Source organism: Triturus cristatus, chromosome 7 (genome assembly GCF_964204655.1).
Source record: "Triturus cristatus chromosome 7, aTriCri1.1, whole genome shotgun sequence".
Lineage (NCBI taxonomy): Eukaryota > Metazoa > Chordata > Amphibia > Caudata > Salamandridae > Triturus > Triturus cristatus.
In genome coordinates this window covers 267,523,454-268,079,047 of record NC_140590.1, presented here as the reverse complement: position 1 = coordinate 268,079,047, position 555,594 = coordinate 267,523,454, and the positions used below count along the sequence as shown (strand labels likewise).

General features: G+C 48.9%; 2 protein-coding genes and 1 long non-coding RNA gene across 6 annotated transcripts; 1 reads left to right on the top strand and 2 right to left on the bottom strand.

Annotated features, from left to right (window-relative positions):
* Window positions 1-109,958: 109,958 nt before the first annotated feature.
* Window positions 109,959-113,269, bottom strand: LOC146809379 (uncharacterized). The gene is made up of 2 exons (XR_014966420.1): window positions 113,075-113,269; window positions 109,959-112,761 (listed from the first exon to the last, which is right to left on the bottom strand). It is a non-coding gene; the product is annotated as an uncharacterized LOC146809379 (long non-coding RNA).
* A 10,787-nt stretch (window positions 113,270-124,056) lies between these two features.
* On the bottom strand, window positions 124,057-411,439 carry LOC146809378 (ferritin heavy chain A-like). Of its 2 annotated transcripts, none has more exons than XM_085616195.1 (4): window positions 411,306-411,439; window positions 151,679-151,825; window positions 126,423-126,548; window positions 124,057-124,287 (listed from the first exon to the last, which is right to left on the bottom strand). In XM_085616195.1, the coding sequence occupies exons 1-4, from the start codon at window positions 411,309-411,311 to the stop codon at window positions 124,141-124,143; spliced, it is 426 nt and encodes a 141-aa protein (XP_085472321.1). In that variant the 5' UTR covers window positions 411,312-411,439; the 3' UTR covers window positions 124,057-124,140. The 2 variants fall into 2 exon arrangements, with proteins under 2 accessions (XP_085472321.1, XP_085472320.1); XM_085616194.1 differs by lacking the exon at window positions 411,306-411,439 and adding an exon at window positions 161,218-161,383.
* On the top strand, window positions 399,152-553,566 carry LOC146809377 (pleckstrin homology-like domain family A member 2). 3 transcript variants are annotated; one of them, XR_014966418.1, is made up of 3 exons: window positions 399,152-400,456; window positions 449,258-449,456; window positions 553,061-553,566. XR_014966418.1 is itself a non-coding variant. In XM_085616196.1 (2 exons), exon 1 carries the CDS (start codon window positions 400,028-400,030, stop codon window positions 400,415-400,417), a length of 390 nt encoding a protein of 129 aa, XP_085472322.1. In that variant the 5' UTR covers window positions 399,152-400,027; the 3' UTR covers window positions 400,418-400,456; window positions 449,258-450,491. The 3 variants fall into 3 exon arrangements, 1 of the variants encoding a protein (XP_085472322.1); XM_085616196.1 differs by lacking the exon at window positions 553,061-553,566 and having other exon boundaries at window positions 449,258-450,491; XR_014966419.1 differs by lacking the exons at window positions 399,152-400,456; window positions 553,061-553,566 and adding an exon at window positions 411,427-411,564 and having other exon boundaries at window positions 449,258-450,491.
* Window positions 553,567-555,594: the final 2,028 nt, after the last annotated feature.

Genomic DNA, 555,594 nt, shown 5'->3' with positions numbered 1-555,594 from the left:
AGCAGGGACTCTCAATTCCAAGTCAGGATAAGGGGATCACCCTTTTAAATAACCCCTGCTCACCCTTTAGGTAGTGTGGCGCAAGCAGTCAAGACTATTCTCAGGGCGTCATAGGTTAAGCATTTGTGAACACATACAGTAATGCAATGACACACCACAAATGGACACCAGTCAAGGTTATATCAAAAATAGGTTTCTTTATATAAGGCTTAGCACAAGACCAGAATAACGATTAAAATGACCACAGTATTATTTTAAAGTTCAATGTTCTTGCAAAAAGGCTTACAATGCAAAAATAGGCTTCTTGTAACTCAATTCTGCTTCTTTTCAGGCTCTGTACGGTTCGTACCGGGGTGTAAGACTCGTCCGCATTAAAAAAAAGGAAAGTACGAGTCAAACAATCGGTGCGGACTCCGGGGTCTGTAACATGCATACTGCGGTGCGAACAGAACAAAGTACCTTAAGTTCGTGAGGTCCGCGACGGACAGTGCGAGACAAGTTGATGGGTCCGGGTCGTAGTTCGGCAGCGTACTCGGTCTGGTCCGGTCGCGGCGTCGGGATGCGGCGTTGGTACGGGACCTTCAGGGATACGTGCGGATGATCCGGATCAGCTTGCAGAGTCCGTGGCGTCGGCGTTCGGGCCGTACCTTCGGTGCGGATCGGCGGCGACACTTCTCGGCGCTGAACAGCGTACAAGGAGGATCAGCATACTGCGGCTTCTCGGCTCTGAGTACGGCACAGTGCAGTATGTTAGCAGCGTACGGACCGTACCTGCGGGACGATGGAGCTTGGGTCCGGCGTACAGGGTTCGGCAGCCAGTGATGTACGTCTCGAATCGACGGGGAAGGTTGGGTGCAATGCAGCCGGGAGGGATACGGTGCGTACTAACGCTTTTGGATCAGCGTAGACATACGGTGCCGGGCGGCAAAGACATGGCTTCACGGCGGATGTAGTACGAGGCGTACTGGGGCCAAATCCAGCGGGAAACAAGCACAGATCGTCCAGGCAACTCAATTTTGGAAGGCAGATGAGTCCAATGGTCCTGGGACTCAGTTCAGGGGGCAAGCTCTTCTTCCAAGCCCTTGGAGATAGTTGAAAAACAAAGTGCAAAGTCTCTTTCAGTCTTTTCCTCTCCTTCATCAGCAAGGCACCAACTGCAGGCCAAACCCCCAGGTCAGGGAAAGTTACTCCTCCTTCAGCTTCTTCCAGGTCCTTCTGGTCAGGCAGAGTTCCTTCGTGGTTCAATCAGGATCTGATTTCTTAGGAGCAGGGCTCCTACATTTATACTAAGTTTCTTTTGTCTTTACAGGCCAGGGGGGCCTTTGCATAATCCCAGTCCAGTTCTTTTCAGTGAGGAGCACTTTGTTGTTGGGACTCTGGCTTCTTCTTTCAGCATGCAGGGCAGAGACATCAGACGCTCCCCAGGGGGTGGAGCCAGCATTGTGGAGGCAGAGCACTGCCCTATTCAGAGTCAAGGTGCACTCCTCCCACCCATCCTGGTGTAATCTTCCTATTCACCACCTGGCAGCCCCAGCCTGTCTCCTGGAACTTCCCAGCCCTGTCACTCAAGCTACACACAAAGAAGATAGCCCTCCCCTCCAGAGGCGGACTGAAATGGTTAGGCACACAAAGGCTAACTAAGTAGCATTTGCAAACCCAGGATATTAAAATAACCTTTACTAAAAGATGTATTTTATTATCCTGAGTTCAGGCATACTAAACATGAATTTCTACCATGCTTCCTGAGCCTGCTAGGATTATAGAGTGTTATAATCTAGCAGCCCATTCTGGCCAATGGAGAGCAGGTAGCCTTGCAATAGTGAAAAACGAAAATGGCTGTAATTCACTATTAGGACATGCCACACACCTTAGGGCATGTCCTACCTTATCCTTACAATGCACCCTGCCCTAGGGCCTACCATAGGGGTAACTAACATGAAGGTATGGGAAGGTTTAGGGACTGGCAAGTGGGGACACTTGCCCAGTCAGCATGACAGTACCAGACTGCATGCAGGTTCTGCAATGGCAGACCTTAGACACATTTTACCCCGCTGCTTCTGTGGGTGGCACAACCAGTGCTGCAAGCCCACCAGCAGCATTTGTATTTACAAGCCCTTGGCACCCCTGGTGCACTCTACTAGGGACTGATAGTAAACCAAATAAGCCAAACATGGAAGTCAATTCACATAACACATTTTACCATAGGGAGCACTTGCACTGTGGCACTGGATGGCAGTGGCACAGTGCCCTGAGCAGCTAACACCAGCACAAAAATACATTGAGGCACAGACAAAAATGGAAGGGTGACCCACGCCAATGGTGCCAGGTCTAACATGTGTCCCCTCCAGCTGAAATGTCTGGAGAACTACCCTACCCCAGGGAGTTCTTTATCACTAAGGCGGAAAAATCTTGAAAGACCATCAGCGTTGGCGTGGTCTGTACCGGTGCGATGTTCCACCATGGAATCCATCCCCTGTAGGGAAATGGACCACCTCAACAACTTAGGATTCTCACCCCTCATCTGCATCAACCATCTGAGGGGCTTGTGGTCTGTTTGAACCCGGAGGTGAGACCCAAACAAGTAGGGTCTTAGCTTCTTCAATGCCCAGACCACAGCAAATGCTTCTCGCTCAATCGCACTCCACTTTTGTTCCCGGGGAAGTAACCTTCTACTAATAAAGGATACGGGTTGGTCAAAGCCCTCCTCAGTGATCTGTGAGAGAACAGCCCCTACACCATGCTCTGATGCATCTGTCTGCACCAGGAACTCTTTGGAGAAGTCAGGAGCCAAGAGCACGGGCGCCGTGCACATGGCAGTTTTCAGGGTGTCAAAGGCCTTCTGACAGGTGTCAGTCCATATCACTTTTCTGGGCTGCTTTTCGAAGTCAGCTCTGTCAAGGGAGCAACGATGCTGCCATACCCCTTGACAAACCTCCTGTAGTACCCTGTGAGTCCTAAAAAGGCCCTCACCTCTGTCTGGGTCTTTGGGGGCTCCCAAGCCAGGATGGTTTCAATCTTGGGTTGTAGGGGTGCCACCTGGCCGCTTCCTACTTGGTGTCCCAAGTACACCACGGAACCCTGCCCGATCTGACACTTGCTTGCCTTGATCGTGAGGCCTGCCTTGCGCAGTGCCATCAACACTTCCCAGAGATGTCACAGGTGTTCTTCCCATGTGCCACTGAACACCGCGATGTCATCCAGGTATGCTGCGCTGAACTCGGACAGCCCAGCCAACACCTGGTTGACCAACCTCTGGAAGGTGGCAGGGGCATTCTTCATCCCAAATGGCATAACTCGGAACTGGAAATGCCCATCTGGTATGGAGAATGCGGACCTCTCTTTGGCCCCATCAGTCAAGGCGATCTGCCAGTACCCAGACGTTAAATCAAATGTGCTGAGGTACCGTGCAGCCCCTAACCGATCGATGAGCTCATCAGCTCTGGGGATGGGGTGCGCGTCAGTTTTCGTGACTGAATTGAGTCCTCTGTAGTCCACACAGAACCGGAGTTCGGGTGTGGCACCCGGGGAGGCAGCCTTTGGGACCAAGACCACTGGGCTGGCCCAAGGAGTGCTGGAGGACTCAACCACCCCTAGAGCAAGCATCTTTGAGACCTTCTCTTTGATGCAGGCTCTGACCCGGTCAGTTACCCTGTAAGCTTTGTGCGTCACAGGTAAGCTGTCTCCTGTATCCACATCATGGACGCACTAATCTGTGATACCAGGAACCAGGGAGAACAGGTCAGGAAACTGCCCCAGCAGGTGGCGGCAGTCATCCTGTTGCTCAGGGGTCAGGGTGGGTGAGAGGTTAACTCCATCCACTGACCCGTCCTGCTCTGAGGCTACCAAGAGGTCAGGAAGAGGCTCAGACTCCTCCTCCGTCCCATCATCGGTTGCCAAGAGCATGCCCACTTCGGACCTCTTCAAGTGGGGCTTCAATCGATTGACATGTAGGACCCTTAAGGGGTTCCTAGGAGACTGCAAGTCCACCAAGTAGGTGACAGAACTCTTGCGCTCCACAATCTCAAAGGGTCCTGTCCATTTGTCCTGGAGTGCACAAGGCTCCACAGGGGCCAGGACCCATACCTTTTGACCAGGTTGAAGCTCAACCAGAGTGGCATTCTGGTCGTACCACCGCTTCATCTCCTCTTGGCTGGCTTCCAGGTTTGCCTTAGCAAGTTGCCTGAAACGCCTAGTCTGGTTCCGAAAGGCCAACATGTAACTGTATACATTCTGGGGAGGTTTCCTGGGAGATTGCTCCCAGCCTTCCTTGACCAGACTAAGAGGTCCTCGCACTGGGTGGACATACAGGAGCTCAAATGGTCTGAACCCCAGAGACTTCTGTGGCACCTCACGGTACGCAAAGAGAAGGCATGGTAAGAGGATGTCCCACTTACGCCTCATGGGCTCCTCAAGGCCCATATTCATGCCCTTCAGGGTTCGGTTGAATCTCTCAACCAACCCGTTTCCTTGGGGATGGTAAGGGGTAGTGAACTTGTATGTCACACCACACTCTTGCCAAAGGGATTTCATATATTTCGATATGAAATTGGTCCCCCTGTCAGACACCACCTCTAGAGGGAATCCTACTCGCGAGAAAATTCCCATCAGTGCCCGTCCCTCCACGGGGGCCGTCACTGTCCTCAGAGGGATGGCTTCAGGGTACCGGTTGGCATGGTCCACCAAGACCAGGATAAACCTGTTGCCCATGGCTGTCTTGGGGTCCAGTGGCCCCACAATGTCAATCCCCACTCGCTGGAATGAAGTACTGACCACAGGGAAAGGTTGGAGTGGAGCTCTCAGCTTTCTTCCACTCTTACCACTTGCCTGGCAAGTCTGGCATGTCCTGCAGTGAGTGTCAGAACTCCTGCGCATTTGAGGCCAATAAAAGTGGGTGACAAGCCTTTCAAAGGTCTTGTCCTGCCCCAAATGCCCTGCTATTGGAACGTCGTGAGCCAGCCCCAGTAGGAAGGCTCTGAACTTCTGGGGTACCACCAGCGCACGGGCTGACCCAGGTTCAGCAACCTTAGGCTCTGAGTACAGGAGGTCGTTCTCCCAGTAGATCAAGTGAGTACCGGACTGATCACCATTGGCCTGGGCTGCAGCCTGCTGCCGCATACCCACTAGAGAGGGGCACTCCTTCTGCTCCCTGCAGAATTCCTCCCTGGTGGGGCCTCCTTCTTGCTGCCAATGGGTCAGCTCTGGCAGGTCCCCCAGTTCGGCTATCTGTTCCCCGGTAGCCTCCAGGGCATCCCCCTCAAGGTCTGCTTCCTCCTGGGCCGTGGGAACTTCAGGAGCCGGATTCCCGTGCCTCCTGCGCCCTCTCCCTAAGGCCGGTTCCTGGGCCTCTCCCTCAGGCTCGAGGGTCCCTTCAACACCCCTACTGGCTGCCATCGACCGGGTGGTCACGCACGCCCAATCAGGTAAACCCACCATCCGCAGGTGAGTTGTCTTCTCCACCTTTTCCCAAGGGGAGCTCTCCAAATCGTTACCTAGGAGACCATCAACAGGCATGGCCTCTCTCACAGCCACTTGCAGAGTACCAGAGACCCCCCCCCCCACTCAAAGGGAACCTGAGCCATTGGACACTGACTCTCTGTGTTGTCGGCGTTGACAACACGGCAGAATGCGTGTGGGACAACCTGCTCTTGAGACACCAGGCGTTGCTTGACAGCAGTCACACTGGCTCCTGTATCTCTAAGAGCCCCCACCCTTCGGCCATTTATGGTCACCCACTGCCCATACTTTTGAGTATTGGGGGCAGTTGGGCCTCAGGGAGCATCTCACTGTCTCCTAAGGAGACTAGGGTCATCTGTACGGGAACCCCCTCCCCATGGACATCTACCTCCCTCCCAAAGGCTACACTAGCCACCTGCTTGGGGGGTGGAGCACCAGAGGGTGCTGGTTTACCATACAGGGGGCACTTGGGATCCATGGAATAGTGCCCCAGGTTGTTACACTTGTAACATCTGGGGGGCCCTCTTTGAACAGGGTTACCTGTCGGGGCCCCGGTCTGCTTCGGGGGTGGGTGTGGGGGTGGCTGAGAACCTTTCCCTTGGTTCCCCTGGGAATTACTTTGGGGCTCTCTGTAGAACTCCCTCTGTTTACCCTTGTCCCCCCCACTCTTCTGCTGGGGACCCTGAACACCTTTGGCGGGGCCTCCCATGGGACCCTTGTGGACCCTGGTGCTCATCCAGCGGTCCGCCTCCTCAGCAAGCTTCCTAGGGTTAGTCAGCTTGCTATCAATCAGGTGCTGGCGTAGCTCAGGAAAACAATTATCAGACAAGTGCTCCCATGCAATCAAATCAAACAGCCCTTGGTAATCATTCACTTTGCTACCCTTCACCTAACCATCTAGCGCTCTGGAAAAAAAAGTCACATATTCTACATAAGTGGTACCAGGTTTCTTGGTGCGATCCCTAAACCTCTGCCTGTACAATTCTGGAGTTAACCCATACCTTGTCATCAGAGCTTCCTTCATGTGTGGATAGGATGTGTTGATATCAGAGGGGAGATCCAGCAGTGTGTCCCGCCCCTCACTAACCTTCCCCACAACCCCGCTCCCCAATCTTTCTCAGGGACCCGGTGGGAGGACATAGCTACTTCATAGGCCCTGAACCACTGCCCAATATCATCCTGCTTATAATACTCTTTCACTACATCTTTAGGAATGTGCACCCTTGACTCTGTTAAATTGCTGCCACCAGAGGGAGAGTGGTCTAAACTCTTGGCCTTGATATCCAACTCCCTCATTTTTACCTCATAATTCATGGCCAGCCTTTGTCTTTCCATTTGCAGATTTGCCATCTCCACTTCATGTGCTCTTGCAGCACTCCTGTCGGCCATCTCCTCTGGCGACAGGCCTCTGCCAGGCTCAGAACCACCTTCTGGGGGTATCACCTCCAGCACATTCTCTGGGAACTTTGATTCGTGCCAGGCCCTCAGCGCCTTTATGTACTGATCTTTGTTTGTTAATCCGCTTTGTTTAATTCTGTACTTGGAGAGATATCCTTTAAATACTTCATTTGTGCACTTCCTCAGTGCCTCCTGTTCCCAATCTATGGGCCCGATTCACAGAACTAACATAAGACAAAATCCTAAACTTACTACCATTTTCGTATTCACAGAAGGCACTTACTCATTTTGGTATTCACAGAAGACACTTACTCACTTCGGTATTCACAGAAGTTAGGAGTCCTAACTTTAGGACTCCTAAATGCCTTCTGTGAATACCGAAAGTCTTAAAATTAGGATTTTTCTCAGTTTAGGAGTCCTAAAGTTAGGACTCCTAACTTTACTACTACTAAACTGAGAAAAATCCTAATTTTAAGGCTTTCGGTATTCACAGAAGGCATTTAGGAGTCCTAAAGTTAGGAGTCCTAACTTTACTACTACTAAATTGAGAAAAATCCTAATTTTAAGGCTTTCGGTATTCACAGAAGGCATTTAGGAGTCCTAAAGTTAGGGTCCTAACTTTACTACTACTAAATTGAGGAAAATCCTAATTTTAAGACTTTCGGTATTCACAGAAGGCATTTAGGAGTCCTAAAGTTAGGACTCCTAACTTCTGTGAATACCAAAATGAGTAAGTGCCTTCTGTGAATACCAAAATGGTAGTAAGTTTAGGATTTTGTCTTAAGTTAGTTCTGTGAATCGGGCCCTATGTCATCAACTCCAGACAATATAGAGGACGCTCCGCCTCCATTGACTGAGCTAGGCATGGTTTCTTAAAGTGGAGATTCTTCAGCAAAAACAAAAATCAATACTGTGTGGCTGCGTTATTGGTCTGAACTCACTACGTGGCGTTCACTCAATCACTGTACATGAATCACAAATGCATATTCAAATCCCACCGCCTCCACAATGTTAGAATTGGGAATCTCTAGTTGGCACAGTATGCACTTGCGACAAGCAGGGACTCTCAATTCCAAGTCAGGATAAGGGGATCACCCTTTTAAATAACCCCTGCTCACCCTTTAGGTAGTGTGGCGCAAGCAGTCAAGACTATTCTCAGGGCGTCATAGGTTAAGCATTTGTGAACACATACAGTAATGCAATGACACACCACAAATGGACACCAGTCAAGGTTATATCAAAAATAGGTTTCTTTATATAAGGCTTAGCACAAGACCAGAATAACGATTAAAATGACTACAGTATTATTTTAAAGTTCAATGTTCTTGCAAAAAGGCCTAAAATGCAAAAATAGGCCTCTTTTACTCAATTCTGCTTCTTTTCAGGCTCTGTACGGTGTTATATCCTGAGTTTTACTTAATTGTAATTAGCCTAGGTCTTCCTAGCTGCTCAGCCAGAGTGAGAGATGGTAACGGAATGTTGGTGTGACTGTGATGAATGGAATGCCTGGGTGCCTGTGTGGGTGAGTGATGACAGTTGGAGATGGGCTGAGCAGCTAGGCAGGCTGCTCCTGGTGGGGCCGTGATATGGGCTGACATAGAGGCTGTAACAAGGGCCTAAGATAGGCTAATGATGAAGCTGGTACGTGGCTGAACCTTGTCTGGAGTGATCTGGAACTGGTACAATAAAGAAGGCTTTGAAACCTACAACATGGCTACAAGTGTCATCCTGTACAGATCACAACATATTAATTTTGGCGACGAGGATGGGATGGACCCAAGGACTGAACAGAAACCAAGGAACCACAAAGAAACTGTGAGAACCAGCGCAACTACAAAGAAACTGTGAGAACCAGCGCAACTACAAAGGAAAAAAAGAAATGTACATGTAACAGTATGGAGTAAAAGGCAAGCCGGCCCCACCAGTGTCCAGTCATCGGACGGCCCCAATCTGTGACCTGCCTGATCTTACTCCATGGACGTGACCAAAGGTATGGTCTGTATGTTAGGGTGTGAAATGACTGCTTGTCACTCTACCACTTCCTTTTGAATCTGCTGTATGGATGTATCCACTGTGCTAAGGAATGTGGCTGTTCAAGATGTGAGTTGTGGTCCAACTCAGTGAAGTAAATTCACATGTGCCACACAGGAGCGGTGTGGTTCTGCTAAGATTGGTACTTTTATGGCACTTAGAAAGTACAAGCAGCTTTAGTGATCAAGGTGGAAATTTTGTGCCTGGAAGTTATTTTACAAAGTAACTTTTTCCACACATCTGCATATGCTGTCTTCTGAACGTTTTCACTATCTGGAAGTGAAATTTACAAGGAAAGAAGACTGTCTACTGTGCGACCCGTCTGGCACACTGTGGTTCCGCTCGCTATTTACTTTTTAAAGCGATTGAGTCTTGGAGAGTATTTGCCAATAACTTGCGTGTTATTTATTTGATCATCCAAATTGAATAGACAGAGGCACGAGTCTGCTGGTTTCACGTTATGTGGTACATCGTTTGAGAAACGTATATCTGGATTATACTTCTGACACGGCAGCGTTTGTTTGAATTATTCTGTTACCTACTACAAATTACTGCCTGTCTTCGACCAACTGTTTCCTGCAAGTTAAAATTTTAAATGTGTGTGCCACTCACCTTTGTCTTGGTGTTGCGCGAGGCTCCAGTCGGAACTTCGATAACGTGGATTACAGTGCGGAGCTCTGTTGATGGACGCATTCAAGCTTCGACGTCTGGTGAGCCATCCGGCTTACCGTCAAGTACGTGCCGCCATCTTTAGGATACTAAAGGCAAGCATGTTTATAGTGTTTTTCCGGCAACGGCAACTCAGTACGAGGTCTAGGAGCAACTCTCTTCATTTTCAAAAAGCCGACTTCTTCTTCAAGAATTTTTATGGAGTCCTCTGTCATCGCTGTGCCCGAGTTAGGTGCATATGGAGTGTATAAGAATGGTTTGGGTCACAAATGCGGAGCACTTACAACTTGGGTCAATTTCGGGGTGCATGAAGGTTCTCTGAGCACAGTTCTTGAGCGGACATTGAATTCTTCACGGTGACTCAAATGCTTCAAGTTATGGGGTTGCCTGGTTTTGGGCACTGCGATTGCCTGAAGCTTATTATGTATAGCACTATTTGTCCTTTTTGAATATAGCTGCAGCAAATAGTATTGGAAGAATTGGTTAATTTTTCATGGTGTGGGTGGATTTGCTTACAATGTTATACAGGAAAAATATACCACTAGGTTATGAGTTTTCCTAGGTCTGTCACAGGTAATTTATGCGTGGGATACAGTTTAGCTATGTTCCACAGTTTATGGCATTGCATTTGTATGACCTATGGAATGTTTTCTTGATTCGTGAATCCACAGTTTTCTCTCTCTAGATTTGGGTGGCCCACATATCTCAGTGGGTGGTTATTACAATTTTATCCCTTACATGAGGGATGGGTTTAGGCATTAGTCCCTTTATAGTTCTATCCCTTATTTGAGGGTGGTTCTTTTGCGTCATGATCAATATGTGTAAGTCGCCTTGCGCTGCACGTCTTGTCTGTATGTGTGTAAGTCGCCCTGCGCCTCACATGTTGTCCTGTGTAAGTCGCCTTGCGCTTCAGTTGTTGTGTGTAAGTCGCCCTGCGCGTCACATGTTGTCCTGTGTAAGTCGCCCTGCGCTTCAGATGATGTGTGTAAGTCGCCTTGTGCATCACATGTTGTCCTGTGTAAGTCGCCCTGCGCTTCAGATGTTGTGTGTAAGTTGCCTTGTGCATCACGTGTTGTCCTGTGTAAGTCGCCCTGCGCTTCAGTTGTGGTCGTGTGTAAGTCGTCCTGCGCCTCACTGTGTGTACTCTCTATGTGGTCCATATTGTGGTACACGTGTAATTGTAGTGTCGGTTCACCCTTGTTGTCTGTTTATGGCCTCGGGTGTTTGTTGTGGGGTGGGTTCACCTCTCGCTACATGGTTTTCAAATGTTCAGGGGGAAGGATGGGGTTACTGCTAGTTTAAGTTGCTTGACATTTTAAAGTCTTTCCCAAAGTATGCAGTGTTATTCTGCGTTGTAACATGGTGTGTGATAACATGGTGTGTGATTTAATATCTTTATGAATTTATAATATTCTTGAGGGAGGATGGCGAATTTTGATGCATGTATTTTTATATGTCATATTTTACCCATCTTTTCTTTATTTGCATTGTTCTCACTGTAGTGATGTTTTACTTTTAGTTGCATTCTTTAGGTATGAACATTACTGCTTATTTTGTGTATAGTTTTCTGTTCTGGTATTGTGATCTTTGTTTTCATTTTAAAAGGAAAGGGATAATGTTATATCCTGAGTTTTACTTAATTGTAATTAGCCTAGGTCTTCCTAGCTGCTCAGCCAGAGTGAGAGATGGTAACGGAATGTTGGTGTGACTGTGATGAATGGAATGCCTGGGTGCCTGTGTGGGTGAGTGATGACAGTTGGAGATGGGCTGAGCAGCTAGGCAGGCTGCTCCTGGTGGGGCCGTGATATGGGCTGTTACATGGGCCTAAGATAGGCTAATGATGAAGCTGGTACGTGGCTGAACCTTGTCTGGAGTGATCTGGAACTGGTACAATAAAGAAGGCTTTGAAACCTACAACATACGGTTCGTACCTGGGTGTACGACTCGTCCGCATTAAAAACAAGGAAAGTACGAGTCAAACAATCGGTGCGGACTCCGGGGTCTGTAACATGCACACTGCGGTGTGAACAGAACAAAGTACCTTAAGTTTGTGGGGTCCGCGACAGACAGAGCAGGACAAGTTGATGGGTCCGGGTCGTAGTTCGGCAGCGTACTCGGTCTGGTCGCGGCGTCTGGATGCGGCGTTGGTATGGGACCTTCAGGGATACATGCGGATGATCCGGATCAGCTTGCAGAGTCCGTGGCGTCGGCGTTCGGGCCGTACCTTCGGTGCGGATCGGCCGTGACACTTCTCGGCGCCGTACAGCGTACGGGGAGGATCAGCGTACTGGGGATTCTCGGCTCTGAGTACGGCACGGTGCAGTACGTTAGCAGCGTACGGACCGTACCTGCGGGACGATGGAGCTTGGGTCCGGCGTACAGGGTTCGGCAGCCAGTGATGTACGTCTCGAATCGGCGGGGAAGGTTGGGTGCAATGCAGCCGGGAGGGATACGGTGCGTACTAACGCTTTTGGATCAGCGTAGACGTACGGTGCCGGGCGGCAAAGACACGGCTTCACGGCGGATGTAGTACGAGGCGTACTGGGGCCAAATCCAGCGGGAAACAAGCACAGATCGTCCAGGCAACTCAATTTTGGAAGGCAGATGATTCCAATGGTCCTGGGACTCAGTTCAGGGGACAAGCTCTTCTTCCAAGCCCTTGGATATAGTTGAAAAACAAAGTGCAAAGTCTCTTTCAGTCTTTTCCTCTCCTTTCTCAGCAAGGCACCAACTGCAGGCCAATCCCCCAGGTCAGGGAAAGTTACTCCTCCTTCAGCTTCTTCCAGGTCCTTCTGGTCAGGCAGAGTTCCTTCGTGGTTCAATCAGGATCTGATTTCTTAGGAGCAGGGCTCCTACATTTATACTAAGTTTCTTTTGTCTTTACAGGCCAGGGGGGCCTTTACATAATCCCAGTCCAGTTCTTTTCAGTGAGGAGCACTTTGTTGTTGGGACTCTGGCTTCTTCTTTCAGCAGGCAGGGCAGAGACATCAGACGCTCCCCAGGGGGTGGAGCCAGCATTGTGGAGGCAGAGCACTGCCCTATTCAGAGTCAAGGTGCACTCCTCCCACCCATCCTGGTGTAATCTTCCTATTCACCACCTGGCAGCCCTAGCCTGTCTCCTGGAACTTCCCAGCCCTGTCACTCAAGCTACACACAAAGAAGATAGCCCTCCCCTCCAGAGGCGGCCTGAAATGGTTAGGCACGCAAAGGCTAGCATTTGCAAACCCAGGATATTAAAATAAACTTTACTAAAAGATGTATTTTATTATTCTGAGTTCAGGCATACTAAACATGAATTTCTACCATGCTTCCTGAGCCTGCTAGGATTATTGAGTGTTCTAATCTAGCAGCCCATTCTGGCCTATGGAGAGCAGGTAGCCTTGCAATAGTGAAAAACGAAAATGGCTGTAATTCACTATTAGGACATGCCACACACCTTAGGGCATGTCCTACCTTATCCTTACAATGCACCCTGCCCTAGGGCCTACCATAGGGGTAACTAATATGAAGGTAAGGGAAGGTTTAGGGACTGGAAAGTGGGGACACTTGCTCAGTCAGCATGACAGTACCAGACTGCATGCAGGTTCTGCAATGGCATACCTTAGACACATTTTACCCCGCTGCTTCTGTGGGTGGCACAACCAGTGCTGCAAGCCCACTAGCAGCATTTGGATATACAAGCCCTTGGCACCCCTGGTGCACTCTACTAGGGACTGATAGTAAACCAAATAAGCCAAACATGGAAGTCAATTCACATAACACATTTTACCATAGGGAGCACTTGCACTGTGGCACTGGACGGCAGTGGCACAGTGCCCTGAGCAGCTAACACCAACACAAAAATACATTGAGGCACAGACAAAAATGAAAGGGTGACCCACGCCAATGGTGCCAGGTCTAACATGGACGTTGTGGTGCTGGTGGACATTGTGGTGCTGGTGGACGTTGTGGTGGTGGACGTTGTGGTTGTGGTGGTGGTGGTGGTGGACGTGGTGGTGGTGGACGTTGTGGTGGTGGTGGTTGTGAGAAGTTGGCCTGGCATATGCTGGTCACTAGTTATAGTGGCCACCTTGCACCAGTCCAATTCGACTCTTATAGTAGATAGGTTTAAGACAACCTTTTAAAGAAAGCTATCCTAGTGGTAGCTGTGGAGAGCAGCCTTCAGGCGAAGTCTCTGAGGAATGTAAAGCAGCTTGTTTTACCTTCTAATCTCTTGAATTACCAAATGAAAAGGACACCACACAGGTATATATATCAAATATATATGTATTTCTAGATACACTCTACTAATCTCTTTATGAGATTAGAACCCAGATACACATTCAAATGTCAACAGTTCTCAATAAATTAAGCACAAATATGGTTGTAGTCCTAGTGGCGTACCAGACCATATACTAAAAAAATGGTTTAACAAACTCGACTTGCAAAATGACAAAGCCTAGGGCCTTGGGAATCGCTGGGGCTTCACTACTGCAGTGTTAGCAGGTAAGTAACAAGCCCACGGGAGACGCGTGCAGTGTCTAAACACAGCCCCTGGTTTCCTATAGGTTACAATGGAGCAAGTCGCGGTTTGTATTTTAAAGTTTTAGGGCACTTCGAAGAAGTCAACAAGCAAGCCACTTACAGGGTAAGTATTTCGAGGGCCAACACACACTTGGGCACCGGAGTGCACGAGTTACCTCACCCAGGGAAGCCGGGTGCATAGGTGTCTTTTGGTGTCGGGTCGCGATGCTGTTTTCAATGGAGACCAATGAAGACTTGCTGCTTGAGACGACTGAAGAGGTGTCCGCTGGAATCCGAAGATGGATTGAAGATGAAGAGGACCTGAAAATTGAGGGGACACTGTTCAAAGTCACTTGCCAGTGACCGGTGGCCAGCAGGATGGATGACCACTGATGTCTCGTTGTTTCAGGTTGTTAGAAATGGGGGTCTCTAGTTGGCACAGGTATGCACTTGTGACAAGCAGGGACTCTCAATTCCAAGTCAGGATAAGGGGATCACCCTTTCAAATAACCCCTGCTCACCCTTTAGGTAGTGTGGCGCAAGCAGTCAAGACTATTCTCAGGGCGCTATAGCATGTGTGAACACATACAGTAATGCAATGACACACCACAAATGGACACCAGTCAAGGTTATATCAAAAATAGTTATCTTTATATAAGGCTTAGCACAAGACCACAATAACGATTAGAAATAACCACAGTATTATTTCAAAGTTCAATGTTCTTGTGAAAAGGCTTAAAATGCAAAAATAGGCTTCTTTTACTCAATTCTGCTTCTTTTCAGGCTTTGTACGGTTCGTACCTGGGTGTATGACTCGTCCGCATTAAAAACAAAGAAAGTACGAGTCAAACAATCGGTGCGGACTCCGGGGTCCGGGACGTGCACACTGCGGTGCGAACAGGACAAAGTACATTAAGTTTGTGGGGTCCGCGACGGACAGTGTGGGAAAGTTGATGGGTCCGGGTCGTAGTTCGGCAGCGTACTCGGTCTGGTCTGGTCCGGTCGTGGCGTCGGGACGCGGCGTTGGTACGGGACCTTCAGGGGTACGGGCGGATGATCCGGATCAGCTTGCAGCATCCGTGGCGTCGGCGTTCGGGCCGTACCTTCGGTGCGGATCAGCAGCGACACTTCTCGGCACCGTACAGCGTACGGGGAGGATCAGCGTACTGCGGCTTCCCGGCTCTGAGTACGGTACGGTGCAGTACGTTGGCAGCGTACGGACTGTACCTGCGGGACAGTGAAGCTTGAGTCCGGCGTACAGGGTTCGGCAGCCAGGGATGTACGTCTTGAATCGGCGGGGAAGGTTAGGTGCAATGCAGCCGGGAGGGATACGGTGCGTACTAACGCTTTTGGTTCAGCGTAGACACACGGTGCCGGGCGGCAAAGACACGGCTTCGCGGCGGATGTAGTACAAGGCGTACTGGGGCCAAATCCAGCGGGAAACCAGCAAGAATTGTCCAGGCAACTCAGTTTTTGAAGGCAGATGAGTCCAATGGTCCTGGGACTCAGTTCAGGGGGCAAGCTCCTCTTCCAAGCCCTTGGAGATAGTTGAAAAACAAAGTGCAAAGTCTCTTTCAGTCTTTTCCTCTCCTTTCTCAGCAAGGCACCAACTGCAGGCCAATCCCCCCAGGTCAGGGAAAGTTACTCCTCCTTCAGCTTCTTCCAGGTCCTTCTAGTCAGGCAGAGTTTCTTCGTGGTTCAATCAGGATCTGATATCTTAGGAGCAGGGCTCCTACATTTATACTAAGTTTCTTTTGTCTTTACAGGCCAGGGGGGCCTTTGCATAATCCCAGTCCAGTTCTTTTCAGTGAGGAGCACTTTGTTGTGGAGACTCTGGCTTCTTCTTTCAGCAGGCAGGGCAGAGACATCAGACGCTCCCCAGGGGGTGGAGCCAGCATTGTGGAGGCAGAGCACTGTCCTATTCAGAGTCAAGGTGCACTCCTCCCACCCATCCTGGTGTAATCTTTCTATTCACCACCTGGCAGCCCCAGCCTGTCTCATGGAACTTCCCAGCCCTGTCACTCAAGCTACACACAAAGAAGATAGCCCTCCCCTCCAGAGGCGGACTGAAATGGTTAAGCAAGCAAATGCTAACTTTCTAAAAGTAGCATTTGCAAACACAGGATATTAAAATTAACTTTACTAAAAGATGTATTTTATTATTCTGAGTTCAGGCATACTAAACATGAATTTCTACCATGCTTCCTGAGCCTGCTAGTATTATAGAGTGTTATAATCTAGCAGCCCATTCTGGCCTATGGAGTGCAGGTAGCCTTCAATAGTGAAAAACTAAAATGGCGGTAATTCACTATTAGGACATGCCACACACCTCAGGGCATGTCCTACCTTATCCTTACAAAGCACCCTGCCCTAGGGCCTACCATAGGGGTGACTAATATGAAGGTAAGGGAAGGTTTAGGGACTGGCAAGTGAGGACACTTGCCCAGTCAGCATGACAGTATCAGACTGCATGCAGGTTCTGCAATGGCAGACCTTAGATACATTTTACCCCGCTGCTTCTGTGGGTGGCACAACCAGTGCTGCCAGCCCACTAGCAGCATTTGGATATACAAGCCCTTGGCACTCCTGGTGCACTCTACTAGGGACTGATAGTAAACCAAATAAGCCAAACATGGAAGTCAATTCACATAATACATTTTACCATAGGGAGCACTTGCACTGTGGCACTGGATGGCAGTGGCACAGTGCCCTGAGCAGCTAACACCAGCACAAAAATACATTGAGGCACAAACAAAAATGGAAGGGTGACCAACGCCAACGGTGCCAGGTCTAACACAGGTCATCGATGGTGATTCGTCTCTTTGCTCACGAGGTCCAGGAGAGATCGACGATAACCAGCAGCTAGATTCGGAGTGTCCCATGACGTCTGCAGCTGATGACTGTGTCGGCATCCGGATTGGAGCCAACAAGCCTTGGCAACTGCAAGTCTTGTGTGGACTGAAAATTGAAGATGATGCAGACCAGCAAGGTCTGATGGACTTACCCAGCAAGGGTAAGTGAGGGCAGGCCCGGAGCAACCAGGCGAGCCCTTGAAGTTGATGAGAAAGTGTTCGGGTGAGTCACTAGCCAATGGGCAAGTAACCGCAAAGACGCCTTTGCGGGAAAAGTTCCGCAGGAGCCCACGGTCACTCGGGATAGGGTAGGCCATGGATTTTTGGTACCAGACGTGCTAGGGACTTGGACTACAGATGGTTCAAAGCACAAGTTCGTAGAACGTTGTTTATGGTTTGCACTCAAAATCAGTGCACGGTTCCCTGGTATTGCTGTTCCTAGTCACTCGTGGGGTCCAGATGCCACAGCTTCACTGGGGACTCAAAATGGCAGTCGAGAGGTCAGGAAAACTGCTTCAGGGGATGCAGGGACTTCGTACTCCGGCGGGAGCGGTGAAGTTTGCAACCGTCAATTAAAGTTACTGGTGCCTGCCAAGCAGGGGAGTCACTCCTCGACTCCAAGGGAGATTCTTCAGTCTTCCAAAGATAGTGGAACATCGAAGGGCCAGGATTCTTCTTTGTAGAGCATCGTCCAGGGTAATCTGAATTGCATTGGCAATGCTTGGTATCTTATAGGGAAGATAGGGGAGGGACTAGCTCTATGACCACTCCTCTAGGAGGGTCAGGGTAGTGGGTGGTTACACCCACTTCCCTTTGTCCATTTTCACGCCAGAGCAGGGGCAGGTAGCCCCTGAACTGGTTTGAGCTGGCATATGCACAGAGGAGCCTACTGCTCCCCCAGTGCAGGACTTCAAAGCATTCTAGGAGTGCACCCACCCAGCTCCAAAACACTAAATCCTGTCTGGGAGGTGGTGACACCTCCCTGTGACAGGATACCTTTTGTTGGGCTTCCTCCACTGCGAGTTTCGGTCAGCAGCAGGAGGGCAGCCCAGTGTCTGTGCTGGTGGCATCCATTTTGTGATGCCAGGGCTCTAGAAGATTTCTACTGTTTAGTACAGTGGGTACATGTCATCCCCTCTAGAAGGGTGGGATCATACTCCCACACCAGTTACTGGTGTGGGGGTATGATTCCAAGTTGTTTGACACCAAACACGACTTGTTTTGATGCAGTCATTCCAAAGTTAGCATTTACCGCGAGGTTATAATGCACTTAAGAGTATATGAATGAAAGGTGAGCTTATATATGGTTTAACCGCATCCACAAACAGCAGCAGAGAATAGGCTCTGCCAGCTGCAGAGGGGTCCTGCTCATGCAGAAGCACCCCTCACATAGTAAACCAAGCACCCTGCCCTCAGGATTGTTAGAGCCTGCAAGAATGTTTATATGTGTGTGTATGGGGAGATATAGGAACCTATACCTCAGTGAGGAGTGGTAACACTACCTCACACAGGCTGCAGTGGCAGGCCTGTGGTGTCAGATTGTGAATGCTTTCCAGGGGTGGCATAATACATGCTGCATCCCCTGGTAGGCCTGTGAAGTACCAATGCCCTAGGTACCTAAGGTACCATATACTGGGGGCTCATAAGGTACCACACTATCCAATCACTAGTGCATCTAATATGCACACCAAGTTGTTTAGAGAGATCAGTGAGACTTGGGCTCTGATTAGCAGGGACCCAGCCAGACTATAGCCAGAAACCAGTGTATACATCAGAAAAAAGTGGGGGCAACATAAGTGCAGATCCTACTCTCCTACAGTTGTGGTGGATGTTGTGGTGGTGGTGGATGTTGTGGTGGTGGTGGATGTTGTGGTGGTGGTGGATGTTGTGGTGGTGGTGGATGTTGTGGTGGTGGAGGACGTTGTGGTGGTGGAGGTGGACGTTGTGGTGGACGTTGTGGTGGACGTTGTGGTGGTGGTGGTGGTGGACGTTGTGTTGGTGGTGGTGGATGTTGTGGTGGTGGTGGTTGACATTGTGGTTGTTAGAATGGGGAACCCCTAGTTGGCACAGGTAGGTACTTGTGACAAGCAGTGGTCCCTTCTTCTATTCAGGGCGAGAGAGTTACCCCCTCAGAACAACCCCTGCTCACCCTATAGGTAGTGTGGCGCGAGCAGTCAGGGCTAAACTTCAGGGCGCTAGTCAGTTAAGCATTTATGATCACACACAGTAAACCACAATGATCCCCCACAAACGGACACCAGGCGTAAGTTGTATCAAAAATACGGATGCTTTATATAAAAGATTCTTTGTTACGCAGGCATGTACAAGACCATCAATAACGGTTGCGAAATGGAAGCCGCAAGATGATAATTAGGCACTGTTATTGTCTTTGGTAACTTATTCGATCACGAGCGCTTCACAGGGCTCGGTTGAGTCGGTCCAGTCACGATGATGCGCAGTGCACCCAGGGTACAGTGATACGGGGAAATCAGAACGTTGCGGACCCCGAGTCCGATAGAGAGTTCACTGTACCTGGGAACGTGCGATGTGCTTGGACGAGTCTTCAGGAGAGATGCAGGTTCTGCACCTCGTGGGTCTTCCGGATCAAGAATTCAGCGGGCGGCTTTCGGTAGACAGGTGCGGCCCAGGGCCTCCGACACGGACTGTGCGGGAGGTCACTGCGGAGGGCGGCACGGTCAGACTCAGGCTGGGAGGTGAAGCGGGGCGGCCGGGTACGTTACGACGTACGGGCGGCCGTCCGAGGCTGGATTTCACTTCCCCACTAGAAATCCGGCGGGAGGGCGAAAGGGCACCAAGCGCGCTCCAGTAGCAGGCAGGTGACAGGGAAGCGGGACGGCCAGACTCGTGGGTCCAGAGCGACTCAGGTAGAGCGGGGCTCTCGGCGAGTGGAGGCGGCCAGGCTTCTGGGTGTCACGGCCCTAGGAGGGATGCGAAGGTGCGCAGGGCACTCCGGCGGGAGAAAGCACACGGCTCGAATTCTCAGACGAGCGGAGACACGGTGAACCCACTGGTCCTGGGGTTCAGTTCAGGGGGCAAGCTCTTCTTCCAAGCCCTTGGAGATAGTTGAAGAACAAAGTGCAAAAGTCTCTTTTAGTCTTTTTCCTCTCCTTCCTTAGCAAGGCACCTACTGCAGGCCAGTCCCTCAGGTCAGGGAAAGTTACTCCTCCTTCAGCTTCTTCCAGGTCCTTCTAGTCGGGCAGAGTTCCTTCGTGGTTCAATCTGGATCTGATTTCTTAGGAGCCAGGCTCCTACTTTTATACAGGGATTCTTTTGTTCCTTAGCGCCAGGGGGCCTGGGCCTGGCTCAGTCCAGTTTTGGAGCACTCTGTTGTGGTGACTCGGCTTGTTCCTTTCAGCAGCAGGGCAGAGACATCAGCCGCTCCACAGGGGGCGGCGCCGGCTTTGTGGTGGCAGAGCACAGGTCTATTCAAGAGTCAGGGTGCACTCCTCCCACCCATCCTGGTGTAATCTCTCTACCCACCACCTGGCAGCCAACCTGTCTCCTGGAATCCCCCAGCCCTGCTCCTGTACTGTTGCTAGGCAGAACACACACACACAGCAGAGGCGGACTGAGATGGTTAGGCACGCAAAGGCTAACTTTCTAAAAGTAGCATTTGCAAACCCAGGATATTAAAATAACCTTTACTGAAAGATGTACTTTATTATCCCGAGTTCAGGCATACTAAACATGACCTTCTACCATGCTCTCTGAGTCCACTGGGGTCACAGCGTGTAGCGATCCCAGCAGCCCATTCTGGCCTTTGGAGAGCAGGTAGCCTTCAATAGTGAAAAACGAAAATGGCTGTAATTCACTATTAAGACATGCCACACACATCAGGGCATGTCCTACCTTATACCTACAATGCACCCTGCGCTCAGGCCTACCAGAGGGGTGACTAATATGTAGTTAAGGGAAGGTTTAGGGACTGGTAAGTGGGGACACTTGCTCAGTCAGCGCGACGGTACCAGACCGCGCGCAGGGTCTGCAGTGGCAGACCCTAGACACATTTTACCCCGCTGCTTCGGTGGGTGGCACAACCAGTGCTGCAAGCCCACTAGCAGCATTTGGATATACAAGCCCTCGGCACCCCTGGTGCACTCTACTAGGGACTGATAGTAAACCAAATAAACCAAACGTGGAAGTCAATTCACTTAGTACATTTTACCATAGGGAGCACTTGCACTGTGGCACTGGATGGCAGTGGCACAGTGCCCTGAGCAGCTAACACCAACACAAAACACATTGAGGCACAGACAAAAAATGGAAGGGTGACCCACGCCAATGGTGCCAGGTCTAACAGTGGTGGTGCTGGTGGATGTGGTGGTGGTGGTGGACGTGGTGGTGGACGTGGTGGTGGTGGACGTGGTGGTGGTGGACGTGGTGGTGGTGGACGTGGTGGTGGTGGACGTGGTGGTGGTGGTGGACGTGGTGGTGGTGGTGGACGTGGTGGTGGACGTGGTGGTGGTGGTGGACGTGGTGGTGGTGGTGGATGTTGTGGTGGTGGATGTTGTGCTGGTGGTGGTAGACATTGTGGTAGTGGTGGTGGATGTTGTGGTGGATGTTGTGGTGGTGGTGGACGTGGTTTGGTGGTGGACGTGGTGGTGGTGGTGGACATTGTGGTGATGGTGGACGTTGTGGTGGAGGTGGTGGGTGTTGTGGTGGAGGTGGTGGTGGTGGTGGATGTGGTGGTGGTGGAGGATGTGGTGGTGGTGGAGGATGTGGTGGTGGTGGAGGATGTGGTGGTGGTGGAGGATGTGGTGGTGGTGGAGGATGTGGTGGTGGTGGAGGATGTGGTGGTGGTGGAGGATGTGGTGGTGGTGGAGGATGTGGTGGTGTTGGAGGATGTGGTGGTGGTGGTGGAGGATGTGGTGGTGGTGGTGGAGGATGTGGTGGTGGTGGTGGAGGATGTGGTGGTGGAGGAGGTGGAGGTGGAGGTGGAGGTGGTGGAGGTGGTGGACGAGGAGGTGGAGGTGGTGGAGGTGGAGGTGGAGGTGGACGTGGTGGTGGACGAGGAGGTGGAGGTGGTGGACGAGGAGGTGGAGGTGGTGGACGAGGAGGTGGAGGTGGCGGCCGAGGAGGTGGAGGTGGTTGACGTGGTGGACGAGGAGGTGGACATGGTGGACGTGGTGGACGAGGAGGTGGACATGGTGGATGTGGTGGACGAGGAGGTGGACATGGTGGATGTGGTGGTGGTGGACGTGGTGGTGGTGGTGGAGGAGGTGGATGTGGTGGAGGAGGTGGATGTGGTGGAGGAGGTGGATGTGGTGGAGGAGGTGGATGTGGTGGAGGAGGTGGATGTGGTGGAGGAGGTGGATGTGGTGGAGGAGGTGGATGTGGTGGAGGAGGTGGATGTGGTGGAGGAGGTGGATGTGGTGGAGGAGGTGGACGTGGTGGAGGAGGTGGACGTGGTGGAGGAGGTGGACGTGGTGGTGGAGGAGGTGGACGTGGTGGAGGAGGTGGTGGTGGAGGAGGTGGTGGTGGAGGATGTGGTGGTGGTGATGGATGTGGTGGTGGTGGAGGATGTGGTGGTGGTGATGGATGTGGTGGTGGAGGATGTGGTGGTGGAGGATGTGGTGGTGGTGGAGGATGTGGTGGTGGTGGAGGATGTGGTGGTGGTGGTGGAGGATGTGGTGGTGGTGGTGGACGATGTGGTGGTGGTGGACGATGTGGTGGTGGTGGACGATGTGGTGGTGGTGGTCGATGTGGTGGTGGTGGACGATGTGGTGGTGGTGGACGATGTGGTGGTGGTGGACGATGTGGTGGTGGTGGACGATGTGGTGGTGGTGGACGATGTGGTGGTGGTGGACGATGTGGTGGTGGTGGACGATGTGGTGGTGGTGGACGATGTGGTGGTGGTGGACGATGTGGTGGTGGTGGACGATGTGGTGGTGGTGGACGATGTGGTGGTGGTGGACGATGTGGTGGTGGATGTGGTGGTGGTGGATGATGTGGTGGTAGTGGAGGTGGTGGATGTGGTGGAGGTGGACATGGATGAGGAGGTGGACGTGGTGGAGGAGGTGGACGTGGTGGTGGTGGTGGACGTGGTGGTGGATGTGGTGGTGGAGGAGGTGGACGTGGTGGTGGAGGAGGTGGACGTGGTGGTGGTGGTGGACGTGGTGGACGTGGTGATGGATGTGGTGGACGTGGTTGTGGAGGAGGTGGACGTGGTGGTGGTGGACGTGCTGGTGGTGGTGGTGGACGTGGAGGTGGATGTGGAGGTGGTGGAGGTGGACATGGTGGACGTGGTGGAGGAGGTGGACGTGGTGGAGGAGGTGGACGTGGTGGAGGAGGTGGACGTGGTGGAGGAGGTGGACGTGGTGGAGGAGGTGGACGTGGTGGAGGAGGTGGACATGGTGGAGGAGGTGGTGGTGGAGGATGTGGTGGTGGTGATGGATGTGGTGGTGGAGGATGTGGTGGTGGTGGTGGTGGTGGATGTGGTGGTGGTGGTGGTGATGGATGTGGTGGTGGTGGATATGGTGGTGGTGGATGTGGTGGTGGTGGACGATGTGGTGGTGGTGGTAGTGGATATGGTGGTGGTGGTGGTGGTGGACGATGTGGTGGTGGATGTGGTGGTGGTGGACGATGTGGTGGTAGTGGAGGTGGTGGATGTGGTGGAGGTGGACATGGATGAGGAGGTGGACGTGGTGGAGGAGGTGGACGTGGTGGAGGAGGTGGATGTGGTGGTGGTGGTGGACGTGGTGGTGGAGGAGGTGGACGTGGTGGTGGAGGAGGTGGACGTGGTGGTGGAGGAGGTGGACGTGGTGGTGGTGGTGGACGTGGTGGATGTGGTGGACGTGGTGGTGGATGTGGTGGACGTGGTGGTGGAGGAGGTGGACGTGGTGGTGGAGGAGGTGGACGTGGTGGTGGAGGTGGAGGAGGTGGACGTGGTGGAGGAGGTGGACGTGGTGGAGGAGGTGGACGTGGTGGAGGAGGTGGAGGATGTGGTGGTGGTGGTGGAGGATGATGTGGTGGTGGTGGTGGAGGATGTGGTGGTGGTGGAGGATGTGGTGGTGGTGGTGGTGGAGGATGTGGTGGTGGTGGTGGTGGAGGATGTGGTGGACGACGTGGTGGTGGTGGTGGAGGATGTGGTGGTGGTGGTGCAGGATGTGGTGGTGGTGGAGGATGTGGTGGTGGTGCAGGATGTGGTGGTGGTGGAGGATGTGGTGGTGGTGGTGCAGGATGTGGTGGTGGTGGAGGATGTGGTGGTGGTGGTGGAGGAGGATGTGGTGGTGGTGGTGGAGGAGGATGTGGTGGTGGTGGTGGTGGTGGTGGTGGTGGAGGATGTGGTGGTGGTTAGAAATGGGGGTCTCTAGTTGGTGTTAGACCTGTCACCTTGGCGTGAGTTTCCCTTCCACTTTTTTGATGGTGTGCCTCAAATGTTTTGCTGGTATTGTCCGCTCAGGGCACTGCGCCACGGCTAATCCGTGCCGCAGTGCAAGGGCTCCCTAGATTAAGTGTACCTGTAATTGATGTTCATGATTGGTTTATTGGATTTACTGTCAGTCCCCAGTAAAGTGCACCAGGGGTGCCAGGGCTTGTGAATGCCAATGCTGCTGGTGGGCTTGCAGCGCTGGTTGCGCCACCCACAGAAAGCAGCCTTGTAAAATGTGTCTAGGGTCTGCCACCGCAGACCCTGCGTGCAGTCCCGGACTGTCGCGCTGACTGCGCAAGTGCCCCCACTTGCCAGTCCCTCAACCTTCCCTTACTTACATATTAGCCACCCCTCTGGTAGGCCCAAGGGCAGGGTGCATTGTAGGCATAAGGTAGGATATGCCCTGATGTGTGTGGCATGTCTTAGTAGTGAATTACAGCCATTTTCGTTTTTCACTATTGAAGGCTACCTGCTCTCCATAGGCCAGAATGGGCTGCTGGAGTCACTACACGCTGTGACCCCAGTGGACTCATAGAGCATGGTAGGATATCATGTTTAGTATGCCTGAACTCAGAATAATAAAATACTTCTTGTAGTCAAGTTTATTTTAATATCCTGGGTTTGTAAATACTACTTTTAGAAAGTTAGTATTTACTGACCTGACCATTTCAGTCCGCCTCTGCTGTGTGTGTGTGTTCTGCCTAGCAACAGTAAGGAGCAGGGTTGGGGAATCCCCAGAGACAGGTTGGCTGCCAGGTGGTGGGTAGAGGGATGACACCAGGATGGGTGGGAGTACACCTTGACTCTTGAATAGACCTATGCTCTGCCACCACAAAGCCGGCGCCGCCCCCTGTGGAGCGGCTGATGTCTCTGCCCTGCTGCTGAAAGGAAAGAGCAGAGTCACCATAACAAAGTGCTCCAGAACTGGACTGGGCCAGGCCCAGGCCCCCTGGCACTAAGGAACAAAAGAATCACGGTATAAAAGTAGGAGCCTGGCTCCTAAGAAATCAGAATCCTGTTTTACCACAAAGAACCTCTGCCCGACTAGAAGGAGAAGAAGACGCTGGAAGGACTGGCCTGCTGCTTGCCTTGCTGAGAAAGGAGAGGAAGAGACTTGCTGAAAAGACTTTGCTGCTTTGTGCTTTAAACATTCTCCAAGGGCGTGATCTGAGCTTGCCCCCCTGAACAGAACCCCAGGACCAGTGGGTTCTTTGTGCCTTTGCTCGTCCTGAAGCTCGAGCCGTGTGTATCCCGCTTGAGGAAGACTGCGCCCCTCATCGCCCCTCCTAGGGCTGTGACACTCGGGAGCCTGCCTGCCTTTGCCCCCCTTGAGAGCCTCGCTCTGACCGGAGTCGCCCTCTACCCCAGGCTAGGCCGCCGGCACCTCTGCCACCGCCTGCTATTGGAGCGCGCTGAAGCGCTATCACCCCTCCCGCCGGAATTCTTGTCCGACGATCGTGATCCCCGCCGGGTCCCCAGCTGCACGAACCGTGCCCTGTGACCCCGCTTCGCGATCTCGCCCTGAGATCAGGCCCCGCTGAGGAGACCCCCGCACTGCCGTGCTGAGGGTCGTGGGCCGCGCCTGCCTGACTACAGGCACCTGCTCAAGAGGATCCAAAGGTGCCCCATCACTGCTGAGTCGCACCCTCCCATGCCGACTCCCAAAAGCAACTACACGTTCTTAAGAATTCCAGTATCGGGCTCGGGGCCCGCAACGCCTTATTTCCCCGTTCGCAGGAGCCGATCTCTGTAAGTACTGGAACCACAAGTAACATTTGCGAGAGACTACAAAGTATCTAATTTGAACCTGCAAACAAAGAACATTTGCCTGCTTTACAACCTGGTGGCATAGCGAAAACGTTATTGGTCTTGGGATAAGTCTGCGGAGATATATATACCTATTTTTACATAAAGAAGCATATTTTTCTACATATCCAAGTCTGGTGTCCGTTTCTGGGGGGATTGATGAATTTACTGTGTGTATGATTGTAAGTGCTTAACCAACAACGCCTGAGGAATCGCCTTGGCTGCTCACGCCACGCACCTAGAGGGTGAGCAAGGGTCATTCAAAAGGGGTTATCCTGCGCCCTGACGTAGAGGAGAGGGTTCCTGCTTGACACAAGGGCAACCTTGCGGAGTACTTTTGGGTCCTTAGTCAGCGGGTGTATGCAGGCAGGCAGGCGCGGCCAACGACCCTTAGCACGGCGGTGCGGGGGGGGTTTTCCACAGCGGGGGCGGCGCGGCCTGGGGTATTCGGGGGATAGTGAAGGGGGGTCACAGGGCACGGTCCGTGCAGCTGATGACCCGGCGAGGATCACGATCGTCGGAAGGATTCCGGCGGGAGGGGTGACAGCGCTTCAACGCGCTCCAGTCGCAGACGGTGGCAGAGGAGCAGGTAGCCTAGCCCGGGGGCAGAGAGCGACTCCGGTCGGAGCGAGGCTCTCACGGGGTCAAAGGCAGGCGGGCTCCCGAGTGTCACGGCCCTAGGAGGGGCGATGAGGGGCGCAGTCTTTCTCCAGCGGGATGCAAACACAGCTCGAGTTTCAGGACGAGCAAAGGCACAGAGAACCCACTGGTCCTGGGGTTCAGTTCAAGGGGCAAGCTCAGATCAAGCCCTTGGAGAATGTTCAAGCACAAAGCAGCAAAGTCTATTCAGCAAGTCTTTTCCTCTCCTTTCTCAGCAAGGCAAGCAGCAGGCCAGTCCTTCCAGCGTCTTCTTCTCCTTCTAGTCGGGCAGAGGTTCTTTGTGGTAAAACAGGATTCTGATTTCTTAGGAGCTAGGCTCCTACTTTTATACAGAGATTCTTTTGTTCTTTAGCGCCAGGGGGCCTGGGCCTGGCTCAGTCCAGTTCTGGAGCACTTTGTTATGGTGACTCTGCCCTGCTGCTGAAAGGAAAGAGCAGAGACATCAGCCGCTCCACAGGGGACGGAGCCGGCTTTGTGGTGGCAGAGCACAGGTCTATTCAAGAGTCAAGGTGTACTCCTCCCACCCATCCTGGTGTAATCTCTCTACCCACCACCTGGCAGCCAGCCTGTCTCTGGGGATTCCCCAACCCTGCTCCTTACTGTTGCTAGGCAGAACACACACAGCAGAGGCGGACTGAAATGGCCAGGTCAGTAAATACTAACTTTCTAAAAGTAGTATTTACAAACCCAGGATATTAAAATAAACTTGACTACAAGAAGTATTTTATTATTCTGAGTTCAGGCATACTAAACTTGACTTTCTACCATGCTCTCTGAGTCCACTGGGGTCACAGCGTGTAGTGACTCCAGCAGCCCATTCTGGCCTATGGAGAGCAGGTAGCCTTCAATAGTGAAAAACGAAAATGGCTGTAATTCACTACTAAGACATGCCACACACATCAGGGCATGTCCTACCTTATGCCTACAATGCACCCTGCCCTTGGGCCTACCAGAGGGGTGGCTAGTATGTAGTTAAGGGAAGGTTTAGGGACTGGCAAGTGGGGGCACTTGCGCAGTCAGCGCGACAGTCCCAGACTGCACGCAGGGTCTGCAGTGGCAGACCCTAGACACATTTTACACGGCCGCTTTCTGTGGGTGGCGCAACCAGCGCTGCAAGCCCACCAGCAGCATTGGCATTCACAAGCCCTGGCACCCCTGGTGCACTTTACTGGGGACTGACAGTAAATCCAATAAACCAATCATGAATATCAATTACAGGTACACTTTACCTAGGGAGCACTTGCACTGCGGCACGGATTAGCCGTGGCGCAGTGCCCTGAGCAGACAACACCAGCAAAACATTTGAGGCACACCATCAAAAAAGTGGAAGGGAAACTCACGCCAAGGTGCCAGGTCTAATAGTGCACAAAATGATGTTCAGTTCAATGCAGTGGTCTCTGCGACCCTTTTACTCACAAAGTATCTGGATTCCGTATCAAAGCAACAAAAATGTTGCTAAGGAGTTGTAGCGATAAATTTCCTCACGCTAACCAGCGATGCGTTGAATCCTTACCGCAAGGGAGGATGATGCGCTGGGTTGCGGGCAGGAGAAAGCGACAAACTTCTTCTCGCTAAGCCGGTGATGCGATAAAATCCTTGCCGCTAAGGGAGGATGATGCACCGAGCCTGTTGCGTGTGCGATCTTGCTGCGATGAAAGAAAATGGTGCTCCGCGAGGGAGCGACGATCCTGATGCGATGCGGGGAAAATGGCGAACGCTCGGCGTCTGCGCTGCGATGAGCTTGATGCAATGATTTGGGGTTAGCGAGCGCTTTGGGGCCCGCTAACAAGCAATGCGACAATCTTCGTTATAGCGGGCGTTTTCAGCCCCGCAGTCAGGTGCTGCAACGAACTTCGGCATAGCGGGCGTTTTCAAGCCCGCTGACGGGTGATGCGACTATCTTCGGGATAGCGGGCGTTTTCAGGCCCGCTGACGGATGATGCGATAATCTTCGGGGTTAGCGAGCGCTCGGCGACAGCTGAGCGACGATTTTTCTCAAGCTCACCAGCTGCAGCGGCTCGCTAACGGGGGTTAGCGACGATTTTCAGCACTCTCTTCTCAGCAGTAGAACTAGAGGCCCTGGAACTCACAGGAGCCTCACCTGCAGATAGAAATCCTTGCTGGGAGGAAACAGGAGGCTGGTGGTGGAGTCTGATGTGCCTGAGACTCCTGCAGGAGGCTAGCTCTCTTCTAGCCCTTGGGTGATTGCTGTAGCCACAAAATAAAAGTTCCTTCAAAGTCCTTTTCCTCTTCTTTCAAGTCCAGTAGTAACCACTGCAGGCCAGTCCCAGAAACAGCACACAAGGACAGTCCTTCTCCTGCAGATTCCTGTTGTCACACGGACAAAGGTTCTTCTTGTTGTCCAGGAGCAATACAAATTGTAGGGGTTTGGGCACAAATATTTATACCCCCAAAGTCTTTGTTCTTAGGGGTCACAAGTCTCTGAACCCAGCCAGAACCAGTTCTGCCCAGCCCTGGAGCACTTTGTTTACCAGGCTGCATCCTTCCTTTCAGAAAGAGGGGGTCTGCCTTCAGACGCGCAGTGGGAGGTGGAGCCAGCATTCACCTTGCCAGGCACAGCCCTATTCAAGTGCAGGAGCTACCCCTCCACTAACAAGCTGGCGGGGCGGTGCACGGGGTGGTGCAGGAGTATCCCTTTGGGGACACTGGGGATCAAAGTATCTGTGGCCCACCTGGCCACACTTAAAACAAGTAGGGGGCCCCCTTGGAACAGGCCTACCTGTTGGGGGCATTGGCTTCTTGTGCTAGGGAGGCTGGGACACCACTGCCTGGTTCCCTTGGGAATTATCTTGGGGCCCTCGGTGGAACTCCCTTGGTTTACCCCTGTCCCCCCCACCTCTCTGCTGGGGACCATGCCCACCTTTGGCGAAGTCTCCCACTGGACCCTTGCGAACCCGGGTGCTCACCCAGCGGTCCGCCTCCTCAGCAAGCTTCCTAGGGTTAGTTAGCTTGCAATCTATCAGATGCTGCTGTAGCTCAGGAAAACAATTACTAGAGAAATGCTCCCATGCAATCAAGTCATACAGTTGCTCAAAACTTTCTACTTTGCTGTCTTTTACCCAGTGCTCCATTGCTCTGCCAAAAAGACATATTCAACCCACGTGGTACCCTCTAACTTCTTGCAGGTTCTAAATTAGGCCTGGGCGAAAATTTCGTTCAGTTCGAGGAAATTGCGATAATTTGACATTTTTGCGTTCCGCGGAGAGCGCGAAAATTTCAAAAATTCCGGTTTCCGCAGCTTGGCGATAATTTGTTTCTTGCTCGCGCTATAAAATAATACATGCGCGCGCGATCGCCTTACCTGAATCCCTGCGTTCGCCGACAAGTTTTCTTGATCCGGTCGCGTTCTCCATGAGATGTTGTATTGTTTTTAGCCATTTGCGCTGTCTCGCGACAATTCGCGCCCGCAGTGACATCATGCGTCGCGCGATCACGTCTTTCTTCTCGCGATCATGCACCGCGAGAACTCAAAACAAGATGGCCGCGCCCGCAAACCACCACATGGGTAAGTTGGCGACCCGCAACCATGCAGAAAATCTCGCGAACATGCCGGAAAAAAACTTCCGCATCTTCGCGATATTTCCGCTTGTTTGCGATAATTTTAAACATTTTCGCGATAATTTACGAAAGTTAATTTTGCAAATTCCGCCCACCCCTATTCTAAATCTCTGCCTGTACATTTCAGGGGTCAAACCATAGCGGGTAATCAAAGCTTCCTTCATGTGGGCATAAACCATCCTACTTTCTGGGGGCAGGTCCAACAAGGTATCCCTCCCCTCACTCACAAAGTGTCCCCACAACCCCGCTCCCCAATCCCTCTCAGGGACCCGGTGGGACACCATAGCTAATTCATAAGCGGCAAACCATTGCCCAATGTCTTCACTTTTATGAAAATCCTTAATAAACTCTTTAGGTATATACACTCTACTCTCAGTATGCACTACTGGTATGCTGCCACCAGAGGGGGAGATCTCTATACTCTTTGCTTTAATCTCCAACTCCCTCAAAATTCTCTCATGTTCAAATTTCACCTTCATTATCTCAAATTCTAACTTCTTATTCTCTAGGTCTCTCTGACCATCCAATTTAAGCTTAGCCATCTCCATTTCATGCCGCCTATCTCTCTCCCTGTCCTCCATCTCTTCTGGAGTCAGGCCCCTTGAGGACACACTAGTGCCCGGGCTGGAAACTGCTTTATCCCCTCCCAAATCTACAATCTCTTCCTGCTGCTCTCCTGCATTCTCTCCCCCCTCCACAGACCCTCCCATATCCCTAGGGGCATCCCTGGCTTCTAACCAGGCCTTCAGTGCCTTGTAATACTCTTCCCTTCCAGTGAGGCCTGTGATAGGGACTGTGAAGCGTTTGCAAAAATATCTGAGCTGCTTGGCATTGTAGGTTTCTAATTTCTCTTCTTCCCAGGAGAGATCCTCAGAGGCATTGGATGGGGCTTGCCCATTGAAGCAATAACTGGCAATAACGATCAAAAATAGAATAACAAAACCTCAAACGTACGTGGTTATGTTATGGTCTGCACTCACTAGTAGTGTACACTATAATTACTGTATGCAATCATAAATGCAAGTCCAGATCCTCACCGCTGACCACCAATGTTAGAAATGGGGTCTCTAGTTGGCAATGGCTGGCCACTGTCCAAGTAGGGACCCTTCTTCCTAAGTCAGAGTAAGCAGCCTACACCCTTTGACAACCCCTGCTCAACCCTGTGGTAACGTAGCACGAGCAGCTAGGCTTATCTCAGAGGCAGTGTGTGAAGCATTTTTGACCATACACAGTAATATAATGAGGAACACTACAAATGGACACCACTCAAGTAGTTATAAAAAATGGGTATATTTATATAGACTTAATCACAAGACTGTTAGAATTTGGAATCTCTGGTTGGCACAGGTATTCACTTGCGACAAGCAGGGACTCTCAATTCTAAGTCAGAGTAAGGGGATCACCCTTTCAAATAACCCCTGCTCACCCTTTAGGTAGTATGGCGCAAGCAGTCAAGACTATTCTCAGGACGTCATAGGTCAAGCATTTGTGAACACATACAGTAATGCAATGACACATCACAAATGGACACCAGTCAAGGTTGTATCAAAAATAGTTCTCTTTATATAAGGCTTAGCACAAGACCAGAATAACAAATAAAATGACCACAGTATTATTTTAGAGTTCAATGTTCTTGTAAAAAGGCTTAAAATACAAAAATAGGCTTCTTTTAGTCAATTCTGCTTCTTTTCAGGCTCTGTAAGGTTCGTACCTGGATGTGCGACTCGTAGGCATTAAAAACAAGGAAAGTACGAGTCAAACAATTGTTGCGGACTCCGGGGTCCGTGACGTGCACGCTGCAGTGCGAACAGAACAAAGTACCTTAAGTTTGTGGGGTCCGCGACGGACAGTGCGGGACAAGTTGATGGGTCCGGGTTGTAGTTCGGCAGCGTATTCAGATGCTGGTCGGGTCGCGGCATTGGGATGCGGCGTTGGTACGGGACCTTCAGGGATACGTGCGGATGGCTCGGATCAGCTTGCAGAGTCCGTGGCGTTCAGCGTTCGAGCCGTACCTTCGGTGCGGATAGGCGGCGACACTTCTCGGCGCCGTACAGCGTACGGGGAGGATCAGCGTGATGCGGCGTCTCGGCTCTTAGCACGGCACGGTGCAGTACCTTAGCAGCGTACGGACCATACCAGCGGGACAGCGAAGCTTGGGTCCGGCGTACAGGGTTCGGCAGCCAGGGCTGTACGACTCAAATCAGCAGGAAAGGTTAGGTGCGATGCGGCCGGGAGGGATACGGTGCGTACTAACGCTTTTGGATCAGCGTAGACACACGGTGCCGGGCGGCAAAGACGCGGCTTTGCGGCGGATGGAGTACGAGTCTTACTGGGGCCAAATCCAGCGGGAAACAAGCAAAAATTGTCCAGGCAACTCAATTTTAGAAGGCAGATGAGTCCAATGGTCCTGGGACTCAGTTCAGGGGGCAAGCTCTTTTTCCAAGCCCTTGGCGATTGTTGAAACAAAGTGCAAAGTCTCGTTCAGTCTTTTCCTCTCCTTTCTCAGCAAGGCACCCACTGCAGGCCAATCCCCCAGGTCAGGGAAAGTTACTCCTCCTTCCAGGTCCTTCTAGTCAGGCAGAGTTCCTTCGTGGTTCAATCAGGATCTGGGGGCTGGGCAGGGCCCAGGGCGGCAAGCCTTCCCCTGGGCCCCAGCAGCAAGACACCCCTGGTTGTTTCAAGTCAAGCACAAGAACAAGAACATTTTCATGGGGTCACAGCCCCTCTTTTATACACCAAATCCTTTGTCTCAAGGTGCAGGGAAGGAGCGAAGCAGATACAACTGGTTCTTGAGCACTTTGTTTTGCTTAGCCCCTCTCCCTATTCACAGAACAGGCCAGGGTCATCAGTCGCACCACAGGGGGCGGAGCCAGCATTGTGTAGGGGAAAGCCCAGCCCTATTCAGGTCCTAGGTGTACTCCTCCCACTTATCAACCTGCAGAGCTCTCCACCCACCACTGGGGCAGACCCACCCTGACCCCTGGAGCCAGGCACACCAGCCAATCACACGCCAGACAGTCACTGCACATTTATGCCAGTGTCTAGAAGTGGCGCTTCTATACTAGCTACAGTAATGCCGCACACATCATTGCGCAGCATTCACTCTCACGAGTTTGCACATATCAAACTCGACCCTGCACTCCCCACGCATCAGGAACTAGCACGGTCACTCAGATCCCCCATGCATTCCTATGGGAGGGCAGGTCAGTCTCATTCAACCACACAGAGCGCACGCGCTTTCCACTGGGACACAGTGTGAAAGCGCCTAGAGGCCTAAAACCACGAGTACAACACTGGAAAAAGGCTAGGATACTGCAAAAAGTTCTAGGGGTGAACTTGCCAGAAGGGCCAAGTCCAACACACCCCCCTTCCAGCCAAAACGCAGGGCAGACCAATTACCACCGTGATGGTCTTCCCTGCTTGGGGCGATAGAACATGGACGCAGGCCCGCACTGCAGGGACACTCTCCGGTTCTACGCCATTCTCAATCAACGTGGTTCCATCTGAAAAAAAAACAACCGAAAAATACTCAGGCCCAACTAGGCTACCCCACTGGTACTACCTAGTTGTCCACGGCCAGGACCAGACCCTAGGCCACCCAGATACCACTTGTCCTTGCCAAACCCAGAGTGGGGGGTAGTAACCCCTGGCATACAAGCCATTCTCCACTCTCCCTCTCAGTGTAGTTCCCAACTACCACTGATCCTTCAACCTAGGGTCCGCACCCTCAGGCTGACCAGAGGTCACGGGCAAGAATGCCCCACCCTACCTCTACTTCTGGGGTTCCGCACCCACCCAGGGAAGCACCCACCAGAACACAACTCTCCCACCAGTTCAGGACCGCTCTCCACCAACTGGTCTACCACCTGGGATCCACGGGGTCAGAGGCGAGGACTCCCTCCCTCTGCACCCCCTTCCACTGTAGAGCAGGGTCTCTTCACCCAAGATGAGCCTCCCCTGCCCTCAGGACTTCAGCTGCCCTTACGTCCAGATCCGGAAACACCGACTACTGGCTCCCCAACCGAGGGACGTACCCTTTGGTCAGATGCCTGGCGAGCCAGGACTTAACGAGGGTGATACATAACGAATGGGTCATGTGACAGTCTGCCTGGCGCTGATCTCACGACCTCCTGTCCATCTGACAGTGCGTGCAGACCCCCCAGGACAGAAGTGGCGACACAACGGTCACTCAATGGCGACTCAGCCCTCCCGGCTGGTCCCTGATCTACTGGTTCCCACTGGGGAATCCCTCCCCCTCTCACCCCTCCCTCTGGACTTCCGCACCCTCCCAACTGGAGCGGTACCGCCAGACACCAGGACTGCTGGAGCTCTGATTACAGACACTCCACGTCCTCTAGACACTTGGAGATCCTCCTCAAATGACCTATTGGTACAGCCTAGGCCCCCGACCTGATGTTCCCTAAAGAAACCATCCAGGCCCTGAGACTGGGTTTCGGGCACCTGGAGACACGCAGTCCCACCCACTCCTTCTCCGCAGAGACAGGACGTGAGCCACTACACCGAGACCTAGCTGGGCTACTCTGAACCTCTTCCACCACGCTGGGCTGGAAGACACCTCAGCCACTCCTTTTGGAATCCCTCCCCAATGCAAGCTCCCTATCCCAGAGAACTCACACCCAATCAACCAGCAAGCTCCTTATTTTTCAATCCAGTTTGGTTAATTCTGTACTTGGAGAGGTATCCTTTCAAGACTTCACTTGTGCACCTCAGCAGTGCCCTCTCCTCCCAATCTATGTCATCAACCCCAGAGAATATAGAGGACGCCCTGCCTCCATTGACTGAGCTAGGCATGGTTTCTTAAAGTGGAGATTCTTCAGCAAAAACAAAAATCAATACTGTGTGGCTGCGTTATCGGTCTGAACTCACTACGTGGTGCTCACTCAATCACTGCACATGAATCACAAATGCAAATTCGAATCCTCACCGCTGACCACCAATGTTAGAATTGGGAATCTCTGGTTGGCACAGGTATGCACTTGCGACAAGCAGGGACTCTCAATTCTAAGTCAGAGTGAGGGGATCACCCTTTCAAATAACCCCTGCTCACCCTTTAGGTAGTGTGGCGCAAGCAGTCAAGACTATTCTCAGGGCGTCATAGGTTAAGCATTTGTGAACACATACAGTAATGCAATGACACACCACAAATGGACACCAGTCAAGGTTGTATCAAAAATAGTTCTCTTTATATAAGGCTTAGCACAAGACCAGAATAACGAATACAATGACCACAGTATTATTTTAGAGCTCAATAATCTTGTAAAAAGGCTTAAAATACAAAAATAGGCTTCTTTTAGAGAATTCTGCTTGTTTTCAGGCTCTGTACGGTTCATACCTGGATGTGCGACTCGTAGGCATTAAAAACAAGGAAAGTACGAGTCAAACAATTGTTGCGGACTCCGGGGTCCGTGACGTGCACGCTGCGGTGCGAACAGAACAAAGTACCTTAAGTTCGTGGGGTCCGCGACGGGCAGTGCGGGACAAGTTGATGGGTCCGGGTCGTAGTTCGGCAGCGTATTCAGATGCTGGTCGGGTCGCGGCGTCTGGTCGCGGCGTTGGTACGGGACCTTCAGGGATACGTGCGGATGGCCCGGATCAGCTTGCAGAGTCCGTGGCGTTCGAGCCCTACCTTCGGTGCGGATAGGCGGCAACACTTCTCGGTGCCGTACAGCGTAAGGGGAGGATCAGCGTGATGCGGCGTCTGGGCTCTGAGCACGGCACGGTGCAGTATCTTAGCAGCGTATGGACCGTACCTGCGGGACAGCGAAGCTTGGGTCCGGTGTACAGGGTTCGGCAGCCAGGGCTGTACGACTCGAATCGGCGGGGAAGGTTAGGTGCGATGCGGCCGGGACGGAGCTTTTGGATCAGCGTAGACACACGGTGCCGGGCGGCAAAGACACGGCTTTGCGGCGGATGGAGTACGAGTCGTACTGGGGCCAAATCCAGCGGGAAACAAGCAAAAATTGTCCAGGCAACTAAATTTTGGAAGGCAGATGAGTCCAATGGTCCTGGGACTCAGTTCAGGGGGCAAGCTCTTCTTCCAAGCCCTTGGAGATTGTTGAAACAAAGTGCAAAGTCTCTTTCAGTCTTTTCTTCTCCTTTCTCAGCAAGGAACACACTGCAGGCCAATCCCCCAGGTCAGGGAAAGTTACTCCTCCTTCAGCTTCTTCCAGGTCCTTCTAGTCAGGCAGAGTTCCTTCGTGGTTCGATCAGGATCTGGGGGCTGGGCAGGGCCCAGGGAGGCAAGCCTTCCCCCTGGGCCCCAGCAGCAGCACGCCCCTGGTTGTTTCAAGTCAAGCACAAGAACATTTTCATGGGGTCACAGCCCCTCTTTTATACACCAAATCCTTTGTCTCAAGGTGCAGGGAAGGGGCGAAGCAGATACAACTGGTTCTGGAGCACTTTGTTTTGCTCAGCCCCTCTCCCTATTCACAGAACAGGCCAGGGTCATCAGTTGCACCACAGGGGGCGGAGCCAGCATTGTGTGGGGAAAGCCCAGCCCTATTCAGGTCCTAGGTGTACTCCTCCCACTCATCAACCTGCAGAGCTCTCCACCCACCACTGGGGCAGACCCACCCTGACTCCTGGAGCCAGGCACACCAGCCAATCACACGCCAGACAGTCACTGCACATTTATGCCAGTGTCTAGAAGTGGCGCTTCTATACTAGCTATACTCAACCCTGCACTCCCCACCCATCAGGAACTAGCACGGTCACTCAGATCCACCATGCATTCCTATGGGAGGGCAGGTCAGTCTCATTCAACCACACAGAGTGCACGCGCTTTCCACTGGGACACAGTGTGAAAGCTCCTAGAGGCCTAAAACCACTAGTACAACACAGGAAAAAGGCTAGGATACTGCAAAAAGTTCTAGGGGTGAACTTGCCAGAAGGGCCAAGTCCAACAAAGACCAATAACAGTAAAAATACACAATACTAGAAAAATATCATTACTTTAGAAATGCTGCAAAAATAGTTCAAGGTGCACAAAATGATGTTCAGTTCAATGCAGTGGTCTCTGCGACCCTTTTACTCACAAAGTATCTGGATTCCGTAGCAAAGCAACAAAAATGTCGCTAAGGAGTTGTAGCGATAAATTTCCTCACGCTAACCAGTGATGCGTTGAATCCTTAACGCAAGGGAGGATGATGCGCTGGGTTGCTGGCAGGAGAAAGCGACAAACTTCTTCACGCTAAGCCGGTGATGCGATAAAATCCTTGCCGCTAAGGGAGGATGATGCACCGAGCCTGTTGCATGTGCGATCTTGCTGCGATGAAAGAAAATGGCGCTCCGCGAGGGAGCGACGATCCTGATGCGATGCGGGGAAAATGGCGAACGCTCGGCGTCTGCGCTGCAATGAGCTTGATGCGGTGATTTGGGGTTAGCGAGCGCTTTGGGGCCCGCTAACAAGCAATGCGACAATCTTCGTGATAGCGGGCGTTTTCAGCCCCGCAGTCAGGTGCTGCGACGAACTTTGGGATAGCGGGCGTTTTCATGCCCACTGACTTGTGATGCGACTATCTTCGGGATAGCGGGCTTTTCCAGGCCCGCTGATGGATGATGCGATAATCTTCGGGGTTAGCGAGCGCTCGGCGACAGCTGAGCGATTTTTCTCACACTCACCGGCTGCAGCGGCTCGCTAACGGGGGTTAGCGACGATTTTCAGCACTCTCTTCTCAGCAGTAGAACTAGAGGCCCTGGAACTCACAGGAGCCTCACCTGCAGATAGAAATCCTCGCTGGGAGGAAACAGAAGGCTGGTGGTGGAGTCTGATGTGCCTGAGACTCCTGCAGGAGGCTAGCTCTCTTCTAGCCCTTGGGTGATTGCTGTAGCCACAAAATAAAAGTTCCTTCAAAGTCCTTTTCCTCTTCTTTCAAGTCCAGTAGTAACCACTGCAGGCCAGTCCCAGAAACAGCACACAAGCACAAGGACAGTCCTTCTCCTGCAGATTCCTGTAGTCACACAGACAGAGGTTCTTCTTGTTGTCCAGGTGCAATACAAATTTTAGGGGTTTGGGCACAAATATTTAAACCCCCAAAGTCTTTGTTCTTAGGGGTCACAAGTCTCTGAACCCAGCCAGAACCAGTTCTGCCCAGCCCTGGAGCACTTTTTTTTACCAGGCTGCATCCTTCCTTTCAGAAAGAGGGGGTCTGCCTTCAGACGCATAGTGGGAGGTGGAGCCAGCACTCACCTTGCCAGGCACAGCCCTATTCAAGTGCAGGAGCTACCCCTCCCCTCACTCCAAGGCAGATCTCTCTATTGAACCCAGGTCTGACTCAGCCTGCCCTGTCCCTCCAAAACCAGACAGCCAATACACATAATAGCAGAGCAAACTGGAAGGCTTAGGCAAGAAAGTACCTATACTCTAAAAGTGGTAGTTTCAAACACAGAATATAAAAATAACCTTCACTAAAAGATGTATTTTAATATTCTGAGCTCAGGCATACTAAATTTGTTTTTCTACCATGTTCTGTGGGTCAGTTAGGACTATAGAATGTAATAGCCCACACCTCCCATTCTGGGCTATGGAGAACAGGTAGGCTTACAGTAGTGAAAAACAAAATTGGGTGTAATTCACCACTAGGACATGCTACACACATCAGGGCATGTCCTACCTTACACATACAATGCGCCCTATCATAAGGGGGGCTTACAGGATGCCACGGGAAGGTTTAGGGGCTGGGAAGTGGGTGCACTTCACAGCCAAGATGGCAGTTCTGGACTGCACGCAGACACTGCAGTGGCAGGTCTGAGACACACTTTACAAGCTGCTTCTGTGGGTGGCACACACCAGTGCTGCAGGCCCACCAGCAGCATTCGGTTTACCAGCCCTGGGCACACACGGGCCACGCTACTAGGGACTAACAGGTAAACCAAATAAGCCAATCATGGATGTACTAATTCGCATGTCCTCTTTACAAAGGGAGCATTCGCGCTGTGGCACTGAATGGCGGTGGCACAGCACCCAGAGCATCTATAACCAGCAAAAACAGAGGAGACACAGCGAAAAATGGAAGGGAGACTCACGCCAATGGTGCCAGGTCTAACAGTGGTGGACGTGGTGGACGTGGTGGGCCTGGTGGTTGTGGTGATGGTTGTGGTGGTGGTGGTGGACGTGGTGGCGGTGGTGGTAGACGTGGTGGTGGACGTGGTGCTGGTGGTGGACTTGGTGCTGGTGTTGGACGTGGTGCTGGTGTTGGACGTGGTGCTGGTGTTGGACGTGGTGCTGGTGTTGGACGTGGTGCTGGTGTTGGACGTGGTGCTGGTGTTGGACGTGGTGCTGGTGTTGGACGTGGTGCTGGTGCTGGACGTGGTGCTGGGGCTGGACGTGGTGCTGGTGGTGGACGTTGTGGTGGTGGTGGATGTTGTGGTGGTGGTGGTGGTCGACGTGGTGGTGGTGGTGGTGGATATGGAGCTGGATGTGGTGGTGGTGGTGGACATTGTGGTGGTGGTGGTGGACGTTGTGGTGGTGGACGTTGTGGTGGTGGTGGTGGACGTTGTGGTGGTGGATGTTGTGGTGGTGGATGTTGTGGTGGTGGTGGTGGATGTTGTGTGGGTGGTGGATGTTGTGGGGGTGATGGTGGATGTGGATGTGGATGTGGTGGTGGATGTGGATGTGGTGGTGGATGTGGATGTGGTGGTGGATGTGGTGGTGGTGGTGGTGGATGTGGTGGTGGTGGTGGTGGATGTGGTGGTGGTGGATGTGGTGGTGATGGATGTGGTGGTGGAGGTGGATGACGACGTGGAGGTGGTGGTGGACATCGTGGTGGTGGTGGACAATTGTGGTGGTGGAGGTGGACATCGTGGTGGTGGTGGACAATGGTGGTGGTGGAGGTGGACATGCTGGAGGACGTGGTGGTGGTGGACGTGGTAGATGACGTGGTGGTGGTGGACGTGGTGGTGAACGTGGTGGTCCTGCTGGTGGTGGTGCTGCTGGTGGACGTGGTGGATGTGGGGGTGATGGCCGTGGGGGTGATGGCCGTGGGGGTGATGGCCGTGGGGGTGATGGCCGTGGGGGTGATGGCCGTGGGGGTGTACGTGCTACTGGTGGTGAACGTGGTGGTGCTGCTGTGGTGAACGTTGTTGTGGTGGTGGTGGACCTGGTGGTGGTGGACGTGGTGGTGGTGGAGGTGGATGTGGTGGTGGAGGATGTGGTGGAGGTGGATGTGGTGGAGGTGGATGTGGTGGAGGTGGATGTGGTGGAGGTGGATGTGGTGGAGGTGGATGTGGTGGAGGAGGTGGAGGTGGAGGTGGAGGTGGTGGAGGTGGAGGTGGAGGTGGAGGTGGAGGTGGTGGAGGTGGAGGTGGACGTGGTGGAGGTGGAGGTGGACGTGGTGGTGGTGGACGTGGTGGTGGTGGACGTGGTGGTGGTGGACGTGGTGGTGGTGGACGTGGTGGTGGTGGACGTGGTGGTGGTGGACGTGGTGGTGGTGGACGTGGTGGTGGTGGTGGACGTGGTGGTGGTGGTGGACGTGGTGGTGGTGGTGGACGTGGTGGTGGTGGTGGACGTGGTGGTGGTGGTGGACGTGGTGGTGGTGGTGGACGTGGTGGTGGTGGTGGACGTGGTGGTGGTGGTGGTGGTGGACGTGGTGGTGGTGGACGTGGTGGTGGTGGACGTGGTGGTGGTGGTGGTGGTGGTTGTTGGACTTGGCCCTTCTGGCAGGTTCACCCCTGAAACTTTTTGCTTTTACTGGTGACTTGTGTTAGTGATTTTTGGTTTCTGCGCACTTTACCACTGTGACCCAGGGTAAACTGTGTGCGTGTAGTGAGGTTGGCCTGCCCTCCCATAGGAATGCATGGGGGAATGTATGTGTCCCTGGTAGTTCCTGATGCCTGGGGAGTGCAGGTGCGAGTTTGGTATGTACGGACTCGTGTGATGAAATGCTGTGCAATGATGTGTGCGGCGTGCATGTACCTAGTGTGGAAGTGCCACTTCTAGAAGTGGGCACTTCTGTGTGCAGTATGAAATGTGTGCCTTGTCTGGCGATTGGCTGGTTGAGGTCATGTGACGGGCTAGGGAATCCTCCGAGTCAGGATGAGTCACCCAGTGGTGAATGGGGAGATCAGCAGCTAGATGGGTGGGAGGAGTGCACCTTGGTCCTGAATAGGGCAGGGCTTTCCCTACACAATGCTGGCTCCGCCCCCTGTGGTGCGACTGATGACCCTGGCCTGTTCTCTGAATAGGGAGAGGGGCTGAGCAAAACAAAGTGCTCAGGAACCAGTTGTAACTGGTTCGTCCCTTCCCTGCACCTTGAGACAAAGGGTTTTACTGTATAAAAAGGGGCTGTGTCCCCTTACAATTTGTTCTCTTGCTGATCCAACTTGGGGGGGGGGGCTGCTGCTGCTGGGTGCCAGGAGAGACCACCACTGGGGACTGCCTCCCTGCTGGAGGGCCCTGTGAGGTGGCCCCTGGGCCCAGTCCTAGCCCCCTGCATCTGAAGACTTTGTTTCTGGACCTAGCTTTTATCCCTAATCGCCTGGAAGCGCTTTTATCTGCTTTATAGCGCAAGGAGCGCTTTACTTTGGACCCCAGCACTGAGAGAGCGCTTCGGTGTCGCCTCTGCCGCACCGAACTGTTTGCCTAAAACGAGGGAATCCCCAGCGTAGGGATCCCCCCTCGTGGTGCCAAGAATTGCAGCGGGTGCCCACCCCGCATTGTGTGCTTGTTGGCGGGTGCCCACCCCGCTTATTTGATTATTTAGTTGGCGGGTGCCCACCCCGCCTATTTGTGGTGATTGCAAGGGAGCCTACCCCTCTCACGAGCAGAGTATCACCGCCGCGGCCGGGGAAGCCCAGGAAGTCAGTCAGCGCTGACTGGGACAGGGGCGTGGCCCAACCAGGAAGCGGACGGGAGCCTACCCCGCGCTCCTGGGATCCTGACCGCGAGAGTGAAGGAAGCCGCATTGTGATCCAGGGAAGCGGACGGGAGCCTACCCCGTGCTTCCACGAAGAGGAGAGATGGACGAGAAGAAGTGCCCGGGTGAAGTCCGCGAGGAACGAGCCCCGCAGACCGAGTCCGGACTTCGCCACCTCTCCCCCAGCCGGTGAGTGTCAAAAGGGCGCTCCAACGACGGGGCGCCTTGGTTGTTTCAGAGCCGCGCTCAGCTCTACAACGTTCTAGGGGGCATTGTTTATTGCACGAGCCCAGTGAGGCTCCCACATACTCTGGGCATCCTTGTGTTCAGAGCCCCGTGGCTCCAACGTCAGGGGCAATATTTTATTAGAGCCCTGAAAGGCTCTAGGGGGCATTTCTTGTGGTTAAAGCCCAGGGAGGCTCCACGTGACTGGGTCATTTGATTTAAAAGGCACAGTGGTGCCCCGGCTCATTTCTCCAGCTGGCCAGCACTTAGTGGGCAGCTGCAATGTTTAGGTTGTGGCCTTTACGCTTTTGGCTTGCGCAGCTGGCGCAGCCTTGCTGGACAGGGCGTCCTAGCCCCGACAAGGCCAGTTGGCCCAGGGACTGCCACAGGTGGTGGTTTATGTGAGTTCTTGCGCAATTGTGTTTCCCTGCACCTCTGAATGTGTTTTTATGCGTCATGTCCCTTGTTTTACACCGCTGAATGTATTTTATGCATCATGTGTTTTCCTTCCCTACACCTCTGAATGTGATGCATCATGTGTAATGTGCATTTACCCCTACAGGTATTGTGATACTTAGGTGGTTGTTTTCTCCTAGTACAGGTGGTGCTAGTGAGGTCCTGGTTCCCTGCGCGATATTTTCCTAAGGTGGTTAGGGTTGCGTAGGTGGTACTTACCTGTTACCAGTAGTTACTGGTTGTGTGCTATATGTGTTATTTTGTGCTACAGTAATTTTATTCCTATGTTCTAAGTGCTAATTTCTACAAAGTGCTAATTCCTGACAGTGGTCCATGTGGCCCTGTCCCCTGTACATATAATCCCCTGTAAATTCTGCCCGTGCCTGTTGGCACATTGTAAAGTGTGTGTTTTTATCTAATGTGTTTTGGTATAATACAAAGGCTATTTTTATATAATACCTTGTGTGGAGTTTCTTTTGTGGTGGGCCTTGGGTGTTGTTGCTGGGTGCGCACGCAAACGCTTTACACATTGTCTCCGGGATAAGCCTGACAGCTCGTGCCAAGCTACCAAGGGGGTGAGCAGGGGTTATCTTTGGCGTGTAACTCCCCAGCCCTGACTAGAGTGGTGGTTTCTGCCTGGTTTTGGCGCAAACCCTAGCCAACCAGTAATCCCATTTCTAACAGTGGTGGATGTGGTGGTGGTGGTGGAGGTGGATGTGGTGGTGGAGGTGGATGTGGTGGTGGAGGTGGATGTGGTGGTGGAGGTGGATGTGGTGGTGGAGGTGGATGTGGTGGTGGTGGTGGTGGTGGTGGTGGATGTGGTGGTGGTGGTGGATGTGGTGGTAGAGGTGGATGTGGTGGTAGAGGTGGATGTGGTGGTAGAGGTGGATGTGGTGGTAGAGGTGGATGTGGTGGTGGAGGTGGATGTGGTGGTGGAGGTGGATGTGGTGGTAGAGGTGGATGTGGACGTTGTGGTGGACGTTGTGGTGGACGTTGTGGTGGACGTTGTGGTGGACATTGTGGAGGATGTGGTGGTGGTGGACATGGTGGCGGACGTGGTGGTGGTGGTGGCGGACGTGGTGGTGGTGGTAGCGGACGTGGTGGTGGTGGTGTGGTGGACGTGGTGGTGGTGGTGGACATGGTGGTGGTGGACATGGTGGTGGTGGACGTGGTGGTGGTGGATGTGGTGGTAGTAGTGGAGGTGGTGGTGGTGGTGGATGTGGAGGTGGTGGTGGTGGATGTGGTTGTGGTGGTGGTGGATGTGGTGGAGGTGGTGGTGGTGGTGGTGGTGGATGTGGTGGTGGAGGGGGATGTGGTCATGGTGGTGGACGTGGTGGTAGACGTGGAAGTGGTGGTGGTGGTGGACATGGTGGTGGTTGTGGTGGACGTGGTGGTGCTGGTGGTAGTGGACGTGGTGCTGGTGGTGGACTTTGTGGTGGACGTGGTGGTGGACGTGGTGGTGGATGTTGTGGTGGTGGTGGACGTGGTGGTGGTGGTGGTGGTGGTGGACGTGGTGGTGGTGGACGTGGTGGTGGTAGATGTGGACGTGTTGGTGGTGGTGGACGTGGTGATGGTGGTGGTGGACATGGTGGTGGTGGTGGACGTGGTGGACGTGGTGGATGTGGTGGTGGTGGTGGACGTGGTGGTGGTGGTGATGGATGTGGAGGTGGACGTGGTGGTGGATGTGGTGGTGGTGGTGGACGTGGTGGTGGTGGTGGACGTGGTGGTGGCAGTGGACGTGGTGGTGGCGGTGGACGTGATGGTGGCAGTGAACGAGGAGGTGGTGGTGGTGGACAACGTGGTGGAGGTGGATGACGACATGGTGGTGGTGGTGGACATCGTGGTGGTGGACATCGTCATGGTGGTGGACATCGTCGTGGTGGTGGTGGTGGTGGTGGACGTGGTGGTGGACATTGTGGTGGTAATGGACGTGGTGGTGGTGGTGGACATGGATGTGGTGGTGGTGGATGACGTGGTGGAGGTGGACGACGTGGTGGAGGTGGACGACGTGGTGGAGGTGGACGACGTGGTGGAGGTGGACGACGTGGTGGAGGTGGACGACGTGGTGGAGGTGGACGACGTGGTGGAGGGAGGTGGACGACGTGGTGGAGGTGGACAACATGGTGGACGTGGTGGTGGAGGTGGACGTGGTGGTGGAGGTGGATGTGGTGGTGGAGGTGGTGGACGATGTGGTGGACGATGTGGTGGACGTTGTGGAGGCGGACGATGTGGTGGAGGCTGACGATGTGGTGGAGGCTGACGATGTGGTGGAGGCTGACGATGTGGTGGAGGCTGACGATGTGGTGGAGGTGGATGATGTGGTGGAGGTGGATGATGTGGTGGAGGTGGATGACGTGGTGGTGGGGGTGGATGTGGTGGAGGTGGACATGGTGGTGGAGGTGGACATGGTGGTGGAGGTGGACATGGTAGTGGAGGTGGATGACGTGGTGGAGGTGGACTATGTGGTGGAGGTGGACAACATGGTGGAGGGAGGTGGACGATGTGGTGGAGGTGTACGACGTGGTGGAGGTGGATGACATGGTGGACTGTGGTGGTAGAGGTGGACATGGTGGTGGATGATCTGGTGGTGGACGTGGTAGAGGACGATGTGGAGGTGGACGTGGTGGTGGTGGTGGATGTGGTGGTGGTGGTGGATGTGGTGGTGGTGGTGGTGGTGGTGGACAACGTGGTGGTGGTGGTGGACAACGTGGTGGAGGTGGACGACATGGTGGAGGTGGACGACATGGTGGAGGTGGACGACGTGGTGGAGGGAGGTGGATGACGTGGTGGAGGTGGACGACGTGGTGGATGTGGTGGTGGAGGTGGATGTGGTAGTGGAGGTGGACGTGGTGGTGGAGGAGGTGGACGTGGTGGTGGTGGAGGTGGACGTGGTGGTGGTGTAGGACGTGGTGTTGGTGGAGGACGTGGTGGTGGTGGTGGAGGACGTGGTGGTGGTGGTGGAGGACGTGGTGGTGGTGGTGGAGGACGTGGTGGTGGTGGTGGAGGACGTGGTGGAGGACGTGGTGGTGGTGGTGGTGGAGGACGTGGTGGAGGACGTGGTGGTGGTGGTGGTGGAGGACGTAGTGGTGGTGGTGGAGGACGTGGTGGTGGTGGTGGAGGAGGATGTGGTGGAGGAGGACGTGGTGGTGGTGGAGGAGGATGTGGTGGAGGAGGAGGACGTGGTGGTTGTGGGTGAGGATGTTGTAGGTGAGGATGTTGTGGGTGAGGACGTGGTGGTTGTGGGTGAGGATGTTGTAGGTGAGGATGTTGTGGGTGTGGACGTGGTGGTTGTGGGTGAGGACGTGGTGGTGGTGGTGGTCGTGGTGGTGGTGGATGTGGTGGTGGTGGTGGTGGATGTGGTGGTGGTGGTGATGGTGGACGTGCTGGTGGTGGTGGACGTGCTGGTGGTCGTAGTAGTGGTGGACTTGGTGGTGATGGTGGACGTGGTGGTGGTGGTGGAGGATGTGGTGGTGGAGGATGTGGTGGTGGAGGATGTGGTGGTGGTGGAGGATGTGGTGGTGGTGGAGGATGTGGTGGTGGTGGAGGATGTGGTGGTGGTGGAGGACGTGGTGATGGTGGAGGACATGGTGGAGGACATGGTGGAGGACGTGGTGGTGGATGTGGTGGTGGACATGGTGGTGGTGGACGTGGTGGTGGTGGACGTGGTGGTGGTGGTGGTGGACGTGGTGGTGGTGGACGACGTGGTGGTGGACGTGGTGGTGGAGGTGGACGTGGTGGTGGAGGTGGACGTGGAGGTGGAGGTGGATGTGGTGGTGGAGTTGGACGTGGTGGTGGAGTTGGACGTGGTGGTGGAGTTGGACGTGGTGTTGGTGGAGGACGTGGTGTTGGTGGAGGACGTGGTGTTGGTGGAGGACGTGGTGTTGGTGGAGGACGTGGTGTTGGTGGAGGACGTGGTGTTGGTGGAGGACGTGGTGTTGGTGGTGGAGGACGTGGTGGTGGTGGTGGAGGACGTGGTGGTGGTGGTGGAGGACATGGTGGTGGTGTTGGAGGACGTGGTGGTGGTGGTGGACATGGTGGTGGAGGACGTGGTGGTGGTGGTGGTGGAGGAGGATGTGGTGGAAGAGGAGGACGTGGTGGTTGTGGGTGAGGATGTTGTAGGTGAGGATGTTGTGGGTGAGGACGTGGTGGTTGTGGGTGAGGACGTGGTGGTGGTGGTCATGGTGGTGGTCGTGGTGGTGGTGGATGTGGTGGTGGTGGTGGTCATGGTGGTGGTCGTGGTGGTGGTGGATGTGGTGGTGGTGGTGGATGTGGTGGTGATGGTGGACGTGCTGGTGGTGGTGGACGTGCTGGTGGTCGTAGTAGTGGTGGACTTGGTGGTGATGGTGGACGTGGTGGTGGTGGTGGTGGAGGATGTGGTGGTGGAGGATATGGTGGTGGTAAAGGATGTGGTGGTGGTGGAGGATGTGGTGGTGGTGGAGGATGTGGTGGTGGTGGAGGATGTGGTGGAGGATGTGGTGGTGGTGGAGGATGTGGTGGTGGAGGACATGGTGGAGGACGTGGTGGTGGTGGATGTGATGGTGGATGTGATGGTGGATGTGATGGTGGATGTGGTGGTGGACATGGTGGTGGTGGACATGGGGGTGGTGGACATGGTGGTGGTGGACGTGGTGGTGGTGGTGGACGTGGTGGTGGTGGACGTGGTGGTGGTGGTGGATGTGGTGGTGGAGGTGGACATGGAGGTGGAGGTGGAGGTGGACGTGGAGGTGGACATGGAGGTGGTGGTGGAGGTGGACGTGGTGGTGGACGTGGTGGTGGTGGTGGAGGTGGAGGTGGACGTGGTGGTGGTGGAGGTGGACGTGGTGGTGGAGGTGGACGTGGTGGTGGAGGTGGACGTGGTGGTGGAGGTGGACGTGGTGGTGGAGGTGGACGTGGAGGTGGACGTGGTGGTGGAGGTGGACGTGGTGGTGGAGGTGGACGTGGTGGTGGAGGTGGACGTGGTGGTGGACGTGGTGGTGGAGGTGGACGTGGTGGTGGGGGTGGACGTGGTGATGGAGGTGGACGTGGTAATGGAGGTACACGTGGTGATGGAGGTACACGTGGTGGTGGAGGTGGAGGTGGAGGTGGTGGTGGAGGTGGTGGTGGATGTAGTGGTGGTGGATGTTGTGGAGGTGGATGTTGTGGAGGTGGACGTGGTGGAGGTGGAGGTGGTGGTGTATGTGGTGGCGGTGGTGGATGTGGTGGCGGTGGATGTGGTGGCGGTGGCGGTGGATGTGGTGGCGGTGGCGGTGGATGTGGTGGCGGTGGATGAGGTGGATGTGGTTGACGTGGTGGAGGTGGATGTGGTTGACGTGGTGGATGTGGTTGACGTGGTGGAGGTGGATGTGGTTGACGTGGTGGAGGTGGATGTGGTGGACGTGGTGGAGGTGGATGTGGTGGACGTGGTGGAGGTGGATGTGGTGGACATGGTGGTGGATGTGGTGGTGGTGCATGTGGACGTGGTGGTGGATGTGGTGGATGTGGTGGTGGTGGACAACGTGCTGGTGGTGGTGGACAATGTGGTGGTGGACGTTGTGGTGGTGGTGGACGTTGTGGTGGTGGTGGACGTTGTGGTGGTGGTGGACGTTGTGGTGGTGGTGGACGTTGTGGTGGTGGTGGACGTTGTGGTGGTGAACGTTGTGGTGGTGGTGGAAGTTGTGGTGGACGTGGTGGTGATGGTGGACATGGTGGTGGATGTGGTGGTGCTGGAGGTGGACGTGGTGGTGGAGGTGGTCGTGGTCGTTGTGGTGGACATGGTGTTGGTGGTTGTTAGAATTGGGAATCTCTGGTTGGCACAGGTATGCACTTGTGACAAGCAGGGACTCTTACTTCTAAGTCAGGATAAGGGGATCACCCTTTCAAATAACCCCTGCTCACCCTTCAGGTAGTGTGGCGCAAGCAGTCAAGACTATTCTCAGGGCGTCATAGGTTAAGCATTTGTGAACACATACAGTACTACAATGACACACCACAAATGGACACAAGTCAAGGTTGTATAAAAATAGTTTTCTTTATATAAGGCTTAGCACAAGACCAGAGTAACGAGTAAAAATGACCACAGTATTATTTTAAAGTTCAATGTTCTTGTAGAAAGACTTAAAATACAAAATAGGCTTCTTTTAGTTAATTACGCTTCGTTCAAGGCTCAGTACGGTTCGTACCTGGATGTGCGACTCGTTGGCATTCAAAACAAGGGAAGTACGAGTCTAACAATCGTTGCGGACTCCGGGGTCCGTGGCATGCACGCTGCGATGCGAATAGAACAAAGTACCTTGGTTTTGTAGGGTCCGGGACGGACAGTGCGGGACAAGTCGATGGGTCCGGGTCGTAGCTCGGCAGCGTATTCGAATGCTGGTCGGGTCGCGGCGTCGGGACGCGGCGTTGGTACGGGACCTTCAGGGATACGTGCGGATGGCCCGGATCGGCTTGCAGAGTCCGTGGCGTTCGGCGTTCGAGCCGTACCTTCGGTGCGCATAGGCGGCGACACTTCTCAGCGAGCCGTACAGCGTACGGGGAGGATCGGTGTGATGCGGCGTCTCGGCTCCGAGTACGTCACGGTGCAGTACGTCTAGCAGCGTACGGACCGTACCTGCGGGACAACAAAGCTTGTGTCCGGCGTACAGGAATAGGCGGCCAGGGTTGTACGACTCACATTGGCGGGCAAGGTTAGGTGCGATGCGACCGGGAGGGATACAGTGCGTACTAACGCTTTTAAATCAGCGTAGACACACGGTGCCGGGCGGCAAAGACACAGCTTCGCGTCGGATGGGGTACGGGTCGTACCGGGGCCAAATCCAGCGGGAAACAAGCAAGAATTGTCTAGGCAACTCAATTTTGGAAGGCATATGAGTCCAATGGTCCTGGGACTCAGTTCAGGGGGCCAGCTCTTCTTCCAAGCCCTTGGAGATTGTTGAAACCAAAGTGGCAAAGTCTCTCTAAGTCTTTTTCCTCTCCTTTCTCAGCAAGGCACCAAGGGCAGGCCAATCACCCAGGTTAGGGAAAGTTACTCCTCCTTCAGCTTCTTCCAGGTCCTTCTGGTCAGGCAGAGTTTCTTCGTGGTTCAATCAGGATCTGATTTCTTAGGAGCAGGGCTCCTACATTTATACCAAGTTTCTTTTGTCTTTACAGGCCAGGGGGGACTTTGCATAATCCCAGTCCAGTTCTTTTCAGTGAGGAGCACTTTGTTGTTGGGACTTTGGCTTCTTCTTTCAGCAGGCAGGGCAGAGACATCAGACGCTCCCCAGGGGGTGGGGCCAGCATTGTGGTGGCAGAGCACTGCCCTATTCAGAGTCAAGGTGCACTCCTCCCACCCATCCTGGTGTAATCTCCCTATTCACCACCTGGCAGCCCCAGCCTGTCTCCTGGAACTTCCCAGCCCTGTCACTCAAGCTACATACAAAGGAGATAACCCCTCCCAGCAGAGGCGGACTGAAATGGTTAGGCACGCTGTTAGACGGACCGGGAGGGTCGGCCGAGGACAAGGGGAGAGGTCTCCGGGGAGAGCCGTCTCCAGCGATCGTACAGATGAGTAACTTCCCCCCCACAGATACACACCACACAAGGATAGGATTTAATGTTCTTTATAGGCGATTTCTTGAGGTACGATGAAATGGTACAAGGAGGTCTGGACTCAGGGGTCCCCTCGATTCTAGTCTCTCGGTTTGGGAAAAGGGGGTAGCGGGACAGTCTGGTTACCAATCTGGTAGCTGAGATGGTATGGTGGGTAGCTCACAATCCTCGAGCTCGGTGTTCTAGCTTGGACGGGCCGCGGCAGCGCCAGCAGGTCCCGGTGAAGGTGGTCGTTACACGGTCCGCGGCAGCGCCAGCAGGTCCCGATGAAGGTGGTCGTTACAACGGTCCGCGGCAGCGCCAGCAGGTCCCGATGAAGGTGGTCGTTACAACGGTCCGCGGCAGCGCCAGCAGGTCCCGACGAGGATGGATGATGCAGAAGGCCGCGGCAGCGCCAGCAGGCAGGACGATAATTCACAAGGCAGGGCTACGGCAGCGCCAGTAGTCCATCAAGGCTGAGTTCTTCTCGGTGTCTCTCGACTCCAGGATACAACTGCCTTCCTGCTCTGGAGCTGCCCTAGTTATAGGTCTGGCTCCCTTTGATGTCCGAACCCTCGCACTTGGAGGTCGGGGGGTCCGGGATGAGGGAGTCTAGACACCCAGCAGGGGGTGGAGCCAGCACCCGGGGGAGCTGGAGGGCGATCGGCACCTGGCGGGGGAGAGCCATCGACACTTCTTTCTCCCATTGACCTGCTAAGTGGTCCGTTCACCTCCTGGGTTGATGGTGGTGCCGGGCTGTCGGGGCCGGGCCAGGCCCAGGGTTAGGGTCGAGCTGAGGCCACGCGGCCTCGTGGCGCAGTGTCCAAGATGGCGGCTGATCCGGCCGGGGGAGCCGGTAGGGGTTCGGCCCCATGATACATGGATGTCCGGGGGCAGGAGTTCCGTCGGGAGACGGGGTGCGGGTTGCTCTTGTGGGTAACACCTAGGAGTCCGGGGCTTGGGCCGTGTCATGCGGGGAGGGAGCGAGCCCTTCATGTGGCCTGTCCAACATGCGTCCCCCCCCAGCTGAAGGCGGGGAGAGTCACCCATCCTCTTGGGGACTCTCCTCGTCGAGGCGGAAAAAGCGTGACAGGCCATCTGCGTTGGCGTGGTCTTGGCCCGGTCGATGTTCCACAGTGAAGTCCATCCCCTGCAGGGAGATGGACCAGCGCAATAGTTTTGGGTTTTCCCCCCGCATCTGCATTAGCCACTGCAGGGGTCGATGATCGGTTTGCACCCGGAAGTGGGTACCGAAGAGATAGGGCCGGAGCTTTTTGAGGGCCCACACCACTGCGAAGGCCTCCCTCTCGATTGTGCTCCAGCGCTGTTCTCGGGCCAGGAGGCGTCTGCTGATGAAGGCCACCGGCTGGTCAAGACCCTCGGGGTTCAGCTGGGAGAGAACCGCCCTGATGCCGTGGTCGGAGGCGTCCGTTTGCACAATGAATTCCCGACTGTAATCGGGGGCCTGGAGCACAGGGGCGGTGCACAGGGCGGCTTTCAGCTTCTCGAAGGCCGCTTGACAGTCGGGGGTCCAGTTAATCTTCTTCGGTTGGTTTTTGGACGTGAGACCCGTGAGGGGCCCCACAATGCTGCCATAGTCCCTCACGAACCGCCGGTAGTAGCCGGTGAGTCCCAAGAAGGCTCGGACCTCGGTCTGCGTGACTGGGGGTTGCCAGGACTGGATGGCAGCGATTTTGAGTTGCAGAGGGGCCACCAGGCCGCTTCCCACCTGGTGTCCGAGGTAGGTCACGGACCCCTGACCAATTTGGCACTTGCCGGCCTTGATTGTGAGGCCGGCCCGCTGGAGGGCTTGCAGGACCTCTCGGAGGTGGTGGAGGTGGTCGGACCAGTGGTGGCTGTACACAGCAATATCGTCCAGGTAGGCGGCGCTGAACTCTTCGAGCCCCGCCAAGACCTGGTTCACTAGTCGCTGAAAAGTAGCTGGGGCATTCTTCATGCCGAAGGGCATGACCTTGAAGTGGTAGTGGCCATCGGGGTAGAAAAGGCGGACCGTTCTTGGGCTCGGGGTGTGAGACCGATCTGCCAGTAGCCCGCTGTCAGGTCGAAGATGCTGAGGTAGCGGGCAGCCCCCATGCGGTCGATCAATTCATCCGCTCGGGGGATGGGATGAGCGTCGGTCCTGGTGACAGCATTCAAGCCCCGATAGTCGACGCAGAATCGGAGTTCAGGAGTGGTGCCGGGGGCAGCGGCTTTGGGGACCAGCACGACCGGGCTGGCCCAGGGGCTGTCCGAGGGCTCGATGACCCCGAGCGTGAGCATCTTGAACACTTCCTCTTGGATGCAGGCCCGCACCCGATCTGGTACGCGGTATGCCCGGTGTCTGATAGGGGGACTGTCCCCCGTGTCCACGTCGTGCAAGCACCAGGGGGTGACCCCTGGGGTGAGGGAAAACAGAGTAGCAAACTGCAGCAGGAGGTCCCGGCAGCCTTGGCGTTGCTCTGGGGTGAGGGCCTCGGAGAGCCGGACCCCGTCCACGGAACTGTCTTTCTCCTGAGTCTTCAGGAGATCAGGGAGAGGCTCGGAGTCTTCTTCCGCCCCACTGTCTGTAGCCATCAGGAGGCTGAGTTCCGAGCGCACAAAGTGGGGTTTGAGTCTGTTGGTGTGGAGGACCCGGAGGGGGTTCCGGGGAGACTCCATATCGATGAGATAGGTGACGGGGCTCTTGCGTTCGACCACTTTGAAGGGCCCCGTCCACTTGTCCTGCAAGGCACATGGTTCGGTGGGGGACATCACCCACACTTGTTGACCAGGTTCGAATTCGACGGAGGAGGCATTTTGGTCGTACCATTTTTTCATGTCCTCCTGACTGGCCTCAAGATTCGCTTTTGCCATTTCCCTGAATCGCCGGGTCTGATTGCGTAGTGCCAGGAGGTACTTGAAGACGTCTGGAGGGGTCTTTAGGGGGGCCATCTCCCAACCTTCTTTGACTAGGCTGAGGGGCCCTCGCACAGGGTGCCCGTACAACAGTTCGAAGGGGCTAAAACCGAGGGACTTCTGGGGAACTTCTCGATAGGCGAAGAGGAGGCACGGAAGTAGTACATCCCACTGGCGACGGAGGGGCTCTTCCAATCCCCCAATCATTCCCTTGAGCGTGCGGTTGAATCGCTCAACTAGTCCGTTTCCTTGAGGATGATAGGGGGTCGTGAATCGGTAGGTGACCCCGCACTGTTGCCAGAGGGACTTCATATATTTCGAGATAAAGTTTGTGCCTCGGTCGCTGACGACTTCTCGGGGGAAGCCCACCCGGGAGAAGATCCCCATTAAGGCCCGGCCGACCACCGGAGCTGTTACAGTTCGCAGGGGCACAGCCTCGGGGTAGCGGGTGGCGTGGTCCACCAGTACCAGGATGAACCGATGTCCTTGTGCTGTGCCCCACAATGTCTATTCCCACCCTCTCGAACGGGGTGGTGACAACTGGGAAGGGTTGCAGAGGTGCTTTGAGCTTGCGGCCGCTCTTCCCGCTGGCCTGGCACGTGGGGCAGGACCGGCAGTGGTTGAGGACGTCGTTTCGCATCCTCGGCCAGAAAAAGTGGGTCACCAGGCGACTGTAGGTTTTGTCCTGGCCCAGGTGTCCCGCCAGAGGGACATCGTGGGCCAAATTTAGCAGGAAGTCTCTGAAACGGAGGGGCACCACCAGCACTCGACTGGCCCCTAACTCCGCGATTCTCTGTTCACTGTATAACAGGTCGTTATCCCAATAGACCCAATGGGCTCCGGTGGAGTCCCCTGCGCTCTGGGCGCTGGCTTGCTGGCGGAGTCCCTCGAGGGAGGGACAGGTCTTCTGCTCCTGGCGGAACTGTTCCTGGGTGGGCCCCCCTTCTTGACGCCACTGAGCCAGGCCGGGAAGGTCCTGGGGCTGGGCCACCCCTTCGGGGGTTGGCTCTGGGGGGTCGGTATAGTCGGTGTCCTCTACTGGAGCGATCGGGGGAGGAGGTGCAGGCCATTCTGGTTCTTCTGGTCGGGGGATGGCACGGGCGGCCATGGACCGGGTGGTTACGCACGCCCAGTCCGGGAGGCCCAGCATCCCCAGGTGCTCTCTTCTTTCGACGGCGGCCCACGGGGAACTCTCAAGATCATTCCCCAGGAGACAGTCCACGGGGGCATCATCCCGGACCGTCACCTTCAACATGCCGGAGACCCCTCCCCATTCGAAGGGGACGCAGGCCATCCGACATAGACTCTCGGAATTGTCGGCTGAGCGGACGGGGCAGAGAATGTTCGGCAGGATCTGCTCTGGTTTTACCAGGTGACAGCGGACGGCCATCACACTGGCCCCTGTGTCACGTAGGGCTTCAGCCCGGCGCCCATTAATGTTCACCCACTGGCTATATTTTCTGGTGTTGGCGGGTAGGGGAGCCCGCGGGACCATGTCTTTTCCCCCTAGGCACGCTAGAACCATGGCGGCCGGTTCCCACTCTTGTTGTGCCTGCTCATATTCTTCTTGTTCCTCGGAGATTTGTTCTCCCCCCAGGGCGGCGGCAGCTACCTGGTGGGGTTTTGGCGTTTGGTTCTGCGGGCAGTTCGGGTCATTGGCGTAGTGGCTGACTCGCTGGCATCGGTGACACGTGACGTTGGCTCGGAACCACGGGCGCATCGGGGGGTTGCCCCGGCCGGCCGGGGGCGGGGTGCTGGCAGCGGGAGTGGCCGGGACGGTGTCTCTCCCTCGCCCCTGGCCTCCTCCTCCTCGGGGACGGTGCTGACCTTGGTTGTTCCGGTTTTGCTCGTGTGGCCCTCTCCGGCCCACTCGGGTGCTTTCCCACCGGTCAGCTTCGCCGGCGAGTTGCCGTGGGTCAGTCAATTTACTGTCGAGGAGGTGCTGCCTGAGCTCGACGAAGCAGTTGTTAGACAGGTGCTCCCACACCATGAGGTTAAAAAGTTGCTCGTAGGTCGTTACGTGGCTTCCCTTGATCCAACCCTCGAAGGCTCGGCTGAAATAGTTGACATATTCCACCCACGTTGTACCCGGGATCCGGGTGCAGTCCCGAAACCTCTGGCGGTACATTTCGGGTGTGAGCCCATATCGGGTGAGGAGGGCAGCCTTCATGTGGTCATAGGATGACATCTGATGGTCTGGGAGCTGCAGTAGGGCATCGCGGCCTTCGTTGACTAACCTTCCCCATAGGCCGGCTCCCCAGTCACTCCGATCGATCCGGTGGGAGGTCATGGCGATCTCGTAGGCCTTGAACCACTGTTGTATGTCGTCCTCTCGGACATACTCTCGGACAACATCCTTGGGGATGTGGACTTTCCTTTCTGTCGCTCCCGGGGTGCGCGGTCGCTCGGGCACCTCCGGTTCTTTGTTCTGCTTCCGTAGTTCTATTTCTGCCAGTTTGCGCTCGTGTTCGAATGTTAGTCTTTTTTCTTCGAGCTCTCTCTGCCTCTGTTTTTCTTCCCGTTCTTCTCGGAGCCGCAGATGTTCTAGGTTCAGTTTTTGCTCGGCTAATTTTAGTTCACCGTCCATTTTGAGTCGTGCCATTTCCAACTCATGTAATCTGTTTTTTTTCTCTTTCTTGGATCTCTTCCTGCGAGAGGCCCGTTCCTCGCTCCTCGGGAGCCGTGGCGTTCCTCTCCGATGCTGCACCGCTTTGGTCTGGGGATCCGGCGACCCCGGTTTCTGCCCACGACTCAATGGCGTGCTTAAAATCGTCTTTGGTACTCAGGCCGGTGGTAGCAATGCCTAGTTCCATTCAGAATTGTTTCAGTTCACGATGGCTATACTCTTCCAATTTATTCATCTGGAATTTCTCGGTGGATCCGCTCTTTGGTTGACATCGTGGTTTTGTCGTGGGGTGAGCTACTCTCTGTACGATTACGCGTTGATTCGGATCGCGCCGCTGGCCACCAATGTTAGACGGACCGGGAGGGTCGGCCGAGGACAAGGGGAGAGGTCTCCGGGGAGAGCCGTCTCCAGCGATCGTACAGATGAGTAACTTCCCCCCCACAGATACACACCACACAAGGATAGGATTTAATGTTCTTTATAGGCGATTTCTTGAGGTACGATGAAATGGTACAAGGAGGTCTGGACTCAGGGGTCCCCTCGATTCTAGTCTCTCGGTTTGGGAAAAGGGGGTAGCGGGACAGTCTGGTTACCAATCTGGTAGCTGAGATGGTATGGTGGGTAGCTCACAATCCTCGAGCTCGGTGTTCTAGCTTGGACGGGCCGCGGCAGCACCAGCAGGTCCCGGTGAAGGTGGTCGTTACACGGTCCGCGGCAGCGCCAGCAGGTCCCGATGAAGGTGGTCGTTACAACGGTCCGCGGCAGCGCTAGCAGGTCCCGATGAAGGTGGTCGTTACAATGGTCCGCGGCAGCGCCAGCAGGTCCCGACGAGGATGGATGATGCAGAAGGCCGCGGCAGCGCCAGCAGGCAGGACGATAATTCACAAGGCAGGGCTACGGCAGCGCCAGTAGTCCGTCAAGGCTGAGTTCTTCTCGGTGTCTCTCGACTCCAGGATACAACTGCCTTCCTGCTCTGGAGCTGCCCTAGTTATAGGTCTGGCACCCTTTGATGTCCGAACCCTCGCACTTGGAGGTCGGGGGGTCCGGGATGAGGGAGTCCAGACACCCAGCAGGGGGTGGAGCCAGCGCCCGGGGGAGCTGGAGGGCGATCGGCACCTGGCGGGGGAGAGCCATCGACACTTCTTTCTCCCATTGACCTGCCAAGTGGTCCGTTCACCTCCTGGGTGGATGGTGGTGCCGGGCTGTCGGGGCCGGGCCAGGCCCAGGGTTAGGGTCGAGCTGAGGCCACGCGGCCTCGTGGCGCAGTGTCCAAGATGGCGGCTGATCTGGCCGGGGGAGCCGGTAGGGGTTCGGCCCCATGATACATGGATGTCCGGGGGCAGGAGTTCCGTCGGGAGACGGGGTGCGGGTTGCTCTTGTGGGTAACACCTAGGAGTCCGGGGCTTGGGCCGTGTCATGCGGGGAGGGAGCGAGCCCTTCATGTGGCCTGTCCAACACACGCAAAGGCTATCTTTCTAAAAGTAGCATTTGCAAACACAGGATATTAAAATAAACTTTACTAAAAGATGTATTTTATTATTCTGAGTTCAGGCATACTAAACACGAATTTCTACCATGCTTCCTGAGCCTGCTAGGATTATAGTGTTATAATCTAGCAGCCCATTCTGGCCTATGGAGAGCAGGTAGCCTTACAATAGTGAAAAACGAAAATGGCTGTAATTCACTATTAGGACATGCCACACACTTCACGGCATGTCCTACCTTATCCTTACAATGCACCCTGCCCTAGGGCCTACCATAGGGATGACTAACATGAAGGTAAGGGAAGGTTTAGGGACTGGCAAGTGGGGACACTTGCCCAGTCAGCATGACAGTACCAGACTGCATGCAGGTTCTGTAATGGCAGACCTTAGACACATTTTACCAGGCTGCTTCTGTGGGTGGCACAACCAGTGCTGCAAGCCCACCAGCAGCATTTGTATTTACAAGCCCTGGCACTCCTGGTGCACTTTACTAGGGGCTGATAGTAAACCAAATAAGCCAATCATGGAATCCAATGAACATCAACAGTTTACCATATGGAGAGCATATGCACCTTAGCACTGATCAGCAGTGGTAAGGTGCCCAGAGTCATAAAACAGCCAACAACAGGTCAGAAAAAATACAGGAGGAAGGCAAAAAGTTTAGGGATGACCCTGCAAAAAGGGCCAAGTCCAACACAACCCCCTTCCAGCCAACACGCAGGGTAGACTAATCACCACTGTGATGGTCTTCCCTGTTTGGGGCGATAGAACAAGGACCTGGCCCGCAACTGCAGGGGCAGACTCCAGTTCTATGCCAATCTGAACCTATTGGACTCCCTCTGTCCATACTTTCAGGGCCCACCAAGCCAATCCATGGGGAACCCTTCTCACCTGTGGACACCACCTGTGCAACACCTAACCTTAATCGGCCCACAGGTGTGACCCAACAGACAGATGGCAAAATGCTACAGTGGCGACTGACAGTAGTCAGGGATGAGACCCAGGCCGTATGCCTCTCAGGGCTCTCAAACCTATGTGGCACCAGGGAGCGGGGGGCAGTAGCCCCAGGTGCTTGGCACCCTTTGTCCATTCTCCCTCCTGTCAGGTCAGGTATGACATCCTGGCACTGACCCACCAGCCCCAGGTCTGTACCCGGCGGCTGGACCAAAGACTGGGGTGGCCTCTCCCATACCTGGTCCTCCTCCTTGGGGCTCTGTACCCTCCCACTTGAAGTGGTACCCCCTTCCAGAATTGCCAGGGCACCTGTGGCAGGTGTCCTGCGCAATTCGCTCACCAGTTAAGGGGTTCTATCCTTCAACTGGGCGTCCAGGTCAGGGGGAACACCCTGAACCTGGCCCTCCAACCTAGGGTCTAAGCCCTTCAGTTGAGCCGGGGTCAGAGGCGAGGACTCCCTCCCTCTGCACCCCCTTCCAGAGTAGTGCCCACTCCCAACTGGCGTGGTACCCCTAGAAGCAACATGGGTCAGGACACTGATTACAGTTGTCCCACCCTCCAGGTCAGACAACACCTGAACCTGGCTTCCCAACCCTGGGACCAACCCATGCGGTTGGACGCTTGCCTGGCGCACCAGGACTTCCCGGGGAGCACGCATGCCCCCCCTGAGGGTGACACATAACTCATGTGTCGTGTGACAGTCTGCCTGGCGCTGATCTCCCTACCCCTGTCCATCTGACAGTGCCTGAAGATCCCCCAGGACAGAAGTGGCATCACCATGGTCATTCACTGGTGACGCAGCCCTTCTGGCTGGCCCCTGACCCACTGGTTCTTCCACTGGGGACTCTTTCCCCCTCTCACCCCTCACTCTGGACTTCTGCACCCTCCCAACTGGAGAGGTACTGCCAGACACCAGAACCGATGGAGGCCTGCTTACAGACTGTTGGACTTAGCCCTTTTTGCAGGGTCATCCCTAAACATTTTGCCTTCCTCCTGTATTTTTTCTGACCTGGTGTTGGCTGTTTTATGACTCTGGGCACCTTACCACTGCTGATCAGTGCTAAGGTGCATATGCTCTCCCTATGGTAAAATTTATTATGTGAATTGACTTCCATGTTTGGCCTATTTTGTTTACTATCAGTCCCTAGTAGAGTGCACCTGGGGTGCCAAGGGCTTGTATATCCAAATGCTGCTAGTGGGCTTGCAGCACTGGTTGTGCCACCCATAGAAGCAGCCTGGTAAAATGTGTCTAAGGTCTGCCATTGCAGAACCTGCATGCAGTCTGGTACTGTCATGCTGACTGGGCAAGTGTCCCCACTTGCCAGTCCCTAAAACCTTCCCTTATCTTCATATTAGTCACCCCTATGGTAGGCCCTAGGGCAAGGTGCATTGTAAGGATAAGGTAGGACATGCCCTGAGGTGTGTGGCATGTCCTAATAGTGAATTACAGCCATTTTCGTTTTTCACTATTGTAAGGCTACCTGCTCTCCATAGGCCAGAATGGGCTGCTAGATTATAACACTCTATAATCCTAGCAGGCTCAGGAAGCATGGTAGAAATTTGTGTTTAGTATGCCTGAGCTCAGAATAATAAAATACATATTTTAGTAAAGTTTATTTTAATATCCTGTGTTTGCAAATGCTACTTTTAGAAAGTTAGCATTTGCTTGCCTAACCATTTCAGTCTGCCTCTGCTGGGAGGGGTTATCTTCTTTGTGTGTAGCTTGAGTGACAGGGCTGGGAAGTTCCAGGAGACAGGCTGGGGCTACCAGGTGGTGAATAGAAAGCTTACACCAGGATGGGTGGGAGGAGTGCACCTTGACTCTGAATAGGGCAGTGCTCTGCCACCACAATGCTGGCTCCACCCCCTGGGGAGCGTCTGATGTCTCTGCCCTGCCTGCTGAAAGAAGAAGCCAGAGTCCCAACAACAAAGTGCTCCTCACTGAAAAGAACTGGACTGGGATTATTCAAAGGCCCCCCTGGCCTGTAAAGACAAAAGAAACTTGGTATAAAGGTAGGAGCCCTGCTCCTAAGAAATCAGATCCTGATTGAACCACGAAGGAACTCTGCCTGACTAGAAGGACCTGGAAGAAGCTGAAGGAGGAGTAACTTTCCCTGACCTGGGGGGATTGGCCTGCAGTTGGTGCCTTGCTGAGAAAGGAGAGGAAAGGACTGAAAGGGACTTTGCACTTTGTTCTTCAACTATCTCCAAGGGCTTGGAAGAAGAGCTTGCCCCCTGAACTGAGTCCCAGGACCATTGGACTAATCTGCCTTCAAAAATTGAGTTGCCTGGACGATCTGTGCTTGTTTCCCGCTGGATTTGGTCCCAGTACGCCTCGTACACCATCCGCCGCGAAGCAGTGTCTTGCCGCCCGGCACCGTGCGTCTACGCTGATCCAAAAGCATTAATACGCGCCGTATCCCTCCCAGCCGCATTGCACCTAACCTTCCCCGCCGATTCGAGACGTACATCACTGGCTGCCGAACCCTGTACGCCGGACCCAAGTTCCATCATCCCGCAGGTACGGTCCGTACGCTGCTAACGTACTGCACCGTGCCGTACTCAGAGCCGAGAAGCCGCAGTACGCTGATCCTCCCCGTACGCTGTACGGCGCCGAGAAGTGTCGCCGCCTATCCGCACCGAAGGTACGGCTCGAACGCCGAATGCCACGGACTCTGCAAGCTGATCCAGGCCATCCGCACGTATCCCTGAAGGTCCCGTACCAACGCCGCGTCCCGACACCGCGACCCGACCAGCATCTGAATACGCTGCCGACCTACGACCCGGACCCATCAACTTGTCCCGCACTGTCCGTCGCGGACCCCACGAACTTAAGGTACTTTGTTCTGTTCGCACCGCAGCGTGCGCGTCACGGACCCCGGAGTCCGCACCGATTGTTTGACTCGTACTAGCCTTGTTTTTAATGCGGACGAGTCGCACACCCAGGTACGAACCGTACAAAGCCTGAAAAGAAGCAGAATTGACTAAAAGAAGCCTATTTTTGCATTTTAAGCCTTTTTACAAGAACATTGAACTTTGAAATGATACTGTGGTCATTTCTAATCGTTATTCTGGTCTTGTGCTAAGCCTTATATAAAGAAACCTATTTTTGATATAACCTTGACTGGTGTCCATTTGTGGTGTGTCATTGCATTACTGTATGTGTTCACAAATGCTTAACCTATGACGCCCTGAGAATAGTCTTGACTGCTTGCGCCACACTACCTAAAGGGTGAGCAGGGGTTATTTGAAAGGGTGATCCCCTTACTCTGACTTAGAATTGAGAGTCCCTGCTTGTCGCAAGTGCATACCTGTGCCAACTAGAGACCCCCATTTCTAACACAGACACTCCCCGTCCACTAGACACTAGGGGATCCCCCTCAACGGGCGGACCATTAGGACAGCCTAGGCTCCCCGCCTGGTGTTCCCTTAAAGAACCATCCAGGCTCTGAGACTGGGTTTCGGGCACCTGGGGGCACGCAGCCCCACACTCACTCCTTCTCCACTGAGACAGGATGTGAGCCCCTACACCCCTCCCACTACCAGGGGACCTAGCGGGGCTACTCTGCGCCACTTCCACCACTCTGGGTTGGAAGATACCTGAGCCACTCCCCACGGGGTCACTCCCCAATGCCTTTCCAGACCCTCTGGAATCCACCAAAAGGTCTGCCTCCAATGTGGGCTCTCTGCGGTCAGAGAACTTACCCTTACACAGGTGTTGGCATAGCTCTGGAAAACAGGGACTTACAATATGCTCTCCCACAATTGGATCACACAGCCCCCTAGCAGGGTTAACCAAACTATCCTTCACCTTACCATCCAGTGCCTCACACACGTACTCCACACCACTCTCCTGAGACTGGCAAGGCCGCATCTGACTGTCTCTGTCACACAACCCACACTCTTCTGGCCGGTCTTCACACTCACCCACCAGGACTTCAATTTTGGGGGAACCCCTCTCCCTGCACCTCTCAGCTAGAGTCAGTAGAGTGTCCCTCCCTCCACTAGGACTATGAACCCCTGCGCCAGTTACCCTATTCCCTTCAGGGATACTGCGCACTACTGGAGCTACATCATGCCCTTGAACCTCCTGGTGCATGTTAACCCCCTCCTTCAAGTCAGGCGCCACATCTCTGGGTGTGCGTACTACTCTCTCAGCACTATAAAACTCAATATTGCTGCCACCAGAGGGAGAGCGGTCTAAACTCTTGGCCTTGAGATCCAACTCCCTCATTTTTACCTCATGCTCCATGGCCAGCCTTTGTCTTTCCCTTTCCATTCGAAGTTTTGCCATCTCCACTTCATGTGCTCTTGCAGCAATCCTGTCGGCCATCTCCTCTAGCGACAGGCCTCTGCCAGGCTCAGAAGCACCTTCTGGGGGTATCACCTCCAGCGCATTCTCTGGAAACTTGGATTCGTACCAGGCCCTCAGCGCCTTTGTGTACTGCTCCTTGTTTTTCAATCTAGTTTGTTTAATTCTGTACTTGGATGTTGGACTTGGCCCTTCTGGCAAGTTCAGCCCTAGAACTTTTTGCAGTATCCTAGCCTTTCCTGTGTTGTACTAGTGGTTTTAGGCCTCTAGGCGCTTTCACACTGTGTCCCAGTGGGAAGCGCGTGTGCTCTGGGTATGGTGTGGTGAGACTGAACTGCCCTCCCATAGGAATGCATGGGGGAATGTATGTGTCCCTGGTAGTTCCTGATGCGTGGGGAGTGCAGGTGCGAGTTTGGTATGTGCGGACTCGTGTGATGAAATGCTGCGCGATGATGTGTGTGGCATCAATGTAGCTAGTGTAGAAGTGCCACTTCTAGACGCTGGCATAAATGTGCAGTGACTGCCTGGCGTGTGATTGGCTGGTGAGCCTGGCTCCAGGAGTCAGGGTGGGTCTGCCCCAGTGGTGGGTGGAGAGAGCTGCATGTTGATGAGTGGGAGGAGTATACCTGGGACCTGAATAGGGCTGGGCTTTCCCCACACAATGCTGGTTCCGCCCCCTGTGGTGAGACTGATGACCCTGGCCTGTTCTGTGAATAGGGAGAGGGGCTGAGCAAAACAAAGTGCTCAAGAACCAGTTGCATCTGATTCGCCCCTCCCCTGCACCTTGAGACAAAGGTAAAATGTGTATAAAAAGGGGCTGTGACCCCTTACAAAATGTTCTTGCTCGGACTCGAATCTACCAGGGACGTGCTGCTGCTGGGGCCCAGGAAAAGGCTTGCCTCCCTGGGCCCTGCCCAGCCCCTGGATGCCTGATGGACTTTGTGGGACCTTTTGTTTCTGTTCCTGGCTTTATCAATTACTTTGTGCTGGTCCTCCACCTAGCGCCTGGAGAGCGCTTTATTCTAAATTTCCCCCAGAGAGAGGAGCTGGGGCTGTGCAGCGTCGCGCTGCTGAAGGCGAGAGAGAGGGAATCCCCAGCATAGGGATTCCCCCATGATGTCGGCCTCGCGGGTGCCCACCCCGCTTGTGTATATTTACTAACCCTGGGCGTAGTTCGCGAAGTAGCACTTCGCGAAGCTACGCAAAGTGCAGTTCGCACTACGCGAGCTACGCGTAGCACTTCGCGAACTGCGTAGTACCTTGTTCGCACTGTGCCAGATGTCGTTTTCAATGATTGCACAGTGCGGACAAGCAACCGGCACTGTGCAATCATTGAAAATGGCATCTTGCACAGTGCGAGCTGTAGTTTTCTGCTGCTCGAGTAGATTTTTACTCGAGCGGCAGCTTTCTCAACGCGAACTGGTAGTTTCTCATCGCGAGCGGTCGCGAACATACGCGACCACTCGCAATGAGAAACCTGACCTCCTCGCGTTGGGAATCTCGCCGGGAGGTTTATTTTCCATGCTCGCGATCGCCAACTTGATGTTGCTGATCGCGAACAAGGAAAAAGTCTCGCCGGGATGTCATTTTGCTTGCTCGCGGTCGCCAACTTGACGTTGAGAACCGCGAGCAAGCAAAAAATGACCGCAGTACTACGCAACACTACGCTACGCGTGTTCGAACTGTTCTACGTGCAGTTCGCGTAGTGCGAAGTAGCACGATCTTCGCAAACTACGCGAGCGTAGCGTAGTGCTTTGCCCAGGCTTAATATTTACTGCGGGTGCCCCCCCCCGCGTTTCTCTGATACTGCGGGTGCCCACCCCGCATGGCCGCTTGCTGGTAGTGTTTTTGAAAGACGCGGGTGCCCACCCCGCAATTGCGGCTGAGATCGTAAATCACCGCCGCGGCCGCTCCAGAAGTCAGGCAGAGATTGCCTGGGACATGGGCGGAGCCTCCCTGGAGTCCGGAAGCCCCGCCCGCTGAAGAGAGGACGGCCCGGAAGACTGTGAGGCCTCGCGGGGCTCCCATGAGTGGAGAGAGCCCCGCGCATGTCCCTGAATCCCCGGGTCCCAGGAGGGGGCCCGGGTGAAGAGGAGGCCTGCCGGTCCGAGCGGGGCACCCGTGAGCTGGTGGGAGCCCCGGTAGCAAAGAAGAAAGTTTCCCCCGTCGAGGAGAAGAGACGGAGTCTGCCTGCAACAGCCCGGTGAGTGGGGCTGTGTTGGGTGTCTGGGGAGGGGTGAGACCGCGTCCCCCCCCAGGCCGCCGAAGCCCCGAGAGTGCCAGTGAAGGCACAGTGTCCCGGTTTCCTGGGCGGCCCCGTCGGGCAGCGGGTCGCCCCCACGATGGGGCATGGTCGTTTCTTTAGAGCCTCTGTGGCTCCAACGCTATGGGGGCATGTTGTTTTCAGAGCCTAGATGCTCCAACGTTTGGACAGTATTCCAAGAGCCTAGAGGGCTCCAAGGATTGTCGCCGTTTGTTCTGAAGGGCTAATGAGAGCCCCCCTGCGCCTATTTGCCTCCCCCAGCTGCGCAGCACTTAGTGCCAGCTGCAGCGTTTAGGCCCTGTTCTTGTGCCCAGCAAGTAGTGGGCAGCTGCTACGTTTAGGTTCTGGCGCAACCTGGACTCTAATGTGATTTTGGTGCTAGGAAATGTACTGTGTGTAGTATGTTTTGCGCACCCTGTGTTAATGCTTATGGTGTTAGGAATTGTACTGGGTATAGTATGTTTTGCGCACCCTGTGTTATACCTCCAAATGGGGTCTTATGATTAGGAGGTTGTTCCACCTGTTTAGGTTGATGTTAGGGAGATTGTACTTCCCTGTGCAAAATACGCCCCTAGTATAGTTATACTTAGGTGGTTAGGTCTAATGCGTTAGGCTACTGAGAAATTGGATAATGTGTTTATGCCCCTGTGATGGATGCAGGATAGGTTTTATACCTGATAGTATGATGACGCTGAGGTCATTATCGCGCCAGTAGTTACTGGTTGTGCTCTACAGTATACTTTGTGTTTCCATTGGTATATGTTCTACATTTACTATTGGTGATTTGTGCTAATTCTGACAGTGGTCCATGTGGCCCTGTCCCGTGTAAATAGTCCCTTGTAAAATTCTGCCCAGTGCCAGTTGGCACAGTGTAAATTGTGTGAATATTATCTAATGTGTTTTGGTACAAAGGCTATTTTTATATAACCTTGTGTGGAGTTTCTTTTGTGGTGGGCCTTGGGTGTTGTTGCTGGGTGCGCGCGCAAACGCTTTACACATTGCCACCAGGATAAGCCTGACTGCTCATGCCAAGCTACCAAGGGGGTGAGCAGGGGTTATCTTTGGCGTGTAACTCTCCAGCCCTGACTAGAGTGGTGGTTTCTGCCCTAGCCAACCAGAAATCCCATTTCTAACATTGGAGAGGTATCCTTTCAAGACTTCACTTGTGCACTTCAGCAGTGCCCTCTCCTCCCAATCTATGTCATCAACTCCAGAGAATATAGAGGACGCCCTGCCTCCGTTGACTGAGCTAGGCATGGTTTCTTAAAGTGGAGATTCTTCAGCAAAAACAAAAATCAATACTGTGTGGCTGCGTTATTGGTCTGAACTCACTACGTGGTGTTCACTCAATCACTGTACATGAATCACAAATGCAAATTCAAATCCTCACCGCTGACCACCAATGTTAAAATTGGGAATCTCTAGTTGGCACAGGTATGCACTTGCGACAAGCAGGGACTCTCAATTCCAAGTCAGAGTAAGGGGATCACCCTTTCAAATAACCCCTGCTCACCCTTTAGGTAGTGTGGCGCAAGCAGTCAAGACTATTCTCAGGGCGTCATAGGTTAAGCATTTGTGAACACATACAGTAATGCAATGACACACCACAAATGGACACCAGTCAAGATTGTATCAAAAATAGTTCTCTTTATATAAGGCTTAGCACAAGACCAGAATAACGAATAAAATGACCACAGTATTATTTTAAAGTTCAATGTTCTTGTAAAAAGGCTTCAAATACAAAAATAGGCTTCTTTTTAGTCAATTCTGCTTCTTTTCAGGCTTTGTACGGTTCGTACCTGGGTGTGCGACTCGTCCGCATTAAAAACAAGGAAAGTACGAGTCAAACAATCGGTGCGGACTCCGGGGTCCGTGATGCGCATGCTGCGGTGCGAACAGAACAAAGTACCTTAAGTTCGTGGGGTCCGCGACGGACAGTGCGGGACAAGTTGATGGGTCCGGGTCGTAGGTCGGCAGCGTATTCAGATGCTGGTCGGGTCGCGGTGTCGGGACGCGGCGTTGGTACGGGACCTTCAGGGATACGTGCGGATGGCCTGGATCAGCTTGCAGAGTCCGTGGCGTTCGGCGTTCGAGCCGTACCTTCGGTGCGGATAGGCGGCGACACTTCTCGGCGCCGTACAGCGTACGGGGAGGATCAGCGTACTGCGGCTTCTCGGCTCTGAGTACGGCACGGTGCAGTTCGTTAGCAGCGCACGGACCGTACCTGCGGGATGATGGAACTTGGGTCCGGCGTACAGGGTTCGGCAGCCAGTGATGTACGTCTCGAATCGGCGGGGAAGGTTAGGTGCAATGCGGCTGGGAGGGATACGGCGCGTACTAATGCTTTTGGATCAGCGTAGACGCACGGTGCCGGGCAGCAAGACACTGCTTCGCGGCGGATGGTGTACGAGGCGTACTGGGGCCAAATCCAGCGGGAAACAAGCACAGATCGTCCAGGCAACTCAATTTTTGAAGGCAGATGAGTCCAATGGTCCTGGGACTCAGTTCAGGGGGCAAGCTCTTCTTCCAAGCCCTTGGAGATAGTTGAAAAACAAAGTGCAAAGTCTCTCTGTCTTTTCTTCTCCTTTCTCTGCAAGGCACCAACTGCAGGCCAATCCCCCAGGTCAGGGAAAGTTACTCCTCCTTCCGCTTCTTCCAGGTCCTTCTGGTCAGGCAGAGTTCCTTCGTGGTTCAATCAGGATCTGATTTCTTAGGAGCAGGGCTCCTACATTTATACCAAGTTTCTTTTGTCTTTACAGGCCAGGGGGGCCTTTGCATAATCCCAGTCCAGTTCTTTTCAGTGAGGAGCACTTTGTTGTTGGGACTTTGGCTTCTTCTTTCAGCAGGCAGGGCAGAGACATCAGACGCTCCCCAGGGGGTGGGGCCAGCATTGTGGTGGCAGAGCACTGCCCTATTCAGAGTCAAGGTGCACTCCTCCCACCCATCCTGGTGTAATCTCCCTATTCACCACCTGGCAGCCCCAGCCTGTCTCCCTGAACTTCCCAGCCCTGTCACTCAAGCTACATACAAATAAGATAACCCCTCCCAGCAGAGGCGGACTGAAATGGTTAGGCACGCAAAGGCTATCTTTCTAAAAGTATCATTTGCAAACCCAGGATATTAAAATAAACTTTACTAAAAGATGTATTTTATTATTCTGAGTTCAGGCATACTAAACATGTATTTCTACCATGCTTCCTGAGCCTGCTAGGATTATAGAGTGTTCTAATCTAGCAGCCCATTCTGGCCTATGGAGAGCAGGTAGCCTTACAATAGTGAAAAACGAAAATGGCTGTAATTCACTATTCGGACATGCCACACACTTCAGGGCATGTCCTACCTTATCCTTACAATGCACCCTGCCCTTGGGCCTACCATAGGGGTGACTAACATGAAGGTAAGGGAAGGTTTAGGGACTGGCAAGTGGGGACACTTGCCCAGTGTGCATGACAGTACCAGACTGCATGCAGGTTCTGCAATGGCAGACCTTAGACACATTTTACCAGGCTGCTTCTATGGGAGGCACAACCAGTGCTGCAAACCCACCAGCAGCATTTGTATTTACAAGCCCTTGGCACCCCTGGTGCACTCTACTAGGGACTGATAGTAAACCAAATAGCCAAACATGGAAGTCAATTCACATAATACATTTTCCCATAGGGAGCACTTGCCCTGTGGCACTGGATGGCAGTGGCACAGGGCCCTGAGCAGCTAACACCAGCACAAAAATACATTGAGGCACAGACAAAAATGGAAGGGTGACCCACGCCAATGGTGCCAGGTCTAACACGTGTCCCCTCCAGCTGAAATGTGGGGAGAATTACCCTACCCCAGGGAGTTCTCATCACTAAGGCGGAAAAATCTGGAAAGACCATCAGCGTTGGCGTGGTCTGTACCGGGGCGATGTTCCACCGTAAAATCCATCCCTGTTGTACTTGGCCCTTCTGGCAGGTTCACCCCTAAACTTTTTGCTTTTACTGGTGACCTGGTGGTAGTGATTTTTGGTTTCTGCTCACTTTACCGCTGTGTCCCAGGGTAAACTGCGTGCGTGTATTGAAATTGGCCTTCCCTCCCATAGGAATGCATGGGGGAATGTATGTGTCCCTGGTAGTTCCTGATGCGTGGGGAGTGCAGGTGCGAGTTTGGTATGTACGGACTCGTGTGATTAAATGCTGCACGATGATGTGTGCGGTGTCCATGTAGCTAGTATGGAAGTGCCACTTCTAGACGCTGGCATAAATGTGCAGAGACTGCCTGTTGCGTGATTGGCTGACTGAGGTCATGTGATGGGCTAGGGAATCCCCAGTCAGGAGGAGTCACCCAGTCGTGAATGGGGAGATAAGCAGCCAGATGGGTGGGAGGAGTACACCTAGGACCTGAATAGGGCTGGGCTTTCCCCACACAATGCTGGCTCCGCCCCCTGTGGTGCGACTGATGACCCTGGCCTGTCCTGTGACTAGGGAGAGGGGCTGAGCAAACAAAGTGCTCAAGAACCAGTTGCATCTGGTTCGCCCCTCCCCTGCTCCTTGAGACAAAGGTATTATGTGTAAAAAAAGGGGCTGTGTCCCCTTACAAAATGTTCTCTTCCAGGATCCTGCCTGAGGGGGCTACGGCTGTTGCTGGGCCAGAGGACCGCCACTTGGACTACCCCGCTAGGAGCGCTTTATTTCTGAAAGCCGGTGCCCACCGGGCATTTGCCCCGTTCTTGGCCGATCCTGAAGTCCCCTGGCAGGTGCCCACCCTGCCGGGGACATTGCCGCCCATATCGAGTGCCCACCTCGATTTATTGCATTTTATAAGAGCCGGTGCCCACCCGGCATTTGCCTGCAAATCTCGCAAAATCGCCCCCTCCGGCGCCCGATCAGGAAGTCAGGCAGGCCGGGGGCGGGCCTCCGGGACAACCGGAAGTAGGAGGCCAGGAGCCTACCCCGCCTCCCACCGAAGACTCGCGGCTGGTTTAAGCCCCCGAGCAGGCAGGAGCCTACCCTGCGCACCGGTGCACTCTCCCGGAGAGGCTCCAGGGCCCCCACAGTTGTTTCAGAGCCTGCGAGGCTCAGGGGGCCATTTCTATGATCTCGAGTCCCCAGAGGAGCGGGGACTCCAACGAAGAGGCATCACCTTGTTTAGAGCCAGAGAGGCTCAGGGCATTTGTTGATTGAGAGCCCAGAGAGGCTCACCCGTGGTAATTGCCCCACCTTCTGCTCAGAGCCCAGTGGGGCTCAGGGGGGCACGAGTGTTGTGTATTCAGAGCCCTGGAAGGCTCCAACGTTGGCCCCAGCATCTTCCCAGCTGCCCAGCACTTAGTGGGCAGCTGCCACGTTTAGGCCCCCCCCCCTGACATTGGGACACAGGGCGTCCTAGCCCCCTACGAGGCCAGTTGGCCTAGGGACTGCCACAGGTGGTGGCTAATGTGAGTTTTGCGCTATTGTTCCTAACCTACACATCTGAATGTGTTGTGATGCATCCTGTGTAATGTGCTTCTACCCCTACAGGTATTGTGATACTTAGGTGGTTATTCTCCCTAGTACAGGTGGTGCTAGTGAGGTCCTGCTTCCCTGCGTGACATTTTCCTAAGATGGTTAGGGTTGCGTAGGTGGTACTTACCTGTTACCAGTGGTTACTGGTTGTGCGCTACATTTTCTAATTGGTGCTACAGTGATTATATGTGCTATGTTCTAAAGTGATATTTCTACAAAGTGCTTATTCCTGACAGTGGTCCATGAGGCCGTGTCCCATGTAAATAGTCCCCTGTAAATTCTGCCTGTGCCTGTTGGCACATTGTAAAGTGTGTGTTTTTATCTAATGTGTTTGGTATAATACAAAGGCTATTTTTATATAATACCTTGTGTGGAGTTTCTTTTGTGGTGGGCCTTGGGTGTTGTTGCTGGGTGCGCGCGCAAACGCTTTACACATTGCCTCCGGGATAAGCCTGACTGCTCGTGCCAAGCTACCAAGGGGGTGAGCAGGGGTTATCTTTGGCGTGTAACTTCCCAGCCCTGACTAGAGTGGTGGTTTCTGCCTGGCTTTGGCGCAAGCCCTAGCCAACCAGAAATCCCATTTCTAACAATCCCCTGTAGGGAAATGGACCACCTCAACAACTTAGGATTCTCACTCCTCATCTGCATCAACCATCTGAGGGGCCTGTGGTCTGTTTGAACCCGGAAGTGAGACCCAAACAAGTAGGGTCTTAGCTTCTTCAATCCCCAGACCACAGCAAATGCTTCTCGCTCAATCGCACTCCACTTTTGTTCCCGGGGAAGTAACCTCCTACTTATGAAGGCTACAGATTGGTCCCAGCCCTCCTCAGTCATCTGTGAGAGAATAGCCCCTACACCATGCTCTGATGCATCTGTCTGCACAAGGAATCCTTTGGAGAAGTCAGGAGCCAAGAGCACGGGTGCCGTGCACATGGCAGTCTTCAGGGTGTCAAAAGCCTTCTGACAGGTGTCAGTCCATATCACTTTTCTGGGCTGCTTCTTCGAAGTCAGCTCTGTCAAGGGGGCAACAATGCTGCCATACCCCTTGACAAACCTCCTGTAGTACCCTGTGAGTCCTAAAAAGGCCCTCACCTCTGTCTGGGTCTTTGGGGGCTCCCAAGCCAGGATGGTTTCAATCTTGGGTTGGAGGGGCGCCACCTGGCCGCTCCCCACTTGGTGTCCCACGTACACCACTGATCCCTGCCCAATCTGACACTTGCTTGCCTTGATCGTGAGGCCTGCCTTGCGCAGTGCCATCAACACTTCCCAGAGATGTTGCAGGTGTTCTTTCCATGTGCCACTGAACACTGCGATGTCATCCAGGTATGCTGCGCTGAACTCGGACAGCCCAGCCAACACCTGGTTGACCAACCTCTGGAAGGTGGCAGGGCCATTCTTCATCCCAAATGGCATAACCCGGAACTGGAAATGCCCATCTGGTGTGGAGAATGCGGACCTCTCTTTGGCCCCATCAGTCAAGGCGATCTGCCAGTACCCAGATGTTAAATCAAACGTCACGAGGTACCGTGCAGCCCCTAACCGATCAATGAGCTCATCAGCTCTGGGGATGGGGTGCGCGTCAGTCTTCGTGACTGAGTTGAGTCCTCTGTAGTCCACACAGAACCGGAGTTTGGGTGTGGCACCCGGCGCGGCAGCCTTTGGGACCAAGACCACTGGGCTGGCCCAAGGACTGCTGGAGGACTCAACCACCCCTAGAGCAAGCATCTTTGAGACCTCCTCTTTGATGCAGGCTCTGACCCTGTCAGTTACCCTGTAAGCTTTGTGCTTCACAGGTAAGCTGTCTCCTGTATCCACATCATGGACGCACCAATCTGTGATACCAGGAACCAGGGAGAACAGGTCAGGAAACTGCCCCAGCAGCTGGCGGCAGTCATCCTGTTGCTCAGGGGTCAGGGTGGGTGAGAGGTTAACTCCATCCACTGACCCGTCTCGCTCTGAGGCTACCAGGAGGTCAGGAAGAGGCTCAGACTCCTCCTCCGTCCCATCATCTGTGACCAAGAGCATGCCCACTTCGGACCTCTCCAAGTGGGGCTTCAGTCGATTGACATGTTGGACCCTTAAGGGGTTCCTAGGAGACTGCAAGTCCACCAAGTAGGTGAGAGAACTCTTGCGCGCCACAATCTCAAAGGGTCCTGTCCACTTGTTCTGGAGTGCACAGGGCTCCACAGGGGCCGGGACCCATACCTTTTGACCAGGTTGAAGCTCAACCAGAGTGGCATTCTGGTCGTACCACCGCTTCATTTCCTCCTGGCTGGCTTCCAGATTTGCCTCAGCAGGTTGCCTGAAACGCCTAGTCTGGTTCCGAAAGGCCAGCATGTGACTATATATATTCTGGGGAGGTTTCCTGGGAGATTGCTCCCAGCCTTCCTTGACCAGACTAAGAGGTCCTCGTACTGGGTGGCCATACAGAAGCTCAAAGGGACTGAACCCCAGAGACTTCTGTGGCACCTCACGGTATGCGAAGAGAAGGCATGGTAAGAGGACGTCCCACTTACGCCTCATGGGCTCCTCAAGGCCCATAATCATGCCCTTTAGGGTTCGGCTGAATCTTTCAACCAGCCCGTTTCCTTGGGGATGGTAAGGGGTGGTAAACTTGTAGGTCACACCACACTCTTGCCAAAGGGACTTCATATATTTCGATATGAAATTGGTCCCCTTGTCAGACACCACCTCTAGAGGGAATCCGACTCGTGAGAAAATTCCCATCAGTGCCCGTCCCACCACGGGGGCCATCACTTTCCTTAGAGGGATGGCTTCAGGGTACCGGGTGGCATGGTCCACCAAGACCAGGATAAACCTGTTGCCCATGGCTGTCTTGGGGTCCAGTGGCCCCACAATGTCAATCCCCACTCGCTGGAATGGGGTACTGACCACAGGGAAAGGTTGGAGTGGAGCCCTCAGCTTCCTTCCACTATTGCCACTTGCCTGGCAAGTCTGGCATGTCCTGCAGTGAGTGTCAGAACTCCTGTGCATTTGAGACCAATAAAAGTGGGTAACAAGCCTTTCGAAGGTCTTGTCCTGCCCCAAATGCACTGCTAACGGAACGTCGTGAGCCAGCCCCAGTAGGAAGGCTCTGAACTTCTGGGGTACCACCAGCGCACGGGCTGACCCAGGTTCAGAAACCTTAGGCTCTGAGTACAGGAGGTCGTTCTCCCAGTAGATTAAGTGAGTACCGGACTGATCACCATTGGCCTGGGCTGCAGCCTGCTGCCGCATACCCACTAGAGAGGGGCACTCTTTCGGCTCCCTGCAGAATTCCTCCCTGGTGGGACCTCCTTCTTGCTGCCAATGATTCATTGAACACTTGTTGGATTGACCATTGTTTAACCCCTTCGACGCTTATGATGGAACGGTTCCGTCATGCACGTCGGTTGGGCTGTGCTTATGACGGAACCGTTCCGTCATGGCCCCGCCCGCGCTCAGAACCTTCAGCACCGCGCGGAAATCCGCGCAGCGCTGAAGGGGTTAAATGTGTTTTTCATTAGAAGTGGAGTAAAACTGTACATCCATATACGTTATTATTCACACTGGATTGTGTATTTTTGTAGTGCACTGGGCATCCCCAGATACTCATCTGGGTATTTATTTTCACTTTTTGAATTCAGAGGCCTGCAGAGCCCCTTAACCTGGTGCACACATCATTGTTATAAGTCTGTTTATATTGAAAGTTTTACATATTGTGTTGAAACTAGATTCTTTGAGTGCATCGCAGCTGCTTTTTTCATACTGTTGTTCAATTTTTCTGCCTCGCAGTGTTAGTTGCACCATTCTATAGATCTGTTTTACCTTATGCAGTCATGTCTTTTGATAACATTTTACATCTTACTGAAAATAGAGCTCAGACTAAAGTATACTCCGCCGCTGAAGCGGCTGACATTTATGGACTCATCAAAGAGGCCAGGACTTTTGATATTTCATCCGGTCCTATACCACAACAAATTTGTCAGCTTGAGTACCTCATGCGCAGAGAGATCAACCAACGTCTGCACGCCACCACACTCATCCAATACCACAAAGCAAGCCGGATACCTAGGGGATTACGTCTTGCTATTAAGCCAATGTTGTTTAAGATGAACAAAAAGTTCATGGATAAGTGGTACGCAATCTTAAACAAATGCTCCTTGGACTTGATCTTACTTATAGTTGAAGAACTGTCACAAGTACTTACAGGTTTAGAGTCCGAGATTCAAGACTTGCAGGCAAGTCTTATGTCACGAATGGAAACTGAAGCATGGTCTAGTACTCTTATTGACATCAATCTAAAACTAGATTCATATGCCAAAGAAATTCACGAGCGTAAAGTGAGAAAATTCCGCCGTGACACAATAGACTATAAGCTTGATGAAGTTTATTCGTGGGCTGAAGTTTATGCCCAGAGACGCAATTGGCATAAGCCAGCTACAACTTCTTCTGAAGAAAGTGTAGCCTTGGCAAGCGATACACAGTTATCTCGTCCACCTGTATCCTCGATTGTTCAACTATCTGTGAGTGAACCCACTGTGACAGCCCCCAGCACTTCTAAGGCTTCTTTTTTGGCCATCAGCCCGGCTGCAAATCAACCACCGATGCAGCCAATAACAGAATTAGCCAAACCCGCAGAGGCCATCGATTCAGCAAAAACAGGGACAGGTCGTCGGACGAAGAAACACTAGTTGTTAACATTTCTTCTAAGAAATTGACGAATAAACAGATCGCGGTTCTCAACAAAGGGTGTTCGTTTGTACCTACTCATCAGTCGAGAGGGTTAGACTCTTTCGTTGCTTTGTATAAGTTTACCAGGAAACTACGTCTAAGATATTTCTTTTCAACTGTGGATACTGAGTCTCAATCAAGTATTGACACTGAATTCCTTGAGTTCAAACCATGCAGTACCTTCTTATCCCCCATCACACACAAGGCTATTGATCTATTTGAAGCTCTGGTCAAACAAGATATTGCCAAATTTCCATCTGGTCCTTCAGGCATCCCCAATTTATCCAAAAGTGAAAGATTTGCTTTGAAATCTTAGCAACTGAATGACACTTTACATTTCACAAAAGCGGATAAAGGTGGTGCATTAGTGGTCATGGACCACATTAAATATGAGCAAAAGATTGATCAGATGCTACAAGATCGTTCTACTTATTTGCCATTAGACAAAGACCCCACCGATGAATTTTCAATGACTTTAGATTCTATCTTGTCACATGCCATTGAGATGCAATGGATAACAACGAAAACTAGGGAGTATCTATTCACTCGGTTTCCCCGGAGACCGGGTTTATATATGCTTCCTAAAATTCACAAGACTTTGAATGACCCTCCGTTGAGACCCATTGTCTCCGGATGTGGTTCCATCCATGATCCGCTTGGTTGTTATCTTGACACTTTTTTTCAACCGATTGTCCAAAACAGTTTGTCATATGTTCAAGACAAAACTCATTCATTAACCATACTTTAAAACACACACATTCCTGACACTGAACAACTGTGGTTATGTACTATCGACATTGTTTCTCTATACACGTCTATCCCTCACATGGACGGCATTGAAGCCATTGAATGGGCGTTATTACGTCAAAATGAAGTCAGAGCTAATAAAGTTTTTCTGATTGAAATTTTGAATTTTTGTTTGTTCCACAGCTATTTTCAATGGAAGGGTCAGTTTTTCCTCCAAGCCAATGGTACTTCGATGGGCTTTACTGGAGCCCCCAGCTATGCGAACATTTTTATGTTAAAATTTGAAACAGAAAATATTTTTGCTGACAGTGCATGGACTTCAAATCTCGCGCTATATCGTCGCTACATTGATGATATCCTTATCATTTGGCATGGGTCACGTTGTGATCTGGAAACTCAGATTCTGTCACTTAATGACATTAATCGTCGAATCCAATTCACACATCAGATTGAATCCTCTAGCATTGCATTTTTGGATGTACTATTGACTCTGTCTGGTTCTCTTATTCAGACTACTGTTTTCACCAAACCTACTGATCGCAACAATTCACTTTTGTTTCAAAGTTTTCATCCTTGGCCTCTTAAACGCCACCTTCCCTATTCACAGTTTCTCAGGATTAAGCGCATCACTTCTGATGCAGTGGTAGGCCTGCAGACGATTGAAGCCTCTAAAAACAAGTTCTTAACTAGAGGTTATCCTGCACACATTGTAGATCAGGCAGCTATAAGGGCCATATCCCTTAACCGTGATGATTTACTTAAAAAAAAAGCACCAGCGACTGACAAAACGAGAGAGGTGTTTGTCTCCACATTCTCCACTGATTCTCACTTGCTAAAAAAGAGTACATTACAGAGATGGGATTTGCTTAAATGTGAGCCTGATTTTAAAGGATTGTTTTCTGATGTTCCACTTTTTGCTTACAAAAGGTCGTTGAACTTTAAAGAAATGTTGAATAAATCCTGTAACAAACCCCACATGGTTTACAAGGGCATGTCTAAATGTAACAACTGTTCTCACTGTAATAATGTGATGGTAGGCAACAGTTTGCCACACCCCCGAACTGGGAAAAAGATCAACTTGAATTTCAATGCTAATTGTAATAGCCACCATGTTATTTACGTCATCAAATGTCCCTGTGATTCATGTTATGTTGGTAAAACTGAACGCATTCTTCGAACTCGGATTACTGAACACAAAAGTCGGATTCGTACCAAAACCATCAGTTCCCCGCTCGCCCAGCATTGGCTAGCTGCTAAACACACCATTGCTCAGCTCAAATTTGGGGTTCTTGAAATTGTTGAGGTTATTCCGGGGCGAAATATGTCAAAAATCTTATCACAACGCGAATCTCACTGGATTTGGTTTATGCAATCTCTGTCCCCCATGGGGTTGAATGACAAATTTGAATTAGCTTGTTTTTTATAGACATTATGACTTGTATCTCGTTTTTGTGTCATGTATGTTATTCTTGAATCTCTCTGTCTGGTGCTCTATTTTGCAATATTTCCCCTCATTGTATTCTTTGCATTGTACCGTAGACCGTTTAGTTTTTATCAGCTGTTCTCAATCATTTTTCATTTGGTACCTCTTTATATGTTCCATCTGGTGGTGTTCAGTTCTTTTACAGTTTTTACCAGGGCACACTTCTTTCTATCATGGCCGTCACTTTTGCCTTTTGTGTTTCTTTTTCTTTTTCGTTCACACAGTCCTCTTTTTATTTCTTATTCATGCCCATAAACACACTGGCTCACCCTGCACGCATGCGTGAGCCAGCGTTTGTTTTCACAGCGACTGCTTTAGTCACACGGGTAAGAGGCCAGCGAATTTTGTCAAGTAATTTGTTGTAAATAATGCTCAGTATCCTGGATTTATTGTTCACTCGTGTTGGCTCGCATTTTTCCTGTTCTCACAGAAGTCTATCGACATCTTTCCATTTTGGCTACGTTTGCGTTTTGCAAATTATATCGCGGTAAGATTTGTTCTGTTTGGTCACTCACTCTCTCGAGTAAATCACTACCCATTTGGTTTACTAGTGTTTTTGTTAATTCTCCCAGGATACGCAACCCGGTAGACGTTGGTTTACTGTTATTTCTGCCTCGATACCTGTACTTGAACCACTTAAGGTATCCTATTGATTTTTGTTCATTTCACTCCTTTTTTGGCACTATGTTTTCTGGTGTTCTCAAACTTCGGTACGGCTGTCCTTTTACTGTCTAGCACCGCACTCGGGGTTCAGAGATTCTTTCTTTTTCTGCTTCTTCCTTAAGGTTGAGAACTCTGATTATTCCGTTTTTCCTTGTCCTCTTATGAGCCAGAATGTCCATGTTATGACATCGAGTGTATATAGACCATTATTGTTTATTTTCCACAGATTCCCCTGACGAAGGGCTTTTGCTACACAGCCCGAAATGCATTGGGAGATTCGAAATTAAGACGGTTGTTCTAATCATAAATTGTACATGTTGCTGATTTTTATAATCAATCCTCTCATCGATATTCTTCAGCAATAAAGAAGAATCATTTGGGATCATCAAAAGACAACGATTGGACTCTTTTTTTGATTCATTGAACACTTGTTGGATTGACCATTGTTTAAATGTGTTTTTCATTAGAAGTGGAGTAAAACTGTACATCCATATACGTTATTATTCACAGTGGATTGTGTATTTTTGTAGTGCACTGGGCATCCCCAGATACTCATCTGGGTATTTATTTTCAATGGGTCAGCTCAAGTTGGTCCCCCAGTTCGGCTATCTGTTACCCGGTAGGCTCCAGGACATCCCCCTCAAGGTCTGCTTCCTCCTGGGCCGTGGGAACGTTAGGAGCCTGTTTCCCGTGCCTCCTGCGCCCTCTCCCTAAGGCCGGTTCCTGGGCCTCTCCTTCGGGCTCCAGGGTCCCTTCAACACCCCTACTGGCTGCCATTGACCGGGTGGTCACACACGCCCAATCAGGTAAACCCACCATCCGCAGGTGAGTTGTCAATTCCACCTTTTCCCAAGGGGAGCTCTCCAAATCATTCCCTAGGAGACAGTCTACAGGCATGGCAGTTCTCACAGCGACTTGCAGAGTACCAGAGACCCCCCCCCCCCACTCAAAGGTAACCTGAGCCATTGGACAATGACTCTCTGTGTTGTCAGCGTTGACAACACGGCAGAATGCATGTGGGACCACCTGCTCTTGAGACACCAGGTGTTGCTTGACAGCAGTCACACTGGCTCCTGTATCTCTAAGAGCCCCCACCCTTTTGCCCTTTATGGTCACCCACTGCCCATACTTTTGAGTATTTGGGGGCAGTTGGGCCTCAGCGACCATCTCACCGTCTTCTAATGAGACTAGGATCATCTGTACGGGATCCCCCTCGCCTTGGACATCTACCTCCCTCCCAAAGGCTACACTAGCCACCTGCTTGGGGGGTGGAGCACCAGGTGGTGCTGGTTTACCAAACATGGGGCACTTGGGAACCATGGAATAGTGCCCCAGGTTGTTACACTTGTAACATCTGGGGGGCCCTCTTTGAACAGGGTTACCTGTCGGGCCCCAGTCTGCTTCGGGGGTGGGGGTGGCTGAGAACCTTTCCCTTGGTTCCCCTGGGAATTACTTTGGGGCCCTCTGTAGAACTCCCTCTGTTTACCCTTGTCCCCCCCACTCTTCTGCTGGGGACCCTGACCACCTTTGGCGGGGCCTCCCACGGGACCCTTGTGGACCCTGGTGCTGATCCAGCGGTCCGCCTCCTCAGCAAGCTTCCTAGGGTTAGTCAGCTTGCTATCGATCAGGTGCTGGCATAGCTCAGGAAAACAATTATCAGACAAGTGCTCCCATGCATTTAGATTAAACAGCCCTTGGTAATCATTTACTTTGCTACCCTTTACCCAACCATCTAGCGCTCTGGAAAAAAAAGTCACATATTCTACATAAGTGGTACCAGGCTTCTTGGTGCAATCCCTAAATCTCTGCCTGTACAATTCAGGAGTTAACCCATACCTTGTCATCATAGCTTCCTTCATGTGTGGATAGGATGTGGTGACATCAGAGGGAAAATCCAGCAGTGTGTCCCGCCCCTCACTCAGGAACCTTCCCCACAACCCCGCTCCCCAATCTCTCTCAGGGACCCGGTGGGAGGATATGGCTACTTCATAGGCCCTGAACCACTGCCCAATATCATCCTGCTTGTAATACTCTTTCACTACATCTTTAGGAATGTGCACCCTTGACTCTGTTAAATTGCTGCTACCAGAGGGAGAGCGGTCTAAACTCTTGGCCTTGAGATCCAACTCCCTCATTTTTACCTCATGCTCCGTGGCCAGCCTTTGTCTTTCCATTTCCATTTGAAGTTTTGCCAGCTCCACTTAATGTGCTCTTGCAGCAATCCTGTCGCCATCTCCTCTGTCGACAGGCCTCTGCCAGGCTCAGAAGCACCTTCTTGGGGTATCACCTCCAGCACATTCTCTGGGAACTTGGATTCGCACCAGGCCCTCAGCGCCCTGGTATACTGCTCCTTGTTTTTCAATCCAGTTTGGTTAATTCTGTACTTGGAGAGGTATCCTTTCAAGACTTCACTTGTGCACCTCAGCAGTGCCCTCTCCTCTCAATCTATGTCATCAACCCCAGAGAATATAGAGGACGCCCTGCCTCCATTGACTGAGCTAGGCATGGTTTCTCAAAGTGGAGATTCTTCAGCAAAAACAAAAATCAATACTGTGTGGCTGCGTTATCGGTCTGAACTCACTATGTGGTGTTCACTCAATTACTGTACATAAATCACAAATGCAAATTCAAATCCTCACCACTGACCACCAATGTTAGAATTGGGAATCTCTGGTTGGCACAGGTATGCACTTGTGACAAGCAGGGACTCTTACTTCCAAGTCAGGATAATGGGATCACTGTTAGAATTGGGAATCTCTGGTTGGCACATGTATGCACTTGTGACAAGCAGTGACTTTTACTTCTAAGTCAGAGTAAGGGTATCACTGTTGGACTTGGCCCTTCTGGCAGGTTCACCCCTGAACTTTTTGCTTTTTATTGGTGACTTGGTGTGGTGATTTTTGGTTTCTGCGCACTTTCCCTGTGTCCCAGGGTAAAGTGCGTGCGCACTCTGAGTGCATGTGGTGAGATAGGCCTGCCCTCCCATAGGAATGCATGGGGAATGTATGTGTCCCTAGTAGTTCCTGATGCGTGGGGTGTGCAGGCCCGAGTTTGGTATGTGCGGACTCGTGTGATTGAATGCTGCGCGATGATGTGTGCGGCGTGCATGTACCTAGTGTGGAAGTGCCACTTCTAGAAGTGGGCACTTCTGTGTGCAGTGTGTCTGGCGTGTGATTGGCTGGAGCTGGCTGGTGAGCCTGGCTCCAGGAGTCTGGTTGGGTCTGCCCCAGTGGTGAGTGTGAGATTAGCATGCTGATGGCTGGGGAGGAGTGCACCTTGGACCTGAATAGGGCAGGGCTTTCCCCACACAATGCTGGCTCCGCCCCCTGTGGTGCGACTGACGACCCTAGCCCTGCCAGTGAATAGAGTGAGGGGCTGAGCACATCAAGGGTGCTCCCCAACCAGCTGCGACTGGTTTTCCCCCTCACCCTGAACCAAGAACAAAGGGTTTTAGTGTATAAAAATGGGGCTGTGTCCCCCCAGAAACTGTTCTCTGCCAGGATCTTACCTGAGGGGGGGCTGCTGCTGCTGCTGGACCAGAGGACCGCCACTTGGACTACCTCCCTGCCTGGAGGCCCAGTGAGCTGGCTCTGGGTCCAGCCTTGCCCCCCACCCCTGCCCTGCTGCATGCAGGGAAGAACTTTGCTGGACTTAGGTGTTGACTGGCACCCCTAAGCGCCTGGAAGCACTTTTCTTTCCCCCAAAGCGCTTGGATTTGCCTTTAGCGCTCAGGAGCGCTTTATTTTTGGAAGCCGGTGCCCACCCGGCGTTTGCCCTGTCTTTGCCGATTCCGACGTCCACTGGCAGGTGCCCACCCTGCCAGGGACATTGCTGAGCGTGTTAGCGGGTGCCCGCCCCGCTTTATTGAAAATTAATATCCCTAGCGGGTGCCCACCCCGCCAGGGACTTTGCCGCGTTTGGGTTCTCCTCCCCCTAGCAGGTGCCCACCCCGCATCACCGCGATCCAAAAGTCACCGCTGCAGCCCGGTTCCGGACGACAGGAAGTCAGGCAGAGTTCAAGGTGACGTGGGCGGGGCCTCGGCCTGAAGCCGGATGTCTACGGGAGCCCACCCCGTGCTCCGGCGAGCGAGAGGAGACCGCGAGAGCTGAGCCGACGGAGCCGGGCAGGCTCCGAGTCCGTCCCGTGCCGGCCGCTGCCCTGAAGCCCGACGCCACCGCGGGAGCACCCTGGAACCCAGGTGAGGCGTCCTTGGGTGTAAGAGTCCCCGTGGGGCTGAGGAGGGGGCCTGTGTGATCCAGAGCCCACGAGGCTCCAACGAAGCAGTGATTGCTCAGAGCGCCCAGAGCGCTCCAACGTCTAGGGGGAATTTCTGTCGTGCCGGCAGGCACCGGCACAGCGCGAGTGTCGGGCGGCCCCGGAAGGCAGCGGGCCGCCCCAACGTGTCCCCGAGCCTCGAGAGGCTCCCACGAGGCCCCCATTGATTTTGAGCCCAGTAAGGCTCCCACGTACTCGGGGGCATTGTGGTGGTTTCTGAGCGCGAGGCGCTCCAACGTGGAGAGTGATTTGTCCAAGAGTCCAGAGGGACTCAGATTGCAGGGGGCATTTCTTTTGCACTCAGAGCGGCCCCGGAAGGCAGCGGGCCGCTCCCACGCATACGGGGGCATTTCTTTTGTGACTGAGTGGCCCCAGATGGCAGCGGGCCACTCCCACCTTGTCCCACAGAGTTGTGCAGAGCCCCGAAGGCTCTAGGGGGCATTTTGTGCATTTAGAGTCCATGAGAGGCTCCAACCCCTGCCATATTTGTGTAGGAAGGCACAGTGGTGCCCCAGCATCTCTCCAGTTGCCCAGCACTTAGTGGGCAACTGCTACGTGTAGGTTGTGCTGTGTGCACCCTGGTTTGCGCAGCCTGCGCAGGCGCGCCCTGACTCTGCTGGACACAGGGCGTCCTTGCCCCTTCACGGCCTGTTGGCCTAGGGACTGCCACAGTGGTGGCTAATGTGAGTTTGGCGCTATTCTTGTCCTGCACCTCTGAATGTATTTTATGCATCATGTGTTTTCCTTTCCTACACCTCTGAATGTGATGCACCATGTGTAATGTGCGTTTACCCCTACAGGTATTGTGATACTTAGGTGGTTGTTTTCTCCCTAGTACAGGTGGTGCTAGTGAGGTCCTGATTCCCTGCGCAATATTTTCCTAAGGTGGTTAGGGTTGCGTAGGTGGTACTTACCTGATACCAGTAGTTACTGGTTGTGTGCTACAGTATTATTCCTATGTTCTAAGTGCTAATTTCTACCAAGTGCTTATTCCTGACAGTGGTCCAGGTGGCCCTGTCTTGTACATATCCCTTGTAAATTCTGCCCGTGCCTGTTGGCACATTGTAGAGTGTGTGTTTTTATCTAATGTGTTGTGGTATAATACAAAGGTTATTTTTTTATAATACCTTGTGTGGAGTTTCCTTTGTGGTGGGCCTTGGGTGTTGTTGCTGGGTGCGCGCGCAAACGCTTTACACATCGCCTCAGAGATAAGCCTGACTGCTCGTGCCAAGCTACCAAGGGGGTGAGCAGGGGTTATCTTTGGCGTGTAACTCCCCAGCCCTGACTAGAGTGGTGGTTTCTGTCTGGCTTTGGCGCAAGCCCTAGCCAACCAGAAATCCCATTTATAACAATCACCCTTTCAAATAACCCCTGCTCACCCTTTAGGTAGTGTGGCGCAAGCAGTCAAGACTATTCTCAGGGCGTCATAGGTTAAGCATTTGTGAACACATACAGTAATACAATGACACACCACAAATGGACACCAGTCAAGGTTGTATCAAAAATAGTTTTCTTTATATAAGGCTTAGCACAAGACCAGAATAACAAATAAAATGACCACAGTATTATTTTAAAGTTCAATGTTCTTGTAGAAAGGCTTACAATACAAAAATAGGCTTCTTTTCGTAAATTCCGCTTCTTTTCAGGCTCTGTACGGTTCGTACCTGGATGTGCGACTCGTTGGCATTAAAAACAAGAAAAGTGTGAGCCAAACAATTGTTGCGGACTCCGGGGTCCGTAGCGTGCACGCTGCGAACAGAACAAAGTACCTTGGTGTTGTAGGGTCCGCGACGGACAGTGCGGGACAAGTCGATGGGTCCGGGTCGTAGCTCGGCAGCGTATTCAGATGCTGGTCGGGTCGCGGCATCGGGACACGGCGTTGGTACGGGACCTTCAGGGATACGTGTGGATGGCCCGGATCAGCTTGCAGAGTCCATGGCGTTCGAGCCGTACCTTCGGTGCGGATAGGCGGCGACACTTCTCGGCGCCGTACAGCGTACGGGGAGGATCCGCGTGATGCGGCTTCACGGCTCTGAGTACGGCATGGTGCAGTGCGTCTAGCAGCGTACGGACCGTACCTGCAGGACAGCGAAGCTTGGCTCCGGCGTACAGGATTAGGCAGACAGGGTTGTACGACTCGAATCGGCGGAGAAGGTTAGGTGCGATGCGGCCGGGAGGGATACGGTGCGTACTAACGCTTTTGGATCAGTGTAGACACACGGTGCCGGGCGGCAAAGACACGGCTTCGCGGCGGATGGAGTACGAGTCGTACTGGGGCCAAATCCAGCGGGAAACAAGCAAGAATTGTCCAGGCAACTCAGTTCTGGAAGGCAGATGAGTCCAATGGTCCTGGGACTCAGTTCAGGGGGCAAGCTCTTCCTCCAAGCCCTTGGAGATTGTTGAAAACAAAGTGCAAAGTCTCTTTCAGTCTTTTCCTCTCCTTTCTCAGCAAGGCACCAACTGCAGGCCAATCCCCCAGGTTAGGGAAAGTTACTCCTCCTTCAGCTTCTTCCAGGTCCTTCTGGTCAGGCAGAGTTCCTTCGTGGTTCAATCAGGATCTGATTTCTTAGGAGCAGAGCTCCTACATTTATACTAAGTTTCTTTTGTCTTTACAGGCCAGGGGGGCCGTTGCATAATCCCAGTCCAGTTCTTTTCAGTGAGGAGCACTTTGTTGTTGGGACTCTGGCTTCTTCTTTCAGCAGGCAGGGCAGAGACATCAGACGCTCCCCAGGGGGTGGAGCCAGCATTGTGGAGGCAGAGCACTGCCCTATTCAGAGTCAAGGTGCACTCCTCCCACCCATCCTGGTGTAATCTTTCTATTCACCACCTGGCAGCCCCAGCCTGTCTCCTGGAACTTCCCAGCCCTGTCACTCAAGCTACACACAAAGAAGATAGCCCTCCCCTCCAGAGTCGGACTGAAATGGTTAGGCACGCAAAGGCTAACTTTCTAAAAGTAGCATTTGCAAACTCAGGATATTAAAATAACCTTTGCTAAAAGATGTATTTTATTATTCTGAGTTCAGGCATACTAAACACGAATGCTTCCTGAGCCAGCTAGGATTATAGTGTTCTAATCTAGCAGCCCATTCTGGCCTATGGAGGGCAGGTAGCCTTCAATAGTGAAAAATGAAAATGGCTGTAATTCACTATCAGGACATGCCACACACCTCCGGGCATGTCCTATCTTATCCTTACAATGCACCCTGCCCTAGGGCCTACCATAGGGGTGACTAATATGAAGGTAAGGGAAGGTTTAGGGACTGGCAAGTGGGGACACTTGCCCAGTCAGCATGACAGTACCAGACTGCATGCAGGTTCTGCAATGACAGACCTTAGACACATTTTACCAGGCTGCTTCTGTGGGTGGCACAACCAGTGCTGCAAGCCCACTAGCAGCATTTGGATATACAAGCCCTTGGCACCCCTGGTGCACTCTACTAGGGACTGATAGTAAACCAAATAAGCCAAACATGGATGTCAATTCACATAATACATTTTACCATAGGGAGCACTTGCCCTGTGGCACTGGATGGCAGTGTCACCGGGCCCTGAGCAGCTAACACCAGCACAAAAATACATTGAGGCACAGACAAAAATGGAAGGGTGACCCACACCAATGGTGCCAGGTCTAACATGTGTCCCCTCCAGCTGAAATGTGGGGAGAACTACCCTACCCCAGGGAGTTCTCATCACTAAGGCGGAAAAATCTGGAAAGACCATCAGCGTTGGCGTGGTCTGTACCGGGGCGATGTTCCACCGTGAAATCCATCCCCTGTAGGGAAATGGACCCCCTCAACAACTTAGGATTCTCACCCCTCATCTGCATCAACCATCTGAGGGGCCTGTGGTCTGTTTGAACCCGGAAGTGAGACCCAAACAAGTAGGGTCTTAGCGTCTTCAATGCCCAGACCACAGCAAATGCTTCTCGCTCAATTGCACTCCACTTTTGTTCCCTGGGAAGTAACCTTCTACTAATAAAGGCTACGGGTTGGTCAAAGCCCTCCTCAGTGATCTGTGAGAGAACAGCCCCTACACCATGCTCTGATGCATCTGTCTGCACCAGGAACTCTTTGGAGAAGTCAGGAGCCAAGAGCACGGGCGCCGTGCACATGGCAGTTTTCAGGGTGTCAAAGGCCTTCTGAAAGGTGTCAGTCCATATCACTTTTCTGGGCTGCTTTTTCGAAGTCAGCTCTGTCAAGGGGGCAACGATGCTGCCATACCCCTTGACAAACCTCCTGTAGTACCCGGTGAGTCCTAAAAAGGCCCTCACCTCCGTCTGGGTCTTTGGGGGCTCCCAAGCCAGGATGGTTTCAATCTTGGGTTGTAGGGGCGCCACCTGGCCGCTCCCTACTTGGTGTCCCAAGTACACCACGGAACCCTGCCCAATCTGACACTTGCTTGCCTTGATCGTGAGGCCTGCCTTGCGCAGTGCCATCAACACTTCCCAGAGATGTTGCAGGTGTTCTTACCATGTGCCACTGAACACTGCGATGTCATCCAGGTATGCTGCGCTGAACTCGGACAGCCCAGCCAACACCTGGTTGACCAACCTCTGGAAGGTGGCAGGGCCATTCTTCATCCCAAATGGCATAACCCGGAACTGGAAATGCCCATCTGGTGTGGAGAATGCGGACCTCTCTTTGGCCCCATCAGTCAAGGCGATCTGCCAGTACCCAGATGTTAAATCAAACGTCACGAGGTACCATGCAGCCCCTAACCGATCAATGAGCTCATCAGCTCTGGGGATGGGGTGCGCGTCAGTCTTCGTGACTGAGTTGAGTCCTCTGTAGTCCACACAGAACCGGAGTTTGGGTGTGGCACCCGGCGCGGCAGCCTTTGGGACCAAGACCACTGGGCTGGCCCAAGGACTGCTGGAGGACTCAACCACCCCTAGAGCAAGCATCTTTGAGACCTCCTCTTTGATGCAGGCTCTGACCCTGTCAGTTACCCTGTAAGCCTTGTGCTTCACAGGTAAGCTGTCTCCTGTATCCACTTCATGGACGCACCAATCTGTGATACCAGGAACCAGGGAGAACAGGTCAGGAAACTGCCCCAGCAGGTGGCGGCAGTCATCCTGTTGCTCAGGGGTCAGGGTGGGTGAGAGGTTAACTCCATTCACTGACCCGTCCTGCTCTGAGGCTACCAGGAGGTCAGGAAGAGGCTCAGACTCCTCCTCTGTCCCATCATCTGTGGCCAAGAGCATGCCCACTTCGGACCTCTCCAAGTGGGGCTTCAATCGATTGACATGGAGGACCCTCAAGGGGTTCCTTGGAGACTGCAAGTCCACCAAGTAGGTGACAGAACTCTTGCGCTCCACAATCTCAAAGGGTCCTGTCCACTTGTCCTGGAGTGCACAAGGCTCCACAGGGGCCAGGACCCACACCTTTTGACCAGGTTGAAGCTCAACCAGAGTGGCATTCTGGTCGTACCACCGCTTCATCTCCTCCTGGCTGGCTTCCAGGTTTGCCTCAGCAAGTTGCCTGAAACGCCTAATCTGGTTCCGGAAAGCCAGCATGTAACTGTATACATTCTGGGGAGGTTTCCTGGGAGATTGCTCCCAGCCTTCCTTGACCAGACTAAGAGGTCCTCGTACTGGGTGGCCATACAAAAGCTCAAAGGGACTGAACCCCAGAGACTTCTGTGGCACCTCACGGTACGCAAAGAGAAGGCATGGTAAGAGGACGTCCCACTTACGCCTCATGGGTTCCTCAAGACCCATAATCATGCCCTTTAGGGTTCGGTTGAAGCGCTCAACCAACCCGTTTCCTTGGGGATGGTAAGGGGTGGTGAACTTGTATGTCACACCACAATCTTGCCAAAGGGATTTCATATATTTCGATATGAAATTGGTCCCCCTGTCAGACACCACCTCTAGAGGGAATCCTACTCGTGAGAAAATTCCCATCAGTGCTCGCCCCACCACGGGGGCCGTCACTGTCCTCAGAGGGATGGCTTCAGGGTACCAGGTGGCATGGTCCACCAAGACCAGGATAAACCTGTTGCCCATGGCTGTCTTGGGGTCCAGTGGCCTCAGTGTCAATCCCCACTCGCTGGAATGGGGTACTGACCACAGGGAAAGGTTGGAGTGGAGCCTTCCACTCTTACCACTTGCCTGGCAAGTCTGGCATGTCCTGCAGTGAGTGTCAGAACTCCTGCGCATTTGAGGCCAATAAAAGTGGGTGACAAGCCTTTCAAAGGTCTTGTCCTGCCCCAAATGCCCTGCTAACGGAACGTCGTGAGCCAGCCCCAGTAGGAAGGCTCTGAACTTCTGGGGTACCACCAGCGCACGGGCTGACCCAGGTTCAGCAACCTTAGGCTCTGAGTACAGGAGGTCGTTCTCCCAGTAGATCAAGTGAGTACCGGACTGATCACCATTGGCCTGGGCTGCAGCCTGCTGCCGCATACACACTAGAGAGGGGCACTCCTTCTGCTCCCTGCAGAATTCCTCCCTGGTGGGGCCTCCTTCTTGCTGCCAATGGGTCAGCTCAGGCAGGTCCCCCAGTTCGGCTATCTGTTCCCCGGTAGGCTCCAGGGCATCCCCCTCAAGGTCTGCTTCCTCCTGGGCCGTGGGAACTTCAGGAGCCGGATTCCCGTGCCTCCTGTGCCCTCTCCCTAAGGCCGGTTCCTGGGCCTCTCCCTCAGGCTCCAGGGTCCCTTCAACACCCCTACTGGCTGCCACTGACCGGGTGGTCACGCACGCCCAATCAGGTAAACCCACCATCCTCAGGTGAGTTGTCTTCTCCACCTTTTCCCAAGGGGAGTTCTCCAAATCGTTACCTAGGAGACAATCAACAGGCATGGCCTCTCTCACAGCCACTTGCAGAGTACCAGAGACCCACCCCACTCAAAGGGAACCTGAGCCATTGGACACTGACTCTGTGTTGTCGGCGTTGACAACACGGCAGAATGCGTGTGGGACAACCTGCTCTTGAGACACCAGGTGTTGCTTGACAGCAGTCACACTGGCTCCTGTATCTCTAAGAGCCCCCACCCTTCGGCCATTTATGGTCACCCACTACCCATACTTTTGAGTATTGGGGGGCAGTTGGGCCTCAGCGACCATCTCACTGTCTCCTAATGAGACTAGGGTCATCTGTACGGGAACCCCCTCCCTATGGAAATCTACCTCCCTCCCAAAGGCTACACCAGCCACCTGCTTGGGGGGTGGAGCACCAGAGGGTGCTGGTATACCATACATGGGGCACTTGGGATCCATGGAATAGTGCCCCAGGTTGTTACACTTGTAACATCTGGGGGGCCCTCTTTGAACAGGGTTACCTGTCGGGGCCCCGGTCTGCTTCGGGGGTGGGGGTGGCTGAGAACCTTTCCCTTGGTTCCCTTGGGAATTACTTTGGGGCCCTCTGTAGAACTCCCTCTGTTTACCCTTGTCCCCCCCACTCTTCTGCTGGGGACCCTGAACACCTTTGGCGGGGCCTCCCATGGGACCCTTGTGGACCCTAGTGCTGATCCAGTGGTCCGCCTCCTCAGCAAGCTTCCTAGGGTTAGTCAGCTTGCTATCGATCAGGTGCTGGCGTAGCTCAGGAAAACAATTATCAGACAAGTGCTCCCATGCAATTAAATCAAACAGCCCTTGGTAATCATTCACTTTGCTACCCTTCACCCAACCATCTAGCGCTCTGGAAAAAAAAGTCACATATTCTACATAAGTGGTACCAGGTTTCTTGGTGCAATCCCTAAACCTCTGCCTGTACAATTCAGGAGTTAACCCATACCTTGTCATCAGAGATTCCTTCATGTGTGGATAGGATGTGTTGACATCAGAGGGGAGATCCAGCAGTGTACCCCGCCCCTCACTCAGGAACCTTCCCCACAACCCCGCTCCCCAATCTTTCTCAGGGACCCGGTGGGAGGACATGGCTACTTTATAGGCCCTGAACCATTGCCCAATATCATCCTGCTTATAATACTCTTTCACCACATCTTTAGGAATGTGCACCCTTGACTCTGTTAAATTGCTGCCACCAGAGGGAGGGCGGTCTAAACTCTTGGCCTGGAGATCCAACTCCCTCATTTTTACCTCATGCTCCATGGCCAGCCTTTGTCTTTCCATTTCCATTTGAAGTTTTGCCATCTCCACTTCATGTGCTCGTGCAGCACTCCTGTCGGCCATCTCCTCTGGCGACAGGCCTCTGCTAGGCTCAGAAACACCTTCTGGGGGTATCACCTCCCGTGCATTCTCTGGGAACTTTGATTCGTGCCAGGCCCTCAGCGCCTTTATGTACTGATCCTTGTTTGTTAATCCACTTTGTTTAATTCTGTACTTGGAGAGATATCTTTTCAAGACTTCATTTGTGCACTTCCTCAGTGCCTCCTGTTCCCAATCTATGTCATCAACTCCAGAGAATATAGAGGACGCTCCGCCTCCACCGACTGAGCTAGGCATGGTTTCTTAAAGTGGAGATTCTTCAGCAAAACAAAAATCAATACTGTGTGGCTGCGTTATTGGTCTGAACTCACTACGTGGCGTTCACTCAATCACTGTACATGAATCACAAATGCAAATTCAAATCCTCACCGCTGACCACCAATGTTAGAAATGGGAATTTCTAGTTGGCACAGGTATGCACTTGCGACAAGCAGGGACTCTCAATTCCAAGTCAGGATAAGGGGATCACCCTTTCAAATAACCCCTGTTCACCCTTTAGGTAGTGTGGCGCAAGCAGTCAAGACTATTCTCAGGGCGTCATAGGTTAAGCATTTGTGAACGCATACCGTAATACAATGACACACCACAAATGGACACCAGTCAAGGTTATATCAAAAATAGGTTTCTTTATATAAGGCTTAGCACAAGACCAGAATAACGATTATAATGACCACAGTATTATTTTAAAGTTCAATGTTCTTGCAAAAAGGCTTAAAATGCAAAAATAGGCTTCTTTTACTTCTTTTCAGGCTTTGTACGGTTCGTACCTGGGTGTACGACTCGTCCGCATTAAAAACAAAGAAAGTACGAGTCAAACAATCGGTGCGGACTCGGGGGTCCGGGACGTGCACACTGCTGTGCGAACAGAACAAAGTACCTTAAGTTCGTGGGGTCCGCGACGGACAGTGCGGGACAAGTTGATGGGTCCGGGTCGTAGTTCGGCAGCGTACTCGGTCTGGTCCGGTCGCGGCGTCGGGATGCGGCGTTAGTACGGGACCTTCAGGGATACGTGCGGATGATCCGGATCAGCTTGCAGAGTCCGTGGCGTCGGCGTTCGGGCCGTACCTTCAGTGCGGATCGGCGGCAACACTTCTCGGCGCCGTACAGCGTACGGGGAGGATCAGCGTACTGCGGCTTCTCTGCTCTGAGCACGGCACGGTGCAGTACGTTAGCAGCGTACGGACCGTACCTGCGGGACGATGGAGCTTGGGTCCGGCGTACAGGGTACGGCAACCAGGGGTGTACGTCTCGAATCGGCGGGGAAGGTTGGGTGCAATGCAGCCGGGAGGGATACGGTGCCTACTAACGCTTTTGGATCAGCGTAGACGTACGGTGCCGGGCGGCAAAGACACGGCTTCGCGGCGGATGTAGTACGAGGCGTACTGGGGCCAAATCCAGCGGGAAACAAGCACAGATCGTCCAGGCAACTCAATTTTGGAAGGCAGATGATTCCAATGGTCCTGGGACTCAGTTCAGGGGGCAAGCTCTTCTTCCAAGCCCTTGGAGATAGTTGAAAAACAAAGTACAAAGTCTCTTTCAGTCTTTTCCCTCTCCTTTCTCAGCAAGGCACCAACTGCAGGCCAATCCCCCAGGTCAGGGAAAGTTACTCCTCCTTCACCTTCTTCCAGGTCCTTCTGGCCAGGCAGAGTTCCTTCGTGGTTCAATCAGGATCTGATTTCTTAGGAGCAGGGCTCCTACAGTCATACTAAGTTTCTTTTGTCTTTACAGGACAGGGGGGCCTTTGCATAATCCCAGTCCAGTTCTTTTCAGTGAGGAGCACTTTGTTGTTGGGACTCTGGCTTCTTCTTTCAGCAGGCAGGGCAGAGACATCAGACGCTCCCCAGGGGGTGGAGCCAGCATTGTGGAGGCAGAGCACTGCCCTATTCAGAGTCAAGGTGCACTCCTCCCACCCATCCTGGTGTAATCTTTCTATTCACCACCTGGCAGCCCCAGCCTGTCTCCTGGAACTTCCCAGCCCTGTCACTCAAGCTACACACAAAGAAGATAACCCTCCCCTCCAGAGGCGGACTGAAATGGTTAGGCACGCAAAGGCTAACTTTCTAAAAGTAGCATTTGCAAACTCAGGATATTAAAATAACCTTTGCTAAAAGATGTATTTTATTATTCTGAGTTCAGGCATACTAAACACGAATCTCTACCATGCTTCCTGAGCCTGCTAGGATTATAGAGTGTTATAATCTAGTAGCCCATTCTGGCCTATGGAGAGCAGGTAGCCTTCAATAGGGAAAAACGAAAATGGCTGTAATTCACTATTAGGACATGCCACACACCTCAGGGCATGTCCTACCTTATCCTTACAATGCACCCTGCCCTAGGGCCTACCATAGGGGTGACTAATATGAAGGTAAGGGAAGGTTTAGGGACTGGCAAGTGGGGACACTTGCCCAGTCAGCATGACAGTACCAGACTGCATGCAGGTTCTGCAATGGCAGACCTTAGACACATTTTACCAGGCTGCTTCTGTGGGTGGCACAACCAGTGCTGCAAGCCCACTAGCAACATTTGGATATACAAGCCCTTGGCACCCCTGGTGCACTCTACTAGGGACTGATAGTAAACCAAATAAGCCAAACATGGATGTCAATTCACATAATACATTTTACCATAGGGAGAACTTGCCCTGTGGCACTGGATGGCAGTGTCACCGGGCTCTGAGCAGCTAACACCAGCACAAAAATACATTGAGGCACAGACAAAAATGGAAGGGTGACCCACGCCAATGGTGCCAGGTCTAACACATAGACTTAAAACAAGCATTGTGTGAGCCCTGTGACATCATCAAGCGTACTAAAGTTCACATCCCAAAAACCATCAATCTGTGGACAGTGCCAAGCTACGTGCAGGAACCCAGCATTCTCCATCCCACAGCGGTAGCAAGCCACGAGTCCCTGAGGCCATAACGATATAAACTCTCCGGAGTGCAATAGACCCTGTTCAGGAATTTGAAGTGTATAAGGCACTGTCTGCCATTGAGAGAGACCTGCTTCGTCGCCTCACAACAATGCCTCCAAGTGTTGTCTTCTATTACTATCCCCAGGTTCCCTTGCCATTCTAGTCTGGCTTTAGTGTACTGCGTCCTCCTGGACTCCTGCATTAAATCATAAATGATGGTGATATTCTTGAAAGGGGCGGCCAAGGGCAGCACATAGGTCAGGGGTAGTAATTCTGGGGGTTCCTGCGAGTCTTCTCCAATTACCTTGTGTAAAGCATGCCGTACTCTGTAAAAGTGGTATTGGAGTGGTATCTAGTCCCTCAGTCGCTACATCTGCCCATTCACACATCCCTCCATCTGTAAATAAGTCACCTATCTTGTGAATCCCCAGCTTCGCCATAGCTTGTATGGCTTCTCTGTCCTTGAAAACTGGGAGCCAGTGGCACCACTTCATAGGTATCAGGGGAGAGTACAGAAGTGCTCCAGCTTGCCTGTATAACAACTCATGCCATGCGTGTACAGTGGAATTAATGGAGTCCAGTGTAACAGTCTTCCTAATATGGGGTATGAACAGCCTTTGCGGGAGAGTAAGAGGGTCTGCTGCAACTCGCTCGATCTGTAAATGCAGGAGATTCTGTGGGCCGTGAATCCAATAATGCGCCTGGGTGATCTGTGCAGCTCTATAATATAATTCTAGATCGGGAGCATTGAGACTGCCCATGGTGTTGGGTAATATAAGGGTGCTCTATTAAACTCTAGGCTGCTTCCCTGCCCAGACAAGTTTAATTAGCAATGTGCGGACACACTTGAACATATGTTTAGGGAGAATTTTTGGTATGTTTAAAAATAAAAACAGAAACCTAGGAAGGACAATCATTTTCAAGAGGGAAATGCTGCCTATTAGTGACAATGGGAGTCGAATCCAACGACTGAGATCCTCTTTAAGCCTGGATATTGTTTTACCATAGTTCTCACTAAGTCCGAGTTTGTGTGAACTTGTATACCCAAATAGCGGACAGGATCTGTGGTCCATTGCAATCAGGGACATAGAGGGGGTTAGAGGAAAAATAACGGATCTGGCTCAGTTAACTTTTGAGCCCTGACATGGCACCAAATCGACTGACCTCATTAAGTACAGGAGTTAAAATATTGCCTGGCTCATGGATGTATAGCAGCATGTCATCCGCATATGCCGATAGGATGAGATTATATTTAGGGAATCGTATACCCCTATCTCCATGGTACTCCTGTAGAGCGAATGCCAACGGTTTAGCCTTATGGCGTACAATAGGGGAGACCGGGGACAACCCTGCCTCGTTCCCCTTGAGATCGCAATAGGAGACATGACGACATCTGTGACCTTGACCGGCAAGTTATATAAAAGTGTGACCAATTTAAAGAAAACCTCTCCCACCCCGACCCGGAGTACCACTGCTTTCATAAACTTCCCATTCAACAGAATCAAAAGTTTTCTCCGTATTTAGGAAGATGGAGGTGGCCTTAACTTCTGGATTTGTATGTTGGATGGTACCAAATAAAGTTCTCAAATTCTAGGTTAGTGTGCGTTCCAGAACAAAACCCGCTTGCTCCGGGTCCACCAAATATGGGACCAGTGGGCGAGTCTGTTCGCTAAAACTTTGGCAAATAGTTTGGTGTCAACGTTTAAAAGTACCAGCGGCCGAGGACGAGCATTCATTTGGGGGGGGATTTCTCCAATTTCTCCAGCTTCAGTGAGGTCACAATCATCGTCTCTCTCATCGAGAGGGGCATTACTCCATCCTCTACCATTTCACAGGATCCAGGGAACTCATGAGGTGCTCTCTGAGTGTTAGTGAGCCACGGCATTTGTATGTGCTCAAGGTAGTCATGCGTAGCAGCTCTGTCTGGGACAATTCTGGAGCTGTAAAGCTCTGCATAGTATCTGTGGAATCTGTCTGCAATCGCCAGAGGCTCATGCAGCAGACCCCCATCCTTGTTCCACATCTGTACTATCGAGTTAGACTCTCTGCGACGCCTCTGCACTGCAGTGAGAACTGAGCCAGGTCGCTCACCCTCACCATACACCCTAGCTGTGGTGTATTTGCCCATGTGTTTCACCTCGCTGTCTGCGATTTCATGATATTCTTCTGGTGTATTTTTTTTCCCTCTAAGATCTGTGTGTCTCTTCGCTTCAGCAGAAACAGCTCCATCTGAGCCAATCGCCCCTCGAGTAATGTCAATCTATTCCTCAACTAGCGGAGTACCCCGACATGTTTAGAAATGTTAACTCCTCTGATAAATACTTGAAATGTTTCCCACACAACAAAGAAGTAGTCAACCGAGCCGACGGTTGTAGCAAAAAAGTCTTCAACAGATGTGGCCAATTCCGCTATAAATACGTAGTCTAATAAAGAATATGGGGGTAACCTCCATGTAAAAGGAGCATTTTTCTTGGGGGGGGGGGGGTAGATTGGGGGTGCTGATATCCAGCAACACAGGGGAGTGGTCCGAGAATGAGCGGGGGAGCAGACTACAAGACACCACACGAGGCAAAAGTGATCTGGATTTCAACCAGTAATCGATTCTGGTGTGGATGTTATGTGGTGCAGAGTAATGGGTGAAGCCACCTCAGAGGATCTAGAACGCCGTATGTCTATAAGGCCTAGTGGTGCATTAATGTCCCCGTTGGCTCCAGCAAACGCTGAGGGGCGGCGAGAAGGACCCCCAGAACGATCCAAGAGTGGATCCAGGGTGCAGTTGAAATTGCCCCCCATCATATCTGTGGTATGTCCGATACTGTCAACAGTCTCACAGCCAGGGAATGATAAAAGTGCGGGTCATCGTAGTTTGGGCCATAAATGTTGATTAAGTGCACATTTACGCCTCGCCCATGGCATCAGGAATCGCATATCTTCCATTAGGATCGATGTCTAATCCTTCCAAAGTGATACCACTCTTTGGGTCCACCCATGTAAGGACTCCCTTAGGCGTTAACATGTTACTATTGGGGTTAAAATGTGTTTCTTGAATAAGTGCTACATCCACCGCATGTCGCTTAAGATATGTCATAATTTTATGCACTTTCTTAAAGTCGTTGAGACCCCTAACATTCCAGGTCAGGAACTGAATCTTCCCACATGAGTCATGTGCTATTGATTAGCTGCCATATAGCATGCCATCTCGTCAGTATCACCCACCACTCTCTATGCGACTTCAGCTACGCCTCAGCTTTATGTCTATACCGTTTATACACTGCAAAGTTAACATTAAAACAATGCCTCCCACACCATGCACACCCCAACTTGGCATAGATGAAACATTGCCCACCCACCAATGATAGCACTTTACCCTGATTAATGCCATCACAAACAATCTTTTTTGTTATGAGGAAGCGGGACATAAATAACAGGGGAGTGGAGGTTGGAAAACAGTAATTTAATTAGAACATGAGCAGCGGACGGACACTAGGGGAGAATCAACAGATGCCAGATTCCAAGGGCTGACTGACGTGTTGCTTAGGTGGTGTGCTGATGCAAAATGGTGGTGGTGAATGATGTTTGGTGCTCAGCTGGTGACACTATATGGTGTGGATTGGAGGTACGTTGTGGATTGAGGAGTTCTGGAGTTGAAATATGTTGTTTGGTGGGTAATTATGCTGTGTGTATTGGAAATGTGTGGAGTTGGATTGTGTGGCCTGGAACTGTGGAGTTGCGTGAAATTATGCTTAGTGAAATTTTGTCATGGTGTGGAGTTCATTTATGTTGATTGGTGATATGTGGTATAGAGTGCATTTATGTGGAGTGTATTTATGTTGCATTGAGTAGAGTGCAATTATGTGGCGTGTAATTATGTGGCACTGAGTGGTATTATGTAGAGTGTATCTTGCATTGAGTAGAGAGTAATTGTGTGCCGTGTAATTATGTGGTACTGAGTTGTATGTAGAGTGTATTTATGTTGCATTGAGTAACTATGTGGTGTGTAACTATGTCGCACTGAGTGGTATTTTGTGGAGTCTATGTTGCATTGAGTAGAGTTTAAATATGTGGCATGTTATTATGTAAATTAGGAGAAAATGGGGTTTCCACTTCCAGGTTGGAGGCGCGCACAAATATACTTAGACCTATCAGGTCTATTTCCAGTTCAATACTTTCAATTAAGATTCTTACAAAGTTTCAATCTGATTCAAAATCCATTGTATTTTATTTCATTCTTACTGACGTTCTTTGTTTTTCACAAATTCCTTCTTTGCTGAGACGTCAATATATTACATTTTCACAACAACCCAATGCATTTCGGGTCAAAAAATGACCCTTCCTCAGGGGTCTATAAATGGAAAAGACAAAGAAATATTTTGAGCTACTCAGCCATTTTTTGACATAAAACAAATTAATAATTTTTTTTTCAACATCTATTGTAATTGCATCACTGTCTGTTGAGTAAACTGTGTCACAACAGTCTAATTATCATGCATTCCTAATTCACCTCAGTTCCCATCATAATGTAATACTAAACTATCTAGATCAAATTGGTTCCAACGGTATCACTATCAAACAAAAATCAAATTGTAAAGGTCACCTGCGATATAACGATATTAGTTGAAAAAAACAAGTGCTGTTGCTCATGTTTTCTACGGCGGTGATAAAGCCACTCTTGATAATATGGTGCTCATGCAGTGTTTGTTATAAAACAGTGCGCATGTTATTATGTGGCACTGAGTGGTATTATATGGAGTGTATTTATGTTGCATTTAATAGTGTAATTATGTGATGTGTAATTATCTGGTAATAAGTGGTATTATGTTGAGTCTATCTATGTTGCATTGAATAGAGTGTAAATATGTGGCATGTTATTATGTGGCACTGAGTGGTATTATATGGAGTATATTTATGTTGCATTGAGTAGAGTTTTATTATGTGGCATGTAATTATGTGGCACTGAGTGGTAATATGTGGAGTGTATTTGTGTTGCATTGAGTAGAGTGTAATTATGTGGCGTGTAGTTATGTGGCACTGATTGGTATTATGGGGAGTGTATGTTGCATTGAGTGCAGTGTAATTATGTGGTGTGTAATTATGTGGCACTGAGTGGTATTATTTGGAGTGTATGTTGCATTGAGTGCAGTGTAATTATGTGGTGTGTAATTATGTGGCACTGAGTGGTATTTGAAGTGTATGTTGCATTGAGTGCACTGTAATTATGTAGCATATAATTATGTGGCACTGTGTGGTATTATGTGGAGTGCATTTATGTTGCATTGAGTAGAGTGTAAGTATGTGGCATGTAATTATATGACACTGAGTGGAATTATGTGGAGTGTATTTATGTTGCATTGAATTCAGTGTAATTATGTGACGTGTAATTATGTGGTACTGAGTGAAATTATGTTGAGTGTATTTAAATTGCATTGAGTAGAGTGTAGGTCATGTAAGTTGTCAGCTATAGTTTCTCTGTTCCTCTCTGCCCCAAAGCTGCCCATAGAAGGCCAAGAAGGACGAATGTGTCTCGGGGGGAGGGGGGGGGGCTGGCGACCTGCTGTGAGTTTCTGCTTGGCTCTATAAACCACCATCTACACAGCACTGCCCCTTCTTGCTTGGAGCCAGTCTGCAGTCGTGGGGTGTGCCCCTGAAGTCTGCAAACCAACGGCAGCACGTTTCCAGCCTACAGGCATGCTCCCTCCCTTCACCGCTCTGTGGTAACATGCCCTGCCTGTAAGAGTCACGGCAACGCCAGCTGCATCTTCCCTCTGCCTGCTGCAAAGGCGTCACGTGAGGTCCCAAAAAAACACTCTGTGCAGCTACAACATGGCCACAAGAAACAACAATATGCGCCCTTGATTAACTGCATTATCTGCAAACAAGCAGGCGCGCGTGAATCTGATGTGAAACATGCCTATAATTAAAGTGCAATGTATGTGATAACACAGCGTTTCAGTTGCTGAATTGCTTCTCCCTACCACTGAGCAAGGTGAGTCTGAGAGCGGGCCATAGAACCCCCCCCACCCCGGCCATCGATCAAACAACACAGAAACAGCGTGCTTCAGAGACATCCTGCGTTGCTCGATATTTCTATCAATCCATAAGCATTTTTTTTAATGCAAATTTATATAGCGTGAACTCAACCCGGCGGTATTGGAGCGCTTTACATGAGCACCAGTTACGTTAAACAAGGACACATTCAGGCACGGGGAGATTAAGTGATTTGCCCAGAATCACAGGATGTGGGCGTGACCCCGAGGCACGAACCCTGGTTTCCAACACCAAAGTCGGCTATCTAGCCGAAGGACCACATCCTTAGGAACACACGCTGCAGGCACTTACTACTTTGCAGCGGTAACACAGGTAGTGATGGGTGGGAAAGGCACAGCCGAGCACCAAAGATGAACACGCTCACATTAAAATGTGCTTTTAGGGGGAGATTAATTGAAATCCACTAGCGATCTGGAGGGAGGGTGGGGGGTGTCTGGGAGCTGACAAAGAATTGTGATCTCGGGGATACTTGTGCTCTGCCGTTTCGAGGCTCTGAAAGCACCAAGAAGCTGAAGTCGGCAGATTTTGAATGCAGTAACAGGAGTGCACCCTGCTAGCAAAAATAAGCAGCGACACTGGGAGAGGAGTGGAGCAAGGAGCAATGCTGGAGGAGTTGTTCTGCCGAAATCTGAAAACAAGCCCACGAGTGGTGCGCTATTGAAATCCACTAGCGATTGGGAGGTAGGGAGGGGGGTGTGTGGGAGCCGACAAAGAATTGTGATCTCGGGGGGATACTTGTGCTCTGACGCTTCGAGGCTCTGAAAGCACCAACAAGCTGAAGTTGGTAGAATTTGAATGTGAAGCGCGCTGTGGGGCATTGTGTAAATAAACATAATAAAAGAGTGGTGCGAGCGTGCGCTGTAATAAATGCAGCTGGCATCGTGCCCGCCGATGAAAGTAAAAGCCGCGGCCGCAGTAACCTGATTCACATGAGGAATGCAGCACGCTGCTGCTCACTCCCGAGCACCCTAGGCCAGGGAACAAAGAAGGCGTGACAATCACACGCCTTGAACCAATTACATGCCGTCTTTTTAAAGAAAGACTCATCCAGAGGCCAGTTGCGGATTAGTAAAAAAAAACACACGCACAGGCGTGTGTTCAGCTTTCCAAAGCCCTTACTAAATGCCTCGCAGCGCATTCGCGCTGGCTCAGGCGAGACCTAAAAAGGTTTATGGAAAAAAGCATTATAGTGCATCACTGTAGGAAATGCTGTGGGGTAGGAAACTCCTGCGAGAAGTTCTGCGTAGGTTAACTACCTGTGCAGGAGCTGCTCGACAGTTACTGAGGCCACCAAGCGTGCAGCTGTGCCTGGACGCAGATACTTGCACTGTCCGTGGTGGACACTTCCTGAACGAAGCTGTCCTTTCCAAGTGGGTTAAGTCCTTGACCACTGCTGTCGGAGGATCACATTCAGCAATCGGTCATTCTTCTAGAAAGATTCTGAAATAGTTTTGCGAATGTTGGCTGGGCACGTTGCCCAGCTGTCTGTTATTGTGACTGGACCCCGAGAGCACAAATATTACAGTCGGTTATTGTGTCTCAGGAGAGCTGAAATCTCGTTTGCAGTATTAGAAAACAAGATGGCCAGCACTGCTTTGGAACGCATAATAATTTTGTGTTCCAAAGGAGTGCTAGCAATCTTAAATGCTGATATAGAGGGTAGAGGATGTGGCATACGGTGGACCTAGCCGCTAGGGCTCCAACGGTTCGAGTTTCGGCGGGTGGCTCAACTTTTTTTATATATGTGTAATGTAACTGGTGCTCATGTAAAGTGCTCTGATACATTGGAGTGGAGTTTGCGCTATGTAAAGTATTATTAAAAAAAGTAACAAATTACGTGAACACAAGAAAACCTTGCTGGGGCGCGGTTGTTTGGATGCATTGGGATGCGATTGGAAAAAGAGAAGGCCGCCAGCTGAGTGTGTTTAGAAACACAACATTCAGAAAAAAAGAGCAGAGATCCCGAAAAAATTATGCGGGAAGGTAATAGAAATAGACAGAAGGGAACATCTTCATATACTACAGTCCGTTTCCATGGGAGGGAAACACACACACAAAAAGGAAGGACAAATAAAAACCAATGCACCTCTGAAAACCAAGGGTTTCCAAACGGCACACCAAAGAACAAATGAAAAAAGATGGGTGATGGTCGAAGCCCATAGAGTAGAAAAGACAACGCATGAGCTGCCTAGGCAAGACTTAAAAATGAGTTCAAGTGTTTCCTAAACTGCAAAAGGGCTGCTATTAATCTTAATTCTTGTAGTAGTGAATTCCAGTTTTTTGCAGCCATGACAGATAGTATGGCCTCCTCGATGTACTTTGGCAAAATATGGAATTTTTAAGAGATTGGCTAATTTTGATATAAGAACTCTGGTAGGAGTACAACACTTAAAGATGGGACCACATCTAGTACATTTGGATAATGTGCATGACGATTTCCTTGTTGCATATTGTGAAGGGTTTAAAGAGGTCTCTTTTACTAACTGGTAACCATTGGAGAGATCGTGAGTGCCAAGGAATGTGACGTTTGTTTGGACAAACCCAATACCTAATCAGCAGCTTACAGCAGCATTATGAATACACTGCAGTTCCATCAAGACATAATGAAAAAGTCCCAAATACTGGGAATCAGTTAAGAAGAGTATTAGGGCTTGAGTTATAGGTTTAATACAGTTCTATTAATAGGTGGGCATTTTTATCAATTTTTGTGGAATGAAAAAGCAGTTAACTGAAAGCTTCATGATTTGTGATTTAGAAGGGAATGTGAAATTAAATATGATCTTAGTTCTTAAGTCTCAGAGAGGACATGGGGCAAGTCTGGTTCATTTGACCAGAACATGTTACACCAGTATGTAGAGTTCCTGAATAATTAAGGCTCCCTTTTATCCGTATTGAGGCAAAGAAAATTGATGCTCTTTCAGACTATGACTGCCTTTAGGCAGCTTTTCAGGTTATCAAGTTTTTGATTGGAGGAGCAATTCAGATGTACTATTAGATAGGTGTCATTAGCATACAAGATAAAATGGATAGCGAAGGAGCAAATCAGTCCTATCAATGGGGCCACATAAATATTGAATAGTTTTAATGGATGTTTCTAACCTCTGATTCCTCACCTTTAGAATATTTCCCAAGTGACAGACTGAATCTGGAAGTTTTCACAGAAGTGCTCCTGCACACCACTAGGGGTGGCATTGTGCTGCACCGTATTGACCTCATTATTGGTGACTGAGTGGACAAGCATGTGAGCTTCACCCCTGCATTCTAGTGTACAAGGGAACAATGTCCACACCAAAGACACAGTCTCTCTCTCTCTCTCTCTCTCTCTCTCTCTCTCGCTCGCTCGCTCGCTCGCTCGCTCTCTCTCTTCTTCCGCCTCCTTTCCTCCCTCCCCTGCTTTTTCTGCATGGTTACCCAAGAGCTTTTACTGAACACTATTTTTGTTTGCTGTCTTTAGAAACGATGCTAACCATTAGTAAAGTACCTGTCCTACCTTCTTTATACATGTTTGAACTGGCCTATTCCTAATTAGTATATTTAAGTTGCCTGTAAGTCCCTAGTATATGGTAGGAATGCCGTCTTCTGCGTGGTCGGCCCATATTTTGTATCTTGCTGGGCACGATATTTTCGCTGGCTTTAGAACTGTATGAACTTTAACCTTGCTAACAAGTAATCAAGTGGCTGTAGTCCCCTCACCCATCCCTTTTTAAACATGATCGAATTGGTTTATTTAACTTACCCATAAGTTCCTAGTATATGGTACAATGTGTAGACTGGGCGTGGAAGCTAAACGCCGCTATTAGACTGTAGCATCCATTCTCTCTACTGTGATAACGCCCAAAAAATCCATATTCACTGTTGCAGTCTAAATGTTTGATGTAGAAAACCAAAGTACAGATTAAAATACTAATACATTATCTCTGGGACGGGACCAGGTCAAAAAATAATTGAACAACTAATTTTAATAGTTATTAAACATTCATTTCAGTTGTGAATTTGGATTTGTAATAAATACTAAGGATAAGTAACATTTAGAAAGTTAACTTTTCCCCGCCTGATGTTCCCGAAGGCTAATTTACATTGGCTCTCCAGTTTCTCCAAGCCAGTGATTAGCCTTGAAAAGGTGTGAGAAATGCCTACCAGGAGCAGATAATATGTTGGCCTGTATGGGCAGAGATAACTCCTCTGAACTGCTTAGAATATGCATGGGGGCATTCTTTTTGACACTGCAGTGTCAAATTCGTCTTGGTAGGTTTGTTGGGTTCGCATATAACACTTGGGGCACACTTGAAAGGGAGATAACAGGATGCCAAGACAATTTTTGTGTATCCATTGTCTGGTTGCTGAATGACCTTTTTTTTCTTTGTCTTACTAGACGTTTGTCTCTGGTTTGTTGCGGGTAAGGTAACTGCTCCAAACTAGATTTTAATGCTAGATGTGGGAGGATACTAAGATTACCATATTACACTCCCCACTCACCCCCAGATCTCAGTGCCCAGGACTTTCGGTGTCTTGAAAATGCCCTGACACGTTACATTTTGGGTCTGCTTGCATAAGGCAAACGAACTACTGAAAAAATGGGAAGTATTGGCCCCAGGATTTTTTTCCCCATTGCTTATGGGGGAACCAGGAGTCCTCCCACCCACAGAAGAGGTCTGGAACTGCTGTCGATGACATTAAAGGAGCCCTGAAGAACTGGTCCTGCTCCCTTTTGTACCAAGGACAGACGTGCACTCAGGAGGCTGAACTCCTTTGTAGATATAGGGAGAAATCAAGCAGCAAGAAGGATTTTCTTGGAAGTACCCACCTGACCAATGGCAACTGGTCCTGGATTTGACCCTGGTGTTGGCCTCTGCCTAACACCCTCTGAGTCTCTAAGTCCCTTCCCTGAGTCCTGGGGGACTTAGAAGTGCCCTCCTGTTGTTGGTTGGGACTTAAAAGACTAAGCCAGAATGTAAACTTTTGGACCAAGATGAACCTGTGCTCCATCACAGTCTGCCTCAACTTATGCCTAGGTCCCAGTCTACCGTGACTATAGACTGTCATTGGCTCGTTGAGCTTTTTGGGGCTTTTTTCCCCATAAATCTTTCAAAATTCATTCTCTGGTTCCCCTTATTGGATTTCTGTCACTTTGGTTTCATTTTGTTGTTGTATTCTACTCAATTTTTCTAATTCAGTTTAGGATTTTTATTGTTTGGCATTTTGACTTTATTACTCTTTTGGTACTGCACTCATACTTTACACATTTCCCCAGTTTAAGTCTATCTACTCTGTGCCGTAGGTACTAGAGGTTTAGCTTAGGTTAATTTAGCGACTTTAAGGATTCACTCTGACAAAGGTTGTGATTATTCCTTGGGGTGGGTAGTCACTCACCCCAAATATTATTTCATATTCTTACAATGATCATAATATTTATATGGACTGGAAGGAGGCAAGTGGCTGGATAACTCCCCTGATAGAAGGTTGGCTTTTGCCCCTTGCTCCCCCAAAGGAGGATAGTGCATCATTTGCTGTGCTGATTAGATGTGCAGCTGAAGCCTTAAACCTAGAGCTGCCTTAAGTACAAGTAAAGACAAATGTTCTTGTTGGACATGGCCCTTTTTGCAGGGTCATCCCTAAACTTTTTGCCTTCCTCCTGTATTTTTTCTGACCTGGTGTTGGCTGTTTTATGACTCTGGGCACCTTACCACTGCTGACCAGTGCTAAGGTGCATATGCTCTCCCTATGGTAAAATGTATTATGTGAATTGACTTCCATGTTTGGCTATTTGGTTTACAATCAGTCCCTAGTAGAGTGCACCAGTGGTGCCAAGGGCTTGTATATCCAAATGCTGCTAGTGGGCTTGCAGCACTGGTTGTGCCACCCACAGAAGCAGCCTGGTAAAATGTATCTAAGGTCTGCCATTGCAGAACCTGCATGCAGTCTGGTACTGTCATGCAGACTGGGCAAGTGTCCCCACTTGCCAGTCCCTAAACCTTCCCTTACCTTCATATTAGTCACCCCTATGGTAGGCCCCAGGGCAGGGTGCATTGTGAGGATAAGATAGGACATGCCCTGAGGTGTGTGGCATGTCCTAATAGTGAATTACAGCCATTTTCGTTTTTCACTATTGTAAGGCTACCTGCTCTCTATAGGCCAGAATGGGCTGCTAGATTATAACACTCTATAATCCTAGCAGGCTCGGGAAGCATGGTAGAAATTCATGTTTATTATGCCTGAACTCAGAATAATAAAATACATCTTTTAGTAAAGGTTATTTTAATACCCTGAGTTTGCAAATGCTACTTTTAGAAAGTTAGCCTTTGCGTGCCTAACCATTTCAGTCCGCCTCTGGAGGGGAGGGCTATCTTCTTTGTGTGTAGCTTGAGTGACAGGGCTGGGAAGTTCCAGGAGACAGGCTGGGGATGCCAGGTGGTGAATAGAAAGATTACACCAGGATGGGTGGGAGGAGTGCACCTTGACTCTGAATAGGGCAGTGCTCTGCCGCCACAATGCTGGCCCCACCCCCTGGGGAGCGTCTGATGTCTCTGCCCTGCCTGCTGAAAGAAGAAGCCAGAGTCCCAACAACAAAGTGCTCCTCACTGAAAATAACTGGACTGGGATTATGCAAAGGCCCCCCTGGTCTGTAAAGACAAAAGAAACGTGGTATAAATGTAGGAGCCCTGCTCCTAAGAAATCAGATCCTGATTGAACCACGAAGAAACTCTGCCTGACTAGAAGGACCTGGAAGAAGCTGAAGGAGGAGTAACTTTCCCTGACCTGGGGGATTGGCCTGCAGTTGGTGCCTTGCTGAGAAAGGAGAGGAAAAGACTGAAAGAGACTTTGCACTTTGTTTTTCAACAATCTCCAAGGGCTTGGAAGAAGAGGAGTCCGCACCGATTGTTTGACTCGTACTTTCCTTGTCTTTAATGCGGACGAGTCGCACACCCAGGTACGAACCGTACAGAGCCTGAAAAGAAGCAGAATTAACTAAAAGAAGCCTATTTTTTATTTTAAGCCTTTTTACAAGAACATTGAACTTTAAAATAATACTGTGGTCATTTTATTCGTTATTCTGGTCTTGTGCTAAGCCTTATAAAAAGAAACCTATTTTTGATATAACCTTGACTGGTGTCCATTTGTGGTGTGTCATTGTATTACTGTATGTGTTCACAAATGCTTAACCTATGAAGCCCTGAGAATAGTCTTGACTGCTTGCGCCACACTAACTAAAGGGTGAGCAGGGGTTATTTGAAAGGGTGATCCCCTTACTTAGAATTGAGAGTCCCTGCTTGTCACAAGTGCATACCTGTGCCAACTAGCGATTCCCAATTCTAACAGTTCTTAAGGTAGTTGTGCACCCTGGGCCAGCCTCATCTGAGCTCTTACTGCCATTTAATGAAGCCCTTTAATGGCACTGCTGTGAGTATTTACCCGCCAGGGAACAGGCAGGAGGCCAGATGCTAATGACTGGCTCTGGGTTTTTTTTACGCAACACCAGACTCCTGAGAGTTTGGTGGTCCAAGCTTCCACCAGCAAAATCAACCCTAATGAGTTCCCCTGTGACCCTTTCAGAAAGTCGAAAATAATTGAGGAGTTTGTGAAGTCGAACTTTACTTCTGCCAGCTTGACATTGATGTCAGTCAGTGTCCTATTAGGTCGATATACGTACACTCTTAGGAACATAGCCAGTGAGATCTTGCCAGAGGTCATGGAGTAGTTTCGGACCTCCATGGCCATTTAACCATTCAAGATAGCCAGGATGCCTCAAAATGTTGTTGGGGCTGCCAAGGGTACTACTGACTACTTGAGGCGTGCGATGGGCATTAGTGTGGTGCTTGGCCATGCATGAATGCATACCACTGGCTTTTCTGGGTAGGCATCTCTAATGGATAAGCCTATTGATGGGTTGCACCTCTTTGGTGATAAAGCTGATTCTGGCCTAAAACATTTTAAAGAAAGCAGAGCCGATGTACGAGAAGGGGAGTGTAAAATCCTTCCTACAGTTTATAGCTGACTATGAAATAGCAGAAATAGACATACTAACTTGTACACAAATATGCAATTTGACAACACACCAACAAATAAAAGAAGGGGCAACGAGAAAGCTCACTTTTGAGAATTACATAGGGTCATGTCCCGAAACCAAAGGATCTCCAACATTTATTAAAAAAAAGTGGGGTAAAAACCAAGCCGGCGGGGCTTCCGAAGACGATCGCGAACAATGTTGGAAAGAGACATCTCGGCCAGGAAATGGGAACAGCTTTGGGGAGATATAACTACAGAACACACAGATGGGGCACATAGAAAACAAAGATATAAATTGATGTACTACTGGTATTTTACACCACATAGGCTCACACTGATGTATCCCAATGTGCAGAAGGTGTGATGCAGATGCACTAAGGAGGAGGGAGGGAGGCAGTGGGGAGGGAGGTTGGGGGGATTGTCCTTCATGTGTGGTACTCCTGTGATAAACGACGTCACTTCTGTAAATCTTTCCTGTATCAAACTAACAACAGGCTTATGTATCGCTGAGGATCTGGCATTGATTATGCTGGGACTCGGGTTCCAGAGAATGTGGCATAAGCAAAGAACTAAGAACCCTTATTCAACACCTGCTAACAGCAGTAAAGCAACTTGGTGACAGGCTGGAAAAACACCAAAGCCCCCAGGTTGACTCGGTGATAGTTGGAACTCTGAAGTGTACTAGCCTTGGAAAAAATGATGTATGATTTGGATAATCAACAGGATAAGTCGCAACGAATATGGCAACTTCTAGTCAACCTCCTGCTAGAACTGCAACCAAGTTTAACTAGACTCCTTACACTTCAAGCAGTAGGCTTGAATTATTACCTTCAGTGGTGTCCGCAATAATAGATTAATGTGTTGGAACAATTGGTGAGACGAAGAGGTGAACCTTGCACTGACTTTGGACAGTATACTTGTGTGTGGCCTGGGGGGGCGATGGGGGGAGGGGTTAGATTGTTTGTAGTTATCAAAAAAGTTTTTGTTAGAGAGTGTATTCAAGACTTTCTCGCTATATCGGATGATGTATCCATGTATAAGCCATGATTGCTTCTCAATAACAATGTTTAAAAACAAAAAAAAGCACAGCCAGCAGTGGTTCCTCCGCTAAGACGGAGAAGCGTTGCTCCACTGCTCTGCGATCAGTTTAAAATGGAAAAATAAAATAATAAAAACGCAATGCTTTTTACTTTTCCCTTCCTGCTTAGTTGTCGGGTTTGGCTGACCAGAGCAGGGGCCAGGGGGAGCAGGGGTAAGCATGCTCTAAGTACGCATGACTGTTTGGCCGGCTGTTTTGGGTTGACCAAACAGTCATGCGCACTTTGCATGTTCTCAACTGGCTTTATTGCACAGCCTGGGTGGAGAACATGCACAGCCTGGGTGGAGAACACGCACAGCCTCTCAGTCCCTCTTTGAGCGCTGAACCAAGGTGCTCAGACCAATCACAACGCTGCTGTAACGGAGGAGCCGATGAAGACAGAGCGGAACGGCTAACCTGCAGGTGTTTTTAAAAAAAAACTTTTATTTTTTTATTTTACACGCGCCACCCCCGTTACCTAGCAGCCGCCACAGACCACAGCACATTCCTCTGACCTTTCAACCCATGACTGTTTTCTCAGCAGCCCCAAACCCTTCTGTATAAGCACTGCCAAGCCGCACCAACACAACAGTAGTCACCCTAGCCTTTTCGTAGCTGGGTATGGGAATCAAGCAGGCATTGTGCAGGTCCCCAAGCACACAGTTACATCCAGTCCTTTGCTGAACCGTTTTTATTGACTTTTAGGACTCTGCACACTTTACTCCTGCTAACCAGTGGTAAAGTGCTTGTGCTCTCCCTTTCAAAAAATGATAAAAATGGTATGCAGCGGATTGGTCTATTTCATTTACTTCAAGTTCGCTAGTTTATGGTATAACATGTACCCAGGGCCTTTAAATTAAAAGCTATAGGTGGGCTGCAGCTTTCATTGTGCCACCCAATAAATTAGCTCTGTAAAACATGTCTTGGGCTTGCCACTGCGGCCTATAGTGCAGTTTTAAACTGCCATTTCAACCTAGCTAAATAAACCTTTTTGCCAGGACTAAACATTCCTTTTTAATACTTATAAGTCACTCCAAAAGGAGGGCCTAAAGGCCAATAGGGCAGGGTCCAGGGTATTTAAAAAGTATGTCATGTGTATGTGAGTGTTGTCACGGCAGGGATAAACTCCCGAAGTCGTTTTTTACTGTAGCAAGGCTACCTTTCCGATAGACTAACACTGGATTATCTTATTACACTTTTATATGAAAACTTCAGTTTGGTGGCAGGTGGGGAAATAGTTCTTCCACTCATTTAAATTGTAATTTTAAATCCTCCCGAATGGTGCAGTCAGATTTTCAGTTACTATTCTGAAAATGCCAATTTTAGAATGTTCATATTTCATAGGCGTGACTTCTCACTCCTGAACAGGATGCACAGCGTGCCTGTTACCCAAAAACAGTAATACTCCATCAAATTTCCACATTTTTTCACTTTTATTCACGGTATTCCAAAGTTTTCATGTGATTTATGCTTTTTTCTGTCACAAGTCAGACGTTTCATGCATGGAAAATTTCTAAATGTGACAGCTATGCCACTCCAGGCCTTAGTCTGGAACACGAACATTTACATGAACATCCTCAGTCGTAGTAATGAATCATATACCCAATGCATTTTGGGCTTCGTTTTCGCCCTTCGTCAGGGGTTCACTGTAAATATTTAAAAAGAGCCAACGTTAGACCATGCTGTCCCCAACATCTACCATTCAAATCTGTATGTATTTCACCTTGTGTAATAACACCGTAACTCGCGTTTTCCCGCTAACTGCATCTACAAACACTGTGCGCTGTACCCCACCCAATCTCTCTATCAACATAATCCGTGCAATTTTCCCCTCATCCTATTCAAGACCCCAGTATACTGTTAATCCTCCGTTAGTGACTCAAAGTAATCTCCACCCATTATCCCCGAAAGCGAAACACTCCCGTCTGGTACAATCTTAACAACTTATGCAAGTCCTACCTTGATTCACAATAACAAGACTTTCCCATCAGGCTCTCTCTGTTTTTTAAAAAAAGTTAATGCACTCGCTTTCCAGCCTACCTCTCTTTTCAACCTGAGTCCCGTGACTCCACCCCTCTCAATCAGCCAATTACCCGAGCTCCTAACAGACCCATTCCTATAACCCCCAGGGTGCACTATTTATTACAAACTGCTCTTGTCATTTTCTCTTCCTACGCTGCAAGTGAATAATTATGCTGATCGCGTGCACGTGCCAAAGAACCTTCCTGTAACACCTCACTCTGATGCCCCGCCCAACCACTGTTGTTTTCACGTGTCAATTACACAGTGTAACAGATCTTATTACAACATCACGTATAGATGTTAAAACATCATCTGATCCTCCATTGTAATTCAGTTAAATAACACAGTTCATCATCCTCCAATCTTGAGGCTTTGCGTCCGTCTTGTGACTATCAACACTTTATGCAATTCCTCATTTTAAACCAAGGGTGCAACTCGTCTGTGGGCAGTTTGTAAAGTCATACATTAAATATGGGAGGTGACGAATGCACACCAATTTTTTCTTTTTTGATTTCTGATGTATTTTCTAATTTCAGTATTCTTGCATGCAACCAAGGTTTTTCGTGGTCTGCCCTGTACCACTTCGACTTAAGTTCATATTTCATAGGTGTGACGTCTCACTCCTGAACCGGATGCACAGCGTGCCTGTTACCCAAAAACAGTAATACTCCATCAAATTTCCACACTTTTTCACTTTTAATCACGGTATTCCAAAGTTTTCATGTGATTTATGCTTTTTTCTGTCACAAGTCAGACGTTTCATGCATGGAAAATTTCTAAATGTGACAGCTATGCCACTCCAGGCCTTAGTCTGCAACACGAACATTTACATGAACATCCTCAGTCGTAGTAATGAATCATATACCCAATCCATTTCGGGCTTCGTTTTCGCCCTTCGTCAGGGGTTCACTGTAAATATTTAAAAAGAGCCAACGTTAGACCATGCTGTCCCCAACATCTACCATTCGAATCTGTATGTATTTCACCTTGTGTAATAACACCGTAACTCGCGTTTTCCCGCTAACTGCATCTACAAACACTGTGCGCTGTACCCCACCCAATCTCTCTATCAACATAATCTGTGCAATTTTCCCCTCATCCTATTCAAGACCCCAGTATACTGTTAATCCTCCGTTAGTGACTCAAAGTAATCTCCACCCATTATCCCCGAAAGCGAAACACTCCCGTCTGGTACAATCTTAACAACTTATGCAAGTCCTACCTTGATTCACAATAACAAGACTTTCCCATCAGGCTCTCTCTGTTTTTTAAAAAAAGGTTAATGCACTCGCTTTCCAGCCTACCTCTCTTCTCAACCTGAGTCCCGTGACTCCACCCCTCTCAATCAGCCAATTACCCGAGCTCCTAACAGACCCATTCCTATAACCCCCAGGGTGCACTATTTATTACAAACTGCTTCTTGTTATTTTCTCTTCCTAAGCTGCAAGTGAATAATTATGCTGATCGCGTGCACGTGCCAAAGAACCTTCCTGTAACACCTCACTCTGATGCCCCGCCCAACCACTGTTGTTTTCACGCGTCAATTACACAGTGTAACAGATCTTATTACAACATCACGTATAGATGTTAAAACATCATCTGATCCTCCATTGTAATTCAGTTAAATAACACAGTTCATCATCCTCCAATCTTGAGGCTTTGCGTCCGTCTTGTGACTATCAACACTTTATGCAATTCCTCATTTTAAACCAAGGGTGCAACTCGTCTGTGGGCAGTTTGTAAAGTCATACATTAAATATGGGAGGTGACGAATGCACACCAATTTTTTCTTTTTTGATTTCTGATGTATTTTCTAATTTCAGTATTCTTGCATGCAACCAAGGTTTTTCGTGGTCTGCCCTGTACCACTTCGACTTAAGTTCATATTTCATAGGCATGACGTCTCACTCCTGAACCGGATGCACAGCGTGCCTGTTACCCAAAAACAGTAATACTCCATCAAATTTCCACACTTTTTCACTTTTATTCACGGTATTCCAAAGTTTTCATGTGATTTATGCTTTTTTTGTCACAAGTCAGACGTTTCATGCATGGAAAATTTCTAAATGTGACAGCTATGCCACTCCAGGCCTTAGTCTGCAACACGAACATTTACATGAACATCCTCAGTCGTAGTAATGAATCATATACCCAATCCATTTCGGGCTTCGTTTTCGCCCTTCGTCAGGGGTTCACTGTAAATATTTAAAAAGAGCCAACGTTAGACCATGCTGTCCCCAACATCTACCATTCAAATCTGTATGTATTTCACCTTGTGTAACAACACCGTAACTCGCGTTTTCCCGCTAACTGCATCTACAAACACTGTGCGCTGTACCCCACCCAATCTCTCTATCAACATAATCCGTGCACTTTTCCCCTCATCCTATTCAAGACCCCAGTATACTGTTAATCCTCCGTTAGTGACTCAAAGTAATCTCCACCCATTATCCCCGAAAGCGAAACACTCCCGTCTGGTACAATCTTAACAACTTATGCAAGTCCTACCTTGATTCACAATAACAAGACTTTCCCATCAGGCTCTCTCTGTTTTTTAAAAAAAGGTTAATGCACTCGCTTTCCAGCCTACCTCTCTTCTCAACCTGAGTCCCGTGACTCCACCCCTCTCAATCAGCCAATTACCCGAGCTCCTAACAGACCCATTCCTATAACCCCCAGGGTGCACTATTTATTACAAACTGCTTCTTGTCATTTTCTCTTCCTACGCTGCAAGTGAATAATTATGCTGATCGCGTGCACGTGCCAAAGAACCTTCCTGTAACACCTCACTCTGATGCCCCGCCCAACCACTGTTGTTTTCACGCGTCAATTACACAGTGTAACAGATCTGATTACAACATTATGTATACATGTTAAAACATCATCTGATCCTCCATTGTACTTCAGTTAAATAACACAGTTCATCATCCTTCAATCTTGAGGCTTTGCGTCCGTCTTGTGACTATCAACACTTTATGCAATTCCTCATTTTTAGAATGTTGGCATTTTCCTGTCTCACTGCTACTGTCCAGGGTCACATGACTGATAAAGGCTCTCCTGTGGTGTGATGTGCATTCCTTCAAGACAGAACAAAAGAGCCTTGAATGTGTGAAAGGGTGTTCCTTTACTGAGCAGGTTGGACTAGGGAAGGGGGGTGCAGACTGTACTCTGCCCTTCCCGAGCTTCGAATGGTAGCCTCAGGCCACTGACCTTCCGGAATTCTCAGGTTGCCTATTCTGTCACTGGCAAAGGCAGCTGATGTTTGAGTTTTTCTATTTTTTTTCCTTTTTTCCCTAGACAGTACGGAGCCAAACCCTAGGGAAGGGGCAGAACTTCACCAGAACCAGTTTAGAAGTAGATAAAGAGGGACCCTCACACAAAGGCTGGCAGTGCGTTTAAAAGTGGCATCCTCATAACCTCTCGTCAGCACTGCTGTCTGAAGGACTGCCCTGCTGTCTGAAGAAGGAAGACTGGACCTGCTTGTCTTGAACCCAGGATCCCCAGAAGTGATTCCAAGAGTCCACTGGCTGACATATTTCAGCTACATGGGCATAACAAGCTTCCAGCGGCCTGCCCTGCAACTACCCAGCTGACCAGCATCATCTGGACCGGCCTGTGCCCTGCTGCTTGCCTCTGCTGGAGTGAGATCTAATTGCCAATAGGTTTCCTACCAGGTCCTGGACACTTGGCTGGCATAGGAGTTCACTACTCCCACTTCAAGACTGCAAAGACAGAATTACAGAAGAAAATCCAGAGGTTTTGGACTCTTTGAAAGCGGATTCTTCATGTCCACAAGGACAGCTGCACCTACCACCACCACAAACTCCGACCTGTTAGTTGGTGGCCTGCATCATGTGTGGCGTACTGTTGTTTGCCACTAATGCACTTCAGTTTTTCCTTTGGATACTTGACTCTCTAAGGGTAGCAGCGGCGAATAGCAGGGCTTACTCTAGGAGCTAGAAGTGAATGGAAACTCAGGTACAGTATGACAAAATAATCAAAAACACTCTCCTTTGGCCAGTGTTATCACATGGGAGCTTAGTTGGGGTCCATTGGGACCTACGTGATTCAATCAGGCCTATAGTTACCATGGGCTTATCACCCTACCCAACCCAGGCATACAATATTGAATGTAAGCTTTCCCTCATGGTAGTTATCAGATATACAACCACAAAATGACAAAACTATACAAAATTATAGGTTGCAAAGCCACATTCTATCTCTCCTAAGATTGTATAACACGGATTCACAGTACAAATCTTCTATACTAATGGTTTGTCACAAGGTAACCAACACCAAAATCCTTGCCAGCCACAATAATCTGTGAGATCCCATGTACCAAAGTCCTTCTCTGCAGACTGGCATTCAGAGTATTAACGGTCCACACTTTAAGGGATTGATGTTAACACATACTTTTCACAATAAGAGTCATGCCTACTGCCAGCAAAACCTACTCAATTCTGCTCTATTGAATATAAGCGTTGGCACTAGTCTAAAGTTGCAATACATGCACTCAACTTTGGCCCAATCAAATACTTCCCTTGGGTACAAACGTCTGGGTGAACCTTAGGCCCCTCTCTCAGTAGTACTGTGAAAAGCGAATAAGAGATGAGACCATTGAACTAACCCTATAGGATTAGCTGCAACAGGGGATATGGCAGTTACAAAATCAACAAGTCGAGATCTCCCTACAAGAGAATTACAGGAGACTTGAACCAATCTAGATGGCCAGTCAAGAAAAGATGACCGCCAACTAAACAAATGTCGGAAGTGCCAGAAAAGAAAACTATTTTCCTGCCCACCCATTCTCTAAAACTCTATAGGAGGATCTTGGCTTCAACATGTGAATAGAAAGAGAATAGAATGGAAGATTACAAAAAGAGAGAATCACAACTCAGACTTTTGGTGAAACTACTTCTCTCCAGCTAAGATGGAAACTTTTAAGGAAGGCAGCACCAGTGCTCCAAATGTTATACAAGGGGACATCGGTCCTGTTCAGCATAAACTTCAAAAGAGATACCCCAAAACACTGCTGAATGAATAAAACGTAAATGTTTTCTTGTCAGTTTCATATTGGAGATCAGCACCATGTGATTAAAACTCTGCCGTATAGGGATACTCCAGCTGAATACCAAAGGAGCGACAGATGGAGAAAAATCAACAGCTTAAACAGATTGAACTGACTGGAAAGCAGTCTGAGGAACTGGGCACTGGATTCACATCACTCTTGACCCACAGGATGATTTAGATGCAGATAAGTATGGTCTAAGAGTCAAGATAGTCATCTGGGCACATAAGGCAATACAATGGTGGGTAAATGAGGCTCCTGTGCTGCCTGCTGGTATCCTGTAATTGGTGATACTGCTTGGCAGTGCGAAGGTACCTATTGCAGGGGCGTAACACAGGCCCCCGCATCCCCCGCAGTGCGGGGGGGCCCTCAAGCTCCAGGGGGCCCCCTCAGCACTGCACTTCGGCTGGGAAGCTCCTGATAGTCTGGCGGGGGCCCCTCCACGTACCTTGCAGGGGGGCCTCCTCAATTATCGTTACGCCACTGACCTATTGGCTCAGAAGGGGAACAGTACTTATTAGGCATGGCCTGTAGCCATACTCAATGAGCACTGGGCATGGTCTCCAGTTGCACCTTTATCTGATATATCGGTACGTGTTCCAGCCATGCCCAGTAGTCCACACAGTACAATTCCACATTGAAAAACGATCTGAAATCCTTGATAGAGGTGAATGCATCATTGATTTATTGGAGCACAAGCTCTTCTGTAGTGACTGTCCAAGGCCAGTGGGTTATTTCTTGTCATCTCCTGATCTGAGAGAAGAGTCCATGGTTCTCCCTTTTCATTACCGCTGAGTATACAAAGGCACCAAACCACCTACAAGCTCTTGCCGTTTGGCCGAGCCCCGTCCATATTAATAGTATGCTAAGGTCTTCCCGCCATTTTCCAGGCTGATTAACACCTCAATTTACCAATGGGCTCCCTGCAAGTTCCCTGCCAATTTGGTTGGCACATTTTTGATGTAGATACATATGGTGAGATTTCCACCAAACAAAGCAGCCTTTACTTCATTTAATTAAGAGGAAATACCCTTGTTTGGTGGAGATTCAAGCATTTGTCTGTTGTCTTGTCGTAGTCTTCTTCTCTATATGAGGGGTAATTATATCACAGATTTCTGTTTAAAGATGCCTGAGCAACAAACTAGGGATGGGACTTAACTCACGAATCATGCGTAATTACCCAATAATTCCGTGAGATTATGTGAGATGCATCTCACACAAGTCTCGTCAGGAAAATGATGACAGTGATGCTGTTCGAGATAAAAAACAGCGTGAACTGCACATTGCATTGCAGAAGTGCACAGCACTTTTTTTTAATGCCTCTCCTACCTAGTGATCCCCTTGTTTTCCTAGTTCTGTAGGCCCAATCCACCCCATTCTGTTCCACCTGTTATCCTTTTTTTTTTCTTTAAAAATGTTTTACTTTTTTATTCGTTTCCTACTCCCTGTGTGTTTATTAAAAAACATTCCTCCTAGTTAGTCTTTTTTGTACCTGTCCCACTCAACCCCTAGCTATAGAAAAAGGCAAGCAACACTGCCGGCTCTAGCACCCCTTGTGGCAGACGACCGCACGAGGGATGATGCTCGGCGGCTTGTTTAACTAGGCAGAGGTGACAGAACTTTTTTTAATTTTATGTGCAGATACACCTTCCTCCTCATGCTGGCAGCAGGCCCCATCAGGACTACAGCCTAGCAGAGCATCGGCTGAGGTGGGGAAGATTGTGGAGATGCATGCCCCACACTCAGTAGCAAGTGACGCACCGCTGGGCTGACATAATCGACCAGAAGCTGAACTTGCTGCATCATATAGGAGTGAAAGTGGCAATGCTAGGTAAGTGATGTTCTGTAAGCAAAAAAATGTTTTTTTAAATACATTTATTTACGAGTTTTCAGGTAGCATTACTTCAAAAATGTGTATTATATAGAAAGGTATCTCTTTTTTTCACTAAAAAAACAATGGTTATAGTAAATTATATCTTAATTTACAAATGTTTTTAAAACCTTAGAAATTCACTGCAAAAAACAAAGGTTAAAGTTACGTTATAGTTAGGTGAATATTTCAGTGCCCACACTATTTTGAACTAAAAGAAAATGACAGAAATTCACCAATTGTAGTTAGTAGAGCTAAATATAAGTTGCACCCCGCTATGCACTGCTGATGACCTCAAACATGACATCACTCATGACATGCTCTGACATTTTTTTCCAAAAAATGTTATTGAATATTTAGTAAATATAAAAAGGAAAGATCTCTCCACACAAATTATCAACCAGTCAATCAATGGGAATTTATAAAGCGCTGCAAATCACCCATGAAGGTCTCAAGGCACTGGAGTAGCTAGCTACTTTGTGGTGATCTGTTCATTCGAACGGCCAGGTCTTGAGTCCTTTGCTGAATTCCAGGAGCGATGAGGTGCAGGGGAAGGTCGTTCCAAGCTTTGGCCGCCAGGTGTTAGAAGGATCATCCTCCACTGTTGCTTCTGTGAGGAAGAGGTAGGCGGATTGTAGGTGTCTGGTTGGTTGATGGAAGGTTATGCATTTCTTGATGTATGCTGGCCCTTCTTTGTGCAGGGCTTTGTATGTGTAGGCCGACATCTTGAATTGGCATCTCTTCTAGATCGGGAGCCAGTGTAGCTTATTGAGGTTTGGTGTGATATGGGCCAGTCTAGGGGAGGTTGAGGATGAGTCTTTCAGCTGAGGTTTGTAGTGTCTGGAGTCTCTTCAGAAGGCGTGCAGAGATTCCTACATAGACTGTGTTCCCATAGTCCAGCCATTTGGTGACTAGGGCCTGCATGACGGTCCTTCTGGTGTTGACTGGGAGCCCCCTGAAGTTCTTGTAGAGCATGCATAGGGTGTGGAAGCAGGAGGAGGCAACTGCAAGTACCTGCTTCTTCATAGATAGTTTGCTGTCAAAGATAATGCTGAAAGGTTGTGGGTGTGGTCTGACGGGGCAGAGGATGGCCCGAGTTCAGTAGGCCACCATGTGTAGTTACTTGGTGAGGTGTTGTTCCCAAAGATGAGGACTTCTGTCTTGTCTGAGTTGAGCTGAAGACAGTTGTCCTTCATCCACTCGACAACGTTCATCATACATCTGTGGAACCTGGCTTTGGGTGTGGAGCAGTCTTCTGACAGCGAGAGGATGAGCTGGGTGTCGGTGTAGGAGATGGTATTGAGTCAGTGCGATCTGACAGTTTTGGCCAGGGGGGTCATGTACGTGTTAAAGAGTGTGGGGTGATCCTTGGGGGATGCCGCAGATGATCTTCCTGGGATCCGAGGTGAACGGTGGGAGACTGATTCTCTGGGTTCTTCCAGTGAGGTATGTGTCGATCCATTTGACGGCGTCTCCCTGGATTCCGATGTGATGGAGTCTGTTGATCAAGATGTGATGGGAGACAGTGTCGAAGGCAGCTGACAGGCCCAGGAGGTTGAAGGCTGCCTTTTCACCGTTGTCCAGGAGGGATCTGATGTCGTCAATGGCTGCGATCAGGACTGTCTCAGTACTTTGGGTGGCTCGGAATCCAGATTGCGAGGGGTGCAGGAGTTTTTTGTGTTCGGTGAGTTGCTGATTGTTTGCCTTCTCGAGAACCTTCACTGGAAAGGGGAGTAGGGAGATGGGCCAGTAGTTCTATGGTTCTGCTGGGTCAGCGGATGGTTTCTTCAGGAGGGGCCTTACTTCAGAGTGTTACCAGTCCTCAGGGAAGGAGGCCAAGGTGATGGCTTATAACAGAACAAGATATTGATTTTTGTACAGCAAACACCAAAACGATGGCAATGACATAATCATCAAAGAACACCACAAGATTGAAATATTGAAACATATCTAACGACAAGTTGAAAAAAGAAAAAAACATCTTATAATATTTGTTTGGGTGGAGATGTAGGTGTTTATATGGTACCAATAATATTTATCAAGTGTACGAAGCATTTTGGTAAATGAGTCAAAACACACTGTTGTAATTCGAGAGAAAGAGGAAAAAAAGACATACACTCAAACATAGTGAATGAGATGTATGAAAAAGTGTACTAACATAGGGAAGAAGTGGGGAATGCGCATGGAGAATGGAAAAAAGAGCCAAGTAGTTGGTAGTTAGGGTCACAAACAGGGCAACAGTTCACCATTGTAGCTGAAGATGTGTGCACAGGAAGGCTAAGGTTCTATAACTCCAGGTTATATATAAAAGGGTCTAAGGTTCCCAAGATACGCAAGATGGGGCTGGATTACTAGTACGAAATGACTGGGCAGTGTGTGCGCTTCTAAGATATGTGACTCATGCCCACGAGGCATGATAAGAGATGTGTTTAAAGATTTTCCAATCCAGCAGAATAACTTTTAATAGCAACAGTAGTCAACAAATCAAAGAGAGTGAGGTCGCTGTCTGTAAGAGTGGAGAAATTATTGGCAATATTGGGGCAAGTGTGATAGTTGGAAAGTACAGTGCAATGGTAATGTTAAATATTTTACCTAGTTGGGTTGTTATATCAATCCAATAGGGAACACGATAAGGACATGCAAAGATTATGTGTTCCATGTTGCCACATGATGTTCCATAGGAACAGCAAAAGTCAGTATCTTTCAGATTAATTAGTTTACTGGGGGTCCAATATAGCGAATGTATAAGAAAGAACTTTGGAGTAGTGCAGTGACACGTTTCCACTGAGGCAAGGATGAACCGATCTTATCCCAAGTGTCTTCCACTGACGAGGTGACACCTTGTCATGAAAGTATCTGAACCGTTTAATACAAAGGCTGAATGTTGATAGGGAAGAGCACTCGCATATTAATTTATATATCTTGTAGGCTTCGTGTCCACTGGATTGGATGTGTTTGGGGGCAGTGAACAAGGAAGTGGAGTGCCGTGGACCCAACTTAAAACTTTTTACCTTGAGCTTTAAAAAGTCTAAAAAGTCCAAGTTGGGTAGTGAATACCTTCGTTGTAAAGTTGCAAATTATAAGAGGTCCTTGTCTTCATATAAAGCTGATGATAAAGGCAATGCCTTCTTTATTATTTTGTCCATTCTAACCACGAGGTCGAGGGATTGGATGACAGGAACTTCTTATTGTATCGCAGTGAAACAGAGAAAGAGTTATTAATGTTAGAGTCTAGTAGTGTGTCTAATACTAGAAACGCTTTAATCGTATCTTTTAGAATTCCATGAGAATGGGCAAAACCGCGATGGAACATAGTCAATCTCGCTGATAACTGGAATGAATAGGTAATATATTGTTCAACCTTAAGCCAGGACGCGAAATAGATCTGGTTAGGATCCAACCAACATATAGCCCGAGCTGCTAGAAATGCTGTGTGGTAGTTGAACCAGTCCAGAAGATTGCAGCCATCAGTACGTACGGGGGCCCGAGTTCTTTTTAAACTCTTTCTGGCCTTTTTATCACTCCAAAGGAACTTGGAACAGATTTTATCAATCATAGAGAAGAGAGAAGTGGAGAGACGAATTGGGGATATACTAGAAAGGACGTTGATCAAGGGCATCCCCATAATCTTTAAGGTTTCCAACCTGCCCCACCATGATATAAATTTGGGAGACAAGGCCAAGAGAAGGTCCTTCATTTTTAGCAATTAGCCAAATTGTTACAGAACCATATACCACGATACTTAATGGATTTAGGTTGCCACCTGATTGAGAGGAACCTAGGCAAGAGGAGGTAAAGTGAACATTGAGAGGCATAACCTCCGTTTTGTCCCTATTTAGAGAGTATCCCGAAAAACTGGAGAACTTGTTGATTATATTCAGTACGGCAGAAAAAGCTGTATCCGGTTTCTCAGAGAAGATTAAAAAATTGTCTGCATAAGCGGCGTTTTTAAAGATCATATCTCCAAACTGCATCCCTACAATATCTGTGGATCAATAGGTTGATGGCCAATAAGAAAAGCACAGGTGACATTGGACAGCCTTGACAGGTGCACTGTTGGAGTGGAGCTGGGGACGGTAGTTCTCCATTAACTTTGATTTGTGCGGTAGGCTTGGCATATAAGGCCATAACCATTTTGATGTAGGCATCCCTGAGAATACACCTAGTCCGTATGGCCTTCAAAAAAGGCCAGAAAACCTTATCAAAGGACTTCTCCTAGTCCAGAGCCAATGCTGCAGCAGCTGGAGCTTGCAAAAGGGGTGCTTTTTTGATGACATGACAGAACATACGGATATGTTTATATAAAGTGCATTGCTGCCCAAAGGCCTCTCAGCGCTGAGAAGAGAGAGATGTTGGCGACGGAACCTGCGAGTAATCATCATGGTAACAGCCAAACCTTAAGTTTTTTCCTGAAGCTGGTTTATCACTTAGTAACCTGCCTTTGACAAAGCCTGTCTGAGAAGGGTGCGTTAGCTTCGTTATTAAAGGACTGAGACGGCACACTAAGGTCTTAGCATACATTTTGGTTTCCATGTTTATTAAGGAAATTGGCTTCAAGTCTTTTTGGGATCGGAGGGATCTTTCCCCTCTTTTGGGATCACAACAATATTAGCCTCCGCATCAGTGCCGGATACTGACCCCGTGGACGCAAAGTTGTTTAGCACATTCTCAAGGGGGCACTAATAATGGGACCAAGGGTTTTATAAAAGCTTGTGGGGAGGTCATCTGGCCCATGGGCCTTCCCAGATGGAATGAGTTTATTCGCCTACCGGATCTCACTCTGTTCTATCAGCTCATTCAGTCTCCTATTTGCATCAGTGGAAAGGACTTTTAAGTGTAAAGATTGAAGACATTTTAGATAGGTGTCTTTGGTAGTGGAGACTGAGGGGGGCTTGGAATATAGGTCAGTGTCGAATTTCTGGAAGATTGTATGAATATCTATCACCTGTTTCTGTTTTGATGGACTCTAGGCCTAGGGGGTCTTTAATATTAGAAATCAGTGTGGAGTTCCTCTTGAGTTTTAAATACGCAGCTAATGTTTTCCACGCTTTATTTAACTAAAATAATGTATTCCCTTTCTGTGCCTGGACCCAAAAGTGTGCATGTGTACTCCCAATTTTATTATATTCATATTTCAATTTCTTCAGTTGAGTCAGGGCAGACGGGTCTTTCAGACCTCTGAGTAACATTTCTTGGGATTTTATATGTCACCAATTTGTCTATATATTTTTTTCTCGGCCATGCGCCTTATCACCTGGCCTCAAAAACATTTTGAGGTAACCCAAAGAGTGACTGAAGAGGAGACAGAGGAAATGTTGCCTTCTAGGAACAATGTTAATTCCTATGACATCATTCAGGTCATCACCGACGCCTTATAAAGGTCAGCATGATGCATTACATGCATGGTAAAGAGGTCCATGCTAAACTCATACGTGGTAATGTACAGCCGCCATTCAAAATCAGAATTGGAGAAATGGCCAATTTCAGTAATGCTGATGGACTCCCACCTGCCAACCAGCGGGAATATCTGCACTTAGACCCTTCTTGGTTGGGTCATTGCAGAGCATCCACAAATCGTCCTGACATTACTCGCCACCTGTTCCATTGATGATTATTCTATGAGTGACCGGCTGAATGAAGACCGGCCGATAACCTAGCAGTGGTTTGAGGTGCACTACAAGATACTACCCTTCTGTTGATTGCCACCTGCAGTGGCTGGACGCAAACCTTCAGAATTTACGGATACTCACCGAGATTAGATTCTGTTTATTGTGGTATGAAATAATTATGTTGCCCCACCTAATAAGGATGCCTACTTAAGCAGCCTTCTTGAAGATCACAGGAGGACAGAAAATGCACAGCCAAAAAAGAGGACGTCGTTTCCTTAGAAAACAAAAACTGGCAAACAACGAGAAACAACTGTCACCAATAAAAAAGATGTAGGTGCATGCATGTATCTGGTACACAGAAGAATCAAAGGTATCGCAGGACCCAAAAAACACACGCAGAGAAGGAAAGAGTAGACCCGGAACAATCGCTGTTGAGATGCACTGAAGCTGTTCCATTGATCCTTTTAGAGTAAAGCTTCATGAAGTGGCCTGAATTAGACACCGTGAAGAAATTGAGTATTGAGAGCCAAGCCTCCTTTCAGGAACAATCGAAGAATGTAAAAGAGAGCAGCAATGTCTCCCGAAGAGCACAACCCCGAGGAGAGATGCTGAGGAGGCGCCTGACGCCTCTTAGATCATCAACGTGGAAGCTTCGTGGGTATAGAGGTACCTGAGAGAACCTGCCTGCAAGTGCTGAGTTTGGAAACACAAGCCAGATCATGTTTACCTGCGAACAATTGTCGGTGTCAGTGTAAAAGTGCTGGAGCTGTTAAATAGTATGTCTGTAGAACTGAACTACATATGGTTTGAGTGCAGCAGAGAATAAGGACAGAGTAGTTAAAGGTTAAGGAAAAGAGGCACCTTCACCGCACCCACATCTCTACTTCCATAACATCATTACTGAGGATGAAAAAGAAAAGTCACACCCTGGGGTTTTAGTTGGGCGAAGAATTTTATTGGTGACAACAACTGCTTGCATAAGTCCTTAGGTTGACCTCGTGGTCATGAGCTCCCCAAGAATGTGGTGCTATCGAAGTGTGTGCTTGTCAAACAGGTACTCCCCCAGGCCCGTCTGCGGCACCCCCAGGCGCTTCAGGTTGGTCACGTGGTCGCCAAGCTTCTTGATGGTCTTCACCTGTTCCTGCAGGTACACCGTCTCCAGGAAGTCGCAGAGCTGCCATAGAGAGAGGGGGATGGTTCAGAAGTTGAATTTAGTAGTTGATTTGTGCAGCACTTGCGCCCAAATATAACAGCAAACAAGGTACTTTCTTAAGAGTGAAGTCAGACGACTGTTGTGGAAGTAAATACGTGGGATGCAGACATTACACAGCATCAAAGTCCCTTTATCAGCAGCCAGTTCAGTTGTCATTATGTCAGAGTTGTTTTTGTGTCCACTTTCTCTTTAGGTGACCTGCATAGACATGGTTTGCCGCCTTGTTTGCTATTGCCGGTGGGTCTTCTAATATAAGAGCCAGGTTTTCTTTTTCACCCTTACTAACAAATACTTCCCAAACTGCCCCTCTGGTTTGTGGGGTGAGGGGTTGTGAATGGAGTGAAACCCTGCAGCTTAGTTATCAGGGAAGGGTTGTGTTTGGGGGTGTGCATGAATGAAGTCACGAGTGTTGGAATATTTTTGGAGTGGAAGGATTTAATGGTCTCCCCAAGCACTGAAAGTCTGGGGGTGCACTAGCATCTGTACAATCTTGCTCGAGCCCCTTTGAAGTAAAGCCTGCATAGCTTCTGTTCAGAGACCTCACTGGAGACGATTTTCTGAATAAATCCTAACTGACGTCCCTGCACCCCAAACACTGTCCCCCTCAAGCACCCATTCCTCGGGAGTCTGCCCGTCGAAGTATTCGACAAGGATTTGCTTGAGCGGGTTGAACATTTTGCAAACTCTAACTAAATATACAAACCAGTCGGGTACATCTTTCTTGACACATTTTTGTGCGATTATTTTAACGCTCCCAGAGTTATTCCTCCTTGCCTCTAACAAGTTCTCCCTAAAAATGTATTTCCAGACCGTCCTTCAGTTGCAGCAATCGGCACACGGACACATTCCCCACTTCACGGTACGTGGACATAGGGCAGCCTGCTCTAGTGTTCTATGTGTTTGTTTCTGACTCCACATTTCTATTGAAGCCAATAGAGGGGCCCACACCCCTTTCTGTAAGCTAAACAAGGCATGCTTTCGTGGCGGGGGTTGCCATTTCATTATCAGATTAGAATACCGAACCCTAAACAGCCTTTCTATTTTCCCTTCCCATTGACAACGCCATGTCCCTCACCTGAGGTGACCCCCGCATCAGAGAGGATTCAAATACCCCGACACCATTCTTCCAGAAATCGGGGCAGGTGGCCCGATCGCTCACTGTTCCCACCCCTTAAACTTGGCATAAGTGATTAAGGAGCTGCTAAGAAAGTTGTGAGATTCACACACCGTCCCCGATTTCAAGTGTTTCTTAGGACTGGTGCTCCATTAAACATCCTTCTGATTTTAGAGTTTAAACGAGGATATGTGTCATATTGGTTATAAATTCTTTAACAAAATCCCTTTGACGTGTGCACTGTCTCTTTTTCACTGGTGTCGATCCTTTACATGTTTTATTTGCTTTGAACTCCTATAGATCGACGAATTATTGAATATCACTAAAATGTTAAGTTAGGATGAGAACACGGAAGACATCCAACATAAATAATGTTTTATGTGTAAGTTTCCTCCCATTCATAATTTTATAAATGATGAGGACAAATGTATGATTAATCGATTAGATTTCTTGAGTCGAATTGATTCTGACTCACCTGAGCAGAGCGGGGGCGGGGGGCACACTGTATGTTTAATGTTGATTCCAGTCCCATGTTCAGCAGCTAGACCGACATGCGAAGAGTATGTTGGCCGTGGCTGTCCGTCACAGCGCCTGGAGCTGTGGAGCGCCAAGTGGGACATGTCCATAGCTTTGGATCGCATCTCCATCTACCGTTGGAGCCCTTCCCCGACGAGTCCGACCCACAGAGGAGCCACCCAATATTTCACGCTGTATTTGTGTTGTGGTATAAGTAATGTGACTATAGCGTGACCCCAGCTACAAAGCAACCCAACGCTGTGAACAGAGCAACGCCTTGCTGTTGGCACTGCTGTTTCAAGAGGATGAGCGCCCTTAATAATTAGCAATACTAAAAATACACGTATGAATCCTGGCTCTCCTCTGTGGTTCAGCCTGGACCTTCAATCTGCAATTCCTTCTTGAAGTCTGGGATCCCCACAGGGCACTAGGCACTTGCACGGTGTCCGGCTCTTTCCATACTCACGTGGGGGTCGCTCTTCTCTGTTGCCAACTTGTGCAAGTCCAGCAGGGCCTGGTTCATTGTCTTGTGCAGGTGGAGAGCAGCCTGTAGGGCCTCTAAGGAGTTACCCCAGGTCTCCTTCTCGGGCTTCTGCAGGAGATGAGGTGAAAGTGAGAGATATCCTGTGTCGTAACATATACATCTGTAACTTCTACTGCAGAGACACCGTGAGAACTCAAACAGACTTAGCTTTACACTTCCTACGGATTCACCATGACACCTCTCAGATATACTGTAACTCCTCCCACAGATACGTACTGTCAGTGCTCCTCCTATAATCATAAACATATGAATTATGCCATGGCACTTGGTACAGATAAACCCTGACACTGTGTACAGATATTCCCAGACACCTCCCACAGAAGCACGCCTACATCTCCCACTGACACAGCCTGACATATCCTGCAGATAAATATTCCCACCTCCCTCGTGCAGATATCCCCAGCACCTCGAATGGATACACCCTTACACCTTCTATTGATACAATTCCTCCTCTGGGTACATCCTTCCATCTCCTACAGATACAACCAGACACTTCTTAATGGTTCACCCATGCACCGCCAACAGACACAACCGTACACTCCTACAGAAATACCCTTTCACACACACTCAATATTTGGGCTTAACCTTCAAGAGGAACTTTAACTGGGTTATACATTCAAATTCCATCAAGCAGAAGGCCTTATTGCAGGTCAGCTGTTTCTCAAGTTGTAATAGCAGATTTGGGGGACTCTCTCATCTTCCACTACTAAGGGCCTATGAGGAGAAGATACCTCCACTGGGTCTATATGGAGGAGATTTTTTTTGCGCTTGACTTGACATATTAATGGGACAGATTAGAAGGGGTTGTGCTTAGAAGGCTTCTATCCCTCCCACAGGGCACTATGATTCAGGCCATAAGGAGAGAGTGCAATCTGGGCTCTTGGAGCCTGATGACCTTTACTCAGGCTCTAAGATATTTCAATACATTTTTGGAGGATGATGAGGTGTTTAAAGTCTACAAATTATGTTGGAAAGAGATTCAATGCAGCGAAAGAATTTAGGCAAAGGCTGTAAAGAATAGATGTATTACTCTAAGGAACCTCCATTTAGATAGCTGTACAATTACATCTTGGTCCCCCTTCCCAGGCAAGCACACGTTAAAAGAAATCTGTTGATTTGGTGTCCAAATTGAATGACTTATCTTATCTGTGCAAGAAACCATGCATTAGTTTCTCAATTCCTACACTGGGCCAGGACACTGTTTTTCCTTATTTATCGCAGCTACCAGACCCAGGGTGGCAAAATGAAATATTGAGGGTCAGGGTGGGTTGCAATCCAGTTTTTTTATCCCACCTATACTGGACCAGAGTCCAGCATAACAGTAGTCTCTGCCCCTTCCTCCTGAAAGTTAAATGTTCCCTACTGCATATACTGATGGACTGTGTCTTATAGCTTGTAAATCGAATTAAGTTTTTAAGACCTCTGTTTTTTAAATCTGGTGGTGTCAATAGGAGAAAAGCTGTGGAGCTGTTGACAGAAATGCGTTACTTAGATGTGGGTTTTGGAATTGCTAGTTTTTACAGTCTGTTAAACAGAGTTTTAATGATGAACTGCAGTGGGTTGGGGGTGTTTGGTAGTTAGGATGGGACGTTTTTTATGATCGTAACTGTCATTTGTGTTTTAGAATGTTTTATGGACAATTGTCTAAATAAAATAAACATACTTACTTTCACAAACCTCCCACAGATACACATTTAAACTTCGTCCAGATACACCCATACACCTCCCACAGATGCACACCTACATCTGCCATAGATACAGCCTGACATCTCCTGCAGATAACTCTTCCCACTTTCAGATACCCCCTAACACCTCAAAAGGGTACACCTTTACATATTCTGTAGATACAACACCTACTCCAGGTTTATCCTTCCATCTCCTACAGATACACATTTCTATCTCCCACGGATGCAACCTACCATCTCCTACTGATTCACCCTTACATCTCCAACAGATTCACCCTTAATCTCCAGCAGATACAACCTGATACCTCCTACAGATACACCCTTCCATCTCCTACAGATTCACCCTTATTCCTCCTACAGATTCACCCTTACTCCTCCTACAGATTCACCCTTACACCTCCATCAGATTCAACCTTACACTCCCTACAGATATAAACTTACACTTCCTACAGATACACACTATACTTCCCAGTGAAACACCCTTACACTTTTCCCCCACACACCTCCGACAGAAACTCCTCTACTTGTCACAGATGCAACCTTACACCCTTACATCTCCCCTACAGATACAACCAGACACATCCTACAGATACACCCATATTCTTCCCGTTGATACACCCCCGCACCTGACAGATACAATAGGACACCTGCTCCATGTACATCCTTACATGTCCTACTGATACTCTCATGCATCCTACAGCTACAACATTTCTACTTCCTATATTCAACATCTAAAGTATTCAGAGTTTTAAATGAATAAATAAATAATTAGGCAACTGTTGGAAAAATGGGCAAGCAAATCAGAACAAACAAATAAAAAACTGAAAACCCAGAACCAAATCTATATGAAAAACAATATAATAGTATCAAAAAGACAAATAGTGCACAAAACACATGGTTAATGTACCTAGATAATTACATAGTGCAAAATAATTTTTTTTTAAATTATATTTTTTTTAAAAGAAGAGCGGTATATTCCTCCATCTGAAAAATAACAAAACGGGCCTAGATATGCAATCGCGCTTCCACATTCATCCTTCTGGAATAGGTACAGTAGGTTTGTGAGTTTATATGAAAAAACAACCTATCGAATAAAAATAACCTTCTTCATTTAAAAAAAAAAAGAGAGAGAAATATAAACAATGGTATGTGCCAGTTTGCTTCTTCATGGATCAGATTACAATGACCCTCACTCATTTATTGTCATATTATACTAGCCAAACATTGTCAATTATGTAGCTTTTTGCAATCAGATAGAATGAATACAATTCTGTTCAGCTAATAAAGTTCTAGCATATACAAATACAGCATTTCTTATAAATATAACCATTAGTGACCTTGTCACAATCAAATGGAGTGAATACAGTGTTACTCAACTAATAAAGTTATTACATGTGCAAAAAAAGCATGGCTTATAGATTTGACCAATAGTGACCCTACACACGTTTCGGCTCTGCAGCCTTAATCAGGAAGCCATGATGAATAACACCTTAATTAATGCACAGTATGGTGTGGTTGAATAAATGCGGGATCAAAGCCCCTCTGTATATTAACGCATTATGCCAGTCTTGCAGTAAGGAGAATTAAAGACCACGTATATTTCTGTAGTATCTGGAAATACTGCACTCTGGCTGTATGTTGCCGGCCAGCGAGGTCTCCGATGGATGAGTCATCAAAGCGCAGTCCCCTCTCAGTATGTTGTTTAATTCCAATTATGTAAATACAGGGCACCGTGCTCCCCGTAAAAATAATCACACAGATCTCAAATAGGTGTGGGACATTGCCCTAGTGCGGATCCCGCTACTGACGGCAAACTCCTCAGATTAGGTGGGCTCAACAGATGCCCAATTAGTACTCCGCCAGCGCGAGATGTCCTCGAGGCCCAATGCCATGACCTCTTGATACCCCCTATAGTACAACCTATCACATCCTACATTTACACTCCTACCCCATTGGTGGCAGATGAGGTTAATAGGTGAATCTGACAGATGTAGGGGATGGGCTTCCATAGAGTGAATCCTGTATGAGTTCCTTCGCACAGATTGTGTATAGCGGATGGATAGCTTGTTAGTTTAGGGAGAAAACTATTAGGTCTCTGCTCGGTTTATGGAGGCAAAGCACCCATGTGAGGTAGGTGGGCACTCCTCTGTGAAGTGTCTGTGTTCTAGGAAGAGAACCTTAAATTCCGGTCTTCATTTGTTGAGTAGTGAGGCAGGAAGTTCTGAGCTGTGAGCTGCTTTCGACAAGCTTACATTTCCTATGAGACTTGCCAATGCGTCAGCTCTGGGTGTCTGCCACAAAAGCCCTAGATTTCTGTTGCCTTGGGTTCCTCCCTCGGGGCCTAGCTGGCTGCCTGGAAGCCTCATGCTTGATGGAATAATTTGCATTCTGGGGTAATCATGATGGAGGTTTAATATTTTACACTGTGTGGTGAATTTAGAGAGGATGCAGACGATACCCAATTATACCTGAAGATCGCCTCCCCCGAAGACATTCAGTCCCTCAACTCAGTCCTGCTGGAAACACAAAGCTGGTTGACATGTAATCACCTGAAGCTAAATGCTCTTAAAACGGAATTCCTACTGATCTCACCCAACAACCAATCCCTTTTCATGGAACAATGGTTCAATCAGCTGACTGCTCTTAACTGTAGACCGCACCTCGTTAACTCGGCATCTTCTCTGGGTATCATTCTTGACAATAGGCTGAACATGCAGAAGCATATCAGTTCCCTCACCAAAGGAGCGAACTTCCAACTCATCCTACTTAGGAAACTCAAACCCTTTCTCCCTGCTTCTGACCTAAAGGTTGCAGTACAAGCATTAGTGACCTCAAAGCTGGACTATGGTAGCACAACACTTTGCGGCCTGCCTAGAGTGAGGGCGGCTCCTCTTAGGTCTACCCTCAATTCTGCTGCTAGGCTCTTAACTGGCACAATAAAATACCACCACATCTCTCCAGACTTGCCGGACTTGAATTGGCTTCCATATGGAGCTCAGATACAGTTAAAAATTGCATGCATGGCTCACAAAGCCATCCACTTCAAGACCCTGCTATACCTCATGTGGAAACTGGAGCTCTCCTGTGGTTCTACAGCCTCCAGAAGCATCAGCACCCTTTTGCTAAAACCATAAAAATGTAAGAAAAAAAAGACCCATAACCGAGCCTTCTCAAGGGATAGCTCCGAGGATCTGGAACTCCCTTCACCCCAAAGTCAGGGTGAACCTTTCCACTGTCTTCTTCAAAAAAGAAGTCAAAGGGCTCCTGATGAAGAAATTTCTGCCTTAGCCTGGCTTCTTCATCCTGTTCTGGGTCCATACCCATTGACTCTGGCCCAGCCACCTGGTTCATGAGTATCTCGGACAATTCTAGACTGTGATCTTGTCACGCTGTCGATTCTGTTGTGTCTGTTTTTCCCTCATAAGAATGTTGGACAGTTTTAGACTTTGAATTTGTTGCTTTGTTTATTCTGTTTTCTTTGCTTATACCTAGGCCTGGGCGAAGCGCTACGCTCGCGTAGTTTGCGAAGTTCGCGCTACTTCGCACTACGCGAACTGCACGTAGCACAGTGCGAACACGCGTAGCGTAGTGTTGCGTAGTGCTGCGGTCATTTTTTGCTTGCTCGCGGTCCTCAAGGTCAAGTTGGCGACCGCGAGCAAGCAAAATGACATCCCGGCGAGACTTTTTCCTTGTTCGCGATCAGCAACATCAAGTTGGCGATCGCGAGCATGGAAAATAAACCTGCCGGCGAGATTCCCAACGCGAGGTGGTCAGGTTTCTCATTGCGAGGGGTGGCGTATTCTCGCGACCGCTCGCGATGAGAAACTACCAGTTCGCGTTGAGAAAGCTGCCGCTCGAGTAAAAATCTACTCGAGCAGCAGAAAACTACAGCTCGCACTGTGCAAGATGCCATTTTCAATGATTGCACAGTGCCGGTTGCTTGTCCGCACTGTGCAATCATTGAAAACAACATCTTGCACAGTGCGAACATGTTACTACGCAGTTCGCGAAGTGCTACGCGTAGCTCGCGTAGTGCGAACTTCACTTTGTGTAGCTTCGCGAAGTGCTACTTCGCGAACTACGCCCACCCTTACTTATACCCTTCGTGATGCATAATCTGTAAAGTGCTCTGATACCCTCGGTGGTCATGTTCGCGCTATATAAAACTTTCTAAATAAATAAATATATTCAAATAATGCTGTAAACCATGCAAAGCTAAAGAATTTTAATTTCCTTTGCAAAATGGTGTATATTCCAAATATCCTTGCATTAAGTTCAGCCTGGAGTTCAAGGTAATTACAACAAACATGGTGATGGAAGGAAATCCTAAATGTATCTTAGCTACTGGTGATTACTCGGGCCCAAATCCTGGTCTGTCATTTTGTGCCCCCGGTGCCACTGTAGACCGAGGCCAGCCGCGGAGCTCCAATAGGAACAGTCCAGTCCCAACTGACCCCTCCAGCAACCCCAGACTGGGTTCGGTTCAAGATGGCTGCCATGACTACTCAGGATGTGAAGGCGTACAGCAAGCCGCTTAGAATGGAGCTTTATTCATAGGCAGGTGACGGGCACGGACGGTCTGGTTGGTGCACAGGCTCACGGAGAACGCAAAATCCGACAGGGGGCTCTTTGCTGCAGGTCACACGGGGGAACGCATCTGCATGCCTCTGAAGTGAGTCAGCACAGCACAGCATTACAGCGTTACTGACTGAGTGAGCTGTGGCCCTAGTGCCGGAATGAGGTGAAGTGACAAAGTTCCTGTGCCACCTCGTAGGTCAGGCCACTGCTAAAGGCAGGGCTGCCGCAACAACTTATCAAAATGTGAATGAAATAAATATGAGCTGCAGCGAGGCCCCAAACTCCTCCCCTGGCAGTGGCCTCCTTCCAAGACAGCAGAAAAGAATGGGACTTAGTCTGTGGGTCTGGCCGGTTTTCTGACAACAAGGCAGTAGAAGGGCATTGACGCCCTCCCCTCCCCTGCACTGAAGGTGGATCGGCTCCTCCCCTTAATCCCTGCCTAGGAGAACATGTATGGGGCAGATTTATGTTCCCTGGCGCATCCCTGCAAATCAGCATGGATGCGCCAGGGAAGATGCGTCACGCAAGTTTGCCCTTGCGCCACCGCAGATGCGCCGCATTTACAATGCGGTGCATCGTGGCGCAAGGACAAGCAGATACGTGACGCATCTGCCGGCGTAAGGTTGGCGCAGTGCTGAAGTTGCGTCGCAAGCACGACGCAACTCCAGCACTGTTCCAACCTACCCATCCCTAACATGGTGCGTCAAGCCTTACGCCTGCTTCAAGCAGGCGCAGGGTTTTGACGCATCAGCGTTGGGAAAGTGACTCAGTGAAATCTTATAGATTTCACTGAGTCACTTTTCAGGGGCGTTCCTGTGACGGAAAGCCCCCCCTTGAGTAGAAACGCCCACATGAAACCTGATGCAGGTTTCATATGGCGCAGGGCTTTACACCGTGACGCATCTCCATAGATGCGTCACAATGTAAATGGGGCGCAACATGGCGCAGGGTTTACGCCGCCGCTGCGTCACAAAAGTGACGCAACGGCGGCGTAAAAGTGGCGCAAGTCTGATATAAATCTGCCCCTAAATATCTAGCTGGAGTGCTTCCCCCAACTATCCCTAACACCAGCGGGACTCTCCTGCGACTAGACTTGCCGCAGATTTCACAAACATAACCTTTCACCTCCATCCAGGTGAGGGGTGCTTGGGCGCCTCACAGGTTCAAGCAATAAAATACTCACACCTGGAACTCTGACCCTGGTTGAAAGGAACCGCGCCTTCTATGCTCATCTCCTCCAAGTGTAGAGATTATCCTGCTCCAGTTGAACGAGAAGAACCTGGAAAACTACTAGTTCGAGGCACTAGTGAGAAAGACACCGGCTCATGGCCTGCAGAGTGACATACCAAAGGGATGGCGCGGGGTTCCTTCGTTCCAAGACCGCCGCTTCATGGTGGAGCACAAAGTAGAATGAGATGTACTTCCCAAAAATGTCAACTGATCGGAGAACAGAGTCTCACCTCATGGAGAATACGCTGCTGTCTTTGTCCAGTCTGGGACAAGTGCTTGTGATGCCTCCAGTTGCATGTCCCCCCCTCCCCCAAATTCATACAGTTTACACTTTTGCCATGCAGGCCCTGATCCCCAGAAACTGTGCGCGATGGCAACTCTAGCCATGTCTAGCTGGCCTATGCCGCTTTCTGGCCAGCTGCATATTCAAGCTCTTTTCTGGGATGAAGAATCATGGCCTACCTGGTAGTATAGAGGTTACCTGGTGGGAGGGAGTGTTGTGTACTTTATAGGGTACAGATATTGACTGCTGTGCCCGGGGGTGATGCCTACCAGGAGGTTCATTTAAAATTCAGCGACTGCTGCAACCGCGTGATCATCTATCACTTGCACATGCAGGCGGATTATTGGCTGTCACAGGTGAGACTGGAATGGCTTTCTATTGGATTAGTGATCAGCTGCTTATCTTCCACTGCGGAAACTTGGGTTCTCTTCCGGCGCTGGCTCTTGACCAACATGGTGTCATCCTCGGAAAGTCACTATGTGTACATCTGCCGCAAATTGTAAAAGAGTGTAATTTATAGTACTTTTAGATAGTGTATACATAAAATATGTGTAATGTAGTGTCCCAAACAGGTTTTCACCCCCCTTTCGCATCCTTGTTTTTGCAATATGGTTTCAGCTGGGCGAAAGGGAACCGAACTGTAGTGAAGCGGAGCATGTTCTTGTTCAGGATTGGAGCTGCAGCACTCCCTGACAGGAGGAGGGAGATTTAGGGAGCATGCATGTTAGAAGTGACCACTCACCCAATCCTGCCAGTCTTAACCGAGTGCAGCTAGCAGGAGTGACCCAGCCTTCACAAGCACTCCATCGCTGCCAGGAGTATCTTGCACAAGCCCATGCTAGCCCAATGTCGGCTCCACTGCAGAAGAACGCGCCGGCGCCCCACATTTTTTAAGACTTCCACCTCTCTGGCTTAGGAGAACCTGTGTTCTCGTGTTAGGGGTGGGCAAAGATTTGATTTTGGTATTAAAACTGCATAAAGTGCACAGCCTTTGGTGGTTACTAAATAGTGAAAATTGTGCATTGTGCCTAGGTTTGCTTAGGAGTGAAACATTCCTGCAAAAGCGTTTTTGGCAGACTTTTTTGGGGTTGGAAAATCTTCCTATAAAAAGTACGGGTTTCTTGTTTTTTGTTTCATCATTAGAAGCCTAGTTCTTGAAGATGTTTCACCTCCAAGCTCATGAAATCCTCAATGTTTTAAAAAACGTTGAAAAGTGTGTATAGGTAAAGTTTCACAACGTCCCACTCTTGCTGTGGCTGCACACGCCCGTTTGCCTTGAACCATTTAAACATCCTGCTATGGCACAGAAACATTGAGACTGCATGGTGCCATGCGCTGATGAACACTAGAAAGCTTCCCGCGCTCATCCCCTTACACAACAGTGCTGAATTCCAATGGATAACTGTGTAGAGTTGTTTCGTATTACACATAGTCTCCAGTTCATCCTACTTCTTAAGTCTCAAAACTGAAGAAGAGTTACTGCTAGCGCCTTCAAGTTTTCTTATATGTGTCATGCATATCATTATGTCACGTATTAAAAAATACATTGTAAATACCATTAATTTGGTGATAATTGTGTTGTACTGTTTTGGAATAAATCATTGATCCACCCACCTCCTGTGGAGCTCTGGCCTTGAACAGCACACCTGTTAAGAGTACGAGGGTCCACACCAGAGTGGTCCGCACCCGCGTTTTTAGTACTAGGGCGCACACGGATCACAGGTCTCTCTGACAAGTACTCACCTGACAGAGTGGGTCATGTCTGAGGGAAGTTGCTGGCGTCATAAATAAGCGTAGCAGCAGCGTCTTTGCCACCAACATCCAGATGGAGAATATAGCACAGAGCGGCCATTACTGGGACTTCTCAGTCCATGTTGTGAAGGCTTTGAGAGATTGGCAGTTGGGTCAGACACCTTCTGGAGAATTCCTGCTTCCCAGTTATGTCATCTTGCAGGTGGGACATTGTCATTCATTCCATCCAGCCTGTATTTTGCACAATGGTTTTTTACCAGTTCAATATGGCGGAATTCCTTCCAAGTTACTATGAGACACTTTTTGTGCTATTTTAATGTAAATGCGTGCCGTTTTTCAGTGCACTGCAATGCTTCCAGTTCGGTTTTACCAGCGAGATCATTGCTCTCTTGCTTCTCATTTTTGTCCGTGAGGTATTCCCACTTCTTTTCTTTATTCTTTAGCTCTGAGTTTACAAATCTGCAATGTACACATTACCTTAACACGTACAATCCTGCTTGTATTCCTGTAGTGTGATGGGTTGCATTGCTTCTTCTTCTTTAGCAACCCCAAAGGTTGTTATGCCACTAGCTTTTTCTTCCTACAGAAAGTGATTTCTTTTTGGGGGGCCTTCTCAATTGCCATGGCTTTTGATCATTAACTGGGAGAGTGGCTATTTAAAGGGATCACCCTTATTTTGGGGTCAAAGAATTCCCAGATAAAGTAACAACCATCACATCCTCTTCTCAACATCACCTTGCTGCAATAGGTGGTCTGAGAAAGCTACAGGCTACAATGTGTTTTCAGCTGGCTGGTTACTCTCTGTTTGCTTCCAGGATCTGGGCAACTGCCTGACATGTAGCATGTGCCATGTGCTTAAATGCAAGTTGAGCATAACCCAGGCAGAGTTCTGGTTGCATTATAGCTTGATAGTCGCTACCTGCTATACGGTATAAACGCAAGTGTAGAAGCAAGCCATTATTTTGTGACGCGAGAACCAGAGCGACTCTGTGGACCAGCATTAGAAGGACTATAGTGATTGTCAAAATTAGTGGAAGATTGGAGGTGGAGTTGACTTGGTGGATGAAGTGAAGTTCAAAGTCGGCTAGTACCTAACGATTTAGTACTTGTGAATGGTATGGGGTAGTGAAAGAAATGTACCAGTGTCCTATGTAACAATGATAGATGGTACAAGTAATACAAGGTAAAACAATTGGGTACTTAAGGCTGAAAAAAAGCCACAGTCTTTTCTTCAAGGAGTACAATATCCATGCACAAAAAAGTCAATGCCAAGCACTCCGACACAAATCAATATTCCAATCTTCAGTGAACAGTCTTCTTGTGTTCTTTATTCGTGAACCAAAATCAGCATACCTTTATTGAGCTCTTCACCACAAACGTGTGGAACAACAAAGGGGTCTAGATTTGCCCTTTCATACGCAAAACTATTTATGCGTTGGTTTGAGGAGAGGCAGCTTTGGGGCCCAGGTGGTGCGAAATGGGTAGACTATATGTATATCATTTGGGACGGTTTATAGATGACATACTGATCATTTAGACTGGATTTCTTAAGGATTTATTTGAGTTTGTTGCATATTTGAACTCTAATTCCAATAATATGAGTGTCACATTAAGCTATAGTTATGAGAGTATTCACTTTCTGGATGTGGAGTTGTATGTTAGTAATATTGATACTTCAAAGCTGAATATTTAGAAAAGAAGCTTCTTGAAATTCAGTGTTGCATGCATCTAGTGCGCACCCGAGACACCAACTAATGCCTATTCCAATTGGCGAGATGGTCTGAGCTAGAAGAAATTGTAGCTTAGGCAGTGAGTTCATACAGACTATTTATGATATTGAGGTTTTTGGCAAGGGGTTCTGATAGACAAAAAGCTATGATTGCAAGTGCTAAAGCTAGAAAATTAAATAGGAATGATACATTAAGAGATACAAATAAAAGAAACTTAAATACCAAGGACACAATAAGACTTATTACATCCTATGGCTTGGCGATTCATATAGTGACAACAATTGGTACTGAAATGCTTAGATATTCAGCAACTTTAAGTTACATTTATTAATATCAGTTCTCTTAAATTATATTTCGGACTTATAAAGTGATTGCAAATTTGAAGTTATATTAATTAATCTAATTACTATTCAGTCTTTTTGGTGGACCCTGCCAGTGGCGGCTGGTGACATTTGAAAGTGGTGAGGTGTAACACAATTGTCGTACAGCACTGTAGCGAGCGAGCGTAGTGAGCGAGGCCGAACCACCTACGGGTGGTTTGGGGGGGTTCTCCGACCAAATTTTGAAAAAAGAGTGGGCAAATGGTGCATTTTCAAGCAAATTTGAGAAAGAAGGACGGTTAATAAAGCAATTGTGAATCTGTTCTAATAAAGACAGTGACTGGCAAAACTGTCTATCGCTTGTTCTGCTGACATCCTAGGCGTGAAAAAAAAATATATATATACTATTACGTGTAAGGTTAGGTTTGTGCCAGAAATAATAATATAATCATGCCCACATTGACACATGCCCCAGTGATTTACAGCACAAAATGGGCGGGTGCACGCACTGCCAAACCTTTCAACCATGCACAAAGTCCACACAATTCTCCAAGCAGGGCTTTAAAACCCGGGGTTAGGTGCAAATTATACATCCGCTGTTTGCCATGCCATGCAATAACGAGAGGGTGTAAAATGTGCACCCATTACTACACCTCTTTTTTAATCGGGTCTTTGTTAGAAATGGCGCCCGGCTCACTCTCCTTTGGCCTCCTATCCTGTACTGCCCAAGCTATTATCTGCCCACTTCAGAAACTACAGAATAACCCTCATCGACTGCGCTGTATTTCAGATTTTGCTGCGGATACAATTCCACCTCAGAAAACAACCGGAAAGTAAAGCGATGCAGCTTAATCCATTCGTCTCGTCACCTGCAGTAAATTAGGCCTCCAACCCTCAAAAATATCTTCTTACCACTATTTGTGCTTTGCTTGAAGTGTCTTTTGTGATGGTGGCCCTGCCCTCAGGACACACCCGCTGACTCGCGACAACATATCATTTTCTATTACCCGAGAATTGTTTGGGAGTAAACTGAGAAATATCACACACCCTTTTGTACGCACCCAGCATCATCAGATTAATATGGAGTGCTTTTCAAGAATTCCATTTGAGTTTCTTTCTCTCTACAATGCGCTTGTTGGCTTCAACAAGACCCTCATTTCTTGCTATCCGGTGGCGAAGGACATACATTGGCTCGGTATAAAATGTATTCTATGAGACTGGGCTATCCCCTACGCCAGAAAATCACAACCAATATTGTTCGCAGTTTGTCATCCGCGCTCAGCCATCTGCATGTGCAAATGAGATCGTTTACATCGAGCACCTCATCACGACGTAAGGAAATTTGTATTTAGGTGTTGTCGCACCTTCCAGACAGGAATACAATGATAAAGTCCGCCTGCTGCCTTGCTGAATATGAGTTATACAAAAATCCGTTCAGGAAGGGGGAATCGTGAGTGGTAAAACATTTATGCAACTTATCAGCCAGTCTCTGGGCATTGAACTCGGGTGAGACCGCTCTACTCAGTGCAGCGCGCCAAAAGCCAACAGAAAATAAGACGAGCATATGTTTTTCCATTCAGCACTTTGAGGTGCGGAGCCTCGTTCTGATCTTTTGAATAATCACACAGGGAAGCGTTTCAGAAAGGGCTGGGTGTCTGAAACCCAAGCAGTGCTGAGATGTTAAACAGTTTGAGGCCACGCAAAACGAGGTCTGTGATGGGCGGTGCGTTTTCAGGTGGACGACACATCTGCTCAAGAAAATATTTTGAGTCTTGTGGCAGCTACAAAATCGTTCAAGCACAATAGAGCAGAGCTGATAGGATTAATTAAATGTACCATGGTGATCTCAGCGTGAATCCATTCTTTTTTTGCCAGGCTTGCTTGAATTTAATCTAGCATGTCCCGATCGAGCATTAATACCGTGTTTAATTGTCTGAACACAATGGAACAACAGACTTAGCATGCCTCGAATGAGCTCCTATTTTGAGAAATGAGCCGTGTTGAATACAGCATAGCACCACACCTAATATTTGTTGCTGCTTTTTGCAATCTTGGAATTCCAGATTTTAAAAAACAGAAGCGTAATCATGTGTACCTTCAGCTATAGAACACAGATGCGGCCGGCAAGACAGGCAGGCAGGGGGGTTGGGTCCTGGGGGGGGGGGGGTGTTCTTGTGGGGGGGAAGTGGGATGTAATCAAAATAAAATTAAAAACGTACCTTCCTCCCACTGCTTCCTCTGGGTCACGCACCACCGCCTCAGCTCCTGCTTCTCCCGGCCGGGCCTGCGTTTAGGGAGGCCATTTTCTCTATGTAGGCTGCATGCAGCCTACATAGAGAAAAAGAGAGAGTGCGCAACTGCGCATGACTGCGTTGGTCGGCCCTGGGACCGAACAAACAGTGAGCACCCAAGACAGTGGGCTAGCCACGCCTCCCCTGCACTCGTGCAGGAACGCCCACCCGCGCGTCCCCAACCAGGCACTCCAGGCACTTCTGCTTTCTTGCCGTGCGAGAAGCAGAAACATGAAATGGTAGTTTTACCATTTTATGTTTCTGCTTCTCGCACTGTGAGAAAGCAGTGGCGTGACGCCCCCACACCCCAATGGAAGAGCCGCCACTGGTTCACTCTGCTATGCCTTGACACCTAACACCTGGAGGTTACTTCAATGGCTTGATACCTATTAACTATTTGAAGTCTATTTAGTATTCGAATTTGGTATTTGTAGAAGATAGTAATCTATCCATTTAGTTTTCTAATTACAAAGTTATTTGTCATGCTTTCAAACTGCCAAGGTATCATATGTTAGTACTCTTAAGATGGCTGCGAGTAGTGCTCATTTTGTTTAAAAAGATATACTCGGGCTGCAGTAAGATGGCACCATTTTAGAACGCTATTACAATATGGAACCCACGGAGTTCTGAACACTATCCCATTTTATAGGATGCTTGTTTTTATTTTCGGAAATTTGCTATGCGTGTTTGATAAAATATATATTATTTTTTTGTTGAGCGTGGTAAACCTGCCCGGTGCAGAGTGCTTTTAAGATGGTTGCAAGGTTTGAACAAAATAGTCCTCTTTCTAATGAAGTATTTAAGTTGCACCAATATGGAACCGTTTCGGAGTGGCATATTACATTACAGACTGCTTTGCCACGACAGATATGTAAGATAAATCCTGGTAGTTTGATTTGGTGTTGTGTCTTTAGTTGTTTGTCTTGGCACATGCCTGATATATTATTTAGTTACTATGCATGAGTATTCTACTTGGCCTTCATTTTCTTTTTACTCTCACATAAATACAAGGTGAATCGTGAACGAAGTGCTGGCTTTACTTGGTGTTGAGGGGCTTTTGGCTAATTGTTCTGTGAACATTGCATGTCAGTAAATGTCGATTATATACGTATTTACTTTAAACCTAGTTTACTGTCAATTTGCAGTGTTTACACAACTAAGTACGTTTGAAACCAGAGTTGGTGATTTGAACGCAGGTGAGCTATGAGTCTGAATTTACGTTACTCTTTTGCCACACTATGGTTGAATTATTTATGGTTTTTATATTTCTTTATATTCTCTTATGTTATCCTTTCAAGACTTGTCTTGTGGCGTCCGCTGCTATGGTGTACCACACTAGGAAATACTATATATGATGTAATATACGCAGACATTTTTTATACTTACAGTATTCATTTGGATAATTTTGTCTCCAACATGGATTGCTTACTTATTCACTTCATTATGTTGGATTTACAGTTCTTACTCTGTTTTTTCTATGTTTTACTTCTCTGTGCATTATTACTTCAGTCACAGGGAATATGGTGGAGGCTTTTGTGTATAACTTGGAAGAGACTGGATTGCAATGTTTTATGTAAATTAATATTTTAGCCCTGAGGAAGTCACCTGGACTATGATTAGCCAGAGATGAAACACGTGTTGGCTAGTTTGTGGGGAAAATCTCAACAAAAATATGCTGATTTTGTTTCACGAATAAAGAACACAAGAAGACTGTTCAGAGAAGAGTGAATATTGATGTGTGTCAGAGTGCTCGGGATAGCTCTTTGAGCAATAGCCTGTTGCCTACAGACATGCAGAAAGATATGCTGCACATAGAAATACACCTGCACACCTCTCTCAGATACATCTGATGGTGTGTATCTGCACTCTTTTACTACATGGCAGAGTCAACTCCGCTGGGATGACCGTCTTCCCTTTGCTCTATAGTCCCATGGCATTGTAGAAGCAAACTGCTGAGCCCAGTGACCAATCACTGGTGCAACAGTGACACCCATCGGACTGTAAGGGTATGGCATTTGTAAGATTCTGGAGGACCTGCTTGCTGTAGTAGTCTCAGGAGGTCCCTATGGATTATTTGCCTAGAACTTCATGGGGATAGAGTGTTGCCAGAGGTCAACACATTTACAGAGAAACAATGAGGAGGCCAGGAGATCTGAAAGAGTGTAGACATAGCCTTTGTTTTGCCCTTGCACAGCAAACATAAAGCACTGCAGACATAGCCTTAGGTTGACTCTTTCATGGCAGACCTCAGAGAGTCTAGATAAAGCAGAAGGCCCAGATATACTAAGGGCTTACGTCGCTGTTGTGTCACACAAAGCAACACAGGCCCTTAATATTTACAAAGCCACGCAAAGCCACCTTGCTTGGTTCGGCATGGCTTAGGAAATGTGGAGTAAAGCAAGGCAGCACAAGTCGTTGCCTAGCGTTACTCTGCGTTGGGAAGGCATTCCATGGGTGGAATGTGGATATTCCCACACATCCACCCATGGATTTTGGTACATTCCCAGATTTACTTAGATCAATAAACCTGGGAATGTGTCAAAATGGCGCGCCACCCGAACAGAGGTGTAACAAGGAGAAATATCTTTATATCTTTATTTCTCCTCGTCATTTCCTCCCTCTACATCAGCTGCATTATGCAGCACACTTAGAATGAGGAAAATGGCTCTCACATTTTCTTTAGTTCAGCATGAGGTCGCTTCCTGCACAAAAATAATCCTTTCTTATACAGCAGCAGCATCAGATCACAGAGAATGTGTAGATAGCCTTGGTTTAGTCCTTGAACGGTAGACCGCCTGCACCATAGACATAGCCCTGGTTTGACCCTTGCATGCCAGACTTCAGGGAGTCTTGGTATAGCCTTGGTTTGTCTAGTGCATACAAGACGTAGTGGTGGTCCATGCTATGGGCTGAACTTTTTCAAGGTAGGACACAAGATAGTACTGACTTGGCCACCAATGCCATTCCACAGTAGAACTTGAGAAGGAGATGGCACAGTATTACTGGAGCTTTCCATAGAGGATTTGCAGTGGTGAGGACTCAGAGTAGCCTTATGTTTCTCGCAAAGTTTCATCAGTTTTATTTTCGTTTATGAAAATAATTTTTTAGGTCGTCGTATGAAGCCTGATGTGGTAGCACAGTATTCAGAGGAACATTGAGCTTGTCAAAGTAAGAGAAAATTCCTACTGTATTCTATAAGTGTATGATTTGGCATATAGATAAGTAGGATTGATATGTTTCAATGGTTTTCCTTGTTTTTAGAAATACACGTCTTCTTTGAATTCACTAAATCGGCTGATCTAGACTACGAAGGAGGTAAGAGAGAGGTGCCCTGTGAGGCAGTGAGTGTAAAGAGAGGGGTCCTTGAGTGTCTAGGGTAATTGAAAAAGTGCTCTTTTTCTTTTCCAGCTAGGAGGTCCTGAAGAGAACCCCGAGAGTTAAGGTGGTTCGAAACGCGTAGACCTGAGTTGTGCCACGAGAATTGAGAATTGTTTACATATCAAAGTTTGATTGTATACAGATATTGTTTGAATACAATTTTTCTGTGGCCTATGTAGAATTAGTTTATAAGTTTCTAGGAATCGTGTGTAGTGCTGTTGGGAGCTTTGAGTGCTGGATGAAGTGGTGATTGAAAATGTGGATGAATGAGAATGTATGGATTTTGTACAAATAGAGTGTAATGGGTTATAAGTGTTGTGGAATGGTAGTAAAATGTTTGTGTATTGAATGATGGGAATGATGTGATGTGTAAGAATTTTTTAAGGATTTTTCGAGTAATGGTGTCATTTAAAGAAATGTGATTTGAAAAATAGAAATAAAGAAAGATTGGATTTATTCAGGCGGAAAAAGAGGTCTGTGAAACATGTTTTATTTCAATGTGAGTTCCTAAAAGTAAATATTAGTAATTAGATATCACTATTGGCATTCTTGCTGTTTCTTGTTTAATTGTGGCTCAGCCTTACTGATTAGAGTCCAAACCCAGTTTTGGTTTGTCGTTCATTTAGCAGATGGTGATCTGCGAGCTTTCTATGAGCTGTGACTATTCGACTTGGTATTAGAAATAAGCATGGCGGAAGTTGATCCGCATATTTGAGAATTTAGTATCAAAGTGTATTTGAGAGAGTCGATTGAGTTTAGATTTGATTGTGTTGGTAGTATTGGAGGTACGATGTCAGAGCAGGACACGTTTGCATATAGTGAAGAACACATAAAAAAATTGCTAGACTCTCCCCCTCTTTTTGCTTCGGCCTCCTTGAGTGCCTCAGCAAAAAACCAAAACGAGTCTGATAAACTTCTGAGATTAAAGAAAAAACAAATCCGAACAGATTTACATGGACATTTCTTAATTCAACATTTAAAGGCAGGCACCATCCCGGGAGGATTACAAATTAAAAACATTCCAGTCATTTTTACAGAGGACCCGTTATATAAAAAAGGCTATCGTTTTATAGAAACTAAATGTAGTAGGGACCTGATGGTCCTTACAGTAGAAACTGTGCTACGTATTTCAATACAACAATTGGAAGAAATAGAGATTTTGGAATCAGAAATCAAAGCAAATCAAACGATCACAGATTCAAAGGCTCTACTAGAGAAAGTTGAAAAAGATATATCAGAATTCAAGGACTATACCACAATCAGAAAGGGAGCAAATTTTAAAAAGATAAAATACATTTCTCATTGGAGAAGGTGTACCCATACCTCCAGTCGGATTTCTACTTAAGAACTGAATCACGTAGATACCTCCCGGAATTTCAAGGAAGATCTTCAAAGAATTTTATAACATTATCTGAAACATCATCCGCTTCTAGTGGAAGTGAGGGAGAAAGTAACGAAGAACGTAGAAATATTAACAGAAGAGGTAATTTTCAACAGCAACAAACTCCTTTTTAGGGAGAGGCCAACAAAAAACACGGGTGAGAACACGATTCAACGACCAACCGTGGGAGATGTCCACCCGTCGACAGAACTACAAAAATTAATAGTGTCGCCTATCTATAATCTTTCTGAAAAAATCCTCACTAAAGATGAACAAAGTAGATTGGAAAAAGGTTTATCGTTTGTCCCTTCAAGAAATACGGATTTCGTGAGGCTTAAAACTGAGGCTATTGAATTCTGTTGTAAAATTCGCCTAAAAACCTTTTTTGCAGAAAATATATATACGGCAAATATGGAGGTAACAGGCTTAAAGAAAAAGTCATCTTTTTGTCCACCAGCCAACAAAATCCCAATAGAAGTAGTAATCTGAGAAAAAACTATTCTATCAGCCATCACAGATATGGAAAAGAAAAAGACATGGGTGAAATATAATACATCAAAACCACAAATGGAAGCTTTATTAAATTTGAAGAACGATCAATCAATTATAATAAAGCAGGCTGATAAAGGGGGCTCCATTGTCGTATGGGACACATCAAAATACACCGTGGAAGTAATGAGACAGTTAGAAGATAACAATTGTTATAGAAAGATCTCAAAAGATCCAACATTAGATCTACAAAAACAACTTTTCACTATTCTAGAAAAAGGTTTCCAACAAGGATTTCTGGCCAAGAAGGAATATGAACATCTTCAGAACAAGAATCCCAGAACTCCACTGTTCTATGTACTTACAAAAGTGCATACAAATTAGACCTCACCCCCAGGACGACCAATTGTCTCGGGGTGCGAATCCCTGATGGAGCCCATCTCAAAATCCGTTGAGCATTTTCTAAAACCATTTATGTCACAAGTTCCATCCTTTTTACGGGACACTACTGATTTAATCAACAAACTGAAAACCATACAATTTCAAAAAGACACACACTGTCTAGTGACACTCGACGTGGTGTCGTTATACACACAGATACCCCAGGATGAAGGGCTGGCAGTAATTTCTGCCTTTCTGGAAAGTAGGGAAAGACCGATACAAGTCCCACCAGAATTTATAATGGAGTTCGCACGTTTTGCGCTAAATAAAAACTATTTTAATTTTAATGGAGACTTCCACTACCAAGTGAAAGGAGTAGCGATGGGGTGTCCTTTTTCCCCCGAGCTAGCTGTCCATTTTTATGGCAAAATATGAAGACAAGTTTGTCTATAATAACAATCCATTTTCCCAATTCGTTAGGAATTGGACTCGTTATATAGACGATATATTCATGGTGTGGACAGGCAACGTGGAAAATCTATGCAAGTTCCATGAGTGGCTGAATAATAGAACGGCCAATATAAAATTTAGTATGATTCATTCAAATACCAAAATGGCTTTCTTAGATGTGGAAGTCTATCCGGCTGACGGAGGTTTGGTCACAACTTTATTCAAAAAAACAACAGACAGAAACAAGGCCTTACATTTTTCTATCAACCACCCCAGGAATCTGAGAGAAAATTTGCCCTATGGGCAATTCCTTAGGATAAGCAGGAATTGTTTCTAGAAAGATGAATACATACTCCATGGTACAAAACTATTGGATAACTTGAAAGAAAGAGGTTACCCGAAAAAATTGCTAAAGAGGGCAATGAATAGGGTGTGGTGGACTCCACGAGAAGCCCTACTTGAAAAAAGAAATAGGCCTCCAATTGAAAGATTTGTATGTGTCTCTACGTTTTGTCCAAATTCAAACCTCTTGAAGAAAGTCATTAACCAGAACTGGCATTTAGTAAAGAATCTGGATCCATCCTTGAAAACCAACCCCCTTTTTGCTTTTAAAAATGATCAAAGCCAAATAGTTCGAGCAGCCATGCCTCAAATAAAGCAGAACTCATTAAGGGACTATATAGGCCTCCCTCCAGTCTTTGGCCACCATAAATGTGGAACTTGTATTTGTTGTGCAAGCACGGAAGAGGGCATCTTGTTCACACACAATTCAATTCACTGGAAACATGATGCATTCACTAATTGTAAATCAAGGAATGTAATTTATGGAATACGGTGTCCATGTATCATGCTTTATATAGGAAAAACGAATCAAGAGGTCAGATTCAGAATTTCCCAGCATAAATCCAGGATTAAGAAAAATGTCCAAACCAGCTCCATTAGTCAACCATTGGAGATTAAATAATCATTCAGAAAAAGATTTAAAATGGACTATAATCTCAAAAGTGGAACAAGACCCCAGAGGAGGGGTCCTGGAGAGAAAACTATCACGGAGAGAAGCAATGTTGATAGTGAAATTTAATACAGCAGTCGAAGGGCTAAATGAATTATCTGAAATATACAAGCTGGGTTAAGAAAAACATACCTCTGAATAATAAAAAGCTTGAAACCCTCAAGGAGCACACGACTCAGAACCCCATCCTCTCCCTCCCCCCCTGATTTAAGACATAGGGATGCTTTGTCCAATTATCATATCCGTGCCCTATAGTGCAATTGGCAGACGTAGAATACGGCAATTTTGAAAAAACTTCCACTCCAGCTTTGGTGTACTACATAATTTAAATAAAGTTGTTGTCTTGAAGATGGAACAGGAAGTTAGTAAACTACGTATCCCAGGACTATTAGCGTGAAAACCGGAAGTCCGGCGTCTCATTTCAAACAACCGCCGGCGCAGTAATTCACTTGCACCTCAGCCCGCGGTCCGAGGAGAGCTAAGGTTCCGACGGAGCACATCACATCTGTTCTAAAATATGTTGCAAGGTAAGCGCCAACCTCGCGGTCCTGTGATTTTATTGCGCTGTTCACAATAGAGTGCATACAAAAGTTTTCTTTTTGCCTTTCGCAGGCTAATTTTTAAAAAAGCACGAAAAGCACGATAAGAAACGGAAAATATCTGGGCTACGAATTCGACCTTTCAAGTAAGCCAAATGGGGTTATAGATAAAATAATCTCGCATATCCAATATTTGACTAAAAATGGGGCTCTGACATCAGTTTTATTTTCGTTTATGAAAATAATTTTTTAGGTCGTTGTATGAAGCCTGATGTGGTAGCACAGTATTCAGAGGAACATTGAGCTTGTCATAGTAAGAGAAAATTCCTACTATATTCTATAAGTGTATGATTTGGCATATAGATAAGTAGGATTGATAAAACTTTCAATGGTTTTCTTTGTTTTTAGAAATACACGTCTTCTTTGAATTCGCTAGATCGGCTGATCTAGACTACGAAGGAGGTAAGAGAGAGGTGCCCTGCGAGGCAGTGAGTGTAAAGAGAGGGGTCCTTGAGTGTCTGGTTTACCGACGAACTCAAGAGCTCCAAGAAGAACTGCCGAGCCCTCGAGAGAGAGCCTGGCGCAGAGACCCGACACCAGACAACATGACCACCCTCAAGCTCGCCACTCGAAAACACCACCAACTGATCCACACCACCAAGAAAACAGCATTCAAGGAACGGCTGGACAACAATGCCCACAACAGCAAGGAACTATTCAACATCGTCAAAGAGCTAATCGCAATGGACCGCACTCCGCTAGCCCCTCCTCCGGGTCGCCCCAAGGGAAGCTGGTACATGAAGTTCTTGAGTGGTTCACCCCAGTGGGTGCAAGTAAGTACTTGTTGAACTGATGATCTCTGATGGAGTTCTTGAGTGGTTCACCCCAGTGGGTGCAAGTAAGTACTTGTTGAACTGATGATCTCTAGACCCGATACATGTCCCGGGTTTTACAATATCGCCCGAGACATGGCTCGGGTTTCGGGATAACTTCCCTCATCAGTAGAGAAAATAGTTAGGGGTGGAAGAGAGGGCCGCCAAGCAACCGTCAAAGGCCTCAGTGCCCGCACAGGCACGCAGGTGCGTCGTCCAGGAGCTCGTCAGCTCAAAGCTCGAGGGAGCCATTTTTAGAAACAATCGCTCTCCAACCCCAGCACCGGAAACAACGACATCACCCCATCGCAAGACCTCTGCAACTCCCTCGCCTCGTACTTCCACAACAAGATCGCAGAAATACACAACAGCTTCAGCACACAGCCGACGCACCCTACGATCGCACCAGCACCCCCCACCACCACCCTCCGCGCCTGGACCCCGACCAACACCGAAGAAACCATACGCACGATGAACTCCATCCACTCCGGATCTCCAACTGACCCTTGCCCCCACCACGTCTTCAACAAGGCCGGCTCCGTCATCGCTCCCCATCTACGAGACATCATCAACGCCTCCTTCGACACCGCAACCTTCCCGGAGAGCTGGAAGCACGCCGAACTCAGCGCCCTCCTGAAGAAACCTTCAGCCGACCCCACCGACCTCAAAAACTACCGCCCCATCTCGCTCCTCCCGTTTCCTGCTAAAGTCATCGAGAAGACTGTCAACAGACAGATGGCCGCCTTCCTCGAGACGAATGGCTCCCTCGACCTCTCGCAGTCCGGTTTCCGAGCCAACCACAGCACCGAGACCGCCCTCCTCGCAGCCACTGATGACATCCGAGCCCTGCTCGACAACAAGGAAACAGCGGCCCTCATCCTCCTGGACCTCTCCGCGGCGTTCGACACTGTCTGCCACCGCACCCTAGTGCAGTGCCTCAGCAACGTCGGAATCCAAGAGAAGGGACTGGAGTGGATCATCTCCTTCCTCGCCGGAAGGATACAGAGAGTCCGCCTCCCCCCGTTCAGATCCGAGGCCACCGAAGTCATCTGCGGCGTACCACAGGGATCATCGCTCAGCCCCACCCTCTTCAACGTCTACATGAGCCCCCTCGCAGCCATTGCACGCCAACACAACCTCAACATCATCTCCTACGCCGACGACACCCAGCTGATCCTCTCCCTCACCAATGACCCCGCCACCGCCAGGGCCAACCTGCACGAAGGGATGAAAGACGTACCCGAGTGGATGATGAACAGCCGCCTGAAACTGAACTCAGATAAGACGGAAGTCCTCATCCTGGGATCGTCGCCCTCTGCCTGGGATGACTCCTGGTGGCCCCCTGCCCTGGGCAATGCACCCAAACTGACGGACCACGCACGCAACCTGGGCTTCATCCTGGACTCCTCCCTCTCCATGACCAGACAAGTCAACGCTGTCTCCTCGTCATGCTTCAACATCCTACGCATGCTACGGAAGATCTTCCGGTGGATCCCCACCGAAACCAGGAACACGGTCACCCAAGCCCTCGTCACCAGCCGATTGGACTACGGCAACTCCCTCTACGCCGGAACCACTGCAAAACTCCAGAAAAGACTCCAGCGGATTCAGAACACCTCAGCTCGACTCTTCCTGGACATCCCCCGTCACAGCCACATCTCCGCACACCTAAGAAACCTGCACTGGCTCCCCGTCAACAAGAGAATCACGTTCCGACTCCTCACCCACGCACACAAAGCCCTCCACAACCAAGGCCCAAGATACCTCAACGACCGCCTCAACTTCTACACTCCCACACGCCAGCTCCGATCGACCAGTCACGCCCTCGCCGCCGTCCCCCGCATCCGAAGAGCCACAACGGGAGGAAGATCCTTCTCCTACCTGGCCGCCAAGATGTGGAACTCCCTCCCCACCCACCTCCGCCTGACCCAAGACCACCTCGCCTTCAAGAAGCAACTCAAGACCTGGCTGTTCGAGCAGTAGCGGACCCCCCCCCCCCTCCCCAAGCGCCTTGAGACCCTCCGGGTGAGTAGCGCGCTATACAAATGCCTTGATTGATTGATTGATGGGGTAATTGAAAAAGTGCTCTTTTTCTTTTCCAGCTTGGCGGTCCTGACGAGAACCGCGAGAGTTGAGGTGGTTCGAAACGCGTAAACCTGAGTTGTGCCACAAGAATTGAGAATTGTTTACATATCAAAGTTTGATTGTATACAGATATTGTTTAAATACAATTTTTCTGTGGCCCATGTAGAATTAGTTTATAAGTTTCTTGGAATGGTGTGTAGTGCTGTTGGGAGGTTTGAGTGCTGGATGAAGTGGTGATTGAAAATGTGGATGAATGGGAATGTATGGATTTTGTACAAATAGAGTGTAATGGGTTATAAGTGTTGTGGAATGATAGTGAAATGTTTGTGTATTGAATGATGGGAATGATGTGATGGGTAAGAATATTTTTAGGATTTTTCGAGTAATGGTGTCATTTAAAGAAATGTGATTTGAAAAATAGAAATGAAGAAAGATTGGATTTATTCAGACGGAAAAAGAGGTCTGTGAAACATGTTTTATTTCAATGTGAGTTCTTAAAAGTAAATATTAGTAATTAGATATCAGTATTGGCATTCTTGCTGTTTCTTGTTATGTTTCTCGCAAGGCAGAACTCTGAGAGGCACAGACACAGTATGGGTTGAACCTTTCCGTGGTGGAGTTCGACTCTCACAGGTTATGCATCGGGGTGGGTAGTCGGCTTGCACTGAGTCCTTGATTTACGATGCTCTGTGGTGAAGATACAGCCTTGACAGAGCACTTACCCTTATGTCCTGGAGGGCCACCCGTCCCCCACGCTTGTTCAGGTATCTTAGGAGCTTTATGGCGTGATCGCGTTCCTCCTGGCTCTGTTCATGGAGAAAGTCAGACATGTGGGGTAGAGCCACGTCATCCCGATCAAAATGGAAAGACTAGGGGCATGGGAAGCAAAGACAGGAGAGTATTAAAAGAAGGGAATCGTATGGCAATGAAAATAAAAACCTGGAAACAATTTACAGTCAGATAGATGATGTAACGAGCTTTAATAAAAGCATACACAACATCTGAGATACAACCTTTAGAATACACAACATCTGAGATGCAGCCTTTAGAATGCACAACATCTGAGATAGTCTCTCAAAGCATGGTTAGAACTGATCTGATTATTAACAAGCGTCTTTCTACATGTTACCTTTCAGCTAACAAATTGTGGGGATACCTGGGGGTTCAGGGGACCTCGGTCTTCACTTTTGTTGCCCAGCTCTGTTTACAATCAGAAACACGCTTCATGATTGGAAACACAACTTGCGACCCTCCGGTTGAGTATCCACAATTGTGTGCTCCTTTTTCTGAACTCATTGCGCCAGCCTCCACAGCAGTCTTGGTCAGACATGTGCCTCAACAGGATCCTACCTACAGAATCCTCAACAGAATTGACATCACAGGTGTAGGAGAGTAGGGTCTGCTATCCTATGGTCACCCCGAATGTTTGCTTTTGCTTCACTGGTTTTATGACTTAGTGTGGCTGTGGGCCTGCTAATCAGACCCACAGCCCTGCTGTTCTCTCCCTAAATTAATGCCAATGCACACTAGGTGCATTACCAATTGGAACTGGTTCACCTTATAGACCCTGTAACAGTGTACCCCAGGTACCCAGGGCATAGGTGTATCCAAGGCCTACCAGGAGCTGCAGCATGTATTATGCCACCCCTGGCCTGGCCTCACTATTTGACACAACTGGCTGATCACTCAGCTGGGGTAAGTTGGTGTAATCACCTCTTACTTAGATATAGTTTATCTCTTTCTAACCTATATGGACACATGGTAATCTATCAGTCACTCCTATGGCAGGCCTTAACAATCCTGGAGGCAGAGTGCTTGGTTTCATGTGAGATGGTGCTCTGGCATGAGCTGAGCCTGTCTGCAGCTTTCGGAACAACGTCCTTTAGCTGTTTCCATGATATTGCCATACCATATACTCTTAAGTGCATTATGGACCTCGCGGTCAAATGCTAACTCTGGTTTGGCTATATCAAAACATGTTGAGTAAGGTGTCATACAATTTGGAATACTACCCCCTCGCCAATTCTGGCGACGGGGGTAGCATTCCACCCTTCTAGAGGGACACGACATGTATCTAACCTGAAACCCGGGTAAAGTTAGAAAGAGCCTCAGCATCATAAAATGGATGCTGCCACCACAGACACAAGTCTGCCCTCCTGCTGCTGGGAGTCCTTCCAGCTTGGGAGGTTTGGACAAAGGGTTTCCTGTCAGGGGAGGTGCTTGCACCACCCCAGACAGGATTTTGTGTAGTGGGTTAGGGAGGGCTGAATAGATTGAGACATGCCTGGGGCACACAAGGTGTCCCTGTGCATATGCCAGTTCAAACCGGAGCTGGGGCTCTCAGGCCCCAGCCCTGGCGCGAAACTGGACAAAGGAAAGGGGGTGTAACCACCCCCCTTCCTGGTCCCACCCAGAGGAGGGACCTAGCAGGTAATCCGGCCCCTAGATTTGGAATAAGAGTAGGAGCTGTGTCCCAGGACTTTAGATCATCCTGAAACTCGACTTGAAGAAGAAGAATCACTGGACTTCGATGTTCTGCTGCACAGAAGACTGAAAAGAATCTCCCTTGTGGTCAAGGAGTGACCACCCTGTGAACACAGGCACCATCCAGCAACTCAACGACTGCTTTGCCGCCGCCTCCCGCCGGAGACCGAGCCCAGAGCCCGACAAGACCCAGACTCCCAGACATCTCAGAGCCTGATCCACAGTCCCTGCAAAGAAGAGACCCGTAGAGGCACCGAGAGACGTGGGACCGGCCATCTTGAAACGTCCACGACAAGCTGACTGCGCAGCACCCGAGGCATCCTCATTGTTGTGCATAGGGCCTTGAGAAGCCCCAACACCGAGCAGCATTTGCACCAAAGACCAGCCCTCCAGCATCCACGAGATCTGCGTGGGGCCCTTTTGCTTTTTGCCACTCGACGCGTCATCCCGGTTACTGGCCCGTTGGCTAGTGGCCATCTTGGCGACGAAATCTACAACAAACACTGCTGGTCTGGTTGCTCCAGACTGGCCCTTGCTCCTGTGAAACGGAGCAGCCCCTCTGACCTTGCTGGTTAGAGCACCAAGCTTTTATCGACTCCTGCGTGGCTTGCATTAGCCAAGGCCTGTTTGCTCCAATCGAGAAGCCAACACCGCCATCAGCTAGAGCCTTCGTGGGACAGCTCGTGAGTGACTCCTGGACGTCGTCGACATCTTCACTTCCACGTGGCTGCAGAGACAAGCTTCACTTTTTCACCTGTTGGCACCCGACATCGCCTGGTTCCTTCCTGGTTCCACGCCGGTCACTGACTAGTGACTCTGAACAGTGTCCCCTCTGCTTTCAGGTCTTCTACTCTTCAGATCCACCCTTGGATCCACCGGAACTCTTCTCGCATGGCTGCCTGCAGCATCTTCATTTTCAGGCTCCATAGACCTGCACGACGAAACCCGACGCACTTTGACACCTATGCACCCGCTTCCTGTGGATGAGGTAACGCTGGCACTCCGGTGCTCCTGTGTAGAGAAACATCTCTAGTGTCTAGGTTACCAGTTGTTAGGTTCTGGTCCATCCGGAAGACTCCCTTTGCTTTAACTTTGTGACTTTTACGCACCCATTGAATCCAATAGGTGCACGTGTGTAACTTTCAACACTGCACACGCATCCTGTGGGCCTCCTGGTCACGAACTACTGTTAGCTCCTTGTAGTCCCAGCAATTCTCAAGGCCCTAGGCCTTCTTACTTTTCTATACATGGTTCTTATACCACTATTTTAGTATATGGTTTAGCGGGCCACCCGGGCCCATCCATAATTGTGCAACTTTTGTATATTTAAACATTGCCTTGTTTTAACGAATGTGCTTCTGTGCTCATAAAAAGTATAGGGGATTCTTTTAGTAAATAAATACATATATATTTTGAATATATATCTGTGTGGTGTCCTTTCATTTGGTTTTCAAGGAGGTTACATATGGTAAAACAGCTGGCTTCACATGCCCTCAAGAGTTTAGCCTGCAGACTGCACTGTCCACGCTACCACTAGGATAGCTGGTCTATCTAGGTTGACTTCAACCACCACCATAAGGGTTGCTTGGCATGGTACAAGGTGATCACTAGAACTAGTGAGCAGCATATACCAGGCCAACTTCTCACAACAGGCACCTCGAGGAATCACCTTACAAGAACTGACATAGGACTTACCCAAGAAGAACTCAAGTAGATGTACCCAAGGAGCAGCTCAACATGATTTACTCAGAGAGCTCCTTAACATCATAGAGTAGATAAGCCCTGGCCGATCCTCTCAAAGATCCCATTAACAAGATACACTCCAAAGGACCTCAATAGGAACTACCCAACAAGTACCCAATAAGTATCTATCCAGACAGCGCATGAAGATCTACTAAACTACACAAAGAACATGACAACCAGGATCAGCTCAACAGATCTTCACTCTGAGCACTTCAACAAGATTAATTCAAAAGGAACATCAGGAGAGGAGTTGGCCTAACGGCTAGGGCGGTCAACCTCGAACCTGGGGAACTGGGTTCGAGTCTCGGCAATGACGCTGAACATCCTGTGATTCTGGGCAAATCACTTAATCTCCCCATGCCTACCAAAAATGAATGTGTGTCCTCATGTAACGTAACTGGTGCTATGTAAAGCGCTCTGATACCCAATTCGGGTCAAGTTCGCACTATATAAAACTCTGCAAAAACAAAACACAACACACTCAATAGGCGCCTCAACAGGATCTACCTAAAGAGCATCTCAACAGACCTATACGGTGAGGGTCTCAAGGTGCTTTGCACAAAAAGCACCACCACAAGATCTACAGTCAGCGATGCAGACCTCAACGTGATCTGCACAACAAGCACCACCACAAGATCTAAGGTCAGCGATGCAGACCTCAAGGTGATCTGCACAGCAATCATCACCACAAGATCTAGTGTCAGCGATGCAGGCCTCAACGTGATTTTTACAGCAATCACCACCACAAGATCTAGGGTCAGCGATGCAGACCTCAATGTGATCTGCACAACAAGCACCACCACAAGATCTATGGTCAGCGATGCAGACCTCAACCTGATCTGCACAACAAGCACCACCACAAGATCTAGGGTCAGTGATGCAGACCTCAACGTGATCTACACAGCAAGCACCACCACAAGATCTAGGGTCAGCGATGCAGACCTCAATGTGATATGCACAACAAGCACCACCACAAGATCTATAGTCAGCGATGCAGACCTCAACCTGATCTGCACAACAAGCACCACCACAAGATCTAGGGTCAGCGATGCAGACCTCAACGTGATCTGCACAGCAAGCACCACCACAAGATCTAGGGTCAACGATGCAGACCTCAAGGTGATCTGCACAGCAATCATCACCACAAGATCTACAGTCAGCAATGCAGACCTCAACGTGATCTGCACAGCAATCATCACCAAAAGATCTAGGGTCAGCGATGCAGACCTCAACCTGATCTGCACAGCAAGCACCACCACAAGATCTAGGGTCAGCGATGCAGACCTCAACGTGATCTGCACAGCAAGCAGCACCACAAGTTCTAGGGTCAGCGATGCAGACCTAAACGTGATCTGCACAGCAAGCACCACCACAAGATCTAGGGCCAGCGATGCAGACCTCAATGTGATCTGTACAGCAATCATCACCACAAGATCTACAGTCAGCGATGCAGACCTCAACCTGATCTGCACAACAAGCACCACCACAAGATCTAGGGTCATCGATGCAGACCTCAACGTGATCTGCACAGCAAGCACCACCACAAGATCTAGGGTCAGTGATGCAGACCTCAATGTGATCTGCAAAGCAAGCACCACCACAAGATCTAGGGTCAGCTATGCAGACCTCAACGTGATCTGCACAGCAATCATCACCACAAGATCTACAGTCAGCAATGCAGACCTCAACGTGATCTGCACAGCAAGCACCACCACAAGATCTAGGGTCAGAGATGCAGACCTCAACGTGATCTGCACAGCAAGCAGCACCACAAGTTCTAGGGTCATCGATGCAGACCTCAACGTGATCTGCACAGCAAGCACCACCACAAGATCTAGGGTCAGTGATGCAGACCTCAATGTGATCTGCAAAGCAAGCACCACCACAAGATCTAGGGTCAGCTATGCAGACCTCAACGTGATCTGCACAGCAATCATCACCACAAGATCTACAGTCAGCAATGCAGACCTCAACGTGATCTGCACAGCAAGCACCACCACAAGATCTAGGGTCAGAGATGCAGACCTCAACGTGATCTGCACAGCAAGCAGCACCACAAGTTCTAGGGTCAGCGATGCAGACATCAACGTGATCTGCACAGCAATCATCACCACAAGATCTAGGGTCAGTGATGCAGACCTCAACGTGATCTTCGCAGCAATCACCACCACAAGATCTAGGGTCAGCGATGCATACCTCAACGTGATCTCCACAACAAGCGCCACCACAAGATCTGGCGTAAGCGATGCAGACCTCAACGTGATCTTCACAGCAAGCATCTCAATAAAATCTAATTACCAAACACATATACAAAGTCTACCCAATGAGCTTATGTCAACCTACTAAACAAGCACCCCGAAAAGAGCTCCACAGCAAGCTCTTTACACACCCATCATTACTACAAGATATATTTAGCACATCTAACCAGCACCGTAGTCAGATTTATTTAACAGTGCCCCAAAAATGTCCGGCCTTGCACTACCTGGTGCTCCTCAGCACCAGACCCCACACACCTCTGCTGGAAGATATTTAACCAGCTCTGCAGAACCTAGATGCTGTTTCACTGCTGAGACTCAGCCCTGCCAGTCCACCTCATTCTAGACATACAGCACCCACCTGCCATACTAGGACTACATGAAATAGGCCTGTCAGTAAAGGAAATACCAGCATTTGTAAAGCGCACAGCTACCTCCGGAGAGGCGTCCCGGCGCTGGGGGCCGTTGGGAAGATTAAGCAAGCTATTGCCCATAGTCACAGGTGCTGGGCTAAACTGCCGCCGGCACGGGGATCGAACCGTGAGGCCCCATCTTCCAGGCCGCTGAACCACACCTCTTCCCGTACATTTGATCATGACCTGCAGATTATCCCTCTTTGATCTACAGTACTAGAAAACATATCACTCTGACCGAGCACCCAGTGTTGACCTACACCCCCTGCTGCTCCAGTCACTCTGACTCATACAGAACTCTACGAGTACACTTTAACTACTGGTAACCTGCTTCACCCCTGCTGCTCCAGTCACTACCAATACACTTTAACTACTGGTAACCTCCATCACCCCTGCTGCTCCAGTCACTACCAGTACACTCTAACTAGTGTAACCTGCATCACCCCTGCCTCTCCAGTCACTACCAGTGCACTCTAATTACTGGTAACCTGCATCACCCCTGCTGCTCCAGTCACTACCAGTGCACTCTAACTACTGGTAACCTGCTTCACCCCTGCTGCTCCAGTCACTACCAGTACACTCTAACTAGTAACCTGCATCGCCCCTGCTGCTCCAGTTACTACCAGTACACTAACTAGTGTAACCTGCATCACCCCTGCTGCTCCAGTCACTACCATTACACTTTAGCTACTGGTAACCTCCATCACCCCTGCTGCTCCAGTCACTACGAGTGCACTCTACCTTGTGTAACCTGCTTCACCCCTGCTGCTCCAGTCACTACCAGTACACTTTAATTACTGGTAACCTGCATTACCCCTGCTGCTCCAGTCACTACCAGTACACTTTAATTACTGGTAACCTGCATCACCCCTGCTGCTCCAGTCACTACCAGTACACTCTAACTAGTGTAACCTGCATCACCCCTGCTGTTCCAGTCACTGTGACTCACACAGAACTCTACCAGAGCACTCTAACTAGTGTAACCTGCATCACCCCTGCTGCTCCAGTCACCACGAGTGCACTCTAACTAGTGTAACCTGCATCACCCCTGCTGCTCCAGTCACTACCAGTGCACTCTACCTAGTGTAACCTGAATCACCCCTGCTGCCCAAGTCACTCCCAGTACACCAACTAGTGTAACCTGCATCACCTCTGTTTTTCCAGTCACTGTGATTCACACAGAACTCTACCAGTGCACTTTAACTAGTGTAACCCGCATCACCCCTGCTGCCCAAGTCACTCCCAGTACTGTAGCTTGTGTAACCTGCATCACCCCTGCTGCATCCGGGACAGTGGATGATGAACGGAGCGTTTGAGCAAATCAAACACTCACCCCCAGTCAACTGATCTGGGTTTAATCCATCATCATTCTTTAGCTCACTCCACCACCCCAGTTCAGACAGAATCCAGTGGCAAAGTGAGCAAGGGACCCACGTCTGGGCATACCCTGCCAATTTAGGGCGAACAAAGCGATACCAAAGGGGACTGCTGCTCCAGTCACTACCAGTGCCCTCTAACTATTGTAACCGGCATCACCCCTGCTCCCCAAGTCACTCCCAGTACTCTAACTAGTGTAACCTGCAACATCCCTGCTGCTCCTGTCACTGCCAGTGCACTTTAACTAGTGTAACCTGCATGACCCCTGCTGCTCCAGTCACTACCAGTACACTTTGATTACTGGTAACCTGCATCACCCCTGCTGCTCCAGTCACTACGAGTGCACTCTAACTAGTGTAACCTGCATCACCCCTGCTGCTCCAGTCACTACCAGTACACTTTAATTACTGGTAACCTGCATCACCCCTGCTGCTCCAGTCACTACCAGTACACTTTAATTACTGGTAACCTGCATCACCCCTGCTGCTCCAGTCACTACCAGTACACTTTAATTACTGGTAACCTCCATCACCCCTGCTGCTCCAGTCACTACCAGTACACTTTAATTACTGGTAACCTGCATCACCCCTGCTGCTCCAGTCACTACCAGTACACTTTAATTACTGGTAACCTGCATCACCCCTGCTGCTCCAGTCACTACGAGTGCACTCTAACTACTGGTAACCTCCATCACCCCTGCTGCTCCAGTCACTACCAGTACACTTTAATTACTGGTAACCTCCATCACCCCTGCTGCTCCAGTCACTACCAGTACACTCTAACTAATGTAACCTGCATCACCCCTGCTGCTCCAGTCACTACCAGGACACTTTAATTACTGGTAACCTCCATCACCCCTGCTGCTCCAGTCACTACCAGTACACTCTAACTACTGGTAACCTGCATCACCCCTGATGTTCCAGTCACTGTGACTCACACAGAACTCTCCCAGAGCACTTTAACTAGTGTAACCTGCATCACCCCTGCTGCTCCAGTCACTACCAGTGCACTCTAACTAGTGTAACCTGCATCACCCCTGCTGCATCCGTGACAGTTAGGGGCCTGCTCCTACTCCCACTGAAGGGCACCGGGGGCAGTGAGGGACCTGCACCTACTCCCACTGAAGTGCATCGGGGACAGTGAGGGACCTGCTCCTACTCCCACTGAAGTGCATCGGGGACAGTGAGGGACCTGCTCCTACTCCCACTGAAGGGCATCGGGGACAGTGAGGGACCTGCTCCTACTCCCACTGAAGAGCATCCAGCAATGTGAGGGACCTGCTCCTACTCTCACTGAAGGGCACCGGGGACAGTGAGGGACCTGCTCCTACTCCCCTAAAAGTGCACCGGGGGCAGTGAGGGACCTGCACCTACTCCCACTGAAGGGCACCGGGGGCAGTGAGGGACCTGCACCTACTCCCACTGAAGAGCATCGGGGACAGTGAGGGACCTGCTCCTACTCCCCTAAAAGTGCACCGGGGCAGTGAGGGACCTGCACCTACTCCCACTGAAGGGCACCGGGGACAGTGAGGGACCTGCTCCTACTCACTGAAGTGCATCAGGGGCAGTGAGGGGCCTGTACCTACCTCCCCTGAAGAGCATCCAGCAATGTGAGGGACCTGCTCCTACTCTCACTGAAGGGCACCGGGTACAGTGAGGGACCTGCTCCTACTCCCCCTGAAGAGCATCGAGGACAGTGAGGGACCTGCTCCTACTCCCACTGAAGAGCATCCAGCAATGTGAGGGACCTGCTCCTACTCCCACTGAAGTGCATCGGGGACAGTGAGGGACCTGCTCCTACTTCCACTGAAGAGCACCGGAGACAGTGAGGGACCTGCACCTACTCCCACTGAAGAGGATCGGGGGCAGTGAAGGACCTGATCCTACTCCCACTGAAGTGCATCGTGTTCAGTTCGCACTATCGACCTACCCGTAGTGCAGTGCCCCAGACACAGTAAAGGATCTGCAGGGCTGGGGTAAGGTCACTCACCATGGACAGGAGGGTGTAGGAGGCGTACAGCTGCAGGTTTGCCAGGCAGTTGAGTGCGGCCTCGCAGTCCTGGTGCAGGTTCTGGCGCACCTGGGACTCCATGGGGCTCTAGTGCTGTAGGGTGAGCCTGCGCAGTGCCAGAGTCCAGTCGGCCGAGGGTCCAACAGGCAGCTTCTGCGGGCAGGCAGAGCGCAGGGGCATTTATAGCGAGGGTCGGGTAACAGGCAGCTGAGGCCCGGCGAATGGAGAGAAGCTGCCCCCCAACCCCCTCCAGTCCTCAGGTGTGCTGGAGGATGACGTCACAGCACGGGTAACCCTGCACCGGGACAGCAGCACCAGCTGCACGGGCAGAGGGGTGGGGGGAAGAAGTGGCGTCAACCCCTCCCCTCGGATAATGTTCATATCTACCCTGCCAGATAGTCGAAGCGGGTAATGCACCTGCTTCAAGTCACTGGTTCGAGCCCCAGAACGGCCGACTCAACCTCTCGTCGTCTAAGGGCGATGAAATGAGCACCGTTAAGATTGTTGGTAGAAAAGCCCGTGGTTCCGGTATTCTACTGGTATGTGTCATGATTCTTGGAAGTTCCCAGGCACTTGGCCCTGCCACCCAACCAGGCCCACCCCTTCACATAGGCCGACCCTGTACACTGGCACCAAACGACCCAACGGCCGAGCCCATCAGATGATGGTACGTAAACTCAAACTCCACTACACGCACCTTACACCCTCTGGCATCACTGCCACGTGTAGGCGCTGTGCCAAATCCGTACCTACACAAGGGGAGCATCCCCACGGCTCTCACACGATGCCCAATGCTCCCCCGCATGAACATGCACTCTGCCAACCATGCATAGCCAGCTGGGAAGCCTCTTCTAACCGGACCAGAACAGTGCTGCGGAGCCACACAAGTGCTGTGAAGCGCTATACAAATACTGTAACAATTGAATGCGCTGAAGTTGAGCAGGCGGCAGAGCCTAGCAATGCGCCTTTACATCTACATAAAGATATGTATAGCATAGCGTGCAGAAAGCGTGGCCACTCTTCATCGTGTATGTACCTCACCCCATAAGTGCACAAGCAGCAGGTCCTCAGTATATGGAGACCCTGTGTCCTGTATGCAGACACCAGGTCCTCAGCATACAGCAGCCAAGTACTCATTGTACACACACCAGATCCTCAGAGCACAGGGGTCAAGTAATAGTTATACAGACACCAGATCCTCAGAATTCCGGCATCAAGTACTCATTATACAGACACCAGATCCTCAGAATTCCGGCATCAAGTACTCATTATGCAGACACCAGATCCTCAAAACACAGGCATCAAGTACTCATTATGCAGACACCAGATCCTCAGAATACCAGTGTCGAGTACTCATTATTCAGATCCTCAGCATACAGCCGCCAAGTACTCATTATTCAGACACCAGATCCTCAGCATACAGGCGTCAAGTACTCATTGTACACACACCAGATCCTCAGAGCACAGGGGTCAAGTAATAGTTATACAGACACCAGATCCTCAGAATTCCGGCATCAAGTACTCATTATGCAGACACCAGATCCTCAAAACACAGGCATCAAGTACTCATTATGCAGACACCAGATCCTCAGAATACCAGTGTCGAGTACTCATTATTCAGATCCTCAGCATACAGCCGCCAAGTACTCATTATTCAGACACCAGATCCTCAGCATACAGGCGTCAAGTACTCATTGTACACACACCAAATCCTCAGAGCACAGGGGTCAAGTAATAGTTATACAGACACCAGATCCTCAGAATTCCGGAATCAAGTACTCATTATACAGATACCAGATCCTCAAAACACAGGCATCAAGTACTCATTATGCAGACACCAGCTCCTCAGAATACCAGTGTCGAGTACTCATTATTCAGACACTAGATCCTCAGTATACAGCCGCCAAGTATTCATTATTCAGACACACGATCCTCCGCATACAGCCACCAAGTACTCATTATTCAGACACCAGATCCTCAGCATACAGGCGTCAAGTACTCATTGTACACACACCAGATCCTCAGAGCACAGGGGTCAAGTAATAGTTATACAGACACCAGATCCTCAACATACAGCCGCCAAGTCCTCATTATACAGACACCAGATCTTCAGCATACAGCCGCCAAGTACTCATTATTCAGAAACTCGATACTCCGCATATAGGCGTCAAGTACTCATTGTAGACACACCAGATGCTCAGAGCACAGGTGTCAAGAAATAGTTATACAGACACCAGATCCTCAGAAAACCGGCGTCAAGTACTCATTATACAGACACCAGATCCTCAAAACACAGGCATCAAGAACTCATTATACAGACACCAGATCCTCAGCATACAGACGTCAAGTTCTCATTATACAGACACCAGATTCTCAGCATAAAGGTGTCAAGTACTCATTGTACACACAACAGATCCTCAGAGCACAGGCGTCAAGTAATAGTTATACAGACACCAGATCCTCAGAATAAAGGCGTCAAGTACTCAGGATTCAGACACTCGATACTCAGCATACAGGCGTCAAGTACTCATTATACAGACACCAGATCCTCAGAACACAGGCATCAAGTACTCATTATGCAGACACCAGATCCTCAGAACACAGGCATCAGTACTCATTATGCAGACACCAGATCCTCAGAACACAGGCATCAAGTACTCATTATGCAGACACCAGATCCTCAGAACACAGAACACAGGCGTCAAGTACTCATTATGGCGACACCTGATCCTCAGGACACAGGGGTCAAATACTCATTATACAGACACCAGATCCTCAGAACACAGGCATCAAGTATTCATTATACAGACACCAGATCCTCAGAACACAGGCATCAAGTACTCATTATGCAGACACCAGATCCTCAGAACACAGGCGTCGAGTTCTCAGTATATAGAGCGCAGGGAGACTGTTGGTTATGCTTCATCTGTCCATTTCGAAGAGATTCTGGTAGGGGAGAGACCGGTCTGCACCGTCCACCTGAACTCCATGTGCTTGTCAGTGGCTGGTAAGCTTCTCAAGGGAGTTCCACTATTTAGCAGCTCCAACGAAGTGCGGGGGGCACCGATGGCTTTCTACATGTAGGAAGGTATGATTAGGTTGGTCCTGATCTGGAAGCAGGGGCTGAAGTCCAGGTGATTATCGGTGGCGTGTATCCTTCCCTGACGTGACCACCATCGTTTATCAGCTGGCACTGAAAAGAAGGGGTCACCAGTGGTTCATTCTCGTAGGATGGCATGATTATTCGGGGTTCTAGTCTGGAGTGCAGTGCTCTCTTATGAGAGTATCTCTTAAACTTCTTCTGTAGGAAAACGGCCCCTTTCATTTATTGCCTTATGAGTAATGCAGATCACTTTGAAAGCTAGTCTTCTAGCAATCGGGAGCGAATGAAGGGCTTTCATAGGTTTACAAGAAGTGTCGCGGCTGCTTTCTGAATCCTATGAAAGTGCCAGGTAACTGAAAGTGAGCGTCAATGTGCGAATCATAGGCATAATCCAGATGTGCTAAGATGATGGAAGCAGTTGCCTGAACGCCTGCTGTGGGAAACTCTCATGCAGGAGAATGTGACCCAGTGTCCGCACAGTATCACATGTAGGATTTGTTCCTTGGTTAACTTGAGGATGCATAGAGGGGGGTTGAGCGCATGATAAATCTCACGTTTCTTACTCCTTTTGAAGTTGGTGGTGCTCTCAGTTCTAGAGGCCACCTTTTTCCAATCTCATTTTTTGATGGTTTGGGTTCAGGGTGGCTGTTATCAGCCAAAATTCTATGGCTCAATGGGTGCGCGTAGCATTGACGCTTCAAGGTAATCAGGTTTTTTTTGTTATCATGTGCATAATTTTATCATGTGAGGTGACTGGACTTGATAAGGTCACAGAGTGAATTAATGTATACATTGAAGAGGAGAGACAAGACGATTGATGCTTGAGGTACAGTGAAGCGGAGTGGCGAGAAGATTGAGGTACACCTATCTTGATATTATATGGTAGCGAGGGGAAATGAGGTACAGGGACCATGCTTGATCTGTCCATAAGGTAGGAGATGATCTGGTTGGGGATGCCTATTTCCAAACCATTTTCTTTCAGTCTGTCTATGTAGTAGTTTCATAATGCACGGTGTCGAAGGCTGCTTGTAGGTCGCAGAATGGTGGTGCAGCTTCTCTGTTTCTCTTCAATTGATTTTAGATCATTCAAGATGGAAATCGGAGTAGATTCAGAACCTCTCTTTGGCCAGATAGGAAAATGTTCTCTTCAAGGAAATTTCAAATCTAGAAAAAGGATGGTCTTTCGATAAGGTTTCTGAGGAAAGGTGCATTCGAGTTTGGTCGGTAGTTGTTCGAGTCTGCTGGGTCCCGGTTGGTTTTCATAATGAACTGTTGTCCATGTGATATATTGAGCCCCGCTGGGAATGTGCCTGCGGAGGCCACAGGCATGGTCTCTCAGGGAGCTGCTTGTTCTTGTCCTAGAGGAAGAACCAGACCAGAGGATCATAGGCCAAGCTCTGCCCCTTCTCTGGGGCCACTTCCCATTAGATGAGGCCAATAGCCAGCCAGCCTTTCCATGGCCCCATCCTGTCTTCTTTAGTTCCCTCAGCCAGGTACCCCAAACCCACCCACTCTGCCCATTTTCTTGCAGCAAAGACCAAACACCCACCTACCCTGAACCCTTCTCCTGCAGACACAGGCCCACCCCATCACCCTTTACCTAGCAGATAAGTGCTGCGCAATGTGTCTTCTTCTTTACTTGGGATCTCAAATCTTATACATTGGTCTCCAGCTCTATCTTAGCCTCCGCTCTATAATCAATTTACTGCGACTAAATGGGTGGAGGGTGGAGAGATGCTAATTCTGTGACTCAGGCCTGTCAGCTTCTCGTCTGATTCTCCTTTAGAGTGACTTTCCCCACCCATAGAGGCCTTGTGGAAGTTCCGCGTCTCCCTGTAGTCCACGCCCTCGTACGGTCCTGTGGATGGGGGGTGGGGGGGCTTGACAAAACACCGATCATTCGTCTCTGCCCTCGTTCGATACAAAGTCCTCGCTGACCCTGATCTGAAAACCGAGCCCCTCCCCACTGCACTCACCCACAGAGCTCCGTCACATGAAAGGCCTTCCTGGGGTGTATCCCACCTGCCGCCGTAAATAAGTGATGGGCGCGAGCTCACGCGCCATCTGCTGCCCCGGAGGCAGAATCCCCACCCAGGCCTCATGCCTAATTCACGCGCAGCGTTGACTGCTTGATTACAAAAACAACAAAGCAAGCTGTTTAGCCAGGCAGGTGTGCTGTGTTACGCCCCTGACTATCCGTACCATCTCTAGGGAAATCCCTGACTTTGGTAGCAACGAACCCGGCGCCATTTTGGTAGTTCTGGGTGCGTGCGTGGTCTTTATTTGGATGGGGCCTTAGCCCGGTCACCTGGTGTCACGTTCTGTCACGAAGCACGTGGGATGGGGGGTCGGTTTAGGCCAAGGTCCGACCAAGTGAGGTTGAGTGAATCCAGCACGACGCTGAAACGAAGACCCTTAGACGGACCCTTGCACGAGCCAGGCCCTCCATGAATTGTGGGCATTAAGTGAGCTGGAAAAACATGGGGGTCTCTCAAAGGGGCGTGGCCAATGTAATTAAAGGCGTGGTTTAAAACCACTGAAGCTAAAAATCTGTGCTTAGCATAGTGTGCCGCCTGACTGGTATTTTGCTGCTTCTGTCATTGCATCCAGATATATAATACAACTAGTAACATTACCCCCACAAGTCAGGACTATTGGCTTTGTCAGTGATTGTTAGATGTATAAGATAAAAAAAAAAAGCAACAACTATGGCTTCGGTGTATATAATATTGAAAATGCTTCACTTCTAAAATGATGAAACTGTGAAATAACTATAACGAGTCTCTTTGAAGTTACATCAAATGCAGTGAAGGAGGTTCTGCTGCAGAGTAAAGATTGTTTGGTTTTTTTCACCGAGGGGGAGGGTGAAAATGGAGAGCCTGATAGGGACCCGTCTGAGCACCTGCTTTTTAGAACTGCCAGTACTGAGCACTGGCAGGACCCGGCCTACTTAAAGCCCTAAGTCAATTTATACATTTATACAATGTAAAAAAAATAAACTGCAAAGAAATTGTCAACAAGGACATATGTGAAAGTTAATCTATTTTAGATGACTTAATTGGTCAAAAAGAGGCTTCATTTTAAAATACCTTACAGGGCTAAGACACCTGCTATAGACAGGAGCGTAACACAGGCCCCCTGCATCCCCCGCAGTGCGGGGCGGGCCCCGAGCTGCAAGGGGCCCTCTCTGCAAAGTACTTAGTCCTGAGCGCTCCAGGTTAAATCCGGAGCGGGGGCGGGGGCCCCTCTGTGTAAATTGCAGGGGGGCCCCTTAAACTTTCGTTATGCCACTGGCTATAGAGATTGTTGCGTGCCATCAATTTTGAGGGGGTTATAATTAAGGCTCGCAGTTTTAACCATATTTTACAGATAAATACAGACAGGAAAATTCATCTATTGTCTGTCCTGTCTGTATTTATTTTTAAATATTGCAAAAATTCTGAAAACAGGTCTTCTTTCAAATGATTTTCAATACTGTCAGTCACGAGTTCTAGGTCAGTGGCTGTGCAGATTGACAGGTAGGGAAGTTAAAAAAGAAAAAAAAAGATTTCCTAATGTGACAAAGAACTGCAGATGTACAGCCGTTGAAGCTGTCCTACCACACAAATGTTTTCAGAAGATTGCGTTCTACTGCAAATGGGGAAAACCCACCAACGTTCATTTGTGAATATATATACCTAGGTAAACTACATATGGAAGTACACCTATTGTCGCATCACTTTTACACTGGACATAAAATGAAAGTGAAAAAATACAGATAAAATGCTCAAAAAATAAATATGGATAACTAAAGACAGAAATTACAAAATAAATACCATGAAACCTGGAGCCCTCAATATATTAGCGATAAAAAACTCTTGTCATTAACACAATTCGGAGAGAGTTCTGGGTTTTGTCCAATCACAGTTTTAACTCATAAAGCAGCATAGAAGGTTAGTGTGCCTGCTGCAAAGCACATTATGTAACACAAAAGTTACAGATTTATTTTTAATTTAAGTATGTAAGTGGACTACTGCTTATGACACTGAGATCATGTTACTTCCAGTTTCTAAGTTGCAATCCTTCTAATATAGCAAAGTGATCTCTTTACCAGTATCAAGGAGCTGCATGCAAATTGTAAGTCATGAGTTTAGATCCTTATTGTTTTTTTTTTATCTAGCTCTTGTTATTTTAAGATTGCAAATATGGGTACCTTTGGTAAGTAACAGAGTCTTATTAGTACAGACAACCACAGTCAATGCATTAGGTTTTATCTCCTGACTTGGGGTTTCTCCCAATCGTTCTCCCTTAAAATATATTGTCTGCAAGTATGGACGATATGTCATTCCTACACCTTTTAAGTTATAACCCTCATTGTCTTATGTAATATTTCCTGTACATTGATTTACACATGTGTATGATTTATTGTGCTTCTGTGTGTGATGTAAAGCTCTCTGATATCCTGCACTGGGGTTGAGTAGCGCTGTAAATAAAAAAATAGTAGGTGCCATTTACATCAATATTTGTGAAATTACTCATACAGACAGAGAAATCTTGCATTCTTACAGTGCAAGCACATCTCTCACATAAGGGAGTTCAACAAAACCTACCTCCAAAACATAGTGTCTCCTAAGTACTTTGTTGTTTTCTTCCATTGCTTTGGCATCTAGGTGTTAGGCTCAGAAAGCTCGTATCCAGTATTACACTCAAACATAAGGAGGGCTGATAGCCTTTGTTTTGGGTCCAGCTGGAAGTGTAAATAAGAAAGACCTCAGTGCATGCAGGTTACAGTGCCAAATGGACTGCAGGCAACTGCGGGCGCTGCTGAATTGTGTTCTGGGTTGGAAAATGACTCCAGGACAAATTCTGCATGTATCCCTGGTTCGGCCGGACCCCAGATCCAGCTAGCAATAGCTGTCGGATCCTGGGCTATTCCCCTACTGTCCAGTTCTTTGAGCAGAAGTGACATCACACATGCTGTGAGCCACCACCCAGTGGCATCTGGGGGCAGATTCCTTGCCCCAGCTTTAGTTTCTCATCAGCCGTGTCCCTTGTATGTGGTCAGTAAAGGTCTGAGATGTAGGACACGTCGTGAAAGTTACACGCAGTAAACAGGGCTCGCACTTCTCTCGCTCTCACTTCTCTCTTGACCCCTGACACCAGGGGTAGGAAGGACTGTGCTAAGGCCACCAAAAAATGGGTTGGGTTAGAGGCTGCTACCTATGGCTACTCCTAATTGACGTCAGTGAAAGCTCCTCTTTGGAGATACAGGCAAGTACAAGTAAGCTAATAAGTGCAGCTTAGTTAAAACAGTAATGAGATTTCAGATGCTTAAAGAAAATAAAAATGTATTTAAGTTCCAAAGGAAGAAACTGAAAAATCAAGGCGGGAGCCAAGCAATTCCTTATCTTCCTTTAGTGACACCAGAGCGCTTAAGTGACCAGCGCGTAGTTTGCTATGTACGTCATTGTAGCCTGTCTGTCTGCTTAAAAGGAGACATTCATGGAAGCAGTGCTTTAATCGGGCAGGTGCTGTCCGGTACAGAGTGCCTGCACCTCTTTAACTTGAAAGGGAGAGTATCTGCACTTCTCAGCACTGCTGCAATACATTTAATGAGAGAGTACCGACACTTCTCAGGAGCAAACAGATACTCTAAATTGCGAGTACCTGCACTTCTATATTTCCATTGAAAGCACTGATGAAAGGTACTTGTCACAGTCATTTATTATAAATGATTAATATAGCACTCTGGCTCCACTACTGTGGCTTTAAAGCGCTACTACTTTGCCCTCAGAATGCATGCAGAGGCATGAATGCACTGATGGGAGGGGTGGTAGTTACTGTGACCTATATGTTCCAGGTTCCATGTTCCAGGTATGTGTGAGGACACGTGCAATGCTCCAGTCTCGCTGTGGTCGGCTCTAGTAGAGAATCACGAGAAAATAGTGTCGATAGGAGCGCGCCCAAGGACAGCAGTGCCTGGCAGGCAGGCACCTCAAGAAATGTGTGTGAGAAGCTGGTCGGACATGGCTGCGAGGATGTCCAGGTGAGACCTAGGTGTATGTGCGCTTGTACGAGGGTAAGGCCGGCTCTAAGCCTGGAGCAGCTAGCAGAAGGTAGAACTAGGAAGTTAGGTGGGAGCTCGCGCCATGGCGCACACCAAGGTTTGGGTGCATTTGAAAATAGGGTGACCAACCGTCGTACATTTCACGGACCGTCGGTAATTTGGACGTCACGTCCGTAGTCCGCGAGGATGCCTTTTACGGACGACTTTTGTCAGTAATTTTGGGCCTGGCAGGGAGCAGAGCTGTTCCCCTGCGAGAAGCCTCAGCTCCCTGCTGGGGCGCCTCGCACACCTCCTCTAAGCACACGAGCAGCCCCAACCCACCCATTGCAATACTAAATGCGCAGGGCACTAGGTACCGAAAGGACCAGGCGGGATGTACATAGGAACATACAAACCACATCAGCCTGGCTGGTGCCACCAGCATCGCTCCAGCGTCATCCACACCGTACTTTCCCAAGAGCATGGGACAATGTCAGCTTTGGAATCAGGTTCGCAAGAGGCACAAGTTGAACACCCGCAATTTAAAATGACTATATCACATTTCCATTCGAGGGAGTGAAGCATACAGGTCTGTTGTTTATTTTGTGTTTTCTTTTCGATAGCGTAATTTCGTCTTCACTGTACTTCAAAGCGCTGGAATTGCATTTTAATACTTGTTTTATGTATCTCTATTGTAAAACTCATGATCCTGACTACTACCATGTAAATGCATAAAACGAAATACAAATAAAACCATCAACAGAAAACTGAACGAAGTATGAAAAGGTGGGGCAAAAAGTCACACAGATAACATACTATTTGTTTATGTTTGGTGGTTTTTATATAGTGTGAGTTCGGCCCAAGGACATTGGAGCGCTTAACGTGCACCACATTACACAAGACCAGGTTCATGGTTTTTTTGAGTTATGGGGATTCCCTGCGGCCGAACCCCAACACAATTACGTAGCAAAATACTGATGAATTGTTGAATGTCGATGTCCATTCAACAATTCATCAGTAACCATATAAATATATTATTATGATATGAAATACCACAATAAGACCTGCACAGTTGTTCAAAACTGTACGCATACAGAAATACCGTGAGAAGCATGATTGTCTCAACCTAATATAAACCTATTTTGACTTGTACTTAAGTGGTTGTCTATTTACATATTATCACTCAACCTCCGCTGATAGGTATGTAAAAATTACCTTTTGTCCTGAATTTTGACCTTCTGTCCTGATATTTTGTCCTGGATTTTGACCCTTTGTCCTGAATTTTTACACTCACCGTGCTGAATTTGCACCCATGCCAGTTGGTCACCCTATGTGGAAATGTTCCAATCTATTGTGACTCGCAATGGGTGGAGGAGAAATGGAATATGAACTAGGAAGGACAAGAGCACAGGGTAGGAGGGTAAGGTCAAATATGAAGGGGGAGAGCATAGGGGCGGGGCAAACAGGTGCGGGAAAAAAGGATTAGGGAGATATGGAAGAGGCGGACGGGTGAGAGTGAAGATTGATGGAGGGGATGCGTGAGTGTTTTCTGCTGCCCCCTGGGTCTTTGTTGTCCTATTCACTTCACACCGTGACCCTGGTGTCACCCACGACGCCTGCTGCTCGCACCACGACCTGAGGGTACCGCACACCGCACTGCTGCACTTCGCACCGCAGCACTCGTCACCTGCCGATGATAGTGCTCCTGACTTCAACAGAGAGGAGTTCGATCTGCAACACGTGTGAGAAGGTGGCCTGATATATGCTGTCCACTAGTTCTAGTGGACATCTTGTATCCGTCCAAACAACCCCTTATGGTGAATTGGTTAAAGACAACCTTTATTGAAAGCTATCCTAGTGGTAGCTATGGAGAGCAGCCTTCAGGCTAAGTCTTGAAGGAATGTAAAGCAGCTTGTTTTAACAGTCTATAATCTCTTGTATGGTCAAATGAAAGGACAACCACACCAGGTATATATTCAAAATATATGTATTTAAGATAAAACACATCCCTCTAGTCTCTTTATGAGACTGGAGTTCGTTTGTGCCCTAGGGGCATACCAAACCATATACCAAAAAAGTGGTATAAGAACCACGACTGAACTGAACACAAGGCCTAGAGCCTGTAGAATCGCTGGGACCCCAAGGAACCACCCAAGGTAGTGACACAGGGGACCCACAGGGACTGTATGCAGTGTGTAAACACAACCACAGGTTCTCGTTAGCTTCTATGGGCAATGTCGCGGTTGGAAATTTAAAGATTAGGGACACTTTGAATCGAGTCAGGACCAAACCCTTTTGGACTTAAGAAGTTCTAGGGCTAGCACCCACGGGAGCACTGGAGTAATCGAGTTACCTCACCCAGGGAAGCCGGGTGCATAGGTGTCTTTTCGTGTCGGGTCGCGTCTTCGATTACAATGGAAGCCTGCAAAGAACTGCTGCTGCCGTGAAGAGGAGAAGTGTCCGAAGAGAACCAAACCTGGATCTAGAATGGAAGGAACCTGAAAGTAGAGGGGACAGAGTCTGAGTCCCTAGCCAGTGACCGAGGGCAGGATGGACCAATGCCCACAGATGTCGGGTGCTTCAGGTGAGTTGACGGGTGTCTTGACTCTTCAGCCACTAGGTCCAGGAGGCATCGACGAAGTCCATGAGCTGGATTCGAGCTGTCCCTACGAAGTCTGTCGAGTGCTGCGGTGTCGGCGACCAGATTGGACCCAACAAGCCTTGGCAACTGCAAGTCACTGGAATTCAGAGAAAGGACTGCGGTGCAGACCAAGGTCTCAGGGATTCATCCAGCAAGGGTAAGTCAGGGCACTTCTGGAACAACCAGGAAACCCCAAGTAGAAGAGGAGTTGCCTTTGTGGGGACCTGCTAGCCAACGGGCCACTGATCGCGAGGGAGCCTCGAGTGGTCACACTTGAAACTGGCCCATGGGTCACTCGTGGAGTGGAGGCCAGTAATCTTCGGTGCAGGAGGTGCTCAAGGCTGGGGCCACTTGGAGCCCAAAGCACAACTTCAAGAACGTCCCAGAAGATAGTGTTGCTGCAAAAGTTCACGGTGTCCAGGGGTCACGGTTCCACGTCACCCACAATAGCCACAGGCCTCAGCTTCGCTGTGGACTCAGGGTCGCCTCGGGGAAGTCTGGAAATTCCCCTCTGGTGATGCAAAGACTTCAGCATCCAGCGGGAGCTTCAGCGATGCAGACCGGTCAGTTGCTTCTTTGGTGCCTGCCAAGCAGGGGAGTCACTCCTTGACCCCATGGGAGATTTCTTCAGTCTTCTAGTCGTGATAGAACATCGAAAGTCCAGGATTTATGTTGCAGAGTTTCGTCCAGGGTACTCTAAAGTCTCAAGGACTGGGTTCCCATACTTATACTAAGTTTGGGGGTTGGACATACTCTAGGGACCCACCTATGGGAGGGTTTGGAAAGAGGGGTGGTTACACCCATTTCCTTTGTCCAGTTTCGCACCAGAGCAGGGGCAGGTAGCCCCTGAAACCGGTTTGAACTGGACTATGCACAGGGACACCAAGTGTGCCCCCAGTGCAGGACTTCAAATCACCAGAGAGTGCTCCCGCCCAGCCCCAATACACATCTGGCTGTCTGGGGAGGTGGTTACACCTCCCTTCGACAGGAAACCTATTGTCCAGGCCTTTCCCTGCTGGAGTTTCGGTCAGCTGCAGGAGGCCAGACCCGTGTCTGTGGCAGAGGCATCCATTTTATGATGCCAGGGCTCAGGAAGGCCCTACCGGGTTTGACCAGTGTGAACATGTCTCTCCCTCTAGAAGGCTGGAATGCTACCCCCGCCACCAGATCTGGCGGGGGGGGGGGTAGTATTCCACGATGTTTGACACCAAACACGACATGTTTTGATGCAGCCATTCCAAAGTTAGCATTTACGGCGAGGTTATAATGCACTTAAGAGTATATGGTATGGCTGTATCACAGAACAGCCATAGGGAAGTATTTCCGAAAGCTGCAGAGGGGCTCAGCTCATGCTTGGGCACCCTCTCACACAAAACCAAGCACTCTGCCTTCAGGATTGTCAAGGCCTGCCATAGGAGTGACTTATAGGTTTATATGTGTCTGTATATATATGTGGATATAGGTAGCCTATACCATGGTAAGGGGTGCAAGCACACCCTTACCCGGGCTGCAGTAGCAGACCTGTGGTGCCATTTTGGAGTGCTTCCCAGGGGTGGGATAATGCATGCTTCAGCCCCTGATAGGCCTCTGAGGTACCTATGCCATAGGTACATAGTATACCATATAATAGGGGCTTATAATGCACTTCAGAATCCAATTAGATATGTACCTAATGTACATGGAAACCATTTTAGAGAGACAACAGCTAGGCTGTGGTCCTGATTAGCAGGGCCACAGCCAGACTAAGGTCGAAAAACAGTGAAACACCAGCAAAAAGTGAAGGTACCCATGTGAAGCAGATCCTACTCTCCTACCCAACTCCCTCCCACCCCCCCAACGCAGGTACATTAAACTAACCTTGAGCAGTTGAGCCTTCATGTTCTAAGTGGAAATACCTAGAGAGCCCATCTGCATTGGCATGGTTACTCCCAGATCTATGTTCCACTGTAAAGTCCATCCCCTGTAGGGAAATGGACCACCTAAGCAGTTTGGGGTTTTCACACTTCATTTGTTTTAGCCATAAGAGGGGCTTATGGTCTGTCTGAACAAGGAAGTGAGTACCAAACAAGTATGGCTTCAACTTCTTCAGAGTCCAAACCACAGCAAAGGACTCCCTCTCAATGGCTGACCAACGTTTCTCTCTAGGGGTCAGCCTTCTGCTTATGAAAGCTACTGGCTGATCCTGACCTTCATCATTCAAGTGTGACAACCAATTCAGATGCATGTATTTGGACAATGAACTTCTTGGAGTAGTCAGAACTCTGCAGAAGGGGAGCATTGCACATGGCCTGCTTCAGGTCATCAAATGCCTTTTGACAGCTAGCTGTCCACTGAACCTTTTTAGGCATCTTTTTAGAAATTAAGTCATTCAGGGGTGTCACTATTGATCCATACCCCTTGACAAATCTCCTATAGTACCCAGCCAGGCCTAAGAAGGCTCTCACCTGAGTCTGGGTAGTGGGAGCAACCCAGTCCATAATGGTCTGGATTTTGCTCTGTAATGGTTGAACCTGACCTCCACCTACAAGGTGGCCCAGGTACACAACCTGACTTTGCCCTATTTGGCACTTAGTAGCCTTGATAGTTAGGCCTGCTTTTTGCAGGGCCTCCAAAACATTCCTCAGGTGGACCAGGTGATCCTCCCAGGTGGAGCTAAAGACAGCAATATCATCTAGATATGCTGCACTAAAGTCTTCCAGGCCTGTAAGGACTTGATTCTCCAACCTTTGGAAAGTGGCAGGTGCATTTTTCAAACCAAAGGGCATTACCACAAATTGATAGTGCCCACTAGGGGTAGAAAATGCTTTCTTTGGCTTTGCATCATCAGCTAGTCTGATCTGCCAGTAGCCAGCTGTCAGGTCAAATGTGCTTAGAAACTTGGCTGAGGCCAAAGTATCTATTAGCTCATCTGCCCTGGGGATGAGATGGGCATCAGTCCTAGTGACTGCATTGAGACCCCTGTAGTCTACACACAACCTCATCTCTCTTTTCCCACCACTGGTGTGAGGTTTAGGTACTAGGACTACTGGACTAGCCCAAGGGCTAACTGAGGGTTAAATCACACCAAGATCCAACATCTTTTGGGCTTCTGTCCTTATACAGTCCCTGACATGGTTAGGTTGCCTGTAGATCTTATTCTTCACAGGTAGACTGTCCCCAGTGTCCACTTCATGAGTGCACCAGGTGGTCTGACTTGGAGTCAGAGAAAACATATGTCTAAACTGGCTGAGAAGGTTTCTGCAGTCAGTTTGTTGCTGGGCAGTGAGGCTGCCTGCCAAGGCTACACCATCAACTGACCCATCATCAGGTTTCTGAGAAAGCAGGTCAGGGAGTGGGTCACTCTCTTCCTCCTGTCCTTCATCAGTAGCCATGAGCAAGCCCATGTCTGCCCTGTCAACATATGGTTTTAGTCTGTTGACATGAAGTACCCTGTGGGGACTCCTAGGGGTTCCAAGGTCTACCAAGTAGGTAACCTCCCCTTTCTGTTCAACAATTGTATGGGGGCCACTTCATTTGTCCTGGAGGGCTGCTGGGGCCACAGGCTCCAACACCCAAACAGTCTGTCCTGGCTGGTAAAGTCAGTACAGCCTTTTGGTCATGCCAGGCTTTTTGCAGTTCCTGGATAGCCTCAAGGTTTGTTTGCCTTTTTCATGTACTCAGCCATCCTGGAGCGGAGAGCAAGTACATAGCCCACTATGTCTTGCTTTGAGGGCTTGAGAGGTAACTCCCATCCTTCCTTCACCAAACACAATGGACCCCTGACAGGGTGACCAAACAAAAGATCAAATGGGCTGTAGCCAACCCCCTTTTGAGGCACCTCCCTGTATGCAAATAAAAGGCAGGGCAAGAGCAGGTCCCATTTTCGCCTAAGCTTCTCTGGGAGTCCTTTGATCATGCCCTTTAAGGTTTTGTTGAATCTCTCAACTAAACCATTGCATTGTGGGTGATAGGGTGTGGTGAACTTGTAGTTAACTCCACACTCCTTCCACATAGCAGTTAAGTAACTAGAAATGAAGTTTGCACCCCTGTCAGATACTACCTCCTTAGGAAAGCCTACTCTTGAGAACACACTCAAGAGAGCTCTTGCCACCACATGTGCTGTAGTGGGCCTTAGGGTAATTGCCTCTGGGTACCTGGTGGCATGATCCACCACCACCAGTATAAATCTGTGCCCAGATGCTGTTTGGGGATCCATGAGACCAACAATGTAAATCCCTACCCTTTCAAAGGGCACCCCCACCACAGGTAGTGGTATCAGGGGGGCCTTTGTAGTGCCACCTGCTTTGCCACTGGAAGGTTACACAGGAGCGACAAAACTCCTTTGTGTCTTCAGACATGTGGGGCCAGTGAAAGTGAGTGGTAATTCTGTCCCAAGTCTTGTTCTGGCCCAGGTGTCCTGCTAGGGGAATATCATGGGCTAGTGTCAATAGGAAACCCCTAAACTTCAGAGGTATAACCAGTGGTCGAAGTGGGCGGGATTGGCAAGGCACGGCGTGCTCTTACTTCTTAAATTCCAAGGATTCCGTTCCCCTACTTATTTATTTTGAAAATGCGTCCCAGGACGCAAGAAATCGGCATGGCCTATAGATAAAGCTCAGCGTTCCTGGCGTTTGTGACGGGTGGGCGGCAGAGAAGTAACAGGACTCTGTCTTTTCCTTCTTGCCCAGAGAAGACAAAGACCATGTCCACTTCTGCTCTGCCGCTTTAGCTGCCCCCCAACCCCTCACTCTTTCCTTCTTCCCTCTCTTTCTGTCTAGCAGTTCCTCTCTTACTGAATACCGTGACTTCAAGATGGGGCTCTCACTCTGTTTCCTCTCCTTTCTTTTATTTGTTCCCGTGTGAAATGGATCCAAAAATGAAAAACACTTTTGCTGGAAGTGTTGTATACTTCTGAAATTTGAATTCCAAAGTAAGCATTGGGAATAAAAGGTTAAAAATAGGAAGAATAAATAAAGTAAGACAGAGTGGTAGCAAACTGGCCAGACTGATTTTATTCACACCCAAACACATTAGCGCCACTTTTACAGTTTGCCAGTAAAGCGCTATTTTTGTTTTCTTGTTTTTGTTTTCCCGGGGCTTGGAACTAGTGCACCAATCCTGGAGGTACTGCAATGCATGGGTTGGAAAACAAAATGTGTACTGCGGCTCTGCGTTCAGGGGTGTGGTCTTTTTTACCATACTGCTTATGTTTTGTAAGGATATAAGCAATGGACAGGGCCCTGTAGTCATGTCCTTAACTTTTCAGGCAAAAGCGCTCACTGATTTCTGAATAGTGAGTGTAAAAGCGTTAAGGTAACCATGTTCCTGATTACATTTCACATGGTTTGGTAAATTTTGCATTCCCTATGAGTGTTTGCTTTTTCCAAGATGGGGTCACTTTTTTTTGTAGGCCGCATATTGCTCTTGTCTAGTGCGTAATTTAAATTGAGCCGCATCCAGGTGTTTATAGCCAGCAGCAATTGGGTTGCAGTTGAAGGCAGTGTGAGTTTTTCTCAGTGGGGCAGAATGGTGTTCAGTGGGGGAGAGGATGTGGCACTATGGCCAGGGCTGCTGAATTTGGAACCGGGGAACTAGGTTCCGCCTTCATGACCAGTCCACCAGACCATTCTCCTGAGGGAGCACATTCCCATGCTAGACCTTAGAAAGCTTCACAAGACCTTAGAAGCCCTGGTGTCTTAGCACCAGCAGGTGGACCCTAGCATGACAAGTTTAAGTTAACCTTCAAGGCTTGTCCACCACTATCCATACTGAAGTTCACCTTCAGTCTTCCGGGTAGGCCCATGAAGCAGCACACCCTAGAACAACAGTGACTCTGTCACTGAGGTCACAGGACCCTTGAGAAGGGCCAGCTCTAGGACAGTGCAACCGGTGTGAACGCACCGGGTGCTGACTTTGGGTGGAGGCATCATTTTTTCAAGTATATTATGGTTTTAAAAGCGCTTTCTGCCTCCTTCCTGGCCTCAAGCAATTAAGTTAAAATCCTAACATAGAACGGTGAGACATTAACTGTCATCTAAGAGCTGCATACAAACTGCAAGGTATGAATTAGAGTGTTATGTTTTCCCCCCCAGTCTTTGATTATCCTAATGTTGCAAAGAGTGTTCTTTAGGATAGAAATCAATTCTGATTAATAAAGAGAACTCCCAATCATGGTATTAAGTTTTAAATTATGAGTTTTTGTTTCTCCAGACCAATCACTATTAAACGATACTGCCTACTAGTATGGTTGTCATGTGACTCCTACACCTTGTAGTCCTTAGAGCACTTTACATCACACACATTACACAATCAATATGTGTGTAAATCACTGTATAGAAAATGTTACATAAGACTGACACCCTACAATGGTATGAGTGACGCTGTAAATCAAATTAAATGCAACTGAGAGTGGGGTTATGGAGACTTGAGGGGCACTGTTAAAGGGTGGTAGTGAGGGAATCCGTGGCGGAGGTGGTCATTGGGGGGCACCAACAGACATTAATGCACAGGGCGCCACCAGTGCTAATGCCGGCCCTGCCCTTGTGGCCAGTCTGCCTCACCCATAGCTACCTCCATTGGCCTTGTTCCAGCAGTAGAAGCTGCAACTCACCAGGTATTGGCAATGCAGGAGTTGCACTCACACCAAACTAAGGGGTCTATTATAATGGCGGGCGGATCGCCACCGCCCATTTGTCGGTGGCGATCCACCTGCCGTTATCCTCCGCCCGCCTCCCATTTACACCCTGCCATATCAGGATGGCGGGGGGATCCCAGCGGATGGAAAGAACGTCTGCCGGTTTTCCGCCGGTCTCACAGGAGACCGGGTGGAAAATGGGTCTAACATGGTGGCGGTGTCTGCAAGACACCGCCATCCACATTAGCATGCAGGCAGAGATGTGCCTTTCCATGGCGGCGTTGCCCGCCATCCTAATAGGCCCCTAAGTTAGCAAACTTAACAATCTCTCTGCTTCATTCACAAGCACTTTTAACATGTGCTGCCTGCTGTGGGGTCACTGGAATTAATTATGCAGCAAAGGAGGACAAAATTATGCCGCAGTGTTAACTAAATTATGCATTAAAAAAAAGGCTGCAGCGTAATGCAGTATATTTTCTGATATTTTATTATTTTGACATGTGTACCTACACTAACCGTCTCTGGAAAGATTTTGCCTTATTAGTACCAATGTAACATACAAATGTAGCAGAGAGAAAGGTGACCAGTCAACTTTTGCAGTAGGCCATCCACTCCGCAGGAACACAAGTTACATTTTTTTAAAACTTTTGATACGTTCGATCTACAAATAATTTATTAGTTTAAATGGTCAGATCATGCAGCAGATCTTGCATTATGAGGCAAATATGACAGAGCCATAATTATATAGAAAACATTTGCAAACTAGGATATTTTGCGATTCATGTTTGAACTGCTGTTGTGGAAAAAGGGAGAAGTGCTGATAACAAACTCCATGACTCGGAGACAAATGGCTTGTGCTTCCACATTTTGTCATATTTAGGACATTCTGTGATTAGAAGCATATCCCGCTTTGTGAATGTATTTTAATGTCAATAACTCATTATAACCTTAAATAATCATGTGTATCCATTGGTTGATTAAACTGGGCAGTGAAATGCCAAACAAATACTAAAAATTGGGATGTTTGCGCATTCTGGCCACACCTCTGGCTCCGCCCACTGACCCAATCCACACGTTATTCCCGCCCTCTGATTCTCCGCCCACAGTTCCCCTACTTTTTTCCCCCACTTCGACCACTGGGTATAACCAGCCTCCTGGATGCACCAGGCTTGGGGTCTCTACTGTCTGAGTATAGGAGTACATCATCCCAATAAACTTTATGGGTGCCACTAGCATTCCCAGCAGCCTCATCAGCCGCTTGTTGTCTGAGGATTTCAAGAGAGGGGCAAGTTTTCTGCTCCTGGCTCAGATCAGACCTGAAAGAGCCCCCTGTCCCCAAGAACTCAACCTGGTCAGGTTCAAGCTCCTCTGGGACAGTTCCTTCTTCAGGCTCAAGTTCATCTCCCTGAGGAGACTGATCCGCATTTTGAGTCAGGTGGGAAGGCTCTGCCTTAACCCTTCTGCTCCTCCTCTTGTGAGGCACCTGGTCCATTATTCCAGAATCCAGGGCCTGTCCAGTTTTAGACATTTTAGCCTGTGACCTGGTCACAGCAAAGACATGTGCAGGGATCCCTAACATTTCTGCATGTGTCCTGAGCTCCACTTCAGCCCAAGCTGAAGTCTCTAGATCATTGCCAAGCAAGCACTGTACTGGTAGGTCTGCACTTACCACAACCTTCTTAAGGCCAGTTACCCCTCCCCAGGAGAAGTTAACATCTGCCAGAGAATGGTCTGTTCTGACATTGCTAGCATTGCTCACTTGGTACATTTCACCAAGTATAATCTGCCCAGGATCCACAAGATCTTTTGTCACCATTGTGACACTTGCTCCTGTGTCCCTGAATGCCCAAGCTTCTACTCCATTTATCAAAGGCTGCTGTCTGTATTTGCCCAGGTTACTGGGACTCACAAAAGGGGACATATCCATGCCCCCATCACTGACAAGCACAGCATGAGTTGGAACTCTGACTGGGCCAGAGTCCATCTCAGAACCCAGGGTCAACCCTACTACACCCTTATTCTGTGTATTCCCACCACCAATTATAACTGCACTAGGGGGAGCAGGTGCCTTAGGGGCATTGGTGGTGGCTGGAGTATTTTCTTTGGACTCAGTCACTGGTCCAGTGAGGTTTCTGCTTACAGATTTTGCACCAAGGTTTCTTTTGGCCTTTACCCTTACTTGACTGTGACTCCCCATTAGAAGAAGATTGTTGTGGCCCTTGAGAAGACTTCTAGTCTTTGCCCTTGTCCCCACCCTTGTCAGAGTTCTTGGAATCTTGCTTCTTTGGGTCACCACCTTGGTTCTGTACCTTCTGCCTCACCCTGGTTCTGACCCATTTGTCTGCCTTCTTTCCCAATTCTTGGGGAGAGGTCAGATCAGAGTCTACCAGGTACTGGTGCAACAGCTGATTTTGACAGTTATTAAGAATCTGCTCCCTCATTATCAGATTGCACAATCCTATGAAGTCACACACTTTACTGCCCAATAACCAACCTTCCAGAGCCTTAGCAGCACAGTCAACAAAGTCAACCCAGTCTTGATTTTGTGCTTTTTGGGTGTCTCTGAACTTTAACCTGTATTGTTCAGTGGTTAGGACAAACCCATCTATCAGTGCACTTTTCAAGACCTGGTAATCATCAGCATCCTCTTCTCTTACAGTGAGGAGATTATCTCTACCTTTGTCTGCAAAGGAGAGCCATAAGATTGCTGCCCACTGACCTTGAGGGACCTTCTGTACTTGACAGGTCCTCTCCAAGGCAGTTATCCATTTGTGGATGTCATCCCCACTCTGGTAGGGAGGGACAATCTTACTTCGGTTTCTATGGTCATCTCTAGGGAAATTGCTGCCACCAAGGGACTCTAGTCCCTCCTTTTTACTAGCTCTGTAGAGCTCTAGGGCTTCCCTATCTAAGGCCATCTGCTGCTTTCTGAGGTTGAACTTGTCTTGCTCATACTTCAGCAGTCTCTCTCTCCTCTCCTGGGAGGCTTTCCTCCCTCTGTGAGAAGAGACAGAGGTCCCTATAGAGGAGATAGACTGGACAGATCCCCTTGACATATATCTATCCCTTCTAGCCCTGTTGTCAGGTCTACCTGGAGGAATAAAGGAAGGAGCATTATTGTCATCCTCCTCATCCTCATCCAGGAGATCTGGGTTCACCAGAGGCTGGTCATTTTCACCAGTCTGGTCAGCATCAGAGGTAGGGTCAGGGGAGTTTCCACCCCTAGGCCCACCCTCAGGTGCTGCCCCACCCACACTGTCTACCCCATCAGGCCCACTAGGCCCTGTGATATCATCCAGCTTAAGTATCTTTATGAGATGCTGGGTGGATGGACTTTTGCCTGTATTCAGCTTCCTAATGGAACATAAGGCCCTAAGCTGAGCAAAGGAAAGATCCTCATATTTATAGGGAAGGAGCTCACTGGTTCCTGGTAGGGACCCATTGGCTCCTGGCTGGTTAGACATTACTAATGTGGTGTGGTGTATTGCACTACCTACACAAGTGTGGCCTACTAAACTCTCTTGAGTTGTAGAAAGGGTGTGCTATCCCTTAACACACAACTCTAAGTTCAGTAGAACTTACTGTAGCTAAACTTGATATTATATGTACCTTAGGTACCTTTAGTGGTTTTCAGTTGATCAATTCAATTGAGATTATCTGGTAAAACAATAGCAAGCTGGAATCCCACACGCTGCACACCAGTGTGAGAAGGTGGCCTGATATATGCTGTCCACTAGTTCTAGTGGACACCTTGTATCAGTCTAAACAACCCCTTATAGTGAATTAGTTAAAGACAACCTTTATTGAAAGCTATCCTAGTGGTAGCCATGGAGAGCAGCCTTCAGGCTAAGTCTTGAAGGAATGTAAAGCAGCTTGTTTTACTAGTCTATAATCTCTTGAATGGTCAAATGAAAGGACAACCACACTAGGTATATATTCAAAATATATGTATTTAAGATAAAACACACCCCTCTAGTCTCTTTACTGGAGTTCGAAGTACTTAATTTACAAGTTAGCAATCAACAGTAATAACACAAATACACGTTTGGGCCCTAGAGGCGTACCAAACCATATACCAAAAAAGTGGTATAAGAACCACGACTGAACTAGACACAAGGCCTAGAGCCTGTAAAATCGCTGGGACCCCAAGGAACCACCCAAGGTACTGACACAGGGGACCCACGGTGACTGCATGCAGTGTGTAAACACAACCGCGGGTTCCCGTTAGCTTCTATGGGCAATGTCGCGGTTGGAAATTTAAAGATTAGGGACACTTAGAATCGAGTCAGGACCAAACCCTTTTGGACTTAAGAAGTTCTAGGGCTAGCACCCACGGGAGCACCGGAGTAATCGAGTTACCTCACCCAGGGAAGCCGGGTGCATAGGTATCTTTTGGTGTCGGGTCGCGTCGTCGATTACAATGGAAGCCTGCAAAGAACTGCTGCTGCCGTGAAGAGAAGTGTCCGAAGTGATCCAAACCTGGATCTAGAATGGAAGGAACCTGAAAGTAGAGGGGACAGAGTCTGAGTCACTAGCCAGTGAACGAGGGTAGGATGGACCAATGCCCACAGATGTCGGGTACTTCAGGTGAGTTGATGGGTGTCTTGAATCTTCAGCCACGAGGTCCAGGAGGCGTCAACGAAGTCCACAAGCCGGATTCAAGCAGCCCCACAAAGTCTGTCGAGTGCTGCAGTATCAGCGACCAGATTGGACCCAACAAGCCTTGGCAATGGCAAGTCACTGAAATTCAGAGAAAGGACTGCGGTGCAGACCAGCAAGGTCTGAGGGACTCACCCAGTGAAGGTAAGTCAGGGCACATCTGGAGCAACTAGGAAACTCCAAGTAGAAGAGGAGTTGCCTTTGTGGGTACCTGCTAGCCTCGAGCGGTCGCACTTGAAACTGGTCCACGGGTCACTTGTGGAGTGGAGGCCAGCAATCTTCCTTGCAGGAGGTGCTCAAGGCTGGGGCCACTTGGAGCCCAAAGCACAACTTCAAGGAAGTCCCAGAAGATAGTGTTGCTGCAAAAGTTCACGGTGTCCAGGGGTCACGGTTCCACAGCACCCACGATAGCCACAGGCCTCAGCTTTGCTGTGGACTCAGGGTAGCCTCAGCAAAGTCTGGAAATCCACCTCTGGTGATGCAAAGACTTCGGCGTCCGGCGGGAGCTTCAGCGATGCAGAGCGGTTAGTTGCTTCTTTGGTGCCTGCCAAGCAGGGGAGTCACTCCTTGACCCAAAGGGAGATTTCTTCAGTCTTCTAGTCGTGATAAAACATCAAAAGTCCAGGATTTATGTTGCAGAGTTTCGTCCAGGGTAATCTAAAGTCTCAAGGGCTGGGTTCCCATACTTATACTAAGTTTGGTGGTTGGACATACTCTAGGGACCCACCTATGGGAGGGTTTGGAAAGAGGGGTGGTTACACCCATTTCCTTTGTCCAGTTTCGCGCCAGAGCAGGGGCAGGTAGCCCCTGCAACCGGTTTGAACTGGACTATGCACAGGGACACCAAGTGTGCCCCCAGTGCAGGACTTCAAAGCACCAGAGAGTGCTCCCGCCCATCCCCAATACACATCTGCCTGTCTGGGGAGATGGTTACACCTCCCTTCAACAGGAAACCTATTGTCCAGGCCTCCCCTGCCGGAGTTTCGGTCAGCAGCAGGAGGCCAGACCCGTTTCTTTGGCAGAGGCATCCATTTTGTGATGCCAGGGCTCAGGAAAGTCCTACCGGGTTTGCCCAGTGTGAACATGTCCGTCCCTCTAGAAGGGTGGAATGCTACCCCCGCCGCCAGAACTGGGGGGGGGGGGGGGTAGTATTCCACGATGTTTGACACCAAACATGACATGTTTTGATGCAGCCATTCCAAAGTTAGCATTTACGGCGAGGTTATAATGCACTTAAGAGTATATGAAACGGCTGTATCACAGAACAGCCATAAGGAAGTATTTCCGAAAGCTGCAGAGGGGCTCAGCTCATGCTTTGGCACCCTCTCACATGAAACCAAGCACTCTGCCTTCAGGATTGTCAAGGCCTGCCATAGGAGTGACTTATAGGTTTATATGTGTCTGTAAATATATGTGGATATAGGTAGCCTATACCACGGTAAGGGGTGCAAGCATACCCTTACCCAGGCTGCAGTAGCAGACCTGTGGTGCCATTTTGGAGTGCTTCCCAGGGGTGGCATAATACATGCTTCAGCCCCTGGTAGGTCTCTGAGGTACCTATGCCCTAGGTACATAGTATACCATATTCTAGGGGCTTATAAGGCACTCCAGAATCCAATTAGATATGTACCTAATGTACATGGAAACCATTTTAAAGAGGAAGCAGCTAGGCTGTAGTCTTGATTAGCAGGGCCACAGCCAGACTAAGGTCGAAAAACAGTGAAACACCAGCAAAAAGTGGGGGTACCCGTGTGAAGCAGATCCTACTCTCCTACAACGCGTATGACTTCGAGGGCCCCGACGACTACTGCACGGACCTCCGGAACCGACGCCTGCGGACACAGTGCTTTCGGAAGCTCAAAGAGAGGTTGCCGACATCCTGCATTTCTAAAAGGTACTGTTTGCAGGTCTTCCCGAAACCGTAGCTGGCCCACGACGCTGCGGTCAGCCAGAACTGTTTGGATTTGTTTGCTCACAACGCTGTGATAGCCCCGGATGGAGCTATCGACATCAAGGAACTGTTTTTCAAGCATATTTTGATAACAGAAGATTTTTAAGTACTGTATTGTAGATTTGTATGGCTTTTGGTCTGGTCTTAAGTATATAAAAATATTGGATATTTTTCTAAACTGGTTTGGTGTCCTTTTGTAGTGCTTACACTGTATTACTGTTGGTTATGTGCAAATGCTTTACACACTGCCTCTAAGATAAGCCTGACTGCTCATGCCAAGCTAACAAGGGGGTGAGCAGGGGTTATTTTAGAACTGTAACTCCCTTATCCTGACTAGGAAGAAGGGTCCCTATTTGGACAGAGGAACCTACCTCTGCCAACTAGAGACCCCCATTTCTAACAGAGACTATATGAGGGTAGCGCTTTTATGTAAACTAGTACTGCAGAGAAGTGGCGGCCAGAGGCAGGAAATGTCAGATAGCAGTGCTACCCAAATCTTTTATGTAATGAGAGCGCTCAGAGGCAAGTGGGTCACTATATATAGACGGCTTCTAGTAGGACGACAGCAGGTGGCATGTAGCACCTTGATACATGTTAGGCACTAAACTAACAAGGGCTAGAAGCAAAGCAGCCCTCTATAAGACTGTGTGTATGTGCCTCACCTAGGGTGACCAACTGGCATGGGTGCAAATTCAGGACAGTGAGTGTAAACATTCAGGACAAAAGGTCAAAATTCAGGACAAAAATTCAGGACAGAAAGGTCAGAATTCAGGACAAAACTTTGGGACAAAAGGTACATTTTAAAGACACATCAGAGGAGATCACGCTATAATATATAGGAAAATAGACTAGTAGCATAAGTGCAAGTCAAAATAAGGCTATATTAGGGATTGGGTAAACAAAAGCTCTAACTTGTACCAATGTGTGACTGATTGCATATGCTTGTTTTTCAAAAGTAACTGGACAATGCTACTTCCATCTAATTTGTTACATTTTTCTCCCCTTGCCTTCAGGCCCACCACATGCCTTAATTGCCATACTGGCCCATTGTGATTCTGTGTGTCACAATCAGCCGGCAAGACAGAAGGACAGTGGGTCCATCACAGTCTGTGAAAGGCTGGGGAGGGGCTGCTCTTGAGCACAGAGGAGTTTGAGGCGGCCCCAGCAGGGAGTTCTCAGAAACTGAGGCATTTCAAAGGCGAGCAGTGCAGGTCTCTGTCACCCCCAAAATTACGGACAAAAGGCATCCGTAAGATGGATCGTCACAGACAACCGACGTGACTTCCAATTAACTGACGGTCCATGAAATTCATGGACGGTTGGTCACCCTAGCCTCACCCGATGCCAAGTAACACAACATAGAGACGTACATGGAATACCCAATGCCGAATAAAGTTGGTGCACAGGTAACACCTTTACCCGGGCTACAAGTCAATCTCATATAGGTACAGGGATGTAGGTTCTCCAGATTTAAGGTTACCATCCGCTACCCCTGATAGATTATGAGGTATTGTCCCAGAAATAGGGAATAACAAGCATCCCTTGGAGTAATGGACTTCTTTTACACATTCCGATTTACCACTCCAAGACCAGTTCCTTTCTCATTTGCCCCTGCTCTGAGGACAGGTGTCAGGACTCGGGGTAGACCGTGGGCTGGCAGAGAAGAGCATTTCATGCTCTCTGTAGTGTCTTGGGTCTTAGGCCCACATGCTATGCAAATGACTAAACTGACACACTGTAGTTGGATACTGGAACTGGCCACGAGCAAGTGCGCCCAGCTCCTTTTATTTGCAGGGTCACCTGATTGGTGACGCCTGTGATGGGTGGGTGTTTAGAGTGGGTACAACAGGAAGCTGACACTACATCCCTCCCCCACTTTAATGGAAAAGAAACAAACAAAAGTCCAACCTATGAAAAAACCAAACAACAATACAAAGCACCAATGAGTTGCTTCAGGCCATCTGCCGGCCAGTGCTGGAGCTCTGGACAGCATGGTCAGGATGCTTTAGTACACCTCGGCAATGTAGTTCAGACCGGCCTGGTTCTTGGGGTGTTGGAGTCTATTTACACAGTTCAATTAGCAGTGCATCTGGAGCCGTGGTGGAGTCTGCTTTGGAGATCTTATTGCAGGCACTCAGGCTCTGGTGGATGGCAAATCTGCAAATACTGAGGATGACCTTGATGGATTAGGGCCTTCCTTGGAGGAGATGATGCTTCTCTGTTCCTGCTGGCAGAGCAGCTTTAGACTTGCCTCTGCTGCCTTGACTCCCCTCTCACAGGAGTCTCCTGGAGGGCCCTCCTGCAGGGCTGCCATGGGACCGTGTGGACTGTCGAGGCCTTTCGTAGGCCGCGCAAAGGCGTCACTGAGGAACTGCCAACAGGACCACAGCCAAATCGTTCATTCAGTCGCAAAGGGTGGTGTCTTAGAGTCTGAGTGCTCTTGCCGTTAGGACTCAGGTTTACATGCCTCCATCAGATGGTCTTTAGATTACTAGTCTGTGATCTCCATGCTTCCCGGAGCCTGTCGTGGCGCTGCTGCCGACGCATCTCTCTAAGTTCGGATTCCCCTCTCACAGGAACTCTGTTGAAACTCCTGCCCCTGGATTGCCACGTGACTGTGTGGGCTGTGTGGGCCTTTCGTAGGCTGCTCTGAGGGGTCGCTGCAGCACTCCCAACAGGGATACGGGCAAGCCTTGTGTAACCCCAGGGGTGGATAGTCCAATGGTCAGGTATGCTCTTCTTTGGCAGGCTTCAGATTTAGGGGGGCACACAGAAGGTTTCTGGGTGGCTAGCATCCCACGGTGCCAAGAGTGCCTAGTTGAACTCCGGATGATGAACACAATCATTTCTTTCAGTTGGGCAACAGGCGGTGATCTCTTGCTTTAGGTGACCTTGTGGAGTGAGGAGGACTGGTGGGACATCGTGGCCACTTAGGTTGTCTTCTGGCAGGTGCACTTGCTAGATGAGGTGCCATCGACGGTCGCACTGTGAAGCGTGGGTCCTGGACGCAAACCGCACTTGTTAGCGGTTTATGGTTGGTCCTCCTGCAAAGCTGTTTCCAGTGTAGTCTCTGCACCCCGGTGGCTGACTTGTGCTGATGAACACCTTCTCCAGTGCTGGCACAAGTTCTCTGTCCTGTCAATCTTCTCCTTTTTCCTCTTGTGCGCCTCTGGTGGATGTTCGCCCTGTGGCGTTCTGCCACTCTCCTCTCCTCCTTCATGAAGTGACGTCCTGCCACGCTCTTCCCCTCCTTCCGACCAGTTTCCTCACTTGGATGTGGCGTTCTGCCACATCTTTCATGTTCGCGCCACATGGACATCTCGCTGGTCATGTCCAGTTCTTAGGACTGTCTTTGCTTGCTGCGGACCTGTGGCAGGACTGTCCTGTAGCTAGGACATGCTTCTTCTCCTTGTGGACCTTTCGCGGGCCCCATCCCCTCAGGGATTATCATAGTGCTCCTCTGACAAGATGGCAGGTTACTTCTTCGCTCAAGGGCTTCATGCTTGCGCTTCAAGCCGGCGCTGTAATGGCGCCTGCTCCTTCCTCCATGCAGGCATGCTTGGTGGGGTCGGTCACTTCGTGTGACATGCTCTTTGCTTGCGGTGCGATGTGGCATCCGTCCAAGTGTTGCATGTCTTTGAAGCGCATGTTGCTGTGGCATCTTGGCACGTGGAGTGTACGACTCTCCTCTTGCCTGCCTTGGGCCACTGTTGACTTCGTCTTGAGGCAGTGTGAGGGAGGACACTCTTTGCTGTCTCTCTTTCCTGGACACCTGCCCCTGCTGTCAAGTTCACCGGCGCCAACTTCATCGGCAGACCTCGGATTCCACGCTCTTGGTCCTTCGTCAAGGCGTGCCTGCTCTTCTTTCTTGTGATGGTGGCCATTTACCACTGGGGGTGTGGTGCTATCTCCTTTCTTGCAGTGGCATCAGACGGCCACTGGGGGTTGCGCGGTCTGCAAATGTCTTTCTTGTGTTCTACGGGGTTTGCGGACTTGAGGCTTTTTCTGGCTTTTGCTGGTTCTTGTCAGTTTTCCTGGCTGTGCCACTATGTTTCTTGCTATGTGTGAGTTGAGTGTCTCTTTATTCTGCTGGTGGAGCAATAGTGGCCTATTGCCACTAGGGGCGTGCAGTGCACTCTACACCCATCTGGCCGTTCCTCACCTTTCGGTCTCCCTGCCGGCGTGGAAGCAGAGTGGGAGTTGTAAGCCACTCAGTCAGTGCTGGGGGACGTGGCTGCCATACATTTTCAAGTGTGTGCCTTGGACATACTCTAGCTTCCTTGTGTTTTGTTGTTAGTCCTTTTCTGTTAGATGCTTGCTAGTCGGACACATGGCCTCCTCTTTTACAGTTGCTTGCCTCGCCCTGACACACATATATAAGTGTCCCAAAGCTGCGGGCCGTGTGGCTCCCTCGGGCGCTGCAAATGGGGAGCCTGCCCTCTAATCTACAGGGCACTGTGAAAGGGACTTTGTAAGGCTGCCCGGGGGGGGGGGGGGTTGCGCAGCAGCCCCCCCCCCCTAAGAGGGTGGCCGCCTTAGTGCCACAGGAAGGCACAGGGGTGGGAGGTCTAGTCCCTGGGTCGCACCAGGGGAGACCCCAGCAGATGGCTGCTTCCGGCGGGGGCGGGGAGGAGACAGGGGTATTTATACTGTCTCCGCCCCCTCCTCGCCCTCTTGTCCTCTCGTTCGCCTTGAGCAGTTCGCTGCTCGATCGTCTCGCCGTCGCGGGTTATTCGTGCGCCCTACCTCCAGTACTTCTACTTGGTGAGTTTGCCGGTGACTTTCCTCTCGCCCCGGCCCTGTCCCTGGACAGTACCAGGTGACGGGGCCCTGTGGTCGGAGTACCACAGGCGGGGGGGGCGGCGCGGTGCAAGATTGTAGGTCGGCTGCTGGGCGAGTTTGTGGGGGGGGCAAGAGCATGCCTGGGTCAGGGAATATGGCCGGTACCCTCGCTTCCCTCCCGCTCGGGGGGGTATCAGTAGATTGGCCACGGGCGGCACGATGGCTCGCTAGGGCGCTGGAGGCATTTAGGCTCACGCGCGGCCATGCTTCAATCCAGCTTCAGCGTCGGTCCCTCTTGTCCCTCTCGTCTCTAGGACGTGCGACCCCCCGCTCTGCCAACTCGACTTTATCCTCGTCACGGTTTCCTGGTGAGTGACCGCAGAGCCCCCCCCCCTGCCTGTGCACTTCTCAGTAGTGCTGCATGGCTGAGCAGCCCAGCGTGGGCTGGCTGACTGCGGGGGGTAGCGGGTTTCTGCATGGCATCCGGAGCGGGGTTCTGGGAGGGCACGGCATGTGCGAGTGGGTATTCCCGGATGGGCAGCGTTGGGGGTTGCATGCACCCCTCGGGCGCCCCCGGCTTTGACCACCGCGCGCTGTCCTGCCGTCACGGGAGAGAATGTCGTCGGTCGGCTAGTCCGCCGATTTTGGTGCAGGAAACATGGATTTGAGCCTCGGGGTCCCGTTCAAAGCCAGTGATTCTGGGCTAACCATTTATTCTCCAGGTCCCTGAATATGTACAAACACGGTGCTCCTGCTCAGCGCATCAATTCCTCTGGGTCGAGTTCACGCTATTAAAGATACAATAAATTGATATATATTGTTTCCCCAGTGTCTCGGTTCACCTAGATATCATTTACCTTGGGGCCCCCACGGCTGTTGCTCTCCCGGTGGCGATATGCGGCTGGGGATCCTTAGGCCCAGCACTACGCTATCAACTCGTGGAAGCAGCGCAGGTATAGCGTTCTGACATCGGGGTTCGAGTTGGTGCCTGAATCTCCCTCACTCTCGGTGCGGGGTACCTGAGGGAGCAGGTCACGCGCGGCCTTTTCGCAGGGCGCGTTGCACCTGGTGGCTCGAGCCCTGCCCCCCCCTCCTCCGAGCCACCCACGGTTTCGTGGCGGAGGTTGCCGTGCTCAGCCTGGGCCCAGGGTTGCCCTGGCCGCTTATGGTTTGGGATACCAGGGCTCGAGCCACGAGGCTGCGTCTTCCCCTGGGGACCTGGGCAAATCACTTTATCTCTGCTGACAGGGGATGCAGTTTCGGCTCGAAGCCGCCGGCTGTGCAGCCGCTTATGGTGCGGGACACCAGAGCCCGAGCCGCGTGGCCGCGCCTTCACCCTGTGAACCTGGGCAATTGCTAATCTCCGCACGCCGGTGTATTCCAGCTCCGGCTCGAAGCCCGCCGGCTGCGCTGCCGCCATGTGCGGGACCCAGGGTTCGAGCCGCGAGGCCGCGTCTTCTGCCCTGTGATCCTGGGCTAATCACTTATTTCTCCGCATGCCGGTGCAACGCAGTTCCGGCTCAAAGCCCGCCGGCTGCGCTGCCGCTTTTGGTGCGGGTAACCAGGGTTCGAGTCTCGAGGTCGCGGTCACATCGTGTGATCCTGGGCAAATTAGTGATTCCCCCGTGCATGATTGGGTAATGCACAGACGGTGCCATGTACGCGCTCCAATACCTTCGGGTTGAGTTGCGCTTTAGATTATGCAAATTAAGAACCCTTCTTTCTTCGGGGAACGAGGCTGGCAGAGCCAAACTGGCGGCACCTGTGCGCACCGCTGCCGTGATCGGGGATTGCGTTCGGGTTCGAGCCGCGAGGCGCCTCCTCTCTCCTGGTATTTCCGGGCAACCCCCCGCGTACATGTTGTGATTTTACAGACACGCTGTGTAGACCGGTCCGGTTCCATTGGGGCTGCAGTCAACAAGTTATGGGCGAATTTGACAAAGCAATCCCCTGCCACCTGTAGCCAAGATATGCAGTTGGTTGGAAACAGGGTGAAAGGGAAAAAATTATTAATTTCACCCCCGGTTCACCGGTAGGGGGTCTGAGAGGCCTCATGAAACCAACGACAGAGGCGGTTGAGCAGCAGATTGGGGGGCGGGGGGGTAGCCCTTTGAGAGGATGCAGCCTAATGGCATAGGCGGCCGACCTCGCAGGGGGTACCGGGTACCGGGTAGAGCTCCAGCTGGGGGGCGCGGTACTCCTTGTGATTCGGGGAAAATCACTCAATCTCCACGTGTCTATCTTACTTGAATTGTTCTTCGGAGGTGCTACTGATGCTTTTGTTATGCTAGGGAGTAAAGCATGCCTGTGTACAAGGTAGGGCAGAGCCTGCAGCGTCACGTTATAAGCCATTAGCGCTGTACCATTGGGCACCTGCATATCCCGAGTGGGAGGGTGCCCGCACGGGTCGACATGCACAATGAGTTCTCTGATGCCAATGTTTATTTCAACCCGCATCTTGGGTGTTTCTAGGACGTGGTAGCGCAAGTTGGGACAGTAGGCCATGACGAATAACATGGGCGGAGGGCAGCGTAGGGCGTTCACGCGCGCTCGACGCTGCGCGCGGGTAACATTGATTACGTTGCGGCGGCCGGGAGTAGCACAGCCCGAGTCATGGGCGCTCAGTAATGGGTGGGCATTTTGGCGGCCCATGGCAGTTTGCCTTGTAAGCGCGGCGCTCGGCAGTAATATGTCCGGTAGAGCTATTAGGGTTACGTAAATGGTGTGTTGAGCACTAGCTCGCGGAGTCATCCTCCTTCACCATGAGCGTCCTTCAGCACACGATCAACACTAGTTCGGTCTCCTGTGGTCGAGCATAGGACCTGTGACATATTTGGAGAGGAAACCTTGTACAAACCTCCATAAATTTCTTCATATTGGGAGTATGAAGCAAGAAGTAGGGGGTGAACTTTGTCTATATGCAGCAAGAGCTGCTAAGAGCCAAAAGTTGAACTTAATTAAATACAAAACATGGCCTCGCACGTCTCTTTTGGGACCTTTAGTGAACCACTTGACCTCTTGGCAAACTTGAGGCACAGCTTCTTCGACTTGCATGTGGAAGATGGCCAGATGCTCTTGGGATTTTAACGTCGACACTTTCCATTAATTAAGGAACGGTTTAGGTCTACGGTGCCTCTATTCTAAATTAGTGTGCTGGTGGTGAATGGACATTAAATATGCCTTTAAAACTTGTTTTTATCACATGTACTGTGCATTCAAAGACAGGTCATATGTCCCTTGTTGCGGTTTGGGTTCGCGGTGGTTGATTTGCCTTCCTCCCATGCATTGACATGTCATGGCATTGTTGCTTGTCTTTGGGTGACGTTGCTTGAGTTCTACCGGGCTGAAAACTGTCAGAGTGCACGTGGTGAGTCGGCCACCTTGGAGGCATGCTCCTGAAGGGGTAATGTGTATACAGCATCTATCAGGGGGTAGGTGTCCTCCGCCACAGTAGATTACCTCGTGGGCCCGAGTCGGTCAATGGCATAGGGTGAGGGGCCCGTTTTGTTGTGTCCGTCAACGTCCCTTGTCCAGGAAGGAGATGTGATTTCCCGGTTATTGCCTGCGGTGGGCCAGGCAGGTTGACCTATTGTGTGAGTTCTTGGTGGCCAAGTGCAACATCTCTCAGTGTCCACTGCTTTACCAGCCTTTTGTGTACGTCATTCATCGCCACCGGCCCAACATCGTATTCTGGTGGTTATGCATTGCAGATGTCCTTAACGTATTTGGTAACCCAGTAAATGTTGTAAATAGACCTGGGGAAGCAATGATCTGCCAGACTTTGCCTGGGCTCACCAATAATGACTACGGCTCTCACTGTTGGTAATGCACACCCTTCATCGGGATGGGCTCGGGGCCCGTAGGTATCCCTTGTGCCTTCTGATTCAAATAATATTCACACTGAAAGGGCTTGGGAGTGTAAAACTTTAGTAAGTTTGGCTAGTAGTGTTGGTGACCCGGCCTTACCATGCCTGAACGGAGGCATTTTTCAAGAGGATATGCCTGTTAGCCACAATGATGTCTCATTATCCTATGCACCAAAGAGGCATAGTCTAGCCAGTACTGATGCGAGATGGGAGGTTGATTGGTAGTATTCCTGCCTCAGCGGTCCTGGGGGAGGCCTGGTTGCAATGCTTTGTTGCATTGGCAAACTAGGCCGAGTGGACTTGGAACACCTATTAAATGCGCGGTGTGTTGATGGCTGGTCTGTATGCCATAGCCAGTGCCGGAGCATGCTGGGTAGCCCTGCAGTCCAGTTTCACTCTGGAAAACACTTGTAGCTGCGCAGGGCTCCCTCTGTTCTGTCGAGGTCTTTTATATTAGCCGAGCACTCCTGGGACTCTTCACCACTATGGTCGGGAGCAGGGGGAGGTGTCACTTTGCATCCAGCACCTAGGCTAAGCAAAGAGTTACGCCTAGTGTTGAGTGAGTGTTAATGTTACCTGGTCGTTCATTGGCCTCCTGAGGGTAGGATGACCTAGCGGCAAGGAACAGCTAGGGTGGTTTCCGTGTGCTTCAGTGATCAAAAAAAAAAAAAAAAGTATGCAACGGGGGCACTGGCTCACACGGTAGTGGGCAAAGATCACACACGCCACAGGTGCCGAGGCCTGTCCTGATGCCTGGCGTTGGGCTCCCAGGTTACTTCTGAAGGGCTAGGCCTTCAGATGCTGAAAGGATGTCCGTTGTTATTTACTCGATTGTTAAACGATTGGTTATTTCCTGGGTCATCCGCGGGTGTAGAGCGTTAGGCGCTTGTCTTTCCATCGGGTCGGTTTGATGCGGGATGGTGGTTTTGGGCACAGCCACGTGGTGGGTCTTTCTGTGTCTGACTGGGGTTAGCCTTCCGTAAATCTCCCTGTGTGTCACACACGGTTGTAAGACGGGGGGCCACTAGCCCAGTTCTGATTGAGTTGCCACTACTGTTATTAGTATTAAACACATCAGGTACTCGTTTGAACCCAACTATAGGTACTCTAGGACGCATGTCCTCCATCACACACATCTTCAGACCAGACTGCCCCTCCTCCCCCCCTCCAATCCTTGGAGCAATAGGGGTCCAAATACTTGTGGGGTTGGCAGGCTTGGACACAGGTTGGTGGCAAGCTCCCACATCATTCGGTAGGAGGATTTCGAAGAGTCTTTGGGCAGGTCATTGGTCGCTCCTCCCGCTGTATTTGCTGTCATCTTATTCTCACTGGAAACCCCTACTCCTTCACACCTATTGTAAGCTGAGGATGCTGGTTGACGCTGTTAGACCTGCTATTAGTTATTACACACACCTGTGTGCCTTGGCATAGTTTGTTTCGCATCAGGGCCAGTTTGGGGTTACTGGCGAATTGTTTGCTCCAGGGCTGAAGCGGGCGCTTCTAGAACAGGGCTAGTTTGCTTAGGCCAGGCAGCAGGACAAAGGTCTTTTCGGCACTGGCAGAATGGTGAAGGCTGCGAAGTAGTGCCATTGCAGAACATAGATTTGTCAACATTCTGCTAGGAAATGATGAGCAGCAGTAAGGTATTGAACCATGGTGAGAAATTGTTGTGGGTTTCGTGCTCAATAGGAGCAAGGGAATTGCATTCGGTTCGCAAGCTACAGGTACGGTCTACAGCACCAGAAACTGTAAAGCTGCTATGTTCGCCCGGGACTGGGCTGCCAATGACATCTAACTTTACATCCAGCCACTAAGTAGGCAAAGACATACTTGCGACGGTGCAAGGGGCACTCAGCAGAAGAGTTAGTTGAGTGTCATCATACCCCGATATAACGTCAGTGATAAAACGTAGGTTGTGGCCACACACGACCAGGCACTCTAGGGCAGCTGGGGCGGGAGTGTGCCAGTGCCAAGAGGGTGCGGGTTGCCTGGTTAGGGCGGCTGGTTTGGAGGGAACACTAATACGGATCGCCACAGAGCACATTTTGCATTCATAGAAGGCTGAATTGATACTTTTATGGCATGGTGCCAGTTGCTTTAGTTATGCGCATGTTTCTTGGCTGTGTCAGGAACATTCAGAATGCAATGCTGGTGGTTAGCCTGTTGTCATGCTGTTCAGAGGTGTTTTAGCTCAGGCATGGCCAAACATGGGTCATAGGCCGGTGGTCTGCCCTGGGTTTCGTGTTAACAGGTAGGTGAAGCAGCAGAACTTGGAGGGGCTTGGTTTTGACCCTGGATCAAGGGCGGAGCCTGGTTGGTCACTCAGCAGCCCGTCCTTGAGTTCGACGAAACAGGTACCATTGATGCGAGTACCGGTACCGGGTAACTTCTCTCACCCTCCAGCACTGGCTGGCAGCTAGGCAGGTGGTGGAAGTGGCCTTCCAACAGGGGCGAGATGGTCCGTATGATTAAGGGATCCCCGGGGTGACACTTTGTGCTAGAAACCAGCTGGAGAACAATTGGCTTCCCCAGTATTCAAAATAGAGAAGAATTTTACTCGCTGGTTCTCTTCTGTGGTCACTCTGTCCTGTCCCTCCCTGGTATACTAGCAGAATTTTGGGAGGGCAAGGCTTCACATTTGGTGGTGACTGATGGAATGCGATGGGCGCACTCCAACGGAGTGAAAGAGGAAGTAAGGCGGGCTTGTCAACCCTTACCCCTCCCGCATTGGCACGGCCAGGCAGGAGTGTCCTGTCAAAGGGATTGTTCTTCAGCCATGCAAAGGCAACTTTGGACCATCACCTAGTTTAGGTTTAAGGTCATTTCAGTCAAAAATCCTAGGGGAGTTTAGAAAGGATGGGGGGAACCTGTCCTGATGGTGCATGCTGGCCGCTGGTCCGGTTAGGCGTAGACTTGTTTTGGCTGGACCTGGGAGAAGCCCGGTATCCGCATGCTGTAGGTAAAAAGGCCTACCGGGAGCCATGCGCAGTTGCGCAGAGCAAAGGGTCTTGGCTTCATCATGCATGGTCTTTTACACGTCAAGTCCACAGGGTGCCTGGAGGGAGATGGGGTGCACCTCTCTAGTTTAGGCATGGACCTTCTCCTACTGGACCTAGGGGAAGCTTTGGCTGCAGCAGGTTGTAAGTAAATAGGTCTACCTTGGTGGGGGGCTCTGGTAGTGACGGTGGCCACTCCCAAGGCTGTGGAGAAGTTACAGGGCGATCCAGGGTCTGCACATACCAAGGAGTACATCATGCAGCAGCACCGCGGGGTGCTAAGGCAGGATACCCACGGATGTTTTAGCGTTGTCCTCTGGAAGAACGACGGCGCCCCGTTAGCCGACAGGCGGTTGTGGGTCTGAGCAACCGGGGGCAGCCATGTATGCTCCGTCCACCCCTCACAGGGCAGGGGGCGTGTGAAGCAAGTGGACTGGGGGTCCACGGATGGGAGGGGTGGCCCCTCCCATTAATTGGTATACACCATCTGGCGTTGCCATGGTGACTCTAGGCTTATCAGACGGGCAGGCGACATAGGGGCTGGCCTGCCCTGGGATCGCCCGTAAGATAACCCACCATGTTTGCATATTGTTTATGCTAATAAAACTGCAGCAATATTTCTCCACTTACAATAGTGTTGTGTGGTTTATTTATGTACTTATGTGTTTTGTGATAACTGTTGCCGATATTGGCACTATGTAAGGCTGCCCGGGGGGGGGGTTGCTCAGCGGCCCCCCCCTAAGAGGGCGGCCGCCTTAGTGCCACAGGAAGGCACAGGGGTGGGAGGTCTAGTCCCTGGGTCGCACCAGGGGAGACCCCAGCAGATGGCTGCTTCCGGCGGGGGCGGGGAGGAGACAGGGGTATTTATACTGTCTCCGCCCCCTCCTCGCCCTCTTGTCCTCTCGTTCGCCTTGCCCGCCCCTCCGCTTACCCAGCGTCCGGAGGTACAAAGGGGGGGGTTAGGTCGTCTAACAATGTTACTTTGTGTTGCAGGAGGAGTTACAGGGCGATCCAGGGTCTGCACATACCAAGGGGTACATCATGCATCAGCACCGCGGGGTGCTAAGCCAGGATACCCAGGGATGTTTTAGCGTTGTCCCCTGGAAGAACGACGGCGCCCCGTTAGCTGACAGGCGGTTGTGGGTCTGAGCAACCGGGGGCTGCCATGTATGCTCCGCCCACCCCTCACGGGGCAGGGGGTGTGTGAAGCAAGTGGACTGGGGGTCCACGGATGGGAGGGGTGGCCCCTCCCATTAGTTGTTATACACCATCTGGCGTTGCCATGGTGACTCTAGGCTTATCAGACGGGTAGGCAGCATAGGGGCTGGCCTGCCCTGGGATCGCCCGTAAGATAACCCACCATGTTTGCATATTGTTTATGCTAATAAACCTGCAGCAATATTTCTCCACTTACAATAGTGTTGTGTGGTTTATTTATGTACTTATGTGTTTTGTGACAACTGTTGCTGATATTGGCACTATGCAGGGTTCTTCCACTATAAGCGGGAGTGTGGCACTTGAATTGCATAGTATTCTCCCAGTCTGGGCTGCCACATTACAGTCACTTTGTACTGGTGCTAGGTGGTGCTGTGGTCATGCACTGCTGCCTCAGTCAGGAGTGCTAGGGCATGAAGACTTCTCCAGCGGCAGGTAGGGTCACAAAAATGCCTGCTTTTCTTTTGTTGAAATATTTTCTGATGGGTAGGTAGTGTTGGCACGCATTGTTTTTACTTGTTATTCGGGGTGCGGTGCAGGCATGCGATCGCCAGGTGGCATCCTGGCCACAGCTCGTGTTAGCCCAGCTACCAGTGAGTAACACGACTGCCATGTGCTGCCATCGAGGACGTGGCAGTACTCCCCTCTTACCGCGGGCTGTGCAGAGTCCTTACGGGGCGGGTGCATCCACCTGCCACACCTCCCCAAGGGGCCAGCGAGCCGACAGACAGCAGCTCAGCACCATCTGCGATCCAACCGGTGGGAGCCGCCGAAACACTGAAGTTAGTCTCTCTCGTCAGGAGAGCGCCTCGGACAGGCCTCTCACCGGCGTCTCAGCAGGTGGGTGCAAGCAGAGGTGCGGGTAATGACAGGTGCTGTGTTGCTGTCCTGCAGGGTTGCTAACTCTCTCAAGGCGCAGTGCGAGGGTCGCATGGGCCTCTGCAACAGAGCACAGTGGTGCGCTCTTCCCTCACGCTGCGGGCCTCTGGAGATGCCGGTGCGGGGCATTTAGCGCTGGTGCATTAGGGCAGCTTATGTATGCCGCATCTGGTAACGGGCGTGACAGTTTGGGCCTCTTCTTACCTCGATGGGCCAGGGCGCAGCCGATTTCGGTGCCGTTTTCTCGTTGCCCCTTGTACTAGTACGCAGTCTCCGTGTTCCTCTTGGGCATAGCAGATGTGAGGTCCACTGCTCCTGGTACAGGTCAACAGCCTGGAACGTCTCGAGCCATAGTACCCCCAGGGGCACCCCGCTTTCCCCCTCCCCCAAATTAGGTTACCCAATGAAACACAAGAAACAGTTGTAAGTGGGTAACAAATGCTGCAGGTTTATTACATAATTCCAGTATATGTAATGGGTGGGTTATCTTACGGGCGATCCAAGGGCAGGCGACCATCTACTTCACCTTCCCGCCTGATGAGCCGGGCAGCGCGGGAACGACCCGCAAGTGCTGCCCCCCAAGTGATTCTTTTAACGATCACGTGCCGTTGAAATTCTACTCACGCCCCCCCTCTCGGGGCGGAGCGTCGCATAGCAAGCCCCCGGTTGTTCAGGCCCACAACCGCCCGCAGGACTAGCGGGGCGCCGACCGGCTTCCGGGACCTCTCTGGAGGCTCCTCGTTTTGGCTCAGGCACCACGTGGTGCCGCGCAGAGGTACCCTTTGTACCGGCCTGCTTCCAGATCGCTCTGTAACTCCGCCACAGCCCTGGAGGCGGCTAACCGTCGCAGCCAGGGCCCCCCACCAACCCGCTATAGTCTTACCTGCACCTCTCCTATCTAGGGCTTCCTGCAACTAGCTGGAAGGGAACCATCCCTGCAGACAGAAGAGTTTGACATTCTGCCACCTCATGACAGTTTGACAGTGCTCGCGGGACTCAAACCCTGTGAGATCCCTTATAACCACAGGCCCAAGACTTACCAGTGAGCTATAGCTCCTGGAGTTGTGGATGGCCCCATCTATGTCCCCAATCCCTAGACGCTATCCTAATCGGATAGGGTCTGTTGAAATAAAAGGGGCCTGTGAAGATGTGCAATAACTATTCGCCCCCCAGCGGGAAGGTTACACCTATTCACAATCCTGGGCCTGCCCGCTTTGACTACTATGACGAGAAGGTTTTTACTTAACATTTGTACAGTCCCCTCAGATAGTTAACCTGGGGCACGGGAGTGCACCTAACTGCCAGCGCGTGGCCATGGGCAAGGGGCGACTCTTGCCCCTGCCCACCATCCCTTATACCTTATAGGAATTATGCCCCTACGGATCCCTCAGTGATGATCCCTTAGGCATACCAGCTTCGGGAATCTGTTTGGCTTAAGCATTGCGCGCTGTCGTAATGTCCCCTTGTGTTTGCCCCGCTGACACCCCAGTTATTGGGACAGCAGCACCCATAGCACGGTAAAAGTGTCCGTAAACCAGGATCCCAGTCTCCTGCAGCTGCCGTACGCGACCAGTGATTCCGGTGGGGAGTGCCACCAACCGCAATGGTCCTCCAAGCATTATGGAAAGCCCATTTTACCTGGGCCTATCTCCAATTGATGGTGATTACACCCAGCTGAAGGCCAGAGGCCCGCCTAAGGAGCCTATTCACTTGTTTTGCTACCCGGCTCCCTACTGGGAGGGCCTCGGAGTTAGGGCAACGCGTGTGCTCCCAGGGCACGGTGCTGCTGGAAAGCAGATATCTGATACTCACACGCTGGTACCTTATCTGTTGCTAAATGCCCTATTGCAGGAAGTTTCCCAAGAACCGTAGACTTCGCGGTCCCACCTAACTTGATCCCATCACCTGGGGGGAACCCAGTGGTGGCAGGACCAACATGGTAACTCCATCCTGGCGTAGCTATCGCTTATTTGTGCCGCCGAAGCAGGCAATGCCCCCTTAGTCTCAAGTTCTACCCCTAGAGGATAACCTTGGGGGCAGACAAGTCTGTGGAACCAACCGGAAACTTTGGTGCAATACCGGCCCTATTCTGAACGTAGCGAATGCTGCACGGTCAATAATGCCCTGATGCCCTGGGGCTCTACGTGGTCTTTACCAAACTTTGAACGACCGCACACTTGCTATATAACAACCATACCACCCACAAGCCGGGTGGAAGGTCTTAAATCTGTCTTTGGTTGCAGGGGAATACCCCCCAAAGTACATCTGGACCTATTCGTATATTGTTCCTTCAGCTACTCCTCCTGCAGGCCTAACTCTTGGTTATGGTGCCCAGCTCAGTATTCTGCAGGCCAACGGGTTAACCATGAACTATCGGTCGATTTGAGACAGAGGTAAACCACGGGTTGCAATCCGCTCGCGAGCGGCGCACCCGCAACCACTTGGACAATCACGCCGGTAACCTTGTGCCGTGATTTAGGCCCTAGTGATGCGCTATGTGGTGACCACTTATTCTTTTGCCGCTATGTCAGTGCGTCCCCGTATTCAATGCGATAGGGGCACTGAGCTGCACCCATATCTAACCCATCTAGTGGCTCAATCCAGACTTCCTTTAGCATTAGATAATAACTACCATTCTATCTCGGTTGCGTTGCCCTGCCCGACTAGGCACCCACCCGGGTGTCTAGGTTACAGTTAGATATGTGTGAGTTCCCCATATCAGTGACCGTTGAAGGCGGCCCACATAAGCATGTTGGCGGGACCGAGTTGCGGGCTTAAGCGTACCTCTTTTAGACTGTCGGCAGCGACCCGTGTTTAACTGTTACTAACATGGCAATGACAGTTCTACGTTAGGACTATCCCCACACTGGTCCGCCCTGCCCAAGGACTGATGCACCTGGGAGGGCGAGGCCGTAAGCAAAAGGTTGGAAACGAGCGACACGTGGTCACTTGTGGTCAGGATCGGACTGCGCGACCCTTGCTGTAATTAGCACCTTTATGTCGCGCGAACTCAACCCGAAGGTATGGCAACGCTGTGCATGAGTAACATATTTACACACATATTCGGGCACGGGAGTGAGATCATGAGCCGCCAGGTCCGCGACCCTCGGGAACCCGGGCATACCAGGTCCAGCAGCTCGCATACATATTCGGGCATGGCGATATTCATTGATTTACCCAGCGTCACAAACCCAGCGCGAACTCGATCCGAAGGTATAGGCGCGCAGTTCATGAGCACCGTATTTACATACATAATCGGGCACGGAGAGATTAAGTGATCTGCCCGCAGTCACAGCGCGACTCGGCCGACGGTATATGGAGCGCAGTCCATGCGCCCCGTATCTACATACATATTCGGGCACGGAAGTGTGATCATGAGTCGCGACCCTCGGGGGGGCCAGGTAGACCAGGCCCGGCAGCACCCGTGCATATTCGCGACCCTCGGGGGTCCAGGTGGACCAGGCCCAGCAGCACGTATGCATATCTGGGCATGGGGTGATCAGTGATTTGCCCGGAGTCACAACCACAGCGCGAACTCGATCCGAAGGTAATGGTGCGCCGTTCATGAACACCGATATACATACATCATCAGGCACTTGGATAATAATTATCTGTCCAGAGTCCCAGCGTGACCCGCCCGAAGGTGTTGGGAGTGCAGTACATGAGCCCCGTATTACATACCTATCAGGGCACGTTCGACTAGTGATTAGCTCAAGCCGTAATGCGCGCAGAATTATTAGAGCGCTGGACACAAGCACCGACCAAATACCATTCATGTGCAGGAGTCGTCGCAATGCCCGGAATCACCTAACGCGCGCGAATGTGGGCACAAGCAAATTCTTGTGAGTAATACATGCACTTGAATCATGTGTCTGCATTATAGGAAGCCAGCCACTACATGTTGCATATTTATCTAGCGTGAACTCGACCGGAAGGTATTGGAGCAAAATCTTGTGAACAATGCCTGCACTTGTATCAAGTATCTGCCTTATAGGAAGCCAGCACATACATGTTGCATATTTGTATAGCGCGAACTTGACGCCAAAGGTATTGGAGCGCTGTATATGAGCACCGTATCTACATTACACAAACCGGCACGGGGAGCCTAGGAGATTAGTACCCATAACACGATCCCCGTGGCAGGTCACGCGAGCACCGCACCAGATTAACCCTTGAGGTGCGCGGGGGGGGGGGATTCGTAATACCCGTAATCGCGTGATGTGGACAGTGCATGTACTGGTATCATGTATCTGCCTTATAGGAAGCGTGCAATTACATGATGAATATTTATATGGCGCGAACTCGACCGGAAGGCATTGGAGCACTTTACATGAGCACCGTATTTACATTACATCTACACGCAGGGGGTGCTTAAGACATTCATACCATATTACCAGCTCCCCGAACCAGATCATGCGAGTACCGCACCAGATTATCCATTGACGTGCGGGGGGTTTATTAATGCCCGTAATCGCGTATGTGAACAATGCATGCACTTGTATCATTTATCTGCCTTATAGGAAGCCAGCAATACATGTTTGCATAATTATATGGCGCGAACGCGACCTGAAGGTGTTGGAGCGCTTTACCTGAGAACCTTATTACATTACACATTCAAGCACGGGGAGCTTACAAGATTCGTACCATACTAAACGATCCCCGCGCCAGGCCCATTGCGCCTGCCGCAGCCCACTGCATGCCCCCCCCACCCCCAACTGCAGCGGGAGGGGGGGGAGATAACCTTAACCAGGGAGCGCCACAGGTGTTGCACCGCCCGCGATCAGCGGGGACCCAGGCAGCTCCCAGCCTTGCAGTGCTGGTGTATTAGGGCCGTGAACCGACGCTAATCTCGTAACGGCTCCCACGGCGCAGGGTGTGCGGCGACGCCGATGCTTCGAACCTCGTTCCCTATTACCAATGTCGGCAGCGCCCCATCAGGAGCTCTACCAATCGGGGCTATGTCCCTCGGTACACCGATAAATTCGGCCGGCGGACCGCGTCACTGCCCTTTAAAGTCGCCACCCTCGCCCTAATCTTGCGCCCCCTCCGCCCGTGGCCCACCGCGCCACAGGGCCCGGTCGATCTGGTACTGCCCAGGGACAGGGCCAGGGCGGAGTGGGTGCAGCAAGACTCACCGCAATCTGGAGACCAGACGACGACCGATCGAAAAGATGGGAGCTGCACCTCTTTGAAAGGTTGTGAAGATTGTTGCCTATTTATAGCGCGAACTCGACCCAAATGTATTGGAGCGCTTTACACGAGCACCGTATTTACATTACGCATTCAGGCATGGGGAACTTAAATGATTTGGCCGGAATCACAGGATGTTGACGCAACCCGAGAATGATTGAACCCTGGTTACCAGCACCAAAATCGGCAGGAAATCAAAATATTTATTTAATGCAGGTTTGTACTGCGCGAAGGTATGACGGTGCTTTACAGGAGCATCGGTTACCTTATTCATTCAATGCAGGTTTGTGCAGCGCGACGGAATGACGGCGCTTTAAATGAACACCCGTTACATACCGGCGCGGGGAGATTAAGTGATTCACCCAGAAGCACAGGATGTGGAGTCGACCACAATGCTCGAACCTTGGTTTCCTGCCAACCGTCAGACCACAATCGCTCTCCTACAAGGCAGGATGCGGACGCGGGCCCGAGACTCGAAGACCCCGCCCCCCTGATTGAGGACATGAGCCACGGCCTTTCTAAAGGTTTGCTCTCTAAGCCTTTATTCGTTATCGAGCAGCCGCGCGACCCGAAGACATTGTAGCGCGCAGCACCGTCATTAAATCAATATTTGGCACGGGATTCGCCCCTAATCACAGAATGCGGACGCGGGCCCAGGATTCAAACGCACCAAGCCGGTTGAGATCGCGAACCTGGGCATGCCTGTATCCGTTATGCAGCGGGAAAAAAGGCCGCAGTTATTGGAGATTGAGGTTAAGGTATTGATGCCCTTCACATGAGTGCCGCATTTTCTCTCCCGTGTAGGCACTGGGCGCTTCGCTCCCAAGGCAATCTTGTGAGCTCGAGTTTCTTGGAGCAACAACCCGCGAGCAATGCCTGCACTGGCATCGTGACACGCATATATGGGCAGCCACGATTACCTGTTGCCATATGTATGTAGCGCGCCATCGGCCCACAGGTATTGGAGCGTTTTACCTGAGTGCCCTGTTTTCCTACCCCATGCAGGCACTAGGCGCGTCATTCGGAATACAATAGAATGAGAGCACATACATTTTTGTTAGGCCCGGGCAAATTAAGTGATTTGCACAGAATCAAAGGCTGTTCCAACGTCATTGCCGAGACTCGAACCCAGTTCCCCAGGTTCGAGGTCGAACGCCCTAGCGGTTAGGCCAACTCTCCTCCCCCGCAATCCGGACGCGATCCCGCGGGCCGGAACGGATTACCCTAGATCCGCCCCCAACTATCAGGTAGCCACGGCTACCCCTTGGCCCCGCCCACCTCAGCCCCCACACAACAACGTACGGGGGGGGCGCCCACTACATGAGCCCCCCTCCCGACCTCGTAGCCGTTGGGAAGGGGGCAATAACCTTCCCCAGGGAGCGCCGCTCATTCTACATTTTTATAGCACAAACGATCGTTTCTACGACACTGCATCACATTATCACGGGGCCCCTTTCGCATGAAGCTGGGAAGGTTTCATGTTTGCTGGTGTCTGCGGCCCTGAGCCCTCTTGGCCCAACTTGCGCCCTCCCCGCCCGTGGCCATCCGGGCCACAGGGCCCCGGCAACCTGGTACTGCCCAGGGACGGGGCCGGGGCGGGAAGGGTAGAGCAAGACTCACCGTTGTTCGAGATGGCGGTGGGGCCGGGATCGCAGCGGTGAGGACGACGAACGAAGGAGCCAGAGACTGCGACCGAAAAAGGCGAGGTGGGCGACAAAAGAGGACGCCAGTGAGGGTGGGGGAAGGCTAAATAGCCTCCCCCTCACACCTGGGCCCGGAAGTGACGCGCATTGCGCGTCACTTCCGGCCCTGACACGGAGGGGGGGCACCAGTCTGTGTGCCTGCCCCCCCCCCCGAAGGGAGGGAGTGGGGAGGGGTGACCGGGGCCCCGGGGCCACTAAGGAGCCAACCGCCGAGTGGCCCCCTGCGGGGGCCGCGGTCAGCGGCATTTACTGGCGGTGACGCCTAACCGCGTCACTATTCTCGTTGGGGGCATCTGGTGTGGGGTACCTTGTGTTTTGGCTCTCCTTTCTCCTACGAGAAGCGGTAAACGGCTCCAGCAAACACGTGGGGTCACACCCCCTCATCGCCATTGTAGCGTCTTGGGACCTAGGCCCACGTGCTATGCAAATGACCACACTGACACGTTTGGTACTGGAACTGGCCTAGGGCACGTGCATCCGGCCCCTTCTATTTGCAGGATCACCTGACTGGTGACGCCTTTGTTGGGTGGGGGTTCAGAGTGGGTACAATAGGAAGCTGAACATTAGAATGTGTCCAGCAGGACACTACACTCCCTCATGCCATCGGAGGCGACGAGACAAGGGGCAGGCTGCGCCTGTGCCTGCAACCCATGCTACCCCATGAAATAGGAGGGGGTCAAGCAGAGGCAGGCTGTATTTGTGCCCGCAGGCCATGCCAGACCTGCATATGATTTTACCATCTGCCTCAGTAATATCAGGCCCTGTATTCTAGCGCCCGGTCCACACGGCATCTGAATGGGCAGGGTACAACATCCCATCGGGGATACTGCTGTGCGCGACTCATCGGAGGGCCCCCAGCTGCGAGTGATGCTGTGTACTTGAAGCACCAGAGACAGGAAGGAAGGCTATATACAAGTCTCATCCAGATGTTAACACTACACAGAATGTTGTGTAGGTGCTACCCAGGTGCACAAGAAAGCTGATTACTAGTAGCGTCAAAAGCACATAAACACTACACAGAACTGTAAGCAAGCAATGACCAGTTGCAAAGTATATAAAGCTATATACAGATGCCAGCTAGATGGAAGTTAGGGAGTCTGGGTTTAACAACCTACATACACGGTTCTGTGACGCAACTGCAAAGGGCAGAGACGCCCTGTATGGGATTTATCGAGTGCAAAACTAGCGACAAAGCAACAGGCCATTTTACAAAAAGGCATGAACAACAAGTGCTTGCAGAAGGCGAGAAGCACTAAATCAGTATGAGGAAGGTCCACCCACCCAAATGTTACAGTCAGGATTCATCGAACTAAGGGGCAAATTTTCAAGGAAGTCGCGCAGCACCCAGAGGCTGCACTGCGTTGCGTGACAGGGAGAGAGCAGGAGAGCACCATATTCACAGAGATATGGCAAACTTCTACCCTCTTCCTAGCACCAGAGGTGATTTTAGCTGCCATGCGCCAGGCACACAAGTTAGGGCCATACCGCTAAGGTGCGTGCTTAGGTCTAGTATAGGTTTTGTAAGGAGAATACCCTTCCTGTACAAAATACCATGCCTAGACTAGTTCAAACACTTTTTCCACTTTGTATATGTGCTGCACAGTGCAGCACTCATGCAAGGTAGGAAAAGAAAGGAGAAATGAAAACATTTGGGGTACATTTTTAAAAGTTTGCACTGAGTTATCGTCACAAAAGTAACACTAACCAGCACAAAATGTTTTTTCAGCAATTTACTTTCCAGCGCAAAACTTGTTTTGCATTGAAAAGTACCCTACAAGTAACGTAAAGCATCACGAAGCATTGCTTTGCGTTACTTAGCGCCATGGGGCATTACATGGGTGGTACGTGGGCGTTCCCATGCAACCATTCTCGCCTTTTGATGCAAAACCCTATCTAAAAGCAACTGTAGGCAGGGTTTATCGCAAAAAAGTTAACGTCATATGAAAGGAGATATTAAGAGGAGAAATGTTTTCATTTCTCCTTTCTTTCACTACTTTGCATGCGTGCTGCACTGTGCAGCACACATATAAAGTGGGAAAAGTGTTTGAACTTGTCTAGGCATAGTATTTTGTACAGGAAGGATAACCTTCCTGTACAAAACCTATTCTAGACTCAGGCACGCACCTTAGAGCTATGGCCTCAAGGTGCGTGCCTGGATCACAGCAGCTGAAATCAGTGCCGGCGTTAGGGAGAGGGAAGAAGAGTGCCATATATCTGTGAATATGGCACTCTCCTGCTCTCTCCCTGTCACACAACGTAGCACAGCATTTTTGTCTGCAGCGTTGCGTGACCTCTTTGAAAATCTGCCCCTTCTCCTCTTAACGCCTCCTTTCAGATGGCGTTAACTTTTGGTGCTAAACCCTGTCTACAGTTGTTTGTAGATTGGGTTTTGCATCAACAGGCATGGATGGTTGCATGGGAACGCCAATGTACCACCCATGTAACGTATTGCTTTTGCGTTACTTGTAGGGTACTTTCCAACACAAAACAAGTTTTGCTCTGGAAATTAAATAGGTAAAAAACATTTTGTGCTGGTTAGTGTCACTTTTGTGACGCTAACCCTGCGCAAAACGTTTGGAACTCTAACCCACAGTGTCTGGTAGGAATGTGTGTGGCTCCCGGGAGGTGGAATGTTAGGGAGAGATCTGGTGGTTGCTGTGGGACTTGGAGGTGAAAACAGCTGTTTGAAGCGTACCTTTTCTTCACCTGTAGGCTCCCGCTCTTTGCTGTGGCAACGAGTATGTGCTAAAAGATTTCTCAGCAACCAAAAGAGCCTCTGGAACTATAAGAAACAGAAGCACTTTGCCAGGATACGTGAGGAAAGTAAGTGGCACGTAAGAAGGAGAGATGTGGAAGGAATAGTGGCTGTGCTGAAGAAGTTTGACTTGCTGTGGGGCAGGCCAGTGGAAGCAGTTGTGCTGTGGTATGGAAATAAATATCTTTACTTTCGCTTCACTTTTGTTGTCCTTTATTACGTCAGACGTAGGGGTTATTTCATGAATGTTATGGCACAAGGCGTGCCTATGCCATTGTGGATGAATGTAGTGGTACAAAGCATGCCTATGCCATTGTGGATGAATGTAGTGGCACAAAGCATGTTATGTTATGTTATGTTATTTATACACTTCTATAGCGCACGGCCACTCCACTGGAGTATCCCGGCGCTTTAACGAAGACTCCCATCCGAAGATGGGGAAAAACATAACACCAAAAGGGCTACAAACACAGAACAACATCAAGATTATGGGAAGAGCAAAGTCTTAAGGGCCTTGCGGAAAGACAGAAGACTAGAAGTCTGTCTTAGAGAGATTGGAAGATCATTCCAGGCATGAGGGGCTAAGTAACGAAAAGACCGTCCTCCTGCTCTTGCTCGTTTGATAGAGGGAACACTCATCTTTGATAGGGACGAGGATCTGAGAGATCTTGAAGGGGTATACCAAGACAGTCGTTTCGAGATATATTTGGGGCCTATGCCATGCAAGGCCTTGAAGGTCATGGTCAAAGTTTTAAATAGAATCCTTTTTGCAACTGGGAGCCAATGCAATGTGGCAAGAAGATCCGTGGCTCTGACTTTCCTTGGAAGACCAAAAATGGCTCGGGCTGCAGAATTCTGGGCGATTTGCAGACGCCTAACCAAATATTTGGGAAGTCCCAGAAACAGAATGTTTGCATAATCCAGCCTGGAACAGATCAGTGCCTGGACAATAATTTTTCTGTGCTGGATAGAGACTAAAGGGAGAAATTTGCGAAGCATCCGCAGGATGCCGAAACATTTCCCAGTAAGAGATGAAATATGTGGTCCGAAAGATAGCTTGTTGTCAATCACCACTCCCAAATTTTTAGCTTTCACAGACGAGCTAGTGGGAGGAGACATATCTTTCGGCCACCAGGTTTTCCAATCGGGTTCAGATGTACAGCCAAAGAAGAGCAGCTCCGACTTGTCGGCGTTGCACTTCAGCCCATGGCGTCCAAACCACTCAAAGACGGCACACAAACATCCGTTGACCTGAACACTATCAAACTGACCATCCCTGTTACTTACAAAGAGGAGCTGGGTGTCGTCAGCATAGCTGACAATCCGGGCGCCAAAAAGCCTCCGCTGTCACCGCCATGGTTATGTCATTGTGGATGGGTGTAGTGGCACAAAGCATTGTGGATGAGTGTAGTGGCACAAAACATGCCTATGCCATTGTGGATGAGTGTAGTGGCACACGGCATGCCTATGCCATTGTGGATGAGTGTAGTGGCACAAAGCATGCCTATGCCTTTGTGGATGAATGTAGTGGCAGAGTGGACCGTGATAACTAGTGGTGGGCGAAATTATTTAGTTTTATCCTTGCAGAGTAAGCATAGTTATCATGAAAATTACAAGTTTTATGCTTGCTACATAAGGGTAGGCATTCACGTGAAAATCTGAATTTCATGATGTTTTTTATCACAACATCTTGATGTCCATCACATGTTCTCAAGTACAAAGCATCACAGATAGCTTTTCCTCGCAACTGTTGCTGTCCATTCAGGTACAAAGATTGTGTGAACGTTCGTACAAAATCTCGGTGCCAAGATATACGAGTCCACTTTCTGTAAGTCGCAGGTTTCATTATCCTAGCAGAACACTCGCAGCACACATCCGGTTTCTTGGTACCCACAAGATATTTCTGCTCAAAGTCGGCCGCAAGACAAAACTATGCAGTCAGCATAGGTGTAAGGAAAACTGTTAATTTGGCAAGGTAATCTGATTCGGTAACCTGTCAGTACAGAGGGGCAGATCTACTAGGAAGTGCCACAGCGTGGCACCGCAAGCCCTTTGGCTGCGCCACGCTGCGGCACTTCCGAAGCACAGGGATGCGACATATTTACAAGAATATGTCGCATCTCTGTGCTTCCCCATACGCTGGCGCACAAACTGCAGCCATACGCAAGCGCAGCCAGCCTTGCACCATGGTGCAATGATGCCTGAGTCGTGGGGAGATTGTTTTTGTGCAGGAAGGGGTACCTTCCTGCACAAAAACAATCACTACAGGCATTTTCCTCTTTCAATGCATGCTGTAGAATGCAGCACGCATTGAAAGAGGAAAAAACAAGGAGAAATGAAAACATTTCTCCTCGTTACTCCACCTCTAGATTTCTCGTATATCTGGAGATGTGTCTTGTTCCATGGGTGTTGGGAACAACCACAGCAATGCCCATGGAACGCCCCTTCAACGCAAAGTGCTGCGTACGAAGGGGACGTATTTACAAGAGGAAAAGTCACGTGGGTGGCTTTTCCTCTCCTTGTAAATATGGAGGAGCCCCCTGCGTCACCAGTACGTCACTTTTCGTGACATACTGGTGGCGCAGGGGGCTTGTAAATCTGCCCCTGAGTTTGCAGCACTGATGACTGCACAGTTTACGAGAGATGGAGGGATTTCAGATCTCACTTTTGCTTTGAGTTCAATGTTCTGGGTCTATGCAAGATTATACTTCGTAATGAAAATTATACACAGTCTCACCTGAGAGGAGGGCTTGAGATAGCTTTATTTTCTTGCCGGCACAAGCATTTTTGTGCATTCAGATTTCCCGGCATACTTTGCTATTTTGAAAGGACTTGGGAGGATAGCAGAGATTGTGGTGCCATTATTGGATGTGAGATGCAACAGCCAGGTGTATGAAACACTGGTCACAAGTTACTGTTTAAATGGCGAACAGTATGTTTTTTAACCAGTGTGTAATTTTGAGAACCATCCTTTGTACTGTTAGGTTGGTTCACAAAATTCCAAATTGTAGTGGGTTGCAATCCGACCTGCCTCATCAATATTCATGAAGTAGAATGATGCATGTTCTATTCCTAAAGGTGTTAAAAACCCTTAGCGCATCCTTAGAAGTTGTGTTCTGTTTATAGCATCAAAAGACTGGATTTCGGTCAATAATTATTGATAAATACCATCAATCAATTGTAAAGCGCTGCAAATCACCTGTGAGAGTCTCAAAGTTCTGGAATTGCTGCTTGCTTCATGGTGATCTATTCATTCGAACAGCCAGGTCTAGAGTCTTTTCCTGAAATGCTGAAGCAATGGAGTGGTCCTGAGGGGAAGGGCGTTCCACACTTTGGCTGCCAGGTGCGAGAAGGAGCGTCCTCCACTGTTGCTTCGGCAAATCCAGGGGGGTGTCTGCAAGAAAGATGGAGGCGGATCGTAGGCGTCTGGTTGGTTGGTGGAAGGTAAAGCATTTGTTGATGCAAGCCGGTCTTTCGTTGTACCGGACTTGGTATGTGTGGGTCAACATCTTGAACTGGCATCTCTTCTGGATTAGGAGCCAATATAGCTTCTTGAGGTGGGGTGCGATGTGGGTACCTCTGGGGAGGTCGAGGATAAGTCTGGCCTCTGTGTTTTATGTATTGTCTGTTGTTTCTTCAGCGGGCTTGTGGTGACTCCTACCTAAAGTGCATTCCCGTGGCCCATTCTACTGGCGAGGAGGGCCTGTGTGCCAGTCCTTCTGGTGTTGACTAGGAACCGCCTGAAGATCTTGCGGAGCATGCGGAGGATGTGGAAGCGGGCAGAAGAAACTGCATTTACCTGTTTCTTCATTGAAAGCTTGCTGGCCAAGATGATACTGAGGTTGCGGGCGTGGTCTGTCAAGGTAGGGGACGGGCAGAGGTCAGCAGGCCACCATGCGTCATTCCATGGAAAGGTGTTGCTCCCAAAGATGAGGGTTTCCGTCTTGTCCGTGTTGAGCTTGAGGCAGTTGTCCTTTAACCAGTTGGCGACGTTCATCATAAATTTGTGGAAGTTAGCTCTGGGGATGGAGGGGTCTTCTGACAGCAAGATGGTGAGCTGGGTATCATCAACATAGGAGATGATGTTGAGTCCATATGATCGGACAGTCCAGGCCAGGGGGGTCATGTACCTGTTGAAGAAGGTGGGGCTGAGGGATGATCCTTGGGGGACGCCACAGATGATCTTCTTGGGTTCCTATGTGAACGGTGGGAGACTGACTCTCTGGGTTCCTCTGGTGAAGTATGAGGCTATCCATTTGAGGGCATCTCCCTTGACTCCAATGTGGTGAAGTCTGTTGAGCAAGATTTGGTGGGAGACAGGGTCGAAGGTGGTTAACAGATCCAGGAGTTTGAGGGCTGCCATTTTGCCGTGGTCCAGGATTGCCCTGATGTTATCGGTGGCTGTGATCAGGGCTGTTTAGGTGCTATGGTTGGCTCGGAATCTGGATTGAGAGAGTCCAGGAGGTTGTTGTGTTCCAGGTGTTCGGTGATTTGCTGGTTGATTGCCTTCTCCGGTACCTTTGCTGGAAATGGGAGTTGGGAGATGGACCAGTAGTTCTTGGGTTCTGCTGGGTCGGTGGATGGTATCTTCAGGCAGGGCCTCACTTCAGCGTGTTTTCAGTCTTTAAGGAAGGAGGTTGAGGTGATGTAGGTGTTCAACACTTTCTTGAGCTCATTGCCAATTTTTTTGCTCCCAAGGTTGAAGATGGGTCCATGGGTGCCCCCGAGGGTACAGATTTCATGATGGAGATAGTGGCTTGAGTTGCGAGGGGGTCCCAATGGGTGATCAGGTGTTTGGGGTTTGTGTTCATGGGTGTGAGCAGGCTGATGCTGTCAGCAGTGGTGGGTTGGGGTTTGGAACTTTCATAGATGCCAGAGATCTTGACGTCGGCGAGGGTGTCACACAGTTCTTGGGAGGGGGTGATGCTGTTGCCGGCAGCTGCAGGGTTGGAGAACTCCTTCACAAAGGCGAAGAGTTCTTTGCTGTGGTTTGTGCTGGCTTCTATGTGGTCTGCTAGGGCGCACTTCTATGTTTCTTTCGGGAAGCAGTGGTACTGGTTGAGTGCTAACTTGAAGGTGGTATGTATGGTTTCCTGTGTCTTTACTGGTGCCCCATTTCCTCTGCAGTTGCCGGCAGTTGGGGTTAGTGGGCACAAGGACCTGCTCAATGGGGTCACGCTGCAACCTCCATTAAGTAGGTGATGGGAGGGTTGCTGGGAGGCAGAGCTGGTGAGAGGCTGGAAGCGAGCCGGAGAAATAAATCAGGAACAAACTATCGGTAAAACAGCTAAACATTAACAATTGGGCAGATACCAGGCAAAGTGACAAACAGTGGCAGCAAGGGGAGCAGACACAAGGACCTGTTCACCATAACCAATCGTAATTTGAAAGGGAGGCCCTAAAAACGCCCCTTCGAAATAGCAATTTGTTAAGCCCTTCTGAACCCATTTTGCGATTCGGTAACCTGTCAGCACTGAGTTTGCAGCACTGATGACAGCACAGTTAATGACAGATGGAGGTATTTCAGATCTCACTTTTGCTTTGAGTTTCTGTCTCTAAGTCATTGACAGTATTTACAGAAGTGCAGTTTACTATCAGTCCCCAGATAAAATGTGAAACGGCTCCCAAACATACAACAGAAAATGTCTAATGCAGCACTCAAAGGGATGAAGTACCTGAGTTTCAGGGGATAGTTAGCATCCCGTTGTTGCAGGTGCGTCTACGTTGCTCTAACTGGAAGATGAAAGAGAGAAATTTACCAAAACAACTCTTCCACAGCTGCAACTTATGTCATTGAACTGAGATCAAAATATTATCTTATGTAACAAGCAGCACATGTGCTATGAATACAAATACACATTCACGTTTTTTAATAAAGCAACATGTAACCACATTTCATTACTGACACAACAATCCTTAACTATGTGCAATGGTTTTTGTGACATTTGCATATTTTAGACCTCATAACCCGAAATGTGTACTTGGCCAAAATGATGATAAACCCATAGTTAGGTTGACCCTTATAAAATGTAGAAAAGCAGAGCTGTGGTCCGGTGAAAAGTTACCAATATCCAATTCTCAAGCAAGGTTGGCAAGCAATTAAGTAGATAACAGTCAAAGGAGCAGGGGATTTATTTTTCGAGCACCAAAGTTGCTTCACTGCATTGTGCAAGTGGGAGCAAGAAGCACAGAGCAATATTTATGAAAAATGTCTGGTTTCTGCTCTCATCCCCTGCACTGACGCACAAATAGGCTGCCTAGTGCCACACACAGGGGCATATTTACAATAACATGTCAGAGTGCGGAGCTGGGCCAAATTTGGCAGTGCCGCGCTTTGACATTTTGAAAACATAGGGATGCGCCGTATTCAAAAGAAAGCTGCCTAGCACCAGTGAAGGCACCCTGCTGCCATGTTGCAAGGGTGCCTGCGCTGCGCGAAGGTGTCCCTACCTGCACATAAACAATCAATAATGGTGATTTGCACCTTCTATTCACACATGGAAGAGCAAAAAACGAGGAGAAATTATTAATTTGTATCGACATTCTGAACACCTGGTATTCCATGGCGTTCGTTTTTGGCGCTGCCTCAGACTTGTAAATCTGGGACAGCATCAAAAGGCAATGGGTGTTGCGGTGGAACGCCCAAAGCAGCACTCATTGCACGCACCTTTTTTGCAGAGTACTGCGGCGGAGAGGGGCATATTTACAAGGTGGCGCCACCTTGTAAATAAGGAAAAAGTCTCTGTGCCACCGGAGCGTCAAAAAAAGTAACGCTTTGGTGGCTGGCAGTGAGGGCTTGTAAATATACCCCACAGTCTTTGCTTCATGGTGCAGCGGTGTGATATCTAGCATACAATTTGTACTGCAAACCTACACTTCCAGTACAAAATCCGATACCTATCAAAATAAAAAAATATTGCACTCATTGGTTGTGTGCTGTACAGTGCAGCACACATGAAATATGTGGCACGCTTAGAAGAAATGAAAACATTTCTCCAAGTTAGAACTTGCTCCAAGGAGGCATTCTGTTTTTTATGCAGAGCCTGGTCTGCCAATCTTAGGAAAAAATATATTTACTTGCGCTGCTCTGCTAATTTACACCCATGAAATGTCCCGTTAATGCAAAGTGGGGCAAAGCAGAGCAAAGCGCAGCTTTCCAGTACAAAATACTTTTTGCACTGGAAAGTAAATATCCTTTCAAGTCTTTGCACTAGCACAAACTCTTGTTAAATCTGCCCCAGGATGTTTACAAGTGTTAGGATATAGCGCCTCAGACTCTCTCACAGTATCTTAGAAGAGGCACTCTTTTCCAGATGTGCATAGTATTAAGGTGATTTAGGAACATAAAAATAAGTGAACCCTTCTGGGCATATGTCTGTTCTACAATGGTTCATGGATGTCATGAAAAGGTAATCGTCTGAATAAACTGTCTTGTTATACATTTTCTCACTTTTTTTGCTGGAAGTGTACCTACAATGAGACATACTTGCAGTGTTGAAAATCTGAACACGAGTCACAGAATGTGGCCTGGTGCGGTCTTAAAAGCCAGAACTGATTTAAGATGTCTTACTACAGTTACAGAGCTAGGCAGTGTGCACAGAGGGGGTACTTAAGCATTTCATTTTCTTTTTTTTCAGGAGGGGGGAGATTAGGGTCAGTAGGAGCTGTTCCTATCATGAGCCCACATGGGGAACACCCGAGACTGATAATATTATTAATATTTGTGGATAAAGAGGAACTTGCATGGTTAGCGATACACCTCAGCAATACACTGAGGCGTGGACAAAGAGAGGGAGGTGAGTGAAGAACTGAGTATTGGGAAATGAGAAAAAAAGACCTGAGCTAAATGTAGTTGAATGAACTTGTATAGTGCACTCTACGCTAAGTCGTACCAGAGCGGATGAGGAAGAGGTACTGTTGGGATAGATATGGTCCCCTGCATGACAAGGGAAAGCATTCTTCCCCGCCCCCTGTTAGTCTGGCTAGGAAGATCTCAGTTATGGTTTTTGATTTTCACCTCACTGGGCACAACAATCCTGCATATTCACTTGTGTATGGTTGGGGACCCTACACCATTACTCTTGGTTGAGGAGGAGCAGACTGAGTGCACCCTCCTTTTTAGAGTGACTGCTGTCCACTCACTGGGCTGAGAGAGACTAGCAGTGGTTGGTTGTTGCAGGGATTCTGCTCTTAGAACAGAACTATGCTTGGAATCATAGAACATCAGTATGTAGGGACTGAGACACCATACCACCTCAGTATCTATGAGTCCGAGTCCGACTAGTTATAGTGCCTCACTTTCCCTCCTAACCTTACCAGAGAAACAAGTGAAATGGCACCCCAGAACACAACACTCTCGTTCCTCTCAGGGATCGTGGAAACAGGACAAACTTTGGCTTTCTCACTCGTCCACAATAAAATAACCAGGGGGCACGAAGGAAGTTTAGAATATTTATTTAAACTATTATGCTCTGAAATGCAGTATACGTGCCACAATTAGAAAAAAATGCATACTAAAAATACTGTTAGCATGGTTAATAATCCATAGACCATAAAAAGCCCTGTCATTTTATAGGACAGAGGAACCTAAACCCTCCCTTCTACTGAAGCTAAATGATTATATATCAAAGATCTCTGGGATTACTGGCAGACCCCATACCTTAGCATTCACAGATGGACGTTCTACATCTCAGCAGAAGCAGTGCTCTTTTCTCAGAATTCTTGTTCCATGTGTGTGTATTTGGCTCATTTGCTCATCTATATGATAGAACATGTGTGCACATAAACAACAGCTGCATTCTTGTGCTATATCTAGTTGCTAGTGCCTGGCCAGAGAGAATAACAAGGCATGATGTTTGATTTTGTCTATGGTGTTCAGAATAAATTCCAGGAAAATAACAGAATGCGAAAACATATACAGGTTCTGTGGGAAAGTACAACGTGGCATAAAAGCAAGCCTGTTTATAATAATGTGTGCAAAGGAAAATGAGGCCTATAATGTGCACAGTTAGGGTTACCTAGGGAAAACTACAATGGGCCATGCAGGAAACATGTGACATGTGGCAGCATTCATTAAAGTAGAAGTGACAGACAATGTTTGCCTGTCACCTTCAGAGGGAGAAATGCCTACTGGCCTCTCCACTTAAAAGTTCTACCTATCTCCCCTCAACCAGATCCTCCACTCGTTCCAGGTGGTACACAAATAGCCTGATTCCTCTGCACGCATGACGAGGGTGATAGTGGAGTGTGTGTTTAACTTTATTCTATGGAGATAGGAATCTATTGGGGGAGTTGTGTGTGGAATACTGATAACTTAGGCTGGAGGTGAGCATCGTGATGTTGTGTGCTGATTGAGGAACAGTCCTGGCACATCTCACAGCCTATCGTTTGAAGTGAGCCAGGCCCCAATAGCTGAAGAGTGGGGCTAACCTCCATTAGAAGTGTGGTGGCAGGCCTCGCCCCTTCCTTCAAAAGTGTCACTGCAAGGCGTTTTGGTTGTGGCTCAGTGAGAATGCATCTCCCTCTTTTGTGTTTTTGTTTCACATCAACAGAATGGGCATTCCCATTTCCACCCTGTTCCTGCTGATTCTGCAGGACATAACACTGTGGCCAGAACAGCCTGTGTGAAACTCACCAACACCCTAAGAAGCAGATGTAACCCAAAGAAAAATACTGGGTAGAAACCACTGGTCAGTTTGACAGAGTACTTTTGACCAAGACAAGAGGCCTACATCTGTGTGCCTGATATATCCGAGGACCTTGGCTAGAGAGTATGACTTTGAGCTCCCTTCACAAAGCAAGTGAAAGAAGTGAAAGTCTTCCTGAACTCTGCTAGAACTGCTGTTTGACTCTTTCCTTGAGAGAGAGAAGGCAAACTATTGTTGGAGGATGTGCCAGGAGGTGCCTTTGTAAGAGGAAAAGCTGTCCAAAAGAGACAACAGTGCAAGCACAATAAGATGATGGAAGGGGGGGTTGAAACTTTTCAGACACTCCCCCCCCAGTCACTTTAAGATCTGGGTTGAATCCATCATCATTCAGACACCGCTATATGCAAATCAGCATTGACCCTGTTCCTCAGGGGAACAGTCCAGCCAAAACTGCCAATTTAAGTTTTCCCTGGACCGGAAGCAAGCATCCTGGGACCGGTTTTGGGGTAACAACCCTCATCAGCCAGGCTAACTTGAATCCAATGGCAAAGTGAGACCTGGACCCTCGTCTGGGCATACCCTTCCCACTTAGGGCGACAAAAGCAAAATGAACAAATGATCGACAGAATGCTGCAAAATGCAAACATTCACCCCCAGTCAGAAGGATCTGGGTTTCATCTATCATTCTTAAGCTCACCACGCCACCCCAGTTTGGACCCAGCCATATGCAAATCAGTCTTGACCGTGTTCCTCATGGGAACTCTCCGGCCCGAACTGCCTAACCAGGTCTTTCCTGGAATGGAAACAATCATCCTGGGTCCAGTTTCGGGGTTACACCCCCACCAGCCAGGCTAGCTTGATTCCAGTGGCAAAATGAGCAAGGGCCCCACGCCTGGGCATACCCTGCCAACTTAGGGCAAAAAAGCAAACACAAGGCGATGATGGATGGAGTGCTGAAACCTTTCAGACACTCACCCCCAGTTCAGACCCAGCCATATGCAAATTGGCATTGATCCTGTTCCTCATGGGAACAGTCCAGCCCGAACCGCCAAGCCAGGTCTTCCCTGGACCAGAAACGAGCATCTTGGGACCGGTTTCGGAGTAGCACCCCTCATCAGCCAGACTAGCTTGAATCCAGTGGCAAAGAGAGCAAGGGATCAATGTCTGGGCATACCCTGCCAACTTGGGGCGAACATAAAAAACACAATAAGATGATGGACGGAGCACTGAAACTTTTCAGACACTCACCCCCAGTCGCTACTAGATCTGGATTGAATCCATCATCATTCTTTTGCTCACTTTGCCACCCCAGTTGAGACCCATCCATATTCAAATCAGCATTGACCCTGTTCCTTATGGGAACAGTCGAGCCCGAACTGCCAAACCAGGTCTTCCCTGGATCGGAAACAAGCATCCTGGGATCAGTTTCGCGGTAACACCTCATCAGCCAGGCTAGCTTGAATCCAGTGGCAAAGTGAGCAAAGGACCCACGTCTGGGCATACCCTGCCAACTTGGGGCGAACAAAGCCAACACAATAAGATGATGGAAGGAGCACTGAAACTATTCAGACATTCACCCCCAGTCACTATTAGATATGGGTTGAATCCATCATCATTATTTTGCTCAATTTGCCACCCCAGTTCAGACCCAGCCATATGCTAGAGATAATAGCTCAGCGACTGTTGCCTCAAGAAACTCTAAACAGAGATCAAAAAGCCATCACGAGGGGCTCATTTATACACACACTTCGGAATGCCCTCATTATCAGGCCTACTGGACTATCATTATTCAGGTACGTAATGCTATTTTAGAAATTACACTTCCACTTGACCAGAAATTTGTTCTCTTGGGGATCCCCAGTGATGTTGACGTCCTGTGCTTTAAACTCCTCTTTGGCACCCTAGGGTTAGTGGTGGGGAAGAGAGACGTGGCCAGGCTATGGAGGGAGATTCCAGAAGTACCCACCATTCATGAATGGAGGAGAGGAATGGATTTATACATGGCAGCTGAAAAAGTCACTTACTGCAGCAGGGGCTGCCCCCGTAAGTTCCATAAGATATGGGGGAGTTGGATGGAGCATTATGGACTGGGGTCATTGGACAGCTGCACTGCTGTTGCCTCGAGCCAGGAACCTTGATGGACAACTAGGTAATACATGGAGACTGTTTGATATTGTTTTTTATTATGTATTTTGTGTTGCTGTATTTGAGGGCTATCTGCATTGTGTATATCATGGTGGTACCTGTGGTGTATACCTATTGCCTTTCCACAACTTTGGCACACGCTGCGTTCTACTGTGTTTTGTTTCTTTTTCTTTACCTTTTGACATAGAATAAAAACATATTTATTTTAAAAAGCTGTCTCTACACCAATGCTGTGGAGCCTACAGGAGATCAACCCTGCAAAGAACTGTGGCAAGCCTCTTCTGTTTCTGAAACTCAGTGTGTGCTCCTGGTTGACCCCAACTGGAATTTGAGTTTGCTGGGTCCGTAGCCCAAGAGTGTTTGGCTATGTCTCACCTCTAAAACTTCACAAACACCCCCACATTGTCCAGGGGTTGCAGGGATGTTCCTGCTGAAAGCTCCACTTCCTGAAGCATGTCTGCAAACCTTCTGCATCCCCTCTGACCCTACGGATGGCCTGGGCACAAGAACCATGTCACATTCAGCAGGTTCTGAGTTTGGCTCTCCATGGGTGTGCAGCTTCAGAAGAACCAACTGCAATGATGTGGTTAAAAGTTCTAAACCTTTGAAGCCTCAGTCTTTTCTTGTATTACTGTTTCAGCACCTTCACGTCTGGTTCTGGTTACCCAGTCGTGCGTGACCAGAGATCAAGGCAAGAGCTCCATCTTGGGTTCCCACTCTGTGGTCTCATGCCTCTGTGGTGGAACATCACTTTATGATCTCCACCAGAGAGGCATCTTGTGCAAGGGTGGGCTCTTCATTTCATTTGGGTGAGGGTGCCAGGTCGGAGGAAGTGGCACAGACTATGGGAAGAGTGGTGCAGGGTTTGGAAATTGGTAGGGGGCTGTTTGGATCACGCAAATCCCTTTTCACCATGGGAAGCTTCACTGACTTCAATCGCAACACTCGCGCTCAGGAAAGTGGGATAGCGATTGCGGTGAAGCCCACAAAAAGAAGGACTTCATCATGGTTCAGCTGTCCATGAGCAGCACCAGACACACAAGGAAGCATTACAGCGGCAAGGAGAGCAGCCTGGAAGTAGATGGATCTCAGGGGGACACTATTCCAAAGAAGTGTTGAGAAGGGTCTCCTAAGATTAGAATCAACACAGCCTGTAGGCAGAGGAGTATTCATTTTGCCAAAGCCAGTTGGCAGAAATGTGTTTCTGGTGAATTGCCTTTCACCTAGAGGCCTTCAAACTCTGTGGCGCGCCCACTTGGGGGTTCGTTACTGTGTTCTCTGGGGTTGCAAATGCCTTAGTAAGTGTTTGTAAATGAAGATAACCTGGAAGCCCGCTTTTGTTTATTTGTCACATTTCCAGGCTCTCTTCATTTATATACAGCGGTCGAAGTGTGTACAAAACTATGGCAAAGAATCCTGTGCGCTGTGGTCGTGGGGGTGAAAGAGGAGGCTAATTAAGAGCAAAATATTCTACAAATATTTTGTTGTTTTTCACCTTCAAACAGATGCAAATAAGATAATGAACACTCGTTAAATTTAAAAATAATGCAAATTAAACTAATGTGTGAAATGCACTCATTTACGTTATGAAATCTCAGTTGGTAATGGGATCCCTCCGTGTGTTTTCTGAGACCAGAGAGTCACAGAATTGACTACAGGTTGGCGCAGTTCGGAATAGTGATCTGTGTATTTATAGTGCTATGAAGTCCAAGGATGTATCACAAAGCATGGTGACTGTAACAGTTGGCGCACCAGCTTTTCCCCGCTAGAGCGCGTTCAGCAGCCCCGCCCCTGTGTTCACGCCAGCTGGCGTGAACGCGTAATGATTAAAATAAAGAAAGCGGAGCTGCGAGGGGGTCCGCGCTATGCATCATAAGCGTGTGGATGTGCAATATTTACCGCACGCCTCCAGGCACGGCCGCGGCGCACAGCGGGAGGGCAGACCCCCCCCCCCTGTAACACTGGCGACGAGGGCAGGATGCCCAAGCGTGATCACAACCGTGGAAGCAGTGCTCCATCAACCAAAGCAGCACACCTAGCTGCTCTCTGCCACGGTCTTCTGGCACGCCACCAATACCACATGTGGACACACCAGAAGAGAGCCACAGAGACACTCTGGTACCCCAGTCTGAGTGAGTACTGCACACTGGCCTGCGCGCAAGCCTGCACGATGCTAAGTGCAGTGGCACCGACTCCCGCAAGCCACCCGTTAGCAGCAAGCCCCCCACCCGCAATAAGCCATCAAACTGCGCCCACGCTACGTGAGATGGGAGATCAGGACGGCGCTGCCCAAGCCCCAGGACCGGAGGTACCACATCACCCTCCGTCTGGCGTCTTGCCTCCTTTCAGTGAGTCTGCGGACCCCACCACAGCCGCACCACAATGGCAAACGTGGCTTGGCCGTTTAGAGAACAACTTCATTGCGACGCGTGAAAAGGATGGGGCAGTAAAGCGCTAACTTCGACTCCACTATGCAGGAGAAGAGATCTACCTCCTGTTCAAGCACCTACCGGACACAGGCCCCCCCGATAACTATGCTGCAGCGGTTATTGCTCTGAACGCTCACTGTGACCCTCAAATGAACCCGGATTTCGAACACTTTAAGCTGAGACAAGCAAAGCAAAGGGAAGGAGAATCCGTCTACACTTTTGAAGCACGACTAAGGGAGCTGAACGCAACGCACCTCGTGGGCGATCGAGCAGCCGAAGAAATTAGAGCCCAGCTGATCCTAGGGATACGCAGTAGGACCCTACGCGGACTCATCTTAAGGCACCAAAGAAGGGCCAGAGAAGAGCGCCACGGTAAAGACGGAAAAGGCGGATGCAGTCAGGACAAAAGACAGGTCCTACAGACAACGAGAGCATCAGCCACAGACCCCGAAGACCCACTGCGGTTACTGTGGGTACGAGGAACACCCCTCGCAGTCATGCCCAGCACAAGGGAAGACATGCATCAACTGCGGAATTGCAAATCATTTCGCATCCGTGTGCAGGAGGAAGACGCAGCGTAAAGAAGGGACCCGACCGAGACCGATGAGACGAATGGTCCGCCAGCTGTCGCAGGTCTCGCTGACATTTCAACCTGGGAACAAGAAGAGAGAACAACCTGCCTACCAAGAGGATATGTCCACGTCAGAGGACGAAGGAGAAACGTATCTAGTCTCATTCACCAGAGCCCTGAAGAGCAGAAAGCGACCCCAACCTCGCTACACAGTCGAAGTTGCTGGGTCGGATGTCAATGCAGTGATCGACACCGGCACCTCAGTAACAGTAATGCGAATCCAGCAGTACAACAAGCTGAGGCCCAAACCAGCACTCAGACCGTCAAAAGCCAAAATATTTGCATACAGCAGTGACACGCAGCTACCGCTTCAAGGCAAGATAACTGTGCCAGTACAGTCAGGAAGTGTCGAAATCACTATCGATATCCACGTGATTGACCAAGAGGTGGACACGCTACTCAGCAGCTACGCAACCGAAGACCTGGGACTGATAATGTTCGCCAGGAAAGTACAACTAGACCAGACAGCAGAACTGCTGAGCCAGTTCAAAGACCTATTCAAGGGGTTAGGTAAGATAAAGAGGGCTCCAATCAAGCTACATATAGACACCTCCGTCCCACTGACAGCGCTGAGATACAGGAGGATCCCATTTCACCTACGGCCATTGGTAGAGGAGGAGCTACAAAAGCTTGAAGACCAGGGAGTGATCGAGAAGGTGTCAGGACCCACACCATGGGTGTCGCCCATGGTAATAGCCGAAAAAGCCCAGTCAACCAGGAAAGATCAGGCTGTGCATAGATATGCGCCTCCCGAACAAGGCAATTCAGCGCGAACGTCACCTAACACCAACCATGGATGACATCGTGGCTGATCTAAATGGCTCCAGGTGGTTCTCAAAACTAGATCTAAATGCTGGATACCACCAACTGACACTTGCCAAAGACAGCCGGTATATAACCACATTCAACACCCACCTAGGCCTCAGGAGGTATAAAAGACTAAATTTCGGCATATCATCCGCCGCAGAGATCTTACAAAACGCAGTGAAAGAAATCCTGATTGGACTCACTGGTGTTATGAACGTGAGTGAAGACATCCTTATCCACTCAAAGACGGTCGAAGAGCACTACCAACACATGAGAGCGACACTGAAGCGACTGTCAGAACACGGAGTCACCTTGCACAAGGAGAAGTGCCTGCTCTTCCAACAGACAACTGAATTCTTTGGATACACCTTCACGCAAGAGGGCATACAAGTTGACCCATGGAAATCTCAAGCGATCAAGACCGCTGCCGCACCGCTCACAGTTGCCGAGGTCCGTAGCTTCTTGGGAATGGCCACGTGCTGCGGCCGCTTCATCCCTGACCTGGCCACCCTTGCGGAGCCCCTCAGGAGCCTCACCGAGCTGACGCCATGTGGAGATAGGGTCAGGCTAAAGAGACAGCATTCCAAGCAGTCAAAAAAGCGCTCCTCGACCACACCACGCTGGTGTACTTTGACCCCACCAAGAGGACTGCGAAACTTGTAGACGCCAGCCCTGTGGGCCCTGGGGCAGTCCTCACACAAGAGCAAGAACCAGGTGTGAGAAAGTGCCATCTTTCTTGCATGGTATGCCCCCACTTTTTGCTTTGCTGAATTGCTGAATGTACTTTGACTGAGTGTGCCCTGGACTCCTGCCAATCAGGTGCCCAGGGCCTATGTTCCTTCCCTAAAACAAACCAAACCCAAATTGGCAAACCCTGGCCACATGTCAGCCCCTAGTAAATGGTACCCTAAGTACCCAGGGCTTTGTGACCAAGGAAGGCCTCTAAGAGCTGCAGCACACCTTGTGCCACCCTTAAAGGCCCTGTACCCTTACACACATACACTGCCTTTGCAGGCTGAGTGTTTGGGTGCAAGACAAAAACAAAGTCGACATGGCACACATCCCTGTGTGCCATGCCCATCACCTACACTGCCATGGCATACATCAGTCACCCCTCTAGCTGGGTGCCTTATGCCAATGGTGTGGGCACAGGAGCAGGAGCCCTGTGCCCCTACAGTGGCCAGGTCAATTCCTGAGCCCTGTAAGTGCAGTGCTGCCATTTAAGAGTACATGGTGCTGAGAGCTCGTCAAACACAAGCTCCACAGCACCATAATGGCAACACTAAAGACTGCGAAGTTTGGTATCAAACTTCTCAGCACATTAAACCCACACTGATGCCAGTGTGGGATTTAATCTACTCAGCACCCCAGAGGGCATCTTAGAGGTGCCCCCTTAAACCTAACCTACGAATCCACGTCTGCTCTGAGGCTGCCTAGGCTGCCACCCAGCAGACATGTTGCTGGACCCCTGGGTAGGAGAGCCCCTGCTCTCCTGGTCCTGCAACAATGCACATCCTGGGCAAGGTGCTAAATCTCCTCCCCCAGGATGGGCAGGGGGAAGCTTCAAAGGCATGCCGCCTCTGTGAGCTTCCCCAGGCCCCTGCAACCCCCCACTCTGGCGGGAAGCTTTGGCCGGAAACCCCAAATAAGGACAGGGGATGTGCCAGCCTGCCAACCCCACCCCTCAGGTGGGGGAGGCGAGGTGAAGCACATCTCCGGGCTCTCGCCATCTTGAAGATGGGGAGCCCTACCCTATCAGGACTAGGCTACTGCCCCCCTCCCACAGAAGAGAGGCAGGATAGGGGGTGTACCCACCCCAGGACGGGGACCCATTGGTCCCTGCCCTTCACCTACCTGTAACGCCCCTAAATCTAGTATTTAGGGGCACCCTGAACCTTCCTTCCCCAGATTCCAGATCCGAAATTACAAGAAGAGCAAGAAGAAAAGAAGACCTGCCCTGCAGCTGCTAAGGAGAGGGAGACACCAACTGCTTTGTCCCCAGCCCTACCGGCCTGTCGACCTCGAACCTGCTCCTGCTCCAAACCCGGCATCTCTTGTGGCCAGCAACCTCAGAAACCCCGGAGGACCTGGCTACCTTTGAACTCTAATCCCCTGGGACTCCCATGAGTAGAGGCTCTACTCAAAACCTACCTTTCACCCCTGGCAGCAGCCCGGAACCGCGATCCCAGCCCACTCTGCACCAGCCAAGCCTGGCCGGTGCCGGAGTGAACTAAGCCCACGAGGATGACCCCACGGCGACTGTGACCCCGAGTCCGGCACCCAAGGACCCCCCTCGACACTCCTGAAGAAGCCTGCAGCCTCAGAACAGTGTGCCACCCCAACCGCGATCAACAGAGGGTAAGATTTTCCGACACCAAAAGGCACCCCTGCACCCGCCGCCCCACGGCCCTCTGTGTCCAATCCTGGGGTACCTTCCTATCCTCCAACTACCCAACTTACCTCTCGAAGTGGTGGTGGCACCTGAAGAGTCCTCGTCCCCAAGCTTGCAGCCTTTTTCCAAACCGGAGATTTCCCATTGAAATCCATTGAGCGCCCGAAGGCTCAAAAGCACTCTGCACCCAGCCGCCCGAGTGGCCCTGGCAGTGAAAACTCTACTCCTACCTACTTCCCCACTTGCCCTGAGTAAGTGACCAGGAGCCCAGCTCCCACAGCCGCGTGGCTTGCCAGTCAGCAGCCACCAAACAAGGCCCCCCTATCCCTCATAGGATAACATTGGGCCTAACTCTCTCTGCACCCGGCCGCCCTAGAGCCGCTAAGGGTGAACCAACTGTACCTACCTGACCCTGGGAGACCCCTGAGTCTGTGCCCAGAACCTCAACTCTGTCAGTCGAGTACTTACCCTTAAACCGCAAACTCTATTTTCCTCATAGGGTAACATTGACTGGCTTTTTCCTGAAATTTCTTTTAAGTGTGGACTTTTCAAATCTTCAAATATTCACCAAAAATCAGCCGAGTTACAAAAACGAATTTACTCACCTGCTCTTAGGTGAGCTCCCAGTGCTGGATCTTGGTGCCCAGCACTGACTCTGAAAAATCTCTACAACTATACTTACCCTTAACTCAATTTCCTTCCATAGGAAACCATTGACTGTTTTTCTGTGAAATTTCTTCTAAGTGTCGATTTCTGCAATCTTTAAATATTCTTCAAAAATCGTATAATATCTGAAAACTTAATTACTTACCTGTTTTGGATAAAGGTCCCAGTACTGAGTCTAGGCACCCAGTACTGTATTATAAAAGTAACGAGAACATACTGTACCTATAACCTGAATTTTCTTCCATAGGGAATCATTGACTGTTTTCTCTGAAATATTTTCTAAGTGTCAACTTTTAAAATAGCTAAATATTAGTTAAAAATCATTACAGTAGTTAAGTCGACTTTCATCACTTGATTCTGAGAACTGACCCAGGACTAAATCTAGGATCCAGTCTTGGAATTACAAAAGTAATCTAAAAAGTAATCTGTTGCAAATAACTTGAATTTACCATTGAGCTCAATGTATTGTTGTGTTTAGAAATAAAGTTGCCTACTGCAACCACTTGTAACTGTTTACTAAAGTCTACTGCATATCTAAAAGTATTTATATGAAACATCTCCTGTCGAGAAAGTATATTTTAAATCCAAGTGTTGGTTCTAAAATAAAACAAGCATATATTTTTTATATATAAACCATTGGCCTAGAGTTCAGTTATTGATTGTGTGGAACCATTTGCTGACTGAGTGTGTACAACAAGTGCTTTACACTGTCCTCTGATACTGCCTTACTGCTCGACCAAGCTACCACTTTAGAGAGTAAGGTTATATCTAACTTTAACCTCTGTTAAACCCTGGGGGTCTGTGGACTCTGTACACCCTGTACCTATTAAGGAACAGTATATACAGAGTCACTTTCTCACATTGGTGGATCTGCGGTGGGATACAAACTTGCATTTGTTGGACTACTTGGTTACCATCTGATCACACGACAGAACTCTTAAAAAATTGCCTTTAGAATTCTGATTGGTCTTTTCCAAAATTACTAAAAGTCTTGCTAGGGCCTTGCTTGAGTCCCATTAGAATTTTAGAAAAATAAAAGTCACTATAGTCAGGGCAGAGGGTTAGAACTGTCAGGTTAGAATGTCTCAAACAAACCCAGCTGTTAGTGATAATAATAACATGGACCTGGTGGAGGAGCTCGACCTCACACCTTAGCACAGAGCAAGAGGAAGGGTAAAAAAGTAGGTCTGGAGCCTGAAATAATGGCCCAGCCAACCAAGAGAAAAGGAAAGAAGACTGGGGAACCAGCTTCTACACAGCAAAACACTCAGGACCCCTCTCCCCAGGGAGAGGATTTGGATACCCCTGAGGGAACTGAGTCCATGGAGCTTGACCCTTACCAGGTTGAACCCTTGGGCCCAGGGGGACCCTCTAGGGAAGAGCTGTGCCAGGGTCAGCGAGACTGTCCCACTCTTGAAAGCCTGAGGCAGCAAGCTGTTTCAGAAGCAAGGGGAGATGTCAGTGGTACTCACAGAGCTTATTGGGAAGAGGGATTACTGTATGCTGAGGCAAGAAACCCCACTCCTGGAGCCACCAGGAGGGTGGTAGTGCCACAGAAGTACAGGGAGTTCCTCCTAACTTTGGCTCATGACATCCCCCTAGCTGGACATCTGGGGCAATCCAAAACTTGGGAAAGGCTAGTAAGTCACTTTTACTGGCCCCTGATGCACCAAAAGGTGAAGGAGTTTGTCAGCTCCTGTGTCACCTGTCAAGCCAGTGGCAAGACAGGTGGCCACCAAAAGGCCCCCCTCATCCCACTACCAGTGGTGGTAGTCCCCTTTGAAAGGGTAGGAGTGGACATTGTGGGTCCACTTGAACCTCCCACAGCCTCAGGGAACAAATTGATTCTAGTGATAGTGGATCATGCCACTAGGTACCCTGAAGCAATTCCACTTAGGACTACTATAGCTCCTGCAGTAGCCAAGGCCCTCTTGGGTGTCTTCACCAGGGTGGGTTTTCCTAAGGAGGTGGTTTCAGACAGAGGTTCCAACTTCATGTCTGCTTACCTAACACACATGTGGAAGGAGTGTGGGGTGCAGTATAAGTTACCCCTACCACCCACAAACCAATGGCCTTGTTGAGAGATTCAACAAGACATTGAAAGGTATGATCATGGGGCTCCCTGAAAAACTCAAAAGGAGATGGGATGTCCTGTTACCATGCCTGCTTTTCGCTTACAGGGAAGTACAACAGAAGGGAGTAGGTTTCTCACCCTTTGAACTTCTGTTTGGTCATCCTGTGAGGGGACCACTTTGTCTTGTAAAAGAGGGCTGGGAGAGGCCTCTTCAAGAACCCAAACAAGACATAGTGGACTATGTGTTTGGCCTAAGGTCCAGAATGGCTGAGTACATGGAAAAGGCATCCAAGAACCTTGAGGCCAGCCAGGAGCTCCAGAAGCACTGGAATGACCAAAATGCTGCACTGGTTGAATTTCAACCTGGGCAACAGGTGTGGGTTTTGGAGCCAGTGGCACCAAGGGCTCTCCAAGATAAATGGAGTGGCCCTTACCCTATCCTAGAAAGAAAGAGTGAGGTCACCTATCTAGTTGACCTGGGCACTAGCAGGACACCCAAGAGGGTCATCCATGTGAACCGCCTCAAGCTCTACAATGACAGGGCTGACATCACCATGCTGATGGTGACTGATGAGGAGCAGGAAGCCGAGAGTGAACCTCTCCCTGACCTCCTCTCCTACAGCCCAAAGGATGGGTCAATAGATGGTGTGATCTTCTCAGACACCCTCTCTGCCCAACAGCAAACTGACTGCAAGCAAGTCTTGCAGCAGTATGCTAGCCTCTTCTCCCTGACCCCTGGTCTGACAAACTGGTGTACCCATGATGTGGACACTGGTGACAGTGCACCTGTCAAAAACAAAATCTATTGACAGTCAGACCAAGTCAAGGAGAGCATCAAAGCTGAGGTCAGCAAGATGCTGGAGTTAGGGGTCATTGAACCCTCTGAGAGCCCCTGGGCCAGCCCAGTGGTTCTAGTCCCCAAACCTCATCAACAGGGTGAAAAGAGAGAGATGAGGTTCTGTGTGGACTATAGAGGGCTCAACTCTGTCACTAAGACAGATGCTCACCCTATCCCAAGAGCAGATGAACTGATAGATAGATTAGGGGCTGCCCAATTCCTCAGTACCTTTGACTTAACTGCAGGGTACTGGCAGATTGGCATGGCCCCAGGAGCAAAAGAAAAGACAGCATTCTCCACCCCTGATGGGCATTACCAGTTTACTGTGATGCCCTTTGGGTTAAAGAATGCCCCAGCCACTTTCCAGAGGTTGGTGAACCATGTCCTGGCTGGGCTGGAGTCCTTTAGTGCAGCTTATCTTGATGACATTGCTGTCTTTAGCTCCACCTGGCAGGATCACCTGATCCACCTTGGAAAATTTTTAGAGGCTCTGCACAATGCAGGCCTCACTATCAAGGCATCCAAATGCCAGATAGGGCAGGGCACTGTGGTGTGCTTGGGCCACCTTGTAGGTGGAGGCCAGGTACAGCCCTTACAACCTAAGATCCAGGCCATCATGGACTGGATAGCTCCAACAACCCAGACCCAAGTCAGGGCATTCCTTGGCTTGACTGGGTATTACAGGAGGTTTGTGAAGGGGTATGGGTCCATTGTGACCCCCCTCACAGAACTCACCTCCAAGAAAATGCCCAAGAAGGTGAACTGGACAGTTAGTTGCCAAAAGGCTTTTGACACCCTAAAAGAAGCAATGTGCTCAGCACCAATTCTAAAAGCTCCAGATTATGCCAAGCAGTTCATAGTGCAGACTGATGCCTCTGAGCTAGGGATAGGAGCGGTCCTATCCCAGACCAATGATGAAGGCCAAGACCAACCTGTTGCTTTTATAAGCAGGAGGCTACTCCCCAGAGAGCAGCGTTGGAGTGCCATTGAGAGGGAGGCCTTTGCTGTGGTTTGGTCCCTGAAGAAGTTGAGGCCATACCTGTTTGGTACTTACTTCCTGGTTCAAACTGACCACAGACCTCTCAGATGGCTAATGCAGATGAAAGAGGAAAATCCAAAACTACTAAGGTGGTCCATCTCCCTACAGCATAGATCTTCAAACTGTGGGGCGCGCCCCCCTGGGGGGGCGCAGCATCCCTCCAGGGGGGGCGCGCTCTGCACCTTCTATTGTTGCTTTCAGGCGCCAGTCCTGCATCTCAGCCCCGGCGCTGCAGCTTCAGCTGCTGGGGGCTCGGCTGAGAGTGTCTGGAGTCACAGGTCTTTAAAAGCCAGAGGCGCAAGGATTTCAGAGGTGGTGGGGAGTGGAAGGGGGGTTAATTCTTCCAGCAATAGGAAGAGTGGAGATGCAGGGGGAAAAAGACAAAGCCTCATTAACGCGTAAATGGTCTTTTAAAGACCTGTGAAGTACTCAGTGCGGCTGGCAGCTCCAAAACTGTCTGTGTGTGTGTGTGTGTTTGCCCGGAAGCTGTCTCTTACTGAAAACGTGACTTCAAGATGGGGTTCTCACTCTCTTTCCTCTCCTTTCTTTTATTTGCTCCCCTGTGAAATGGATCCAAAAAAGAAAATCATTTTTTCTGGATATGTCGTATTTTAATTCCAAAGTGCAGCATCTGGAATAAAAGGTTAAAAATGTGAAAAATAACTAAATAAACTAAGACAGAGTGGTAGCAAACTGGCCAGATTGATTTTATTCACACCCAAGCACATTAGCGCCACTTTTACAGAGTTTGCCATTGAAGCGCTATTTTTGTTTTCTTGTCTTTGTTTTCCCTGGGCTTGCAACTAGTGTACCAATCCTGGAGGTACTGCAAAGTGCGGATTGGAAAACAAAATGTGTACTGCGGCTCTGCGTCCAGGGATGTGGTCTTTTTACCATGCTGCTAACGTTTTGTAAGGATATAAGCAATGGACATTGAAATGGGTTCATTCAGGGCCCTGTAGTCTTGTCTTTAACTTTTGAGGCAAAAGAACTCACTGATTTCTGAATAGTGAGTGTAAAAGCGTTAAGGTAACCATGCTGTTCCTGCTTAAATTTCACATGGCTTGCTAAATTTTACATTCCCTATGAGGGTTTGCTTTTTACAGGATGTTGTTACTTTTTTTGTAGGCTGCATATTGCTCTTGTCTATTGCGTCATTTAAATTGAGCCTCATCCAGGTGTTATAGTTGGCAGCAATTGGGTTGTAGTTGAAGGCAGTGTGAGTTTTTCTCAGTGGGGCAGTATGGTGTTCAGTGGGGGAGAGGATGTGGCACTATGGCCAGAGCTGCTGAATTTGGAACTGGGGAACCAGGTTCAGCCTTAATAACCAGTCCACCAGACGACTCTCCAGAGGGAGCACAATCCTTTGCTAGACCTTAGAAGGCTTTGCAAGACCTTAGAAGCGCTGATGTCTTAGCACCAGCAGGTGGACCCTAGCAGTGGCAAGTTTGGGTTAACCTTCAAGGTTTGTCCACCACAATCCATACTGAAGTTCACCTCCAGTCTTGCGGGTAGGCCTATGAAGCAGGACAGCCAAGAACAACAGTGACTCTGTCACTGAGGTCACATGACCCTTGAGAAGGGCCAGCTCTAGGGCAGTGCAAACAGTGTGACCGGGCGCTGACTTTGGGTGGAGGCATTATGTTTACAAGTATATTAAGGTTTTAAAAGTGCTTGCTGCCTCCTTCCTGGCCTCCAGCAATTTTCGGCAACAATAAAAATGTCATGATGACTCTGGTGTTTAATGTTCTTCCTAGAGAGAGATCAGAGATTTGTCTAGTGGAAGTTTTGACTCATGGATAGGTAGCACAGAGGGTTAATGTGCCTGTTGCAAAGAACATGTACCATGCAGATCACAAAGTGCACATAATGTAAATAGGTCAGTGGGCTGCTGCTTTTGTCAGAGAAATCCTTTTGTTGCTTGCAGTTTATAAGTTAAAATCCTAACAGAACAGTGCGCTATTAACCTATATGGCCTACTAGTATGGTTGTCATGTGACTCCTACAACTTGTAGTCCTTAGTCTTATGTAACATTTTCTATACAGTGATTTACACACATATTGATTGTCTCGGAGTAATGTGTGGGGTGTAAACTGCTCTGACACCCTACACTGGTATGAGCGGCGCTGTAAATCAAATTAAATGCATCAGAGAGAGTGTTGTTATGGAGACTTGAGGGGCACTGTTAAAGGGTGGTAGTGAGGGAATCCATGGCAGATGTGGTCATTGAGGGGGCAATTAAAAACATTAATGCACAGGGCACCACCAGTGCAAAGGCAGGCCCTGCCCTTGTGGCCAGTCTGCCTCACCCATAGGTACCTCCATTGGCCTTGTTTCAGCAGTAGTAGCTGCAACTCACCAGGGATGGGCAAGGCAGGATTTGCACGCACACCAAACTAAGTTAACAAACTTCACAGTCTCTTTGCTTCATTCACAAGCAATTTTAACATGTACTGCTTGCTGTGGGGCCACTGGAATTAATTATGCAGTAAAGAAGGACAAAATTATGCCGCAGTGTTGACTAAATCATGCATTTAAAAAAAGGCTGCCGCGTAATGCAGTATATTTTCTGACACTTTATTATTTTGACATGTGTACACATGCTAACAGTCTTTGGAAAGATGTTGCCTTATTAGTACCAGTGTAACATACAAATGCAACAGTGAGAAAGGTGATCAGTCAACCTTTGCAACAAGCCATCTACTCCGCAGCAAAACAAGTCACATTTTTTATTAACTTTTGATACGTTTGAGCTATAAACAATTTATTAGTTTAAATGGTCAGATCATGCAGCATATCTTGCATTATGAGGCAAATATGGCAGAGCCATAATTATATAGAAAACATTTGCAAACAAGGATATTTTGCCATTTATGTTTTAACTGCTGTTGTGGAAAAAGGGAGAAGTGCTGATGACAAACTCGATGGCTCGCTGACAAATAGCTTGTGCTTCCACATTTTATCGTATTTGGGACATTCTGTGATTAGAAGCATATCCCACTTTGTGAATGTGTTTTAATGTCAATACTCATAACCTTAAATAATCATGTGTATCCATTGGTTGATTAAACTGGGCAGTGAAATTCCAAACAAATATTAAAAATTGGGATATTTGCGCATTCTGGCCACACCTCCGGCTCTGCCCACTGATTCAATCCTTGGGTTATTCTCGCCCTCTGATTCTCCGCCCACAGTTCCCCCCACTTCGACCACTGCAGAAGCCCCTTTATGGGCGGCACCCCTTCTCTGGTCAAAATACACCACTGGGTCCAGCAGCTACCTCATCCCTCTGGTCTTCACAACTGCAACTTGTCAACAGAGTATGCCTTTGTTCCGTATTTCTCTTAACTCTGATCCACACTTTGGGGACCCGCCTGCATCCATAGGGTGTGTCCGAACTGCGACCCTTTGCAAGTCAAAACTAGTCAGACAGGAGGTCCTGTATGTTTTTTTAAGGCCTTTGACATGGCAGCCGCCACCGATTCAGGTACTGTCAATTCACACATGATAAAATCCGTGTCCATAACATATCTTACTGTTGTGTCCTGCCACACGTACCCATGCTCTTCAGCTATGTCTGTGTGGAGGTGAGTGTTGAAACATTGCAGGGAGGGCAGAGATTGAAATGGAACAGCTCACAGGGGAGACTGCCCACTGGAGCTCTCCTTGATCCATGTGACATCTAAATCTGGGAGCGTGGCTTTCTGCTGCAACATGTGCTGAAGCGATCAGTGTTAGGGTCAGCCCTGGCTGGGAGTCTTTGCCCCCCCACCCCCTCGAAGTTCAGGTCTAGTTGCGCCCCATGTTGCTTCCCATGTCGGAAGTACGTTTCACTGCAAGGAGTTTACAACGGCTGTAACCTTCCTGAAGATTCCATTCTCTGGCAGGTAAGAGTGAAGAGCTTTTTGTATTATATTTTTTAAAGCCTCGCTCCGTTCCCCTTCGTCCCAATACTAGTGGGAACGTTGGATGTTTCAAAGAGGAGCGGATTTGGCATTAATGCCATAGGTGCTGACTTTGGTTCTGGGGACCTGGGTTCGAGTCCTGGTATCGGCTCAACATCTTGTGATTCTGGGCAAAATCACTTAATTTACCAGTGACTTATGAAAAATGAATTTGACCTTGATTCAAGTCATTGGTGCTTGTTTAACATGTTCCAATCCCTAGAGCGGAGTCCACAAGCCGAATATAACAAATATTGTCAAGTATGCCTACCATCTGTCCTCGCTTCTTTCATAAACCAAATTTAAATGTTTTCTTGTGCAGTTATTTCTGAAGCTTTGTAAGGCGATCTTCTTAATAAGCCAACTGTGTGAACAAATTGACTCTTGATGCTGCTAGAGAATAAAGATGTATATATCCTTTTGAATCACTTATATCACATGTGTATGATGTAAATGTCCCCTAGGCCTTCTTGGAAAACTGTGGCTGGCCTCCTACTGACATGGCAATACCTGGCCATACTCCCCATAATCATGGATTTTTTAATTGTGTCAGAAAGCATGTTTTGTGGAACTTCTTTTTCTGAAATCTTGTATAGGGTCAAGGATGTGGCGCAACAGCCAGAGCTGAAGACTGTGGAGTTGGGGAGCCAGGTTCAATTCTTGATGTCTGCTCAACATCCTGTGATTCTGGGCAAATCACTAAATCTCCCTGTGCTTACAAAAAATGAATGTGTGCTTGTGTAATGTAAAAGATGCTCCTGCAAAGCGCTCCAATACCTTTGGGTCATGTTCACGCTATATAAAACTGAAAAAAATATATTACAACATTTTGTGAGCACTCCCGTTTCCAGGCACTGCTCAAGACTGGAAGTGGAGCACAACCTATGGATGGCAGAAGCAAGAATCCATCCACACATTGTCTCTGTGGAGAAAAACATGCACTCCCACACCTGAGTTTTGGGAGTGTTTTTTCTAATCTATCCTAAATTTTGTGTTTTATGTGAAAAATAAAGCACCAATGAAATTTTTTGTTAATTGTTTTCTTTTTATTTGAACTTTAGAATAACCACATGTACTACAAAAACTTCAGTTTACTAAACACTCTTACTTTATTTATTATTATTTGCCCTATACAAACTGGGCTCTGCAGAAGGGAAGGGCCATCAATGATGCAGAGTACCAGCTTCCAGAACTTTTTTATCAGGTGGTGGTGGGGGGGCTCGATGTGTAAAAAGGTTTAGATGGGGGGGGCTCGGCCAACAAAAGTTTGAAGACCTCTGCCCTACAGGGAATGGACTTAGAAGTGGAACATAGACCAGGGACTGCCCATGCCAATGAAGATGGACTTTCCAGGTTCTTCCACTTAGACAATGAAGACTCCATAGGACAAGGTTAGTCTCATCACCTTTCGTTGGGGGGGGGGGGGGGGGGGGTGAGAAAGTGCCATCTTTCTTGCATGGTATGCCCCCACTTTTTGCTGAATTGCTGAATGTACTTTGACTGAGTGTGCCCTGGACTCCTACCAATCAGGTGCCCAGGGCCTATGTTCCTTCCCTAAAACAAAACAAACCCAAATTGGCAAACCCTGGCCACATGTCAGCCCCTAGTAAATGGTACCCTAAGTACCCAGGGCTTTGTGACCAAGGAAGGCCTCTAAGAGCTTCAGCACACCTTCTGCCACCCTTAAAGGCCCTGTACCCTTACACACACACACACTGCCTTTGCAGGCTGAGTGTTTGGGTGCAAGACAAAAACAAAGTCGACATGGCACACATCCCTGTGTGCCATGCCCATCACCTACACTGCCATGGCATACATCAGTCACCCCTCTAGCTGGGTGCCTTATGCCAATGGTGTGGGCACAGGAGCAGGAGCCCTGTGCCCCTACAGTGGCCAGGTCAATTCCTGAGCCCTGTAAGTGCAGTGCTGCCATTTAAGAGTACATGGTGCTGAGAGCTCGTCAAACACGAGCTCCACAGCACCATAATGGCAACACTAAAGACTGGGAAGTTTGGTATCAAACTTCTCAGCACATTAAACCCACACTGATGCCAGTGTGGGATTTAATCTACTCAGCACCCCAGAGGGCATCTTAGAGGTGCCCCCTTAAACCTAACCTACGAATCCACGTCTGCTCTGAGGCTGCCACCCAGCAGACATGTTGCTGGACTCCTGGGTAGGAGAGCCCCTGCTCTCCTGGTCCTGCAACAATGCACATCCTGGGCGAGGTGCTAAATCTCCTCCCCCAGGATGGGCAGGGGGAAGCTTCAAAGGCATGCCGCCTCTGTGAGCTTCCCCAGGCCCCTGCAACCCCCCACTCTGGCAGGAAGCTTTGGCCGGAAACCCCAAATAAGGACAGGGGATGTGCCAGCCTGCCAACCCCACCCCTCAGGTGGGGGAGGCGAGGTGAAGCACATCTCCAGGCTCTCGCCATCTTGAAGATGGGGAGCCCTACCCTATCTGGACTAGGCTACTGCCCCCCTCCCACAGGAGAGAGGCAGGATAGGGGGTGTACCCACCCCAGGACGGGGACCCATTGGTCCCTGCCCTTCACCTACCTGTAACGCCCCTAAATCTAGTATTTAGGGGCACCCTGAACCTTCCTTCCCCAGATTCCAGATCCCGAAATTACAAGAAGAGCAAGAAGAAAAGAAGACCTGCCCTGCAGCTGCTAAGGAGAGGGAGACACCAACTGCTTTGGCCCCTGCCCTACCGGCCTGTCGACCTCGAACCTGCTCCTGCTCCAAACCCGGCATCTCTTGTGGCCAGCAACCTCAGAAACCCCGGAGGACCTGGCTACCTTTGAACTCTAATCCCCTGGGACTCCCATGAGTAGAGGCTCTACTCAAAACCTAACTTTCACCCCTGGCAGCAGCCCGGAACCGCGATCCCAGCCCACTCTGCACCAGCCAAGCCTGGCCGGTGCCGGAGTGAACTAAGCCCACGAGGACGACCCCACGGCGACTGTGACCCCGAGTCCGGCACCCAAGGACCCCCCTCGACACTCCTGAAGAAGCCTGCAGCCTCAGAACAGTGTGCCACCCCAACCGCGATCAACAGAGGGTAAGATTTTCCGACACCAAAAGGCACCCCTGCACCCGGCGCCCCACGGCCCTCTGTGTCCAATCCCGGGGTACCTACCTATCCTCCAACTATCTAACTTACCTCTCGAAGTGGTGGTGGCACCTGAAGAGTCCTCGTCCCCGAGCTTGCAGCCTTTTTCCAAACCGGAGATTTCCCATTGAAATCCATTGAGCGCCCGAAGGCTCAAAAGCACTCTGCACCCAGCCGCCCGAGTGGCCCTGGCAGTGAAAACTCTACTCCTACCTACTTCCCCACTTGCCCTGAGTAAGTGACCAGGAGCCCAGCTCCCACAGCCGCGTGGCTTGCCAGTCAGCAGCCACCAAACAAGGCCCCCCTATCCCTCATAGGATAACATTGGGCCTAACTCTCTCTGCACCCGGCCGCCCTAGAGCCGCTGAGGGTGAACCAACTGTACCTACCTGACCCTGGGAGACCCCTGAGTCTGTGCCCAGAACCTCAACTCTGCCAGTCGAGTACTTACCCTTAAACCGCAAACTCTATTTTCCTCATAGGGTAACATTGACTGGCTTTTTCCTGAAATTTCTTTTAAGTGTGGACTTTTCAAATCTTCAAATATTCACCAAAAATCAGCCGAGTGACAAAAACGAATTTACTCACCTGCTCTTAGGTGAGCTCCCAGTGCTGGATCTTGGTGCCCAGCACTGACTCTGAAAAATCTCTACAACTGTACTTACCCTTAACTCAATTTCCTTCCATAGGAAACCATTGACTGTTTTTCTGTGAAATTTCTTCTAAGTGTCGATTTCTGCAATCTTTAAATATTCTTCAAAAATCGTATAATATCTGAAAACTTAATTACTTACCTGTTTTGGATAAAGGTCCCAGTACTGAGTCTAGGCACCCAGTACTGGATTATAAAAGTAACGAGAACATACTGTACCTATAACCTGAATTTTCTTCCATAGGGAATCATTGACTGTTTTCTCTGAAATATTTTCGAAGTGTCAACTTTTAAAATAGCTAAATATTAGTTAAAAATCATTACAGTACTTAAGTCGACTTTCATCACTTGATTCTGAGAACTGACCCAGGACTGAATCTAGGATCCAGTCTTGGATTTACATAAGTAATCTAAAAAGTAATCTGTTGCAAATAACTTGAATTTACCATTGAGCTCAATGTATTGTTGTGTTTAGAAATAGAGTTGCCTACTGAAACCACTTGTAACTGTTTACTAAAGTCTATTGCATATCCAAAAGTATTTATATGAAACATCTCCTGTCGAGAAAGTATATTTTAAATCCAATTGTTGGTTCTAAAATAAAACAAGCATATATTTTTTATAGATAAACCATTGGCCTAGAGTTCAGTTATTGAGTGTGTGGAACCATTTGCTGACTGAGTGTGTACAACAAGTGCTTTACACTGTCCTCTGATACTGCCTTACTGCTCGACCAAGCTACCACTTTAGAGAGTAAGGTTATATCTAACTTTAACCTCTGTTAAACCCTGGGGGTCTGTGGATTCTGTAACCCTGTACCTATTAAGGAACAGTATATACAGAGCCACTTTCTCACACCAGGGACATGGGCTACCCTAGCCTACGCCAGCAAAGCGCTCATGCCAACGGAGAAGCGATACTCGCAGATTGAACGGGAAGCCCTGGCGATCCGATGGGGATGCAGACACTTCCACTTATACGTCTGCGGACACCCCTTTACCATTGTCACAGACCATCAACCCCTGGTGCCGCTTTTCAAAGGGTCGGCGCCCCACCCTCCCCCATGCTTCGAGAGGTGGGCTATCGGGCTCCAGCATTACAACATGGAGGTAGTCTACGGGCCTGGTGCCAAGAACCCAGCTGACTTCCTATCAAAGCGATACCCGAGTGGGAATGGTATGCCCAGACGTGGGTCCCGTGCTCTCCATGCCACTGGAATCAAGCTAACCTGGCTGAAGTGGGGTGAAATCCCGAAACGGTCCTAGGATGCTTGTTTCCAGTTGAGGTAGAACCTGGCTTGGCAGTTCGGGCTGGACTGTTCCCATGAGGCACAGGGTCAAGACTGATTTGCATATGGCTGGGTTCAAACTAGAACGGCATGGTGAGCAAAAAAACGATGGATTTAGGCCCAGATCTCTGTACTGGGGCGAATGTATGACATTGTTCTGCATTCTGTCCATCAACTGTTGTTTTTGCATTTGTCACCCCGAGTGGGAAGGGTATCCCCAGACGTGGGTTCCGTGCTCTCCATGCCACTGGAATCAAGCTATCCTGGCTCAAGAGGGGTAAAACCCCGAAACCGGTCCTAGGATGCTTGTTTCCAGTCCCGGGAGGACCTGGCTTGGCAGTTCGGGCTGGACTGTTCCCATGAGGCACAGGGTCAAGACTGATTTGCATATGGCTGGGTTCAAACTGGAACGGCATGGTGAGCAAAAAAATGATGGATTTAGGCCCAGATCTCTGTACTGGGGTGAATGTATGACATTGTCCTGCATTCTGTCCATCAACTGTTGTTTTGACTTCCTATCAAGGTACCCAGACATGACCAAAGAAGAGAAGGAAGAACAGAACAGTGATGATACAGAAGCACACTTGGACATGCTAGCAGCCCTGTCATGCCCCCGGGCGCTAACACTGGAAAAAATAACCGCTGCGGCCAAGGATGACCCGGTGATGACCTACGTCCAGAACACCGTCCAAGGAGGGCTATGGAGACAATTCCTTCAGTCAGCGAACACGTGGTCTAGCCCAGAAAAGGAAAGCCTGGTGCACATGTGGCGAGTAAGGAATGAACTGAGCTTCACCCAAGGGGTACTCCTCCTCCGAGGGACTCGATCGTCATCCCAGTGTCCCTGCAACTACAGGCAACACAACTGGCCCATGGAGGTCACCAGGGGACAGAACGGATGAAAGCCCGCATGAGAGAGAAGGTCTGGTTTCCAGAAATGGATGCCCGGATCGAAGAGCTAGTCCGCAATTGCCGGTCATGCCAAATCACAAGCGGACCTGAGAGACCAGCACCCGTCCACACAGAAGAGCATGGGCAGAGCCCCTGGGAGAAAGGGAGTGTGGATTTCGGGAGTTTCCCTGATGGGTGAGTCACGTTAGCCCTCTTTGACAGTTACTCCAAAGACCCAATAGTAGAGGTAGTGACCTCAACAGCTTTTCTGCATGTTGGCCCCGCTTTGGAGAAGATATTTGGAATGTGCGGATGTCCAATGGAACTCCGCAGCGACAACAGACCCCCATTCCAAGGACACAAATTTTGTGAATTCATGCACCACCACGGCCTCCAACACCGGCGAATCACCCCCCAATGGCCACAAGCAAACGGGGAGATTGAACGGTTCATGCGGACGATAAACAAATCGATTCGCATGGCAGTGGCAGAACAGAATGACCCCGAGCAAGAACTCCAGAGGTTCCTATGGGAATACCGGAGCACGCCACACTGTTCAACGCGCCAGGCTCCATGGGCGCTCATGTTCTCCGGACCACGCCGGGATGGTATTCCCATTGCAGCTGGGTGGTCCCCCCCTCCGTATGATGAAGGAGCATTCAGAAGGAGAGAAAACCACAACAACCAAGCCAGTCGAGCCCGGAGAGCAGGCGTCCATCCACTCCAGCCCGGGGACATGGTCATCCTGAGGGACAGAAGACCAGGAGGCAAATTCCGCACACGCTACGAACAAGGACACTGGACAGTAGTCGGCCGGCATGGAACAATGGTGACTGTGGAGAAAGGGTGACACGCAACATCTCTTGGTTCAAGCAAATAGACCCACCTGTCCCCCTCCCCACCATCCCCACAACATGGAGGACACGGAAGAGCGTCCGGACAGCCGCCAAGAGCTGATGATCGACAGTCTGACGAACCTCCCGTGCCGGAGAGCCAAGAGTCATCGAGGCCAACCGAGACGTGGCCCCTACCCCTGGAACACCGGCCCCCACACCCCTGATTAGCAAAGGGGCCACCAGGTATGCGCTGAGAGCAAACCCGCCGCTGAGCACCCACCTAAGAGACTGCGCCTGTTTAGTAAGTAAACAATAAGACTTTTCATACCATGGTCGAAGACTGAGTTGAGATGGGATGTAACAGTTGGCCCACCAGCTTTTCCCCGCTGGTGCGGGTTCAGCAGCCCTGCCCCTGCGTTCACATCGGCAGGTGTGAACGCGTAATGATTAAAATAAAGAAAGCGGAGCTGCGAATGGGGTGTTCATTATTTACCGCGCACCTCCAGGTACTGCCGCGGCGCGCAGCGGGAGGGCAGACCCCCCCCCCTCTAACAGTGACAATGTAAGTTATTGTAGGAGAGAAGGATCTCCACTTATGTTGCCCCCACTTTTTTTTTCTGATGCATACACTGGTTTCTGGCTATTGTCTGGCTGGGTCCCTGCTAATCCGGGCCCTAGTCTCTCTGTTCTCTCTTAACGACTTGGTGTACATATTAGATGCACTAGTGATTGGATACTGTGGTACCTTATGAGCCCCTAGTATATGGTACCTTAGGTACCAAGGGCATAGGTACTTCACAGGCCTACCAGGGGCTGAAGCATGTATTATGCCACCTCTAGGAAGCAGACTCAATCTGACACCACAGGCCTGCTACTGCAGCCTGGGTGAGGTAGTGTTAGCACTCCTCACTGAAGTATAGGTTCCTATATCTCACCATACACACACATATAAACCTATCAGTCACCACTATGGCAGGCCCTATCAATCCTGATGGCAGGGTGCTTGGTTTACAATGTGAGGGGGTGCCTCTGCATGAGCAGGACCCCTCTTCAGCTGGCAAAGTCTATTCTCTGTGGCTGTTTGTGGATGCGGTTCAACCATATACTCTTAAGTGCATTATAACCTAGCGGTAAATGCTAACTTTGGGATGGCTGCATCAAAACATGTTGTGTTTGGTGTCAAACAACTTGGAATCATACCCCCACACCAGTAACTGGTGTGGTAGTATGATCCCACCCTTCTAGAGGGGACGACATGTACCTACTGTTGTAACACGGTAGAAATCTGAAAGAGCCCTGGCATCACAAAATGGATGCCACCAGCACAGACACTGGGCTGCCCTCCTGCTGCTGACCGAAACTCGCAGTGGAGGAGGCCCAACATTAGCCATCCTGTCACAGGGATGTGTCACCACCTTCCAGACAGGATTTACTGTATTGGGGCTGGGTGGGTGCACTCCTAGACTGCTTTGAAGTCCTGCACTGGAGGAGCAGTAGGCTCCTCTGTGCATATGCCAGCTCAAACTGGTTCAGGGGCTACCTGCCCCTGCTCTGGCGTGAAACTGGACAAAGGGAAGTGGGTGTAACCACCCCCTACCCTGACCCTCCCAGAGGAGTGGTCATAGAGCTAGTCCCTCCCCTTTCTTCAGTATAAGATAGGTAACCTTGCCATTGCAAAGTAGATAACCCTAGACGACGCTCTACAAAGAAGAATCCTGGCCCTTCGACGTTCCACTACCTTTGGAAGACGGAAGAATCTCCCTTGGAGTCAAGGAGTGACTCCCCGGCTTGGCAGGCACCTGAAACTCTAATCAACAGTCGCAAACTTTCCCGCTCCCGCCGGAGTTCAAAGTCCCTGCAGCCCTGCAAGTAGATTTCCTGACTTCTCGACGGCTATTGTGTGTCCCCGGCAGAGCTGAGGTGAGTGGACCCCACGAGTGACGAGGAACAGCAATACCCGGGTACCGTGCACTATTGTCAAGTGCAACCCCTTCACGACATTCTATGACCTTGTGCATTAGACCATCTCTGGGCCAAGCCTCCAGCAAGTTTTTCAGCGAAAATCAGAGGCCTACCCCGTCCCGAGTGACCGTGGGCTCCTGTGAAGCATTTCCTCCAGAGGCGTCTTCGCGATCCCTTGCCTGTTGGCTAGTGGGACCCCCAAAGACTTTCTTAATGACTCAAAGGGCTCCTCTGGTTGCTCCAGGCCTGCCCTCACTCACCTGTGCTGAGTGAGTCCCTCAGACCTTGCTGGTCTGCACCATCAACTTTCTTCACTCCACACGAGACTTGCTGTTGCCAAGGCTTGTTGGTTCCAATCCGGTTGCCGACACCGCAGTCAGCTGAAGACATCATGCGACACTCCAAATCCAGCTGCTGGTTATCATCGATCTCTCCTGGACCTCGTGAGTGAAGAGTCAAAACACCCTTGATCACCTGAAATCACCCGACATCCGTGGGCATCCATCTTCCTGGCCCCGGGTCACTGGCTAGTGACTGTGAACACTGTCCCTTCAATTTTCAGGTCTTCTGCATCTTGAATCCAGGCTTGGATTCAACCGGACACTTCTTCAGTCTTCGCAAGCAGCAAGTCTTCTTTAGTCTCCATAGAAAACAGCGACGCCACCCGACACCAAAAGACACCTATGCACCCGGCTTCCCTGGGTGAGGTAACTCGTGCACTCCAGTGCCCTAGTGTGTGTTGGCCCTCGAAGTACTTGCCTTGTAAGTGGCTTGCTTGTAGACGTCCTCAAAGTACCCTAGAACTTTAAAAATCAAACCGCGACTTGCTCCATTTTGATCAATAGGGAACCCGCGGCTGTGTTCTCACACTGCACACGTCTCCCGTGGGTCTGTTACTTACCTGCTTTCACTGCAGCAGTGAAGCTCCAGCGATTCTACAGGCCCTAGGCCTTGTCATTCTGCAAGTCGACTTTCCTAAACCTTTTTTTTAGTATATGGTCTGGTACGCCCCTAGGGCCCCAGCCATATTTGTGCTTAACTTATTGTGAAACAATGATATTTGAATGTGTTCCTGGCTTCTAATCTCATAAAGAGATTAGTAGAGTGTGTCTAGAAATAAATACATATATATTTGATATATATTCCTGTGTGGTGTCCTTTCATTTGGTAATTCAAGAGATTATACGGTAAAACAAGCTGCTTTACATTCCTCTGAGACTTAGCTTGAAGGCTGCTCTCCACAGCTACCACTAGGATAGCTTTCTTTAAAAGGTTGTCTTAAACCTTTCTACCATAAGAGTCGAATTGGACTAGTGCAAGTTGGCCACTATAACTAGTGACCAGCATATGCCAGGCCAACTTCTCACATTGGTGGGCAGCGTGTAGGATTCCAGCTTGCCATTGTTTTACCAGAAAATCTCTATTTTAATTACTAACTGAAAACCGCTAAAGGTACTCAAGGTACATATAAAATTCAAGCTTAGTATCAATAAGTTCTACTGAACTTAGAGTTGTTTGTGAAGCGATAGCACATCCTTGCTACAGCTCAAGCTAGGATCAGTAGGCCACAAACTAGTGTAGGTAGTGCAACACTGCATAACACTAGAATGTCCTCAAGGGATGGAGCCAGTGGGTCCACCCAACCCCAGTATAAGGACATGACCTTCTTTGACTTGAAGGCCATGTGTGTTGCAAGACACCTGGGATTAGGACAGAGTCCCTCCACACTACACCTGATAAATCTACTTATAGTAGATGATCTGAGACTGGGTCTAGGAGCTGGTGGGTCTGGATCAGGGGGTGGGTCAGCCATACTCTCTGGGTCTGATGATGAAAATCAAGATGACCTGGAGTCTGTGATTGAAGGGCCAGATCCACAAGGATCTGAAAAGGACAGAGGAAGTCTCCCTAAGAGAGCTGAAAGAGTGGAGGAAAGGGTTAGGTCCCCTTCAAGGAAATCTGTCCACTCAAATCACTCTGGCAGAGAATCTGTCCATCAGATGAACTCATACTTCCATAGAGAGACCTCCTCTGAAAGAAGGTACAAGATGCTCCAGTATGAGGAAGCTAGGCTTGCCCTCAGAACCAAGCAATTGGCCTTAGATAGAGAAGCCGTTGAGCTCCAGAGAGCTTCTAGAAAAGAAGGGTTAGAACCCCCTGGTGGCAGCAACAGTGTCCCTAGAGGCAGAGATTACATTCCAGACTATAGGAACCTGTCCAAGGTTGTTCCTCCCTACCAGAGTGGGGATGATATCCACAAATGGATAACTGCTATGGAGAGGGCCTGTAAAATTCAACAGGTCCCCCAGAAACAGTGGGTAGCAATCTTGTGGCTCTCCTTTTCTGATAAAGGTAGAGACAAGCTCCTCACTGTTAGAGAAGAGGATGCTGATGATTATGATGTCTTGAAAAGTGCATTAATAAATGGGTTTGGCTTAACCACTGAACAATACAGGTTGAAGTTCAGAGACACCCAAAAAGCACAGAATCAGGACTGGACAGACTTTGTAGACTGTGCAACCAAGGCTCTGGAGGGTTGGCTGGTTGGTAGTAGAGTTACTGATTTTAAGGAATTGTATAATCTTATGATTTGATTTGAAGTATTATTTGTAAAGCGCGCGAATGCCATGGCGTCTTGGCGCTAACCGTGAACGTGGAGAAATTCTCTGAGTGTGTGTTTAATTTTTACCAAAAAGCCAGGTTTTTAATTCCGTCCTAAACCGTATCCGGTTCGGCTGACACCGCAGAAGGTATGGCATCTGATTCCATAATTTGGCCGCACAAAAGGATAATGTGCGGCCTCCCCATCTGACCTTCCGTGTTTTAGGAACACAGACAAGTCCTTCTGTGGATGATCTAAGAGTTCTGGCAGGGAGATATCTTGTAAAGAGTTTCCCCACTTCCCCAGAAATGCCTCCATAAAGGGCCTTATGTACTAGACATAAGGCTTTGAAATTAGCCCTTTGACGGACTGGAAGCCAATGTAGAATTTTGATGGCCTCTGAGGTGGGGCGGCCCTTAGGAATGTTCATGAGCAGTCTAGCTGCCGCATTCTGAAGCGACTGAAGCTTCCTCTCCTGTGCTTTACCGATTCCCACAAAGAGAGCGTTGCAATAATCTAACTTAGATAGAAAAAGTGCAACTACAATAGTTTTTTGAAGCTCCGTTGCTATAAACGGGAATATTTTTCTCAAGGTTTTTAGAAGGAGGAAGCAAGAGGAAGTTAGTTGATTAACGTGGGCAGATAGATTAAGCTGCTTGTCTAGGGTCACCCCTAAAATTTTAGCCTTAGCAACGGGGGTAGGACAAACTCCCGCCTCCGTAGGCCACCATCTGGTATTCCATACCGATAGTCCTTTACCAAATTCAAGGACCTCAGTTTTATTGGTATTTATTTTCAAGAAGTTTGAACTCATCCAGTTCATAATGTCCGTCAGGCAGGCGTGGAAGCCGGCAGCTACTGTATCTGGAAATTCAGCAACTGAAATATTGAGCTGAGAGTCATCGGCATACATGATTAATGAAAATCCATGTTTCCTAACCAGATTGGCCAGCGGGGCAACGTATATATTAAAAAGGGTCGGAGATAAGGCAGACCCCTGCGGAACGCCGCATGGAAGTTGAAATGTTCCAGACTGCATGTTCTCCCAGTGTATATTTTGCTGTCTGGCATCCAGAAAAGAGGAAAGTAGATTTAATGCAGTATCCTCCACCCCAGTCTCCTTCAGTCGCTGCACCAACACCGTATGATTTACGGTGTCGAACGCCGCCGAAAGATCTAGCAAGACCAGAACTGCTCTACGACCCCCATCCACTGTCCTTCGAATCTCCTCAGTTGCCAGTACCAGCGCCGTCTCTGTCGAATGACAAGGCCTAAATCCATGTTGCGTACAATCCAGCAAGGAATTATCTTCTAGATACTGAATTAGTTCCTTATTTATGGCCTTTTCCAGGATCTTTGCTGGTAGCGATAATCGGGAGATTGGCCGAAATTTTTTCGGTTCAAGTGGATCGGAGGTCGGTTTTTTTAGGATTGGCCTTATACAGGCCTTTTTCCATGCCTTAGGATATTTGCCACTTTCCAGGACTTGATTTAAAAGAAGAGATGAGAGAACAGATCCTTAATAATTGCCAAAACCAGTTGTTGCATCAGTACCTGGTGGACTCTGATCTGACCTCTCCCCAAGAATTGGGAAAGAAGGCAGACAAATGGGTCAGAACCAGGGTGAGGCAGAAAACCCAGAACCAAGGGGGTGACACTAAGAATCAGGATCCTAAAGGCTCAGATAAAGGTGGGGATAAGGCAAAAGACCAGAAGTCTTCACAAGGGCCCCTCAAATCTGCATCTGGTGGGGATTCACAGTCTGCAAAGGGAAAAGGCCAAAAGAAGCCCTGGTGCAAATTCTGTAAACAGAAAGGGCACTGGACTTCTGATTGTACCAAGTCCAAAGACCAAACCACCACCAGTCCAGCCCCTAAGGCAACTGTTCCCCCTAGTGCAGTCATTGGTGGAGGTGGTAACCAGAATAAGGATGTAGTAGGGTTGACCCTGGGTTCTGATGTGGACTCTGGCCTAGTCAGAGTACCAACACAGGCATTGCTAGTTTGTGAGGGAGGCCTTGATATGTCCTTCCTAGTGAGCCCCAGTAACCTTGGCAAATACAAACAGCAGCCTATAATTAATGGCAAACAGGATTTGGCATTCAGGAACACAGGTGCTAGTGTCACCATGGTAGCAGAGGATCTAGTGGACCCTGCACAGATCATCCTGGGTGAAATGTACCAGGTTACCAATGCAAGCAATGTCAGGACCAACCATAGTCTGGCAGTTGTGAATTTCTCCTGGGGAGGGGTAACTGGCCTCAAAAAGGTAGTAGTCAGTGCAGACCTCCCTGTCGAATGTTTGTTGGGCAATGATCTGGAGACTTCAGCCTGGTCTGAAGTGGAGTTATGGACTCATGCTGAGATGTTGGCCATACCTGCAGAGGTATTTGCCTTGACCAGGTCACAGGCCAAAATGCATAAAACTGAACCAGCTCTGGACCCTGAAACTATGGACCAGATGCTACCCAAGAGGAGGAGCAGTAGGGTTAAGGCAGTGCCTTCCCCTCTGTCTCAGATTCCCCTCCTCAGGGAGGAGAAGCAGATCCTGAAGAAGGAACTGCCCCAGAGGAACTTGAGCCTGGTCAGGTTGAGTTCTTGGGGACAGGGGGACCTTCCAGGGAAGATCTGAGTAAGGAGCAACAGTGCTGCCCCTCTCTTGAACCCCTCAGACAGCAAGCTGCTGCTGAGGCTGCTGGGAGTGCTAGTGGCTCCCATAAAGTTTGTTGGGATGAGGCACTTCTATATTCTGAGGCTAGAGATCCTACCCCTTGAGCCACCAGGAGGTTGGTAATACCTAGGCTTTCCTGTTTTCAGTTTCTATTCTTGGTAAATTCTGGTGGGGTTTTTTCAGTGTTTTCATGTGATGTTAATACCTTAAAAAAACAGTGGTTATCAGTGGTTAAACATTTTCGCGCCATTAAAAAACGACAGAAACAGTGTTTTTCCGGTGTTTATGGAACGTTTCACTTTTATTATTGCTTTCTTTCTGCAGTGATAGCACATAGTATATAGACAGTGTAAGCATAGAGTATATGAGGTCCAAATAGATTTTTGCTAATTAAACTTATTATAGTACACCATACAATACTTCTTCAGTGAGTCTTTGGTCATGTGTGCTCGCTCTTTCCTTCCCATGTAAACCTCAGTGAAAAGGCCCTCTCAATATTGACACTTGTGATGGGCAACACCAAAACAGCCAGTACACAATTTGTTAACTCCGACCACTGACATAGCTTTCCATGCCAATACTGGTCCACTTGAACCATCTAACAAGTGGCAAGGATCTCTTACAGGGAAGCACTTCAGCTCAGGTATCAACTTTGACAGGTCATCACACAACTTTTTCATATACGTAGCTGAATCACTGCAAATACAAACAAAATAATTCCAATCTTTGTTGAACTTGGAAAGAACCTTTTTTGCAGAGCATTCCAAGTGACACCGCGTTCCATGTTTTCCAAAAGTCTAGTGTCATGTTTTAACCACTATCCCAGATGCTTGGTGATAGTGCTCTTTTCACATATACTTCTCACTATACCTTGCATTGAATGTTTAAAGCCTGAGGTGTTAGCAATTCGCCTACTATCAATACTGACTCACTAGAAACTGGGGACTGATGTATTAAGGGTTTTTACCCATTCTCTGTGGGTAAATGTGATGACACATATTAGGAAAGATTTGTATGAAACCAGCCATTTTACCTATCAGTGAAAGAATCAAATATGATTTTGATATTTCCTGATTCTCTACAGTTTATAAAATAATTAAACAAGACCTAAAACATGCTTCTAAACTCTGCATCTTTAGACCAAAGACCACAGACGAAAAAAAACCAAATGGAAGATGAAACAATAATTCAGTGGCATCCCTAAACAACAAAACTCAAGCAGAATAATGTTAGCCCACACTTTCTTACTGCTAGCTTGGATAACAACATTTCATTGTATTGGCCCCTTCAGGAAGAACAAAATGACTCTTTCACTCCCTTTTTCCTTTCTTTGAATGGCATTTAGTTTGTGGTTGTGCAGGTGTTTTTTCAGTGTTTATATGTTTTCACTGGTGAGGGCTATTTCTCTTTCAGTGGGGTTTTATCAGTTAATAATAATAAACTTCTTTATTCGGTTTTTACAAATTGTAAAACCATAAAAGGTACATTTCACACACAAAAATATACAAATATACAATAAAAATGGTAATCATGGGAAATAGTTACACAAATCCAAAGTCAGGTGTTTTACAGAAAGCAATTCTTATGTTTTCGATAGCATTTTGTTTTACAGATTTTTCCTGTGTTTTACAATACATTTTAGAAAATTGAGAACACAATAACAGACCAGTTCAGATTCTAGCAGTTGAAGGCTTAACATGGCTGGACGACATTGTCTAAATCCCCACTGCTTTAATAAAGGAAGTAGCCAAACCCTCCTGTGTGGGTGATGGAATTTACAGAACAATATTGTGTGTAAATTTGACTGTATTGATTTTTCATCACAGGGACAGGTAGAGAGAGTTAAATCCCACTTTTTTCTATCAGGGAATGCTACTAATCTGTGAAAAAGCTCTAGTCTGAATCTTGTTAATAGCATTCTGTCATAGGTGCTAATCTGTAATGTAAGATAGGGCTGGATTAGGAACGTCAACTGGATCGTATTGGCATGTAGAACCGAGGGTTTTGACCACTCAGATGCCAGCCTTAGTGATTCTAAATGTGTCAGGGCCAGTTGTTTCAATGATCGTTTTGATACCTCGATAACGTTTTTGGGTTCGAGATAATATTTCTCCAATCCAAGATCTTTGAAGAAATTTCTAATGTATCGAAGCCATTTGATTTTTGATGATTGGTCAAGGATCATTGAATCTGCAACAACTTCCTGAGTTATACTATTTTTTTCAGAGGTCCATATGCGCCGCCAAAGCAATAATGGTTGGATCTTTAATAGATCCTCTAAATAAGGGATTCCGAGTTCTAGATGGGAGGCGTAGATCGAGGTGCTACGTGGTGTTGCTAACAGGAAACTAAGAAAGGTGTTTTCGATCACCTGTAGGGCACTAACGTCTACATGTCCCCAGAGCCCCGCCCCATAAAGTGCAATGGCCTGGCATTTGGCTATATATATTCTTAATAGTTCCACTGGGGGCCTTTTCCCCAATCTCTGAGAAAAACTCATCAAGGAAATTATTGCTCTTTTAAAAAGATGACATCTGGCCTCTACTACTGGTCTCCAATTGAGTTTTTCATCAATCATGATACCAAGGTAGCAGTATTGAGTGGTTATCTCCAATCTTTGGTCATTAAGGAAAATGTTCTTTAAACATTTTTTCCCGCTACCTGTTACCATAACAAACGTTTTTTTTACATTTACTTGTAGATCCAGCCCACCCATAAAATTGACATATCTGTTCAGGGAGTTTTGCAGTTCTCGTGGTGTGCGTGCCAAAATGACAGCATCGTCTGCGTAGAGCAGGGCGGGAATCAGGCGTTGTTTTACTCGTGGTAGGTCCTGCGCCCCCCTCAACATCGCCTCCTCTAATCCATTTGTGTATAGAGAGAAGAGGAAGGGAGCCAGGACACATCCCTGCCTGACTCCACGCTCTACTGCAAAAGGTGCTGTCAGCTCCCCTCTTGTGCCAAAGCGAACCCTTGCTGTTGCATTTGAGTACAGTTCTCTTAGAAAGTCTAGAATGGGGGAATCCACTCCCATGTGGGCCAAAATCGTCCAAAGTTTTGCGTGCGAGACGCAGTCGAACGCAGCGGACAAGTCCACATAAACCATGTAGACTGTGTCATTCTTTGCTTGGAGATATTTGGCCACTATCATGCTAAGATTAAGAGCCTGCTCCACAGTTCCAAAGCCCTCCCGAAAACCGAATTGAAGATCTGAGACAATATCTTTCTCTTCGGCCCAGTTCTGGAGTCGCTCAAGCACGACTCTGCCAACAACCTTTCCCAAGGAGTCTAATAGGGAAATCGGACGGTAACATTTCACATCTTGACGGTCTCCCTTTTTAAAGATAGGGACCATAATCGATTTCGTCCAAGATTTTAGCAGGCCCAGCTTCACTGATGCACTGCATACTCTCGTAAGGATGGGGGACCAGAGATCTAAATTAAATTTAAAAAGATCCACTGGGACCCCATCTGGGCCTGGGGCTTTCCCACTTTTGCTCGCTACCAAGGCCTCTATAACTTCGGAAATATCAATGTACAGGGAGATTGGGTATACAACTGTAGGAAGTAGCAATTGTGCCCCTGTCGGTGTAGCTGTATTATTAAAAATATTGGAAAAATGAGACACCCAGATATCTTCCTCAATTGCGACTTCTATCTTTGGGCCGTCTTTATCTTGTAGATAAGGAGTTTTAACAGTTCTCCAGAAGGCAGCGCTATTGTTAGAAACGGCGCTAGAATGTAAATCATTCCAAAGTTTCTCTTTTAAGTCTTTAGTTCTTTGCTTGCGAGCCCGTCGATATTGATGTCTCAAGAATTGGATCTGAACCTGATCTCTATCGGTTTTGTTTAACGCCTCCTTTAATTTAGTTAAGGCCATAGTACAGCTATGGTTAAACCACCCTTTAGTAGTTGGATTTGAGTTGTGTAAAGTTACTGTGAGAAGTTCCTTAATTTTCTCTATAATTTGTGCAAAATTATTTAGGACTTCTGCATCTGTTACTCCTAAATCCAAACACTTGATTATATTTTCGTATGCCTCGTTGACCAATTTGCCTGTAAATTCTTCCGGATCCACTTTTCCCCATTTTAATGTATAGCCATTTTGCCTTCCCATCTCAAGATTATTTTGTGCGAGGGTCTTCGCTATAACAGCGGTTGGAGATTGACAATCGATTACATGACATTCCATCCTAAGGGCAGAATGATCGCTTAAATCGTTTGTCAACACCTCAAACAGCCTGACTCGGGGCAACAATCCTGTTGAAGCGAGGATATAATCTACTGTGGTTTTGTGGCCCCGACCCACGTATGTTGGTTGCAGGGAATTTGTACCTGGACTTGATTCATTGATGATTACAAGTTCCAGGTCTGTCAAAACATTATTCATAGCGTTTCCCCCCCCTGCTATGAAAAAAATGCATCAGGGGAATATCATTTTCGTCCACCATCCCGCAACGATTTTTCCCTACATGTGGGCATGGGTGTAGATTCAAGTCTCCTCCCCATAGAAGATGAACTGCCCCTTTTCCCTTCCTTAGTTTATGGGTTATCCTTTCCTTGATGTCAGATAGAACAGACAAAAATTTATCCTCTTCCAAGTTGTTGTAAAAATTAAGCAATAGAATCGTCTCTTTATTATTTTTCACAAGGGAGAGTAGCTGAAAGTTTGGTTCATACACAACTACAGAGACTTTCAGAAAGTTAACTGTGTTTGCTATGTATGTGGTCAACCCTCCCTTGGGTCTACCTACATTGGTACTCTGAGCGGGAGTGAAAAATGTTTTATAGCCCTGAAGATGGAGTTCGGTCATAGACCATGTCTCCTGGAGACATATGATTTTCCCTGACTCCAGGAAAGCAACGGCCGTCCCATCATTAATCTTGGAGCGGAGGCCCGCTACGTTCCAAAAAAGGATGGGTAAATGCTGCAGTTCTATATTGACCGGGGCTTTATTTATTATATAGGTCATTTTTAGGTCTCGCCTAGCGTTGCAGCACGAATGTGCTGCCATCGCTTTGCGAGGCATGCAGTATACACTATAGTGGGGAAGCTTCGTGGAAGCTCCGCCCACTCTCCACCCATTTTTCTTATTGGCTTATTTCCTCAATGTAGACTTCCCATAGGTTTTATGCTTCTTAGTCCCGCCTCATGACGATCATGTCGTCATTTGTATCCTGCCACGGCTATTGGCCCCTTTACTTCAGGCACTATTTTGTTCCCCTACCGGCCCCCCTCTCCCGTAGTCCGTCCTTCGCGGCCCCTCCCACCCGCACTCCCGTTCGTGCACTTTTTTGGCGTGCACATAGCAAAGTTTCTGCCCCTGGAGTATTGTCGCAGAACAAACAGGGACGCGCAGGCAGTCCCTGCCTTTCCATTTGCAGCGCCATGCTGTCTTCGGCATTGCGCGCACTTTACAGTGCCCCTGGGGCACAAGCAGGGACGTACTAGAGTGCTTCTCTAACAGAACGCACTCTGCGGTCCCCCCGGGGCACAAGCAGGCATCCACTTCGGTGTGCCGTTCTTGCTGCGAAACCCGGACCAGTCTTGCACCGCTGAAGGAGTTCGTGGTTGCCGTGGGCTGTGAGTAGCAGCCGCAGGGCCCCCCAGCAGGTGAGTGCACAGCCCTTTACTACCCACACCGGGTGGCAGTAACATTACTAAGAGTACCACACACTGACCGGTCTCTCGCAGAGTATAAACTCAGTGTGGTACTCCTTTCACCCAACTCAGACCCGCTCACAGACCTATCAGTTATGAAGAAACCCAGGGCACTGACATTCCCAACTCACGGTAATATGGATGTAAGTCTGCCATTGTGGCCTAGGCTTACGCAAAATATAAGTACCTCATGTTACCTTCCCTACTTGAAGTCAGGCGCAGATGGGGGGGGGAAGGGGGATTCAAAACATCCAGATTACAAATAGAAAATCATCCAATTCGTTAAGAAATGATTTGGGAGACGTTAATAAAAAGTGCACATTAGCACAACCGTATACGTTTCAGGCCGACTACGCTATGGTGACCTTTCATCTCCAAACACAAGACCCTCTCCACCCCTCCCGAGAGTGACAGAGTCCATACCGCCACAACGCTAGTGCGGATTTAGGATGGCAAAGCTGTGGCGATTGATGTAAGTGTGCAAGATGCTTTCAAGTGCTTTGGTTAATCGGCCCTGAATTTATCACACATCAAAAACTAGTTCTAGAGCTTATTTCAAAGCAAACTATCCAGAGTTCGATTATCAAAGCATTCCGGTTTATTTTAGTTGGGCGTTTAAAAAAACCCATTTGTAATAGTCTTTTATAATAATATTGTACTACCTATTTACGGTGGTGCTTTTCGCACCCACCCTGACAATGCAAAAACAAGTTTTAAAATATGATGTAAAACGGTGCGTTCTGCACAATTTCTTTAAACATGGGTTACTTATCTATAGATACAGTTCTTATAGTCTGGGAAAGCAGTTTACAGCATTTCTAGTATGCGTGGAACATCCCTTTTAGATCGAAGCCTACAAGACCGCTCAGCTGCCTGGTTTTAAATGTTGTTCTGATCTTGTAACATTTGCTGTGTGTTAAAAGACAGAGGTCAAATGCATGCCCTGTCTTTTAGAGAGCTTGTTTACTTTCTTTCCCTCTGGTGTCACAGGAAGAGGATTTATGTGACAATCCCGCTGAATAGCCATCTCAGAGGTGAGGGTGAAGGATGTTATTTTTCTAGCACACCACAAAAATAAACTGCCGATATTTTAGAATATACCATGTCCCAGTACCGGGCCCGTGGAGCAGCAATCTTGCAGGGCTGGTTGCTGGTCCCGGTCCGGCCATGATTGAGACTGTCCCAGATATTCCAGTTTGAGGCCGTGAGCAGCAGAGCTATCCCTCATGCACTCTTGACTGCCTCCCCCCCCCCCCCCCCCCACACACACACACTCTGCCTTGTCTGGTCTTTGCTTCATACAAACAAACAAAGGTGTGTAGCGATCGTCAGCAAAATGGTTCTGGCTAGGACACAGATACATTCTAACTTCACCTGTTTGCAGGTGACACCATGTTGCTTGATAAACTTGACAAGTTCCATAAAGTATAAGGGTTTTAAATAAACATGAATAAATCAGATGTATTGAGCCTGAGGGCTTCGCAATCCACACTACATCACCAACATGAAATTATACCTCTGATGTATCAGTCATTCAATAAATATTTGAACATCAACATAACAATTAAAATCCAGACGCTTAATGAGGCAAGGTGCCAGCCTCTCCTCTACTACATAAAAAAAGCTCCCCTAAGTTGGCACTAACCTACTTTTCTCTTGAAGCTTTTTCAAACCATGGCAGTCACTGGAACCCCTTGTAGGATACCGAACTAGCGCACTAATTTTATATGGGAAGCAATAAAGCTAAAAACATGAACTTAAGCAAACCTGCCCCCTCCCTCCCAACAGCTAGGGGCCTGGGAATCCCAGACTTTGGGGCAGATTTACGAGGACTGGCGCATCCCTGCATATCAGCAGGGATGCACCAGTAAAGATGCCACACGCAGAAATACCCTTGCGCCACCACGGATGCGTAGCATTTACAATACGACGCATCATGGCGGAAGGTTAGCTAGATGCGTGTCGCATCTTCTGCCGTGAGGGCAGCGTATTGCTGGAGCCATGTCGCAAGCGCGACGCAATTCCAGCAATGCTCAGGAGCGCCCTATGCCTAACATGCTGCGTAACTCCTTACGTTTGCTTCAAACAGGCGCAGGGTTTTGACGCAGCATGGACGTAAAAGTGACTCAGTGAAATCTTGTACATTTCACTTCGTCCCTTTTACGGGGCTTCCTTGCGACGAAACGCCCACCCTACATACATTATACCTGACGCAGGTATAATTTACCGCAGGGATTTACAACGTGACACATCTCACTAGATGCGTCACGTTGTAAATCTCACATGGAGTAGCATAATTTACGACGCCGCTGCGTCACAGAAATGACGCAACGGTGTCGTAAACATGTCGCAAGGGGCTTGCAAATCTGCCCCCTTGTTTATATTATAGGGCCTTAGTGCTACAATGTACGTGGGATTGGCGTTTGCGAAATCTGAGAAGCAAAAAGGTATATAAACGCAGCTCTGGCGCTGTACTCCACGTAAGGCGATCCTGGCCAAAGGGTTCTCAATCCATTAAATAAACTCTTACAAACAGCACAAATAGACAAATACCTGACCTCCAAAGCTTTATCAAATAATACTGGCAACAGATGTATCCACTGAACAGGGGTTTCCAGAAATCATGCGGGGAAAAAACAAAAGAGCTAGCAATGTTTCTCCAATAAGAATGAAATGATCTCTTCCACCATCCTCACAAAGAGGTCAATAGTGTAAAACAAGAAGGAAGCTAGTCTGACGTCCCGAACTGACAGCATTTCACATCAGCAAGCGTACTGTACTTAATCAATGCACAGTGACAATGTTTGAGAGAGAGCATCTATGTGAGATTGCTCTACGATGTGAAACTTCTGGAAAACAGAGAAAAGATTACGGGATTTAGAGTCTGTGGAACAGGCTATTGTCCTGAAATGAATGACAGAGAAAGTGAGGGTCCAGAAAGGCAACTATGAAAACGGTATTGCCATATACACAAACAATTCTGAGTATGTAAGTGGGTAGGGGAAGAGGTTTAGTTATTTATTTTAGAGTTTTATATAGCACTAGCTAGACCTGAAGGTATCAGAGTGCTTCCACAGCCTATGCCAGACATTGGGAATGGAAAAAATCTCATCACATTATGGGCAGAAAACAGGAATTTGGAAATCAACTGGTGATTTTGCAAATTTGTTTTGCTCAGGATGCCATCTCTCTTAATCATTCCATAGGAACCAACCTAAGCAGACCAAATCTCAGTGCAATGGTGACTGAAACGGTTACTCATGTATGGTTCGGCCCACATGCACAACACTGGTACTTTGAAGAGTGCCCACCTGGGAGTTGGGAAAAAGAAAGGGAGGGTGCCGGGTGTACATGGTAGAGGGGTAAATGGCTTAATTCTAACATCTGTTGTACGTTTGCCTATAAAACATTTACTGAACCATAACACATATGGTACGTTACGAATAAAGAAAATCAGTCAAAACAGCTCAGTGGAGTCCAAGGCTGCACCCTCAAAAGGACTTCATGAAATCTTTCACCCAACTGATCACTTATCAAATACAAGTCTTCTATTATTCCTGAAACATGATTGAGATTGTACAACAATTTTATGCTCTTCTGTGTCCAAGGCAGCTGAACAACAAAGTAACAAGCAGGAAAATATGGTGCAAGACAACCGTGAAGAACAATCATACTGCTAAATCACTAGTTTATATTCTATGCAGCAAAAATAAATACTGGAGTTCAATAAGCATTTTAGTCAAATACAACAAATGGCACCACGTGAGAACCTTGCTTGGTGTGTGAAATTTTAAGCTCCATCACCAAGTATCTGTGAATGACTTACCAGCCTACAATTTGTTTGCATGCAATATGATTTCACTTTCAAGCAGCCAGGAAGGAAGCCAATAAAAAAATAATATACTTAAATTAAATTCTACATTTAAAAAAGCCCAATGAGAATAGGATGTTCCTTTTGTTGGACAACCAGAAGCACTACCCTGTCTAAATGAGAGAAGTCTATGATCTAAAATAGAGATCAGAAAGGGTTAGGTAGGAAAAAAGGTTGAATAAGACGTTATAGATTAAGGTCTGAGGGAATTATGCAGCTGACACAAAGTTGCAAGTATGATTGAACCTCAATCTAAGAGCGATTAGATAAGAGATTGATTCTTGGTTGGTTTTAATTTTATGTAATGAAGTGCTGGGAAGGGAATGTCTCTTACATTCTAAATATGTGTACGTCCCTTCTCAGAGTGTCTGACTGCATAGAAACTGGTATTGGGAATTTACTGAGCCTGGTATCATGCTAATCTATTGTGTGAACAGAGACCTAGGCCAGTACCTGGTAATGCAAGGTCCAGAACATATTATGCTGTCCAGAGAAATGCCCAAAGTATGGCAACATAGTTGGCACAAAAATTGTCCATGACTTGGGTAACAGTGCAGTGGGGGTAGTGTAGAATTTAGTATGACCACATACTTTTCACTGAATCAGGAGGAAGCACAGCCCGCTGACCATTCTTGTGAATAGTTCTGCATTGTTTGGGAACGTTAAACCATGTGGACATTCTGGTTAAATGTTGCGTTTGTGACATATTTATGTGGAGAGCCTGAGTACTAGGACCAGTGGTACCCATTTTAGATGGGTCCTGATTAAGCATGACAAGATGGACGATGAATACAGCTTCCCCAGGTAGTGGAAGTGTATTGCCTTCATTCCTGTGGCTGGAGTTCCAGACACTGAAGCAAGAGAGGACGGAAGCAAGGCTGCCTTTAGAAATTCAGTGAGGGCCTCGTTAGCAACTGTATGCTTATTAGTCCTTCCTGAGTACTGCTATTCTGTTGATGGGAGAGGTGGGACTCCAGTTTATGTTGGTCAAGGTGAGAAAGTCTCTGGGTAGGGACTGCCCTTTTGTAAGTTCCTTATTACTGCTTCAGGAAGACGTCACATTATTTGAAGTCTGCAACTTGTTGGATAATCTGAAGGTCTGCCTAAGCGCCTAGAGGCCTACCTGCACAGGGAGTGAAGACGAGTGGCTGGCTGTGCAAGAGGAGAGATTGTCCAGCATATGCCTGGCGAGTGGAACATCCAAAAACAGCTGACTACCGATGTAGTGTAACTGGTGAAGACCGGGAGTGTGAAGAGTCCCCCGAAGCGGTTTATTCCATGAGCTGCTTAATAAGTTGTGCATCAAATTATTATTATGCTGCCGGGCATTACCACCACCAATCCCTAAGGTCTGGTGCTGCTAATAGAAGTATTATGTAATTTTATAAATATTATTCATAGGTGTCTCTGTACTATGGAAGGAAGACATCAACAGCACAACACATCATTAAACTCCACTACATACCAGTCCACAACACAAAATACCATTCCACAAAATTACACTCCAAAACACAGAATCCCACTCCACATAATTACAATCGATTCAATACCAGATAATTAGTATCCACATAATTCCACAACACACCTTGCTACATAATTCCAATACACAAATGGACTACACACCACACAGTTCCACTCCACACAATTACACACCTATCTATCTAACTAATCAAATCTAACCCACGTAATTCCACAACACACCACATACATACACTCAATAACAAGTAAAAAAATTGCCATTTACAATGCCAATAGCTCAAACTAATACAAGACCAATTGCATAAGTGGAAAACATTGCCATTTACAATGCTAATAGCTCCAACTCCAACAAATGCGAGACCTAATGCATTTCCAATGCTTGTTTCTTTAGGTTCTGGGTAACATGTCTTAGGGTTTGTAATTTCCGAGTTGGTCACAAGGTCAGTTGTTGGACACATTGTTTTTTCCTTAGACTTTAGTTTGCATGTTGTTGCTTCTATTATGTCTGGTAGTCAATCAACTGATTCAAGAACACTATACCTATTTGTCATCGGAATACTAGACCAAAAATCACTTTGGGGTGACTCTCTGTATACCATTCGAGAACCCCAGTCCTCCCGCCCTCCTCTCCAGTGTTGTGGTCTCGATGCGTGCCAGGGGCCATCGTTATCATAGTGGCGGGAACCCGCTACTTGCCAATGGTTAGGTTGTTTCCCCTGAGGTAGAACTATTGCTTCCCAAGGGCGAACGGCATAATTTGGGATCCCTTTAACAAGACCAGAAGGATTTGTCACGAGGTTTAGGGTGGGTTCCACTACTCTATTACCATGTCGCACTTTAGAAGGAGGTAATTTTGGTGTTACTTTTACTGATACATTTTCTAAAACTTTATTTTGTCTGTTTGCTGGCTTTTGAGGGGGCAACTTAGTTCTTTCCTTGCTACAATCCCCTGGGCCTTGCTTAAGTTTTATATTATCTATCAGGTTCACTAGCTGATGCTCTATCCGTATTAGTCTTGATTCAAGTGGAGCAAGGGAAGATTTTAGGAGGGCCGTGAGATTGTTAATCAATTGTGAATTATCAGTCTCATTTCTTGTTTTACTGTGAGGTGAGTGCATAGGAATTTCTTCGTTTGTTAATTCTAGAGTGTCTTGCGTAGACTGATTTATCGCTATTAGATCAGATAGATGTTCTGCGTTGTGAGGTTCTATCTCTTCCCCACTACACTGATCAGCAATTTGGCGAAGACTAGAGTTTTTAAAGGTGTTTTTTCGTTTCCTAATGGCACCCTCTCTCCTCCCTCTTGATTGTCTCACTTCTTCCGGTGTTAATTGAGGAATCATGTCTGGTGTCTTCTCTAAATCTAAGCTTGTCTGGAACTCAGATAGTTGGGAGGCCGATAAATCAACGTTATTTGGCAGGCTACGCCTACCCTCGCAAGGTGGCCTGCGCCCATCTGTACTAAGAGTTTCCGGGGTTTTTGCATTCCTTAAGTTTCCGATGGATGATCTTTTGGCCAAAGCTAAATCCAGAGAGACCCTATCTTCTATTAGGCTGATACTCTGGTCAATGAATGTATTTGCCTTGGCTATGAAGTCATCCATGGGGCCTAGGCACTTCCCTCCACCCCCCTTCACTTTAGATTTTTTCCCTCTCGTTAATACCATGTTTTCTAGATACCAATGGAAAGTGGGTGAGGGATTAAGTGTACGTATTCAGGTATCGTTGCACTTTTAAAACCATAAATATACACTAATAATATAATCTGATAAAATTACATGTCGTAATACGTACACTGTTCGCACAAGGTTAAGGGCGTTAGGGGGATGGCCCGGTCCGGTCTCTTCCGTTCTCTAACGGCCTCAAACGGCCTCAAACGGCCCGCTCTTTGCCCGGTCTTAGCCCCGTGCTAAGACCCGCGCGCGTCCCGCTAGCGCGTGTAGGCAGGGAAACGTACATATAATAAGGGGCAATAGTGTTGGGGGAGGAAAGTTGAAATGAGAGTCCGAGGAATCCCTTCAAGGGCAGCAGCACCAGCCAAGTTCACAGACGGAGCCCACGATGCTGGGGCTACACCGCCTGTTTAAAGTGTTGGGGGAGGAGTCAGGAAGAGGACCAGGTGCGGCTGATCTGCTTCGTGCACAGCACCCTGGTCCTCGCAGTCCTGAATACCCCGGTTCTTACAGGGTCAGCACTCCAACAGTGCCCCAAATAGCAGCAGCAAAGTCCCGGTCCCTCGAGCGGCACCCGCGAAGCGGGGGCCGCGAGGCGCGGTATTAGTTCCAAGAAAGTTTAAATGAGAGTCCGAGGAATCCCTTCAAGGGCAGCAGCACCAGCCAAGTTCACAGACGGTTATTATAGGTTTAAACCTAAAACCGGACAGCCTAGTAATACCTCAGAAGTTTAGGGGGTTCCTCTTAACCCTAGCACATGACATCCCATTGGCAGGTCACTTGGGCCAAAACAAGACCTGGGACAGGCTAGTCCCTCATTTTCATTGGCCACACATGTCGGAGGACACCAAGGAGTTTTGTCGCTCCTGTGTCACTTGTCAAGCCAGTGGCAAGTCAGGTGGCCAACAAAGGCCCCCCTGATACCACTACCTGTGGTGGGGGTTCCCTTTGAAAGGGTAGGGATTGACATTGTTGGTCCCCTTGACCCTCCAACAGCATCTGGGCACAGGTTTATCCTGGTGGTAGTGGATCATGCCACCAGGTACCCAGAAGCAATTCCCCTCGGGACCACCACAGCCCCTGTGGTGGCGGCAAGAGTCTTCTCCAGAGTGGGTTTCCCCAAGGAGGTTATATCTGACAGAGATACCAACTTCATGTCAGGGTATCTAAAAGCAATGTGGAAGGAGTGTGGTGTCAACTACAAATTCACTACTCCCTATCACCCACAATGCAATGGGTTAGTTGAAAGGTTCAACAAAACCCTTAAGGGAATGATTAAAGGCCTCCCAGAAAATCCTAGGCGAAAATGGGACCTTTTACTTCCCTGCCTTCTGTTTGCATATAGGGAGGTGCCACAGAAGGGGGTTGGCTACAGCCCTTTTGAACTTCTGTTTGGGTACCCTGTCAGAGGCTCATTATGTTTGGTGAAGGAGGGCTGGGAGTTACCTCTCAAACCTCCCAAACAGGATGTGATGGACTATGTACTTGGTCTCCGCTCCCGGATGGCAGAGTACATGAAGAAGGCAACCAAAAACCTTGAGGCTAGCCAAGAATTACAAAAAGCTTGGCATGACCAAAAGGCTGTCCTGACTGTTTATCAGCCAGGCCAGAAAGTGTGGGTGTTGGAGCCTGTGGCCCCAGCAGCTCTCCAGGACAAATGGAGTGGCCCCATACAATTGTTGAGAAAAAGGGAGAGGTCACCTACTTGGTGGATCTGGGAACTCCCAGGAGCCCCCTTAGGGTGCTCCATGTCAACAGATTAAAGCCATATGTGGACAGGGCTGACATGGGCTTGCTCATGGCAAATGATGAGGACCAGGAGGAGGAGAGTGACCCTCTCCCTTGTGAGAAGTTGGCCTGGTATATGCTGCTCACTAATTCTAGTGATCACCTTGTACCATGCCAAACAACCCTTATGGTGGTGGTTGGAGTCAACCTTGATAGACCAGCTATCCTAGTGGTAGCGTGGACAGTGCAGTCTGCAGGCGAAACTCTTGAGGGCATGTGAAGCCAGATGTTTTACCATATGTAACCTCCTTGAATACCAAATGAAAGGACACCACACAGATATATATTCAAAATATATATTAATTTATTTACTAAAAGTATCCCCTATACTCTTTATGAGCACAGAAGCACATTCGATTAAAACAAGGCAGTGTTTAAATATACAAAAGTTGCACAATTATGGATGGGCCAGGTGGCCAGCTAAACCATATACTACAATAGTGGTATAAGAACCACCAATAGAAAGGAAAGAAGGCCTAGGGCCTTGGGAATCGCTGGGACGACAAGGAGCTAACAGTAGTTAGTGACCAGGAGGCCCACAGGATGCGTGTGCAGTGTTAAAAGTTACACGTGTATTGGGAGGAGCCAAGATGGCGGACGGACAGGACGTCTGAGCTCCCGGCTCCGCAGCCCGTCTGCTGTTTACATGACATCCTGATCTTTAATCCTGCCTACGGCGCGAGCAAATGTAACCACGAATGCGCTGATACTTTCCGCATTCCTCCGATGTCCCCGCCGGCTTTTTTGGTCGAGGATTCATAGAGTTTGCCGACTTCGGACCTTGCCCACGCACCCTGGCCCGACCACCGTCACCGGACACCGCTTATCACGTACGGTGAGACGACCTGGGGCTGGACCGGCGCCTGGGGAAATGTGACCGGATGTGGAGTGGGCGGCTTGGCGGAGCCTTCTTCGCGACGGAGAGAATTCCTGTATGATTGGGTCCGGGCTGGCGAACCTTCCTTTGTCCTGCTACCAGCGGTCAGAGCGGTATCCGTTTTAGAGCGCCCACCACCCGCATTGCAATACAGCCGAGGGCTCTCCCATCGTGTGAGCCCCGTGTAGCGAGCAGTAACTCTTCTTGCCTTAACTACTATTCCTCCGTCCTATGGAGTCGCCCTCACCCCTCCGATGTGGGCTAACTGCAAAAATGGTGGCGGTGCCGGTCTACCTCGCCGGAAAGACGGAAGCCTCCATATCCCTGACGCAAGCTTCCCTGCCTACTGTCGAGCTGGAGGGTGTCCCGGTGGCGCCTTTACATACTGCCGACATGCGGAAGCGAGGAGCAGACCTGACCTATGGTGATATCCTTCTAGCCCTGGATGACTTGAGGGCGACATGGTGCCAAAACACTCGAGAACTGGAGCGGAAGATCGATGCTGCTATGCCATCCAGGGAACTACTGCGGTTGTCTGACCCCCCAATGCCTCTCATTCCCTTCGAGGCGGATACAATGTGGCGACAGGGGGATACTGTGGAACGTCCTCTCCCTGGCTACAGTGTCGAGTGTTCTTTTAATGACAAAGTTGCAGATACAAAGCTCCCTTCCACTTTACAAGCTGAGACTCTGCCTCTGCAAGTGTTGCCACGGCTTCCTCAACATCGCCGGAGTGTGTGCCGTTCTGTGGGGAAAACTGTGTTGGTCACTATCGCTGTGGTGATGGTTTATGATTGGGAACTCTCGCTTCCTCTCCCTCTGCGTCTTCTATGCCGGGAGCGGCCATCTTGTCCTTTGTTCTGCCTGAGGTACACTCCCAGCGGTGGCCATGCTTGGTGGGGTCTCAGCGTTCTGGCCAGGGCTGATGTTGTCTCCCTTGATGATCCTGCCTGACCGCCTGGCATGACCCGGACTAGAATATTTGTCTATGTATTTGCTGTGCCGCATGTGTGTAATTTGCTATTGTTGATTGCGGGGGTGGATCTGTGGGGCCACTTAGGATCGGGCCAGGGCTGGGCGATTCCCTTTAGTTTGCTGTACGTATTGGCGGGCGGGGACTAGGACGGGACTGCTAATTATCTGATTTATTCGCACATTTGGAATGGAGTCTCCCCACCTGCTGCTTTGCTTGCTACTTCAGTTGTGCTGATGATATTCAGGGTGGGGGATGCTTATGGGGCTGTGGTGACCGGGAGTATGTAAAATTTCCTCCTCCTGCCTTCTCTGGGAGTCGGAGACTGGGATGTTCTTTCCCACTCTCCAGACTCTCTTTCCTACTTGGGGTTCATTTGGGGCGACAGGCATGCCTATTGGGGGGGGTGGGCCGTGGCCTTCCGCTGGTATGCAGGGTGGGGGGATGGGATGTGTTCTATGTCTTTTCTTCGTCTCTATGGCCCTCTTTCTCCTTCTTTCTCTCTTCTTCTCCGGTTTCTTTCTCTTTTATGTTTCTTTGCTTCTTCGGGGTCGGGGTTCAGTGTTAGTAGGGAGTTTATTGTGTTCTATCATTCTGTGGTATAGTGTTTGCTCTTAGTTCCCGGAAGGTGGCCACCTGTTTCCTTACAAATGCTTTCCTATATAACGCCTCCTTCTGGGAGCTCCGTGAACGGTGATGTCTCTCCTGGTCAATGTCAGCTTCGACTCTTTTCGTAGTTCACTACATTGTACTCGACAAAATCATAAAATTAAAACCTTTTCTTATCCTGACATTATTGTTCTATGTTCTACAATGTCATAGCGGCCGGCCCCGAGGGGTTGTAGGCAGACGCTGTGTATTGTGCATTTACCGAAATAAAGGTTTTAAAAAAAAAAAAAAAAAAAAAAAAGTTACACGTGTGCACCTATTGATTTCAATGGGTGCGTAAAAGTCACATTGTTAAAGCAAAGGGAGTCTTCCGGATGGACCAGAACCTAACAACTTGAAACCTAGACACTAGAGATGTTTCTCTCCCCAGGAGCACCGGAGTGCCAGCGTTACCTCACCGACAGGAAGCGGGTGCATAGGGGTCAAAGTGCGTCGGGTTTCGTCGTGCAGGTCTATGGAGCCTGAGGATGAAGATGCTGCAGGCGGCCAGGCAAGAAGAGTTCTGGTGGATCCAAGGGTGGATCTGAAGAGTAGAAGACCTGAAAGCAGAGGGGACAATGTTCAAAGTCACTAGCCAGTGACCGGCGTGGAACCAGGAAGGAACCAGGCGATGTCGGGTGCCAACAGGTGAAGAACGGAAGCTTGTCTCCGCAGCCACGTGAAAGTGAAGAGGTCGACGACATCCAGGAGTAACTTGCGAGCTGTCCCACGAAGGCTCTAGCTGATGGCGGTGTCGGCTTCTTGATCGGAGCAAACAGGCCTTGGCTAATGCAAGCCACGCAGGAATCGAGGAAAGCTTGGTGCTCTGGCCAGCAAGGTCAGAGGGGCTGCTCCTTTTCACAGGAGCAAGGGCCAGTCTGGAGCAACCAGACCAGCAGTGTTAGTTGTAGTTTTCGTTGCCAAGATGGCCACTAGCCAACGGGCCAGTAACCGGGATGATGCGTAGAGTGGCAAAAAGCAAAAGGGCCCCACACAGATCTCGTGGATGCTGGAGGGCTGGTCTTTGGTGTAAATGCTGCTCAGTGTTGGGGCTTCTCAGGGCCCAAAGTACAGCATTGAGGGTGCCTCAGGTGCTGTGCAGTCAGCTTGTCGTGGACGTTCCAAGATGGCCGGTCCCACGTCTCTCGGTGCCTCCACGGGTCTCTTCTTTGCAGGGACTGTGGATCTGGCTCAGAGATGTCTGGGAGTCTGGGTCTTATTGGGCTCTGGGCTCGATCTCCGGCGGGAGGCGGCGGCAAAGTAGTCGTTGAGTTGCTGGATGGTGCCTGTATTCACAGCGTGGTCACTTCTTGGCCACAAGGGAGATTCTCTTCAGTCTTCTGTGCAGCAGAACGTCGAAGTCCAGTAGTTCTTCTTATTAAAGTCAAGTTTCAGGATGATCTGAAGTCTTGGGACACATCTCCTACTCTTATTCCAAATCTAGGGGCCGGATTACCTGCTAGGTCCCTCCTCTGGGTGGGACCAGGAAGGGGGGCGGTTACACCCCCTTTCCTTTGTCCAGTTTCGCGCCAGGACTGGGGCTGGAGAGCCCCAGCTCTGGTTTGAACTGGCATATGCACAGGGACACCTTGTGTGCCCCAGGCATGTCTCAATCTATTCAGCCCTCCCTAACCCACTACACAAAATCCTGTCTGGGGTGGTGCAAGCACCTCCCCTGACAGGAAACCCTTTGTCCACACCTCCCAAGCTGGAAGGACTCCCAGCAGCAGGAGGGCAGACTTGTGTCTGTGGTGGCAGCATCCATTTTGTGATGCTGAGGCTCTGTCTAACTTTACCCGGGTTTCACGTTAGGTACATGTCGTGTCCCTCTAGAAGGGTGGAATGCTACCCCCGTCGCCAGAATTGGCGAGGGGGTAGTATTCCAAATCGTATGACACCTTACTCGACATGTTTTGATAAAGCCAAACCAGAGTTAGCATTTGACCGCGAGGTCCATAATGCACTTAAGAGTATATGGTATGGCAATATCATGAAACAGCTAAAGGACGTTGTTCCGAAAGCTGCAGACAGGCTCAGCTCATGCCAGAGCACCATCTCACATGAAACCAAGCACTCTGCCTCCAGGATTGTTAAGGCCTGCCATAGGAGTGACTGATAGGTTACCATGTGTCCATATATGTTAGATATAGATATACTATATCTAAGTAAGAGGTGATTACACCAACTTACCCCAGCTGAGTGATCAGCCAGTTGTGTCAAATAGTGAGGCCAGGCCAGGGGTGGCATAATACATGCTGCAGCCCCTGGTAGGCCTTGGATACACCTATGCCCTGGGTACCTGTTACAGGGTCTATAAGGTGAACCAGTTCCAATTGGTAATGCACCTAGTGTGCATTGGCATTAATTTAGGGAGAGAGCAGCAGGGCTGTGGGTCTGATTATCAGGCCCACAGCCACACTAAGTCATAAAACCAGTGAAGCAAAAGCAAAAATTTGGGGTGACCATAGGATAGCAGACCCTACTCTCCTACACAACCCCCCCCCCCCCAAACGCAGGGACATTAGACTAACCTTGACCAGTTGTGTCTTCATGTTCTAAGTGGAAGTACCGGGAGAGACCATCTGCATTACCATGGTCAGTCCCTGGGCGGTGCTCAACTGTAAAGTCCATCCCCTGTAGGGAAATGGACCACCTGAGTAGTTTGGGGTTTTCACCCTTCATCTGATTTAGCCATAAGAGGGGCTTATGGTCGGTCTGAATCTTGAAGTGAGTTCCAAACAAGTATGGTCTCAACTTCTTCAGGGCCCACACCACAGCAAAGGCCTCCCTCTCAATAGCTGACCAATGTTTCTCTCTAGGGGTCAGCCTTCTGCTAATAAAAGCAATGGGCTGGTCTTGACCATCTACATTAAGTTGTGAAAGCACAGCTCCCACCCCCAACTCAGAAGCATCTGTTTGGACAATAAACTCTTTGGAGTAGTCAGGACTCTTCAGGATAGGTGCAGAGCACATGGCCTTCTTCAGGTCATCAAATGCCTTTTGACAGTTTACTGCCCACTGAACCTTTTTGGGCATCTTCTTGGATGTCAGATCATTAAGAGGAGTCACTATGGACCCATAGTTCTTAACAAACTTCCTGTAGTACCCAGTCAGGCCCAAAAAAGCTCTGACCTGAGTCTGGGTAGTTGGAGGGGACCAGTCCTTGATGGTCTGGATCTTACTCTCCAGTGGTTGAACCTGGCCTCCACCTACAAGGTGGCCCAAGTATACAACTTTACTCTGTCCTATCTGGCATTTAGTAGCCTTGATAGTGAGGCCTGCCTTTTGCAGGGCCTCTAGTACTTTTGTCGGTTGGATCAGGTGATCCTCCCAGGTGGAGCTAAAGACAGCAATATCATCTAGATATGCTGCACAGAAGTCATCCAACCCAGTGAGGACTTGGTTCACCAACCTTTGAAAAGTGGCAGGTGCATTCTTCAGTCCAAAGGGCATCACCACAAATTGGTAATGACCTCCTGGGGTTGAGAATGCTGTTTTGGCCTTGGACTCCTCAGCTATCCTGATTTGCCAATAGCCAGCTGTCAAATCAAATGTGCTCAAAAACTTGGCAGAAGCCAGTCTATCTATGAGCTCATCTGCCCTTGGAATTGGGTGTGCATCTGTCCTGGTGACAGCACTGAGTCCTCTGTAATCCACACAGAACCTCATTTCTCTCTTTCCATCTTGTGTGTGAGGTTTGGGGACCAGAACCACTGGGCTAGCCCAGGGGCTCTCTGAAGGCTCAATGACACCTAACTCCAGCATTTTATGCACCTCAGTCTTTATACAGTCCCTGACATGGTCAGGTTGCCAGTAAATCTTGCTTTTTACAGGAAGACTGTCACCAGTGTCCACCACATGGGTACACCAGTTAGTCTGACTGGGTGTCAAGGAGAACATATGTCTATATGACTGTAAAACTTGTCTGCAGTCATTTTGCTGATGTTCAGTGAGGCTGCCACCTAAGGCCATACCATCAACTGAGCCATCTTCAGGGTTCTGAGACAACAGGTCTGGGAGAGGGTCACTCTCTTCCTCCTGCCCCTCATCTGTAGCCATGAGCAAGCCCATGTCTGCCCTGTCAACATATGCCTTGAGTCTGTTGACATGGAGCACCCTGTGGGGGCTCCTGGGAGTTCCTAGGTCTACCAAGTAGGTAACCTCTCCCTTCTTTTCAACAATTGTATGGGGTCCAGACCATTTGTCTTGGAGTGCTGCTGGGGCCACTGGCTCCAACACCCATACCTTCTGTCCTGGCTGGTACTCAGTCAAAACAGCCTTTTGGTCATGCCAAGCTTTCTGTAATTCTTGGCTTGCCTCCAGGTTTTTAGATGCCTTCTCCATGTACTCAGCCATACGTGAGCGGAGACCAAGTACATAGTCCACTATGTCTTGCTTAGGCTTTTTGAGAGGTAACTCCCATCCTTCCCTCACCAGACATAGGGGTCCTCTTACAGGGTGCCCAAATAACAATTCAAAGGGGCTGTAGCCAACTCCTTTTTGTAGGACCTCTCTGTAAGCAAACAGAAGGCAGGGTAGAAGGATGTCCCATCTTCGCCTTAGCTTTTCAGGTAACCCTTTGATCATACCCTTTAGGGTCTTGTTGAATCTCTCAACAAGCCCATTGCATTGTGGATGATAAGGAGTGGTGAACTTGTAGTTGACACCACATTCCTTCCACATAGCTGTTAAGTATCCTGACATGAAGTTGGCATCTCTGTCAGATACTACCTCCTTAGGAAACCCCACTCTGGAGAAAACTCCAAGTAAGGCCCTGGCCACAACAGGAGCTGTTGTGGTCCTAAGGGGAATTGCCTCTGGATACCTGGTGGCATGATCCACTACCACCAGTATAAACCTGTGCCCAGATGCAGTGGGGGGATCCATGGGACCCACAATATCAATCCCCACTCTTTCAAAGGGGCCCCCACCACAGGTAGTGGTATTAGGGGTGCCTTTGTTGTGCCACCTGATTTGCCACTGGCTTGGCAGGTTACACAGGAGCTACAAAACTCCTTGGTATCTTCATTCATGTGAGGCCAGTGGAAGTGAGGGACAAGCCTGTCCCAAGTCTTGTTCTGGCCTAAGTGTTCTGCTAAAGGAATATCATGGGCCAAGGTAAGAAGGAAGCCCCTAAATTGCAGAGGTATAACCAACCTCCTGGTTGCACCAGGTTTTGGGTCTCTAGCCTCTGAATAAAGGAGCCCATCATCCCAATATACTTTATGGGTACCTTGAGCATTCCCAGCAGCCTCAGCAGCAGCCTGCTGTCTGAGGGGTTCAAGGGAAGAACAGTCTAACTGAGCCTGCTTTAAGTCAGCCCTAGAAGGTCCCCCTGCCCCCAGAAACTCAACCTGGTCAGGTTCAAGTTCGTCAGGGACAGTTCCTTCAGGGGTCTCAAAATCAGTTTCCTGAGAAGACTGATCTTCACTTTCAGGCAGGAGGGAAGGCACAGCCTTGACCCTTCTGTTCTTCTTCTTGGTAGGTGTCTGGTCCATTGTTCCAGGCTCCAAGACCTGAGGTTCAGTGAGGCACTTTTTTTTGGCCTGTGACCTGGTCACAGCAAGGACATGTGATGAAATCCCTAACATCTCTGCATGAGTCCTGTACTCCACTTCTGACCATAGAGAGGATTCTAGGTCATTGCCCAACAGACATTCAACTGGGAGGTCTGCACTTACCACAACCTTTTTGAGGCCAGTTACCCCTCCCCAGGAGAAATTATCAATTGCCACACTATGTGTAGTAGAGACATTGCTAGCGTTGGTCACTAGGTAATTATCACCTAGTATTATCTGTCCAGGGTCCACAACGCCAGGTGTCACCATGGTGACACTGGCACAAGTGTCCCTGTATGCTTGAGCCACCTTATTGTTTATTAGAGGTGTCTGTCTGTACTTGCCTAGATTACTAGGACTCACAGTAGTGGACAAATCCATGTCCACCTCACAAATCAGAACAGCCTGTGTAGGAGTTCTGACTAGGCCAGAATCTCCTCCAGTACCCAAGGTTTACCCCACTACTCCCTGCCTGAGGACCAACACTGCCAACTGTACTAGGGGGTGCAGGTGCCTTAGGGGCTGCAAGGATGGGGGCTCCAGTATTCTTACAATCACTGTTCCAGTGAGAGGTGTTTTTACAGACATTACACCATGGCTTTTTCTGACCTTCTTTCTTGGAAGTTTGGGACCCACCCTCATTATTCTGTTGGGGGCCTGGTGAAGACTTCTGGTCTTTGGGTTTCTGTTCCCCACCCTTTTGGTCTGCCTTCTTCTGGTCACCACCCTGGGTCTGGTTCTGGTTCTTTTGCTTAACCCTGGTTCTAACCCATTTGTCTGCCTTCTTTCCCAATTCTTGGGGAGAGGTCAGATCCGAGTCAATCAGGTGTTGATGCAACTGCTGGTTCTGACAATTATTTAAGATTTGCTCTCTCATAATTAGATTATACAACCCTGTGTAATCTGCACCCTTACTTCCCAGCAACCAGCCCTCCAGAGCCTTAGTGGCACATTCAACAAATTCAGACCAGTCCTGAATCTGTGTCTTCTGGGTGTCCCTGAACATTAACCTGTACTGTTCAGTGGTTAAGCCTAACCCATCAATCAGAACACTCTTCAGGACCAGGTAGTTTCTAGCATCCTCATTGTTAGAATGGGGAACCTCTGGTTGGCACAGGTAGGTACTTGTGACAAGCAGCGGTCCCTTCTTCTATTCAGGGCGAGGGAATTACCCCTTCAGAACAACCCCTGCTCACCCTATAGGTAGTGTGGTGCGAGCAGTCAGGGCTAAACTTCAGGGCGCTAGTCAGTTAAGCATTTATGATCACACACAGTAAACCACAATGATCCCCCACAAACGGACACCAGGAGTAAGTTGTATCAAAAATACGGATGCTTTATATAAAAGATTCTTTGTTACGCAGGCATGTACAAGACCATCAATAACGGTTGCGAAATGGAAGCCACAAGATGATAATTAGGCACTGTTCTTGTCTTTGGTAACTTATTCGATCACGAGCGCTTCACAGGGCTCGGTTGAGTCGGTCCAGTCACGATGATGCGCAGTGCACCCAGGGTACAGTGATACGGGGAAATCAGAACGTTGCGGACCCCGAGTCCGATAGAGAGTTCACTGTACCTGGGAACGTGCGATGTGCTTGGACGAGTCTTCGGGGGAGATGCAGGTTCTGCACCTCGCGGGTCTCCGGATCAAGAATTCAGCGGGCGGCTCTCGGTAGACAGGTGCGGCCCAGGGCCTCCGACACGGACTGTGCGGGAGGTCACTGCGGAGGGCGGCACGGTCAGACTCAGGCTGGGAGGTGAAGCGGGGCGGCCGGATACGTTACGACGTACGGGCGGCCGTCCGAGGCTTGATTTCACTTCCCAATTAGAAATCCGGCGGGAGGGCGAGAGGGCACCAGGCACGCTCCAGTGGCAGGCAGGTGACAGGGAAGCGGGGCGGCCAGCCTCGATGGGTCCAGAGCGACTCAGGTAGAGCGGGGCTCTCGGCGAGGGGAGGCGGCCAGGCTTCTGGGTGTCACGGCCCTAGGAGGGGTGGCAAGGTGCGCAGAGCACTCCGGCGGGAGAAAGCACGCGGCTCGAGTTCTCAGACGAGCGGAGACACGGTGAACCCACTGTTCCTGGGGTTCAGTTCAGGGGGCAAGCTCTTCTTCCAAGCCCTTGGAGATAGTTGAAGAACAAAGTGCAAAAGTCTTTCAGTCTTTTTCCTCTCCTTCCTCAGCAAGGCACCTACTGCAGGCCAGTCCCTCAGGTCAGGGAAAGTTACTCCTCCTTCAGCTTCTTCCAGGTCCTTCTAGTCGGGCAGAGTTCCTTCGTGGTTCAATCTGGATCTGCTTTCTTAGGAGCCAGGCTCCTACTTTTATACAGTGATTCTTTTGTTCTTTAGCGCCAGGGGGCCTGGGCCTGGCTCAGTCCAGTTTTGGAGCACTCTGTTGTGGTGACTCGGCTTGTTCCTTTCAGCAGCAGGGCAGAGACATCAGCCGCTCCACAGGGGGCGGCGCCGGCTTTGTGGTGGCAGAGCACAGGTCTATTCAAGAGTCAGGGTGTACTCCTCCCACCCATCCTGGTGTAATCTCTCTACCCACCACCTGGCAGCCAACCTGTCTCCTGGAATCCTCCAGCCCTGCTCCTGTACTGTTGCTAGGCAGAACACACACACAGCAGAGGCGGACTGAGATGGTCAGGCACGCAAAGGCTAACTTTCTAAAAGTAGCATTTGCAAACCCAGGATATTAAAATAACCTTTACTAAAAGATGTATTTTATTATCCCGAGTTCAGGCATACTAAACATGACTTTCTACCATGCTCTCTGAGTCCACTGGGGTCACAGTGTGTAGCGATCCCAGCAGCCCATTCTGGCCTATGGAGAGCAGGTAGCCTTCAATAGTGAAAAACGAAAATGGCTGTAATTCACTACTAAGACATGCCACACACATCAGGGCATGTCCTACCTTATGCCTACAATGCACCCTGCGCTTGGGCCTACCAGAGGGGTGACTAACATGTAGTTAAGGGAAGGTTTAGGGACTGGCAAGCGGGGACACTTGCTCAGTCAGCGCGACGGTACCAGACCGCGCGCAGGTTCTGCAGTGGCAGATCCTAGACACATTTTACCCCGCTGCTTCTGTGGGTGGCACAACCAGTGCTGCAAGCCCACTAGCAGCATTTGGATATACAAGCCCTTGGCACCCCTGGTGCACTCTACTAGGGACTGACAGTAAACCAAATATGCCAAACGTGGAAGTCAATTCACATAATACATTTTACCATAGGGAGAGCATATGCACCTTAGCACTGGTCAGCAGTGGTAAGGTGCCCAGAGTCATAAAACAGCCAACACCAGGTCAGAAAAAATGCAGGAGGAAGGCAACAAGTTTAGGGATGACCCTGCAAGAAGGGCCAAGTCCAACACTCATCACTAACTGTGAGGAGCTTGTCTCTGCCTCTACCTTCAAAGGAGAGCAACAAGATTGCTGCCCACTGCTCCTGAGGGACCTGCTGTACTCTGCAGGCCCTTTCAAGGGCAGTTATCCATTTGTGGATGTCATCCCCAGCTTTGTAGGGGGGCTCTGTGGTACTGTAAAAATTGGAACCGTGCAGGTGGCATGGTCGCGCCATGCCAAGTTTGGTATCAGCGAACCGCAAATGAGCAACGCGGTATGTATGAGTGTTTTCATCATGTTCCACTGATGAATTCACCATGTGTACGATACTACATATTGTATCCTTGGGTTCCATTGTACAGTAGTAGCCATTTTGTGGTTGCCCTCACATAGGCTGCGCACTAAGGCCATGCCTAGGCTTAAAGGACACGTGCACCTTCTGTGACTTCTCTCTGACCTGTGCAAGCCGACTCCGCTGCCCGAGGTCAATCCTGTCCGGCTGGTTCCTTTCTCGCGGCCTAATGTGATTAGCATCAGGGCTCGACCCATCATAAAGCCCCTGTTCGCACACGATCCCTGACTAAGCTGTTTTCACACCTGATGCTGTTTCCTACTTTATGGCTTGTTTTACGAGCAGGACGTGCCCGTTTTATTGGGGTCTGCTGTTATCTGATGAGGGTTCTGAGCCTTGCTGGGTACAATAACTGCATGCTTAATGAACTGAAATGTGGGATTGTCATTATGGCTCTGCTATTCCTTTGAAACTAAAATATGTGAATGACCACTTGTAAAACAGGGGCGGTGTTGCCCCCAAAGCGTAATTTTGTGTATATAAGTAAAGACTGGTTTTTGGTTCGGGAGCAGTCTCCTGAGAACATACATCGTGTTGTACTTCTCGGATATCTGTGATTGGTCTGCAGCCAATAAAGACGGTCTTTGAATTCACCTAGAAGACTCTGTGTTTCTGTGGGTCTGAAACAGGAAGAATCCGAAGTCTTGGGGTGTGTTCCCCTGCACCGCTGGGTTCTAAAAACCCGGTACTTCAGTTGGCGCCCAACGTGGGCGATTTCAGTGGTACCGGTCCAAGCCAGAGGTTCGTGAGGAGCTTCGTGTGGAAATTCTGGAGGAAGGCCGCCACTTCATCGACCCCTGCATGTCGACGTGGTCCGAAAGTCTTTTCTGCAAGGTTCTCCGCGTCCCGACGGCTACTAAGGACTTCTGCCCTGATTAATCGCCCTGTCTTGGACCCTTAACGATTTGGTAGAGCGAAACAATTGAGAGAGTCTTCTGGTGAAGTCATCGATACCTCAGTTAAGTATAAGTGGAGCGTCTCCCAGTTTGTTTGGTATCCTTCGGGATTTTGGTATCCTTCGGGATCGCTTTGATTTGGGTCTTGCAAGTGCCAAAGCCAGAGGACTCGTGTATTCACGAGACTATCGTATTCGATAATCCTTTGAAGTTTGAAACTAGACTAGTGAGCAAAGATGCCTGGTTCTAGTATATTTGGAAATTTGTTTTGTTTTGGTTGTAAAAGGGACTCCTGAAACGCCGCTGGGAGAACTCTGTGTGCCCTGAAACGCTGGCCTATTCATCGCTGCTGCTTTCACGCCTCATCCAAATCACCGCTTCTAGGGAGGGCGGGACTGCGAGGACCAGCTTCCTCAGCGCCTGGAGCAACATCGGCGCAGCTGGGTCCTCTTCCCTGGCCCTCCCCCTTGTTAAACGCAGCAACTCGCGGTCCACCCCTTCGCGGCTGCCGCTCGGCGATATAAACTCGTGGAGTGGGAGATCTCTGGAGGAAGGCCGCCACTTCATCGACCCCTGCATGTCGACGTGGTCCGAAAGTCTTTTCTGCAAGGTTCTCCGCGTCCCGACGGCTACTAAGGACTTCTGCCCTGATTAATCGCCCTGTCTTGGACCCTTAACGATTTGGTAGAGCGAAACAATTGAGAGAGTCTTCTGGTGAAGTCATCGATACCTCAGTTAAGTATAAGTGGAGCGTCTCCCAGTTTGTTTGGTATCCTTCGGGATTTTGGTATCCTTCGGGATCGCTTTGATTTGGGTCTTGCAAGTGCCAAAGCCAGAGGACTCGTGTATTCACGAGACTATCGTATTCGATAATCCTTTGAAGTTTGAAACTAGACTAGTGAGCAAAGATGCCTGGTTCTAGTATATTTGGAAATTTGTTTTGTTTTGGTTGTAAAAGGGACTCCTGAAACGCCGCTGGGAGAACTCTGTGTGCCCTGAAACGCTGGCCTATTCATCGCTGCTGCTTTCACGCCTCATCCAAATCACCGCTTCTAGGGAGGGCGGGACTGCGAGGACCAGCTTCCTCAGCGCCTGGAGCAACATCGGCGCAGCTGGGTCCTCTTCCCTGGCCCTCCACCTTTTACACCTCTTCGGACAAATACGGCCCACTTACATCGCGCTAGCTGAACGCGCGCGGAACGAAGCGCGGCGCGAAGCTCGGGCCAAGGGCGGGCCCGTTGTAGCCCGTTCGAGCCCGAGGGAGACCGGACCGGGCCATACCCCTTCCATCTACGGACTCAAGTGTATGTTTTCATTGGGCTTCCATATACACATTGTATGTACCTTGTTGGCCGCCTGGGTATAGCGGTTGATAGGCTTTTGACTGCTATAGCTGAGGGTGTTTCATCACTATTCTTTTATAACTCTTGCCTTCAGCGCAATGGCTACCAACGAGGGCAGGAATCATGCTCAAAATGCTAATCTCATGAGTACTCTAGATAATTTTATAATCAGAGCAAATTCAGTGATCGACCAGGGCATCGTCCTTATGGAACGTAGAGTTTCGCAGGATCTTGCCCTGGCTAGACGATCATCTTTGGGTCTCTTTGCATCTGCTCGCACCCCTCGAGCTATGGAGGGTACTTCCAACTGCACAGGTCCCAAAACTACTACACTTCCATTGACCCAATTCATTGATGATACACTACAAAGTGATCCTATGAGTTGTGATGACCTGCCAACATCACCGAAAGCTAGATCCCCTCCAGTGCCGAGTTCTGGACCGACCCTGCGAAACAAGAAGGGTAACACCTCGGGGACGCTCCCCAAAATCAAGCCCAAAGCTCCTAGTGGCAAAAGAACTAATCTTGGGGGATATAAACCAGTAAAACGCAGGGAAAATATAACCTCTGAGACCCCCACTATGATCACTGAAGATAATGGGACCTGTACCCTGCACCCAGAATCCATTCCTGCAAAGCCTTCCGGGGTACCTTCGGATGAGGTATGTGCTCCTCCTACCACCTCGCTTCAAGTTGACGGGGCCTTATCAATTTTGCAACTAAACTCACTGTTGCATACTTTACTAGTCCCCTTGGAAAAAAGGTTAGACAATATAGCAACTCACCTGGCATTGCTTGAGACACATATTAAGGGCATTTCTGGTAATGTTACTAATAAAGCACAATCGCACTGCCCCTGCAATTGCATTCCTAATAGTAGGATGGATGGGTTAATACATGCTGCTGCTCCTAACTGTGCAAACACTCAGCCACTGATCAACTGTCCTGTAGTAGTACAGGCAGCTTCTGTTAACATCCCTAATTCCCCTCCACCACAACAAGAAGTTAGGTCCTCTGTTACTCAACACTCAGCTCCCAATAATCCAGAAATGGCCCCCGCGACAAAAGATAGTGTTATTGGAAGACCGTTGAGGAGGGGAGGTAAGGGAGAGGTACCTAGGCTCACTACGACAATTGATTTACCCCCGGAAGCAAACCCCTATGTGGTCATACTCACCGGGGTTCCTGAGAATAGCGAAGGTACTACGGAGGATTTTAATTCTCTGAAGAATAAGACCATTCAATGGTTGAGCATCCATAGGCCCCTGCCCCCCCACGTTAGAAGTGAGATTATTATGGTCAGAAGGGTGGGTTGGATAGGTCACACCCCTAAAACCCTTCAAGGTGACTGCGTCATAGTCAACTTCAGGGATCCTAGAACAGTAGATTATATCTGCAAGTGGGGATTTTCCCGCTTAGAAACCAAAATTGTAGTATGTCCACTTACATCCTTCTATCCTAGTGAATCTCTGATCCGGCAGGAAATTGACTGGACCCATGTACCCTATTCCCGATGGGGAGGAGGTGGGAAGACAAGGCGAGATGCCCACACCTTGCCACGGCCTCTTACCCCTCATTATAATAGGTTTAGCCATTTAGATCAGGTTGACTGACTGGTTAGGGTAACTGATGGAACCCAGGACTCTGATTCGAACGAGGTAATACGTGAAGGTAATACGCTTTCCTGCAATTGGGTGCTTCCTTCCCACTCTGCAGGGATTAGTACTGGCTCGCCCTCAGAGAGAATTAGCCGTAGTACTAGTGAGCAACATCTCCCAGTAAAACTAGATAATGCTAGCATTGCTCCCTCGTACTCCACTGAATCCAACCATCAGAACAGTCATTCCCTCCCGCCTGATTCCTTACTTCCATCCTTGAGTCTTGTTCAGCACATGACTATAACATCTTGGAATGTGGCGGGAATAAGTACCAAGTTAGAGTGCCCAGAATGGGGCACTTTTGTTGATACTTTCGATGTGATTCTATTCCAGGAGACTTGGGCCTGGGAGGAAGCCCACAGATTGGGGTTTGTGGCCTTTAATATCTTGGCACGCTGGGGAGGCATTGGCCGCCCTTCTGGCGATCTGACCACGTGGGTTGGTATCCACCTGGGCTGCAAGGTGGAACTAATTCAGACCAACTCGGATGACATTTTATGTGTCTTAATGACATGGCCTTCTTCCTTTAAACTAGCTGTAATTAATGTTTACTCTCGTCCTACCGCATTGGCAAAGGAATCCAGCACTATCAGGGAACTATCAGCTTTTCTCGACTCCTTAAATCGGGAAATTCAGTATGTAATCGCAGGCGACTTCAATTGCCATTATGAGCCTTTAAAAGGGATGAATGAGGGGACATTGATGGAAGAGGATGAGTTTTGGGGAATCCCTCCTTGCAATTCTGCTCCTGCAAAGGCTTGGTCTCCACTAGCCATGCAGATCATGTCCCTAACCCTCCACAACTCGGTTAGGGCGGTCAATGGTAGGAAGCCCTCGGATACTCCCTCTAGGTGTACGTACAACAAAAAAGACCACGAATCCCACTTAGATTATGTCATGGTCGAGACCAGGCTATGGCCAAAGATTGTGGATCTGGAGGTACTGTTCAGGACGGATAGCGACCATAACGCCCTGACATTAAAGATGGAATCCCCCCATGGTTCAAGGAGATTAACTGAAGTGCCCAACGACCCTGGCCTTGTTATTTCCAACAATAGGCGGCGGGTCAAATGGGAGAATTTGCGAGAGAAGAGGGATGCACTCTCCAGTCTATATACAATCATTCTCCCCTTCCTTACTATGGCAAGCGACATCTGGACTCTAGGAACGCACCCTGATCCATCTGTGAATCTGCTTACTCTCCACCAGGATTTGGTGGACACGCTAGCCGATATTTTTAATCCAATTGTTCCATCCAACAAACCTAGGGTGTCCCGCCCTTCCTCCTGGTACAATGCTGCCTGCAGGAAGTCAAAAACTAACCTGAAAAGGGACTCCCTATTGGAGGATTCGTGTCCGGTTCCTCCAATTGGAACTCCAACTTATGAGCTTTATGTGAAACATGGCGTGGGCCCCATTACGTATAATGAAGTATGGGTCCGATACACCAGAAAGGATGGTGTTTTAAAATGGCCCCAAAATGGTAGTTTCGACACAGAGATCCTAGATAATTTAGAAGTTAAATTGTTCAAGAAGAAAGCCCGGCCGGCAATGTTTGATTCCTTCCGCCTATGGCGAAAGGAAGCCAAACAAAAAGAAATTAAATTAGCAAAGAAACATAAAAGAAAGAGAGGTATGTCGATCATGCAAGCAGCTTTGCAGTTTAAGGATAATGAAGAGGACCGAATGGATGAGCAGTTGCATAGGCAACGCAAACTAGTCATTGATAAATGTTACCCAGTGTTGCCACCCCTTCAACAAGATGAGTCAAAAGAGAAAGAGAAAGATTCCCTAATGTCCCATTTGCTAAGTTCGCCACCCCCTTATGCGCAAAATGCTACAGCGCCTCCACAGCCCGTCAATGTGCAGCCTCCAGCTAATGCGCAGCAAGCTTTCCCGCAGCCGCCAGCTCCTCCTCAGCCAGCTCCTGTCCCGGTAGCACAGCCTTCCCAAGGGCCGCCGATTTTGCTACCTACCACTTCTGCGCCCCTTGCGACTTTTCCGAGCACATCAGCTGCCTCTCTTGGTGCCCTACCTACTGCTACCCCTGTATCTGCACCAGTTTTCCTTCCCTCTGTTTTTCCCCCGGTTCTTGCCTGGACTTCTCATTCGGCACGACAGCGAATAGCTAGTTCAGTCACTAGCCTTATAGCACCCCTCTTTGGGTCGTCTACTACGACCCCTGGTCCACAGCGTAAGCAGTTACGTAGTCAAATACCTAGTTCTAGAGAGAAAGAAGAACTGGACCGCATGGCACGTAGAGGGATTATTTATCCTTCTAGATATGATGTAGAGTCTGTTGTTAATGTTTTTCATCAGTGGGAAGCGCCACAACAGCGGTACGTTTTTGAGAAAATGTGTGAAATTCTATGTGAGGAATTGGAAGATAATGATGTAGACTCCAGTCCGCAAGAGTTGTGTCAAGTGCGATTTGAATTTGGAAAAGGTACGATTGTGGGTTCTGATGTTGAGAAAGCAGTTGCGACACTGCTGTTTTTCAGGAATGGGGATTGTCAGCAATCGTTGTTTGGACAGGAATTCCCTGAAGGGAAACAAGTAAAAGCGCAACAATATCCGATGCGTGAGGTTCCTCCAGTTTGGAGACCTGGTGATGCGAATGCTAATCCACCTGTTCTGGCACATTTTCAGCGTGTTTGGGCACATGTTCCCTGGAAACGATCTGAAGTTTTAGCCCTTAAGCAGACATTGCCTGACCCCCGTAAGAACCCTGCAGGATATTATAAGGAGTTATCGCAGACTGCAGAATCATGTGTCATGAACCTGGCAGACATAGATATGTTGTTCGGAAATGTTGTTCCACAGCCTTTGTGGGGATTGATTCGTAATGCAGATCATGCTGCAGAATTAGGTGACACATGGGCTAACATCATTAATGTGGACAATGGACAGGTCGGTGGTGCCAAGCCTGATCCCGTGGTAGCAGAACTCCCTGGTAGAATAATTAATTATATGAAAACTTTAATGCCCGCAATACGTGTAAATTGGGATAAATTATCCGCGTGCAAACAGAAGAAAGATGAAACAGTGTCCGATTTCTTCACTAGGTTTGAAGAAAGATTTATCGACCACAGTGGTCAGGACATGAGTACAGAAGGTGGCCAACGGTTATTTGTCGATAAATTTGTGCATAATTTGCTTCCAGAGTTGTGTAAGAAATTAAAAGATTCGGAGAGCTCTTGGGCCGTTTCCTCTTCAGCACAAATACTGGCTACTGCACAGTATTATGAAAATAGGGATAAAGATGAGAAGGATAGAACAGACAAGAAAACGAAAGAGTTGAAAACGAAGGTTCTTTTACAGCAGGCTTATCCGCCACGTGCAGGTCAGAATAATTATAGGCAAACCCAGGGTATCTATGAGCAACCCCAACAGTTTCAGAATAATCAGCAAATGTATGGGTATTATCAACCACGTGTCCCTATCGGTCCCAATCAATGTTCGTATTGCAAGGAGGAGGGTCACTTTAAAAATAATTGTCTCAGATTGTTACAACGCACGAATAATGCTTATGGCACAAGAGGTAGAGGTGGCCAGCAAGCCCCAAGAGGTAGAGGGCGTGGGAATGTTCCCCAGAACGCGCGTCCTCTTCCGCCTCAAAATACGATGACTAGTTTTGATCAGCAAGCCAATGCGACTGGCAAGACAGCGCAGTACTATAATAATGACTACTATGCAGAAGATGATAATACGGAAGGGGATGATTACTAGGACAGCCGTAGACAGAGAGAGGGAGTTGTTTCAGTGCCAGTAGACCAGAGCGGACCATATGTTAAAGTGACTACAGCGGGTATAACAGAGCCCTTTCTGCTGGACACTGGTGCTGCAAAGAGTTCTATTATGCGCTCCAAACTCCCTGGCGCGCCTTTGTCTGGCGAAATGAATGTTTCCGTAGGTTTTTCTGGCGCCCCCGTTAGGAACCCGATCTCAAGTCCTATGGCCCTTTCTGTTGGACCTTGTGAGCTGAAAGCACCCCTCATCCTAACGACAGGATGTAATGAAAACTTGTTAGGATTGGACCTGTTGCAGAGATTACATGCAACATTATATTGTTCTCCCTCAGGAGTACAACTTACGCTGGGTAAGGAAGTAATTTCTCCCATGTATTTGTCAAAGAATGAATTGCCAGCCGAATTGACGTCTCTTCCTGATGCCTTTTGGGCCACTGGCCCTAACGATGTGGGCCTTTTGGAAATACCGCCTTACGTTGTCACTTTAAAAGCCAATGTTAAATTGCCCCGCATTCCCCAGTACAAGTTCTCTAAGGAAGGTGAAAAAGCGTTGTTAGCAATTATCTATGATTTAATTGAGAAGGATGTCATTGAAGAGACAAGAGGCAACGTTTGCAATAGTCCGGTTCTGTCTGTTTTGAAACGTACTGACCCTCCGCAGCCACATGTTTACAGATTTGTGATCGATCTTAGAGAGGTCAATAAGGTTGTTGTGCCACAGTTTCCAGTGGTCCCTGATATAACCGCCTTGTTGACTATGATCCCAGCTTCCGCTGCTTGGTTCTCAGTAATTGATTTAAAGAATGCTTTCTTTAGTATCCCGATTGCAGAGGAGAGCAGAGATATTTTTGGCTTTTGTTTAGGAGGTCGAAGCTTCCGCTTTAAACGTGCTCCACAGGGCTACTGTGAAAGCCCATCAATATACAGTCAGGCTTTAAAAGCACTTGTTTTACCTAAAGGTGCTACCCTTATCCAGTATGTAGACGATTTGCTAATCGCCGCAGATACTGAGGAAATTTGTAAACGAGCTACATCATCATTGTTGCGCCATTTGTCTACCTTCCATCACAAAGTGTCTCTCTCTAAGCTGCAATATTGTCGACAAGAGGTGACCTATTTAGGTCATCTCTTCTCGAAGGAGGGAAGGAAGTTGACCCCAGAAAGAATCCAAGCCATTGCACAATTAAGCGTGCCAAAGACAAAGAGAGAAGTGCGTGCTTTCCTGGGCATCACTTCATATTGCAGGCACTGGATCCCGAGTTTTTCTTTATTGGCAAAGCCATTGCTAGCATTAACATATAAAAATATACCAAATCCTGTCCCGTGGTCTGAAGAGTGTCAGAAAAGTTTTGTGGAATTACGAGAGGCATTATGTTCAGCTCCTGTGTTGGGTACCCCCGACTAGAGTAAGCCTTTTACCCTGTATGTTTATGAAAGGGACGGTTGTGCATTATCAGTACTGACACAGCCCTTTGGAGACAGACCGCGCCCATGCGCGTATTTTTCATCGACTTTGGACCCTGTAGCGAAGGCATTGCCAAGTTGTTTAAGAGCTACAGCGGCAGCAGCTGCGTCTATTCGACAGTCTGCTGGACTAGTGATGAATAACACATTGATTGTAATGGTTCCTCATGCAGTGGACACATTGTTAAATAGGACCAAGACACAGCATTTAACTAATGCTCGATTGTCAAGTTACGAGTTGACACTGCTAGCAAGTCATGTACACATAAAGAGGTGCAATACGTTGAATCCAGCCACATTACTGCCAATTTCAGCAGACACAGATGAGGTTGAACAGCATGATTGTCTGTTCGGAACAGAAGAAGAAACAAAAGGGAGAGTGGATCTTAAAGATACTACCCTGGTTGAATGTGATGGTACCTTGTGGGTGGATGGTTCATGCTTCAAGCTTCCGAATGGTGATACGACTGCTGCGTATGCTGTCACGACTCTGCACACGATTGTTGAAACTGCACGCATACCACATAATTCGGCTCAAGCAGCAGAATTAATTGCACTCACAAGAGCATGCGTGTTGTCGAAAGGAATGAAAGTGAACATATATACTGACAGTCAGTACGCTTTTGGTGTGGCCCATATTTTTGGGCGTTTGTGGAGGGTTCCTGACTTCGCATGGAGCTAAGATTCAGAATGGTGAGTTAGTGAATGATCTCCTTGAGTCGCTGACCTTGCCATTACAAGTTGCGATTGTGAAATGCAGCGCACACAAGAAGGTTACCGATGATGTTGGGCGTGGTAATGCATTTGCTGACAAGATCACGAAAGAAACAGCAAAAGATGTGACAATCCGAATGTATGTTGCAGGCCCCGCAAGATGGGTTGGTGATGTTGGAATGTGTGAAGACACGATAGAGAGTGTGAAGTCCCTTCAAGCTGAAGCCACAGAAAAAGAATTAAGTATGTGGAAAGAGAGTAAGGGTAAATTAGATGAAAACGGTTGTTGGAATGATTTGTCAGAACACTGGCGTTGGTTGTTACCTGATGCGTATGTGCTTCCAGTGGTTACGATGGCGCATGGAATGGCACATATCAGTGTGAAAGGGATTTGTAAGTTGTTGGCTCCAGTATGGCAGAATGCTGGAATCCCTAAATGTGCAGAGAATGTAGTCAAAAATTGCATGGTATGTCTGAAATACAATCCTGGTAGGGGAACCCCAACTCCACCTGGTCATTTTGCGCCTCCATCATATCCTTTTGAAGTTCTGCAACTAGACTTCATCCACATGGAAAGATGCATTAATTTGAAATATGTACTGGTTGTTGTTTGTGCCTTTTCAAAATGGATAGAAGCATATCCCCTAAAAGACAATACTGCCTTATCCACAGCTAAAGCCCTAGTTAAAGAATTTTTTCCTAGGTTCGGAATGCCAAGGATGGTATGGAGTGATAACGGGAGTGAATTTGTAGGCCGAGTGATGAAGAATGTGTGTGAGGGACTAGGCATTAAGCAAAAGTTTCACGCTGCAAATCACCCCCAATCAGCTGGATTAGTAGAGTGCTACAATGGCACCTTGAAGCTTAAGTTGGCCAAAATTCAGGCGAGCTCCGGTCTTAAATGGCCTGACGCTCTGCCCTTAGCACTCCTGTCAACAAGAATGACTGTACATTCGCGAGTGGGACTTAGTCCATATGAGATAGTGTTTGGCCGTCCGGCCAATGTATGGGGAGTGCCAAGGCCGACAAAGTTCAGTGAAATCGAATATCCAGTACTGCTTGATTACCTGTATGAATTGACGGCTAAATTGCGTGTCTTACACCAACAGGTTCACAATACTCTGCCCCAGGCCTCTGAAGCTCCAGGACACCCTATTAATCCTGGAACGTGGGTGCTAGTTAAAAATTTTCAACGTGCAAAGAATGATGAGCCCCGTTGGATCGGCCCCTACCTAGTACTGCTATCAACAAGATCAGCAGTTCGAGTGAAAGGGAAAAAGAATTGGATACACGGCATACACTGTAAGAGGATCCCTTTACCCCTACCGTATGACCGGTGGGTCAAGGAGGGGATCGCTGACTCCGAGGCTGAGACTGTGCCTCATTTTGTGCCATTTAACGATGCACGTGTAAAGGGGACAAATACAGAGCGAGAAAGTGACGACATTCTGCAGGAAACTATATCGCCATCAATTTGATTGGATACCACAGAGCCTGAACTCTTGTTTCAGGACCAGACAGTGTCTGGCAGAAATAGGTATAATTTGAGGCCGAGAACTATGGACAAATAAAAAAAAAATTCCTTTGATATTTTCAAAAGTGCAGCTCTCATCTGAGAAACTTTTTGACTTTTTGTTTTTCGAACCACCATCCGGTTTCAGCTGCAGGGTCACGGTGCCAAGACTTTGGGGTACAAGCCGAAGACGTTAGGTCAACGGTTCTGGTTGGTCTAGGGCGTTCCCTGAACTGACAGGTGTACTCCTTAGCAGAAGATACTCAACCGCCGCGAGCAGCACGATTAGAGGATGGAGTTTTTCAGGATGAAGAGGCCCACCGAGGAAATGTATTTCAAGAGCAGAATATGTAAAATAATGAATAGCAAATGTTTTGTAGTATTATGTCTGTTTGTACTCTCCAGCATAATGATGTTTTCTGTAGGTTGCGTATTATTGTCTTTCCAAGTGTCATTTGCACCCACTGTACAGCCCACACCTCTTCCTACTGTTTCCCAACACTCTTTCCACCCTCTGCCAGAACACGAACAAGCTAGATGTGCTGAATTTGTAAACAATTCGTTCATTCAACTCCTGCACCAGCACCAACTAGTTATGAATACAACGAACTGCTGGGTGTGTGGTTTGATGCCGCACACCATTAATAAGGGCATCCCATATCTAGTACTGCCATTCAGCTATAATGGTTCCTCATGGGCATTCCAGACCATGTTTCTTTTTGCGCTTGAAACCTACTCCCAGCGACCACCGCGTTCCATTAGACCTAACTCGAATAATAAAGCCTTGATGAAAGGAGTTGCAGATATGAGTAGAGATATCGATGCATATACATCTATTCCCAAGGATGAGTTGCGAGCTTATGTAGGTTGGAACGCGACTGGGTATAGCATCAGTTTGGGTGAAAGACAGCGCAAAAGTTCATCTCCGATTTGGGTCGTACCCCACATAGGTCGGTTCTGCCTACAAGGTAATGGTCAGAATCCAAGAGCTCAACTAGGGAAGAGTAACTGTACTGAGACATACACTTTTCCATCGCAGTTTTCGCCTGCGTTTTTGGCTGCCAAGGGTACATACTTTGTCTGCAATGATCGAGCATATACATGGTTGCCCCCTGATTTCTCGGGCACATGCTATGTTGCGAATTTGCTACCGCCAACATTTACTGCCACCTCTGATTATCACAAGACAAGAGTTGTGAGAGGCGTTGTTAGTAAGGAAGATACTGCCGATCAGGAAGCGGGAGACTTTTTCCTGGGTTTCCTGCCGTTTTGGGGACCAATGGTCAATAGTCGGAACCTGAGACAACTGACTCGTGTAGTTGAAACCACTGTTAATGCGACGGCTGGTGCCCTTGGTAACTTGACAGCTGAGCTTCAAGCGGATCGCCTCATGACGTTACAGAACCGTATGGTTCTAGACGTCATACTTGCAGACCGTGGTGGGGTATGCAAGGTCATCCAATCAAGCTGTTGTATTTTTATACCGGATAACGCTCCGACAGTCTACCAGGCCATTTCCAAACTGCATAAGATTTCCGAATCCATTCACGTAGATAAAGGAGATTGGTCACTGATGGGGTGGTTCTGGGGACTGATATCAGCTTGGGGATGGAAGATTCTAATAGTCATTGGAATGATCTTAGCCATTCTTTTCCTGTTCTGTTTATGTATACAGTGCGCCCCTGTAATGTGTAGCCTCTGTGTTACATCATGTGTAAGGAAACCTATATCGAAGGACGAGCTAAGCAATAGGATGATGCTACAGCAACATCTCCATGACTTTATGGATGTAGACTTGGACTCAGATTAGTGTAGTTCTTGCCTATGTAAGGGCAAAAGGAGGGTCTGTGGTACTGTAAAAATCGGAACCGTGCAGGTGGCATGGTCGCGCCATGCCAAGTTTGGTATCAGCGAACCGCAAATGAGCAACGCGGTATGTATGAGTGTTTTCATCATGTTCCACTGATGAATTCACCATGTGTACGATACTACATATTGTATCCATGGGTTCCATTTTACAGTAGTAGCCATTTTGTGGTTGCCCTCACATAGGCTAAGCACTAAGGCCATGCCTAGGCTTAAAGGACACGTGCACCTTCTGTGACTTCTCTCTGACCTGTGCAAGCCGACTCCGCTGCCCGAGGTCAATCCTGTCCGGCCGGTTCCTTTCTCGCGGCCTAACGTGATTAGCATCAGGGCTCGACCCATCATAAAGCCCCTGTTCGCACACGATCCCTGACTAAGCTGTTTTCACACCTGACGCTGTTTCCTACTTTATGGCTTGTTTTACGAGCAGGACGTGCCCGCTTTATTGGGGTCTGCTGTTATCTGATGAGGGTTCTGAGCCTTGCTGGGTACAATAACTGCATGCTTAATGCACTGAAATGTGGGAATGTCATTATGGCTCTGCTATTCCTTTGAAACTAAAATATGTGAATGACCACTTGTAAAACAGGGGCGGTGTTGCCCCCAAAGCGTAATTTTGTGTATATAAGTAAAGACTGGTTTTTGGTCCGGGAGCAGTCTCCTGAGAACATACATCGTGTTGTACTTCTCGGATATCTGTGATTGGTCTGCAGCCAATAAAGACGGTCTTTGAATTCACCTAGAAGACTCTGTGTTTCTGTGGGTCTGAAACAGGAAGAATCCGAAGTCTTAGGGTGTGTTCCCCTGCACCGCTGGGTTCTAAAAACCCGGTACTTCAGGGGGCACAATTTTACTCAGGTTTCTATGGTCATAGGACCTGTCTTTATCCTTAGGGATATTGCTGCCACCAGTGGAATCCAATCCACTCTCTTTAGACTGTCTTGCTCTAGCAAGTTTCTCCTTAGCTAAGGCAACTTCTAGTTCTTGCCTTTGAATCCTAAGTTCAGCCTCTCTCATCTTGGCTTCATGCTCTCTTCTCTGAGGGGAAGTCATCCTCCTCTGAGCAGGGGCATTGGGGCCTTTAGAACTAGTGGAATGGTCAGATCGACTCGAACTGGATCTTCTATCCCTCTGTCTCTGGTTAAGCCTGCTTGGGGGTCTGTAGGGAGGTATCCCATTTCCAGTCCCATGTAAGCTTAAGTTAGCCTGGCTAAGTCTCCTGACTGGCACCTGGCTATTTCTACCATCCTCTGAATCTGCCTCCTCCTCATCTACATCATCTCCCTCTGGAGTGATAGGGGCATTAGTATTATCATCTTCAGATGGGTGACCTCCATCTCCAGACCCTGTAGGGACTGAGTCAGGGGCACTTAGAGTATCAGAGTAATCTAATAGCTCTAGGAGTTGGGCTATTGTAGGGTTTTGACCCTGCTTAAGACCTCTGGTGTTACACAGTTGTCTTAACTCCTGAAAGTTTAACATAGGGGCTCTGTCCGCTGTTGCTTGTGCCACTAACCTGCTTGTTGGGCCATTTCTCCTGCTGTTGCCGCCGTGGGGACTACACCGCCCAGCGCACCTTGCGGCAGGAAGCTGCCCACGCCGCGCACGGAGGCGCTTTAAAACGGAGGGGAGCCCCGGTGGAGCGGGGCTCTGTCCGCTGTTGCTTGTGCCACTAACCTGCTTGTTGGGCCATTTCTCCTGCTGTTGCCGCCGTGGGGACTACACCGCCCAGCGCACCTTGCGGCAGGAAGCCGCCCACGCCCATACCGTGTACGGAGGCGCTTTAAAACGGAGGGAAGCCCCCGCGTCGCGGGACGCGCGCGGGCGTCGCCGGGCTGAGCCTGGGCAAAGGGCGGGCCCTCTGTGGCCCTCAGAGGCCAGAGGAGACCGGGCTGGGCCATAGACTTTGTTCTAATTAAGCTGCAGGTCTAAACGTAGCTGTGCACAGTGTGATTCTTCATACTATATTGTGTTTGAACTGTGTCTACTGCTTTGTATTTGTTTTTAAAATTCGCTATCTCACCAGTTGATGGTGTGTAATAATTAGCATAATTCAGTAAGCTTTATTCTGCATTATCATATTCTAACTACCCTGCTAGCATGTCGAAACAGAAGGCCCCTTCTGGACCGCGTACCATGGATAATTATTTGGTACAGGTAGTGAGCAAAATAAATACTGAAAGGCGGCAGTCACTGGGGATAAGCATATCTCCACCGCCGGCAACCCCTACCCAGTTTCCGCCAGTCCTTTCATTACTGGATGATAATAGTTGTATTAATGCTACTAATTTGGATGTTTCAGCCAGGGAACTGCCCGAGCTTGAGCAGGTTCCCCCCATTTTAGTGGATTTAGATGATTGTACTGATAAGGTAGTACAATGCTCTCCGACACCAGTAGCGCGGCTAGTTAGAGCATGTAGGAAAACCCAAAGTAAAAGGGGGGGGAACACGTACTGTAAGGAAGCGGGTAGCATCACCATTGAAACATTCTGGAATAGATGAGGCTGCCAAATCTAACGAAGTCATATTAGACGCTGATTTGACGAAGAACTTAGCGGATATTATTGACCTAAAGATCAGAGGTATTATACACCCACTTGTGTCAAAAATTGAACAACTAACTGCAGAAGTCGCTAGACTGGGAGGACTTCTAAAAAAGGCCATTGAAGAACCAGGAAGAGTAACTACTGCCACAATTAACAGTAAATGTAACACCCAGGATGTTCATTCTATGAAGACTACAAGTAGTAGGGAGAATGTTATAGATAACTCCATAACCCCTCAAGTGCCAATTCGTAGAGACAGTCAGACTGCCACTATTACTAAAAGTAGCGAGGGCTGGAAAGAAATAAGTAAAGGGCACGTTACTAACCTCCCGCCTGAATGTGCACCATATGTGGTAGTACTAACGAATGTACCGCCACTAGAAAGTGGGGGTCATCTAGAAACACATGACTCCTTAAAAAATAAAAGTAAATCCTGGTTGAATAGGCAATGCGGTTTTCCGTTAAATTTTTCTCACCAAGTCCTGACTACCAGGAGAGTTAAATGGATAGGGAGTTCTAGGAAAAGCTCAAGGGGGGATTGTGTGATTGTAAATTTTAAATATCCACAACATGCTGCCACCGTCCTCCTAAGAGCTGCGTCTCTCCCGACCTCTGATGCTAATGTATGTGCTCGATCGTTAGGTTTCTTTTACAGTCACCTTAATATTAATCACTGAGATCAGAGGAAACATTACCTACCCGGCTACCTATAGACCTCACCTTGGTATTCCAACTCAAAATACATATCATGCCCTTAGCTCCCTGGACTCTAATGATTGACTTACACAGGGGGGAGAGATGTATTCAGAGAGGGCTAAAGGTATTGGCGTAGATGACTGTGCTAACAAAACTATAGCCATGGCCACACGACCTATGTCCTTATTGACCAAGGTAGAGACTGTTGTTGAGGGTCTTGAGGATCTGTGTAATATGAGACAGCCTATTGGGGGGGCCTCTGTTACTGGACCTGTAACTACGAATGCTACTACTAGAGGCACACGTACCAGATTGGTCTGCTGGAACGTGGCCGGTTTAAAATCCAAGGGCAGAGATCTAGGCTGGAAAACTTTTATTAGCAAGTATGACATCTTATGTTTTCAAGAAACCTGGTGCAAAGGTGATGTTAATTATGAGGGATTTGTGTCCTATAATTTACCTGCACGGGGAGAGGGACCTGGTAGAGCCAAAGGGGGTTTACTTATACTTATATCGGTCCATCGCCGGATAGTGGTAAAAAAGCATATACCAGTAGGTGATCTTGTACAGATGCTCTGGATCTCTGAAGGTAAAGGCCGCAATATCCTTTTGATCAACTATTATAATAATATCTTTGACGGCACCAGGAGTAAAATAGTAACAGACCTGGCCAATACCATTGATAATCTGAGTTTGGAATCTAATGTTGTATTTGATATTATCTGGTGCGGGGACTTCAACACTACGTTGTGTGAATTGTCACCCTTAAAGGTTTGTGGGGTTACTAACAATGCTGGTTGGGATGTACTGCATTTTGGTCATGATACCTACGGGGAAACCTTGCACAAATTAATGGGTTGTCATGACCTGGAAATATTGGAATGCTGTAAGGATGGAAATGGCCTGCCCGTCCCAACATTCAAAAACTGGCGTACTGATTCTGTGATTGATCATGTGATAGTATCTTCTAGTATTATCGATTGTTTTGCACCTCCGGATATTGAAATATCAGCTATAAGTGACCACAATTGTATTATTGTGGCCACCACTTTGTGGGAGGATAGTGATGTAGAGGTGGGGATTACAATTTATAATGTAGAAGCTCACAGGGTCAATGGGGTCAGGCTTAGGTGGATAGGGGAAAAAGCCTCAGAATTGATTACATCTATAATAAAGGGGAATTTGGCAGACATTGTTTTTATTCTGGAAAAGAGATTCGACCATGAGCGGGTCTTATCTTCTTTTAAAGGAATCAACACTGCCATTGATGCCAAATTTACCGGACGTAATAGGGATCGTTCAAGGATTGGACCTGGTTGGTTTGACCACTCCTGTTCGGCAGCCCTAACCAGCCTCAAGCAGGCCTTAGCAATGAAGCCCAGGGACAAAAATTTAGTAATAAATTTAAGGACAGATTATAAAAATGCTCTTAAATATAGGAAGGGGGGGCGTGGCCAAGATGGCGGGGTGAGCGGACGCTTCCTCCCGCAGCTCCTCCGGCCCGACTAAGCTCGAGCCCTTTTCGTACGCTTTTCTCCCCCCGCTGATGCTCAGCGTGTGAGAGGAGTGCAGCGGAGCACCTGGCGCGCACGTTGATGTCGCTTTGGCCCTGATCGCCTCGGGGAAAGTACCCCAAAAGTCCGATCAAAGTTCGAGGAGCGACGGAGAGCCTGGGTGGCGGAGCGAATCGGAGTGCTGTCCGGGCGCCTCGGCTGGGCCTGGTGCTGAAAGCTGACGATCTGGAGGAAGTCTGACCCGTCGCTCGACGGAGGATAAAGGAGCTTTGCGGGCTGGGACCCGGCGGCGCGGAGGACTTTGGACGTGTGCTTTGGCGCTCAGACTTGTGTCGGCGACGCCCCGCACTGTGTGGGCCCCGGTCCCTTGGCCGAAGTACGGCGGACTCACTGTTGGGGTCGGACCATCGGGGCCCTTGTGTGTGACAGAGTGAAACCGGCTGTGGAACTTCTCAGATTGCTGTGTTTCTAGGGGGCCCCGGTGGTGTCGCCGGGCCTGGCCGTTCTGCCCTGCCCCGCCCTGCCGCCATTTTGTCCCCGAGGGATCGGTGTTGTTGGCCTTCACCGGAGTCTTTGCTGGCGGATGTATGTGCCCGCCACCGCTGCCGGGCTAACTCTCTGAGGGACGTGCTGATGAGGAGCCCCCTACTATAGCTTTCAATTGCTGTCTCGGATGGGCGCCCGCGGCTGGCGGCGCCCGGACTGAACCGCCATCTTGTCGCCGGTGACGCAGCGACTCTGCTTGCAGGGGGATCCCCACGTCGAGCGCTAGCCAGCGGCTGGGCATTCCTGAGGCGGCTGGACCTGTGCCCACTCGTCGACTGCAGCGTTTGCGATGACTGGAAGAGGCGGTTCGAGGAAGGGGGACCGCACCCTGCCGGACATGCTTGGCGGGGCCCAGCAACTGCGGGACAGAACACAGCCCTCGCCGGGGTCTTCCCGGGCCTCGGCGGATGTGACTGGGGGGGAGCCACCGGTCACGAGGTCCTTTATGGAAGAACTGTTTAGCTCCCTCAAAGAGGACTTCCAGACGCTGAAGCGGGAAGTGGCCAGCGAGGTCCGGGAAGTGCGTAGGGAAGTGGAGGGCCTTGGCGAGCGAGTTGAGACGGTGGAGACGGCGGCCCAACGTCGGGACGAGGAGATAGTCCATCTTCAACAGGACGTTCTCCGCCTCCGGGAGCAGTGTGTTGAGCTCCAGGCCCACTCTGAGGACCTTGAGAACAGGTCACGGAGGAACAACATCCGAGTGCGTGGTGTGCCGTCCACGGACGAAGGGACCGACTTGGTGGGCTATCTGCAAGACCTGTTCCGGGAGATCCTGGGGGAAGCTGCGGACTTCCCTATTCGCTTTGATAGGGCACACAGGGTTGGCCGGCAGCGCCAGTCATCGGCACCCCCATCGGACATTTTGGCTTTCCTGCCCGACTTCCCGCTGAAGGAACGCATCATGACTGAGGCCCGCAGGAAACAGCCCCTGACTTTCCGGGAGCGGCCTGTAGCGCTTTATCAGGACCTATCCGCCATCACGCTGCAGAAACGCAGGTCCTTCAGGATTGCCACTGACTTTCTGCGCGAACACGAGACGCCGTACTCTTGGGGACATCCCTTCCGCCTGATTTTCCGGTGGAATGGGGTGCTGCATCAGCTACGCTCCTTGCAGGACATTTGTGGGGTCCTGGGGCTTACGGCGGCGGAGGAGGAAGGGGCTACACCGTCGTGGAGGCGCTCAGAGAGACGGAGCCGGCGGAGGTCGACGAGGAGACAATCGGCGGCCAGCGCAGGGCGTCCTGATTCCCCTACTATCAGGGCGGACATGGGCGACGCTTTGAGGGCGGCGGCCAGGGACTCGGCCGGCTCCACCGGCGTGGCCATGACGGCCTAACACTCACTCCGGGGGGAGATGCTCTCAGCTTCTTTAATGCTGGGTATGGGGCGGGGGGGGTTGGGAGGGAGCGGATGGAGGTGAGTGGCTGAACGTCCACTTTTCTTTTTTCTACGGACTTGCCCGTTTTGGGGCTTGACTGGGACAATGGGGTGTTTAAGTTTGCATTTGGCTAGTTGCCATGGTTGTGTTTTGGGTGGGTGTAGGGGTTGTTCTGGGGTTGGGGAAGTCCCGTCCGATGTCGTCCGTGCCCACGCTTGGTCTGTTTTGGCTTGTCCCGCGCAACTGCCCCGCGCGCCCTACCCGCTGATCCCTTGCCCATTGCACAGCGTTCCTGATCCCCGGGAGGAATGTCGGCCCTAAAGGTAGTGACCCTTAATGTTAAGGGTCTGAATAACCCTGTAAAGCGCAGAGCGATCTTATCTTTGCTGGAGGGGACGCAGGCGGACATTTGCCTCTTGCAGGAGACCCACTTATTGTCCCGGGATTGCCATAGGCTGCGTTCTGCTAAGTTCCCCACCCAGTTCTTCTCCTCTGCAGCGAACAAGACTGCGGGGGTAGCCATTCTTCTAGCGAGCTCCTTTAGGGGGGAGGTTTTGTATAAGTATGCTGAACAGAAGGGGAGGCTTCTTGCGTATCGCATGCGCTTAGGAGGCATAGCGTTCACGGTCGGCTCCGTTTATAACCCAAATGACCACCAAGAGCGTTTCTTGGACTCCGTGTTGGTGGACGTCACTGCTTCTCCCGACCGCCATGTCATCTTGGGGGGAGATCTTAATATTGTCTTCGATTCTGTGATAGACAGGTCGGCGCAGCGCTCCCCGCAGACGGGGGAACTGTCCCAGGCTGTGAAGGCCCGGATTGCGGAAATGGACTTACACGACCTTTGGCGCTCCATGCACCCCACTGATAGGGACTACTCTTACTTTTCACACGCACACCGAACCTACTCATGGCTGGACTATCTTCTGGTGAGTGGACCGATGCGCGCCGCCGCCACAGCGGCGGACATTGGGGTCCTGACCCTGTCTGACCATGCACCAGTCGCCGACGTTTTCAAGTGGCCGGCGGCCTCTCCCTCTAGGGGGTTGTGGCGCCTTCGAGATACCCTTTTACACAAAAAGTCTGTAGTGAAACGCATTGGGGAGGTCATACAGGATTACTTAACTCACAATAGCAACACCGACACTTCACAAGCGACACAGTGGGCGGCATTGAAGGCAGTCCTCCGGGGGGAATTTATATCCATCTCCTCAGCCGAAAATAGGGAGCGGCAACGGAAAAGGGACGAGCTGACCGTTCAGGTCCGGGAGCTTGAGCAGGTCCACCGCCGTACGGGGGCTCCAAGGGTGTGGAGGCAGTTGAAGGCTGCGAGGAAACTCCTGTCGGCACTGGATCTTGATAGGGCGGAGTATGCCGCCTTGCGCTTGAAGCATGCCTTCTACACTGGGGGGGACAAATGTGGTAAGCTCCTGGCACACCGGCTCCGGGTCACGCGGCAGCGTAGCGTCGTGAAGGAACTGGTGGGTACGGACGGGGTGGTCGTTTCTGGGGACGCAGAGGTAGCGGAATCCTTCCGCAGCTTCTACGAGGCGCTGTATGCTGAGGAGCCCTCCTCGCCGCGGGACGCCGAAGACTATTTGGAGTCAGTGGCCCTTCCGGTGCTGGATCCTGCTCAGGCGGACCATCTGGAGCGGGATATCCATGTTGAGGAAGTGATTTCCGCTATAGCGCGGCTGAAGCATGGTAAGGCCCCGGGCCCAGACGGGTACACGTCTCTGTTTTATAAGGTTTTTTGCACGGCTGTGGCCCCTGTCCTTGCTCGGCTATTTAATTCCTTCTCCGAACCGGGAGCCATCCCACCGGATCTCCTGAGTGCGACGGTCTCGGTAATCCCGAAACCTGGGAAGGACCGGGCCTTCTGCGGTTCGTATCGACCCATTTCGCTTTTAAATGTCGACCTCAAGTTGTATACGGGGATTCTAGCGTCCAGGCTGGGCCCGCACCTCCCCGGACTGGTGGAGGCGGACCAGGCTGGCTTTGTACCCGGCAGACAGACGGTTGACAATACCAAGCGGGTGACGCATGTTCTGGAGAAGGCCTCGCGGATCCCGGGGGAGCGGATGCTGCTGTCCGTTGATGCGGAGAAGGCCTTCGACAGAGTTCATTGGCCGTATCTCGAGCTGGTTCTCAGGAAACTGGGAATCGGTGATAAGTTCCGCACCATGGTATTCCTCTGTTATAAGCATCCTTCAGCGTCGGTGCGGGTCAATGGGTGTAGCTCCGGTGGATTTGCTATCGAACGCGGCACGAGGCAGGGCTGCCCCCTCTCGCCGCTTCTGTTTGCCCTCTACATGGAGCCGTTTGCTCAGAGGATTCGCAACAACCCGGATGCTATTGGGGTCCAGATGGGCCAGTATGTCCACACGGTTAGCCTCTATGCGGACGATGTCCTGTTGACCTTGGACGACCCTAGGAAGTCGCTGCCTGCTTGCATTCAGGAACTGGACACCTTTGCACGTGTGGCCGGCTTCAAAATGAATATGAGCAAGTCGGTGGCGTTAGATGTGTCCCTGGTTGCGGATACCAGGAGGGACCTTCAGCGACTCTTCCCCATGCAGTGGTCCTCGTCCACGGTGCCATACCTGGGGATTCTGCTGGCGCCTACGTTACCGGAGATGGTTGCGGCCAATTATACCTCCCTCAGCAGGAAGATCAAGGAGGAGCTTGGCCGCTGGAGCAAGGGCCTACTGTCCTGGCTGGGGCGAATCGCGGCGGTTAAGATGACGGTGTTGCCCCAGATACTGTATCTTTTTCGGGCCCTACCTCTCCAGCCCCCGGTGGGCTGGATACGACAAACGCAGGCTAACATCTCCCGCTTTGTCTGGCAGGGCCGTAAGCCGCGGATGAAGAGGGTCCTCTCCACGCTTGCTCCGGAGGCGGGGGGCCTCGGTATTCCAGACCTCCGTAAGTACTTTCAGGCGGCACAGCTGCGATATCTGGTGGAGTGGAGCAGGTGGGAGTCCGACAAACACTGGCTTTTTCAAGACCAGGCAGTGGCGGGCCGCACCTTACAAGAGGTTCCATTCTTGCGCCGCGCGCATCGCCCCCCTAACCTTTACGCCTCTTTTGTTACGCGGGTCCCCCTGAGGGTGTGGGATGCAGTCTGCGAGGTTCGGGGCCTTACCACCTTCCCTTCGCCGTTCACACCCATAGTGGGTAACCCGGACTTCTCCCCAGGGATGGAGCCGGGAGCTTATTCCCATTGGGTGCACGCGGGCTGCAGGGTGCTCTTCCAGATCTATGGACCGGAGGGCGTGATTCCTTTTCAGCAACTTCGGCGGGAATTCGGCCTGACGGAGCTGGACAGATTGCGCTACATGCAGGTTCGGCATTGGGCCCTCCAGCCCCAGGTGCGTGACACCGCTGCTCGTCAAATCACACCGTATGAGAGGTGGTTGGTTACCCGGACCTCCGATGCTAAGCTAATTACCGATTTGTACAAGTACCTACAACCCCCGCCGTTTCACTATTATAACCCAGGGAGGGAGCGCTGGCACAGAGAATTGGGTAGGACACTCAGCCGCAAGGAATGGGACAAAATTGCGTATCGGGCGCGGCACTCTGCATATCATACGGGCCTTACGGAGACCTTTACTAAGGTGTCCACTTATTGGTACTACACCCCGGAGAGACTGTATGAAATGCATAGACACACTGACAAGGGGTGCTGGCGGGGCTGCGGGCAGGAGGGTACCCTCTCACACATTCTTTGGGATTGCCCCGTGCTGACCGCTTACTGGAAGGAAGTTTTGGACGAGGTGGATAAGCACTTTGAGATAGAGCTGCCGCGCTTTCCGGCGTATGTCTTGCTGGGCCTCCCCAATGACCTAATGTACCCACTGAAGTCCCGCAGGGGTAGGCAGATCGAGATTGCGCTGGGGTTTGCAGTCCTGAACATCCTTATCCACTGGCGCACCACCACTGTTCCCTCCATTACGGGTTGGTTGCATAGGCTCTGGCATGTGCTGGGAATGGAGAAGTTGTTGCTTACGGTGGCGGGGGAGATAGACCAATTTGAAGAGCTGTGGCAACCCTTCCTAGCGCTGCTGTCCACCGAATTCCGGGAGCTCACCTGCCCGAGGTATCTTAGGCTTCTTAGGCTGACGCCACCGGTGATCCCGGCGGACTAGACTAAATGTGAGACGGGATCCTCGGGGGGGGGGTGCGGGCTTTTTGGGGCGGATAAACCTAGTGCGGAGCCATTGGACGGGGGAGTTGGGGTATTGTTTCCTTTTTTTTTTTTTTTTTTCCTTTACATGGGGGATGGGGGGGGTTGGATTGTGCTTTGTTGAGTTGCTAATGGCTTTCATTGCTCAGATTTGGGGTGTTGGATATGCACGCGGGGATTCAACAGATTGCATTTTTTGCCTTTCATTTACTGTGCTTTTCCTCTGGACCACCGAACTACCCTTCGCCAACCCTCCTGAGTTGCACCTTTTTCTTTTACTGTATTGTATGTAACCCTAACCTCCTATCCCCCTCCCCCATGTTTTGTTTTGTCTCAATAAAAATGCTTTAAACCTAAATATAGGAAGGGGGATCTACAGCAGCAAGCTTGGGACTCACTCAACCAAGCTGCAGAATTATCTAACTGCACGCTGTTTTGGGCGACGGTTAACTCCTCATTTCTTAAAGAGGCCAATGTACCCGAGTTAACAGCAAATGTTTCAAGTGAAGGATGGATTACCCACTTCTCGATTATTTTTGACTCTGGTAAAATTGCTGATGCCTGTTCATCCAGTTGGCCTATTTTGCCACTTGATTTCTCTGTTAGGGAGGTCGTAAGCGGCATTCGGGCGAGCAAGGGCGGGAAAGCCCAAGGCCCGGATGGGGTCCCGATTGACGTTTATAAAGCTGCACCTGAAGTTTGGGGACCCCTGTTAGCCGTCGTTTTTAATGCTGCTGTCTGTACTGGGCCCCCTCCATCCTGGGGGGAGTCTATTATTGTCCCAATTTATAAAAAAGGAAGCAGGTCTGATGCAAAGAATTATCATCCGGTTTCTCTATTGGACTCCTCTATAAAGGTTATGAGTAGAGTTATGCTTGTAAGATTGGAGGAATGGGTGGAACAGGATTGCATTCTGGCAGACGGTCAGTATGGATTTAGGAAAGGCAGGGGTACGCTTGATCAATGTGTCAATTTAGAATTGTTGATCGGGAAGTACACTGATGCAAAACCAGGCCTTATGTACCTATGCTTCGCAGACTTGAGTAGCGCTTTCGACATGGTGGACCACTCGATTTTGTGGCCAACCTTGTTGAAAATGGGAGCACCAGAGGGTATAATATTCTTTCTTGCCAGGATGTACGAGAAATTAAAAACCAGTGTGCGTTTCGGGAGTAAGGGAGAATGTACCCCAAATTTTAGTGTCAAACGTGGTATAAGGCAGGGTTGTGTTTTAGCTCCTCTTTTATTTATTTTATTTATTAATGGAATTGATGCTTGTGAGAAGTTGGCCTGGTATATGCTGTTCACTAATTAAAGTGACCACCTTGTACCATGCCAAGCAACCCCTACGGTGTGGTTGTAAGTCAACCTTTTCGGACTAGCTGCCCTCGTGGTAGCGTAGGCTAAGCAGTCTTTGAGGCTAAACTCGTTAAAGCGTGTTAAGCAGGCTGTTTTACCATATGTAACCCCCTTTATACCAATGAAAGGACACCACACAGATATATATTCAAAATATATATGTATTTATTACTCAAAGTATCCCCTAGACTCTTTATGAGCACAGAAGCACAAATCGTTAAACAAGAAAGTATTACAATATACAGAAGTTGCACTTTATATGGATAGGCCCTGGTGGCCGATCAAACCATATACTAAAATAGTGGTATAAGTACCACGACTAGGAAAGGGAAAAGGCCTAGGGCCTCTAGAATCGCTGGGCCTACAAGGAGCTAACTTCAGTTAGTGACCAGGAGGTCCACGGGTCGCGTGTGCAGTGAGGAAAGTTACACGCGGGCTCCCATAGGTTTTCAATGGGTGCGTAAAAGTTCAAAAGTTACTGCTAGAAGGGTCTTCTGGGTGGACTACGAACTTAAGACTTAAAACACAGACACTAGAGATGTTTCTCTACACTTGGGCACCAGAGTGCCAGCTTTACCTCACCCACAGGAAGCGGGTGCATAGGTCTCGAAGTGCGTCGGGTTTCGTCTATCTGTTCAATGGAGCCTGATGACAAAGATGCTGCAGGCGGCCGGTCCAGAAGAGATGCGGTGGATCCAAGAGTGGATCGGAGTTGTAGAAGACCTGAAAGCAGAGGGGACAGTGTTCACAGTCACTAGCCAGTGACCGGCGTGGCACCAGGTAGGTACCAGGCGATGTCGGGTGCAAACAGGTGATGAGGTGTAGCTTGTCTCCGCAGCCACGTGGTCCCTGAAGGTCGACGACGTCCAGGAGTCGGTTCACGAGCTGTCCCACGCAGGCTCTCGCTGTCGGCGGTGTCGGCGACTCGAAGGAAGCAAACAAGCCTTGGCAAAGGCAGGAGTCGTGGAAAATGAAGAAAGCTGATTGTTCTGACCAGCAAGGTCAGAGGGGCTGCTCCTCTGGAGGGCAGCAGGGGCCAGTCTGGAGCAACCAGACCAGCGTCGTAGTTTTCAAAGTTCATCGCCAAAATGGCCACTAGCCAACGGGCCATGGACCGGGCAGGCGCGTCGAGATGCAAAGTGCAGAGGGGCCCCACGCAGATCGTGGAGATGCTGGAGGGCTCACCTTTGGTGCAGATGCTGCTCGGATGTTGGGCTTCTCAGGACCCAAAGCACAACTTGGAGGGAGCCTCTGTTGTCGCGCTTGCAGCTTGTCGTGGGTCTTTCAAGATGGCTGGCTCCACGTGTCTCGGTGCCTCCACGGGTTCCTTCTTTTCAGGGACTGTGGATCGGGCGGTGAGAGGTCTGGAGGTCCAGGTCTTGTCAGGCTCTGGGCTCGGGCTCTGGCAGGAGGCGGCGGCAAAGCAGACGTAGAGTAGCTGGTTGGTGCTTGCGTTAGCAAGATGGTCACTCCCTGACCATAGGGGAGATTTCCTTCTGTCCTCTGTGCAGCAGAGCGTCGAAGTTCCCATCTTCTTCTTTGTAGTAAGTTGATTCCAGGATGTCTGAAGTCTTAGGACACAGCTCCTACCTTTAAGCGGATTCTAGGGGCTGGACTACCTGCTAGGTCCCTCCCTAATGGTGGGACCAGGAAGGGGGGTGGTTACACCCCCAATCCTTTGTCCAGCTCGCCCCGGGTCCGGGGCTGGTGTGCCCCAGGACCGGTTTGAACTGGCATATGCACCGAGGCTCCTTGTGAGCCTCAGGCATGTCTGATTCTATTCAAGCCCAACCTGACCAATACACAAAATCCTGTCTGGGGTGGTGCGCACACCTCCCCTGGCAGGAAACCCTTTGTCCACGTTTCCCAAGCTGGAAGGACTCCCAGCAGCAGGAGGGCAGACTTGTGTCTGTGGTGGCAGCATCCATTTTGTGGAGCTGAGGCTATGTCTGATTTTACCCGGGTTTCAGGTACTGTACATGTCGTGTCCCTCTAGAAGTGTGGAATGCTAACCCCGTCGCCAGAATTGGTGAGGGGTTAGTATTCCAATTCGTATGACACCTTACTCGACATGTTTTGATAAAGCCAAACCAAAGATAGCATTTAACCGCGAGGTTCATAATGCACTTAAGAGTATATGGTATGGCGATATCTGGAAACGGTAGAAGGAAGTTGTTCCGACCACTGCAGACAGGCTCAGCTCATGCCAGAGCACCATCTCACTTGGAACCAAGCACTCTGCCTTCAGGATTGTTAAGGCCTGCCATAGGAGTGACTTATAGGTTACCATGTGTCCCATTTAAGGCTAGGTATAGGTATACTACACCTAAGTAAGAGGTGGTTACACCAACTTACCCCAGCTGAGTGATCAGCCAGTTGTGTCAAATTGCTAGGCCAGGCCAGGGGTGGCACAATACATGCTTCAGCCCCTGGTAGGCCTTAGATGCACCAATGCCCTGGGTACCTAGTGTACACTGGTACAGGGGCTCACAGGGTGATCCAATTCCAATTGGTTATGCACCTATAGTGCATAGTGTCAATTTAGTAGAGAGAACAGCAGGCTGGGTGTCTGATTAGCAGGCCCACAGCCTCAATATGTCAAAAACCAGTGAAGCAAAAAGCAAAAATTTGGGGTGACCATAGGATAGCAGACCCTACTCTCCTACACAACCCCCCCCCCAAACGCAGGGACATTAAACTAGCCTTGACCAGTCTCGTCTTCATGTCCTAAGTGGAAGTACCTGGAGAGACCATCTGCATTCCCATGGTCTGTACCTGGCCGGTGCTCCACTGTAAAGTCCATCCCCTGTAGGGAAATGGACCACCTAAGCAGTTTGGGGTTTTCACCCTTCATCTGATTTAGCCACAAGAGGGGCTTATGGTCGGTCTGAATCTTGAAGTGAGTGCCAAACAAGTATGGCCTCAGCTTCTTCAGGGCCCACACCACAGCAAAGGCCTCCCTCTCATTTCATTTTCATTTAAATAATCTTTATTCGGATAAGAAAAATATCCATAAAAGATACACGTCATAAAACAATCATACAATCCATTAAAATAATTCGAATCAATTATGCACATACTGTGTAAAATCAGTAATGTTAAAAACCCCTATATACAAACAAGTTAAAAAACGGGACAATCAATTGCAGTAAACCTTTATATGCGACTATCATGCATTGAGAAATATAGAATGTATCTGTGAGCAGCCAATAAGTCCTACACAATTATCCACTGCCTACTTCAATGGGCCTCTCCTCTGGTCGTTCTTAATTTAACTGCCAATCGCAGAAAGTGCACAGTGCTAAATAAAACAAAAGGGTCGGTGGACATTTTGAGGAACAGAAGGGCCACTTTGGCCTGTCTGATTTTAGCTCGTCTTAAGACAGTTTTTAGAAACCGGGACATTGGGAGTGCATAAAAGGGACACAGTAGGACGAAATGTAGGGTGTCTTGCGGAGATCGTAGATCACAGCCGCAGCACCCTTTTATCCTAACATCGCTTACAAAACCAGCAGGGACTGACAGGATGTAGTGCAAGAGGTTGAACCTAAATCTAGTCATCAGGAATCTGTCCTGTCTATTATATATATTAGACAGGTAGAATTCCATCCCTAGGGAGGATTTTGTGAGCTGATAATCACTAACACTACATTTCCGCCCTTCTCTGTCCTCTCTGGCCCTGACTGTATATCGTAGGTAATCTGCCTTTATAAGGCCCAGATCCTTTTTGGTCAATGTGGATGGATTATTAAAAAAAAAGTACGTGGCCCAATATATCTAGTACATCCCTTACGTATTTAAGCCAGGGTATTTGCAAGCCCTTATCCCCCCTCATGCAATCCTCCAAAATGTGTCTGGTTAGCAGTGCCTCAGGATTTGTCTAGATTTTGACCCAACAGATTATCGGGTTGAGCTGTACCCTGTCACTGAGGTGGGGAATGCCCAGTTCCTCGTGGACAATATATGAGGGGATACATTGGGGCACTTGCAGGAGTCTCCTTAGAAACTTGTTTTCTTCCACTTGGATTTTTTGTCCGTCTGTAAAGCCCCACACCTCACTCCCATACAGTGTCTTTGCGCAGCAAACTGACCTATATAGCTTTACTATTTCATTAGGCGACCAACGGCCAAGTCTGCTTGCATAGTTCATGATTGACCCTACAGCTCTCGGGTATTGACTGCATTTGTGCTTTACAAGGGGTTTAAAGGTGAGATCCTTATCAAACATGATTCCCAAATAATTAAAAGTTTTCACCTTCTCAAGTTTATGGGTGCCTATAGAGAAGGTACAGTTCTTTAGAGGCATTTTGCCTACTTCCATGACGTAAGACTTTGAAAGGTTGGGAACTAAGTCTAAATCTGCCATGAAGCGTACGAATCCGCTGATGAGGGTCTGCAGGCTCCTTCCTGTGCGCGCCAGGAGTACCGCGTCATCTGCATAAAGGAGGACTGGTATACTTCTCCTCCCAATGCAGGGACAATCGGCCTCCAGATCTCCAAGCGCCTTATCAAGCCCATTGATATAGAGCGTGAACAAAAAAGGGGCAAGGATGCACCCTTGTCTCACCCCTCCACTGCACCCAAAGTCTTCTGTGACTTCCCCCCTCTCACTAAATCTGACCCGTGCCGTGGTGTTTAGATGAAGTGTTCGTAAGATGTGGATCAGGCCCGGATCAATGCCCAAAGCATCCAGGATCTCCCACAGCTTTCTTCTGTTTACGCAGTCGAATGCTGCTGAGAGATCCATAAATGCCAAGTAAACAGTGCCTTCCCTGGCCACAGTATACTTCGCTACCAGATGGTACAGGTTAAGGCATTGGTCAGTAGTGGAGCGCCCGTTTCTAAACCCGTACTGTAAGTCCGTGATGGAATTATTCTCATCGGCCCAGATCAATAGACGATTTAAAACGACTCTCCCCAGAATTTTCGCCGTAACGTCTGAGGGAGATTGGGTGATAACACTGTGGGTCGTTTCTATTGCCCTTTTTAAATATTGGCACAATGGTGGCCGTAGACCAGGATCTGGGCATGCCTACTTCAATGGCTGTATTAAGCACCCTGGTCAGTATCGGGGCCCAGAGATCTACCTGGCTTTTAAAGAGGTCAGGGGGTATCCCATCTGGCCCGGGAGCCTTCCTCACCACCAAAACCTCTATTCCCAGTTTGACTTCGTGAACCATGAAGGGTGACCAATCACCACCGAGGGGTCCTGCAGCTAGAATTGGCAGCTCCTCAGGCTCGCCCCGGTTATATAAGCCTCTAAAGTGCGCCACCCATTCGTCTGACAAAATATGGGAGACCAGCTGAGACTTATTTGGAGGTTGGAAGCAAGGGGCATTTATGATCCTCCAAAAACTGGTCATATCATGGAGCTCCGCGGCCTCTCTCAGGGATTCCCAGGCCTCTATTTGTAGGGATGTTTTTCGTGACTTAATTGCCTTTTTATACCGGGCCCTACAATCAGCAATCTTTCCTCTGTCCCTAGGGGCGATTGATAATGCCAACTTTAGGTCCCTGTGGGCTCTAGAGCAGCTCTTATCAAACCATCTAGGGCAGAGATCTACCTGGAGCCTTGGTTTGCTCCTTAATAGGGTGTCTATATGCTGGGCAGTGCCTTCAAATGCTGCAATCAAGTCCGTCCCCTCGACAGTAAGATCTAGACACCTCCACAAGTGATTCTCGGCATTGGCAAGGAGTACTCTGTGGAGTTCTTCCCCATCAATATTATCCCATTTAATTCTTCCCTGATCCTTTGCCTTGAATTCACCCGTAGTGGTCCTTCTGTCCGTTTTAGTACAGGGAATAATGTCCACCAGTGACATAACCAGGGGATTATGGTCACTAAACACACTGGGCACTATAGTAAAGTGGCCTACCCTAGTTGTTAAGACGGTGGAAACGAAAATATAATCTATTATTGAATTGCAGCCCCTTCCCTTGAAGGAGGGGGCGATATTGTCAGACTTCCCCCGATCGATCATGTCCATCGTCTGAGTTAAGGCGAACTCACTCAATATTGTGCTCAGTGACAGACCCTCTCTGGTGTGCTCCAAGTGCCAACCCTTGGTGGAAGGACAATCATCCCAAATACCACCTTCCCATTTCAAATATGGGCACTGGTGGCAATTAAAATCGCCCATAAGGATTAACTGAGAGCCTTCGTCCCCTGAGTCCTGGAGGTTGATCAGTCTTCCCTCTAGCTCCGTCAAGTTTGTTAACGATTGTCCCGCGTTATAAAAATGAGCTTTAAGCCCGTCAATGAATATTTTACACCCTGAAGGCAGCCGGAGTCCCACCCCAAATCTTGCCATTTCCCCTGCAGTGACAGTGCTACATACATTATTAGTCCACCCTTGGCACGGCCCATATTGGATTTCCGGGCCGGCACAAAAAACAATTTGTATCCTTCCAGGAATGGGATAGTTTTGTCAGTTTCCCATGTTTCCTGTAGGCAGATGATTTGGAATTTTGTGATAAAAGCTAACCATTCAGTATTTTGGATCTTACCTGCGAGTCCTGCAATATTCCAGGAAATGATCCTCAGATCCTTAGGGTTTGGATCTAAACCCCTAATCATTCTGATCGTCTTTCTTGGGAAGGTGCTAGTGTCAAGGCCAATTGGCAATTTCGGGCTGACTTCCATTTCCGTCCCTTGCCCTACCATGGGGACGACTACTGAAGCTGGGTCCGGGACCCCTGTGATATTGGTGTCTACAGTGTTACACGGGGTGTCGATTACCAACTCGGGCTCCGTACTCTCTATTTCCATCAGTCAGTCCTGTTCGTCCAGTACGGAGAAACAAGAGAGCTGAGCAAATCTATTTGTGTCGTGTGCAGGTGCCACCTCCCTCCGTTTTTTGGCATCCCAGGGCCCCAGTCATCTCTGCCCAGTCTCAGGTGCACTATTCCTATAAAAGAAGTGCAGGGGTAGCATCCTTATACATGATCCAAAGCCCCCATCCATGTGTCGATTATCAAGCAGTTCTTTTACCATCTCAGGGTGTTTGAGATTAACTATGATACAATCGCCTGTAAATCTTTTTTCGCTATTTCCAATCCAGGCCACCCTCCTGGCCATTAAAATATGCCTCCGCTGGAGCCTCGTCCCGTGTAAGTTATTATGCACCCAATGTAAGGTCTTATTAATCAAAGTACAAGTCGATTCCTCAATGTCTTTATTAAGACCTGGGACGCCTACTAACACTAGCGTGTAAGGGCTAGATGCGGGGGGTAAATCCAATATTGGGAGACCTGGGGTATTCTGAGCGCAAGCAGTGTTATTGCTATTGTTAAACAAAACTGCGTTCTCCTTTGGTCCCCGGGGAGCGGCCTTTGGGTCAGGGGAGTCCGCATATTGCCCTGGGTTTTTTGTCCAGAATTCCTGTTACCAGTGTTTGTTTGTTCTGGAGCAACTTCCCTACGGTTTCTGGGCTCGGGGTCAATATTGATGGTGACCGTTTTACCACTGTCAACCATATGTGACTCCTCTTCTCTCCCACCTCCCTCTTGCCTCTTCTGTGGATTAGTCCCGGCTGGCTTTCCCGGAACCGGGTCTGCCAACCTCCTTAATTTGCCTTCCAAATTAGAAATTGCTGTTAGTACTGGGCCTAGATGTTGGGCTAGCAGCTGTTCCATTTTTCCCTCCAGTGCTGTAATGATTTCATGCAGCCCTGCCGACCCATTTACTATTTTACAAGTTGGGCATTCTGAGCCCTCGGGGTTCTTAGTGGTTCCCTTAGTGGACTTTGATGATCCTCTACGACTGGGCCTACTAGTGGTGTTAGGAATGTGCGTCCCACCTTTGGCTAAAGGCCCTGTCTGCAATTGGGATTTTTTGGATCGAGTTACCACTTCCCTGATGACGATTGCATAGATTCGGTGTCTGGTGCTATTGGAAGTGCACTAGGTCCCCCCCTTTCAGCTTCTCCTAACACGGTATCAGTGTGTGTCAAGCCGACCACTTGCGGCGCCCTATGTGTAGGGGAAGTAACTCTAGCAGACGGGCTTACTAGTTCTAAGGCCCCTCGTAGGCTAGAGTCTGCCGTCAGTAAAGTTGCGGCAGAATCGGGGGGGGTTTCCCCCGGCGTGGCGCTAAGGGCTATATTGCCCAAAGATGACCGTTTCTTTGCTATTAAAGAGTCCAAGGAGAGCCGCCGCTCCGTCAATAACATTTTGTGTGCTAGCAGGGACTCTGCTCTTACAATGAAGGCATCGAGGGTACCCTTTACCCCTCCCTCCACCCTAGGCTGGGAGTTCTTAGTCTTTACCATAATCTTGATCTGATAAGCTGGCCGGCTCTTGATTTACTAGGGGCAGGAGAGGGGGTGCGGACCCCAGACCAAGTTCCCCCACCACTACCTTTTAAGAGCACCTCAGGCCCAATATATAAGGGAAGGTAAATGCAGTACTATGGCAATTGATGAAGTCAGTGAGCAGGAGGCAGTTAATACACCCAAAGTGACAACATCGGCTATGACAGTCTCAGAGTCCCGGATCCCGTGGCAATAGTTGAGTACTTGCCTTAACGGCTATAACCAGATTTATATTAGGCAAGCACTTAGAGGTGTGGCCCAGCCCGGCCTCTTCCGGCCCCTGACGGCCTTAGACGGCCCCGCCCTTGTCCCGGGCTTAGCCCGGCGCCGCCCGCGCGCGTCCCGCGACGCGGGGGGAGCCGCGGTGTTTAAAGCGCCTCCGGGCGCGTAGCTGGCGTCAAGACCCGCAAGGGAGTCTGGGGGCTGTAGTCTCCTCCCGCTCTCGCCCGCAGAATGCAGTGGCGGCGGCGGGGGAGACACAGCACAAAGAGAGGCACAGGAATGGTGGCAGCAGCGCTGGGCAGCAGGGCAGCAAAAGTAACCCCCAGCAGGTAAGCGATTTCCGGGTTGTCGTGGTTCCCGCTCCTCCGAGGGAGCCGCGGTGTTTTAAGCGCCTCCGGGCGCGTAGCTGGCGTCAAGACCCGCAAGGGAGTCTGGGGGCTGTAGTCTCCTCCCGCTCTCGGCCGCAGAATGCAGTGCCGGCGGCGGGGGAGACACAGCACAAAGAGAGGCACAGGAACGGTGGCAGCAGCGCTGGGCAGCAGGGCAGCAAAAGTAACCCCCAGCAGGTGAGCGATTTCCGGGTTGTCGTGGTTCCCTCTCCTCCGAGGGAGGCGCGGTTTTTTTAAGCGCCTCCGGGCGCGTAGCTGGCGTCAAGACCCGCAAGGGAGTCTGGGGGCTGTAGTCTCCTCCCGCTCTCGGCCACAGAATGCAGTGGCGGCGGCGGGGGAGACACAGCACAAAGAGAGGCACAGGAACAGTGGCAGCAGCGCTGGGCAGCAGGGCAGCAAAAGTAACCCCTAGCAGGTAGGGAGTCTGGGGGCTGTAGTCTCCTCCCGCTCTCGGCCGCAGAATGCAGTGGCGGCGGCGGGGGAGACACAGCACAAAGAGAGGCACAGGAACGGTGGCAGCAGCGCTGGGCAGCAGGGCAGCAAAAGTAACCCCCAGCAGGTAAGCGATTTCCGGGTTGTCGTGGCCTCCCTCTCAATAGGTGACCAATTCTTCTTTCTGGGGGTCAACCTTCTGCTAATAAAAGCAATGGGTTGGTCTTGACCATCTACATTAAGTTGTGACAGCACAGCTCCCACACCCAACTCAGAAGTATCTGTTTGGACAATAAACTCTTTGGAGTAGTCAGGACTTTTCAGGATAGGTGCAGAGCACATGGCCTTCTTCAGGTCATCAAATGCCTTTTGACAGCTTACTGTCCACTGAACCTTTTTGGGCATCTTCTTGGATGTCAGATCATTAAGAGGAGTCACAATGGACCCATAGTTCTTAACAAACTTCCTGTAGTACCCAGTCAAGCCCAAGAAAGCTCGAACTTGAGTCTGGGTGGTTGGAGGCGACCAGTCCTTGATGGATTGTATCTTACTCTCCTGTGGTAAATAATTTAATTACCGGGACTTAATTTGATACAGAAAAATAATAAAAATAGCTCAGTAAAATAAGAGGCAAAATCCGTGATATTAGAGGTTCGGAATGGGCTTTATTCCAATGGACGATTCGAATCGTTGACTCCAGGTTCCATCACCACGGAGGTTCAGGAAGTGAAGTACATACTTTATTGATAAGTAATCACTTTTATACAATAGGCATTACAGTGAAGCAAATGCAGGAGGCGTAACAATTGATAGTAGAGATAAGACATACATGCGTAGCAAAAGTGGGCGTAACTGGGTGTAACTAAAGAACGTCTTCAAGTATGATGTCATAATAGGGTGGTTCCATGAAAGAATTTCGCAATGTCAGCAGAAATACTTGGCAGAAATGCGCGCGCAGCAGCATGACGTATGATTGACGTGCAACTAGGGGGTGAAGGGGATTTGACATTTAGCTCTATATGTGGCGACAGATGTCTGGAGGGTCGAGTCAACCTAATCCCAAATCATATCTAACATCCTATGTTTAAAGAACTATGGTATCACAAAAGAGAGGTCTCTTAGAGTAGAATCTTATTCTATACTGACTATACTGACTGTTAGTGCGTGTACAAGCGTCTAAGTGTCTACACTAGATGCGAGGGCAGAAGTCTTCCATAATAATAGGGCTATGAATTACTTGCATAAAGACAGAGAAGCCGGGCCTCTGCTCGGTAGCTGGAAGAATGTTTACTTAAACTACTAGACAGGAATGCATTGGGCAGGGAGCGGAGCAGATAATTTCGAAGGTGAAATACAGTTTTTGGCAGGCAACAGGCTGATGTCAGGCACCGTGAGCCGCGCAGGGAATGAGACAAAGTTCATGGTCACAGATGCAGGCTCAGACTGGAGCTTTCAGAGGCAGAAGGCAAGAAAAGCTTGATGACAGAATCAGGGCCTACTTGCCTGGACTGTAAAATGGCATAAGTGCACCATATAAAGCCGGTGGCCTTTCATACTTAGGAATGGAATATCCGACCTATTCATGGCGGATCTGAAAGAGGACATGTTGACGGTGGACGCACATGTGTTTGCGTCTTCATAACTGGAACTGGAGGGAACATACATGTACTTGTGATTCATACATGAAACCGTTGGGGTCCAAGATAGGGGACATAACTGATCAGAAAAATCCATATTTCCACATTCCCTCCTTGTCCCCTACTTGCCCGTTAAGAGATATCAATCTTCATCAATCCGTTGATCTGTTCATATAGCATCATTTGTTCTTCTTTTTTCTTCTGGGATGAATGAAATCTTGGTGGTGGAATACACGATGTGGCACACAGACCACAGATCGCTGGTCCACATTGTAGACATAGACAGCAACTGAATAGTATGAGAAAGCCAATACCTAGGAAGGATAGGACCTTCCATCCAAAGGTAGATAATACACTCCAAAACCAACCGGACCAAGTCCAGGTGCCTGGATTCTGATGTATCTGGCTTACAATCTTATGAAGGCGAGTTATGGCTTTATATACAGATGGCGAATTTTCTGGTATGAAAATGCAACAACTTGATCCGATGACCCTACAAGCTCCGCCCCTATCGGCCAGGATGACGTCAAGGACAAGACGATTTTGAAGCACAACAATCCGCATAGCAGACTGCTCTTCTGTTAAATTGCCTAAGGCGGAAATAGTTTCGTTCACTACTGCTTCAAGGGTTCTAGTTAATCTACGTATCAGCTTACTATTAGTAACGGTACCTATATAGGGAAAGAGACCTTTATTGAAATCTGTGTATTTTTCCCATGCTGTTTCAGTGTAATCGACTATTGGGAGATCTCTCCTTTCTCTAGTGTGTACTAAATGAGTATTTCTGATAATCAGGAGGAGCTAGGAAAACAGGTGGCAAAAGGAATCCGATGTAACAGGTACCATCCCAATCTAGTGGTAAACGTATATATGCCGTCCGACCACATATAAAATAGGAATGGCGGGAAGCTCTAAATGTCGACTTGCCTTGATCACTAAATTCTATTACAGTGGTGCATCTACTATGGCCCATATGTATGGAACCATTCTTTCTTACACATAATTCACCTTCTACTGGAAATACTGACATGGCGGGCAAAATTGGAGTAGCTTCGGATTCGACATTTAGGATCATAAGATTAAGCGTAAAATTACCTAATCCATACACTTCGTTTTCCAGATCAGTTCCTGTTCTTTTGGGAAGTCCCTCCTTGTTAGGGTAGCAGACTTTAAGTAAAACTAAGTTCAAATTTCCCCATACCCAGTTGTCTTGATAAACTGCAGAATTCGAATCTAGGGAATTGATTAAACTAAACCATGCTCCACAGGAGCCGTTGTGTGTGAACGGGTATGGAAAGAGAGGTAAAATTCCTTTATAATTCTGATAGGGAGGGAGTCGGCCACATATCCAACAATTTGTAGCATTGCTAACCTGATGGGAATGATGTAACATACTAATAAACGTGTTATTGCGCAGCGCAAATCTATAAGACAACTCATGCAGAGGTAATTCACTGAAAGAATGTTCAGCAGTAACCTTATAAACATGTCTAGAAATAGGATAATATATGTGCAACAATATACTTGCAGTAATTATTAAAAGACTTAAGAAAAACAAAATTAATAACGTCCCTGTGCAATGACTACGCAGTGATTTACAGTACGCCTGTCGTTTCAGTTTTATCCTTCTGTTTCTTTCTCTATACAGGTCTAAGTGATACATGTCAGAGACAAATTCGACCGATTCACCTTGGAGAGGACTTAAACAATCAAATTGCCTGACTGGTTAGACCTAAGTTTTAGTTTGTACTGTTCGTGGTTACTCAGTTCAGCCAAAGGAAGTTTTGAGTCAATCGAGGAAGACACGCAAGGTGTGTCGTTTACGTCTGACGACAGTCCATGAAATTTCTTGATATGACTTGAATGTATCCAGCCTTTTCGACCTTCGATCTTTACGGCTGTCCTCGTCGTTAGCAATACGAGCTGAGGCGACCTCCACCTAGGATCCAGCTGAGACTTCCGATCAAAGTTCCTCACTAAGACCAAATCTCCTGGAATTACGTCATGGGGTTTCACCTCAGTGTTGTCGGGAAAAGCTGCAGCTACCTGTGAACGACAAGATTGTAGTGCAGACTTCAAGGAAGCCAAGTAATCTGTCAGCATATTACAGTCAATATCAGTTATTTTGCGTGGTATAGGCGTCCCCCACATATTTGGTGGTCTACCGAAGATCACCTCATAAGGGGATAGCCCTGTTCGAGAGTGTGCTACCATTCTCATGTAAAAGAGTGCAACGGGTAAAGCTACTACCCAGTCGACACCTTTCTCTCTACAAATTTTGGACAATCTAATTTTCAGGGTCTGATTATGTCTTTCCACGAGACCTGCTGCCTCGGGGTGTCGGACACAGTGAAACTTCCACTGATAACCTAACAGAAGTGAAACGTGTTTCATTAGTTCGGATGAGAACGGCTGGCCGTTATCTGAGTAGACAACACGTGGTAAACCGTACCGTGGGAAGAATTCTCGAACTAACTGTTTGGCAGTAGTCGGGGCAGTGTAATCTGAAACTGGGTATGCCTCTGTCCAACGGGAAAGAGCACAGACAACTACGAGGACATATTTGAATCCTCGACATCGTTCCATCTGGATATAATCCATCTGGAGGACTTCAAAAGGGTGATCAGGAGGCTGAAATCCACCCTGTTCTACGGGAATGCTTTTTCCTGGGTTAAACTGACAACAGATCATACAGGTACGGACTTTTTGTTTAGCTGCTGCTCGTAAATGTTTGTTGAACCAAATGTGTTGGATGCTGTCTAGCATAGCTTTTTCTCCTAGATGTGCTGGACTATGTACAGTGTTAATAACGACTTGGACCATTGAATCAGGAAGGAACCACACAGATTTTTCCTTCGTCATCCATCCTTGATCCGTTTGGATCCCTCCTAATTCAGTCCATTTCTTTATTTCGTCTGGAGTAGCATGTGTCTGTATGTCAATTACGTCAAGAGCGGGATCCTTAACCATCATGCAATGTGTTGGTGTCGGGACTATTGTCTTTGTCATGTCGGATGTTTGAGTTTGAGCAGTCTGTTTAGCTGTTCTGTCAGCTAGATCATTGCCTTGAGAAATGATATCAGTAACTTTCGTATGAGCTTTACATTTCATAATTGATATTGCAGTGGGTAGATGTATTGCATCTAATAAGGCATGAATGAGGGGTCCGTGCTGAATGTGGGCACCGTGAGAAGTTAAATAACCTCTCTCTCGCCACAGCACGCCGAAGTCATGTACAACTCCGAATGCATAACGTGAATCAGTGTATATGTTGACTTTTTTATTTGTGGCTTGAATACAGGCTTGTGTCAGAGCCATGAGCTCTGCTGCTTGAGCGGACAAGGTATTTATACAATTTGTTTCAATGATTTCAGTGTCTGTTGTGACTGCATAAGCGGCCACTAACTCTCCGGTACCTGTTCTCATACATGAACCATCTACACACAACGTCAGGTCTGGGTCTGACAATGGGACGTCTGTCAAATCTTGTCTGGGTTTCGTCGTGATAGTGATAACTTCAATACAATCATGTGCAAGTGGGTCTGTTCCATTTACAGGTAACAGTGTGGCAGGATTCAATGTACTACAACGTCTGATTTCTATATGTGGCTGAAACAATGTTAATTCGTAACCAGTGAGTCGTGCTATAGTCAAGTGTTGTGTTTGTGTGCGGTTCAAGAGAACCTCTACTGCATGTGGTACTTGAACTGTCAATGGATGTCCTAATACTATGGCATCGCTTTGTCTGATTGCTAAAGCTGTTGCTGCCACTGATTTTAGGCATGCAGGCAAAGCCTGAGCTACGGGATCTAATGTACTAGAAAAATAAGCACATGGTTTGTGTGATCCTGCTTGTTCCTGTGTGAGTACTGACAAGGCAGTACCTTCGCGTTCTGTAACAAAGAGTGTAAACTGTTTATTGTAGCATGGTGTTGCTAAAACGGGTGCTTGACATAAAGCTTTCTTTAGGCTTTCAAAAGCTTGTGCATGTTCCTGAGTCCAAGGGAGAACAGTCGATGTGGCTGCCTCCTGTGTTGTCAATTGAATGAGTGGTTTTGCTAGAAATGCATACTGAGGGATCCACTGCCTACAATATGAAGTGAGGCCTATGAACGCCCGCACCTCCTTTTGTGTCTTGGGTATTGGCATGTTAGCTATTAGCTGAATGCGGTCGGGTGTAAGCTGCCTTCCCTCCTTGGACAGCGAGTGTCCAAGATAAACAACTCGCTGGACACAGAATTGCAGCTTGGAAGGGGACACCTTGTGCCCCTTTTCGGCTAGACATTGTAAAACTGTCAGTGATGCTTTCTCACATTCAGGTTCGCTTCTAGCGGTGATCAGCAGATCATCGACATATTGAAGCAGGGCAGTGTTGACTGGCATGTGGATACTGTCGAGTTCTCGTTTCAGTGCTTGGCTATAGATGCTGGGGCTTTCTGTAAATCCTTGAGGTGCGCGTGTGAATTTAAAGCTACGTCCATTTAAACTAAATCCGAACAAGTATTGGCTTTCCGGATCTATTGGGACGCTGAAAAAGGCATTCTTGAGATCAATTACAGTAAAGAATGTTGCTCCGGAATCAATAGCTGTCAGTAATGACGAGATATCTGGGACCACAGGGAATTGTGGCACAATGCATTTGTTCAATTCGCGCAGATCAATAACCAATCGATACACTGGCGGGGCCTTTGTATCTGTTCGTTTAAGAATCGGAATTATCGGGGAATTACATACATTGGAGTCTGTTTCCACAACCACTCCTTGGGCAATGAGCTAGTCAATGATTTGTAGTAAAGCCACTACAGCATCTGGTGGTAACTTGTATTGTCGCATTCGTGGTAGTACCACTCCTGCCTTTAGTGTAACTCGGTATGGTGTAATATTCATGCAACCAACATCAGTAGGGCCTTGTGCCCATAAATGTGTAGGTAAAATCTGCAGTCGGGGATCCATGTCTCGAGACACATAGTGACCTTTGAAATCACGTAAAAACAATCTTACTCCTTTCGGAGAACAACATATTATAGCTCCTAGAGCTTTCAGTGTTTTTATACCTAACAAGTTTTCTGGACATGATTTAGTAAGCAATAAATCTGTAGTTCGGGTCAAAGGTCCTATCGTAAGTGGAAGAGGCTGTGATACTTCATTAACAATAGGTTTTCCTGAGAAACCAAGGGAAATATTCTGTGAGCCTGAGAGGGGTGCCCCTGGAACTTCACTACGTTTTATAGTTGTTCGACTTGCCCCTGTATCAAGTAAAAATTTTCTATCCTGGCCTAATAGTTCACTATGTACATAAGGTCCTTCTTGGTCTACAGGGACCTCGATAAGGGGTAAGTCAACTTCCCTCTCTAGGCTGGTTCATGCGTATCGTTGATAATCAGGATAGTCATACTGTGCGGTCTGGTACAGCTGTCGTGTCGTGGTTTGTGTGGCAGCAACAGGCAGCGCTGGTGCGGCTGGCACAAACTGTATAGACTGTTGTGGAGCTGGCATGGACTGTGCATGCTGCGGGGCTCCTTGTTCATTCTGATCCTGTCTAGGTGGCCGTGGTCTTTCTTGTGTTTTACCTGTGGCGATATTACGCTTCAGGACTGGGCAATCGTGTATGTAATGACCTGGTTGTTTACAATAGTTGCATGTCCCTTTTACAGGTCCTGCTGAATCACCGGACTGTGTCGTACCCTTTTTATGACCTTCAGCTGGAACTGTCTGGGAGACTAGCATTTTCATTTTTGTGTCTTTCATGCGTCTCTGTTCATGTTCTTGTTCCTCTCTAATTCTATTGTAATGGTACTGTAACATTTGTAACATTTGTGATGGGGTATTACCTTGCCAGGTACTCTCGAATTTTAATACTCTATTCTTCACTTGAGGCAAGGAATTTTCAACTAATTTTGTCACAAACAGATGTGGGTATGACTCGCTACTTGCTTTTATGCCACTATTTATACCAAAACATTTTTCGAATCGGGCATAGAAATCACTAGTGTCTTCATCTTGCTTTTGTTTACAGGCTGAGATTGCACCCCAGTCTTCCTTTTTCGTGGTTAATAAACGTGGCAGTACCTGTACTAGTAAACCTGGTAGTGCTTTAGTTTTATCCCCAAGCCCCGAACCTGGACCTCGGGCCTTTTCTTCATTTTCTAATGCTGTCCAGTCTATCTTTTGGTCTCCCACCTCCCACTCTTTTTCCTTGAGTTTTTCAAAAATGCCAGCAGGCATTAATACCTTTAATATTGTCATAATGTCGGGATAGGTATACTCTCCCATGAGTAACATGTCTTTAATTTCTCGGTGAAAACCCGCTGGGTCTTTGTCATGACTGGGTACCACTTTCTTCATTTCTAACAATTCTATTATCGATATGGGCGTATATACAAATACACGCTTAAACTGATTGTCCTCGCCCTTTATTGGGTGTACTTCTCGTAAGGGATTCTGTCTGTCCATGTAATACGTCGTTCTTTCCTTGATGGGCAGTGAGACATGTTCTGGGCATACAAAAAGAATGTACTGCTTTCTTGATTCTAGTATATCTCTAATTAACTTAGTACCTGAACCTCTCCATCTATTCGTGAGTAATTCAGTCAATATATCAGGTAAAGGACCAGGATCGGAATGTTGGCTTTTATAAAGTATAAGAAGTTGTTGAATCATATAAATCCCAGCTAGACGCTGTTCATCTGGGGTGAGGTTCAAAAATGTGTGTGCTACTGTATCATCACCATATTTTCCGGGACTGTCAACCCAATGAACGGCTGACCTGGCTAATTCTTGTTCATCCATAGAATCGAGTAAATGATAACCCCTTCGTTCTCGGAGTAATTTGTCAGCGGCTTGGAACGAATGCTCGGGGGACCTTATATTTATTATAGGTGTTTGAAAATTCCTGTTATTATCTGGACATATCGGACGTATCGGGTCAGTGAAACACCTAGTACTATTACAAGATCTTCCTCTACCTACATAGGCTACGGTTTCTGACTGTCCTGTGGGCAGTCCTGATCCTTCCTCCTCCTCGTTTTGTTCAAACTGGTCTACCGCTAATCTCTCTTCGTGTAGGCGTTCTATTTCTTTACGGATCTTTCGGCACATGGCTATTATACATTTTTGCCTATCATGTCTCCCCTCTGATATATTCTGGCTCCATCTGGTAAGAGTTTGCATTATTTCCGGATCTACCCCCGGTCGGTCTTGATTTCTGATCACACAGTTTATGAGGAAACGTAACAGTTCCCCCTGTATCTCCACTTTCTGGTATTCCATAGCTCTGTTAATACATTCAGAATCTCGCCCTGTTTGGACAAAATGATATATATTATCTAGATGCATAGTCATTCCTGGTAGCTTCCCTAAATACACCGCAGCTCGTCTGATACGTAATGATGCCAGGATCATTTCGTCCTCTTTGCCGGGCACAGGGTCATATCTACAATCTACAAGAAGTTCCTTAAGCGTGCGGGAATTTATGAGTTTGGGCGTACGTGGATGCGCTGTTTCTTGAAAAGTAAGTTTATTTATTCTGGGTGGCGTAGAAAAAATGTTGGTAGCACCTCCGGTAGCCCCGTCTGGGGTATCGGGCGTGAAAGGATTCGTTGAACGCGATACAGCAACTATAGGTGTGGACACAGCTGTAGAAGCAGCTGTAGGAACAGATGTGGAAACAAATGTGCTTGCCGGAACTTGTGTCAGGATTTGATGCTGTAGAGATACAGATACAGGATCTTGGCGTTGAACCTCCCCGGCAGACGGTCTATGTGGGGCGGGGTTAGCATACTCGGGAGCTGCGTCATCTAAATATGAGGAAAGGAAAACATCTTCTGCTGTTCTAGGTGCCCCTTAGGATGCATTTTTATTGGGAACAATGGGGGTGGCAAGTCTTTTGGTATCTCCGGAGTAGCCTTAGGTAATCCCTCGGCCAGAAGGGGATACATACCATTCATAAGGGCATTTCTTTGTCTGTCTACTTGTTCTGATTTCACTCGTGTACCTTCTTCAATTAATAGATTTTCTCGGACTTTATTTGAATTCTCCTTATTTTTTCTCCTCCTGTCTGAGTGCTTTTTCTGTACGTCTATGAGATTCTTTACGCCATAACTCAACGGCGTCTTTCTGTGACTGTCTGGCTTTCCTTTTCCATAACTCTTCCTCTACTTTCATGATGCACTCTGCATCCCAGGTCCCAGCTGCGGGCCACCTCTGACTTTCTGGTAATTCCTTTGTGTAGTCTACCCATAAATCAAGAAATAATATAGCGTCTAAGCCGTGTTTATGATACATGAAGTACCCTGGAGTGTCCCTAGGAGGAATAGGAACAGCTTCTTCGAGTACCCCTTTTCTAGTTGTGATCTGTCTTAGTTTCGAAAAGAGCGGCATATTGAGAACTGATCTGATACTGGATCTTGAACAAACTTAATACAATAAACACAATAATGAACAGTCATTCATACCACAATATGCAGGACGTATTAACACATTTAACATTTAACGTTCAAATGAGCAACAATGATGACGATCTGAGAAAACTTAATCACTAAACATAATCCTCAGCATTAACTGAATTATTCTGAATTCATATACTTGATATACTAGATATACTGCTAAACAGTACAGATACACTGCTAAAACAGTGCAGACCGGATTTGTGTACCCAAACCCGTCTGGACCGGCACAACCTATGTGCACGTCAGAACGCCTCCCCAGTAATGGTACTCACCGGGTAGCTCGGAACGGAAGGCCTCGGAACGGAACTGAACTGAACTGGACTGGACTCGACTCGAAAACTTCGGAAACTTCGGAACATCGGAAACCTCGGAACTTCGGAACTTGGTGGGCCTTCTGTATACCTCGGATCTTCCTCTCTCAGCTAGGCTCTGGTCGGGATACTTCGCACTTCTCACCGCCTCGTCTGGGTGTTGATCGCAGCCTCAGTCGCCCCCGCTTGACCGGAGGGAGATACAGGAAATCCTGCTGGTACGCGTTGTTGTCCGTCCAGCTGTGGCAGGAGACCGGGCCTGCAACGCACCGCCGGCGCGTGAGATGAGAAAGTGTCCCTATTCGGGCGCCATTCATGTGGTAAATAATTTAATTACCGGGACTTAATTTGATACAGAAAAATAATAAAAATAGCTCAGTAAAATAAGAGGCAAAATCCGTGATATTAGAGGTTCGGAATGGGCTTTATTCCAATGGACGATTCGAATCGTTGACTCCAGGTTTCATCACCACGGAGGTTCAGGAAGTGAAGTACATACTTTATTGATAAGTAATCACTTTTATACAATAGGCATTACAGTGAAGCAAATGCAGGAGGCGTAACAATTGATAGTAGAGATAAGACATACATGCGTAGCAAAAGTGGGCGTAACTGGGTGTAACTAAAGAACGTCATCAAGTATGATGTCATAATAGGGTGGTTCCATGAAAGAATTTCGCAATGTCAGCAGAAATACTTGGCAGAAATGCGCGCGCAGCAGCATGACGTATGATTGACGTGCAACTAGGGGGTGAAGGGGATTTGACATTTAGCTCTACATGTGGCGACAGATGTCTGGAGGGTCGAGTCAACCTAATCCCAAATCATATCTAACATCCTATGTTTAAAGAACTATGGTATCACAAAAGAGAGGTCTCTTAGAGTAGAATCTTATTCTATACTGACTATACTGACTGTTAGTGCGTGTACAAGCGTCTAAGTGTCTACACTAGATGCGAGGGCAGAAGTCTTCCATAATAATAGGGCTATGAATTACTTGCATAAAGACAGAGAAGCCGGGCCTCTGCTCGGTAGCTGGAAGAATGTTTACTTAAACTACTAGACAGGAATGCATTGGGCAGGGAGCGGAGCAGATAATTTCGAAGGTGAAATACAGTTTTTGGCAGGCAACAGGCTGATGTCAGGCACCGTGAGCCGCGCAGGGAATGAGACAAAGTTCATGGTCACAGATGCAGGCTCAGACTGGAGCTTTCAGAGGCAGAAGGCAAGAAAAGCTTGATGACAGAATCAGGGCCTACTTGCCTGGACTGTAAAATGGCATAAGTGCACCATATAAAGCCGGTGGCCTTTCATACTTAGGAATGGAATATCCGACCTATTCATGGCGGATCTGAAAGAGGACATGTTGACGGTGGACGCACATGTGTTTGCGTCTTCATAACTGGAACTGGAGGGAACATACATGTACTTGTGATTCATACATGAAACCGTTGGGGTCCAAGATAGGGGACATAACTGATCAGAAAAATCCATATTTCCACACTCCAGTGGTTGAACTTGGCCTCCACCTACAAGGTGGCCCAAGTACACAACCTTACTCTGCCCTATCTGGCACTTAGTAGCCTTGATAGTGAGGCCTGCCTTTTGCAGGGCCTCAAGTACCTTCTTCAGGTGGATCAGGTGATCCTCCCAGGTGGAGCTAAAGACAGCAATGTCATCCAGATATGATGCACAAAAGTCATCCAATCCAGTAAGGACTTGATTCACCAACCTTTGGAAGGTGGCAGGTGCATTCTTCAGACCAAAGGGCATCACCAAAAATTGATAATGCCCACATGGGGTTGAAAATGCTGTTTTGGCCTTAGACTCCTCAGCTAATCTGATTTGCCAATAGCCAGCTGTCAAATCAAATGTGCTCAAAAACTTAGCAGAAGCCAGTTTATCTATGAGCTCATCTGCCCTTGGAATAGGATGTGCATCTGTCCTAGTGACAGCATTGAGTCCTCTGTAATCCACACAGAACCTCATCTCTCTCTTGCCATCTTTGGTGTGAGGTTTGGGGACCAGAACCACTGGGCTAGCCCAGGGGCTCTCTGAGGGTTCAATGACACCCAGTTCCAGCATTTTGTGTACCTCAGCCTTTATACAGTCCCTGACATGGTCAGGTTGTCTGTAAAGTTTGGCCTTTACAGGAAGACTGTCACCAGTGTCCACCACATGGGTACACCAGTCAGTTTGACTAGGTATCAGTGAGAACATATGTTGAAATGATTGTAGAACCTGTCTACATTCAATCTGCTGATGTTCAGTGAGGTTGCCTCCAAGGGTCACTCCTTCAACTGAACCATCCTCAGGGTTCTGAGACAACAGGTCTGGGAGAGGGTCACTCTCTGCCTCCTGTCCCTCATCTGTAGCCATGAGCAAGCCCATGTCTGCCCTGTCAACATATGCTTTTAACCTGTTAGCATGGTGTACCCTGTGGGGACTCCTGGGAGTGCCTAGGTCCACCAAGTAGGTAACCTCTCCCTTCTTTTCCAGGATTGTATGGGGTCCAGACCATTTGTCTTGGAGTGCTGCTGGGGCCACTGGCTCCAACACCCATACTTTCTGTCCTGGCTGAAACTCAACCAAGACAGCCTTTTGGTCATGCCAAGCTTTCTGTAAGGCCTGGCTTGCCTCAAGGTTTTTGGATGCCTTCTCCATATACTCAGCCATCCTGGAGCGGAGACCAAGTACATAGTCCACTATGTCTTGTTTAGGCTTTTCGAGAGGTAACTCCCATCCTTCCTTCACTAAACACAGTGGGCCTCTCACAGGGTGCCCAAACAACAATTCAAAGGGGCTGTAGCCAACTCCTTTTTGTGGGACCTCTCTGTAAGCAAACAGAAGGCAGGGTAGAAGGATGTCCCATCTTCGCCTGAGCTTTTCAGGTAATCCTTTGATCATACCCTTTAGGGTCTTGTTGAATCTCTCAACAAGCCCATTGCATTGTGGGTGATAAGGGGTGGTGAACTTGTAGTTGACACCACATTCCTTCCACATAGCTGTCAAGTATCCTGACATGAAGTTGGTACCTCTGTCAGAAACCACCTCCTTAGGAAACCCCACTCTGGAGAATACTCCCAGCAGGGCCCTGGCCACAACAGGAGCTGTAGTGGTCCTAAGGGGAATTGCCTCTGGATACCTGGTGGCATGATCCACTACCACCAGTATAAATCTGTGCCCAGATGCAGTGGGAGGGTCCATGGGACCCACTATATCTATTCCCACTCTTTCAAAGGGGACCCCCACCACAGGTAGTGGTATTAGGGGGCCTTTGTTGTGCCACCTGATTTGCCACTGGCTTGGCAGGTCACACAGGAGCGACAAAACTCCTTGGTATCTTCATTCATGTGAGGCCAGTGAAAGTGAGGGACAAGCCTGTCCCAAGTCTTGTTCTGGCCTAAGTGTCCTGCTAGAGGAATATCATGGGCCAAGGTAAGAAGGAAGCCCCTAAATTGCAGAGGTATAACCAACCTCCTGGTTGCACCAGGTTTTGGGTCTCTAGCCTCTGAATAAAGGAGCCCATCATCCCAATACACTTTATGGGTACCTTGAGCATTCCCAGCAGCCTCAGCAGCAGCCAGCTGTCTGAGGGGTTCAAGAGATGGACAGGATAACTGAGCCTGCCCCAAGTCAGCCCTGGAAGGTCCCCCTGTCCCCAGAAACTCAACCTGATCAGGTTCAAGCTCTTCAGGGACAGTTCCTTCAGGGTTCTCTAGATCATCTTCCTGGGAAGGCTGATCATCACTTGGAGGCAGGGGGGAAGGCACAGCCTTAACCCTCCTGTTCTTCTTCTTGGTAGGTGCTTGGTCCATTGTTCCAGGATCCAAGACCTGAGGTTCAGTAAGGCACTTTTTGGCCTGTGACCTGGTCACAGCAAGGACATGTGGTGATATACCTAACATCTCTGCATGTGTCCTGTACTCCACTTCTGACCATAGAGAACTCTCTAGGTCATTGCCCAACAAACATTCTACTGGGAGGTCTGCACTAACCACAACCCTTTTGAGGCCAGTTACCCCTCCCCATGAGAAGTTAACAATAGCCACACTATGTGAAGTAGTGGCATTGCTGGCATTGGTCACCAGGTAATTCTCACCTGGTATGTACTGTCCAGGGTCCACAAAGCCTGGTGTCACCATAGTGACACTGGCACATGTGTCCCTGTAGGCTTGAGCCACTTTTGCATTTATTAAAGGAGTCTGTCTGTACTTGCCCAGGTTACTGGGGCTCACAGTCAGGGACAAATCCATGTCCCCATCACAGATCAAGACTGCCTGTGTAAGGGTTCTATCTAAGTCAGAGTCTCCTTCAGTTCCCATAGTGATTCCCACTACACCCTTTGTCTGGGGACCAACACTGCTAACAGTAGTACTGGGAGCAGGTGCCTTAGGGGCAACAGTGTTGGGGGCTCCACCCTTTTTACAATCACTAGTCCAGTGAGTTGTATTCTTGCAAGATTTGCACCAGGGTTTCTTTGGACCTTCTTTCTTCTTCCCTTTAGGTTGTTGGGACCCACCCTCGTTAGTACTAGTTTGGGGCCCTGTTGAAGACTTCTGGTCTTTGGATTTCTGATCACCCTTTTGGTCTGTTTTCTTCTGATCACCCCCTTGGCCCTGGTTCTGGTTCTTTTGCTTAACCCTGGTTCTGACCCATTTGTCTGCCTTCTTTCCCAATTCTTGGGGAGAGGTCAGATCTGAGTCAACCAAGTGTTGATGCAGTTGCTGGTTCTGACAGTTATTTAAAATCTGTTCTCTCATCATCAAATTGTACAATCCTGTATAATCAGATACCTTACTCCCCAGCAACCAACCCTCCAAAGCCTTAGTGGCACATTCAATGTATTCAGACCAGTCCTGAGTCTGTGTCTTCTGGGTATCTCTGAACATTAACCTGTACTGTTCAGTGGTTAAGCCTAACCCACCAACTAGGACACTCTTCAGGGCTCTGTAGTTTCTGACATCCTCCTCCCTAACAGTGAGGAGTCTATCTCTGCCTCTTCCTTCAAAGGAGAGCCATAAGATTGCTGCCCACTGGTCTTCAGGAACCTGCTGCACTTTGCAGGCTCTCTCAAGAGCAGTCATCCACTTGTGGATATCATCCCCACTTTTGTAGGGGGGCACAACCTTGGACAGGTTCCTATTGTCAAAGACCCTATCTTTTTCCTTGGGGATAATGCTGCCACCAGTGGGTATAGACCCACTCTCTCTAGGTTGCCTAGCCTTGTTCAGTTTCTCTTCCATCAGGGCTACTTCTAGCTCCTGTCTCCTGATCCTCAGCTGAGCTTCCTTCATTCTGGCCTCATGCTCCCTCCTCTGAGGGCTGGTCATCCTTCTTCTGGAGTGACCTTGAGAGCCTCTAGAGGCATGAGAAGCATTAGAGTCACCTGAGTGATTCCTCTGCCTCCCAAACCCCTGGCTAAGTCCACTAGGGAGATCCAATGGGGTGGCCCCATTACCAGTCCCAAGTAGCCTAGGTTAGCTGGGCCACGTATAACACTTGGCACTGGGCTAGTTCTCCCTTCATCCCCACTACCATCTGTATCAGTACCCTTATCACTTTCATCCTCTGTAGTGTGATTCTCATCTAAGGGGTGACTATTGGAAAGGGGTACTTCAGTAGCATCTTCAGCAGGGGGGCCTCCTGTTCCAGTCCCTGAGGGGCCTAACTGGGAGGCCTTCTTGAGAGCTCTCTGATCTTCATCAGCTTGTAAGAGTTTTCTGAGTTCAGCAGAGGTAGGGTTCCTGGGCTGTTTAAGGCACCTGATATTTGCCAACTGCCTGAGCTCATTTTGGTTTAGGGTAGCAAAGATGGTTGGTGCCCTCTGGGGGTCACTCTCGACAGAGATGGGTACATTGGACCCCTCTGCCCCAGCCATTGCTCTTAAGTGTGGGTGGATGTGTTGCAACTACCTACACTTGGGTTTTCCTACTAAACCTATCTAGTAGCTGTAGTCAGGGTGTGCTACTCCCTTTGCTCTACAACAACTAAGTTCAGTAGAACTTAAGTATATCTAATCTTGTTTTATATGTACCTACAGGTACCTGTATGATCTTTCAATTGGTAACAAAGAGATTACAGAGGTAAAACACAGCAAGCTCAAATCCAACCGCTGCTCACCAATGTGAGAAGTTGGCCTGGTATATGCTGTTCACTAATTAAAGTGACCACCTTGTACCATGCCAAGCAACCCCTATGGTGTGGTTGTAAGTCAACCTTTTCTGACTAGCTGCCCTAGTGGTAGCGTAGGCTAAGCAGCCTTTGAGGCTAAACTCGTAAAAGTGTGTTAAGCAGGCTGTTTTACCATATGTAACCCCCCTTTATACCAATGAAAGGACACCACACAGATATATATTCAAAATATATATGTATTTATTACTCAAAGTATCCCCTAGACTCTTTATGAGCACAGGAGCACAAATCATTAAACAAGAAAGTATTACAATATACAGAAGTTGCACTTTATATGGATAGGCCCTGGTGGCCGATCAAACCATATACTAAAATAGTGGTATAAGTACCACGACTAGGAAAGGGAAAAGGCCTAGGGCCTCTAGAATCGCTGGGCCTACAAGGAGCTAACTTCTTTTAGTGACCAGGAGGTCCACGGGTCGCGTGTGCATGGAGGAAAGTTACACGCGGGCTCCCATAGGTTTTCAATGGGTGCGTAAAAGTTCAAAAGTTACTGCTAGAAGGGTCTTCTGGGTGGACTACGAACTTAAGACTTAAAACACAGACACTAGAGATGTTTCTCTACACTTGGGCACCGGAGTGCCAGCTTTACCTCACCCACAGGAAGCGGGTGCATAGGTCTCGAAGTGCGTCGGGTTTCGTCTATCTGTTCAATGGAGCCTGATGACAAAGATGCTGCAGGCGGCCGGTCCAGAAGAGATGCGGTGGATCCAAGAGTGGATCGGAGTTGTAGAAGACCTGAAAGCAGAGGGGACAGTGTTCACAGTCACTAGCCAGTGACCGGCGTGGCACCAGGTAGGTACCAGGCGATGTCGAGTGCAAACAGGTGATGAGGTGTAGCTTGTCTCCGCAGCCACGTGGTCCCTGAAGGTCGACGACGTCCAGGAGTCGGTTCACGAGCTGTCCCACACAGGCTCTCGCTGTCGGCGGTGTCGGCGACTCAAAGGAAGCAAACAAGCCTTGGCAAAGGCAGGAGTTGTGGAAAATGAAGAAAGCTGATTGTTCTGACCAGCAAGGTCAGAGGGGCTGCTCCTTTGGAGGGCAGCAGGGGCCAGTCTGGAGCAACCAGACCAGTGTCGTAGTTTTCAAAGTTAATCGCCAAAATGGCCACTAGCCAATGGGCCAGGGACCGGGCAGGCGCGTCAAGATGCAAAGTGCAGAGGGGCCCCACACAGATCGTAGAGATGCTGGAGGGCTCACCTTTGGTGCAGATGCTGCTCAGATGTTGGGCTTCTCAGCACCCAAAGCACAACGTAGAGGGAGCCTCTGTTGTCGCGCTTGCAGCTTGTCGTGGGTCTTTCAAGATGGCTGGCTCCACGTGTCTCGGTGCCTCCACGGGTTCCTTCTTTTCAGGGACTGTGGATCGGGCGGTGAGAGGTCTGGAGGTCCAGGTCTTGTTGGGCTCTGGGCTCGGGCTCCGGCAGGAGGCGGCGGCAAAGCAGACGTCGAGTAGCTGGTTGGTGCTTGCGTTAGCAAGATGGTCACTCCCTGACCATAGGGGAGATTTCCTTCTGTCCTCTGTGCAGCAGAGCGTCGAAGTTCCCGTCTTCTTCCTTGTAGTAAGTTGATTCCAGGATGTCTGAAGTCTTAGGACACAGCTCCTACCTTTAAGCGGATTCTAGGGGCCGGACTACCTGCTAGGTCCCTCCCTAAGGGAGGGACCAGGAAGAGGGTGGTTACACCCCCAATCCTTTGTCCAGCTCGCCCCGGGTCCGGGGCTGGTGTGCCCCAGGACCGGTTTGAACTGGCATATGCACCGAGGCTCCTTGTGAGCCTCAGGCATGTCTGATTCTATTCAAGCCCTACCTGACCAATACACAAAATCCTGTCTGGGGTGGTGCACGCACCTCCCCTGGCAGGAAACCCTTTGTCCACGTCTCCCAAGCTGGAAGGACTCCCAGCAGCAGGAGGGCAGACTTGTGTCTGTGGTGGCAGCATCCATTTTGTGGAGCTGAGGCTATGTCTGATTTTACCTGGGTTTCAGGTACTGTACATGTCGTGTCCCTCTAGAAGGGTGGAATGCTAACCCCGTCGCCAGAATTGGCGAGGGGTTAGTATTCCAATTCGTATGACACCTTACTCGACATGTTTTGATAAAGCCAAACCAAAGATAGCATTTAACCGCGAGGTTCATAATGCACTTAAGAGTATATGGTATGGCGATATCTGGAAACGGTAGAAGGAAGTTGTTCCGACCACTGCAGACAGGCTCAGCTCATGCCAGAGCACCATCTCACATGGAACCAAGCACTCTGCCTTCAGGATTGTTAAGGCCTGCCATAGGAGTGACTTATAGGTTACCATGTGTCCCATTTAAGGCTAGGTATAGGTATACTACACCTAAGTAAGAGGTGGTTACACCAACTTACCCCAGCTGAGTGATCAGCCAGTTGTGTCAAATTGCTAGGCCAGGCCAGGGGTGGCACAATACATGCTTCAGCCCCTGGTAGGCCTTAGATGCACCAATGCCCTGGGTACCTAGTGTACACTGGTACAGGGGCTCACAGGGTGATCCAATTCCAATTGGTTATGCACCTATAGTACATAGTGTCAATTTAGTAGAGAGAACAGCAGGCTGGGGGTCTGATTAGCAGGCCCACCGCCTCAATATGTCAAAACCCAGTGAAGCAAAAAGCAAAAATTTGGGATGACCATAGGATAGCAGACCCTACTCTCCTACAATGCTATTTTAAAGGAAGTTAACGCAGATGCTCCCATGATCAATGGCGTTTCAGTGCCGGTGTTATTATACGCCAATGACGCTGTTTTGTTATCTAGAACTTCCGTGGGACTGCAGCGGTTGATGGATAGTTTTGCGTCCTTTATTAAAGATAAGAAACTAGTTATTAACAAAGGAAAAACGCACACCATGATCTGTGGTTCAAAGAATTCAAAACATACTTTTAAAGGGTACTTTATTGATAATGTAAAGGTGCAACAAGTGGATAAATTTTGCTACCTAGGTATTACCTTTTCTTGTGATAAGAAGTGGATTTATGAATTTAATAATATACGCAATAAAATGGCTAGAAATGGCCACGGCATCTTCAGATTTGCCGCCAAAATTGGGGACCGTAGAACCGGGGACATGCTTAAAATTTACCAGGCCAGATGTGTAACTATTGCACTGTATGGGGCAGGAATTTGGGGCTACTGTTGTGCCCATAATTTGCATCTGGAAGAAAATCTTTTTCTTAAAAAACTTCTATGCTTGCCTACCTCGGCCTCTAATGTTCTGAGTCACCAGGAATTATCTGTTAACTACCTACTCGACTTCTTATCCCTTAGGCCTTTGATGACCTGGCGGTCAATCTGGCTGAAGGATGAGAAGTCCTTTACTAGGTCTATTATCCAGGACTGTCTGCGATTAGACAAATTTGTAGCAATACCCTGGATTAAATACATTATTGTATGTTTTTCAGATATTTTTAACCTGAATATTGTAAAAGACCCCAAAGCAGTTCTATCGATCCCCAAAACTGAGCTGAAAAGGGCTTTTCTGGATTTTGCAGAGAGAAAGGGGGCAGTTGCTGCCGGAACTCTGTCCACTGTTATGTTTTACAATAGGTACTTATCTATGGAAGGATTCCCTGTCTATCTAATCTTGGTTACAAGGCCCTCGCATAAATTTCTGTTAACAAGACTCAGATTTGGAATGGTACACCATTTGGTGGCCCATCCGACAGCGGAAAAACATCCATTTGGGCCTTGTAGATGTGATGGGACTTCCACACAAAGCACACTGCACTTTATCTTGTTCTGTAAACTGTACTCTAATTTTCGTATTGCTTTCCTTAAACCAATGTTTGTTAAATATGGAATACGTACAGTTGAGCACGCAATGAAATTAATATTTAATTTGCAATCTGCGGACATTTGTATTTACACTGCAACTTTTTTAAACAAATGCATCAATTCCAGGAAAAGTATGTGTTTTTAACAAAGTGTGTAATTGTGTTTCTGCATTTTAACCAGTTTTAATTAATTTATTGCGGTTCTTAATGTATTGTCAATGTTTACTGTAACTTGCCCTTTGTATTTTTACTATGTCTGTCTCTTGTGCTTTTATGGTCATTACTTTGTACCGAATAAAGCTTAATTGAGTTGAGTTGAGTTTAACATAGAATATTTGGATGGTGCCCTTTGAGGGTCACTCTCAACAGCTGGAAGCCCAGTGGCTCCTGCTGCTCCAGCCATTCTCTTAGTGAGGTGGATGTGTTGCAATCTACCTACACTGGTGTTTTCCTACTGGACCTTCTCTAGTTAGTTGTAGTCAGGGTGTGCTACTCCCTTTGCTCTACAACAACTAAGTTCAGTAGAACTTATGTATACTAGTCTTGTTTTATATGTACCTAAAGGTACCTGTGTGATCTTTCAAATGATATTTTCAAAGATTACAATTGGTAAAACACAGCAAGCTCAAATCCCAACCGCTGCTCACCAATGTGAGAAGTTGGCCTGGTATATGCTGCTCACTAATTCTAGTGATCCCCTTGTACCATGCCAAACAACCTTTATGGTGGTGGTTGAAGTCAACCTTGATAGACCAGCTATCCTAGTGGTAGCGTGGACAGTGCAGTCTGCAGGCTAAACTCTTGAGGGCATGTGAAGCCAGCTGTTTTACCATATGTAACCTCCTTGAATACCAAATGAAAGGACACCACACAGATATATATTCAAAATATATATGTATTTATTTACTAAAAGTATCCCCTATACTCTTTATGAGCACAGAAGCACATTCGATTAAAACAAGGCAGTGTTTAAATATACAAAAGTTGCACAATTATGGATGGGCCAGGTGGCCAGCTAAACCATATACTAAAATAGTGGTATAAGAACCACCAATAGAAAGGAAAGAAGGCCTAGGGCCTTGGGAATCGCTGGGACGACAAGGAGCTAACTGTAGTTAGTGACCAGGAGGCCCACAGGATGCGTGTGCAGTGTTAAAAGTTACACGCGTGCACCAATTGATTTCAATGGGTGCGTAAAAGTCACAAAGTTAAAGCAAAGGGAGTCTTCTGGATGGACCAGAACCTAACAGCTTGAAACCTAGACACTAGAGATGTTTCTCTACCCAGGAGCACCGGAGTGCCAGCGTTACCTCACCCACAGGAAGCGGGTGCATAGGGGTCAAAGTGCGTCGGGTTTCGTCGTGCAGGTCTATGGAGCCTGAGGATGAAGATGCTGCAGGCGGCCAGGCAAGAAGAGTTCCGGTGGATCCAAGGGTGGATCTGAAGAGTAGAAGATCTGAAAGCAGAGGGGACAATGTTCAAAGTCACTAGCCAGTGACCGGCGTGGAACCAGGAAGGAACCAGGCGATGTCGGGTGCCAACAGGTGAAGAAAGGAAGCTTGTCTCCGCAGCCACGTGAATGTGAAGAGGTCGACGACGTCCAGGAGTCCCTCGCGAGCTGCCCACAAAGGCTCTAGCTGATGGTGGTGTCGGCTTCTTGATCGGAGCAAACAGGCCTTGGCTAATGCAAGCCACGCAGCAATCGAGGAAAGCTTGGTGCTCTGGCCAGCAAGGTCAGAGGGGCTGCTCCTTTTCACAGGAGCAAGGGCCAGTCTGGAGCAATCAGACCAGCAGTGTTAGTTGTAGTTTTCGTCGCCAAGATGGCCACTAGTCAACGGGCCAGTAACCGGGATGATGCGTAGAGTGGCAAAAAGCAAAAGGGCCCCACGCAGCTCTCGTGGATGCTGGAGGGCTGGTCTTTGGTGCAAATGCTGCTCGGTGTTGGGGCTTCTCAGGGCCCAAAGCACAGCATTGAGGGTGCCTCAGGTGCTGCGCAGTCAGCTTATCGTGGACGTTCCAAGATGGCCGGTCCCACGTCTCTCGGTGCCTCCACGGGTCTCTTCTTTGCAGGGACTGTGGATCTGGCTCAGAGATGTCTGGGAGTCTGGGTCTCGTCAGGCTCTGGGCTCAGTCTCCGGCGGGAGGCGGCAGCAAAGTAGTCGTTGAGTTGCTGGATGGTGCCTGTATTCACAGGGTGGTCACTCCTTGGCCACAAGGGAGATTCTCTTCAATCTTCTGTGCAGCAGAACGTCGAAGTCCAGTAGTTCTTATTAAAGTCGAGTTTCAGGATGATCTGAAGTCTTGGGACACAGCTCCTACTCTTATTCCAAATCTAGGGGCCGGATTACCTGCTAGGTCCCTCCTCTGGGTGGGACCAGGAAGGGGGGCGGTTACACCCCCTTTCCTTTGTCCAGTTTTGCGCCAGGACTGGGGCTGGAGAGCCCCAGCTCCGGTTTGAACTGGCATATGCACAGGGAAACCTTGTGTGCCTCAGGCATGTCTCAATCTATTCAGCCCTCCCTAACCCACTACACAAAATCCTGTCTGGGGTGGTGCAAGCACCTCCCCTGACAGGAAACCCTTTGTCCACACCTCCCAAGCTGGAAGGACTCCCAGCAGCAGGAGGGCAGACTTGTGTCTGTGGTGGCAGCATCCATTTTGTGATGCTGAGGCTCTGTCTAACTTTACCCGGGTTTCAGGTTAGGTACATGTCGTGTCTCTCTAGAAGGGTGGAATGCTACCCCCGTCGCCAGAATTGGCGAGGGGGTAGTATTCCAAATCGTATGACACCTTACTCCACATGTTTTGATAAAGCCAAACCAGAGTTAGCATTTGACCGCGAGGTCCATAATGCACTTAAGAGTATATGGTATGGCAATATCATAAAACAGCTAAAGGATGTTGTTCCGAAAGCTGCAGACAGGCTCAGCTCATGCCAGAGCACCATCTCACATGAAACCAAGCACTCTGCCTCCAGGATTGTTAAGGCCTGCCATAGGAGTGACTGATAGGTTATCATGTGTCCATATATGTTAGATATAGATATACTATATCTAAGTAAGAGGTGATTACACCAACTTACCCCAGCTGAGTGATCAGCCAGTTGTGTCAAATAGTGAGGCCAGGCCAGGGGTGGCATAATACATGCTGCAGCCCCTGGTAGGCCTTGGATACACCTATGCCCTGGGTACCTGGGGTACACTGTTACAGGGTCTATAAGGTGAACCAGTTCCAATTGGTAATGCACCTAGTGTGCATTGGCATTAATTTAGGGAGAGAGCAGCAGGGCTGTGGGTCTGATTAGCAGGCCCACAGCCACACTAAGTCATAAAACCAGTGAAGCAAAAGCAAAAATGTTGGGTGACCATAGGATAGCAGACCCTACTCTCCTACATCCCTGACCTGCTCTCACAGAACCCTGATGATGGGTCAGTTGATGGTGTTGCTTTGTCAAGCAGCCTCACTGAACATCAGCAAACTGAATGCAGACAAGGTCTGCAACAGTTCAGACATATGTTTAGTCTGACCCCTAGTCAGACTTCCTGGTGCACCCATGAGGTGGACACTGGAGACAGTCTGCCTGTCAAGAGTAAAATCTACAGGCAACCTGACCATGTCAGGGACTGTAGTCCAGAAAATGTTGGAACTAGGTGTTATTGAGCCTTCAGATAGCCCTTGGGCTAGTCCAGTAGTCCTTGTGCCTAAACCTCATACCCAGGGTGATAAGAAAGAAAGAGGTTTTGTGGGCAGATGAACTAATAGATACTTTGGCCTCAGCCAAGTACCTCAGTACATTTGACCTAACAACTGGCTACTGGAAAATCAAGTTAGCTGATGATGCCAAGGCCAAAACAGCATTTTCAACCCCTGGTGGGCACTATCACTTTGTGGTAATGCCCTTTGGTTTGAAAAATGCACCTGCCGCTTTTCAGAGGTTGGTGAATAAAGTTCTGACTGGTATGGAAACTTATTGCTCAGCTTATCTTGATGATATTGCAGTCTTTAGTTCCACCTGTCAGGATCACCTGGTCCACCTCAGAAATGTTTTGGAGGCCCTGCAAAAAGCAGGCCTCACTATCAAGGCCACTAAATGCCATATAGGGCAGAGTCAGGTTGTGTACCTGGGCCACCTTGTAGGTGGAGGCCAGGTTCAACCATTGCAGAGCAAAATCCAGACCATAATGGAATGGGTAGCTCCAACAACCCAGACACAGGTTAGAGCCTTTTTAGGCCTGACTGGGTACTATAGGAGTTTTGTTAAGGGATATGGATCTATAGTGACCCCCTTAAATGATCTAACCTCTAAGAAAATGTCAAAAAAGGTTCAGTGGACAGCTAGCTGTCAAAAGGCATTTGATGACCTCAAGCAGGCAATGTGCACTGCCTCCATCTTGCAGAGTCCAGACTACAAAAAGAAGTTCATTGTCCAAACAGATGCATCAGAGCTGGTTGTGGGAGCTGTACTGTCTCAACTTAATGATGAAGGTCAAGACCAGTCAGTAGCTTTCATAAGCAGAAGGCTGACCCCTAGAGAGAAACGTTGGTCAGCTATAGAGAGGGAGGCCTTTGCTGTGGTGTGGGCCCTGAAGGTGAGGCCATACTTGTTTTGCACTCACTTCATAGTTCAGACTGACCACAAGCCCCTCCTATGGCTCAAACAGATGAAAGGTGAAAATCCTAAACTGCTCAGGTGGTCCATTTCCCTACAGGGGATGGACTATACAGTGGAACGCAGACCTGGGACCCAACATGCCAATGCAGATGGACTCTCAAAGTATTTCCACTTAGAACACAAAGACTCAACTGGTCAAGGTTAGTTTAGTGTCCCTGCGTTTGGGTGGGGGTTGTGTAGGAGAGTAGGATCTGCACTTATGTTGCCCCCACTTTTTTTCTGATGTATACACTGGTTTCTGGCTATTGTCTGGCTGGGTCCCTGCTAATCTGGGCCCCAGTCTCTCTGTTCTCTCTAAACGACTTGGTGTGCATATTAGATGCACTAGTGATTGGATACTGTCGTACCTTATGAGCCCCTAGTATATGGTACCTTAGGTACCAAGGGCATAGGTACTTCACAGGCCTACCAGGGGCTGAAGCATGTATTATGCCACCCCTGGGAAGCAGACTCAATCTGACACCACAGGCCTGCTACTGCAGCCTGGATGAGGTAGTGTTAGCACTCCTCACTGAGGTATAGGTTCCTATATCTCACCATACACACGCATATAAACCTATCAGTCACCCCTATGGCAGGCCCTATCAATCCTGAGGGCAGGGTGCTTGGTTTACAATGTGAGGGGGTGCCTCTGCATGAGCAGGACCCCTCTGCAGCTGGCAGAGTCTATTCTCAGTGGCTGTTTGTGGATGCGGTTAAACCATATACTCTTAAGTGCATTATAACCTAGCGGTAAATGCTAACTTTGGGATGGCTGCATCAAAACATGTTGTGTTTGGTGTCTTATCTTATCTTATCTTAAGTGAAATTTGTAAAGCGCACAGTCGCCGAGGCTTCCTGGCGCTGAGAGACAGAGTAGATGAGGGGAAGCAAGAGAAGCGGTATTCTAGATGGGAGAAGGGAAAAGGTGAGTTTTGAGTAATTTCCTAAAGTTCGTGAGGGAAGAGGAGGATTTGATGGAGAGAGGGAGGGGGTTCCAAAGTCCAGGGGCTAGATGAGAGAACCGGCGACCGCCAAGCTTCTTAGTTCTAATTTTGGGTGTGGCTAGCAGGTGGCGATGGGCAGATCGGAGGTCACGCTGTGGACAGTAGGGACGGATAAGAGATTTTACAAACAAAGGGCCGGAGCAGTGGAGGGTTTTGAAAGTAAGACACGCCACCTAAAAAGCTGCCCTTTGGTCTATTGGAAGCCAATGAAGACTGTGAAGCAGGGGTTTGGCTGACTGCCATCTGGGGATATTAAAAATTAAGCGGGCCGCTTGGTTCTGGACAACTTGGAGACGATGTGTCAGGGATGATGGGAGGCCATAGTAAATAGAGTTAGAAAAGTCCAGACGGGAGAGCACAAGTGAGATGACAACTTGGGTAAGTGCAGCGGGGGGAAGTAAGTGACGAATTTTACGAATCTTCCGAAGCTGGTACATACAAGAAGATATTACCGAGCCCACCTGAGCTCTGAGGGAAAGTTCAGCGTCAATGATCACTCCCAAGCTCTTAACTGCTTTCACCGGGATTGGGGGGGAGCCTAGCTCCGGGGGCCAAAACTGCGGGCCCCAGTAAGCGTGACTGAGTCCAGGAAGGAGGAGCTCAGTTTTCCCGGGGTTAAGTTTCAATTGATTCTGGTTCATCCAGCATTGGATGTGAACCATGACTGCATGAAACGTATTAATGGCATGAGGTGAATTGAGCGGGAGAATAATCTGTAGGTCGTCAGCGTAGTTATAAGCGACGATGTCCCATTTCTTGAGGGATTGGATCAATGGCCGGAGATATAGATTAAATAAGAGTGGCGATAAAGAGGAGCCCTGGGGGACTCCGCAGAACATGGGGGTTTTAGTGGCAGTGTAGGGCCCCAGGCGGACCGCCTGTGTTCTTCCAGTAAGGAAGGACTTGACCCAACTGAGGGCGTTGCCCTGGATGCCAGCCTGCTCGACACGGTGGAGAAGGATGTTATGGTCCACCGTGTCGAACGCCGCTGATAGGTCCAGGAGGACGAGGGCTTGAGGGGACCCAATGTCCGCGTTGTTCCTGAGTGTGTCCAGAGCTGCCAGGATGACATACTCCGTAGAGTGGGCAGGTCTGAAACCAGCTTGATTAGGCTCAAGGTGATTGGATGATTCAATGAAATTTGACAGGCACCGAGTAACGTGGGCCTCCATCAACTTTGAAAAGTACGGAAGGAGGGAGATGGGACGGTAGTTCGAGGGCTCCGTGGGGTCTGCGCCGGGTTTCTTGAGGAGAGGCACTAAAATGGCCTCCTTGAAAGAAGTCGGAACGATGCCACTGTTGAGTGCCCCATTAAGTAGAGGTAGGATGCAGTCGGGTAAGTTCAGACATATGCGCCGTAGGACAGATGGCGGGCAGCAATCGTTCGGGGAGCCAGATTTTACCCGGATAGCCAATTCCGCTAGAGAAGCGGGGTCAAGGGCCGGAAAAGAAGAAAAAATCGAGGAATTATTAGTGCAAGACGCTGATGAAGGTGCCTGGGGAGGGGGAGGGGGAGGGATAGATTTTTTAATTTTCGTGATTTTATCTAAAAAGAAGGAGTTGAGGGTGTCACAGGCCTCTTGAGTAGGGGTCTGAGCTGGGAGAGTTCTGTCATCTGTAGTGAGTTCATCCATGACTGAACACCTCCTTAGATTTGTCGGATGCAGACGAAATCCTGTGGGAAAAGTGTTCCATTTTAGCTAGGCTGATGGCAGCTTTGTATTCTTTACGCGCAGCCAGATAGAGTTGACGGGCTGTATCGGAGTAATCGCGTCTCCAGGTGCGTTCTAATTGACGAGTTTTTAGTTTCAGGAGCTTGAGCTCACCAGAGAACCACCTGTGGGAGCTGCAATGCCTAGTGCTAGGAAATTTAACCAAAGGAGCAAAGAGGTTGCTGGCCGATTCTAGCCAGGAACCGAGAGCGTGTTCTAAACCGACAATGTCGTTAGAGGGGAGGAGGGCTGAGCGGGTGTTGGCCAGGGCCGTGAGAAAGCCCTGAGAGTCATATGAACTTCATTTCCGAGAGAGGCCGCCGGCCATCAAAGGGGGAAGGATCTGACCGGCGACAGTGATGGTGATATCGACTAGGTTGTGATCGCACCAGACACAGGGGGAAACGACTGGTGGAGATGAGGCCAGGTTGCAGGTCCAGATCTGATCCAAGATATGGCCCTTATTGTGGGTGGGATAAGTGATCTGTTGAGTGAGATTCAAACTAATGAGAGTCTCGAAGAGCTCGGTAGCATGGGGGCCGGCATTGGTATCATTGAACCAGTAGTTTAGGTCGCCAAAAAGGGCGAAGCTAGAGTGCAGCGTTAAAAGATTAGACAGCTGTTCACTCAAGGTGGTGGAAAAGGATGGCATAGGATAGGGAGGCCGGTATAGAAGCAGGAAGGTGAGAGTGCCAGTATCAGTTTGCACACTGATAAGTAGATTATCCACCTTAGGGAGGGGGAGGGAATAAGAGGAGATGGAATTCAGGTGTTTGGATATGATGGCTGCCACCCCACCCCCGGGCTGATCACCGTGACGATCGGCATGAAGGATGTAATAATCAGGGGGGAGGGCAGCCAAGATATCTGGGAGGGACTCTGATGTTAGCCAGGTTTCCGAGAGCAGGAGCATGTCCAGATTGGAGTTAAATAACAGGATGAAAATGTCCTCAGAGTGTTTAACCAAAGAGCGAGTGTTTAAATATAGCACCCTGAGAGTCATGACATTCCTGGTCGGCATAGCTGATGGAGTGTTCCCACTTAAGTGGTGTCGGTCAGGATGCATAAGGCCGGCAGAACGTATACGGCGAATAGCTGTTGGAGGTGGGGAGGTGGCAGAATGTTGCAAATATCTGAGGGATTGAGAAGAGTATGAGAAGTGAAGGTCGGCATGGCAGGCCCTCAGTCCCGACCTGGCGCGGACGGGCGCAGACGGGCTTGCCTTAGGCACGCCTTCGGCGCGCTGACGGCGCGCCCGCTGCGCGGCCGAGAAATACACATCATTTATAGGGCACAGGAGGGTGGCGTCGGTGGGCGTGGCATCCCAAAGGGGCGTGGCCTCCGTCCTCGCCGAGATGGCGGCGGGAAAAGTTTGTAGGTGGAGAGGGCTGCGGCAGCTCTAACTCAGCTGCGCAGGATCAGCGAGGTGCCGGAGGGGTAAGTGCACACACAAGATAAGTGACCATGTTACAGCAATATTACAGCAAAGGTTTTAAAAGCGAATAAAAACGCTCTCGGCTTTCCGCCTCAAGAGCACAATCTGTCGGACTGGAAGCGCTAGTAATCAGCGCTTTAAAGGGTGGCGTCGGTGGGCGTGGCCTCCCAAAGGGGCGTGGCCTCCGTCCTCGCCGAGATGGCGGCAGGAAAAGTTTGTAGGTGGAGAGGGCTGCGGCAGCTCTAACTCAGCTGCACAGGATCAGCGAGGTGCCGGAGGGGTAAGTGCACACACAAGATAAGTGACAATGTTACAGCAATATTACAGCAAAGGTTTTAAAAGCGAATAAAAACGCTCTCGGCTTTCCGCCTCAAGAGCACAATCTGTCAAACAACTTGGAATCACACCCCCACATCAGTAACTGGTGTCGGAGTATGAGTCCACCCTTCTAGAGGGGACGACATGTACCTACTGTGGTAACACGGTAGAAATCGGAAAGAGCCCTGGCATCACAAAATGGATGCCACCAGCACAGACACTGGGCTGCCCTCCTGCTGCTGACCGAAACTCGCAGTGGAGGAGGCCCAACAATAGGCATCCTGTCACAGGGAGGTGTCACCACCTTCCTGACAGGATTTAGTGTATTGGGGCTGGGTGGGTGCACTCCTAGAGTGCTTTGAAGTCCTGCACTGGGGGACCAGTAGGCTCCTCTGTGCATATGCCAGCTCAAACCGGTTCAGGGGCTACCTTCCCCCTGCTCTGGCGCGAAACTGGACAAAGGGAAGTGGGTGTAACCACCCCCTACCCTGACCCTCCCAGAGGAGTGGTCATAGAGCTAATCCCTCCCCTATCTTCAGTATAAGATAGGTAACCTTGCCATTGCAAAGTAGATAACCCTGGACGATACTCTACAAAGAAGAATCCAGGCCCTTCGACGTTCCACTACCTTTGGAAGACGGAAGAATCTCCCTGGGAGTCAAGGAGTGACTCCCCTGCTTGGCAGGCACCTGAAACTCTAATCAACGGTCACAAACTTTCCCGATCCCGCCAGAGTTCGAAGTCCCTGCAGCCCCGGAAGTAGATTTCCTGACTTCTCGACGGCCACTGTGAGTCCCCAGCAGAGCTGAGGTGAGTGTACCCCACGAGTGACGATTAACAGCAATACCCGGGTACCGTGCACTATTGTCGAGTGCAACCCCTTCACGACGTTCTACGAACTTGTGCATTGGACCATCTCTGGCCCAAGCCTCCAGCAGGTTGTGCAGTGAAAATCAGAGGCCTACCCCGTCCCGAATGACCGTGGGCTCCTGTGAAGCATTTCCTCCTGAGGCGTCTTTGCGATCCATTGCCCGTTGGCTTGTGGGTCCCCCGAAGACTTTCTTAATGACTCAAAGAGCTCCCTGGTTGCTTGAGGCCTGCCCTCACTCACCCTTGCTGGGTGAGTCCCTCAGACCTTGCAGGTCTGCACCATCGACTTTCTTCACTCCACACGAGACTTACTGTTGCCAAGGCTTGTTGGCTCCAATCCGGTTGCTGACACTGCAGTCAGCTGCAGATGTCGTGGGACACTCCAAATCCAGCTGCTGGTCATCGTCGATCTCTCCTGGACCTGGTGAGCGAAGAGTCAAAACACCCTTGATCACCTGAAATCACCCGACATCCGTGGGCATCCATCTTCCTGGCCCCGGGTCACTGGCTAGTGACTGTGAACACAGTCCCTTCAATTTTCAGGTCTTCTGCATCTTGTGCCCTAGTGTGTGTTGGCCCTCGAAGTACTTACCTTGTAAGTGGCTTGCTTGTAGACGTCCTCGAAGTACCCTAGAACTTTAAAAATCAAACCGCGACTTGCTCCATTATAATCAATAGGGAACCCGCGGCTGTGTTCTCACACTGCACGTGTCTCCCGTGGGTCTGTTACTTACCTGCTTTCACTGCAGCAGTGAAGCCCCAGCGATTCTACAGGCCCTAGGCCTTGTCATTCTGCAAGTCGACTTTCCTAAACCTCTTTTTTAGTATATGGTCTGGTACGCCTCTAGGGCCCCAGCCTTATTTGTGCTTAACTTATTGTGAAACGTTGATATTTGAATGTGTTCCTGGCTTCTAATCTCATAAAGAGATTAGTAGAGTGTGTCTAGAAATAAATACATATATATTTGATATATATACCTGTGTGGTGTCCTTTCATTTGGTAATTCAAGAGATTATAAGGTAAAACAAGCTGCTTTACATTCCTCTGAGACTTAGCCTGAAGGCTGCTCTCCACAGCTACCACTAGGATAGCTTTCTTTAAAAGGTTGTCTTAAACCTTTCTACCATAAGAGTCAAATTGGACTGGTGCAAGGTGGCCACTATAACTAGTGACCAGCATATGCCAGGCCAACTTCTCACAGTTATTGTCTTTAAAATGCATTACACAGTATAAGGAAGGCAACTGTAAGTATGTGGCAGGGAGGACCAAACTGTACACCATGGGTGACTAAATTATGCAGCAAGAAAAGGCAAATTATGTGGCATTTTGTGATATTACTTTCTTTTGTTATGATTGTCATTTGTACTCATGGTAACAATGTCTGAGCAAAAATGAAATGGAAAATGCAGAAAATCCACAACTATGCAGAAAACACCAAGGTCTGCACTATCATATAATTCCAGTGGCTTGAGTGTAAGTTAGGCTGCCACAAAACGATTTTGTATTTAATATAAAGCAAGTGCTTTCAAAGAATACATTTTAGTAGTAGGAATTTGGACCGTACCTAGCGCAAAGTCCATTAATAGGACATTTTTTCATTAATGAATCAAGTGCAGTGCCACTGGGGCCCAGAAGTGTGAGGGGCCCACAGTGATGATCAGGCGTGGTGGGGGATGGGTGAAAGAGACAGAGAAGAAGCCTGCTACTTTGTGCAGCAGCTATCATTAGTGCAGCAGGTGCAGCTGCAGTGGGGCCCAGGATAATGCTAGGCTCACAACCCCCAGTTATGGGGAGCAGTGCTTTTTGGGTCTATTTCTGTTTGCCATATTTCTTCTTTTATGAATCTCACATTTAGTGTGGATTATCAGCTAAAGAAGAAGTACCCCTTAAAATATTCTCATAAGCCCCGTCCCCTGCGATCAACTCCACTCCTCCCACACCCTCAAGTCTAAAGTTTTAGGGGGGGGGGCTTAAACATATTTTACTTAAGGGGTTCAGATCAAACAAGTTTGAAAACCTCCGCTTCACATTGTTTCATTAGAGGAAAAATGACCTAATTATTATACTTGGAGCCCAATAACCCCTGAGTGCCCTGTGATCCGTTATACCCCTTCAAACATCCCCTACCCCCATCCTCACCCAGTTCCCACTGAGAATAATAAAGAGGAGACAGGAGGAACGAGAACTGGAGTTTCCAAAGGAAATAGATGAGTTCATCGCTGAATGATAGAGCGAGTGAGCCTCCTAGTGGTGAAAAAGTGAATAAATAAGGAGAGTTGGTGGCACAGAAGTATGGGAGAAAGACACGTTTCAAATGGATGATGAGCATGTGTGAGCATGTGTGGAGTTAAACTCACCTACTGCAGCGTTCCGTGCCTACAGCAATTTACCAGGAACAATAAAAATGTGAAGATAACTCTGGTGATTAATGAACCTGCTGGAGTTCGATTGAATTTTGTCTAGTTCAGACGGTTAATATGCCTGCTGCAAACACGTACCATGCAGATCAAAGAAGTGCATATCATGTAAATAGTTCAGTTGGCTACTGCTTTTTTCAGAGATCTTTTTGTTACTTGCAGTTTGTTTCTTAAAATCCTAATATAGAACAGTGAGCTATTTATTACCTGTCATCAAAGAGCTGCATGCACGTTGCAAGGTATAGGTTGGAGCATTGTGATTTTTACCCCCAGTCTTTCATTGTCCTTACCAGACGACTTCATGTCACCTCAGACAGGGTGTCTCACTCCAGTATTTTCATTTAACAGCCTTAAGCATTTTGGGAGTTGGAGTCAGGATTCATTTAATTTGCTGCAATTGATTTAACACTCCATAAAACCATGATTCTCTAAATGAAAACCCCAATACCTAGAACGTTGCCTACTTGTTGACTGGAATACATCTGGAATCTTAAACATACTGTCCCGCATAAGACATAGAATTGTCAGCCACAGCCACACTGCTAACACTAGAATGTAAAGCAAAATTAATTGGCCAATTCGGCAGCCCTGGCTGTCCCACTGTATCCTGGGGAAAGGTGAAAGAAAAAAGGGGGGGGCAGTAAAAGAGAAAGTAAAGCAGAGACAACAGTATACACATGTGCACAAACCGCAGGGCATAAGCAATGTCAGTAGGTCTTGCATTTGCGAGAGAGCTAATGGCGTTGTAACTGACAATGTCTTTTACCCATGTGTTTTGGTTTGGAGTGGAGTGGATGTATATGGTGTGGAGTGGAATTATGTGGGTTGGCTTGGAATTGTGAATTGTGAAATTGTGTAGGGTGGAACAATGTGGTGTGGAGTGGATTTGTGTAGTGCAATTATATGGCATGGTGGATAGATAGGGGTGAGAGCTGCACAGAATAGATAGACAGGAAGACAGAGAGGGATAAGTAGTTAGTGCACAACGTGGTGAATGAACTCCTGACAGAGGAGCAGAAAGAGTGTGTGGGAAAGAAAGAAAGAAAGAAAAAACGGGAGAGCAGATGACAGATGCATAAAGAGGGAACTCCCGAGTAAGCAGAAGACACTCCGAGAAGGAGAGTGTGGGATTGAGGGGCAAGGGACCCGTGGTCCAAAAACTGGTCTCCCGTTTTGGAAATCATCCCATGACCACAACTCCCAGAATGCATTATGTTGGTGGAAAAGAACTTGACTGCTGCTCCGTCCATAGCCCATTCTTGTTTGCTTTAACGTGTTCCATAGCAGCACGGGCAGAGGTTGTCATGGCAGTTCCAATCTGCTTGCCTTTCTTATGCTGATGTTGATTGTTTTTGTGGTGAGACCTTTGATGCTTTCCATGCACCCCTCGTGATGTAATAAAAATGTCTGTGTTGTCGTCTCTTATCTCATTTAAGGATAAGAAGTATACTTTGATCCGCCGAACCCCTGTTGTTAGCAGTACTTCTGTGTGTTTGGAGTTCAGACGGTATTACTGTGGTCATCACAGGCCACCACACCTCTCATTAAGACTTCCTTGATATGATCCCATGGGCTTTACCCATCACCTCTGCCAGTACATGCTACTCTGCTTTTCTTCATTCGACAGTGCAAGCCTCTGTAATGGCACCACATGGAGGTTGTTGATGTTAAATCTTGACTAGGCTTTCTCTCCTCACACACACAGAACCTAACACCTACACATTTTTACAAATGGTCCACAAATATTCTCTCAGTACAATAAAACTGTTTTCCAATGACTTTATTTATCAAACCGAGATTCCTTACAGTAAAAATAATATACTAGCCTGGTGATGTTTATTTCTTGATTAATTTAAAATTCAGTTATTTTGGTAGCCAGCGTTTATAAAACAAAGACACTATTAATATTGTACAAAAACACAGCTATCACAAACGTACATATTTGCACAGCGAACATACGCCGGTTGAATTTAAAATACATAATAAGCTATCTAAAACAGCACAGCACAGAACAATAAAATATACAATTTCATTTTTGATCCCTAGGGGACCCTTGTCCACCTATGGTAGTTATGCTGGCTGCAGAGATAATTGCTCCCATACTGACCTATATCTTTCATTTAATGCTTCATTCTGGTGTTTTTCTGGCTATCTGGAAGAAAGCTTCAGTAAATCCTCATAAAAAAAACTTCCTTGGGCCCTCTCGATCCCAACAGCTATCGCTCCTTCTCATGTCTACCAAAGCCAGCTAAGATTATTGAGAAAGTAATGAATTCTCAACTTGTTGAGTTTATTCAAACCTATAATCTACTGGATCCTACCCAGTTTGGCGTTCGCACTGGCCGCTGCACGGAGACTGCCTTAATCAAAGCCACTGGCGAGATCATGATGTCCCTTGATCAGGGAGGTAGAGCAGCCCTGATTTTACTCGATCTGTCAGCGGCTTTCCATACTGTTAACCACAGGCTGCTGATGTATTGCTTAGGTAACATCGGTATCATAGGTTTAGCCTGGGACTTGCTTAACTCATTCCTCCAAAGTCAAGAACTGGACAATTTTTTCTCACAACTTTACTCTCTTCCTTGTGGGGTCCCTCAGGGGTCTTCGCTCAGTCCCACACTTTTTAACATTTATGTCTCCCCCTTAGCTGAGCTAACTAAGGGGCATATTTACAAGGGCTTTATCTCTGCTTTTTTGGCTTACAAAGCCAAAAAAGCAGAGATAAAACCAGCGCCCTATTTACAAGAGGGTGCTAACATGCATAATCGCACATTAGCACCCTTTTTCCCAACGCCTCCCTTTGCATCTCCAATGAGATGCTAAGTGGGGGTTACTGGGCGTACCCCGGATGGACTACCTTGCAAATATCGCTAATGTTTACATCGCGATATTTACAAGGCAGCCCACATGATTTTAGCAGACGTTAGATTTTGGCGAAAACTGCAGTTTTCGCCAAAATCTAACGTCTGCTAAAATCCTGACTTAGCCATCCTTAACATAGGGGGTGGATTATGCTGATACGACCCTGTGGGTCGTATCAGCAAGGTTATCGCCGTTTTGCAGGGAAAATCGTTGTTAATAACGCGCTACCAGGGCGATAAATTCCAGAGATAGCCTGCAATAATATAATTATCGCTAAGCACGGCCAGCGATAATTATCGCTGGCCGTTGATAATATGCCCCTAAATCTTTTGGCTTTTCCCTTACCTCCTTTGCAAATTGTCATCTCCCATGCTAATGAGGACTCTGGCACTGGGGGCAGATTCTGTGAATGTATGCCGGCAGTCAGTCTATGGATGTCTGAGAATAGTTCAATCTTAACTCAAGAACAACTGAAGTCATGCGCTTTGGAGCTCAGTCCTCATTCTGGATGCCCGCTTGGTGGCCACAAGACCTGGGCCCCCTTCCTACTCCAGTCAATTGCACCCATATCCTGGGTGTCCTAATTAATGACAAATTGACTTACTCTGACCAAGTTAATGCCGTTACATCTGGGGCTCTCCATACCCTTAGGTTGATAAAGAAGGTACTTCTTTTTATCCCATCCCATCTTCAGAAAACATTAGGTGCCTCACTTTTGCTATCCAAGCTCGATTACTGTAATGGATGTTGCTTGAACATGTGCTCAATAAACTTCAAACTCTGCAAAATGCCGCTGCCCTTCTCCTGTTGAAGGTCCCTAAGCACCAGTCAATGTCTAAGTCTATGAATAAGCTTCACTGGTTGCCAATTAGATCAGGAATTACCTTCAAGGCACTTTGCTTTGTATACAAAGCACTTCAGGACATAGGGCCTGATTTTATTTGATTTCAGCTGGTATACTCTAAATAGGTCCTTGAGCTCTGGTAATGCCAAGACCGTGATAGTTACCAGATTTAGGCATGCGGCCTGGGGTGGCCGAAGCTTTGTCTTGGGAGCAACAAAAGCCTAGAATATGCTTCCTTTGCATATCAAAGACTTGCCCAATCTATTGGCCTTCAGGAAGGTCATGAAAACTTGCTTATTTAGCTCTGCCTAGGTTTCTGATCTTTGGGCTCTTTATACGGCATCTGTAGCTTCCACCAAGAAACACTTGGGTATTTCAGCACTGAAGAAAGCCATTTAATATAACTTCATTCATTCAGGAGAATGATAATTTCCCTCGCACGCCATTAATACAGCACAGTCCACTCTTATCTTGAACAAATCTATGGCATGGACAGCTGCATCGAACGCTGCCCTTAAGGTATAGTCATTGCTTTGGTAAACAAGAGACTGACACTACAAATAGCAAACAGACCATGTGCACGAAGCAACGGCTATTAAAAACTAGTGACATGCTCAAATTAATGTACAACGTAACTCAAGGTAATCAGGGACACTGTACACCAATCCTGGCAACCAAATGCATTATGGGAATTATAGTTGTACGTCAACTTCATTGAACCGGTTTGAACAATATTCTATATTACAATGGACTTAATACGGATGGGGGAACATTATTTTTATAATGCCACGAAAGTACAGCGAGAAACCATCTCTAGAGACTTGTCCGGATCACAAAGCAGCAGCAACATGTCCTGGGTCATGCAGAAGCACCTAGGAACACAGTATATGTGAAGGACATACACCTCTACAGGGTGTGACCACACACAACTAGCTCTTTGAGGAAGCAGAATGGGTGCATCGGGCACGCCCTAACTTTTGCAAAAGGCCCACTACCTGTATTTCCCAGCACTAGCAGCTCTAAAGCACTTTACAGTCTGCCATTATTGCAAATACGCAAACATATACATTACCCTTTACCTGAAAAACACACCTTCCTTCCACATTATACATACTGCCAAATGAGCACCTTTCAAACCAGCCATGCTAGACTGTCCCTAAGCACCTAATCACCGCGAGCAGAGACATTCGAAGCAGCCAATGACAACGCAGTCACATAGACGTCTCAGTCATAATGACAGGGAAGTGCGAAAAGCAGGGGAAAGAGTGGCTTCAGAAAACGTGCATGCAGCAACCTGAACCTAATATTAACAAAGAACAAACTACTGGTTCTAGTCAAGAATGGTAAGAGTAATTATACTGATGGTTTACTGGACAAGCCAGAGCCGATCTCTGGCTTTAAGAGCCTGCGGTGCACAAGGTGAACCAGAAAATATATAACCTTGTAAATCGTGCAAAAAGCATCATGTCAACATATGTTAAAATCTCTTCAAAATTAAAAATAGAGGTGGGCGAGCCACGCATGCAGAACAAAAGAAAGACGCGGTCATCACAATTAAGGATAAAGCATGTCGTGCTGATCATGGGAAACACGAAGACTTCAGACGGACGACAGCCAAAGTTGCAACCACGTTTGAATAAATTAAAAAAGAGTGTGCCGAAACTAAACATATGGCTGATAATGAAAGGATTGATGTAGCAGGGGCGGTCTCCAGGGTGGGAACAAACAGCCAAAAGGTGGGACAAATGTAAACATTCTCCAACAACAGCAATGGAATTTTGAAAGCCAGAGGAAACAACAAATGAAAAGCACTGGGCATGTTCAAAGCCCTTGGAGTGAATACCGCATGTCTTGAAGACAGCGCATGCGTCTTGCCTAGGCTTGACCTAAAAACAAGAATCATTCCTTCAGTCTATGCATAATGTTACTGCATTTCTTGTTAAAATGAAGGAACATTCCAGTGTATAAAACACAAAACAGGTCACGGTCACTGGCTTCTAACATGCCTTCTAATTGAAGTCTGAGAGGATATGGGAGGAGCTGAAACATTTTTGTGAATAACTATTTCACTGGTATGTTTTTGGGGGTGAGGTTCAAGCAATTATGAGACTTTGTTCTATACATAAAACCTTGTGTGCTTAGTCTCAGAATGATCTGGAGTAAATATACACACTCTAAATACACTACCATAGCCTGTATATCAACCAGGATCGGAAACCAGACTAGGTGCGAAGATCCTGGGGCATATTTATCAAGGTTTTTGCTTCACTCTGCGCCATGCAAGGGGACACAGGGGTGACGCAAAGCCTAGGTGAGATTTATTCAATCAATAAATCAATCAATCAATTTATATAGCGCGCTGCTCCCCCGCAAGGGTCTCAAGGCGCTGGGGGAGGGGCGTCCGTTACTGCTCGAAAAGCCAGGTCTTGAGTTGCTTCCTGAAGGAGAGATGGTCCTGGGTCAGCCGTAGGTGGATGGGGAGGGAGTTCCATGTCTTGGCTGCCAGGTAGGAGAAGGATCTTCCTCCGGCGGTGGCTCTGCGAATGCGTGGAACGGTGGCGAGGGCGAGGCTGGTCGATCGCAGCTGGCAGGTGGGCGTGTAGAAAGTGAGGCGGTTGTTGAGGTACTTGGGGCCCAGGTCGTGGAGAGCCTTGTGTGCATGGGTGAGGAGTCTGAACGTGATCCTCTTGCTGACGGGGAGCCAGTGCAGGTCTCTCAGGTGGGCGGAGATGTGGTTGTGGTGGGGGATGTCCAGGACGAGTCGTGCGGAGGCGTTCTGTATGCGCTGGAGTCTTTTCAGTAGTTTGGCTGTGGTTCCCGCGTAGAGGGTGTTCCCGTAGTCCAGTCGGCTGGTGACGAGTGCCTGGGTGACCGTTTTCCTGGTTTCGGTGGGGATCCATCGAAAGATCTTTCGGAGCATGCGCAGGGTGTTGAAGCAGGATGACGAGACGGCGTTGACTTGTTTGGTCATCGAGAGGGAGGAGTCCAGGATGAAGCCCAGGTTTCGTGCGTGGTCCGTTGGCTTGGGAGTGGTGCTCAGGGCAGGGGGCCACCAGGAGTCGTCCCAGGGGTGATCCCAGGATGAGGACTTCCGTCTTGTCCGAGTTCAGTTTCAGGCGGCTGTTCTTCATCCACTCGGCGACGTCTTTCATTCCTTCGTGTAGGTTAGCTCTGGCGTTGGCGGGGTCGTTGGTGAGGGAGAGGATCAGCTGGGTGTCGTCGGCGTAGGAAATGTTAAGGTTGTGTTGGCGTGCGATGGCCGCGAGGGGGCTCATGTAGACCTTGAAGAGGGTGGGGCTGAGCGAGGATCCTTGGGGTATGCCGCAGGTGACTTCAGTGGCCACGGAACGGAACGGGGGGAGGCGGACTCTCTGGGTTCTTCCGGCGAGGAACGAGATGATCCACTCCAGTGCCTTCTCTTGGATTCCGGTGTTGCTGAGGCGCTGTATTAGTGTGTGGTTGCAAACTGTGTTGAACGCTGCAGAGAGGTCCAGGAGGATGAGGGCAGCTGTTTCCCCGTTGTCGAGCAGGGATCTGATGTCGTCGGTGGCTGCGATGAGGGCGGTCTCGGTGCTGTGGTTGGCTCGGAAACCGGACTGTGAGGGGTCGAGGGATCCGTTCGTCTCGAGGAAGGCGGCGAGCTGTTTGTTCACGGTCTTCTCGATGACTTTGGCAGGAAAAGGGAGGAGCGAGATGGGGCAGAAGTTCTTGAGGTCGGTGGGGTCCGCTGTCGGTTTCTTCAGGAGGACACTGAGCTCGGCATGCTTCCAGCTCTCCGGGAAGGTGGCGGTGGTGAAGGAGATGTTGATGATGTCCCGGAGTTGGGGTGAGATGATGGAGTCGGCCTTGTTGAAGACGTGGTGGGGGCAGGGGTCGGTAGGGGATCCGGAGTGGATGGTGTTCATCGTGCGGGTGGTGTCTTCGGTGCTGACCGGGGTCCAGTTGCAGAGGGTGGTGGTGGGGGGCATTGGTTCGGTGGTTGGGTGCGTGGTCTGTGCGCCGAAGCTGTTGTGTATGTCAGCGATCTTGCGGTGGAAGAATGAGGCGAGTGAGTCGCAGAGGTCCAGCGAGGGTGTGATGTCGTTGTTTCCGGCGCTGGGGTTGGAGAGCTCTTTGATGATGCTGAAGAGTTCCTTGCTGTTGTGGGTGTTGTTGTCCAGTCGTTCTTTGAATGTTGTTCTTTTGGTGGTGCGAATCAGCTGGTGGTGTATGCGGGTGGCGTTCTTGAGGGCTGTCATGTTTTCTGTAGTCTGGTCGTGGCGCCAGGTTTTTTCGAGGGTGCGGCAGTTTTTCTTGGATGTTTTGAGTTTGTTGGTGAACCACGAGGCTTTCTTGCTGCCAGGTCTGCTGGGTGGGTTCTTCAGAGGTGCGAGGTCGTCGGCGCAGTTGGTGAGCCACTGTGTGAAGTTGCGGGCTGCTTCGTTGGGGTCCGTTGCGCTGGTGGGAGGGTTCTGGCTGAGGGAGGTGGTGAGCTGGTCGGCGGTGATCTTGTTCCAGCTCCTGCGGGGAACCTGTTGCGGGTGGTGGTGGGTCGTGGTTCTTCTGAAGTTGAAGTGGACGCAGCTGTGTTCAGTCCAATTAAGTCTGGTGGAGTGGCTGAAGGAGATGTGCTTGCTGGAGGAGAAGACGGGGTCAAGCGTGTGGCTGGCGTAGTGGGTGGGGTTGTTCACCAGTTGCTTGAGTCCGAGGTTGGCGAGGTTGTCCAGCAGGGTGTTGGTGTTGCTGTCATTGTTGTTCTCCAAGTGGAAGTTGAGGTCTCCTAGGAGGATGTAGTCAGAGGAGGTGAGGGCGTGCGGTCTGATGAAGTCTGCGATGGCTTCGCTGAATTGTCTGCGTGGTCCCGGGGGTCTGTAGATGAGAGTGCCTCTGAGGGTGGTCTTGGGGTCGGTGTGTATCTGGAAGTGAAGGTGCTCGGCGGCGGTGAGGGTGTCGTCGGAGTTGGTCGTGATGCGGATGGTGTTCCTGTGGACGATGGCGAAGCCTCCTCCGGTCTGGTTGACGCGATCCCTCTGGGTGATCTTGTATCCATCCGGGATGGCTATGGCGATGTTGGGGGCTGAGGAGGTGTTCATCCAGGTTTCCGTGAGGAAGGCGACGTCTGGTGATGTTGTGTCGAGCAGGTTCCAGAGTTCGACGGCGTGTCTGTGGACGGAGCGGGTGTTGAGCAGGATGCACTTGAGGTGGTTGTTGCTGGTGCCTGGCATTTTAGGTGCGGTGCAGGTCCGGAGGCAGGTGCAGTTGCTGGCTTGGCAGGTGAAGGGTCCGTGGGTGCGTTTCGGGGTGGCTTGGTAGCAGGCGGGGTCCCGGCCGGGTTTGAGTGCGTTGAGAGTGGCGGCGTCGTAAGTCCGTCGTGTGGGCTGGCATCGACGGGGGCCAGGGGTCCTGGCGCTGGGCGCGGTCCAGGCGGAAACGGGCGCAGACGGGCTTGCCTTGGGCGCGCCAGCGGCGCGCTGGCGGCGTGCCCGCTGCGCGGCCTCCATGTGAGGGGGATAGGGGGGGAGGAGCAGCTGGGAGGTGGGAGCGGGGCGGCCAATGGGAATCAAGGGGGCGGGGACGCAGGGACGCAGCAGTGGGAAAGGAACGGCGGGGGACATGGAGGCAACGGGACAGAAAGGAAAAGGGGTCCAAAAGGAAATAAACGGGCACAGAAGGCAAAAGGTGGCACAGGCAGCGGGGTCAGAAAGAGAAAAAGGGTACAATGAGGAAGTAAACGGGCTCAGGGGTACAAAATGCAAAAGGTGGCACAGGCAGCGGGGACAGAAAGAGAAAAAAGGTACAATGAGGAAGTAAACGGGCTCAGGGGTACAAAAGGCAAAAGGTGGCACAGGCAGCGGGGACGGAAAGAGAAAAAGGGTACAATGAGGAAGTAAACGGGCTCAGGGGTACAAAAGGCAAAAGGTGGCACAGGCAGCGGGGACAGAAAGAGAAAAAGGGTACAATGAGGAAGAAAACGGGCACAGGGGTACAAAAAGGCAAAAGGTGGCACAGGCAGAGAAGCAACAATGAGGAAACAGTACTTAGCGGCTGACACGGGCGGCAGAGGCGGCGAGATGCAGGACACACAGGGGGCTGTGTGGCGGTGAGGGGAGCGACCTACCTGGTGGCAGGGTCAAAGGTCGCTCTCTCTACCACTGTGCGGCCTCCACCTTGCATGGCCCTGCAGGACCTGATAGATCTAGAGTAACGTAAGGCAGTGCAAATCGCTGCCTTGTATTACTTTGAGGCAGGAAGGCATTATATGGGTGGAGCGTTACCACACATCCACTTATGGATTCTGACATATTCCTAGATTTACCAATATTGGTAGTCCTGGGAATGTGATTAGTCTCTATAGAATGCCCTCACACACCTAGCAAGGTGTCATGCTTCATCATAGGGCTGTGCTCCTCGTCGGGCCGGCGCTGCAGTGCCCGACGGGCTCCCACGAAGGGGCTCTTTTTCGGAGATCTTTTTAGAGACAGCCATATGGGTGCGTGGGGGTAGGTGCAACAAGTGTAGTGAGTGGTGGTGTGGTGGGTTAAAATAGGTATGGTATTGCCAATCAAGGAACAATTTTATTCTGGTGGTATACCAGCCTAATTAAAATAGGTGACCCCCAAGGGGATTATGATGCTCCCCAGGGAAGTAGAAAGGTCAACATGTTTCTTGCCCTGTGCCCAATACGGGTCGGTGGCAATTCTTCAGGACCAAGTGAGAGAGTGCTCAAAAAAATAATAATAATCTCTACTACATAGTGGGTGATAGTAAAATTAGTACATCACCAAAGAGAGCCCATTGGGTCCCAAAGGGGAGTGGACCCACTGTTGCGAGACCTAGAAGAAAAGAGAAACGAAAACAGGACAACACAAGGAACAAATTCAGCGTTCGTCATCAGTGCTTACTAGGTGGCTAAGGTGGGCAACCGTCCAATGGTGAGATTCATGCTATCATGGCTAAATAGGTGCTACCATGGCTATCCATCTAGAAGACTACTCGGTGGAGTTCGTAGTGCTGGAGATGGGAATTACAGACTACCAACTACAAAATACAACACCAAACGTGCCAAATGCTGTGGACTACTTCATGAAGTAATGAGTGGCGTGAGACCGCGATTAGTGTCTGAGCAAGTAGCGGGCAGAGTGCATTGAAAAACTGCCGTCCCCAGGTCTATGAGCTAATTCGTTAGCGGGGTAACGTGAGATGCAAAAGTTGCAAATTGTGTACAAAGCCGCCACCCCCAGATCTCGGGTCGCGGGTGGCTTCGCAAGTAGTGAAGGAGACATGGAATACTTAAAGTGCGTAATGCTCCCAGTGCCAATGGCTACGAATGAGAGGGACTCCATAAGGGGAAGACTCACCCCCTGGGATACAGATATTGCTGTACGGGTTCGCCAATAAAGCCGGAATTAGCTCGCCCTAAAAAACGTGCAAGAAAGCGTTAATTTACCTTCAAATACCGGAGGCGGCATGTCAAATACCGGCATGTAGAGGACTGTACTCACAAAAGTTGGGCGTGCATGCAGCCGTACTCCTACTGAAGCTTTGGCTTCCGTAGTGAGGAAACGAAGGAGTGTGCAAAATAAAGGAAGTGCTCGCATGCAAAAAAGAAAAACGACTAGACCGTATGCTTGGACGGCCATCTTGGGGATGAAAACCAACCCAAGAAACTTTATTTCGAGGACAACGTGGTGAAGGGAGCGTAAAATAATGATGTTACCACAGGGGATGTTCAAGGGCGAGTATCTGATCGAATGATCGCGTGCAAGATGATGTGATTTCACGAGGTATTAAATTAAAGAAGTCGGGCGAGCGTCTATTGGAATGACGCGGTTTTAGTGTAACCCGGGATGTGTAAGAATGCGATGCAGTTGAGTAAATCAAAGTCTTATTTTATTGTAGGACAAGGCAAATTATGAGAATTACTCAAGATACAGGTGCATAAGAGTAAATGCGGACCAGTGGGTATGGCCACATAAGTTAGGATGTCAATGTCTGTCATTGTAACATGTAGGGTTTCATCTGATGGGATGAAGAGCACCACCTGTGAGCGGTCCAGGGGCACACAACATCGATGTTGTCACCATCTGGTATAAAGAGTGTCCGTGGGGTGGATCATGTATTATTCAGTGTTGCCCATGGTATATCATCGTTGAGGCCGATTGTATGGCTCGAGATTTTAAAGATCCATTGTTGTTCTTTTCTGAAAAGGGCATCCTTGCTGATCACAGGAAAGGCTTGCAAAATTGTCCACGTCAGATCATTGGCCGTATGGTTCTTCTCCCAAAAATGTGTGCACATTTTGGTGTTTACTTTTTTGCACCTAATGTTGCTCCGGTGTTCGGAGATTCTGATCATGACTGGACGTGTCGTCATGCACACGTACATAAGGTCACATGGGCATTGGATTAAGTAGATGCAATTACGTATATTGCAGTTCGTATGGATTTTTGGTGCCAAGTTAGAGATTCCGAAAATTTGATGTTCCTACTTGCTTTTGTGAGAGCGCATGCGGCACATTGCCCACATGGGTAATGGCCTGTCACAGGTGGTAGGCCCCACAGTCGCTGGTTAGACGGTGGTGGTTGTCTGGGTCTGGTACTGATAAGAAGGCTTTTCAAATTGTTCGTCCTTTTGAATGCAAATCGGGGCTTGGGGGTTTGCCAGTCTCCTACCGACAGCAAATTCCAATGTTTTTTGCTGATTCTTTGGATAGAATTGGATTCTGGCGTGAAAGTGGTTACACACGTGATTTGATCAGTTTTGGTTTTTTCCGTAGACGTCAGGAGGGTGTCCCTGCTAGTATTCCGTGCTCTCTTGTAGGCCGTTTGAGTGATAGCCATCGGGTATTCTCTCCTTGTTAAATGGCCTGTGAGTTCATGTGCCTGTGTTTTGAAATCCTCCAACGTACTGCAGTTGCGTCGAAGTCTGAGGTATTGTCCATATGGCAAGTTCTCGCGTAAAGCCTTGGGATGGAAACTACTAAAAAGTAGTGGACTATGGCTATCTGTAGGTTTTTTGTAGGTTTTAGTGTTCAGGCCTGTCAGAGTATTGGAAATAAGCAGATCCAAAAAGGAAAGTTCATGGACTGATGAATTGGCCGTGAAACGTAGATAGGAGTTTAGACTGTTATCCCAGGACACGAAGAGGGGGATGGAGTTCAGATCCCCTTTCCAGAATATGAGAATGTCATCAATATACCGTCGCCAAAGGGTGACGTTCTCCTTATAGATGTTGGTCTCAGCGAAGATGTAATTGGCTTCAAAATGCGCCATATAGAGGCATGCCAGGCTGGGAGCGAAGGTGCTCCCCATCGAAGTGCCTTGGACTTGATGGTAAATAAGGTCTTCGAATTGGAAGTAATTTTTAGTTAGGGCAATCTCTGCACACTCCATAATAAAAGAAATGGGTGTGGGCGAATCCCATGTTTGTGCTCGGAGTACTTCTTCCACAACCTCCAGGGTGGCCCTCTGGGGGATGTTAGTGTAGAGGGCCTCTACGTCCAAGGTTATCAGTGCGTCCACACTGGTACCAGTTTCATTGAACTGTTTAATGATGTTGAGGACATCCCTGGTGTTGAGTAGAAAGGTTGGGGTCTTTTGTACCAGAGGGCGTAAAAAATGGTCACAGAACCGTGAAAGAGGTTCCAGAGCAGAGTTGATTCCTGACACAATAGGCCTCCCCGGTGGAGGTAGGACACCTTTGTGGATTTTGGGTAATGTATAAAAATACGGTATACGGGGATTATTGTTCATAAGGAATTCTGATTCATTTTTCGATATCCAGCCTTGTGCTAGTCACTAGAGTTCTTATTGTAATGATCAGTTTCTTGGTGGGATCCTCTTTGATTTGGGCGTAGTACTGTGTGTCACTGAGTTGTCTTAGGCATTCTGTTCTATAGTCTGAGGTGGACATAATGACTATAGCTCCCCCCTTGTCTGCCTCTTTGATGGTGATCGTCGTATCATTGCTGAGATTAGTTATTGCCAGATTTTCCAGGCGGGAATTATTATGGAAGGTTTTTTCCACTTTCATAGCACTAATGTCTTTGATGACTGCTTTTTCGAAAGCCAGAATTTCTGGCGGTACCATGGCAGAGGTGGGCGTAAAAATGGAAGGTTTCCGCATGCCTGAGTCAACCTGAGGAGATGAGTTTTGGTCTTTGAAGAAATTTCTCAGACGGATTTTTCGAAAAAGGTCATGGATTTCACAGTGAGTCCTGAAATCATCAGGCCGTGGTGTGGGTACGAATCCAAGCCCCTTGATAAGGACTTGTTGCTCTATCTGATTCAGTCGCCGATCTGATAGATTCACTATCAGTTTTTCTTGCTTCTGTGACTCCTGAGCTCCATCGGGCCTAAGTCTGTTTGGTCCTGCCAGTGGACCTGTTTTTGCTGATTGTAGCCGCCTCTTCTTCTTCCTCTGCCCCTGCCCCAGCCTCTGCCTAAAAAGGTTGTGGAATGAAGGGGTTAAATGGAGGTAATGGTCCCTGTTAGAAACCAGGAGGTTGCCACATGTGTGAACCTGGAAAAGGGGGCATCGTGTAGGTATACTGTGGATTAGGCGGACCATGTTGCTGGTAGTGTTGTTGGCCTCTCCAGCTGTCTGTGCTTGAATTGCTGCTGTTGGAAGTAGTTCTTCGACGGGAACTCGTACTGTCATCTGACGAGTAATCACTTTGTGCTTGTTGGAAATCATCCTTTGAGTAGTGGTAGATTTTTTCTTTATTGAAACGCCCAATATCTTTCTGAAGCTTATTAATTTTTTGTCGCATTAGGAAATCCTTATTTTCAGCAATTTCACTGTTAATTTCAGCTAGTTTGGCTTTGAAGGCTGCGATGGTTATTGTAGCTTGTAGTGCTCCTTCCGCAATGGTAATCTGGATGATTAATTCGCCAGCCAGACGTTTTGCTGTCTTTATAACCAATATCAACCAGTCCCTAGTGCACTTCCAGGCAACTAGGGACCATTCCTCTTTGAATTGCTTGTCATCTAAAACAATTCTTGGCATATTTGATACAATAAGCCCATTTGGGGCTATATTGGCACGTAGATACTCGGTCATGATCGCCCCGTGCATGATGATTTTCATCAATTGACTTTTCATGTTGGTGATGCTGTTCCAATCGTTGCCCTGGCTGGTGGAGGCCAAGGCTCCATCTGCATCTAGCAGGGAAGGTGTTCTTAGTATTTCAGACACAAGGTCGTCATCAAAGGATAGTCCCTGGTATTGTTCCATGATTGTGAATGTTGAGAAAAAGGGAGAGAAGGTCAAGAAAGCGGTAAATTTCCGCTAGCCAACAAGGGCTAAGATTCCACGGCTGAGCCACCGACCGTAATGCTACAAAAAGGGAGGAACCAAGAGCTTTTGTACTGAGGTCCTGCACAGTGCTCCAAATGTATGATAAACAAAACCAGGAGTGCAGTTCCTCTGGGAGAGAGGAGGGAATGGGGGGGGAGAGTGATTAGTCTCTATAGAATGCCCTCACACACCTAGCAAGGTGTCATGCTTCATCATAGAGCTGTGCTCCTCTTCGGGCCGGCGCTGCAGTGCTCGACGGGCTCCCGCGAATGGGCTCTTTTTCGGAGATATTTTTAGAGACAGTCGTATGGGTGCGTGGGGGTAGGTGCAACAAGTGTAGTGAGCGGTGGTGTGGTGGGTTAAAATAGGTATGGTATTGCCAATCAAGGAACAATTTTATTCTGGTGGTATACCAGCCTAATTAAAATAGGTGACCCCCAAGGGGATTATGATGCTCCCCAGGGAAGTAGAAAGGTCGACATGTTTCTTGCCCTGTGCCCAATACGGGTCGGTGGCAATTCTTCAGGACCAAGTGAGAGAGTGCTCAAAAAAATAATAATAATCTCTGCTACATAGTGGGTGATAGTAAAATTAGTACATCACCAAAGAGAGTCCATATACCGTATTTTTATACAATACCCAAAATCCACAAAGGTGTCCTACCTCCACCGGGGAGGCCTATTGTGTCAGGAATCAACTCTGCTCTGGAACCTCTTTCACGGTTCTGTGACCATTTTTTACGCCCTCTGGTACTAAAGACCCCAACCTTTCTACTCGACACCAGGGATGTCCTCAACATCATTAAACAGTTCAATGAAACTGGTACCAGTGTGGACGCACTGATAACCTTGGACGTAGAGGCCCTCTACACTAACATCCCCCAGAGGGCCACCCTGGAGGTTGTGGAAGAAGTACTCCGAGCACAAACATGGGATTCGCCCACACCCATTTCTTTTATTATGGAGTGTGCCCTAACTAAAAATTACTTCCAATTCGAAGACCTTATTTACCATCAAGTCCAGGGCACTTCGATGGGGAGCACCTTCGCTCCCAGCCTGGCATGCCTCTATATGGCGCATTTTGAAGCCAATTACATCTTCGCTGAGACCAACATCTATAAGGAGAACGTCACCCTTTGGCGACGGTATATTGATGACATTCTCAAATTCTGGAAAGGGGATCTGAACTCCATCCCCCTCTTCGTGTCCTGGGTTAACAGTCTTAATCAATCAATCAATCAATCATAGGCATTTGTATAGCGCACTGCTCACCCGGAGGGTCTCAAGGCGCTGGGGGGGGGGGGAACGCTACTGCTCGAACAGCCAGGTCTTGAGTTGCTTCCTGAAGGCGAGATGGTCTTGCGTTGTCCGGAGGTGGATGGGGAGGGAGTTCCATGTCTTGGCTGCCAGGTAGGAGAAGGATCTTCCTCCGGCGGTGGCTCTGCGGATGCGGGGGACGGTGGCGAGAGCGAGGCTGGCGGAGCGGAGGTGGCGGGTGGGCTTGTGGAAGGTCAGGCGGCTATTGAGGAACTTGGGGCCCAGGTCGTGGAGGGCCTTGTGTGCGTGGGTGAGGAGTCGGAATGTGATTCTTTTGTTGACGGGGAGCCAGTGCAGGTCTCTCAGGTGTCCGGAGATGTGGCTGTGTCGGGGGATGTCCAGGATGAGTCGTGCTGAGGCGTTCTGGATCCGTTGGAGTTTCTTCTGGAGTTTGGCGGCGGTGCCGGCGTAGAGGGCATTCCCGTAGTCCAGCCGACTGGTGACGAGGGCCTGGGTGACTGTCTTCCTGGTCTCGGTGGGGATCCACCGGAAGATCTTTCGAAGCATGCGCAGGGTGTTGAAGCATGAAGACGAGACGGCGTTGACTTGCCTGGTCATCGAGAGGGAGGAGTCCAGGATGAAGCCTAGGTTGCGTGCGTGGTCCGTTGGCTTGGGGGTGGCTCCCAGGGCGGGGGGCCACCAGGAGTCGTCCCAGGCAGAGGGTGATGATCCCAGGATGAGGACCTCCGTCTTGTCTGAGTTCAGTTTTAGGCGGCTGTTCTTCATCCATTCGGCGACGTCTTTCATCCCTTCGTGTAGGCTGGCTCTGGCGGCGTCCGGGTCGCTGGTGAGGGAGAGGATCAGCTGGGTGTCGTCGGCGTAGGTGATGATCTTGAGGTTGTGTTGATGTGCGATGGTTGCGAGGGGGCTCATGTAGACGTTGAAGAGGGTGGGGCTGAGCGATGACCCTTGTGGAACGCCGCAGATGACTTCGGTGGCCGCTGACCGGAACGGGGGAGGCGGACTCTCTGGGTTCTTCCGGCGAGGAATGAGGTGATCCACTCCAGGGCCTTCTCCTGGATGCCGGTGTTGTTCAGGCGCTGTACCAGGGTGCGGTGGCAGACAGTGTCGAACGCTGCGGAGAGGTCCAGGAGGATGAGGGCCGCAGTTTCCCCGTTGTCCATTAGGGATCTGATGGCGTCTGTGGCTGCGATGAGGGCGGTCTCCGTGCTGTGGTTGGCTAGGAAGCCGGATTGCAAGTGGTCGAGGGATCCGTTGGTCTCGAGGAAGGCGGCTAGCTGTCTGTTGACGGTCTTCTCGATGACTTTGGCAGGAAACGGGAGGAGCGAGATGGGGCGGTAGTTCTTGAGGTCGGAGGGGTCTGCAGTTGGTTTCTTCAGCAGGGCACTGATCTCGGCGTGTTTCCAGCACTCCGGGAAGGTGGCGGTATTGAAGGAGGCGTTGATGATGTCGCGGAGGTGGGGTGCGATGATGTGGTCGGCCGTGTTGAAGATGTGGTGTGGGCAGGGGTCCGTAGGGGATCCGGAGTGGATGGTGTTCATTGTGCGTGTTGTGTCTTCGGTGCTGACTGGGGTCCAGGTGCCGAGGGTGGCTGTGGGGGGCATCGGTTCGGTGGTGGGGTTCGTGGTTGGTGGGCCGAAGCTGTTGTGAATGTTGGCGATCTTGTCGTGGAAGAAGGCTGCGAGGGAGTCGCAGAGGTCTTGCGAGGGAGTGATGTCATTGTTTCCGGCGTCGGGGTTGGAGAGCTCTTTGACGATGCTGAAGAGTACCTTGCTGTTGTGGGTGTTGTTGTCCAGTCGTTCCTTGAAGGCTGTCTTCTTTGTGGCGCGGATCAGTTGGTGGTGTTTGCGGGTGGCGTGTTTGAGGGCCGTCATGTTGTCTGTGGTCTGGTTGGTGCGCCAGGTGTTCTCCAGGGAGCGGCAGTTCTTCTTGGAGGTGATGAGCTCGTCGGTGAACCAGGAGGCTTTCTTGCTGCCGCGTCTGCTGGGGGGGTTCTTCTTCAGTGGTTCGAGGGCGTCTGCGCAGTTGGTGATCCACTGTGTGAGGTTGTTGGCGGCTTCGTTGGGGTCCGTCGAGCTGGTGGGGGGGTTCTGGCTGAGGAAGGTGGTGAGCTGGTCGCCGGTGATCTTGTTCCAGCTCCTGCGGGGGGCTTGTTGAGGGTGGTGGTGGGTCGTCGTTTTACTGAAGCTGAAGTGGACGCAGCTGTGGTCAGTCCACTGGAGATTGGTGGAGTGGCTGAAGGTGACGTATTTGCTGGATGAGAAGACTGGGTCAAACGTGTGGCCGGCGTAGTGGGTGGGGGTGGTTACCAGTTGCTTGAGTCCGAGGTTGGCCAGGTTGTCCAGCAGAGCAGTGGTGTTGCGGTCCTTGTTGTCCTCCAGGTGGAAGTTGAAGTCCCCCAGGAGGATGTAGTCGGTGGAATTGATGGCGTGCGGGCTGACGAAGTCTGTGATGTCTTCGTTGAACTGTGTGCGTGGTCCCGGTGGTCTGTAGACGAGGGTGCCTCTGAGCGTGGTCTTGGGGTCGGTGTGTATCTGGAAGTGGAGGTGTTCGGCGGAGGTGAAGGTGTCATCGGAGTTGGTCGTGATGCGGATGGTGTTCTTGTGGATGATGGCGATGCCTCCTCCTGTCTGGTTGACGCGGTCTTTCCTGGTGATTTTGTAGCCTTCCGGGACGGCGATGGCGACGTCGGGCGCTGAGGAGGCGTTCATCCAGGTTTCCGTCAGGAAGGCGATGTCTGGTGCTGTCGAGTCGAGAAAGTTCCAGAGTTCGACGGCATGCCTGTGAACGGAGCGGGTGTTGAGCAGGATGCACATCAGGTGTTTGTTGCTGGGGCTCGGTTTAGCAGGTGCGGTGTTGGGTCGGAGGCCGGTGAAGCGGCAGGTCAGGCAGGTGAAGGGTCCGTGGGTGCGTCTCGGGGTGGCTCGGTAGCAGGCGGTGTTTCGGCCGGCGTTGAGTGCGTGGAGGGTTTTGGCGTCGTAGATGTGCAGGGTGTGCTGGCGAGGGCGAGGACCAGGGGGTCTGGCGCCGGGCGCGGTCCAGGCGCGGACGGGCGCAGACGGGCTTACCTTCGGCGCTCAATCGGCGCTCCCGCAGCGCGTCCGCTGCGCGGTCGCTCTGGGGGCGTCATAAGTAAGGAGCCGGGCGGGAGGAGCAGCTGGGTGGCGGGAGCGGGGCGTCGAATGGAATCACAGGGGGGCGGGGCCGCAGGGAGGCAGCGGCGGGAAATTCCAAGAAGCAGCGGGCAGCGGGAAATTCCCAGGAGCAGCGGGAAATTCCCAGGAGCAACGAGCGAAGGAATCTGCAGGCAGGAGGCGGCAAAGGCAGGCAGGAACGGCAGCAGTGAGTGGGGTGACAAAGCCCTGTGGAGGGCTGAGCGGTCACTAACTAGCGGTCTTAACTCCTATCTACGTTTCACGGCCAATTCATCAGTCCATGAACTTTCCTTTTTGGATCTGCTCATTTCCAATACTCCGACAGGCCTGAACACTAAAACCTACAAAAAACCTACAGATAGCCATAGTCCACTACTTTTTAGTAGTTTCCATCCCAAGGCTTTACGCAAGAACTTGCCATACGGACAATACCTCAGACTTCGACGCAACTGCAGTACGTTGGAGGATTTCAAAACACAGGCACATGAACTCACAGGCCATTTAACAAGGAGAGAATACCCGATGGCTATCACTCAAACGGCCTACAAGAGAGCACGGAATACTAGCAGGGACACCCTCCTGACGTCTACGGAAAAAAACAAAACTGATCAAATCACGTGTGTAACCACTTTCACGCCAGAATCCAATTCTATCCAAAGAATCATCAAAAAACATTGGAATTTGCTGTCGGTAGGAGACTGGCAAACCCCCAAGCCCCGATTTGCATTCAAAAGGACGAACAATTTGAAAAGCCTTCTTATCAGTACCAGACCCAGACAACCACCACCGTCTAACCAGCGACTATGGGGCCTACCACCTGTGACAGGCCATTACCCATGTGGGCAATGTGCCGCATGCGCTCTCACAAAAGCAAGTAGGAACATCAAATTTTCGGAATCTCTAACTTGGCAACAAAAAATCCATGCGAACTGCAATACACGTAACTGCATCTACTTAATCCAATGCCCATGTGACCTTATGTACGTGGGCATGACGACACGTCCAGTCAAGATCAGAATCTCCGAACACCGGAGCAACATCAGGTGCAAAAAAGTAAACACCAAAATGTGACAATTTTGCAAGCCTTTCCTGTGATCAGCAAGGATGCCCTTTTCAGAAAAGAACAACAATGGATCTTTAAAATCTCGAGCCATACAATCGGCCTCAACGATGATATACCATGGGCAACACTGAATAATACATGATCCACCCCACGGACACTCTTTATACCAGATGGTGACAACATCGATGTTTTGTGCCCCTGGACCGCTCACAAGTGGTTCTCTTCATCCCATGAGATGAAACCTTACATGTTACAATGACAGACATTGACATCCTAACTTATGTGGCCATACCCACTGGTCCGCATTTACTCTTATGCACCTGTATCTTGAGTAATTCTCTTAATTTGCCTTGTCCTACAATAAATTATGACTTTGATTTACTCAACTGCATCGCATTCTTACACATCCCGGGTTACAATAAAAACCGCGTCATTCCAATAGACGCTCGCCCGAATTCTTTAATTTAATACCTCGTGAAATCACATCATCTTGCACGCGATCATTCGATCAGATACTCGCCCTTGAACACCCCTTGTGGTAACATCATTATTTTACGCTCCCATCACCGCGTTGTCCTCGAAATAAAGTTTCTTGGGTTGATTTTCATCCCCAAGATGGCCATCCGAGCATACGGTCTAGTTGTTCTTCTTTTTTGCGTGCGAGCACTTCCTTTATTTTGCACACACCTTCGTTTCCTCACTACGGAAGCCAAAGCCTCAGTAGGAGTACGGCTGCATGCACGCCCAACTTTTGTGAGTACAGTCCTCTACATGCCGGTATTTGACATGCCGCCTCCGGTATTTGAAGGTAAATTAACGCTTTCTTGTACGTTTTTTAGGGCGAGCTAATTCCGGCTTTATTGGCGAACCCGTACAGCAATATCTGTATCCCAGGGGGTGAGTCTTCCCCTTATGGAGTCCCTCTCATTCGTAGCCATTGGCACTGGGAGCATTAAGCACTTTAAGTATTCCATGTGTGGAAATATGGATTTTTCTGATCAGTTATGTCCCCTATCTTGGACCCCAACGGTTTCATGTATGAATCACAAGTACATGTATGTTCCCTCCAGTTCCAGTTATGAAGACGCAAACACATGTGCGTCCACCGTCAACATGTCCTCTTTCAGATCAGCCATGAATGGGCCGGATATTCCATTCCTAAGTACGAAAGGCCACCGGCTTTATATGGTTCACTTATGCCATTTTACAGTCCAGGCAAGTAGGCCCTGATTCTGTCATCAAGCTTTTCTTTCTTTCTGCCTCTGAAGCTCCAGTCTGAGCCTGCATCTGTGACCATGAACTTTGTCTCATTCCCTGCGCGGCTCACGAAGCCTGACATCAGCCTGTTGCCTGCCAAAAACTGTATTTCACCTTCGAAATTATCTGCTCCGCTCCCTGCCCAATGCATTCCTGTCTAGTAGTTTAAGTAAACATTCTTCCAGCTACCGAGCAAAGGCCCGGCTTCTCTGTCTTTATGCAAGTAATTCATAGCCTTATTATTATGGAAGACTTCTGCCCTCGCATCTAGTGTAGACACTTAGACGCTTGTACACGCACTAACAGTCAGTATAGTCAGTATAGAATAAGATTCTACTCTAAGAGACCACTCTTTTGGATAACATAGTTCTTTAAACATAGGATGTTAGATATGATTTGGGATTAGGTTGACTTGACCCTCCAGACTTCTGTCGCCACATGTAGAGCTAAATGTCAAGTCCCCTTCACCCCCTAGTTGCACGTCAATCACACGTCATGCTGCTGTGCGCGCATTTCTGCCAAGTAATTCTGCTAACGTTGCGAAATTCTTTCATGGAACCACCCTATTATGACATCACACTTAATGACGTTCTTTAGTCACACCCAGTTACACCTACTTTTGCTACGTATGTATGTTTTATCTACACTATCAATTGTTACGCCTCTTGCATTTGCTTCACTGTAATGCCTATTGTATAAAAGTGATTAATTATCAATAATGTACGTACTTCACTTCCTGAACCTTCGTGGTGATGGAACTTGGAGCAACCGATTCGAATCGTCCATTGGAATAAAGCCCATTCCGAACCTCTAATACCACGGATTCTGCCTCTTATTTATTGAGCTATTTTTATTATGTTTCTGTATCAAATTAAGTCCCGGTAATTAAATTATTTACCACATGAATGGCGCCCGAATAGGGACACTTTCTCATCTCACGCGCCGGCGGTGCGTTGCAGGCCCGGTCTCCTGCCACAGCTGGACGGACAACAACGCGTACCAGCAGGATTTCCTGTATCTCCCTCCGGTCAAGCGGGGGCGACTGAGGCTGCGATCAACACCCAGACGAGGCGGTGAGAAGTGCGAAGTATCCCGACCAGAGCCTAGCTGAGAGAGCAAGATCCGAGGTATACAGAGGCCCACCAGGTTTCCGAAGCTCAGAAGTGTCCGAAGTTTTCGAGTCGAGTCCAGTCCGGTCCAGTTCAGTTCCGTTCCGAGGCCTTCCGTTCCGAGCTACCCGGTGAGTACCATTACTGGGGAGGCGTTCTGACGTGCACATAGGTTGTGCCGGTCAAGACGGGTTTGGGTACACAAATCCGGTCTGCACTGTTTCAGCAGTGTATCTGTACTGTTTAGCAGTATATCTAGTATATCAAGTATACAAATTCAGAATAATCCAGATAATGCCGAGTATTATGTTTAGTGATTAAGTTTTCCTTAGATCGTCATCATCAGTGTTGCTCAGTTAAATGTTAAATGTTAAATGTTTTAAATACGTTCTGCATATTGTGGTATGAATGACTGTTCATTATTGTGTTTATTTGTATTAAGTTTGTTCAAGATCAAGTATCAGATCAGTTCTCAATATGCCGCTCTTTTCGAAATTAAGACAGATCACAACTAGAAAAGGGGTACTCGAAGAAGCTGTTCCTATTCCTCCTAGGGACACTCCAGGGTACTTCATGTATCATAAACACGGCTTAGACGCTATATTATTTCTTGATTTATGGGTAGACTACACCAAGGAATTACCAGAAAGTCAGAGGTGGCCCGCAGCTGGGACCTGGGATGCAGAGTGCATCATGAAAGTAGAGGAAGAGTTATGGAAAAGGAAAGTCAGACAGTCACAGAAAGACGCCGTTGAGTTATGGCGTAAAGAATCTCATAGACGTACAGAAAAAGCACTCCGACAGGAAGAGAAAAATAAGGAGAATTCAAATAGAGTCCGAGAAAATCTATTAATTGAAGAAGGTACACGAGTGAAATCAGAACAAGTAGACAGACAAAGAAATGCCCTTATGAAGGGTATGTATCCCCTTCTGGCCGAGGGATTACCTAAGGCTACTCCGGGGATACCAAAAGACTTGCCACCCCCATTATTTCCAATAAAAGTACATCCTAAGGGGCATCCTAGAACCGCAGATGATGTTTTTCTTTCCTCATATTTAGATGACGCAGCTCCCGAGTATGCTAACCCCGCCCCACATAGACCGTCGGCCGGGGAGGTTCAACGCCAAGATCCTGTATCTGTATCTCTACAACAACAAATCCTGACACAAGTTCCGGCAAGCACATCTGTTTCCACATCTGTTCCTACAGCTACTTCTATAGCTGTGTCCACACCTATAGTTGCTGTATCGCGTTCTACGAATCCTTTCACGCCCGATACCCCAGACGGGGCTACCGGAGGTGCTACCAATATTTTTTCTACGCCACCCAGAGTAAATAAACTTACCTTTCAAGAATCAGCACATCCACGTACCCCCAAACTCATAAATGCCCGTACGCTTAAGGAACTTCTTATAGATTGTAGATATGACCCTGTGCCCGGCAAAGAGGACGAAATGATCATGGCATCATTACGTATCAGACGAGCCGCGGTGTATTTAGGGAAGTTACCAGGAATGACTATGCATCTAGATAATATATACCATTTTGTCCAAACAGGGCGAGATTCTGAATGTATTAACAGAGCTATGGAATACCAGAAAGTGGAGATACAAGGGGAACTGTTACGTTTCCTTATAAATTGTGTGATCAGAAATCAAGACCGACCGGGGGTAGACCCGGAAGCAATGCAAACTCTTACCAGATGGAGCCAGAATATATCAGAAGGGAGACATGATAAGCAAAACTGTATAATAGCCATGTGCCGAAAGATCCGTAAAGAAATAGAACGCCTACACGAAGAGAGATTAGCGGTAGACCAGTTCGAACAAAGCGAGGAGGAAGGATCAGGACTGCCCACAGGACAGTCAGACACCATAGCCTATGTAGGTAGAGGAAGATCTTGTAATAGTACTAGATGTTTTACTGACCCGATACGTCCGATATGTCCAGATAATAACAGGAATTTCCAAACACCTATAATAAATATAAGGTCCCCCGAGCATTCGTTCCAAGCCGCTGACAAATTACTCCGAGAACGAAGGGGTTATCATTTACTCGATTCTATGGATGAACAAGAATTAGCCAGGTCAGCCGTTCATTGGGTTGACAGTCCCGGAAAATATGGTGATGATACAGTAGCACACACATTTTTGAACCTCACCCCAGATGAACAGCGTTTAGCTGGGATTTATATGATTCAACAACTTCTTATACTATATAAAAGCCAACATTCAGATCCTGGTCCTTTACCTGATATATTGACTGAATTACTCACGAATAGATGGAGAGGTTCAGGTACTAAGCTAATTAAAGAAATACTAGAATCAAGAAAGCAGTACATTCTTTTTGTATGCCCAGAACATGTCTCACTGCCCATCAAGGAAAGACCGATGTATTACATGGACAGACAGAATCCCTTACGAGAAGTACACCCAATAAAGGGCGAGGACAATCAGTTTAAACGTGTATTTGTATATACGCCCATATCGAAAATAGAATTGTTAGAAATGAAGAAAGTGGTACCCAGTCATGACAAAGACCCAGCGGGTTTCCACCGAGAAATTAAAGACATGTTACTCATGGGAGAGTATACCTATCCCGACATTATGACAATATTAAAGGTATTGATGCCTGCTGGCATTTATGAAAAACTCAAGGAAAAAGAGTGGGAGGTGGGAGACCAAAAGATAGACTGGACAGCATTAGAAAATGAAGAAAAGGCCCGAGGTCCAGGTTCGGGGCTTGGGGACAAAACTAAAGCACTACCAGGTTTACTAGTACAGGTACTGCCACGTTTATTAACTACGAAAAAGGAAGACTGGGGTGCAATTTCAGCCTGTAAACAAAAGCAAGATGAAGACACTAGTGATTTCTATGCACGATTTGAAAAATGTTTTGGTATAAATAGTGGCATAAAAGCAAGTAGCGAATCATACCCACATCTGTTTGTGACAAAATTAGTTGAAAATTCCTTGCCCCAAGTGAAGAATAGAGTATTAAAATTCGAGAGTACCTGGCAAGGTAATACCCCATCACAAATGTTACAAATGTTACAGTACCATTACAATAGAATTAGAGAGGAACAAGAACATGAACAAAGACGCATGAAAGACACGAAAATGAAAATGCTAGTCTCTCAGACAGTTCCAGCTGAAGGACATAAAAAGGGTACGACACATTCCGGTGATTCAGCAGGACCCGTAAAAGGGACATGCAACTATTGTAAACAACCAGGTCATTATATACACGATTGCCCAGTCCTGAAGCGTAATATCGCCACAGGTATTACAAAAGAAAGACCACGGCCACTTAGACAGGATCAGAATGAACAAGGAGCCCCGCAGCATGCACAGTCCATGCCAGCTCCACAACAGTCTATACAGTTTGTGCCAGCTGCACCAGCGCTGCCGGTTGCTGCCACACAAACCACGACACGACAGCTGTACCAGACCGCACAGTACGACTATCCTGATTATCAACGATATGCATGAACCAGCCTAGAGAGGGAAGTTGACTTACCCCTTATCGAGGTCCCTGTAGACCAAGAAGGACCTTATGTACATAGTGAATTATTAGGCCAAGATAGAAAATTTTTACTTGATACAGGGGCAAGTCGAACAACCATAAAACGTAGTGAAGTTCCAGGGGCACCCCTCTCAGGCTCACAGAATATTTCCCTTGGTTTTTCAGGAAAACCTATTGTTAATGAAGTATCACAGCCTCTTCCACTTACGATAGGACCCTTGACCAGAACTACAGATTTATTGCTTACTAAATCATGTCCAGAAAACTTGTTAGGTATAAAAACACTGAAAGCTCTAGGAGCTATTATATGTTGTTCTCCGGAAGGAGTAAGATTGTTTTTACGTGATTTCAAAGGTCACTATGTGTCTCGAGACATGGATCCCCGACTGCAGACTTTACCTACACATCTATGGGCACAAGGCCCTAATGATGTTGGTTGCATGAATATTACACCATATCGAGTTACACTAAAGGCAGGAGTGGTACTACCACGAATGCGACAATACAAGTTACCACCAGATGCTGTAGTGGCTTTACTGCAAATCATTGACGAGCTCATTGCCCAAGGAGTGGTTGTGGAAACAGACTCCAATGTATGTAATTCCCCGATAATTCCGATTCTTAAACGAACAGATCCGAAGGCCCCGCCAGTATATCGATTGGTTATTGATCTGCGCGAATTAAACAAGTGCATTGTGCCACAATTCCCTGTGGTCCCAGATATCTCGTCATTACTGACAGCTATTGATTCCGAAGCAACATTCTTTACTGTAATTGATCTCAAGAATGCCTTTTTCAGCGTCCCAATAGATCCGGAAAGCCAATACTTGTTCGGATTTAGTTTAAATGGACGTAGCTTTAAATTCTCACGCGCACCTCAAGGATTTACAGAAAGCCCCAGCATCTATAGCCAAGCACTGAAACGAGAACTCAACAGTATCCACATGCCAGTAAACACTGCCCTGCTTCAATATGTCGATGATCTGCTGATCACCGCTAGAAGCGAACACGAATGTGAGAAAGCATCACTGACAGTTTTACAATTTCTAGCCGAAAAAGGGCACAAGGTGTCCCCTTCTAAGCTGCAATTCTGTGTCCAGCGAGTTGTTTATCTTGGACACTCGCTGTCCAAGGAGGGAAGGCAGCTTACACCCGACCGCATTCAGTTAATAGCTAACATGCCAATACCCAAGACACAAAAGGAGGTGCGGGCTTTTATAGGCCTCACTTCATATTGTAGGCAGTGGATCCCTCAGTATGCATTTCTAGCAAAACCACTCATTCAGTTGACAACACAGGAGGCAGCCACATCGACTGTTCTCCCTTGGACTCAGGAACATGCACAAGCTTTTGAAAGCCTAAAGAAAGCCTTATGCCAAGCACCGGTTTTAGCAACACCATGTTACAATAAACAGTTTACACTCTTTGTTACAGAACGCGAAGGTACTGCCTTGTCAGTACTCACACAGGAACAGGCAGGATCCCACAAACCATGTGCTTATTTTTCTAGTACATTAGATCCCGTAGCTCAGGCTTTGCCTGCATGCCTGAAATCGGTGGCAGCAACAGCTTTAGCAATAAGACAAAGTGATGCCATAGTGTTAGGACATCCATTGACAGTTCAAGTACCACATGCAGTAGAAGTTCTTGTGAATAGAACGCAAACACAGCACTTGACTATAGCGCGACTTACAGGGTATGAATTAACATTGTTTCAGCCACATATAGAAATCAGACGTTGTAACACATTGAATCCTGCCACACTTTTACCCGTAATCGGAACAGACCCACTAGCTCATGATTGTATTGATGTTATTACAATCACGACGAAACCCAGACAAGACTTGACAGATGTCCCATTGTCAGACCCAGACCTGACGTTGTATGTAGATGGTTCATGTATGAGAACAAGTACAGGAGAGTTAGTGGCCGCTTACGCAGTCACAACAGATACTGAAGTCATCGAAACAAATTGCATAAATACCTTGTCAGCTCAAGCCGCAGAGCTCATCGCTCTGACACAAGCCTGTATTCAAGCCACAAATAAAAAAGTCAACATATACACTGATTCACGTTATGCATTCGGAGTCGTACATGACTTCGGCGTGCTGTGGCGAGAGAGAGGTTATTTAACTTCTCACGGTGCCCACATTCAGCACGGACCCCTCATTCATGCCTTATTAGATGCAATACATCTACCCACTGCAATATCAATTATGAAATGTAAAGCTCATACGAAAGTTATTGATATCATTTCTCAAGGCAATGATCTAGCTGACAGAACAGCTAAACAGACTGCTCAAACTCAAACATCCGACATGACAAAGACAAAAGTCCCGACGCCAACACATTGTATGACGATTAAAGATCCCGCTCTTGACGTAATTGACATACAGACGCATGCTACACCAGACGAAATAAAGAAATGGACTGAATTAGGAGGGATCCAAACGGATCAAGGATGGATGACGAAGGAAAAATCTGTGTGGTTCCTTCCTGATTCAATGGTCCAAGTTATTATTAACACTATACATAGTCCAGCGCATCTAGGAGAAAAAGCTATGCTAGACAGCATCCAACACATTTGGTTCAATAAACATTTACGAGCAGCAGCCAAGCAAAAAGTTCGTACCTGTATGATCTGTTGTCAGTTCAACCCAGGAAAAAGCGTTCCCGTAGAACAGGGTGGATTTCAGCCTCCTGATCACCCTTTTGAAGTCCTCCAGATGGATTATATCCAGATGGAACGATGTCGAGGATTCAAATATGTTCTCGTAGTTGTCTGTGCTCTTTCCCGTTGGACAGAGGCATACCCGGTTTCAGATTACACTGCCCCGACTACTGCCAAACAGTTGGTTCGAGAATTCTTCCCACGATACGGTTTACCACGTGTTGTCTATTCAGATAACGGCCAGCCGTTCTCATCCGAATTAATGAAACACTTTTCACTTTTGTTAGGTTATCAGTGGAAGTTTCACTGTGTCCGACACCCCGAGGCAGCAGGTCTCGTAGAAAGACATAATCAGATCCTGAAAATCAGATTGTCCAAAATATGCAGAGAGAAAGGTGTCGACTGGGTAGTAGCGTTACCAGTTGCACTCTTTTACATGAGAATGGTAGCACACTCTCGAACAGGGCTATCCCCGTATGAGGTGATCTTTGGCAGACCACCAAATATGTGGGGGACGCCTATACCACGAAAAATAACTGATATTGACTGTAATATGCTGACAGATTATTTGGCTTCCTTGATGTCTGCACTACAATCTTGTCGTTCACAGGTAGCTGCAGCCTTTCCCGACAACACTGAGGTGAAACCCCATGATATAATTCCGGGGGACCTGGTCCTCGTGAGGAACTTTGATCGAAAGACTCAGCTGGATCCTAGGTGGAAGTCACCGCAACTGGTCTTGCTCACCACAAGGACAGCCGTGAAGATCGAGGGCAGAAAAGGCTGGATACATTCAAGTCATATCAAGAAATTTCATGGACTACCATCGGATGTAAATACCACACCTCGTGTGTCTTCACCCATTGACTCAAAACTTCCTTTTGTTGAAAAGAGTAATCATGAACTATATAAACTAAAACTCAGGTCTAATCAGTCAAGCAATTTGATTGTTTAAGTCCTCTTCAAGGTGAAGCGGTTGAATTGTCTCTGACATGTATCCCTTAGACCTAAATAGAGAACAACCCCGAAAAATGTTGAAACGACATGCATACTGTAAATCACTGCGTAGTCATTGCACAGTGACGTTATTAATTTTGTTTTTCTTAAGTCTTTTAATAATTACTGCAAGTATATTGTTGCACATATATTATCCTATTTCTAGACATGTTTATAATGTTACTGCTGAACATTCTTTTAGTGAATTACCTCCGCATGAGTTGTCTTATAGATTTGCGCTGCGCAATAATACGTTTATTAGTATGTTACATCATTCCCATCAGGTTAGCAATGCTACAAATTGTTGGATATGTGGCCGACTCCCTCCCTATCAGAATTATAAAGGAATTCTACCTCTCTTTCCATACCCGTTCACACACAACGGCTCCTGTGGAGCATGGTTTAGTTTAATTAATTCCCTAGATTTGAATTCTGCAGTTTATCAAGACAACTGGGTATGGGGAAATTTAAACTTAGTTTTACTTAAAGTCTGCTACCCTAACAAGGAGGGACTTCCCAAGAGAACAGGAACTGATCTAGAAAATGAAGTATATGGATTAGGTAATTTTACGCTTAATCTTATGATCCTAAATGTCGAATCCGAAGCTACTCCAATTTTGCCCGCCATGTCAGTATTTCCAGTAAAAGGTGAATTATGTGTAAGAAAGAATGGTTCCATACATATGGGCCATAGTAGATGCACCACTGTAATAGAATTCAGTGATCAAGGCAAGTCGACATTTAGAGCTTCCCGCCATTCCTATTTTATATGTGGTCAGACGGCATATGTACGTTTGCCTCTAGATTGGGATGGTACCTGCTACATTGGATTCCTTTTGCCACCTGTTTTCCTAGCTCCTCCCGATTATCACAGAAATACTCATTTAGTACACAATAGAGAAAGGAGAGATCTCCCAATTGTCGATTACACTGAAACAGCATGGGAAAAATACACAGATTTCAATAAAGGTCTCTTTCCCTATATAGGTACCGTTACTAATAGTAAGCTGATACGTAGATTAACTAGAACCCTTGAAGCAGTAGTGAACGAAACTATTTCCGCCTTAGGCAATTTAACAGAAGAACAGTCTGCTATGCGGATTGTTGTGCTTCAAAATCGTCTTGTCCTTGACGTCATCCTGGCCGATAGGGGCGGAGCTTGTAGGGTCATCGGATCAAGTTGTTGCATTTTCATACCAGAAAATTCGCCATCTGTATATAAAGCCATAACTCGCCTTCATAAGATTGTAAGCCAGATACACCAGAATCCAGGCACCTGGACTTGGTCCGGTTGGTTTTGGAGTGTATTATCTACCTTTGGATGGAAGGTCCTATCCTTCCTAGGTATTGGCTTTCTCATACTATTCAGTTGCTGTCTATGCCTACAATGTGGACCAGCGATTTGTGGTCTGTGTGCCACATCGTGTATTCCATCACCAAGATTTCATTCGTCCCAGAAGAAAAAAGAAGAACAAATGATGCTATATGAACAGATCAATGGATTGATGAAGATTGATATCTCTTGACGGGCAAGTAGGGGACAAGGAGGGAATGTGGAAATATGGATTTTTCTGATCAGTTATGTCCCCTATCTTGGACCCCAACGGTTTCATGTATGAATCACAAGTACATGTATGTTCCCTCCAGTTCCAGTTATGAAGACGCAAACACATGTGCGTCCACCGTCAACATGTCCTCTTTCAGATCAGCCATGAATGGGCCGGATATTCCATTCCTAAGTACGAAAGGCCACCGGCTTTATATGGTTCACTTATGCCATTTTACAGTCCAGGCAAGTAGGCCCTGATTCTGTCATCAAGCTTTTCTTTCTTTCTGCCTCTGAAGCTCCAGTCTGAGCCTGCATCTGTGACCATGAACTTTGTCTCATTCCCTGCGCGGCTCACGAAGCCTGACATCAGCCTGTTGCCTGCCAAAAACTGTATTTCACCTTCGAAATTATCTGCTCCGCTCCCTGCCCAATGCATTCCTGTCTAGTAGTTTAAGTAAACATTCTTCCAGCTACCGAGCAAAGGCCCGGCTTCTCTGTCTTTATGCAAGTAATTCATAGCCTTATTATTATGGAAGACTTCTGCCCTCGCATCTAGTGTAGACACTTAGACGCTTGTACACGCACTAACAGTCAGTATAGTCAGTATAGAATAAGATTCTACTCTAAGAGACCTCTCTTTTGGATAACATAGTTCTTTAAACATAGGATGTTAGATATGATTTGGGATTAGGTTGACTTGACCCTCCAGACTTCTGTCGCCACATGTAGAGCTAAATGTCAAGTCCCCTTCACCCCCTAGTTGCACGTCAATCACACGTCATGCTGCTGTGCGCGCATTTCTGCCAAGTAATTCTGCTAACGTTGCGAAATTCTTTCATGGAACCACCCTATTATGACATCACACTTAATGACGTTCTTTAGTCACACCCAGTTACACCTACTTTTGCTACGTATGTATGTTTTATCTACACTATCAATTGTTACGCCTCTTGCATTTGCTTCACTGTAATGCCTATTGTATAAAAGTGATTAATTATCAATAATGTACGTACTTCACTTCCTGAACCTTCGTGGTGATGGAACTTGGAGCAACCGATTCGAATCGTCCATTGGAATAAAGCCCATTCCGAACCTCTAATACCACGGATTCTGCCTCTTATTTATTGAGCTATTTTTATTATGTTTCTGTATCAAATTAAGTCCCGGTAATTAAATTATTTACCACACATGTCTCCTTCACTACTTGCGAAGCCACCTGCGACCCGAGATCTGGGGGCGGCGGCTTTGTACACAATTTGCAACTTTTGCATCTCACGTTACCCCGCTAACGAATTAGCCCATAGACCTGGGGACGGCAGTTTTTCAATGCACTCTGCCCGCTACTTGCTCAGCCACTAATCGCGGTTTCACGCCACTCATTACTTCATGAAGTAGTCCACAGCATTTGGCACGTATGGTGTTGTATTTTGTAGTTGGTAGTCCGTAATTCCCATCTCCAGCACTACGAACTCCACCCGAGTAGTCTTCTAGATGGATAGCCATGGTAGCACCTATTTAGCCATGATAGCATGAATCTCACCATTGGACGGTTGCCCACCTTAGCCACCTAGTAAGCACCGATGACGAACGCTGAATTTGTTCCTTGTGTTGTCCTGTTTTCGTTTCTCTTTTCTTCTAGGTCTCGCAACAGTGGGTCCACTCCCCTTTGGGACTCAATGGACTCTCTTTGGTGATGTACTAATTTTACTATCACCCACTATGTAGTAGAGATTATTATTAGTTTTTTTGAGCACTCTCTCACTTGGTCCTGAAGAATTGCCACCGACCCGTATTGGGCACAGGGCAAGAAACATGTCGACCTTTCTACTCCCCTGGGAGCCTCATAATCCCCTTGGGGGTCACCTATTTTAATTAGGCTGGTATACCACCAGAATAAAATTGTTCCTTGATTGGCAATACCATACCTATTTTAACCCACCACACCACCACTCACTACACTTGTTGCACCTACCCCCACGCACCCATACGGCTGTCTCTAAAAAGATCTCCGAAAAAGAGCCCCTTCGCGGGAGCCCGTCGGGCACTGCAGCGCCGGCCCAACGAGGAGCACAGCCCTATGATGAAGCATGACTCCCTTTTCCATCAAGGAAACTCCTTATCCAAGGCCTCATCCTGTCACGCTTGGATTATGGCAATGCACTGTTTTTGGGTGCCCCGCGGAAAGTCACTACCAAATTGCAGGTGGTTCAGAACGCGGCAGCACGGATCCTCACCAACACCAAGAGCCGGTGTTCGTCCAAGCCGGCTATCAAAGCACTCCACTGGCTACCCGTGGTTGAAAGAGTGCAATTTAAGGCGCTCTGTCTCACGCACAAAATCCTCAACGGCAAGGCCCCTCCCATCTTTAAAGACCTGGTGACTCCTTACACCACTTCTAGACCTCTCCGATCCTCTAATGCTCATTTAACTCTGCCACCTAAGATCAAGAGAGCACGATCAGTAGGTCGGCGCTTCTCCTATAATGCTTCCAAATTATGGAACTCACTCCCTCCTGACATTCGTGCACAGCCTAATCTGTTGGCCTTCCGAAAATCTCTGAAAACATGGCTGTTCCTGTGAAACCCCCTTACGACTCCACCTGTACTCATTCAGCGCTGGGACGCTCACAGGCAGCCATGCGCTTTAGAAATCCAGTAACATTTAACATTTAACATTTAGGTGTGTGAGGGCATTCTATAGAGACTAATCGCTCTCCCCCTCCCATTCCCCCACCTCTCTCCCAGAGGAACTGCACTCCTGGTTTTGTTTATCATACATTTGGAGCACTGTGCAGGGCCTCAGTACAAAAGCTCTTGGTTCCTCCCTTTTTGTTGTCCTGGGAATGTGCCAATATTGTATGCCTCCCTACCAGAGGCGCAACGAGAAGAATTATCTTTATTTCACCTCGTTGTTTCCTCTTTGTAAGTGTGCTGCTTTTTGCAGTAGCCTTTGACCCCGGTCTTGCACTGCTCCCCTTTGGCCTCTGCAACAGTGCAGTGACTTAGGACTTCTCATCGGCCCCAGCCCCTTGAGGCCCTCCAAGGTTCAAACCCGCCTGCCTGCTGCCACTGTTGTAATCTATTTTATTTTGCCCCTCCCTCCGCGGTTTGTATTGTGTTTTATTTCATTGTTGCCTGCCTTGTTGTATTTGCCTGTAATTTCTTATTGTGCCCTGCTGCCACTGTTTGTGTTCTATTTTCAAGTTTCGGGTCACCATCACCATTTCTTTATTTTTATTTTTAGTTATACATCACCAACAGATACAACCACCGTCACCATTTCTCACTATTGCACCCTGCTAGTTCCGGCCCCTCCTGCTTTCCATCCAGCCCCTCCCACCTCCCAGGACTACTTACAGAGACCGCTGTGTGGCCTTGCCTCTGGTGCACCAAAGGCAAGCCTGTTTGCTCCCGTCCACTCCTGGACTGTGACTAGCGCCAGGGACCCTGGCTGTCCTGCCATCCACCACTACACACCTCCAAATGCCTAGCCTTGGTCCCAACTGTTGCATCGCCTCCCCGAGATGCATGGAAGGACCCTTTTCCTGCCACCAATTCTGGTTCACCTGCAACACCGAAACCCTCACTGCGCCTACACAAACGACCTCCAACCCTCGCGAACAACTATAGTGCATACTGCTCAACACCAAATCCCTCTGCAAGCATACCACTGAAATCTGGGACACCATCACCTCCTCCAGCCCCGATGTGATGTTCCTCACCAAGACCTGGCTCACACCATCCTCCACACCCGATATCACGACCGCAGCACCCCAGGGCTACAAGGTGATACATAAAGACCGGGCCAAAAAACACGAATGAGGCATCGCCATCATACACAGGGAGACCCTCCAATGCTCATCAACCATGGAGCACCTTATCTTCCAAATCCAAATTGACACAAACACCACTGTCAGAGGAACCCTTGCCTACAGACCCCTGGTCCTCCGCCACAGCTTCTGCATCGCCATCTCTGAACTTATCACTCCCCTGGCAATCAACACCATGCACTACATTTTCCTCTGTGAGCTCAACTTCCAATGACACCAACTCCGCCAACCTTTTGGAAAGCATGAGCAACATCGGACTCACCCAACTGGTCACCAGACATACACACTATGCAGGGCACACCTTGGACCCAATCTTCACTGCCAGCGACAGAATCAAATTAAGCCATGCCACCGAACTCCCCTGGACAGAACACAGTATCTTCCACTTCTCCATCGCAGGATCACCACAATCCACATCCATGCCCCCATTCATGCCTACCGCAAAGAGAACAAAATCATTGAGACCTAATGGACTGCCGCCCTCACCACCACCAGACCCACAACCACCAGCAACCTAGAGCTAGCCGTCCTCAATTTCTCCAACTGGATCTCCAGCTGCGCCGACACTATCGCACCTGTGGAAACAGCCAGCACCAGGAATCTCTCCAAACATGCCAGCTGGTTCACCCCCAATTTCCGCACCTTCAAACGTGAGTGTAAGCAACTGGAGAGACAGTGGCGCTCCAGCAGGAACCCCTCAGACCTCACCTCCTTCAAATCTGCCTTCAGAAAATACTACTACTGCCTCAAGAAAGCCAAAAACCACACCCTAACCCCCCCGCATTGAAGCCAGCGCCAATCACACAAAAGAACTCTTCAGCATCGTAAGGGAATTTCCTGTCCGTCGGCCACTGAAACCACAATTCACCCTTCCCAAGCCCTCTGCGACTCCCTAGCAGACTTCTTACACAATAATATAGCGGACATCTACAGCAACTTAAACCTGCAGCCAACTGACCTCTACCACTTCTTGACACATGCCAGCCACTCCCACAACCACCTCACCGAAAGGACATCACTCACCACGCCAAGCACAACAGAAATCATGACCTGTATCCACTCCACAGCACCTACTGACCCCTGCCCTCACCACATCATTAACCTGGGACATAAGGAAATTAGCAGCACCTTCACTGATATCCTCAAGTTATCCATCATCACAGCCACCTTCCCAGACACCTGGAAACACGTGGAGGTAAAACCCATTCTGAAGGAACCCGTCGCCGACCGCAACAAACTCAAGAATTACCACCCCATCCCGCTGCTCCCCTTACCGGCCAAGGTCCTGTAGAAAGCCATCAATCACGAGCTAACAGACCACCTGGAAGGCCACAACCTACTTGACACCACCTAGTCCGGATTCCACTCCAACCACAGCACTGAGAATACATTAATAGCCGCAACTGACGACATCAAATCCATCCTCAACAGTGGCAACACTGCAGCCCTGATCCACCTTGACCTCTCAGCAGCCTTCAATATAGTATACCACTGCACCCTCATCACCAGACTCCACCACATCGGCATCAGAGGAAACGCCCTCAAGTGGATCAGCTCCTTCCTTACGGACACACACAAAGAATCTGCCCACCACCTTTCACCTCCGAACCCAAAAGCATTATCTGTGGAGTCCCCCAAGTATCCTCCCTCATCCCAACCCTCTTCAACGCTTACATGACTCTGCCAGCCAGCATTGCCCGCATCTACAGCCTCAACATCATCTCATATGCTAACAACACCCAACTCATTCTCCTCTCATGGAAGACACCGCCACCATCAGAGCCTACTTCCAGAACGCCATGACAAACATCGCCAACTGGATGAGATCCAACTGCCTGAAGCTGAACATGGACAAAAAGGAGTTGCTCATCTTCGGGAAGAACACCTTCCCATGAGATGACAACTGGTGGCCCACCACAACTGGACCACCACCAGACATGCCTGCAACCTCGGCATCATCCTGGACAATGATCTCTCTATGAAGCGGCAGGTCAACGCAGTAGCCTCCTCGTGCTTCCACACCCGCCGCATGCTTCGTAAGATCTTCAGATGGATCCCCGTCAACACCAGGAAACCAGTGACTCAAGCCCTCGTCATCAGCCGTCTGGACTACCAAAACGTTCTCTATGCCGGAACAACCTCCCACCTCCTCAAACGACTACAGACTATACAGAACACCTCAGCCAGACTCATCCTCGACCTCCCCATACAGACCTGCATCGCCCCCACCTTAGAAACCTCCATTGGCCCCCAGTCCAGAAGAGATGCCAGTTCAATCTCCTGACCCACACCTACAAGGACCTCCACAACACTGGACCCCTTGCAGATGTCCCTTGCATCCGGCGGAGCTGCAGCAGAGGTCATTCCTTCTCCTACCTTGCTGCAAAGTCCTGGAACGACCTATCACCCCACCTCCGAACTTCTCCCTTACTCACCCACTTTAGGACGTGGCTCAAGATCTGGCTCTTCTACTAAGGTTTCCCCACTCCTCAGTGCCTGGATATCACCTGGGGTTATAAGCAATGCTTTACAAATACTGATTGATTGATTGAAAATGCCAATGAGGGTTGTTTTTGTACTGGAAGGTATCCCTTTCTACTAAAAAATAATACTGCCTGTAACGCAGGCACACTTGCAACATGACACAATAGTGCCTGCATTGGCTCGGCAGCCAAAAGTAATCGAGAGCTAGGAAAGGACAAGAATGTGCCGTATAATGGTAAATATGGTGCATTCCTGCCCTTTCCCTTTCATGCAGCACAGTGCAGCAGGTGGCTTGCTGCCTGTTGCGTGAATTTTTGATAAATATGGCCGCCTGTCCCCATGTCCTTTACTGGATGATGACACAGTCATTCCATAAAATAACTGCGTCATCATCACATTTTTTATTCTGTAAAGTGTTTCTCTTAAATACGTGTGCCAAATGTCTCAATAAATTACAGATTCTCCCTTTTGTGATATCTTTATAAGTAGAAGTATACACTGCTGCCTATGTGTTTGTGTGTAAAAGACTACCTTTTTGCTGCCCATATGTTTGTGTGTAAAAGATTACCTTATTGCTTCCCATTTGTTTGTGTGTAAAAAAATTACCTTATTGCTGCCTAGGGGTTTATGTGTAAAAGATTACATTATTGCTGCCCATTTGTTTGAGTGTAAAAGATTACCTTATTGCTGCCCATTTGTTTGTATGTAAAAGATTACCTTATTGCTGCCCACGGGTTTGTGTGTGCACAATTACCTTACTGCTGCCGATGCTGGATCTCTTCTGAGTGTGAAGGATGTCTGCATTGCTGCTGCCTGTTCTATGTGTTTTTTGTGTGTGGTGCTGAGCCACTTGCCCTGCTGCTGCCAGTGCTAAACATTTTCTCTGTTTGTGCATCCCACATGCTTGCACTGCTGCTTTCTGTGTTGTACATTCTCTGTGAGTGACCTGAGACGCTTGCGCCACTGCTGTCAGTGCTGAACCTTTTCTGTCTGTGGAGAGTGGATCCCTGCACTGCTGCTTTCTGGGTTGTACCTTCTCTATGTGTGAGCTGAGACACTTACACTGCTGCTGCCTGCACGGTACCTTTTCTGTGTGTGAGGCTGAGATGCTTACACTGTTGATGTTTGCACTGTACTTTTCGTTGTGTAGAGATGGGAGCCTTGCACTGCGGCTGCCTGTTCTGTGCCTCTTCTTTGTGTGGAGTCTGAATGCTTACCCTCCTGCTGCCTGCACAGAACCATTTGTGTGTCTGGAGGTAGAACACTTGCACTCTTGGTGCCAGTGATGTAACTTTTCTGGGTGTGGTGGAGGGTTGCTTGCACTGCTATCTGCACTGTACCTTTTTCTGTGCGTGGTGGTGGGGTGCTTGTACTACTGTCTGCACTGTACCTTTTCTGTGTGTGCTGGTGGAGTGCTTGCACTGTTGTCTGCGCTGTACCTTTTCTATGTGAGGTGGTGGAGTGCTTGCACTGCTGCCTGCGCTGTACCTTTTCTATGTGAGGTGGTGAAGTGCTTGCACTGCTGTCTGTGTTGTCCCTTTTTCTGTGTTTGGTGATGGGGTGCTTACACTGCTGTCTGTGCTGTCCCATTTCTATGTGAGGTGGTGGAGTGCTTTCACTGCTGTCTGCGCTGTACCTTTTCTATGTGAGGTGGTGAAGTGCTTGCACTGCTGTCTGCGTTGTCCCTTTTTCTGTGTTTGGTGATGGGGTGCTTACACTGCTGTCTGCGCTGTACCTTTTCTATGTGAGGTGGTGGAGGGTTGCTTACACTGCTGTCTGCATTGTCCCTTTTCTGTGTGTGGTGGTGGGTTGTTTACACTGCTGTCTGCGCTGTACCTTTTCTATGTGTGCTGGTGGAGTGCTTGCACTGTTGTCTGTGCTGTACCTTTTCTATGTGAGGTGGTGGAGTGCTTACACTGCTGTCTGCACTGTACCTTTTCTATGTGAGGTGGTGAAGTGCTTGCACTGCTGTCTATGCTATACCTTTTCTATGTGTGGTGGTGGAGTGCTTGCACTGCTGTCTGCGCTGTACCTTTTCTATGTGAGGTGGTGGAGTGCTTGCACTGCTGTCTGCGTTGTCCCTTTTTCTGTGTTTGGTGATGGGGTGCTTACACTGCTGTCTGCGCTGTACCTTTTCTATGTGAGGTGGTGGAGTGCTTGCACTGCTGTCTGCATTGGCCCTGTTTCTGTGTGTGGTGGTGGGATGTTTACATTGCTCTCTGCGCTGTACCTTTTCTATGTGTGGCAGTGGAGTGCTTACACTGCTGTCTGCGCTATACCTTTTCTATGTGTGGTGGTGGAGAGCTTATACTGCTGTCTGCGCTGTACCTTTTCTATGTGAGGTGGTGAAGTGCTTGCACTGCTCTCTGCGCTGTACCTCTTCTATGTATGGTGGTGGAGTGCTTGTACTGCTGTCTGTGCTGTACCTTTTCTATGTGTACTGGTGGAATGCTTACACTGCTGTCTGCGCTATACCTTTTCTATGTGTGGTGGAGGAGTGCTTACACTGCTGTCTGCGCTGTACCTTTTCTATGTGAGGTGGTGGAGTGCTTGCACTGCTGTCTTCGTCGTCCCTTTTTCTGTGTGTAGTGGTGGGGTGCTTACACTGCTGTCTGCACTATACCTTTTCTATGTGGGGTGGTGGAGTGCTTACACTGCTGTCTGCACTGTACCTTTTCTATGTGAGGTGGTGGAGTGCTTGCACTGCTGTCTGTGTTGTCCCTTTTTCTGTGTGTGGTAGTGGGGTGCTTACACTGCTGTCTGCGCTGTACCTTTTCTATGTGTGGTGGTGGAGTGCTCGTACTGCTGTCTGCATTGTCCCTTTTCTGTGTGTGGTGGTGGGGTGCTTACACTGCTGTCTGCGCTGTACCTTTTCTATGTGTGGTGATGGACTGCTTGCACTGCTGTCTGTGCTGTACCTTTTCTATGTGTGGTGGTGGAGTGCTTGCACTGCTGTCTGCGCTGTACCTTTTCTATGTGAGGTGGTGGAATGCTTACACTGCTGTCTGCGCTATACCTTTTCTATGTGTGGTGGTGGAGTGCTTACACTGCTGTCTGCGCTGTACCTTTTCTAAGTGAGGTGGTGGAGTGCTTGCACTGCTGTCTTCGTCGTCCCTTTTTCTGTGTGTAGTGGTGGGGTGCTTACACTGCTGTCTGCACTATACCTTTTCTATGTGTGGTGGTGAAGTGCTTACACTGCTGTCTGCGCTGTACCTTTCCTATGTGAGGTGGTGGAGTGCTTGCACTGCTGTCTGCGTTGTCCCTTTTTCTGTGTGTGGTAGTGGGGTGCTTACACTGCTGTCTGCGCTGTACCTTTTCTATGTGTGGTGGTGGAGTGCTCGTACTGCTGTCTGCATTGTATCTTTTCTGTGTGTGGTGGTGTGGTGCTTACACTACTGTCTGCGCTGTACCTTTTCTATGTGTGGTGGTGGAGTGCTTGCACTGCTGTCTGTGCTGTACCTTTTCTATGTGTGGTAGTGAGGTGCTTACACTGCTGACTGCGCTGTACCTTTTCTATGTGTGGTGGTGGAGTGCTTGTACTGCTGTCTGTGCTGTACCTTTTCTATGTGTGGTGGTAGAGTGCTTACACTGCTGTCTGCACTGCACCTTTTCTATGTGTGGTGGTGAAGTGCTTACACGGCTGTCTGCGCTGTATCTTTTCTATGTGTGGTGGTGGAGTGCTTGTACTGCTGTCTGCGCTGTACCTTTTCTATGTGTGATGGTGGAGTGCTTACACTGCTGTCTGCGTTGTCCCTTTTTCTGTATGTGGTGGTGGAGTGCTTGCACTTCTATCTGCGTTGTAAATTTTTCTGTGTGTGGTGGTGAGGTGCTTGTACTGCTGTCTGTGCTGTACCTTTTCTATGTGTGGTGGTAGAGTGCTTACACTGCTGTCTGTGCTCCACCTTTTCTATGTGTGGTGGTGAAGTGCTTACACTGCTGTCTGCGCTGTACCTTTTCTATGTGTGGTGGTGGAGTGCTTACACTGCTGTCTGTGCTATACCTTTTTAATTTGTGGTAGTGGAGTGCTTACACTGCTATCTGCGCTGTACCTTTTCTATGTGAGGTGGTGGACTGCTTGCACTGCTTTCTGCGTTGTCCCTTTTTCTGTGTGTGGTGATGGGGTGCTTACACTGCTGTCTGCACTGTACCTTTTCTATGTGAGGTGGTGGAGTGCTTGTACTGCTGTCTGTGCTGTACCGTTTCTATGTGTGGTGGTAGAGAGCTTACACTGCTGTCTACGCTGCACCCTTTCTATGTGCGGTGGTGAAGTGCTTACACTGCTGTCTGCGCTGTACCTTTTCTATGTGTGGTGGTGGAGTGCTTGCACTGCTGTTTGTGTTGTACCTTTTTCTGTGTGTGGTGGTGGAGTGGTTGTACTGCTGTCTGCGCCGTACCTTTTCTATGTGTGGTGGTGGAGTGCTTGTACTGCCGTCTACGCTGTACCTTTTCTATGTGTAGTGTTGGAGTGCTTGCACTGCTGTCTGCGTTGTACGTTTTTCTATGTGCGGTGGTGGAGTGCTTGTACTGCTGGCTGTGCTGTATCTTTTCTATGTGATGTGGTGGAGTGCTTACACTGCTGTCTGTGCTGTACCTTTTCTATGTGTAAAGGGGGGATGCTTGCACTGTTGCTGCCTGCATTGAACTGTTCTTGTGTGTGGTGGTGTGATTCTTGACTAGCTGTAGTGCTGCTGCTTACTTAGTACCTCTTCTGTGTGTGGCGGTGAGATGCTTGACCAGCTGCACTGCTTACTCTGTACCTCATTTGTGTATGAAGGTGGGATGCTTCCACTGCTGTCTGTGCTGTACCTTTTCTGTGTGTGGTGGTGGGGTGCTTACACTGCTGTCTGCGCTGTATCCTTTATGTGTGAGGTGGTGGAGTGCTTGCTCTGTTGTCTGCGCTATACCTTTTCTATGTGTGGTGGTGGAGTGCTTGCACTGCTGTCTGCGTTGTACCTTTATCTGTGTGTGGTCATGGTGAGCTTACACTGCTGTCTGTGCTGTACCTTTTCTATGTGTGGTGGTGGAATGCTTGTACTGCTGTCTGCGCTGTACCTTTTCTATGTGTGGTGGTGGAGTGCTTACACTGCTGTCTGCGTTGTACCTTTTGAATGTGTGGTGGTGGTGTTTGCACTGCTGTCTGCGTTGTACCTTTTTGTGTGTGGTGTTGGGGAGCTTACACTGCTGTCTGCGCTGTACCTTTTCTGTGTCTGGTGGCGGAGTGCTTGTACTGCTGTCTGCGCTGTACCTTTTCTGTGTGTGGTGGCTGGGTACTTGACCAGCTGCACTGCTGCTGCTGCTTACTCTGTACCTCTTTTCTGTATGAAGGTAGGATTCTTGAACTGCTGCCAGGGTTGTATATTTTCAATGTGTGGAGATGTGATCCTTACACTGCTGCTGCCTGCTTTAGACTTTGTGTGTGTTTGAAGGTAGAACACTTGCACTCCTGCTGCTTGCACTGTTACTTTTCTGTGTGTTGTGGTGGAGTTCATACACTGCTGTCTGCGCTGCACCCTTTCTATGTGCGGTGGTGAAGTGCTTACACTGCTGTCTGCGCTGTACCTTTTCTATGTGTGGTGGTGGAGTGCTTGCACTGCTGTTTGTGTTGTACCTTTTTCTGCGTGTGGTGGTGGAGTGGTTGTACTGCTGTCTGCGCCGTACCTTTTCTATGTGTGGTGGTGGAGTGCTTGTACTGCCGTCTACGCTGTACCTTTTCTATGTGTAGTGTTGGAGTGCTTGCACTGCTGTCTGCGTTGTACGTTTTTCTATGTGCGGTGGTGGAGTGCTTGTACTGCTGGCTGTGCTGTATCTTTTCTATGTGATGTGGTGGAGTGCTTACACTGCTGTCTGTGCTGTACCTTTTCTATGTGTAAAGGGGGGATGCTTGCACTGTTGCTGCCTGCATTGAACTGTTCTTGTGTGTGGTGGTGTAATTCTTGACTAGCTGTAGTGCTGCTGCTTACTCAGTACCTCTTCTGTGTGTGGCGGTGAGATGCTTGACCAGCTGCACTGCTTACTCTGTACCTCATTTGTGTATGAAGGTGGGATGCTTCCACTGCTGTCTGTGCTGTACCTTTTCTGTGTGTGGTGGTGGGGTGCTTACACTGCTGTCTGCGCTGTATCCTTTATGTGTGAGGTGGTGGAGTGCTTGCTCTGTTGTCTGTGCTATACCTTTTCTATGTGTGGTGGTGGTGCGCTTACACTGCTGTCTGCGCTGTACCTTTTCTATGTGTGGTGGTGGAGTGCTTGCACTGCTGTCAGCGTTGTACCTTTTTTATGTGTGGTGGTGGAGTGCTTGCACTGCTGTCTGCGTTGTACCTTTATCTGTGTGTGGTTATGGTGAGCTTACACTGCTGTCTGTGCTGTACCTTTTCTATGTGTGGTGGTGGAATGCTTGTACTGCTGTCTGCGCTGTACCTTTTCTATGTGTGGTGGTGGAGTGCTTACACTGCTGTCTGCGTTGTACCTTTTCAATGTGTGGTGGTGGTGTTTGCACTGCTGTCTGCGTTGTACCTTTTTGTGTGTGGTGTTGGGGAGCTTACACTGCTGTCTGCGCTGTACCTTTTCTGTGTCTGGTGGCGGAGTGCTTGTACTGCTGTCTGCGCTGTACCTTTTCTGTGTGTGGTGGCTGGGTACTTGACCAGCTGCACTGCTGCTGCTGCTTACTCTGTACCTCTTTTCTGTATGAAGGTAGGATTCTTGAACTGCTGCCAGGGTTGTATATTTTCATTGTGTGGAGATGTGATCCTTACACTGCTGCTGCCTGCTTTAGACTTTTTGTGTGTGTGTGAAGGTAGAACACTTGCACTCCTGCTGCTTGCACGGTTACTTTTCAGTGTGTTGTGGTGGAGTTCTTACACTGCTGTCTGTGTTGCACCTTTCCTTCGTGTTAGGCTGACTCTTGCACTACTGATCTCTGTCATCTATGTCTACTATTCCGTCGTCTGTCGGCTTCCCCTCCCTGCCGCGCCCTGCCCCGCATCACCACGCTTACCTGTGCCAGCCGCCACTGTCTGTATCTGGGGTGAACTGGCACTGCTGTCCATGTTGCTGCAGTTGTGGATATGTGACAGGGGCAAAGGTTGTGCTGTCTTTGCCAGTTGTGTGGGGAGCCTTGTGAAACCATAGGCAGTGTTGTGGCTACGTTTGTAGCTCACCACGATTCACATGTTTATAGAGGGGTTGTGCATTCTTGTAACATAGTTAAATCATAAAGGGCCATATGTAGGTAAAACGTGTTTTGCGATTCTCTAATTGCAATTTTTAGGGAATCGCAATTAGAGAATTGCAAAACGCAATATAGGTAGGATTAGCAAAATATTTTGCGATTCCCACCTATTCCTTATTTGCGAATCCCAAATTGAGATTCGCAGATAAGGAATACCTTGCCATTCATTCCTATGGGCTAGAAGGCCCATAGGAATGCATTCTCAATTTGCGATTCTCAATTAGAGAATCGCAAATTGAGAATGCAATTTCAAGGTTGCAAGGGTGTCAATAGGACACCCTTTTGCACCCCTGAAATAAACATGTATGCACATGTGGCGCACATACATGCACTAAGGGCATGTATGTGCACCACATGGCACTTTGAAAAATGCAAAAAAGTGCATTTTTCAAAGAAATCGCAAATTACCACCAACCTGAAGTTGGTGGTAATATGCGATTCCTTAAGCCAAAATCGCACAACTTGGGTGCTTCCTACATTGCATTTAAGGAATCGCAATTTGGGATTTCTTAAATGCATTAGCAAAATGAAGGTGGGATGCTTCCACTGCTGTCTGTGCTGTACCTTTTCTGTGTGTGGTGGTGGGGTGCTTACACTGCTGTCTGCGCTGTATCCTTTATGTGTGAGGTGGTGGAGTGCTTGCTCTGTTGTCTGCGCTATACCTTTTCTATGTGTGGTGGTGGAGTGCTTGCACTGCTTATTTTGCGTGTGGGTTTTTGTGTGCTACATAGTACACTGCCAAAATTGCGATCGCAAACGCTGAAATTCGGCGAATTTCAGCATTTGCGATCGCAATTTGGCTTCCTACATATGACCCAAAATGTGTATGTTACTGTCTTGAGCTGTAAAAAGCAGCTTTCCCAGAAAATATTTGAGGGGACCCACTAAAAAACCTGTAAAGTTGTTTCCAGACCCTATCTTGACTCTAACGTGTCAAATTAATTATTTGAAAATATACTTCCAAAATTGATTTATAGACATCCCCAGTGACCGCCGCCGCCTATCCTGAGTGGTAGGGTGGCTGCGGGAGGAGGGCAAGGGTTTGGGACGGGGGGGTTGAAATAATAAAATAAAAAAACGGACTTACCTACTGCTCCGCTCTGCTGACGGCCGCCTTGCTGCTCCTTTCATCGTCGTTGGGTGGAAGGGGATGAGCCTCCGGGCACAGGTTCCACACCGAATCCATATGCTGCTCTCACATGAAAGCAGCGCCAGGATTGGTCTGAGCGGCCTTGTTTGTCGCTCAGACAGTGCATTGGAGCCTGTGCCTTTTCTGGAGAAACATAAGTTTTCATGTGTGCTTGACCTAGGATGATCGGCCAAGCATACATGCGCACTTATAAGTGCACTCTACTCCTCCCTGACATGCCCGGCCCCACCCTATAATCATTGCAGGGCTCAGACAGACAGCATAAATGAAATAACAATAACTGTGGTATTGTCATTTTATTTACCGTCTGCTGGCGTGGGCTGTGGGGGCGATGCGCCTCTGCCATTACAGAGGAGCCGCGCCTGGACATCCCCTCAATTTCTCCTCTTCAGATCATATGTGGTGTTCACCAATGCTACAAGCCGAATGTGCTTGAAATGCACACACTTCCCCCAATTTTCCCAAGATGTCCTTCTTTGCGAACCTGAATGGGGGTCTTGCTTTCTTTTTGACCCATGACAAAAAAGAAATTCTAACAGGGAGCACGAAGGACTTCTCCCTTTTACCTTAAACTGTGGTCCCCTTTACATCCAGACCCTTTCCTGCAACCCTCTCTGCTTATTTGAGATTCACTCTCATCTCCCTTAGTCTCACTCTGCCCTCTGTCCCTTGCCCTACTAATCCCAGCTGACCCAGCAGTCCTTTGAAACCAATATTGTCATCCCTTGTTCTCTGTCTCTTCCCTCTCTCCCTCCAAAGTTTTGTAAGGCCCTCACGTGGCTATTATATGATGGTATTGCTAACACAAGCATTTATAATGGCAAAAGGTCTCGCCTATGCAAGAGCCATTGGCTTTGCCAATATTTCTTAGCCATGTTATACAGCAGCCATTCAGCATGGCTAAAAGCTAGTGGCATAAAGGAGAGTGGAATGGAGTGGTGTAGGGTGGAGTGGCAGAGACTGTATGGAATTGGAGTAGAGTGGAGTGCCGTAGAGTCGAGTGCCCCTAGTGTGGAATGGCGTGACGAAGAGTGCAGTTCCATAGAGTGGTGTGCCGTAGAGTGGAGTGCCGTAGAGTGGAGTGCCGTAGAGTGGAGTGCCGTAGAGTGGAGTGCTGTAGAGTGGAGTGCCGTAGAGTGCTGTGCCGTAGAGTGGAATGCCGTAGAGTGGAATTCCGTAGAGTGGAGTTGAGTTTCATCTGGGCACAAGTTGAGGGTACACGTGGGTAAACGGCATCTGCCCACTATTTTCATAGGGTGGACGCCATCTACCCTGCCCAGAAGTTAGCCCCCACAGAAATATACTGAACTTGTCCTAGTGTCAGTTTAAGACACCGGGACACATTGAGCAGCGCCTGCATGTTGTTTCGTTTCATTCTGAGCAGCAAAGTGCAGACAGGAGGGGGCTTATCAGATTCAACTGGGCCCATAACAAAGGCCGACGTTAAGGGGCCTTCAGGCCTCCTTTTGTTCCAGTATCCTGGCTGGGGCTTCTGTATCGTCACTCCTAAATGCAAACACAATGGAGGGGAAGCAAAGGCACAGCACTTGTTATTACTTCAAAAAGTACTTAAGGGAGGCATGCTTTTGACTTCGTTCAATCCATGTATCTAAGAGATATACATGCACTATAAGAATGTCAGATGTGCTGGTTTATCACAGAGTTTACACAAATTCCAATTTACATACCACTATTTTGTTTTATTTCTTTTATAGTGCTACTCATCGGGATGTAGGGTGTCAGAGCACTTTACATCACATGCACATATTACATATTGACAATAAATTGTGTGTGTGTAAATCAATGTACAGGGTGTGTTTATGAACTGCAAGTAACAAAAGGATCTCAGTGTTAAAAGCAGTAACCCACTTACCTAGCTACATAAAATGAAAATCTGTAATCTGCATATTACATGATGTGCTTTGCAGAAAACATAATAACCCTCTATGTTTATTTGACTCAAAACTGGGACTGGATAAAACAGAGATCCCTCCAGCCAATGCATTAACCCCCAGAGTTATCTTACCATTATTATTATTGCTTGAGATTTACTGGGCACACAAAGATCTCTACAGCAGGTGACTTAACCTCTTAAGATATTTTAAAATCCAGACTTTGCAAACAATTGAGCAAAATAGATGTAATGTTACTTTTCTCCTTGTTGGCAATTTCTTTGTGTCTGAGTTTTTAAAAAGTAAGTGTATAAGTTGAGGTCCAGATTTTGCTTTGGGGTTACATTACTTTTTTGGCATAAACCAGGCGCAACATCTCATTTGTTAAACCTCATAAAGCGCTCAAACGTACTTATGATAGATCTGCTAAACATAAGTGTGAGGCCTTAATATCTGATTCCACCTCTTTTGATGTCACTTCCTGGGAGGTTAGTTGTTGTGATGCCACTTCTTGTGATGTCACATCCTGCAAAGCCACGTATGAAGTCATACACGGTGATGTCACACACCATGATATCAATTACATACTGTCTAACTAGGTTAATTCCCTCACTTCTTTTTTTAGGACTTGTGCCCTGACTGTTATGGAGTAGAGTGGAGTGTCGTGCAGTAGAGTGGAGTGTAGTGCTTTACAGGGGAGTGTCATGAAGTACAGTGGAGTGGAGTGGAGTGGAGTGGAGTGGAGTACAGTGGAGTGTCATAGAGTAGAGTGTCATGGAGTAGAGAGGAGAGTAGTGGAGTAGAGTGGAGAGGAGTGGAGTGGCGAAGAGTGAAGTAGAGTGGAATGGCTGAGGACCCTCAGCACAGCTCCGAGAGTTTTGGGCAGTTGTGATAATCATGCCCACAGGATGCAGGAGTTAACCACAAAGTGGAAGGGGTTGGCTTGGGCGATTTAACCAAAGGGCCCTCCCATGCCTTCTCTCTGCCCCAAATTTTATTGCACCCTCTCTCTCCTTCTTCCTTCTCTGTGCATCTTTTGCAGTCAAAAAGGGCCTGATTACGATCTTGTTGGATGGGATACTCCATCACAAATGTGACGGATATCCTGTCCGCCGAATTACAATTCAATTATATCCTATGGAACTTGTAATACAGTGAACAGGATATCCGTCAAGTTTGTGACAGAGTATCCTATCCGCCAAGATCATAATCAGACGCAAATTCTCTGAGAGATGTGCTTGCTGCAGACTCACATGATGTGAACTTTCTCCCGTCAAGAGCCCTCGTGGATAGGACTGGACTGGGATCCAAAAGCAGTCCTGGCAAATGTTGAAACCAGCACTCCCTACCTTCCTGTCTCTTTCTTTCTAGCATCGCTCTTCCTCTTGTTTTGTCCCCTCTGGGCCTGCTGCCATAAACCTGGGAGCTGGAGACACAGGGGCATATTTACAATATTTAGGCGTAGGGCAGTGCCGCAAGCCTTCTAGCTGCGCTGCCCTATGTCAAAAGAAAAAGGCAACAATGTGCTGTATCAATAAGATACGGCGCATTCCTATCCTTTTTGTCAACGCTGTCGCACAACTGCAGCCAAGCGCCAACGCAGGCACCCTTGCACCATGGTGCAAGGGTGTCGTTGACATGATTGTTTTTGTGGAAGAAGGTGTCCCTTCCTCCACTAAAACAATCAAAGGAGGCGTTTTCCTCGTTCTATGTGTGCTGCAGAATGCCTGCTTTGGGGAGGTTTTAGTTTTGATGCTGCCCCAGATTTACACTATATTGAAATCTGGGGCAGTGTCAAAAACCATGGGTGTTGCATGGGAACACCATGCAACACCCATGGAATGCCCCTTCCACGCAAAGCAAGGCATTGCCTTACTCAATATTCACTCGGCCATAAAAAGCCATGCAGGGTGGCTTTGCGTGGCCTTGCAAATATGGGCCGGTACACTGCGCTTCTGGAATGTCACAAAAGTGACGCTCCGGCAGCGTATAAAGGGAGATATCCATTACAACGCAGTCATTACATCGCACTGCTTTTACAACGCAACTGTTACAACGCAACTGCCTTTACATCGCATGCCATTACAACACACATCACTACAACGCATGCCATTACAGTGCATACCATTACAATGCATGCCATTACAACGCATTATACGGTAAGTAATGGAGATTTTTAAGTTGTAGGGTGGGTATGGGTTTTGGGGTAGTTGGGAATAGTAACTTTTACCCCTACACTATCCAAAACTTTCCCCACTGTTGCACTCACTGGAGTTGGAATAGTAATTTTTACCCCTACGCTATCCAACACTGTCCCTACTGGTGCACTAAAAGTATTATGCGTTGTAATAGTATGCATTGTAATGGAATGAGTTGTAATGGTAGTTCTTAAAAATGCGTTTTAATGGCATGCGTTGTAAAAACGTGCGATGTAATGTTAATTGCAATGTAAAAACCGTGTTGTAAAAGCATGCGTTGTAATTGTTTGCACCTTAACGTCATATATTCCGTATAAGTGCCGATGGCATTGTAAATATTCCCACATTCATTGACCTTCTAACACTGTCATCCAATCCGCCCCACCCCCACATGAATGAGGAAATAAATGGCCAGTCCAGCCCTGCCCATGGTGCTGCTGCAGGAGTGCTGCGCTGGGGACAAGAGGTCGGCTAATTGGCTTCTTCTTCAAACATTTTGATGCCTTTTCTTTTTATATATTTAGGAATAGAACACGTACCATTCTACCAAGCAAGTACAACAATTGTTTTAATGTCTTTTTCAGATTTCCTTTCCAGGGTTCCCCTTATATGAAAGAGCAGTTTGATTTGATTTTTAAGAAACTATTTGCTGAGGATGCTGACAAGAACGAATTGTAGATCAGGACAATTTCTACCAAAATTATGGTTTACTGAACAGCAAGTGAAGCAGACCCTGGGTCTAAAAAACAATGCTGCTTACATTCACACAACTCTGGTTCATCTCATAGGTATTGCACCTGATCCACCCAGGGCTGGATTAGGGCGGTGCGACCGGTGCCGGGTTTGCAAGTTTATTTTGGTTTTAAAGCACCTGCCGACGGTTCCTTGCCTCCAGCCATTTCCAGGCAACTATAAAAATGTCAAGCTAACTCCACTGATTAATGTTCTTCCTGGAGAAAGATTGGAGTTTTGTCTAGTTGAGGTTTTCACTGATCATAAAATAGCACAGAGGGTTAATATGCCTGCTGCAATGCATGTGTACCATGCAGATCACAAAGTGCATATAATGTACATAGGAACTGTGATAATGTGAAGGAACTCTCCAACCCCAGCGCCAACTTTAACGACATCCCGCCATCACAAGACCTCTGCGACTCCCCAGCCACCTTCTTCCACCGCAAGATCGCAGACATCCACGACAGCTTCAGCAACGAGGCCCCCCGACAGACACAGACACCTCTGACTCACCGCCCCCCCAGCCACATCGACCCCTGCTGTCCTGGACCCACGTCATCGACGAAGACACCATCAAAATCATGAACACCATCCACTCTGGTTCACCATCCGACCCCTGCCAGCACCACATCTTCAACAAAGCAAGCTCCACCATCGCACCCCATCTCCGCAAGATCATCACCAGCTCCTTCGAGACCGCCACCTTCCGAGAGAGCTGGAAGCACCCCGAGATCAACGCCCTACTCAAGAAACCCAAAGCTGACCTCAAGAACTTCCGGCCCATCTCCCTCCTCCTGTTCCGGGCGAAAGTGATCAAGAAGATCGTCAACAAGAAACTGACCTCCTTCCTCGAAAAGTTCAACATCCTGGACCCATCCCAATCTGGATTCCTCAGCAACCTCAGCACCGAAACAGCGCTCATCGCCCCCACCGACGACATCAGGGCCATGATGGACAACGGAGAAACCACGGCCCTCATCCTCCTGGACCTCTTGGCGGCCTTTGACACCGTCTGCCACCACACCCTGCACACACGCCTCCACAACGCAGGGATCCGCGACAAAACACTGGACTGGACCACCTCCTTCCTCACAGGCAGAACCCATAGTGTCCGCCTCCCCCCATTCCGCTCCAAAGACACCAAGATCACCTGCGACGTACCTCAAGGATCGTCCCTCAGCCCGACACTCTTCAACATCTACATGGCATCACTCGCCAACATCGCCAGATCGCACGACCTCAACATCGTCTCATATGCCGACGACACTCAGCTGATCCTCTCCCTCACCAAGGCCCCCACCACCGCCAAATCCAACCTCCACGAAGGAATGAAGGCCATCGCCGAATGGATGACGAACAGCCGCCTGAAACTGAACTCGGACAAGATGGAGGTCCTCATCATCGTATCCACTCCCTCCGTCTGGGACAACTCTTGGTGGCCGACCGCACTGGGAGCAGCACCTACGCCCACTAACCACGCACGCAACCTGGGAGTCATCCTGGACTCCGCATTGTCAATGACCCAGCAAGTGAACGCCGTCTCCTCCTCCCGCTTCAACACCCTCCGCATGCTCCGCAAGATCTACAGATGGATCCCCACCGGCACCAGGACAGTAACCCAGGCCCTCGTCAGCAGCAGACTGGACTACGGCAACGCCCTCTAAGCAGGAACCTCAGCCAAACTCCAGAAACGACTACAACGCATACAGAACGCCTCTGCACGCCTCATCCTTGACATAGCCCGCCACAGCCACATCACAGCCCACCTGAAGGACCTGCACTGGCTTCCCGACAACAAGAGGATCACCTTCAAGCTCCTCACCCACGCTCACAAAGCACTCCACAACACCGGACCAGCGTACCTCAATGAACGACTCAACTTCTACACCCCGAACCGCCAGCTCCGCTCCGCTGATCTCGCCCTCGCCACCGTCCCCCGCATCCACCGAGCGATCGCCGGCGGCAGATCATTCTCCCACCTCGCCGCTAAGACCTGGAACACCCTCCCCATCCACCTACGACAGACCCAGGACCTGCTGGCCTTCAGGAGACTCCTCAAGACCTGGCTGTTCGAGCAGTAGCAGCACCTCCTCCCCCCCTAGCGCCTTGAGACCCTTACGTGTAAGTAGTGCGCTCTGATAGGTCAGTGGGTTACTACTTTTCTAAGACATCCTTTTGTTACTTGCAGTTTATAAGTTAAAATCCTGATATAATTAACTGACATCAAAGATGCATGCACATTGCAAAGTATGCAAAGTACAGATTAGAGCATAGATCACTGTTGAATTAAGGGTTCGTTTGGGTAGAAATTGATTCTTATTATTAAAGAGAACCCCCAACTATGGTATTCCGTTTTCAATTCTGAGTTTGTGCTTCTCCAAACCAAGCATTCTTAAACTATACTGCCTCCCAGTATGGATGACAAGTCACACCTACACTCTGTAGTCCTTTGGCTTATGTAACAGCTCCTATACACTGGTTTACACACGTATGATTGATTGTCTCTATGTAATGTGTGTGGGATGCAAATTGCTCTGACACCCTACACTGGCATTAGTGACACTATAGAATGAATTAAATGCATCTGAAAGAGAGAAGTTATTGAGACTTGAGAGTCGCTGTTTTAAAAGGTGGTAGTGAGGGAATCCGGATGGGGGTCGCCAACAAACATTTTCGCACCGGGGGCGACCGGTGATAAAGCCGGCCCTGACCCCTGGCCTTGGCCCCATTTCACCAAATCCTACCTCCCCCCCCCCCCCCCCGCCCTACGATGCGCTCTTGGCATCCATAGGCCACCCCCTGCTCACTCATGCCTGCTACAACACATCCACCCTCGTGGACGCCCCCCACTCCCGCCTCCCTTTATGTACCCCAGCCAGGGGCGTAGCTTGTTCAGTAAAACTGGGGAGGTGTGAGCTTAAAATTTCCCAACATTCACGCTGGCTTATCTTGCTAAAATATATGATATGAGAAGCAGGGCATAACGGGGCTAGGGATAGTGGAAAGGAGAGCAGTGTGGATTATTAGGGTTACTTAAAGGGCAACATATCATGGAACGCAGCGCAGCAGCCAAAAATGCTGTGCTGCATTGCATGACAGGGAGGGAGCAGGAGAGCGCCAGATCTACAGTCATGTGGCATCCTCCTGCCCTCTCCCTAGTGTAAGCGCAGGATGATGCTGCCGCGCGCCCGGCACTGACCTTTGCGCCATAGTGCAAGGCTGTTGTGAGTCTAGCATAGTTTTGTAAGCGTTCCCTTCCAGCCCAAAATACTATACCTAGACAAGCTGTAAAACTTTTCCTATTTTGTATGTGTGTCATAAAGTGCAAAGTCAAAAAAGAAACGAGTAATGCCTGCTTTCAAAGGCATTAATTTGTGTCGCAAAACCCGGTCCCCGTTTCTTGGAAGATAGGGCTTTGCATCAAAAGCATGGGTGGTTTCATGGGAAGCACCCTGGGCGCTAAGTAACCCAGAGCAGCGCTGCGCGCTACTATTTTTAGACAAGTAAATAGTAATAAAAAAATATTATGTGCTGGTTTGCGTCACTTGTGTGAGGGAAGCACAGTGCAACAATATGATGTAAAATAACCAACAGTTTTATGAAATTCAATACAGAGAAAGCGTGTGTGTGTATGTTTTTGTCTTAGTGTGCATGTAAAAATCCTTGGTGAACCCCGACAAACACTTCACCATACCCGACTCAAGTCGCCTTTACCCAACTATATACTAGAGTTCCATTAATTGGGAGGGTAACACCCCCACCCCCCCTGAAGCTACGCCCCACCCCTATCTTTTCAATCAGCTCTGCAGTGGGAGCCCCCCTGGCGCTCTCCTGCTGCCCATAGAGCAGCTTATCCCCGGGATTAGTGTTGCATCCCCTGTAAACGCTGGTTTCACTGTCTCCAGGTCCTGTGGGGTGGAGTGGGCGGGGAGGGGAGGGGCCTCCGACCCCATCAGGCACTAACCTCCCTGAAGAACAGCATCCTTCCCTTGGATGGACCTGGCTTCAGCTGCTCTCACACTCAGCCACCCTGAACTCAAGGACTGGCAGACCCTCGTCTCAGCGCTGCTGTGGGACGCTCAGCTGTGTCCACGGGGAAGTGGAGGAGGCTCCTCATTTCAACACTACTAGAATAGCGCAACTTTGTCCAGACAACGATAGCTCCTCATTTCAACACAGCTACTTTAATCCGCCGACCAGTGTGCAGAGTCCGACTGATCATCCTCTTTTGCTTCACGAACCGAGCCCGCGTAGACCGACGCTTTGTTTCAACCCAAAATAGAGGAAATCCCAGCTGGGCCCAGAAACTAGCGGCTCATCATCTCAACATAACAACAGGAACCCCTGCTAGGCGTAGAGTCCGACGGCTCCTCATCTCCTCATCTCCGTACAGCAGTAGGACGCCAAACTGTGTCCAAAGACCGACGGACATTTTATCCACAGGTCAGACAAAGGAAACCGAACTCTGGCGCTACCAGGGCTCCTAATTTCAACATAAACAGTCTGAGCCATCTGTGACCAGAGACTCTTGTCAACATAACTACAGGACGCTCAGCTGTGCGCATAGTGTGACGGCTCCCGGTCTCAACCCAACTAGAGGAAGCGCCACTTCCTAGGTCCAGAGGTGGAGAACTCTTCATCTCAACACAGCTACAGGACGCCAGGCAGGACCCAGAGACTGGAGGCTCCTCATCTCAGTATAACAACTGGAATCTCTGCTAGACCCGTAGACTGACTGCTCCTCATCTCAACATAACAACTAGAATTAGCTAGACCCGGAGTTTGGGTTTAGAGACTGATCTTGAGGGAAAGGGTCACCTCAAACACACGCCCCAGACCACAAGTCCTCAGGTGAACCCCGCCGTTTGCTTGCAGCATGCAACCCCCCATCCTCGCCCTGAAGGAGGGTGACTTGGAGAAGCGAGGGGGCGGGATCCTCCAGCTCTGGAAGAGGAGGCGATGTGTGCTCACCTCGGAAGGACTCCGATACTCCTCGGGCGCGGGTGGCCCGACCACGGAGCTGCGCTTTGAGACCCTGGCCCGCCTGGAGTGCATCGAGCGGAAAGGGGAGCGCGTCTACTTCACGCTGGTGGACGCTGGCGGGCGCGAGATGGACTTCCGCTGTGGGGCGACCAGTGCGTGGCACGCCGAGATCACACTGGCGCTGGTGGCCTTCCAGAACCGCAGGGCCGTGGAGGACCTGAGGACCCACAAACAGGAGGCCAGGAGGCACGCTGGAAGAAGGCTGAGGAGCTGGGCCTGCTGAGAGAGACCGTTCACCCCGACACCAGCCCGCTGCGCAGCAGTAAGTACAGTCAGTCAGGAACCACCGACACCTGAGGTTAACAGGGGTTTGACACCACAAGTACCAGAGGTCAGCAGGGGTTTAACACCACAAGTACCAGCGGTCAGCAGAGGTTTAACACCACAAGTACCAGCGGTCAGCAGAGGTTTAACACCACATGTACCAGCGGTCAGCAAGTACCAGAGGTCAGCAGAGGGTTAACACCGTAAGTACTAGAGGTCAGCAGGGTTATGACACCACAAGTACCAGAGGTCAGCAGGGGTTTAACATCACAAGTACCAGCGGTCAGCAGAGTTTAACACCACAAGTACCAGCGGTCAGCAGAGGTTTAACACCACAAGTACCAGAGGTCAGCAGAAGTTTAACACCACAAACACTAGAGGTCAGCAGGGTTTTGACACCACAAGTACCAGCGGTCAGCAGGCGGTCAGCAGAGGTTTAACACCACAAGTACCAGAGGTCAGCAGGGTTTTGACACCACAAGTACCAGAGGTCAGCAGAGGTTTAACACCACAAGTACCAGAGGTCAGCAGAGGTTTAAAACCACAAGTACCAGCGGTCAGCAGGGGTTTAACACCACAAGTACCTGCGGTCAGCAGAGGTTTAACACCACAAGTACCAGAGGTCAGCAGAAGTTTAACACCACAAACACTAGAGGTCAGCAGGGTTTTGACACCACAAGTACCAGCGGTCAGCAGAGTTTAACACCACAAGTAACAGAGGTCAGCAGAGGTTTAACACCACAAGTACCAGAGGTCAGCAGAGGTTTAACACCACAAGTACCAGCGGTCAGCAGGGGTTTAACACCACAAGTACCTGCGGTCAGCAGAGTTTTAACACCACAAGTACCAGAGGTCAGCAGGAGTTTAACGCCACAAGTACCAGAGGTCAGCAGAGGTTTAACACCACAAGTACCAGAGGTCAGCAGGAGTTTAACACCTCAAGTACCAGAGGTCAGCAGGAGTTTAACACTTCAAGTACCAGAGGTCAGCAGAGGTTTAACACCACAAGTACCAGAGGTCAGCAGGGGTTTAACACCACAAGTACCAGCGGTCAGCAGAGGTTTAACACCGCAAGTACCAGAGGTCAGCAGAGGTTTAACACCACAAGTACTAGAGGTCAGCAGGGTTTTGACACCACAAGTACCAGCGGTAAGCAGAGGTTTAACACCACAAGTACTAGAAGTCAGCAGGGTTTTGATACCACAAGTACCAGAGGTCAGCTGGGGTTTAACACCTCAAGTACCAGAGGTCATCAGAGATTTAACACCACAAGTACCAGCGGTCAGCAGGGGTTTAACACCACAAGTACCAGAGGTCAGCAGGGGTTTAACACCACAAGTATCAGCGGTCAGCAGAGGTTTAACACCACAAGTACTAGAGGTCAGCAGGGTTTTGACACCACAAGTACCAGCGGCCAGCAGAGGTTTAACACCACAAGTACAAGAGGTCAGCAGAAGTTTAACACCACAAGTACTAGAGGTCAGCAGGGTTTTGACACCACAAGTACCAGAGGTCAGCTGGGGTTTAACACCACAAGTACCAGAGGTCAGCAGGAGTTTAACACCTCAAATACCAGAGGTCAGCAGGGGTTTAACACCACAAGTACCAGCGGTCAGCCGGGGTTTAACACCACAAGTACCAGAGGTCAGCAGGGGTTTGACTCCACAAGTACCAGAGATCAGCAGGGGTTTAACACCACTAGCACCAGAGATCAGCAGGGGTTTAACACCACAAGTACCAGAGGTAAGCAGAGGTTTAACTGGAGTCTAAAACCACCAATACCGGGAGTCAATGGGGGCTCAGTCATGTCTAACGCTTGCGTTGAACAGCATTTGAGGTCACCAGTGTCTGGGACTAAATGTCGATGAAACTCAGTTGGTATTTAAGACGGCAAACAACGCGGGATAACAGTGCTTTCCAGGACAGATATTTGTGGGTCATGGTTTGCCACCACTGATACCTGGGGATACAAGGCCAATGTAGTTTCAAAGCAACCATACCTGCTGGAAAGTGTTACATGTTTAGCATGACCATTACAAAGGGCCGAGGCATTCAGTGCGGTCAGGGCCGGCTTTAGCGCTGGTGGCGCCCTGTGTGACAATGTTTGTTGGTGCCCCCAATGACCATTCTCTTGTCCAGATGCATTTAATAAGGTTTATAGCGCCACTCATATCAGTGTAGGGTGTCAGAGCACTTAACATCACACACACACGCAGTACACAGAGACAATCATCATATGTGTGTAAATCAGTGTATAGGAATGTTGCATACAACAGAGTACTATAAGGTGTAGGAGGCACATTTCATCCATACTGATAAACAGTATATTTAAGAGTGCTTGGTCGTGGGAGAAGCACAAACCCAGAATTCAAATATAACACTATGGTTGGGGGTCTCATTTAATAATAAGAATGTATTTATTTATTCATACCGAAATAAACCCTTTTTGCAACATTAAAATAAGGAAAGACTGGGGGGAAAATCATCATAACGGTCTAATTTATACCTTCCAGTTTGCATGCAGCTCTTTGATGACAGTTATTAGCTCACTGTTGGGTATTAGGATGGTAACATATACACTGCAAGTCATAAAAGAATCTCTCTGACAAAAGCACTGACCTATTTTGTGATCTGCATGGTACACGTCCTTTGCAGCAGGCACAATAAACCTCTGCGCTAATTCACGATGAGTCAAAACTTTCACTAGACAAACCTCTGCTCTCACTCCAGGTTGAACATTAATCACCAGAGTTATCTTGACATTTTTATTGTTGTATGAAAATTGCTGGAGGCCAGGAACGGGGCAGCAGGTGCTTTTAAAACTATGATATACTTGCAAGCACGGTGCCCCCAAAGTCAGCACCCGGTGCAGTGGCACCGGTCGCACCACCCTGAGTGCTGTTTAACATTGGCAGGGCCTGAAGCCAAAGGTTAAAGATGGATTTAAATCTCTAATGTCTGAAGAGAAGGGGTAATGGGTGCTGTATATCCCTGGGACAGTGGGTCAGGCTTTTGCATGGCGCTGGAAACTCTCTAGCCCAGTTAGCTTCCCTCTCTCAAGATAGTTCCTGGCACACAAGGCACAGCTGTGCCTCTCATACTGTGGCAGTGGTGCTGGAACCATTTTTAGAGTGGGGTGCTGCCATCAATATGACATCACTGAATTCATAGGGATTATGAAACATTCAAGTGTCACACTAAGAACAGGTGTAGCAAATGTGCCTATTCAGCAAGGGAGCGGTGAGGGTGTAGTATGTATCTGGTGGTGAATTTTGGAGCACATAGTCGATAATATATTACTCAATTCAATTCAATAAATCTTTATTTCGGTTTGAAAAACCATAAAAGCTATACAACAATAAAAACACACATTGGGATAATAAAAACATACACATTCTCAAGGTACCGCTAGACCATTAGTGTAATATTAATAATCATATTTTAATTGCAAGACCCTTTTGCAACAAAATAAATACAATAAAAAAATTACGCTTATAAAATAGATAAAACATTGTGAGGAGTTCCTGATCGGATTGCATTGTAAAACTCAGGGCTATGATTAAATCTATGGCATTCTTTTTAGTACAACAAATTAATAGAGGTTTAAAAGTGCAAGTGCTTTAGGTGCAACACATAGAATCGGAATAACATTGCGCTTATGATATTATTAATATTTAAAGTGCAAATGCAATAGTTAATACATCAACAATGTTCCAAGTATAATCTGCTTAAAGTTCCAACCCTGCCTTTGATCTTATTATACCTACAGCAAACAAGTATCTACCGACACTAAAAACAACAACTTTTTGAGAAGTGTCAGTTCTCAATATTCTTTCTGCCTTAAGGGAAGACCTAGTGCCTAAATTCAGACGGATAGGTTTAATCCATTTCTTCCTAGATTTTGCATGGGCAGGACAGAAGAATAATATGCGTAGGCCATTCTCTTTTGCATCGGGTTGGCATAATACACAACACTCGGCTTTATCATCCATTTAGATGTATTCAAATTGGTTTGCAAGACACCGTACCGAAATTTCAAGTATAAGGATTTTGCTAGCTGCGGCTGCACCTCGTCTAAAAACTGTTCGAAGCTCACCGTTGGTTTCATGGAGAGGAACTGTATTGTTAATGTACCAACAGCTGAGCTATGGGACACGCTGTCTTGAATGTAAGCCCAAAAGGTAGCTTTCAATATTTTCTTGGAGACCATGGTCAATTGTGCAGGTTCCTCCCAATAATGTTTCAACCCTAATTTATGGAACCAACAGTAAACGTGCTTAAGCCACTTTAGGCCTATACCATGGTTGAATCTTAAGATTTCCTCTAGCCCTTCTTTATAGTGTACAAGTTCTGCTGTAGGCCAAAATCGTACCCAAAACAATAGAGGTCTTAATATTGTTTGGTGGTCTATACGCTTTATGTTTAAGTCCATGACGATAGGGATTAGAGGTGTATGCATAGGAAGACCTAGAAATTTCCCCCAAAAATTATTTTCTCCTACCATAAAAGTATTCTTACATGAAGGCCCCCATAATTCTGCCCCATAAAGAGATGCCGATTGTGCCCTATACTTGTATACCTCAAGTGCCGGGGATACCACCTTAGAGATACTACTCTCATGTTTTTTTGCTATCGGTAGAGAGTTTTGAAGTAAGATAGTCTTACTTTTCTCCAGTTGTGATTTCCAGGTCATTTTAGTGTTTTTACCAAATAGGTAAAATTGTGCACGTATTCTAGCTTTTGACTTTTGACGGTTAAGTTCTTCTTGAAAGACTTATGAGGGTTAATCACCATGTATTTTGTCTTGCTAGAGTTTATTTCCAGGCCCTTAGATTCACAGTACATACCAAAAGTATATATTAAACATTGCAACCCTTTTGGAGTTTGAGATATTAAAATGGTATCATCAGCGAACAAAAGCGCTGGTACTGGCATTCCCCCCCCCCCCCCCCCCCCCAGCTTGGGAGACTCATGTTCGCTGCCCAATAAGTATTCCGGAATATCATTTACATACAGTGAGAATAGTGTGGGTGCCAGCACACAACCCTGCCTTACCCCCTTGCTTACTCAAATTTGCTCAGTAAGTTCCCCCTCGGACCCCATCTAACCTTTGCATAATTATCCTCATGCAATCTCATTATTTGTATTAGTATTTCCCCCGGAACCCCCTGTTCTTATAATGTTTTCCAAAGCAGGTTTCAAGGGATAAGGTCGAAGGCGGCCTTTAGGTCAACAAAGGCTATATACAAATGACCTTTCTTAAAAACTGTGTTCTTCCAACTCATACAGAGAAATCTAAAGACCTGGTCAACTGTACTAATCTTGGCTCTGAAACCGGCCTGGTATTTCGATAAAATGCAATTCTCCTCAATCCAATCATTTAATTGTGTTAAAGTTTCTCGAGCATAAATTTTTGTAAAATATCAATTAAACTAATTGGTCAGTAATGCGAAGGGTCTTGGCGGTTACCTTTTTTTTAAAATGGTTGTAATTTCAGCCCCTTTCCAAGATTCCGGTATTGGTGCACCCGCGGCGACTGACTCACAAAGAAGATTAATGTATGGACCCCAGACATTTTTATTGTGTCTAAATAAATCCTCTGGTATTTTATCTGGGCCTGGTGCTTTCCCCGGTTTTACTACATCAATTGCAACGAAAGTGTCTTCCAAGGTGAAGTGTAGAGGAGCTACGGTTGGGATTGCATAATCGTGCAAACTAAGTGTTGTATCTTTCGTCGAGGTTGAATAAAGATGGGAAAAATGAGTGACCCAAGTTTTTGCGTCTAAAAAGAGGTCCTTGTTACATCTTCCCGCTTTATTACCTTTAGATAGCAATCGCCAAAAGCTAACATAGTCTTTGGATTTGGCTGCGCTAATCAAATACGTCCAGATATTGTCATTCCAGTCTTTCTTAGCTTGTATTAATAATCTCTTGTACTTGTTCCTCTTCTCCCTTAAAACCACAACATTATTTGTTTTTGTTGCCAAAATAAGATCTTTTTTTGCTTTTCGGCATTCTTTATTAAACCAGGGATTATCCAAATTACGTAATTCTGCTCTTCCCATTTTACGTTCTTTTGGGATTGTTAGACCTGTCAGCCCTTTGGGTGGTCCCTCCTCATTATTATTTATTTTGTCCCACTTCTGCCTCAAACCCTATTATAATTTTTCCTTTTTGGGAACCACCAGACTTTTTAGTGTTGATGCAGGGTCAAGGAGCCATTTTCCCTACCCCTGGAACTTCTGTCTGAGGGCCTGAGACACAAAATGGTGGCCACCCATTGTCACCTGTGACATCATCAGAACCCACTGGAGATTTCTAGAACCTTCCGTAACATTCTGGAACCCTGTGACAGTGAGAGGCAGTTTAGAATGTTGGGAGGCCATCTCAGAGTGGCAGTTGGCATCTGACTAGAGAGGAGAGAGGACCAGTTCAGAAGGAGGTCGGAGTAAGGCAGCAGGGGTGGAAACCAGTGCTTGGAGTGGGGTCCAGAAACCCACCCTTGATGCTAGTCCCTACTGACCAAGCCCAGCCTAGAGCCCTGTGTGGGATCAAGATCAGAAAAACCATCTTAAGGACCTAAATATTGTGAAGAGGCCTTAAAGAAGAAGACCAGCAAGCTCCTGACCTGGTTAGCGGTGTCCTCTTGGAGTCCTGACGTCGAGAAGCCTGGAGACCTGAGGCCTGAGGTGGAGAAGCGGCGCTGACAGAAAGCAGACGTCGTACCCGGAGCCGTCAGAGGTCGAGAGAGGGCGCCGACGGAGGTCGTGGAGAGGCACTGGAGGTCGAGTAAGGAGTCACCTGAGGTCGAGGTGAAGCGCGCCGGAGGTCGAGGTGAAGCGCGCCGGAGGTCGGGAGTGGAGATCGCACTCCGGAGTCGCCGGAGGTCGAGGTGAAGCGCGCCGGAGGTCGGGAGTGGAGATCGCACTCCGGAGATGCCGGAATCTGAGGTGAAGCGCTCCGGAGGTCGGGAGTGGAGGTCGCACTCCGGAGACACCCGGAAGCGGGGAGACCGTGACCCTGCGACGCCGGAAGGCGACATCGAGCCGAGGCCGCCCAGCGACATCGAGCCGGAGCAGCCCAGCGACATCGAGCCGAGGCCGCCTAGCGACATCGATCCGGAACAGCCCAGCGACATCGATCCGAAGCCGCCCAGCGACACCGAACCGGAGCCGCCCAGCGACATCGAGCCGGAGCCGCCTCACGACATCGACACGGCGCCGAGCGGAGCCGATCATCGTGAAAAGGGCAGTAAGTGGTAGAAAGGGCATCTGAGGCCCTGTGGAGCCCTAAAAGACCATTCTAGGGGCTAAAGGAGTGTTAGGACCAGCCTGGGAGTGCTGGGGGGTGAACTGAGACTGGTGCAGGGACCTGTGTGAGGGACTGTGTAGTTGGGAGAGCCAGAACCTAAGGTTACCCTCATTTTACCTCAGCTTAGGCCCCAGCCTTGACCAATCTAGTTGGGACATCCCCAGGCCACCCCAGTGACCACAAGCTGTACTTGGGCATAGTAAAACCAAACTACCTCAGGAAAGTGATGTGAACTGTAATTGTCATTAATTGTGTTATTTAAGTTATTGAAGGTGCTTTATTTATTGACTGTATTTATTGTCTGACAGTATTTATTAGCCATTTGTATTTATTGCACCCCTATTTATTCCGTGTTTATTTATGACCTGATCCTATTTATTGAAACCCCACTGTGGTATTATTTATTTGACCTGCCCTTTTAAAGGAGAATCCTATGGTACTGTATTTATTTTATGAACCCTGCAACTAAGAGAAAATAAGATAAAGACAAACTCCTTTCTTTCATAATTTTTACGGTGTAGTGTCGTTTTTGGAACGGATGAACGCATGGTTATTGTGAGGGTGTGACGTACGCTTAACACGGTGCCTGACCCCCAACCGCTCGAGCCAAGCTACCATTGTGCTGGGAACCTGGTGACTGCTAACCCGGTTGCCCGGTTTCCAACAGGGATCCTACTCAAAACAAGTTTCAATGCATCTACCAATGTACAGTGTATATTTGTAATAGGGAATTCTGTGGCAGGCAGATCAACATATGGTGAAATAGTGTATATGAAAATATCATAAATCTGCTTTAAAACGATGTCATTTCTCACTAAATATGGCCATTTTAAGGCTCTTCGATTATTGCTTAGTAATGGTTCGATGACGCTACAGTTGCTATCTACAGTGTTCAAAGGAGCTAGTAGAAATAAATGGGCTGCTAGTGTCAAATGTAGTGGATAATGGGCGCTTTCAGTTCTGATCTCAACCACTAAGTTGTGTAAAATTGGCCAAAGGCCAATTGATGCCGATATATAATCAATACTGCTCTTACAGTTATTCCTATTAAATGTGGCAACATTTGGACTATTAGATGGTAATCGGCCATTGCAGGATCTAAGTCCATGTCCTGTCACCAATCTTACCAATTGTGCAACGGCAACTGTACAGGGTACTACCGGGGTGCTTTTCAGAAGGCGGATATTGTTTACAATATATTCCTCATTGAAGATATTTTCAAATCCCACGACTGGTTCAAATTTACGATTGAAGTCACCCCCCACGATTACCATTACACTTGGATAGAGTGAATTTAAAAATTGATCTAACTGCTCTGTCGCCGGAGATTCCCTACTAGCTGGGCTTGGTCTGTGGTAAATATTTATCACATATAATTCAGTGTGGTCCTGTGTTCGAATCTTAATACCAACTAAATCCTGAGATGGAAAATTCAACTGAGTTATGTCCATGCATAGAGGAATTTTTACCCAAATAATGAGACCTCCTGACGGCCTACCTCTAACCGAAGGGATAGCATTGACACTATATGTTTTAAATCCCATTTTATGTGGGGTCTCCAAGACCCAGGTTTCCTGTAGGAGACATATTTCGTTTTGTCCAATGTATTCCTGCCATTCTACATCTCTTATATTCCTCCTCAACCCTGCTATATTCCATGATGTTAATTGTATTTCTGATTGCCCTTCCTCCCTGATTTGATCGTTAAGTAAAATTCCCATCTCATTCCTTGCTCCCGAGGTTTCATGACTTTTGTTAATAGTGTCAAGGGAGCCCGTTTCATTATTATATGAGGACTGATTCACCTCAACTATATCCACACACTCATTAAACGGGGGTGCTAGTGGTGCATCTTAAGTTTCAAGGTGCATGGCTGCGTCCTTTTCTATTATCGAACATAGCCAATACTGTTCACCTATTTCCAGCTGGGATCTACCTACGTTCATATTTGAAATACTTGAACCATTGTTTGCCTTAGTCTTAGCTGAAATTAGTTGGCCATCTTGAACTTTAATTTTACATACAGGGGGATCTGAATCATTGGAAAAGTAAAATTAATGTTCCAGTAGTGATAGTTGTCAGTCTTGAGCATTTAGATCTGATAGAACCTGGAACCTATTAAACAAGGGAGTAGGGGCAAGATTGTTTACAAAGCACCCAGAGGGAGGTCTATAAAAGAAACCCAATGGAAGGGCGCTAATGCTGGTATTTTGGCTAGGATTTAGCTCATTAAAACTTAATAAACATTGGACCAAATGAGGCCTGCGAAAATTAACCACAATGCAGTCACCCTCAATGGGCCTGGGGTATTGGCCGATCCAAATAACTCTACGAACCATTAAAATCTCTTTTATGGCGGACGGGTGGAATTTTTTATATTTAGTTAACCAATCCATGGTTTTGTTACGTAAGTCAACCCACGACTCCCTCTGGTCCTCCCTGAGAGCAAGGACACCAGCCAAAGATAAGACATAGGGGCACGTAGCTGGGGTAGACTCAGCACCTCAGTATTAGGCTTAAGACATTTGTTTCTTGAACCCTCTCTGATATTATTAATCATCAAGTTAGGTGTATTGCCTATAGCTAAACGATCTAAAGGGGTATTGAGTGAGCCCAACCGTTCTGTATTGGATCCATGGGGTACTTTATATGCATTACCTTTCATGGTACTATGACTATGGCTTAGCGTGGGAGTTTCCTTAGCTTTACCATCTAAACTTTGTGGTTTCATAGTTGGGTTAACATTCTCTGCTATTTTCAAACCCTCCCCCTCAATAACATCAGGCTGCTGTATCATATTGTTACCACTTAAATTATTTATAACAGCATCCAGGCGATCCATTTTTTCCCATAAAAGAGTAAAGTTCTTTCCAATCAGTTCTTGAATACAAGCTAGCGCAGTTCCCAAAGCAGATTCTTCAACAGTAGCCATAGTAGGAAAAGTATCGTCCCCAACAGCATCATGACTTAATGGGAAAAGAGAAGTAGCCACGTCAGTTTGTGTGCTCACAGAATTTGTCTTTGGTATACCATGGTCGTTTATGCAGTTGACACTTTGAGATCCCTTTGTATTCCTTGTTTTTTGTGTACCAGCGCCCCGCTTCCGTTTTATTGGGTGCTCTTTCTTTACTTTAGAAGATTTAGAGACCTGTGTTCTCGTGGCTATTCAAGATACCACTGGGGCTGCTACAAGGGGTACAACCGGGACCGGCTCAGGAGAAATCATTGGTATATTTGGTGGTGTTACATACAAACACGTTGGTGCAGTGTCACCTAGGTTAAGGTTAGGGATGCCCAGTGATGAACGTCTCTGCATTATAGAAGCTTCTAAGGAAAGACGACGTTCCGCTAATTCAATCTCATGGGTCAATAATGTCTCTGCCCTAACGATGAATGCATCCAAAGTACCAGCTACTCCTTTGTGCTTTTTCGAGGTATTCATAATGCCGTTTTACTAAGAAGCACTATATTTCACAGAAGAACCTCTCCGTGCGACACAAGTACTTATTGTAGATTTTAAATATATACGACAGTACCTGCATACTGGGGCTTGAATCAATAACGATGACCAAATGTCAGATGGAAGGCCCAGCCCCTTCCGGGCTCTGATGGGTGCAGACGGGCCCGCCCGCACGCGTCCCACGCCGCGGGAGCCCGCGGCCGCTTTTGAAGCGCCTCCTGGCGCTTAGCGCTGACGTAGGTGGCCGAAGCCACATGGGGTATGCCGGGCGTTGCAGTCCCCTTGGACCGGGACCGGAAATGATGAGCTGGCGAACCGGTGGGCTGAGGCAGCAGGTAGGGTGCAAAATCACCCCTGGAAAGCGGGACAGTTTTTAGAGCGGGGTGCTGCCATCAATATGACATCACTGAATTCATAGTGATTATGAAACATTCATGTCACACTAAGATCAAGTGTAGCAAATGTGCCTATTCAGCAAGGGAGCGGTAAGGGTGTAGTATGTATCTGGTGGTGAATTTTGGAGCAAACAGTCGGGAATATATTACTATAGCATGGTAGGGTAGCTCATTGTCATGTACAGACAGCACATTTTCCATTGAAATGGCCACTAGCTTTGCATAGACATAGTTTTAATGATAAAGCTATTAAGCGCTCAACCAATAATGTGTGGAAATCATGCTTCAGCGAATATTTGTAATTTGGGCGTCACCAAGTAAGGTGTCCTGATTTGTTTTGACCCTATTGAAAGCTTTGTTTCCATCACATTTCCGAATTACCTAAAAAGCGCTTACTTTGTGCTTTCCTAAGTGTTGATATATTTTGAAATATTTGTACAGTTCGTTTATTGGTATTTAAATGTGTATTAGAAAAAAACAACATTCTGCAGCCTTTCTTTATACACCAGGAAGATTGCCACATTGTTCACTTTACAAAATCCTTTCACTTTGCAATCGTAGAATAAACACCAATCTCCATGTTAAAAGAACAAGCAGCAGGTTGTCTGAAGACCTAGCCTGACACAGCTCTGTCTTTGAACGCTTAGCAAATGTATAAAGCAACATTTAAAAGTTTCTTTATTGCTCATTCACCCTCACCAGCATGGTTGTTCTGGGGGTGCTGCAGCGTCCTCAGCACCTCTTCTTACAGCGACAATGCACTGTGGTGACTTTAAGAGGCCCTGATGACGCCTGGAGTTACTGGTTGTAATACCCCTCTAATCCCCCGACCCCGAGGAGGGAGGGAGGGTTGTATACAGACTGTCAAACACCATCCACTCCACCCCCACCAGAGATTAAAGACAATAGTTAATCCTTGAGCATGGATAGAACAAGGGGCATGAGGGGGAGGAGTGGTGGGATACCCGTTTCTGAAGGTATGATGGGCTCCCGTTTCCGGAGGAGTGATGGACTCCCGGTTCCGGAAGTGTGATTGGCACCCGGTTCCGGAGGAGTGATGGGCACCCGGTTCCGGAGGAGTGATGGGCACCCGGTTCCGGAGGAGTGATGGGCTCCCGTTTCCGTAGGAGTGATGGACTCCCGGTTCCGGAAGTGTGATTGGCACCCGGTTCCGGAGGAGTGATGGGCACCCGGTTCCGGAGGAGTGATGGGCACCCGGTTCCGGAGGAGTGATGGGCACCTGGTTCCAGAGGAGTGATGGGCACCCGGTTCCGGAGGAGTGATGGGCACCCGGTTCCGGAGGAGTGATGGGCACCCGGTTCCAGAGGAGTGATGGGCACCCGGTTCCGGAGGAGTGATGGGCACCCGGTTCCGGAGGAATGATGGGCACCCGGTTCCGGAGGAGTGATGGCCTCCTGGTTCCAGAGGAGTGATGGCCTCCTGGTTCCGAAGGAGTGATGGGCTCCCAGTCCCGCAGAAGGGAGGGGGAGGGCTGGAGGTTCAGACCGTGCCATCATACCATCACTTTGTTGTAGTCACACCGACCAATGAGTGGCCTGCTTTTACCAGGATCACAACACCCCTATTTACATTGACAGGAGCATTCACTGTAAAGAGGGCAATCCCAAAGGTACAGTGGGGAGGCACACCGCTCACGCTGCATTCCGGTACATTACTCAACCTGCACTGTTAACGCCGCTTACCCTGCACTCCCAAGCTCACTGCTGTCCCTACTCTCAAACATTCACCATGCGCTCATACAGACATTTCCCTCACTGCATTTATACAGCCTCACCCCTCGCCCTGCACTCAGAGACGCACTGCTCACCCTGCATCCAGGCACAGTATTCACCGTGCACTGTTATTAGACATACCTCTTACTCTACTCATACAGCCACGCTCCTCGCCCTGCACTCAGCCACACTACTCGCCCTGCACCCAGTCACGCTCCTCACCCTGCACTCAGCCACGCTCCTCACCCTGCACTCAGCCACACTACTCGCCCTGCACTCAGCCACACTCCTCACCCTGCACCCAGTCACGCTCCTCACCCTGCACTCAGCCACACTACTCGTCCTGCACTCAGCCACACTCCTCACCCTGCACCCAGTCACGCTCCTCACCCTGCACTCAGACACACTACTCGCCCTGTACTCAGCCACACTCCTCACCCTGCACCCAGTCACGCTCCTCACCCTGCACTCAGACACACTACTCGCCCTGCACCCAGTCACGCTCCTCACCCTGCACCCAGTCACGCTCCTCACCCTGCACTCAGACACGCTACTCGCCCTGCACTCAGCCACACTCCTCACCCTGCACTCATATACACTATTCCCCCTGCATTTAGGCACAATATTCACCCTGCATTGTTATTACAGACACCCCCTCAGTACTCTCATACAGCCACACTCCTCACCCTGCTCTCAGCCACACTCCTCCCTCTGCATCCAGTCACACTCCTCGCCCTGCATCCAGTCACACTCCTCACCCTGCTCTCAGCCACACTCCTCACCCTGCACTCAGCCACACTCCTCACCCTGCATCCAGTCACACTACTCCCCCTGCATTTATGCACAATATTCACCCTGCATTGTTATTACAGACACCCCCCTCAGTACTCTCATACAGCCACACTCCTCACCGTGCACCCAGTCACGCTCCTCACCCTGCATTTATGCACACTATTCACCCTGTACTGTTATTACAGACAACCCCCCCAGTACTCTCATACAGCCACACTCCTCAGTCCTCACCGTGCACCCAGTCACATTGCATCCAGACACAGCCAGATCTGGTGGCTTAGTGGACTAATGCATGCACTGTAGGGGGCCTGTGTTCAAAGGTTCAAATCCCGGCGTGTCCACTCAGCCTTTCATCCTTCTGAGTCTGATAAAATGAGTGCCATTGAGTTGGGTAACAATAAACATCTGTTATTCCGCGCCAAGATGCCCTTGGGTGAATGTGCACTTTACAAATACATGTTATGTCCCACCTCTCACACTGCAAGGCGCACATTTGCCTCCTAGAATCTTGGCCCTTTTGAGGAACAAGACAGGCGTTTATTGTAATCAAGGCAATGGTACCTTTATTGACCGTCGAATAAAAGGCTGCTGTGATTGGCTGTTCAACCCCTACAGTGCCAGGGGTGAGATGGGTTTGCCTTCAGCACCATTGGAGCTGGCTGTGCTGAGGATGAGACCATCTCGTCCTTAGCCCTTAAGTGGTGTAAGACAAACGCTGGACTTTGCCACCAACAACTTAAAATTCCATGGAAATACATACACACACACACAAATTGGAGGGTAGGGGGCACAGAGAGGCGGAGGAGGGGGGAGCGAGAGACGAGGTCGGAGCTCTGTGTTATTTTATGTGTGTTGGTGGTATGCGCACACACCTGTCTGTGGTGTTGTGTGTAGGTACGGGTGGTGTCATTTTATTGATGGCATAACATACGTATCTCCGGGAGAAATGGGAAGCAAAGATATGTTAAGGACTCACAATAACAAGCATTTGCAATGCAATAGGTCTCGCACTATTAAAGTCTGAGCTATTGGCATTGCTATTAATAATGCAACACAAATAGCTCAAACATTCAGTAATGCGGGACCTATTGCATTGCAAATGCTTGTTTTCTTAAGACATGGTACGGGGCAGAGTCAGAAAGGGGGTAACAAAAACGAGCAACAACATCCTTCCAAACACTGCAGTTTGTTATTACAGTCTGGCTCCAAGGAAACATCTGAGATGTACCGAGGAAAAAGCCCTGAGCTGAATAAAAACATTGACACCTAGACGAGGTTTGTCCACTTATTGTCCGGGTGGAGGGCTCCGATCACCGCCCAAACCTGCCGCGAAGGCGACTTCTACGAGCCGCAGGCTCTCCGAGGGTGAAACATGTCAAATTCCAAAACCCTGGCCCATGTGGATTCGGAAACACTAGCCCATGTGGTCACAATAGACAACCTATCCGAGGGTAACACAGGCAGAATAGGAGACTGTGAGAACGAGTCAATTGGTGAACGAGTAGATGCATGCGCAGGTCACGTACGTACGAATGAATTAAAAAATGAATGAATGGGCACAAGGCTAAAGTATTAGTTAATGAGTACTGGCAGAGCGCAGGCACCTCTCACGAGTAGATTACACCACCCTACAACATCCTGGCCTCCCTCAGTCTTAAGCATTCATCCAGCCACACTGTCACTTGTTTTTCACTCATTCATGCACTCTCATTCATCCATTTGTGCATACATCATTCATCCATACATTCCCTTTTTCGTGCATTAATTCACACACAGCCCTCCATGACCTTTCTTTCACAGCGTTCGAGGCTCCCACCGTGCTCGTCGTCGCTGCCGCTCTCGTCGCTCATGAGCCCGTTGGAGGGGCTTTTGGCGCCGTTGGGTCGGGTCCTCCCCAGGAACTCAATCCCCTTGTCCATCATGCCAGGCATGGTGGGGCTGCGGTGTGTTAGGTGTGAGTAAGGGGCAGCCCCGCGCCTGGCCGGCTCTGGGTCTCTGGGAGGTGGGGAAAGTTAAACATGGAGTCGCGGTGGTGCTGCTGCAGGCGGCGCTCGGTTACGCTCATAAACGACGCCCCTTTACGCACAGCAGGAACGTTAGAGCAGAGGCGGGGTGGTGGCTGAGGTCCGTTTGCTTTCCGTTATGCTGTCTGAGTCTGAGGACAGTTACTGGGTGCCGCTTTTCAGTCCCTGGTTGTTCCTGTCCGTCGGTCTGTGCGCAGCTGTCGCTCATCTCAGGCAGCCGAGGAAAGGAGCTTTGGTCAGTACTGCAGGAAACACCGAGGTTTGTTAGCCGCTTTCTATCTCCTAGGAGGAATCCCGCCCGCATGTGTGCTTGGACAGCAGCAGCCCTGCTCCAGGAGTGAGGGACACGGATGGGAGCGTTGGTGGGGGAAGCGGAGGGCACAGGGGTGTGGGGGTTTGGAGCAGGAGCACATAGTGGTTGCGCGGTGCCTAGGACGTGCGTGTTGAGAAACTGCATGCTGGCTTGCGAGGGAAGCGGGACAGGAGATGTGCACGCCGCGTGGCTGTAGGCGCGTACACCAACTCAAATCCGCCAAAAGCCTGCGCGTGCACATCTCCTGTCCCACTTCCGAGGCAAGTCAGCAACAATAGATCTCGCTTGCGAGCAGCGCTTCGCGCTGCGTTCGCAGGCGAGACCTAAAAAACGGAAGATTTGGAGACTGAAGGATAAACCGCCTTTGTGTGGAAAATCAGTAATCAGCAACTTGCGAGGAATGGGTTTGAACTTTGAACCCTGAAGGTTACAATTCATTTAGGGCATTCTTCACCCTGGATTGTGTAACCTACATTTTGTTTCTGTGCCTGAATGTTAGCTCTCCTTTCCCGACTTGAAATCGACAAGCTTCCTGTGTCACTCGCTAAGTACCAGGGTACTCGGAGCAGGCATTAAGGACTGTGTTCCTTTCGAGCGAGTCAACTCTAAAGCAGTGATTAATATGCAAAAACAAAAGTAAGTGCCAGGCCCGAGGTATTTCACGAGAGACTCCTGCAGCTTGCACGACCCGATGTTCCTGCTAGCGCTGCCTAATAATGGTGGCTCTGGTATCTACTAACCATCACACATACGGCAGTCTGGCTGCGATGTTACACTCCCCTAATAAATGTATTCAGTAGCAAATAGTTGGGTACAGTTGCTTTAAGTGAGGTGTTTGTCAGATTTCACTTGGGATTTTTACATACACATGCAGACAGAAACACTCACACACTCTCGTCTCTGTTTTAAAGTTTTAAAAAAAGTATTATTTTACAAAATATTGAATTCTAAGTACCCCTTCTCCCTTACTGCACCTCCTGAAGCCCCTCTCCTGCCCTGCTTCTCAAATAATCTATTTTAGGAACTCTGAAGCCCCCATGAGAGCAATGCCGTGTTCACCTCTTCCGTGAGACGGTCATGGATACCGCCTCCCTCAGGGTCCGGACCAGGCTGAAAACTGCTGCTGCGGTTTTACGGATTACAGGACATGGCCGTGTGCACTGACAACTCCTTAAATCTAGTTCCTTTTTAGGTCTCGTCTGAGCCAGCGCGCATGCGCTGCTCTGCGAGGCATTTAGTAAGGACTTTAAACTCTGAACATACGCTCATGCGTGTGCTTTTTTTTTATGACCCGCTATTGGCCTTTGCATGCGTCTTTCTAAGAAAGCACGCAATTTGCCAAAGGCGGGTGCATGTCCCGCCTTCTCTCTCCCCTGGCCTAGGGAGCTCAGGAGCGAGCAGCAGCGCCATCTGTTTCTAATTAACGCGCCCGCGTCTTGTGGTCGCGTTAATTGGAAACAGATGGCGGTAGCGCTGGCCCTGGTGCACTTTTGATACAAACGCGGCGCTTTCACTTTCGCCGCTGACCTGGCACGCACGGCCGAGCTTGTTTTTTTAGGTATTTCTAGGTCATCTTTCTTCTCTTACACCATGTGTTCCCATTCTCTCTGCTTTTCCCCGTTTCACTCCCTGCTCTCTCCATTGTTATTATTTCTTCCTCTTATATCTTCATTATTATCTCCCTTGTTCTCCAACCACTGTTCTCTCTTGTTTATCCTTCATTTTCCAATGTGACTCTTTCTTCTCCCCCTTCCCCCTCTCACCCTTCAGTACCTGTCCTTCCCTCCCTGTGTGTGCACCTTAACACAATGTCACTGCTCACACCCGCACAGTGGCGGCTGGTGGAATTTGAAACTGGTGAGCGTATGCAGAACGAATCAACGTATGCGAGCAAGCAATAAGAGGAGTTCGGGGGGTTCTCCCCCGTGAAGACATTTTTTAAAAATGTGCACCTTTTTGGTGCAATTTTCAACACTATTTCTGTGATAAATGAACTAAAAATTCAGTTCTTCTAGGCATTCATAAAAGAAAACTCATACATTATTTCCGAGAATTTCTTGGTTGCCAAGCAAGTCTGACTTCTGAAGAGGGCTAGGGAACTAAGCAAGACTGCTTTAGCTCTACACTTTCCAATAGAAAACACTGGTTAGCGATGCAAACAAGTTTAATGGACAAACCTGGGGTCTAGGGAGAGTCCCTCTCCTGAGAAAGAAATTTAAAAAAGATTGGCAAATGGTGCATTTTAAAGCAAATTAATGCAGCGCTAAAGCAAGGCAGTCGGAACGTATAGTCCTGAAATATTAAACACATTAAAAACTGCCCCGTATCTTCTTGCATTCATTTGTTCAACAGTTACTGTAATATGTAAATTGTTCCGCATGACAACTTTTGCCCTTCAAAATGTATGCTTGCCCAGTGTCTTGCACTGCATGCAGCTTTACCATTGGAAAAATATGCTCTAACCAGACTTCAGGAAGCACCAACAGCTGCTGGCTGTAACCAGTCATATAGAAATATGTGCAGATGAGCGAGTTGAGGCAGCCTATCATGTGTTTTACAATAATATCCCAATAATGCTTGACCGTGCCTTTGATTTCATTAGACATACCCTTAGCACCAGAAATCTTTAACCTTTATGTGTTATTGATCTGGAGCACAAAGCAGACCTTTCCCTATAGTTTTAATTTATTGTTTTCTTCTTATGCTATCAGATTATTGCCCAGACACGGGTGTAATCACAATCCCTTGCTCTAAAAAAATATAGTGCTTTCAGTGAACAGGTACTGTCCGGTATTCAGTACCTGCACTTCTTTAATTTGGAAGGGAGACTGCCTGCACATCTCAGCAGTGCTGCAATACATTTAATGGAAGAGTACCAGTACTTCTCAGGAGCAAACAGTTACAAAATAGTGAGTACCTGCAACTCTTTATTTCTTTTTAAAGCACTGGAAAAAAGTATTTTATGAACCATGTAGAAAAGTATATAACATCTAAAATATATTCTCCTGTCTTCTTAGGTGGTTAGGGTTACTCTCCCTATGAAACAATGTTACTCCGTGGTATTAGCCCTGGATTGGGATAATTTTTACACGTATTTCCACATTTTTTGCTAGAGGATCCATGTCACTGAATTTCAGCGATAAAGTGCAGTATTGGAGTATTACTAAAATCAGTGGTAGTGCCCCAAGTGTGCAGCAGTTCATTCCCTGCACATTTCTGCCATTACAGTAGATGGGCCAAGAGGCTTAAAGGGCGATACTTTATACTATAATACAGAACGCAATCTCTGTCTCAGCACCTTCCTGGCATGCAGAGAGTGGGCGTGTGTTAGGCGAAAGCTTTGGTGGGAACCCCACTTGAGAGTTAAGTGAACACCGACAGCTTCTTGGATGTAAAACTGCACAGCCTTGGGGGACCGCCTGCTGCTCCCGGCTCTGTGCCCAGTTCATAAAACATTTTGGGTTCGCCAGACCAAACCCCTCTCCCCTCCCCCTTACATGCTTGTCCCCCTATTGGTGGATTTATCTGAATGTGTGTGCCAAGCAAAGCCAACAGCTGCATAAATCATAGAAACGTTGATATGAGACATAGCTTTACCGAGTGAGACCTTGTACAGTGTGTCTTGCCCATGGGACCCCGAAGCCCCAAGCCCCCGGATGCAAAGCTCTCATGTTACCAAGTCTTGCATGACACTGTTTAGGTCTCGCCTGAGCCAGCGAATGCGCTGCCCTGCGAGACATTTAGTAGTGGGCTTTTAAAAGTGCTACCCCAAGCATTTGCTGGCCTAGCGCTCGCGGTTGCACGCACGTGCACGCGCGCAACTGCCAGCTTTCAGCACCCGAGGTGCCATCTGGAGCGCGATCAGTTTCACCTTTGACGCTGCTGCGCGCGCTAACTTTCAGGACCCACCCCTTTCAATTCCTGCCAGTGTGTGCCACCAAACCATTTCGTTTCAACACCTCCCTTTTACTCACAGCATTACTCTCTAACTTTCAAGACCCACTCTTTGCACTGCAGCCCTTCTTCCACAACCAAAAGCTTCCTATTTGGCAGGTCCTGTTCACTTCCCTTAAACTTTTAGTGCCCTTCTCTTCACTTGGAGAGCACCGCCCCTCTCACCTTCAGCACGCAGTCGCGCCCCTCGCTTCGGATGTGAAACCGAAGTTTGCGTCGGAGATATCGATGCTGCCAAGCACTGGATCTTGTGGGCCCTTGTGGTAGGTGAGGCGGCAGTGCCGTGGGTGGAGGCCCGGGCAGAGCTGGGGCTGCCTCCTCAGGGGCCACAACAGCAGCCGCCTCACCCTCTCTAATACGGGCATCTCTGGCGGGCCACGGTCCTCTCTCCGCCACATGACTCTGACACCGCTGAGCTCCCTGGGAAATGTAGTCTTTTTCGCACACTGCCGTCCCAGGACATGACGTGAGCTGTCACGCAGCCGAACTTCCAGCCCCGTTAGCTGGGAGCCAGATGTGCCAGTGCCCAACAGAACGGGGCCCGCGGAGGATAACTTTGGAGCCACGCCCCGTCTGACAGGAATAGTAAAAGCCACGCCCACACCTCTTTCCAAATGCAACATCTCTCTCGCTTGACTCACGGCATCCTGGTCCTTCCTCTGGGAAATTTCCTAAATATACACATGGTCTGTGGAAGGGATAGTTATCTTTGGAGTGTCCCAATCTACCCCGTTCTCCTCTGCTAACCACTCTCTAGATGAGACACTCTTTATATCCTATCTGTCTGAAACACTCCAGCTGCATATTTCATACCCCATATATTTCATACTTTTCACTATCTACTGCACATACTTCCTTTGCATCTCTTTCACTTCCCCCCTCCCCGCATACACATAATACACTCACTCACCTGTAACCACTACCTTTTCTTAAACTCTCGCTCTGTCAATATATTTTTTAACAAGATGATTTTATTGATTTTAATGCAAGCGAATACAATTGTTTTGAGTGGGGGTTATTCCCCCTCCCTCATAAAATATTCAATTATTAACATCATGTGTACAAATCAATTCCTGCCTTCTCTCCTCCCAACCCCCGCCCCTCCCACCCCCGAGGGATCCATAGGATACATCTTTAATTTGAGAAACGTTTAATCTTTGATATGATACAACAAAGCTTGGCCAGTGCGCTCAGTTTTTGAGTTCTTTGGTTCTTTCCACAGACAAGGAATCAGAAGCACAAGGAAAGAAAACAAGCATTGGCATAGCCAATAGGTCTCGTCTTTGGGACCTTATAAGTGTTTAGCCATGCAACGGTTGATGTTGTTGCACCAAGGATATTGTGCTGCATAACTAAATAATTATAAGGTCCCAAAAGCGAGACCTAAACTGCCACCCAGAGGATATGTCTCAATCTAGAGGTTTGCCAGCAGATGGACAAGTCTACAATAACTAGAATGCACCGAGGTGTCATTAAAAACTCAGCAGATTGACATATTAGCCTTGAAAACGGGGTCACCCGAGCGTTGGCCATTAAATACCATACATCTTAAGTGAGACCCAGCTATCTTCCTTTCTATTTTTTTAATGACAACAGTTTATTGGTTTTAGACAATACTGATACACCAGACATTTGCAGGAATTACTTTATGGACCAGCATTCGCCAGGTCGACTGAGCCCGTGACAGAAAATTGCGGGAATAATATTTGCAAATACCACGACAAACCTCTCACCACTCCTAACCCCGGTATATTATTACAGGCGCGCCCCCCCCCACACATCCTCGACCTCCACGCACCTAACTCCGGGATATTATTACAGTCAGCCTCCCACCCCCAGCCTATCCCCAAAACACACTCACACTTCTAACCCCTGGATATTATTACAGTCAGCCCCCACACACTCCAAACAGCATCGGCGTCAGCGAGATGATGATGCACCATGAAGAGAAAGCCTTAAACACACACACAGCTGCACAAAGTAGACTCGTTGCTCTGAGAAGATGTGTGCGGGATGGCTTCACATGTTGTGTGCATACGTGCAAGGCATGACTTCGGAGAGAACCTTCACATGTTCCAAGCTGCACATGTAGGCGCTCGTGCTGAGATGATGCATGCAGGGATGACTTCATGTGTACAGCATTAACCAACGGTAATCAAAAGAATTATCAAAACGTACATAAATACGCTGACATGGAGGTTATTTCAGCTCTTCTCATCCAACAAAGTCAAGAGCGTGGGGAATTTCACTGGGTAACAGTCACTGGTATGTCTCCTCTACACACCCTATGTCGGGCACCTGTGTATGTTTCCTGTTGCATATGTGGGGCACCCATGTATGTTTCCTGTTCAAGATGTGGGGCATATCTGTGTGTCTCTTCTTCACCCCTATCCCTGCATTACGTGGCCGGGTACCAGTCCATGAACTGCACAGTACCTATGTATGCCTCACGTACAAGCCTCTACTCTCATTACCTGGCCCTATCTACCAACAAGCTTCCACTGAGCCCTGTATTAAACGCCAGTGTCTGTGCACGTCTCCCGTACACACCTCTCTGCGCATTACCCCGTCCGGGGCCCAGCAGGCTGTGACAGAGCCCTCCGTGAGCCTCCCGGGAGTGCAGTGCCTTATTATACCCACGTACACAATCTCTGCTTGTGCACTGCGTGCCTCTCCCACAACTCTCTCCGTGTGTACCCATGCCCGGCAGAAGCAGCCTGTGCCTGTGCAGGGCCGTGCACAGCTCCTGCACACCCTTTCGCCGCTGTTTCCAACATGGCCAGTCACTGGGCAGGAGACAGGTGTACAGCATGCTTACTGCACACTGAGGTGCAGTCGCGGCTCGCATCGCAATACTCGCGGGGGGGTGGGGGCCAGGGAATTAAAATTAAAAAAAAGAAAGAAAACTTACCTGACCGCCGGTCCGCGCCGCCTCTGCTGGGCCCTTGGCGTCTTCACTGGAGTGGCAACTGGCAACCCCTCAGCCAATACTGGCGCTGCTCCAGTTACTCGCCGCCGCCTGACCATTAGGAGACCGAGGGTTGAGCCTTTGATCAACCCTCGCTCTCCTAATGGTCATGCGCCAGCCAGAGCAGACACTAGTGCGCATGACTGGGCATGGTGGAAAAATTCACCGACCTTCACCAGTCATGCTCACTTGTGGTGCTGTCTGCCCCTGGTCTGACAATGCATCATGCATGTCAGTCAACATGACGCCGGACCGCCCACCCCCTTCAGACTGTAAAAGGGGTGGGCGGTCCGACGTCATGCTGACTGACATGATTGTCAGTTCTCCCTCGGCGTCTCTGAACTTAAGTAAACTGAGTCAGTTTACTTAAATTCACAGATGCTGAGGGAGCTGTGGGCACGGGCGGCTTGTGGGGCAACGCCCCAGCGCCCTAATGGATGCACCGCCACTGAGTCCTCCTCGCTCCCTAGCCTGGCCTTTCTTCCCCGTGCCCGGACCACCTGCTCCGGTTCACACTCATGTTACCTGCACTCCCAGGAGGTGGCACTCAGCGCCCAAGGGACAGCACAGCCTCTCCCCGCAGCTCCTCCATAAATCACTGTCGTGGCCTCAAGGCGCCGAGCGCGGGCTCGGATTCTTGTTTAGGAAAAGCCCTTGAAAGTCGACTCTGCCCACACCTGCTGCCCTGCCTTGGAGTGACATTGGCCGCCAACGCTCGCCTGGGTGGGGGCTGGAACTGGGTGATGCCCTGATGGGGCCCTGGGGACGCCATGACGGCTCACCTTCACGCATACACCGGCAGAGCGCCTAAGTGACCCCACACCCCCCACCTAAACATGGTGAGGCAATGATAGCTCACCTTCACGCACTCACCGGCAGAGGGCGACCTGACCCTACACTGCCCACCTACCTACACATGGATGGTGAGGCCATGACGGCTCACCTTCACGCACTCACCGGCAGACCCCACGCTGCCCATCTACACACGCGGACACTGCAATCAATCATTTGATATTATTGAATTGTTAAACAAGCATTGGCATAGCCAATAGGTCTCGCCTTTGGGACCTTGCAAGTAAAAAAAAAACGGAAGTATAAGACTTCACGTTTACACTTACTTCGTATTTAGGATGCAATAAATGTAAAAGTAAAGTCTTACGATTTAAATGCAGATGGATCTTTGGTGGAATCACAATGGAGACTACTCCGTCATCGTTTGGCCCCTCAGACAGCCCGATTTAGGGCCGTCGCAGGCCGACCTCTAAGTACGTGAAATGAAGAACGGGAGTATCCAAGGTAAGTTAAACTTGGCTTATTAGTAAGTCGGATTAACTCCATCCGTGGCATAAAGCGTCCTCCTGGTCGGATGTCCGAACGGCAACTGGTGAATGTCATTCGAACGTCTTTCCAACAGAGCGCCATACCCCGAGACACAATTCAAAGGAATACAGGTAAGTAAACACATGTTAGGTATCACGCGCCTAACAATCTCAACTTTGCGCGTGATACCAAATAAATCCACAATAACAACTACCTCAATACATCACCTTCCTCCTTACAGAAAGCAAAAAAAAGGAAATTCAATGTACATTCGACAAAACAACATTTTAAAACCAACATTCGGAATTCGTACCTAAATTAGTACTTCCTTAATACCTAACAAAATCTTCAAATCTTTTTGGAGCCTTAGAGGTACGTCCACTAGAAGTGTGGCTACTGCTCGTGCTCCCGTCAAACTGTGATGAAGGTTTATTAACACTTGAATGTAGAGGTTCCTTAATAGGTACAGGACTCTGTGTGTGTGGACTTGAAAAATCATCAGACCCATCTATCTTCAACCAATGTCCCCAATGAAGTTCATCACACATTTTCTTCTGTCTGTCTAATAAAATCTTAGCTTGAACATCGGAAACCTTAACTAGTTGACTTTTGTTCCACCATCCCCAACTTCCAAAAAAAGCAGCTCCTTTGCTCACTTTGCATACTCTTTCTGGTATTAAAAACTTCGATTCCCCTTTCCTTACTTTTGCAGGCTTTTTAATCAAAACCCAATCTCCCACCAATACATCTTCCTTCATAAGGTGGCATTTCTTGTAAAAATTTTCTTTCATGAGTAATTGCTTAGAACAAACTCTATTTGAAACATCTTTAACATTCATTTTCATTTCGTTAGATTTTTCTTTTAACCAAGATGGAAACAAAGATGTGTGGGCTTCCCTACCTCTTAATAACGTGAAGGGAGATACCCCAGTTGTACAGTGAAGGGAGGTATTATAGCTCTACAATTTCTCTTCCAAGAATGTGTTCACATCAAGACCAGCAGCCAGAGCAGTCTGAATGCCCTCCTTCACAATTTTATTACCTCTTTCTACCAACCCGTTGGAAGTTGGGGAGCACAATCGTACCTTGAGATGTTTCACAGCTAGCTGTCTTAAAAATGTACAAATTTTTTCCGAGACAAAATGCGTGCCATTGTCAGTCAAAATAACCTTCGGGGCACCTTCGATTGAAAAAATTTTCCTTTAAAAAGTTAAGGTTGACTCAGTATCTGGAGACTCAACGAAACTGTGGTACATCCATGTGGAATAATAATCAACAGCCAATATAATACATTTTTTGTCATGATTAAGTACCGAGTAAGGTACGGAAAAATCCAGGCCAATTTTTTCCCATGGGTGATTTGGAAATTCAGTGGGATGTAGTGGGGCCTTCAAGGTACGCCAATGCTTGTCCGACAATAAACATTCAGGACAATTGTCAATAGTGGACTTAACCTGTGAATCTATCTCTGGCCACCAATAATGTTGCTTGATTTTCATTGCTGTTTTAGTGGACACTAAATGACCTAAATGAGCATTGTTTATAATTACAGGGTGTAAACCGATCGGAGGAATAAACCTGTCTCCCCGGCGGAGAACCCCATTCTCGACTGATAATTCGCTTGCCAATTGAGCAAAGATTCTTAGGTCTCCATCTAAACACCTTGGTTCTGGCCATACGCTAGTTGAATACTCGATTACCTTCTTTATCACTGCATCCTTGCTACATGCGTCTCTCCACTCGCTTTCCGACAATACTGAATCATACGCCTGAACAGCATCCACCACCGCAACACATTCAATATCGTCCATCAAAGCATCTTCTTCGTCGTCCTTATCCATAAGTAATCTAGACAAGCAATCCGCTCTGAAATTCTTCCCTCCCGGAATGTGTCTCACGGAAAAATGTAATTCTTGGACTTTCGAAACTAGGCGCATGAGTCTAGCAGACATACTGGTAGTATTAACATTGTTAAAAATATACACAAGCGGTTTATGATCCGTTACTAACTCGAACCTTCGACCCCAAATGTACATCCTGAATTTATGTACGGCCCATACACACGCTAGCACTTCCCTCTCAATCGTACTGTACTGTTTCTCACATTGTTTCACGGACCTGGAAGCAAATGCCACAGTCTGTTCACGTCCATCCACTCTGGCTCAGAACTGCTCCCAGCCCAGACATACTTGCATCTACTGTTATGAGAGACATACAGTCATCTCTAAATGCACATAAAGCTTGAGCGGATACGATCAGCTTCTTGACATTCTTAAATGCCGACTCTAGCTCGTTATTCCATTTGAAACTATGTCCTTTTTTTAATAGTGCGCGCAGAGGTTCTATGGACTGTGCGTAATTAGGTACGAACCTGGCGTAGTATTCTGCCAAACCGAGGAATGAACGCAATGCGTCCTTGTCGATTGGGGCTTTTGCCTCTTCGATTGCTCTAATCACCGAGAATTTCGGTTTAATTCCATTCTCGGACACAGTATGTCCTAAATATTCATTTTCCTGTACCGCGAACTTGCACTTGTCTGCCCTCACAGTCATTTCTCTAGACTTCAATATGGTAAGAACACGTTTTAAAATCTCATTGTGTTCTTCAAAAGATTTAGCATATATTAGGATGTCGTCCAAATATGCCTGGACCCCAACAATTCCATCGAAAAGTGTATCCAATAATTTTTGTAACACGCTCCCTGCAGATGCTAACCCAAATGGGAGGCGGAGAAACTTATACGCTCCAAACGGAGTCACAAATGTAGTTAAGTCTTGTGATTCCTTTGATAATGGAACTTGGTGTTATGCTGACCTTAGGTCGATCAACGAGAACCATTTGGCCCCCCCCCTAGGTTTGCCAGCAGTTCGTGAATTCTGGGCAGTGGGTGGCAATCCACAACTATGTTCTTGTTGAGTGTGCGCAAGTCAGCGCAAAGCCTGATCTCACCGGATTTTTTCTGTGCGACCACAATGGGGGCCACCCACTGCGAGGAATCCGTAGGTATTATGATCCCTTGTTCACATACATTTTTCAAGGCGAGTTTAAGGTCCTCAAGAACATTCATGGGAACCGTGCAAACCTTATGAGAAGTTGGATGTGCTCCGGGTATCAGTTTAATGTAATGCTCCACCCCTTTAACTTTTCCTACCTTTTCTCTAAATACAGGTTTAAATTCATTCATGAGATCATTCAACCTACCCATGTCTACATCTGGTTCTATTGAATCGATGTTGCAAATGGGTAATTCCCCAGCTTAATTGGGTTCTCATCCCCCGGAACTAAGTATATCCCCATGTGTGCAAGGTCCTTCCAACCAATTATGTCTTTACCTTTTTCTGCCACGTAAATTTTAGTCATTGTCTCCCTCCCCAGACATTGAACTCCTGAAAAATATCCTAACATATCTATGTCTTTCTCACCGAATGCTTTGGGGTATACATCAGACTTAAGTAACTTTTTACCCTTCCGGAATTCATAAAATGTTGTGCCTTAAAATGGTTATTGGGGACCCCAAACCAGCCATAACCTGTAAAGTAAAGTTATCAATTGAAGCAACACATAAGAAACCAACAGCAGACCCCACGGATCTCAAGAACTTCCGCCCCATCTCGCTCCTCCCTTTTCCGGCCAAAGTCATTGAGAAGATCGCCAACAGACAGCTTGCTGCCTTCCTCGAGACAAATGGATCCCTCGACCCCTCGCAATCCGGTTTCAGAGCCAACCACAGCACCGAGACCGCCCTCATCGCAGCCACCAACGACATCCGAGCCCTGCTCGACAACGGGGAAACTGCGGCACTCATCCTCCTGGACCTCTCCGCAGCGTTCGACACTGTCTGCCACCGCACCCTTGTCCAACTCCTCAGCAACACCGGCATCCAGGAGAAGGCACTGAAGTGGATCATCTCGTTCCTCGCCGGAAGAACACAGAGAGTCCGCCTCCCCCCGTAGGCCACCGAAGTCATCTGCGGTGTCCCGCAAGGATCATCACTCAGCCCCACCCTCTTCAACGTCTACATGAGACCCCTCGCTATCATCGCTCGCCAACAAAACCTCAACATCATCTCTTACGCCGACGACACCCAGCTGATCCTCTCCCTCACCAGAGACCCCGACACTGCCAGAACCAACCTCCACGAAGGGATGAAAGACGTCGCCGAGTGGATGAAGAACAGCCGCCTGAAACTGAACTCAGACAAGACGGAAGTCCTTATCCTGGGACCATCACCCTCCGCCTGGGATGACTCCTGGTGGCCCCCAGCCCTGGGCACCGCCCCCAAGCCGACAGACCACGCACGCAACCTGGGCTTCATCCTGGACTCCTCCCTCTCGATGACCAGACAAGTCAACGCCGTCTCCTCTTCATGCTTCCACACCCTCCGCATGCTCCGCAAGATCTTCCGATGGATCCCGACCGAAACCAGGAAGACGGTCACCCAGGCCCTCGTCACCAGCCGACTGGACTACGGTAACACCCTCTACGCTGGAACAACAGCCAAGCTACAGAAAAGACTCCAACGCATCCAGAACGCCTCCGCCCGACGCATCCTGGACATCCCCCGATGCAGCCACATCTCCAGCCACCTGAAGGACCTGCACTGGCTCCCCGTCAACAAGAGGATCACCTTCAGGCTCCTCACTCACGCACACAAGTCTCTTCACGACCTGGGCCCCAAGTACCTCAACGACCGCCTGACCTTCCACACGCCCACCCGCCAGCTACGGTCTGCCAGCCTCGCCCTCGCCGCCGTACCACGCATCCGAAGGGCCACCGCCGGAGGCAGATCCTTCTCCTTCCTGGCGGCCAAGACATGGAACTCCCTCCCCATCCACCTTCGGTTGACCCAAGACCACCTCGCCTTCAGGAGACAACTCAAGACCTGGCTGTTCGAGCAGTAGCAGTCCCCTCCCCCTAGCGCCTTGAGACCCTTCCGGGTGAGTAGCGCGCTTTACAAATGTTTTTGATTGATTGATTGATAAAGGACCCTTGATACAATAACTTCCACAATCCAACGTTACAATAACATTGTTCAATGAATTGGAACATGCATCAACTTCTGTTTCTATACATTGAATATTGATGGGTTTCCTACAATTCCTGCAAACCCCTTGGAAATGACCTATTTTCTTGCATATCACAATGCGTTTATTAATAGCCGGGCACCCAGGAAAGTTACCAATATGGTTCCTGGATCCACACCTATAACAGAATACGTTTTGTTTCTTTTGAAGGAACTTTGAGATTTTACTCTTAATATTGACTGATGCTAATGTATTCTCCTGTTCCGAATCATTAGAGTTAATAGAGTTGATTCCAGTTTTGGTATTGGCTTGCATGACTTTACTTGTAATGGTTGATCACTCGATGCTTAGAGCCAGTTCAATAACCTCCGACAATGGAGGGTTTTTACAACTCAAAATCCTTTCTCTAATCTTACGAGATGCGCAATTAAACACAAATTGGTCCCTAATATAGTTGTCAGTTAATGGACCAAAACCGCAGGTGGTAGCCAGTACCCTGAGAGCAGAAATGTACTCCTCCACCTTTTCCTCTTCCTTCTGTTTGGCGTTCTAGCATAATGTTAGGTTCTTCGTCAAATTGTTGTTTAAGTCGAGCAACGGCCTCTACGTAAACATTCCATCGATTATGCCCAGACTGTGATGATGGAGGTGGTATTGGAACAATACTATCAAAGATTCTTTGGGCTGCTTGACCAAGACAACCAAAGAGTAAAGCAAATGTACGCGCAGGAGGATAATTATCAGCGTCTATAGCTACTAGGTGATTTTCGAAAAGTCTAAACCATTCAATCCAGTTGATTGGAGAACTACCTGGTTTACTCAGAAACGGTGGAGGTTGGGTAATCTGTTGAGTATTCGTAGCCATTTAGGAGTATTATTTATTTAGTTATTTATTTATTTTTATATAGAGAGAGAAAAATACAATACATTATTAATAAGTTTTTTTCAAATTTGTAATGACGTGCATATCGTCGCAGAGAGATGTTGATACGCTGAGGTACAACTAGCGTTGGATTATTAGTAAGATATGCAGGAAGATATCATGAGCCATTTAAAATAAATTATGAATTGTTATACTGGTGTATTTAATCCATTAATGAATGTGTAGAAATGCTTTATTAAATTCTACACTGAGTTATGCAAGAATGACGTGTGTATCGTCGAAGTGGCATCGGGAACACACGAAACCGAAAATTAATTGCATCAGTGACGTGCGTGTCGTCGAAATGTAAACGGCAACACGCAGGAACCAGTAATTAATTCATTCGAGTATGATGTGCGTGTCGTCGAAATGCAATCGTCAACATGCAGATACCAGTAACAATTTGCTGACTGACTTGTTAGCAGCGTTGTTCTCATGAGTTGCGGGCGAAATGTCCCATTCCAAAATGGCATCACAATGAATGCGTGTTGACGTCAGTTGGAAGGGAATAGTTCGGCAATATGCGAGTGCGTCTAAACTCGAGTGAGTTCTGGAGCTGACCAGCGTGCGAGGAGCACTCTTATCAAACTTTACCTCAGACTGCAGTTTTCCGGACTTCTGAGCCTCACCCAACAAAACGACCACCACAGATTCGGAGACGATGATAGGTCGGATGGTACAGGGGCGATGAAATATCCGTCAGACTTGGCAGCGATGCGGTGAAAGTCAGCAGAATATGCGTGGTTCGACGGGTGGAGCTGTTCCCAGTTGTCGCCGGATGAAATGAAGAACGGGAGTATCCAAGGTAAGTTAAACTTGGTTTAGTAGTAAGTCGGATTAACTCCACCCGTAGCATAGAGCGTCCTCCTGGTCGGATGTCCGAACGGCAACTGGTGAATGCCATTCGACCGTCCTTCCAACAGAGCGCCATGCCCCGAGACACAATTCAAAGGAATACAGGTAAGTAAACACATGTTCGGTATCACGCGCCTAACAATCTCAACTTGGCGCGTAATACCAAATACCTCCACAATAACAACTACCTCACTACAGTACGCCCACCTAATTTAGATGGATAGCCAAACAGGTCTGTTTTCTCTGTGCATCACTGCCAGGAGAACTCTGGCGGGAGGGGACAATGAAAACTATCAGATGCCCCCCTCGCCATGGGAGATAGCTCCCATGGCGAGGGGCGCATTTTTTTTTAATTTCAAAAAGAAAATCCTACTTTAGGATGTACTTTTTGAAAAAAAAAACATGTTTGAAAGACGGTTCCAACATGTTGACAGAGCTGTGCCTCAAACTTAAACAAGCATTGGCATAGCCAATAGGTCTCGACTTTGGTACCTTGTAAGTAAAAATAAAAAAAAACGTAAGTATAAGACTTCACGTTTACATTTACTCCGTATTTAGGATGCAGTAAATGTAAACGTTAAGTCTTACACGTCAGTTTTTTATTTTATTTACAAGGTCCCAAAGGCGAGACCTTGTGCCTATGCCAATGCTTGTTTTGTTTCTTACACCAGCATGAGGCTCCCATGCAACAGCCAGCCCTAGCATTCCATCCTACAGAACACTGCCAGCCAGGCGTTAGGGAACAACCGGGCAGGAATATCTAGCGAAAGGACACACAGTATCTGCACAATAACACCAGCATTCCTCCTCCATTCCACAAGGACAGGGTGCAAGCACAGACAAGTACAAAAGCAAGGCAGACTCCAATCAACACAACTAACAAGGAGAGCTGAAAAAAGTACACAACCGAGAAATCAAGCACCTGCGACATGCCCTTGCTCTGAGTTACCATTTGGAGTTGGGCACAACTAAAACTTGCTGCTTTAAAATCCTTTGAGAAGAGAAACAAAAGTCAACCAACATTTGCTCCTCCAGCTACTGGGAGACGATGAATTGACGAAGCACACTGAGCTGGAACTGGTGCAGCGGGGACAGGCAAGAGAGATCCCGGTGAGGTGGGGACAGGCCAGAGAAATCCCGGTGAGGAAGGGATAGGTCAGAGAGCCCTCGGTGAGGTGGGGAAAGGCCAGAGAGTACCCGGTGAGGCGGTAACAGGTCAAATAGCTCCCATTAAGTTGGGGAAAGGCCAGAGAGCTCCTGGTGAGACCGGGACAGGCCAGAGGGCTTCCGGTGAGGTGGTGACATTCAGGTCAGAGGACTTCCGGTGAGGTGGGGACAGGCTGGAAAGGTCCGGCTGCATTGTTGCTGTCCTCTCTCTTTAACTCTTCCAGCGGCTAGTGTCTCCTGTGAACACAACGTCACACGCACCGGTACATGTCACCGTGCAGTCAGGATAGAAGCCTGGTGCTTTCTAGCATAATGTATTGTTTCGCAAACTATCTGAAAATCAGTGCTTTAAATGGGCCGGTCCTGTCCGGTACAGAGTACCGGAACTTTTTTATTTTTGGAGGGAGAGTACCGGCACTTTGCAAGAGAAATGCTATAGTTTTAATTGGAGAGTACTGGCACTTCTCAGAAACAAGCAGGCACTCTGGTACAGAGTATCTGCACTTCTATTTTTCAATTTCAAACTCTGCTTAAAATAGAATACACAAAACATTTTCTGGATTTGCTTTATATGTCAGATAAGCTGGTAGAACCCCTAAACGTCACTCGGTTATTTTGCCGTTTCTTACGTTTTGACTCCAAACCAGGACTTTCCTTTCTCCAAAGAAATGTTGACCTTTCCATAAATCTGCGTGCTGCTTTCCGGGGACCAACTGTTGCTGTAGGTGTTACCCCTGAAATATACATTCAGATACAGTCCGAAACAGAGCTGTTTGTACTGGGCCTCTCATATCAAATAACGTTAAAGCAGAAGTTAAAAGACGTCGATAATTAAATGATTTCCTTATTAATTGTGGCGATCTTCCTACGAGTTTAGGAGCAGCGATCATAGACAGCGAGCGTGGCGTTTTTACCGGCCCGGTTGCAGCTGGCTCACGCGAAGGTCATTAGTCCCATTGTTGGCAACACACCCCACCCACACCACAACAGAGTATGCATGCATAAATAAATACACAACACATCTTTTGTTTGGGAAAATATTGCTGCAGGTTTATTCCATACAAAAGTATTCAATATGGTGGGTTATCTTACGGGCGACCCAAGGGCAGGCAGCTGTACCAACCTATGCTGCCCTGCCTGCCTGATGAGCCAAGCACTGTGGAGAATCCAGTCAGCGCTACCCTTATGGGGGTGATCCCTTTACTGGATCACGTGACACATTGGTCCCTTATTACTCACGCCCCTTTCAGGGCGGAGTTTAGCAAAGCAAGCCCCCAGTTGTCCAGGCCCACAACCGCCCGATGGACTAACGGGGCGCCAACGTAATTGTTCCAGGACTCTCCCCTGAGGCACCTGGGATTTGGCTCTGGCACCCCTATTGTGCTCTTGCAGAGGTACTCTTCTGTACCCTTATGCATCCAGATCGCCCTGTAACTCCTCCAAAGCTCTGGAGGCGGCCACCGTCGCCTAAAGCGCCCCCCACCAACACAGTTAATTTCTCACCTGCCACCTGCAATTTCACGGGCCTCATTCATGTCCTGTAAGAACAGATCCAAGACCACCTGTGCCAGGTGCACCCCAACTTTGTAAAAATCCTTTGGTGTTCGTCCGACATAGCCCATGCCTGATGAAGCCAAATCCCCTTGCTCTGCGAACTTGCGCATGGAGCAGTTTATCCTTCTCTGGAAATGTACCAGTGCCTCACATGACCTGCAAGAATGTGATGGCCTCCCAGGAGGGAGCTCTACTCTTTTCCATCGCTATATTACCCTTCAAGCTGATGTAGGCTCCCACCTCCTGCAACCTGTAGTTGCAATCCATCTAGCAGTTTGTGCTCCCTAACACCTGTTTCCCCAATTTATGGAACAGCAGCACACTTGCTTAGAAGACCGCTTCCACAACCAGTCTATATACTCTGGCTATGCGGGCGGGGCATTTCATGCATAACTGAAGCAACCCGTAAACTGCCCTGGGAGCAGAGTGCACCTACTTTGTTGAAGTTGACCAGACATGTGCACAGAACTTTGTTATTAATAAACCATGGCAAACAGGACTGTTCGCATTGTGCACACTATGGCAGTCACAGCAACCATTTGGAGTGACAACTTACGCCACCTACCAGGCTTCCTTAACTAAAGCTCGATCACAGATACATACATACCTGCTAACCAGCTGCGACCCATGATGCTCAATCCAGCTAATTACCTATTACTTTGTTATCCCAGGAATCATTGCCATCCCCAAGATCAAGCCGCACATGAGAATATTGCCTTCACCTACTGGGCCGAGGTGCAGTGTGTGCTCTGGAATTGTCAGTGATGGTGCTTCAAACATATATTTCAAGCTGCTATTGGGGCCACGGCACACATTCTGGCCTAACCAACTGACACATGACAGCAGGCTAACTTGCCGCTGCGAGATTTTGATTTTAACACCACGCTCTTGCGGTTACCGGTGCACATAGTCTATAGGTCTTGCCCCACTCTATTTATGCAGATTCCTGCAATGTATCCTTCTGCCCCTGTATGGGTGAGAAAATACTTGTAACATTGCAAATCCCACTGCCCTCACATTCTCTGGCAGTCCGGTGGAGCAGAGAGTGGTCCTTAGAATTGGTTCTGCTACATTGCCTGGCCTCCTAGCCTGCAAGCACCCTCGTCTGACAGCAGTCTATCTGCTGTGTCGCCCGTGCAATGTCCGCACCGAGGCGCAAGAAGTCCCATTCTGTACTTTTGCTAACAGACTACCTTCAGTGAGGCTGGAGTGAATGGTTGTTTGTTGTGCATCTGACAGTAAGAACCTTGGTTCCCTTTGGCTGGGATCGAATTGTTGCATCTGTCACACTCAAAATAGTGGCAAAGTGCAGTTCTTTTGCATTCTACACTGCAGAGTGTGCCTGGTACGATCCTAGACACCCCCTGCGTGCCAACCTGCTTTGACTCAAAATGGAGAGCACTAGACCCGGTACACTTGGTTACCCTGGACCTCATTGCCCTCCACCGAAATCCATGTGTAAGGGTAGCTGGTCCCTGATTTAATTCCTAGTAGTCTATGTGTTATGCCATACTCCTTTTATGCCTTTTTCAATGCTGTTAACCCACTCACACACGAGACCCGCTGGTAGCAAGAGCAGTATAACCTGTAGGAATGTAAATTCTCCTAACAACTGCACTGAGGGCAAGCCACACTCACTACTACTGGTGTCTGACTAACCGGCCCTTGGAGGCCGTAGCAATACTTCCCGGTCAGCAAGTACGCCCACTGTACAGTTGTAATTTAGTAACTCATGGCTCTGACAACCGCAGGTGCCCAATACCGGGCTGTTTGTATGCGGCCTAGGAACCTAAGCAATAGGCATGGTGTGGATGGGTTGTTAACGATGCCTGGCAATAAGTGTAGTACCTTTGACAAACCTCTCCTGACCAGCATCTACATCATTCTTAAACATATTACTGGTTTTGCCACATGGCACCCTTCTGGTTTGTGATAAGGAACCTCCTACCCAGCATGAGCTGACAGTCTCCCGTTGCCGTCACACCACCTGTGTCCCTTGAATCACCCTCCATCCTCCTTTGTCACCTAACCTCGGTTCTGGAGTGCACTTACTTTGCACCGTTGACCAGACAATTCCACAGACATCTTTGATTGTTAGACCCTGGTGAACCATTAATGGTGTCAAATCTGGTTTGAAACAATATATGTATTTTGCCCACTATTGGAGACACCTCACCCCTTCGTGGAGTGACAACTTACGCAGCTCACCAGGCTTGCTTAGCTGCAGTCCGGTCACAGATGCACCGTACCTGCTATCCAGCTGCGAGTGTCCCTCCCAAACTTCTGCTAGCCTTAATGGTACGTGACCTTTTACAAGCACTGCGCAGAAGTCCCCATTTGACATGCTCGAGCATGTGGCTATTCTGCAGAAATCCCCGTGGGCCTGGGGGAGGGGAGAGCTACTGACCCTCAAGTCATAAGCCCTCAGGAGCATCCCTCCCTGCTGCAGGTGCCCCAAAGCATTTATTTGCGCCTTTTTTGTAGTTTGCACCCACCTTTGTGCCATGCTGTGAGCAATTAGGTACGCCACATATCTCCTTCCTATGCAAAGAAAAAAACACACGGCCAAAGCACAATGCACAGGCAGTGTGCCTAATAAGACACCCCCAGTTCTGTGTGATGCAAACCCTCTCGCACTGTGTGCCAGTTTGTGCATATCGTTTTGGGGTGACTAAGCCCTAATGTGCCCCCTTCTCTGGATGATCCCCAGTACGAGGGTAAAGCCTGATGGCCAAGTGCTGCGCCGGCCAATAAACATGTAGACATGGAGCGATTTTACGCTGTCTCATGCCCTACAAGGCCGCTCGGTGCGCTACCTCGCCTAAACCAAGACAAGGATGGATCGCCGTTTCCTTCTTGCCTGCAGACCCATCCGTCATCTGCACTGACGGATGATGTGCCGCCATGCTGGCGTCCCTCACCCAGCATATGTATCCCATAACCACTTTCTAAGGTATCCCAGCGTGCCAAAAGGTTAGCCAATGTATCTGGATATGAGGACAGGGAGTAAAACATGAGCAACTGTACCTGCCCTTTCTGAAATAAAAATGCCAACTGTACTGGTAATTTTCGGTATTTGTGCTCCATCCACATATTCCCAGTCCATTGAAAGACGGCACACCTTTCGTGACGCTCCTGGGATGGTGCGAACAAAAGTACCTCACCTACCCTTACTTTAATTGGAGGCCAGCCCCATGACCAGTAAATTGCAGCCCATGTGCTGTAACCCAGGGATACCCATAACATATAGAACATAGCATAGCATTGCCACACACCCCTTCTGAATAGCAGTGGGATGCACTGTCAACCACCGGCCCAAATGAAACCGAACGAGGGAAACCACACACTGTGCTCATTAGCACCCGCCGCCTGATGCGGAAGGCGGAAACACTACTCTAATGTATCACCTCATGCGGCGCACATTGAAGGTAGTTGCCTTGACCGAAAGGATATAAAACTGTTACCCACATCCGTCTTCCTCGTTGACCTCAGGCCCCCAAATATTGCCTCGGTGTTTCCTGTCCTTGCCGTAGGAGGAGGAAAGTTGGCCAAATGTGATTGACATAGACCCTGCCAAACATAACAAGTGTATTTCTGCCCTACTTCGGGCAGGGAGATATCCTGCTGCTGATTAACAGGTGTTTATTGATACCCAACTCAACGGTACTCATTTTATCGACCTTGGCAGGGTGAAAGGCTGAGCGGGGCCCTGAGATTAAGCATGGACCCTTGCAGCGGGTGCCCCCGTCGGCTAGGCACACGCCCCAAGTCTGCATTCAATACCGAGAATTAATGCTTTGTATCCCTAAAGCAGGGAATGGTCATGCGCGCAGTGCTTAAACCTTGTGTGACGCCCAATGTAGGTAGTTTCTTTGCCGCTCGGATATTGAAACCGCTGCAGGCATCCATCTCCTTAGTTACCTCAGGCATCATAATATTGCGTTGGTGGAGCAAGAGCAATGGATGGCCGAAGCAATGAATGGCAATGGTCTCTTCTGCTCATCTGTGGCCTACAGTTAGTCAACCAGCGGAGCACCCGACACAGGACATTAGTTCCCTAACATGCCCTGACATGTCCCCCTATTTCCGAATCTTTTGTGCCTCATAGTGGTAAAACATAGCTGCTGAGCCACCCGATGGCCTACCATTTGCGTCATGGCCAAGCCTATGACTGCTGACTGTTTTATAATGTACTAGAGGCAACACACTTTAAAGTTTGAACATTTGGTCAGCAAGGCACCTTTAATTGCCATCACAAACTCTCCCCCAGTGGAGTACTGCCTCAAGCCGCAGATGTAGCTAACACAGGACTGTTGGCGCTCATGATCGGGCACAGTTGCAATAATTATATATACAGCCATACATGCCGGTGTCCGTTACCACCGGCTCAAACTAAGCGCGTGAACAAGCAACAAGAGCAGGAAGGCAGAGCACATGCAATGTGGTTGCACCATGCCAGATGCCGTGCCACACCCGCAGTGCTCCGACTAACGACCCTGGTATGCCTGCCCGGATAGCATCGCCGAGCGCCGCTAATATGATAACCCACAATACACATATAACTCGTCTTCTTAAAATGAAAGAATGAGCTAATGACTGAATGAACTCCTGTCAACCATTCGACTCAGCTATGAACCTATGGATCCCACTAGCTGAAATTCCAACGTGAGGCATTGTTGTGTTGCCGTTGTATGGCCAGCAGGAAAGAGCACGCCCAAATATCTTAGACCTAACAGCAGCCCGCCGTGCCCAAAGACCTCACAGATTACCCATGAGCATGCTTAATTTGCACAAAGAAAATATCTGGCCTGCTGGCGAAGGGCGGCTACTTCAGATAGCACCACCCAATGCTCCTGCCGTGCTGCCCATCATGTAACATCACACAACTGACCCTGACACAATGAGTAACTATATGCCAGAGCTCCTGTCAGGTGGCCAAATCAGTTTGCAGCACCCCTAGCTCCTGCTGAGCTGCCAAACCTGGTAGCAACACCGCTACTAACCCTGTCACAAGCGTGGCAATACAGGCTATTCCCGGCCCCTAAAGCTAAAGAATGGCTTGGGCCACAGGCATGGAAAAAGAAAGTGTATTACGTAGATCAAAGCCTGTTGGTGTGGTCAACTCAAAATTGGGCCGCCAGCGCCAACTAGTGGCAGACTGTCACAAAAGTGGGTTTTTACCGCTAGGTGACGGTGCCGCGCACCCGGGGCAAGTAAAGCACATGGTAACTTGATGCTGTACTATGGCATTGGTGGGCCAGAAAAGGCAAAGGCTTAATAGTCCTTTGATTAGAGGACACGGTCCGGTTGTAAGAACGCTGAGCACGTGTCCACGGCTGTAGCACAGCCGCCGCAGCACATATGCAAGTCCCTGGAAGCTTTCACACATTGTGAATAGACAAAATGAGACAAAGTTATAATGCCAAGATCCTCTGAGAATAGTGTGATCACTGTGGCTTATGTTGGCCTGGGTGACAATGGTAGCGTCCCTCCCCCAGCTGTATTCATTAACAACTGTATCTCCCTATACTAATCTATAGCTGAATGGAGAAATAGTCAACATAATGCCTCCAGTGTTCTTCCCCTTCAGGGACAGGCGACTGGGGTAGCTGTTAACCTTTACATTCCTTTGCATAGGGAATAAAATGACAACCGTTATTTCTCCTAAAGGCGTCGCCTCCATGGTGCCCTCTCCCATATTGGTGCGCACCTTCGTGATTTCCCTGCGAGGCATCACGAACCAGCCCGTGTTTGCCTACACCATGCGCGCCTACACCATGCGCACCCACACTTTGTCCGTTACCCACAACTCCCCATTCATTGCCCACTGTGCCTGGCGTGCACTGTCTTATTTCTGGGTACAACGCTCCTTCCGATGCAAGAATCACAGTGACATCATGCCTACCAGTCAGGACAGATGGCTTTGTCTAATGGTTGTTCGCTATGTCAGGCGACCCCCCCCCCCCCGCTCGAACCTGCAGCTCCCTCGCTGCAGTCGGGCCCCACCTCCCAGCGGATCCAAGGAAGGAAATACAGTGTGCCCGGTCAGACATCGGGTCCCCTGCCTGCTTTGGGTCACAAAAAAGCACGAAACACTTAGTTCATTGGCTATTATGCCAGGGCGACAGCTGTTCCTAGGCTGTCGGGGGCGCGCTCCCGAGATGCAAGCCGCATTACGGGCCTCCGCTATCCACGGCCATGCTCGACCCCCAATGCTGACCACTCTGCAGGCTACGAAATTGTGCTCCACTGCCAACCCCCACCCCTCCCCCCCCCCCCCCCCCCGCGTGAGGGAGATGGCTTCCCACTTCCGTTCGCTTCCCCCAGGAACCCGCGGGATCCATATGGTAATGTCCGCACTTGTAGCTAAAACTCCCGGGGACAACGGTGCGCATCGCGCCTTCTGGGACATCCAAGACTAATTGTGGCAATTACGGGTGCACACTGCCACTCCAATGCCCTAGTGGTGCCGATCAAATCCAGGTTAAGCACACTAAATCCCTGCCTGAAAACCCATTCAATTTCCTGGAGCAGATCATTTTCCCCGGTTGCATCCTCCTACTCCCACAGATGCCCTAACCCAACACCCTCGCTGTCTCCAAATCACAAATGCCCACTGACCCACGCCATATTGCAGCAATAAAGCTGGGGACACTGTAGTAATCTGCTCCTTTAATTACTTAGAACCTTGTGGGTGGAAGGTTACGACGACATCAGGTAGAATGTGTATATAATGTAGAACGTAGAATGTGATGATCATAGAGAAGGCTTAGCAGTGGTTACCAGCACCCTTATTTTACTCCTCCGTATTTACTCAATAAATCCTAAGTTCTACAACGTGTGTCACGAATTTCACTACAAATTTGGCGACGGGTTGACCGATAATGGTGTACAATTCTAGTCAGATATAATGAAACAGTTTATTGGCGCCACCGGTATAGTACAAAAATTCACTGCTTTGTAGCATCCTAGGGGAAATTCAGTTGTAGAAAGGGTCAACAGAGTGATTAAATGTGCTTTACAAATGGACAGCAAAGGAAGAAAGAATTGGGATTTAGAGCTTGATAAACTATTATGGTCATACAGGATCACTAAGCGTGATACATGTGGTGAAAGTCCTTTTGGTCTTATGAGAGGGAGATTTCCCTATTGCAAAATTAACCCAGCATGGATGGGTAGAAGTAAAAAATATGTATGGGATTGCGATAAGGTCAGAGACTGCATTGTGAATTCACAAAAAAAGAACAAGGTTTATTTTGATTCCAAACATGGTACCAAAAACGTATACTTGCAAGTGGGACAATGGGTCACGATTAAAGAGGGGAAGAAAATGGGAAAACTGCAGCCTCGTTTTTCTTCACCCAGAAAAATTTCTAAAGTAATGCGCAATACGGTTATGTTAGATGATGGCAGTGTTCATCATATGAACCGGGTTGCAATTGCACGACGTCAACACCAAGACAATGACAATGATATCGAGGAAAAGGGGAGGGGTGGTGATTATTGGTGGTTAAGCCCTGAATGTAGTTCGAGTTCAAGTACCATTCCTGAAGTCTCGCATAACACATTCACACCAATTGACACCACTCGCACTCCTAATGACACCATTAGTAAGGAGATTTCTACTAAACAAGGTGTGGCATTTGAACTCCAAGCTGGTGAAATGAGGTCTAAAGCGGCATCTGATTCTATCCAAGGTAATTCACATACCAACTCTAATTATGCTCTTCAATCAGAACAAACCAGTGGCATGGGTAATGATCTGTTATCACAAGGTTTGGCAGAAGAGTTATAAAGCCTAAAGCTTTAAATGAGTATGTGTGTAAATAATTCAGATTGATATCAGTGTTAAGTAATGATCTGTACAAGTTATGGTTTTTTTTTTAGATATGTTATGTAAACATTTTTATTTGTAACATTTAGTTTTATGCGATGTATGTTTCTTTTGTTATTAAGAAAGAGGATGTGGGAGGAGCCTAGCGCGCATCCAAGATGGTCGCGTGAGCACAGGGCTCCCCGGACCCTCGCTGCTCCTCGGAATTTATCCTGACTCTATCCTGACTTGGTTGATGGAATCTGGGAGACGAATGCTGGCTGAACACTAAACTCCTTTCGGAAATCAAATCGGACCTGGCAATCCGGAGTTATGGTGGTTTGAACTTTTGAGGCCCACCCGACGGCTGTGCCCGATGCGAGGGTGATCTGTGGAGCCGGGGCGTAGTTGAACAACAACGGCAGCGGGGCTGTGCCAGTGGCCGTCACATCACTTTCGGTTTCACTTTTGGTCTTTGAGGGGCTGGACTGTGGACTTGCTTGGTGCGACTGGGCTTTCATTGTGCCTTCGCTTGATGCCGGTGGCTTCGTCTGCTGCCAGTGTGCTCATTGACGGTGGTCCCTTCGCTCCGCCATATTGCGGCCTGTGGTGCGACACGCGTCTGCCTGGCCTGTGCCACCTCGACGCTTCCTCGGTGGTCCCCTTCGGCGATCGAGGTTCTCATGGGAGGCAAGGGAGACCCCGAGAGGCGTAAGACCAAAGCATCCCTACGTGGGGGACCGGTCCAGACGAACAACATGGACCGCTACACTCAGGGTAAAGGATCCCCCGGGACGGCCAATGTCCCCCCGGAGGACACCAGTGGTGGCCCGTCCGCTTCTCCGGATCTGTCCCTGCAGGACATCATGGGCGCCATTAAGGGCATCAGAGAGACCATCGCTACACAGTACGAGGCCTTGGCCCGTAAAATCGACACGGTGGCCATTGACATTACGCTAATCCGGGCGGATCTCTCTAAGACCAACAAGAGGGTTCAATCGCTGGATGTGCGGACGTCTTCCCTTGGTACGGACGTGTCGGACCTGCAGGCCACTCTTGGCGATCTCAAGTCGGCCAATGATCTGATGGCCCGGCGGCTGGAAGACTTCGAGGGACGGGCCCGCCGCAATAACATCCGCGTCATAGGCGTTCCGGAGACCTCCGATAACCGCCCGGTTGATCTCCTGGTCGAGGAGCTCATCCTCGAACATCTTGCTCCCGCTGGCCTGAGTAAGTTTTTCGCAGTGGAGCGGGCTCATCGAGTCCCAGGTGGCCGGCCGCGACCGGGTGCCCCCCCGAGGCCTATCGTTGCGAGACTTTTCCATTACAGAGATCGAGACGCGATTCTGCAGGCCTCACGGGTCCATGGCCCGGTCCGACATGAGAACTCGTCCATTAACTTTTTCCCGGACTTCACCCAACTTGTCCAGAAACAGCGGATGGGCTTCCAGGGGGTGAAGCGGCGTCTCCGGGACCTCGGTCTCAAGTACTCTATGCTTTATCCTGCAAGGCTCCGAGTGGAGCATGAAGATCGGACTACCTTTTTTGACTCTCCTGCGACTGTGAGTGACTGGCTGGATTCGCTGCCGGACCGGGGTGACCGGACTGGGCCCTCTGCCGGTACCGAGGGTGGCAGGTCTCCTTTGGAGTGACTTATGGTCCCGGACTCTGCCATGTTGTACTGTTCGGCTGGGTTCTACTTCTTTTGTGCATTTTGTTTCACTATGTTGTGTGTGGGGAGCGGGCGGGGACGGGTCCCTTCCCTCCTCCGGGGTCTTTTCGTAGAATGGGGCTTGTAGGGCGACAGGCACACTGCAAGTTGGGGTGGTTTTTTGGACCGCAGGGGTGCAGGGTGGGGGGTGTTGGAGTTGGGGGGGAGTTGGTGGGTGGGTGGGGTTGTTTGGATTTGTGTTTTTTGTTTTCAAGGCGAAGTATTGGCTATGGTTCATCCTTGGGTGTTGAGCTCTTTGCTAGGGGGCCCTTGCTCTACTGGAGGGGATGGGGGGGGACGTGTTGAGATTGATGTCTTGGAACGTCAATGGATTGGGGGACCGTATCAAACGGGGTGTTGTGCTGCAATATCTGCGTCGTCTGACTCCTGATGTGGTGTTCTTACAGGAGACGCATCTGGTTGGCAATGTTTGTCGGGCTATGAACAGGGGGGGATATCGACTTGTGGCCCACTCTGGTTTCACCACTGGTTCGAGAGGGGTGGGCATTCTCTTGCGAGCTTCACTTCCGTTGGAGATCACCAGGGTGGTCCCAGACGATAGAGGGCGCTATGTGGCTCTGACTGGGAGGTGGGAGGGGCAGTCCCTTTCCTTGATCTCGGTCTATGTTCCCCCGGGCCTCCAGAACTCCACCTTCTCAGACTTGGGTCGTATGTTGCTTGGGCTTCCTGACAGTCTTTTGCTTATGGGTGGGGACTTTAATTCGGTTGTCTCGGGTGACCTGGACCGTAATCCGCCCAGGGCCCTCCCTGCTGCCCAGGCGTGGTTGGGCGGGCTCCTGGAGACCTTCGGTCTGGTGGACTGTTGGAGGTTAATGCATCCGACACAGTGTCAGTACACCTTTCACTCTGGGGCCCATGGGAGTCTCTCCAGACTGGATTATTTCCTTATGCCTGCGGCCCAGGCTACTCGGATTCAAGAGGTCAAACACCTGGCCAGGGGTATTTCTGATCATTCCCCACTGTGGTTGCTTTTTGACACCGGGTCGCGATCCGCTGGGCGGATCGCTCCTATTAACCCTTGGTACCTGCGAGACCCCAAGATCCGTGATAGCCTGATTAAGTCGATTGATCAATACTTTTCTGAGAATGAGGGGTCGGTGTTGTCCTCGGTGTCCCTGTGGGAAGCTTTCAAAGCAGTGCTCCGCGGGCATGCCCTGTCCCAGATAGTGGAGGCCAAGAGGGTTAAGAGAGAGGCGGTTGTGACGCTGGAGACTGAAATATCGGGGCTGGAGGCAGCCTTGGAGGCGGGTGTCACCCCGGAGGGGCTGCATGCCCTCAGCCTGAAGCAGTTTGAATATAAGTCTCTCGTCACTGATGCTGCCAAGACTATGTATAGGGAGCAGCAGGGTAGGTTGTATGACGCCGGAGACAAGGCGGGTAAGCTGATTGCCTGGTTGGACAAGAAGGAGAGAGTGAATGGTGTGGTCCCGGAGCTTCGGGTGTCGGATGGAGTGTGTGTGACTGAGCCTGGTGAGATTGTTGAGTGTTTTGCTGACCACCTCCGTGCAGTTTACTCCCCGGTGTCTGATAGAAATGAGGACGACTCTCGTCTTCTGCTTCGGGATATTGCCCTGCCCGGCTTATCCGTCGAGGACCGCGAGCTGATGGATGCCCCTTTGTCTGTCGAAGAGATAGCTACTGCGATTCGCTCCCTCCTCTCGGGCAAGGCTATGGGCCCCAACGGTCTGCCGATTGAACTATATAAGTTGCGCCCGGATAAAATCGCGCCTTTCCTCCGTCACATGTTTCAGGAATCGCTCGAGAGGGGTTCCCTTCCTGACGACCAACGTCTGGCTACTATAGTGGTGATTCCCAAGGAGGGTAAGCCACGTGACCGCTGTGCCTCATATAGGCCTATTTCCCTGCTAAATGCCGAACCCAAAATCCTTGCTAAGGTCCTCGCCAATCGCTTGCTGAGCGTTATATGTGACTTGATACATCCGGATCAATGTGGCTTCATCCCACATCGTAATACCGCTCTCAACTTACGGCGTCTGCACGGCGTCCTCGCTAGGGCTGAGTACTTCGCTGAACCGGCCATATTGGTTTCCCTAGACGCCACAATGGCCTTTGATACCATTGAATGGCCATTTCTTTGGGCCGTCTTGGCGAAGTTTGGTTTTGGGGAGGGGTTCCTTAGCTGGGTGAAGCTCCTTTATGCTGGACCAATGGCTCAGGTGGTTGTCAATGGGCGGGTTTCTCGGCCTTTCGCTCTCGGGAGGGGAACTAGGCAGGGGTGCCCGTTGTCCCCGCTGCTCTTTGCTCTCGCCCTGGATCCGCTCGCTGCCTGGCTCCGTTGGGAGCCCTCGATTAGAGGGCTCCGGTGGGCCCCGGGCTTCGAGGATCGGGTTTCATTGTACGCGGATGATATTCTCTTGTATCTCACCTCACCGCGGAAGTCGCTCAATGTTCTCTTTGATGTCCTTACTTCCTTCGGGAAAAACTCGGGTCTGATAATCAACTGGTCCAAATCTTGTGTGTATCCTATCTCTGGTGGTCTTCCTCTCTTGCCGCCTCGGCTTCCGCTCCAAATATCTCAGTCCGGCTTTAAATACCTGGGGGTGTACGTTTCGTTGGACCCGGCGGTCCGCTATGAGCAGAATCTCCTGTCCCCACTCCGGCGTTTGAGGGCAGATACGGCTCGGTGGTGTAAGCTGCCCTTGTCTCCGCTTGGTCGCGCAGCGCTGTTTAAAATGATGTCCCTTCCCAGATTCCTTTATGCACTCCAGAACTCCTTCGATGTCATTCCTGCGGCCTACTTTAGGGAGGTGGAGAGTTTGCAGAGGAGACTGGTTTGGGACAGGCGATCGCGTATCGCTTTGGCCAAGCTGACTCTTTCCTGGTATGACGGGGGCATCGCGCTTCCTGATATTAGACGGTACTATTGGGCCTCCCAGCTGTCTGCCATTAATCATGGTTCGAACCCGGCATACGAGATGGATAAGTTCCTGCTCCCCGGCGGTAACTATAACAGAGCGCTTTACTCGCGGTCTGCTGGTAGGGCCCTTACGGGCCCTACCAGGATTGCGGTCAGTGTGTGGAAGGCGGCTAACGTTGCGATGGGCTGGAGTGAGCGTTTAACGTGCGCCACTCCTCTATTCGACTCAGACCGCTTGGGAAGCCTCTGGACAACGAAAGGCTTCGAGCGCTGGGATACGATCGGCATCAGCAGAGTGGGGGACCTGTGGGTTAAAGGTGCGGTTAAATCCTTCGCGGCGCTTCAGCGCGAGTATGAGCTTAGTGACAGAGAGTTCTTCCGTTATGCACAGGTTCGGCACGCCCTGCTTCACTTTAGCGGCCGCACGGCCGCTTTGATGTTTGATCGCTATCGCGATCACTTTCACTTTTGCGGCCGTACGGCCGCTTGGCATAGCCAATAGGTCTCGCTTTTGGGCCCTTATAAGTGTTTAGTTATGCAACTGTTGCATGGCTAAACACTTATAAGGTCCCAAAGGCGAGACCTATTGGCTATGCCAATGCTTGTTTCCATTGTACCTAAAAAAGATAAAACTCTGGGATCAGCCACATAGAGAGCCGATGCAGTATGTTTTCAGTAGCAACATGACGTCTCTTTTTCTCTGGGCATTAAAAAATCATAATAAGCCATAACCCAGACAGATAACCTTTGGTAATTGATGATGCATATGGGAAGCCCAAAAACAGTTGTTGCCCTTGGTTACTCTAGACAGTGACAGCTCTTAACAACGTCCAGTGGATTATCATTCATTGTCCAGTAAGGATACACCTCATGAACCAAATATCATTAATTTTGATTTACTGTTATCACCACTAAGTTATGGGCAGTAGCATACATAGCTAAAGCAGTCAGCTGGCACTGCAGGCCGATCAGAGCAAGATCCCGAAGGACTTAGGGCCAGATGTATGACCGTTTTTTGCGGGTAGCGGGAGATCGGCCCGTTTGCGACCGTAAGAGAGGGTCCTGGCATGTACAAACGCTATTTTGCGAGTCATGTGACTCATGCTATTAGGAAGGGGCATCCCTTCCTAAGAGCAAGTGTCAATGCAATGTACTATTATTTTGCAACCGCATTTGCGGCTGCAAAACCCTTGTAGTTTGCCACCTACTTAAAGTAGGTGGTAAACCACTCACAAACTGGAAGGGATCCCCAGGGGACACCTTCCCTTTTGTGAGAGTGTGTGAAAATATTTTTTAAGAGCAGGAAAATATTTTTTAAGAGCATTAAAAAATGAAACTGAAAAGTTTCATTTTTCTTTTTTAAATGCAGCCGTTTTCCTTTAAGGAAAACGGGATGCATTAAAAAAAACTGCTTTATTTAAAAAGCGGTTACAGACATGGTGGTCTGCTGACACCAGCAGGCCACCATCCCTGGGAGCCATTCCCAATGGGGTCGCAAATTGCGACTGCCTCGTGAATATTAATGAGGCATGCAATTTGCGACCCCATTAGGAATCGCAAACAGTGTCTGAGACATTAAATTTTGCGAGTCTCAAATTGTGAGTCGCAATTTGGCGCAATTTGCGACTCTCAAAATTGAATGGTCGTACATCTAGCCCCTAAACATCATCTTTGATCTTCACACTAGATGCATCCACCTACCACATTCTGTCTATTCTGTGTTCTCATGCTACCCATGCACCCTAAATTAACATACATAAAACACTACCAATCTATGTGACACAAGCTACCTCACACTATCTGTTTACGTTCTGAATTCCTTATGCTGTCTATGACCCACGCTACCTCATGCTATCTGTTTATGTTCTGAATACATTAAGCTGTCTGTGACCCTGGCTACCTCAGCTATCAGTGTATGTTCTGAATTAATTATGCTGTCTGTGACCCAGGCTATCTCATACTATCTGTGTATGTTCTGAATTCATTATCCTGTCTGTGACCCAAGCTACCTCCCACATCTTTATATGTTCTGCATTCCTAATGCTTTGTGACCCAAGCTACCTCTTGCTATCTGTGTGTGTTCTGAATTCCTTATGCTGCCTGTGACCCACGCTACCTCATGCTATCTGTGTATGTTCTGAATACCTTATGCTGTCTGTGACCCAAGCTGTCCCACACGGTATGTGTGTACCGAGTTGCTGGCACTGCCTATGTATGGAATCTGCTTCACACTGTTAGTCCATGTGTCCCAAGCTTCTGTACTCATGTTTGCCAAGCAAAATGTTGTGTTTTGTGTGTAGTGTGTGTTGTGTTATGTTGGTTTCACCTAAGAGGGTATCCAGGCGCTTGAATAAGACGCACACGGCAGCCATTTTACTCTCACCCCAGATTGCCTCCCCAGTCCTCCGGAATGCTTTTCTTTACACGTGCCTTTATTTGGCGGGTCTGAGGGCATTCACAAAAGTGGGCGGGACTCAGTCTGAGTGTCAGATTTAGCTACAACGCTCCCTTGCAATGGCGAGTTGTGGCACTGCGGGCTGCTCCTGGTGCAACTGACACATCTCTCTCCTCTTCCTCCTACAGATCCAGTTCCTGTGCCAGAGACTGAGACCAGAGCCAGGAGTCCATCTTTCCTGGCCACTCCATGCAGCTGAACCCCACTTCTGTTCAAGAATTGCAACACTACTGCAGGCTTGGCCGAGCCCAAGAAGCGTTTTGGCATCAAAACCACAACAACCTGGTTGCGCCAATATGGCAGCAGGAAGATCCCTTGGACAGTGATGTGGGTTTGTAGTGAATGATCCATGCATCACGCTGAATGGCGAATCTGTGTTTTTGCGAAGATCAGTAATGATCAGCTGATATTGTTGAAGATTTGGCCAATTTATTTTGCCCATGATTCTTAACCCCTTGCATGCCCGCCCCTTTCCCCGCCCAGTGCCGCGCCTTCCATTAGCGGGCGGAGTTCATGACGAGCTGGACTCGTCATGGGCACAGCGCCACCGCAGCCCATGACGAGTCCAGCTCGTCAGGGGCACTGAAGGGGTTAAAGTTGCCCAAAGAACGTAAATGAATACAGCACCAAGATGGTGGCGAGAGAGTGTGAGCACTACCACGCAGGACATGCATGAGGGATGCCCTTTAGATGGTCACGTGCCCCTGTGCTGGTTCTTGCACTAAGCCCCCACGCATGGTCAGGGGTGCAGATGACCCTGTTGAAGGCACTGTTGGAGGATGAACTATGAGAACTGACTAAAGTAAGGACTACTTACAAACTCGCTGGTGCCTGGCTATGCTGCTTCCTCGTATCGTGGAGACGTTTGTCTTGGAGAGTGTTTGATATATATATATATATATATATATATATATATATATATATATATATATATGTACACATATACATACATACATACACATATATATATATGTTTCCCCATGCTGTATGTTGTGGTCACGGTGGGCGGAAGCAGACAGTGAATAACACTATAGCAGCCCAATGGATGAAGTGTGCTGACTGAAAGCACCTGCAAGTATGTATAGTATATGTATTTTTATTAGAAACTAAAGATCTTGGCTAACGCCAGACCTAATAATGGTTCAGTCAAACACAAGCTATAGGGTTTATCAGTAGACAAATGAAGCGCCTCTTATTTGTGTAGCAGCTTTAGTTTACTTTCATCATTTGTTGTTTATGTTCGCTGACCAGTAAATATTGCCTCTCGAATATATGTCCTGTACTTTCTATTTTAATTCTTGAAATCCTTTCCGTTGTTTCAGAAATGTTTGATCTTTAATTAATAAAAGTGTTTAATCTCGATGAGCATTTTTTTATTGCTTTGGTTGCCATAGTAATAGTCTTGCTGTGTGGTCTGAAGAATGAAAGCTGGCCAGTTTCTCTGTTAAAGCAATATCTACTGTCATGTAATACATAGTTACGGAGCATGCACCCTGCCGTTGGTATGGCTTGGCTAAACAGAGTCGGGTACCTTCCCACTCTGGTTTTGAGGATTCCATCACAGGCCAGGGTCTGGTTTAGTTTCCAAGTTGTAATTTGGCATGGCTTGGCTTACACTGCAGTCATTTGCACCTTTTCTTAATCGATATGGCTTCTTGGTTACAATAGTGCTTAATTTGAGCAGTGCGTTTCCCTGCTTAGCACCGACACTTAATTGTAAACACCGGCACTTAAGACAGCCTGGCACTGTTGGTCTTTCTAGAGCACAACACCAGTTGTTTTTTTAATTCAATATATATTATGACTACTACCTGCCGCCCTAGCCATTCTTATAGGTGTGGGAGCCTGGACTCGTCTGAATTGTCTCAATTGTGGGGCGGGGGGTGACGGGTAGAAGTTGTATTGGTGCTGTCTTTGGAAGCGCTGGTAGGCGCAATGGGTGGTGCACGCTCCAATGGCCTCCTAACAAAGACCCTGGCACTTACATTTTTACAAATAAGGCACTGCCAATGGACCTCCAAAATGGTTATTTCGTGTAACAGTCGGGAAAGGCCCCTGCTTCATCTCCTAGTAGGAGACTCTCACAATCACTTAAAAATACACCCTTTGTCCTTAAATCTTTCCCGACCATGTTTTTGTGTCTTGCTAAGGTCACTGCTTAACTTGAGTGGCAGTTGAGTGGCAGGCCTTCAGGTCTTTCTGTACATGGATGTCTGGCTACTGTCCGCTCTTGAATATGCCACAGCAAGGATACCAGTGGAGTTATCTAGTTAATGAATCAAGTCAGAGGCACAGCCCACTAGTCAGGACGCTCTTTGGGACTGGAGAGGGAAGAGGAGCTGGTATTTTTATAGAAGCAAGTAGTGGTTAGACTTGAGAAGGTGAGACCTGGAGGAAGAGATGGAGGTGAACGAGCCGGGGTTCCATCCGTGGCCCTTTGCACTGCAGGCCATAGCAAGCTAAAACGAGCACGAGCCATCAGGGGGCGGCTTTTAAGCTCTCCGGACTTTACCTCCACACCATGGAACTAGAGGTTAAGTAGATGTGATGAATAACATAACATGTATCTGTAAAGCGCACGTTCATCCCAAATGGTATCTTGGTGCTGAATAACAGATACATTATTGTTACCCAACTCAATGGTACTCATTTTATCGACCTCAGAAGGATGAAAGGCTGAATGGACCTGCTGGGATTTTAACCAGTGACCATGAGGTCAAACACAGGCCCCTACAGTGGACGCATTAGTCCACTAAGCCATCCGACCCGGCCACTCACCTGAAAAGAAGGTGAAGTGAGGGAATGCTAGTAAAGTGAGGGAGGAAGGACAAAAACCAAGGGCCTGGAGCCGGAATTTACCAACAAAAAAGAAACCCAAACTAGCAAAGGAAAAACGTAACCTTGCAGACAAAGAAAACCCAGCTTAATAAAAGCAATTATGCAACCCCAGGCCTGTATTATACAGTGCTTCTATTATTTTTAAACTCAACTGGAACACAGGTTTACATGCAATATAAACTTTTATAACGCCCGCCCTGAAGCACAGTTACCAGCGGGGAAGTTGCTCCTCCTCAGAATGTCTCCTTCCCTTACCATCGCTCAAGTGAAGCTTGCTGGAGGGCTAGCCCATGGGCTGCGTCATAAAATAAAGACATGCAACCCAGTGTCCACATGTCTTTGTTCTGGAACACAAATGTTTGAGATCCAGAGTCTATCTCACCCACCCTGTGTCCTGAGGGTCCCCATGAGCTGGGACTTGATTTCATTATCCTACAACATTGCCTCCTCGTGCATCTCCCTTATCTCAGTGTTCACATACTGAACTTTCGCTCAAGGAGACAGAATATGTTTATTCGATATTTTGTCCAAACACCTGAAAATATATCAGTTCAGGGTGAGTGCTGAAGAAAAACTAAAGACTGTAATCTTACTCCATCTATAATTAAAGCCGTAGGCCACGTAAATAGAGCAAAAGGCAACTGCCTTCCCTCTTGGTGGTCCTTCCTCATCTTGTCCTGTGATCTGTTTTGAGTTCAGTAGACAAGACTGAATTGTTCAGTTTTCAAAATCTTCCTGAACTGATGGTTGGAACAGAACAATTTAGCCATTGGGTATCTTCTAGGGACTCTCTCACCTGAGATCCCAGAAACAGATGTGTGTGGGGTGGGCTGGGGGTAGCAACCTGGTGAATTCAGCTCAGGGAAAATGGTCCTTAGAACAGATGGCATTTTCCTCCAATTGAAAAGAGCTGAAGGGGGTCACGGTGCGCAAGTCAGGCCGGACACCTGTGTGGTGGAGACGTGTCAATTATCAGGGAGGCTCACAGGGGCAGTCACCAATGATCTAGGCACACGGAATACGTACATGGGCAGGGAACAATCTCCTGTCTTTGTGTGCAGTACATCCTCCCAGGGATGGAAAATCGGTCTACAGACCAGCTGAGCAGGTTCTCAGGCGATCTTTCCACTAGATAAAACTGAGATTTGTAATGCCAGAAGTAGATTTGTTTGCTCCTGGGAAGATGCCAGTCTGCCTCGGTTGTACCCTCAGTCTCTGTGTCCAAAGGCATAGAGAGTTGACACTTACTTTCCAGGGGCCTAAGTTACTGCTGTATGTGTTCCCTCCCCTTCCAGTAATCCCAACAGTACTAAGTAAAATTCAGGATGGTCAGGCGTAAGTTCTGTTAGTGCCTCCATGCTGGAACCGCGGTTAATGGTCTCCTCTCCTCTAACTTCTTCTCTAACAGGTAGTGCAGGCACATTAGATGTTGCCATTATTTCTGTAACCTTTGAGGGGCACTCCTCTTCCACATTCTCTAGACTGCCTCTGGTTGGTGTATGGTACTTGAGAGGGCACATCTGCAGATGGTGGGGTGTTCTCCTGAAGTGGCAGCATTCATTCAACAATCACTTCTCGGGGTCCTTCCTCGGCACTTGAATTTTTGAGACAGCGTTTTTCTGGCATCATAGTTTCTCCTCTGCAATATCAGTGGGCAACTATTAGGGCTTTTAGAAGTCAACAGCTATAGCGTATAGTTCCCTAGGTGGGGAACCTGCTAAGGAGTTTCTTTTTGAAGAGGCTGGTGATTTCACTGTTCATACAGATTCCCTTTCTTTAGTGCTACAGGTTTTGCAAAAGGCTATGTCTGAGCCTCTGAAATGGTGGACTTTACGTTTTTGTCGTACAAGGTTCTATTTTTAGTTGAAATTTCTTTAGGTAGACGGGTGGGAGAGTTGGAAGCTCTCTTAGATTCAGAACTATTTTTTCCAAGACAATGTTGTGTTCATGAGCAGCCACCAACCGGAGGACCCCTATCCCCCATTGGATAACATAGATCCTCAGCACTCGGCACCCGGCCACCCTAGTGCCACTGAGGGTGCTTGAAGAGTGCATCCTTGACCCTGGGGGAACCTTGGTACAAATCCCAGAAAACCAACTCCCACAACAAAGTACTTACCTGTAAACCGATAACTTCATTTCCACCCATAGGATTGCATTGACTGCTTCTAAGTGTGGAGTTGGTTTGTATGAAAACTTGAAAAACTGCAAATATACTGTGATAAGTAGACCTCCCAGGACCTGAGATCATTCCCCTCTTAGTCCACTCAGTCCAAAACCCAGAGCTTTGTTAGAGTCAAAGATGTAGTAACACCTTTGTAGATTTATTGAAGATTTAAGGAATAGTCTTAGCTTAAAGACACGGTGGTTCCCTGGTTGGCTTGGTGTCCCCTAAAGAAAGCAAAGAAACACAAAACAACCACCGGTCAGTCCTACTGCTTATTTGCCTATATATATTGTGCTGACCCTTCACCTGAGTAGGCTATCACCACGGTCTGTGAGGGAACGGGGATGTGAAGTGGAGAAGCGGTCCTAATTAGTGCCCGACTTACATAGGCCATCCCCCCTTGTCTCCCCTCCCAGCCAACCTTCTCCAGAATTGAATAAAGGGCACTTGCCTGAAACTACGGTCCTCCGGGACCGTAGCGTGGGGTATCTCGGCGTCCTGCTTCTCCTGGGGACGTCCGGATACAGAGGCAGTATTGGTTGGGGAAACCTCCCTCTTCGGCTCTTCCTCTCTAAGGCTCCACCGGTTCCTTTCGCCTAACGACTCTCCCGACTGGCACTTGTCCCGTCCTTTCGCCGCTCCGTTGTTCTCCTCCGTCTCTACTCCGGCCTCTCCTGAATTTGCGCCCTCCTTTTCTCGTGTCGGTGTCCAGCCTTCCTTCTTTACGGCGCACGACGTCTGTCCCGCTAACCTCCTCTTCCTGCTGTTCCGGCCCGGGCACCATCTTGAAGGGCACGGAGGTGCCGTCCTCCAAGATGTCTGTATTACATATACAAAAATTGCATTACTTACCTTTTCTCTAGGAAATGTCCCAGTGTGATATCTAGGCATATCACACTGAGTAGAAAAAGCAATCCATAAAGTAATCTGTAAAGTACTCAAAAGTAATCTAACAGTGATTTCATCTGTATTCAAAGTATTTACAAACCTGTAACAAAGTCATTTTCATTCAGCTTGCTTGTAATGGTCAACCTGGCTTGAAAAGTACCATTTACACTTACCTGTGCCAGGCTTGCTTGGTTCTAGAAAATAAATATAACTAAATAATTTTTTTATACAAAGAAATTGGTCTGAGTTCAGTCTTTGAGTGTGTGACATTATTTCTTGCCTGAGTGTGTACAATAAATGCTTAACACTGCCCTCTGATAAAGCCTTACTGCTCGCCCACACTAGCACACATAGAGAGTAAGGTGCTATCTACTTTTACCTCTGCCTACCTTTGGGGTTCCACTGGACTCTGTACACACTGTACCTTACTTTGGTATAGTATATACAGAGCCAGCTTCCTACATGAATCAACTCAAATATGTAATCATTTGTGTATTTGTTTGATGGATGCGGGTTTCCATGTTTTTGTGCATTGTTTTGCAGTTGGCATCAACAAAATTTCTTAGGCTGGGGTCCCCCGATTTCAATAATGACTCATTGGTGGTCCACAGATTCCAGTAACGATTCAGCGGGGTCCCCGCATTGCAGTACAGATAGATTGGGTGTCCACAGAAGTCTAAATGTTAGAACCACTGTTGTTATGTAATGGTATGTCGAACTATATTGAGCCCTAATCACCCTGAGGACATCTAGGCATGTGGGGTGGGTAGATCTGTGGTCCTCTTGGTGTGTAATCGAAAAGTTACGTCTTCGGCTTCTTGCAGAACTCAAGTGAGGAGGAGGCCCTGAAGTGTTGAGGGAGGTTGGTCCATGTTTTGGGTGCAATGTAGGAGAAAGAGCAACCTCCTGCTCTGCTTTTGCGGATGTGGGGAGTGTGCACGAGTAAAAGTGAAGCAGAGAGTAGGTGTCTGGCGGGATATTGAAAGTGTATGCGACTTCTCAGTTATTCTGATTATGTGTTGCGCAAGGCTTTGTATGTGTGCATGAGAAGTTTGAATTAGCCATGAATGGGAAGCCAGTGTAGCTTCTTGAGGTGCAGTGTGATGTGGGTGACATGGGAGTTTGAGTCTGAGTCTTGTGTCAGTGTTCTCGATGGTCTGAAGTCTGTATAGGAGTTGTTTGGAGATTCCTTTGTAGAATGTTGCTGTAGTCCAGCCTGCTGGTCGTAAGTGCTTGCGCGACACTCTGTCTGGTGTTCTGTGGCAACCATTTGAAGTTCTTTTGCAGCATGCTTAGGAAATGAAAGCAGGAAGTGATGACTGCATTAACTTGTGCTGTTGAGCGTGTCGTCTGCGATGATTCCTAGATTTTTTGCGTGGGCCATCAGGTGGAGTCCCATGGGGAAGTCTTGTTACCGAAGACCAGTACTTCTGTCTTGTCGGAGTTGAGTTTCAGGCAGTTGGTTCGCCACCAGTCTGCTACCATGGTCAATCAGTTGGTGGTTGTCTTATCTGTCAAGGAGAAGATGAGTTAGGCGTAGGAGATGATAATGATGTCTTGTGATCGGAGATGTTGGCGAGCGGTGCCTTATACATGCTGAAAAGGGTGAGGGACAATCCCTGTGGGGCTCCACATATCCGGTTATTTGTCTCTGATGTGAAGCATGACAGTCTGACTCTTTGGGTTCTTCCTGTGAGGCAAGAGCAGACATATTTGAGTGCGGATACTTGTATGCCATGGGTGTTGTGGGAAACAGTGTTGAAGACCACAGAGAGGTCGAGCAGGAAGAGGACAGCTGTTTCTACTTAGTCCAGGATGGTTTGAATGTCATCGGTGGGCACAATGAGTGCTGTTTCAGTGCTGGGGTTCCTTTTCAATCTTGATTGGGTGTTGTCTAGAAGCTGGTGGGTTGTGAGTTGCTTGTTGATGGCTTTCTCAATCCCTTTGGCTGGATTGCACCATAGAGAGATGGGTTGGAAGGTGTTCAGTTGATTCAGGTCAGCTTAGGCTTCTCGAGTATAGCGTTGATTTCAGCAAGTTTCCATTCATCCGAGAAAGTGGCATACGTGATGGAGGTGTTGATGTGGGTCAGGGAGTTGCTGATTGGTGATGTTGGTGGTGGCAAGTGTCCATCGGGGCCTGTGAGTGAATATTTCATAGAATTGCAGGTGTGTTGTTTCTGGTGAGGATTGTATATTCCATCATATGGCCATCTTGGTTGGTGGTGGGTAGGTTGACGATGAGTTCACTGGGGTCAGGTTAGTGTGCTAAGCTCTTCTTGCTAAAGCGCTGTGAAATGCAGGTCAGAAATTCAAATTCCAGAAAAACACCTGTTATTTATAGTGCCTATATGCGTTCGCTAGTCTATAATGAAGCACTGTGGAGCAGATACAGGAGAAGTACCGCACTCGTTTTATTTATGTAGGTCTGTTTGTTTAGCGCCACATGCCACCATCTATTGCCACTATAGAGCATTAGCATAATAATCATGACGTGAAACCAAAGATTGGAGTCATAACACTTTCATTGCTGCATAAGAAAACATAAATTCATGTTCACCATTTCTGGTGCTTGTGTTATACAGAACGATGCACACAGATTTTATTCCATTCTATATTCCATAACCGGAGGTACCAGAATGGGAAACCCTAGGGATTCTGGTCCCAAAATAAACCTGTAAGAAAAAGCAGAGCAAACTGATTTTGTGCTTTTTCCCTCTTCTGTGATAAAAACAGGACATCCTTATTTTGTCTCAAAGATGTTCTTTAGTTTGCTCCCTAAGATACACGGGTGGACCTGCATGCGGACTCAAGCATCCTGGCAGTGTGTCAGATGTAATGCAGAAGGCATAGCTGATGCCAATGTAATGTACAGCATCGGATTTAATGCAGTATGTGTAGCTGATACCAATGTAATGTACAGCGACTATCTCTCTCTGGGTCTGTCCTATTCCTCTTCTGTTTCACCACTAATTGTTCTGTCCTTTCCCTCTTACATCTCTGTCACTCTCAAAAAACAAACAATAGGGGCTAGCTATATATACACCAATGTGTAAACGACTATTATCCATTCTTGGCTAACCCGGTAACAGTGGTTGTGATTGTATTCTTTATAAAATAATAAAAATAGATGTTCTTTTCTTTCCTGTTTATTTTCCAATTCGTATCATGTGCACATGGTAAAATAGCATGAAATCATGTGTCACGTCATAGTGCAGGGTTTGTAGTCAGGCTAGAGTGTACACCTAGTGTGTATGCTTTTATTGTGGAGAGATGAGAGACCACACGCCATGGTAGCCCTTGTCTGACGTGTATCTGGGTGGGTAGTAGACGGGAGTATACCATAGGTTGATGAATTAATTCTGTATCTCCCAAACCCCCTCAGATCGTCCGTTGTTTGGCAACTTGCAGCGCCATCCAGTAAACATGAAGAACCACGCGCGCGCACACCGCCCCCTCCCTCACTCCATAGAGGTGCATGTGAGGAAGAAATGGACCAAGAACACAATATGAGAAAAAAAAAGATTCAGAAAGGGACCTGGTCGGTGGTAAAGAACGAGTTTACAGAAGAAAAGTTACATCAGTGCTGGGACGAACTGGTTCCAAGCTTTTGGGGTATGTTCCAACCAAGTGGGGTGTCTGAACAGCAGGTATGGACTAGAGCTCCCAAATTAGGATGAAGAAGCCAAGTACCAAAGATTTGTGGCGGGGGGGCAGCTTTCGGTACCTGCGGGTGAGCTCTGGGGGCTGCTGGGGACGTCTGGCGGCTGGCTGCGGAGTGTGGGTCTGTGGGGTTCCAATGCCAGCTGTGGGTTTTCTCAGGACATGCCAGAATTCCCCGAGGCCACACCGAAGAACTCGGGGTGTCAAAATAGGGGTGTATAAGGAACATCTGGCAAGGATCGTAGGCAGGCTGACGGCCTCTAAAAACAGTGACGAGCCTCGTGGGCATGATGGAGGGAGGGATGGAGGCCAGAGCAGGGGTGATAAAGGCCTGGCCTGAGGTGTCTGTTACAGTTAGCGCTCTAGCCTTCGGCTAGAGCGCAAGGGGAGAACGTGTAGTTTGCGCTCACGTCGGCGCACGTGAGCGCGCCGGTATAAAATAAAGGGGCGGGCGAACGAGAGGCAGTTCGCGCCCGACTAAGACACTGGGTCCGTGTGTTTATTGCGCGCTGCCCGCGCTAGGCCCCACACGCACGTGGCGCGCACCAACATGCCCCCAGCACCTGCTGCATAGCAGAGCCCCAGAACGTAACACTGGCGACGAGGTGGGCCCCCACCCCACCCCCTCCCTGCACTGATCTCCGAGGCTACGGCCAGCACAGTAGCTCCTCCAAAGGACAGCTGCAGTAACCGGAGACACACACACGACCTGCCTGGAGGTCGCGAGGCCACACCACCAGCAGACGGAGCAACAGAAGCCCTGCAGGCCAGAAGGGTGCATCGCCCAGCAAGGCGGCGCGCCAGCATAAAAGTGGACAAGTTTGTCAAGGGGGTCAGTGGCCATTGTACTGGTGCACCGAGCACGTGGTTCCTGCGCCACGATGAGTGACACAGAACAACAGGACCAAGCCAGGGCGCTGCCCTATCACCCCCCGACAGGGGTCCTGCCCCCGTTCAGCGAAGTCGCTGACCCCACGACAGCTGCCCCGCGATGGCAGACCTGGCTGGGCAGACTGGAGAACTATTTCATTGGTTCAAGGGAGACAGACGGGGCGGTGAAGAGGTCCCTCCTACTCCACTACGCAGGGGAAGAAGTGTACCTCCTCTTCAAACACCTGCCTAACACGGGGAACCCGGATGACTATGCGGCGGCAGTGGCAGCTCTAAATGCGCATTTCGACCCCCAGGTCAATCCAGACTATGAACATTTTAAACTACGCCAAGCGAGGCAGTGCGAAGGGGAATCAGTGGATGCCTTCCATGCACGGTTAAGAGCCCTCGCGGACACGCACCTCGTAGGAGACAGGGCCAAAGAGGAAATTAGGGCGCAACTAATACTAGGGATCCAGAGCAAGACGCTTCGTGGACTGATACTTCGCAGACCCAACATCTCGATGAACGATATCCTAGTCCTGGCCAGGACGTATGATCTGTCGGCGGCACGAGCAGAGGAAATGGACCAGGCCCTGGTAAAGGGGATAGACAAACAAGTGGAAGTGAAAACAGAAAAGGCGGATGCGGTGCAAGCGCGGGAAAGACCACAGAGGCCCCGAGACCGGCGACCCCCAGCCCAAGCCCGGCTGTGTGGATACTGCGGGTACGAAGACCACCCGCTCAAGACGTGCCCAGCCAGAGGGAAAGTGTGCATAAACTGTAGAATCGAAAACCACTTCGCGTCGGTCTGCCGGAGGAAGACGCAGAAAGGCGGGAACAAGTGGGACAAGCCGCAGAGGAAGCTGGTAAGACAGCTCTCGCACACGTCGCTGTCATCCCAACCGCCACCAAGGTACGAGAAAGCTAGAGGCCACAAGGACTCGAGCACAGAGTCTGAGGATGGAGAAGAAACGTATTTCATATCATTCACCAAAGCCCTGAAAAGTACCAGGCGACCGCAGCCGCGATGCGACCTACTAATAGCTGGAACAGAGGTCAACGCTGTGTTAGACACGGGTGCGTCCGTGACAGTAATGGGCGTACAGCAGTACAACCGTCCCAGGCCGAGACCGGAGCTCCGACAGTCCAAGGCCAAGATCTACGCCTATGGGAGCGACACGCCATTACCGCTAAAAGAGAAGATGACGGTAGCCGTGAGTGCAGAAAAACTCAGAAATAGTCATTGACATTCACGTAATTGACCAGGAGGTAGACACCCTTCTCAGCGGACACGCAGCCGAAGACCTGCTGGATACATTTAAGGGCCTCTTCTCATGGCTAGGGAAGATTAAGAGGCCACCGATACACCTTCACATCGACCCCGCGGTGGCACCGACAGCCCTCAGGCACAGGCGGATACCGTTCCACCTACGGCCGCTGGTGGAGGAAGAACTCCAGAGATTGGAGGAGCAAGGAGTGATCGAGAAGGTGACCGGACCCACACCGTGGGTATCACCCATGGTGATCGCCGAGAAACCACGTCAACCGGGGAAAATCAGTTTGTGCATAGACATGTGGCTTCCGAACAAAGCCATCAAGCGCGAGAGGCACATCACACCGACTATGGATGACATTGTGTCTGATCTAAACGGAGCTCGGTGGTTCTCCAAACTAGACTTGAACGCGGGATACCACCAGCTCACCTTGGCAAAGGAAAGCCGATATATTACTACGTTCAGTGCGCACCTAGGTCTAAGGCGATACAAACGCCTGAATTTCGGGATCTCCTCGGCAGCAGAGATCTTCCAAAATACCATCAAGGATATCCTGCTCGGGCTACCTGGTGTCTTAAACGTGAGTGACGACATCCTCATATACTCCAAGACGATGGAAAAACACTACAGGCACGTCCGAGCCACACTATCACGGCTGCAAGGACATGGTGTCACTCTGCACCGGGAGAAGTGCCAGCTATTTCGACAAGCCATCGAATTCTTCGGCTACGTCTTCACCAAAGAAGGCATCCAAGTGGATCCCCGGAAGCCCCATGCCATCAAAGCAGCTGCAGCTCCGGCGTCAGTGGCAGAGGTCCGCAGCTTCCTGGGGATGGCCACTTACTGTGGGCGGTTCATCCCGAATTTGGCCACTATAGCCGAACCTCTCAGGCACCTCACCAAAACCGATGTAATGTGGCAATGGACAGATACAGAAGAGGAAGCGTTTGAGGCAATCAAGAAAGCTCTATTGGATCAGACCACACTGGTCTACTTTGACCCGAGTAAGAAGACTGAAGTCCTAGTAGATGCGAGTCCGGTAGGGCTAGGGGCGGTCCTAATGCAAGAGCAGGAACCGGGGCAGTGGGCAGCCCTGACATACGCCAGCAAGGCCCTCACGGACACGGAGAAGCGCTATTCCCAAATTGAGCGCGAGGCACTAGCGATTTGTTGGAGCTGCCGTCACTTCCATCTGTACGTGTGCGGACACCCATTCACGGTGGTGACGGACCACCAGCCGCTAGTGCCACTCTTCTGAGAACGGCGTCACATCCTCCCCCACGAATAGAGCGATGGGCCATCAACCTTCAACAGTACCACCTCACTGTGGTATACAGGCCAGGGGCCAAAAACCCAGCAGACTTTCTATCCCGACACCCCGAGACCCATAGCAAACCGATACCAACAGATGGGGAGGAGGAGGCTGAAGGTCATCTAGACATGGTAGCTGCTCTGGCGTGCCCCCGGGCCTTAACGCTAGAAGAAATCTTGGAGGCGGCCGAACAAGACCCGGTGCTAATCAAGGTCAAGGACACCATACTCGCGGGAACCTGGCAGCATTTTCTCCAGGCAGCGAACTTATGGTCTCATGAAGGGAGAGACGACCTCCAACACATGTGGAGAGTGCGTCACGAGCTAAGTGTGACTAGAGGGGGGCTCGTCATACGAGGCTCCAGAGTCGTCATCCCGGCCGCCCTCAGGACAAGGGCCACGCAACTGGCGCACAAAGGACACCAGGGAACGGAGAGAATGAAGGCTCGGATGAGGGAGAAAGTATGGTTCCCGACCATGGACACCTACGTAGACGACGTAGTTCGCAGCTGCCAGTCATGCCAGTTGACCAGCGGAGCCCAACCGCCGGCATCATCACCGAGGAGCATGGGAGAGGCCCGTGGGAGAAAATCAGTGTGGACTTTGGAAGCCTACCTGACGGACGAGTCACGCTAGTGATCATTGACAGCTACTCGAAGTACCCACTAGCTGAGGCGTTGCCGTCCACAGCCTTCGCGCATGTGGGCCCCGCCCTGGAAAAAGTATTTGGGATGTTCGCGTGCCCCGAGGAACTGCGGAGTGACAACGGGCCCCCGTTTCAAGGACACTAGTTCGGAGAGCTCCTAAAGTCACATGGCACCCGCCATCGGCGCATCACCCCGCAGTGGCCACAGGCCAATGGAGAGGTAGAGAGGCTCATGCGCACCATCAACAAAATACTGCGCATCGCCGTATCTGAACAATCAGACCCAGAACAAGAACTGCAGCGGTTTCTGGGGGAGTACCGCAGCACTCCCCACTGCTCCACTCGTCAAGCACCTTGGGCCCTGATGTTCAAAGGGGCTCGCCGGGACGGGCTACCAGTCGCCCCAGGCTGGACAGCCCCGCCGTTCGACGCGGAGAGTGCGTTCCGGAGGCGCCAGGAGCGCAACGACAAAGTCAGCAAAGCGCGAAGGGCGGTGCCCAGGGAGATCCACGCAGGGGATATGGTGGTTCTAAGAGAGCGGCGACCCGGAGGAAAGTTCAAGACTCGGTATGAACAGGGCTACTGGAGAGTAGTCGACCGGCAGGGGACCATGGTGACAGCACGCCGGGGAGGCGAGCTGGTCACCCGAAACATATCATGGTTCAAGGTGGTGAGGAGGCCCGCGGTTGACCATGAAGCTACAGTTGTTGGTGAAGAGCCTGACCCAGGGGTCCTCCCAGCGAGTGTGCCTAGCCCCGTCTCGCAGGGTAACCCAGGGGCCGGTCCGGGCAATGCCGAGCGCCCGGACAGCGGACCAGAACAAGGGGTCGCACCAACAACCCACAAATGCTTAACCTATAACGCTCTGAGATAAGCCTTGTCTGCTCGCGCCAAGCTACCTAGAGGGTGAGCAGGGGTTATTTTAGGAGTGTACCCCCTTACCCTGACTAGAGGAGAGGGTCCCTGCTTGTCACAAGTACCTACCTGTGCCAACCAGAGATCCCCAATTCTAACAACCACAGACTCAGGAATGTTTTAAATCTTTATCTAAATTAAATGCATGTGAACCACTTCAGTACTGTCCCCATCATTCATTAGGAGAGAAAATTCAATCGATTAAACACCAAACTGTCATTTTTGTCGTTATTTGGTCATGTGCGAAGTCCTTATATAAAAGATCACTATTTTTGATATAAATCTAGTGTGGTGTCCATTTGTGGTGTTGTCACTGAGTTACTGTATATGGTCAAGCCCCGACTCCTTGGGGGACCGCGAGATATGGGCTAAGAGAAAACCCCAGGCTCAGCAGCCGATTGCGAGACTTTGCATGCCAAGTAAGTGGCGCCGCAAATTAAAGTTTGAACTGTTGTCAAGGACTAACTTGGAGAGGGATGTTACAGTTAGCGCTCTAGCGAGAACGCGTAGTTTGCGTTCACGTCGGCGGACGTGAGCGCGCAGGTATAAAATAAAGGGGCGGGCGAACGAGAGGCAGTTCGCGCCGGACTAAGACACTGGGTCCGTGTGTTTATTGCGCGCTGCCCGCGCTAGGCCCCACACGCACGTGGCGCGCACCAACATGCCCCCAGCACCTGCTGCATAGCAGAGCCCCAGAACGTAACAGTGTCCATTGCTGCCAGGTATCCCAGGTCCGTGCGTGGCGTGCTGCTCTGCTCCAGGCCTTTCCCTTCGGATTCTGGAACTCGTAGCCCCGTTTTGTTCCGGAATAAATAATAAGACTACAAGTCCAAAAACTCAACGAAAAACCTGAACTGGAGTAGCACACCACTCAGCCCTTTGAAACTGGGCAGGGCTTGGTGTGTGTGTGATAGATCACAACGGCCCACCTACGGTAACTGATTTAAAGCTTTACCTTTCCGTTCTGGTTCCGCGTGTCCCACTAAATCCAGATCTATAAATACCGGAATGAAAAGAACAACCTGGACTGGATGAGCGACGCGCTCACGCACCTGGGAGTCAAACGCGAGCGCTCAGGCCTTTGAAGGCGGCGGGATGGCCGTCTCTGCAGGGCTATCAGGGGGTGACGACCAGCGGGGGCCACTGAAGTTCTTTGAAGGCTGGCGGAAAGAGGGGGGGGAGGGGGCGGGGCAGGGGGTGTTGTTTAAAGAGTAGAAGCGGTGTATTTGGGCTGGTGGCTGGTTAAAGGAAAGGCACAATCATTTGTAAATTACCTATTGCAGCCAATGTAAACACACCCAAGTATCCATCAATGCAAACCAGCAATGCCTCATGGGTCATGTCTCGGCCAAAGGTTGTTTTGAACTGAAGAGCTCGAACCTGCCCGTGAGGCAGGGCGTGTCCCAGAGGTACACGCCCACTCCCTTCTTGTGAGCCCCAGTCCTCCTACCGGTGGACGTTGTTGTGTGTACCGCTTCTAGCAGATTACAGAATGTAATAACCAGGAGACTTAAAAGCCTCGGATCAAGAAGGAATTACAGACGATTTGCTGTGGAGCAGCCTGGCCATGGGGTGCAGGGCAGAGTTTGAGATGGCATATGCAGCAGCTTGACTGACGAAGGCTTACATCTCAGGAAGCAAGCTGCTGCTCACAGCCAGGGTGCAAAGATGCACCACAGGGAGACCCCGGGCCAGCCCGCCCTCCAGAAACACAGTGATGCAGGATATGCCACTGCCTTGGTTTGAAATGGCCATGTCACCCTGGAAGGATGAATGCAGAGGATGTACCCTCCAGACCACGGAACACACAGGTCGAACAAAAAGCAAACTTCTGTTATAGCCATTTGCAGATACTGCTGGATGAAAGAACTGTCTGCGTGATGATGCAGCGAATATTGGTATTCTGCTGGTATTCTCTTCTCACAGGTTTGCATCTCTCTCGCTATGTGTCTTTATGCCATGGCAGTGAAAATAAATGTGGTGCAATAACACATTTAGAGCTACACAACTAAGAAACAAAACATTTGTTAATACAGTACAAAGGTCAAATTCCAGGTTATTACTAAACCAGAAAGACATTGTCATGAGATAAACATGGCTTGCTGCCTCACAGAGTGCATGCCGCGATTGCTTCACACAGAGAACAGCGCCCACTGCAGTCAAGAGGCGGCCCTGCAGTGTAATTTAACGGACTGCACAAATGTAAACCCTTGCGTCTTGGTTAAATGTAGCCTTTTAATTAATATACATGAAAACCGTGGGTTCTTAACTTTACACTTCTCTGAACCACAACCTTTGGAAATAGGGGACCCCGGCCTAAGCAATTTGTACGATTTCAAGCTAAACAAATAATAATAATATAATACTGGCCACACCACATTTTCCATTTGTTGTCTTTTTTATTTATTTTGGGGTCCTCGAGTCCTTAATGTTGCCCCTCAACATTTCTCTTTATGTTGCTGCCAGTCAATATATTTTTTAATTTGCAGTACACCGGGTCCAACTATGAACATATCACTAATTTTGACCCTTTATTCCACAAAAAAAGACTCAACGGCTTTACACCAAACTACAAGAAGCACCAGCAAAGCCAATAAGTCTCACCTATGGGAAATATATTGCCTTTGCCATTTTTTCATCCATGCTGTGCAGACGCACGGCTGCTGTGCTTCACGGCTTAAAGTTTTTTTTAAAAAGTGCGATGATGCTTCCAGTGCTGACCGCGAGGGGGAGTTATCTGTTGTCTTAGTATAGGATTATTCTCAGCCTTCACAAACAAAACAAGCATTTGCAATGCAATAGGTCTCGCAGCTACACAAGTTAAAGCTATTGGCATTGGAAATAACAATGCCTTTTATTTATGTTTTTAAAACGAAAACAAAAATAAAAAGGCATTGTTATTTGCGATGTCAATAGCTCAATCACACGTAAATGCGAGACCTATTGCATTGCAAATGCTTGATCTTTTTAGTTACCAATCCGAGTTGGGGAAAAAAGCTTGAAAGCGCTCTTTTATCTTTAAAGAGGGTGGCAGGGAAGTTACAAGGGGCTGGGTGGGGGAAACAACATGGGGACGAGGGGTGGAATAAACACCGGGCGTGGGGATGAAAGGTGCTAAAGAGAGGAAAGTAGAGCTGGTAGTGAGAAAGCACACGAGCGAGAAGGCAACACAAAGAGAATGGGGGAAAAGAACACATGAGAAAGTGAGCATTGCAAGGACATAGCAATGCGCACATGCTCGCTCCAGAGTCGGGACAAACAGAAGAGGAAGGAAAGCCTTCACATGTAGCAAACAAATTAAAGTGACAATGAATTATTTCTTTAATCCCCGTCTGGTAAACTGGCAATGGCAGCCCCTATTGGCTCTAGTGAAAGGCGCACTTCGGCTGCTTTGTAGTGCTAAGAAGTGTACGTTTCTTCAATTTACACCAGGCTCCCCGCGGAGTATCTGCCTGTTGCTCTGGTGTTGTTTTTGTGCTCAGACTGCTGCCCGCCCCTTCTCACCTCTCTGAGAGCCAGTGTAGGGTGACCAGATTCTCAAAACAAAAAACAGGGACAGGTCATAGACATAGAAGTAGGACTATGGTTTGCAGTAACCATCGACATAAAAGTAGGACTATTTGACAGCTGTCATAGACATAGAAAAAGGACTACAATTACAGCTCCCTCCACAGACCGAGATGAAGCATTACAGACAACAAATCCGCGGTCTTTTATTGGCAACCCTCTCCTTCACACAGCAGCATTAGTACTTTTTATTACATTTACACTTTTAAGGACTATAGCATATATTTGCCAAAAATCAATAAAACATCACAAGCTAGCAAACGCCAGATTTACTAGCTTTATCAATGCTCGTTTCTATAGCTGCACGTCAGCACCACATAAAGTACAACTCACCAATGTTGCCTAGTTGCTCATGACAGAAAAGCATGGGAGGTAAACTGCGGAATGCTAAATTGCCAAATGGCAGCCATGGACCAATGTACAAAAAAAAACTTCTCTCCAGGTATTACTGCCTTAGGGTCTTAAGGGTGGCAAAGGTTGGCCGACCACACTGTCCGCCCACATTTGCGTAGTCACTGCTGAGATGTCATGTTACCTTACTGGGGTATGTATAGTGCACTCTAGCCTTTGGTATCATCTCATAGTGAAATAGTGTGAAGACCTGAGCAAAAAGCTCGAGCAACGCTGCTCGCCTCTCCCACAGGCGTTAACCCTGCTCCTTTAAGTCCTATCCAGCTAAACAGTTTGCCGTGATCTGAAAGGTCAGTCAAAAGGTCAAGTCACAGCTTTGATATGGAGAACACAGAGCATGCATCAATTGGTTATGAATAAAACATGCAATGAGCAATGCATTAATCCTTGCACGGTATGCATATGGGCTACTGAAAAGTTTGTATGGCTATGAATACAAGCTACAGGATGAAGAAATATTGTTTTATCCAAAGAAGAAACTTTGGCTGGCACGATGACGTAGGTGGCGCTGCGTGTAAAATGTCTCTCTTCAAAGGATTTCCCTTCTTGCTACAGCGCTCACCTCAGTGACGACACATGCCGTAAACAGTGCAAAGAGAGCATGCGCACGCATGCTCAACCGGAACAATGAAAAACAGGGACATTTCTGTATTTAACGGGGACACTATTTGAAAACAGGGACATTTGAGTCACTTGGAGAAAAGTGTCGGGACACGGGGACACTTCCCCAAAAACGGGGACCGTCCTGGGAAAACGGGGACGTCTGGTCACCCTAAGCCAGTGCCCCCTTTGACCCTCTACCTTTCCGCCCACCCCGCCCCCGCCTCTTCTCTCGGTTCACACTTAACGTCACCTCCAGCTCGCATTTTCAGAGAGGGCCTCGGGACTCCCTATTACAGCCCCAGGATGAGGAGGAGGAAGAAGAGAGAGCAGACAGAGTAAGACTTGGTGGGGGCCGGGGAGACAGATACGGTGGGAAGTGAGAGTGAAGAAAGAGGGGGAGAGAGAAGTAAGAGAGAGAGAACCAGTGGGGAAAGAGACCGAGAAGTAGGGAGAGACGAAGAAAGAAGAGAGAGCAAGTGGGAGGGAGGGAATGGGGGACAGAGAGGAAGAACGGGGAGGGGGGGGGGGATAGCACGGAGGCAATAGGATTCCAAAGGGAACAAAGACACTGGGATCGAGGAGACCGGGCAGGGAGGACGGATGTAGAGGAGACGGGAGAGATGGACAGAGTGCCAGGTGCTGGGGAGTGCAGCAAAAAGCAATGGAGAGTGCCAGGAATAGAGAGAGAGATATGGGTTAGTGGCCAGCTCCGGAACTATGGACCCTGCAAGTTGTTAACTAGGGAAAACAAATACTTCGATGTTTCTGTTGCTTCAACATGTTATGGTTATTTAAATTCAAAGCAATGGTTCTGTTTCGAATAAACAATTTGCATATTTTTTGTCTTAGCCTGCACATTGAAAAGGAGTGTACCCTTTTGATTAATGTTTTTTTTAGCATTTCACAAAGAAATCTGAATGCAAGTTAACATGTAAACCAATTGCCGATTACTTTCTTTTAAGTTCCCTCTCACTTACTCCAAAACTTTTGACACAAACATATGGCGGAGCTCAAACGACTCCTGGTTGCGGTGGGAACCGAGTTCCACAATTGAGGAATTTTTAAATTGAAGACCAGCCTGCCAAGCAGTGGCAGCAAAAGGGTATATGTAGCCTACCCCCGCAGAGCATCTTCTGATAAGACTGTCGTGCGCAGTCCCGGGGACATTATACTACATGGCGGCACAACAAGGCTGTGTGGACTTGCTTGAAGCACAGAGTTATGTAGAAGAGTAGTTTCTGCATTTCCCTCGAGACAATAGGATTGAAAGTTAACAAAATGCGTTTTTAAATTAAGTGTGACACAATTATTAAAAATTCAAGAACACACAATCAAAGAGCCCCTTCACCTGTTTTAACTACTGTCTACTCGTTCAGAGACTGCGCTTCAATGAAATAACAAGCCACATGAAGGGCATGAATGGGGGAGGGAGGGGGAACAATGGCGGAAGTGTCCGCAGATTTCTATCATTAACAGCGCGCCCACTTCACTTGGAGTCCGAGCAACGGCGGAAGGGGGACGGGTGTCGGATCATATTTACCATATGGAATGGCCTCAAATCATTAAATATTTTTGATCCAAAATGGTATTTTATTAAATTTAAATATAAAAAATACCTGATATGCACGTAAGACTCTTCCATGTGTGTAATTTTTTTGTTTAACCTGCTTCTGACCCGCCCCTTGGGGAGGTTCCCAGATCCTTGCGCTTCCTCCTTCCCCTCGCTCTTGTCCGGGCTGCGAGCCTGAAAGTGGTAAAGGCAGGTTAAGCGGCTGCAGGAGCACTGACTACAACGGGGAGAGAGGCATCCCGTGTGTGCTGCGGAGGCAGAGTGGACAGAGTAAGGGAGGGTGAGGGTTGGCTCAATATGGAAAGGAAAAAATTCAAAACACACCATGAAGCTGACAGCGCGTCTGCTAAAATACAAGCATTGCTCGCACCGTGCTGTCCAAAACATGAAGCACGGTGAATATAACAAGCATTGGCCGCACGCGCGCCTCGCGCTTTAAGTTTAAAAAAAAAAGACAAGCCCGGCGGAGCGTGGCGCGCGCGCGCTTGGGGGCGGGGGAGCGGACCCTTTGAAGTGCTCCCAAAAGGCGGATTGCATGGCGGCACGATGCGCGTGATTGTGCGCGTGCTAGCCATGCAATCTGCTTTTTGGGAGCACTTTTCAAACCCGCTCTCTATAGTCTCGCTTTGCAATCGCTTACGCGATAGCAAGGTCGACACCTAAAAATTATTATCCTATATCCGAGCTGTAGTTTGCCCTGTTGAGGTAAACGTGCTCGCCAAACATACCGAAGAGCATAAAAGAACCAACTCTGCCCCCACACATTTATGGGCTCCAGGGTGAAGACAGGGGAATGTTTAAAGGACAGGCAGAGAGTGTCCTGCCCGAGGGGAAACAGCCTTTATCTCGCAGATAAATATCATACAGGTATTGCATCTTTACCAAACAGATATATAAATATATATTTTTCAATAATATACTTTATAAGTTATTTAAAAAAGTGATTTTTGTGTTTAGGGACGAATAGAGATAAATGAAGAGAAGGGTGATTTGAGGGTTAAGCGATGGGTAGTGATAAAGGAATGTAAAAGTGATTTAAGGGTTCAGGGGTGAATAGAGGTAGAGGGAGGTGAGGGTGACTTGAGGGTTCAGGGGTGGGTATAGGGAAGTGAGGGTGACTTGAGGGTTCAGGAGTGGGTAGAGGTGAAGGTGAAACAAACGTTTTGAAATCCCTACATGTTTGTAAATGTGAGACAGCAGCAAACTTTAGTTCAGAAAAACATACTGTCTGGCAAATCTTATATGAAGGGAGTATGTTTACAGCTTTATCATCAATAAAAGTGACAGGTGGTCAAAATGTCTGTTTTGGAAATTGGTCACATACTACAAAGTATTGTTATTACTAATTGTTTGCATTCAGCTCTTGAAAATATTGAGAATATATACTGAAATATATATATAAAATGAGAATACTGAAAATACTTGAAAATACTCCAGCTTTCTTTTTGAGGGTTTTAAGTCGTCTTCGAAGCAAAAAAAAAAAAAAAGGACCACAATTCAAATGCAAGCAGGGCGGAAAAACACTAAACAAGAAATCAATCAGTGCTTGGTCCACATTCCAGGGAAGAAGAAAAACACACTGAGACAAAGTGCAGCCGACCTGCCTCTCATGAGGCCCCTCCCCTGGGAGCGCAGTCCTGACAATCAAATGTAAATAACAAGCAAGCCTACTGTGCCTCCACAACACCTCCAAATGTTTAACAAGCCAGGGAGCTCTGCACCCTCCTGCCTTCCCTACACAAGGCCCTGGTGGTTCTCATACTGAAATCCGGCCAAACCTCTACTTCCCCTTCATCGTATCAGCCAATTTCGATTCTCTCCACAAATTATAAAGTCTTTAGCAAAATTACAGCGGACCGAATATTACACATTCTGCCAGATCTGGTCCACCCGGACCAGAATGGATTCATCCAGCGTCGAAATGCCTCCCAAAATATCAGAAGCCTCTGCACGGTCATGGAAGAGGACACCCCCTCCCCCCAAAAATGTCAGCACTTGGCTTGCCTACTGCTTCATTTAGAGCAAGCATTCGACTCAAACTGGGAGTACGTTTTGGGCTCTTTTCTGCTTTGGTTCACAACTGCTAGGGTGGATCCGCCTCCTCTATACCAACCCCACAGCTCGCAACAAGAATGGGAGCCATTCTGGGAACCGAATGATTGTAATGCGGCACAGACACAGTGGGTGACCTTGGGGTGCATGGTGGCTAAGCGTAACATTGCACAGTTGTGGGGCTCCCCGAGGCCGCCCACGATCGAGGTATGGAAGGAGAATATGGATTGGTGTATGTTTAGGGAAAAGACGGTGTATGTGGCGAGAGGCAAGCCAAGGAAATGGACTAGGGTATGGGGTCCTTGGAATTTATATCGTGGAAGTATCTGCACCCCGCCGCTGCCATTAGAGGTCGATATCGCTTTGACCCCCTAGCCGCGCATTCTGCGGGAGGGTATGAGGTGTGTTCTATGCTCTGTTTTCCCGTTGCCCCCCTCTGCCGCTTCCGGACAGGAACTGCTTTAGACACTGTATGTTGTTCCCTATCCTTGGAAGAGCACGCTGCTATTTCGGACTCTCATTGCCTTGAGTGTGTTTTATATGTAATAGAAAACGAAACTGTTGTTTCCGATTGCTCCTGGCCTATGGCCACGGCCTGTTATATGTGCTCACGAACTGCCGGGCGCTTTGCCTCGGGCTCATTTGAATGTGTGGCGTTGCACTGCGGGCCTTCGGGCTCTATAGCGGCCGGCCCTGGTGGTTGTAGGCCCTTGTCTGTATTTTACTGTGTGCTAACGGTTTCTAATAAAAAAAAAGAAAAAAAAAAAAAAGAATGGGAGCCATATCTCAAATACTTACCCAGTCACCAGAGGCACCTGTCAGGGAGGCCCCCGACCTCCTTGCGGTTTGTCCTGGCTCTGGAGTCACTTGCGGCTACACAGCGAGCGCAGAGTCGGGATTGAGGAATCCCACTGTGCGATCAGAAACACGTCATTTCTCTATATGCTGATGACATGATTCTCTATATCCAAGACATCCATGATAATTTAGCGTAGCTTAAATCACTCTTGGATACATTTGTCAGGCTGTCAACTACACCAAGTCCCTTACCTTTCTGAGAACATCTCAATGAATGGCACATCCCTTTTGGTACTGGCTCTTTACTGTGGGCACCTACCAAGTACTTGGGGATTCAAATCTACAGTAAGAGGGAGAATCAGCTTGAGGGTAATCTTGGTAGGGACATTACGATCCCTGCACTCCTAGGTGTCTTTCTGACAACTTTCTTGCTATCCATGGTGGTCCGCGTCGCCCTGTCTAAAATGGTGATGCTGCCATGCCTTTTTTACTCCATTTCTAAACACCCATCACTATCCCTCCAAGAACATTTTGAGATCGTGACACCCGTCGATCTGGGGTAAGGACCGGAGAACAATGGCCTTGTCCAGTGGTGGCTACTCCGGTATGGCAGAGGAGCGTCGCCACCCCCATCCCCCCCAAAATGGCAGGAAAGGAAAAATAAAACGACACCTGTTTTCTTTTTCCTTTCCTGCTGATAGAGCGCCATGTTGTTCCGAAAATTGTAGGGGTGCGTCATAATCATGCATAGCCCGCACCCACATATTTATTCGTATATTCTGTGTTTTAACCAATGATTATTAGAGGAGTAAAAGAGTAATAATAAGCAATGTGGATGTAACGTAGGAAATGTGATTCATGCTAGCTGACAGAGTAAAATGCTTTTAAATGTAATTGCCTTTTGCAAAGTGCCTAATGAGTTAATTTGTGTGCAATGTAGTGCCTCTGATTTAAAAGTGCACCATATTAAAGATTGCACGTGTAGAAATGATTACACATATACCGAATGTAATGAAATTAATGCTCGTAGATGTGATGTTTATTAACGTGTGATTTATAATGTGCAAAGGCCTGATTGAAGGTTCACGTATTGTAATGAACAGCCTATTAGTGTCTTATGTTGTTTTTTACATATTTTTTTTGTGGTTTTTTAAATTAAATTTGATTGAATATCAAGTTGGTACAATTGCAAATCTGGAGAAATAACAATAGTAATTCTGTGCATTTGCAATATGAACATAATTACATGAGACTGAGCATTTGCATGAAACATCGACATCCCAAACTCATCGGTACCCATCACCTCATATAAAGACATGTTCGTTGACAAGAAGATGTGCAGCTATAGCAGTGCTTGATCTGACAGTAAAATATAATACCTTAACCGTAGTGCATACTAAATACCAGACATTGTTGCAGTGTTGCTGCCCATTTAAAATATATAAAAAACTGCAATAACAATAGCTTCATACCGGTCCAGTGTCAATTTTAGCGTTTACTACATCATCAGAACTACTCGACTGCTCCCGAACCCAATCAATAAACGGCTCCCAAATTTCCTTAGGTCTAGAGGTAGGTGGCATTAATTCAATTAATCCAACTGTGTCTGTCCATATGTAACCTCTTTAATCCAGTTTTTGATAGTGGGTTTTCTCCTCCTACCCCACTGCATGGCTATTTGACGCTTAGCGAAGAGCAATAGTAGTGCGTGCAGTTTGCGTTTTTTAACATGCGCATCTCTTACATACACCAATAAACCCAGTAGTGGGGATGGAGACAGCGATAACCCCAAAATCTGTTTTATAGCCACAAATATTTTAGACCAATATTCAGTGATGGCCGGACATTCCCATGCCATATGAAGGAAAGAGGCAGTAGCAGCCCCGCAGCGCCAGCAACAATCGTCCACCCTGAGTCCCATTCTATGTAAACTAATGGGCGTTCTGTAGTAACGATGTATAAATTGGAAGTGGATTAACCCAAGTTTATAGTTGGGTGATAATTCAGTCATTTGGGCACAGCAGTATGACCACTGGTCATCAGTCAGGGGGGGTGATATCTCGTCAGTCCATTTATGTCGAGCATTAGAAGTAGCCACGGGGGCGTCAGTTTGCATATTCGTGTATAGCCTGGTAATGAGCTTGCGTGACGATGGTGTACGCAGTAGGTTCTCCAGAGCATTCAGTGGGGTTGGCTGGGATGGGAAGTCATTGTGTAACGCCCTACAGGCAGCCCAAATGTTATGATATAGAAATGTCTCACCGAAATGCACCCTCTGACCTTCCTCCACTACTGGAGGGTCTCTGAATGTACCCTCAGGGTAAAGGTCTGCAAATGTATGGAGAGACATCTTCTGCGCCACCTTGCTGTTTATCTCATCCCTTATATTGGGCAACATAGGATTTTGTGCAAGGGGAACAGAGGGAGCATACAATGTCTGAGCACCCGCCCTCCTCCCCAACCCATCCCAAGCCCATCTTAAGGGGTATCTATGTCTTCCATGGGATGCTTATAGGTCTGATACACCGCCACATGAAGAGGAACAGGTGCCACCGCGTCCACCTCCACGTGAGGTTGGAATGGCGTCGGATGTACCCAATAATGCAAGAATTGCGCCTGCGCAAATAGCACGTATAATTTTATGTCTAGTGCGCCCAATCCGCCCTGCTTGGTTGGTAATGACAAAAGCTCCCATGATACCCGAGCCTGGCCTCCCGCCCATATCAAGGATACTAACAGTGACCGCAATGTCTTGAAAAAGGATTGGGTGAGTATGATTGGTAAGTTCACAAAGAGATATAGAAATTTAGGCAAGATGATCATTTTGACCAACGCGATTTTACCTGCAAGTGACAGTGGGAGTTTAGCCCATAGATTTACCTTTTCCTCCAACCAGACAATAGTTCTGCCGTAGTTTAAGTTCCATATTTCTTTTAGGTCCCGACTGATCCAAATTCCCAAATACTTCACTTTCTCCTGTTCCAATTTTAACAGGAATTCCGAGGTCACTGCCTTGGTGCGATCAGTTAGGGGAAAGATCACTGACTTAGCCCAATTTATAGTTACATCAGAAAGCCCGCCAAATCTGATGTATTCTCTCAGAACTATGTCAAGATTTCACTCAGGGTTTAAAATATACAGCGTGATATCGTCCGCATAGAGCGAAATCTATAAGCTGCGAGCTCTGAAGCCTATACCCTTATCTGTGTGATGTTGCCTAATACGCGCAGCTAACGGCTCCATCGCGATGGCAAATAACAGGGGGGATAATAGGCACCCCTGCCTCGTGCCTCGTGTGATCTGGAATGGGTCAGAAACAATATTATTCACCCATACTCTAGCCATTGGTGCAGTGTACAACAATTTCATCCATGTAAGAAACATGGGACCAAATCCCATACGTTCCACAATCCTAAATATATGACCATTCGAGCGAGTCGAAGGCTTTTGTTGCATCTAGAAAAACCGCCGCCGCTTATACGTCGGGGTGTAGATAATGCAGAGATGAGAAAACCGTTCTGAGGTTGTGCGAGGTTGATCTCTCTGGTATAAAGCCCGACTGATCCGGTAAAGCTATAATAGGGAGCAAAGGCTGCAGCCTGTTCGCTATCAATTTTGCCAATATCTTGACGTCTACATTGATTAACAATAAAGGTCTGTAAGAGTCTAGGTCGGTTTCCAATTTTCCAGTCTTTAGTAAGGTAACAATGTTTGCTTCGCGCATAGACTGTGGTAAAATACCTGTCATGTGCTTCCCCATACACCGCCAACAGTTTGGGCGCTAACTCCTCCACGTAGGTTTTACAGAAGGCGGTCGTCAGACCATCCGACCCAGGGGCCTTATCCAGGGCCAGGCTATTGATAACATTAGTGACATCTTCAACTGTGAACAGTAAATGCATATATTCTCTGTGTCGCTCATTAAACCAAACCAGTGCCAGTGAATCTAAAAATTCCTGCATACCTTCCGGACATTCAGTTTGTGTGGCTGTATATAAATGGGCGTAAAAAGAGGAGAACTCCTTTAAAATAGCTAGGGAACCCCTAATCATTTGTCCTTCTTTATCAACGAGTTCGGGTACTTAGGCCATAGAGTGCAGGGTGCCAATCATGCCGGTCAGTGTGCGCCCAGGTCTGTCCCCCTCACCATACCTGCGTGCTTCTGCGTATTTCCCCAGGAACCTCACTTCCCTCTGTGCCTCCTCTTCATATTCTAACAGTTTGACCTTTAATTCAGCCAGAAGAGCTGCCTCACCGCCAGTATGTATCCGCGTTTCCAGATCTTCAATTTGTGACTCTAAAGTACATAGGGTGTTTCTAATGGCCTTGATATGCACTGGCCCCTTATGACCACCTTGAACGACTCCCATAACGAGGCCTCAGTGTCAACTGACCCCCTGTTGAGCATAAAGTAGTCTATTATATCGGCTCGTATTTCCTCCTTAAATGCCTCATCTAAAAGTGCATGTTGGGGCAGCCTCCAAGAAAACTGTCCCCATGTGGTGTTAGGTAGCGATATCGTCAACAAACATGGCGAATGGGCCAATATAGTTCTCGATAAGGGTCTCACTCCCACCACCCAACTAGCCATGTCCCTAGTCATTAACCAATAATCTAACCGGGACCAGGTGCGATGATGTTCAGAGAAACATGTGCCCTCTTTAGTCAATGGGTTGTGTAGGCAAGGGTCCATTGTAGGCGCTAGATGTCAATCATTTTTTCCGTCCTCTAATAAAGCATTCAACACTTTACTGGCCGTAGGGTGGTGTGTCCTTGCCATGCCCTGTCTATCCAAGTCATCATTTAGGATGACGTTAAAATCACCCCCCCATAGAATCGTAGTACACCCAGTAGACTTAACTTTGGCCCACAACTCCTGGGAAAAATTGGGGGTGTCTGTGTTAGGTTCATACACCACCACAATGGTCAACAAGATACCTCCCAAGTGGCCCAGTAGAATAATGTAGCATCCTTCCGGATCCGTGTATGTTTCCCTTTCCCTCCAGTCAAGGCCCCGCTTAACCAGCACCGCCACCCCTCTAGAGTAGTTGGAATACACCGATACATACACTGCGCCCCAGCGCCTGTGTCTAAGTTTTGCAGAGGGCTGGGAGCGGAGGTGAGTCTCCTGCAACAGGCATAGATCTATGTTGTGTCTGATAAGGTATGCGTGCACCAACCTAGATTTTCTACTGTCATTTAGTCCGCGTATGTTCCATGTCCGACAGTTCACTTTCGTCTGGTGTGCAACATTAAGGTCACATGCGTGTCAGTACTATGTCTTATCCAAAATATGAGCGTCTCTGTCTCCACTGCAATCATCATACTTTTACATGGCAATACACAAAAAAAAATAAAGACCCTGCCCTCCCCAACACCCCCTACCCACATCAACCCCCCAATCAGGTTGAAGAATGACCCCCCCCCCCCCGAAGAACACAAAACAGCATGTTGTAGGGTAATTTCCCATGGGGACGAGTGAGTACCGGCTCACTACCCTACCGTAGCAGGGTGGCCAAGATACTGCAAGGGACAAAATCTGCAAAGAAAAAACATAATAGGAGAATCGTGCGGCCTTCGGTCTAGGAGAACTAACACCATCACTAATCCTGCAGTTACCAGCAAATGTTTCCCTACCACTCCTGCCGCAACAAATATGTCACTTCAAACACAGAGATCAAACAGTCGTCAATATGATGAAGAAAAGAGAGCGCCACTGTGGCTGTGCACCACCATTATGCACTGCACCGCGAGGACCATCAGAAACAAATAGTACCAGCAACGATCAGTAAATCACATCGAACAGTGAGATATTACGTTGACGTTTGCATAGAAATTTAAAAAACACACAATCCTTTTCCAAAATCAGATGACAATGCCAACTGGGATAACGTGCAATTAAGCTACATGACAGTTATAAGACCACAAACACAAAATTTTCAGTCATTATCACTTAGCTGAAGAGAAGTGGCATTGTCAGTTCTGGGGCTGAGTTTGTTACGTTTTCCACCCACGTTTAGCAAATTTCAGGGCAGACTTGGCGTCCGTGAAAAAATGAGCAGAGCCATCATGAGACACCTTGAGTTTAGCAGGAAAAAGCAAGGAATATGGGATCTGCGCCTTTAGAAGGATCCTTTTCGCTGGCAGAAATTCACGCCTGGCCGCCTGCACCGCAGGGGTAAAATCCGGGTAGAAGGCGATCTGATTGCCTTGATGCATTATTTTTCCCATTGCACGAGCCTGGTGTAGCACTACATCTCGGTCTTGGTAATTCAATAACCTGGCCAATATTGGCCGCGGAGGGGCTCCCACCGGTGGTTTACGTCCCAAAGTGCGATGAGCTCTCTCCACAATGAAAACTGGTGAGAGGTGCGCAGCTAAGAGATCACGCAGCAAATCCGCCACAAACGTTTCCATCTTTGACATCGCCGTCGTCTCCGGGATTCCTGTGATGCGTAGATTGTTTTGACGCGATCTGGCCTCCAAATCCTCGTTCTTGGCCCGGATTACGCACAAGAGCTGACACATCTGCGACAGTTGATCTTTTGTTTCCACCTGGAATTCATGAAAGTCGGACTGCTTATTCTCAAGGACGTCCAATCTATGCTTGTGCACATCTACTTGGGCTTTCACTGAGACGTTAAAGTATCCAGTTTAGCGTCGATGGTGCGCAGGCTGGAACGCATTTCCAACATGAGTGTGCGGATGTCCTCGCCTTGGTCTCCCTGCTGACCCTCAGCAGCCCCCCCAAAGGCCGATTCGGAGTCAGATTCCATTTGTCTAGTTGAGCGGCGCTGCTCGAAGCTGATTTTAGGTTGTTTGGCGTCTTGCTTGCCCATGGCTAGCTAGCATTGCTATCCCCTCCACAGAGACTCAAGGGGGTCAACAGACCCACTTCCACTCCAAAATGCCTGCTCCAGACCTCTTCGGCTAATCACTCAGTATAATTCCTCTGTGTGCCTCTGTAGGACCCCTGTATGGCTGTTGGTCTCCACAGCGAGACGCATGCCGGTGCGCCGATTACGCCTGAAACGTCGTGTTGTCTTGACTGGTGTAATGGGTGCCGGGGGAGCCACCCAGTCAGAGTCGTCCCGCGGAGCCCATACCCAGTATTTACTTAAGGCAGGCGCTCTGCAAGGCCCTACGTCACATTTCAGCAATGTGCCTCACCACCCCTCTCCAATACTATATAATAGCAAAGCCCAGCTGGACAGGCCCGTGATCCAGTGAGGCGCACCCAGAAGCTCTATCTAGGACTCCCTATTGTCATACGACACAGACCAGTTCAGGGCATAGAAAATGGCAGCTCACTGGGAAATCTAAGTTGTGCAATGTTCGTTAGGGGCATTGGCATTCCATTAAGTACTCACGGGTCTACATGCGCTGCACCTAGAACCTGCACCTTCAAGTCCTGCTTGCCAGATCGTCCACGCAGTGCAGGGCAGCACTAATAAGACATCGGCAGCACGAATCGACGCGACCACCAAACCTACAAAATGGCGGCCATCGGAGTGGAGAGATTCTTCCTGCACCCCCGGCGCCAAGCTACAATCCTTGCAGATGTCCACTCCCTCAAGATGATAGTGTCAGCTCGCAATGCACCTCTTCTCTGCTTCGCGCCTCAGCGCCTCCGATGCCCCATGCAATCCCGCTTAGGCTCTCTATAACAACTCGGCCTCAGATGGTCAGGACGGCCGCGTCCGGGCTGCGCAGCTCCTTCCTTCCCACTCCCGCTGTGCTACGGTGCATTCGGCTCAGCGGGCAGGCGGTGTGTTCACCAGTTCAAGGCGGTGATAGTGACAGTCCTCTCGCCTCCCCCACCGATTGTACCCTGACTCCGCCGATGTCACTGATGGCACCGCATGGGCCCACAGTGAAGCCGCGGCCTCCGGTACTGGGGTCGGCCGCGTTCAAGCCCCTCAGCGCTCTCCTTAATCCTCGCTCGCGGCACGTCGGGCTGATATCTCGGCGGGCAGGGGATGTATTAAGCCAGGAGTTGCAACGCTTGTAGCCGCAAATGTTCTGCCACCCAGGCAGCGAAGATAGCAGCAGTTCGTCCCTCCAAAGTGAACGGATCAGTTAAGGATAGTGTCTCGGCCAGTGGAGCTCGCTCACAGAGCGGCCATTCCGCAGAATGGCAAGCCACGCCCCCCCATTCGTTTCTTATGTTAGCTGAATATCGTAGGCCAAGATGTATTTCCCCTGGGAGAGCTCTCATTTAGAAATGCAGTTAGGATGGTGTGTGCGTGCAAGGATTCTGGTTTCTCAAGCTTTTGTTGCAGGTGCAAGGACATCTCCCTCGTTAGCTGAAACTAACCTTTTGTTTTAGGAGTTAGGTATGGAGGAGCGTTTGCTACAAAAGTCTCCAGGAATGCAGATAATGAGAAGCCGATACTTTCGGTGCTGGGAAAGCCTGGGACTCAAGGACATCCTAACCGTTATTGGACGCCATACAGGTTTCAATGGAAAATCACCTCCAGGAGGTGTCCAGCCAGAAGAGGTGGAGCGAAGGCGTGTCTTACATGTTGTGCATTTTGTATTAGGGACAGTGCCCTTAGGGAAGAGTTAGGAGATGAGACAGAGAGGCGTTAGAGGGCAGGTGTAAGGGATCGATACAGAGGGAGAAGACTTAGAATGATGCTGTAGCTTTGGCTACCATCCCTTTCAATGTGAGTGTACTTCTTAGGAAGTCTTCACAAGCTGACACCTATTCCTGATCTTGCCTTGGGACATGCTAAGTAGGGATGTCACTTTAGTGGTAGAGTAGGGACAGACTAATCAATTTCTTGTAGGTATCCACGAAGACGGATTTAGATATTGGAGCAGTTATCTTTTGCTTGATAATTCTAGAGTTGATTATTCTTTTTATGCTTCATCGAGTTAGGTTGTTGGGTAGATTAAACTTTGTATTAGTGCCCATGTACTGCTTTAACCTCGTCATGAGGTGCTTGTATGTTCAATTGTTTTTGGCTTTGCAATAAACCCCCTAAACTTTACTCAGAGTTAGTGATCCTTCAGAGTCGGCATTGATTGGCTACGGATTGTGTCTAAATGAATTGATTTCTTTCCTTCACACTTCACAGCAGATAAAAAGATCCAGTCGACCTGAGGATTCTTATGGGTGGTAAGAGATTGTAAGACAAGATAAGAATCCGGCGTTATCACTGCCAAGTCTTGGGGGCTTGGCCTGGGTGACGAGGACTGTAGGGAGAGGTAGTGCACTCCCATCACAGCGCATGATGGTTAGGCCGGCAGTCTCAGGCTAGCCAAACCATCATGCGCAGTGAAAGCTCTCTCCAACCCAACAACACAGCTGAGTTGGACAGAGCAGGCACAGACTTACAATCTGTCCTGGAGCACATATCGAGGGTGCTCAGGCCAATCCTGAAGCTGCTCTCAATCAATCAATCAGGGACTTGTAAAACGCGGCTACTCACCCGCGAGGGTCTCAAGGCCCTGTGGGAGGGGCGCCGCTGGTCGGACTGGGTGGAGGATCATTCGAAGAGCCAGGTCTTGAGGTCCTTCCTGAATTGGGTCAGTGTGAGAAGTTGGCCTGGTATATGATGTTCACTAGTTAAAGTGACCACCTTGTACCATGCCAAGCAACCCTTATGGTGTGGTTGTAAGTCAACCTTTTCGGACTAGCTGCCCTAGTGGTAGCGTAGGCTAAGCAGTCTTTGAGGCTAAACTCGTGAAGCGTGTTAAGCAGGCTGTTTTACCAAATGTAACCCCCTTTTATACCAATGAAAGGACACCACACAGATATATATTCAAAATATATATGTATTTATTTCTCAAAGTAACCCCTAGTCTCTTTATGAGCAAAGGAGCACAAATCGTCAAACAAGATTACAGTAGAATACACAGAAGTGGCACTTTATATGGATAGGCCCTGGTGGCCGCTCAAACCATATACTAAAATAGTGGTATAAGAACCACGAATAGAAAAGGGAAAAGGCCTAGGGCCTCTAGAATCGCTGGGCCTACAAGGAGCTAACGTCAGTTAGTGACCAGGAGGTCCACGGGTTGCGTGTGCAGAGCAAATAGTCCAACGCGAGCTCCCATAGGTTTCAATGGGTGCGTAAAAAGTACAAAGTTACTGCAAAAGGAATCTTCCGGATGACCTAGGAACTTAAGATTGGAAACACAGACACTAGAGATGATTCTCTACACTTGGGCACCGGAGTGCCAGCTTTACCTCACCCACAGGAAGCGGGTGCATAGGCGTCGAAGTGCGTCGGGTTTCTTCTATCTGTTCAATGGGGCCTGTAGAAAAAGATGCTGCAGGCGGTCGCCCCGGAAGAGATGCGGTGGATCCAAGAGTGGATCGGAGATGTTGAAGACCTGTAAGCAGAGGGGACAGTGTTCACAGTCACTAGCCAGTGACCAGCGTGGCACCAGGTGGGTACCAGGCGATGTCGGGTGCAAACAGGAAGAAAGGTGTAGCTTGTCTCTGCAGCCACGTGGTCCCTGAAGGTCGACGACGTCCAGGAGTCGAGTCACGAGCTGTCCCACGCAGGCTCTCGCTGTCGGCGACTTGATCGAAGCAAACAAGCCTTGGCAAAAGCAATTGTTGTAGGAGTTGAAATAAGCTGTTGGTTCTGACCAGCAAGGTCAGAGGGACTGCTCCTTTGGAGGGGAGCAAGGGCCAGTCTGGAGCAACCAGACCAGCGGTGTATTTCGTAAAGTTCGTCGCCAAGATGGCCACTAGCCAGCGGGCCAGCAACCGGTTAGGCGCGTCGAGTGGCAAAATGCAGAAGGGCCCCACGCAGATCGTGGAGAGGCTGGAGGGCTCACCTTTGGTGCAGATGCTGCTCGAGGATTGGGCTTCTCAGATCCCAAAGCACAACTTGGAGGGAGCCTCGGTTGTTGCACTTGTCAGCTTGTCGTGGTCGTTTCAAGATGGCTGGCTCCACGTGTCTCGGTGCCTCCACGGGTCTCCTCTTTTCAGGGACTGTGGATCGGGCGGTGAGAGGTCTGGAGGTCCAGGTCTTGTCAGTCTCTGGGCTCGGGCTCCGGCGGGAGGCGGCGGCAAAGCAGACGTTGATTCGCTGGATGGTGCTTGCGTTAGCAAGGTGGTCACTCCCTGACCACAGGGGAGATTGGCTTCAGTCCTCTGTGCGGCAGAGCGTCGAAGTTCCCGTCTTCTTCTTGTAGTTAAGTTGATTCCAGGATGTCTGAAGTCTTAGGACACAGCTCCTACCTTTAAGCGGATTCTAGGGGCCGGACTACCTGCTAGGTCCCTCCCTAAGGGTGGGACCAGGAAGGGGGGTGGTTACACCCCCAATCCTTTGTCCAGCTCGCCCTAGGCCCGGGACTGGTGTGTCCCAGGACCGGTTTGAACTGGCATATGCACCGGGGCTCCTTGTGAGCCCCAGGCATGTCTGGTTTCTTTCAAGCCCTACCTGACCAATACACAAAATCCTGTCTGGGGTGGTGCATGCACCTCCCCTGGCAGGAAACCCTTTGTCCACACCTCCCAAGCTGGAAGGACTCCCAGCAGCAGGAGGGCAGACTTGTGTCTGTGGTGGCAGCATCCATTTTGTGGAGCTGAGGCTATGTCTGATTTTACCCGGGTTTCAGGTACTGTACATGTCGTGTCCCTCTAGAAGGGTGGAATGCTAACCCCGTCGCCAGAATTGGCGAGGGGTTAGTATTCCAATTCGTATGACACCTTACTCGACATGTTTTGATAAAGCCAAACCAAAGATAGCATTTAACCGCGAGGTTCATAATGCACTTAAGAGTATATGGTATGACGATATCTGGAAACAGTAGAAGGAAGTTGTTCCGACCACTGCAGACAGGCTCAGCTCATGCCAGAGCACCATCTCACATGGAACCAAGCACTCTGCCTTCAGGATTGTTAAGGCCTGCCATAGGAGTGACTTATAGGTTACCAGGTGTCCCATTTAAGGTTAGGTATACTACACCTAAGTAAGAGGTGGTTACACCAACTTACCCCAGCTGAGTGATCAGCCAGTTGTGTCAGATTTGTTAGGCCAAGCCTGGGGTGGCATAATACATGCTTCAGCCCCTGGCAGGCCTTGGGTACACCAATGCCCTGGGTACCTAGTGTACACTGGTACAGGGGCTGACAGGGTGATCCAACCAATTGGGTATGTACCTAGGGTACATGGAGTCCATTTTAAAGAGAGAACAGATGGACTGAGATCCTGAATGGCAGGATCTCAGGCCAACTAAGTCGAAAAACCAGCTAGACACTAGGCAAAAAATTGGGGGTAACCATAGTCAGATATCCACCTTCCTACAGTCAGCGACATGGATTGACTGAGGTGAAGGGGTACGGTGTTCCAGGTCTTGCCGCGAGGTAGGAACGACCTTCCTTCGGTTCTGGTCTTGTGGATCCTGGGGACAGAGGCGAGGGTGAGTTGGGAGGATCAAAATTGTCTGGCAGGTACGTGGAAAGTGAGGCGGTGGTTCAGATATGCTGGTCCTTCGTCGTGTAGAGCTTTGTAGGCAGGACCAGAAGGAGTACAACCCGGACACAACCGCCGCACTGCTACCGATGTGGCCTGGAATATCCACACACTGGCAAGTGCCCAGCCATGGGCCAACAATGCCATAGATGCGGGAGAGATAATCACTTCGAAGCTATGTGCCAAACCAGGCGTAAAGAAACTAGGCCAGTCAGACGAAGTGCCGGGACACGTCACCATGCGAGGGCAGTGCACGGAAGAAGAGACCCATCAGCCAGCTCCTCCAGGTCCAGTCCCAGGTGTCGTATCGTTCTCACAGGTCGACATCAAGAGAATCGTCCGCACTCACTCCCATATTGCAGGACAGCGACGAATATGTATGCATGGTGGCCGACCCAGACCGGCTGAAGAAATACCACTGACTAGATATTCGAATGGGAAACTACTCTGCCAAGTTTGTTCTGGACACGGGAGCGTCACTGAACTATATCTGCACAACGGAATATGAAAAGATGTGCCCGAAACCGAAGCTGGAACCAGCTGCAGTGCTGGAACCAGCTGCAGTGCTGTCCAAGGAACCACTGCCATGCCTAGGACGTTTTCCAACAACGCTAACCTACAAGAACAGATCAATTCAAGCTCAAATCATGTCATAGAAGGCCCTGAAGCTGCTGACTGCCTACTCAGCTTACCCACAGCAGAACGGCTGAGGCTGGTAGAGATCCTATTCAGAGTGGATGACTCGCCCTGTAGTGGAGACAGAGTTCCATGTACACACATTGCTATGTTAGCATAAGCCCCTTAGATGTAAAACGCCATCTTGCCACTTTTGCTGCTTTTGCACACGACACTGCAGGTAGCTGTTATTACAAGAAAAACTGCTTGCTTGCTTTTTCTTCACATGAGAACGGTCTGTTGTTCACATCCCTAGACGTGCACCGCGACCTTAGTCTGAACACTGTGTGCAGAAGCCGTCAAGGTCAAATAACAATGTATGCTTTTGAATTCCTAGTTGATCGGCCCACGCTTTAGCCATAACATGCACACAGCTGCAAATATCTGAAACTCGGGTGCCTTTAATATTGCATTTGCATGCATGATTCAGACACTTGGAGAAAACCTTTTCCAGACACAGAGCAGAGCTGATCCTGTGATCTGATTCACCTAAGCTGATCTTTACGGTTTGGGGTTCCCCAGTCAAGCCTAGAGACCTTCTATTAGTTTAATAAAACTAGCTTACTAGCGAAGGGAGGGTGGCTATATTTCACTATCATTTGTAATATGATTTCTCCCTTCATTTTCTATGGTATTGTAATAATGCTGATGGTTTTGTTTTTAATCATTTGTCTGCTTATGCTAGCCAAAGTACTGCACCTTAGGGCACGTAGTTAAAAATAAACATTTTAAACTTTACCGTGTCGCTGATTACTCTTGATGTGGACTGATATGAGAATATTAACGAAAAGGTGTTTCTGATTCCCACCATTCCTGACAGTACTCTAAGTCGCTTGTTCTGGGTTGTCTAATCATTGGTAGCTTTGAGATGATACGGAGAACGAATGAGACACTGATGCTAGTCGGATAGGGGTTCTGGGTACTGAGGTGAGTTTTTGGTACACCACAATTCACTGAGGTTCTGTGCATGAGCAGAAGCCCTGCAACATGGCGCACCTAACGTTTGGTCTTATGATTGAGATGCCTTAGTAGTGCTTATATTAGTCCACAATACCCTCACTCTTGTTTCCGGTTAGCAGGAGTGAAGGTTTCAACCTACCTAAATAGTTAATATATAGGTTCTCTCAAGCTTGACAATTAAAAAGGTTTCATTTTATACCCTTTTTGTGCTACTGTTCAAAATTGTTTTTCTTCTCTGTGTCCTTATGGCTGAAGTCACTATTGTCGCGCACCTCTCCGGCGTCATTTGACGCAGTTCGGGGTGCCTGACGATGGGATGTCTATTATTTTTGTGGAGTGGTGTGGCTCACTGTCTAGAGGCGGCAGACCCGGAAGCAGAGGTCGGCCCGGGACCAGGGTTCGATTCCCGACGCGGCAGGGTCTTGGGCCAAGGTCAGTGGACTCGATAATTCTCGCCTCGGTGCCTACTCTAACCATGGATCCCACTCCGCAACTCTGGGCAATAGCTTGCTTAACCTCCACTTACGGCCCCATCAGCGCCGGGGATGCTCGTCTTCACCTTGGAGATGCCCAGTAGGGACCATCTCACAGGGAAAGCCAGGATGGGTTCCCCAGTGGTATACAGCGCCGGGACGCCCCGTTGCTGGGGCAGCTGTGCGCTTTACAAGTATACAACATTTACATTTTGTAGTGAGTGCCGATGCATCGCATCCCTATGAGTTGTTTTACTCTTGGGTTACTTTGCCGGCGGTGTATGCGGATGATAATACGTCTCACTCATACACTCCTATGGTAGTCCCGGCTAATTACACGCCATTTAGGACGCAGGAAATTCCAATTTCTGCTTGGCAGCATCGTATTTGGTTCAATGGCGCCCTCCCCCTCATGGTTACACCGGTTCATTTGGGCACCTTGTCCATTCCAGGGGCCACTTGGCCAGTCTTGGCCGGGTTTACACCACATCCACGTTATTTGCAAGCCACGGTGGATGAGTTACGTCAATTCCATACCGCCCTGATTACGGTACATCGGGTTTTAGTGCAATACATTTCACGCAATGTCCAGGTGGGGGCACCTGGGGTTGTGGCGCAACCAGCTGGCCCAGCCGGGATTACTATTAGTCCCATCATGGTTAATTCGGTAATGGGCAAGCGCCCCCAAAATAAGGACGATATGCCTTATTGGCTTGCTGAGAAATTTGACCAGCTGGAAGAAGTCTTTCCGAATTCTACTCCTGTGGAAAAACACAGGATTCTTACCATTAGTTTGCAGAAAGACTTGGTCCCAGAGGTAGCCGATTGTGACAACTGGGGTAAAGTGTTTGCAGCAGTCTACTCGAAGTGCTTCGGCACCCCGTCTATGGCTGTGCTGCCCTCCGTGATCAAACGTGTTCAGGATCAACACGGTCCAGAGGCGGCGGTTGAGTTAGGAATGAGGCTTGATGGCGTGTTCGACGTAGTTGCCACGCTCATCTTTGCTATCATCAAGGGAGATGCTGTTAACTTTCAAGTGTCAAATGCGCTGCGCCTCATCGACGACGTCGATAAACCCCGGCAGTTACCAAAGATTACTGCGGAGGCGTATAAGACCATTGGCCGCAATAGTTTAGGGGTTATGCCTTTTGTTCAGACAACAGCTACACAACCGCAAACTAAGACAGGGAAGTCTTCTAAAGATGAACGTCCAGCTTTTCCTAAACAAAATTGGAAAACTAAAAAACAGGGGAAGCAGCAACAGAAACAGGAGTCTCATCCCGCGTCGCGGTCCAAGCGACTACTGAACGCACATATGATTGCGCGATCGCACTAGGATTAGGTCTCCTGATAGATTTCAGGTTCCTGAACAACGTTCTCCTCGTTCTTCACAGGAAACATCGGTCTCACAGTCCGGTGTAGGAGAACGTGGCAAGGGTCAGAGTGCCCAACAAGGACGTGAGCAGCCCCGCCAGACTGACGGTAAAGGCAAGCAGGACATTTGCACAACGACCCGCGTTTCAAAAGAAGAACGTTGCTGCACTAACAGCGAGGTATGCCACAGATAGTGAGAACGCAGCTTCAGAACCTGACATGGGCACTAACACTGCTCGACAGCACAGCGGAGGTTACAGTAGTGCGGCAAGCACTGCATCCATATCTGAAGGCGACAGCAACTGACATTCATTACTGTAGAAACTGCTGATACTAGAGTGGCTCCCCCTGACAGACTATATAACATAGTTCTTTTAATAGAAGGTGACATACAACGTACCACAAACGGGATTTTTTGGGAAAATCTGACCTCTACATATGACATTCTGTTAGCAGAGGCAGACTGGCCCCAAGCTTTCATTTTGGCCGCTCCTAGAGGGGAGGAGGTAATCCTCCCATCTTTCACGCACACTGTGCCGAAGGATCAGGCTCAGAACTTTGCAGAAGAGTGGGCTCAGGTACTTGCTCCGGCGTTGTACCGTACTCAGGTTGGGTGGGACAAGTTGTCGCCAAGCCATGAGTATGCCCCAGCCGCAAACCCAATATCCCATGCGCCGTGAAGCTAGATCTCACGTCGCAGAAATCCTTGGACAATTGGAATATCAAGGTGTTATTGAAACGTGTGTAACCCATGAATAATCCTCTATTCACTGTAACTAACCTGATGGGTCGTACCGCCTAGTTTTGGATTACCGGCATTTGAACTCTCATTGTCGGACCTGTGCCGTACAGAATACCCACAGTTCTGCCCTCGTTGATAGTCTCATGAGAAAAAGGTTTAAAACCACACTTGACATCTCCAATGGCTTTTATAGCCATAATCTGTCCTCGATTAGTAGTCAATGGACATCCTTTACTTCTGGCGGCAAGCAATGCCAGTTTAAAAGATTAGCCATGGGCTAAAAAAACAGTTCAGGCGTCTTTGCCGCTCGTGTTGTCTCTCTGTTATAGAGCATTGACCCTGATGTGTACTCGTATGTTGATTTCTATCTCACAGACGGCGAATTATGGACGCATCTGTGTCGCATTGACCGCATCATTGTCATGTTTGCGGACTTCGGATACAAATTCAACTTTGCAAAGTCACACACTGCAGAGTATACAGTTTTGTTTTTGGGATATGAACTCAATAATGAAGGTCGAGGATTAGCCCCTCACTTCCTGGAGAAGTGCGCATGTTTGCGTGCTCCAACGACACTGAAAAAACTCCAATCTTTGCTGGGTTTTTTAAATTTTGGGCGTACTTACATTCCCGATTATGCCCAGCGTATCAAGCCGCTATATGCCTTGCTACAACCTACTTTTTCCAAAGCGAGCTGGCTGCCAGAACATTCAGCTATCTTGCAATCTTTGCAGGATGATCTTCTTGCTTCAAAATACTTACTGACGCGTGATAACCATACTAACCTGGCAATAAGAATTGTGCCTGGCGCAGTTTGTTTCACGTACTTAACGTTCAATGAGGGCGACACAGTCCCCATTGCTTACAAATCACACTTGTACACATCGGCTGAAATGCGCTTTTCCACTGTCGAAAAAGTTTTGACTGCAGTGCAAATGGCGATTCTGAAGGAGAGAGCGCTGTCGCAAGGGAAACGCATGTTGGTTGTCACACCGTATCCTGCCCTAGAGGCGGTAACGAAAGCCAGTGTACCTAATTCTAAAGCTTTGCATCCACGTTGGATACAATGGGCCACTTCTTTGACATCGCCGGATGTCACTTACATCTTTGATACCTCATTGCAGACTCAGGAGTACTTACAGTATGAATTTGTTCATCCAGCTCCTCTGTCCTTGCGCCCGCTTGAGGATTACCATTGTGTAATTTATACTGACAGTTCGGCGCAACCGGCGACAGCCTCTAAGCATTCTTATTCAGCAGCCTGCGCAATAGTGGCTGGTACTTTCGTGAATGGTGAATTCAAATCTGATGTCATGCACACACAGATGTTGGGTGATTGTACCGCCCAGTTGGCAGAGTTACGTGCTCTGGTGCTTGCACGGGAGTTTGCTGATCCTCGAGTTACTACTCTTATAGTGAGTGACTCTTTTTACTGTGTTCAGTCTTTCAACGAAAATTTATTCTTTTGGTCTCAAAATGAGTATCGTGATTTCAAAGGTAGCACAATCAAGCATAAAATGCTTTGGGTTCGAGTCTCTTGAATGTAATTCATACTCTTGGGCACCAGCGAGTAGGTGTCCACGCTGTCGGAAACAGCTTAGCTGATGAAGCTGCGAAAACAGCAGTGGCAACATATCTAGTAGCAGCAGTTACAAGATCCAAAAGTAAGATTGATGATGACATCTTGGCAGCTATTGCTGCAACAGAGAAGGGAAGTGATTACCCTAGAGGTTTCTCTTCTCGGTACTCTTATCATTTAAGTCCTGATAAAGTTCCCTATGTGAGAATTAACAACGTTGGTGACAGATTGATTCCCAACGCGGACTGCAGACTTTCCTTGATAACAGCGGCTCACGAAGGTATGGCTTCTGCACATGCCGACGTTTCAGCAACTGTTACTCTATTACAACAACGTTACTGGTGGCGCGGATTGTATAAACAGACTCGAGCTTATGTTCTTAATTGTGACATCTGCCAGCAGATTAAGCCTCCGACTGCTGCGCGTCCACCACAAACACAGTTGTACATATCTAATAAGCCACTTGGGTGCGTTTATTTAGATCACTGCGGTCCTTTCTCCTCTGATACTGCGCATAAGTACATCTTAGTTGCAGTGGATTCGTGCACACGTTTTCTTTGGGTCTGACCGCAACGGAGTGCTGATGCTCGAACTGTCATCAGGGATTTGCGTGTCTTTGTGGGAATTTTCACATGTGGTACCCTTCATTCTGACCAAGGTCCTGCGTTCGCCTCTAAGGCGTACAAAGAAGCCATGAGATCTTTGGGGGCCCAAGTCAAATTTTCTTCTCCATACCGGCCTGAGGGCAATAGTGTTGTGGAGCGAATGAACCGTGACTTAAAGCACTCCCTGACAGCTAGGGTTTTAGGTACTGGCAGGAACTGGTTGGCCCATTTGTATAGCGTTCAACATGCACTTAATAATCTCCCTAGAAGGTCTCTGGGTGGGCCGACCCCCTACGAAATGCTCTTTGGCATAAAGATGTTTGTCCCAGACCTTGATGGTCTAGACATGGCGGCGTCAGCCGCACCCTTTGACGTAGATGATCACTGTGCTGTATTACAGAATCTACAAGAGACAAGAGACAGTCTTGCAAAGGAACACTTGACCTCCACAACTGATGCTGCGCTTCAGATTCCGGTAGTTGACTGGCTACCTCGAGTTGGTGACCTGGTCCGTGAGAAGGTGGAGAACAAGAAGGAGTTTGGCCCCTCTTATCGTGCTCCAGTACCAGTGCTTGGCGTGCAGGGTACAAGAACAGTCATTTTACCTCCACTTCCTGGTCGCAAGGATAACAGGTACATCTCCATTGACAATGTCAAACTACAAAGAGTGGCTGATTCTTCTTAGTATGACTCCAGCGGTCTCTTGTCCAGCAATGCTAAGAAATTCTGCTTTGGCTCTGGCGTCTACCAACATGCCTGACATTGCCATCGAGATGCATACAGTTACTAATCCTTTATTGCCTCCACCGGCTGGTGGCCCCACTGAAGATACTGAGTATACTTATCCCACAGATGTGTCGTTGCCTGGTTTACATTCAAGTGCAGTTGACCAGTCTCGTTTTTCATTTGACACTAACTCTATCACTTCTAATGCCCCATCGAAAATTTTTATTTTTGCTGTTTGGTTTAAGATACATTTTTTAATTGCCCCTTGGACTTGCATTTGGCTGGTGCTCATAAGTATTTTTTTGTTTATGTCCATTGGATTTGTGGTTGTATTTTTTCGTCTAGTAAATGGACACTATCTCACAGAAAGATCCACAATTAGATTAATTGATGGAACTTTGGCTCCCCACTCCTCATCGCACATCATGAAAAGGGACCAGACTTTTGTGAATATTACTGCCTGGCGCCTGGCCTGTGTTGGATGGGATTGTATGGGATGCTGTTAAATTTCAAATTCATGGTCCCACAGAAGTGATTAGCATCATCCCCCATAGAAACACAAAATACATTGGGGATATTAAACAAAACATCCGCTCTGATGATTGGGACGTCCAAACCGTAGAGGCTCTTTTTTCTGATTTGAAATATTATGCTGCTTTTGATGCTGAAGATTTGTATTTAGACACAGCTAATTATGGGGAGTTGTTTGGCTACCAACATTATGGCAATCTTTATCTACATAAAGCGAATATATTTAGGAATTTTGTCAACTATACGCAATGGGAACATTGCCCAGTGCCCATTGAAGGCAGCTCCAAAACTCAAGTGAACAAATTTACATATTTTACTGATTTCAGTGTATCTGAACCTGAAGCCTTTTATTTTAAAGTGGCTGCTGAGTCAGCTTCCAAAGTTCGACTGACCCACACAAAATTATTGTATTCCAAGGATGAATTAGCTATAGGGGGCTATGAGCTGTGGAAAGATACCATTGATCTTAAATCTGTTTGGGGTTCTAAAGCGTGGCAGGTACAAGGTACGGAAGCTCTACATCGTGCTTGCCTTATCCCAAACCACATTTTGTTTTTTAATTCTACCATTTTTCAAACCACCTGCTTTGGATTGGCTACTTCTAAAAAGATGAATTCCCCCTCTATTCCCAATCTGGGTGCTTATCCAAAATGGAATAATCACACAGATCTGTCCCTTGATGCGTTGCAGTCATTCATTACTAATACATCCTTCAACATTTCCAACCTAGACCATGAAGGGTGGTTAATATGGCAGTAGAGCTCAGACTCCTGTCAACATCTTCTCTGGGTCTATACTGTGACTATACACAGGTTAGAGTAGACTTCCGATTTTAATCTTCCCATTCTGTTACTACCTATTCTGTCGGGAAGTTATGTCAGAACTGGCTACAACATTCCACCTTGGCATCTGTTAAACTTCATTTATCAAAATTAAATGACAAAGTAGATTTGAATGATTTTGTTAAGGGTCCTGTGGGTGGCAGGTCCAAAGGATGGGTGTATGCTGTTTATAATGAAGTTTGGAAATTATCTCAAATTGAAGCTGCTTCCAGATTAAGAGCTATTGATCAAGCAAATTTGGAAAAAGTGCTAGCTGTCATCGATAATAGCATCAACACCTTTTCTTCCAGAATTTACACATTAGATAATATTGTTTCATCTGTTGTGGATATTGTACAGGATGATGTCTGTTTTATACCATGTTTAAAATCAATTGCGTTCTATAATGCAATTTGCATGGACTTTGCAAACCTTGAAGGCTGGGAAAGTTCCCTGGGACTACATGAATACATCATCGTTATTCCTGCCGTTTAATCGGACTGCAAAACAACCTTCATGTCCATGAAAGATGCAACATACTAATTATTGCATATTGAAAAGTTGGAACCTTTACCTTTCTCTGTGGACGAATAGAACTCGGCTGTGTGGCTTATCCACGGTTTAATCACCTTGCCGTTTCCATTGTTTAAGTTCAGTTCATGTATGAAACATTATGCCCTAGGCAGATATGAACCATTAGGTACTGCGTACCTGCATGAAGTTTGGTCACTCCAATTTACATACAGGTGCATGAGAGAGGGTAAAGAAGTTTATTTAAAAGGAGAGGAATGCACTTCCACACCTGATCACTCCGTAGTCTGTAGGCACATCCAATTGCATGGCGCCTGCAACGTTCAGACACTGAATTTAGCTTGCATTCTGAAGGGAAATCCTGTGCCAGCAATTACACCCACTTTTACATTGTTAGCTAACGGTAGCTATTTGCTTTTAAATAATGAGGCATGCTGCAGGATGCTAGTGGGGATTCCGTACATTGTAACTGTCTCACAACGCGTAGTCTGCTGTAAAAATATTCTTCCATCCCAACCTTGAAAGCAAAGTTCAACAAGATGAGCAGAATACGGACTCTATTGTCTCAAAAAGAAGTCGCTCTGACTTCCTCCCGTGAAACATTCGTCCTTCACGTGGCAAACACCCGCACCGAGGTGCATGCGCTTTTAAATACTGATCTCCCCCTTCATTTCGGTACTCTGATTCAATAAATTCCCAAAGTTGTTTTCAGGCCTAGGAAAGTTAGCCAACGTCAAAGTCAAATTACACATCAACGAGCATGTCACGCCAGTGGCCCAGCACCACAGGAAAGTACCATTTCACCTCCAGCAAGTGGTCGATGATGAGCTTCAAGATTTACTGAGAGCAGACATCATTGAACGATCATCTGGACCCACACCCTTGGTGTCACCAGTGGTAGTCGTTCCCAAACGAGGGCATGAAAACAAAGTACGCCTGTGCGTGGACATGCGTGCCCCGAATACAGCCATAGAGCGGGAAAGACATCCCGGACCTCATATTATCGACATGATTACCCGCCTGAACGAAGCAACGGTCTTTTCAAAATAAGACCTCAACAAAGGATACCCCCAGCTCGAACTCCACGAGAAATCGAGATACATTACCACATTCACCACTTATCAAGGACTCTTCAGATATAAACGCCTCAAGTTTGGCATCTCATCAGCGGCAGAAATCTTTCAAGAAGGCGTTTTGCGGGTGATCCACCACATTCCCAACTCATTTAACTACACTGACGACATACTTGTATTTGGCACGACATGTGAAGAACACGACAAAGCCTTAGACCATGTGTGCCATGCCCTTCTAAGTGCCAATCTCACACTCAACAGAGACTAGTGTGAATTTCACAAGTCAACCCTCAAGTTCTACGGCCACATCTTCTCCAAAGATGGCATGAGACCAGACCCAGACAATGTCTCAGCACTTGCTGACACACTGCAACCCCGCGATGTCAGTGACGTTCGGTCATTCCTGGGCATGGCCAGTTATTGTGCCAGATAAATTAAAGACTATGCAACCATCAGTTACCCACTGCGAGAGCTAACAAGACAGGGTCAAGCCTTTCACTGGTCCAAGGCATGTGAACATGCTTTCAATAAGATCAAAGGCACGGTGAGCTCTGCCGCCCATTTGGCCTACTTCAAGCCCAAAAGGAAAACGGAAGTCACCGTTGACGCCTGTCCCGTGGGCCTGAGTGCCATCCTTGCCCAGTATGATGACGAAAGAGACCAGCATCACATCATAGCCTATGCCAGCCCCAGCCTCACCGACACGGAGAAAGCATATTCGCAACCGGAGAAGGAAAGCCTAGCTGTTGTGTGGGTGTACGAACATTTCCACTTGTTAGTCTACGGGAAGCACTTCACCCTTATTACCGACCATCAGGCTCTAATTACTATCTTCGGCAACCCACGAGCAAAGATGCTGCCAAGGATCGAAAGGTGGGGGATCCGCTTGCAGGACTACACCTACACCATTATCCACAAACCAGGAAAGGCAGAAAATCCAGCAGACTACATTTCACGCCATCCTCAGACATCGACACAGACACGCATTTCACTGGCTGAGGAATATTTTCACTTTGTGATTGATCAAGCGTGCCCACCTGCCATTCCACTAGACGCTATTATTGAAGCCACTGCCAAGGATGCCACACTCCAAGATGTTATGCAGCGCATTCCGAGCAGACTCATGGAGACATCTGGAGACTTCCCAAGCCATCACTGATATCAACATGCAAGAACTCTCATCCTTCAAACACGTCAAGGATGACCTCACAATCAGTGCAGATGGATTGCGACTGAGGGATAGGAGGATTGTCATTCCTCGGCAACTACGACAAGGGACCATCAATCTAGCCCATGAAGGCCACAGGGGTGTAGTGGCCACAAAGAAAGCACTGAGAGAGAGAGAGTCAGGTTCCCGTCTCTTGACCAGATGGTAGAGGCCACGCTTCAAGACTGCCCGCAATGCCAACTAGTGGGGCGAGAAGAACCACACGCCCCATTGCAAATGTCTGATCTCCCTGATGGCGTATGGCAACAAGTAGCCATCGATTTCTTCGGCCCACTAAAATCTGGGAAATATGTAATCGTTGTCATGGACGAATATTCTCGCTTTCCCATTGCACACCAACTACCGTCCATAAGAGCATCTGCAGTCATACCCGTCCTTCACAAAATATTCGCAGCATGGGGGATTCCACAGACAGTAAAAAAGGACAATGGACCACCTTTCAACGGACATGAGTTTACAGAATTTGCAGACCACCTGAACTTTAGACACCGGAAAATCACCCCCCTTTGGCCTCAAGCCAATGGGATGGTTGAGCGCTTCATGGCCACTCTGAAGAAAACAATACAACAAGCGGAACTGTCCCAGCGGGACATACAACCGGCGCTCAATGAAGTACTGAGAGCCTACACGACACAACACCACACAGTACCACCAACCGGTGCCCTGCTACCCTGATGTTTGGGAGAACTCCACGCACCAGGATTCCGACGTCAGACACAGTCATACACTCCAGACTCCCGACCACAGATCATGAGACATTAATGAACATTGATAGAGACAAGAAAGCAAAGATGAAAGACTACGCTGACAATCAGCGCCATGCAAAGACATCCAACATCCAAGAAGGAGACTGGGTACTAGTAAAGCAGGAACAGAACTAAAGCCAACAGCCGATCTCACGCTCACCCGCTTCAAGTAGTGAAGAAAAAAGGAACCATGATCACAGCAGCCTCCACAACGAAGAGAACCACGAGAAACGTCTCACATTTCAAGAAGTGCAATCCAGCGACATACCGTAGAAAAGAGGAAACGGACAGAGACACAGACACCACAGACCCAAAAAAAGACTGTCTCGAAGAACGTTTTCATGCAATTAACATGGATGAATCCGAGGAACAGCAACCTCCCCGCCGGCCGCAGAGGATCACGCGAAGGCCGGTCCGACTCATTGAAGAACTTTAAAAACAGCGACCCAACGTAAATGACAATTTACAAAAGGGGGAGATGTTGCGTCGCCATGCCTGACCAGGTCCTGGACTTCCGGGTCAGGCATGGCAGGAAGATGACAGTAGGGGGCGGTGCGAGTGTGCGCGCACTCGGGGCAAGTAGTTAAGGAATAAAGATGAGTTTAAAACAGCTCCGTGAGTGTTGCGTATAATTTAGTGCGCGCGACGCTAAAGTGAGGAAGGAGTGGATCCAATCAAAAGCCTTGTCGCGGACACACGGGTCGTGGAGTCCTGTGATTAGGGTGCGGTGAGAGACAGTGTCAAAGGCAGCTGCGAGGTCTAGTAGGATGAGGGCTGTGGTCACGCCATGGTCGAGGAGGTAGCAGATGTTGTCGGTGGCGGCAAGGAGTGCCACAAGAGAGCAGCTTCAGGATTGGCCTCAGGGCATTCTGGGAGCCTGTGCCTTCCTGATGAGGTGAAGAGGAGCAGAATAGCACAATGGGAATGGCTGCAGGTAAGGTTTCCCCCCCCCCCCCCTTGATAACCCTAGTGCCCCTTCCCCCACTTTTGCCGCCCGTGCCCCCGCTCATTCAGCATACCGGCCCACTCCTGGCCTTGTCTAAGATGGGACTCTCACCCGATGCGTACACCTCATTTATCTAACATCGGTAGAAATGTGTCCCCTGTTCCTCTTGGACATGATCTGGACCTGCAGGATACTACTAGTATTCTGGGACACAGTGCTATCAGATACCACACACTCTACTGAGCACACAGAAGTCTCCACGGCATAGCACTGCCTGCTGGGCCTATACTCCCTGCCCCAAAGATTAAAAAATAAAAGTAACAACATTTATTAATTTCACTTTGCTTTTGGGTAAACAGGCAGTAGCAATGAAGGGGAAGTCACACGTGCCTCTTGTGATCACTCAGTGGACAACAGTTGTCATTGGGTAGGCACGTAGGAAAAATACGTCCCTCTGTAGAGAAGAGAGGCGCGGCCTAATGGCAGAATAGAGAATTCAGGGTAGAAAAGGTGAGACACACCCCAAACGTGGTCACCTCAGGGACAGATTAGCCACTGGGGCTAGTAGTCCATTAGCAACTTGCACCCTTGGCCCCCCTGATATCAGAATCTCAGATCTGTGTAGACTTGCAACCAAGGACAAAGAAGATACCCAAGTCTGTGACTTCAGGACCCGCACAAAGATAACCTGCACCTGTGCCCACCCCCTGCAACTTCTTGATTGCACTCATCCTGGACCAAAAACTGGCTCCCCCAGACAGAGGGACCCTTTGAGCGCCAAAGGCAACCCCAGACTCCCTTGTACTAGTGGAACTAGTCCCCTGCAGCCCACAGAAAAAAAAACAGACTCCCGGAACCAAAGAATTGCTGGCTATCGGGCTCTCCGGGGAATCGCCCAAAAGTAGATGCTCCAGTGCATTGTGGGAAATGTATTCCTGACCTACAGCAAGTTTCAGGCAGTACAGTTTTCTCCTGGACCTCTAGACATCGAAGCTGAACTTACCGCTACCAAGGCATTTTGGTGACAAGTTTTGTTACTACCATCTTTACTCAACGAAGCAACATAAGGGAACTCCGGAGCACCTTCAACCGACCACATCAATGGTCCCCTTGTCGACCTTTTGCATTAGTTTCCTCCCCAGCACCGTCTAAGTGGTATACCGAGCTCTCCCTCGGCTCCCACTTTGGCACCAAGGACAACTGCGCACCCAGGCTTCTCGGGCCAGGTAAAATTGAACTGACTATTGCTGCTTGGTCCTGGGACCTGAATCACCTTAACCCTCCGTGGGTTCCAAATAACTCGACCAGCAAGTGACCGATTGTCACAGTGATTTTTCCCTTTGACTGTAATGGTAAAGTTTTAATGTAGTGAATTGCACTGATTTATTATTGCGTCTAAAATCCATAACTACAGTTATACTTGTCCGATTGTATTCATTTTGGTCTTAATCAGTAGAAAAATCTGCATTATTTTTATAAATTTGTGTCAGATTACCATCGAGTCGTGTCAATTACTTATCATCCATGTTGGTTCTCTGAAATGTTTAGCACGTGTTCCTCTAGAAAAGCCGGACTGCTCCTTGCCACACTAACAGCACTGATCAACGGATTTATTATTGTGAAAGGAGCTCCTTTTGGCCGCATCAATATTGGCTATGGTACCTCCTTATGACCACTTATTTAGATTCCCGAGCCACATGATGGCAGAGCCAAAATAAACAAAGCATTATTCCTCTGGATCAAGCCCACTATAATAGCATTTATATTTTAACTTCTGCAGCTTTATCTCTGTGGTTGTTATTTTGTGGTTTTTAGCATGTTTAGACCTAAGCACTTTTCCTCGTGTATTTTGCAATGATATACGTATTTGATTGTAGCTTGCCGTTTCCAGCATAATCAGAGTTATGAATTTTGAAACGAGGCCAAGCATATTGTTTTGTTTTCGTGAGGATTTGAATCAGTGTTCTAATCATGATTGAATTATATATTTTATTCCTTTTAATTTTAAACTCACCAATTGCCTCTATCCAGAACATTCGCATAAATCGAAGCTTGGTAGTTTAATACCTGGAGGGAAAAAAAGCCAAGCAGCACTAAGCACCTTATCAAGAGTATCTGTTGCACTGTCTATCAAAGCTATTATATTGTAAGCATGCTGACTCCTTATGGCCATGTATACCCACCTGAGTGTGAAATTAAGCTAAGGCACCATTTGGCCTTTTAGAATATTCGTATTAGCAATCCTACTATGTGACGTTTAAATTGTATGTATCTTTATAAATACGTTTTACCTGACTTTGATCTTGGTTTACCTGAGTATTTGAATTAGAAATGTTAGCATGTATGATTCATGCCGTAAATTTCTTTCTTTTAATTGGGTCCTGGCATCCAAGTGTGTCAACAAAAAAAATATTTTAATAACAAAGGAAGGAAGATATGTAAATTATGAATTTTATTGGATGCAGTTTTAAATTTGGGATTTTTTTTTGGGATAAAATTTGAAGTTTTAATTAACTAAACAATAAAGATTATTCATTCATTCATTATTGTGAATCCAAGGACCATCTTTGAGGTATTGTGAGAGAGTATTATATAGTGAGGCCTAACCAGCATCACTACATAATACTCCACTTCCCTACAATGAACACACATCTTTTTTAAGCCTGTCTATTCTTTACATTAGCAATGTACAAGCTGAATTTCTAGGCTCTAAACTACGATCAGGCACCTCTCTGCATTCTATGCACAAACATCACAAACAATACATAAACAAATGGAGATCTTCAAACAATGTCAATGCACCTACCGTTCAGGAATTCCATTAAAAGTTGGCTTTTCCATGTAATGGTAGTTTCAGGTTAAACAGAAAGACACAAGGTCAGCATCAGTAGACCCTAGGGTGCAGGTCCAGGTGCGTATGCGTGTGCGTGTGTGTGTATGTATAGATGCATTAGCGAGTGCTGCAGACTAAGCTTGAGGTGTAGTGAAGCGCAGATTCTGTTTCCCAAAACCAATGTAGGAGTGAGCGCTGAAGGCTAAGCTCGAGGTGCACCCGCAGAGCGGTGGAACTCGTTCAGCAGAGATGCGCAGGTGTGCTGCAGGCCAGACTAAAGACACGCTGGTGCGAGTCATCCAATACAGGTTTAGTAGATAGCGCTGCAGGCTAAGCTCGAGGTGCACCGGCAGAGCGATGTGACTCGTTCAGCAGAGATGCACCGGTGTGCTGCAGGCCGGGCTAAAGACACGCTGGTGCGAGTCACCCAATACAGGTATAGTAGATGGCGCTGCAGGCTAAGCTCGAGGTGCACCCACAGAGCGGTGTGACTCGTTCAGCAGAGATGCACCGGTGTGCTGCAGGCCGGGCTAAAGACACGCTGGTGCGAGTCACCCAATACAGGTATAGTAGATGGCGCTGCAGGCTAAGCTCGAGGTGCACCCACAGAGCGGTGTGACTCATTCAGCAGAGATGCGCCGGTGTGCTGCAGGCCGGGCTAAAGACACGCTGGTGGACCTCAATTGTTCTGAACGTGAACTGACAGTACCAGTTGGCTGGTGCGCACAGTCGAATACTAGCCCAAACTGGGGAGGACGTCACACGCCGAAACGCCGGCGAGACTCCACGCGAGCCTCGTCTCTCCTGTGTCTCTCAGGCTTCTTGCGGCTCTCGGCCACAGGTCCCTGGTTCCTGGTCCGAATTCCAGCCGGACACAAGGTCGATGAACTGAACTCGGGGGCAGGGAGGGAGCCGAGTGGAGCTTGCTTCAGGCGCTTAGAGGTGCGGGGGTAGAGGTAGGCGAAGCCCTGGTGCTGCGGCCGTCTCTCTGCAGCTGGTGCGGACTGCTTCTCCTGGGGGGGAGGCCGCTTGCCATGCTCCTCACTCCTCCCTCAGTTGCTTCATTCTCTTAACTGGTTAACAACCCTGCTCTGGGAGCTCATTGTTGTTGCACTTTAAATCTTGAACTGTTTTAAAGTTCTAAGTTTGCATTGGAGTCTCTCTACCCCAGTGGACTGAGTCGTTCTGTTGACTGGACTTGGTGTTTCTTTGGGGTATTAACGTTGGCGGGACTGCGAGGACCAGCAGCCCGTGTTCATTCTCACCCTCAGCTGTGCCTCTTCCCGCCCGCCCGCCCGGACCAAGGGGCCTACCCTCCGTTAAAGCTCGGAGGAGACCAGACTGGACCAGATCGGGCCTACCCTCTATTATCTGCTTCCCCGGGACCTAATCTGTAAGTACTTTCTCTACGAGGTTTATTTACCTACATTATCATGGCCCGGAGGGAGAGCAGAAGCAGAGCGATTAATGGAAATCTAACTGGGACTTTGGACAACTTTATCATTAGAGCTAAGTCTGTAATAGATCAGGGGATCACACTGATGGAGCGGCGGGTCTCACAAGATTTAGCCATCGCTAGAAGGTCATCCATGGGGTATATTGCTAATGCACGGACACCTGAACCCCATGGACAAACTAGCGGTAATGGTGCCCCTGTGATCTCTGAAACCATATGTATTTCATCAGCTGCCCGAGATCTGGATTATACTACCCCGGGGGAGCAGTCCATGGTTTCGGATTTATTAGTGTCATCATCCAACATGCTACCTACGGTGGTTAGACCTGCTAAGTCTTTTAATACTAGGCAATTACGGGAGAGACGTCAAGGGGCGATTCCAAAGTGTAAACAAGGGCAGGTTTATGCCAATGGTGGTAAGAAAGGGAAGACGTCCAAAAAATTGTATAATACCGAAGCTGCAGCCAATGTTAGGGAGCAGGCTGTTACTAACCCCCCGGACCGGTAGAACATTTAACATGTACGGGAGTGGTATCCCAGTGTGAGGGCAATAGTGTGGGGGTAAGGGCGATGATGGAGGATCCCATTTTGGTTAAAATGGGTGACTTATTTAGACTCCTCCTTCGCCCAGTTGAAGATAGATTAACAAAGATTGAACAGCAGCTTAATAAGATTGAGCTTGTATCACTGGAAATTGTAGATTCCCTAAAAAAGGAAACTATGCCTAGGGATATTGTACCATCAAATGGCTTTCGGGGGGAATGTTGTCATTGAACCTATACCCTCTTCAGTTCCTACCATAGTTTTACCGGCCCTAGTTGCTCCTTCACCTATGATACCAGTGGTAGCAGCAACTAAGAACCCAAGGGAGTGCAAACCGGTTCAGCCCAAAGAGGGAGCCAGGGCTTTAATAGTTCAGGCCCCTATGGGTGAAACTATCGTTGACCTGCCCCCGGAAGCGAGCCCATATTTGGTTGTGTTAACAGGGGTCCCTGAATTGAGTAAGCCAGGTCAAGAATCATTTATGGCCTAAAGAATAAAGTTGCTGACTGGCTTAATAAATTCAGACCATTACCCCTGCTAATTTCTAGTAAAATACTTATGGTACGGAGGGTGTCCTGGGTGGGACATTTGGCTAAGGATATTAGGGGTGACTGTGTCCTTGTTAATTTTAGGGACCCTAGGACTGTGGAGTATATTTGTAATTGGAAACATCATAGTCCAGGAACTACCATACAATCTCTCCCATTATCCTATTTTTATCCCCCTAATTATTTTTCAACTTTTGGAGATGAGTGGACCCAAGTATAGCGAAGAGGGAAGGGAATGACCAATAGGGGTTGGCAAGTGCACCCTCCTGTTTTGAGTCAAACTCCTATTCAAAATAGGTTTAGCGGACGGGAGGCTGTTGATTGACCAGTAGCAGTATCAGCCTTTGTGGAGTAGTTCAGTGTGTATGTCCTGAATCGCCAACTGTAGTCTCAGCGATTCTGGGAGGTAATATAGAGAAATGACGAGGTCCCGTTGTGGTAACTAGCGAGAGGGCTGGGGGCACTATCAATATAGCGGGGGAAGAACCGGGGAGGGCAGAGTTGGGTTCCAAGAATCTAAGGTTTAATAAAGGTCAGGAGTACTCGCCATGTTCCATTGTCAGTTGGAACATCGCTGGTTTAGCTGCTAAAGGCGATAATCCGGGTTGGGCTGAGTTTATTAGCTCTCATGACATTATATGCCTTCAAGAAACCTGGTGCAAGGAAAGTGTCAGCTATCCCGGCCATATCTCATTTAATCTACCAGCCCTGGCATCGTTATCCGGTAGACCGAAGGGAGGGCTCCTGGTTTTGGTTTCCGTTAACATTCCAATCGAAGTTAAAAGATACCTGATCGTTGGTGTCCATTCCCAGATCTTGTGGTTATCGGACAATCAGGGCTCTAATACTATTTTAATACATTTTTATAATAACGTCTTCGATAGCACGAGGCATAAAGCCGTGAATGAATTAGGGGCTGCCTTAGACGATTTAATTATAGGGGACAATATTGATTTTAATTTTATTTGGGTAGGGGATTTTAATATACCCACTTGTATTTTTTCGACCTTGGGGGTTTGTGGGGTTAAGAATCACTTTGAGGAAGATGATTTGCACTTCCCGCATAATCTATACGGGGATTCCTTGAATAAACTATTGGCATCCCTTGATATGGAAATTTTAGAAAACGCTAAGAGCGAACAGGGTGATACAATTCCTACATTCACGGGAAGGAACGCAAATACAGTGATTGATAACATTTGCGTGTCATCTAATATTACTTCACTGTGCAAGCCACCTAAGGTCAGAGATTATATGTTAAGTGACCATAATTGTATCATCACTGTTATCACTTTGTGGAAGGGTAGAGTTCTCCCTTCTGATCGTTTTGTGATGAACATCGAAGCCCATAGACCCAATGGTACAAGAATTAGATGGAAAGGAGAAAAAGCTGAAGGAGTTATTAAATCCATAGTTAAGGACTGTCTAGAAGAAATTCTTGCTATACTTGAGAGCGATCGTAAGGCTGATGACATCGTGAAGGATTTTATATCTATTAATAAAGTCATTGAAAATAAATTTACTAAAATTGTCCCCGGGAAATCAGCTCCCAGGAAAGGTTGGTTCGATCATGCCTGTACCGCAAAGCAATCCGAGCTTAAGCAGGGCTTGGCCGTGAGGCCAAGAGATATGAACGTTGTTAACCAACTCAGGCAGAAGTACAAGATAGAGGTTAAACGGCGTAAGAAGGAGTTACAGCAAGAGGCTTGGGACAAATTGACACAGGCAGCTGAGTCATCCAACTGTGCTCTATTTTGGGCAACAGTTAACTGCCCTTTTCTTAAAGATGATATGGTCCCAGAACTTACCTCTAATGTTAATAAGGCTACATGGGTAACTCATTTTCCCACCATTTTTAACACTAATATACCGCCAGATGATAGTAGTGGACCTTGATCCTCTATCCCGTTGGATGTTACCACCGCAGAGGTTATATTGAGTATTAATGCTAGCAAAGGGAGCAAGGCACAGGGACCGGATGGGGTCCCTATTGATGTTTATAAAGCTGTGCCTGAGATGTGGGGACCTCTGCTAGCCAATGTATTTAATGCTGCTGTAAGCGATGGGGTGCCACCAACCTAGGAGGAATCTATTATAATTCCAATTTACAAAAAAGGTGATAGGGCGGTAGTTCTTAACATCCCCTCTATCTCCCTACTAGATTCCTCGGTCAAAATTATGAGTAGGGTTCTATTGATAAGGCTGGAACAATGGGCAGAAGATAATGGTATTTTGGCTAGTACCCAATATGGTTTTAGGAAGGGGCGTGGAACCGTGGATCAGTGTTTAAATTTAAATCTCCTTATAGGGGAGTACACGCAGGCCAAAACGGGTTCTCTGCTTTGCAGACTTAAGAAGTGCCTTCGATTTGGTTGATCATTCGATTCTTTGGGCCAAATTGTTAGAAATGGACGCTCCAGAAGGAATCGTTTTCTTTCTTGCCCAATTATATACCAATCTCCGAACTAGTATACAATATGGTACTAATGCGGAGTGTACGACGAAGTTTAGGATTCCCCGTAAGGATGTGTTCTTGCCCCACTTCTTTTTACACTTTTCATTAATGAGGTAGATGTTGTTTTCAAGGGGGTGAGCGCTGATGTTCCTAAAATTAATGGCCTTGACGTACCGGTACTGTTATATGCAGACGATGCCGTGTAACTGGCAAGGACCCCATTAGGGCTTCAACGTTTGATGGATAGTTTCTCTATTTTCATTGAGAATAGGAAACTACTCATCAACAAAACTAAAACTTTTATAATGACTTGTCGGGCAGGGTCTAGGAGACCTCAATCCTATTTTTTTTTAGACGGGCACAAGGTCCAACAATTAGACAAATTCTGCTATTTGGGAATCATATTTGCAAAGGACAGTAGATGGTCCCATGAAACCATCAATGTGCGGACAAAAATGGCAAAAAGTGCCCATGGAGTTTTTAAATTTGCGGCTAAATTAGGGGAAAGACGTATATGGGACATGCTACAAATTTATCAAGCACGTAGCGTGTCCACTGCCCTTTATGGAGCAGGGGTTTGGGGATATACATCGAACAGTACTTTGCAAGTGGAGGAAAATCTTTTTCTCAAAAGGCTCCTGTGCTTGCCTAAGTCAGCCCCTAATGAATTAATCCATAGAGAGCTAGGGATCCACCATTTGTCTGATTTGATCTCCTTAAGGCCACTGTATGGTTGAAGGAAGAGAACTCTTTAAATAGAGCAGTTGTAACTGATTGTCTCTCCCTTGATAACTATCTTAACATCCCGTGGCTAAAATATGTTGTCTCCAGTTTCCGAGATATCTATGGTATAGATATTATTGTGGATTGTTATGCTGCCTCAGTTTTGTCAAAATCTGAGATGAAGAATATATTTATGACCTACCAGGGGGAGAAACGGAAGGAAAGCACTGGTCAACTAGTTACTCGTATATTTTATAACACATTTTTGGATGGAGATGGCTATCAAATCTATCTCAGTAATGTAACTAGAGCATCTCACCGGTTTGTACTGACCAGATTAAGGTTGGGTATTGTACATAATCTGGTAGCCTTCCCCTCCTCTAAATTACATCCTGTTGGTCCTTGCCCCTGTGATGGCATCTCGGGACAAAGTACTTTACACCTACTTTTGATATGTAAATTGTACCATCATTTACGATCACATTTTTTAAAACCTATTTTTGTAAAATATGGTGTACGTACCGTGCACGATTCAATGAAACTGCTTTTTAATACGTATGAAGTAGATATTTGTTTTTTTACTGCTACCTACCTTCTTAAATGTATCCAAGTAAGGAAAAGCATGATGTTTTAATTATCCGGATGGCTCAGTTGTATTATTGTAGCCTGTAATTATTCTATACGGTGATGTTATGTAGTCTACATGTGCTTTTGTGGTCATTTTTGCAATGTATCGAATAAAGCTTTATGACTGACTACTGGTTTTGTAGGTGCCGCTGCAGGCTAAGCTCGAGGTGCACCCACAGAGCGGTGTGACTCGTTCAGCAGAGATGCGCCGGTGTGCTGCAGGCCAGGCTAAAGACACTCTGGTGCGAGTCATCCAATACCGGTATAGTAGGTGGCGCTGCAGGTTATGCACGAGGGCCACAGAGCGGTGTGACTCGTTCAGCAGAGATGCACCGGTGTGCTGCAGGCCGGGCTAAAGACATGCTGGTGCGAGTCATCCAATACAGGTATAGTAGGTGGTGCTGCAGGTTAAGCTCGAGGGCCACAGAGCGGTGTGACTCATTCAGCAGAGATGCGCTGGTGTGCTGCAGGCCGGACTAAAGACACGCTGTTGCGAGTCATCCAATATAGGTTTATTAGGTGGCGCTGCAGGTTAAGCTCAAGGTGCACTGGCAAAGTGGTGTGACTCATTCAGCAGAGATGCGCCGGTGTGCTGCAGGCCAGACTAAAGACATAATGGTTCGAGTCACCTAATACAGGTTTAGTAGATGGTGCTGCAGGATCAGCTTGAGGTACCCTGGGAGATCTTTGTGCATCACCCAGTATTGCAGGGGCATCAATGGAGCATGATTGAAGTGTATTGGCAGAGCAGTGTGTATCAGTTTTAGCCTGCAAAGGCTGCTGCCCTGCTGAATTGTGTTAAAAAAACCTATAACAAGTGTTTGTCGTGGGCACAGCAAGATTATTTCTACAAGACCGGTAGGGCTGGCAATGCACAGCGGTGGACCCTACAACCTGGCCCCGCCCCACGGCCACACTGGACTGTGCAGTACGCAGCCTGGATCCCACCTTTTTGAACCTCTCGCCCTCATCCAAGACTTGGTTGGCATGGCGATCTCATAGGCATTACCAGGGTCTGCACAATTTAAGGAAAATACAACTTCAGGAAGAAGGCTGAAGGACCCAGACCTGCATCTGAAGATTTGCAGTGTAAACATAGTTCCATGTATGAAATGGTGCTTGGACATCTAGCAAGAAAGCAGCAAAGCACTGAACAAAAAGAGAGCCCAATTCTACAGTACACATTGATTATAACAAAGCCGTTAAGAGGTGTGTGGGGGGGGGGCTGGTCGGGAATAATGCTCATTGACGAAGGACTGCAGCTTCTGCAGGAGGGTCCGACTGGCATTTATATTGAGGCAGACACATTGTGTGCAGCTTAAATGTGTTTTAAACATGTAGATTCTTCTTTTTTAGGTCTCGCCTGACCCAGCGCTTGCGCTGGTCTGGCGAGACTTTAAGTAAGGGCTTCAAAAAATGCTACCGCCGGCCACAGCTTGCAGTGCATGTGCTCGGGCGCTCGCTTGAGCAGAGGCGCAATATGGCGTGATTACTGCTGCGCGTGCACCACTTGTGCACATGCACTGCAAGCTGTGGCCGGCGGTAGCATTTTCCCCCGCGATCACTTTCACTTTGGCCCCGCGGTTAACTTCCTTGTTTCCTTAACCTTCCTTTTTATACAGCGCGGCCCTCTGCTGCACCTCATCCATTCATACCCATGTGCCCTCCTTTTCCCTGCACTGCAGCCTCCCTCCTTATCATTCCTGTACCCCAATAACTTCACCCCCCCTTCATTTTGTTCTTTCTAGAGTCCCTGCCTTTCATATCTATGTCTCACTCTATATCACAGCTCGAAACAATTCACATGCACCATTCACTACCTCTTTGGTGCACTGTCCTTTGCACGTACCATGCAGCACCCCCCAGACATTTACTCCAGTACATCTACTCCTCTAAACATGTCTGCCTATGCACCATCTCCCTCCCATGACACCTTCTGTCCCAAACACATTTCTTCTTCAGTAACCCACGTCTTAGGCTCTACCCCTCTACAACTCTCTGTACAGCTTAGTTTATATACCCTTTCTTTGACTTTTCTACACCCTACATATTTCCCTACACTGCTTCACCTGCCAGCCCACTGCCCATTTCTGTATCTACAACCCTTCTCCATACGATGCCGCCTTTGCCATCACCTCCCCTATACATGACCCATGGATAGTGTCAACCCCTATGTGAGAAGGTGGCCTGATATATGCTGTCCACTAGTTCTAGTGGGCACCTTGTATCAGTCCAATCAACCCCTTATGGTGAATTGGTTAAAGACCACCTTTATTGAAAGCTATCCTAGTGGTAGCTATGGAGAGCAGCCTTCAGGCTAAGTCTTGAAGGAATGTAAAGCAGCTTGTTTTACCAGTCTATAATCTCTAGAATGATCAAATGAAAGGACAACCACACCAGGTATATATTAAGAATATATGTATTTAGGTTAAAACACATCCCTCTAGTCTCTTTATGAGACTGGAGTTCGAAGTACTTAATTTACAAGTTAGCAATTAACAGTAATAGCACAAATACACGTTTGCGCCCTAGGGGCATACCAAACCATATACCAATAAAGTGGTATAAGAACCATGACTGAACTAGACACAAGGCCTAGAGCCTGTAGAATCACTGGGACCCCAAGAAACCACCCAAGGTAGTGACACAGGGGACCCACGGGAGCCGTGTTCAGTGTATAAACACAACCGCGGGTTCCCGTTAACTTCTATGGGCAATGTCGCGGTTGGAAATTTAAAGATTAGGGACACTTAGAATCGAGTCAGGACCAAACCCTTTTGGACTTAAGAAGTTCTAAGGCCAGCACCCACGGGAGCACCGGAGTACTCGAGTTACCTCACCCAGGGAAGCCGGGTGCATAGGTGTCTTTTGGTGTCGGGTCGCGTCGTCGATTACAGTGGAAGCTGGTGAAGAACTGCAGCGGCCGTGAAGAGGAGACGTGTCCGAAGAGATCCAAGCCTGGATCTAGGATGTAAGGAACTTGAAAGCAGAGGGGACAGAGTCTGGGCCACTAGATAGTGACAGAGGGCAGGATGGATCAATACCCACAGATGTCGGGTGCTTCAGGTGAGTTGATGGGTGTCTTGACTCTTCAGCCACGAGGTCCAGGAGGCGCCGATGATTACCAGGAGCTGGATTCGAGCTGTCCCACGAAGTCTGTCGAGTGCTGCGGTGTCGGCGACCAGATTGGACCCAACAAGCCTTGGCAATGGCAAGTCACTGGAAATCAGAGAAAGGACTGCGGTGAAGACCAGCAAGGTCTGAGGGACTCACCCAGCAAGGGTAAGTCGGGGCACATCAGGAGCAACCAGGAAAGCCCAAGTAGAAGCGGAGTTGCCTTCGTGGGGACCTACTAGCCAACGGGCTAGCGATCGCGAAGGAGCCTCAAGCAGTCGCACTTGAAACTGGCCCACGGGTCACTCGTGAAGTGGAGGCCAGCAATCTTCGGTGCAGGAGGTGCTCAAGGCTGGGGCTACTCGGAGCCCAAAGCACAACTTCGAGGAGGACCAGGTAGATGCTGTTGCTGCAAAAGATCACGGTGTCCAGGGGTCATGGTTCCACGTCACCCACGGGCCTCAGCTTTGCTGTGGACTCAGGGTAGCCTCGGAGAAGTCTGGAAATCCACCTCTGGTGATGCAAAGACTTCGGCGTCCGGTGGGAGCTTCTGAGATGCAGACTGGTCAGTTGCTTCTTTGGTGCCTGCCAAGCAGGGGAGTCACTCCTTGACCCCAAGGGAGGTTTCTTCCGTCTTCTAGTCGAGATAGAAAGTTGAAGGTCCAGGATATATGTTGCAGAGTTTCGTCCAGGGTAATCTAAAGTCATGAGGACTGGGTTCCCATACTTATACTAAGTTTGGGGGTTGGACATACTGTAGGTACCCACCTATGGGAGGGTTTGGAAAGAGGTGTGGTTACACCCATTTCCTTTGTCCAGTTTCGTGCCAGAGCAGGGGCAGGTAGCCCCTGCAACCGGTTTGAACTGGACTATGCACAGGGACACCAAGTGTGCCCCCAGTGCAGGACTTCAAAGCACCAGAGAGTGCTCCCGCCCAGCCCCAATACACATCTGCCTGTCTGGGGAGTTGGTTACATCTCCCTGGGACAGGAAACCTATTGACCAGGCCTCTCCTGCCGGAGTTGCGGTCAGCAGCAGGAGGCCAGACCCGTGTCTGTGGCAGAGGCATCCATTTTGTGATGCCAGGGCTCTAGAAAGTCCTTCCGGGTTAGACCAATGTGAACATGTCTCTCCCTCTAGAAGGGTGGAATGCTACCCCCGCCGCCAGAACTGGCAGAGGGGTAGTATTCCAAAGCGTTTGACACCAAACACGACATGTTTCCGTGCAGGCATCCCAAAGTTAGCATTTACCGCAAGGTTATAATGCACTCAAAAGTATATGGTCAGGCTGCACCACAAACAGCATCAGAGGAGATACTCCGAACGCTGCAGAGGGGCTCTGCTCATGCAGGGGCACCCTCTCACATAAAAACCAAGCACTCTGCCATAGAAGTGACTTATAGGTTTTATATGTGTGTGCAATGGTAGTCATATAGGTAGCCTATACCACTTTAAGGAGTGCAAGCACACCCTTAGCCAGGCTGCAGTATCAGACCTGTGGTGTCATTTTGGAGTGCTTCCCAGGGGTGGCATAATACATGCTTCAGCCCCTGGTAGGCCTCTGAGGTACTTATGCCCTAGGTATATAGTATACCATATACTAGGAGCTTATAAGGCACTCCAGAATCCAATTCGATATGTACCTAATGTACATGCAAACCATTTTAGAGAGGAAGCAGCTAGACTGTGGTCCTGATTAGCAGGGCCACAGCCAGACTAAGGTCGAAAAACAGTGAAACACCAGCATAAAGTGGGGGTACCCATGTGAAGCAGATCCTACTCTCCTACACCCTACTCATGGTTAGCTCTTCTACTCACCCTCTACAACGGCACACTCCAATCTTTTTTATTTTTTTTTATTGCAGATTTATATAGCGCGAACTCGACCCGAAGGAAGCGCTTTACATGAGCACCAGTTACCTTGCGTCCTTTATGTTGCCCCGCTACACCCTTCTCCTTCCTTTCTCAGCATTGTCTTGTCTACATATTCTCTTTCTCTCCCCCCTTTCATTGCATAGATCTCTTATTGCAGCACCTCCTTCACATTTCCCATTCTTTACCGCTCTTATCCTACAGGCTTCCCCTTGTAAACATTCTCCGCCTGTTCCACGGAGTGCATGGCAAGCTCTGCCCTCTTCTCTGACAGCTGAGGCTGCTCCTTCTGGCTCGCACATCAGTGGGGAGGCCGTGGGGTGTCAAGGGCCGGCCCACACGGCCTCACTGATTGGAAGCCCATCACACAGCTTTTCTGTACGCCCCCGAACGCCTGGAATGCTGTGCCAGCTAGCCCGAGGGCAATCACGGATTACGATGCTTCCAGAAAGTCCCCGTAAAACCCATATATTCACTTCCCTGTTTCGGAAGGTTAGCGGGTGAATTATGTCACAATTCCGGTCTATTTTTAGCGCCAAGAGAAGGCTGGTTGGTAACATAGTACTGACACATCTTCATACACGTAAACTACCACACAACGCACACGTATCCTCTCCGACTAACGCGGAGAAGCACACTTACAGGCACAACTGCATACACTGACACCGGCTAACACACTTGACACACCGAGGCTTCAACATGAACATATGCACACAATCGCATTGGCACATTTCCTTACGCATGCACATACTAACAGCAACACATACACCAATTTATAAACACATACACACATACCCACGAATACATACATTGACGAGCAGATTGAGATACACACACTAACAAGCATATACACGTACAAGCGGACACACCAACTTGCATGCAGTCAAAAAATAACACCCATAGCACAATTCCGCACGCACAGTGACAGAAACATTGACATGCATACACTAAGGCAAACGCACACAAACATTGACGCACACACAACCTAGAGCTGATAGACTGGCCACGTGTGTTCATGTACAAACTGACACATGGGTCAAAACCAATACGCACGCACTGCCAAAAAGAAAGACTCCTACCCACAGGCACATATACACACAGACACGAACATTCATACATGTACAAAAGACAATAGGGAGCCCACAAACACCAGCAAGAACATGCTCTACTTAAAGTGAATCAAATTGCTTGAAGGCCAGATCTGCACGAAAAAAGGACCGTCAACCAGCGGAGCAACTAGACAAACATTTTTTGAGGAATGGGGAGCTCAGCTAACCAGGGGCGTAACAAAACCTGATGAGGCCCCCCTGTAAAGTACATGGAGGGCCCATCCCCCCCCACTCAGGGCTGACTGAGCTATGAAGTGGCAAGAAAGAGGCATGTAAAAACTGAATGCACGGGCTTAGAAATTTACTGTTTTTTTCGTCAATCTTTCCTTACTCTCTAAAAGTAGTATAGAAATTCTCATTAGTATAGACTTCACCAGCCACCGTGTTATGTTTTTAATCCTGAGTTTTCACAACCACATCCACACACACACACACACAACCACAAGCACACACAACCACACACACACTATAACACAAACGCACATCCACACACACAACTACACACACAACCACAACACACACACAACACACAACCACAAACACACACACACAACCACATACAAACACACACAACCACATACAAACACACACAACCACATACAAACACACACAACCACACACACACAACCACACACACACAACCACACACACACAACCACAACCACACACCCACAACCACACACCCACAACCACACACCCACAACCACACATCCACAACCACACAAACAACCACAGCCACACACACAACCACACACACAACCACACACACAACCACACACACAACCACACACACAACCACACACACAACCACACACACAACCACACACACAACCACACACACAACCACACACACAACCACACACAGTTTTTTGGGCTGTCAGTATAAATAAGCTGTCACCAAACACGATGAACACCTCGGGAAAGTTTGGGAAGTCACCCCCAACTTTGAAACCACTTGCTGTTGCAGAGTGTGTGCTGTACACATGGCAATACCTTGACACAGCGGACTGTTGCAAGGAATGCTTTGAGCCTCGGAGGCTGACAGACCACAGTCTGTGCATTAGTGCACCCCGGCTTGGCGTTGCATGAAAACAGGGTGCCCACTGTCCAGCATGAAGTGAGACATTGTGATCGGGGCTGGAGATGCTATTTAGCAATCTGCTTAGAACATTGTGTTTCATTTATGGCATTAAACATAAAGAAGCACTAGCAACGCTGATAAAATGGATTTCATTTTGAGTAGTGACTAAAACTTTAAGAAAGCCTGCAGTACTGAAACAAGCATTTGCAATGCAATAGGTCTCGCATTTGCAAAAGTTTAAGCTACTGTCATTGTTCATGACAATGCCTTTTTTAATCTATTTTATAAAGCAAACACATAAATAAATGCCATTATCATTTACAAAGCCAATAGCTAGTGTTGCATTATTATTAGCAATGCCAACTGCTCACACTTTTATAATGCGAGACCTATTGCATTGCAAATGCTTGTTTTTTTAAAGTTTTCTGACACACAACAGGGTCTCACAGTTGTTAGCAGCTGCTTTATTTGACCGCCGTTGAAGGAAACGCCCAGCATCCAGCTCTTAAAGCCCTTCACACTCCCCTAGGAGCCCACCTCTCACTTTAGACTAAGGCCGGTTTAGTGTAACCGACAACAGCTTGCAGGTGAAGAGTAGACAGATCTCTGGGATTCTCGAGTAGGGACAGACTTGCCAGGAGGTTAAGGTTACCCTACTCCTGAAACAGTAGGAATGCAAGTTGTTGCACGGATAGTATTTAATACAGGATTACTTATGGCAATTACCTTTTCAGCACATTCTATACAGTTGCAAAGGGACCAGAGCTTTATTTGTGCAGGTATTTGCAGGGGTGGCATAATTTTAAGAGAACAGGATTATGCATTTTCACTCAGAAAAGAGAGAAAATAAAATTAGGAAGAGAAAGAAAATCAGAAAAGAAACCAGCAGGAATGGAAAACGAATGTGAAAGAGTGAGATAGAGACTGGAAGTGTAGAGACAGGAAGTATAGAGTGTGGGAAGAAAGAAGTCAGAGGTGGAATTAACCCATCAGGGACATCCAGAGAAGTTTCGAACATTGTCGAGCTTCACTGTCTCAGGGGTTGGTGTATATGTTTTTTTGTTTTTATCATTTTTATTGAGCTGTTAAACTACCAGTTACAGTAGGACATCGGAATGCATGTTGTAAATGTTCATGTTTTATCAACTTTTAAGTCAAATTCTGTAATAATACATTGATATATGCTGTACTGATAATCAAGTAATCTTAAAACGGTGATTTCAGTTAAATCACAAGTGATTTAAGTACATGAATGACAAAAAGCAGCATTTTCATTTAAATACAAATGCTGTAAACCGCTTACTAACGAAAAATGTTTTATTCATGTTTTGTATGGCTTTTCTGAATCTAACTAATACTTGTGGGTATTGATCATTGGAATTCTGTGATAAAAACAGCCATACTTAAAAACAGAATTAACAGATGACAAAAGTAAAAAATAATTATACTTAATATTAGGTAATTATGAGATGTATAGTACAAATAGACTGCCATTTATTTAATTAACCATCCTTATGGGTGCTAGGTTACAGTAAGTGTTCACATTACAAAGGAATGCATATACATATAATATATTCAATATACGTAGGAAAAATGAATAGGCCACTTACCTTCTGTAACACCCGCTCTGGTAGATCCTCTATCTAACCGCAGATTCCTCACCTTTTGAATATTCCCCAGTCATCAGAACTAATCATCAGCGCCTCTGTGTTGCGGTACGTGTTGTCGTGCAGCTGCGTGCCAACTTAGTTCTGCTCCGGAAGGGACAGGTGGAACTGCATAGAGGCGCTACTGAAGAGCACAGACATCAGTGGCTTTCTAGGATCTCCACACCCCCAGACAGAACCCAGAAGCAACTGGCTCTGACCAGTGTGCAGCTTTCTATACTTGGGACCTACTTAGATGAAAAAGAGACAAGTTCACACTGATGAGAGGGTCCGTAAGGAATCTGTGGTTAAATTATCTATTGAAAATAGCATTACCAAAGGCAAGTAACAGTCTTCTGATAGATACTTCTAACTGCAGATTTCTCACATTTTAAACAGGTACCAAAGCAGTACCTCTAGGTGATGGGTCTGAACTGGCTCAAACCAAAAAGTCTGGCATGACAGAGTAGGCAAAATACATCTCGATGGGCCTGGCTGTCCAGACTGTAGTTCTTCTTTGCACATGTAGCAGCCTGGCAAATATCCAAACAGGGTCTCTGTATGTCAACACAGTGGTAGCAGCCTTGGCTCTGGTGGAATGAACATGCAAACCTTCTAGGGGTTGCTTCTTTGCCAGTGCATGGAAGATTTTAATGCAGAGCACAATTCACTGGGAGGTGGTTCTTTTCTGCACTGCCTAGTTCTTATTCACCCCAGTGAATCCCACAAAGAGCTGATCATGCACCCATTGTTCCCTGGTGCGATCAATGTAAAGCCAAGAGCCATTGCAGGATTCAGCCAATGGAGTGTCTCCTCCTCATAGGTGTGAGGCAAATCAAAAAACGCTGGTAGGGTGATCTTTTCATGTCAGGTTAAGTAAGGCATCACTTTTGGAAGAAAGGAAGCTTGGGTTCTCAGGATCAGCTTGTATGGGAAGAAAGTAGTGTAATACGGTGTGACAGAGGGCTTGCAACTCACTCACCCACCCACCATGCAGATGTTATAGCAATGAGAAACACTGTCTTGAGAGTAAGAGTAGGGAGCCGTAGTGCACAACTGTGCAGTGGTTCAAAAAAAGTACAGAAAGGTGAGGACCATGTTAATGCCCCCCCCCCCCCCTCCCGGGGGGATAACAGGGAGAGGATGAAAACAAGTGTTGCAAATCTTTAAAAAAAAAAAAAGTATCATAACAGGTGATTTTAAAAAAGTGGGCTGACCCATCAATAACAACAAAAAAAGAATTAAAAAGCTGACATGTGGGGGGCGTGGCCTGCAGCCGACAGCGATGGCCGCGCACTAGCGAGGCTCCGAGGGCGCAGTAGTTTCCCCTAAAATCCGGCACTCTATCCGCAAACATATCCTGCCCTCAAGACAGCCATCTCTGTCGGAAGACGGGCGGCATCGATCGCGCTGGCCGTGGTTCGCGTTAAGGATCCAGGGAACAGCGGAGGACGCCCGGTAAGCGGTGGCACTGCTCGGCGCCTGCAGCCTGGGGGTAAATTTGCCGATCTCGGCCAGCGGCCCGGCACAGTGACGAGAGGGTCGGCGTGGAGGTGTACGCGGCCCCAGTGGAAGGCAGAGAGCGGCGCCATTGGTGACGAGCGCCTGAAGGGGGCACAACGACAGGGACAGTCCCGGCGACCTCTGCAGCCTGAGGGTAAAAACGGCGCGAGGTGACCTCGCAGTGTGCTCCGTCCAGTGGAGACAGCGAAGCGGAGGAAAGGCGCGAGCAGCTGACCCCCGGAGCAGCCAGTCCACACGGGGTCCCGGTCAGCCCAGTGGCCCGACAAAGACGAGGTAAAGGGGACATCTGAGCATTGGTGAAGGGCGCGAAAGCCCCTGCGGCCTGTCACGAACCAGAAGCCGGGACCTAGATTTCCGGAGGACCTTTGGCGTAAAAGGGGGAGAGGGCCCTGCCCCCGCTGGAACTTGCCACCGGCTAGGGGCCGGCCTAGAACAGTGTGTAGATGCAGCGGCTGGCAACATCCGAAGGAGGGAGCGGAGGGGGCTTCCTCCGCGCCCCGCGTCCATTCAGGTCCGGAGCGGAGCCGTTCTCAGGTCCGAAACGCGCGGAGCCAGTGGCGGCGCGGAGCCAGTGGCGGCGCTGAGACACCCGGGTGACGATCGCGGCCCAAAAGAGTGGACCATTAGCTGAGCCGTGCTGGTGACTGGAGGAACCCCGAATCCCGAAGCCTACTCATAACCCCTGGGACAGGGAAAACCGACAGGCCGCGCTGGTGAGCGAGACTAGCGGCAGGCGGCGGGGACTACCTGTCGGAAAGGGACAGACCAGGTGAAGATGGGGGGGGAAGGGCCAGCGAGTGACCGCACAGGCCAAACTCGACAAATATGCCTTCGCCAAGGACTCCAAAAGCCCGCCGGCGCGTGCGGGGCCTTCAGATGGGGCCCCTGGCTCCGGGGGAGACGCTAAGGTGACGCTGGAAGATATTATGGCGGCTCTTGCAGGCGTGCAGACAACGGTGGGTGCGATCTCTGCGGATGTCTCCTTCCTCAGAGCGGATTTTCAAAAAATGAACGCCAGAGTGACGAAAGTGGAACAGGTGGCACAATCCCTTACTAAAGACGCCGCTTCGCTGCTCCACAGAGTTGGTCAGTTGGAGAAAGACAATAAACTCATGGCTGCCAAGCTGGATGATCAGGAGGGGCGCTCTCGACGCAACAACGTGAGAATTACGGGGGTCCCGGAAGGCGAAGAGACGCATGCCATGGACCTCTATGTGGAAGATCTGATTCAGTCTGGGCTTCAACCTCGAGGGCTCTCAGCCCTCTTCGCAGACAGGGAGGCCACTACGAACTCCGCACAGGAGCGACAGGCATCGCCTTCCGCGAATGCAGACACTGGAGAATGACACGAACACCAGTGGCAGTTGAACTGACGGCGTGGTGGAGAATCGAACCTCTCGCCCATGGTGGCTTGACTAAGTGCAAACACTGTGAACAGGATGACCCGCACTTCCCAGGGCTGTTGGCGACGGGTCGGGACTACAGGCCCACTAGGGATGAAAAACGTTGAAAGCCGGCTGAGCGGCTGTCTTGATGGCTGGGGAACTACAGGGTTGACTCTCGGACTTCAAGACCCCGCCACGCAAGTACTGTTTTTGGGATCAAAGCACTCTGCTAAGTTGGGGTGGCGGGTAGTTGGGGACCCGTCTGGCAGGGAGGCAGGGAGGGGGGGTGATTAGGGGTTGGTTATCGTTCATGGTTATGGGGGCTTCGTGTTTGCTCCTTAATTGGTTGTTCTTTCTTCTACACCTGGAGCTCGAATTGTGGGTACACCCAAGCGGGAACTGTCTGAGTGACAAAAATGTATTAGGGACCCAGAGCCCGTCACAGAGGCTTGCCACGCCACAAGCCCCGCACACACAAAGCGCCACCTGTATCGACATAATGGCCAATGCAACAAAGAGTGATTGTCCAGGCCCGGGCGCCCCGCTGACAGTGATGTCCTGGAACGTGAACGGCCTGGGCAACAAAATTAAGAGGGGGCTGGTGTTGCAACATATTAAGAGACACACTCCGTCGGTGGCTCTCCTACAAGAGACCCATCTGACTGGCACGGCCACGAAGGCACTAGATAGATGGGGGTTCACAATGGTAGTGCACTCCGAGTTCACTTCCGGATCCAGGGGAGTGGGGATCCTTCTTCGGAAATGCTGCCCCTTGGTGGTGACCGGTAAATGGACAGATGACCAGGGGCGGTTTGCTGCGATATCGGGACAATGGGAGGGGTGCAGCTTTAATATTGTCTCGGTATACATCCCCCCTGCACTGCACTCACTAGCTTTTCCGGCCCTGGGAAAGTTCCTCCTGGGCCTACCCCAGGGAGAGCTGATCATAGGGGGCAACTTTAACGCCATAGTGGACCCGGACTGGGATAGGCACCCCCCGAGAGGGCCGAACACGAACCCACACCCCTACGGGGCTTCCTGAATGCCATGGGACTCCTTGATGGTTGGCGCATGCGACACCCCACAGAACGTCAATATACTCATCACGCTAGCGCGCATAATAGTCTTTCGCGCATTGACTACCTCCTCACCTCCCCTACATGTATTGGTCGCATACAAGAGGTCACGCATCTCCCCAGGGGCATTTCAGATCACTCGCCGCTACTGCTCACATATTCCTCAGGCCTCTCAGGTAGGAGGCACACTTTCCCGATCCATCCCGGTTACCTGAAGGTCCCAGGAGTGAGGAAGACGTTGCATAAAACTACAAAACAATATTTTCCCGAGAATGTACACTCTGTCTCCTCGCCTAGTGTCCTCTGGGAAGCCTACAAAACAGTGCTGCGCGGGCAGGCCATCGCAGTCATTACAGCACATAAGCGAGAAACGTCACAACAGGTGGCGACACTGGAGGAAGCAGTGACCACGGCAGAGAGGGAGCATGCCAGAGACCCCACTGACGCGATCACCCATACACTTAACCTTGCGAAGCAGACATATAGGGACCATCTCTGGGAGGCGGCCCGCATGCGCCTTGCGAAAACGCAACATACGATATACGAGCTTGGGGATAAGGCAGGCCGCCTTCTAGCATGGCTCGACAAAAAAGAGAAGGCCAACCGGTGGGTGGCGCGCTTGCGACTGACCTCCGGGGAGGAGGTGACAAACCCGGACGACATAGCGGAGACCTTTGCTACTCACTTTGAACAGGTATACACATCTGCGGTGACGACCACCACAGAGGATAATTTAAAATTCCTCACAGACATACGACTGCCGCATTTGGCTCCAGATGACGCACTTGTGCTGGACAAGAGCTGTTCAGCAGACAAGGTCGCCCGAGCTATTTATGGCCTACAGTCAGGTAAAGCGCTGGGACCAAATGGGATTCCGGTGGAATTGTTCAAGAGAGAGGTGAACACGATAGTGCCGCATCTGCTGCAAATGTATGAGACCAGTCTGGAGGAAGGTATACTCCCGCGAGACATCAGAGTCGCGACTCTGGTCGCAATCTTGAAACCCGGGAAGCCCCCCACTGAGTGCACCTCCTATAGGCCCATCTCCCTCCTGAATGCGGAAGCCAAGATATTGGCGAAATTGTTAGCGGCCCGTATACAACCTCATTTGCAGACACTTATCCATCCGGATCAGTCAGGCTTTATGCCAGCGCGAAACACTGCAATGAATATTAGACGGCTGCACGGCATACTGGCCAGTGGGCCCCACATCCACGAGGATGCTGTCATACTCTCGCTGGACGCGATTATGGCTTTCGACCGAGTGGAGTGGCCCTTTCTATTTGCGGTGCTTCGGCGTTTTGGTTTTGGGCCAAAGTTCTGTGCCTGGGTAAGGCTACTCTATACAGCGCCTCTGGCGCAAGTGGCGGTGAATGGCCGACTATCGAGAGACTTTGCACTGGGACGAGGCACTAGACAAGGATGTCCTCTCTCCCCTCTGCTGTTCGCCCTGGTTTTGGAACCATTCAGGACTCAAATGGACAGAGAGCTGGGATGATCGTATCTCCCTCTATGCGGACGATATTTTGGTCTATTTGACACAACCGAAACGTTCCATAGCGGCATTACTGGATATTTGTGACTCCTATGGTAGATTCTCTGGCTATTCGATCAATTGAACGAAGTCTGTGCTATACGTCCTTCAGGGACCTCCGCCACAACTCCCCAAAGGAGTGATAATCCCGATGGCGGTGGATGGTTTCAAATATCTGGGTATACACATCACGCCTGATCCAGAACTATTCCTAGAACACAATTTGTTGCCGCCCCTTAAACGACTAAAAAGTGATGTCAAACATTGGCACTCCCTGCCGCTGACGCGGCTGGGGAGAGCGGCGCTATTCAAAATGATGGCCCTCCCTCGTTTCCTTTATGCGCTGCAGAATGCGCCCGCCCCAGTCCCGGACTCTTATTTTAAATTGATCAACGCAGAGGTGGGCTCGCTGCTGTGGGAGGGTAAACCGCATAGAATAGCTCTCTGCAAACTTATGCGGAGTTGGTATGATGGGGGAATTGCGTTGCCCAACATACGTCTCTATTATTGGGCGTCCCAACTTATAACAGTCAACCAATGGCTACACGCGGAGCAAGATGAACCCTCTTTCCGCATGGACAGGGCGCTGCTGGGACTACACGGAGTACTCCACGCCTTATATGTCACATCAGGGGCGAAGAAGCTACAAGGCCCCACAGCGCACACGGTACAGGTGTGGCGTACAGCACAGCGCAGGTTGGGATGGGAAGGGGTGATTACGCAGCAGACGCCGCTTTGGCTCTCCCCGAAGATAGGTATGGGACACCTACGTAAAGAATTTGAGGGGTGGGACCTGATAGGCATCTCCAAGGTCGGTGACCTCTGGAAAAAAGGGGGGGTGGTGCCGTTTGCGAAGCTCCAATTGGAGTATCAGTGGAACCAGACTGAGCACTTTACATTTTTACAAATACGGCATGCCCTACAGCTAGCTATACCCAAGGGGACCGTCCTACCCGAGTCCTCCCCGCTAGAGGATAGGCTGCTCGCAGACCACCTCACCAAGAAAGCCATTACATTGACCTACCGTAAACTAGTGAATCATCAAAAAGACCCCACGGAGATCCTTAAAAAGAAATGGGAGGTGGCAGTGGGGCCCATGGACGAACTCGAATGGTTTGAAGCGCTGGCGTCTCCCCGGGAGGTGGCTATCCCCTCCAAAGTAAAGCTGGTGCAGCTTAAAATACTGCACCGGATATACTACACTAGAGACATGCTCCATAAAATGGGGAGGGCACCTACCCCGATCTGTCTGCGGGGATGTGGACAACTAGGCACATTCTTTCACACGTTATGGGAATGCCCTGACATTACCTTGTACTGGGGGGAGGTCATGGCCACGATCTCACGGGTTACCGGTCGAGATGTCTCGCCGGAACCCCGGATGTGTTTACTGAATGTCTGGGACGACACTGACCTTAACACAGCTGACCAAACCTGGGTGGCTCTCGGACTAGCGTTAGCAAAGAGGACACTTGCGCAATACTGGGGGGCGCAGTCCGCCCCCTCCCATGTGAGATGGTGCCGTGACCTAGACAGTGCCATGATGGCGGAGAGGGTGGAGTGTGTCAACAGAGGTTGCCCCCGTAGATGGCAGAGAATATGGGGAAAATGGAACACATACAGAGGCAACTTATGCGAACCCCCTGTACCGAACTCGGAGTCCGAGCTAAGCGACTAAACTCAGGGCAGTATTGTCAAGTGGGACTTGACCGGAGGGAGGGTCAGGGAGGAGGAGGGAGGTGGCGGGTGGCGGAAAACTGGGCTTGGATGTACCGGTATGACAATAGCAATCAATGTCAGAAATTGAATGATATGACAGCACATTGTACCGCACAGATCTACCATGTAATGACGAAAGGTGTACTTTTGTTCGTGGTTTCAATAAAAATTAAAAAAAAAAAAAAAAAAGCTGACATGTACCCCATGTGCCCAAAACAATGTCTTGCTGGGCAACAGACAATACAAAAAAGCAACATTTCAGATAACTTGGCTTAAAGTGGGTCAATCTGCTGAGTACCACACTAAACCACAAACTTGTCTCAATGGCATGCATATACAGATTTTTATGAGTGACTCCTGGCTGCCAAAACTACATCTGCAACCTAAGGAGGGAGGATGAATGCGGTCAGCTGTTGCTTAATCTCCAACCATGGAAGTGAAGGTTGTGACGGCCCAGATGCAGGACCTTGCCCTGCTGCTATAACAGAAGATCCTGGCAAGGAGGCAACCTGACTGGAAAACAGATGATTAGGCCACTGCTTCACCCCGCCCGGTTTCTTGCAACCATACATGGTGGTGCTTTTGTCCATAAGTACCAGCCTAACTTTGATGGGCAGAAGATAGGCCTTCAGCGCAAAGTGGATGCAGCCACAGCTACGGTTGTTGAAGTCACAAAACTGCTCCATATCCAGGATCACTCCAGTGAATGGGAGAGTCTGCAGAGAAGTCCGGTGTTACTTTGCCTCATTGATAATTAACTACGATTATGTGATGGAGGTTTGCTGTCATCTGAGATGGTCCACAACTCTTGGGCAAGATATGCGAGGTATGGGAAGACCGGTACACTGGACCTCTGAAAGTGCACTGCATCCACCGCAATCCCTTTCATGAACACCCGAAGGTGACTGTACGGAGCACCACAACTGGAAATGCTTCTGGCTCCCTGTGAACCACAGGTAACATCTGTGGGTCTATAGGACACAAATATTGAAATGCGCATCCTGCAAGTCCAATGCTACCATCCAGGATGGACAAAACCAGGGCTGGCATGAGTGTTGGAAACTTCCCTTTTTGTATGGTCTCCCCCCCACCCCCACGTTTTGCTCCAAATGCTGATGGTTATCACTCTGAAAGTGCACTGGGCCCCTGTGCCTGTGCTCCATCCCCAAAATTGATACATGTGAATTGGTAACCCCAATTGGCAAGGACTTTAACCCCTTTACAAATCTCTATTAAATGGTAACAAGGGTACCCGGGGCATGAAAGATAAAGAAGTCGCCAGAGCCTGTAGCACTATTTGTTCCAACTTGAGTGACCAGAGTAAACAGCTGGCATCAGGCTGGCCATTGCAGACTGCAGGATCAGTGCAAACTGCTTGAACTCTACTTTGCCCTCACTATGTGTGGCAAATCTTATGCACTAGTTTTAATATATGCCCGTCACCCCTAAGAAAAGCACCCTGATCCCAGGAGGCAGGGTGCATTATATGAAAGGTGAAGACATACAAGTACAAGTTGGTAGTCTCTATAGTGGCTCTTCCTATTGGAGGCTACCATATGGGTTGAGAGGTCCATAGGAAAACATGGGCTGGCACCCAGGCATTCCGGAGATTATCAGCACCTTTATGGTATCGCCAAAAAATGTCATGTTTGGTATCAAACGACTTGCCTCATCACCCCTGACACAGTTATCGTGCCAAGGTCGATGTGGTGGTAGGCTCTCAGGTGGCTGCCTTAGAGGTTGCCTACCTGGTTGCCTCTACCTTTCCTGTGCTCTTGTTGGCAGCCCGCACTGGCTGCCGCCAAGACAGGAATCTGACCCCCTGCAAGGAGGTGTGAACTCTCCCAGGTGTCAAATAAAATGGCCTGGACAGGAAGGAGATCACACATCCGTCCCCAAAAGGCTGGCTACTGGAGTGGCACATCCAGACAGTGAGATTCAAAGCATGCACCGCCTTCAATATGCAAGCAGGCTGCCTCGCAGAGTAGTAAGCAGCCCTGCCTCTACGCACAATTGCACCCAGGCAGATGGGAAAATTAGATAGTCTCTATGTGTACATCCCCAGAAAGCCAGCGACCCCGCATGGTGGGCTAGATAGTCTCTATGTGTAAATCCCCAGAAAGCCAGCGACCCCGCATGGTGGGCTACCCAGTCTGTACAGCCAAGGAAGGTTTCTGCCATTTTTAGAAGTGACAGAATAGAGGGTTCTGGGTAGAAAATGTCACCCACACCCCCGGATGTGATCACCTCGGGGGTAGACTAGCTTTAGGGACTAGCATCCCATTGGCTACTTGCTCCCACACCACTAACCCCCCAAAATCTAGGATTTAAGGTACACCTCTGATACCAGACCTCAGCCCCGAATCTACTTGCATCAGAGGACAAAAAGAGACTAGAGTCTGCGACAACAGGACTTGCACAAATCAAAAGAGGGATACTCTGCTCCAGTGCCAAATCTTTTGAAACTGCACAACTGCGACTCGTCCTAAGCTTGGATCCTCTAGACAGAGGGGCCCTTGTAAGAGCCAGAAGCAAACAGACTCCCATGAACTAGTGGCACAAGGGCCCTGCAATCACAAGTAAAAAAAAAAAAAACAATGTACTGAAACCAAAGAATTGCTAGTAGTCGGGCCCTCCAAGGGATCGCCCAAAAGTAAATGGTCCAGTGCATTGTAGGAAACTTAGTCCTAACCTCCAGCAAGTTTCAGGGGGGCAACCGTTTTCCCCCGGACCTCAAAATAACTTTCTGCTGATCATACTCTGCTACCTAGCATTGTTGGTGTTTAGCAGAGCTACTACTACCTTTACTCAATGTTGCATTAAGAGGGAACACTGCATCATCTACCTGTTAGCAGCGGCTCCTCTGTTGATTGATTACTTCATTCCTTCCCTCCCTCCCGCCCGCCCTTGCAGCTTCCGCTTCAGCACCAAGGACAGTCAAGACAACTCTGCACCCATGCTTCTTAAACCAGGTAAAATCGAACTGACTGTCGTGGGTCGGTCCTGGGACCCGCATCACCTTAACCCCCAGTGGGTTCCATGCATCTCAGCCTGCAAGTGACGAGTTGTCACTAGGGTCATTCACTTAAGTGTTGCAGTACTTAAATGCCCTACTTTCTATTTCTTCCAGAAATCATGACTCTGGTTATACTGATCTGATTTTGCTCATTTTGGTATCTAAATCTGTATAAAAATCTGCTTTGTTTTAAAAATTTGGCAGATTTCTCCTGAGTCGTGTCAATCACTTATCGTCCATGTTGGTACTCTGAAATGCTTGGCACATGTTCCTCTAGTAAAGCCTGACTCTTCTTTGCCAGAGTACCAGGACTGAGCTAAGGATTCATTATTGTGAATCCAAGGACCTCCTTTGGGGTATTGTGATACATTACATGGTGAGGCTTGACCAGCATCACCACACAATACTCCACCTTCCTACATTGGTGTTACAGCAGTGGAATCCTGAACTTGTGTTTCGCAGTACAACTTGGTCAGAAGTGACTTTTGCATGACAAATTGACTATTGACTATTGATTAGACAGAAAAAGAAAAAAAAGTATTTTTGCTAAATGTTTTTATTTTTGTGTATTGGAATTTTAGGGCTATGTCGATACCACCCATTCCTATAGTAAAGCAAAAAGACTTTGAAGGTTGGGAAAACGTATAAAAGTTGTATCAAAGGTTTGAAAAGGTCCCAACTCTCAGGTAAAAAGGTTGGGCACAATGGAGGCTGGTCAGGACCTCGACCGGTCAGTCATCATAGACCTGAAAATCAGTAATCTAAGGGTTTTGTACAGAGCAAGGGGCATTAGCTAAACAGTAACAGCTACAAAGAGGAACTTGAAAAAGCCCCCAGCCTCAGAGAGGAAAGGCCAGAAGATGATCTTGAAGGGGAGGATGATTGTCTAGCCCAGTTTGAAGATGATGGAGAAATAGGTGAGGACCAAACATCTCCACCCTTTTCTCAGGCCCCCTTCACCAGAGAGAAGTGACAGGAGTCTCTCTCGTAAACCCCCATTGGTAAGGTAGTAGGCAGTCTTGAGGAAGAGCTTGCCCTACTCTTCCTAGGGGAGAATAGGCATGACCTCGAGGAAAGGAGACTAGCCCTTGAAGAAAAAGGTCAAAATGGGCCTGAGGCCCAAATATGGTGGTAGCAACAGTAATAGGGAAAAGGAGGAAACCTTTGCCCCAAAAATCCCCAAAGGAATTGTCCCCTATTTTAGTGATGGTGAGATCGACAAGTGGTTTTCAGCCTTTGAGAGGGCCTGCAAAATGAAGAGGATAGGTCACCACCACTGGGGCTCTCTACTGTGGGCGTTTTTCTCAATCAAGAGCAAAGATAGGACTCAGCCACATTCTCACTAAGGGTCAGAATTCTATCAGCATTTGAATGAGACCTTGATAGAAGGATATTGACTACCCACAGAGGAATACAGATTGAAGTTTAGGGACACCCATAAGAGTCAAAAGCAGACATGGGTGGACCTTGTGGACCTTATGAAGCAGCACATTTTAACCAACTGTACCACAGAGAAATTGCAACAGAACTTGGTGGATTCCAAGTTGTCTTCTCCCAGAGAGGTGCGGAGGATAACTCACAAATGGGTCAGAACCAGGGTGACCTGGCAGGAGTGACCAGAAAAAGGATGCTCAGACTTCCTAGCAGGGGAAGGAGGTAAGCAACAACAAAGATAACAAGCATTGGCATAGCCAATAGGTCTCACTTTTGGGACCTTATAAGTATTTAGTTATGCAGCACAATATCCTTGGTGCAACAACATCAACTGTTGCATGGCTAAACATTTATAAGGTCCCAAAGGCGAGACCTATTGGCTATGCCAATGCTTGTTTTCTGTTTGATGGAAAGGTTTAGGTCTTCAAACAACACCAGTGAGTGGTTTGCTGCACAAAGGGCCCAGGGCTGCGATGAGGCTAGGACAAGGAGGCTGTGCCCGAGAACTGCATATTGCTTGTAACATGGAAAGGGTTCAGAATATCTGCATTCATCTGTATTTTATTAATCCCACCAAACATCAGCATGAAAAATCCCAATAAACATCTGCATCAACTCACATACCTCAACCACTCCCCCACCCCACTAAATGTTAGCACCCAACTGCTATTTATTTCACCTACCCCAAGGAAATTCTAGTGAATGCATGGAATAGTTGCTTGAGTCACTAAACTATCCCCAATAACCAATAACATGACTAGCCACTAACCTTGGGTCCGGTAGCAGCATGCTGCCCAGGGTAAAGCGCTTCAGCACCTCGTCAGGGGTAGTAAGTGTTATATAAATGCAATTACAATTTACCACGGTTCCCCAGAAATGGATTTCGGAGGATCTGTGAGAGTGAGAAGGGCGGGGGTGCGGGTTCAAGAGCGAGAGAGGGGAGAGAAAGAAGGCTTTGACTGTTGAAGAGAGGCTAGAGAGGGCAGGGCAGGCAGAGAACAAGACAGATGGAGAGTCGGAGGAAGGTGAGAAGGAGGGAGAGAGTGACAGGAAGTGAAGTAAGAGTGTGTAGAGAGAGAGGGGGGGTTGGGTGAGGGAGTGGACTGAGGGCAAGGTGTGTTTAGGAACATCAAAGGTTCTTGAAATGAAGTGACGTCATTGAAGATGGAGTAGGTGGGAGAGAAGTGTCATGGCGAGGTGCGAAGAGAGATGAAAGTGGTGGGATTGGTAAGGGCAGAGGGTGCTGGAGAGTGTGCAAGACAATAAGGAATTTATGAAGGGAGAATGATGGGAGCACGGGCAGGTAATGTAAAAAAGGAAAAACACGGCAGAATATGAAAGATGGGTGGGATAAAGAGATGGGCTATAAAGGGGAAGAAAGGTGTGACGAAAGGAGCGGTCAGAAGAGGGTAGACATATAAAGAGGGAGAGAGGTAGGCGACAACGTAAGGGAGTGAGTGATGGAAAAGGACAATGCAGATATAAAAATAGGAAAGTGAAAGAGGAGAAGATGACGGTCCAAGAAGATGGTGAAGTGAGCGAGAAAAGGGGGCGAAGAAAGCACAAAGTAGAAACAGGATCTGGGAGAAGAAGGGTTCAGAAGAGTGATGAGGAGGAGATGTAAAGGAGGACAGAGTGGCAGGAAACTGGAATGAAAAAGACAAAAAGGTGGAGACGGGGCAAAGTATGAAGAGAGCTGAGGTTGAGAAGATAGGGAAAGCAATGAAAAAAGAAGGAGCTAGTGAGACCATGTAATAATAATCCACATTTGGGGGCCGTTGGGAAGATTAAGAAAGCTATTGCCCAGAGTCACATGGTGCTGGGCTAATCTGCCGCCGGCGCCCGGGATTGAACCGTGATCCCCAGATTCCGGAGTCAGTAGCCCTGGCCGCGGCGCCACACCTCTTCCCTAATGTATGATTTCCTGGCTCGTTCACGTATGGAGCGGAGATTCTGGGAGAGTGCGGGGAGGAAAAGTGGGGAGAGCCCATGAGCAAGGGAAGAGAGTCTGGAATGAAAAAGACCAGCGAGAACAAGGGGTCTAAGAGGGGAGAGAAAGAGATGTCAAGGGAGCAGGAGACGGTGAGAAAAGGCGCTTCATGCGAGTATGTGAAAGAGCGGTAGATTGGGTTGACAGGGACAGAAAATAGTTTGGGAGAGCATCAAATAAAAAGAAGAGATACCCCGATAAAGAAAGGGATGAAACAGGTCTAGGGGGGAAGAGAGATGGTGACAGAGCAGGATAGAAAATGAGAAAGGGGAACAACAGGCGGTGGCGACGGAGAAGAGTGTTAGAAAGCGAGGGAGCGAACATGTAAGAAGGAACGGAACATGGAAGGGTGACAAACCAGGGAAGAATGAAGAGAGGATGCTTGGAAACAAGAACAGGGAATACCTTTTGTAGGCAGAACTCCTTAAAATCACACGTTCAACCCTATCAACAGACGCCATTCAGATCTTTCTTGTGGCAATTACATATGATTACAGCACACAAATTATAGTTTTGGCCTGAAGGTGGCGATAGGCGATCACGTCCAGAAATTAGTTTGGGGATGGTAACTGGTCTCCGTAACATCCCCTTTTTGTGTGTGCCCAAAAGTGTGATAAGGGCCCCACACAAAGTTTGCGGCATTTAAAAAACATTGTGTGGCAAGAATGGCTTCCCCCCCCCCCCCCAACTATCTGAATCTGAAGCCCTACCAAAAGATGTAAACTCTCCCAGGAGTCAGAAACAATGGCCTGGAGAGTGAAGGAGGGCTTACCTCCCTCCCCAACATGCCGACTAGTAAAGTGGCACATCAGTGGGTGAGCTTTAAAACACCCACCTCCTCTGATATGCAAGCAAGCTGCTTTAGAGGAGGAAACTGCCCCTCCAATTCCCCCAGCCACATTTGCACCCGGGAAGGTAGGAAAATTAGATAGTCAGAAGGTGTACTGCCCGAGAAGACTAGCCACACCCCTAGGGTGGGCTACGCGGTCTGTACAGCCAAGGAAGGTTACTGCCATTTTTAGAAGTAACAGAATAGAGGGTTCCAAGTAGGAAAGGAAACCCACACCCCCAGATGTGGTCATGTAGGAAAGTAGGATCTGCTTTTATGGTTGCCCCCACTTTGAGGGGTGCTATGCTGTTTCCGACTAGTCTGACTGGGATCCTGCTAATGAGGACCCCAGTCTCAGTGCTTTCGCCCCTAAATTGGTATGGTAAGTACTTCGGTACATCCCAGATTGGACACTGGTGTACCCTTATCAGTCCCTAGTATGTGGTACTGAGGTACCTAGGGCATAGGTACACCAAGGGTCCCCCATGGGCTGACGCATGTATTATGCCACCCATGAGGAACCACTCAAACTGTAACTACAGGCCTGCCATTGCAGCCTGTGTAAGCTGGTGCTAGCACCACTTATGAAATATATAGTTCTCTATATCTGAGGTCACTGCACTTAAAACATATAAGTCACCCCTAAAGCAGGCCTTTTCTATCCTGAAGGCAGGGTTCTTGGTTCTAAGTGTGAGGGTACCCCTGCATGAGCAGGACACCCCTACAGCCTTCGGAGTTCATTCTCCCGGGCTGTAAGTGCATCAGCCATTACGATAAGTAGAGTGGCCATGCATCATTACGTGATGACCATCTCTAAACTGCCTGTAATGAACCCTATCATGTTTGGTATCAAACATGTTAGAATCATACCCCCACATCCTGGTGAGGTATGATTCCATGCACTATAAAGCTCCTCCGGGAAACCCTCAGTGCTCCCGGTACCAGTCTTTCAGACTCGGACAGCACACCAAGGATGCTGCCGGCCAGAGACACGATTTTGCCTTCCTGCTGCTAAACCAGGCTCAAGCAGGGGAAGGCAGAACAATAGTTATCCTGTCACATGGAGGTGTTACCACCTCCCAGACAGGGTTTAGTGTATTAGGACAGGATGGTGGTGCTGGCAAGCGCCACTCAGTCTGCTTGAAGGGCACACTTGGTGCCCTCCTTGCATAGTCCAGTTCAAATCAGTTCAGGGAGCAGTTGGCTCCCACTCTGGCAAGAAACTGGCCAAAGGATATGGAGTATCCTGCCCACTGTCTGACCCCTCCCCTGGGAGGGAACCTTGAATTGTCCCAACCCTTTCCATAGGGTACTTAAGGGCTTACCTGTGGGTGGGTCCCTAGATTCGTCATGGGACAAGATTCAATTCAAGATAGCACTTCATCTTCAACCGTCTGGGCATCCTGGACTTCGCTGTATTCTCCCTGGGCATCAAGACTGCAACTGGGAAGACTCCTGCTGCTCCTGGTCTCATCGCCCTGCTCGTCTGCTGCAACGTCTGCGCCTGTGCTCCAGACAGAAACCTTCCAAGGCCTGTGGACATCCAAGACACCTGAAGGAACCTCCCTTGAAGCAAAGGAGTCACTTCCCTGCATCTGCAGGCACCTTAACTACACAGACCGGTCTGCTGATCCTGGGCTCCTACGGACTCCAAAAGGCTCAGCAACACAGGTGGTGGTGGTTCTTCACATCCCTTGGGGTCTGCCCTGTCCCCTTACCAAGTGTGAGGCCAGTATCCCTCGTCGGAGTCGCAGGAAACAAACCACTGTGCAACGCGTTGACTTGCTGTTGCAAAGGCTTGTTGGCTTCCTTCCACCAAGATCTTCGGGCTCCAAGTAGCCCCAACCTCAAGCATCTCCTGTGACCAAGATCTTAGTCCTCACCACATCACTTGAATCGTGGGCTTGGATTTTTTTTGGTGAGCTGCTCGAGGTCCCCTAGCAACTCCAGTGCCTCTGGCCTGTGGGTCCTCTTGAGGGTCTTCTTTGATTCCAGCAGGCTTCCCTGATTGCTCGGGCCTGCTCGGACCCCCCTACTTGAGGTGAGTCACTTGGACCTTGCCGATCCCGACCCTGCACCTTCTTCACTTACCACGTTGTTTACAGTTACCAAGGCCTGTCGGTGCTCCCGATGGACACAGACCCCTCAACTCTCGACATCCAATGTGGGACAGCTCGTGAACGGCTCCTGGTCTTCCACAGAGTCGCCTGCTCCTCACAGATGCAGCTCCAAGGTCACGGTCATCTCTCCCGCAGCACCCGATATCGGTGGGCTTTCGTCTTCCGTGACTCCTGGTCAATCCTGAATGGCAGACTCTGTCCCGTCTGCTTGCAGGTACTTCTCCTCTTGAATCCACCATTGGGTTCCACCGGACACTTTTACCATCTCCAGCAGCAGCATCTTCTTGAAGTCCTCCATTGGGTTCAACAGCGGTTTCCGACGCCACTTGACACCTATGCACTCTGCTTCCCTGGTGTAGGTATCCTGGTTCCTAGGGTATCCACGGGTAGGGTGGCTATCCAACCTTCTGTCTTCTACGGGGTTTCTTCAGGGTCCACTGGGAAGGGTCCTTCTTTAAAATTGCAACTGCGACTTACCTATTGACTTGTATTGAACCCGCGGTCGTGTTCCCACTATGCACACGACTTCCGTGGGGTTCCTGGTTACCTACCTAGTGTGGTTCCTTGGTTCCCCGGCACTTCTACGTCTTCTGGGTATAGTCTTGACTCGAGTCATGGTTCGCATACCACTATTTCAGTATATGGTTTGGTCTCCCCCTGGTGACTATTGTGTATCTGTGCTACTTACCTGTTTCTATTGAAAAGTATTCTGTGCATAGTGTATATCTCCGGCTAGGAGATATCTGTATGTGTTAGTGAGTGTCTTATACTAGATAGTTTTATAAATACACTGTGTGGTTCTTTTTCACTTAATCTACATCAATAAGATTATGTTCTGGTAAAACAAGCTGGACTTAGCCTGAAGGCTGCTCTCCACAGCTACCACTTAGTGAGCTTTCGAAGGTTGACTAAAACCACTAAAATCACCATAATGGTTGTCTGGATTTGCAGGGTGCCCACTTACATAAGTGTACACCATATACCAAGCCAGCTTCTCATGGGTCACCTCAGGGGCAGACTAGCTGTAGTTAAAAGCAGCCCATTGGCTACTTGCTCCCACACCCCTAACTTACCCAAATCAAGGATTTAACAGACACCCCTGACACCACAAACTCTGTTCTAAATCAACTTGTATCAACGAGGACAAAGCGGAGACCCAAGTCTACGACAACAGGACTTGCACAAACCAAAAGAGGGATACTTTGAACCTGTGGCAACTCTCATGGAACACCACCACAAAATAAAATGGACGGAGTGTTGAAACTTTGCAAACACTCACCCCCAGTCACAGATCTAGGTTTAATCCATTGTTATTTTGCTCGCCACATCACCCCAGTTTGGGCCTAGCCATATGCAAATCTGTCTTGACCCTACCCCTCATGGGAACAGTCCAGCCCAAACTGCCAAACCTGGTCCTCCCTGTACTGTTAACAAGCATCCTGGGACCGGTTTCGGGTATCAATCCATATCAGCCAGGATAGCTTGAATCAAGTGGCACAGAGAGCAAGGGTTCCATGTCTGGGCATACCCATAGCCACTTAGGGCGCGCATAGCGCATAGAGTGTTGAAACTTTTCAAATGCTCTCCCTCCGTCACAGATCTGGGTTCAATCCATCATTTTTTTGCTCGCCGCGTCACCCCTGTTTGGACTTAGCCATCTCCTGGAACTGCACAACTGAGACTTGCCCTAGTCCAAAGCTCGGTTCCTTCAGACAAAGGGACCCCTGTAGGGGGCGCTAGGTGGTGCCGTGGAAGATGGCCTCACTATTGTGAGGCTCTTGCCACCCTGTGCCTAGATCCGCCATTTATCCTGCCCACGGACACCTGCTCCTGTCCTGAACGCCATCACTGCAAGCCTGCCACTAGCTGCACCGCCAGTGCGAATTTCGGCCTGCTGGTGCTTTCCTGGTGGCCGCAAGAGGGTCGAAGATTCTGCTCCGCTGTGGCTTCCTGGGGAACGTGGATCGGCGGGCGGCACTATGACAGGCCGCGGCTTTACATGTAGCGACTGGGCCTCCCGGCCTGGCATTGGAGAGAAGCAGCGCGGGCCAGCTATACGGCCGATCCCTGCAACAAGATTGGTGCTCCCGCCGATATCAGCAGAAGGGCTCCAGACACAGAGGGGGTAAGAGACGCTCTGCGCCTAAACTGCCCGCAGGATTCTCTCATCATCCTCCGCAGGGCCCACCGGACGGCATTGTCGGCCCACACTGCATCATATAGCATGCCGCCTGGGATCCTACCGAGGACTGCGCTGCCAAATGCCCGTGCCCTGCATTTAGGCACATCCTCCAGGCCCTCATCGACGACGCAGCCTGGTGGCTCTCAAAAGGACAATTGCTCCCGGTACTGAACTCTCTAGGCCCATGGTTGCCTTCGCCATAACCACCTCCCTGCTCTGGCGTGCACACGGTCCTAGCGACGCACGGAGAACATAGAGGTTGCGCTTGCTGGTCGCCTCTTAGGTGCTGCTCTTTGGCCACTCCCACTGCTTGGTTGTTGCGGACCACCTTGCTGACCTCTTCCAGAGGGGGGGGTGCGGAGGTAGAGACCCTCGGTGGCACCCGGTTGTACACCCCTCACGCCGGCTACCGAGAGTGCACCAGTCGCCTCCTCAGCTATCCCACTCGAGGGGGCTGTGCTTGCAGCAACCTGTGCAGCTGTTCATCATCCAGGTCCACGATGGGGAAGTCGGACACCAGGCAGCCGCGCCTCACTTTTGAGGCAAAGAAACTTAATCGAGCCCCCCAAGACGAGCAAGACCCATTGGGGGGGGGTCAAACCATCCAAGACGCCCCCACCACACACACTGAGGAGGAGAAATCTATCCTTCAAGAGGTCCGACAAGGCTTCGCTACCATGGCTGATAAAATGGACAGTATGTCGACACGTATGGACGCCATTGTACACAAACTTGATGGTCACGAGGAGAGCATCAGGGAGGCGGACCGCCGTATCTCAGACACAGAAGATGCCACTACTCAGGTCGCCACACAGGTCGCGCAGATGGTCAAACTATTGAAAATTATAGCGGCTAAGAACGAGGATTTGGAGGCGAGAAGTAGGCGCAACAATATTCGTATCCTTGGCATTCCGAAACCACCAACACCGGTAAAATGGAGTAGTACATCGAGAGGTTATTGATCTCATCCATCGGAGCAGTCATTCTCACCTCAGTTCATTGTAGAGCGCGCACACCGTACCTTGGGACCTCATCCGCCACCGGGGAGCACTCCCCGCCCCATAATCGCCAGGCTCCTAAATTACAGAGATCGTGACACAGCGCTTCGTGTGGCGAGAAGCAAGGAACAACTCACCTTTGATGGCGTCATGTTCTCTATATGTCCGGACTTCACGGCCACAGTTCAGGAAGACCGGCGCAAATTCACAGCCGCGAAAAATAAACTACGACAGGCCCAAATAGACTATGCTACTACTCTATCCCGCGCGCCCCCGGATCACCCACCAGGGCAAGCAACGGTTCTTCACTAAACCACAGGAGGTGGACAAATTCTTAAAGCATCTCAAACGCACCAACGACGCTTCTGGTTCTCCTTCCATGTCTCAGCGCGCTGCCTCCCCGATGGACTAATCCAATTCACGCTGACTTTCAACCACGGGGTACTGAGGAACAGTAGTGCACTGCGGCGGACGGAACCTCAGACTTAGCAGACGCCTTCCAGAGGTTTCGCTCCGGACATTGCAACGGCACAAGATGTCCCTGTGTGCTCCTACTCCACGACTGCGCCGGGCACCCTCGGCCCTCTCTGAGATCACCCACACCATCCACCATGATCTCTGATGGCGAGGTGTCCCCGGTTCGCCACCTAGGGGGTCCCCCCAGCGGGCAATCCCCCACTGTTTTCTTCTGCACGCCAAGTGCTGCACTTATTGTTTTGTTGTTGAGTTGCATTTCTGGCAAGTTGGGGTTGCTTCAGTGGGAGGGGGAGGGAGACTGGGGTAGTTTTTAGCTTTAGCACGCTCACAGCACAACAGAACACCTTGAACAGCAATAGCATGCCTGAAATTACACACATGGTAATACACCCGACAGCCCTTCATCTGCAGCTGCTTATTTTTTCATGCTCGAAAGCTGCTCAGGGCACCCTTACACTCTGGTTGGATTACCACAGGAAGGAAACATGAGCAATAGGACAAACACATCACAACTGAGACACATGTCTTGGAATGTTAGGGGCTTGGGAGACCCATGGAAGAGACGACAGGTACTGGCCTATTTAGACCGGCACCAGATAAGCATCGCCATGCTCCAGGGGACACACGTTAATCCTGAACTCCCCAATAAGTTTGCTGCTAAATGGGCAGACTACAGGCTTTTCTCATCATACTCCTCCTATGCCCATGGTACGGCGATTTTGATTAAAAAAAACAGATGCCTTTTGCACTGGCAGGGTCGGTGACTGACCCACAGGGACGTTACGTGATCGCCTGGGGCCGTCTGGGTACGGACTCAGTCACCCTTGCATGTTGTTATGGCCCTAACACAGACACCCCAGAATATTTTACCACTCTATGGGGTAAGCGTGTGAACATAGGATCTACCCATATAATATGGGCGGGGACTTTAATGGTGCCCTCAACCCAGCACTGGACAGGTCCATCCCTGCATTCCACCACTATAACCATACCGTAGAGGTCCTGCAGGGCATACTCACAGAGGGGGGACTGATAGATACCTGGCGCCACATTCACCCTCATGCCAGGAAAGGCACACATTTCACGACATCCGCAGCCTTCTGGGCTAGAATAGACTACTTCCTCACCACAAGGGGACTGGGGCCAGCTATCCGTGCAGCCACACACCCTGCCAGGACGCTCTCGGATCACTGCCCGGTGATGCGGACCCTCCACCCACCGGGGTTTGACAAACCCAGGCCTAGCTGGCGACTACAACCCACAGCGTTACTCGACGCGGTATTCCATAATGAGTTGGAAGCGGAGATACAGGATTTCTTTTGGAGGAACAGGAGGGGTCAGTAGATAGTGTGGAAATGAACTGGGAAGCCTTTAAGGTCACGATAAGGGGATCTTGTATTTCAAAAAGTTTCGGGGTACTCCGCACTATACAGGGACGTTACAGACCCTGGAGAAAGACCTTAAGGCTATGGAACATCGGATGGAGGCAGGGTAAACTGGGCAGGTACAGACAGAATTCCGAAAGCAATTGACGGAATATGAAGAAACCGCAACGAGGGAGTTGAAATTCCAGGGGCGATATTGGGTAGCTCGCAGGTATGGCGAGGGCGAGAGGCCGGGACGGGCTCTGGCTGAGGTCATTAGGCAACCGTGCTTCTCTAACTACAGCCTGGAAATTCAGGGCCCAGATGCAGTGCGGCATAGAGACACTACAGATATACTAAACATCTTTACCTCCCATTACACTGCCCTTTATACCACACAACGTAGCAGCGCATTAGAACTTTATGATTTTGTGGGAGACGTAGCATTGGGCTGGTTATCTGACGCACACCGAGAATTTCTCTGCGCTCTGTTTGAATTAGATGAAATCCGAGAGGCGATAATGAAAATGCAATCAGGTAAAGCGCCAGGCCTAGATGGTATTCCTATTGAATTTTATAAAACTTACATAGAAATAATGGCCCCGGTACTCAAGGAAGTCTATGAGGAGTCCCTGGAGATCGGTGTACTCCCACAATCGATGAGGGAGGCGCTTATTACCTCTCTATTGAAACCAGGTAAACCCCGTGACTCCTGTGACTCATATAGGCCTTTGTCACTCATAAATTGCGACACCAAAATACTGGCAAAGGTTATTGCAAACAGAGTGTCGTTGCTATTAGATTAACTTATCCTCCCGGACCAGTCGGGATTTGTGCCAGGGCGCACCACCTCACATAATCTCCGCACCTTCTTTTCCTTGCTCCACAATGTTGCCCCCGAATTACCATTGGCTGCGGTATTACTGGATTCTCCGAAAGCATTCGATTCAGTGGAATGGGATTACCTTTTCGGGGTGCTGGGTCGGATGGGCTTCCCCCTCTATTTATATCCTGGATCCGTCGATTGTATCATAAACCTACAGCTAAAGTGTTAATTAATGGGCATTTATCGGCTGCATTCCCCATAACGCGAGGAACCCGGCAGGGGGGCCCGCTTCCCCCCTGCTTTTTGCTATAGCAATTGAGCCATTAGCCTCCAGGTTGCGGCAGTATCATCGCGACAAAGCATTCCGTTGCTATCTACGCCCAATACAGTAATTCCTTTAGGATGATGACATTACTCTGTATGTGAGAGACCCTCAACACAACATCAATCCTCTGCTACGCGAATTCAATGCATTTGGTAGACTCTCCGGGGTGCATATCAACTGGGGGAAATCACAGGTTTTCCCGTTGACTACTGCAGTCACTAGATCCGATTTAGACTACCCGTTAGACCGGTAGGATACTGATCTACGGTATCTAGGGATATAGCTATGCAGGAATCATGAGGAATGCTATGATTACTTACCGGTAATCCCCATAACTCTTAGTCCTACTCGTCCTCGACCCAGTCATCACTAATGAGGTATTCCACATGACAGGAAGCAAAACAGGAAACGCTTTTAGGCTCCACCCACCCTCCCGTCAGGGGCTATAAGTACCTAGCCAACCAAAAGCACATCCTGACATACCAAGCAACAAAGGACTGAACAGGGAGGGCGGGTGGGAAGCCTGTCTGGGTCGAGGACGAGTAGGACTAAGAGTAATGGGGATTACCGGTAAGTAATCATAGCATTACCTCTACTCCCTCGTCCTCGACCCAGTCATCACTAATGAGGCATACCAAAGCAACCACACCAGCAGGCCTTTGGCGAACCACACAGAGAACAGAGACCGAACACAAAAATGGAGTGCAGCAAGTGAAAATGTAATAAACAAACAGAATCAGGGAGGGGGAACAACCCCCACAGCACGCAACACACCACAACCAAAATTGGTCCGGTCAGACAAAGCACAATTCAGACGATAGTGCCAGACAAAAGTAGAATCAGACGCCCAAGTCCCAGCCCGACAGATCTCATCAAGGGAATCCCCATGAAAGGCAGCCCAGGAAGCAGAAACACCCCTAGTGGAACGGGCCTGAACCCCAGAAGGGCAAGGCAAACCAGAGCCCTGATAAGCCAGAGAAATGACAGCCTTGATCCAGCGACCCAGAGTAAGACGAGAGGCAGCCTTACCCCGACCAGCCAAACCAAAGGTCACAAAGAGGGAGTCCGAAGAGCGAATCCCCACAGAGCGGGCAACATAACCGGACAAAGCACGCCTCACATCCAGGGAGTGAAGCAACAGCTCAGCAGGCGAGGAAGGAGAAGGTAGAATCAACTCCTGAGAGCAATGAAAATGAGAACGAATCTTCGAAACAAACCCAGGATCCAAAGAGAGGGCCACCGCGTCATCCAAGAAACGCAAAAAGGGAGGGGAACAACGCAAGGCAGTGAGCTCACCCAACCGCCGAGCAGAAGTCACAGCAAACAAAAAAGCCACCTTAAAAGAGAGGAACTTAAGGTCCACTGACTTTTTTTTTTTTTTTTTAATTTTTTATTGAGAGGCAACAGCATATCACAATGAATACCATATCAAAAGAACCAGCTAACATACAGAAATATAAACCAAGGTAAGGACATAAGGGAGTACAGATGGGGAATAGAAGCATAAAACATAATTGACTAAGATTTTATAGACTTTCTGGGAACGTAAAGTAAAAAAAAAAGGGAAGTGAAAAATCAAACGAAAAAAATAAATAAATAATAAGGAAATCATTGCTTTAACCATTCCTCTAAGGGGAGCCAGATCTTACAAGCGACCTCACGCCTCCTTCTTCCCCCTAATAAGAAAACTGCTGACTCCAGATTAAACAAAGCCAAAATCCTGGCTCGCCAGTTGAAAAACGTGGGGGCTTCGCCATTGAGAGGTAATACACAGATGAATCATAGACATGGCTATAAACAAAAATGCAGAAACATGAGTCGTTCTTTCAGATAGCTCACTATCTGCACACCCCATTATTACCAACTCTGGAGAGATGATGACTGGAATATTAAGAACCCGGTTTAGGAAGCACTCGACATCATAGAGGAATTACCTCAGATTCGGACTGGAATGGAACATATGTATAGCATCTGCGGCCAAAAGGCCACACCTAGAACAGGAATCACCCTTCCGTGCCCCCCACTTTGAAATTTTTTCCGATGTGTAATAGAGATCAAAGATTGACATAAAACTTTGAGTCCGTAAGCTGCCAGAAACTAAGACAAAACTTGCAAGATCTAACGCCGACTTTAAGTCCACGCCGGTCTTGCCAAGTTAAGTCTCACACTTAGAATTTTGAAGATCAATGTCATCAGGTAAGCCGGATATCATATGTTGATATATTGTGCCAATTCTAGCCCTTCTTTGAATTAACTCGAATAGAATGACCCTTTCAAACAATGCAGGTGTTTCATGTAAACGTTTATCTATAAAGCTTCTGATCTGAAGATATTTGAATAAGTCGTGAGTACTCAAATGAAACTTGTCCTTTAAAAGAGAAAAATAAACTATTTGTCCACCTACACTTAGATCACCTATACAATTCATGCATAGTAGCTGCCACTTAAAAATAATATGGTCCTGAAAAATAGAAGGAAGAAGCCGGGCAGCTTTAAAGGGCATATAAAAATTAATATTAGAAATTGACCATTTATGGCGAATTTTCTGCCAGACTGAGAACATGGTAGCTATGACTTTGAACCTAGTTCTCTTGAAGTAGCTTGGCTCCAGAATACACGTTAATATACCCTTAATAGCCGAACCCAAGCCAATCTCATAGATTGTCGGTCTATTCGAGAGCGGAACCTCTGCCCTATCTCCCAGCAACGGTAAACCTAGATGTTGGAGCATAGCAGACCAATAATATAACAAAAGATTAGGGACAGCCCATCCTCCACGATCCCTAGGAAGACACATCCACTTGGCCGCCCTTTGTGAGAGGTGATACCCCCAGAGAAAATTGTAGCAAGTCCTTTCAGCCTTAACAATACTCTTTCCTGAAAGCTCTAGGGGGATAGTTCTGAAGAGATAGAGAAATTTAGGGAGGACCAACATCTTGAGTACATTGCAATGACCATACAAGGAAAGGTGCAGGTGGTCTAACCTTTCAAGCTTGATATTAACCGACCTTATTACTGGGAGAATATTAAGGTTGGGGATATTGTCAACCGACGCGGTAATTTTAACCCTAAATAAATTGCTTCAGATACCACAGAAACAGCAGAGGGACACATAGCAGTTGATTTGACTACTACCTGCGTTTTTGAAACATTCAGCTTATAGCCAGATAACAAACCAAATTGATCAGCAAGAGTTGTTAAAGCTGGAAACGCGGATCTGACATCACTAGTTAAAACAACTATATCGTCCGCATAGGCTAATGTCTTGTATTCAGTGGTTTCGATCTTAATCGGCCAGATGTTTTGATCACTTTCAATTTTACTAAGAAACTGGTCAATATACAGAGCAAACAGCAGGGGTGAACAAGGACACCCCTGCCTTGTACCTCTACTAATATCGAAAGACCCTGATTGCTGACCAGAGATACAGAGTACCGCAGCTGGAGAGATATACAATGACTTGACAGCCTGAATAAATTCAGCACTGAAGCCTTTCCAGTGGAGCACAGCTCATAGGAACCCCAGGAGACCCTGTCAAACGCCTTCTCGGCGTCTAACAGGATCACCCCGAGGGGAGCACTAGTGGCCTTAGCCCAGTCCAATAGGGCAATGACTCGGCGAACATGGTCGACCGTGTCCCTTCCCAGGATGAATCCATGCTGCCGAATGGATACTAGCGGAGTAATAACCGCCGCTAGTCTGGAAGATAGGATTTTAGAATAGATTTTGCTGTCAGTATTTATCAGGGAGATTGGTCGATAAGATGAAGGGTTTAATTGAGGCTTATCTTTTTTCTGAAAGAGGACGATAGTAGTTTGAGACCAGGAGTGCGGGATAATTCCCCTCTGTGCGCCCCTAAAGATTGACAAAATATTCTGGGAGATCTCGGCGCTAAATGCCCTATAGAATTCTAAAGGGATGGCATCAGGGCCGGCGGCCTTCCCGTTAACCAAGGATTTTATCACCAGCTCAACCTCCTCCCAGGTAATTGGGGCGGAGAGCGCCTCATTTTGACCCATTGTGACCCTTAGGGTATCGATATTCTGAAAAAAAGCGTCAAACATAGGTAGAGTTAGAGAATTGAGCTTGTCTTCCGTATAAAGTGATATATAAAACTTCAAGAACACATCAATGACAGCCTCTTGAGTGTCCTGAATATTGCCCTGTGAATCCTGAATTCTACTAATGCGATTTGAAACGCTCCCCTGTTGGAGCCTTTTGGCAAGAATTCTGCCCAAATTTTCGCCAAACTCATATATCGTTGCCCGATAATGAGCAAACTTAGCAGCCAAGTCCTGCCCGAAGAACTTCAGAAGTTTAGCCTTAATTATAGCAACCTTCTGCTGACTCTGCTGAGCGTTAGACCCTACATTAATATTACATATTAATTCCATCTCTGCAAAGCGGAGCTCCTCAACACGTCTCTTAATCTGCTCCCGAGTAGTCTTATCTTGAAAGGCTGCAAAACTCTTGGTCTCACCGCGTACTGCAGCCTTGACCGTATCCCACACGATACAGTCAGAGGCAGTACCCCTGTTAATGTTTAATAATTCGGGTAACCACTTTCTCATATGTTCCAAATAAGCAGAGTTCAATAATAATTTTCTTTCGAATGTCCACGCCCCGAGTGGTCTGGGCGTGCGAGGAAGAGGATATATAGCAATGAGTGGGTTGTGGTCCGATAAGATTCTTGGATAAACCGAGATAGAGGATGCCTCTGCCACCTGGTCGGACATGAAAAAATAATCCAAACGGACCAATTTGTTATGGGTTAGCAGAAGAATATGTGCACCCGTCTTCATATTTATTATGCCTAGACCAGACATCAATAAGTCAATGTTCTTGAACTAAAGTGTAAAGGGCCTTAAATACCTGAGGTTTCCTACCAGAGTATTTTGAAAAAGGACCCAGCAAAATCAAAGTTCCTGGGCAAACTAATATTCATATCCCCACACAAAATCATAGGTTGAGACCATCCTGCTAATTCTAAATTTAAATATCTAAAGATTTCAGGGTCGTCCAAATTAGAACCATATATTGTACAGATGGTTAGAGGTCTATTCTCAAAAACTAATTCTACTATCGCCCATCTACCCAAGCTATCCTCTAGGACCCTTTTACAACCCCCAACTCCTCGTTTCAATAAAATAGCCACCCCTCTAACCATGGACGTCTGACGGGAACAAGCAATTAAGTCATAACCAGCAACTTTCAAGCTATCCCGTTTACCCCACGGTATATGTGTCTCTTGCAGACATACAATATCCAATTGCATAGTGTAGATAATTTTAGCAAACGGGCTCGTTTTTTACCGTCATTTAGGCCGTGAGCTTAATCGCAATTTATCCAGCCCCATTTAATCTCACAAATGAAGCTAATCTCAAATGCCACCCATTGTTCCTTTTAATAACAGCCATAATTGCAAATCTTAGCATAGCCCAGAGCCTACTAAATACAATAGCATAACTAAAACATTGCACAAAAACCTTTGATTCCCCCCAACAGCACCCCCTTAATCCCACCACTAGTTCTAGCCCCTCCCTTAACCCCAGGAAAACCCCTCCTAACCCCACCTCCCCCCACCCCCCCCAACCCCAAAACCCCCCTTAGCTATATAGAGTTCAAAAACTCCTTTGCCTGGATTTCGGAGAGGAAATATTTAATCTGGCCCTGATAAATTACCTTCAATTTTGAGGGAAAAAGCAAAAAAGCCAGAGCCCCCTTCGTTTGGAATGGAGCTATTAGTGGACGGAGCGGCCACGTCCGCTCAACAGTTGCAGGACACAAATCTGGCCTAGCAAAAAATTCACAGCCTTTCCCTGCTCTTTTTCTATCGGGCCTAGCTAGGTCAAAGATTTTCTCCCTAGCCAAAAAATTACACAAAGAAATTAGGATTGCACAAGGTTTATCCCCGGCAAAATTTTGTCTTTGTTTGAAAGGAAAGCGATGCGCCCGCTGTATTTCTCGCTGCCAGTCCCAATGCTTTACCTCTGGGAAAGCTTCAGCAAAGAGTTCAACAATGAACTGCCTGGTGTCTGACCCTTCCATGCCTTCAGGAATCCCTAGGATCCTCAAATTATTCCGTCTAGCTCTATTTTCAAGGTCGATTAGCTTCCAAAGCATATAGTCTTTCTGTGCTTTGATGAGGTCAGTGAGGCCCCTCAGGGTTGTCACCTCGTCCTCCAGGGTGGAGATTCTTTCCTCAACTTCGACAGTTCTGGCAGCGATGTCAGAGCAAGTTTTGGCTATTCTGCGTATAGAATTTTGCATCAGACGACTCGCCCCTTGAGCGCGAGCGCTCTCCTGGTGAGTTTCTTCCCAATGGGCCATGATAGACTGATAGATAATTGACAGTGTTATCTCGCCAGGAGGAGTCGGAAGGGGATCAGCCAATGCAGGGCTCAGAGCAGAAGCACCGTCAACTGCGCCAGGCTGAGTAGAGAAAGAATAGTCCCAAGCCATTGATCCAAGTGATCCGGGGTCCTTACTTGACAGCAAAATCCCTTGATCTTTCAATTTAGAGGCCTTGCGGACTGTACGAGGACCTAGAGATAGAATTTCATCCTTAGGTGCATCGTCAGACTGCCAGTCAGCAGGATCGCTATCATCATCTGTCAACTCCCTGTATAAATCATCATCCTCTGATGAACCTGTGTATTCTGAAAGGGAATAACATTTATCAACCCCTTCAGGCTCACGTATGGATTCATTAGGATTAGGCTCTATTGACCTGACAGCGAGTGCTTGATCTGATGCAATGACAGCAGTGGCAGTTAAGACAGTTTCAGACAAATGTTGAGGGAGTAGGGGTTATTAAGCCCTGTGGGACTACAGTTCCCATAATTCCATTGCCTGGAAGAAGAATGTTCTCCAGGGTCTCATTAGCAGCACCATAATCTGTATGAGGAGGACCCAATGGAATGTGCTCGTGGGATTGAACACCCGTGGAAGGACGGGTCGAAATGGCATCACTACACACCGCATGGGTCGCCTCCACCGACTGCAAAGCTGTATCACCCACCTCATCAAAAATGCCCGGTGTCTTCATGCTCCCCGTGCTCACCGCACTAGCAGATGTCTTTACTCTAACCTCCTGCTGCTTGAATAATGCCGGTAGAGTCTGTTTCGGTTTTTTGCTGCCGGTTGTTGCTAGATTGCCTCCCGACGCCATAGCATCACAGCAGGATGCCTGCAAATCCTTGCCGGGGACGTGGACCGCCACGGGACTGAGGGACCGTGTTGACGCTGCCGCTGAGACTCGAGTCTTGGCGGGAGGATTCTTCACCGGTAACCTTGGAGGCATCGTCACCACCGAATACCTCTGCACGGGAGGACAGGATGAGCCAAGAAGAACCCCGGAGCGATGAATGAAAGAGCCGCACCACAGCCGTAACAGCTTGCCGGTAAGAATCCTTTGTGCATAAAGCAGCCCCCTGAACATGGCAATCGTTATTTAGCAATTCTGCAGCGCTTTTAAGGAATGTTTATCTTTTTTTTTTTCTGCCGTTATTCCTCTGCATTTGATCGTCACTCCCCATATATCCCGGGGGATTGAAATCTCGGAAGAGCGGAATTACTCCAGGAGGGAGAGGATACACCACCGGCTCATCCAGCCGAACGAGCAACCGCTATCTTGCTCCACAAATCAGGTCCACCGACTCCAAGGGCTCAAAAGGAGCGGACTGCAGAGCACCCAGGACCAAAGAAAGATCCCAAGGAGGAACCGGAGAGCGAGAAGGAGAGGACAGAGAGAAACTCCGGAACAACCGTGAAACCAACAAACCATCCGAAGAAGGAAGAGAAGCCGGATCCCGGAAAGCCCGAAGAGCAGCCCACTGCCCTCGCAGAGTAGCCAAGGCATACTTCTTCTGAAACCCATCCAAGAAAAACTGCAGGATAGAAGCAATAGGACAAGAGACAGGAGAGAGACCCAGCCCCGAAAACCAAGAGGAGAAAGAAGCCCAATGCTTAGAGTAGGAGGACAAAGTGGAACCCCTACAGGACCCCTGCATCACAGTGATGAGGTGATCAGACAAACCCCGGACTCCAAGAGACAACCGTTCAATCTCCAGACCGCGAGGGTTAGAGGGACCAGGAGGGAGAGGGAGATCTCAGGGGAGAGGGATAGCTGGGAAGAATCCAAGGCTCAACAACAACAGAAACCAGGACCTCCTCGGCCAGTGAGGGAAGACCGCCCCCACCCGGGCACCCACCCGCTGGACCTTCAGCAAGAAGGCAGTAATCAGGTGGAAGGGGGGGGGGGGGGAAGGCGTACAGCAACCAAGGGGGCCACCGAAGAGACAACGCCTCCACCCCCCCAAGCACCCAACTCCGGGGTCCGAGAACAAAACAGGGGGAGTTGGGCACCTGCCCAGGAGGCAAACAAGTCCAGCAGGGGAGTCCTGAACCTCCGACAGATCAACCGGAACATCCTGGGGGAGAGGCACAGGGATAGAGAAGATGGAAACCTGCGACTCAAGGCGTCCGCCACCACATTATCCACAACCCGGATATGCGGAGTAGAGAGGGCCAGAAGATGACACTCCGCCCAACCCACAATTGCACAGGCCACCAAATTCCAGGAAGGACTGCGAGTACTGCCCTGGTGATTGATGTAAGCCACAGTCACGAAGTTGTCCGACCTCACCAGGACATTGCACCCCAGCAGACGGGCCTGGAAGACACAAAGAGCCCGGGCCACAGCAGACAGTTCCCTCCAATTGGACGAGCGGCAGGACTCCACCCGGAGCCAACGAGCCTGAACGGACCACTGACCCAGCGTAGCCCCCCCCCAACCGGATGCACTGGCATCTGTCGTCAACACCAAAGGAGGCGGCAGGCAAATCCACATCCCTCTGGAGAGGTTCGAGAAATCCAGCCACCACTGGAGAGCGGACACCACCTCCAGAGACACCGGCACAGAGAGAGCATAATCCAGAACAGGAAACAGAACCAAACGCTGCAGATGTCACAGCAGAGGCCGAAGATGAACCCGGGCCCAGGGCACCGTGAAGACAGTAGCAGCCATATGACCCTGAACCTCGAGCCACTGAAGGAGGGGAGCCGCAGCCTGGGACAACAACCTCCGCAACAGGCACTGAAGAGGCTGAATCCGCGAATCCGGCAGGAACACCTTGCCCAGTACTGAATCGAAGACAGCCCCTATGAAAGTCCGCCGAGTAGCAGGAAGGAGCTGGCATTTCGGAAAGTTCACCAGAAACCCATGCTGTTCGAGCGTAAGGATGGTCAAGGACAGGTGATGAGACATGACCGCCGGGGAAGGAGCCTGTAGCAGCCAATCGTCCAGGTAGGGGAACATCGACACCCCCCCGGAGGTGAAGATGGGCCACCAAGGGAGCAACCACCTTGGTGAACACTCGGGGAGCAGACCGGAGACCAAACGGAAGGACACATATCTGCCAATGACGACCCTCCAGGCAGAAGCGCAGGAACATCGGATCCTCCCGAGCCACAGGCACATGAAGATAGGCGTCCTGGAGATCCAGAGTAGCAAACACCCAGCCGGCCTGAATCAGAAGAACCATTCACTGCAAGGTCTCCATCTTGAAAGGGATCTTCTGCACAAACAAGTTCAGCCTCCGGAGATTGATGACAATCCGAAACCCTCCTGTGACCTTCGGAACCAGGAAAACAATCGAATAGTTCCCCAGACCCCACTCCAACCGGGGACAATCGCCCTCTTCAAGAACAGAGCCTGAACACCGTCCACCAAGGACTGACGACGGGACCAGCACAAGGGAGTCGGAGTCCGCACCACGCCTGAGGGAGGAGGACGGGACTGAAACTCGATCCGATACCCCCGTTCCAGGACATCCAGCACCCACTGATCGGAGGTCGACAGACGCCAAGCGGGAAGGAACAACCTCCATCTCCCACCAATCTCGGGCGCCACTCCAGCGGGACTCACGACCGGAGAGGCATAGTCAGGAACGCTGCGGCCCCGGTCCAGCATCACAGGGAGGCTTCTTCTGGCACTTCCGAGGGGAACCGCGACCAGCACCCCTAGAGCGTTTAAAGGAGGACTGCTGAAACCGGGAAGGCTGACGAAAAGTCTTGGCCTCAGAAAAGGAAAAATCCTTACGAGAAGGCTGCCTACGGAAGGAAAAGGAATGTTTGCGCTCCTTGAACACCTTATGCAGCCTATCTTCAAGAGCGTCCCCAAAGAGACGAGGGCCAGTAAAGGGTAAACGCAAAGCCATGGACCTCTGGGCGGCATCAGTATTCCAACCCTTTAACAGATTCCTATGAGCAGCAATAGAAGAACCACAGGACAAGGCAGAAGCACACACAGAATCGAAGGCAATATCCAAAAGGAATTCAGCCTGACGCTCCATAGATTCCAGCAAATCCGGGCAACAGCCACCCTCCTGCATCGTAGAAAACAAAGTCTTAAAGTCAGTCAAGAGAGATTGAGCGACATAAGCACCATAAACACCAGAACGGATGGCAAGGTGAGAACCAGCATAAGATTTGCGCAAAGCAGAGTCAATCTTCTTATCCACCCCATCACGAAGAATGTTATCAGCCATGGAAGGACGACCAACCAAACTTGCGACAATGGAATCCACATAGACAGACTCAGGAAAGGACTCCTCCATGTCCTGCAAAGGATAAAGCTTCGACATGAAGTGCGGCAACATAATGTCCTCCACTCATTCAAGAGGACATCCATCACAAAGGGATGGTTAGGAAGCGAAGTAGCAACAGGCTTCCGAAATTGCGGTAAAACAGCATCCGAGGAAGTACTGGCCACAGCATCATCCGGAAACCCCATGTTCTCACGCACATGAGAAAGCAAGTCTGGCAACAACTCTTTGGAAATATATTTGTCCTTCAGATCCACCGCACCCAAGGAAGCGTCACCAGAAGAATCCGAAGAAGAAATATCAGAATAGAGGGCAGCACCCCCACCAGAACGACTCCCAGCAGAATTTTTGGAGGACTTCAGGTCAGATAAAGTCTCCAAAATAAGTCTCTTCAATCTATCGTCATCCAACCTTGGGTGCTTCCCCGCAGGGGCAGGCTCCCCATTCTCCGCAAGGGAAGAGGAAGAGGAAACAGGAGACACCTGCAGCAACAAAAGAATGCTACCAGCAAGCCAAACACAGGTAGAACAGCAGAGAAAAGACACCCCCCCGCCTTTTAAAACAAAAAAGAACTGGGAAAAACCCACCCTAATCACACAGCTGATACTAAAGCGAGGCAAAAGGGGGCGTGGCCAGAACCGCAACTGAAAACAATCCCGTGCGCGGCCACCGAAGGCACCACCCACGAAGGCAAAGCGCAACCGGAGACCACCCGGGCGCATTGACGATGGCCTGCAGGAAGCAGAGCACTCTGAACCCAAACCGGGTGCTCCAAGCCATAGAAGGAAACGGAGCGCCCGAACCCCACCCCGGGCGCTCCAGGACCCGGAAGGCGCGAACATCAAAAAACAGACGGAGCGCCCGGACCGCAAACTGGGCGCTCCACCACGAAGGCCCCGCCCGCTGCAGTAGTCCGGAGCACTCGGGGAACCGAGTGTTCCAATTAAATTGCACATGGAGCGCCCGGACCCCAAACCGGGCGCTCCGCCACGAGAAATGCCTGACACCGCAGAAGCGGAGCACTCGGCGCATCCTGAGTGCTCCCAAGACAACAGCAGGGAGCGCCCGGAACCTCAACCCGGGCACCCCCACCACACAGGCAGCCCTCAAAAGGAGCGCCCGGACCCCACCCCGGGCACTCCACCAGCGGCCAACAGATGCTCCCTAAAGCCAGAGACCATCCACAACAGGAGGCCAGGCCAAAGCAGGGAAATACTCACGCAAGACGACATGAGCAGCATCAACAGGAAGCCAGTGCAGCCCAGCAGGACCAGCATCCAGGAGCCTGTAGAGTCCAGGAAGCCCAGCAGCCCGACTCAAGGAAGTCCCACGAAGGTCCAGCAGCACCCCCAAAGCCCAGCAGAGGAGGACACCACAGGACAACATCTTCTTGAAGCAGATAAGTGCCCAGCACCTACCCCAGAGTCCCCGTCAGGTCCACTGACAGGAAACAAAACAGGATGTGCTTTTGGTTGGCTAGATACTTATAGCCCCTGACGGGAGGGTGGGTGGAGCCCAAAAGCTTTTCCTGTTTTGTTTCCTGTCATGTGGAATTCCTCATTAGTGATGACTGGGTCGAGGACGAGGGAAGTAGAGGTATCTAGGGATATAGCTATCCACGAATCATGAGGAATTGCTTTGTCTTAATTATGGCACCGCTATACACCGCCTCACCAGCAATGTCACTCGGTGGGTCTCTTTGCCTCTCTCATTTGCTGGACGTGCGTCCCGGATAAAGATGGTGGTGCTCCCACAATTCTTGTACCTATTTCTGAACATACCCTACCACCCTGGGCGATATTTTTTTAAGACTCTTTTAGAACTCCTTAGGCTACTCTGGGGAGGCAAACAACCCCGGCTCAAATGGTCCACACTCACGAGACCGTATGTGCAGGAAGGCTTCGACATCCCGGATTTTGAAATGTATTATCTTAGTAGTGCGCAAGCACATTATGCCTACAACTGGATTAATCCCCCTCGTTACATGCCCCAGGTGACCGTGAAACACTAGCTGGCAGATCCCATCCCATTGGACAGAATAATACAGGCACCTAGGCGTACTCATGACACTCCCCCAAACACCGTTACATGTACAGTAGATGCGTGGCATGGCATCTTTGGTTCCCCTCTGCTATACTCCCCGAGACTCCCCATCTCCTACCATCCCTGTATGCCGCTACTGCAGGAACAGATCTTTCACCAAATGTGCGTACGAACAAAGATTGCCACTTGGGGTGACCATTTCCACGATGGCCGGTTTCGCACTTTAGACCAAATATTAAGGGAGACTTCTCCCTCGCCTCTTGACACATTCCTTTACATCCGCCTACGGCAGGGAATTTGCTCTGTTATTCCGGAATTTGCGCAGAAACCCACGAGCTTTGATCTGTTGCATCAGACGCTGGGCTCCGCCGACGGCAAACATCTAGTGTCCCGACTTTACCATAGTATACACGCACAACATTCGGGGCCCCCCTGCACTGCTCGTACACAATGGAGTGCGGAATTGGGTAGGGAGATGACTGAGGAACAATGGGAATACTGCTGTAATACATTACAAGTTCCTACAACGCCTCTATTACACTCCTGTGAAAAAGTTTAGATTTAAACTGGCAGACAACGATCGTTGCGACAGATGTAAATGCCCGGGGGCAGGATTTTTACATTTAGCTTGGGAATGCCCCAAGATACAGGAATATCGGGCACAAGTTTTTCAGGCTCTTGGGAGGATGGTAAGAGTCCCGGTGGAAGGAGACCCCATACTAGCGCTACTAGGCTACACTGAAAAGCTCCCTCAGGCACATCGCAAATTCATTGGGACAGTACTACTGTTAGAAAAGCGCAGAGTGGCTTGTAGGTGGGGTAGAGGGAGGGCTCCAAAATTCAAAGAGTGACTTGAAGATCTGATCTTTTGTCAGGGACAATTGGCCACATATGCCAAAACAGACCAAAAGATATTTGAGGTCCTCTCCAGAGTCATCTCCTAACACACACCGCAGAGAGGTATGACTCCTTCCCTCCGGAGCAGGATGCTAGAGGGTAAAGATGAGGCCAGATATTTTTTTGGGGGGGGGGTATTTTACAATCCCCACCCCATTGCTTTCGACTCCTGGTGCGTTCAACAATAAACATGGCTGTAGACCATTGTCCTGTGTATGCACGCTCCCTGCTTGGGACTTTCAGTTATCTACACCGCAAGTTCTATGAAATAATATGCAATAAGTGGTTTGTCAGAGACGTCCCCCAGGTGTCTTATGGGTCCATATATTGTCCTACTGTTGTCTGATTTATTTTCTCCTACGACAGCGATGTGCTGCTAAGACTAGATACACCTACTGTGTTCATTGTGATGTGTACCTCTTGAATCACTTGTGACAATGGATAGCTCCTTGTGGTAACCTATTGCATGTCTATATTATGATACTTCTTTTGAAGCTGTAATGTGTGATGGCTATAATGGAAAAAGTTAAATAATTTTTTTATTTTTAAAAAGGGACTCCTGTAAGAGCCAGAAGAAACCCCTAAAATTGCAGGTAAACAGAACGTACCAGAACCAAAGAATCGCTGGCCATCGTGACCTCCGAGGAAAACTGCACAAAAGTATATGTTCCAGTGCATTGTGGGGAACTTAGTCCTGACCTCCAGCAAGTTTCATGCAGCTACTGTTCTCCCCTGGACGTCGAAATAACTTTGTTGCCCTTACCGCTACCAAGTATTGTTGGTGGCTAGCACAGCCACTGCTACCTTTACTAGACACAGTATCACAAGGTAATTCCACAGTATCTCCATTATGGACTTTTTGCATCAGTTTTCTCGCCCCTTAACACAGTCTCAGTGGTAAAAACCAGCACCCCTGAGGCTCCAGCACCAATGACAGCCAGGACAACTATACACCTGGGCTTCTCGAACCAGGTAAAATCGAACAGACTGTCATGGTTTGGTTCTGGGCTCTACATCACCTTGGCCCCCAGTGGGTCCCACTCAACTCAACCTGCAAGTGACCGATCATTTCAAGTGTGTTTTTCCACTGACCGCAATGGTAATGTTTTGATACATTTAAATGTATTAATTTCCATTTCCTCCAGAATACATAACTCTAGTTATACTCATCCAAATTTGCTTGTTTTGGTGTCTAAATGTATATTAAAATCTGCTTTATTTTTATAAATTGGTATTGGATTTCTTTTGTGTCTTGTAAATTACTTATCGTATATATAAATGCAAGATTATATACCCCTATAGTCTCTGGGTGCTGCTGCGTAAGCCATAAAAATGGCTGAGCAGACCGTTTAGCGTGCTTGAAAACTTCTAGCAACTTCTGCTCTATGAAAGCACCAAACTGCTGAGGGAATTGCCTAGTACAGTGGTTCCCAAACCTTTGACTCCTAAGGACCCCCATTACGTCACCACTGCAAGCCGGGGACCCCCGAGCAATTTGTACGATTTAAATTTCAAACATTGAAACAGTAATTAAAAAAATATAAACACGTGTGCACACAAAACAAATACTTGAATTGCTAAGGATTTTAGTATTTTATGTTGAAAGAATTAGCAAAAACCAAAAAAATGTAATTGAGAAGGTTGGTGCTGCATCTCGAAAACAAACTTTTCAATGTTTGGTTTTATTTTGCAGTATGAGGATCCTGCTCCTGCCAGCGCCAGACTGGAAACCCAAAGCAGCCCTGGCAAATGTTTTCAGACCAGTCCCCATACGGTGCACACCAAATGCAGTGAGTGAGCCTGACCACTACAAAGGGGACATTGGGATGCCCCCCCCCCCCCCCCCACCCCCAAGAACATTTGGGAAACAACGGTGCATTCTACAACACATTTTCATTAAATATTGATTTGTATTAGCTTTTAAAGAATAGTAAATGAAGACCTTACTGCACCAGGATACGACAATCTTTGTTTGGATTCTTCAATGATTCCCTTATCACCCTCCAACAGTGCCTCTCATCTCTCCATAGCTCCTCTGTCACGTGTATTTTATTTGTTTCACAGCATCTCTCATAGCATTGTAGGATGTCAGAACACTTTACATCACACAGAGACAATGAACCATACGTGTAAATCAGTGTATAGAAAATTTTACACAAGGTAAAGGGACTATAAGGTGTAGGATTCACAGGTCATTTTTACTGATAGGCATTTTTAAAGAGTGCGTGGTCTGGAGAAGCACAAACTTAGGATTCAGAACATAACAGTAGTTAGCATGGACTTTAATCATAAAAATGTATTTCCACCCAAATAAACCTTTTTACAGCATCAGGATAAAGAAAGACTTGGGAAAAACATAAGTTACTAACTTGTACCATGCAGTTTGCAAGCAGCTCTTTGATGACAGTTTATAGGTCACTTTGCTAGAATACGATTGTCACTTATGAACTGCAGAGTAATAAAAGAATCTGTGACAAAAACAGCAACTCACTGACCCATGCACATAAAATAGTTTTTTTTAAATTCATGGTACACGTTCCGTGCAGTAAGCATATTAACCCTCTGTGCTATATTAGATAAATCAAACCTGCCACTGGACAAAACTCATCTCTCTCCAGCAGGTACATTAATCACTGGCGTTATCTTGACACTTTTATTGTTGCTTGAAAACTTTTATTTATACAAGGAACTTTGCAGTGCTTTAAAAACTGCGGACCCCCTGGGAATGGGTCACAAACCCCTGGGGGTCCACGGACCACAGTTTGGGAAACACTGGCCTAGTACATGAGCACTCACAAACATTTTCCCAGGGGCCACAAAGTACGGTCTGTGGTGTGACCGGGGGCCGCACTGATGCCAACATGGTGTGAGTAGGTGGGTCAGGGATTGTGAAAGGAGGTCTAAAAAAAGGTCAAAGAAAGAGGCAAGCATTTATTTGCAAGTTAATAAATGCTTACTCGTTTATTTAAAAAAAGGTTTTGAATGTTAGTGCTCAACCGTGGGAGCCGCATGTAAAGGCCAAGAGGGCCGCATGCAGCCGTACTTTGACTATCACTGGCCTAGTAGGACACAGACAGCCCCTTGGAA

Excerpts from the sequence above, each read along its gene's own strand:
- LOC146809378 (XM_085616194.1), bottom strand. The coding sequence starts at position 161,319 with ATGGAGTCCCAGGTGCGCCAGAACCTGCACCAGGACTGCGAGGCCGCA. Across the intron at positions 151,826-161,217 it reads CCTACACCCTCCTGTCCATG|TCTTTCCATTTTGATCGGGA; the intron begins GTGAGTGACCTT and ends CCATGCCCCTAG. Across the intron at positions 124,288-126,422 it reads CAGAGAAGAGCGACCCCCAC|CTCTGCGACTTCCTGGAGAC; the intron begins GTGAGTATGGAA and ends TCTCTATGGCAG.
- LOC146809377 (XM_085616196.1), top strand. The coding sequence starts at position 400,028 with ATGCAACCCCCCATCCTCGCCCTGAAGGAGGGTGACTTGGAGAAGCGA.